Raw genomic sequence first — 576716 nt, 5'->3', positions numbered from 1 at the left:
TCAACCTTTAAAAAGACAGGATTTCCTTGGTATGTTTAACCTGTCACTATAGGTTTATACTGAAACACCAAAAATCCTGACCTGCAAAGTATTATTTTTAATTTTGCTTTGAATTTTCTGTTTTGTGTTGCAAAGAATATTTTTGCAATTTATAAGGAGTGTTGTTTAAGAAAATAGGGAAAATGAAGCTAGTAAAGATATAATGGCACTTCAGAGACAGAAAGCAAATCATATGATAAATTATTCTGAACTTGTGCACTATTTTTAAAGAAACATTCAACTGCTCACTATGTTAAAATATACAAGTAATGTTTAACTTACAAACATAAATTGGGACTCTAATTTCAGTTGTTAAGTGATATGGTCATTAAGGAAATCATTATATGACTAGATCCAAGTTTATGACCATTTTACCATAGTCATTAAATGAATCACATGGTCATTAAGCAAGTTTGGCTTCCCCAATTGACTTTGCTTGCTAGAAGCTGGCTGAGAAGTCACAAATGGCAATGACCTCACCATAAGACACTGCAACTGTCATAAATGTAAGCTTGTTGCCATATTGTAATTACATGATCTTGGAGGTAGTGTGACAATTGTAATGGGCTGTAAGTGACTTTTTCCAAAACCATTGCGACTTCTAACCATTGTTAAATGAATAAAATGAAGGCTTATCTGTATACAAATGGTTGCTATTAACTGCTCCATTACTAAATGGCAGACTAAGAAGTCAGCGCTTTCAATTTAGAATAGCAAGGGAGATACACTTTAGACATTTTTATTTAAGTGAGCATTAGAGCATGATAATATGTACCCCTGCAATGCTCATCAATGCACCAACAGACTGGTGCAGATATTAATTAGGAATCATCAAGCCAGTGTTGGCTCTTAGCACTCATTCAGATACATCTTCTCAGGATGTTGTGTCCCCAACCTCATCCTTCAAATACATTCGCTTTCCTCTTGATTGTCCCTTTTCTCTCTTTCCTCCTACCTTCCCAGACCAATTGACTTCTCAGGGAAGCTAGTGCCCAGTTTCCTCAAGAGTCTTCTAATAACAATATTTAAAAGCATCAGTACTCTACCAAAGAGTTGAAGTCTTCGATCAAAGACTGAAAAAAACTCATTACCAAAGGGTTTCCATGGAAAGGTTTTGTTTTGTTATTTAACCCATGTGAAAAATGGCAAGGACCCTTTGTGCAGGCATAAAGAATTACCTTTAAGCTTCCCATGGTGTTGTTATCCATGCTTATGTGTAGCTAGCCATCTCCACATTTCTATTCATTCCACATAATAGTCCAAGATGTGTAAATGAGGTCACTTCTATGTAGACATTTTCAAAGATGCATATTCTCAGTTAACCTGTGATTTGAAAGGTTATTCAGAATCGAATCCAGGACCTCTCAAATGAAAGCAAAAGTGTGACAGCTTAGTTATATAAATCAATATTTGATGCAAATTAAATATTTTTCAATGTAGGAGGTATGGTATTCTGAATAATTTTATATTAGCTATAGACTGTACTCAGCAAACCTAAATAATTTGAGTTCTAAGTCTGAAGCTTAAGATGTGAATTAATATCACAATTCATTCAGATTTTTTCAAAACATTGCCTCTAAATATCATTGACTAGAATTCACTACCCTTAATCATATACTCAGTTAAAATTTGAATATCTCCTAAACAGATACGTTAAATGCAAACTCAGGGAGTTTTACAATTCAAAATACTACGGTAGTAGTAACAGCAATGATAATGATCATACTAATAAAGGAAGCATTTTACCCAAACTAATTTTCACTGCAATTCTCATTCATTTCAGTCTGAATGGCTAAAACAGAAAATCTCATTTCTTTTCCTTTTTAATTTTTAGTCTATAAGTTTTGACAGATGACAAGCAATCTTATCTATTTTTCCTCATTTCCATTTTTGGAAGTCTTTAATTCCTGAGGCTCTGATTTTATATCAGTCTGACATGTCAGTCTTCCATTAAAATTTTCTACTGGCTGATAAAACATAGTGGGTTAAAGGGTTCTTTCAGCTTACAAGGCGACTGTCTTCATATAAAACAATTTGCATCCCAAGGAAATTCACCTGAAATTAATAGGTCAGTTGAAGGTCATATAGTTAAAAAAAGCTGGACAAATTTTAAACCACAAGACATTACAAAGAACACTTTTCATTTATTTATTTGTAAACTACCAAAGGGAAATATTGGTATGTATGGCCAATTATCTAACCCTTGCTAAGCTAGTTGCCTTTCAAGTGGAAAATAGACAAAACAACCTGGGTTGTACCTGTAGCAGAAATTAAACAGTTCCCTAAAAACAGTTACCTAACATTATACATATTATAACCACTATTCTGTGTTGAAATGCCTATTTGCCTTGACTTGAAAATGGGTTTGTCAAAAAATTGAAGGCTAAAACAATGCAGTTACAATTTATATACTGAATAAATGACTTACAGTAACACTTCTCTTTCTGGGAGCAGCAACTGTAGACTGTAGGCTTAAGAAAGGAGGTGGACGTAGTAATCTGTTTGGTCAATTTAATATATATGAAATCACTAACAGGATCCATTTAAATTCTGCATTAGATCGAGAACTTAAAAGATTGGCATTTAAAATTGACTTTTTAAAATAAAACTTGCCCTAGTACATTTTTGTATGCAACCTTCCTTAGCATTCATTTTATGCGTGCAGCCTTTGAATCTGGAGAAATGTTCAGTCTTAAGAGTAATTGCACTATGATCATCCCAGTAGCCTAGGAAGCAGAAATTAAACAGTTCCCTAAAAATTGAACCTGTTCATCATTCTACTTTCACCCTCTCCAGGAAGGAGCAGGGTGGATTTTCAGAAGATGTTTTGGAAGCTAAGGCAGATATTTAGATAAATCATTAGTTATCTGCTGTAAAAAAAATTGAGAGTTCAAGGTTCAAGATACTGGACATCAACATGATCTGACATATCTTGGCAAATGAATATTCATAGCTCTTACTGTGCTATAATACTTGCAGAAACTGACCAGATTGATTATTTATTTATTTGAAGTCCATTGCAAAAATTATTACCTTGTGATGTTGATAGTTTACAATCCTTAAGAATGTTGCGGACTTCAGATTTTTTTTTCCTTTAAAATGCAGAGGGATGACAAAAGAAGAGAAAGTACTTGAATATGTATACTCTGACAAACACATGTAGGTAAATCATTTGCAATGTAATTGAAAATCTGTCATAAGTGATCATAGGAGAAGTGGATCAAAAATACTGCATTGGTCAAAAGTAATACTAAGATTCCCCAAAACTAACTAATTTGCTAGCTAGTCAGTAACAACAGTAAGCTCTCATATCTGACAACTTATGCTAACCTTTAAGTGGAACTATAATGAAGCATCCCATTCAAAGATTTAAAGGGGGGAAATAAGTCAACTTTACAGAGGGTTTGTCAGCTGGATGAAATAATTTGGTTAAATGAGATATACACATGGCATGGTTTCTAGTATCTATAATACTCAGAGGCTGGAAATGTGGACAAATGTCCACATGTTCCAAATAAACCAGTTTGCTTTGTCACTTTTCTTCTAAAGATAACCAATGAGTTTTATTACTGTAGTTAACATTAAAATCTAATAAAAGACTTCAAATGGTCCCTCTATTCAAAGAGAATGACACCAACAATCTTAGGAGAACAAACCCATCAGGACTAGATTCAGCAGTCCATCTGCATTTTAAAAGACAAAGGCCACTCTTTAGAAGTCCACATTTTGGACAGAGAGGACCGCTGGTTTGAAAGAAGAGTCAAATAGGCCATCTATGTCAAAACTGAACAGCTCTCTGTCAACAGAAGGGGAGAGATATGACATCATCTGCCTCCAGTCTACAACACAGTCTTTTCAACAGTTCCAAGAAGGCTCCACACCCGTTTGCACCACTCAGGTGATCCTAATTAGATTTCATCAAGGAATTCAACAAAGTAGACCATAACCTACTTCCTAGTAAGCTAGAAAAAAGTGGAATAGATAGCACCACCACTAGATGGGCTTGCAACTAGCTGACAAACCATACTCAACGAGTAGTCCTTAATGGGTCTAAGTCTACATGGAGGCAAGTAAGCAGTGGGGTGCCACAAGGTTCCGTCTTAGGTCCAGTACTCTTCAATATCTTCATTAACGACTTAGATGAGGGAATAGAAGGGGAATTTACCAAATTTGCAGATGTTACTAAGCTGGCAGGAATAGCTAACACCGAAGAAGATAGGCTCAAGATCCAGATGGATCTTGACAGACTAGAACACTAGGCCATATCTAACAAAATGAAATTTAATGTAGAGAAAAGTGAAGTCCTACACTTAGGCAAGAAAAATCAAAAGTACACATATAGACTGGGTGAAACCAGGCTCAATAGCAGTAACTATGAGAGGGATCTTGAGTCTTAGTGGACAACCAGCTAAATATGAGCCAGAAGTGGGCAGCAGCAGCCAAAAAAGCTAATGCAATCCTAAATTGTATTAACAGAGAGATACAATCAAGATCAAGGGAAATACTAATACCACTCTATAAAGCCTTAGTAAGACCACACCTAGAGTACTGCATCCAGTTTTGTTCACCACATTATAAAAAGGATGTTGAGACTTTAGAAAAAGTGCAGAGAAGAGCAACCAGGATGATTAGGGGACTGGAGGCTAAAACATACAATGAATGGTTGCAGGAACTGGGCTTGGCTAGTCTAGTAAAGAGAAGGGCCAGGGGAGACATGATAGCAGTCTTCCAATATTTGAGGGGCTGCCACAGGGAGGAAGGGGTCAAGCTATTTTCTAAAGTGTCTGTAGGCCAGGCAAGGAATAATGGATGGAAACTGAACAAGGAGAGCTTTAACCTGGAAACAAGGAGAAACTTTCTGACAGTGAGAACAATCAACCAATGCAACAGCTTGCCCTCGGAAGTTGTGGAGCGCCATCACTTGAGACTTTCAAGAAGAGATTGGACTGCCATTTGTCAGAAGTGGTGTAGGGTCTCCCGCTTGGGCAGGGGGTTGGACTAGATGACCTACAAGATCCCTTCCAACTCTGATTATCTGTTAAATCTGTTAATGACATAGATAAACCTCCTTAAGATGTGAAGATGCTAAAAGGATGCAAATGACCAGCTGCCTGCAAGTAGTATAAATCCTTCCATTTCCCATCATCCAGTCAGAGCTGAAGAAGCTTCTTGGATGAGAAGTGAAACGTCTTCAAAGCAAAACCAGAAAGTCCAGTTGCTTTTTGAAAAACTACCTTTGGGACAACCATGGCTTGGATGATTGAGAATCTCCTTAGATAGAATACTGGAATGGTTTGCCATTGCTCTCTCTGTTGAGTTATATTTACCCTGACTCCTCTTCTATGATTTGTCCATGATGGGTCAGTCTCCTATAATATAGCTAATAGTGTCACTGAGATGTGCAAACTATTTCAACACTACAAGTTTGCAATCCAAAAAGAGTTTAGTGCATTGTAATTATCTACCCAAGACATGAGAAAGCTACCTGATTAGGACCAGCTATTGAGAAAAAAGGGGTTACTGGATAATAGTACCCCCCCCCAAGTTCCAATGTTAACAGGTAGTCTACTAAGTTACTATGATATTGAATCATCCAGATTTCAATTAATCACTTTAAACGATAAGAAGTACAAAGTGGCTTTCTGCCAGGGAGAAGTTGTATAGACCAGATGTTTGTTCTTCCAAATGTCATTGAGAAGTGTATGAATGTGGGAGAGAAAATTGATTTCTCTCTATTGATTTTGAAAAAAAGATATGATAAAGTGAATAGATTTGAATTATGGAATGTTTTGCACAAATATGTAATTGAAGGTCCTTTGCTGAATGCAGTAAGAATGATACATGATGGAAATAAAGCATGTGTAAGAATAAATGGAATGCTTAGTGAATAGTTCACTGTTGAACAGGGAATAAGCAAGGGTATGTGATGTCTTCCTGGTGGTTTACCATATTTATGGGCAAATGTATAAAATATGCTTGTTATGATGTACAAGTTTGTTGATTTATATGCAGATGATGCTGTGTTGCTGGCTGAGAAGTCAAATGATTTGAAAGGAATGTTAGACAGAGTACAAGATGAAATAAGGAGTAGGTATCTGAAAGTGAATGTATTGAAGACAAAGATAATTTCATTTAACAGGGAAAATGGAGCCAATACACTGTGTACAAGTGAGTATTTTGACCATATCATCATTTTTATGCATATTTTCCTCCTTCAAGCTGTATAAACTTGAATGCTTAATGGATATAAGCAAATCAGGTGATGTGTACTTGTGTAATGAGGGAAGGTGTGGCCTAAGGAGATCAACACCCTATGTCAAGGTGTGCATAATTATTTGGCAGCTTCTTTTCCTCAGACAAAATGGGCCAAAAAAGAGATTTAACTGACTCTGAAAAGTCAGACATTGTAAAAAGTCTTTCAGAGGATGCGGCACTTTTGAAATTGCCAGATTTTAGAAGACACTTTCTTCAAGCAGTGGTACAGGAAAAAGTCTGCATCTTTCATGAAGACCGTGATTTTTATGCAGGACAATGCTCCATGAATGCATCAAAATACTCTACTGTGTGGCTAGCCAGTAAAGGCCCTTAAATATGAAAGAATAGTGATATGACTCCCTTCCTCACTTGATATAAACCCTATTGAGAACTTGTGGGCCCTTCTTAAATGGGAGATTTATAGTGAAGGAAAATAGTACACCCCTCTGAACAGTGCTTGGGGAGCTGTGGTTACTACTGCACAAAAAGTTGATCATCAACAGATCAAGAAACTGGTAGGCTCCATGAATGATAGGCTTATGACTGTTATTGAAAAGAATCTATTGGTCACTCTTTCTTTTTTTTTGAAATGTCAAAAATGTTTATTTGTACATTTTGAGTTGTTTGTTTTTTTTTCTCACTTTAACAGATGCAAATAAATGAGTGAAATGGGCAAAATTTCATTTTTCATTTAATTGCATAATAATTCTGCACCCTAATAGTTGCCCAATAATTGCGCATAGATATTCTCCCAAGAAAGCTAAAACCTTACTTTTACTTTCTTAAATATTCAGGTTGACTGAGAGCATTGTAGCTGTTCAATAATAAAATTAATCCTCCATAATACAACTTGCCTAATAATTTTGCGCACAATGTCATGACAAGCTGCTTGTAAAATGTGAACAGCTAGAACAAGTAGATGAATTTGGTGGATTATTTTCTAAAGATAATGGATGGAGAAATTTCAAGACATGCAAATTCTGCTAGAAAGATCCTTGGTCATCAATACTTTATATAAGAACATATTTCTGACCACTTTGTTCTATGAAAGTGAAAGTTGGGTATATCTCAGGAAGTGTAAACATTGAATTCATTGGGAATGGTGTTAAGATGTCTGTGAGGTAAAACAAGAATGATAGGATCAATAATAAACAGATAGTGAACAAATGTGAATTGAAGACAAAAGTAAGAAACCAGTATGGAAAAAAAAGATGTGTTGCATTGATAGATTAAATCGCAAACAGATATATAAAGGAAAAGACAATAGATTGAAAGGGAGAGGAAGAAAATTCCATCATGTTTGGATGGAATTGATGAAATCCCAAAAAAGAAATGTGATAAATGTAAAGAAAAAAAAGCAATGTGACTACCACTGAATGCCATCTATTGCTAGGCTAGACTAGCTTCTTGTACAATTGGTTGGCCAATGGACCAATCTAGCAGAGCATGGCTTCCATTCTTCTGTTCTTAATGCATAAAGAAATATGTGGACATGATGATCTTCAAACACAGAAAAATATAAAGATGTATACCAAATTATGACATTAACTAGTTTTAGCTGTGTTTCCTTTTTTTACTTCAGACATTTAATTTTGTTTAACTATAAGGTCTTATTTTTATGGCCTTTTGTATATTTGTATTATTCAGAAAAGAAGTAGCATAACTGACATATATACAGTATTGCTACTATTCTTTCTCAAAGAGAGGTTGAGAGTACGATTCCAAAGGACATTTTCTTGGTCTGCAGAGAAGCTGATAGGCTGAATTGCACCCCCCAAAAAAAAGAGAGAAGAGAAACAGATTTTTCTGATCAGGGCTTGCTTTCAAGTCCAATGCCAGAAAATCTCCAGAGAACTGGAATTAATAAGATAAAATTGGCAGGGAATCAGTGTTCAGTCTGTGTCAACACACTGCACTTAAAATCACTTGGGTCTGGAGTTTCTGATAAAAAGGGTCATCTGGAACCATTTACTCTGAGGAAGGAAGATTTTCTGCCTCATCTAGACTCCAACTGGGTAAAACCATGTCTCTAGTCAAGAACAGATGTTGGCAGCATAACTACCTATCTCAGTATAACTCTTTCACTGGAAAAACAAACACCATATCTAAAAAAGTCAAGAAATTCAAACAGAGGGAATATGGGGAAGGAGATTCCCTAAAAAGATCTAGAAAACTTGGGTGAATGTATGGATGGATATTCCCCTTCCCGTATGTTTAATTAGGTTCACAAAAGCCCAGGGTTGCATACATGATGTTTTTGTGGAAATATTCAACTGGTGCATTGAGTAATTGTCATTTGATCTGATTTGATCTCAGCTTCCATATATTTGTGCTTTGTTTAAACAGGTTTTTGTGTGGTAAATTTATAGAAGAGCATATCTGAATGCCATCACAAGGAGTAGAAAGATATATTCTACTCTACAGAATACTCCCATATCAGGTAAGAGAGGACAGAACCTTTCTCAAGTATTTCTGATGCTTCATTCTGACTCATCTGCAAATTAACCTGGATCGATATACACAATTTTCTGGTCCCATCCAAAAACAGACATTGGATTCAATCAAATTTAATCCTGCTTAGTGAACCAATAAAGAAAATCTCCCATGCCTAATTGAAGTCTTATTGATTGCAGTGGGTTTCCTCTAAGCACAACTATGTTTGAATCCAATCAATAATCTTCTCAAGCTGATTTTCTTCATGTCTGGTCATGCTAACATTGTGAGCTTTATAGTGAATGGAGATCTGAAGGCAAGATGTCTAAGATATTAATCCATTTCAGCATGCACAAGGGAAGAACTCCATGCTCTATTTCAAAGGAGTTTGCTCCTTGTATTTTTTAGTCATCTCAACTTCAGTGGTGCATTCATTATGCTGTACTATAATTGCCACTGATTATTGGTAATGATAGTCACATTGTGCTCAGGCAGAATTTCTAAGTAACATTACAAGAGGTTTAAAGGTGGTGTGAGGGTATACACTCTAGAGTATTCAGTGAAAAGAAAAAAAAAATAAATTAAAAAAGAAAATAGATTATTTAGTGAAAAGAATGTGATTCTGTAAATACTGATAGTTATACTGATCTAAATGCTTGTGTTTGTGAAATATTTTCTGGTAAGGAAAGACAATTGAAGACTTTTGAAAAATTTGCTCAAAGAGTTCAGTTGTTCAACTATGGCTCATATTGTGTTCACTGCATTTCTTTTTAAAATAATTGGTTTATTGTACATAAAATATCAAAAATAGCCAAGTACTGTGATATTTATACACTGAGAACTAGAAGCTATTAACTCTGTACATTTACTTTTTTTAAATTGTCCCCAGTGGTTTGACTGAATTCCAACATTTATTTTTCTTGGTTGCTGATTCTGTATGTGTGTGTGTGTGTGTGTGTGTGTGTGTGTGTGAGAGAGAGAGAGAGAGAGAGAGAGAGAGAGAGAGAGAGAGAGAGAGAGAGAGAGAGAGAGAGAGAGAGAGAGAGAGAGAATCTTTTTCTTTTGATCTATAATTTACATTATCTACATGGTAGCCTTTTGAAACTCTAGCCATATAAAGTGGGCTCCACCTACGGTACGCCATTTTTGGGCAGAGGTTTGTCATCTGAATATTTTTGCCATCAGGTGTTTGCCCACTGCACTAAAACTACTTAAAACTCATTCTGGTAGTGTCTTGTGTAGGCTGCTACATCCGATCAGCACTAAGTGTAGAAAAGCTGTCATGATACTTGAAATCAAAATGATTGTGTGTGCTGGCCTTGGAATTACTGTTCAGAAAGCTTGGGGCAGGATAGGAATTATTTTAAATAGTAGCTTCCTCTTGAAACATCTTGTTTCAGATGATATGCTAAATTTAGATCATCATGCAGCACAAATTATTCCATCTTCATTATCTGTTACTGATCACATTTTTCCGTATAGACAATGTATCTGAACAAGTAGCAGTTGTTGTAAGGTATCTACTAATATGATTTTTTTTCCTTTTGCTACAAAGAAGCACCTCCTAAATAGTTCCGATTTAATTTAGCGTTCCAGGACAGACTATAATTATATTACACTTTACACAATTGTACTATGCAGAAATTATCAGCAATTGGGAAAAACTTTTTTCATGACTTTTTTGCTACTTTTTATTACTCTCATTGTCCATGTTGACAAGTTTGTTTTGCAAACTGAGCATGATAAAAACTATTTTACAAAGAATATGCTAAATATCCAGAACTTATGAAATTGATTCAGAATTAAGCACCCACATGATAATTGTACATTTGCTGCTGTGTTAAATAAAATTGGTATTGTTTACTTACTTTAGTTCAGCAGTCCCTGATTTAAGAGCCTGAAGGCTAGAATTTCACCACTGAATCACAGTAGGATGCTTCACAGAAATCATACCAATATTTACATCCATACAGATTCCAGCAACAACTTTGAAGTGGAGTGGATAGATTAATTCCTTCAATCCAGACTGGGTCTCTGTAGCCGTTCTTGTGTTCATCCATTTCAGCCTAATACATTATCTGCTGATGAGTTTATTCAACAATTAATTTGGGATTTTTTTCTTTTAATGAAAGCTTTGTCCTTTTAACATCTGCACAGATATTGTTGATTACATGGACATTCTAAGAAAAAGTGAGAAAAAAGCTATTTGAGATTTGAGGTATTAAAAACAATAACTGGAAACTGGTCAGCTATTTTGCATAGTTGAAAAAGGACCGATCTCTTAAAAGATTTTTTAGAAAATAACTTAAATTTGCTGGATTAAAAGTCTGCCCCCAAAGGTCTGTTAATGTGAAAAGTTTTATCCCGGTCCCTAAATAGGGAAGGAAAAAGATGCATGCAAGTTTCAGGGTGATGGATGATAACTACTAAAGCAGGGGTATCAAACTCGCATCGTCATGTTATCATCACATGACTTTTTTCCCCTTTGCTAAACTGAGGGTGGGTGTGGCCAGCGTGTGACCCATCTGGCTGATGGGCCATGTATTTGACACCCTTGTACTAACGTTTCAGTAGAGAAAGAAAAGCATTTTGGGAGAAAAAAGTTAACATCCCAGCTGATGCTTAATTCCAGCAAGAAAATCAGAGTTCTTTAGTTTCAGATGGAACTGTTGAGAATACATTTCTAAAATAATAATTTCATTCTTATTTGAATATTGAATATTTGGATTTGAATACTGTTGTCTTACAGACCACACGCTTCTCCTGATGTTACAGTATTTTGCCTTTCAGGGTGCAAAAGTGGTACACAGAAATGTATGTAGCAAGAAAAAGAAAACCTGTTGAAAACCTGTTAAGCAAAGCTGCAGGCAAAAAATAAATGACAAAGTATGTGCATGCAGATGGTGAAAAATCCAAAAGTGATGGAAAGTATTTGTGACTGGATACATGTAAAACTAGACAGCCCGATTCATGTATACCTAGATTGGGGGGTGGGGGAATATATAGCTCTCATGCTGTCAATTTTGAAGGCTCTGGATTAGATATCAAGATAGTGAGAGAAAAAAGCATTAGTTCCTGTTTTTTAAAAAAAAACTGGTGAAGAAAGATTAAACTTTATGAACTTAGTTACAGTAGCAATGGGTATGGTAGTGGAAGACCTGAAAGATCATGTTAGAGACAAGTTGTCATGGAAAAAGTAGACATTCAAACTGGCTGATGTTTTAATAATTAGAAAAGGGCATACAGATAATAAACCAAGAGAGTGACCTGGGTAATTTCTCTCTATTGGACTTACAAAAGAGAGTTGTTAAAGTTTCGAAGAATCTTTAAAGAAGGAATAAAGAAGAAATGAAAATAAATTTAGTTCTGTGACATTATTTGAATGGACTAGAGATTAAGATTTTAGAAGCAAAAGGAAGGAATACAAAATTAGCTTAAAATAGATATGTTGCTATTTCTAGTAATCCTTAATGGACTTTTGTTAACACCAGGACTGAAATGACAAAGCTGTATGGATATATTTATAGATAAGAGAAGGGTTATGGGAAGAAAAGATCATTTGTTATACTGTAAATATTGTAATGAAGAGGAAGTGAAAAGTTATCAAAATTGCTTATATTTGGATAAAGTCATTTGTTTATATATTTCTTTTCTTTTTCTTTATGGTATTTTTACTTTTCTCTTTCTATTCTTTATTTTTTTTTCTCTCTTTCCTTAGCACATATTACTCTCTATTTTTCCATTTTTTTCTTTTAGATTGTATTAGTTTTAACTATTGCAATTATAATCTTTAACAAAATTGCTTTTAAAAATGAAAAAGAATTAACATTTTTTAAAATAATCTTCTTACATAATATTAAGTCATTAAACTATAGCATGTCATTAACTGAATAGCATTTTAATATATATTATCTAGTAAATGCTTTTAAATTTTGTTGATTTTGTAATACTGTTTAATAGAGAGAACTATTTAAAATGAGTTCATGAAAAATCTTTTGGGGAAGGCTTCCTGTCACACTGCTGTGCACCCAATATAACATGGCAGCATTAGTATGAATAAGCTGCATAAAATTCTTTTACTGTATAGGTGAAGTTTAATAGTCTCCTCATATAATTGCTATGAAAATTCAAGGAAGCTTTGCCGAACAAAATATATTTAATTGAGTAAGTGGAAGTAGCAGAGGCATTAAGTGAAAATAATTGTGCAGTGTTGAAGTGCTTCATTTTAAGGGGAACTACAACTGAGCACAATCAAATGTGTAGCTTAGAAGAAAAAAATAAATTTTAGTAAACTGAGAGCAATAATAAGGTAGCATTCCGTGGCAGGAATTTATGCTGATATTTAGAAATTCTGGAGACTAGATGAAGTACCAAATATTTAAAAGGAAGTCAATTTGTGCAGTGTGTGTGTTGTTGTTTTAAAAGAGAGGATGGTGTAGTATCCAGGGAACCACAGATCAGTTAGGCTAGGGAAATTCTGGAGGAGATTGTCAGATATTCTTGGTCAGAATTCAGCAGAATATCACAGATCTCTTGATACTATGCTCAACTCTTCACTTGGCTTGGCTGAAGACTTAGCCATATTAGTAACCTCAGTCCAGAAAAGAATGGTACCAACACATCAATGGATTACCTTCCTGCAGATACCAAGATGGAAATTTCTTACATTCTTAAGGTTTTAAGGTTAAGTGTCCTTCTTCTGAATTAACACACATTTGGGACAAAACTTAGTTTCCTTGTGATAAGAAAGCCAAGTGATAATAGAACATTGCCATAACAGCCATTCCTGTTTTGCCTCTCTCAGCTTTTATAAAGATCAATCTGTAGATGCTTTGAAAACAGTATAGTAATTATCAAAAGCAGTGGTGGGATTCAAAATTTTTTAATAGCGGTTCTGTGGGTGTGGTGTGGCTTGGTGGACGTGGCCCCACTAACTTGCTTTCCAGCCCTGTTCTCCTGTTCAGGGCAACAAAAGAAAACCCAGCTGAAAAGCTGGGACTAGGGAGGCAGAGAATAAATGGGGGCAGAGCAGTCAGAGGTGGTATTTGCTGGATCTTAAAAACTACTCAAAATTTCCGCTACCAATTCTACAGAACTGGTCAGAACCTTCTGAATACCACCTCTGATCAAAAGTCAGCATGGATTTCTCAAGAACCAAACTTGTCAGACTAATCTTATCTAATTTTGAATGGGTAACTTTCCTGATAGATTATAAAAAACCAGCAAATGTAATATATCTTGATTTCAGTTAAGCACATGACAAAATAACTCATGACATTCTAATTAGCAAGGCAAAGTATAGACTGGATGTCAGGACAATTAAATGATATATTACTGGATGAAAAACCACAGAGTTCTTATCAATAATTCTTTCTTCATCAAACTAGAGAAAGGTAGCATATGGGTTACTATAGGATTCAGTCCTGGATCCTGACTGTTCAACAGGATTGTTAATAAGTTGGGTGAAGAAATTGAGAAAATGCTTACAAAATTTGTAGTTAATCCAAAATTTGATAGGATTGATATTGCCTATGAACAGAAAGAACAGAAAGAAAAACTGTACAGGTTTGAGAGATGGATTAGAAATAACCAATCAAATTTCAAGAGAGACTAAAGCAAATATGTTTATTTTGGGAGTAGAAATCAAACACACAATGCAAGTGACATAACAGATTTGGCAATAGTACTTGAAGAAACAATCATGGAAATTGCAAAGTGAGTATTCATCAGAAGTCTGATGTAGCTTCACAAAAGGCAAATACATTTTTAGACTTCAATAGAAAATATGTCTGATTGTGCCCAATTTTTGGCACAGGTTTTAAGCATTCAAACAACCGTAAAAGGATAAGGTAAAAATGAAAGAATTGGCAGGACATAGAAAGGAGGGTAATTCTGAATAAATCTTAGAAAAAGCAGTAGTTGGACAATGGTAGCAAATATCCATAATGCACTTTCACTGAATGTGTCTAAATAAAGGCAGAAGAAATGTTTATCGAGCATACTTTGATATTATGGACAAAAGAGGTTTTCCTTAGCTAAATTGAGATTACCATTTGAGGAAGGTGTCTTTAATTTATCTAGCTTGCAAAAACACCATTAGACCAATATTTTATCAGCCACCTGCTTGTGGAATGAAAATATAATTGAACGTTACCCCTTATGCATTAGGTTGGAAAGTTATTATTTAGTTCCTTTGCAAACATAGAATATGCTCGGGTAACATATAATAGAGAAGGTCCTTTATTTCCAGGAGTGCAAGCAGTGACAAATCTTTGGGTCATAATGAGATGAAGATTGAATTGTGATGGAATGTGCACTGTTAGGAAGCGTGGGGGAGAGTTTTGGCAACACAGTTTTTTCAAAGAGAAGCCCAGATTAAGAAACTGCACAATCCCAAACTGGGTAGAAGAGGAAGGGTTCAGGATAGCCATGCCCTAGAATCTGTCAAAGTATATCTAGTAGGTTAGAAGGATATAGATTTAATTTGGCAACATTCTGTTCATTAGGTATGTAATGTAATGTGATGTTGAACTGTATCAAGGCTTTAGAATCTGACTGCTTATCATGAATTATGATTCTATCAAGAATGAGAGGTGGCTAAAGGAATAGTACTAAAAAGTTGGATAATTTATTGCAGATGTCAAGGAATAATAGTCAGAAATGTGTGATCTACCTGTTTTTGAAAATGGTAATATTTTCTACTAATAAAAAGTTGATTATGCCATGCCAGAGATTTTGTGATATTTTATAATATTTGTGCTGTTCATGGTACAATAGTGAAGTTGTTGCTATATTAGTTACTAATGATAAGAGTAAAATATAAAATGGCAGGGTGTCTTTTTTTTTTCCTTTTCTTTGAATTTTAAGTTTGTTTTATTTTAATATTTTTCTTTAAGATTAAAGACTAAATTTATAGGGATTCTGGAACTGACCAAGGAGTTGTACTCAGTGAACTAAACATCTTCTTTCACCTATATCATTCTATGCTTCCATGGGAATAGTAAGAGTCTTTTATGAATAGACATAAATATTAGTGATGGTAGTGGTTGAAGAACTCCTAGAGAGTAAGTTCTCATTTAAATTAAAAATGAATAAGACATGGGAATAATTCCATTACATCTAGTGCTATAGAACTATGAAGTGAAACAATGTTTAATGGCTGACACTAGAAGTAACAGCTATTATATCTAAAGATAAAGCAAAGGTTAATAGATAATAGATAAGAGGACTGAGATTTTAACCTTACATTTGTTTTCATGGAGCATAACATGAAAATTCATTATTCTGCTTGACCAGATTCTTTACTATCTTCTAAAATCCATTTGAATTATTAGAAATATCTTCAGTGTGTTGTGATAAAGTTTTACCTACCATCTCCCACAGATCCTGGAGATTTATCAAAGTTGTTCCTTTCCTACCACTATCATCCTAATTGTTTAGCGAAAACAGCATTAGTGTGCACTACTCCAATACCAACGTTAGAAAAGATTCATCACTATGAAGTTCAAGGGTGCCCTTCCCTGAGATGCTATAAAAGTTATATAAAATATTGAAAAGATGCAATCATCAATTTATCTACGTCAGATAATATTGCTGCAATTATACCCTCCATGCGTGAATTCCTTTGATCATGATTTATCATCATGTGTTATCAAATCCATGCTGACTCTTAGCAACCACATAAATCAATAGATCTATCCCCAACCAGGTCCTTCAGAACTTCCAACAGTCTTCTTTTTTTCTTCTATCCCTCAGTCATAATTAGAGTTAAACATTATGAGGAGCAGAGAAGATGACACAGGTATACACATAAAGCTTTCTCCAACAGTCTCATTGGCTAAGTGCTTGGAGAGATCTTGTCATGTTCAACATGAAAATACAATGTGTGTGCTTAAAGAAATGAAATTCCAAAAAGAAATATGCTTGCAATTCTATCTTCCTCTAATTCACATGTGCATTTGTCTGGTCATATGCAAGATAATTGGGGTGGTTTTATGAAAAGCTACAAAAATGTCAATAATTCTTCTTCTTTTGCCTTGAAATACATGCTAGGATGAATAAAGACAAGACCCTGGAGAAGAATAAGGATAAGTGTTTCTCTAAATGAGAAGGGAGCTACCTATAAGCTTTCAGAGAAAATGTCGATTTTGTTACAATTTCAAATTCATTTTGCAGTCAGAAATACATCAGCTTAACCCACAAAACCTGCTAGAGTCATGAGATATCAGAGGCCTGGAACACCTTTCCAACTTGTACAGAATCCTCTTGTGTAAGAATCCTGTGAGCCCACGCTTGCCAGCATATGAGGATCAAAAATAGGCACGTGGGTCTTACCTTTTTTCTCTCTTTTTTCTCCCTCAGCATGTAAGCTGTTTCTGGATGCCAAAAAGATTAGAGCCAATAAAACAAGCATTAGTAACCAGTTTCTAAAAGCTTAAATCAAGAAATACATCCCAGTAATGTAGGAGATTTAGCAGGGAATGAAGCAGAACTTCTCATTGATCAGCCCACCCAAATGCTCAAAGAAGCTGTTGTATCACTCAGTGCAGTTCACTCTCTTGAACATATTGAACTTGATATCATAACTATATAGATGTTTCCAATATAGTACATTGTTGTTCAGATTTCCATAATGAACTTACTGTATACATTAAATTACATTTGATCTAACTGTGCTGCAATTGCTTCACAGAAAGCATCTCTGGGAGATGAATAAATTAGGTGTTCGTACAAAGCACACATTATTCATTATGTTAATTGAAAACTGTAGTTGCCCAATAGCTGGAATTTGCAGTTTGGATCAAAGGTGGGCATCTTGCTTGAGTTGAGCTCAACTCTTGGTGACTTCATAGATACATTCCTGCAGGGTGTTTTTTTTTTTTTTTTAGCAACAATGCAGGGGAGTCTCTTTCTTGCATTCTTCCCTGATCTTTTCTTTTTCATGTCTCAATCCATAACCCTGTAAATTCTCAATGGTCTCCTATACATGTCCTAACCAGATCTGATCTGATCTGATCTTACTGCCATCAAGGTGAATGCATTTTGGATACTTTATACCAGGATTATTTTTTTATTAATGCAGTTCAGCAAACAAATCTTTGTCTGATTTCTGAAAATCTTCCTTGGGGAAAGAAAGAAATAGCATATCATCTTTATTCTTAGATATATTTGATATTTTAACAAAATATTTTAATTGAAATATTAAGAAATTCAGATGATAGATAGATAGATAGATAGATAGATAGATAGATAGATCGATCCACATATAGCTGTACCTCATCCTGTAATCTTCTGAAACCAGTTGTATACAACAGGCAAGAAACCAGGAGAATGGGAATTCTAGTCCATCCTTGGGCACAAAGTCATCTTGTCTGGTTCATTTTGAACCAGTGTCACTCTATCTTCCTAGGAGGTAAGAGCCAAAGACAATCCACTTCCAGGTAGTCAGCAAAAGTCAAACTTACTTAAAGGCCAAATAAATTCATGGTCTTCATTCTGAAGCAATATATTATAGTTCTCAGATCAAAGTGTGCAGTAATTATTACATGAAGTGAAAGAACATTCCATTTATACAGTAAATCCTTAAATAGATTTGCTAAATTTCTAATTTCATTGAGAAATAAAATGCATCTAAAAAGAATCCTTGAGTTATCTTCATATAACAAAAGGGTTGTTTCACTTCAACACAAAATGAAAGTTGCTTTTGGAGTAGTCTGAGCAACTGGAAAATTGTGGCTGCAATACAGATTAACAGAGTTGGAAGGGTATAGTTTTTGTCCCTCATGAACCTAATTATATTGTTAGATCATGGCCACTGTGTTCATTAAGCCCCACCTCACAGCCTGGACTCCTGAGTCCCACTTCTACAAAATGCTCGCTAGATTGAACTTCGGACATAGGTTAGGCTCTGCAATCAAGGAAGAAAGATGATATGCTCTAGTTACCAACTGTGACCAGTTTCTCAATTGCAAATTAATATCTTTCAGTGGAATGTGAATTACAACTGAAAATGTAATTACAGTTTAAAACAGTAGGTTTCCCAAGACTGTCTGGAACTGCCTTTAAAAATATCAGTTTATTTCTTTAGTGTATGTTAAATCAAGCATCACCAGGACTGTCTCATTTCTTGCAAGTGAATATGTTAATCGGAAGATAATCCAGTGGAAATTCATATACCTGAGGCTGATACAATCCACTGTATTAAGGCAAAGCTTCCATTCACCAATTTTTATTTATTCTTAATCACAGAAGACTAATATGGAATTTGGAGAGTAAGTTAACAACACAGCTTACCTATGAGTTTTGCAGAAAATCAATAACAAAAGTTTGGTTGCAATATACACTATCTCTAAACATGTGGTAGCAATGGTGGTATTCAGCCAGTTCCCATGGGATTGGGCGAACCGATAGCAAGAATTTGGCATGGTTACCGAACCGGTAGTAAGTTCTGGCTGGCCACGCCCCCGATCCGGTTGCCCTCCCACCCGATGCTCGCTTACCTGCCCGCCTGACATTCGCCTAAGGTATTTCTTTTTTCCCCCCTCCCAACTATCAGCTGTACATAGATCAGCTGTGCCGGGATTCCCCTTGCTGAGACCCAGGAAGGCAAAAAATGGAGGGAGGAGCTCCATTTTTTGCCTTCTAGAGCCCCAGAGGAGCCTTAGGTTAGCAAAAATGCCCCCCACAGAGGCTCCTCTGAGGCTAGGAAGCTCCCCAAAATGGGTGGGGGCTGCAAAAAAGCAAAAAAAAAAAAAGCTACACCCACCCAGTCACATGGCCACACCCACCAAGCTACGCTCAGTAGTAAACATTTTTAAATCCCACCACTGTGCGGTAGACTTGTATTTTAAAATAACTGTAGTGCTGCTACCAGTGTTCACCAAAATATGAAGTGGAAATAACATATTTTAGTGCCTGCCGGAATATGATTTGGATTAATCTGAAGGAAAGAAGGAGGTGATGCTTGCTTTTCTCTTTACAATTACAATGGCAGGAGTGATTTCCTCTAACATAGAATGTCCTTTACTTAGCATCATTAAAAGCTCATTCCTCCACCCCAATACCATAGTCTTATAATGATAAAGCATAATACATATATTATGGGTAGGGAAAACAAGATAATGTGGCACAAGGTTGCTACTAGCAGTTTTGAGTCCCATTAATGGAGACAAAGAGTTCCTAGAAGTGGGATTAACAAAAGGTTACAAGAGATAAGAGGCTAGGCAGTATACATACCTCATCCTGTGTGTTATATGCTTTTTTATTTCAGTAAATGTTTGTACACTGTTTTCACTCTCAAATCTCTTTTTTTTTAAAAGTAACATAGATCAGTTTATCTATCTCAGTGCATGTGCATGTGTTACAGTATCTACATCTATATATGGACAGTATTTGTGCTGAGCATCTTTGCAATCCTTGTCATGCACCTGGTGAAACAGAAAGATAACGTTCAAGTTTCAGTCCTTTAAATAATAGCTATACAGAAAAGAAAATAAATAACATAAATAAATACAAATAAAGGTCTTAACTGTTATGTACAAAGCAGAAGTAACTATGAAGTAGCATGTCATGTTGGATGTCATGGGAAGGTGTGATGCATCTCTACTGACATTCATATGCTGTTTTTCTTGCCATTTCTTGTGAAAAGAGGCCCCTAACTATGGTCTCTGGTTCTCAGATGGTCCTCAGAGGATCCATGAACAGAGTGAGTTACATAGATAGAGGAGACAAAGAAATACAGAGATATTCCTTCCTGTTACTTTCAGGACTGTGGTTGGAAAAATAAATGCCACATTTAAAAAACAACAACAGTCAAATAATTTTATTAGGATAGGGTTCCCCCCCCTTCAAATAAGTTTAAGGTGATATGCATTCTCCAGGACATGGCATGACATCTAGAATATAGAAGTTTCCTATTAGTAAGAATTAAAATAAACAAACAAACATTTTGATTAGAAATATCTGCCTCTATTTACATTAGGACACTGCCTGTCCATCCTAAAAATATATTGACTTTGGGGATATTTGCAGTGAAAGGAGGGTCAATTTGAAAGGGCTGGATTTCGTTCAACATAAATGTCTTGCCTGAAGCATCCTACTAGCACAGTCTCAAGCAAAAGCAATAGTACTAGATTGAGGCAAACATGGGAAAACCATGCGCCTGAAATGTTTGAAATGTTGTGGTTGGAAGCCGTGGAATAAAACTGAGTAGGCCATCTCTCAAATAACATCAACTCTTTCAGAATCCCTGACATTTCTTCTCATATTTTGAACAGGTCATGGAGGAATTGACAGGAATGTTGTAACTTTTCAGCAGTCAAAAGGATAAAACCATTTACATCTTTCCATGCCATCAAGCCTCTGTTTTTTCTCCATTATGCGTATGCTGATGCTGTCAAAGAATTCTAATCTTGCAAATCCCTTTTGGAAACTATAAAGGCCATCAGCATCTCTGAACTGATGGAAAGGTTGCTTGCCAAACAAAACTTTTGATTGGAAGAAAAAAAATGGTACTCTATACAGATGGAGCACCTGTGACGCTTGGCAATGCATCTGGTTTTGCTGCTTTGGTAAAGAAAGAAGTTCTACACATCATTGTAAGTCCCTGCTTTCAAAATCAACATGTTTGGCATCAAAGGCTCTGCCAAAAATCCTGAAAGACATCTTGCCTATGGTAGAGCCATGAAAATCATCAACTTCATCAGGGTTTTGAATCACTGCCTCTTTGACAGGATTGTCAAGAAATGGGAACAGAATATGAAGCTCTTCTCTACTACACAGAAGTTTGCTCGTTTTCTGGAAGACAAACCTCTTAATATTTTTTGAGAAAAAAACAACTCTCACAACAATTTGTCAGAGAGTTTCATTCATAGCCTTACTTACTTGGCAAGAGTTTGGGGCCATATGAATAACATTGTTTTTTAAAAAATATATATTCCAAGTACTATAGTCACCACTTTGTAAGAAAACATTGGAAGGGGACAACTGTGCAAACTTTCCAGTGCTGGTGATAATGTTCCTACAAGCTGGAAATGAGAGTTGACAAAGCCATTTCAATTTTGCAGACAGAAATATGCAGCTATTGTATATAGAAATACTGAAGAACTCTTTTGAAAGTTATTTCTGCTCACCTAACCTTAGTGAATTCAACTCCAAAGGCAGGAGGGAAGGAGAAAAATCATTATTAACCTCTATTCAGGGTAGCCTTAACTGACCCATTCCTGACAATTAGCAAAACTTTGGAACAAATAATGACTGTCTAGAAATGCTAATGCAAGTTATAAGTAATTAAAGTTGCTTCAGAGTTGACTTTGATTTCTACTCCTAGTAATTTACATGCACATACTTGGGCATCTTTTAACCATACTAAAGTCATGATTTCCCTCCAAATAGACTCATTCTGCTTAATTTTGTAAATTAGCTATTTGCCATTTGCAAAGGCACACAATGTAGATAGTACAGATATGATATTTGGATTGAATGAGATAAATCATGAGATAAAATTACCATCTTCCTTAGGCCCTGTTTATCCATTTCATTTGTAAGCTTCCTTCCTGATGGCCTTATCCATGGTGAATGGTGCCTTAAGGAAAAGAGAAAATACCCACTTGTTCTCAAGTTAAAAAAATAGGACAGACCTATAATGAGATTTGGAGATAGAAATTAAACAATCATATTATTGTTTTCAAATGTTGTTCATCCATCTTTCTTTGGTGACATTAAAAGACGCCATGCATTTCTAAAACAAGCAGTTCTATGATCATTCTCATGCTTTACAATTATTGGAATTGGTTGAGGGGCTTAGTTTGATTCTGGGTGATCTTGTTGATATCAGCTCCAGCAGAAAAAGTCATTTTCTGCTCAGATGACAGATCTCTTTTACCTTTGCAGTAAGATGGCAGCTGTAAAAAATTTTTAAAAAAACAGGAGCAATGGAAGAAAAAGGGTGACCAAACTGTTCTCTTTGACCTCTTAGAAAGATTATCTATAGTCTTTGCTTAATGACTGGTTGCTTAATCAACATTCGAAGTCACAATAGACTAAAAAAAATACTTATGACATGTCCTTAGAGTTACAATTGCCACACCCTTCCACAATGGCATTTTGATCACTTGGCATTTGGTTCACATTTACAACTGGTGATAGTGTCCTGTGATCAAGTAACCATGTTTTGTTACTTTTTTGTCATTTCCCAGCATGTGGTTCACTTACTGCTCATATGATTCAGTTAACAGCTATCATAAAAACAGTGATAAAAAAGTCAGGTCCCCTGATAACTTGCTCAAGAACTGCAATGACTAAAATTTCAGGCTCAGGTGTGGCTGTAAGTAAAGGACTACCCCTATTTGATTTTCTAAGAGCTAGCCCAAGCATTTTTCCTGCTTTTCTGGTTATGGTACACAGGAGCATTGAAGCTAACCTGAGGCAGAACATTTCCAAATACTTCTTCTCTTTGGCAGTAAAACACAATAACTATTAATAATTTACATTTGCTGTCTATTCAGGACACCTGATATTAATTCCCCTAGTCTGCCCAGTGACAAAGGTTTTACTGTATGTGGGCGTGAGCCTTTTTAAAATCTCTATTCAGAAACTAATGTTTTCAATGAAATGTAACCTTTTCTCAATTCATCATCACATTTGTATACAGTGGAATGACAGTTCATTTATGGGTCAAGGGAGGATGTGCCCTAATATTTTTTAAAAAATATTGTTATAGTAGCAGTGATACTACATTCTTCAAATGTAGTTTTGCTTGTTATCACTGAACCTCTTTTTAAGATGATAACTTCCAAAATTTATTCTTGGCTATACCCTAAATGTTCAGCTGAAATAAAGTTTCTCATTTCCAAGGTCCATATTCATAGCCATTTCCACTTGTTCAGTGTGGTTCTATCCATCAATCAATCCATGAGTTACAGACCTCTTTCTTTCTTCTTTAAAACCAAGTCCAAAAGGACAATATTTTAGAAAATATTGAATTTAACTTCTGAGTTCCTTCCTCCCTTCCCTTCCTCCCTCCTTTCCTCCCTTCCCTTATTCCAAGCTTTCATGCCACTTCAGGCAATGCAATCCTAAATTGTATAGATTTGAACAATGCAATATAACAGCAGAATAGAAGAGAAAGAATTGGAGAAAATCACAAAATAGAAAAATCTACAAATGGAAGTAAAATGACTGTGAAAAAAGAAAGCAAAGATAGCACACCAATAATAATTAGTGTCATTTGGAGCACCATTTGAACACATCAGCATTTACAAATTCATCAGTCAATTGCAAAAGACAGGTTTATTTGGAATAATTTACATTCTACAATGGTGCCTTTAATGCCAACATCTGGAAGGGATTTGATAGGTGGATAAAAATGACAAATCCAATCTAAACATTTTGCTGACTGCTTGAACAATCATAATAATATAAGAACCAGATTAAGCTACTGCCATAGCTCCCGCAATTTTAACTTATTGCAGGAACTACATCATGACTAGTTTTAAGGCTTAGAGGAAGTAGAGCAATATTATTAATGGGTTCATGATTGTCAAAGGCCTCACTTCCTCCCCAGCAACTCTACCCCCTTGTGTGTCTTTTGCTTCATATCCATTCATATTGGGGGAAAAAAAAGTGAAAAGCTGTTTGATTATTCAGAGAAGAAAGTGAACAAGCAGCAATATGGAGAAGGAGAGCAGGTGGGTAGAGGGAATTTTTATTTTAGCAGAGTAAAAATCTACACGTTATTGACCTAATATTGACCTTGGTTAAAAAAAAACCCTCAAAAAACGACAAATCTGGACTTTAAAAAACAAATCATCATTAAGTATATATAAAATAGTGATTGGTCAACGATCAGGGAAGGAAATCATGAATGTTTTTGATGAACAAGGCAACTAAAGTGAGGAAAGAGTTATGGACACTTCATATAAATAAAGTGAGAAGATGCCTTTCCTGTGAGGAGCAAAATAAAAAGCAGAAAGATATTCAGCCATAAATGGGACAAGAGGAGTGTAATCTGCTTTCATAACCATCTGCATGAAAATGTTTCATTATATCAAACATTTTTATTTTATTATTATTTTTTTGCAATTACCAACCCAAGCCAGCTTTCCTTTTGTTCTCCTTTCATAGGGGCTAGATAGCTTTTGGACTTTTTTTTTTTTATATAGATGATTGCATTGTTGCGGTTTGCAAGGCTGAATAACTTACAGACACAGGACCTGCTTTCAAGCAATATAGAATTCAATACTTTCAAAAGGAAATGCAGCTATAACTGGAACGAGCCATTGTGTTTTTTTCCTTTCCATCATTTTTATGGGAAAAAATGTATTTTCTACACAATGGACAATTTATAGATTCAGCGAGCACATTCAGGATCAGAGTCTAGGGCCTGTTAACTAAAAAAAGGCAAAAGGCAGAAAGTTATAAGAGGGGAAGAGAAAGGAAAAGAAGGGAAAGAGGGAGGTTTGGTGGAGATGCATATGGATTAAAGAATGTTACACATGGAACATGGAACAGTCCGTGTGCATGTATTTTAGGAATAATTGACAAAAATGGGAAGCAACCATGCCCTGTGCAGTTAGTGACATGTTAAGTGAACTATATTCTTCTCTAAGAACAGCTGGGGAAAAGGCAGCCTTCTTACTTTTTTTCTGATTTAACTACCATTAATGCAAGAGACAGAAAAAGTGGAGGGAAGGAACTATATTAACAAGTTATTTTCATCAATACAAGTTACTGATGTTTGGGTTTCTTGCTTGAGCAGGAGATTGGACTAGAAAACTTCCATGATCCCTTCCAACTCTGTTATTCTACAGCTCATACTATTAATCTTCTAGTTTTGTTAATATACCTATTAGTTGCTATACAGATATGGGTAAAGAAATAATTGCATATGTATATGCATACTCAGTACAAATTTGCAAAATGGACAGCCTGGTTCTTGTCAGCTTCAACATGACCCTTGCTTTACTACTGACATACATTATTTACCCATAGGCAAACTTAGGATTAATTTAAAAAATGCTCTTTTACTTTAGAAGGAAGCTATCTACTTTTGTTTTTTCATTGGGCACACCTTCCATGCCAGTTATTACATGCCATGAACTGAAAATTCTATCCATGCTCTTCATCTCAGAAACGTTATTGTTTTAGAACATAAGTTCTGTTTAAATCACATTGGGCAGCCTGGTTACCTGAGTTATAGCAACTTATATTGGTGCTTATAGTGGAAGTACTGTTTCCTTAAGATTTCTAATGACACATTTTAAAGAATGTAATACCATATTAAACAAGCCTGGTCTCTAAAGACAAATATCTAAGAAAGTGTTTAAAACCAAGTAATATTGTCCTCGATTCATCTATAAACTGAACTAATTTAAATATTGTCAATACCTTCCTTCTGCCAGTCATTCAAATCAAAGTGATTGCATAGTTAGTTACCAAATTACTCAGAAATTGAGCACTTTTAATACCTAAGTGTCATTTTCAGTTTTCTTCCAAGGCAATTTTGTTAGCAATAACAAATGTTGGTGTTCAAACAGACAACACATTTTAAAACATAAACCATACAATAAATGGGAAAAGCTGCTATTAAAAAAGTCATTGAGAAAAAAAAGGGAAGAAAAGAAATGATGGTAGTGGAATATATAAATCCAGAAATTTAAAAATGTTCCTGATAAAATGCACAGAAAAAAAGTCAATCTGCGGCATTGCATTATTTGTAAATCTAATTCATGAAGCAAAAATAGCATGTTTATGCATTCCATATTACATGTATGTATAGTTATACTAATGGGAAAACAATGTATCAGACATCTGGGAATCTGGGAATATTATTGACAATAACTCAGCTTCTTTCCCATCCACATAAATGTTTGGGTTAATTATTGCCTAAGTTCACATCATAATAGAAAGGAAAGAGGAGGCTGGGTATCAGGTTCACCACATCTCATTTTATGGGCTAGCATAAAGTTCATTAATAGTGCTGTGCATTCCAAAGGCCAAACTATGTTTGGCAGGGAGATTGGACAGCAAAATAAAAGAATAGAAAAGTTTAAGACAATCTTTCCATTGCAGATGAACTGTTCGAACTCTCAGAGCTTTTTTATTAGAGGAAAAAGAAAACAAAACATTGGCAAGATACAATATATATTTATGATGCACAACATCTATGTCCTTAGAGCAGAACAGGAGATTGGACCAAAGCTATTTCCTGATGACCAACGTTCTATCTATTCCCTCCTCAACATAAAAAATATCTGAGATTGATCTGAATTGTTCTGAGTATTTTGACACTGTAATGCTATGGATATGAACTTGTTTATATGTTTGTTAACTCATAGTTTGCAAAGAAGAAGCCAGATTTGCTATTACAGGTACTAGTTGAGCACAGAGCTCAGCCAATGATTTCTTTTTTGTTGGCCAATACTTGATTTCATCCCTTGGTCTGTGCCTTAAGACACACCTTGCTTCTCAAAAATAAAAGAGAATATATTCTCTCTTTTATTTCTGTCATGCCACACCATACAATCTTTGTATACTGTTGTTGTCCTCTAGTCTCATCTAGTGGCCGGACAGACAAATATGCCCCAGGGTATATTGTTTGAAGCTGATCCCACCCATTTACTGATCATCCACATTCTCAAACAAGTCCATGCTGGGAAGCCATACTTTATTTTCTTTAGTATTTGGAGAAGGCAGAAGGTCATCCAAGGACAAATCCACATACCACACAGAGCATCACTGGTGATATTTAAATTGCTTGTATTTATTAATTGTTATGTTCAGCAGTAACTTAATACTGTCTATCTTGTATTTGGTTCTAATTGAATGTGTTCTTATTTTCCCCAATTTCACCATATCCTGTTCTTGCAATTAAGCATTCAGATCTACACAAACAGCCTGTTTTATTGGAGGATAGGTGGATTTATCTGCATGTTGAGCTGCACAAAGAGTAATGAGGACACAATGTGGTCAAGCTGCACACAGTGTAGTAAGGAGAGGAGAGTTTCTGTGTTGTGTGTCTGAGATGTATGTGTTGATTTTGGTAGAACATATTTATTACTTTTCATATTCCTGTTCTGGCCTTGGACTTCTTTATGGAATCCTAACATATTCCTGCAATGGGATTCTAAGCTTAAGAACAAGATGGACACATGAACCAAGAATTTGTTCACAGAAAGCATGAATTGCCCTTGAAAGATAAAAATCTGTTGTCATTACTGAAGTAGCATTGAAATAAAGCCCAACACCAGACACAAAACTGCTGGAATAGGGGTGTATCCACATTGCTAACATTGTAAACTACCCAGTTCTGTCATAATGTTTTTCATGAGCCCTTTGAGCCCTTTCTTGAAGATCTTTGAGCTGGGGTTGTTTCTGCCCTAAAGACTTACAGCTTTCTCTGGACTGGTTGAACCATCACTAGCAGAACATAACAGCAATGACAGAGTTTATATACTGGATGATGCTATGAAAATGCTATGAGAGACGTTTTATCTAATCCAAGTTATATGGCTGCTGAACTCACAAAATATAGGATTAAAAATAATGCAAACATCATCGGAGCAGCAGACAATAGTATAAATATCAATGGCACTTGACACCCATAATCCAGCTCCAACCAACACAAGAAACACATCAAATGGTCACCATCCTGGAGCTGGTGAGGGCAGAAATGACTTGCAGTACATTCAAGATTACCAGATATTGTTTGTAGTATCCAAGGCAATTGTGGAAAAATATGTTGTAAGCATTTTTTTTTAATCTGTTTTCAGCAGTCAGGAAGTTGGGGTTAGATAATAACCATATGATTGTTGCTCAATTATAATTTCCAACCTTATAATTGGCTGAACTATTTTGGCATCCGGGAGTTGTAATTCAGCAGCACTTGGGTCCAGTAGGGCCTAGGTTTCCTAGCTCTGACTCAGTGATGGGATTCAAATTATTTAACAACCAGTTCTCTGCCCTAATGATTTATTCCAACAACTAGTTCACCAAATTTCTTAGAAAGCTAACAACCGGTTATCCAAAGTGGTGTGAACTGGCTGAATCTCACCACTGCTCTGACTGAAATAACCTATGTACGTGTGCTGTAAGCCTTTGTATCATCTTGGGCTTTTCATGCTTTGTATTATACCATATCTTCAGATATCTAGAATTCTGAATATGAGAAGCAGCTTGATATTTTGCTTTTGCTGGTGAGTTTAACTGCTTCTATCGCTCGCATCTCATAAGAAGATAGTGGCAAGAACCATAGGTTCACAAGGCACAAGACAGCTTTTAAACAGCTGAGATTTTACAAAAACAATATTGAGTGTTTTGACATAAACCTCACTAGATTTGATTTCACAAGTATTATTACCAACCATTCTATTATGTATGCAAAGTATATTAACATATTTCTATTACCATATTATATAGAATATAATATTGTGACAAATGTTTGTGACAAATGTTCCAGTGCTAATATCAAAATGAGCAACTTTGCCAAAGAGACCTTACAGAATGGATTGAAGATGGATGGGTCCAAGGGAATGTGATCCCTTGGAGAAATTGAAGCATTACAAAAAGGTTGTATGCATTATGAAATTTTTAAAAGCCAAATCTGTCATTCTGCTGATAGAATGTCTTTTCCTGACCCCGCCCATGCTTTATCTCTGCACATACATGCAACAATCACTTAGTTCATGCTAAAAGAAAAAAGCAAGTAAGCACTGGACAAGTGGTGGACATCATGCTTTGCTACCTTACAGGGCTGGGAACCTGCCTTCCATTGGGACTTGCATACGGCATGGGTCAGAAATAAAGCTGAGAAAGTATCGCACATCCTGGAAATAAACTGTTCCAACTTTTCTTCTCAGGATGCCATTATAGGGCATTGCATGCCAAAACAACTAGATACATAGATAGTTTTTCCCTCATGCCATCATTCTGCTGAATACCTAATTCCCACAGTATATTTACCCATGTAGTATGACTTTATTCCTATTATCCTTCTTATCTTTTCTACTACCTTCTCCTACTGGTATCTTATGATTATGTTACTTTGTTGTCTGTATGTACACCAAAAACTTATGCACCAGAGGCAAATTCCTTGTGCATCCAATCAGCCATGGCCAGTAACTTATTCTCTTCCTTTCCATTCTAGTAGACCCCTCAGGATGCTGATTTGGAGTGTCATGGAGGGGTTATTTCACCTATCACAGTGCAGTTTGTTGGCATAGAGCAGGGGTGTCAAACTCACGTCATCACATGTGACATACCAGAACTTTTTTCCCCTTCGCTAAACCAGGCGTGGACATGGCAAGGACATGATGCATCCGGCCTGTGGGCCAGGAGGTTGACACCCCTGGAGTAGAGTAAAACCATTGCTCATTAAGGCTTTGGGGCATCTTATTTCTTCACATTTTGAAACATTAACCAGTTTTATGTATATATCATATTTCTTAACCATCCATCTCCTCTTAAAACTGAACCAACAAGTGCATTCCATCAACCAGTCCTCACAATAAAATTAGTTTTGTGTGTGTGTGAGCATCCTGCAGGAAAATTATTATCAGCTTTGCTATTGAAATTTCTCCCCTTCTCCTATTTAGGAGAATCTTTCTTTCAGGTAAATGTAACACATTACATCTGCCTCAATTTTCATTCTATCTGGCTTGATTTTTAAGATAGTGTACTGTTCATGGACAGAAGCTCATTTCATTTTCTATAGTCCTTAAACACAGCAGCAAGAAGACTTGATCCACAGGGAAAGCCATCACATGCCACAAATATTTTGCTGCAGGGAGAACATTCTCTTGTGGAATACACACTTAAACAGAGGTGACATGTTGTGCACCTGTTCCTGCCTTGGGCCCATCCCATTAACTAGCAACTGGCAAAGAAGAAAGCTGCCTTCACAATAAATGGGATGGAACTTACTATTTGTCAGCACTCAACAAGGACCAGGGCACAAACACAAACATAGCTGCCAAGGTTTCCTGATTCTCAGTTGGAGGCATTTGCAGCTGTAACCGAGGACAACAGACTGAGTACATTACACATTTCAACAAACTTTAATGTAGCATCAAACACCTTGCCTTTTAACTCAGAGTAAGAAATATGGAGGAATTTCTGTTTCTACAGCTTCCCTTTCATAAGAAATGACATAAAGCAACATTCCCCTGCCTTTTAGACTTATATAGCACATTCATGGATGGTGGATCTGCACAACTTGTATAACAAAAGTGGGCAACTACAGCAAGGGGAAGGGTTCTTTGAATTCTCAGTTAAGTGCATGTTATTGTACTTTGTGCCAATTATTTAAAGATGGCTACAGTATATCTCTTTCTACCCTTCTGAATCCTGATTTCCTTAATAACAGTGAGATTATAAGTGCTACACATTTAACAACTCTATGAAATAAGTGGGTCTGTTCTAAATGCTCCAGCAAATCCCTAAATTGTTCATTTCAGTTGCCAGTATAGAAAATTATTAAGGCTAGGGAGAGTAAAGACATGTTTTACCTTCAAGCAAATGAGTTTACCCTAGCCAAGTCCGCTCTTTCCTCCCCACCTATTATCCCATCCCATCTCCCTTTCTCATTTTGCTTTTGTTCTTGTGGCCTTTTCAGGATGCAAAGAAATTATCACCATATAATTATCAATATTACTCAGTGCCTTAAAATCAAATATGCTTCACGGCTAAAAGACAAAAGGGTTTTCATGAAAAGATTTTATCTTGTGCTTTCACCAGCTGCTCTTTCTCTGGCATCTCAGAGGTCTTGGAGAACAGTCACAAAGTACCATTTGAGAGCCAGGAAAGCCCTTTTGGGAAGAACACAAGGTGCTCCTTTAGTCAGAGTAGATTATTCATCTGAGCTCTTCTGTCCAGCAGGAAGTCTCCAGTGTCACTGCCAGAGAATACATGGTCAAAACCATGAAACCCAGGTCCCTAACTGGACTCTTATCTGGCACCTACAATCAATCATATTCTGACTTTGTACAACACCAATTCTCCAGTTGGGACACCTGGAATTCTATTCCTAAGTAAAAATAGATGATTCGATGTGTGAAGCAGATCACAGTGTCTCCCCTTTTCCCTGCTCCACAATTTCATTACAATGATAGCTCCAGAAAACTTTGCAGATTCCAAAGTGCACCAGCTTCCCAAAATTTGCAATTAGCAGCTAAATGTTCAGATGAAATTATCAGCTGAATGCCATGGGGTATTTAAAACCTAGAAGCAAGCAAGCTTTGGACAATTTGATTTGACACAGTCCGGGATCCTTCAATTAAACAATCCCATCTATTGCGACCCTGGAAGAATGCCTTTTCTGTTGCAGCATCTGCCCTCTGTCCTCTAGAATCTGAGGAGCAATAACTCTTAGCAATAGCATTTAGACTTATATTGCTTCATAGTGCTTTACAGTCCTCTCTAAGTGGCTTACAGAATCAGCATACTGCCCCCCAATGATTTTATTGACTTTAGGAGGATGGAATGTGAGAATTGAACTGCTGTGAGTCAGCAGAATTAGCCTGCAATACTGCATTCTAACCACTGTGACACCATGGCTCTGAATGGCCTTCACCTTGCTGGTGTTTCGTGGTGTTTTAAAGGGTCCAGAAGAAACTAGGTCTAACCTTACACTTGTGCTGGTGTAATTGAAGCCTCCTTTTTACCCAGTTTGTTATTGCAACATTTTTTCCTTGTCATTTTTAATGTCGTGTTTTTCATGTTTTAAGCAATTTGTCAATTGCCCAGAGTTGCTGAGAATCAGGTGTCATATACATGTTGATAATATTTTTGTTAATATTCTTCTGTCCCAAAATATTTTGAATATTCTACCTGACTCTGTGGTTTCTTCCCCAAACCCCCAAAACTTTAACCTTAGACTATCTATTATTGACCTCACCCCTTTCCTAAGAGGTTTGTAGGGGGCGTGCATAAGCGCACCAATGTGCCTACCATCCCTGTCCTATTGTTTCTTTTTATTTTTCTTATATGTATCCATTTTATGTATTATGTTTATACTTATACCTATTATCTTGTAAGCAATTGACAAATCAAATAAATAAATAATTAAAAGTGCATCTGTGGAATCTCAACAGGTAAGGGGGAAACAGAACATCCTCCAGATGGAGAGAAAAGCAGAGAAATATTATACTGATCCCAACTTATGTCAAACAATATTTTTTCCCAGTGATGCTTTTGAATAATAAATTTAAGCAGGATCCTTTTTACATGCTGTTACAACTTGTTACCCTTTCTTGTTGAAATTTGCTTTTATTCCCCTTCCCACCAGTTTTCTCCTTTTTCTTCCTTGTGACTGATGCCTCCCCACTTTTTTCTTTCTTGGAAGTTCAAAGATTGCCTCCCACATCACTCTTTTCTAAAGAGATTAACTTAGCTTTTAGTGTCCTTGATTTGCCCGCTAACTATAGTTACTTAAAACTTTTTTTTTTTTTAGATGCACTGAAAGAGAAGGGATCTGAGGCTGGCTTCTATAACTGAAACACTCTTCAGTGTAATGTTTGAACAGAGCCAGAGAAAACACACCATGACTTAGCAAAATCCATGAACAAGGCATTATGTGTTGGGCTGTGCTTCACGGTTGTCTCCAAAAACTTTTGGGTTTTTTGGACAGGCATTCAGGTATTCACCTGCAGCAAATTTATTCATCCTTCCAAGGCTGGTAAAATGAGATTGTTGGGGGCAATATGCTGACTCTGTAAACTGCTTAGGGAGGGCTGAAAAACACTGTGAAGCAGTATATAAGTATTATCGCTATTGCTATGCTGCATATACTACTGATTACTTCTCTCCTCATTTCAGATTGAACAAATTCCTCTTCTTCATATCTTAAAACACATAATTTGTCACAAAGCAATTCTTCAATAGGCACTTGTTGGTACTTATATATGAAAATATTTCAATATTTTGGATTTTGAATAGATCTAGTGTGGGGGTTTTTGTCACAATACATCTTGATTATTAAAATGTGTTTGATTTTTCCTCCAGCAAATAGAGATTGTCATTGTTTTTGCATAACACAGTTGTTATGTTTCTCTCCTTCAGTTGTATCTGCATTTGCTTCTCTTTTCAGTTGGAATATCCATATCCCATCAACATCCCTTGATGATCTTATTGCTACCAAAATGAATCCCTCTAAACTTTTATTTTTGAGTTGTCTCTTTTAAATATTTATCTGCACTATAAAGATGGCAGCTGGCTTCCAAGGATACTTCCACTTATTTAATTAGCGAAGACCCATAACAATATATCACAGTAACCACACAACAATCACTGGTGACCTTATCACTACATGGTCGGAATACTATAATATGCTTCACATGGGTTGCTTTTGGAGATCAGTGAGAAGCTTCAGTTTGTCTAGAAGGCAGCAGGCTTATTAGCTGGCACTCAGTGGTATCATGCATTATCTATAGTATTTCTACTTCTGGTTAGCTTCCAAGTACAATTCAAGACAATGGTAATTACCTATAAAGTAGAGTTACCAGATACCTGTAAAGGGTAAACGGGATAGAGACAAATGTGGGGGAGGAAGATACACTAACTGTTTAACTTTCTTTGCATGACAAAAACTATAAGAAACACTGCAGAAAATGTACTTGGGCCTCCATGTCTATGAAATTACTTTTTCCAGGCATCAGAAAAGCTTTGGTTTTTCAATTGCAATATTTTCCTAACAAATCTTCATTTTCAAGAACTTATGCTAGTGAGAATATAAAATCAACAACACAGTTTACAAACTCCACCATAGAAACAATAACAAATCATATGATCCACAGATTATGATAATCACAGATCTGAAGGGACTGAAGTGAAGCCAATTGCTGGAATTGGAATAAATTAAACAATGTAAATCTAGGTTGTCAAGTCTATTGACAGTTAATGAAAATAAAGAAAGAAGCATTCAATTTACAAGGTCACAGCAATAAAAGTTCAAATACTGTTCCTGTGAAAACAGTCCAATTTAAAACAAAAATAATCCACAAACCCTTAAAAAGCCAGACAGTGCTTGATTTCAAGGCTATGCCTGTCTAATGGAATACATGACAAAAAGAAGGACATTTTGGTGGATGCTTGGTAACTCTGTTGTAAAGTCCTACATGGCTAGCACCAACATCTCTCAAGGATTATCTTCTCCAACCAATCATTCAGTCCAACTCACTGGGTTCCAGGAGAAATTACTGGTAGCCTCCTTCACACGAGCCCAATAGAGATGGATAAGTGCTTCATTTCTGATATTCTTTGCAACAGCTCCATACTTAAACTATCTGAGCCTTCTAGAAATGATTTAAAAAAAACACATTTTGGATGGTGTGGGTGATGTGTGCCACCCAGAATGGTTGTCTGAACTATGTCCCCTTATTTTTATTCTTAGCTATAATATTTTGTTTTTATTTGTTTTACTTATTTAAAAGCCTTACAGGTTATGGCTTCCCACCTTGCATGTCATAACCTTGGGAGCTTCCATAAATAACTATAAAATTTACAGAAAAGCACCATTAAAAATATGCAGTGTCCCAACATTCCTCTATACATTAACATTTATATTTGCTGGGTTCCAACTTCATTCTAACCTAACACACGTTTTATTTTTCATGTTTCTTTCCTGAAAATATCAAGAGTCTTATGACTCTAGCAGGTAATAAATCTTGATAGTAGCTTGAATTATCCTTTTCCCACCTCCCAATTCCACTAGCTATTTGTACATCAGTCACTGGGTCTTTATTCACTCTTTTGCAAAAATACCTGCTTTATCCACACCCATTGTTCATTTTCTTTGTCTCTGATTTTAAGTTTTCCTTTATTTGCTTTCAAATCATTCTTTAGATTCTTCCTGAAAAGAATTACTTAGAGTCTGCCTGTTTTAATGATCACTTTGTTTTGTCTTTCTTTTCTTTAGCAGCAATCAATTAATCAAAGTCCTGTTCAGGTGAAATCTCTGCACCTCGGTGCATTTTCTTCACTTTCCTTTTCCTGTATATTCTCTTCTGCCTTGTGGCTTGTAACAACAGTTTTACATCTTGCCATTTCTTAAGACATACAGTATGATGAATTTTGTATTCCTTGATGGCTGCAAAAAGCAAATTGTAAGGTATGGCAAATTCCTGATAGTCCATCTTGTTTCAGTCTGTTTCTTTAGAAACTGCTTGATAGATCAAAAACATCAGACTTTTCTTCTCAGAATTCCACACATTTAACCAGAGAATGATGAGAAATATAGAAGATCTTTTTTTGGTAGTGACTGCCAAGTTTGGGGGAAGTAATAGGTGGGAGTAATGTTGCTGGCAGCACGTGGAACTCAAGTTAATAGTTTATAGATCAAAACAAACAGCTGTGATTTTTTAACATTTTCTCTGGCTCACCTCTGTTCCCTCATCTCTCCATCAGGGTTTCAGAGAAGAACAAGATTGGGTAGACACGATAGTCCTCATCCACAACTTTAGAAGTTGAGACTATGAATATAATACAGGAGCCACAAAACAGCAGCAATAACACTTAAACTTATATACTGCTTTACAGTGCTTTATAGCCCTCTCTAACCAGTTTACAGAGTCAGCATATTGCTCCAACAATCTGGGTTCTCATTTTGCCAACCGCAGTCGGATGGAAGGCTGAGTCAACCTTGAGGCGGTGAGAATTGAACTGTGAACTGCAGTCAGCTGGCAGTCAGCAGGAGTAGTCTTCAGTACTGCATTCTAATCACTGCACCACCACAACTCAGTAGAAGAAGTTGCATGCTTAGTAAGGCCTACCAAGAATTGATCTTGCTCCCAGAAAGTACTTAGCATTCATCATGATCATGCAGTTATGAAAAGCTCTGGCTTCAATGTCCACAGTTTTTTCTTCCAACAACTAATGTTGAATATGTATAACTTTTTTGAGAACTGAAGTCAGGTTATCCACTGTTGAGTTTGTCATTGATCAGCATGGACTTCAGTTGTTTGCACAGAATACTATTAACCTTGATAGTGCTATTTATCTTAGTTCAAAATCCATGCAGAATGCAAATAATTCATTTATTTATTTAAAGCACCAAAGCCAACAGTATCTATGTACCTTTGTGATTAGCATATTGGAACTTTATGAAAAGTTCAGTGAACATTCATTATTCAGACTTGCTGCAGTTTGTGTTGGAAGTCAAGGAGAAATTGCCAGGATCAAGTTTAGTTAGTAAAATGGAACCAAGCTTTGAAATCTTGCTAAATGTTGAAACAACTGGCAATTTTTACTTCATGGCTGGCAAGTTTCATAGTCATGACCCAGAGGACAAAAAGAGTTATAAAGAGGAGGAAAAAAAATGCTAAAATTCCCTTCAACTGAATGGATTTTCATTGCCTGATTGGGGGGGATGGAATTCCATTTAGAGTTGAATTTTTGTTTTCAGAAATAACGTAAAACCATAGAAATTTATTCAAGGAAGCCCACATTTTATCTTTTCGACATATGTGTTTCCTTTTACTGGAATCACCTCCCCCCACTTTATTTGTTTTGAATACTTTTCATTTGAGTAATCTTAAGAGTATTTTAATGTTCTGTATATTCCACTGCTCTGTGATGCTAAGGGGATTCATCACTAAATTCCAGAATAGAGCCTTCCATGGTTTTAGGTGCTTCTATCTCTTTTCACAAAAGAAAAAAAGTGGAGTGGCTGAAATGGAGCATTTGGAGATGCAGGTAAGATGGAGTTGTACAATGAGAAGGAGAGGGTATTAGCCACTGATATTAGAAAATAAAGCCCATGGCTTAGTGGAACAGCATATAAAAGGTTTGACTTTGCTGAGTAAAGCACCTCAGGGATCATAAATGGGGGGAGGAACTTTCTTGAAAACTTGACGTGTCATTTAGGTTCAAAGAAGACAAAGACCAGGCTAGATACACCAATGGTTTGATTCCATAAAAGGCCATAATGTATATAATTTGCAGTTATAACATAGTGACATAGAACATCTGGAAGCTATTAGCTGTCAAACAAGCTAACTGGTAATAAACATCAAATGATGGAGCAAAGCTGTTTCAACAATACTTGTCAGTATTATTCACAATCACAATTTCAGGTATGGATGTAAGTGGGAACACAGGAGGAGTCAGGTTGCTTCTCATGTCAGTCTGAATTCTGAATTTTGCCATGGATTTTGGATATCTTAAATGCCCAGTGCATTTGGATAATGCATTTGAAATCCTCCAGCAATCAAATTCCTTTAACTTATTACTGCACATGACTAACTACATGGTCGGTTTTCAACAAATTCCAGTTCTTTCAATGCATGTGCTTTTTTTTTCTGCCTCATTTCTGTTTTTAGTTGCCTCATTTCTGTTTTTACAGCACAGGGAAGGAAAAAAAAAAACCCTCTATGATTTAATCTGCATGATCAGATGAGGATTCTTTCTACACTGTGCCTCCCAACTGACTGTTGTGGCCCGCCAGCAGAGCTGGCAGTAGAATAGGACAGTGAGGAGGTTGGGGAGGAACATGGGCCAGTCCTGAAATCTGGGGAAGGCTCTGATGGGTGCTCTGCATTGGAAGCAGAGATGGGTCCAGGGCCGTCTGACAGTTATCAGCTGCCTTCGGAGTCAGAGATTAGTGGGGCAGAAGAACAGCTGGAGCCTGTTCCTGATGTGCGCAGGTGCAGAGCTGCCAGGAGAAGGGAACAGTTAAGGAACAAGGGTTGACTCGGGAGTAAAGGCACAGGTGGATGGTGAAGACCCCTCCCATAGGGAATAAAGAGGAGAGAAAGGGGAGTGGGGTTTTGCAGGAGACAATTAGTTTGTTTAATTAGTGTGAAGATTTGTTCCTGACTCTCAGAGACTCCTTGCCAAGTATTTTCTTGTACAGCATTGCACTTGGAAGATATCAGCCTGGAAGCTCTCCAAGCCTGATAAGATCTGTGGTTATAATTCAATCTTGAAAGGTTGTTTGCCAGGACACTGCTGGATGTGAATGATAGGAATTCATATTAGCCTAATAAAAACGGGTTTTGTTGGGACAAGGAGTCATAATTTTGTGAAGCCTAGGTCAGAACACTGACAGAAATTTGCTACATTAGGAATAAGCCTGATGTTCAACCTGCTTTCTGCTCAGGTTTTGAAAAGGAAAACAGGATTGTACATACTAGTAAAGTGCTGGAGTTTGGTACTAAACCATGGTGGCACAGTGGTTAAAATGCAGTATTGCAGGCTAATTCTGCCAACTGCCAGGAGTTTGATCCTGACTGGCTCAAGGCTAACTAAGCCTTCCCTCCTTCAGAGGTGGGTAAAATGAGGACCTAATTGTTGGGGGCAATATGCTGACTCTGTAAAACCGCTTAGAGAGGGCTGTAAAGCACTATGAAGCAGTATATAGGCCTAAGTGCTATTGCTATTGGAATTAAAAAATATGTCAATGATGCATGTGCTGAAATATTGTGAAAGGCTTACAATATGCAAATGGAATTGAAATAGAGCGTGGGGAGGCACAGCAGGTGACAAGCCAGATTTGCTTAACAACTGTGTTACTAACCTATCCACTGCAATGATTCACTTGATAATGGTGGCAAGAAAAGTAAAATGGGGCAAAACTCACTTAACAAATAAGATGTACATAGAGATGCCCATGATGTTATCAAGGATTGAGACAGCTCAAAAAAAAAGAAAGAGTCTATTTTCACTGTTCCATTGATAATGAACTGGAATTCTATACTCTGTGATGAGTGCATAGGTATTGTATTTGTAATGCTCTTGTTATGAAACATAGGCTTCTATATTCCAGTTATATCACACCCATCAGGTCTCTTGCTCACCCACACAAATGCACACAAGCACTTATTCCTTTGGTCTTGATAAGCAGTTTTGGACGCTTGGCATCAAGGGACACAATAGAGAGACTTCCACCATCTGTTAGAAAAATGTTGCAGCCTCTTTGACATTTTCATTATTATAGCTGCTGCAGCCAAGGGTTACTGTAAATTGATGATTTAGCGGGACGTTGCTAATATGCAGTTCAAGATATATTATTCATGAGAGTGAGTCACAGGCCTAATGAGAGGCATGACATGAAAAGATTTTCAGCCCATAATCTGGATTGTTCCAAACATGAAAGATTTGACATGGAAATAAATTTTCACTTACTAAGAATGACCTTTTACATGCAAAGCATAGACTGCTAGGATATACATTCCTTTACTGCTGCTTCAGGAAAGCTACAAAGAAGTGGGGAGGCGGGACTGTTAATACTGGGGAGGGGAGGAACTGTATAGGTTCTATATTTGATACAGTGCTAAAAATGTCCTTCAGAATTGTCAAGCATTGCTTTCCCAACCACCCAGTTCAACCCAGTTCCTGTTGACTCCAGTGAAAGCAGTTGGTGGATCCATCTGAGGCTAAATGTATGTTTATCACCTTCCCTACTTTAATATATATAAAAAGAGGCATTTGGGATCAGTCAACAGAATTCACTGAAGTGTCGAGAGGATGATGACCTAAAATTATGGGCTTGAAAGAAAAGTGGCCATTAGAAGTATTCCTTAGTGGGCACAGTCAATTTAGCAGTTATATGCATTTAGGGAAACTGATGAATGATTTAATAATGTGTATTCACAAATGAACACATGCCTGATAGCAACCCAGAGCAACCCTCCTTCCTGCGTTCACAACAGCAGGATCTGTTCTTTAGTTCTCTGTGATTTTGTTTGTCCTTGCAAAGCCTGTAAAAAAGAATAATAATAAATTTCCAGCTTAATTGATGATTAAAATGATCTCAGTGCACCATTAGTTAACATTTGGCCAGAAGTACTATATTAACAGCATTAACAACACAGGAGTTCAAACAACAGCAGAAGGGAGATTTATTTAATTAATCATAATGGTGAAATAATAGAAATGGCCAATATATTTAATGGCGAAAGCATTAGCAAAGGCTCATGTTAGGGTCTTGCTTGGTGCAGCAGGTTAATGCACCAGACGTTTCTTTCCTAAGAACTAGGTCCAAAAGGCAACACTACTGAGATTCTAAGTGAGACAAGTAGGGCACAATAAGCAAGGTATTTGATTAGACCAAAATATCCCAAGATAATTTGTTAATGGATGAAGGTGAGGGGAAAGTATGTTTTACATTTTAATGTAAATTTCCTAGATTTTGAACTGGGTGGATGGAACCGAGTCACCCTTCAAAACTTTCCTGAAATTTATATTCCACTTTTCTAATTTGAAAAAAATATACAGAAATACATAGATCAGGATGAAAGATATCAGCACATTGTACATGTGCTTTTTAATATATACCAATGTGCATTATATGATGGTGTTGTACACAAAAATGAACACAAATTTTATGCTGAACTCCATTGATGTGAAAATGGAACAAAATACATAGAGACAACAAAATGCTAAGCAGACATCAGCAGAAGCCAACAGAATTCATGGGCAGAATTGGCTTTACCTCCAGTAGCTCATCATTCAGGAACTTGGCATCTTCTATGGCCTCCCCCAATCCATTGTCATCCCAACATGCATATATCAACTCCAAGAATTTTCCATTTAGCCCTCCCTTTACTGGCACTTCTGGCAATTGAAGTCCACACATGTAGAATTCACATTTTTTTTACTACCGGTTCTGTGGGCATGGCTTGGTTGGCATGGCAGGGGAAGGATACTGCAACATCTCCATTCCCTCCCCACCCCACTATCCTGCTTTCCAGCTCCGTTCTCCTGTGCAGGGCAACAAAAGAAGACCCAGCCGATCAGCTGGGACCCAGGAGACAGAGAATAGATGGGGGTGGGGCCAGTCCAAGTTGTTATTTGCCAGTTCTCCGAGCTACTCAAAATTTCTGCTACTGCTTCTCCAGAACTGGTCAGAACCTGCTGAATAGCACCTCTAATGTGGAAGGAACCCAGGTTGGGAAAGGCAGCTCAAACAGATGTCTGCAAACATGCAGCAGGAACATTTATAGGCAAAGGTCTTTTGAGCTGCAACTTTACTTACAAGGGAGCCTTATGCTACCTGCTTATGTAGAAGCCATCATGTATGCATTCAAGTAGCATTAGTATTCTGTTATAATTACTGAGATTTGCCTAAGATGCTCATACAACTTACATAATCTGCAGGATATAAAGGTTAAAATACTGGAATAAGAAGGAATTCAGCCTCAGCAGTTCACTGAATAACTTTGGGCCAGCTAAGGTTTCTCAACCTAACCAATGTTACTGTTCTGACCCAGCTCCCCAAACATGACAAACTCTCTGAAGTGAACTCAAAAGATTCCGGCCGGCCAGAAGATGAATAGTTGTCTGCCACACGTATTCATTTCTGCCCCCTGCCTTTCATTCCCAGAGCTAGGGTGGGGCCTTGTTAGCAGCAGTGGCTCTTCCTTCCCTAGGATTGGCCCATGGCTTTCCACTACTCTCCCCTTCTCTGCCTTCTGCCCAGCCACACCTCAGGTACTGGATCTAGCTGTTCCTCTTCTTCTTCTTCATCAGCCACCTCCAGACCTGGGAGCTGTTGACTCTCCATCTGAGGGCTGATTGATGGCCCAGGCTCCGCCTCTGTCTCTTTCTCTGCTAGCTCGATTGCCTCTTCCTCCTTGGAGCTCCCAGATTGCCCTGATGATTACCTTGACTCCCACGCTGCCTCCTCCTCTTCTGATTTGCCTGCTGGAGGGGCCGGCGGCTGACAAGCCATAACAGTTACAAAATTGGAAAATATTGGAAGAAGGTAAGCTTCCAATATTTGGAGTTCCCTATGGGTTGATGGCATATGGAGCCATTATCTTATCATATATGGAGCAGAGCTGCTTTCTCTGGGTTTCAATGTGGTAACTATGGCCCACAGGCTAGCACTACCTTAAAGTATCTATTAATAGTTATATGAATAGACAAGTCCAAAACATGTCACTCTCATTTCTTTTATGTATGACTTCCAAATATTCACTATAGTTATTGTTTTAAATAATAACACAATGTTTTAAAATAAAGTATGAAAGCCATTGAAGTGCACTCCCAAGATAGTGTTTATTTTGCTACTGTTTACTGGCACACTCCATCTTCTCACCTTTCAATGTTTCTAAGTGCTGAAGTTTGTTTGATTTTACATTTTTTAAAACCACCTTCTCTATGCAAAGACATTTATGTTCCTTTAGTACATCTATATTACACTTTCAAAACCTCTGATTACATTTTTAAGAATTCTCAAAGGAGGAAAATGCATATTTGCCAAATGTCTATGAAAACAGTGTAATGTCTCACACATGAGAAGGCATCCCAGGAAGTCTATTAAGATATTTCAAAAGAATCAATATAGAAAGTATTGGATAGATAGACTCCTACACGTTTTATTTAGCTGCCACCGTTCCAGCAAACCTCCATTCCAATCAGTAAGTCCAAGACAAACATATCTCAAAAGTACCTTTATTAGAATAGCACCTGGCACATCTATGGAAACCCAAATCTAAAAGTTTTTTCAGCTTTCCACAATATCTCAAACTACAAATCCATCCCCACTCGGTCATCATCACATCACATGGCCCAATCACGCTCCATCCAAAAGTAATATCCCTATTTCATCCTGCACCATACTAAATGACCTTGAATTAACAAAAGAATTTTATTTTATCTACTTAGAGCTACTTAATTAAAATCACCCCCCTCCCAGTCTCCCAGGTTATGTGTCAACGTGGAATATGGCTTCAAAAGCTGACATTAGCTTTTTAAAAAGAAACAAAAGAAATTGTCAGACAAAAAGAATATGCTTCCAAAACATAAACAAGGAGATGGGGAAGACGCAGGTAAAGGAGAACAAAGGTGATGGAAACATCATGAAGTCATGCAATAATCCTGATTTTGTTCTTGTAAAACCTATTTTAAAAAGTTTAAGATTTGGAAATGAGGCTACAAATAACTAGTGATTTCCCTTAAATAATGGCACGATGAACAGCAAGAAAGAGCATTCTTGTGCTTATCTATTAACAATTGAAAATATGCAGTGATCTGAGTAGTGAGGATTTCCATAAGCATCAAACAAGTATTCTAACAGTGGAGTCACATCATTAATTATGATAGTTCTACTCTCAAAAGATGATTATTATATGGGGGAACTTATAGAACAAGAGGGTTGTGGTGTGGAGTAAGCCTCTGATCCTACATATGTCTCAGAGAACAAGAGGTTGGAGGAAGGTGAAATTGAAATGGAGAAGCCTCAAAGAAGGCATAGAATATATATATTTCTCAGCACTAAGGAGTTATAAATTCCAGCATAATTTTATACCACATGAGTGGAGCAAATTAGCAAGGAAACTAAGGTTTAAAATATAAACTTTAAAATATTCTTTAAAACACACACACACACACACACACACACACACACACACACACACTAAGTCTTAGTGAACATCATACTGCCTGGGTCAATGGGTTTACATAACAATATTAAACTCCTAGTTTATACCTCTATTATCCAACCATTGGTAAAACAAATCCCAAGTTCTAAAATATTCTGTGTCTTCTTTTTCCTTTATCTTCAGTGTCAGTCTATCCATTTCTGCAGTCTAATATTTTTTTAATTATTTCTTCTGTAGGTGTTTCCTCATTTTTGCAGTATTGTGCAAATACAATTCAGTAAACTTTAAAATATTCTATGGGGTGACATTGATACCTCCAAATATCTATAATATCTTTCCCTTTACATTGAGAAAATAATTTATTGGTGTTTTTTTTTAAAAAAAAGGGTGGGGGGGTCCAGAGCAAAATATTTCCTCCATTGCAGCTCTGATATTATATAAACTTACATAAGAGTAATCAAACAGATGTCCTCCAGATGTTTTAAACTTTAGCTTCCATTAGTTCCAAGAAGGTTGGCAAATATTTAATGACTGAGATTTAGTCCAAATCATCTGGAGGGCAGTAAGTTGCCTCCATCTCATTTGCCCTTTTTAAAAACAACCTTAATATCCTTTCATTTTTTCTCTCATAAAAATCTCACTGAAATTTAGTACGGGAGTGGAAATTAGATGATGCTGATGTGCAACCAATACTTTAGGTTGTTCTGTGACAGATAAGACTATACTGGTATTTTTTTTTACCTAACTATTCATCATTCTTCAGCTTCCTTGGTTGCTCATACTTCCTAATCTGAGCTCCTCCTATGGTCTTAAGGGAAAATAGTTAACCCAACATGCTTTCCCATGGAGCTTCATTGAAGTCAAGAAAAACAGAGCAGCCATACACCACTGAAAATTAATCTCATGGTGAAAATTAGGAGATTCCAATGCTTAGATACATCTTGGTGAACTTACAGTGAAAGTAAGGGTGCCAAATGGTATGTTTATCAAGCAGAATTTCACCCCAAATATTTATTTTTGGATGGGGCGGAGAGGAATAAAAACAATTCCTTTCCCATCAAATTGAATGAAAATAGCCAAATAACTGCCAAAGATATTTTCACCATCGTACTAAATTATACATGTCCACATTCAGGTAAAATACACCCATCCAGTTAAGAGACTTGGATAAACATTTCTGTTCAGGCTAGATAAATATGATGACTATTCAAATTAAACAGTCTAGAACAACAGCATGTTTGCCTATATTTCTATGCTGCTTTCCATTCCTTATAACTTCCTAATCAATGGACCTTTTTTCTGAAATCTATTTTCTGACATGTTACCTTACATAATGTTTATAGCCTATTAAAAAATAACAACACCAATACCCACAAAACAATCTATGGAAAGGGGAGAATAATTCAGAACTTTACTCATTAAAAAGAAAAAAAGTGATATTTTCCCCCATTAAATCACTAAGGATATTTATTCAGCTATATAATTTTCATTTGTATATTATATGCTATTTTCGTAACAATTTTAAACTAAACCCATAGATAGAAAAATGTGTGTTTGTGTGTGTGTGTGTGTGTGTGTGTGTTTTAAAAGAGGGGATGAAATAACAATAGGAACAATTAACCAGTGGAACATTTTGCCATCAGAAGTTATGGAGGCCACATCACTGGAGACTTTTAAGAAAAGATTGGACAGCCATTTGTCTAGAATGGTATAGGACTCCTGCTTGAGCAGGGAGTTGGACTAGAAGATCTCCATTATTAAATCCCAAATTTTAGAACCTGCTTTTGAATGAAACCCTCTCGGCCTAATTGAGCTTTAGTGGATATAATCTTCTCAAGACAATAGAGTCTTTTCTTCCCAAGTATAGTCCAAAAGGATCAACTGGGAATCAAACTTTGCAACAGGTGGGAGAACCAGTACATTCTTGATATTATTTGCAGACAGTTTCGTTATCCAAAAGATGTGTGTGTGGTTGGGGTGGGGTGGGGAACCTAGGAATCAGCTAAACAAAACTTAATGCTTACTAACAGAGAAAAATGATTGAAGAATGGACATTGTAGAAACTTTTGGAGAATGTGGCCATGTTATTCCTATAATTCAGCATATTGCAAGTAAGGAGAAGTTAAGTTAGTCAGGTTAGAACTTAAACTATCTGCAATTGGACTCTCTTGAGATCAGGAGAGAGGGAGGGAAGGAGATAGAAAAATAAGCCAGGCTTTCAAAATCGATGTCAGACCATTTAAGTAACCCAGATAAAGAAACAGACTCCTCATAAATGACTGGAACCTGGCAGTCATTAAGTGAATCCATTGTTCATCATAGGATGTTTTTGGAAACTATGGCAAACTTCAGCAAAATATTATAAATCATAGCCATGTAACCATAGAATGCTGCAAGTGTGGGCTCAACATGCAGTCATGTGACCACAGACGGGAAACCTAGCTGTTGCAACTGGATAATAAATACCGTGGGGGAATCCAACATAACTTTGAACAGTCACTAAGTGACTGGTTGTAAATTAAGGATTGCCTACATGCCCTTTTATTGTTGTCAATCTACCCATGGTGTGTGTGTCAATGAACAGACCAAAGTTGTTCTTTAAAAAAAAAAAGTGGGGGAATACCTCAATTTCTGCAATCTGACTATAGGCCTTCCAATGAGTCAATTTAACAAGTTAATAATGTACATGACATTAATTATACTACTTATCATCATCAAATCAATATTTAAGCATCAAACATCTAGTTTGGTTTCACCTCAAGTCTTTTTTAGAAAGGAAAAAGACTTAGATTCCTCATTTCCATGTGTGCTTCTGGTAATGTCAGATGCCATGTGGGTCACTCTTCATTTTAATTCAGTTACACCATTCAACTTCATTTACAAAAATAAAGATTAATTCAGAGGATGGGAAAGATGTCAGTTAAGCTAAAATTATCTGCCCAGCTTAACAGAAAGATTCCTTCCTTCCTTCCTTCCTTCCTTCCTTCCTTCCTTCCTTCCTTCCTTCCTTCCTTCCTTCCTTCCTTCCTTCCTTCCTTCCTCTGAAACACAGGTTGCTTCAGGTACTCATTTGCTCCCACCTCCCTCTTGCCAGTTATTTTTCCTGGAATATCTGCACCCCATCAAAGTGTGGAACTTGCAAGCAAGCAGCAAGATGCTGAAGTGACCAGAAAAGCTTAAGGCAAGATTACATGTGAATGTTTAGCAGGGAGGGGGTTTAAACCTCACAGTAACAGCTTCTCCTTGGTAGAAGTAACTTGAGCATCAGACTTCATATTCAATGATTGTTGTATGGAATCCAGTTATTTGTGACCCTAGTTTTTTAACTAATATTTTTTTTCTCTCTCTCTCCTTGGTCTTAGCATTGTAAATATTTGGTTTGAGTTTGGAATGCTTGACTTGGGATTTAGAATAATACAATCTACCTTTGTCTAGCTAAATTCTCATCTACTAATAACTTGTCTTTCTGCTATTGTTTTTTTCTCCACTATCTTCTACTGCAAGGGTCTTCAAACTTGACAACTTTAAGACTTGTGGACTTCAGTTCCCAGAATTCCTGAGCTAACATGACTGGAGGAGGAATTCTGGGAGTTGAAGTCCATAAGTCTTAAAGTTGTCAGTTTTGAAGACCCCTATTCTACTGCCTTGCTGTTTGGACTTGTATCAAGAAATCCTTCCTTTGATCCTGCCCAGGCCTAAGAACTGTTTCAGGCTCCTGGAGGGGTGCTTAAAATGCCAGAATATGAAATCTTCCGCCCTTCCCTTCCCCAGAACTAAATAGGAATAGTGTTGATTCAATCATCATTGTTGAAGCTTTCTTGTTTTCTTCCACAGCTGCTGATCAATATTGTTCTCAGTATAATTCAGCTAATCATTAGGAAATATCCATCAACTGTGAAAATAGTCAGCCCTGAGATTAGCTCAATTCAGTCAACTGTAACCTTTTATCACCTCAAATAGCAACAATCTGGCTTGTCTTCTATAAAAGTCACCATTGTGGGATACTTATAGATTAACAACAAGAAATGTCCATTTCCAAAGCATTGACATGAAAATATTATGGCATGGAATGGCTCATTGATCATTGCTTTCAAGAGATGATTTTGGAACCAATCATTGAACAGAAAGGATTTGTTGTTACTAATTGAATTTTATTGCTGAAATCCAGAAAGTTTATAATAAAAATAAATACATAAAATTGAACCCAAAGATATTTAAAAAAAACACAAAAATGAAGAACAGTTAAAGGCAATCAGTTGGTGTGATTTTTAGGATCCTTTGAAAAACACATACCTCTAAAAAGAAAAAGACCTCTCATGTTAGCAGGAAGTATATTCCAAAGAGCTGGAACCATTACAGAGAATGAAGAGCAATTATACTAGATAGATAGATAGATAGATAGATAGATAGATAGATAGATAGATAGATAGATGGATAGATATAATACAGGGCTGTCAAACTCCTGGCCCATGGGCTGGATGAGTCATATGCTGGCCATGCCCACTCCCAGTTTAGCGAAGGGGGAAAAGTTGCAATATTTGATACCCATGCTCTAGTGTATACAATATCTATTTTTTATCAATTTTATCATTGCTTTTTAGCTCAGTGTTATGAAATATCTATGGTATCTTGTGCACTAAAGATTGATAAAGTAGTCTTTGCTTAATTTTTGTTTTTATGATTGTGTTGCTTGGTGACAGAGTTGGCAATCCTAATTGTGATTGCTAAGTGAGGACTATCTATGTAAGTATTTTCTAAAATGAAAAGCTATAAGTAGCCAAGAAGTTCTCAGATGCAAAGAGTTAGGGTCATTCTTAAAGTTGCAGCATAGAAAATTTATTCGAACTATACAAAAGAATTTTGTCAACTAACAGTCAGCACTAAACTGGCACTAGATAAGGGTCAACAGAATGTAAGGGCACTTTGATCTTTTGTGGCAATACAAGGATTCTAATCTTATGACAAATTTAACTCCACCCACACCCCAAGCTCTACCTGCTATTCTCCTACAAAAGCCTCTGGTTGAACTTCAGCCTAGGTCATGCCCACCAGGAATCCATTTTCCACCCAGGAATTTGTTTCAGCCTTTCAGTGGCTGAAAGGGCATAAACATGTTCTTGCTGTCAGATCTCTTTGGTTTTCTTTTCATTTTATCTATTGCTTCCAACTGGAAAAAAAAAAAAGCACAAGTTATTATCTGAAACATTTCTGCCTGCCCTCTGTGTTTTACATCAAATGCAATTAGATTGTTCACCTACTCTACCATTTAATGTAGAACCAAACCATAAGTTATAACTAGCACTTTATAAAGCTTCTCTAACAATCTCCAACATAGAAGTTACAAGCTAAATTGGTCAAGGATCTAGAGGAGAATAAGTGAAACATGCCACTCTAGGCGTTCAAACTACTTCCTCTAGTATCACTAGTTGAAAATGCTGAAGTCCACACATCTTGAAGTTGCCAAGTTTGAGAAACACTGATGATACAAGGTAACAAACAAGGACTTTTGTGTAGAAATGTAAAAAAAAAAAGGCCTCAGTTGGAACTTCCTCCACTTCTGTCAAATTTACTATGTTGATGTAGTTTTATTCATTCTACATTACTCCCTGAGATTAAAAGAACAACCCAATCAATTCAAGTTTCATAGAATGAAACAATTATTATTAATTCCCAATTAACCAGGTATAGGATCATGACTTGGTTCCTTTTTCCTGCCCTTCAACACCTTTTTGTATTATTGTGAGCAAATTTTACTTACCTCATTGGACCAAGATAGTGAGCAGTTCATAACATATATTTTTTATCAAAGCTTATACTTGGCTCACAAATTGCAATCAAAATTATGCAAGAAGTTGTACTCTGGGAATCATACAAAAATTTAACAGGATCCTGTTAAATGAATGCATGTAAAACTAACATAGAACAGATCTATACAGATCCATAAATCTACAATCCTTGGTAAACAATGTAATGACATTGCACTGTCACCTTGCTGCAAGGGTAAAATAACAGCTATTTGCTGTTCCTACATACTGCTAACTAACTTCCATAATTGTTCATAGTTGGACTATTCTAAGATCTTGCCAGCATACTGTATAACTAACTTCAATTATATTTTAATAGTTTCCCTTCACTCATTTGCTAACAGTTTTAAAGGCTTCAAGTGTTGGAGTTCACTGAAAAACATTTACTGAAAATATTAATGAAGTACCAACAGAGATTCTGCCCAAGGATATGCTATGTGAAACCTTCTGTTAAATGGAATGTTTTGAAGAAGACAATAGTTTCTTTTCTTGTCATCCTAATTGGCCACTATTTTGGTTGGTTCTGGGAACTCTGTTCAATTAATCTGGATTTGAAATTAAGAAGCAACCTCCCTCAAATGTGTAGACATAATCCTGTATTGTATCTTGTTCATTTTGTGTGATCACAAAAATGCTTTTCCTTCTCCTTGTTAATAAAAATACATACATACATATATACATACATACATGTAAAAATTTAGATATATGCACAAACACATAGCTGCCCAGAGTCACTTTGTGGTAAGATAGCTAGCTAGCTAGCTAGATGATAGATAGATAGATAGATAGATAGATAGATAGATAGATAGATAGATAGATAGATAGATAGATGGATAGATAGATAGATAGATAGATAACATGAATGTATGTGTGAGTCAGTGTGAGAGCAAAAAAAATACATTACAAATACATCATTATGTAAAGGAAAAAACCCATTTGTAAACATCTTTTGTACATTAAATGGGCAAATAGCAACAATGTATTATCTAAGATTAGATTGGGAGGGTAAAATTTAAATGTAGCTATAAATTTTGTCTAGAACAGGAGAGTCAAACTCATGGCATCATGGCATGTCTCGTGATGTATTGGGACTTTTTTCTCATTCACTGAACTGGGTGTGGCCAGCATATGACACATCCGGCCCGTGGGCCAGGAATCCCTGGTCTAAAAGGATGGAAGTTGCTTCTTTAGCATTTTTACTTCCTTTTTCCTTTCTATTTCTTTTTTTATATTTCTTTTCCAATTTCTTACTGATTTTCTTTATTCTTTCATTCAATTTGTGTACTGCTTTTAAATTTCTTCAATAAAAATTATTTTGAAAAAACAAAGATTGTGAAAGAGGTCTGAGCAAAGGAGACCTGGATAAAGCTGAAGTTGTGCTATGGGACATCCTACCCAAAGAGATAACATGAAGAACCATGTGAAGCAGCTGATATGGCTGGGAAGCAAATGTGATTCAGAGTACATTTGAGTATGGACGATTATGGACATAATTCCTGTCAGAACTTTTTGAAATCAGAAGTCCCTTTTCTTGGGATGATTGCACCCCTGAGGAACAAGCCCAGCAAAAAGGACTGCTTAGTGGAAAGAGGTTTTGACAGGTACTTGAAGAGCTCCACAGGCCAATCATCTAACGCTGCTAAGAAGTCTGGCTGATTCCTCCAATGTATACAGAATTGTTTCAATTTTTTTTTTTCATCTGTGCTTGACACCAGCTTTGGAGATTCAAGGCCCCTTGTTTTACTTCACGATCCTGATCTCCCATGATTCTTAAGAGAAAGAGGGGACCAGGACTTTTCTATCACAGGTGTAATCTAGTAACAATCTGATGAATTTGTTAGAGGAAAAACAAGGTGGGCCACCAAAACCTGCTGAGAGACCACAATTCATTTTGCTTTCAGAACTTCTTAAGTGCCATGACTTAGAGGTAACACATAAAAACAAATGGTTTCTGGATTATGTTTTGTGCTCAACAGTTGAGAATCTTTTATTCTTTCCATTATAAGCCTATAATTTCATGTCATCTGATAAGATAGCTTTTTTCTATTGTCATGGTGAGATTTGGTAAAATATTTTTTTAAGGAAAAACAGCATGATAGAAGTTGTACAATACTTTTCAGCACTTTGTGCTGAAGGAATCTTGAATCTTTGAAAGATTTAAAGGATCATTTCCCCTTCAAAATACAGTTCAGTGGGTGGCTAATTCATTAATCCCCCTTTATTCTTGTTCTTCAGTGTTGCTGCAGTGTTGTTCTTCATTGTTGCTGCTATTATACTTCCTATACCACCTCTGGTAATTACACAGGAACCTAAATTAACTCTGCAACATTCCTGTTGATAATTTACAGACACAATGTGCAGAGCGCCTTGCATCCAATAGTACATATCCTGTGCAATTTTGTCAAAATATTTCCATATTGCGAGTATAAACTTCCTATGTCTTTTCTTTTTCAAATGTTTTTTTCTTTTTTTCTGCAGAATATGATTGAGTGGGTCCAGAGGTATTTCACAAGAAGAGTTCTCCACTCTACTCACAATAGAATCCTTTATGTAACCAGGCTTGAAATTCTGGGCTTGGACAATCTAGAACTGTGCCGCCTGCAATCCAATCTAAGCATAGTACACAAAATTGTCTGCTACAACTTCTTATCTGTCAATGAATTCTTCAGCTTCAATAATACACAGGCAAACAATCGATATAAACTTAAGGTAAACCACTTCAAAATTTTGCAGAAAATATGACTTCAGCAACGGAGTGGTCAACACCTGGAATGCTCTATCCAAATCCGTTGTTACAGCTTCAATCTCAAACTGTCTACCGTGAACCTCAACTCATTCCTAAGAGGCCCGTAAAGGGGGCATGCATAAGTGCACCAGCATGCCTACCATCCCTGTCCTATTGTCCCCATTCTCTGTATTTATTTCATTTGTTCATGTTTATGTTTATACTTATACCTGCTATCTTGTACATGTTTGATATATAAATAAATATGACTTGGTAGAAAAAATGAAATTGCTTTCTTTTGGATGGGGGGTGGTCAGTGGGAGAATGTTTAAGTGATAAATTATGGTTAGTGAAATTTTATAAGCCACTTGCTTCTACAAGATTAAGTAGATAGAGATAGTATTGGATATACATCTCAAATTTGAGGATGGTGAAGAGGCATGTAAATATATACTGAGAGTTCTTCTTGGCATGGGGGTGCCTCTAGTTTTTCCTTGTCTTGATTTTGATAATGAAATTTCTATGGTTCCAAGGCCAATTAAACTGCCATCATTCCTTCTTGATCATATTAACATGGAACCAAATCACATTCATCAGTATTGTAACTTTATCATAAAAGTATTGGCTGGTATCTGTCAACAGGAAGAGAAAGGAAATGGAATGGGTTGAGGATGATAGAAAACGATATGTTGCTTCAGCAAAGGTAATAAGGAGGAGTTAATTTTAAGGCAGTAAATATATTTATATAATCATTAGCCCCCAAGGCAGTAGTCTGGATGTCTACAAGAAGGGAAAGTATACATCTGCTTTCTTTTAAAATAAGGGCACTACATATTGTTATGGATATACTATTGGGTTAAATAAAAAAGAAGATAGAAACAACAGCACAGAAACAGTCAAAACTTTACCTTTCCCTAAGATAGTTCTATACTATAAAATAGTGAATGTCTATTGAAATATCAGGCAGTTATTCTTTGATTAAGCTACATTTTTTAATAATAGGAATAACTTCTAATGTACCTGAATTTCTCCCTTCACCCTTCCCCAATTTTTCCTCATGTAATCATTTTATACCATAACTCTGAATTGCCAAGTAGCATGGCTGAATTATAAAAGTTGTAATTTAGGACCTTAACACTTTTAATTTTTTTTAAAATTGCTTCTTTAAGATTGAAAAACCTTTGGAATTGCAAATTCAGGAGCTGCTTGGTGAGTTTCTCTTCAAAAAGGAAGAAAATGAAATGTTTCCAGTTTTGTAAGATTTTTATTTTTTGTAATGTTCAGCCAAAAAGTGAGTATAGTGTTCTTTTTAGAAAGTTTTTAAATTCTAAGGGTTTGGATGAAATTGATTTAAAGAAAGACTTTGAAGTTAATTAGAAATATCTCTTGGTCTCTTATTTACTTTTCTATCTGATAAGATTTGAGGGTGGATCATTAAAGATGATGGCTTCTTTAAAGAAAATATTTGAACTAGTAACTCTATACTGGAACCAAAAGTTGCTATTGAAGAAGAACAAGGCTCTTTGAAGATAACCAAAATGTACTCTAAGGTGAAATTTACAATTATTACCTAGTCCTAGAAGAAAGAGATGAAAATATTGAATTTACAAATGGAATTGGATGATTATTTTAAAATTTAAAAAGATATACAAGTAACATATTAAAAGAGTACAGTGGATAATCCTTTTAAATTAGAATATAAAGATCTACTGGAGTTATTACATCAAAATTATAGCTACACAAAACAGTGATAAAATACTGGAAAAAGTTAAATTTATAGAAATGTTCCAAACTAAATTAAGATTTAAACAAATCCTATTAAGAAAAATATGCAAACCAATAAACTCGCAACAGATTTTAAGGAAAACGATTTGAATTATCATAGGTTCAATAAGATGTGTTTAGTTAATAAAAAGAAATAATATTCAGGATAATGTTACAGATTATTATAATCTATGAATTACAAATTAGATATGATTAGTTTTACATTTAATCTGTATATGTATAACCAAATCATCTTCCCTTCCTCACCTCTACCCATACCTCATTCCTGTTTAAATCCTACATCAAGTGTGACCACTTCATCCAAGGAACATTTGAAATATTTTGTAGTTTCCAAAATATTATGATAAAATCTAGTGATCTAAAAATATTATTAGATTTCTTATTTTTAATAATTTATTAGCCTAATGGAGTAGCAGTGGTATTAATAATGAAAGCAGAGAAAACCTGTTAACATATGTCTTTTTGTCTGTAAATTGTTCCTATTTCAGGCATGGATGCGAAAAAATATAAATCTGAATAAGCAGAAAAATTGAACCTATATAAATGGGTGCCATGTTTGACTTTTCCTCTTCTTTCACACCCAAAATCAACCAACCAATCCAAAATTTCTCACTCACAGAAATGTGGATTTTTCACAGAAACTATTTTTACTTACTCACATTTCCTGGAATGACCATAGTCCGGAGTAAAACTTTAAAAAAAAATGTTCTAAGAAGTCCAAAATGTAAGCAACTCTTAAAGCATTAGCTTCAATAGAGTAGGCTCTTATAATGAGTAGAAGGTCTTGTCAGCTGCAAGGTCATCCTAATAAATCAAAAAACAGTTATTTTGAAAAATCCTGAGGTCAGTGACATGAGATTCTTCCTCATGGATTCACCAGATTCAACGTTCAAAGTGGACCAGAAAGAGAAGAAGTGAGATGGGAGGGAGATAATGCAAGGAGATAGCAGTTTATCCGGCTGTAAAATGTTTATGTTGGATTCTTTTTTTAAAGTAGTTATTAACATCCAGCTGCTCTGAGAAAGTATCCAAGTTGGATGGCTATAATTCAGTTTATCTACTAATTCCTCCAATTTTTTGTAATTGGATCGAGTATCTTCCATCTGGAGAAAACAAAAAATGGAATCTCTCCAGTTTCAAAAATTTAAAGAAGTAAAAAAAGCCTAAAGTTAAAAAGGCAACATCCAAGTGCCCCTTTGATGTTTTCTTTCATAAATTGCAATTTATTAGGAAAAAACTGCAAGCTACCTGAGAAGTTTGAACCATGGAGACTGAAAATCCATTTTTGTTTTGTCTGTCATATGACAATTCAAAGAGATTTGTCAAGCCTTGGTTATCATATATGTATGTCTGGTGGGCTGTATTCAATATGAGGAATTTTTTTAAATATATCACACTGATCATTTATTCATTCTGCTAAAGTAAGAAGAAACACAAAGAGAGAGGGGGGGGGAAGAGGGAGGGAGGGAGAGGGACAGTGTGTGTGAGAGAGACCCCTGACCTGATATATTCAGGAAACTATGTGATTCTACTTCTTTTTGTTTCAGTTCACACATTGTCTTTGCTAGAAATACTTTTTGGAAAATTCTTCTCTGTAATGGGTAAGAGACCATGGAAAATTGACTCCTGAAATTAACTGCAGCAGCTGGATTTGCTCAGTGAAGAGAAATGGAACACTTTGGATAATCTCTCTATGTTCTCCCAACCCCAGACTGTCAATTATCTGGAAGCCTGCACTCTCAAACAAAAAAATCTCCACACCACAAGACAGCCAAACACCTGGGCACAAACAGATCCCTCCTGATACCTCCAGCTCAAACACACCCCAGCCAGGCACCCAGATGAAACCTAGCTTCCTAATAAATGATAGCTGTCCGTTTACTTGGAGCCAAGCTGCACTAAAAGCCTCCAATACAGGAAACACAATGTTGCCAGCCAATCAAGACCAAAAAAAAGCTACAAAACAGACAGAAGATATTAGAAACACCAATCAAGCAGAACACAGCAAACTCCAAGACCAATAAACACAGACCAAGACTCCCAACCAATCAGGACGAAGAAAAAACCATTCTTGCACAGCAGTAGGCTAGGCCCAAATTTAAAACAGAAATGACTGTGAAAGTCTGACACTACAGAAGCCTGATGATGGCAGATGAGGTTCTGCCGAAACGTTGCTACAACTTTAAAAGCACAACTATAATGACGTGGGAAAATACCCGAACAAAGCTGAATTGTTCGGGTATTTTTCATTATACACACACACACACACACAAACACACACATATACACATACACACATATATACATTTTACAGCATATATTGAGCAATGGGTTTTTTTTTCTTTATCTTTAACATTGACATGATCTGCCTTGTTACAATAACTCCTTTGTTCTTTTAATGTTTTAATTTCTCTATATAGTTTGTGGATTAAATGCATGCCTTCTGTCTTTTCCATAACTTATCCAAATATCAAATATTACCTTTTCTTTAACCACTCATACCAAATGTTCCATATTTCATAATAGTCACTATCTTGTTTATTTTTTAACGGTTTGTTTAGGCTATCCATCTCAGTGCATTCATGTATATTTATAATTATCATATCCTCTGAAGGAATGGAAGATAGTTTCCAGTTTTGTGAGTAGGTTATTCTGGCCACAGTTATGATATGCAAAATTAAATATTGATATTTTTTCTCCATGTTTGAATCTATCATACTTAGCAGAAAGGTTTCGGGTTCAAGTTTTAAATTTTGTTTTGTTATATTTAAAATCCAATTTCTAATATTTCTCCAAAATTTCTGAGCACATGAAAGTCTACCACATGTGAAAATATGTTCCTTGTGCGTAGTTACATTTCCAACAATTGGGTGGTAGGTCGGGGAACATCTTAGCCAGTCTCGCAGGAGGTAGGTGCCAGCGATGAACCATTTTATATAAGTTTTCTTTATACGAGACTGACATGGTTAATTTGTTTGCCAAATGTGTTCCCACTTATCTAATTCAATACTATGACTCACGTTTTTAGCCCAAATTAGCATAGATTCTGTAACTGTTTCTTCTTTTAATTTATAGTCCAAAAGATTTTATATGTTTTACTAATTGTTTTCTTTTCCTCTCCTAGCCATATTTTATCTAATTCTTGTGGAGTCATATCAAAGCCAAATTGTTCTCTATCTTTTTTATAATGGGTTTGTATTTGCACAAAGGGCCACCATGCTATCTCCTTTCCTTGAATTTGTTTTTGGTTCCTATTTTTAAGCTCTCCAGTGTCACATAGTAAATCTTTATACCTAACAATATGTGTAGCTGCTTCCAATGTAGATAGCCACAATGGAACCTTTGGGTAGTGTTTTTTTTTTAATCTTTCCCCAGATATTAAACAATACATTGCTTACATGGTGCCTTTGGAAATATGAATGTTGTTTAGATTTTCCATCCCACATGAAAGTGTGCCAGCCAAGTTGGAGATCAAAACCCTCTAATACTAATAACCTTCTATTTTCTAATTTAACCCAATCCTTAAGCCAATTTACTATAGCAGCATCATAATATAATTCAAAATCTGGAAGGCCAAATTCTCCTTTTTTCTTGGCATCCTGTAATAATTTATATTTCACTCTGGGTTTTTTCCTCTGCCATATAAATTTAGATATACATTTGTTTAATTCTACAAAAAATTCTTTTCCAACTTGACTGGCAATGTCTGAAACAAAAACAACAATTTTGGCAAAATAGTCATTTTTACTATTGAAATACGTCCCAATAGATAACTGCAATTTGACCCAATTGTCTAAATCTTTAGCTATTTGCGTTATTAACTTACCATAGTTATCTTTTTTAATCGACGAACATCTAGCAGTCAACCAGATCCCTAGGTATTTTACTTTATTTACCATCTGCATACCTAATTTATTTGGTAGTTCTTCCTTCTGCTCCTTTGTACAGTTTTTTGTTAACACTTTTGTTTTTTCTTTGTTAATTTTTAACCCTGCCATCTTTCCATATTCTTCTATTTTTCTTAGTAGTAGGGCTCGCTTCTAAGGGTCTTCTAATATAAATGCCATTATCTTCAGCAAATGCCTGGAATTTATATTCCTCTTTTTTAATTTTTAGTCCTCTAATCTCTTGGTTTTGCCTGATTTGTACTAAAAGAGTCTCTTCTGACAAAATATACAATAGAGGATGTAGGGGCCAGTCTTGTCTTACTCCCTTATTTATCTTTATGGTATCTGTATTTTCCCCATTTATTAATATTTTTGCAGTTTCCATGTTATAAATTGTCTTAATGAATCCTATAAAATTTTCACCAAATTTCATGCCTATCAGTTGTTTAATAAGGAAGTTCCAATTCAGGTTGTCAAATGCCTTCTGGGCTTCTAAAAATATTAATGCCATTGATCTTGGTTGTGTATACTTCATAATATTCTAATATAACCATAATGGTTCTTGTATTTATTTTTATTTCCCTATGGAAGAGGAAGCCATTCTGATCAGTGTGGATAATTCTACTTAATACTCTCTTTAATCTTTTTGCCAATATTGTGGCCATTATTTTGAATCTACATTTAAAAGTGATATTGGTCTATAGTTTTGAATTTTTTGTGGGTCTGATTGTTCTTTATAAATAAGGGTAATATATGCTTCCATCCATGATTTAGGCATGTTAACATTCTCCAAGGTTTCATTGTACAAGTCCACCAATATCTCCTCTACTGTTTCTTGGAATTCCTTATAGAATTCTGAAGGAATTCCATCTGGGCCAGGGGTCTTATTTGCTTTTTGTGTTCTGATTGCCTTCCTATAGATATTTTATTATTCAAATTTTGTTTCTCTTCATCAGTAATTTTGGGCAAGTTCTTTTCATTCAAGTATTGATCAATAGATTCTTCTGGTATTTCTTCCTGTTTATACAATTTCATTAAAAAATTCCTTAGCAATTTCTTTCTTTTCTTGGGTCTGTGTGCATAATTTCTCTTCCTGATCTTGGAGAGCTACGATCATTCTCTTTTCTTGTTCTTTTTTAATTTTATGGGCTAACCACCTCCCTGGCTTATTTGCATTTTCAAAATAATTTTGTTTTGCTAATTTGGCTTGGTATAGCAGAGAAAAGGATACTGTAAAATGTCCAATCAGAGATGGTATTTGCCAGTTCTCCGAACTACTCAAAATTTCTGCTACCAGTTCTCCAGAACTGGTCAGAACCGATACAGATAATACAGATAATCAGAGTTGGAAGGGACCTTGTAGGTATCTAATCCAACCCCCCGCCCAAGCAGGAGACCCTACACCATTTCGGACAAATGGCAGCCCAATCTCTTCTTGAAGGTCTCAAGTGATGGCACTCCCACAACTTCCGGGACAAGCTGTTCCATTGGTTGATTGTTCTCACTGTCAGAAAGTTTCTCCTTGTTTCCTGATTAAATCTCTCCTTGTTCAGTTTCCATCCATTATTCCTTGTCTGGCCTATAGGAGCTTTAGAAAATAGCTTGACCTCTACCTCCCTGCTGAATACCACCTCTGATTTGGTTGTATGTACATCAATTTCTTCTTGAACCAAGTCTTGGATTACATGGAAAGCAATGGAACTTTTCACTTGCAGTTAGTCATGCTAAATGAATAAATCCAAAAATGATTATGAGGAAACACTTCATTATTTGGGGGGTGAGCAATGATTCATCATGGAACCTAAACAGGGTTACTGAAGTTGACATAGACAAGAATTAGAAAAATACCTTGATACCTTGATGGATGCCTTCTACCATACATAACTAAGGTATAGTCATATCTGGAATTCTTGCTTCAGGTTCATTTGCTGTAATCAAATGAACTGAACTGAAAAAACAGGAGGGTTTTTTTTTTATGCTATATGATTCTTTGAGGGAAGTTCATCCTACAAACTTTTTCTGGAACATTCCTTCTTTCACAACTATGTTAAGTCAGATTGACTTTAAGGAAACACACAAAACAAAAATAAATGCTGCTCTGAACACATTAGAACTTTATTTATAGCAGCTTCATTTCAACATCTTCCTGAATGCACTAAGGGTAATACCAGCCTGATTCCTACATGGACGCTGTTCCAGAGACTTGGTCTTACCACCGAAGAGCAGAGCCTCCTAGCTTTGGTCTCTTTTGTTTCTCATTAAAGGAATTCTTAGATGATGATCTAATGATCTAATAGGTCAGGCCAGCGCAGGTTGGAGCAGGGCATCCTGTAGGTGACAAGACATAAAGGGATAGCTCTTTCTAATTTTATATTCATGAAAAATATCCCAGGCTCAGCCCTTTCCTTCTTCCACTTTGAAAGACAGAAGAGTTGTTGTTAGTATGTGGACAATACTGAAATTGGGGAAGTGAAGTGCTGACTTAGTACAAGGCAGCTGCATGTGGTACAATATAATTCTTTTCTCCCCACTCTCCACCCTCAGTCAGGGCAATGCAACTATAGCATTTTAATTTGTTTTCAGCAAGAATGTTGCTTTTAATGATTAAACCAGTGAAGCAAAAGAAAGCACTGCAGTTTTCTTTCTTTCCTGCAGCTTGCAGCCTTCAAGGAACAGAGATGAAGAAAACATACCAGTATTCAGAAAAGCTTTTGAGCATGTTGGAATTAGCTCAAGAGATAGCCGGCTTTAAAGGGAAGAGAATGATCTTCAAATAATAATTTGAAAGCTGTTTGCAATGCCTCCCAAATGAGAACCTCCACTAAACATATTGCTGAAATGGTGCATCTGGCCTTATCCATTAGCCAAAGGGGGTTTATGGCTCTGGGTGGCCTAGCAAGCTTTTTAACACAGCTGAGGCAAATTGAAATGATGGCACATGGGAGATAAGGGTAAGTGACATAAAATGCATTCTTGGTAACCACCACAGATGAAGTACCCAGGATGGACCAAAGTGGAAGAAAACGAGAAAAAGAAAGGAAAGACCTGAGTTTGGCTACAAAAACCATTTTGTTATATTATTTTTCTGGTGTGAATGCCAACATCTGGTCCCTCTGCAAAGGTGGCTGGGCTGGATGGATGCTGTTGAGCATAACTGCTGATTCTTCCACTTTCTGAATTGCACCTTGCAGCTTCCATCTGGAAAGCTAAAGAGGGAAGAATTTGATACACAGGCTTAAGGCATGTTTACTTTTAATTTTAACTTAGAGTAAAGGAAATGCAGATTGACTTCTAGCTAGTTTGTATTACCTATTTATAGCAAAACGATAATCAGTAGCAAAAATCTCTTTGAGTATTTCTCAGAGCAAGAATCTAACCTGAGCAATGAATAGCAAAATGGGTTTTTCAGAAAGGAGCCTTTCAGAAAGGAGATTTGTATGAAATATGTAAGAAATATAAGATAGGAATAGGCATAGCCTAGCATCTACTTATCTCCTACTGGGACAAGAGTGAGCAAGCAAGCATTCTGTTATGTCCCTGGAACTTGCAAGAGTTCCCACCCAGGTCCGCTCACGCTGCGGGGGCATTTGCTGTCCCTCATTGGCTGGTTTCCCCCAGCAGCCGGCTATAAAAGCAGGCTGCGGGGTTCAACCAGTCGCTGATCGCTGCGAGCCAGTTCCAGGCTGGGCAAGCACGTTCAGTCCTTTATTATTCTAATAAAGTATTGTTGCATCCATGCCCTGGTTCAACCTCTCATTGCTCAACTACAACACTGGCGACGAGGATGGGATGGCTACCAGAGGCAAACCGCAACAGCTGAATCACTAACCCGCTGATCTGCAGCCGCGCAGTCAGAGAGCTCGGTCGGCAGACAAGCGAAAGTGAGAAGCGTCTGTAGCCACTTTTGGTAGCAAGCTACAGGGAAAGTGTAGCGCTGCGAGCCGCAGCCGCTCAAAACAAAAGGGCGCGAAATTCAAACGGCTGTCGTTTGAATTTCTTTACAGAACACAGCGCGGTGCTGTGTTTCTTTTGAAATCACTGACGCCTACGCAGGCGCCAAATTCAAAGCGCTGCCAAACAGCCGTTGCCGCTTACCGCGTGTAAACCCAGAGAGAGAACGGGAGGTGCGGAGCCTCCCCAGAGCTGTAATCACTTGCCTGCCTAGGCACAAGAGTTTTTTTTTTCTTTCCTCCATTGTTGTCCCAGAGAGATTCCATAGCAGTTAGCCACTAGATTCTCAACATGAACTCCAACCCAGCCTTCCCATCATTCAAGCCGGATGAGGAGAAATGGGAGTCATACAAGAATCGTTTTAACCACTACATCGACGCCATTGGGCTGGCTGATGCAGGGGAGCACTGAAAAAAATCATATTTCCTGATCTACTGTGGAGCCATCGTCTTTGATACTGCCACAGCACTCGTGGCTCCACGTGAGTTAAAAAACGTCCCCTGGACAGAACTGTTAGAAATCCTTACTAACCACTATTCTCCTAGACCCTCACAGATTGCCAGGCGGTTCACCTTCCGAATGAGGAAGCAATCAGACAAAGAGACTATCAACCAGTACATGGCTGCCCTCAGGACTGCAGCACTCCATTGTGGGTTTGGGAGCTACCTGGATGACATGCTCCTCGATCAGCTAGTCTGCGGGGTCAAGGATCTTCACCTCCAAAGGCACCTACTCGCTAGGAAGGACCTCAACCTCGCTCAAGCCGTCGAGGAAGCCCTGGCAGCGGAGCTGGCAGCACACTCAGCCACCGAGATCCAAGGTCCTGTTTCCAAACAAATTGCAGTTTCCGTCCACTCAGAAGAGGTGGTCATCGAGGAGGACCCCAGTGATGCGGCCGACATCCACCGCCTCGCCCACACCAGACACCCGCAGGTAGGAGCCAAGCAAGAAAGCATCAGTCCACCCAAGCACATCACCCTGTGCCTATCCTGTGGTGGATCTCACCTGAGGGCCACCTGCAAATTCAAGGGAGCCACCTGCAACAATTGTCACAAAAAGGGGCACATTGCCAGAGTCTGTCAAGCCGCTCACAACTCGGCACAAAGGGTCCCTTCCTTTTCACATTCTGGACCCCAAAGGCAAGTATTGAACTGTCGCACTCGCCACCATGCTAAGCACGCTTGCCATGCCATTAGTAAAATCTCTCTCTCGGTTTTATTAGAAGGTAAACCTTGTCGCATGGAGGTTGACACGGGGTCAGCGCTCTCAATTATCTCTTGGAGCACCCTCAAGAAACTACAGCCCAGTCTATCCAGAAACCGGCTCCAGAAGTGCCAGCTTAGCCTGAAGGACTACCAGGGGAAGGACATTCCTGTAATCGGCAGAGGCAAGTTTCTTGTCAATTTTAAAACTTTCAAAGGCCACCTACCTCTAGTGGTAGTTAACAGCAACCTCCCCACACTCTTGGGGCTTGATTGGTTCCCCCACCTCGGCCTAGGGTTAACAGGAGTCCATGCTGTCTCAACCTCTGACACTGACTCCTTATTCGCTGACTACTCAGACGTATTCAGCAATGAGCTGGGGTGTTATAACGGTACCCCTATCTCATTCTCAGTTGATCCCCAAGCAGTCCCAATCCGGTTGAAACCTCGTAGAGTTCCATTCGCTATTCGGCCTAAATTGGATGCGGAACTGGATAAATTATTAAAACAAGGGGTCATTGAGCCAACAGATTTCGCCAAATGGGAGATGCCCATTGTCACACCCCTCAAAAAAGACGGTAGCCTGAGAATTTGTTCAGACTACAAAACCACAATTAACCGTTTTTTACAAGTTAGTGCTTACCCAGTACCCGTCATTCAACATTTATTGCACACTTTTGAACCTGGCAACATTTTTGCCAAATTGGACATGTCACAAGCGTATCAACAGTTCCCTGTTGACAATCAAACAGCCGAACTGCAAACCATTGTCACTCACAGGGGTGCTTTCCGGTGCAAGCGTCTCCAATTTGGCGTAAGTGTTGCTCCAGGCATTTTCCAATCCCTCATGGAGCGGATATTGCAGGTCCTCCCTGGTGTAGTACCCTACTTCGACGACATTTTGGTCTCGGCCAGGGACAGACCCCAACTCTTCCAGAGAGTTCGAGCAGTGCTAGAGAGGTTCAGACAGCATGGCCTCAAGTTAAAAAGGGAAAAATGTGCCATTGCCACTAGACAGGTGGACTTTCTGGGTTATAAAATTGACGCCTCAGGCATTCACCCCCTGGAGTCCAAGGTTAAGGCAATTCACGAGGCACCCACACCAACCTCCAAAGCAGAGCTGCAGGCCTTTTTGGGATTATTGAATTTTTACGCATCATTCCTGCCCCACAAAGCATCAGTGGCAGAACCCCTGCACAGACTTTTGGATAAAAAATCATCTTGGCACTGGGGACACAAGGAAGACACCGCTTTTCGCGCAGTCAAGTCACTACTCACTTCAGATGCAGTCCTTATTCAATTTGACCCTAACCTTCCCTTAGTACTGGCAGCTGACGCATCCCCTTTTGGAATTGGGGCAGTGTTAAGCCACAGGCTCCCCAATGGCTCTGAGGCCCCCATCGCCTTCTTTTCCAGGACGCTCTCTGCAACAGAGCGCAATTACAGTCAAATCGATAAGGAAGCTTTAGCAGCTGTCGCAGCAGTGAAGAAATTTCATGAATTTCTTTTTGGCCACTTTTTCGAGCTAGTCACGGATCACAAGCCTCTCCTGGGTCTCCTAGCAGGAGACAAACAGACTCCCCAAGTGCTGTCTCCCAGGATGACGAGGTGGACCCTTTTCCTAGCAGCGTACTCGTATAAACTCATACACCGTCCAGGAAAAACATTATCCCACGCAGACGCCCTCAGCCGCTGCCCCCTGCCAGCTCCAGCTGAAGACCCTGCCCCGGTCCACGCTATCTTCGAGGTCACCCAGCTTGACCTTCCCATCACTGCCCTTGACATCGCCTCCAAATCCAAGGCAGACAAAACGATCGCCCAGGTACTGGACTGGGTGGGGAGGGGGTGGCCAGGAAATAACATTGAAACCAAATTCACGCCTTTTAAGACCCGTCAGCAGGAGTTATCGAGTTTGCAGGGCTGTTTGCTGTGGGGCACCCGAGTGGTCATCCCGACCTCACTTCGCACCCGAGTCTTGGAAGCATTACACGAGGGCCACCCTGGCATCGTCAGGATGAAGGCGTTGGCACGCAGCTACGTCTGGTGGCCAGGCCTCGACGATGACATCATCAGATGGGTAAGCTCTTGCCATCCCTGCCAAGAATCCCAACCATCCCCCCCAATCGCCTCCCCCACAAAGTGGGAAAGCGCCAGCGCACCTTGGTCCAGGATTCACATTGACTTGGCAGGCCCGATTCACGGCAAAATGTTCTTGGTGGTCGTGGATTCTTACTCAAAGTGGATTGATGTGGCCCAACTATCCACGACCACCACACAAGCAGTTACTAAGGTGTTGACCCGCCTGTTCGTAACACACGGGTTACCAGACTCTATTGTTTCCGACAATGGCCCCCAGTTTGCCTCAGCCGAGTTCAGTCGTTTCGCCGCTAACCTGGGCATTCGCCACATCTTCACGGCTCCCTTTCATCCTGCCAGCAACGGTTTGGCAGAGAGAGCCGTTAGGACCACTAAAGAAGCATTAGCAAGGTTCAGCAAGGAAGACTGGCACCACAGACTCTCCCGTTTCTTGCTGAGCCAGCACTCAACCCCGTGCACAGTCACCAATAAATCACCGGCTGAACTCCTGATGGGTAGACGCCTGCGAACAGTGCTGGACAGGCTTCACCCTAATTACTGCCCTGACTCTCCCCTCGCTTCAACGTCGGGGTTAGACATTTTGTCTTACAGGAACCTGTGTTCGCAAGGAACTACGCTGGAGACCCCTTGTGGATCCCAGGAGAGGTCGTGGCCATCACTGGCCCCAGATCGTACCGAGTCAGACTGGAGGATGGCCGCATCTGGAAAAGGCACCTGGACCAGCTACGGAGGCGCCACGGCACCTACGCCAACATTGACGCTTGGGCACAGATCAATCCAAGGCCGATGCATCAACCATACATCAACACCAGCACTGGTGACCCGTCACCACCTCCAGCCGAGCCGGGGAGTCTGGACATGGACCGTGACCGTCTGATAACCGACCAACCCGAATCAGCAGACGAAGACGCATCTCCATCGACCAGCTCTACGACTCCCGAACCAACGCAGACCGATGAGCAAGTTCGCGATTCCCCACCAGTCCAACCTTCCGCTACAGACTCGGAGTTACTTGACAACCCACCTGAATTGCGCCGTTCAGGGCGCCAGCACAGACCACCCGCTGATTTAAATGACTATGCGTGTTCGCATCTGGGGGGAAGGGGTGTTATGTCCCTGGAACTTGCAAGAGTTCCCACCCAGGTCCGCTCACGCTGCGGGGGCGTTTGCTGTCCCTCATTGGCTGGTTTCCCCCAGCAGCCGGCTATAAAAGCAGGCTGCGGGGTTCAACCAGTCGCTGATCGCTGCGAGCCAGTTCCAGGCTGGGCAAGCACGTTCAGTCCTTTATTATTCTAATAAAGTATTGTTGCATCCATGCCCTGGTTCAGCCTCTCATTGCTCAACTACAACACATTCTGTATGTGCAACCATGGGAACAAAGGCAGACAAAAATCACCCAAGATTAAAAGTCTGGCAGACAAAGAACAACAGAGTGATAAACAAAGAGGGGACACAGAGTAAATCTTTAACTCTCTTATTTCATCCCACTGACCCTGAGGCCAGTGGGTTATGAGATGCTGTAGCATCAGTGCCACTGAAGTCTTATTTCCAGCAGATGTACTACCGTCAAAAAAGGTGATCTTGTTTTCAAGAAATCTTCAGTCTCAGTAAAAACATTCCTTGTCCAAAATTTGTCTTAGGATATGTTAGAAGCTCTTTCTTTTTCTAAGATAAATGTTAGGAATTCTTAATAACAGGCAGAGCTACATGGTTCATACAGTTCTATGACTGTTTTCCCCCCTTTTCCTTTCCTGCCTTTTATTTTTTTGGAAATGAAAACTTTTGATAATGTAGCTATAGCCACTGAAATTAATTCTGGAAATTGGTAGACGAGGTGTTGTCTTATTCTCTCCCCTGTGGAATTTTTCTCCTGTAAATCATGTGACAAAAAGAGCATGGGAGAAAAAAAATGACTGTGGGCAGCATATAAATCTGAAGGATGGATGGATGAATGGATAGCTAGCTAGATAGCTAGCTAGATAGATAGATAGCTAGATAGATAGATAGATAGATAGATAGATAGATAGATAGATAGATAGATAGATAGATAGATAGATAGATAGATAGAAACAGCATACTTCTCCCTAGATTGGCCAGGTTCAGCCAGAGGCCAGATTTTTAGAGTCAAGCAGTGATATACAAAGTATTTTAACCTTGGAGCTTCTGAGTTTAAAACAATTTTTAATGCTTTACAGGGCTTGTTTTGAATCTGAAACAAAACAAATTCATGCAGGTCATAAGTGTAGAAAGTAGGACATAAATTGAGTCCCATGAAATATTTGCCTTTAAAGTTCACCAAAGTTTGTAAGAACTTTGATTTGGGCTTGTAATCTAGATGTAAATGGAAATTCATTTCTGTCCTTCTCAATTGCATAGTGGTTTGAAATCCCTTGAGATCCTGAAATCAGAAATGCCATCACTGATATTAAATGGATTTTTCATTATATTCCTTTTTTTTTCTTTATTCATTTAACCTGAGCTGAGAATCAATGAACAAACAAATAAAAGCATTTATTCAGCAGACTTATGAGGAGCTGAACAAAAATGCTAAGGAAAATATATACACAGATAAATCTCTCATATTCATAAAATGAAATAATTGAATGTTTTATACTTGTTCTATTGGTTTTTTCCCCTTCCCACAATTTTCTTTCCTTCCACAATAATTTATTTCCTGAATAGAAATACTATTTCTCCCTTTTTCTATAATCCTTTTATTTTAAATTCTGATTAAGGATCTTAATAGAGACATTGATTGATTGCATTGCATAGGAAATCCCTCTGTAAGGGAGAAGGACATTTCTAAATTAGATAGATAGATAGATAGATAGATAGATAGATAGATAGATAGATAGATAGATAGATAGATAGATAGATAGATAGACAGATGATAGATGGTGGATGGATAGATAGAGATAATATCATTCCCTCCTTTTGTTTTAAATACCATCAGTATGAAATTGGGCACCCCTTTGTTCTGAAAATGATTGCAAGATTTCTTTTGGTAAGTCAAGGGATCTGCCCCAGGGGAAAAAAAAAACATTTGGAAGCTTCCTCTGGGCTTCCAAAGGAAACATTAAAGAGCAGCTCATGTAATATTGGATGCCCCATTATATGTCCACACACAGCCCTCGATTAACAATGAAGCAAAATGAAAAAGTACTGAGGACACCAAGGGAAGAGGGAACACAGTTTCCCTTAAATATCATGAGCTTTACTCTTTCACTGCTACACTTAATTTTCAGCACCTATTTAATGTTTTATTAGTTAAGCCAAGAAGCACCATTGTTGCACTAAGCCACAGGTGTCAAACTCAATTTCATTGAGGGACACATCAGGGTTGTGTGTGACCTTGGGGAAGCAGGGTTTGTGTAGAGGGCGTGGCCAGCTCAACATCACTCTTGTCAAGAGTATCTGTGGTGGCCAAGTGCTAAGGCAGGACTTCTCTCAGACCCTCCTCTCTCATTATAATCTCCTTCCTTCCTTCCTTCCTTCCTTCCTTCCTTCCTTCCTTCCTTCCTTCCTTCCTTCCTTCCTTCCTTCCCTCTTTATTCTCCTTTCTTCTTCCTTTCTTTTTCCTTCCTCTCTTCCCATCTTTTTTTTTTTTTGTCTTTCCCCTTTCCCTTTCTCCTTTCCTGTCCCTTCTTGGATGCTCAGATGCAAAAGGGGAAACATTCCTCCATCACAGGAATACACCATCATCTACACTCCCTTTGCTTTTGTTTCGCATCTTGTAAAACTTCTAGGGGAAGCCATCCAACCATAGGAGTAAAGTATGTTGATGATAAGCAATTATACATCTCTGTCTGGCCATCCAAGGGATGCTGTCAAAGTGCTAAAGTCTGAAAGCTTTGGGGGTCTGGATAGGAACGAATGAGATTTGGCTCAATCCTAGCAAGACTGATTGGCTATAGATTGTGTCTCACAGCCCCTCATCACAGAATGTCTTCCATTTCTGCTACTGGCTGTGCTTCGATTGTGTATAAAGCTTGCAAAGCAAAAGGTAGAAGTCCTTTCTGACTCTAGGGCATGGTGCTCATATCTGTGTCTTGGCCAAAGGAACCAGCATTGTCCAATGACAATTTCCATGGTCATGTGGCCAACAAGGCTATACGGTGCATGGAATGTTATTACCTTCCCACTGAAGTGGTATCTATTTATCTACTTGCATTTGCAGGCTTTTGAACTGCTAGGTGGGCAGCAGCTGGAGAGAGTAATAGGAGCTCACCCCATTGCATGGAGCTTGGGTCTTGAACCCAGGCTGTTAGCTCTCCAGTGGATGAACTCAGCATCTATAACTACTGAGCCATTGTGCCCCTTTGCTTGTGAAATACCAGTTGGCAATATGGTGACTTTAGGAATCAAAGCATTTCCATCTGCAGAAATAGTAGGCATCACCTGTCAAAGACAAAACAGAACTAATTCTTTAAATGCTTAAATCTTTAAAAAGCCTACATCTCACAAGAGAAATTGAGGGGCTGGAGTAATGAAGAAAAGATGGGGCTTCTATTACTTTGAAACCCTACATCTGCTCAGTTGGGTTGCTGTTATACTTCATTCCTAAGGTAGATGCAGCTTTTCATAAAAGTAAGGAGAGACACTGGAGGGTTGGAGAGAGACAGAGGAGAGAGATTAACCTTGTCTCATTATTGATACTCAGTTTGGTAGGCTTTTTTCTAGCAAATATACCCCAATATGTGGAATTCTGTCTTCTTTGCAACAACTCAATTCCCTAAGTTTTGCCATCTTTTTGGAGATGATACACATCAGAGAGCCTTTTATCTTTCCATGATATGCATCTTTGATATTTATTATGAAGGCATATGACAAGCCTAACTGCAGTGAAGTCATGCATATAAAATACATATTATCAGTCACTGAAAAGTGGGCCTGAGGGTATTTAAGGCTGACTGGGTGGGTAACTTCTTTGTAACAGTAATGTGACATCTCCTTTAATCTCGCAGCAAATGCAAGTAAATGTTTTCCCACAGCTAATGAAGTATTTCCTCCCCACTCCACCTCCCCCAAGAAAGAGCTTTTGACACATCACTTGTTTGTCAGGATTGAGCTGCATTTCTTTTAAATCATTAGAAAGACGGCATGTAGAAACAGGATGGATTTCAACCTCCTTCCCTGCTTGCCTGTCTTTCATTGGTTGAGGAATCTGTGCTGAATTTGTTCTCTTTCTTTTTCTAACCTTCTCCCCCCAGTCTTGATTGATCTAATTAACAAATCAACATTGCTTGGGTAGAATTTTTAGATGAGAAGGAGAGGAAGAAACAGCAGTACCAGTGTCGTTCCCCCCCCCCCAAAAAAAAAATCTATAACATACTGCAAGATATTTCTAATACAGGCTATTCCTTCCATGTTGCCAGAATTTATCTGATTTTCATTGGATCAGATGTTCAGTGCATCAGATTCATCAAGACGCATCAAGATTCCCAAATAATTCTAATCTGAATCCAGGGGGGTAGAATCTAACTATAGTATGTATGTGAATTGTGAGCAAATTACTCTTTATGACCAGTAGACTATAGGGAAGGGATCCCCAATCTTTGTGGGTCAGTGGACCAGCAGTGGTGGCAGCAGGTGTGTGTGGGGGGGATAATTACATGGGTGCAACCTAATCCTGAAGATGCACAAGTAAAGTTTTGTGCACTTGTTTGCTGCTAGCGTAGCTTGGTTCCCAGTGAGACACAAACCAATACAGGTCTGCACCTGGGGGTTGGGGACCCCTGATACAGGGGACATTAGGATGAGCCTGGATACACCTTTTCCAACTAATGTGTTTTGTTAAAGGCACACCCTTTTGTGATCTGTAGTATACATACATAGATGGTTTACCCTTGCCTCCTTCTTAGGGTTATAAGAGAGTGACTAGCCCAAGGTCACCCAGCTGGATTCATGCTTAAGGGGCGGATTAGAATTTATAGTCTCCTGGTTTCTAACCCAATGCCTAACCATTATACCAAATCGGTTCTCTTTATGTGTGTATGTATACACACACATACACAGACACACCATATGCACATATATATGTATTTCCAAGTAAATCTGCTTAAGAATGAGTTCCTAAAGAGAAATCCTAATCAACAGTAGTTAGGTAAGATTAATGCCATCAATTTTCATTCATGGAGACGTGTATAAAAGTGTAATTTTAAATATTTTTTAGTGTTTTGGGGACTAGTAATTTTAGTGATTTAGTTTCAGCGATTTACTTGGAAAACAGGAAGCTATGAGCTTTGGGTTTTTGGAAAAAAAATGTGTCTAACCTTTACGAAGCAATTTCAGCTCTACAATAAAATCAACTGCTGTACTGCAACTGCAGGAATATAAGCAACAGTATCACAACTTTCAGTTTTATTGTGTTGTTCCTACAATCTATTCAGCTTAATTTCCAGTAATGGACAAGGGGGTTGCTTATTTCTTGATTATATATTTCTTTGCTGAAACTGGAGGGAAAAAAAAGAAAACTGGATAAAAAAAAAATGTTTAAAATAGGTATAATAGAGTCAACACTCTATGAATATGAGATACACGGGACAGACATTCATCATCTCATTCTATATCAACCAAAATTATAAAGGCCTCTTTCATTATTCCAAACATTTCTGGAATCCACAAAGGAGATGAAAACTTGATAGCTACTTTTGATAGAAGCCCAAATACTTCATGCAGCTTCTCTTAGTTATCTGTTTAGAACAAGTGATGGATAGCAATAAAAATGGAACAGGTTTTTGAGACCATTGAAAGAAGAATCTTGGACCTCTAATAGGAACTCAGTGTCTTTTTTTCTCATTATTAAACTTGTTGCTGTTGTTAAATGAACAAATGACAAATCCATATAGTTTTCACCAACCCATACGGTTTTAATTAGCAGCCTATCAACTACAATATTAATGTACAAAGGGAAGAGGAAAATGATTTAGAAATGTGGTCTATTTTTAGAAATGTATCTGTTTCTTTAGATTAGGGAGAGTAGTTGCCCACTCAATTAATTGAATTTATATCCCAGCCATTCTAAAGGACTCTGGCCCCACAAATGGATACACTAAATTGTTGCTTCTATAATGGGTGGTTCCTAATCTAAAAGAATTCAAGACAAAAGTTGTATTCAGGGTTGCCATATTTTTAATAACTTGTATTATTGCTGACTTGGAATAAGTTATTACAAAGGCATTCACAATATTTCAAGATCTAAACATTTATTGCTGGCTTTTTCTTTTCGTAATAAGTTTTTATTTTGTTTCATAACATACAAAAATTCCAATTTCAATTGAACAGTGTGTTGTCTGGGTACAAATCATTTTAGGAAATAATAAACACAGTATTTACAACAATATTCATTGCATTAATATCAATTATATTAATATTAACAACCATAATAATCATACTATTTGTTTAAACCAAGTTATCATATCTTCCTTAATATATCACTAATCCTTTCATATATTTCCCTGTTTCTAGCTCCTGTCTGGTAAAACTCCCAACAAAAATGTCTCTGGTTTCAAATCTATATGTTGTTTTATCATTTCTTCAAGCCATGTATGTATTTTTGTCCAATATTTTTTTCACTATTTGACACATCCACAACATGTGATAGTATGGACCAGGTATCTGGTGGCATTTCCAACATTTTGCAGATTTATTCTTAAACATCTTTGCTAACCTTGAGGGTGGAAAATGCCAATGTCTATAAAGCTGGCTTTTTCTATGAAAAACAGAAATCTTGATAGAACACTGCTATGTACAATGTTTTCAGGTCTTCCACAACATTTTATTCACTACTTAAAGCCTTTTCTATAACATTTTTCTATTATTTTGTGATTGGCAAAATAAACACAAGATTAAAATAATGAAGAATAAGTAATCTGAAGAATAAATAGCTACTGTACTCTCAACGGACTTTTTCTATCACATATACATATAAACACGTGCAGATACACACCTGCTCATCCACCCCAACTCCCATACAAATACAATTATACATAAGGAAACAGAATCATCTGGGCATGGATCCCTTGTTCAGTTCATCACAGAAACTTCCATGAACTTCCTTTTAGAGGCACAGTAGCTCAGTGGCTTAAAAGACACTGAAGAGGTCTATGCTCTGGTGGTTCAAGTCACTGTGTGATGGTGAGCTTCTGTCACTTGCCTCCTGTCAACCTAGCAATGTGAAAGCATGTAATTACAAGTAGATAAGTAGGCACTGCTTTGGTGGGAAGGTAACAGGGTTCCGTGTTTTGCCATATGCTTTGCACTGTGCAGTGATGTCATGCTGGTCACATGACCATGGAAATGTCTTCAGACAGCACTGGCTCTGTTGCTTAAAGAAATCAAGATGAGCATTGCCCGTTAAAGTTGGCTACAACTAGCAGAGTAATACCCTCAGAGATTCCTCTACCTTTGGTTAAAAGAGTTCATACTAGGGCTACCAATTACCAAACCTAAACTGCATGGATCCAGGCAACTCTTAGACGGCAGCAAAGAGATCCAGAAAAAATAACTCTTTGCTCTCAACACACAGATTTTTACAATCTAGCTATGGTACTCAGTTGCGTGTCATAGATATCAACAGATTAAGTGTGCATAAATAGGTAGTATTAAACTATATATATTTGACTAAAATGCTTTAACAACCAAACCTTTGAAAGTTTTCCCATTACAATATTGAGAGTTGTCCCGTTACTCTTTCCCAAAATCTGATCCAAAGTTCAGTTTATATCCAGAGGGTTTTTTAAAAAGAAAAGTAGAAAAAGGGGGCTATTTTAAAGTATCATTCTGTAATGATATAATGTCTTACAATTCAAGAAGTAGCCTCAAAAGTTTAAAAAAAGAAAAACCTTGCCATTGGAGATATCATGAACTCTTTTGAAATGAGTTGAGCTCTGGAGAATGCTCATCAATCTTCATCTCTCCCCATCTTCCTTTGCTATGACTTCTGATTCTTATCTCTGAAAAGGGGATTGAATAATTGCTTTCAACTTGGAAACTGTTTTCTTTTTAAAAAAAAAAACAATACTGTGAAAAATGTCACTCATGAAAGTACAGGTGAGGTGCCATTGCTGAGAGTTTTCCTTGAGGACTGGGTGTTTCAATGATTTGCAGACAAGAAAACACTGTTCCCATTTTACCAGCTTCTCCTCAAGAGCATCCACCACATTAAAATCTTCAAAAAAGCTCACCTGTAGAAACAATAATTCTTCAGCATCATTAAGCACCTCTTTGAGATGATGTACAAGGCATACAGGAAGCAGAGATTTCATCCCATCTTTGAATCCTGGGGGCGGGGGGGGGGAAGTGAAATGAATTCAGGAACGAAGGGCTTATAGATGGTTCATTAAATCCATAAAAACAAGTGGATTCCAGCTTGACTCTGGTGAAACTTCACCGATCTTTCTTGAAATAAACCTGTCAGTAGCACTTAATTGTTCTCATCTCTCAGTTATATCTTATCTGAATGAGATTAGTCCTTGGCGTTATTTCTTTGAAATAATATTCTGGCCATGAAAGTCATACAGATAGTCCTTGATTTGCAACTGTAATTGAGTCCAGAACTACAGTCATAAGTTGTGCTGATCATTAAGCAGGTTACCATGTGACCAAGCCCAATGTTATAATCCTTTTTGCAGCAGCTATTAAGTGAATTTGGCAATTATTACATGAATGCAGGTGTTAAGCAAATACAGTAGCCATTAAATGAATATGTCAATTGTTAAGTGAACATGGCAGTTATAAAATGAGCCTTTCTTCAATGGGTTTGTTCTGCAAGAAACTAAAAGTAAATGCCAGAAACTGGGGGAAACCTCATCAAAACTCATGGTCCTGTGATTGTAGGACACAATCTGCATAGCTGCACACAGCTGTAAAGGTGAGCCAGTTCCCAAGTTCCCAAAATAAGATTGCATGACTGTGAAGGAGTATAGCTGTTGAACCTTTGGGTCATAAGTACCTTTGGGAAGGTGTATCATAATTTCAAACAGTCATGAAATGACTGGTCATTAAGTGATATCTACCTGTACTCATTGATGGATGCAAGGATCTGATTTCCCAGTACAAACAAAACAGATCCCCTGAGTTATTTAAAAGTTATTTGCTTTCCTGATTTTTCTGTGTTTGAGCAGATTAGTTCTGCCATAGCAAAAGCTGAAGGAACCAATTTAGTATGATACCAATGGATTTGGGGGAACAGCAGAGCTAAACACTAGTGATGTGCATGATACTTACACTTTTTTAAAAAAAAAATATTGCTCCTCTTGAAGTTTGTCACGAGGTTTGGGGTCCCTTGTTACGGTCTTAGCAAAAGGAAAATTAAAGTTCACATTGGGATCACATACTGTCCAAAATGATGATATGGCTTGCATCTGGTTTACTCTTCTGAGTGAAGCCACGGTAGTCAATAAAGCATAGTTAAGCAAAGAACATCATAGCACAATATGTGAATACAATCAGATCAGCTCACCTTCATTTATAATGAGGGGAGGGAGAGGAAAGGAGGGGAGGAAATAACCTAAGGCTTTAATGTTGAAAGAAAATTAATTATATTTGCTCAAAATATAGTTTGCTTCCCTAGCACTCTCCTGTGAAGCAGCCTTTAGATCTTCTCTGCCTCTGTCTCCTTTCTCTCAGTGATAAAGTTAAATTTCTCTGAACTCAACTTAACTTTGATACAGCAGCCAGCTTTTTAACTTCTCCTGCATCTTCACTGACACAGAGAAGTAAAAGGGTCTCACCTGCCATTATTTTAGGAGGTCCTGATTCTCTCAGACGCCCTGTCAGGGGATGACAATTCAAGCTCAGCACTTAAAATGCTGATTTGCAAGAGTTTTTGAAATACCTCCTTTTAATAGCGCCTCTTGACACATTCCTCTGCAAATATGGTAACGGTATGTCATATATAGTAAAAATATAGATTAAGGTGCTATCATTCACATGTAGTGCATGTGTTGGACTTATGGTAGAGCTAGCTTCGCTGAACCTGACATATGATTCATTTTCTTTAAATATGAGAAGTGTGGGTTGGCCAGTCTAATCCATAAAAAAGCTTGAGATTTCAATTTCATCAGACTAAATCAGGTAAAAAATGGAGGTGGGAGAAATGTTGAGGATCTAATCAAGTTACTCTGAATCACACAAGCCTTGTCATATTATTTAAGGTTTAGTCCCAAATAAGTGGTAGCATAGACAAATAGTTTTGGATCACAACCTTTCAAAGGCAAGCAGTAGATGTTGCAATATAGTTTTGATTTAAAGGTGCTAACATGGAATTCTAAACTTATACAATGATTTCTTTGTGGGTTGCTGGGTTAATTTATTGCAATCCAACATTGGTCTCTTAGGTTAACAATGACTTTGTTATGGTCTGACTATAATTCATTAATATCCTACTACAAAAATATATAAATATAGATACACACAAATACAAATTTACACACAAACCTATTATTTTTTGTATATTATTATATTTTTACAGGACAGTAAGGTGGGCGGCAAATAAATTTTATAAATAAATAACAAATTATATTAGTGTAGTGTAGTGTAGTATTGTGTTGTGTTGTGTTATCTTATGTTATTGCTATTGTTACTACTATTGCTATTGCTGTTGTATTAGTTTTTGCAGTAGTCCTGCCAAGGTATTTTAGTTTAGCTTTGCTACTTTCTTCTTAAAGCTGAAAAAGACTAACTGACCCAATAATACCCACCTGACTTTGTGCTTAAGCAGGACTAGAATGTAGTCTCCCAAATTCTTGTATAATGTCTTTAACTGCTACACCATATTTCTCCTTAATAAATTAAGGAAATGAATCATAATCATTTATTACAACTAAAATAGAAGTTAAGGTTCAAAACTATGGAGATACACATAGTGATTATTTGTTAAGAAACTGAAAAAGCATCTTTGGGAAAACCATGACCTGGATGACTGAGAATCTCCATAGACAAACTGAAATCAAATTCCAGGAGTGGATTCAACTAAGAGAGAAGAACTAATATAAATCTAAAAGATCACATTACAGATGGAAATGGACCACAGAGACCAGATAACAGAATTGAGATTGTGCTTGGAATTGATAGCAACTATAAATAAATCCTTAAAACTCATGGAACACGGTGAAGACATTGAAAGTCAGTGTCCCTGCAAAGGTTGTCACTTTTAAAGCCCTTCATAGCTTGGGACCAGGCTATCTGAGGGACCGTCTCTTGCCAGTCACATCTACCCGACCCATCAGAATGGGGAGGCAGGGAATGTTTTGGGTTCCATCCTTGAGGGAGATACACCTGATAGGACCCAGAAGAAGGGCCTTCTCCGTGGTGGTTCCCTCCTTCTGGAACATAATTCCCCCGGAGATTAGACTGGCCCCCCACTCTGATTCTCTTCCAGAAGGCATTGAAGATGTGGTTCTGCCAGCAGGCCTGGGGAACCCAGAGTGGGATGGAGCCCATTAAATGGCTTGTGTAATCTGCTGTTGCTGGGGCAGGAGGTGGGGGGTGATTTTACAATATTAATTTTTTTTTTTTTTATAAATTTTTATTATTTTTTTAACATAAAAAACACAACAACAAAACATAAAAGTATCAGCTCCCCCATATTTTTGTACACACCGTAAGTCGGTTGGTCCATCGGTTTTGTGCATTCACCTCATAGTCACAATTACAGTTACTTTATATAATACTCTTATCAATACAAATTTATAAATCCTAGTATCTCTATTAAAAGAAAAAAAAAAATTTGACTAAACTTTTATTCGGTCATGCCTTTATGAGATAACTATATTTTAAATATTTTATTCTAAAACAAATCTTATAATCATACCAATTCTATCCCAAATATGAAAAAGAAAGAAACAAAGAAAACTATTATATAAATATAGTATCAAAAACCAATAAAAGGAAAGGGAAAATAAAGTCATTATTATTCCTTATTATCTAACTTTTATATTTTAATATTTCATCATTCAACCATTGATAGAAAAGATCCCAAACTAAATAAAATTGTTTATCTTCTTGCTCTCTAATTTCAAAAGTCAATCTACTCATCTCAGCACATTCCAAAATTTTCTTTACAACTTCTTCTTGCAATGGAATTTTCTCATTTTTCCAATTTTTGCAAATACAATCCTAGCAGCAGTCAATACATTTACAATCAAATATTTCAACTCTTTACTATAAGTATCTGGTAGTATTCCCAATAGAAAAAACTCCGGTTTCAAGTCTATATGCTTCTTTGTCATTTTTCCAGCCACATGTGGATTTTAGTCCAATATTTTCTAGCATCCTCACAAGTCCACCACATGTGATAGTATGAACCAGGTTTCTGATGACATTTCCAGCATTTTTCGGATTTGTTCTTAAACATTCTTGCTATCCTTGTCGGGGAAAATGCCACCTGTAAAACATCTTATACAAGTTTTCTTTATAGGCTGTAGACATTGTCATTTTATAATTTTGCAACCATAATTTCTGCCATTTCTCTAAATCAATCCCATATCCAAAATTCCTCCCCACGCAATCATAGTTTCTTTAACTTGTTCTTCCTCAAGCTTAATTTGCAATAAATAACCATACAATTTTTTAATCACCTTTTCATCAGTACCCATCAAAATCTTATCCAAGTCAGTTTGCTTATCATAAAATCCCTCTGCTTTGGAATCCTCATAGTACTTTGAATGTATTTGCAAATATGAAAACCAATTCATCCGTATACCTTGTTCTTCCAATTTTTGCATCGATTTAAGTTCACCCTTTTCATCTAATAATTCCCCATAGTTAACTGTTTGTTCCTTTTTATAAATTATAGGATAAGAAAACGCTTCTATCGTCGATAACCAAACTGGAATTTTCAAATAATACTGTTTTTTTATCTTCTCCCAATTCAACCACAGAGACTCCCGTATATAATGCCTTCTAAAATACCCCTGTGTTTTAGTTCCCTTGTACCATAAAAAAGCATGCCAGCCCAACAACAAATCATGACCTTCTAATGTCAACAATCTGGTTTTCCTTAATGTTATCCATTCTTTAACCCACGTCAAGTTTGCAGCTTGGTAGTACAACTCCCAATTAGGCAATCCAAACCCTCCTCTAAATCTAGCATCCTGTAAAAGCTTTAACTTTATTCTTGCTTTCTTACCTTGCCATATATACTTCAAAACAATTTTATTTAAATCCTCAAAATATTCTTTTCCAAGCCTAATTGGTATTGTTTGAAACAAAAATAAGACTCTGGGTAAAATGTTCATCTTGATTGTTGAAATCCTTCCTATTAATGACAATTGTAAGTTCTCCCATTTTTTCAAGTCTTGAGCTATCTGTTGTTTAAGTTTAATATAATTATTCTCCTTCAATGTACTACATCTTGATGTCAAATATATCCCCAGATACTTAACCTTGTTTGTAACTTGAATTTTTAACAGTTCTGCCAACTCTTCCCTTTGTTTCAGCAACATATTCTTTGACAAAATCTTTGTTTTATCTCTATTTATTTTCAAACCAGCCACCTCCCCATAGACCTCTATCTTTTCCAACAGTTTCGAGGCTGTTTCTATAGGGTCTTCCAAGATAAAGACTAGGTCATCTGCAAAGGCTTGTAGTTTAAATTCTTCCTTTTTAATTTTCATTCCTTTTATAGTTTTATCTTCTCTGATATTTCTATTCAACACTTCCAAAGTCAATACAAATATCAAGGGAGAAAGAGGACAACCTTGTCTTGTGCCTTTTCTTATATTAATAGGATCTGTAAATTCTCCCTCCATCATTACCTTAGCTGTTTGTTCATTATAAATTGCTTCTATTGCCTGAATAAATCTTCTAGCAAAGCCCATCTGTTCCATTAAAGTAACATAAATCTCCAATTCACGTTATCAAATGCCTTTTGAGCATCTAAAAATATCAAAGCCATTTGCTTTTCAGGATGTGCCTCATAGTATTCCAGGGTGTCCAGAATTACTCTCATATTGTCTCTGATTTGTCGCTTTGGCAAAAACCCATTTTGGTCTGGGTGGATAAAGTTATTCAAGTACTTTTTAAGTCTTTCTGCTAATATTGAAGCAAAAATTTTATAATCTGCATTTAGTAAAGAAATCGGTCTATAATTCTTGATTTGCAGTAGGTCCGCCTCCTCTTTTGGAATAAGTGTAATGTAAGCCTCTGACCATGTTTTAGGTATCATCTTTTTAACATAACTTCATTCATAACTTCTAACAGTGGAATACACAGTGATTCTTGAAAGATTTTATAAAATTCTACAGGAAACCCGTCTGGACCTGGTGCCTTTCCATTATTTTGTTTCTTAAGTGCTTGACTTAACTCCATCATTGTTATATTACTTTCTAGCATTTCTTCAATCTCTTTAGGTATCTTAGGTAGATTTGCATTCTGTAGGTATTGTTTAACTTTCTCCTCATCAATGTCTTCTTTCTTATACAAATGCTTATAAAAATCATAAATAATCTCTTTTTTTTTCTTTGCTGCCATAACAAATTTTACCTTGGTCGTCTATTAACTGCGGTATTTTCCTCGACTCTTTCTCCTTTCTCAATTTGTATGCTAGCCATCTACCTGGCTTATTTGCATCCTCAAAATAATTCTGTTTAGCATTCCTAATTTTCTGTGCCAGTTCTTCTTTCTCTATTAAATCCATTTTATGTTTAGTTATATCCAGTTTCATTTTAACATCTTTTCTGTGTGGCATTTTCTGTAATTCTTTTTCAAGTCCCTTATATTCATCATCCAAGGCTTTAAGAGTTCGCCTTTCCTGTTGTTCTTTTTTCTTGTATAGTCTATTATCAAGCCTCTAACATAGGCCTTCATTGTGTCCCAAACATTCTGTATTGAGGTGTCTTCTTTTCTGTTCTCTTTAAAGAAGAAGGCCAATTCTTTCTCCATCCATTGTATAAATTCCTTATCCTTTAAAATAGAATTATTTAATGTCCATCTCGATCTTTTCCTTTGTCCCTTCCATTCAATTGTCAATGGGTTATGGTCAGCCCAAGTACTTGTTTCAATATTTACTTCTTGAATACTAGACATTAAATCTGTTGAGATCCAAATCATATCCAGTCTGGACCATGATAGATGCCTATTTGAATAGAACGTAAATTGCTTAGATTTATCATTTCTTTCTCTCCATATGTCTTTTAAAGTTAATTCATCTATCATTTTAAAAAGGATTTAGGAAGAGTTTTCCTGTTATGCTTTACTGTTGTTGCAATATAGTCAAGTCTATTATCCACAATTCCATTAAAGTCTCCCATCATAATTACATTAGCATAGTCAAGTTCGGCAGTCTTAGTATGTAATTTTCTATAGAATTCTTCCTGTTTATCATTCGGTGCATAAATTGCAATCAAAAGTATCTTTCTATTATTGTCCATTATTTCTACCATTAATATTCTCCCATCATCATCTGTATAAATCATTTTTGCTGGAATGGCCTCTTTAATATATAAAACCACCCCTCTTTTCTTGGATTGTGTCAAAGAGGTAAACAATTTCCTAATTTTGGTTGTAATAACAATTGTTCATGTTGCTTTTTAATATGAACTTCTTGTAAACAAATTATGTCGAACCTTAATTTCATTAATTTATGGAAAATCTTCCTTCTCTTAGCAGCTGAGTTCAGTCCATTTATATTCATTGTAATCAATTTTTTTTCTTCCATAATTATGTTTTATATTTAGATTTAACCACTCGTGGGTCTTGCCTCACGTTGATCTTTAATATCCACTTGTCCACCTACTGCACCTTCTTCTTTTCCAACCTCCATTTGTTCCTCTTGGGATTCAATTGATGGGACCTCCTTTCCTGCTCCTCCTTCTCTGCCTCCAAAAACCTCTGCGCAAAACAGTTCTGCTTTCTCAATTGAATCAATTCTATGTCTCTGTTCCTGCCACGTAAACATCAATCCTTCTGGAATCAACCACCTGTAAGACACCTCTTTTTCCAATAACCTTTTAGTCAGGAATCGGTATTCTCTTCTCATCTCTCTCACTCTTCTAGGTATTTGTTTTAAAACCAAAATTTCTTTACTTTTGTATTTCAGTGGCTTCTCTCTTGCTACTTGCAATATTTGTGTCTTCAAAGATTTTTTAATAAATCTAATATGAACTTCTCTGGGTAGGTTATTTCTCATCGCATATCTTGTAAAAACTCGATATATCTCATCAATTCCATCCATCATCTTCTCTTCTGTTATCTCGAGCGCCTCCGCCAGAATTCCTACCATTATCGCAACCAAATCTTGTCCTTTTTCTTCTTCTATATTTTGGAATCTAAGATAAAATTCTGATCTATCCAACTCCCACTTCAACATCTCACTTTTTTCTTGTTCAATCGCTGTTAATCTATTGTCGATATTTCCAATTTTCTCCTCTCTTTGTTTGCCTCCCTCTTCAACATTTTGGAGTCTCTCTTCATATTTTTCCATCATCTGTTCCATCCTACCTGTTCTTTGTTCAATAGTATCCATTTTTACCTTAAGATCTTGAATTCCTTGCATAATCATCTGGAAGGATACTCTTTCTTGTTCTTTTTCTTTCTCTTTATCTTGCTTTAACAATGTCTGAATTGAACGCTGTCCAGATGGTGGGGAGGCAGAAGCAGACATAGAGGCACCCGAAGATATAAATTTCTTACTCATTTTAAGTGGTTCCAACTCTTCAAGTTTTTTCAAATTTTAATCCACAAAAAAAGAGAAAAAAATATGAAATTTTAATCCAAGGTAAAAAGGCCAACAATAAAAAAGCCAAAAGTGAGAGAAAAAAAGAAAAAAAAAAAAAAAATTCTTCAAATTCTTCCTGACCTTAGTCCAATAAAAAAGAAAAAAAACCATAAAAAAAGTAACAGTAAAAATAAAAACCCAATAATAATAATAAACAAGACAAAGCCAAAAAGGAAGAAGGGAAGAAGAAAAAGAGAAAAAAAAAACAAAACAAAAACCAAGAAAAATAAGTTTCTTCAGATTCCACACCTTAGTCCAGCCAAAAAAAAAAAAGAAAAAAAGAAAAACCTCAATTAAAAAAAGGAAAAAGAAATAGTCCGCTAATGTACATTAAAAAAAAAAAAAAAAAAAAGAGAAAACAGGATCCAAATAGGCAAAAGAAAAATAAAATCAGTTAAATCAAAATAAAATATAAGTAGAAAAAAGAAATTCAGAGACTTCCTTTGCAAATAAATCAAGCTTAAAAGTCAGGACCTTGATGTTAGTGAAGGGGTTGGCAGAACTCAAAAAAACAACAACACTGCACTCTATTTAATTATCCAAGGCTCTAATTATAACTCCCTTCTCTTCCCACAAGCTTCAAAGCTGAGCCATGTATATCCAGAAAGACACCTGTAATAATATTCCACAAAGTGCTTTCCTCTATCTTATCAGGGATGTCCTTGAGAAGAAGAGTCTATTTTTCTTTTTTTAAATATTTCCGAGCCTCTAGGTGGCAGTGTTACAAAGTATCATAGTTCTCACTTTCCCCTCCTCTCTTAAGGGAAAGCCGGCTTGCAATACACAAAACAAAAACCGAAAAATCAAACAAAATCAAGAGAAGCCTCTAGCCCAGAAAAAAAAAAAAAAAAGTCCAGAAGAAGAATAAAACATATGAATATATAGAAAAAGAAAACAGTCCAGTTATCCAATAAGTAACAATAGAGTCCGGAAGCAAAGAAAAGAAAAAAAATGGATTCTCTCTTTGACGCTTCCCTAAAAAACGCCGCTAAATCAATTTTGTCAAAAACAAAACAAAAATCACACAGGTTTCTTCAGATAATTAGAGTAAACTTTCCAAATTCAAAAATTAAATAAAAAAAAGAAGTTCTCACCCAACCGACAAACTCTTTCTCAAACTCTTTCCGTCTGAGTCGCCCGGCCTCAGCAGCATGGGGCTGCCTCTCCGCCGCTGGCAAGAAGAGCTTCACCCGGGCTCTCCAGGGATTTTGCGGTATCCCGGAATCCTCAGGATATGCTCTTCACGATGGCTGTCCCTACGGGACAGCGTGGTCCGTTGGACCGCCAGTGGCGGAGATATCGCTGCAATCGAGGAGCTCGATTGCAGACCGTATCGCCACGGCGCAAGCTCCTCCCATCTCCAATTTTACAATATTAATTTATTTCATTTTATGAGTTTTATTGTTTTAAATTGTGGTTTTATATGTTGTAAGTTGCCTTGAGTGGCCATGGCAAATAGGCAGCAATAAAAATCTAAATAAATAAATAAATACTGGCATTTCAACATCTCAAATTCTTACAAAAGTTAATGTTTGGGAACACAAATAGATTTGTTATTTCACCAAGAGCTACTACCTTCTATAGTTCTTGATTCCCAGGTGACACTTGCATGCACATTCCTAGGAATTCCTAAGCCTCTTTTTTTTAAACAAGTTTTATTCAGTTTTCCACATTTTAAAATCTCTTTTTAGTGAATAGCATGATTACAGGTTTCACATATACATACAAGTATGACCATAATTACATATTCAATTTTTGCATACAATTTCTTATCTTAGCAATACTTTTATACATTTTCTATTTTATTTTGTTATTCAAAATACTTATCTCATTATTTAATTCACTTGTATTAGCTTCATAATTATTATATTTTAATACTTTTAACTGTCACATTTGTATATTTCGTCTTAAAACACTCCTTCTATAAATTAGTTTCCCCCCTGTCATATCAATATAAGTTTGCTACCTCTAAGTTACATGTTTATTAATTATTAACCCTTTTGAATCCCATTAAACATTTAATAGTTATCTAAAACATTAAAATTAATAATCCCTTTAAAACTACATAGCATATATAAAAATCAGATTCTGCATGGTTTTTCCCCTTTTAATTTCATAAAATTTTAACAATTTTAATAGAAAAGGACATAATCTACGCATTCAAACAATGAAACAATCCTTAACCTAAGATCAATTCCATTTCAGCTCCCTTCCTATATCATTTCATTTATTTCAATATATTTAATACACTCATTTCATTAATTATCCCATTCCTATTTAAACAAAAAAAACAACAACCCAACATTCCAATCCTAAAAATATTTCAATATATTTAATAAACTTATTCCATTATTTGTTACAATTTGTCTCTATGCATAAAGGAGAAGAGCATTACGTTCCACTATCAAAAAATGACAATTCTATTTTCAATCTTATCAATCTATATGTCCCTGTTTCATCACTATAATTTTATTTATATTACCCCCAATACTTGCAGAATCCCCTCTCTAAATATTGATTAGCCATTATCTCTGTGTTTGATTAGACAATTTTTCTCCATTTTTTTACAATTCCCATATTTCTTTGTTCCCAAATCCTGTTTCTTTTCCCTTCTTTCCCCTTGTCTTTTCTCCTCCATTCTTTTATTCCAGTTTTTATCTTCATCTCTATTTAAGATTTCCCTCCACCCTTTGAATTTCTGCTGATTCTTTTTCCCTTTTCTAATTTTCTGGATATTCCCCTTTTTATTGAATTTCTTAAATCTCCAAAATTTATTTCCAACTCTTTTCCTCCTTCATTCCAGAATTCTTTGTTCTCAATGGTCACTAAAGATGGCCCCTTCTATGATTTGCTCCATCTCCTCTTCTGTCTTTTGTCCTTGTTGTTCGTATTCTGCAATCACATTTTCAATAAATTCAATAAATTCTGAAGCAAAATCCAGCGATTCACCTCATTCACCAATGTTTCTTTCATGTTTCTGAGTTCCATTTTTAATGCCAGAAGCAATATTGCCATTATTGCTACTTTTTAGTTAGCAATTCAATCCAAACAGTATCTTTAAAGTTAATTTCCAACAGTCAGCTTTTATTTTCTTCTATAAAAAATTTAATCCTCCACTAATCTTATGCCAAGTCCATATCAGAATCAACAATTAATCCAAGGGCAGAATCTTCTTGTTTCTTTCTTTGTTACAATATTTCAATTTTTCAAAGTTCTTGTTGTATTGTATGAATTTTCCTTATAGCTTTAAGAAACAGAGTCTTTTAATAGAAAAACAAGTTAAGTTTAACTCAGATTACACTCTTTGTCATGTTAATTCTTCACCGCCTCTTTCCTTTTTCCTTCTCAGTTATTCAGAGCTTTTTAAACCACAGTTTTCCAAAAAAAAAAAAAAAAGATCCAATCCAATTGATATTAATATTATTAAATTTTCTTCTTTAGCAGTCTATAGTTCAGCTTTTTAGTGCCTATATAGAGTCAAAATATACTTATCCAAATTGATTAGATGATTCCTTCTCCAGCTTCTAGTCTTTCACAGTTTCAAAGCCCCGTCGCTGTCAAGAGCAATTCACACCTTTTTCTCTCTCTCTTTCTCTTCACCGCTGTAAATCCTTTCTTAAAGATTCTTTGAAATATTAATCCTGGGGGTATCTTCCATTTAGTTATATTGTCCTGTTCCTCCTGCTGTTCACTTCTTTCTCTCTCTCTCTCTCTTGCGCAATCTTATTCCAGTCTAATCTTCCCCTTCAGGGTGGCCATTTTAGACCACCGTCTTCGGCAGGGAGTAATTGCCAAGCCAGGGAGGGGATTTGCAACTCCCCTCTACCCAACTGATGGTCTCCCCTTCCTCCACCACCCCTATGAGGTGGCTTCTGCCCCAAATCCAAAGGATTGGGGCTCCTCGATGCTGATGCACGGACCCAAGCCACACACAATTGCGGTCAGTGGTCCGTCTTCGGGGAAGTTCAAAACCAGAAGCCTAAGCCTCTTTTTGTGTTCCAGAAATTACACTGTCAGATACAATAACAAACCTCCAACATGTCAAATTTTAGTGGCAACCAAAGAAATAGAAGTCATCAGTTTGCTTTACCATAAATAAAACACTTTTTAACACTTCATCACTTGCAAACTGAACCACAAAATTATTTGTCTGATACCATATCAGCATTATTCCACTGTCATGCCATAGCATATAACTTTTACATACTGTTGTTGCTTTCTAGCCCCATCTAGTGGCTGGAGAGACAAATACCAAGTATATTGTTTGAAGTCCATCAGCCTGCACTCTCAGAACAAGTGGATGCATTTCTTTTAGCATTTGGAGAAGGCAGAAGCACAAAGAAGAATCCGTCTTAATCTGTGACAAATGGTCATCCAAAGACAAACCCACATCCCACATGCAGAGCATCGCTGGTGAGATTTAGATTATTTGTATTTATTAATTGTTGTGTACAGCAGTAACTCAATACTGCTTATCTTGTGTTTGGTTCTCATTGTATGTATTCCTATTTTGCCCAGTTTCATCGTATCCTGTTCTTTCAATAAAGCATTCAGATCTTCACACATGGTTTGTTTTATTGAAGGATAGGTGGGATTAGCTGCATGTCAAGCAGACTAATGTGTAGTGAGGACAGAACATCCACTCCCATAGTTTTCAGTTGCTTAACCTAGCCTTGCTCCCTCATATCCAAACTTATACATTCCATCACCTACCCAAGAAAATGATATGTGTTTGCCTCTGCTGTTAAATCTTGAAATCAAGGGAGTTCATGTCTTGGCTGGAGGCAAGAGGATGAAGATTATTTGAATTCTCTTTTAAAAATCTGTTCATTGAAACATCAAACCCAGTGTCTCACAGTGTTTGGTTATGAAGTTGGGGTGATGGTGGGACTGTCTCTATGTAATTATTGTCCTATAACTGTACGCATTATAGTTTGAACATACAAGATGCTTTCGCATGACTGCATCCATTTCAATAAGCCAAATTGCCTAACAAATAGAAATCAGTTACATCACTATTGGTGCATCTGAAAAGTAACAATCGATGCAACTCACAAGTGGTTATATATTCACACACATACATATGCATCCCCATTTGGGCTTCACTTGGGGACACTTTAGTGCTCTGTGAAGATGCTTTTAAACCATTTCTACCTGACAATCATTGTCAGTCTGGTTTATCAAATTCACAAAGTGGCTTACATTGAGAAAGACAGCAATTCCACCAACAAAGCCCTCATCCTGCATGTAAAAAAGAAGATAAATAGCTTCTCATTAACCTAAACTGATCTCCTTTTGTCATTCAACTTTCTCCCATCAGGGAGTACCAATCATCTGTCATATTTGCATGTTCACCTTGGGATCATTTTGCATACTTTATTAGTTAACGAAATTCCAGAAAGACATTTCCCAAAAGAAGATTGAATGACAGAACCAATATAATAAATGGGATTACATGGAAATAGCACACATTAATGGAAATAACACAGCATCAAGGTGGAGTATGTATTTAGACAGACTGGAGGGATTTTGGATACATGATTGTTATTCATCTTAGAATCTTTTCTCCCAAAGGTAAATAGAATATTATTTTAAATGTTTATTTTAATTGACTTCTGAAATGTACTATTTCAAAAATAATTTACATAGCATTATTATATGAAATCACTATAAGATATAACGCCCCCCCAAAAAAAAATAATAATAATAATAATCCACCTTGGAATTACTATCAGACAATTTGTCATGAATGTCTCAAAGGCAGGTAAGCAGATATGTTACTTTAGATATTTCCTCAAGAGTCACTTTATTATCTAAAGAATTTTTTTTTAAAAATCAGCTTGCTGAAGCAAATATACTATAGTACAAAAAACATCTTGTTCTTAGTAAATTTCACTCCTACATAATGCATAGAAAGAAATCTGAGTCTTTGACAATTCTCAAAGTATGTGACGAGCTGGCATCCTATGGGAAGAATTTCATGTCTCTCATTCAGTGTGTTTTTGTGTATGTGTGTACAACTGAACCATATGGAATATTGATTGAGAAAGTATGAATGGCAGGTAATTATTTTGAAATTATATTTGTATATAATTTCCTAACATTTGGTTTGAATTATCAAGCAAGCAGTAGATAACAATAACAATTTTTTCCAGCCAGCCTTATTTATTTATGTAGAGAAAATATAAAAGCATTTCCAGGAGCATTTGGAGATTTCGATAATTCTTTTGCCTTAGTAATACAGTTTATGAAGTTCAATTACTTTGACAATGATCAGAAGCTTTTTTTCCTTAGAAAATATTTCTAGCCACTCTGAGACAAAGCAATTCCCTCTCTTGTACTTGAGTTGTCTCTTCAGAATACCACTGTGTATTTTTGATTTGCTGGATGTCAAAAAATGATTAGAACACTGAAACGTGTACTGCTTTGCACTTGGGACTCAGGACCAAACTGTCAATGAAATACTTCGACCTTTTCCAGAAACCAAACTGTTTCAGAATCTGTTTGTGAGAAAGGACCTTTGAGTGATAATAGGCCCCAAAGATTTACACTTCAGAAGTTTTATTCCTTCAGCTAACTGAACCTTTCTTCTGCTCAGGTCAACAAGACATGCATTTCCACATAGTAAAGAAAGAAACAAGATCTTTCTTAATATTAGCTGGAGACAAATGAAATTTGTCCCAAATACAAGAATTGTTCCCTGCCATGATGTGCAAATCCTGTTATTCTTGAAATGGAACATTCTGGAGAATTCCAAAATGACTTGTTTTGCTTTTGGACCACCCCAAGATGGCAATTCTGAGACTGCCTCTGACTCAAGCTTGACTTGCAGTGGTACACAAATGCACACATTAACATTTGTTAATGATACTGAAGCATGTTGCTTTGCCTACTTCCAATTTGTTGTTATAGTTTGTTATTAACTCCCAATCAATTAGGCTTATGTGGTATTACATCTGATATTAACCAGGTCTAACCCTGCTTAAATTCCAAATCCAGAACAAAATGAACTTCATGCTGCTACTTGCTGGGACTGCAACTTAAGAAAAAATTATTTTTAAGAAGTACATATATATAATTCTTTTTCAGAAGTATGTATAGAGGGTAATAGAATGGGTTTAAGAGTAAAGATTTGTTGAAGTGACCTGGAGAAGAAGTAAAATCATCTGTGATTATTCCAGATCACATGATGATTAACAATTGGACTGAAATATCAGCTGACATCATCCCCAGATATGTATTTACTTTTCACATGCATTTTCCAAGAGGATCAACTAAAGTTACAGAATTGGAATTGAGGAGAGGTGGCAAACCTTTGTGATTGGAAGATGCACTTATCCCCCCACCCACCCAAGAACTGAAGCAGATAGTTGCTGGTTGGGTTTGTGTGGCTATGATAATATTAGAGTATCTGCTGCCTATACCACATTTATGCTAACATTGGAGTGGCCATTTTACTTCATTTCCCAACACAAAGCAATTGTCATGAACCATTCAGATCCCTGGGAGGAGGAGGAGGAGGAGGAGGAGGAGGAGGAGGAGGAGGAGGAGGAGGAGGAGGAGGAGGAGGAGGAGGAGGAGGAGAGGAGGAAGAAGAAGAAGGAGAAGAAGAAGAAGAAGAAGAAGAAGAAGAAGAAGAAGAAGAAGAAGAAGAAGAAGAAGAAGAAGAAGAAGAAGAAGAAGAAGAAGAGGAGGAGGAGGAGGAGGAGGAGGAGGAGGAGGAGGAGGAGGAGGAGGAGGAGGAGGAGGAGGAGGAGAGGAGCAAGCCGGACCATCTAAGGGGAAGGTACCACTCCCCTGGAATGTTTAGTGATGCTGTTCAGGGCCCTCAGGAATTGGAAGATGTGGTTGACCAGACAGTGATCTGCCTGCCCTCACAGACATGGGGGAGGATTGGCTGAAGAACAGCAGTGGTGTTGAGAAATCCCCTCTAATGAGCAATAGCTCCCTCTCCCACTCAATCCAAGGGCACAGAGAATAGAGTGGAGACAAGGTCAAAGGAGGTTAGTGAGGCTGCTTGGGAGAAAGTTGCCCCACCCCTCCTCAGAAGAAATACCTGGCTTGACTTGACTTAAGCAGAGGCAGGGGGAGATTGTTTTTGTCAAAACCATTGTTTGATTTGGTATGCACTCCTCTGGCCTTGAAAAAACTTAGCCTTGACTCATGTTTCTGCCTGTGCCTTGCCTTGTGGACCTTGACTCTGGGCTTTGCCCTGTGAGCCTGCACCTTGTCTTTGGACTTCCTCTCTGCCTTTACAAACTGTTTTTGTTGTTTACTGGCTTTTGTTAGTGGGACTGTGGGTGGCTGCTTTCAGGGAAGTTTGGGGTAGATTCTTACTGGTTGTTGTAGGGCTATTTGTTCTGGAATTTAACAGAGCAATAAAGGACTCTATCAAAGCCAGCATCTGTTGGGTCGTAACAGCAATGGAGAATGTAAGCATCATTGCTAGATGATTTGGCATCAAATAATTCTGGCAGAATTATGGAGAGTTTCAAGGTAGAGTGTGAAACAGGTTCTTAGGCCTACCTCCAAGCTAGGATATACCTTGAGTCACAAGATTAGGATATATATTTAATACCTGCTAAATCACTAAGTTACCTAAGTGGACTTGGGAAAGTTATGTTTTTGTTGCCTAGCCAGAAGGGTGCCATAAGCTTCTTGGACATTTAAAATATGAATGATGTTGTCACATTTGATCGTATGTTCCATGTTCTTGGAAGAGGCATACCTGCTTATCGATACAGGTAGTCCTTGACTTACAATTATAACTGAGCCCCAGATTTCTGTTGCTAAGCAAGATAGTTATTGAGCTTTGCCCCATTTTATGACATTCCTTCCCACAGTTGTTAAGTTAGTCACTGCAATTAAGTTAGTAATATGGTTGTTAAGTGAATCTGACTTCCCCATTGACTTTGCTTATCAAAAGGTTGCAAAAGGTGATCACATGATTCCGTGACACTGCAATCATCATAAACACATGCCGGTTGTCAAGCATCTTTTGATCATGTGACCATGGCAACAGTCACTGCAACAGTCATAAGGGTGAAAAAAGTTATTTTTTACAGTGCTGTCGCAACTTTGAACAGTCACTAAATCAATGGTTATAAGTTGAAGACTACCTGTAATGAATCACTAACACAGCTTATGTTTAACATTTGAGACTGGAGACACTGTATACATGATAACAAAAATGTTTTTAAAACTAGATCACCTACCAGAATGCTTTCTATTAGGAATTATGTCAAAAAAATATAAGAGAGATGAGCTTTGTTTGATTATACACATTATTACTGCAGCAAGGATAACATTTGCCCAGAACTGGAAAGAGACAGATATATCAAGTGAAGAAGAAGTAATAAACAAAATCTTGCTATGCGCTGAAATGGACTCTAGAAATGAAAAACAAAGATGAATCGGCATACTACGCAATTTGGGATAAATTCTATAATAGGTAGGATCAGAGAGGAAGGTCTTCAGTTGGGAAAGGAGTGGTTGAAAAGGTAAATGATTGGATGAGATGAAAAGAAGACAAATGATGTTAGAAATGTATTATATGAATGAACAAATGTATATATGTATATAGTTGAATAATTGTTTATAGGAAATGTATATATATATGCGATACTGACCCCAAATCACATCAAACTGACTTCACCATGTTCAATGTTTTTAATTGTTTTGTTTAATAAAATGTTTAATTTTTAAAAAAGTTATCCTACCTACAATATTTTTAGGCATTGAGGTTGACAATAATTAAACGGGAATTATTGAGAAACTAAATGATGAAGGAAGCAAGAAATGTTTTATGGATTTTGCATCTCAGAAGAACATAGCTGTATAATATTTCAAGTTCTTCATTGATTTCCTACATCCTCTGAGTGTGCATATGTTTGCTTTTCATTTCCTTAATTGTTAGCATTGATAGAAGGATATATTGGGCTAATTTCATAATATATTATTTGGCTCACTACCTAACTACCATACTAGATGAAATATAAAGCTATGTAGATGTTTTATTAGTGTAGATATTACTAATTTGTTGGCAGCATTTTCTATATTCTGAATCACTTGGTTTAAGGCTAATAATAATAATAATATGAATTATATAAAGTGGTGTTCCTCTCCAGCAGTAAATCTTCTTGCAAAATAATATTTAAATCAAGTTTTGAAATCTTGAAGTTTCATTCTTCATTTCTTTGAAACTAGCACTTTTGTCACAGACAGATTTAATGCTATCACTTCCATTAGGATAGATGTGTAACAGAAGTTGCCCATATAGATCTTTTCATGAAGTTCAGGGATTTTGCTTGCTTATCTGGATTTTTGCTATTGATTTATGCCTACCTTTAACACAGCATTCCATAACAAATGTTATCCTCTGCTAGAATGTTCCCTATCGTTTGATGGAACTCATCATAGAAATAATGTGCTGTGTTTCAATGGCAAGAGGGGATTGGCTTAAAGAGTTACTTAAGAAGTTAGAAAGCAGCATTTTCATCTTTACTAACACTGTATATATATTAAGGGAAAGTTTTGTGAAAAGAATTTAAAAAAATGACTATGAAATGCAAGTGAAGAGCACAGGAATCAGAACACAAGGGAAAGTGCTGGTGAATCTTTAAATAGTTCCTGCCTTGAGCAACAGAATAATGTTCAGTGGTAGCCACAAGTTGGATCAGTCTATGATCAGCTTTCAGGAAACTCATTTCAGCAAATGTTTCTGGCACAAATCTTTCAAACTGTGTGATGCTCAGAATTCTATTCAAATTCACAACTGTTCAGAAAAAAATATATATTTTGACTTAAAGTTGTGGGAGGGACTGTTTTAAGAAAACATAGAAGATGGCAGGCGGTCAGATCTCTGTTACATTATCTCAAAGTGTTGATTTGTACCGAAACCCCCTTTCTATACTGTCCTCTGTCCACTGGATCAACAATTGCTATGGGAAAAATTGATGCAGATCTTGGGATGAGGGGAAATGTGGTGGATTTGTACTTGCAATGGAGAGTTATCTTAAATATGAATCCAGGTAGAGCATGTTGTGCAGGATAATATAATCAGAAACTGACTTTTCCAGAGCAAAAGTGCAGATTCAAAAAGCCATGATCTCCTATCATCATTTTCCTCACTTTCTCTCAACCTACTGAAATAAGGAATCTGCACTATAGATTGATCATCTTATGTAATAGATCTGGGGAAAGGGTGGAGGAGGTGAGCATTGTCCCATAAGTACATTGAATACTGAAATCAATTTGGTACTATTTACTACTAAATTCCCCCCGCCCCCGAGAATCACTTTTTTATTTATTTCTGGATGTTATGGTCTCCTCTGACTCAAGAGGAATAAGAAGTTGAAGAGCCTGATCCAGGAAGGTTTCAACCTCAGAAACTGGTAAACGATTGACTAACAATGGCTGACTTAAACAAGAACCCATATCCGAGCTATTCAAGTAGCTCTGTCAGCTTGGCTCCTTGTTGAGAACAACATGCCAACTTCAGATCTTGCTTCCTGCTTTATTTTCTGAACTTTGTCTTTTTGACCCAAATCAGATAGCTAACCTCCCTGATGACTGGACTTCTGGATAGCTGTGGACTATGGCTGCATCTCTGAACCTATGCTGAGTTTGGATTCTGAACTGATACACATTTTGGGGTGTGCATGTGTTTGCACAGCTGGTTCTCTGCTTGCTATTCACCACTAAACTGATTTCTATTCACCATTAAACTGATGCAAATCAAGCTGGCCTATGTGTGCTCAGACTGAAACATGACATTGGATTAGATTATTACATTTTTATCCTGCCTTTATAATTAATTCAAGGCAGAGATCACATACTAGAGTCCTTCCTCCTCCTATTTTCCCCACAACAATAACCCTGTGACATGAGTTGAGCTGAGAGAGAATGACTGTCCCAAAGTCACCTAGCTTGTATGCCTACGGGACGGACTAGTGGGGTTTTTAGCTTGGTGCCTTAAATGCCATAACACACTGAGCAAAGCAAACCTGGGATCACATAATGAATGGAATGATGTCATAGTTTGATGTCATCTATGACATCAAATATTTGTCTATGATGAGGTTACTAAATACCATATGTGTCTTATATTATCTTTCCAAATGAACTGATTAGATGATTTGCACAAACTACTAAAAGACTGAGCACTGAGGCTGATATCACTATGTATGGAGCCAATCAGAACAAATGAAGTCAACTGAAAGTGGCCACAGCAAATTTTATTTTCTTTTTAAAATGCTTCTGTAGCATTTTTCTTGTTGTTAAGTGTTCCCCATTCAAATACATCATTTATCTCAGCCCAGAGAATTTTAACTGCAATTTCTGGGTTACAGCAAACTCCATCCTTATGTATTCCATGTCTCCATCCTTATACAGTATATCTATCTACCTATCTACATGCCTTTCCATCCAACCATCTCTATGTTTCTCTTTCTTTCTTTCTTTCTCTTTCTCTTTCTTTCTTTCTTTCTTTCTTTCTTTCTTTCTTTCTTTCTTTCTTTCTTTCTTTCTTTCTTTCTACCTACGTACCTACCTACCTACCTGTAATTGTCTATCCATTCTTTTACATGCCTGTTTGGTTTCAACAAGCATGTAATTCATATGACAACACTGACTAGTTTTAATGAAAAGAATAAGCTTACAATGATTATATAATTAATCAGGGGAAAATGGGTACAAATCATGCTTGATTAGGGTATTTTATCCCCTTTGGATGTTGTATTAATAGCAAGCATAATTCTCAAGCAATAGAAAAAGAGACAAAAGAGCAAGTCAGTGCAATCATCAACAGCATGGTGATATATCGCTTTAACTATTTCTATAATGTTGCTTACCATAAGGACCGTTAGTTTAACATTATTGGAAACTGCTTTAAGCATATCTCTCACATCATGGATTATTCTGTTTCTATAAAGAGAAAGAGAGGAGGAAATCCAGGTTACTTATGTATATTAAAAAGATCTATCTCCCCCTCCCCCGCCATCTTCCTTCAAGTCAGAGTTGACTCTTGACTAGTGCCTAAACAAACTCCTGAAGTTTTTTGAGCACATTTTTTAGGAACTGTTTCCTCCTTCCTAAGGCTGACAGAGATTAACTGGCCCAAGTTTGTTCTGTTATTTTCTAAAGTCTAAGGCTGCCCACTCCCCTCAGGCTCAAGACTTTTGGCAGACTCCTTGTTTGGGGTCAACTGCCTCCTGGCTCTTCTCCCTAGCCTTGGATCTTCTGAGTCCTCTGTCTCCAAACTTTTGATCCTCTGCTTCACATCCATTCACCTTTCACTCCTGCCATGCTATTGAGCACCTGTGAGTCCAGCCCCTCCTCCTCCTTTCTATCTCAAGTGCCTTTTTAATATATACTTCTTCCTTTTGAACCCTACATATCATCCTGGAGGTGCTTCTAAGAGTTTTAAACTCCCCCCCTTTCTTTCTGCGTGACATGCCGAAGCTAAGCATCTGACATTCAGACCATTGGGGGGAGGGAGAGAGAAAGAGAGGGAGAGAGATTGTGCTTGATAGTTGCATGTAATATTTTTTTTCTGTTTCAAGGCAGTTCATTCTTCCACACTCCTGAATTCAGACCTCCCATAGTTCTGCTGACTTCAAAGGAAGCTTCAAGCTCAAGACCCTGAAGACTGTTTTGGCAGAAGCTTTTGGCCAATAGCCTTTACTCTGAAGTAACTCTAAAGCATTTAGATCTCACTGTTAATCAATTAACTTTCTTTTTTCCTCACAGCCTGGTATCAAACCTGGTACGGAGGCTAATAGAGTAGAGACATGTTCAATTTTTTTTTTTAATGTCCTGATCTCCATTTTCTTTCCTTTCTGTGTGGGAGCTGTGTTGAAAAACTGCCCTGGACAGACTTTGACTCCAGATAATCTGTGATGCAAAGAAAGGAAGTGGGGATGTATTGTCCCAGCAAATGTAGAATTAGCCTCTCAGCCCATTGCCAAAGGCAGGAAATAAGTAGAGGTCATTTCTAACCGGTAAAGCAGGAGACTCTTCCCAGGCCTGCCCTGGACTTGTTGGCCAAGGGTCATAAAAACATCTCACCTTGGGAGCCAGTTGTCCCAATAAAATAGCAGTTGAGCCATCACTGAGCTAATCAGGAGGATGGCAAGAAAGGAGGAAATACAGATTTCAAAGCTGAAAATGAGATCCCAGCTAATACAAAAGGCAGCCTGAAGAGGAGGGGAGGGCAATGCAGATAATTGAATATGTTCCTGGCAAAGGGCAGGCACAGCGTTTTCCTCTGATGCAATTATCAGAGATTTCATCTTTGGAATGAATCAGAGTTTACAGCCTCATTTGTAAAGGGTCTTGCTACCTATTGCAGGGCATTGATTCCTCCTCTGGAATGGCCACAAAATAATACAGATAAGAATACTGGAATAGAATAGAATAGAATAGAATAGAATAGAATGGAATGGAATGGAATGGAATGGAATGGAATGGAATGGAGTGGAGTGGAGTGGAGTGGAGTGGAGTGGAGTGGAGTGGGGTGGGGTGGGGTGGAGTGGAGTGGAGTGGAGTGGAGTAGAATAGAATGGAATGGAATGGAATGGAGTGGACTGGAATAGAATAGAATAGAATAGAATAGAATAGAATAGAATAGAATAGAATAGAATAGAATAGAATAGAATAGAATAGAATAGAATAGGAGTAGAGTAGCCCAAGCACATATTCCAGTAGAGAGAAAGTTCTCTGAGGATGAGCTCCAGCATGAGTCTGAAAGCTCGGAAGAGTAAACCTCTGGTCCTGGTGATTGACCCACATTGGATCCTGCAATTATCCTGTGATGTATGTATTAACCTTCATTCGTGAGTTCTGAAATGGCTGAATTGGACTTGGCAATTGGATGAGTTGGAGTTACAAGAAAAAAAGAAAGGTTAAAGGACTGATTCATAGAATCAAAATGCAGAATTGTATCCAATTCAATACTTCTGTTTGAGAAACTTTTGCTCATGGGACATATTTTGGAGGAGAGCAAATGACTGCAGGGACTCAGTGATGTAGCAACAAGCCTTTTATACATGCTCTAGGGCAGCCTCAGTCTTATCAGTGAACCTTCTTCTTAACACTGAAGAATGCCATCCCTGAATGTCATAGATGAATCTTGGTCTACTTATTTAGAGCTGTGGCAAGCCTAGCCTTTTTCATCTTCATCCTCACTTAAGGAACATGTTCTTTCTTCAGGTGCTACAAGCTTGGTTTCTTTTTTTTCCTTTTTCTTTTTGTTATTACTACTTCTCAATGTAATGGAAAAGAAAATTGCTTCTGACTCTCTCCTCGCAAAGAAGCATAAAATAATTTTCATGGGTGGGATGAGGGAATGTCTTGTGCTTTCCTTAGTTAGAAGTATATTTGAATGTATTTCCTTATCCAACCTTCTCTCCAGAGATCTTCAGCTTTTTTGACTTCTCATGTCCATCATTAGCTTTAGCTATCATTGAGATCTATTTTTCTCTCTATCTGAGTAAGGTATGTTGAGTCAGGCAGGAAAAAGAAGTAGAGGAGGAAGAGACATTGTTCCCTAAAGACTAGAAAGTTTGAAAGTTTGAAACATGGTTTTTTTCTCCCCCTCATATAAACAGGCCTCTAAAAAATGAAAGAATATGAGAATCAAATGATTGGAAAGTATTTTATAATTTTAGTGTTGATCATAATGATTCCCCACTCTTCAGGGGTGGATTCAAATTTTTTAACAACCGGTTCTGTGGGCGTAGCTTAGGTGGTGGGCATGGCTTAGGTGGTCATGTGACTGAATGGACATGGCTTGGTGGTCATGTTATTGGCTAGGTGTGGCCAACTCAATATCACATCGAGACACGCATCTTCTTGCCTGGCCTCTCATGACTGTGGGGATGCTGCAACAGTCAAAAGTGTGAAAAATGGTCATAAGTCACTTTTTTCAGTGCCATTGTAACTTTGAATGGTCACTCCACACAAGAAAAATACCAGCAAAGGAGGGGGAAAAAACTCCAGAGAAGTTCCAGAGACAGGAAGTCTAGTCCTGCCAAGAAGGTAATATGGATTAACGGAGAGGCAGTTTCTGTAAGCAATGCCAGAATGTTTCCTTCCTGCCTTCCTGACAGGATTAGGCCAGTAATTTCTTCTAACAACCAGTTCTCCGAACTGCTTAGAATGTTAACAACCGGTTCTAGTGAATAGGTGCAAACTGGTAGAATCCCACCCCTGCCACTCTTGGACTGATAGCTGTATTGTTTTTGCTAGTGGGCTGTGGGATCTCACTGGCTCATGCATGCACATAATCTATTCCCCATTGGATGGGATCATAAGTGTGTCCATGGCCATTCCAGGAATGTTCCTCACTGTCAGTAAATGGTAAAGGACATGTTTTGCAAACACTTCTGGTTTTTGATCCTTGGAATAACCAAGTTGTATTATAAGAAAATTCCTGAAATTGAAACACCCCATAGGTCTGTATCAACAATGCAAGTCTACATAGAGCTATAATGTGGCTGAGTGTAACTTCCTGTGTTCTTTCATCATAAGTCAATTTTCATCTACCTCCTGGGGCATCTACTGGACTGTCCAACAGCATCAAAATAGTGGCTGTGACTAGACATTTGACATTCTTTTTTTAAAAAAAAAAACATGTATTGCATTCATTACACACATTTTAAAAGGGATGGGGCTTCAATTTATTGGTATGTCTGCCATTTTGACATTGCCAATAACCTATGCAAGTGCCCCTCAACACCTCTAAACATGATGAAAGAGACCATTGGCTCCAGTCCTATGAAAACCAACTTCTACTATTTACTGGTATTGAATAAGAATATATTGTACGTGGTTCCTTCCTTGTTAGGGCATGTATTGACTCCAAATAAATGGCATATGGAAAATACATGTATATATTCCATCTACATCATTTGTTTAATGAATATATTAATAAATTTTGTAATATGCACCTACAGTTCAATATCAATTTTCGGTTATGGTTAGTCTTCTACTTACATCCATAATTGCCATAAGCCTGGCAATTGAAGTGGTAAGTCATGATAGTCATAAAGTGGGTTTGACCACTGACTGACCTGACTTTTTATGTGGTGCCAGTGAAGCAGATGCCACAGCCATAAAGAGAACAATGCATGCATAAAGTGAATGCCACGGTCTTTAAGCCAACCCCAGAATTGTTAAACAAACTCATTGTTTGCTATGATTTTTTTGTTGTTGTTGGAAAAAAGAAATAAATGCCAGTTACCGGTTTAAAAAAATGTAAATCATGGTCACATGACTAAGGATCAGAGGTGGTATTCAGCAGGTTCTGACCAGTCCTGGAGAACCGGTAGTGGAAATTTTGAGTAGTTTGGAGAACCGGCAAATACCACCTCTGACTGGAGATTTGACAGTATCCTTCCCCTGCCATGCCCACCAAGCCACGCCCAGAGAACCAGTAGTAAAAAAATTTGAATCCCACCACTGCTAAGGATGTTGCAAACGGCTGTAATTGCAATCTAGTTGCCAAGAACCCAAAATGCAGTCATGGGGGAGGGGTGCTTTTGAAACTTTGAATGTCACATTTGTGTTTCTGTGTGTGTGAGAGAGGCAGAGATTACTAGAGAATATGTTATTAGCAAAAGAAAAAACAACCCTTTGTGAATATAATCCTGGTATTAACTGTACATTTTGGTATCTCAGTACATGTAGACAAATGGGACTTCTCTGCTTGCTCATGTTTTCCCCTTCTACATCTGTCATATAAATCAGAAAACTGTAAAGAAAATGTAGCACTCAGCAGTTTTACGTGGATACACGTCAGACTCTGCAGAATTTGGGGTTAGCAAAGCAATGAATAAATTAATAGAAAGCATACAGTCAGGGGCTTTAAAATTCCATTTTCTCCTTCAGAGAATGTCATGCCCTCCAAGGTAAATTTATCCGAATAACAGATAAATTTAACATTCCCTTATGAAAAAGAGATAATCAAAACTGTGTAGTTGGCTTTTTAAAATGGTAAGAGGGGAAGAACAGGCAGGAAACTATGTACAGTGCCTCGGGGTCAAAGTAGAGGTGACAATACAGTTTTATGAAAGGCTATTCCAAAATTTTTCCCCAGAGGCAAAAACTATTTGTAGAAGGTGATTTTGACAGGAGAAAAGCATCCACAGGAAGAGATATAAACTCTCCTTCTTTCCCACCTGAAAAAAAAAAAAATCCACATTGGGCTTTCTACCAGTCCTTCTGCCAATGGAAACAACTCAAATCTCATTAAGGGAACCATACAGGTAAGTGTTATGTCAAGCAGGAATAAAAAGCATGTGGCCCTCCAGGTAATGGTAAACTCCAGGTGCCCTCGGCCTCAGGCACCATGGACAATAATGAGGAATGGTGGTTTGCGGGGTCAACTGCACTTGGGGAACCACACATGCCTGGTCTCCAATGCATAGTTTCATCTTTAAAATTTTTCTATGTTGATTAATCTGACCATAATTTAGAGATGCCTAAATCTCTGCAGGCCGGGATGCACAGACTATCCTATCAAGAGCATATCTCAAGACAGAAAAACAAGCAAAAAGTTAAAAAAAAAAACCCAGTACAACAATTCTTCCAATATATAAAATCTTAGCATACGAGCTCTCTGGATACAGTAAGGATATATAACCATGAGATACCTCTTTAGAACTTTGTGACCCATCACATTTACTATGGAAACCAGACCCCAACCCCAAATGTTTTGGTTAACCAATAAAAAGAAAACAAAATTTATTTTGCGCTCTTTAAATAGGCTTTTGGATATAGCATGTTATTGCTGCACAGAGTCAAAGGCAACGGTTTAAGACTCTCTACCGCAATCACTTCTGTTCAGCTTTTTAGCTGATATCCTACCTTTTTGCACATTTTTCAAGGACTTCAAACAAAACATCAAGGAGGAACTGCAATAAAATATTTAAAAGAGTCAGACGAGTGGCACTTTTCAAGAGGACAGGGATGGGTTCTTTAATTCTTATTCTGTGAATCCAGAGTTGAGGGAGGGGTTGGATGGGGGAAGATTGATAGCAATAGTGCAAGTGTTACAATATGAGCATCATAAAACAGAAGAAGAAAAACGGATTGGGTCTGCTAATCCATTTACCATTCATCAGAGTATCATATAAAGATAGGACTGATCTATGTCCCATCTTTCTCAAATATATTGCTTGTTTTCTCTTTATGCTGAAGGAGTTATTAATTTTAAAGCACTGACAAAAATAAAAGCATGTTAAATATCATGTGTGACTATGAAAAGTCAGATGATTGATTGTACCTTCTTTTCTTTCTCCTCTTTTTCCTCCTTCTGCTTCCTCCCTTCTTGAAAGTTATTCCCAGATAATGACCATGCATAATATTTTAGTAGCCCTTTGACTAGCTCTCTTAGGGAAGACTTGAAACAGAATTTGGCAATGAATATCATGGTCTTATATTTTGCCTGTGTTCAGTGAAGTGGAATGCCCACACATAATTGTTAGCTGCCACATAGATGATGCTTCTCTCTTTTAAAATTATCTTGCTATTCATGAATTTCTTTTGTCTGTTTAATAATTCTGTAGAAATATTTGTAACATTATGCTAGGATGCCAAGGGTAATTCTTTTTTTTTAGCTTAATATTTATTTCATGTTCTTTAATTTCTCCATCCTGTGGAATATCCAAATGCCCAATAATTAACCAAATACATGCAATTTGTTTAGGAAACTCCTTTGCTTCTTAATACTGGGAATTCATATTAATTTGAGAGTATCGGCAATAGCATCTTGTTCTCCATCCCAAATCTTTACTCCTATGCTTTTCTTGTTCAGAGTTTTTTTTCCTTCTATTCAGCCCCACCTTTTAAAGCAAAATATGCTCTCTGCAATGTTATTCATAGAGTTTGTGATACACACCCTTTACATCTATTGGTTTGAACAAATGAGAGCTGAAAGTAGGAGGTGGGGCTCCTATATTGTCTCCACACCAAGGTCCCCTGCATGCTGAGTTTCCGCCAAATATTTGTCACATAGGAAACATAAACACTGATTTGAGCAGAAGAGGAGCTATCTTTACAAATGATAACAAATGATTTTTCACAAGGAACTGCATTCCTAAGAGGTGTTCCACTTGTATTCAATTGATTACACATTGAACTGTCTTGTATTGATCCCTGTTAGAAAACTTCATGGACATGTTTAGGGTACACGAGGATGTAAAGATCTGGATAAACAGGCATCTGCTGAAGTCTTCAGTAGAATATGTGAAGAAGGAAGTTAGTAAGTGGACATGGATGAACTGATTTCTCTTCCTCCTTTCCATTATATCATTAAAATGATATATTTACAGTATACTCAGTTGTCTTTTCAATATCAATAAAATGTACATTATTGCAATGATAAAGAAAAGATTTAGCAGATAAATCATAAAAGGCTATGACTAAATTGTTGCAAATGTGTTTATTTTTATTGCATTATTTTAAATTTGATATATTTTTACAAAATAAATAACAATTATTGTGTAAACTACAGCAGTGTAGTATAAATGTCCTTGGTCATCAAGATGACAGAATAAGCTAATCCTGTGCTGGAGAAATCAGGACAGCTATTACTGCATAGCAGTAAAGTCATGTACAAAGCTCTAACTCTGCTGCCATTTAGTAGCTACCTGGATTTTTGCAACTCATACATTGTACTGTACAATATACCATTGAAATTTTAACAGGTGCAAAAAGCTAAAAGAAAAAAAATCCATAAACCAACTGCACTTTCAAGGAATGACATTCACTGCAACAGTATAAATAGCCCTAATTGGTAAGGGTACTTTGAATATATTTGCATGACACGCTTCTATGGGTATCACATAAATTTGAGCTTTAATCTGCAATAACTGAAATGATCAAAGGCTGTAGACCTGACCAAATATCTTAAAAATCCTTATTTCTGAGGTTGATGAGGGTGGTGGTGGGACTCTCCAAGTGCAAAGGACTTTAGAAATTAAGGGAAAATAACATCTTGTATCCATTTACATTCAAAACCTATTACTGAATAGGCTACCAGAAAGAATGAAGTCAGCAGGTAGAAAACCAGGCAGCATCAGATCAGCTGTGCTGGCTTTTTAATTTGATCTGCCAATGCAGACTTCCATTTGACTGTATGGTAATTCAGCAGGGACTAGCTCTCTAGGGCTGCCAGCTGCTAAACTACTTCCAGATACCTTCTGGATAATACTGGAAGGCATTATTTAATATGGCATGGAAATGCCACCTTCATCACAATCTGGGCTTTTGCAGATAGAAATAGACATTTTTCTAGTGGTGCAAATTTATTCAGCACAGATGTCTCTTAGTGAATTACAAGATGTCCCTGAATTTAAAGGATACTCTTATTTTTTTTAAAGACTGCCCCCTTCTTCTCAAATTATAAAGAAACAAAATAGTTTCAGAATTTACTGGTTTGGGGATATCATATTCTCTTCAGTGTTCACAATCTAGGTGACCTGGTCCAGCTTTTGCCTTAATGTTGTAATTTGAACTTGGGAACCTCTGAAAATTTAGAGCAGGTCATTTATATGAAATAAGCATTAAAAAGTCTGATGTTTTGCTAAAGGAGGAATGCATTTTAACTGACTATTTGTTTTTAAAGATTCTGAAATAGTCTGGTCTTTTTCATTTTTTTTTTTAAAGCCTTGGACTAATTCTATCAAACTAAAATGGAGTAACATGATAAGAAATAATCAGGTGAGACAAACAAGTGTCAAAACATTTTCTCATTCTGTGTGGCATTATGCAAAAGGTATATAAATGTTTTCATATAATATATGAAGTATTATGTTTATTAATTTCCATGGATATTTGCATGTTTCATTCTGATTCCCAAGTTATGCAATTTGCATTTACAATTTTTCTTAGGAAAATGCATTTTGTGTATGATTTTTTTTAATTCTTCCAAATTTTCAGAGGAATAAACCTTAATATTCCTTATTATGATCTGAAAGGAACATTAGAGCTTATTCTCCAAACAATTATATGTGAATTTGGGGATGGGAAAGTATTGCATTCATTAAGAATTTGGTAAATGAAGGAAGAGGCTGCCAAAAGCAAGTAAATTGACAAGAGGGGCAACTATGTGTTTTCTAGTACACATATATTTAAGCACAGGTTAAGCATGATCCAGCACTGTGCTACAGTTGACAAAAAAGCCAGTGCAGTTTTTTGCTGCATCAACCAAGATATAGTATCAACATCATCGGAAGTAATAGTCTACATACTATTGCATCCAGTAATATGTCTAATATGTCCAGTAATAATCTAATATGTCCACTAGAACTGTGGACTAACTGTGGACTGTTACTTCCTATGATTTTGATACTATATCAATACCAGAAGATTGTTGAGGAACTGAAGAAAGAACAGAGAAGAACAGAAAGGATGATAAGGTGCTCAGAAGTTAAATCCTACAAAAAAAAGCAGTTAAAGAAATGTGGTCTGTTTAGCTTAAAGAAGCGAAGACTAAGGGGACAGCCATTTTTTAATACATAAAGGGACCAGAGGTGGTGGTATTCAGCAGGTTCTGACCAGTTCTGGAGAACCAGTAGCAGAAATTTTGAGTAGTTCAGAGAACCGGCAAATATCACCTCTGACTGACTGGAGTATCCTTCCTCTGTCACACCCACCAAGCCACACCTATAGAACTGGTAGTAAAATAAATAAATAAATCCCACCACTGAAAGAGATGTCAGAAATTGTGAATTTATTCTCCATATATCTAACAGTAAGACAGGAACCACTGTGTGGAAGCTTTACTAAGGGAAATCCACACTTAAAATAAGGAAGAATTTCCTGATTGTGAGATCTTTTAAGCAGTGAAATAATCTGTCTCTCAAAGTTATAGGAGCATCTCCAAAAGTTATTGGAGCATCATCATCACTGGAACTTTTCAGAAAAAGAGTGAACAGTCCATTTGCCCGAGTATGGTATGAAGTTAGTGCGACAATTTGCCCGGGCTGAGCAGTGAGTTGGGCTGCAAGAGCTCCAGAATTTTTTTCAACCTTATGATGTTATGATTCTATATAAACAAGTGACAAAAGAAGGAAGAAAGGGAAAAAAGTCTTGTTGTGGTTTAGGCCAGCTTTGTTTTTTCTCTTGTTCTCCTAGATGTGTAGAAGGAAAATGTCTGCAGCAGTATTCCGATCTTTGAAGGCTTTTCCTGAAATCTGGGTTTTCATCTGTTGGAACATCTCCACTGCAGTTATGTAGATACTTGGCACAGAATAAAGGCAGATTGTTGACTGAAGTTCACTGACCAAACACTTTCAGCAGACCTGATTCTCTAATAGAAGCTGTAGGAGTATGTAGAAGGAGAAATTAAAGATCTTCCACCATTGCTGCTGCTAGCTCCTCCTTCTAACATGTACTTCAGTTGAACTGAAGAACATGTTAGAAGAATAAAAAATAGGTGATAGAGATGAAAGAGAAAGAGATGAAGATGGAATATTGCTGCTGATTTTATTTTCTTAAAGTGAGTAAAACTGGCATGGAAGGAACACAAAGCTTAAACCTGTTGTTCAGAAAGCTGTGTGAGGTGTTTTCATTCAAATCTTGGCACATGCACTCTGGAAGTGCTGAATGATAAGTAGGCAGAAAGAACTTGAAAGCAGTATAATTTTAACCACTCATCAGCCTCTTCTCCCATTTCTCACTGTATCCAGAGGCTAACAAAAACTGAGTAGGAAAAACACTTCAAAGCACCACTTTAGGCGCAGATCACATTTTCCTCCATCCCCAACAGACATTTCTGAAGCAATTTTAGAACTGATTATCAGTGTGAAGTTTCAGTTTCTCAAGAAGTTATCCTGTAACTTTAAAGCAAGGTGAGTCTTTCTGAGTTTCATAATGAGAAGAGCAAAGTGGCTCGCTTTTTGTTTTGTTTTTATTGTAGAGAAATGGTTTTGGTCAAGTTGCTTAAGAATTGATACGCTCAAAAATATGTAATGTAAAGAAAGGAATGAAATATTTCAGTTTGATTGCTTGGTTTTATTTCAAATGTAGTTTTATTCGATGAAAAAAAACAATAGGAAAAAAGACAGACTGATCATAAACTCTCAGCAACTTTTGTTACTACTGATCATGTTCATAAATGTCGTGTCAGCATTGAAGTTGTTGATCATTAATTGACTCTCAGGATTAAGAATTGTAAGCTTGTATAGGTACAGTTTAGAACCTATGGAGAGGATCACTTCCAGAACTTTCTGCAGGAGGTTCTGTACACCATATTATAATGCCAAGCCCATGAATTCTGCAGAAACACACATACACACATACACAATGAACAATTACTTTCATATTTTCATTCACCTGAATGCCATTAGGATATGATCACTAGCTGGTTGGCAAGAAAGTCCTTTTTTTATATATAATAAGCCATAGTGGCTCAGTGGTTAAAATACAGTATTGTAGGCTCACTCACTACTCACTCAGTTTGATCCTGACCATCTCAAGATTTACTCAGCCTTCTATCCTTCTTAGGTCAGTAAAATGAGGATCCAGATTGTTGGAAGCAATAAGCTGACTCTGTAAACTGCTTAGAGAGGACTGTAAAGCATTGTGTAGCAGTATACAAGCCAGGCTGCTATTGCTACAAAGACTTTCAGTTTGTACAAGATAAACCTTTATTTCTGGTAAATTATTTGTTTCATGTTCTGACATTCTGATTTATTCAATTAAGGTGGCTAGCGGTCCAAATAGTAAGGAACATATTGTTATGTTCTACTCACCTACCTACCTTCATACCTACTATATAGATTATCTGTTATAAGCCTATACAAGCAGTCCTCAACTTACAACCATGCTTTCAGCAATTGTTTGAAATTACAATGGCACTGAATGATGGTTACCACACAGTCTTTGGAATTCCCTTCCTAACCAGGGCCTCTTGTACTCCCTCGCTTTATATCATTATCATTGAGTGATGGAAATTCTGGTCCTAATTACTGTTCTAAGTTGAGGATCACCTATCATCTATTAAGTGTACCTTTTTCTAAAGGAGGAGGAGGAGGAGGAGGAGGAAGAGGAGGAGGAGGAGGAGGAAGAGGAGGAGGAGGAGGAGGAGGAGGAGGAGGAGGAGGGTTGCCATCTATCAGTCCATCAGTCATTCAATCACATCTTTTTTATGAAGATTGGTGGCCATATTTTCACAACCACCAAGTTAGGCTATTGAAATATGTTGCATTTTGAAGGCTGTCAAGAAACCTTACCTAGTTTAGGATATACCTGCTAGATTACTTTCTGGAATGTATGTTGGGAAGTGGTTGTTTTTATATATTCTTTCAATGTTGCTTATAAATACTTTCTATTCTCACTGCCATTTAAACCTCAAGGCAAAACATAAAAACAAAAAAACAACATAATTTTTAGGCAGATTAGAAATTTAATCAACAAAAAACAGCATCATTTGAATGTTTTTAAGGTTTCCCTGGCCTGTGTTCCATTTTCAAATAGACTGCAAAGTGCCTGGTTTTTCTCCCTTCAAAGTCTAAATAGTTTCTCCCATTTGAGCTATCCATATACAAAGATTTTTTTTACTTGAGGACAAATGAGTGATGGCTAGGTTGCCTATAGGGCCTCTGCTATGGAAACTTCTCTAAGGGTCCTATGTTCCCCGGGCTTTCAAATTCCGATGTATTTTCTTCCTGTGCTTATTATTTATGACATTGCATTCATGCATTTTAGCACTGTGTTAATTAGTTACGATAATCCACCTGGAAATTTTGAATGGCAAGGTGGCACTGAGAGGTTTAAATGAACTGACTAAACCAGTCAGTTTCAAAAGGACTTTTATTCAATCAACATGCCACAGAATTAACTTCATATTTATTGCTGAAGAGGCTCTTTAATCTCAATAGTTCTTGAGGATAGTGTGATGGTTCAACATGACATGACTGAGCCTATAAAGACAAACTAACAGAATAGAATCATCTCATTTTATAGTTCTCTAATGCTTTATTCACTTTTTTTTTTTACTATTCCCCATTTTGTCTGCTAATGTCTAATATATCTTTAGGAACAGAGAAAAAGATGATAGCTAAATTATAGAATTTTCTTCTAAGCTTTAAAATGGAAGAAGAGGTAGTTAAAGAAATGATATCTTTACAAACATTCAGATTTGGACAAAATATGACTTGCACTGAGCTGATTTTATATTTGTCCAAGGGGCAGCAATGACCCTTTAAATTTAAGAGCCCTGGTGGCACAGTGATTTGAATGCAGTATTGCAGGCTAATTCTGCTGGCTGCTGGCAGTTTGATCCTGGACTGGCTCAAGGTTGACTCAACCTTCCATACTTCCAAAGTCAGGTAAAATAAGGACCTAGATTGTTGGGGGCAATCTGATAACTCTGTAAATCACTTAGAGAGGGCTGTAAATCACTGTGAAGTGGTATATAAGTCTCAGTGCTATTGCTAAATTGTCCAGCTCCAAATGAATCTCAGCCTCCTAAAGCTTCCAGGTGAGATTCTTTCCCCTCCCCACCTCTCTCTCTGTGTGTATTGATATGATGAATGTACCCTGAGCGCTCTTTAGTGCATCCACAGAACCTTCTCTGAGCAGGAGGTGTTGATATTTTTAACCTTTTCTTTTGCTTTACATTAATGTTCCCTATCTTATAATATCCTTAAGTCCAGCCCAATCTGGGAATTGTAGTGTCACTAATACCAATAACCTAAAACATACTACCTATAGGTTAGCTAGGTGCCACTATATAGAGTTTTATCCTTAGAAATTCTGGATATATACTCGATTCTCAAACTGCTTCTAGCAAACGACTTGTAACTCTTCTGGTTTGTTCTCTTTGATTTCACCGATGCTAAATTCAAGCCTTTTAGCAAAATGCATGTGTTTGTAAGTAGGTATTTTTTGATGGACTGCCAGCTCAATGTGGTTGACAGACTTCATTGGTATATGTAAACAGAGAGAGAGAGGGGGGAGGGAGGGAGGGAGGGAGGGAGAGAGAGAGAGAGAGACAGAGACAGAGACAGAGACAGAGACAGAGACAGAGACAGAGAGAGTGTTCTTATTCTGGACATTCCCTAATTGCATCTGGACTAGTGTTTCATGCAGTACATCTTGACATTTTGGACATTGATTATAGGAAATACATTGCAACATAAGAGAGAGTCTTCCTTCCATTTATCCTTTGTCTTTGTAGCATCCTATAGTTGGATCATCACCCAGCCTTGCTAATGTAGATTGCTCCTATTTATTTTTCATATTTTTCTGATTGTTTATTTCAGGGCTTTCAAACTCCTGGCACATCAGCTGATGCATCACATGCTGGCCATGCCCATGTGCATTTTAGTGAAGGGGGGAAAAGTCCTGATATGTCATGTGACACCACCATAACCATGTGAGTTTGACAACCCTGGTTTATTTCCACTATTTTATACACTGGTTACTGAAGGAACATCTTACAAAAGTTTTCATTTCAAGCTGATCACTTAAATCAAATCCTGTCTTAGACCTGACAAAAAGTTTGATCCTCTACAAAAGGATTTTTTTTTCACTTCACTATAGGAACCATATAGAACAGAAATTAAAAATAAAAACCTACTACACTAAAAATTTGATAACCTTGAAATTAAAGTTTAGAGATAAAGAAAACATGCAAATAAAGCTCTCACTCTATTGTCCCTGATCCTGAGGATCAATACTTAGTATCTATGCTAACCTAATTAACAAGCACCCGAAAAGGCCGTCCTCATTAATCAACTATTTAGTGATTTCCTTTTAAAATTTTACAATTGAATTTTTGCATAAAACATGATTGTTTTTTTTTCCTTTTCTTCCCTTAAATGGTTGCCTTACAAAATATACCTTTTTCAGGACCAGGCACTTGGATATTGCTCTCAGGCAAAGATCCCATGGCAGAAGCAGAAGCAAATAATAAGCTAAATATGGGTGGATTTAATCAAGCCAGCAGCCCTCTGGCTTTGGAGTGGTTAGTGATGCCTTTGACATTTTGAAAGGACATTGAGGTTTTGGGGCACCAACAGCTGTTAGAGGAAGCTTTCCTATTCACAAAATAGTTGTTACAATATGTGTGGCCAGTTGGGTGAAGGGCAGCTGGATACTCAGGGAGGCATCTCTGGCATATTAGAGACCCAACAGCTAAACCTATCAACAAGATGGTAATAAAGTGAAACTCTAGGCTATTCAATGTCCTTTCAAAGAGGATATAAAGATACCACATCTGACTGGTACAACTACCTAGCACCAGTTTTATCAATGTTTTTTTTCTCCTCTGCTGATCATTTAAGAAAGAACTAGACTTTGGGAGCCTAGACGATGAAGTCTTGTCTCTTTGAAACCCCTCTGATTCAATGATTCATCTATTCAATAACAGATGAAAACTAATCAAAGAGAGAAGCAACCTTGGAATGAAGGAGAAACTGTGAGGACAGTTCACCAGTGAAACAGCTTGCCTTCAAAAGTTGTGGGTGCTTCATCACTGGAGGATTTTAACAAAAGACTGGGCAACCACCTGTCTGAAATGGTGTAGGGTCTCCTGCTTGAGCAGGGGATTAGACTAGAGGATCTCCAAGGTAACTTCCAGCTCTATACTGATTGATTGATTGATTCTCATTGAATAATGGCAGCAAGATATAACAAGATACAACAAGCAGTCTGTCAAAGGCTTTAATATTAGGAGGACAGAGGATTATAGCTTTTTTCAGCCAAGATGATATACATCACTGTTAAACACTAGCTTCTGGATGTCTTTTGTGTCCTGATAACTCAGCATCACATCAGGAGCCCTGTGACAAATGTTACTTATCATTAATGTCAAGACTTGAAATTCAGAGAACATTTGAGCACTAACCCTGGTTTATGGAATCAATCATACATGCTTCTTATACTTGCCCTTTCCTTCCAGATTTGTGGTAATTCATTTTCAATGGCTCATTTCATTCTTTGAGATTCCTGGATATTTCTCTACAAAGAAAGGTGAATGAAGGAGCACTGTTGTTGTATTACTGAATTTGCTAATATTTTAAGTAAACTCTACTGAGAAATTGGGATATTTGGAAATATAGTCGAGAAGAATAATGTGATTCCAAGAAGGCTGTGGATTTCCTGTTGAAAGTATAGCTTTCACAAATCACTAAGTGCTTCTCTCTCATTATTGATTGTTCAGGATTTTGTCATAAATTTATCTTGTTCCTGTATCTATTTTACTTCTTTTTATGACTTATCTTGGATAAAATTATGTAAAATAAAGAAGATACTTGGATATTAAAAATGCAAAATAGTGTTTCAATTTAGGGTAAATCCATGGTTTGCATTTCTAAATAATACGTTTTTAGAAATAGTGTCAATGGAAATTTATGGAAGGTAACTGAAGCTTTCTGTAAATGCAATAAATATGCTTTAAATGACAAAACTGAAGTCTGGATGGGCATCCCACCAACATCTCCAACTTCAAAGCTCCATTGTGCTGCACATAAAAAAAAAAAAAAGAGATGGAACTTTGATCAAATGGCTGCAGATGCCATCTTACCTTTTTTTCCCCTCTGGATACTCCTAGTGTTTATGTGGAATAGGATTAACACAATTTAAAAGATAATTCTCCTGCAACAATAACATAAAATCCTGCATGGCCTCTTTAATGTGGGTGATTTAAATCCCACTTACAGTATCACTCTACCTGTAAATTAAATATGCGACTGACTATTCTTTTCTGGAACAGAGAGATAGGAGGACACAGCAGGGGTATTGTCCAGTGAATCAACTGATCATCTGTACTTTGGGCTAAATAGTTTACAGGGTGCTGTTAAAGGATCCCTATCTAGTTAAGTTTTTCTTAATCCAGTTTATAGTCAAGCTGGAATGAGCATAGGACAGGAGCAATTTAAAGATGCACTATGTATATTTCCTTGGTCTGTTTCCTGAATGTACTCCCAAATTTAAATATCAATAAAAAGATAACTTGGGATTCTCAACCCATGCCCCCCTTTATGCATTGCAAGAGAAATATATAACTTTTACATCCTTAGCCTTAAACACAACTGCTTTCCCAAGAATCAGGGGGAAGGAAGGAAGGAAGGAAGGAAGGAAGGAAGGAAGGAAGGAAGGAAGGAAGGAAGGAAGGAAGGAAGGAAGGAAGGAAGGAAGGAAATCCATTTGCACTTGTGACCTTAAAATAAGAGTGATTCTCTCCTAGGAAAATGGGAACACTTGGATTCATTGAATATTCCTGGACCTACAGTAAACAACTGAGCCACAACTTCTTGCCAACTTTTTGCCAGTATTATGTTCCTCCTCACTTCCCAAACCAAAATGAGCTAATCTCAGTTATCTGGATCTATATGTTGGATGCTCTCCCATGGAACATCATGTAATGTCCATGGGACTCAGCAAGTGAGAGTTTTCATGCTTCAAATGAAAGTTCTTGCAATGCAATGATGTCTGACAATGAAGAGATTGACAATATTTAAGAGAAAGGGAAGGAAGAGGCTAAGGACAAAGAAACTGATCATTAAATGTGGAGATCATTAATTTTCAACATGGAATTAAAATCAAACTATACTTTTATAATTATTGTCAGTTCTATTCAAACAGAATGTTTATCTAAAATGAAATTCAAGTATACTTGTCATTAGTGAGTTATGTTCTCCAATAATTTGAAACCCATCTTTCTGAAAAGTCAAGTAGGCATTGATTGCATTTTGGAAAATTAGTTATATTTTTTTAGACTCTGTGGAGTGAAAGTCATCTTTCAATGTCCAATAGAACAAGTACTTAAATGGTATTTTGCATGTTTGTTAATTCTGAAATGCTTCATCAGAACTCAGGAGTATATAGAGTACCATATTGCTCCTTTCATTACATGGAGGAACCCAATTTAATATAAAATGTCTGCATAATGATCCCTATAATAAGCACCCTAGGCGTCTAAATAAAATGTTTGGAAATGACACACATTTGTTCTTTGATTTGCACCTGGTTCCATCTTCCCTACATCCTGAACTACATCTAATAATTTGGATCAGATTGTTAGTCTTTGGGTCCATTCAGATTCTGGAGTTTTGATGATGAATTGAGTCTGTATCTCTGGAGCACTGGGAAATTGAGAGTTATGTGAAATAAATGAACTAGTTACTATAGGTTAATATTGGATTTATTTTACAGACAAGAAAAGTCAACCTACAAAAATGAGTTCTACCATATTGAGAAAGGTATTCTACCATTCCTTTTGTCTCTCTGTGTGTGCAGTTTCCTCCCTTCAATGTGAAATTTGGCACATGTGGTATTTGCTATGGAGTAGATTACCATTGTTCCACGTTCATTGTTTTTTTTTACCTAGAATAATAAAGCTCTAACTAACTCTTTCCTGAAGTTGTCACAGAAATCTACCATGGATATGCTTTAAAAATAAATGCATATTCTATCAAAAGGGCATTTGTTATAACATAAATTTGAATGTAGTTTCAGAATTGGTTAGTTATCTCTCAAAATAATGCATATAATAAGCCAAATATTAGATGGTATATACGAAAAAAAGTAGGCATTTCAAAAAACATTATAACTCATGGGTCCAAAAACATACCATTGAAATTCTAGACCTAGAAAACCTTGAATTACACCGTCTTCGGTCTGATCTAAGTATGGTATATAAAATCATACATTGCAATGTCCTACCTGTCAATTAAAACTTCAGCTTCAACCATAACAACACAAGAGCACACAATAGATACAAACTCAAGGTTAACCGCACCAAACTTGATTGCAGGAAATACGACTTCAGCAACAGAGTGGTCAATTTCTGGAATACTCTACCTGACTCTGTAGTTTCTTCCCCAAACCCCCAAAACTTTAACCTTATACTGTCTACTATTGACCTCACCCCTTTCCTAAGAGGTCTGTAGGGGGCATGCATAAGCGCACCAACGTGCCTACCGTCCCTGTCCTATTGTTTCTTTTATTTTTCTTATATGTACCCATTTCATGTATTCATAACTATGTATATACTTATACCTATCTTGTAAGCAATTGACAAATCAAATCAAAATAAATAAATAAATACCAAACTAAAGAGTCTTCAGAAACTGGCTTTGAATTGTTATTTCAAATCAAAGATGTCATTCTTAATGTAGAAGAAAGGGGAAATCATTAAATCCATAGGAGACCATATTATTCCTGGCATCTAGTCTGGTTATTTAAATTTAATCCAATTTGGGAAGCAGCTCTCAATCCAAGCAAGCAAACAAAACCTGCATACCAGCTGCCCTGTCACATGTGGCTATATAGTTTGGACAAGGTTTCCATTTCAAATCTATCGTAGAGTCTCAGCAGGGAACTCTTTGTAGCAGATGGGGCACTGAGCCTCAATATGATTCAAAGCCTAGAACGTTCAACAGACTTGCTTTGCAAAACAGGCAGCAGACTTACGCAGTCTGCTAGATTAGTATTTTTTCTTCCAGAATCTCCAAATCAATCATCAGAAGTCAGGAGTAGAAAAGTTTTCCCATTTTTTTCTAATGAATCTCTAATATTTGAAAAAAACTAAAGTCCAGAAATGCCCTTTCAATACCAAAAGACAACCTTTCTACATAAAATACCTTCTTTGATATCCCCAACTTTCTTTTTATTTTAATAACAACTCTTTGTGTGTATATGTGTGTTTGTTTGTAATGGATGCCCCAGTATCCAGCCTGGATGAGAAGAGCTGGCTAGAGGAACTTTGGAATGAGGCTGGGAGCACATCTGGAAAATGCTGGGGACCTTGAACCCAGGAGGGGGTGGGCAAGAGGAGGATGAGAAGCCAGAAACCTTAGAGTTGGAGAAGTGACTGGATGAATGGCTGACTAACAAACAGAAGGAAGAAACACAGCTGCAACTAGGAGGCTTGAAAGACCAACCAGAAACAGAGGGAAGAGAAGAGGCTCGACTGCAGCCAGTCAACATGGAAGAAGAAGAATTGCTTCCTCTGGATCATAGGGTTTACTGGGACTGAGAGGAGTGGGGTGCAATGGAGGTTAATGAGGCAACTCACAAAGAGTCAGCCTCACCTCTCCTAATGAGTTGTACTTGTCTGTGACTATTTAGTCCAGCAATACTAGAAATAACTCATCCATTTCTTGCCATGCATTTGTTCAGCCATTACGATTCTTGACTTGGGATTTAAACCTTGACCCTGTTATTAGACTTTGGTTCTTGGACCTTGGACTTGGTCTTCAGTTTTGTGATTTGAGCTTGGACCATGGATTTTTCTTTTGACTTCAAAATGGGTGGGTGACTTTACAGATTTGGTCTGTGTTTCTGGATTTGGGAATTGGACTCCTTGGTTTTTGCACCGAGTCCTGGGAATTACTGTTTAGGGCTGGCAAAGCCTCAATAAAGACTTCCAATTCTCAGTGTGTCCATGGATGAGCAGAACAAAACACTGTTGTTGTTTTGTGTGTGTGTGTGTGTGTGTGTGTGTGTGTGTGTGAGAGAGAGAGAGAGAGAGAGAGAGAGAGAGAGAGAGAGAGAGAGAGAGAGAGAGAGAATGAGTGGAAGAGAGGGAACATGTTGCTATTGGAAGACAATTGGAAACACAGATTTTTTGCTGATCTATTCTATTTTATCACATTAGCATTTATATCTATCCATGTTGATGCCAATATGTCAAAAATTGGAGATATTGCTCATAAGCCCTTAAAGGGCATAGTTTGTGTAGCTGACCAGGCTGAGCATATGGGTGGAGTCAAATTCATCATCAGTCTGGATTCGCTACACACTTAAAAGAGACCTAGTCCTGTCCTGCCTTGAAGTCTGTCGACTTTTATCTGGCACATATTTGCCTTGACTTTTAGTAGATGAGATTCTTGTCAAGGTTTCATGGAATAAACTTGCAGTGTTTTTGAACTGTATCTTGACTCCCAGTTTCTTATGTTTGACAGTTTCATCATATCTGCGTATTTAGTCCTTGATCCTCTTGCCCCCAGTGGGTCCTCATAATAATATTTTAGAAAGCTACCTTTCCATTAACTTTTTCCCATCCCAGTTTTAGGCATAAAGAATCTTCTTTTAGCCAACTTCAGAAAAAGATAATGATGAAATCCTTTGGCGGTTAAATGCCTCAGTTACCATTATTGATTAGTCCAGGGTTACATTTTATGGGAGAAATGAATTTGATACTTGTGTACATACTTCTCAAAGCATATTGCCAAGAAATAACTCCTTCAAGGTACTTGTTTCTGCTACTCTGTTTTTAACTGTTTTTTTCTTCTGTTGCTGTTGCTCCTCTTTCTTCTTCTCTCTTCTTAACATTACTTCTTCTTGCCTATGGACCCTCATTGGGCATATTGCAACTGAAAGAAAGTTATTAAAATTGATGGGGAAGTTGAAGTAAATTGAGGCTCCATTGATGAATAAACAAATTAACCTGAACTAGGAGAAATTCAGCATGGATGTGTTTCCATAGTGAAGTCATTCTGATAAGGAAAGTGCTTATAAATGTGTTTATATTTTACTCTCTTTTTCTACATTTACATCATAGTTTCCTTCTTTCCATAGCCTATCCTTTTTAATCAAACCCATAAATCACAAGTTATTTTTTTCAGCACAAACCCTCTTCCATAAATGGTTTCCAATCACTAATAAATGTTAACCCCCACCAAGCAAACAAATCAATTTTGCCATTTCTGTTAGCTGTGTTGTCTTCACCATCCATTCCTCCATAGTCAATACTTCTGAGTCTTTCTATTTTTGCACATAGAGTAATCTCACAGCAGTGTTCGTATATAAAACTACTCTTCCATGACTCTTTTCTAATTGTCTATCCATTAATCCCAGCAAGAAAGGTTCTAGTTTCAACTGAGTAAGTCTGTTATCTTAAAGCCATGAAAATATGTTTCTCACTTCAGATGTAGAGAATGCTAGAGGCAAGTCAGTCACTCTAGTGAGGCCCCTGAGTGTATTGTATAAATTAAAGGCTGTTCTCTATTAACAAGAGGAAAGAAAACCAGGTTAGCTATGTCTGCTTCATGGGATATTTTGCTACCTCAGACTGGTGGGGATTTTCCGGAGGTGTAAGAAGTTTTTATAGTGCCTACCTTTTTCCTTTATGTTACTTAGGCGCAGTTGCCAACTTTTTTACTGTTGGAAAATGTCATGAGAAGCAAAGGCTGAATCATAGGTATTTTGATAGGGTCTTTTCTCTCTTTTCTGAAACCACTACAGCTTTTTCAGCCCTGCAGACCAAGATATGAACACACACAAAAAGGGAGAACAACAAAACAATAAAAGAAAAGCACTTGGCGAATTTGTCATTTGAAAAACAATGAAAATAACAACCCCCGAGTTTAGGAAGAGATTTGACCGCTCTTGGTAAGTCTCAAGAAGGCAAGAAATCAATATTTATTTCACTCAGAGTGATGGCCACAGCATGTGGTATTGATGTTTTCAACAGGACCAAAAAGCTTTTCACAGCAAGATGTATACTTTTCTCCATCTTTGGAGAAGATCTGAGCATTAGTTGAATGTTATTGGTAACACCTCCCTTGCTTGCATTGTGTGTGTGTGTGTGTGTGTGTGTGTGTGTGTGTGTGTGTATTTTCCATAGTTTTATAACGTTTACATTAACTTTTCCATTCTTCTTGTGCTGAAAAGTTTTCCCCTGTTTTAACAGACTGAGCCTAACCACTTTTCAGTGAATTGACTTTTGCTCAGGAAGCCCTCTGGACAAAAATCACAAGCTCTGCTGAAAATCAGTGTGAAGTTCTTTTCCTTTTTTGAAGTCAGGGAAATGAAGCAGATGCCTTTTCCCCTGCAAAGGGTCTCCAATGCTTGCTGATCACAGTATGGCCCACTGACATCTTTAACAACCTTATTCTTTTCTTGATATTGCTACTAGCTGCCCTTAGAAATGCATGTATGGATTCCAGGGCAGCTGTCACAATCAGCTCTTTGCCCTTATTATTCCATCCCCTTTTTATGTACACATTTCATGATAGCTAGTTCCCTGACCTTTATATTGCTGCAGGGTTTTATTTCCAGATGAACCAGCTCCTGACCCATTCTTAGACCACCCAGTTAAACAATGAACTTCATTCAGCATCTCCTTCTTTTTAGAGCCTGTTTGACCTTGGCACCATCATCTGGTTGTTATCTCATCTCAAGGGTCAGCATAGGGGAGCAAGAAAAGAAATGGCTCATCTGTATGAAGAAAACTCTTCTGGGGACAAGCAGGAATGTGAAAAAAAAAAAGATATGGCATTGGGAATCAAGCTGCTATTAAATGATTTAATCCTTCTCACTAGTTAGGTGAAAATCACCTTGAGAGGCATATATATACAAAATTGATTCTTAAGCTCTTCTAAGGTCTTTGTGATTTTCACCTTCTCTGTGTAGCTAAATCTGTTGTTGCAGGTGAATGATTATTATCAATTACATCATAATTACAAATAGAAGGCAACTTGCAGGATGTACTCCATCAGGGATCCAGTTCCTGCTTTGAACCTTATTATTATTATTACCTTATTTTGCTCATGCAATATAAAGTACTAATACAATGGGAAAAAATGATTCAGAGTCACTTGACAGAATCAACAAGTTGAAAATCCTGCCATTGTGCACCAGACCATTCTTCTGTCGTTGCAGTTTCCTGACAATTCATGTACAATCCTCAATTATGTTCAATATGTCAATGTCTCTACTCTTTCAGCCACTTTTATTTGATTGAATGGAAAAAACTTGTTTTCCATCATGGTGAGATGCGGGACTCTTAAAAAGTTCTTAAAAGGTGGCTATGGTTAGTGTCCTGTCTTTCACCATCCAATTATCACTCCAGCAGCCTGATTCCTACTTAGCTTTTCAGAATTTAATGAAAATTTTTCTCATGGGACATTTGCACATCTTTGAGGAGTAAGATCTTTAGAAAGAGATCTTAACATAACTCATTTTTTAAATGTAAAACTTCTTTAAATGTTAAAATCATTGTAATTAACATTTCCAAAAACCTTTTCATGTGTAATATTGCAGATATATTAAATGACAATATACCAACATAACTTTACAAAAGACTATATACTTAAAGAAAACTTCCTAACTTAAAATGTATAAAAAAGCTGTATAAAGAGAAGAAAAGAAAGAAAAGTACCTAAGGTAAAAAGGGAAAATTTTTAAAGACCACTTAAACACCACTGTAAAAAGTAAAAAAAGATCACAAAATATATCAGGCTATTAAAATGATATAAGTTTGTTCAATTCCAAGTCTTTGATTTTATTTAAATGAAATAATCCTCTTGGTAGCCTTTTATATCCTTCTGTTGGTGGGACGTGGAAGGGGTTAAGGGCAGAAATTCAGCTTAGATGTCTGTGAATTCTGCCAGAAATGTTTGACCCCACAATGATAGGTTCGATGTGCACTGCTTATAGTCTTTAGTATACAGTGTCTGAATTTGTGAATAATAGATTGAGAAGAAACACACTGACTTTACAAAGAATTTGAATATGTAAATCATTTGGCCAAGAACTTGCCTCCTGCTGTCCATATACATATACATTTATCTTTAAATAGAATCATACTACCATTACTTGGGAAGATTCTATTTTTTGTGTTTTCTTTCCAGACACAAAGTAGCAAATTAGCATATCAAGGAGAATGATTTAACTGGTTTTCTTTAGGTAGGGGCAATGCATGTGTTCTTATTTGTTTCTATGTCTCTGGAGCTTCATTCCAATTGGCAATCTCACCACATCTGCAACCTAAGCATGCACGTTCAGAAACAATTTTACCCCCAGATTTTTCTCACTAGAAAAATTAGTCCCTAGTGACTGTTTAATGGGAAGTACCACTAAGATGTGACACCACTACTTTGGACATATTATGAAAAGTCCCAGCTCCCTGGAAAAAGCTCTGATGCTGGGAAAGGTAAAAAGAAAGAAAAGAAGACCAGCAACAAGATGGACAGAGTTAGTTATAGCAACTGTACCATTGGAAGATCTGAAAGACCAGGTTAGGGACAGATCAATCTATCTATGTAGTTGATAGGAGTCAAAAACAACTTGATGGCACATAATCAATCACAACTAAGAAGATGTTTGGTTTTAAAAGAGGGGTTTGGGTGGAACAATGTTCAAACAGGATTGTCCCACAAGGCTGTTAAGACTCGACTATAGGCATGGTATTTTATTTAGCTGAAGTGCATAGCATAATATTATATTTTTACATGAAAACATTGCATGAAGAGTTAATTTTTTCCAATGTACTCTTATGAGATACCATCAATATCAGAGCAATTAACTCTGTAAGCCAAGGCTTCAAGTAATGCCTTTGTGGTTTTAAATGAAAATCGAAGAAAGATAACTATTGTAATAAGCCCTAGATTGTGCTTATATGAAGCAATGTATCATAGTGCATCAAATTATGTTGTTTGTTTTGTTTAAAATAACAAAAAGTAAGCAAAGGAAGAACAGGCCCATTAAGAGTAGTTTTATTAGATGTTCTTGATCCTAAACAATGACAACTACAAAGTAATACAAACGGGAATGGAACAATAGAACAATAACTTAAGATAAATGGATTGTGTTAGAAAAACTGTATGTATATGTTTGTATAGACACACACACACACACACAGAGGCGGGGGAGACAGGGAGACAAGACACACTTAAAATATTTGAAACCCACTCATCTTTTGAAACAAAGTACAATAAAATTAACATTTGGTCCAATTTAATAGCCAGTGAAGTATTGGATGTAAGATTCTGAGAGTAAAGTATTGGTTTTTCTTTCTGAAGAAGTAAACATTGTATTATTTTAAGCAATAAATGCCTGAAATGAATAGTAACTCAGATTCCTAATTCCCAAATAGCTACTTATATAAAACCTACAAACTTCAGTGCAGATGTACTGTGTATGGCTAATGGCAGATTCATTTGTGCATATATGAAATTCTTAATTAGGTGTATATTCCAGGAAGAAACTGAGTTTACTTGATTCTTTTCTCTTTTATATTGAGAAGTTAGAATGATAGACCATGACCTTTGATTAAAATATTATTATTGATACCAATTAAATAATACTTTTAATGAGACAACTAAATATTTTATAACAGTTCTGCTTTGAGCTAGTATGAACTTGTCCTGTTTAATATACAGTTTGTTTACACTGAAATTAAATTAAAACAAATCTCCAGCAGATTTTGGAATGAAATTTCATGGAAATCTTCATCTTGGACATTTTATATATATATATATATATATATATATAAATATATTTATATTTATATTTATATTTATATTTATATTTATATTTATATATATATATATATATATATATATATATATATATATATATATATATTATATATATTTATATATATTTATATATATATATATATATAAAATGTCCAAGATGCTATATTTTTATGAAAAGATATTCTAACATATTCTCTCTCTCTCTCTCTCTCTCTCTCACACACACACACACACACACACTACTGTGTGTATGTGTAAAACTCAAAATATATATTTTCAACAGTTGTCAATCTCCCATAAAGTAGCTAATCAACTATGGTTGGCTGTGAGTGATTGGATAACAATAATATTTAAAATGAAGAAAAATATTTGTCTTAATCTGTATTGCTGTATACTTAAAAGGCTTCATAAACTATCTAGTCCAACACTTTTCTTTGAAATAATACTTGACAGGAGGAGTGGGGGAAGAGAGAGATTCAATGAAACAATCTAGGATCAGTAGCAAATTTGCCCTGGGAGAAGCGGGAAAAAAATCATCCTTATCCAGACTCTGAACAAAATCCATCCTCTGACATCACCTAAAGGAAAACCTTTTGACATTCAGTTTCCCTCCACCAAACAGCTGTCAACTTGTGGCATTTTCAGATGATAAAAGAGAGGGGGGAGAAAAAAACTACATGAAGAAGAAACCATCTCCCCGACTAATGGTACAAGTTGCACAAGGAATGCGTACTGCTTACTTATTGGATGATGGATAAATTACAATAAAATTTATTGAATTTTAAGAGCATGATTTGAACATTTATGTAGCATGCTTGATGTTTTTTTTAACAAGGGGTTGCTATGATGGGTGTAATGAGTACCAAAACTCTGAAGGTTGTGGTTATCTGTCATCCCCTTTTGGATATTATCAGTCCTGTATATTTTGTTTTGTTTTAGTTTTTCAGGCAGGTTTAAGTACTTTTTCAAGAAAAGCACTGAGCTACAGCTCCTATCCTCATGTTTCAAATTTTATTGAATTCCTCTTCACTGATTTGGGCCTCAGAGACATCCTTATATTCTTTAAATAATGATAAAGTTTGTTGGTTTGCTATCTAGTAATTTGCAATGTGCCCACATCATTCATGTCCAGAGAATTATCACTGGGTGTGTGAGCTATCTGAACCAGTCCTCTCTCAGCTCTAAGAAGGAAGCAAGGACAAACATTGAGTGGTCAATGTCTGGAACTCACTACCTGATTCCGTTGTCACGCATTTAAATCCCCACTCTTTTACCCTCAAACTAACCTCTATCAACTTCACCCCATTCCTAAGAGGTCTGTAAGGGGAGTGCATAAGCCCACAATCATGCTACCATCCCTGTCATATTGTCCCCAATTATTAGTTCTTATTTCATGTATTTTAAACTTATGTTTATTCTTATTTCTATTATATTGTAAGCATTTGACTAAATAAATAAACAAATAAACAAACAAATAAGTAAATAAATAAAACCAGTTCTGAAATCTAGCTGCAAGGATTAACCCAGGCAGTCATCAGATGTCAAAAACTGATTCAGAGGGGGGGGGGGGTGTATGTGTACGTGTGTGTGTATTTAGGTATACTCACAGAATACAAATAAATATGCATATACTTATAAATATGTTTATAAGCCACCTGATTGCAAATGAACTTGAGGCAACATTTTTAAAAAAGCAGATAATAAAACCAAACCAATAATGGTGAATCATAACAATGAAAAAACACATTGAGGAAATGTAAATAAAATTAAAGTAAAATAGAACATATCTGATGGAGGGTCACAAGTCATCCTGCCTAAGGGCCTTCTAGAAAAAAACAGATTTTCAGAGCTTTCTTAAAAGATATCAGGGTCATGTGGATTGTGGGTAAGCAGAGAGATGGGATGCTGTTCCAAATGACAAGGGTGCTGACAAGGAAGCCACATAACCTACCTATAAACAGAAACTAAATATCCTGCCACCATTCTCACCTTGTCCTTGTTAAGTTTTAAAATATTGACTCTTAGTACTTTTTGCTCTATCAACCTCTAGAAGCATTACGAATAGAGACTTCAAGCAAGATACTTTATTTGTGTCCCTCTGTTCATCTGCTATAAACTACTACCAGTAGTAGTTTATAGCATCTTCTAGAGTTATATAATCTTTGTTTAGCCAAAATTAACAGGAACATAAATAGGCTTCATATTGCTTTAACAGTGACTGGATGATTCTATGCAGCTGCTATAAATCATTAGTGTAGAAATGGCCTTTGTCTCTGCACTGCTTTCCCAAAGGAAAGATTAGTTAAACACAGGTGTTGAACTCAATCACTTCACATTACTTGATTCTTGATGAATGTATCTTTGCTTTTAGGTACACTTGAGAGCATTTGCACCAAGAAAATTTCCTTGTGTGTCCAATCACACTTGGCCAATAAAGAATTCTATTCTATTCTATTCTATTCTATTCTATTCTATTCTATTCTATTCTATTCTATTCTATTCTATTCTATTCTATTCTATTCTGTTCTGTTCTGTTCTGTTCTGTTCTATTCTATTCTATTCTATTCTATGATGTCACATGACATCATGGGATGTATCATGACATTTTTTACCTTTGTAGAGCTGGCGTAGGTGTGTCCGGTGCATAATGCATCCAGCCCATGGGCTGCCAGTTTGACACCCCTGGATTAGTACTTTCTATTTGCTTCCTAAAAGTATTTTCTATTCCACAAATACAAGAAGATACCCAGACATTCTGGCTTTCTACTGGAGTATGGAATGTTCTTGTCCTTCTGGATATTGAGCATCCATCACTAAGTCCTTATCATGGACTTCATACAACCCATACATCTTTTTTCTTTCATTAAATCACAACTACAAGCTGGAAAATAATAAACCAAGATTACATCTGCACTATATCCTCAAGTTGTTCCTGTGTACATGCCAACTTGTCTGAAAACCAGTTTTTTAAAATACATCCTACCCAGACTAAAATATGTGGCAACATTTTACATAGTACGTACTCCAAGCTGAAGAAAATGTCCTCTGATACATTCATTGAAAAGAAAATAGCTTGTAGTGGTGGTGGTGGTGGTGGTAGAGAAGGAGGAGGAGGAGAGGAGGAGGAATTTCAAACCAATAACCACCTATTTGTATGGCAAAATGAAATAATTTGAATAGTTATAGCTGAGTAATAAAGGTAGAAATCATGGTAACTATTGTCTGAATTGAAGGGACAATCTTTCCTCAGTCAATGAGCTGATGTGGTTACCTCACAAAGAAGTAAATTGACCAGCCAAAATAAACAGTACATACCACCCAAGGCTACAAAAAAGGGGGAGAGGGTACTTTAAATCTGCAACAAAAAAAGTACCTTGAGGTTATATTTGGTTTGGAAGGAGGGCGAATAAAATGTAACTTCATCCTTTTTTGTTTTTCCCCAAAATGGTTGCTGTCCTATTCTGGCAACAAAACAACAACAAAAGTGCAGATAAACCCTACTGAATTAGTTGAATGATTCCAAGGTTTACTGCAACGTTTTCCTTATATAAATAATATTACATCAAAATGTACTTCCATGGTATTGTTCATCTGGATAAAAACTTCAATTATTTTTGCTCCTAGGCTTCATGGCTTTGTCTGTCATTATCTATCATCAACCTGTCTCAGCCAGCTTATTCTTTTCAGGTGGCTCTGTTGTTTCATATCTGATGTTTCACTGTTGACACTAAAGTAATTAACCTATCAAACTAATTATCATGTGAACATCTGTTGACCCCAAATGGGACTTTAATCTAAGACAGCCATTCTGATAACTTCAACTGGAAGGGCTCCCTTCTCTTGCCCTAATGAACACAACATGCTTTTATGGTGCTTTGGAACTATTTCTGTCAATAAACTCTTCAGCACAGGTTGAGAAATATAACACAATTCTTCTCCTGAAGGAAATTTCTCAGGCTGACATCTGCTTGAACACTTTGTGGCTGATCATCTTATATTACTGCTACTAGGGACTGAGTGTTGCACTCTGTATTGTGAAAACTTTCTCCCCACCTGTATTTATGAAGAATCATGAAGAGCAACTTATACACTGATTTCCCCCCACCCCGTCATTACTACAGCCAATGTCAGAGAACTTTGGTTATAATATGGAGATTCAGTGAATGGATAGACAAATGGGTAATGAATGAATGAATACAAAGCTCGACTAGTCATGCACTACAGGGAGATTGGAAACCATTGTGTATTTGGGACTCACAGCTGACCCCCTGATCCCAAGCGGGGGAGTTGAGGTGGAGATGATGCTGTTACAGATATGTTACTGGAAAAGGCAAGAGTGGTTTTTACTTTCATCCCCTTTTTGGAGTTTTTGAAAGTCTACTTCAAAAAAAAAAAAACATTGAAGGCTAAACTTTCTATTTCCAAAGTGCCATGTATTGATTTTTAATATAATCAACTTTGGAATGTTTGCCATTCACTTTGGGTACTGAAATCTGGGAGGGCTTGGCTGGGTTATAACAGGATCTGAAAAATGCAGGCAAACCATAAGACAGCAAGTTCCTACCTGATTTGGAAGCTCTTTTGAACCTCTTATAGCTGCTTTCCTTGAGCCTTTGAAAGCATCTTATAGGGCAGATTATTTAGCAAATAATAGCACCTCATCCCAAGGCTGTACTTCCTGGAAAGAGCAGTTTTAGGGAGAACCAGTGCTTAAAGTTCATGAAATATAAATGACAGCTAAGTGAAGCCCCATCTGGACCAGGATCACACAAAGGATTAAAACTTTTTCTTCTCTGCTTCTCAGTTTTCATCTCTTGTGATAATTTTTCAATAAAAAAGGGAAAATGAAATAGCTGTTCTGTAGATCTTTAATATATTGTCTAGATTAATTCTAAATGGAATAAAAAAAAGTAGGGGAAATGGGTGGTGTGTGGAACTATTTTTCTATACTCCTCATCCCAGCTGATCAAAGAAAATTTCCATTCTTAAGTGAAGTCAAATGTGAAAAAAATGTTAGTGAAATTCTCATGACTGGGTGTGGCATTCATTCACTACTTAATTTAAAAGGTGACAGAGGGGTCATAGACACCTCCTATCTTTCTTTTTTGAAACAGCTCTCCTATGGTTTTGTAGCTTCTCTGGCTTTCCCCTTTTCCATTCAATCACAAGGTGGACATCATGAACGAAAGATGTGGAATAGAGTAACATCACACCCTTTGCCAGCTCAGAAACCCCATCATTTTGAAATGAACAGCTGAGAAACTGCAGTAAAAAAATTGGGCATAAACTAAAAAATAATATTTGAAGTAACTCGTTAAGATTCTCTTGAATGTTTTCCAGTTTTCAGGGTTCTGACAAGAGTCTTATAAAATTGTGACAAATGTCACATCCATAGGATGGTGAACTTCTTGGAGAAAGAGAGAAGTTATTGACAATATGTAGCAGATAAATTCATGTAAAAAAAATGTCCAAAGGCATTTTGGACAAGCGGTCAGGTGACAACTTACTTACCTGAACTCTTGCTTTTGCAAATTGAATTGAGTTCTATAAATTATAATACTAGGCCCTTTACATTAGTGAAGAAATAAGTAATTAAGCATCTCAAGAGAAAATCCAAGAGCAATAATCCAATATGGTATATGCTATACATGACTATAATATGGGCTGACTCAGGGGTTTGATTCAACTAGTGTTGCTATTGTTTTGGTGATTACATTTTGCACTTATAGTATTATTGAGATTCTGGGGAAGAAAAGTTTTCAGCAAAACTGAGAATCTTTTTCCAATTTCTGTGTCCTTAGGGATCTGATGATTCAGTTTTTCCACAAGTATGGCCAAAATCATAACAGAAACACCCATGTTCTGATGTGTGATGGAGTCAAGCAGTTTCTCTTTAGAAAAAAAATAAGGTTTTTCAGTGCCAGGAGAATTAGATAAACCAAACCTATCGTGATCTTAAACCACAGGCTAACACAACCAAACAACTACCTATAAATTCAGGAGATTAACAGGGTTAATGGGACAGCTTGATGGTTGTCAGTATTAGACAATTAGGCTGTTTCATTCTAGGTCATTAGTTCAGCCATTGGCCACCAAAGAATAATACAGCTACAGTGTCAAAGAAGAAATAAATGCTGCTGTTAATTTGTTCCCCTTCTTAGGAGTCTACATTCTAGAGAAGGGAAGAGAGTGGGCTGGTTCTGTTGACATCTGAGATGTTCTTCAAAAATGATGAATCCTCAGAAACATTAATAAATGGGGAAGTGTTTGTTTTGCATGATGTCCACAGAGAAGCCTCTGTGGTGCAGTGGTTAAAATGCAGTACTGCAAACTGCCTACAATTTGGCAGTTCAAATCCCGCCAGGCTCAAGGTTGACTCAGCCTTCTATCCTTCCGAGGTGGGTAAAATGAGGACCCAAATTGTTGGGGGCAATATGCTGGCTCTGTAAATCCGCTTAGAGAGGGCTGTAAAGCACTATAGAGTGGTATATAAGTCTACGTGCTATTGCTATAAGCTGGTGCTAGCTCTTTGAATGCTTGCTATATGTTTCACGTGAAATCTTTTACCTAAATCTTTTGATCCAGGCTCCCTTTGTTCATATAAACAACTCAAAGAGAACTGCACTTTCGTACACAGATTTTGAAAGCTCACTAAAGATAAGGCAGATATTTTCCAGGCAGAAGACCTGGATTGCAATATTTGGGGATTCCTTTTGAAATAGGTCTTGAGAGATCCAGCCAGATAGTCAAAATGGTCAAAATCAGATGGATAAATTGTAAAAGCTCTAAGAATATTTTTCTTACTGGAGATGATCAATAGAAGCAGACTTACCAAAGAAAAAGGAGTTACTTATTCATACCAGCCTCTTCTCTTGCTGTAATTATGGCGGGACCAGGGTTGGGATTCTAGCAGTTTGGCATGGTTCAGGCAAACCAGTATCTCTGAAGATCAGCTGGGAGAGAACCTGTTCTCTCCGATATTCAGCTGTTGGGCCCACCCACCTTTCCTGTCTCTAGTCTGTGCTTTATTTTTGGGTGTTCCAGCTCAGCTGCTTTGCGTGGCACAGTGGATTGCCATACATCAGCTGTTTTACACACAGGGCTTGCAGCAGAAGGTGAGTTGTGAATGCAGTGCCTGTGCTCAAAGCGCATGCTCATCAAACTGGTTGTTACACCAATTGAATCAGGGGTGGGATTCTATTGGTTCTGTCCAGCTCTATAGAACCTATTAGGGCTCCTGGTAGTTTGGAGAACAGGTAAAATGGCCCTCTGGTTGGCAATGCCCCTCTCTGCACGCTTCTCCACTCTCTGCCCAGTCAGTCCCTATTGCACATGTGCAACATTGTGCACATATGCGACATGCCTGTAGCCTGCTTTTGCCCTCCAGGCCAGCCATTGCTGCCTGCCTTCCACTATGCCCTGCCTTTACTGATCTTCCTGGGTGAATGAAGCTCTGAACCCATGGTCACTTCCCTCCCACTTGCCTTTTGCTGCCACCGGTTGCCTTTCCCCCTCCCCACTTGCCTTTTGCTGCCACAGCCTTTTCCCTACTTCTTGCCTTCTGCCGAGGAACATGTGGAGAGGCTTGTATAGGTTGATTGATGATTTTCTCTATTTGCCTGGCAGTTGTTTATAATGCAAGGGGGGCTCCCATTAAAAACCCTGCCCAGCCCCTCCCAGAAGCCCCCACAAGGCTCATTTGGCTACCAGGTAAGTATAGGGTAGCCTTCTGGGAATAAAAATGGGTAGTTTGGGGGGGGGGGGTCCAGCGCCACCCCCACCTTGTTTTTGCCCCCAAGAGGCTCCAGGGAGGCTTGCTAGGCCAAAAATGCCACCACCACCCCCACTCTGTTTTTGCCCCAGGGAGGCTTGCTAGGCTCTGTTTTGGGCCTAGGAGACCTTCCTGCAGCCTCCTGGGAACATCCAGCCATCCAGTATGTTCTATATTAACATACGGTGTTCTATATTAACATACTCCAAAAGATGAAATCTGATTGGCCACACAGACCGCATCCCGATTGGTCTACTGAACAGCCGTGATTGGCTTCCTAAGAAACAAGCCGAGCCGATCGCGGGAGATTCAAAGTCCTGTCATTGGCCGACAAGCCACGAGCAATCCCTATATGAAGGGCTGCTGTGGCTCCAAGATCTTGTACAGATCTTAACATAAAATAAAGAGCTTGAAGTGCACTGGTCTTGCGTCTTGTACCCAATCTAACACTGGCGACGAGGGTGGGATCGTGAGACACTGAGACCATCAGAGCACGTGGTGAACCGACGCCGAAATCTTGATGCAAGCACGTTGAGCCGCTCCCCTCTGCCCAACCTGGAGGATGACCTGGCACCCACAACATCAGCGCTGCACATAGAGACACTACCCAACCCACCCCTGACCACATCAGACATTGCCAGAGAAACTAATAAAGACAAACGGCTGGCGCGGGTCTTGAACTGGGTGGGGAAAGGGTGGCTGGAAAATGACAGTGGCGAACAATTTAGAACTTTTTGAAACCGGCAAACTGAACTCTTTGTTAGGGATACACCCCTAGCAAGATCTGCAGGGCAGTCAGGCAGGCAGGCAAAATATGTGAGATAAACGTTTTTGTAGCTTACACTCAGTAAACTAGATACACAGTGCCAATTAAAATAGTTTTATTCCAGCAAGAGTTAAAGCATAGTCAAAACAGTCCATATATCATTCACTTAGTTCAGTCTGTCCAGGGATTAGTCAGTTGCAAATTCCAGTGTCGAAAAGAGAGGTCAGTAAACTTACAAATGTCAGTCCGGTGATATATCTCCTCGCAGTAGAGAGATATGAAGAACTCAAACTCCTCTTCCTTCAGCAACTCTTCAGTAGGGAAAGACGCAGCTAACAAACCATCAACGTAATTCAATCCAGTAATTGTCAGTAATTGCCAGCAATCAATCAGGGAATCGTCAGCAATCAATCAGGTTGTCTTGCTCCTCTTATGGTGGTTTCACACCACACCCAAAATTACATGCTTTGCATTTAAAGTGACACACACTTAAACTAACAATCATAGCTTATATATATTATTTTACCCAAACTATGTTAGGTGACCTATGTTATACCTAACATTCTCCCCTTTGGGTAATATAATAATATATATATCTATTTACAACCTCAACCCATAGTCATCACAACTCTCTTTGTGTTTTACTGTACCTTGGGCTTTCGTGAACTGATCAGCAATATTTTGTTCAGTCATACAATATTCCAATCTTATTAAACCATCCTTTACAGATTGTCTTACATTCAGATATCTAAGATCTGTATGCTTAGATCTCGCTTATTCAGCAATATTTGTAGCCATCTGTATGGCTGCTTGATTGTCCTCATACACAACAATGGAATCATTAACAGTTAATCCCATATCCAACAACAACTGTTTATACAGAATTAAATCAGTACATAATAAAGATAGACATGAAAATTCTGCTTCCATTGTGGACATACTTATGTGTTGCTGTCTAATTGACCTCCAACCAATCAATGCTTTTCCTAATAGTATAGCCATTCCTGAATTTGATTTCCTAGTGTTTATATCTGTTGCAAAACTTGCATCAGCATATGCACTTAAAATCAAATCATCTTTTGGCTCCAAATACAATGCATAGTGCATTGTCCTTTTAAGATATCTTAAGATACGTTTTGCTGCTTGCCAGTGTTGTTCAGCGGGTTCAGCGTTGAATCGAGCCAATTGATTAACACTATAGGCAATATCTGGCCTTGACCAATTACTAATGTACGATAGACTGCCAATTAGCGACTGATAGATAGTCTTATCGAATTTTGAACTCTGAGCACCAGTGCGTCAAAATTCCTGACTCATTGGAGTTTTTGCTGGTTTACAAAGTTCCATCTTAAATGTTTTTAGTAATTGATAAATCTTATCCTCTTGAGATATCTTATAGCCACGATTGGTTTTATTTATTGTCAATCCGAGATACTGTTTTATCTCCCCTAATTGCTTTAATTTTATCCTCTTTCCTAATAATGATATTATTTCAGTAGCTTCATTATTAGTTTTTGTAATTAAAGCAATATCATCTATAAACAACAATAATAATGACACTATTCCATTTTTCTCTCTTTTAAATAAACATGGATCAGCTAAACCTGCTTTAAACCCTATATTGTTTAACTCCTTAACAATATATTGGTTCCATTCGTAACCAGATTGTTTTAATCCATAGAGACTCTTTTTAAGCTTCCAACAGTCATTATTAGTTTTATCATCCTTTGTAACAAATGTATGCATTCATCATGAGGTTTAACGTTATTATACACTGTGTTAGCCACCTCTAATTGATTATCATTTAACACATACAATTCACCTTTTAAAGTTGCAGTCACTTTTTTACCTTCCTTTTCTATTATGCAGTTTTCTCCCCTAAAGGTAACTACATAACCTAGTTTAATCAAAATTTTAACCGAAAGCAAATTAAACTTAAGTTGTGGTACATATAACATTTTTACATTTTCTTTTATGCAAGAACAATATGCAGTACCTTGACCTCTTGCTTTCAGTTTCCACCCATTAGGTAATGATATCTGCTGTGAACTCGTGGACATCTTAATAAATCTTTTCTTATCTTTTGTTATGCAGTGCGATGCTCCACTATCTACAACCCAAAAATTATTATTGTTCACAGTTTGGTTGCTATACATGGCTAACTCTAAGCATTTTTTATCCTTTTGATGCCTTTTAGCATTCTGGCTGGCATTTTGGCGTTTTTCTTTCTTGCAGAATCTGGCCAAATGTCCTTTTCTTCCACAATTAAAACATTTTCTAATTGTGTAGGCTGACGAAGATAATTCCTCTTCTTGTGGTTGTTCCCTTCTGAGTTGATCCCTTTCAAGCCTTCTCCTGGCTTCTTCAATTAATCTGCCAGTAATATCAGTTAATGTGAGGTTATCCTTTGGCAGCACTTCCAATGAAGTTATGTAGTCATCATAGCTCTCATCTAATGAAGACAAAATTATATAAACCTGATGCAGTTCAGTGAAGATAAGCTCTTTCTCATGCAGCTCCTGAAAAATCCTCTTCATAGTGTTTATATGAGTCAACATGTCTCCATTCTTTTGAAGATGTGTTCTAAACAGCTTCCGTGTAAGATTTATATGAGCTCCTACACTGTCTTGAACATAAATCTTCTTTAAATTCTCCCAGCACTTAGCAGCTGTTTCTTCTCCATGAATATGGACAAGCTGCTGGTCACAGAGTGTCAGTCCTATTATACAGAGAGCTTGTTCATTTTTCAGTTTATATTCTTGTAACTTCTGGGCATCATCTTCATCCTCTGGATCCCAAGCATCTACCTCTGGTGGGTTTTGAATTATATTCCACAAACCTTCTCTGCGTAGAAGTAGGCTGCATTTCATAGACCATGAAACATAGTTTGTTCCATCCAGTTTGGATATTAGAGACAAACTTGGTAAATTGACTTCTGCCATCTTTCTCTGGATATTAAACTATAATTAATAAAACACAGCTGTCTGTTTACAGTATTGTGTAACTACACTAACTCTCACTTTATATAAGCCTGTTATATCCTGGTTAGACTGACTGTGCAGCTGGGCCCATAACCAGTGTTAGGGATACACCCCTAGCAAGATCTGCAGGGCAGTCAGGCAGGCAGGCAAAATATGTGAGATAAACGTTTTTGTAGCTTACACTCAGTAAACTAGATACACAGTGCCAATTAAAATAGTTTTATTCCAGCAAGAGTTAAAGCATAGTCAAAACAGTCCATATATCATTCACTTAGTTCAGTCTGTCCAGGGATTAGTCAGTTGCAAATTCCAGTGTCGAAAAAGAGAGGTCAGTAAACTTACAAATGTCAGTCCGGTGATATATCTCCTTGCAGTAGAGAGATATGAAGAACTCAAAACTCCTCTCTTCCTTCAGCAACTCTTCAGTAGGGGAAAGACGCAGCTAACAAATCATCAACGTAATTCAATCCAGTAATTGTCAGTAATTGCCAGCAATCAATCAGGGAATCGTCAGCAATCAATCAGGTTGTCTTGTTCCCTCTTATGGTGGTTTCACACCACACCCAAAATTACATGCTTTGCATTTAAAGTGACACACACTTAAACTAACAATCATAGCTTATATATATTATTTTACCCAAACTACGTTAGGTGACCTATGTTATACCTAACACTCTTTACACAGAAGGGTTCCATACTTTGGGGGGACAGGGTTGTGATCCCTGAAACTCTACAAAAGAGGGTGTTGTCTATATTGCATGTGGGGCACCCGGGCATAGTTAAGATGAAAGCTCTGGCCAGGAGTTACACCTGGTGGCCATGAATGGACAAACAGATTGAGACTTGAGTAGCCTCATGCAGGAAATGCCAGGAAACCAGACCAAGCCCTCCCTCCACCTCAATCCTGGAATGGGAAACCCCCAGGGGACCATGGTCCAGGATCCATATAGACTTTGCTGGACCTACCAAGGGACACACATTCCTGATAATGGTCGACGCTTACCCCAACTGGCTGGAAGTAAGTGCCATGAAATCCACCACCAGGGAGACCATTATCAAAAAGCTAAACAAACTATTCACCACCCATGGCCTACCAGATGTGCTGGTGTCAAACAACGGGCCACAATTTACCGCACTAGCATTCTAAAAATTCCTGGCAGAACGGGCATACGGCATGCATTGACACGCCCACACATCCGGCGGCAAATGGGCGGGCAGAACGCATGGTCCGTTACATAAAAAACACCATACAAAAAATCGAAACCGGGGACATGCAGGATAAAATAAATAAAATGCTATTGATGCAATACACCCAACACAACAATCAACAAAAGCCCAGCAGAACTACTCATGGGCAGAAAATTACGATCCCAGTTAGATAGACTGCACCCCACCTACAACCCCGAGAAACCCCCAGACTCATCAAGCAAACACCAAACATTTAACACAGGAGACACAGTCTACGTCAAAAATTTCACGGGGGACCCGCTCTGGGTACCTGCAAAAATAACCCAGGTAACAGGCCCCTGGTCATACCGGCTACAAATGGACGATGGACGAAGCTGGAAACGGCACATCGACCAATTAAGATCAACAATAGCCACCGACAACACAGACAGCCTTCAAACACCGCAAAAAGTCACTAATAAAGAAACTGGAGGGGGGACCTCAAACAATAAACAAACAGGAAAAGAAAATCCTAAAACACAAACCGAACACCCCAAACCAAAATAAACCAGCAATACTCACCGGTAGATGACGAACCATTGGCAGACGAACAACCCGGAGCTTCACCTGGAAGGAGCAGCCAAGCCAGTTCAACCAGCCTGGAAAGACCAGGCGGGAACAGCGGAACTGGCAGCTCAACCAGCCCAGGTAGACCTGGAGGGAGCTACTGCAGTAGGCCCGGCTCACCCTTCCAGGAGGTTCCATCAAGAGGGATGAGAGTGGTGAGGAGTCCGTCCAAACCGGTCAAAGACCAAACCTCAACTGAACCGCGCAGGTCAAATAGGCAGGTACAAAGCCCCGCCTATTTGTGCAACTACGTGACCACGTTACGTAGGACTGAACCAAGGGGGGAGGGGTGTTCTATATTAACATACTCCAAAAGCTGAAATCTAATTGGTCTACATGGACTGCATCCTGATTGGTCTACTGAATGGCCGTGATTGGCTTCCTAAGAATCAACCATGATTGGCCGAGCCGATCATGGGAGATTCAAAGTCCTGTCATTGGCTGACAAGCCACGAGCAATCCCTATATGAAGGGCTGCTGTGGCTCCAAGATCTTGTACAGATCTTAACATAAAATAAAGAGCTTGAAGTGCACTGGTCTCGCGTCTCTTTTGTACCCAATCTAACACAGTATGCCTGGATTCAGTGTTTAGCAAAAATAACATTCGGAGCTAATATAGTATTGCTTCCTGCCTTGGGAATGTTCTGGGTAAACAAAACTATGCAGTCTCCTAAAACTGTTGGAGCCAATCTTCTTTCTTTCTTCCATATCCTTCTCTTCAAAACTAGTAAGTTGCTCTGCTTTTTTGTAGCAGGCTTAGCATGGTAAGTTCAGAGTGGATTTTGTGGAGAACAGCTTGTCTTTAGGTCTCATTCATTTGTTCAATTTCAGAGCATACATTACACAATTTCCAAAGCATAATTCAGACTTTTCAGCAGTTTGCCCAGCTGCTGCTTCATTACTTCTATTGCTGTCACAACCTTTATGTCCAATGGCCTTTTAACTTTGACAAGCAAAAAACATAGTAAATATTTCTCACAAATATTTTCCCTCTTCCACTTTGTGGTTCATTGTTTAACATACAAAATTATCTGCTATGTTACTATTCAGGCAGTTTGCAAACTTGTGTTTTTCGTTATTGGAAGGTAACTCTTTAATTTGAAGATGATGGTAAATTCTTGGTAATAAAATGGCAAGAAAGGCTCACTTCTACTTGCCATTTAGAAAGGGTTAGAAAGATTAACCTTTGCTTTGTTTCCAATCTCCTTTTCTTGACTTGGTTTTCATAAAAAGTAGCTTTGGAATTGAAGCCATATGTGTTAAAATAAAATTCTTTCTGTATAAGTATAATTATGCAAAAAGTTTCAAGATTAATCCAAGATGTTTAATGGCTTTAAATATCTGGGTGTTGTACTAGGGTTTAAGTCAAAGGTCTTCAAACTTCCCAACTTTAAGACTTGTGGACTTCAACTCTCAGAATTCTCCAGCCAGCATAGCTGATTGGATAATTCTGGGAGTTGAAGTCCACAAGTCTTAAAGTGGCCAAGTTTGGAGACCCCTGGTTTAAGTAGAAAGAGGTTCCAGCTGAAAATATACCATGAATACCATAGAGATTCTTTCTTTCTTTCTTTCTTTCTTTCTTTCTTTCTTTCTTTCTTTCTTTCTTTCTTTCTTTCTTTCTTTCTTTCTTTCTTTCTTTCTTTTTTTTTCTCTTAAAAGGAAGAAAAAGAAAGAGGGAGGGAAGGGAGAAAGAAAGAAAGGGAGGGAAGGGAGAAAGAGGGAAGTGAAAGGAATGTGAATGAGATATGAATGAATGGATGGATGGATAGAGGGAGGAAGGGAGGGAGAGAAAGAAAAAGGAGAACAAGGAAGGACCACAAACTCTGGCACTAGGTGCAGGTTCAGCGGTTGCTTTGAAACAGCACAGAAATCCAGGGCTGGAAGGGACCTCAGAGGTCATCTAGTCCAACCCCGCACCAAAAGCATTGTTAAAGTGAATTTCTCTCTTTTGACCCACCCAGTAATGTGACCAGCAAGCCACGCCCAGCCAGTCACATGACCAGTAAGCCACACCCACAAATTAGGCTACACCCATAGAACTGGTTGTTAAGAAATTTGAATTCCACTCCTGAATTGAATCCCCCCCTGGGTTTTACATCATTTGATATTTTCTCCTCTAATTAATCTTAGCAAACCCTGCTAACTGCTTCCACTTCAGAAAGTGGATGGAAGTGAGGTCAAATTAAGCTTAGTCTGCCTAACCTGGGAAGCATCTCTTCAACCATGGTGGTGAAGAAGGATTTATTTACACTGATATAGAGTTTTAATTATTCAGCTTCACTAGATGAATCCAGTTTCATATTGTGAGAAAGGGGTCAAGATTTCTCCCTAAGCCCTTTGTTTCCTGTACACCATATCACCCCTTATGACTTTTCTCTAAATTTACAATATGAGCCACAAAACCACATTCTAAAGAGTTTTTGAGCCCATTGTTAATTTTTATTGTTCTTTTCTATAGTTTTTTTTCCCCATGCACATCTGGAACATATGTGTAACAGCAGAATATGTAACAGCAGAATAATAGGTGAAGGTATAATTATATTGCCAATTAAAGTTCTGGTTTATTTCCTAATGAATCCCAAGATAGTATTTTCTCCCTCCATAGCTTGCTTGTATTATATATTTTATTTTTTCTTCTTTGACTAAGTATTCACTGCATCCCTGAGACCTTTTCCTAAAAGTCCATATTGTTTTGAAAACATGATTAAAATGCTTGGATATTGATTTTAAAACTGTTTCCAGAAGCATCATTATAGTAACCTGATTGTTGGTAAAACAGAAAATAGGGAAGAGCCTAAATGCATGTTCTGTGTTGCACAAAACACATTTGATACTGCTCCTGTGGTTTATTGCTTACCTCATACATATAAGGCATACTTAGACACTTACCATCAATTATATTCTTGCCCCTTCCATCTTCAGTCAAGAATGTCTGAAGTAGAATTTAAGTGAAAATGGACTAATTCACAACTGGAGCCCCTAACTGCTTATTATTCCCATCCAGATTTTCTCACTCAGTTTGGGAAGAGTTGAAGAAGAGATATAAAAGTAATCCAGCATAGATATATTTTACAACAAAATGGTATGATCTATCAGATTTATTGCAACACAGCAAGCTGTAATGAATAGAACCAGCTAGGATTTATCATTTTCATTAATTAAAAACACAATGTTGTATACATGGGAAATCTGAAATCAACAGAAAATATAATGGATTGATGTATACAAAATTGTCAGAAACACACACTTCCTTAAGATTTATGTTAGAAAAGTAGCTTTTAAAAGTGCATATACACATTTAACAAAAGAAACAAAAAAACTGATTTTTTAATGGAGCAAAATAATACGCATCCAACACCCATTGAAGTTAGATTCAATAATGATCAAACTTCCCAACTGCAAATACAATAGTAATACAAAAAGTAACTATGCAGCAGCAGTATTGAATGCAAACAGCTTGCATATAAAGCTGCTAAATTATTTTAGATAATATTGAACTAGTTATTGTGGTTTTTCTCATTTTCTGTCACTGATATTTTTTTTAATATCTAAAATTAGAAAGCGGCAACATGTGGCTGTTTGAAGGATTTAAATTCAAAATCTGACCATTCCCAAACATTTTGAGTAACAAAAAAGTGGGAGCTTATAACGGTTGGGTATCAGAACTATCCCTCAGAGTATTGTAATATACAGAACCTCCCACCACTTTTAGGCTACAAACCAGGAGACTGTGAGTTCTAGTCCCATTTGATCATTTCTAGGAATGAAAACTGGTATGTGACCTCAGGCCCATCACTCTGTCTCTCTCCAAACCACATCACAGGGTTATTGTTGTGAGGACAATAGGATAAAAGAATCACATTAGTTATTTTTTCCACTATGAGTTATTTATTTAAAAAAAGATAGAATATAATAAAAAAATAAATTGAGAAGAGGGATTTGTAGATAAAGGCCTAGGAAGCTCTGGTTTTTCCATCCATATCTCCCAATCCCTCTCTCCTCAGTTTATTTATTAATTTTTATATTCTATCTTTTTAAAATAAAAGTAAAAATAAAACTTTTTATATATAAAGTTAATTTTAAATCAAACAAGTTAATTTGGTTACTTTTTAAAATGTTAACAAAATAACTTGTTCTACCTATTCATGTTATCTCAGTTATTTATGAAGAGAGACTACATTTTTGAAGAAATAGAAAAGAAAAACAAGAAGGGGAAAAGAAAACCTCAAAATTTGCAAACCAGGGGAAGATTTAACTATAACAGTATAACCAATGGAACCTATATATTCCTCATTTAATATTAGGATTCTCTATTTTGAAAAATTAACCAAAACACAATAAAGTAAAATTCCCCACAAGTAGGAGAAGCCTATTCATCCTTGCCCTAAATAATTAGGTGAAGAAAGATTGACTTTTCTATGAGCATGACAAAGTGTCAAAATGTTTACTTTCCTCTCATCTGCAAGATAAAATTGTTAATTCAGTAAATCTCAAAAAAAGGGCTTACTCAGTGGTAGCCCTATATCTTCAGAATTCCTTTAACAAAAAGATAATTATGACCTGATGAATAAAGTTTTTTCAACTAATACTGGAAATATCTTCCTTCCAGGCTGTGTTTAGATGAATTGGTATGTGCTATAGATTGGGATGGAGGAAATGTTGATTTTACAAGTATTAGTTCTTAACTGTGTGTGTTCTAGCTATATTTAAATTGGCTTGTGAAGATGTTTCTTTAAGAGAGGGTTAAACATTTCCTTCAGTTGAGAAATATCTAATCGATAATTGACTGCTGGCTTGTATGATGATGCTTTGAGTGTGCCTTAATTTCACCTCTCATCCACCTATTAAAGTGAAGGGGGGAGGCATAGAGTGATGGCAAGGATTCAAAGACTAACATTAAAAACCCACACATTAATTTTTAAAATCTGAATGAGTTTAAAATGTAGTCTGTAGATTGGAGTCCGGGGGAAGCCAAGGAAGGGCATTGTTTCAAGGAATCCTAATTGAATCACTCCAGAGGGCAAGCAGATGGGTTTTAGGTTTTCATTTCTGGACTGTGGCCATTCCTCTGCAGATTGACCATTCGTCAAGGAGAATTAACCCATACAACATCACCCAGGACCTATATCAGCAAAGAATCAGGCCTTAATCTGTATGGTATGGGAGCTCATTGGAAAATGAACTGTGCACTTTTAATGTGATCATTTAGTTCATTAACCCACCAATACCACTCCACAAATCTTTGTGCTTGAAGGACAAAGCCCTGAATCACTTTACGCTGCACATTACAATGAGTTACTATCAAGCACCAGGGATTCCCCCCGCTCCGAACCCTCTTAGCAGAGGCAGAACTTTATATGTGAAAGGGGGAAAAAGTTAGTAGAGATTTCTGCCATTTGAAATAAACATGAAAACCTTTCACATTAAAAAAAAAAAATCAATAGTACTATAGAAGGGCATCAGTCATGCTCTCATCAGGGTGGTGCATTGCAGCTTGTAAAATTGAGGCCCTGTCACGGGATGCGTAAGATTTTTATTGCTACAGTGTCAAAGAAGAAATAAATGCTGCTGTTAATTTGTTCCCCTTCTTAGGAGTCTACATACTAGAGAAGGGAAGAGAGTGGGCTGGTTCTGTTGACATCTGAGATGTTCTTCAAAAATGATGAATCCTCAGAAACATTAATAAATGGGGAAGTGTTTGTTTTGCATGATGTCCACAGAGAAGCCTCTGCGGCGCAGTGGTTAGAGTGCAGTACTTCAAACTGCCTACAGTTTGGCAGTTCAAATCCCACCAGGCTCAAGGTTGACTCAGCCTTCCATCCTTCCGAGGTGGGTAAAATGAGGATCCAGATTGTTGGGGGCAATGGGCTGACTCTGTAAACCTCTTAGAGGGGGCTGCAAAGCACTATAAAGTGGTAGATAAGTCTAAGTGATATTGCTATTTGGCCATTTTCCCCCTTGCATAATGGATCCATATATAGATAGTCCTCAAGTTACGACTACAACCAAGCCCAAAATTTATGTTGCTACATGAAACATTTGTTCAGTTAGTTGGTCCCATTTTGACTTTTCCTGTTAAGTGAATCACTGCAATTGTTAAATTGAATCTGTTAAGTGAATCTGATTTCCCCATTTACTTTGCTTGTCAGAAGGTCACAAAAGGTGATCACGTCACCTGGGGACACTGCAATCATCATCAGTGTGAATCAGTTGTTAAGCATCCAAATGTAAATCATGTTATCATGGGAATGCTGCAATAGTCGTAAGTGTGAAAAATGGACAAAATCACTTTTTTCAGTGCCATTGTAAGTTCGAACGGTCACTAAGTGAACTGTTGTAAGTGGAGGACTATCCGTACAATAATATATAAGGTAGATTTCAGTTCTATTATTCTTTGAAAAAGCATTCCATACAAAAGATGATGAAAACATGCCTTATATGACGCTGACAGGTGACTGAAACAAACAAAGAAAGAAGCAGTTAAAACTATCAGTTTCTGAAATCAACAGGGATGTGGGGAGTTGTTAATAATCTTCCATCAATACATAAACGTTTGCTTGTGCTCCTCTAAGAATAATGAAGATGGGAAAGGGAGCCTACGTTGGCAAGATTTGCTCTCCTCTTTCCCTGGAGTGACGGTAAGCGGATTAACAGTAAATGTAAGGGGCCAAAGCCATCGCAGTCAACAATGTCCTTCAAAATCCTCACTCACAGAGTGTTGCTAAGTGGTTTTCAGCTGCAGGCCCAAGACTGAGAACATAATTCTGGCATCTAGGGCCCTGCTTCCAGTTCACTTCTCAGCAAAAAACGTCCTGCTCTAAAGCAGTGCATTTTAAGAGTGTTTATTATGATTACAGAGAGGTAGAAACACTGAGCACAATATTACAATAGATCACTCAGGACAAAAAAAAAAAAACCAAACTTTTTAAAGCTACATTTCATAAGCTAAATTTAGATTAACATCCTAAACCATGAGAGTAAATGATTTTCAACTTTAAGATCACAGCCTTATTATAAAAATCCTCCGCAAACAATCAGGGGAATTTTGTGGCAGGTGGCTTTAAAATTCAGAAATGAATGCAAAACAAGACAAGATGGTCTTTTGTGAAAGCAGAAGATAGACATTTGTTCTGTCTCACCTATGACCACGAGGTGAAAGTCCAAGTTTCCAAAGGAATATAAATAAACAGACAGGACCAGGAACAACAGGGTTAAATTCCTTTGACTGGAGAAGTCCTTGGCAGTCTTCCACAAGCTGCCTGCTAAGTCCGATAATAAAACAAGACCATAAATAAAAGGCAAATGCCGCACAGAGAATTTGTCAAAGCTTCTATCCCAAATAAACAAGCTGTCCCAAACAAGGATCCAGAGCTAACACGCCCCCTTTTATTCCCTGAGGGGTGTGTCAATCTCTCATCTCAGTCTCTGATTTGACATTTCCTTTTACGTTGCATTTCACGCTTCTGCCTACGTCTTTGCCTTGCATCAAACCAGCATTCCTCGGCTTGATCCTCAGCCAAGGACTCCGGCACGCTCTCCTGATTATCTGCCGACACCTGAGGCACAACCAGGGAGGAAGGTCCTGGGGAGGAAGGCAATTCCAAATTCTCCAGCAAAACAGGCTCAAACCTCAGAGCCAAATCCTCCTCTCTCTCATTTTCCAGGTCTGTGTCCTCCAACAAAGCAGGCTCAAACCTCAGAGCCAAATCATCCTCCTCTTCGTCATTATCCAGGTCTGTGTCCTCCAACAGAGCAGGATCAAACCACTGAGTCAAACACATTCATCCACTTGCAGCCACTTTTCATTAACTATAGTTATATTATTATTTTGTGTGCTTATGTCTCTGTGTACTTGCATGTAGGGCAGTAAATTTGAGCATTATCTTGCTTTGGTTTATGTTTCCAAATTGTACTGGCCTCTAAAATGCACTTTGCTTCTGGGATGGACAATATTAATACTGGGCAGAAATCATTCTTCAAAATTCTCTGTCCAATTTATAATTATATCAAACTTAAGCAGCAGATAGCTCTAGATTTGGCAAAATGGGAAAATCTACAACGGTCACTATTAGGGAGAATATCAACAATCAAGATGAATATATTACCCAGAATTTTATATTTGTTTCAAACAATTCCAATTAGGCTTGGAAAAGATTACTTTGAAGATTTAAATAAAATTGTGTTGAAATATATATGGCAAGGTAAGAAAGTGAGAATAAAGTTAAAACTTTTGCAAGATGCTGGAATAAGAGGAGGATTTGGTTTGCCTAATTGGGAGTTGTATTACCAAGCTACAAATTTGATGTGGGTTAAGGAATGGATAACATTAAGAAATACTAGATTGTTGACATTAGAAGGACATGATCTGTTGTTGGGATGGCATGCTTTTTTATGGTATAAAGGAAGAGGTATTTTAGAAGACATTATATATGGGAGTCTCTGTGGTTAAACTGGGAGAAGACTAAAAGGCAATGTTATTTGAAAATTCCAGTCTGGTTATCGACTATTGAAGCATTTTCTTATCCTATAATATATAAAAAGGAACAAACAGTTAGATATGGCAAAATATTGAATGAAAAGGGTGAACTTAAATCTATGCAAAAATTAGAGGAACAAGGTATAAAGATGAATTGGTTTTCATATGCGCAAATACATTCAAGGTATGATAAAGATTTTAAAACAGAAGGTTTCTATGATAAACTGACTGACTTAGATAAGATTTTGACAGTACTGATGAAAAGGTGATTAAAAAATTGTATGGATATTTGTTAGAAATTAAACTAGAAGAAGAACAAGTTAAAGAAACTATGATTGCTTGGGGGAAGAATTTTGGATATGGGATTGATCTAGAGAAATGACAAAAATTGTGATCTCAAAATTATAAAATGACAATGTCAACAGCATAAAAAGAAAATTTGTATAAGGTGTTTTACAGGTGGCACTTTCCCCCGACAAGAATAGCAAGAATGTTCAAGAATAAATTCGAAAAATGTTGGAAATGTCATCAGACACCTGGCTCATATTACCATATGTGGTGGACTTGTGCGGATGCTAAAAAATATTGGACTAAAATCTACATATGGTTGGAAAAAAATGACAAAAAAGCATATAGATTTGAAACCAAAGATATTTTTATTGGGAATTTTACCTGAAATATATAGTAAAGAACTGAAATATCTGATTGTAAATGTATTAACAGTGGCTAGAATTGTATTTGCTAAAAACTGGAAAAATGAGAAAATACCATCACAGGAGGAAATCATTAAGAAAATATTGGAATGTGCTTCCGTTGTGAACTTTTTCCTTAGAAATTATGTGGACCATGGAAGAGTAGGACAGAAAATTAGAACATTCACTCAATCCTCAAATCCACATAATTAAGTAAATACAAGAGTACAGCATTCCAAATTCCCCAAATTTTTCTGATGCAAATGTTCTGTTATCAAACTGAATTTAGATCGGTACAAAACAGAATCAGGTGACTTTCAGTGCCCTGCTTAGAAAATATATTAATACAAATAGAAGAAAATAATGGTGACCATGAAAACAATTGTTCTAAACCATGGAGCAAAATGTAATCTAATCTATCTTGAACTTGCCCTGAAATTCAATGGAATCATTTGGTAGAACATAGTGATCTGTCTTGATGCACAGAGTTTTGGTTTCCCACAAGCCAATGAACAGCATAATAAGAACTAAGTTCCTGTGGAACTTCCAGATCCAGATGGACAAGCAGGTATTGGTCAGTGAACCAAACCTCGTGCTGGAAGATAAGGACAAGAAGGCACTGGTGATGATGCATGTAGCAGTGCCAAGTTAAAACAACATCAGAAAGAAGATGTATGAGAACCTGGAGCAGTACCATATAAAATAAATAGTAGATTTCTGGAATTCTCAAAGTGAGACTGCTTTTACTTGTATGCATTTTCAATGAAAGACCGGTATCACAATATTTGGAAAGTGTATTTTAATAGGAGAAATGTGTTTCTTCTTGCTTTAGGAATGCTCAAATGCAAACTAATGCTGCATTAAAATGGAAAGTTGATTTTTCCCCCTTCATCCTTACTCAAAGCATATCATACCTCTTTCTTGCCTCTTGCACTGATTACTTACCATATTGGGGCTCAAATAAATGATAAATGATATTTAAAATCCTAAGTGACAGAGATGGAGTAATTTGAAGAGCTTTCCTTATGCATGCCTTTGCTTTCTGGGGTCTTTTTTTTAAAAAAAAAAAAAAAACTTTATTGATTTTATCAATTAAAACAAGACAAACAACATAGAAGAAAAAATTAAAAAGTTTCAACAATGATAGATGGTGGTTTCCTATTTGTAACATTATTTTGTGCAATATTTACAATTGATATCTTATGCAAATATATATTCACTACTATTACTGCTTATCTTCCTTTACTGTTTACTATAAAGTCTGTCTTCGCTCAATCCATTCATACCAATAATCCCAAATTGTGTAATACTCTGATGATTCTTTATCTTTTAGGGCTAGGGTTAATTTATCCATTTCTGCACAACTCATCTTTTGAATTGTCAGTTCCTCTGGTGGACTGTAGGGCTGTTTCCAACATTGAGCATAGACCAATCTGGCTGCAGTCATTATATGTAGTATTATGTATTTAACACTTTTTTGCATATTTTTCTCTAAATATCCCTGATAAGAACAATTCTGGTTTTAGTTCAATTTGTTCATTCGTAATTTCTTCCAACCATTTTTTAGTTCTCAGCCAGTATTTTTGAGATTCTGTGCAGGACCACTGCATGTGGTAGTATGTACCGTCCTTTTTTTTTTTGCACTTCCAACATATCAGGCTCATGTTGGGGTACATCCTTGTCAGTCTCAAAGGGGGCAGATGCCATCTATAGAACATTTTATAGTTATTTTCCTTGTATGTTGCTGATTTTGTATTTTTATTATTCCTGTTCCAAAGACTCTCCCATTCTGGTAGACTAATATTATAACCAATGTTTCGGCTCCAGGCTATCATATTACCTCTGGGGTCTTAAAGACAACCTGAACTTCATTTTATTTCTAGCTAATTTTTAATACAAAACTACTATATTTCTTTAATGGATCTGCTGTTTAAAAATGTGGTTTCACTGATACCTGCTATTTGATGCATTATGTTTCTAAGGTATGTTTTACTCTGGAAACTGCAATTGCAGCAATTATTTGAGGAAAATATAGATACAATAAACAAAAAGTGGTAATATGGGTAATGCTGTGTCTTAATACTCTTGTGTCTTAAAATAGGGACACTCATTACCTCTAAGTGAGCCCCTTCCAGATGTTTCTGATCATGGTGACTGAAATGTCTCCCAGTTTCTAATCCTGATAAATTTAGAAAGCTGCCAAGTTGGAGAAGGATCTCTTGAAGCAAATTGCAATGAGCCCTCGCATCAAAGCTAGCATTACCCCAGGGCACAGAAATTTGTTTGGCTGTTTAAATATAACCAGTTCAGGTCACTTAAATCTATTTAAGAATTAATGTATTCACAGAATTTGTGGATTTAGAGATTTGTTGTTGTTGTTCTATATTCTACATGGACTATATTAGGGGAAAGTATGCTGAAACAAACTTAATACAGTATTAGGTATAACTGCAGGATCAACATGAATTCTGTTCTAGGGTGAAAAGGAGATAAGGAGTCCCTGTGGTTTTTATTCCACGAGCTGGGGAAGTACTGGGGGAGGTGGGCGGGTTATCTACATTTTAAGGCCATTGAACCAGTGCTATGCGAAGAAATTTCCATGGTCATGCCACAGAGTTACCTTCCCATCAAAGCGGTACCTATTTATTCGCATTTGCATGCTTTCAAACTGCTAGGTTGGCAGGAACTGGAGCGAGGATGGGAGCTCACCCCATCGTGTGGCATTCAGTTCTCTAACCTGGGTTGCTGGTTTTACAGCTGGCAAGCCCAGCATCTGAACTGCTGAGCTATCTTTTAAATATGCACATAGAATTGAGTCACATGGAAAGAACAGATGGACATAATTGCACTAGTATCTCTATATATCTCCACACAGATTCATTTTCTAAACTGACATTGTAAATTGATGGGAAAAAGAGGAAAAATGGATTAACAGTTGAACATTTGCAACAGAGAAAAATCAGAAGACAGTGACTGACTAATAGATAAAATAAAAGATTTATTCTAATTCTGCTTCAGGCAAAGTATTTACATCTGTATTTGCATCATTTTATTCTTTGCTTCTGACTCCCTTTTCCTTCTAAGACTTTCTAAGACTTTCTATAAGTCAAAAAAGAGTGCATAGATATAGTGCATAGACAGCCATATACAGAGGTGTAGGTGCATGCATGGGTGCATGGAAAGATATTGTTACTGCCAGCTATTATCACATAATGTTGACCCTTTAAATTAACCAGAAAAAAACAGGGAGTCAATGAAGATTTTATGAAAGTGGCACAATATGTTCCTAAACCCCAGTTTCACTCCAATTTTTTGCACTGCTTTTTGCAAATTGTAGATCCTTTCCAAAGGTAGTTCCAATTATCAGGCACTGATGTCATTGAAACAAGAGGTCATTAGGGACATGAATGACTATAGTGAAGCTATCTCAATTCAAGTAGTGTCATAACCAGCATGTTAAGTTAAGCCGATAAAATGTGCTTCATACTTCAGAAAATTCGAATGTTTCTAATAACGAAGATGGATTTAGAATCATACCCAAATTGTGAAGTTGATTTTTTTAGTGGGAATGTAAGCTTTTCCAGAAAAGATTGGACAAATAAACCATCCATTAAATGAACTGACTCTCTGGCACTTGTCCAGTCCATTACCGCATTCAGTTAAATTAAGTGCTTCCACTGTCTCAAGTAGATCTGATAAAAAAGATAAAAAGCTGTGTGAGATCAGCATCCTGATGTATTGATAATGGAACAGGTTTAAGCATATCATATCTTTTTGGTGAGGACTATGCAGGTATGAGTAGGACCACTGAAAACCTATCTTGTCTAGATAATATTTTTTTTTTCCTGAATGATAACTTGCTTTTAAGGAATTGAAAACCAATTTTATTGGCTATACCATTCTTAAAGCCTAATGGAAATGGAACTAAGAAATGCTTTTAATGCTTCACAAGTAGTGACTTGGCTTGCTCAACTTGTGCTGGTTATGATCTTAAATGCCCTACATGGCATGGAGCAGGTTATTTACAGAACACCTTATCCCCATTACATTGGTCCATCCTACTTGGTCAGGTGAAGAAGATATGTTACAGACCCAATCCATTAAAGTATTTTGACTGTGAAGGCCATGAAGAGAACCTTCTCTGCTATCTCCCCCATCCTTTGTAATATCCTCCATGCAGAGGATATTATATATTATAATTTATTCTATCCTTGTCTTATCAGGTTCCTTTTATTAAGATGTAATATTTTATATGGTTTTTATGATTTTATACATCACCACTCTGGAGTGAAATGGAAGATCTCTAAATTTGATAATTAAATAAACTTCCGTTCAGTTGAGTACTTTGTCTGAGAAAGTAATTTTGGTTATTGGACTACATTTATTTAGGTCTCCTAGGTCTAATGACATTTTTTTCCTGGAGAAATCTCATTATGGCCTCCTTTAATAAAAGTGGGATCATTCCTTCCTGTAAGAAGAAATGTGTGACCTCTTGAACTTATCTGAGTACTCCCTTCCTGCCAGATTGAATAAGAATGCAGTACTTGAACAAACAGAAAGTTGGTCCAATTCCACCAATCACCTTTCTATTAAGAAATTTAAAATCTGAAAATTATCCAATATGATCCAATGCATGCAAAAGTTGCAGTTCTACATGCACTTGCCTGAACATAATTCCCACTGACTTAAATAAGACATAATTTTGAATATACACTTATATAATGGGATAAATGAACTTTTTTAAAAATATAAGATTTTTCTACTATCTGATATTTAGAAAGAAAATACACCAATGATTTCTTTTTCAAAGCCAGTGATTAAATTATGGGTGTTAAGTACCTATAACTCTAACAATTTTCCCATTATATTCTTCTAAAAAATTGCAAAAGGGGACTGCTCAAATTCTCTTTACAATCTGTTTCAACTTCATTGATAATGTGACTAGAAAATAAAGGTGACTAGAAAAAGAAGAAAAGCCCATGACTGAAGAAATAGAGGGGAAATAGAAACATTAATATCAACTTCAGTTGAAATATAATGAATCCCACTATAGGGATTGATTGGTATCCACATATATCTGTTGTCTCTATCGAAACAAATCCATTCTGGAGGGTGAGTGTGACTCAAGTCTTATCAGTCAAATATCATCTTGTGAGACCTAAGAAATATACCTACTCTATTGTGACTTCTCCTCTCTGAAATGATCTTCTGCCAGAGATTCGGGTGGCTTTCATCTTTATGTCTTCAGAAAACTATTGAAGACCTAATTGTTCTCCCAGATCTGAAAAGCAGGATGATTGTGGTACTTTTTTTGTTTTTTGTTTTGTCTTCTCTTGTTTTATTTTGGTTTTATTTGGAGAAGTTTCAGTATTGTGTTCTCTTGGAACAAAATTTGTATAGCTAGAGAGATAGATGATTAGATAGATAGATAGATAGATAGATAGATAGATAGATAGATAGATAGATAGATAGATACAGGTGAAACTCAAAAAATTAGAATATCGTGCAAAAGTTCATTTATTTCAGTAATGCAACTTGAAAGGTGAAACTAATATATGAGATAGACTCATTACATGCAAAGCAAGATAATTCAAGCCATGATGTGTCATAATTGAGATGATTATGGCTTACAGCTCCTGAAAACTTCAAATCCACAATCTCAGAAAATCAGAATATTACATGTAATCAATAAAACAAGGATTGTACATAGAGCAATATCGGATCTCTGAAAAGTATAAGCATGCATATGTACTCAGTACTTGGTTTGGGCCCCTTTTGCAGCAATTACTGCCTCAATGCGGCGTGGCATGGAAGCTATCAGCCTGGCACTGCTGAGGTGTTATGGAAGACCAGGATGCTGCAATAGTGGCCTTCAGCTCCTCTGCATTGTTCGGTCTCATGTCTCTCATCTTTCTCTTCACAATGCCCCATAGATTATCTATGCGGTACAGGTCAGGCTAGTTTGCTGGCCAATCAAGCACAGTAATCCCACGGTCATTGAATCAGGTTTTGGTGCTTTTGGCAATGTGGGCAGGTGCCAAGTCCTGCTGGAAAATGAAGTCAGCATCCCCATAAAGCTCATCTGTGGAAGGAAGCATGAAGTGCTCCAAAATCTCCTGGTAGATGGCTGCGTTGACCCTGGACTTAATGAAGCACAGTGGACCAACACCAGCAGATGACATGGCTCCCCAAATCAACACAGACTGTGGAAACTTCACACTGGACTTCAAGCATCTTGCAGTGTGTGCCTCTCCATTCTTCCTCCAGACTCTGGGTCCTTGGTTTCCAAATGAGAGGGAAAAGTTGCTCTCATCAGAAAAGAGGACTTTGGACCACTGAGCAACAGACCAGTTGTTTTTCTTTAGCCCAGGTAAGATGCTTCTGACTTTGTTTGTTGTTCAGGAGCGGTTTGACAAGAGGAATACAACATTTGAAGCCCATGTCCAGGATCCATCTGTATGTGGTGGCTCTTGATGCATTGACTCCAGCCTCAGTCCACTCCTTGCAAAAGTCCCCAACACTTTTGAATAGCCTTTTTCCTGACAATCCTCTCCAGGCTGAGGTCATCCCTGCTGCTTGTGCACCTTTTTCTTCCACACCTTTCCCTTCCACATAATGTTCTATTAATGTGCTTTGATACAGCACTTTGGGAACATCCAACTTCTTTTGCAATTACCTTTTGAGGCTTTCCCTCCTTATGGAGGGTGTCAATGATGGTTTTCTGCACAACTGTCAGGTCAGCAGTCTTTCCCATGATTGTGATTCCTACTGAACCAGACTGAGAGACCATTTAAAGGCTCAGGAACCCTTTGCAGGTGTTATGGCTTAATTAGCCGATTAGAGTGGGAGACTTTGAGCCTCGAATATACAATATTCTATTACAATATTCTAATTTTTGGAGATTGTGGATTTGGGGTTTTCATGAGCTGTAAGCCATAACCATCTCAATTATGACACATCACGGCTTGAACTCTCTTGCTTTGCATATAATGAGTCTATCTCATATATTAGTTTCACCGTTTAAGTTGCATTACTGAAATAAATGAACTTTTGCACGATATTCTAATTTTTTGAGTTTCACCTGTAGATATAGAGAGACATAGACAGAGGGATAGAGAGAAAGAGCAATAGAGATAGTAGGAGAGATGGAGAGATGAAGAGATAGATAAATAGATGGATAGATAGATAGATAGATAGATAGATAGATAGATAGATAGATAGATAGATAGTGATAGATAGATAGATAGATAGATAGATAGATAGATAGATAGATAGATAGATAGATAGATAGATAGATAGATAGATAGATAGATAGATAGATAGATAATGATAGATAGATAGATAGATAGATAGATAGATAGATAGATAGATAGATAGATAGATAGATAGATAGAGTCAGCCTCAAGATCTCTTCGGCTACCCTAACTGCTATCTATCTCATTTATCTCTCTCATATCCTATCTACTGTATCTTCTCTACTGCTAGGCTTAATTCTTTCGGCTGTCATTAGCAACGGGGAGAGGGGTAATTGTGGGGGGAAGAGAGCTGGAGGTGTTTTGCATTCCTTTACTGTGGGTAAGGAAAAGGAGGGGGTGTATGAATTCTTCTCTTCAACTTTCCATTTCCTTGCTAGCTTCTATCCCTTTTTGTGCAGCTGCGAAGTTTTATCAAAATATGTCAAGGTCAATGGACAGAGGCCTCATCACCACCTGAAGATGCCCACATGATCATATTCAGAACTTCTGGACTTTGGGGGGTGGGAACAATTCCATTCCTTTGTATATGGGATCTGCGCGCCAAATTCTCAGATTCGGAATTCCATCTGTAGCTTCCACTTTAATTTCCAGCAAAAGGATAACTTTTCTCTGATCTATGGAGTCTGAGTATTTCTTTCTTGGATTTTGAAGGGAGCACACACTGACAGATAGATAGATAGATGGATAGAAGGATGGATGGATAGGTAGATATGATAGATGACAGATAAGAGAGATTGATTGATTTGGGGATCAGACAGTTTATAAATGAAATAAATAATCATAGGAAATATCACTATCACCATCATTTTCATCATCATCCTCATCTTCTTCCCTCTGAGGCTGTTTCAAATGTCTTCTTTATTCTCAATAGACTTGACTAACTTAAGCAAAAAAATGGATATTAGAAATCCTGCCAAGAACATATTTATTCACCAACTGCTTCTTCAAACTGGAAAAAGGACAGAAAAAGATGCAGAAAAATGTTCCCTTTGTCATAAAAAATGAAAGAGGAAATGCTAAAAATCAAATGGTCATTTAGCTTTACGTTATATATGTTTAGTATAATCTTAATATAGAGCCTAGATGAAGGTAATATCTCTGATCCTCATTTATTTCTGATCATCCTAATAGTTATCTCATGTGACCAAAGGGAGGAAATGGTATTTCTATATAAGAAAAAAAGAGAGGGATCAATTTACTTTGCAAAAGCTAATCTATGCTATATGTTTTTAATTTATTTTGAATCATGCCCATTATGAAATAAGAGAATTAAACCTGATTAAATGAGTCCTCTGGACAAGCAGAAAAGAAGACCAGCTCTTGAAAAGAAGTAGGTGATTTCATTAACATCTTCGGAACTCAATACTCCAGTCTTGTTACCCAGAAATACAAATAGACAGATTGTAGAAAGAAACAATGCAAGACAATCAAGAGGATGAGGATTTTTTTCTAGTAGGAAATAGCTCTTGTGAGAGATTTCTGTTGTTGCTAGAACAGACAAATGGGGAAGCCCACATGCAAGTATACCCTATATTACTACAAAGAAAGTGAATAAGGATAAAGCTTTTTTCTCTATAGGAAGGGGTGACATTATCCATTTTGATCTTTCTGTGTCTTGCATTTTTCCAGCATTAAGATTTCTGCATCAATTTGCAAGCTTCTTCTTCTTCTTTTCTTTCAAAGTAGGCTTTCAGGAAATATTTGCATGCTTCTACATGCAGTTCTCCATTAGAACATTGTGCTCTAACAGTATGTACTGTTAATAGGTTAATCAAGAGACACAGTGTTTGCAATGTAAATTGTACAGGAAAATTTGCAGAACTCTTAGATGTTGGTACAGAATCTTCTTGAGACCCAGTTTAGTGTAGTCATTGAGGCATCAGGCTAGAAACTGGGAGAGTGTGAATGCTAGCTGGGGCTTTGGGCTAGTCACTTCTTCTCAGCCCTAGGAAGGAGGCAATGGTAGGAGGCCACTTCTGAAAAACCTTGTCAAGAAAACTGCAAGAATCAGACATGACTGAACTGAACCAATAAAAAAAATGCTAGGTTATTTGAAAGAAATGAAGGGTTAAGTCCATCCAAAGGGGGGAAAAACATCAAGATTTTATCAGAGTAAGTCTATCCACCAGTGAATTGAGAACAGCTTGGATAATGGCTCATTCTGTAATTGGGGGATCCTCTAGAGAAGATTTGCTGAGCATGGAGGAAGTAAGCCCGGAGAAGCTTTGTTCTGTGAGTAGATGCCTCAATGTCCCTTTGGGACAAGTTTATTTCAGCATAGCCAAACTGTTGATGTGACAGCCACAGATACTACAATGGAACAGCATTGCAAATTGGTCCTATTACAAATCCTGTCATTCATCTGAAGTGGGGATCTAGAATTCTATGGCCCCATAGGCCCAATCTTTAGTGAAACATACTCTGTAAGGCTTTCTAATTAGTTGGAAACAAAAAATCTGAATTAGAAGATTCAGGTGTGTTTTATGCCCTATATTAATTGTGAGTCATCCTACAGTTGGGATAGCTCAATGAACAGCTTGTAACAATTAATTTGACCCATTAATTCAGGCCTACCCAGAGAAAATAATTTTCAAGAATGCATTTATTTGCAGTTGGTTTTACCACCTCATGGCTGGTTAGGAAAAGTGTTACGAAATACTTGCTGTTAAATGGTCATTTATTATTCACTGTCTGCTGTTTGAGCTTCCTGATGGATCACTTTAGCCATATGTTGAGTCCTAGCTGAGTTTTCATTGCCTTTCCTTCTGTCAGAGATCATAAGAAATCACTCTCCATTCTGTTGTAGTCTATGATAGAAGGGAGGGCAATGAATACTTGCTCTACCTCTCATGCCCCTTGACAGATGTAATGCAAGGAAAAATCAACATAAACAGGCAAATGCCAACTATCATAGAAGGCAGACAACTATAAACATATATTGGTGAGTGAAAAATTCATCTTTATTAGGCAGGGCCTGTTGTAAAATGAAATGAAAAGAGGCAGCAAATATCAAAGCAAATTATATAGGTCAGGATTGTGAAATTGAGTCATACCTTCCAGTTGTTTTAGCTAATATGAAGGATGCTGGGAGTTCAGCAACATGTATAGAATCACAAATTTGTTGCCCTGAGTGACAAGAATCTTGTTCAGATAGGATCTGTTCTGATATATCAGCAGAGAGGTGTTTGCTTGGAAGATTTTTATTAGCCTGATTTTGCTCTAGGGTGCAATTGGGAGGGATAATTCAGGGTGCTCCGGATTATCCTTCCCAATTTTATTAACATAAGATTCCATGGCTGATTGAGAACTTAGTCACATTAGCTTTGCTGTAGGTGTGTCCTGGATTTGAATCTTTTCATCTGGAATCCATTTTTACTTTACTTTTTTTTTCCATTACAGGATATGGTGTAGAAAAAGAATAGGAGCCAGGACAGGTATGTGTAACTGAATTAGTAGTTGGAATTATTCAGGAGGGCAGTCATGTGAGCAACTGGAAGCATGTTACGGAAGAAATATAGAGGAGATCATGATGGGAGCAAGTAAATAAGAGGTCATGAGCATTGGAAACAGTAGGAAGTGGCCCACAGTAGGCAAATGTACAGGGAAGGTTCCTGTCTTGCCAGAAGAGACAGCAGCAACAGCACAACTGAAGGAACAGCATTATAAGCTAACAAAGGGTGACCTCAGGTGTCTCTGTATTTTCTGGAGATCAAAGGCACATCAGAATAGTAGCAGCCAAAAGAAAATGGATGAAGAAGGCAAAGAATGAGAAAAACACTCATGTAGGAGCTAATGAAGAAGAAAGCCAGAGAAACAGCAACAGGGCCAAATGAAAACTTGCATGTTTTCCTCTGAATGTCTACATCAATGGAATGGAATGGAATAGAATTCTTTATTGACCAAGTGTTCTTTGGACACACAAGGAATTTGTCTTGGTGCATATGGCCTCAGTATACATAAAAGAAAAGATACATTTGTCAAGAATCATATAAGGTACAACACTTAATAGGGTACAAATAGGCAATCAAATCATACTAGGAAACAATCAATAAAGTGTACCCAGCAGTGGTGAGATTCAAAATTTTTTACGACTGGTTCTGTGGGCGTGGCTTGGTGGGCATGACAGGGGAAGGATAACATAAAATCTCCAGTCACAAGTGGTATTTGCTGGTTCTCTGAAGTACTCAAAATTTCCGCTATCGGTTCTCCAGAACTGGTCAGAACCTGCTGAATACCACCTCTGGTGCCCAGTATTCCTATGCAGGATTTAAGATTTTAGTGGAAGTTCTCTTACATATGTAAGAGGTTCTGGAAAGATTTTCACAGGAATATATTAATGTTGAAGATACAGTTGTCTGTTCCACTGTTCTACATACTACTCCATGCCTTTGGCTAGAAAAAGTACAGAGGTTCTGTTTGTTTGTTTGTTTAGTTTCTTTCTCTGTGGGAATCTGGATGAATAAGCATGAAGGAATCCACTAGGAATAAATAGTAATGCAATACTTGCTTTATGAGAGGTTGGCTAAATGTCAGCCAAAATGAAGGTGACAGAAAATGGAAAGAAATCTTTTTGGAATCTTAGCCAGATCTCTTTAAGTTCAGTAGCATCCTTATATAAACAAATAAACAAAGCTCTGAGAATGTTTTACAGTGGGTTTACCAAAACACATGTGTACATCAGAGTTGAGTGGGGTAAGTAGAGTATTTGCACACAAATCTCTCCTATCAGTGTCAACTTGCCCAGCATCTCTGTTCAATGTTAGTGGGGAGAGGATGAACCCAAAACATAAAAATTCCTAGCAGGAGGAAAACTTTCACAATAAAACCAATTTCCCAGAGAGGTGAGAAGTTCCCATTCACTAGTTATGTTTAAGCAGAGAATAGAGAGCTATTTCTTAGGGAGAGTTTTGTGTTGAATTGCCCTGAGAAGGAAATTGGACTTGATAATGTAAATAGCCTCTAAGACCACCCCACCCACAAAGACAGGCAAGTCACCAGAATATAAACCAACAGAAAACAACACTCCTTACTATCACTGATGATGTTACCTAGTTAGCGTAATGAAACATCTTTAAAAAAAAAACAAGCTCTAGAGATTCAAGAGCATGAGATAAATGTTATGGCGGAGGAAATATTTAGATTAAATAAACATGATAAATGGAGTTACAAGATACCAGAGGAGAAGCATGAAAGATTCACCAAAAAGTTAGTAAGAGTTGAAATTCTAAAAAGAACAAGAGATGGTGGATAGATATAGAATATTTTTTAATATGCTGATTATTTTATTAAGTATTAGAAAAAAGAAGTAGAAATTGGGAAAATAGTATTATGTATACTGAAATATAATAGAACATATTATAATTACTATGTATACACAAATGTTAGAAGTTGAAAGATTATGATTATGTGTATTTAAATGGTAATATCATTATCAGAATTGTATGACTCAGACAATACACTGTTCACCAAGCGCTTTTGGATGTTAAAGAAAAAAATCATAAATAAAATTACAAAAAGAAAGAAAGAAAGAAAGAAAGAAAGAAAGAAAGAAAGAAAGAAAGAAAGAAAGAAAGAAAGAAAGAAAGAAAGAAAGAAAGAAAGAAAGAAAGAAAACAAGCAAGCTCAGAAAGCACCAAGGATCCCTCATTTCAACCCTGAGCTACAAATAAACCTTTAATGGTAAATAGCCCCTCCCTGGTAAGAAATATACATATTGTTAACTTGTAATGCTTGGATGTATCATTAATGTTCTTCGGCTACACTTTAGTAGGTCTGAATGTAAAGTAAAATGCCATACATGGATAATCATTCAGTTTTGAACTGGGCCTTCTGAAAAATGGAGCTATGCAAACATTTAGATTTTTTCCAAGGTTTTATTTTTTATTTTTTTAGAGGAACAGAAGACGTAAATGCCAAAATTATGTTGAATCAAGTTAAAAGAAGCTTCCTTTAAAACTGGCTCCTCTGGTTATCTTTTGGAATCATTGTGAAACAACCAAAGAAAGGAAGCTTCTAGGTGGCTATCTCATTTTAAGGAATACAGAGTTACAAATGTAAAAGAAAATATAAATCCATCTTCTCCATGTTAATCTTCAATATGCCCAGAAATATTTGGACACTTTTTTTTTCAATTAAATTGCAGTCGGAACTCAGATTAGAATAAATACTTATGCTTTAGGAGGTTTGACAGCATCATCAGTTTTTGACATGAGATTAGTTTTCTAGTGATCAAACAACATCATGATCAAGACTTGCAAGAGTGTAAAATCTCAATATGCCACTGTTATTCCTGAGGACAGAAAACATCCATTTTTAAGGCAGTTAACTCTCTTGGAAACTGATAGGTTACAAAAAAAAATCAAGCAACTTGCTGAAGTGAAGGATTTTTTTTTTCCTCTCGTGTTCTGGGAAGACATTAAATGATTTCAGCTATTCTGTTGATAATTAACTCTGGTCAATTTCCTCTTTCCCATTTTGCCTAGGTTGCTAGGCATGCAACAAGAGTTGCAATGAAGGGGAGAGTCAGCATAGATCCACAGGCAATCAAAACAGCTCAGGTCAAACTCAGATATTCTTATACCGGAAACAGAAGGGTTGGAAGTTGGGAAAGCTGCTCATCCATAGATTTTTTTCTGCTGTTGCACTTTAATCACTGAATATTTTACAGTTGTTGATGTTTTTTTTAAAAAAACCCTGCCTTGCAACATTTTTGGAAGTGGATTGCCATTTCTTTTTCCTAGAGAGTGACTAACTGGCCCAAGGCTCAGCTGTCCTCATGCCAATGATAGGACTAGAATTCACAGTGTCCTATTTTCTAGTCTGGTATTTTAATCTCTACACCAAGCTCATCATACTCATAAATAAAGTAAAATGAAGATGAGAGTGAAATAGAGAAGCAATTAAGCATTCTCTTTACTACTACTGTACTTGGTATTTGAGAGGCTCAATTTGGTACTATAGGCAGGATGTAAATGATATATGGATGTATGGCAGAAGACCATAGGAAAGTGTGTGCCTACAGTGCAAATGTTCCACATCTCAACATAATAAATTGAAAGAAAAAGAATTCCCCAACAGTATATTTTCCCCTTAAATGCTCACCGAAAGCTCTTACATTTACTGAGTCTATTCTAAAATGAGCCCAAATACATTCACCTGTCACTAATCTTTTCCTAACTTCAGGCATTTCTAGTTAGTAAAGCAAAATATTTTCTCAACTGCAGGTGAGGGTCCTGCGTTGCCCAGACATTGTTTTCTTGGCAATTTAATTAGCCATTAAGTAGAAAACTCACAATGACAAATATATTATAAATGAGCATTGTGTGACATTTTTATCTCTGCTTGTATAAAGCATTTTATCATAATATGCTCCAGGTATTATATAAATTAAATATGCATTTCTCTCAAATGCACTTTGTGTATTTGTAATTGCCCCAGCTCTAGCAAGCTTTACCTCATAAATACAAAGCAACTATTATTTTTTCAAAGACAGGTATTGTAGTTTTGAACAGTAATAAGCTTATTGCAGGGTCCTTCATCTTCTCTCTCTGCTCCCATCATCCCTCCAATTCTGATAGAACGCATTTTACCCTTTATTTTTTTTTTCCTCTGTCAACTTAAAAATATGCAAATGTAAAATAAAATTGTTCGGCAGTAGTATAATAGTAGTAGGGACAGGCTATTCAACAGCTATCAAAAACACAGGAAAAGTTGCTGCCCCCTCATTTAAATATGATGAAAAAAAGAAGGAAAGGTTCCAAATCTATAGGCAGCAAAAGAAGATAGTTGCATAGTTTTGGGTTATATTGCAAGTCCTCTGAAACACATACAGTATATCAACAAACAACCTAATACAAGAATATATTCCTGGGGCAATTTATCTGAAAAGGAACTACTGAGTTTAACTGCAGAATGAATATGTATAAAGTCTTCATTGGATCTGTTGTAGAGCCCAAGAACTTCTTGGATTTAAAATGAAATACTGTAGTATCTATTTACTTTATTGGTACATTATATATGTCTTCCTGTTCTATTACTGAGTATGAACAGAGTTTTCCCCAAAAGTCACCAGTGGCCTGAACAAGTATCAACCTCCTCCCACTGGATCCTTTTCACTCATATCTTTCTCCCCACCCCCCACTCCCCAAAAATGAATGGCCATCTTGTATGGAGAATCTCAGTCCAAAGCTGAAAGTTTAATTTATTGTATACAGCAGTGATTCATAGTTGCTGGTATTAAGAAAAGGACTAGCTTTCTAATGATAATTATTTGGATCCAAAATAACTATTCCATCTTATATGGCCTTTTGCTCTTGCTTAATCTTTCCCTCACTATTTTTCCCAAGTTAATTGCTTTATTATATTATGAAATACAAATAATACAGTAAAAACTAGAAATTGTTAACACTCTAATGATTTAGATAAATCTTTAAGGAGGAGGAACAAGCTTATATCAATTTTAATTATGTTTTCTAAAATGTAATGAACTAAAAGTTGCTTATTTTATACAGTGAATGTTCACTGTGACATTGATAAACATTTGCAAAATGCAAGGATTTATTTTGCAAACATGATAAAGGTTTTGATTTTTGATCTTAACACTAAAGTTTCCACTGTACTGTTACTTATAAATAAGAAAAAGAAAAAGAAAGAGTGAGAAAGAGGAAGAAAGAAACTGAAAAGTAGAAATATATTTCCTTTATCCTCCGATTTACAGTGTATAGTGCCCAATGAAAACCTTACTGTAAGTGTCTGTATTTGCTTTGCTTTGTGATATATTTTGTGCCTTAATTTTAGTCATCCATGGATTATCCATTGATCCAGATGTGTTTGGCATCAACCATTTATTCTGATTTCTATAAGCATATTATAAAATGAGGAGGAGGAGGAAAAAAAACTTGTTTATTCATTGTGGGCTTTCAGTATTTTATTGTTTCAATTTTTATTGTTTCCTTCGTTTTGTTTTAATATGGTCTTTATGTTGGTTATTATCATATTTTTACGTTCCCCAAAGTACAGGGAATGAGCAATGTATATTTTTCTAAATACATTTTTAAAATTAAATTATAGATAATCAATTAACAGATAAACTTAACACTTCCTACAGTTTTCAGATGGAGGAATTAAACATTTAATTATTTCTTTATATCCTTGCATTTCTTTAATTAATCTGAGGATTTTAAAAAAAATGTTAAGCCTCCTAAAAATAGCTTCTGCATGAGCTGAATTTTAAATATTAGGCACTCTGTGAATCTTACATTTTGATTTGCCTTTTACTCCCCTTTTGGTTTGGCAAGAAAGAAAAGTTCCCCATTGGTTTCTTTCCACTCTAGTATGCATTGGCTCATAATGTTACAGCACGCTGTAAAGAATAAGCTAGAAAATTAAAGTGAGAAGCTTTGCATATTGAGATTGGAGGAAATGAGGAATGCATTCCATGCCAGCTTTCTGGTTCCATCTTCTTCTGGAACATCCAATTCATGATAAGATGAATAAATTATCCCTACAAAAAAAGCTCAAACAATATCTCAAAGGGAAAGTGCTGGTTCCATCATCTATATTATATAAGAAATGGGAAGAAGGTACCTCATTCTACTCCTATTCTCATTGCAGACCAGAGTCATGCTTATTAGTTATTGACTAATTAAATGCTATCAAAATAGGCTCAACTCTTAATGACTCATTGCAGAATGATCTGCCTTCAGCTTGGTATTTTAGGTCATTGTTATCAATGACATCCACCTTGTTGCTGATCCTTCTCTTCCTCTTATTACTATTACATTGCCATAGTAAAAGACACACACCATAATAAAACACAAAAAATAAACAGGTGTTCAAGATGAGAAATGGGAATTGATGGAAAAGACATAAAGAGACAATCTCTGATCATCCTTTCTCTCTGTTGAGGTAACAAAGACAATTACATTTGGCTAAAGAAGGCTCCAATTATTTGTGCAAGGGAGAACCCTGACTTTATAAGGATAGCTTACCTCATGAAACTGTGATTATGGTTATACTTTCAGTTCAGCCATTTGCAGGCAAATAACCAAAGCACATGGTCCTTTCCTTTCTCCTTCCCCTCCCTTCTCTTTCTTCCCTCCCTTCCCTTCAGAATAATCAGCAGTTCTTCCATTAAAATACTTTGCATATGTTTAATTTCTCAACCTGAGAAAGAAACAGGCATCAACAAAGGAATAGCTATATGCCAGAATAACTACAATGTGTTCTTTCAACTTGACATTTTAAAGATATCTGTGTTGGTCAACCTCAGCAGAAAGCAAACATTGGCCACAGTACAAGCCCTCTCTCAAGTGGTGACATTTGAATATTTTTTTATTCATTGTCCTCTCAAAGAAGGCCTAGCCTTCTGGTGAACAATATTTAGTTTGTCCAGGTGTCTTGGAGAAATATGGATGCGTAAAATTATAACTTGTAAATCAATCTACTCAGTAGGACTTCAAGTTGCCTTTTGTGTCAGCATATGTAAGAGATTAAAAAAAGCAAATTCTGAGTATGGTGAGGAACCTCGAGATGTTAATTAAAAAGAAAAGAAATATATAAGGAGTATTACATGGAAGAGAATGGCTTTTAGGAACAGTCAAATTACACTAGAAGGATAATTATTTTTATCATCATTTTTACATTGTTTTGATTGGAATTACTTAACAGGTAAACCTGACACTTTGAAGGGGAAGCCCACAAAACCTTTTAAATTAGCTTAATATGGCTTAAGGGATGCAGTGGCAGAGTGACACTGGAACTGCTGGCCATAAGTGATCTGCAGTCCAGTGGTTCGAGCTTAGTTCTGTGAGATGGAATAAACTCCCATCACTCGATCCCTAGCTCTTGCCAACCCAGCAGTTTGAAAGCATGCAATATTACACATAGATAAATGGGTACCATTTCACTGGGGAAAACCTAGCTGCATTTGGGTGTTTGAAGAATGGAAGCCAGCACTAGACCTGGACAGATACAAGTTGAGTTGAGTCCAGTGGAGGAGCCTGGAAGAGCCAGCAACCCAAGCATCATTAGCTAATTGGTGTAAAGCTAGTTCACTCCCCACGATGCACCAAGGATGGATCCACAAGCACCAAACAGATTGAATTAGCCATCTAGGCTGTCAGGCTTGCATTGTGTGTCTAGCAGATTTCCCTGATATTGTGTGCCATATGCTAAGTAAATAATAATAAATGGCTTAGAGTGCAAAGGTAATTCTTTCTCCCCCTCCCCAAAACAGACAATAAAGAAAAATCAAAGCACCCACCTTTCATAATTATGCTACTTTTCCCTCTCCATAAATCCCTTTCTTGCAGTCCACAACTGCCAAAAGATTGCTGATCTTTTTCAGTAGAGGTATCTCTTTGATCAACTATTCACTCTGTTCTTACTTTGAATCTATAAACAATCACTCATAAATAGTAAGTATGCATTCAAACCTTCAGAAAGAGGTTGCATTTAACTTTATACCACATCAAGGGTTGTACTACCTTCTTTTCACTTAAGAATTTATTGAAACAAAACATTTGACCAGGATTGCTATAAACTTTGGCAACGGTGTGACTATTTTGTCTTTCATTTTACAGACAACTTCACAAGCATCTGCTGTCTTGCTTACATTCCTTTCTTTCATCAGTGGTAACTACATCTGTATTTCCCCTTCTGAGATCAGAAAGTATAGCCAAGGAACTGCTGAGTGATGGAGTGAAATATCATAGGAACCTCCCTATCAGCTTTACACACATAAATATAACAATCACAGCCCCCATTCAACAGTAAGGCATATGCAAAAATAGGAAGAATAAAATAACCGAATGACATTCAGAAGAACCCTGAGAATGGGATAGAGAAAAGCGAGCATCTTCTGTAATAAATACATACATACATACATACATACATATATATATACACATACATACATACATACACACACACACACTTATACATATACATATACATATATATATACATATATACACATACACATACATACATACAAATATATATATATATATATATATATATATATATATATATATATATATATATATATATATATATATATATATATATGTTTCTAGTTCGTATATGGATTTTGTTTCCCGTAGATTAATCTAAACTGACTCATTCATCATTCTTTCTCCGTCTCAGTATGATAGCTACGTATTGGACTGTTGTATATATATATATATATATATATATATATATATATATATATATATATATATATATATATATATATATAAAATTGAAGGACAGATTTGGGTATGTTGGCCTTTTATAAGCCTCATCCTAAGTCTTGCTTTAGCTGATATTTTTACAGTGATCCCCCTGGACCACTTTGAGAATTGCAATTTGATAAGCTGTCAGAAATGTTGCTTTAAAGACCTGCTCTGAGCTGCACTTTGGCTTGTTTTATTTATTTTTGAGTTTTTAGAACCTAATATTTCTTATGAAACAAACATTGAAGAGCATTTTGCACTGCTTAAACAAAATGTTGCGGATTCTTTTAAGCAGGACTGTGAATTGGGAAGGACAACAAATTGGAATCATGCATTCCTAATTGCCTTATCACCAAATTAGCAAAAAACCGGATCCAAACGCATCACTTTTTAAAATAGTGTTGTGACATTATATGCGGGTATATAAAGGGGCAAAGTTTATATTGTGACATCACAATGCATTCAAACCTTCAGAAGGAGGTTGCATTTAACTTTATGCCACATCAAGGGTTGTATTATCTTCTTTTCACTTAAGAATTTATTGAAACAAAACTTTTGACCAGGATTGCTATAAACTTTGGCAACGGTGTGAATGAGCCTCACTTCTGAGGCTCATTCACTGCCTTTCAAATCTTGTCGGGAATAGCTGGCTGATCACAACAAATTTTCCCAGAGCACTGGAGAACATTTTTTAATCCCTTTCCCTACTAGCTCTCTAATTAGGGTACTAAGGGGACCCTTTCTTCAGAGCCCCCTTAGTGGACACTTTCTTGTAAAGCAACTGAGTAATAACTGATATGGATCTCCAAACATATTCACTTAATTACAAAGGAAGCCTTCTTTTGTTTTTCTCCCTTCAGCTTCCCACAATGTCCTCAAGAATATGTCCTGATCATTCATCCTCAACTCTCTATTGTGAGAACCAGTTCTATTGAGACTAAATATATTGGTGTCCTCATCATAGTTGCTCCAACTTGTGAACCTCTTTAGGAAATTTATGAACAACTTAGAAAAGTGGTCCAAATCCAGATTCTAACACACCACACTATAATCCCTCCACTGGAATAGTTGATCTAATCTCTCTCTCTCTCTCTCTCTCCCTCTCTCTCTCTCTCTCTCTCTCTCCCTCCCTCCCTCCCTCCCTCCCTCCCCCCTCTCTCTCTCATATCTGAACTAATTATTAATCCTCAAAATAACTCTTTTATGCCACAACTTCTACATTATTTTCAGTCCAGGAATCTTGTCCAAAGACTTTTGAAAATCCAAGTAAAGAAAGATAGCAAATCCTACATTCCCAAATGAATTGTGAGATGTTATCGAAGCACAGAAATCACATGTTGACACTGATATAAATACAGCATAAATGAGCATTGCTTTTCAAAATGATATTTTGAAATGACTCTACAGAGATAATTCAAGATTTTACAACTTTCTACCTTTTGTCCTTCATATAATAGGTCCTGAAAATAATGAGGTAGTAAAGCAGACTATCAAGGTAAAGTCACTTTGACAAATTCACTGTTGATGTAAATCCATAAAAGGTAAACTATGCATGAATTTGCTCCCGTTCTTAAAAAGTGCATTAAGGGTGACATTTGCTACATGACTTGTCCGTCTTGGCATGTATAAATCTGCAAAGATACACACCCTGATCAAAAGGGTAATTAGACAAGGAGAGATGATATGAGTGATGTCTCAGCATTTATCCTTGAGGAAAGGAAGATGTATTCAGTATTACATGGATTTAACCTTGTTCAATGAGTAATTGCACTACCTTTAAAACAGTTACATAGGGTTCAATGGAGTCTTTTTTGTCTGAGTGTAAATAATACATTCATTAATACAGTCAAATCTCCCTGGTTGTAATGAACCGGTCAGGTTATATTCCACTCATCAGCCTCACAATGATGAGGATCATTATGTATTGTCAAAAGAATCAGCGCATGGCATTCATAATCCCAAAGCGTCACTGGAGTAACAATGTTAATAAGCAGATAAATTAAGCTGCTTTTGAGTATCCATTAAGAATGTCAAGCTGCACCACTGTATGTTTTGCCTTTGTTAATGGATTGGGTGACTAAAAGCAATTTGCAAGAGACTTGAGTCCATAAATAATATGAAAAAAAAATTGGCAGGCTTAAAATATGTATTTAATAAATGGTGAAGTAGCAAACAGAGAAAGAGGAGGATTGATTGGTGGGTCAATTTATTTGCTTCTGAAAGGGAATTCTCACATTATGAGTAAGATGAAAACTTACAATTTTCTAGTAAGTCAACTTCCAAATGGTTAATTTGTACAAGGCAGAGAAACACACTAGCTAGAAGCTCTTTCTCATTTGATATTTTACAGTGATTCTTCAAGTTTGCATTGTATGCCCACTGCTCAGAAAACCAGCTTAGGCCCATTGAAAATGAAAGAGGTGTCTTTGTAAAATTATGTGCATGCCTCTGTTCAGCAAAAAAGTGTCATGGCTGAGTCATTGTTGTTGTTCACTATTCCTATATGTTGATTTAATATATAAGGTTTGTATATTAAGTCAACATATAGGTTTATATTTATATAAGGTTTATACTATATATATGAAAGGAAAAAGGCATAATTGTAGGAAATAACTTAAGAGTGATGATAGCAAGGGAAAAACAGAGGAATTTAAGTTTTTAGGTTAAGGGAAGAACGGGGGTATTTTTGTATTATTTTTGAGTAATAAACCAAATGCTTTAGAAAACAGTTGACTAAAATGAAGCTACTATATTTGCATCTTTTACAGAGACTTTGGAAGGAGGAGGAATTAATACCATGTAAATAAAGATAGGATTATATTTTCAAGATTACCTTTAAATTTCCAGTCCATTTTAAATTAGTGACTATATCACAGAATACAATGTAGATGATGCTCATTCGATTACATATTTGTTTTCCTCCCCCTTCTTTCAGTTAGAATGAGTGTTGAAGTTCAGAAGCAGCAACCATTCAAACATACAGTATAATACAAATGAAAAGTTACAAAAAAATTAAATGATTTTTAATATGAATTGTCAATTGGCAAAATATTTGGACTGGTTTTTTTTTAAGGTAGGGAAAGGAGGACTAAAAGAGCTGAGAATAACACAGAAGGTCCTCATATGGTTGTGACATCTTCATAATTCCCTCTTCTGCTCACCTTAATACTCAAATAAATTTGTAACAGAAGAAGCATTTACACAAAGTCAAGCCTGAAGCTGTTTAAGGCTCTAGAGACTTTATTCTGCTAGTTGTTGTAGACTATAGGGTATGCGTGTGTGCTCATGTCCATTTCAAGGTCATTGAGCCAATACTCTCTAAAGACATTTCTGTTGCCATGTGGCCAGCATAACATCACAGAGCACTGTTACCTTCCCACCAAAGGGGTACCCAATTATCTACTCACATTTGCATGTTTTCAAACTGCTAGGTTGGCAGGAGTTGGGGTGAGGATGGAAACTCAACCCATAGCATGGCACTCGAGCCTCAAATCTGGGTTTGCTAGACAACAAGTCTAGTGTCTTAAACACTGAGCCACACACCACCCTTAGAGTTAATACCAGTGCCTTAAATTGTGCCCAGAAATAATGAATGCAGAACTGTCCATAAATGTGAATACACCAGTTATCCTAATTTTTAAATTAACTGCAATTTTGTCCAGTTTTAAGTAAATTGTATTGAAACAGTCAAGATGATTTGTAACCATAGACAATGGTGGTCAAATCCAGTGACCTCAAAGAATAGTTGCAGCTTCTGTTGCCTTCTGTGCTTCATAACCAGTGTTCATTGGCACAAAGAGAGTTGCTATGGTGCTGCCTAGATTATTATCCTCTGATGCAGAAGGCACAGGAGCGATCTCCAATCCACAGGAAGCAGCTAGCCAAATCTGGTGCTCTGCAAAATATACTCTGATGATGTAAAGCTGTTCAATACCACAGACAACACTGCTGCCCTTCAAAAAGATCTTGACTATGTATCAGAATGGTCAACTAAATGGCAACTTCAAATCGCAACAAATAAATGCTCTGTCTTACATATTGGCAAAAAAAATCAGAAAATAAAATACAAGCTGAATAATCAAGACCTTGTTGATGATCCAAGCTCTGTAAAGGACCTTGGAATACTCATCTCTAATGATCTAAGTGCTAGAACCCACTGTAACTACATAGCCAAAAAGGCACTAAGAGTTGTAAACCTAATCCTACATAGCTTTTTCTCTGGTAATATCACACTACTAACCAGAGCATACAAAACATTTGCTAGACCAATATTTGAATACAGCTCATCAGTCTGGAGCCCACATTACATATCTGATATTAGCACAGTTGAGAAAGGCCAGAAATATTTCACAAGAAGAGTTCTCCACTCCTCTACTCATTGTAGAATACCTTATGTCACCAGACTTGAAATTCTAGACCTAGAAAAACTTGAATTACGCCCTCTTCAGTCTGATTTAAGTATGGTATATAAAATCATACATTGCAATGACTTACCAGTCAATGAATACTTCAGCTTCAACCGTAACAATACAAGAGCACACAATAGAGGTTAATCACACCAAACTTGATTGCAGGAAATAGGACTTCAGCAACAGAGTGGTCAATGTCTGGAATACTCTCCCTGACTCTGTGGTTTCTTCCCCAAACCCCCAAAACTTTAACCTTAGACTGTCTACTATTGACCTCACCCCTTTCCTAAGAGGTCTGTAGGGGGGGCGTGCATAAGTGCACCAACGTGCCTACTGTCCCTGTCCTATTGTTTCTTTTGTTTTTCTTATATGTACCCATTTCATGTATTTATAACTATGTATATACTTATACCTATTATCTTGTAAGCAATTGACAAATCAAATAAATAAATAAAATAAATATTTTTCTTCCTCCTGCCCAAATGTACTCCACAACAGTTGCTTTGCTGCATTTGCTATTTATTTTAATTAACTTTTTGAACCAGCTTATTAAGCTAGTGCAATTAAAATAAATTCCTGGGATGGGTGAGTGCGATCACTGTTATGTACAGAATTACACCATAATATAAAAAGGAGGGTGTGTTTTATGCCTCACAGTCTAAATTCAAACATTTCAGGCCCATTCATTCAGGGCAAACCCTTGATATCAGTAGCAAACAGAGAAGAACTTGGAGTGGGGAAAGAACTCGCTTTTTAAAAAATTAAAAGAAATGAAGATGAGAGAAATGAAAGGGAATGATCTGGGCAGTAAAGAAACTGAGACTAATGTAATGGACTGTGAGAATAACCTTGGGAGAAAAAAAGGAAGATATGTAGCCAGAGTAATGGTCTAAAATGAGGTATTTCAGCTCACAGAAGGAATGAGGATGGAGCAAGTGCATCAAAAAGGATCCTTCCTAGTTCCCTGGAAGGTAAAGACAGGGGAAGGAGGAAGTGCTTTCAGTTTTGCAGTTCTGCTACTGTAATATTTTCCAGGAGTCCCCACGTGGCCTGTTTTGGATGCGGGTGAGTGCAGGGCACGTGTGGAGGCTCAGGGAGGGCGAAAAACGGTCCTCCTAGAACAGTAGTGGCTAACCTTTTGGGGCTCCTGTGCCAAAAGATTGATCGATTGGGGGACCAAATGAGTTGTGGGTTTGCGGCAACTGCAAGCAAGGACTGCAAGCTTACCTGTTGGTGAGTGTCTCCCCCAGCTCCTCCTTACAGATCGGCGGTGCATTTTTCAGTGGGAGGAAGGAGTGGGTAAACAGCTCGGAGATTTACTGTGGACCCGAGTCAGAAACAACTTAAAAAACGAAGACTCCAGAGCAGAAGGGGTGAGTGTGGAGATTAAGCAGCAGTGGCTTAAATTAAATGGCAGCTTGAGAAAAGTGTGATTAAAGGAGGAAAAAAAATGGAGACTAGACAAGAAGAAGAGGTGTGAAAAAGGTTTTTATTCAGGAAAACTGCCTTTTGAAACTGAGATTGATTGTGAATTCCAATGATGGAAGAACTGGAATGATGTCTACAGTCTCCATTTAAATCAAATCACCAAAAATAATTCTAAATGGCCACCAATTGGGAAGAACAAAGGAGACTCATTATTAGTCAGCCTGAATTTAAATTCCCACTCAGCTGATTGGACAACCTCCACTAAACCCCCACCCAAATCTCATCTCTTCCAAACTCTAAAGTAGATGATTGGTGAGCTCATTCAAATCTTCTCCATTCAAATCTATCAAATAGCAATGCTTCCTCTTTAAAACAAAAACAAAGCAAAACAAAAACCAATAAACATGGCTTTAAGGAAAAAGAAAGGAACTTTACACAACAAACCTCCGATATTTTACTACCTCCACTATTTTAGTACCTCAAGACCAAATATTTACAGATAATGCTTTGTCTATAATAATTTATTTATCATATAATAGTATAATAATTACTTCTTAAATTACTAATTTACTGATTCATTGAACTGATAGAGATTTAATACTGTATCATTGATTATCTAGTCTATTGATTGATTGATTGATTCTTAGTAATAAGTTGACTGATTGATTTTTAGTAATAAGTAACCTTTCTTTGGATTTGTTCTCTAACTTATCAATTAACATTTATTAATTACCAACTTTCATTAAGTAACTGTCTACCTATCACATTAATTAGCTATTGTAATTGTTTAGTGTACTATTGTCATTGACCTTGCCAGCCAGAAACTCCAGAAACTCCAAATCCTCCACTACCAAACAACAAAAAAATAATAATATTTCTACCAATGACCTCTCAGACTCCTGTACATGCTTCAGATGTCTTAAAACCATCAATGAAAGCGAAAATAACATCAAATGCTACCTATGTGACAATCAAGCCTACCTTGCCTGCTTAAACTTAAACAAAGATGTAGCTGTTCTCCTAAAGGCATCAGATACATTCTCTTGTCTATGTCCATCATGTTTTCCTAAGCTAAACAAACCAAGTGCCCTGCCTCACAGAGTTGATAGCATAGAATCACCCATGCACTCAATAGAAAAACGCTTAGCTGTTGAGGTAATTCCCCGTTAGGAGAATGAGCGCATACAGGGAGACGTATAGAGAGTAGTGTTTGAATAATACACACAGAGCACACAGATACACTGTACAGTAAATGTAGGTTTTTACTTCCAGAAACGTTAAGCAAAGTCCAAAATAAGCAATCCAAAAATCATTCACAGGTAAATCAGTCAGTTTTTCATCCAGGGATAATCCAAATATCAAATTCCAGTGTCAAAAACAGTTCAGTATCAGACTTACATTAAATCCAGTGATATCAGTCAATTAGAAGAAATGGAGCAATGGCAATACTTTCCAACAGAAGGAAACAGAGATACTCACTCAGACACACTCTCTTCTGAGACTAAGACTAAAACAATCCAGGTTTCTGGCTCCATCTTATGGCCGTTTGAAAAACTACACCCAACTACAGTTTTACATTTTCTTAAAGATATAGTACTAAAATGTCTATCCTGGCTTATATATTTCTAACCCAAAAACCTGTTGGGTGACTTATATTCCTAACATTCTCCCCTTTTGGGTAAGATAATATATACAACCTTACATTCTAAGTCCATAATCTTCACAGCTAGCCTTATGCTTTATAGAGCCTTGGGCCTTTGTAAAATGATCTGCTTTATTGTTTTCTGACATACAGTATTCTAGCTTAATCATCTTACTTTGCACACATTGTCTCACATTTAAATATCTTAAATCTGTGTGTTTCATTCTTGTTTTAACAGCAATATTTGAAGCCATCTATTTATTGCTGATTGATTATCTTCGTAAACAACAATAGGATCTTTTACATCAATTCCCATATCAATTAATAATTGCTTATACAAAACTAAATCTGTACATAGTAAAGACAAACATGAGAATTCATCCTCCATTGTTGACAAACTTAGATGTTTCTGTCTAATAGATCTCCATCCAATCAATGCTTTTCCCAATAATACAGCAGTAACCGATGTAGATTTTCGTGTATTTATGTCTGTAGCAAAACTTGCATCAGCATATGCAATTAAAGTCAATTCATCTTTTGGCTCCAAATATAATGAATAATGCATTGTATTCAGATATCTTAACACATGTTTAGCAGCTTGCCAGTGCCTTTCAATTGACTCACTGTTAAATCTCTCTAATTGATTAACATAGTATGCGATATCTGGCCTTGACCAATTACTCAGATAAGATAAACTACCAATCAAGGACTGATTAATATTCTTATCAAAAACAGGACTTTGAACATCACTATGGCTAAACTCCTGGCTCATTGGTGTTTTAGCTGGTTTACAAAGTTCCATTTTAAAACTTTTTAGTAATTGGTTAATTTTATCAGCTTGTGAGATCTTGTATCCTCCCTTAGTTCTATCTATCTTTAACCCAAGATATTGTTTGATTTCTCCTAACTGTTTTATCTTAAATTTCTTTTCCAGTAATGAAATTATCTCAGTAGCTTCTTGTTCAGTTTTAGTGATTAATGCTATGTCATCAGTAAATAATAGCAATAATGAAATTATACCATTAGTTTCTCTTTTAAACAAACATGGATCAGCCATTCCAGCTACAAACTCTATTTTAGTCAATTCTTTAACTATACATTGGTTCCATTCATATCCTGATTGCTTCAAACCATAAAGACTCTTTTTCAATTTCCAGCAATCATTATCAGTATTATCATTTTTAAGACTTAAAGGTTTCTTTAAATATATAATGTGTTGCAACAGTGCATGCAGATAAGCTGCCTCTACATCCAAATGATTTACAATATATTTTCTCCTTAGCTGCCCACACTTAATGTATTAGCCTTCAGACTAGGAGCAAACACCTCATCATAGTCATTTGCTGTCTGATTAACCCTTGTGCTACTAACCTGGCTTTATGGGTAACAGTCCCATCTACACCTGTCTTCAGTTTATATATCCATTTGCATCCTTTGACATGTTTATCTGGTGGTAACATTTTCATATACCTCCAGTCTTTTTAATGATTCCAGTTCCTTATCCATTGCTTTCTGCCAAGCAGCCTGATCCTTAGCAGGATACAGTTTTAGTTCACTATAATTACTTGGAACTGTATTCACTTGGCATACAACACTAGCCTGATATCTATCAGGTGGTCATGCTACTCAGGTTGAACATCTTGGTAATACAGGGCTTACTGGTGGGCTTTCCTGTGCCACCTGCTCCTGTTCTTCTACCTCCTCCTGTGCCTGTTCTTCTACTTCCTCCTGTTCTTCCTCTTTAATGGCTATTTGAGGTTTACTGATTTTATCTTTAGGGACTATTTGGGTGTCAATAATAATATCATTGCTGGATTCCTGTTCCAGTTTATCCCAACCAACGTGCTAAAGAAATTTTGCACTAGCACTACAATAAACATGAGCTGTGCCTCGATCCCAAAATCTAAATGATCTATAGTTGGCCTCATAACCCACAAAAAATAATTTCTTAGCTCTATGTTGCCCTTTCAGTCTTGTGAGGGAATATGCACCCAAGTTGGAGCTCCAAATGTGTATAGGTAACTTAAATAACTTAAATTTGGCTTTCTGCCATGCCAAAGAGTGAATGGCAATTCTCCAGTTGTTGGAGCCTGGTATGGCCTGGGCCCATAACCAGTGTTGAGGTAATTCCCCGTTAGGAGAATGAGCACATACAGGGAGACGTATAGAGAGTAGTGTTTGAATAATACACACAGAGCAACACAGACACACTATACAGTAAATGTAGGTTTTTACTTCCAGAAATGTTAAGCAAAGTCCAAAATAAGCAATCCAAAATCATTCACAGGTAAATCAGTCAGTTTTTCAATCCAGGGATAATCCAAATATCAAATTCCAGTGTCAAAAACAGTTCAGTATCAGACTTACATTAAATCCAGTGATATCAGTCAATTAGAAGAAATGGAGCAACGGCAATACTTTCCAACAGAAGGAAACAGAGATACTCACTCAGACACACTCACTTCTCTACTCGTTGCAGAATATCCTATTCCACCAGACTTGAAATTCTAGACCTAGAAAACCTAGAACTACGCCGCCTTCGATCCGATCTAAGTATAGTATATAAAATCATACATTGCAATGTCCTACCTGTCAATGAATACTTCAGCTTCAACCATAACAATACAAGAGCAAACAATAGATACAAACTTAAGGTTAATCGCGCCAAACTTGATTGGAGGAAATACGACTTCAGCAACAGAGTGATCAATGTCTGTAATACTCTACCTGACCCTGTGGTTTCTTCCCCAAACCCCCAAAACTTTAACCTTAGACTTTCTACTATTGACCTCACCCCATTTCTAAGAGGTCTGTAGGGAGCGTGCATAAGCACACCAACATGCCTACCATCCGTGTCCTATTGTTTCTTTTATTTTTCTTATATGTACCCATGTATTCATAACTATATTTTTACTTATACCTATTATCTTGTAAGCAATTGACAAACCAAATAAGTAAATAAATAAAAAATAAATAAATATTATAATAAAGAGCCATGGTGGCACAGTGGTTAGAATACAGGCTTGCAGACTAATTTTGCTGACTGCCAGCAGTTCAATTCCCTCTGGCTCAAGGTTTACTCAGACTTTCATCCTTGGTTGGTAAAATGAGGAACCAGATTATTGGGGGCAATAGGATGATTCTGTAACCACTTAGAGAAGGCTGTAAAACACTGAAATGGTATATACAATAAGTCCAAATGCTTACTGCTATAAAGATATTGTTATTATTTATGATTTTGGTTTCCTATCTGGCACTAGGCAGAAACAGAAATTTTGGGATGTTAAGCATTTAATTACATAATTAAATAGATTAAATAATGTATTAATTGTAATAATTTAATAATATATAATTACTTCTAATTTAATTCATCTTGATCATTTAATTATAGGATTTTAAACTAAAAAGAAGGAAGAGCAAACACATTACTGTTGAAGCAGGTTTTCAGATGTAAATAAAATTGCACTGAAGAAGTTGGGTGATTTTTTTTCTTTTTCTTTATTTTTAAATAATTCACTTTAATGTGTTTTAATTGTCTTCTTAAGACAATTAACCACCATAAGAATCACCTCTCAAAATTATTTTGTATATATATAATTCAGAAATAAGCCCTATTCAGTTCTAATTTTCCAGAAAATATACTGTATATATAAGAGTATAGCTTGAATGGAGATTTTTCAGGATAGACTTTAAATTATAACTGATATTTATCCTCCTCACCTTTTCATTCACAAGTGTGACTTTTGATATATTTCTAATGCCATCAAAGCAAATACTGTGAATCTGGATATAATTGATGTTCTGCATATTGAAGTTCATACAGTTATAACTTCAAAGCAGATTTGTATGCATTTTTCCACATACTTTAAGCTGATGCAACTAGCACCATTTTAATAACTATCCAGTTATAATTAAAATAAGAAATTAATTGTATATGCTAATCTACATTTGAATTTCAATGCATATCTTAAAATGCTAATGCCTAATTTATTGATGAAATGGTTGTAAACAACATGCGACACAATAAAAACAAATTAAATGCAGAGACACAAAGTAGTCATTGCATACACATGATGTGAGTTTGCATTTGTGTATATTATATGTGATTTATGCAGTGAAGCATAGGTATGAATTTCATATTAAATCAAAGTCTAACTCATACACTTCATATATAATTCTAGGATATGCTCAACCACTAATATCAAATGCTAACTTTGCTTCTGGGGCTTTAAATGTAGCTATCTTAAATTAATTACATTTTGGGATTAAACAATGATGAGAATAAAAAGATTATTATTATTATTTTTAAATCTCATTGCAATTCTGCTGATCAGCTTTCCAAAATTGGAACATAGAATTTGTTTTTACCCTAAAGGTTCTTTCTGTGTATCTTCTCTGTGAATTGGTTTCAAGGCATTGAAAGAATAACTATGTTGAACTCTTTCTTTGTCTGCTTTCTTGGTGAGAGCTCCCACTGTGTTTAAGAAGGCTGGTGTCATGCCCCCATCAGAGTGTGAATCCCAGGGGAATGATGAACAGCCATCAGGCACTGAGAGAGTGGCTCCGTTGGCTCTGGAGGAAACTGGGGAATGGCAAAGTCAAGCTGGGCAGAGCAGGGAAAAAGTAGAACAAAAGAGAGGGTGTTCAGAGGAAGACCAAGGCCCATCCCCAGTTCATCCTAGAGCACACAGGGAAGAGTGGAGAAGAGAGCATATGTGTTGCGTTGCTTACAAAGGAGGAAAGGGCCCTGATTTCCTTCACAAGGCACACCTGGGAAGAGAGTTTAAAGGAGAACCAGTTGGGAGGGGCATTTGTCGCAAACAAACATTGAGTTTATCTAATGTTGACTGATGTTATCTGAGTTCCTGGCATCTTCCCAACTGGTCTGATTTACTGCCGTGTTACTTCACTTTTGGAACTCCTTATCTTGCCCTGCTGAATTTATTACCTTATCTTGCTTTGTTGGATTTATAATTTAAAGTTTTCACCATTTTGGATTGGAATATCTGCAGCCAAAGACTGTTGCAGGTTCTGGAGAGGGTTTTTCTCCAGACCAGAAAGTAACTGGGACATTGGGGGCAAAGTTGGAGCTAATAAAAGGACCTATACTTAATTATCAGGCTGGGTTGCCTTTGTGCTATGCCCTGCGTCATGACAGCTGGTGTAATTTGGATTGTGTGTATTTTCAAAGAGAGATGAATTAATAGCAAAAACAAAAACAAAACCCCACAACCAAAATCAAAACAAAACAAGAACTTCTTGATTCAGAATCTAGTCACACAACCCATCAGCCCCATATTGTGGCAACCACCAGTATCTGCAGATGTAGGGGTCAGCATGTGTCATATGCCTGCTCTGTCTGATTATTTCCATTGCCTCTGGAATCAGGGGTGTCACCTTACTTCCAATGTACACTACAGAACCACAATGGTAGAGTCTATCATCATTTTGTCCATATCTGTGGACTTCCAAACATAACACTGCATGTTACAGAATGCCAGAGCAGATGGCTGCTCTCAGCAGATTTCTTGCCCATATTAGATCTTCCTAGGATGTCTTTACCACTTCTCACTTTTTTTTTCACATAGCAGCAAGGTGCAATAACTGAAAAAGGTGGCACAAAGTTCCACAAACACATTTCAAGGCAAGCATGGGTTTTATCAATGAGCTGAATTTTAGCCACCTCAGATGTGGAGGTAGTTAAGAACCTGTTGTTTGTTTCCACTGACACATCACAAATGCATCCTTGGGTATCTCAGATGCATTTAACTGAAATCGGAATATTTATGCCTGAGGTTCTGAACAGCAAAATGTTGGTGAAAGGGGAAGATTTGCCCTTTATAAGGAAATGGTCTGAATTGTACAATCCATATTCTCAAAGCTTTGCATTCTCTTTCTTAAAGCATCCCCAAAATGAAGAAAGATGGAATGAACAAAACCCCTGGCAATAAAAGAAAATAGGGCAAAAGAAAGCCTAACTATGAAGCATTCATGTAAAGTTCATGTTCCATAATGTAGGGAGGGGTGTATACCATTAGTCACAATTCTCAAAGGTGCCTTTACAAGCAAGTGATAGGAAAATGAGTGGCGAACCCTGGAAACCTCAGCTAGCAGTAAAAGGGGTGCATTTTTGTCATTACATGTGAGGTGAGCCAGGTCAAGAACAAAACTGTGAAAAGAGAGATTTCTGTTGTTATTACTAAAAGCTTGTTCACAGGGTGCCTCTGGCTCCCAGCATTGTCCCACTTTTAATTCAAATGAGATTTTTTTCCCCATACTATTTGCCAGTGATTCTTGCAATCTTGAAAGCACTATTTAAATTGCTACTATACAATATACAATTTTTATAGGCATTTTTATGTGATTTGACAGTGGCTAAAAGAGAGTAATTTGGATCCAGATGCTGCTGGATATTTTTCCTCCCTCCCCCCAAATTTTTAACTAAGTAATCTATTGTGTCATGTTTTTCTCTTACATAATTTGTTTTACGCTGAAGTCGTTTGGGATAAAAGGAGGCTGTTTTTTTTGCATATATTTTTGACTTCCTGAAGTAATCGTGATGGAAAAAGCCATCAATACTAATACAGAATTCCAAGAATTCTTAGATCTCTCAGCTTTTAATAATTTTTGAAACTAGGAATCAGTCATATAAGTTTGCCAGTTGAACTGCTGCATCTGGACTGCAAACATCTGTATGACCATTAATGGATGATAAAGAGAAGCCTCAAGCTGGCTAACTGGATCTGGAACAAGAATGAGAATGTGTGTATGTGTATATAGTATATAGCATATAGCATATAGCATATAGTACATAATATATAGTATATAATATATACCGTTTCTCCAACAATACGGCCTCCCCCAATAGGAAGTCCCAGCATGTTTTATAGGCATGAAATGGAATTAAGCCCCTCCCCCCAAATTAAGGCCTATATTAAAACATGCGAAATGGGGGGAATGGTGGGGGGAGCTTGCCGTTAGGAAGTACTTTTGTTGCACACCTGGATATGGGGCTGTCTGCGTTGACCCCAAAACGAAGTGTCCCACCAATGCCGAGGTCAACATCCAAGCCATCACCGCCCTCCCGAAGATGCAAGGGGGGGGGGGAAATTAGGTCACCCCCAAAAAGACAACCTAGCCATTTTTTCGGGGCTCCAAAAAAAAAAAAAAAAAGACCCGGCCTTATTATATGAGAAACACGGTAGTAGATAGTAGATAGTAGATAGTAGATAGTAGATAGTAGATAGTAGATAGTAGATGATGGGCTCACTAGGCCATCACACAGCCCATTATACCAACATCAACTCTATCAACCAATCAAGAGGCAGCAGCTCAGCCAACCAGCCCAGCACACCAGCCCCCACCTCCACCAGTATTGATAGAGAGATGGCAGCTCTGATCACATACTGCTTGCAGTGGCACAAAGCCCAAAGCACCAGCCTGAGGATGGCAAGTGGGACCTCGCCGAAACGTCGCCAAGATACTCTTAATCTTACACGGGAAAAGACCCAAACACACCTAGACATATATATGGCATATAATATATAGTATATTGTTGTGACTGGAAGGATCGATCCTGCTGGGAGTTTTGACTCTGATGATTCTGAAGATGGAAGGTTGGAGCCTGCTCTGAATGTGGAGTCTGAATTATCAGAGGACACAGACGTGAGCCAGGAGGATGAGAGATTGTCGCAGAGACAATCCTCCCCAGAACCTTCGACTTCGTTCATGCCAGCAAATGATCAACAAAATGAGACAGAAGTTTCCAGTGAGGAAACTGACAGATCGTGGATTGACGCCAGAACTAGGAGAACCAGGAAACGTCAATCTGAAGGGAGGCATCAGGCCAGACATTGATTGGAGAGACTGACACGCCTATCCAGGTGATTTAAGGAGGCGTGCTGACTCTCAAACTTTGCTTGGAAGCAAATGGACAATTCTGAATAGCCTGACAGGTTCCGGGAAGTCTTCCAAGGGCTGGAAAACAGTGCTATTAACCCTTTTTGAATCTGGTTTTGTTCTTGCTTGAATATTTTGAATTCTGAAAACTTGTCTTCTCATCTATGAATATAGGTGAGACATAACATATATATAACGTATATAGTATATAGTATATAGTAGCATATAGTATATAGTAGCATATAGTATATAGTATATACCCTGTTTCTCCAACAATACGGCCTCCCCCAATAGGAAGTCCCAGCATGTTTTATAGGCATGAAATGAAATTAAACCCCTCCCCCCAAATTAAGGCCTATATTAAAACATGTGAAATGGTGGGAATGGTGGTGTGGGGCTTGCCATTAGGAAGTACTTTTGTTGAACACCTGGATATGGTGCTGCCTATGTTGACCCCGATACAAAGTGCCCCACCAATGCCGAGGTCAACATCCAAGCCGTCGCCGCCTGCCCGAAGATGCAGGGGGGGGAATTAAGTCACCCCCAAAAAGATGGCCTAGCCATTTTTCGGGGCTCAAAAAAAAACAACAACCCGGCCTTATTATATGAGAAACATGGTAGTAGATAGTAGATAGTAGATAGTAGATAGTAGATAGTAGATAGTAGATAGTAGATAGTAGATGATGGGCTCACGAGGCCATCACACAGCCCTTTATACCAACTTCAACTCCATCAACCAATCAAGAGGCAGCAGCTCAGCCAACCAGCCCAGCACACCAGCCCCCCCTCCACCAGTATTGATAGAGAGACGGCAGCTCCGATCACACACTGCTTGCACTGGCACAAAGCCCAAAGCACCAGCCTGAGGATGGTGAGTGGGACCTCACAGAAAGGTCACCACGATACTCTTAATCTTACATGGGAAAAGACCCAAACACACCTAGACATGTATATGGCATATAATATATAGTATATAGTACATAGTAGCATATAGTAGCATATAGTAGCATATAGTAGCATATAGTATATAGCATATAGCATATAGTATATAGTATAAATAGTATATAGTATATATAGTATATAGTATATTCTCTCTCCCTCTTTATATCCAGAAGAAGTTCTGGATATAAAGAGGGAGAGAGAAAGAACTATTCTCCTTTTCCCAGTAGGGAAATTGTTATTTGAGCCTCAGTGGCACAGTGGTTAGAGTGCAGTAGTGCAGGTTACTTCTGCTGACTGTTAGCTGCCTGCAGCTTGGCAGTTCAAATCCTAACAAGCTCAAGGTTGACTCAGCCTTCCATCCTTCCGAGGTGGGTAAGAGAGGACCCAAAATTGTTGGGGGCAATATGCTGACTTTGTAAATGGCTTAGAGAGGACTGTAAATCCCTATGAAATGGTATGTAAGTCTGAGTGCTATTGCTATTTCCAGGAACAACTATTCTGATATCTCCCAAACCAGAATAGAAGGGGTGTTTGTTTGTTTTTAATCATAGACACATTATTTTCTCTTCATGGGGAAAATTGTTTCATGTTTTTCTCTTTGCCCTGAGAGTTTCTTCCTCTGCCTTCATTGGATTTTGTCTTTGCCCAACTCAGCCTCTTTTATTTCCTTACCTCATAGGATGGTTCACTTAGCCCCAATGCTCCTGGTCTAGTTTCCAAACAGACTGAATAAGGAACCCCATCTCACTTTGTGATGCTCTTTGATTAAGAATTACCACTGGAAGCAGTTCATTAACATGGATTCTTGTGAACATCAGCATTCTCATTGTGCGCTGAGATTTTCCTCCTGAAATTGTATTCTCTTGTTTGTTCAAAAGCTGGTGAGTGTGGAATATTCCCCCTATATTTCTTGTTTAGTGTCTCTACCCAGCAGATGGAACTTTATGCCATGCTGTATTACACTACTGTTAAATTTTAATTTCAATTAATGGTCTTTACACTCTTTCTTTACTCACCAGGGATATTTCATGCATTCATTTCCCTTCTAATTAGTTCTTATTGCTGAATTCATTTTGAATCTCTGGAAGTCATTAGATTCTTAAACATTCACAGCTAAATTTACTGGCTTTAATAAAATGAATTAGTACTTCTCAGGAGAAAAAGGAATAAGCCTGAATTTGATTCACCTTGCATTCTCATGTGACTGCATTATTTGGTAACCTGTTGTGAAATTAATGTTTACTCACCTTATTTATGGTATAGGAGCATTCCAGTGCTTTGCCTCATCAGTAATACAATCCATAACACATGGTGATCTCAAGAGAAAAACATATGCTATCTAGATCATTGTTGAGAAATACTCTGTCCTATAGATTTGTCTGGAATATGTTGCAAAGTGATATGTCCATGCTTCAAGCACATCTGTCTAAGGTATTACCAAAAGAAAATATCTTAGTTTTTAAAAACATATTGTGATTTATTTAAATAATAACAGCAAATGAATGGAAACCTCAGTGGGAACTTTCCTTCCTAGATTAGCTCCATGTCAAGGAGATTCAGGTAGTTCAAATGAGCATAAAGAGTTATTGTAAGCTTAAGCTCTCTACAAGAATCTGAGCTACTAATGGTCAACTAGCAGGAGTTAAGAATAGAAAGGAATTCAAGGTGGATTGGACTTAGATCTCTGGTGAGCAGGCTTGGACTCATGACTGATGATGCATTTGACCCCTCCCTCGGGCTCAGCCTGGTTATCTCCTATACTCCATCATTCCTGAATGTATTTTTAAACAAAAAGTGATGCTGTCTTTATCTCCATATTCATATATCATTATATATTTAGAAGTATATAGAAAGCATTATACAAATCACATGAAAGGTAGAAAAATGAGAAATGGGCAGTAAATTACATGTCTGTGGACAACAAAATAAGTCATAAAAATAACATATTCCAGAAACTGTCTCTATTGAGTTTGCAAAGATAGCCAGATATAGAACAGCTGCTAAAGGGTGGGGGTGGGGAAACCCATAAGTAATAAACAATGCATTAAGTCTATATTGGAAATTATAAGATGATATCTATCAAGGATGACTACAAGGAGGAGGATCAAAATAGTCAAAATGGCAGCTACAACTGTGAACAAAGCTCCATTTCCTTTTGAACACACATGAAAATGGTGAAGTTTTGAACATATGGTTGTCTTTTGACACCTTCCCTCTGAACTTCCTTGAATGCTATACATAAAGAAACCAAATTTGGGGAGTGGTATAATCCTGTGTCTCTAAATATATTAAAAAAATGATTTTAGCAAAAAGTGTAAATCCTCACAGCTGCCTGTTATAGTACAGCTTCATTTCTGTTATTCATACAAAATGTACTGATATTCTCATTCTCCTCTTCCTCCTCCTCTTCCAAGTCTGGGCTGCTCTTTATAAAGCAAGACAAAGGGCTTCCTCTCAGAAGAAATGCTCTCAAGATAAGAGGGACTGATGCACATGGAAAAGCTTTAATTTCTTCTCTCTCCCCAAACCAGTAATTTGTTTTTGTCTTTTGTTTTTGTTTGGGGTTTGTTTCTTTGTTGGCTACAGTTCTGCATAAACAGCTTTAAACAATGTTTGCTCCAGATTTATGAATTTATCATAATGGCATTTAAATGGCCTCAAGAAACCATGTAATAATAATGATGATGACAGTGCCGATGATTGTAATAATAATAATAATAATAATAAGCCACCTGCTCCAATTAACATATCCCGTTTCTTCTTTGAATAATTTGAATAGCATTTCTCCCTCATCCATATTCCTATTCTGAAAGAAAACGCTCTCAAACAGACGTATTCTCTTATTTTATGAAAGGCAATGAGAACATCTTAACTCAGCTTATTTCTTTTTAGATCAGTTCCAAAAATAAGACCCCCCACCTGTTTCAGAAATATACTAACTAACTAACTAACTAATTAACTATGTATGTATGTATGTATGCATGCATGCATGTATGTATGTAATCTTGCACAGAATTTAATTCTGAACTATTTCTGGTTTTTTTAAATGCTGGACAGCAAATTATTTAATGTAGCATTTTAGCACTGTAGTTTGTTTGCTTGATCAGAAAAGATGTATTTCACAGTTGACCTCCTCAGAATTCACACCTGCTTTCTTCACAGCCTATGTTTATGCAAAAGGAGATTGGGTGCTCCCTGAGGGCCAGGGGTATGTTTCTTGCCTTTTTCTGTATTGCACTTTTATGCCTGTCTTTTATTGAGCTGAGTGTCTAACTGGCCTCTTTGAATTGCTACCTTTTATAGCTTGCTCTTCCCAGCTGCAAGATTAATGGCTTCTTTTGTAAATCATGAATTGTGAAGTATAGGAAGTAGCCATTTTCTCCACAATACATTTCTTCTTTTCCCTCCAGTCAGACCTTTAAAATTTCTGGTTGGATTAGTACCAGTACATTAGAAAACAACTGAAAAATTAGGAGCTGTCTTGAGAAATCAGTTCCAATTTCATTTAGGAGGCAACCAGTAGCCTTCTATCCTGTTAGAACAGAAAATCTCCCTGAACAGAGTTGTTTTTCCTTTTCCTTTCTCCCTGTCTTCCCTTTTGTGTTAAGTCATTTTGCCATCTATGATTGAGTAAAAAGATTATTTTCTTTCAGGTGTCAGTTCCACAGTTGCAATTTTCCTCATTGAGGAATGGAGATGAAATGAATGAATGATTTAATTAATTAGCAAGGAATTGCAGTAGTTAAAGAGTGGAGATTTGGGGTTTTGAGTTTTCCACGTTTCTACATAAATATGACCTAAAACATGATCTGTTCTACATACAATTCCTGAAATAAAAATTCCATAGAGAAATTCACCATAATCCTACTTTTGGAAAAGCAGACAATGCTAATAATATGATCATAATAGACAAATTTCATATTGGGGGAATATCACACCATAATTGTTTATACTACCTTAACTTTCAGGGAAAAAAAAAATCAGAATTCAGAATGATTCAAAGATTGTCCTCCATGACGCTGTTCTGAACTTCAGATGAATTAAACATTGTCTTTGTGGCAGGCTCAAAAGAGAGCATGTAAATCCAGGTCTCAAAAGTGTTTTTCCAAAAAGGCAACTAGATTGTTTTTTCTTAAGGAAGAAGGAGGAGGAGGAGGAGGGAGGAGGAGGAGGAGGAGGAGGAGGAGGAGGGAGGAGGAGGAGGAGGAGGAGGAGGAGGAGGAGGAGGAGGAGGAGGAGGAGGAGGAGGAGGAGGAGAGAAATTTTGCTTCACATCCAAGAAGCTTCATCAATTGTGATGATTCACAACTATTGAAGCTTCCTGGAAGCTTCTTCTTCTCCTTCCTGAAACAAACAAACAAAAAAAATAGTCCAGTTGATTTTGTGAAAAAAGCACCTTTGAGACAACTATGACCTGAATGACTGAGAATCTCCATAGACAATGTTTAGTCATTGCTAAATGGCCCTTCTCATCCTTAGTTCATGTTGCAGCTTCCCCTTTATGATTAAAAAAAATGACTTGTTTATGAAATCAGTTGCAAAGCAGCCTCTCTTCCCCAGTTAAAAAGATATGTATGAGGTTAGAAGGATGTTTCAAATGCATAGAAACTTTGGGGAGCACGGAGAAGACCAAGGAGCCAGAAAATCAATTGAATCAGGAGTTCCCATCAACATGGAAAGCATATTCCCCAAGTTTCAACACTTACTTGCAGACTACATCCAGAGTGATTCTTTCTGTATTTCTGCCAAATCAGAACCTAGTTGACTATGCTGCCCATAAGAGGGTATGTAGTTGATCCAGGAGTTGTAGAAATGCTGTATGAGAAAGTATCCTTTATGCCATTCTGAACATCAGGACTACATAACCTTTACAAGGCAGGTTTGCATTTCACGTTAAGTGCCATTCTGGAAGCTACACTCCAAAAAGTAAATTATGCAATTAAAATGATTGTTCCCTTTCATCTTCCTCTTCTTGCATATTATAATAATAAAAATGTTTAATAATTTCCACTTTCCCTCACAATAAATTTCTTACATACTTCCATATCCACTGTGATATTTTTCAGGATTTGTGGAGGTGGTTGCCGCAGTCCCTGGATTCTTAGTTCTATACTCCCGATTTTCATAAAAGTTGGGCTAATCACCATTATTTTATGCCCAACTAAGTGAGATTGGAGTCAAGATCTCAAGCTATGCAAAAAAACAACACCTCATCATGATAGTTAAAATATGCAGATTACTGGCAAAGCCTAGGAGACTCCATAATGATTCCCATGTTCAGAATATTTACAGTTAAAGTAACTTCTAAAAATCTTTATCTTTGGCTAAAACACATACAAACTGCTATCTACACGCACTCTCACACCCACCCCAGATCAATTCCGTAGCCGAGACACTCATCTCCAGAACAAAATGCTTAGCCAACGAACAACACCTAAAAACTGAACTACACACTCTCACTAATGTACTAACAGCCAATGGATTCCAAAGAAAAAAGATTACCAACCTAATCCAAAAAGAAACCCTAACCAAAATCCAAGACAGAGAACAAGAGAATGGCAAAGCCCTCCTCCCATATATAAAAGGCACTACAGACAAAATCAGCAAGATCTTCCAAAAACACAACATTAAGACAGCATTCTGCACAAACAGAAAAATATCCACCATCCTAAGAATCCCTAAAGACAGAATTGAGTTAGAAAACCAAGGAGTATACGAAATCCCCACCACATACATTGGACAAACCAACTTGCCTGCCCCACCACATAAATCGGACAAACCAACAGAAGAATAAGTGCACACACTGAAGAACACAAGAACTCAATCAAAAAAGAAGAACCGACTTCTTCCCTGGTCCAACACCTCAAAGCCATAGGACATGAGATTGACTTTAAAAATACTAGAACTATCACCAAAACTGAACACTTCAACAACAGAATAATCAGAGAAGACATAGAGATAGAAAAACGCCCACATAGCATGAATAAACGAGATGATACCTCCCACCCACCAGCCATTTGGAAACCTGCCCTCATTAACAAACAAGTACCTAACATTAAGAATGACACCAGACCCACACTCACGAGGGCCACACAAGATGCTACCACCACACTTCCACGTAGAAAGCAGACTCACACCCACACAGATGATGAGACATGACCACGGACCAGAAGCCATACTGCAGCTGCATCACTACCCGCTTCAAACCCCTCTGACCCATACATGAAATGAACAGACTCCCACCATGAAGATGTGGCACGACCACGACCACGAAGCCAAACAATAGATCACAGCTCACCAGCTCAAATCCCCCGGCAACTAAGAGTAACCTGAGCACAACCAAGCCCCCACCTGAACAGAACACCCCCCCAGCCAATCAGAACACAGCCAACCCCTCCCCAATCAGAACACAGACAACCCCTCATCCAATCAAGTCACACCCCCACTAGCAGTTAAAAGGAAGAAGCAGCTGCAAGCTCACATTAATCTGAGAAGCACAAAGCTGAAGACACAAGCCTGAAGATTACGAATGAGACTTCGTTGAAACGTCACCAAGATACTTCCAATTTTACGTGAGAGAAAACCCAAATAACCAAAGTTCCACATACAAATACCCGCGAAAACCTCAGAAAACAAACACACACACACACACACACACACACACACACACACACATAGGGTGTATCATGCCCTGAGACACTAGAATAGCCTCATCTGACAGTGTGATATATATATAAAAAAGTTCTTCTGCATGACTTCATTCTAACCTTCTCTCTGTCTCTGAATGGTTGAATGCAAAGCATTATAATAATAAGAGAGATTAAAATCTTAGCTTAAAGCCAAATACCAGATACACCAGAGGAATCTTTAATGCAATTTTTAAATTGCTAAAATCAGATTAAATTCAAATATTTCAGCACCAATGAGCAATAACTCATCTAGAAAATAAACAGTGCATATTTAATACATCACTTGATTTGTTCGCAAGTCAGGGAGAATTTAATTCCACCTTGTCTTTCAATAAGTGACAGTATGTTTAAGGAAAAGATCTTCTAACTGGCATAAAGGATTGGGGGCATGACTAGTTCCAAAAGGGGAAATTAAGCATGGTTAGTGCTATTCAGTAATATATATGTTGTTTGCTGACAAGAAAATAAAACAGAGTAAAGACATCCATTTGGTAGGCACTTAAGGCAAAAGTTCATGGGCTTAATAATCAGAAGTGCCTTTGTTATTATTCCGTTGTATTAGTGCCCTAAATATTAGGAGATGAAGTAATGAGGGGAATATTTCAGTATTGGTTTACCCAGTTTCTGATTTAATAGCATAATGGAGTTTGGAAGGGACCTTGGAAGTCTTCTAATCCAGCCCATGGCAGGAGACCCTATTCCATTTTAGACAAATGGCTGTCCACTCTCTTATTAAATTTACCTGACTAGAAATTCCTTTTAGCTTAATTCCACTCTCCAACTATTCCTGAGTTTGTGAAACCAAGAACTTATACTAAATTACCCTAGTTTGTGAACTTCATGGCAATGCCCACAATGCAGAGGTAGTATTCTACCAGTTCTGGAGAACCAGTAGTGGAAATTTTGAGTAGTTCGGAGAACCGGCAAATCCCACCTCTGACTGGAGATTTTACAGTATCCTTCCCCTGCCATGCCCACCAAGCCACGCCCACAGAACCTGTAGTAAAAAAAAATTGAATCCCACCACGGCCACAATGCCTACTTCAGTTGGTAGAAACTCTGCAGACAAGTAGACTGGTACACAATACAAGAAACACAATATGCCCATGCTGAAAGAAATGTGCTGGTTTTCATTTGCTTTTCAGCTATAGTCTCTGGTAGGTAGGCTTGGTCTTTAAAGTCTTTAAAATCTATTTAGAGACATAAATAGATTAGAACAGGTTGTCTGAGGGACCTCCATTCCCAAAATAATCCAAATTTGGATATCAGCAAGAGAGGCTCTATTAAAGATGACCTCCCTTTCTCTGCTCAGGCAGAAAGGAAGGTGTCAGATCCGTGTATCTGTCATTTCTTCAGTGGAAGAAGAAAAGGGTGGGGAGGCTGATAAAGAAATCCTTTCTTGATGTAACCTGAATATATTTAATCTTATATCGGATTTGTATAACCTACACATGATACAATGGAGGGAGAAAACCCAGATGGCCAGAACTATCACCTCTGAGAGGTACAACCAGGAGATGAGAAGGTCATAAAAATTCCACAGTGAGATTGTACTTTGGGAATCTCTTGAATAATTCATTCTAAAAAGGGGGTGGGGTGGGAAATTAGGTATGTCCTGGGAAAGTGTGAAAAAGATCATTCCTACAGAAGGCGTGGGAGGGGAATTAACATACTAGCTTTTGTTTCACTAAATACACATTGAGATAAGGGGAGGGGTTCTAAACTCCCTTATGTATCCCCTTATGCCTGAGAGACCTCAGATGCTGCTTTGAACTCCTACAGGAATTGTCTCATCTCAATAAAGGATTCCTTTGTGATACGTTTGGATACCTTTTCAGAAGTTCATTCTAGTTGAGTGACTGGGAAGAGTTCTGTAGCCTGACAGAAGGGGCCTTCTTCTGGTGTAAAGAGATATGGAAATGACCTTGGCAGATAGGAAAAGCAGCCGCAGCCAGATAAATGGCAGCTGAGCCAGTTGGATAAATGGTAACTTTGCCTAGCCAAGGGATGTGAGTGTGGCAAATTCTTCAAAGGGACCCATCTTAGTTTCTTGATCTGTAAAGGTGACAGAGGAGAAAGGTATTTTCAGACTTGCAAGATTCTGTTAATGTAATTTTACAGTAAAGTAAAAGAAATACCTCTGGGTGAATTTAGGACTGATATCATCCTTGCAAATCTGAAAATTTATCATCTGTCACCATTAAAGCCCAAGAAACTAGGGAGGGTTCCTCCTGAGAGGTTTCCATGCCCTGACATTCTTTCTCAGGTCCCCAAAACTCATCCACACATTCCATTATACCTGCGTTGCCTTCCAGCTATGCAGTTGTTGTTGTTTAGATATGGCTCCTCTCCTTTCCATTCTTAAAACAGATAAAACATCATCTCTTTGCCCAGATGCTTTTTGTTAGAAATATATGGTTGTTATTTTAATGATAGAGATGCTAGCGGTCAATGGGCAACCAGTCTTACTCCCTGAGAAGAGGACATGCCAGGATGGGGAAAAGGAGAGCAATTTTCTTATTACCTGAGGCTCCTGGCAAAGTGGCAGGCAATTCTGCCGGCAATTCAATGGAGGAGAAGAAGATGGAGTGATTTCCCATGCTCGGTCCCATCTTCGCACAAACAGCACCAATGGGGATGCCAGCAAGAAGTTGGAAATTGCTCCCATTTCCCCTGCTGGTTTGCCTGCCCATAGTTATTCTCTTTCTCTGTTTAGGTAAGGAAATACTTTTGAAATGAAACCCTAGACAAGGATTGCCTGGACTTTTGTTGTTATTATTATTGTTGTAGCTTTTAGATGCTTTGGGTGCCCAGTGAGCATAGAAAGTGGACTATACAGTTTTATAACTGTACATACTTACTTTCCACACAAACACAAATATGCAGAAATGACAGCATGGACACTCAGCTGCATCTTCATGAGTATTCCTTATAATATCCATTTATTTTGGGGTATGAACTTCCCCTTATATGCTCTTTTCTTGCAGTGGTGTTTTTCTTAATAGATCTCTTTCTTTACTTACTTATATGCATACATGCGTACATACATACATACATACATACATACATACTTATTTTGCAAACTGGATGTTTATTTGTGCTTCTTTTCAATACACACAACTATATATACAAGCACTGAGTTGTAAATTACCTTGCACACTTTTTTGGGTTAAACCCCCCCCCCCCCTCATCTTGGCAGTGAAGTGCTTCAATTTGTGTAAAGGTTTGGAAAACATGATAAGGATAAATTCCTCGGGATGCAGGGGGGAGACCAAATAAAATCCTCTGTCTCCAGTGATGAAAAGTATATCAAATATTGGAAAGGTAATTGCTTTTTTTAACTTCAGAAAATCCCAGCCTACAGCCACTTACAGGAACTGCATGAAGTCAGTCAATTAAAAGAACTACCCACAATGTTCTCTATTAAATCCACAATTTAGTTTATAATTAAATGTATTATATCCTCCACTGAATATCCAATAGGTGACCATGATGGCACCAGAACAGTGCAAAACCATCCAGTCTCTGGAACATCCTTCCCCTCATTCCTTCCTTGCTCATTTTCATGCAAAGCTTTATTGTCTCCAATGGCTCTTGTTTCTTTTACAATGCCATAAATCAGGGCTATTTATCTCTTGTGCTGCTCTGTGGATCTGTCTGCTTTTTACGAATGCTTATATATCCAACTTAAAAATGCACTGAAAAAAGACTAGGATACTCTTTCCTAACCTGAATTTCTCTCTATAGGGAAATATAATTCCTTCATCCTACCCTCTAGCTAGTTTATGGCTAAAAAATGTGGGAACTGAAGTCCACACATCTGAGGTAGGCTACCTAGAATGATATGGTCAACTCCAAATGCTAGATTATAGATTTATGCATTTGTTAAATTTTGTCTACCACCCAACTTCCAGATGCTGCATATCATAATCAAACTTTTCCACACACAAAAAATAGAAATAAAACTGATCATTTAACAAAATTCTTCTTAATGGCTTAAAGTGAAAGCAAATATACTTAAGTAATATATTAGAAGCTTCTAGATGTCAACCATAGCCATGACACTAGGCTTCTCTGTTAAAATATTATATTATGTAATGTACTGTACTGTAATGTTATGTAATGTAATGTAATGTAATGTAGAGACGTGGTGGTGCAGTGGTTAGAATGCAGTATAGCAGGTTACTTCTGCTGCCTGCCGGCTGCCTGCAATTTGGTAGTTTGCATCTCACAGGCTCAAGGTTGACTCAGCCTTCCATACTTTCAAGATTGGTAAAATGAGGACTCTGATTTTGGGGGGCAATAGGTTGACTCTTTAAACCACTAAGAGAGGGCTGTAAAGCACTGTGAAGTGGTATATAAGTCTAAATGCTATTGCTATTGTAAATCAATATTATAATGTAACAATGTAATCAGATTAGGTTGTGTGAATTTGTTGTTAGGACAGTAGCACAGTCTCCGTGAAGTGGAATTATTGCTACAAAAATTGACATAAAATCATATAAACCAATTTAATTGAGATTAATTGAACAAATTGATTCAAGTAAAAGTTGTTGCTGTCCAAGGTTCAAACTTTTTTTAAAAAAAACACACCATGTCTGGATTTAGAGGATTGGGATAGAATATTTTTCTTGATTGTACCAATTTGTCCTGGATTCCTTTAATGTTTATTATAGTCCCACTGCATAGATGTCACGGTGGGAGAGAGGGCAAAAATACCCCCCATAAAAACCAACCACACAGTTGATATCCTGTCCCATTGCATGCTCACAGCTGCCATCCTGACTTTTCCAATCCCCGCCCCATCCTCATGCCATGGTCTATTACCTTGAATTAATTGGGACAAAATCCTACTGCTTGAAATTGGTAAATTAAAAGTTGCCACATTTAATAATAGTCTATTGGCATCAGTGTTGTTATAAAGTGATTGTCTCAAGAAAGAAATAACAAAAGACATTTCAAATCTACATATCCCCTCCCTATTTGTAGTTGGGGTGTGATCTGTGCTTTCCACAGGAAGTTGTCTGGCTGTTTACTATTGGTCTTTGAAAATCCAAGAAATTAATACATGAGATGTTTCCTTCCAAATTCCAAGAAAAAAATATTATTGTGATATAAACTGAAGTTTTCCTATGATATGGACTTTCACAAAGTTGCTGCAAGTTCACCTTGGCTTGGAAGTTTTTCATTGGTATGCGTGCATTCCCAAGATATTTGATTTATCTCGATCTCTGCATTTTCAAAATGTGTCAGCGCTTTTGCACAAATCACCTCTTGTAATCTCTCACTCAGATCTTCAAACAATGCTCACTTGTTTATTTTTTTTTTTAATAATTTTTTTTTATTTTTTAATAACAAAATAAACATAAACATACATAACAAAATAAACATAAACATACCACAAAAAACATAAAAAGATCCTTCTTCATAAATTTACATACAGTGCATCGATTGGTTTACCACTTTTTTTTGTGCATCCATTTCCTAGTCACCAGTATAATTATATTACATAATAGCTCATATTATCAATCAACAATTGTATAACCTAATATCATCACTAAAAAACAAAAACAAAAACCATTTTTAATTTTGTTAATTCATATTTTAACGAGATAACTATAGTTTGCTTAATTTATTTTGCAATAAATCATAAGATCATACCAAATCTACCTTAATAATGTTTTATAAAGATAATATTAAGAAAAAAAAAATTTTTATGCTAAATCTGAATATTCTATCATTATGTTTTATTATCTAACCATTGATAAAAAAGATCCCAAACTTCATAAAATTGTTTATCTTCTTGTTCTCTGATTTCAAATGTCAATTTGCTCATTTCAGCACAATCCAATATTTTCTTAATAATTTCTTCTTCTGATGGAATTTTCTCACTCTTCCAGTTCTTAGCAAATACAATCCTAGCCGCTGTTAATATATTTACAATCAGATACTTCAAATTTTTATTATATATATCCGGTAAGATTCCCAATAAAAAATCTCTGGTTTCAAGTCTATATGTGTCTTTGTCATTTTTTCCAACCATATGCGTATTTTAGTCCAATATTTTCTAGCGTCCTCACAAGTCCACCACATATGGTAGTATGAGCCAGGTATCTGATGACATTTCCAACATTTTTCAGATTTGTTCTTAAACATTCTTGCAATTCTTGTCGGGGAAAATGCCACCTGTAAAACATCTTATACAAGTTTTCTTTATAAGCTGTTGACATTGTCATTTTATAATTTTGAGACCACAATTTTTCCCAATTCTCCAAATCAATCCCATATCCAAAATTCTTCCCCCAAACAATCATCGTTTCTTTAACTTGTTCCTCCTCTAATAAAATTTCCAACAAATAAGTGTATAATTTTTAATCATTTTTCATCAGTACCTGTCAAGATCCTGTCTAGATCAGTCAATTTATCATAAAATCCCTCCACTTTAGAATCTATAAGATACCTTGAATGTATTTGCGCATATGAAAACCAATTCATCTTTATGCCTTGTTCTTCTAGTTTTTGCATTGTTTTAAGTTCACTCTTTTCATCCAATATTTCCCCATATCTAACTGTTTGTTCCTTCTCATATATTATAGGATAAGAAAAAGCTTCAATAGTTGATAACCAGACTGGGATTTTCAAATAACATTTTCTCTTAATTTTCTCCCAATTCAACCATAAAGACTCCCTTATATAAATCCCTTTCGGGATTTTCTCCTCCCCTTCTATGCGTTCGGCCCCTGTGGAAGCTGTCTCAGCAGGGGTTTGGGGCTTGGGATGGGGATTCTCCCCGGTTTAAGGGGGTTTGCTCCTCCCTTCCTGGAGGTTGGTCAGTACGAATCCGTATCCACCCCTTTCTCCAGTTTACTTGGGGATTCCATTTCCGAAGCCAGGGCAATCCCAAGATTAGGGAGTGTTCCATCCCGGGAGCCACAATAAAGCACAAGGTCTCGCTGTGGGTTCCCATGGTCATCTCTAAGGGCTCTGTTATAAACCGTGCAGGGCAACCCCCCGCTTCAGACCCATCTAATTGGTAAAAGGATATGGGCGTTTTCAAATTTCTCAGTCCAATGCCCATGCCTTTAACTACTTTCATGCTAATTAGGCACCTCGTGCACCCGAGTCCAATAAGGCCAGCATTTCCCCCTCAGTACCGAGGTGGGCACCCTTAATTTAATTGGAATGGTAAGGGGCCCGGTTAGGACTTACCGAGGCGTCATCTTCCGAGTCGGTCTCACTCTCGTCGGGAGGAGTCGGGGGTCCCAGCTCTTTTCCGCTGGGGGAGTGACTTCTACGACCTCCCCTATTGTTAGCCCGGTTTCGCGAGGCCTGGTTGGGGAGGATTCGGGCTTCCTTCCAGGGCCCGTCCTTTTTTGGATCTGGTTTGACTCGACAATCCGCATTCGGTGGCCTTCCTTCCCACAACGGAAACAGGCAGTGGATTTGGCCCTTGTCATCACCCCTCCCTTCCGGGGCTTAGGGATCTCTCGGAGCCGAGGAGGGAGCATGGTGCTCCATGCGGAGCCTCCTCTGCGTCTACTTCGGGCTAGATCTATTTCCACCTCTTCCGCTAACAGGTACCACAACTGCAAGTCATGGGGATCCCTTCTGGAGATGCACATGTGGTATACCTCTTCATTTAGGCCATCTTTGTAGGCTTCTATTAGAGCTTCCTGGGACCAGCCTCGAATGCGATATGCCAGCTGTCTGAACTCTTGGGTGTAGTCAGCAACTGATCTTCCCCTTGAGTTATGGTTTTCATCCTGATCCTGGCCCTTCTCTCTGCCAGAGGGTCTTCAAACCTCCTCCTCAAGGCAGTCATAAAAACATCAAGGCTTCGCAGTTGGGGGAGTTATCATTATACAGAGTCACCACCCAGTCAGCTGCCATCCTCCAGGGTTCTGGTAACACATCTTACTTTGGCTGCTTCAGAGGTGAACTCCCTTTCATATTCTGCCATATAGCTTCCAACCTGCACCAGGAAAAACCCCAAGTCCTTGGGATTTCCTCCAAACTTCACATCTAAGGAGGGCAGGTGGCGTCTTCTAGGCATTACCCCGCTGCTGGGGCTCCCCAGACGGGAGCTGGTGGTTGCGCCGGCGTGGGATGGGCCAGGAGGGTGGTGGCAGCCCGACTTCCCAGGCTGAACTCGCCTCTCTTCCCCTCATATGTTGGAGCCCTGCCGGGTTTCTCAGAAGCATCCTTAAAGCTTTTCCCGGCTTGATCCAGCCTGCATTCCATCTCCTCCCACCCCTGCCACAGCCGTTCCCTCGCACCTCTTCGACTTACAGTGATTCCAGGAGGGGGGTCTTCCGGATTTTTCCATCCAACTCCTAACGACCATCTGGGCATCTCGGTTGGAGTTTCTTCCAGTGTAAGGTCAGCTAACAAATCGGTGGCTGGCATCTCTGGTAACAGCATTTGCTGCCCCCACAGCTCCCTGCTCATCCTCCTCGCTGGCTGGAGATGACATGATGTGAAAACCCCTCGGAAGAAAAATTGGTGTTTTCTCCGGGTGGGCTGATGGGGACTTTCGAATAATGTCGGTATGTGCTCCTTTCAAAATCCAAGAAAGAAATACTCAGACTCCATGGTTCAGAGCAAAGTTCTTCTTTTACTGGAAGATGAAAAGGAAGCTACAAATGGAATTCAAAGTGAGAATTTGGCGCATAGATCACACATACAAAGAAATGGAATTGTTCCCACCCCCAAAGTCCAGAAGTCTCTGCCAATTAAAAGTTCCGAATATGATCATGTGAGCATCTTCAGGTAGTGATGAGGCCTCTGTCCGTTGACCTTGACATATTTTGATAAGACCTGCAGCTGCGCAAAAAGGATAGAGGCTAGGAAAGAAATGGAAAATTGGAAAGAAGAAATCCCCCTTCTTCTGCCCACAGTAAAAGAATGCAAAACACCTCCAGCTCTCTTCCCCCCACAATTACCCCTCCCCGTTGCTAATGACAGCCGAAAGAAGTAAGCCTAGTAGTAGAGATACTAAGGGAGAAATAAAGGATAATAGTTGGGGTACCCGAAGAGATCTTGAGGCTGACATTCTTCTAAAATAGCCCTGTGATTTGGTTCCCTTATACCACAGAAAAGCATGCCATCCCAGTAATAAATCATGCCCCTCTAGAGTCAACAATCTAGTCTTTCTTAATGTTATCCAATCCTTAACCCACATTAAATTTGCAGCTTGGTAATACAACTCCCAATTCGGGAGGCCAAAACCTCCTCTAATTCTAGCATCTTGCAGGAGTTTTAATTTTATTCTGGCTTTCTTACCTTGCCATATGAACTTCAACACAATTTTATTTAATTCTTCAAAGTAATCTTTACCAAGCCTGATTGGTATGGTTTGGAATAAATATAAAATTCTGGGTAAAATATTCATCTTGATTGTTGATATTCTACCTATCAATGACAATTGTAGATTTTCCCATTTTTTCAAATCAGATGCTATCTGTTGTTTAAGTTTGATATAGTTATTCTCTTTCAATGTAGTACATCTTGACGTCAAATATATCCCCAAATATTTGACCTTATTCGTAACTTGAATTTTCGATAAATCTGCCAGTTCATCTCTTTGTTTTAATAACATATTCTTTGTCAAGATCTTTGTTTTATCTTTGTTTATTTTCAAACCGCCATCTCATCATAAATCTCTATCTTTTCCAGTAGCTTTAAAGCTGTTCCTAGAGGATCTTCCAAAATAAAAACCAAATCATCCGCAAAGGCTTGTAATTTAAATTCCTCCTTCTTAATTTTCATTCCTTTTATATTTGGATCCTCTCTAATGTTTCTATTCAGCACTTCCAAAGTCAATACAAATAACAAAGGTGATAATGGGCAACCTTGTCTTGTGCCTTTTCTTATATTAATAGAATCTGTAAAATCTCCTCTATCATCACTCTCGCGTTTGTTTGTCATATATGGCTTCTATTGCTTGAATAAATTTTCTAGCAAAGCCCATCTGTTCCAATAACAAAACATGAATCTCCAATTCACATTATCAAATGCTTTTTGGGCATCTAAAAATACCAAAGCCATTTGTTTTTCAGGGTGTGCCTCGTAATATTCCAAAGTGTCCAGAATTACCCTCATATTATCCCTAATTTGTCTCCTTGGCAGGAATCCATTCTGGTCAGGATGAATAAAGTTATTTAGATATCTTTTGAGCCTTTCTGCCAAGATGGAAGCAAAGATTTTGTAATCTGCATTCAGTAAAGAAATAGGTCTATAGTTCTTAATTTGTGATGGATCAGCCCCTTCTTTTGGAATAAGTGTGATATAAGCTTCTGACCATGTTTTAGGTATTTTCTTATTTAACATGGCTTCATTCATAACTTCTAACAATGGAATGCTCAACGATTCTTGTAATGTTTTATAAAATTCTGCCGGGAGCCCATCTGGGCCTGGTGCTTTTCCATTATTCTGCCTATTAAGTGCTTCCGTTAGTTCCATCATTGTTATGGTACTTTCTAACATTTTTTCAGTCTCTTCAGGTATCTTGGGTAGGTTAGCATTTTGTAGATAAAGCTTAATTCTTTCCTCATCAAAATCCTCCTGTTTATATAATTGTCCATAAAAGTCTTGGATAATTATCTTTTTCTCCTTGTTACCATAACAAATTTGACCTTTATCATCTATTAACTGTACTATTCTCCTAGATTCTTTCTCCTTTCTCAATTTGTATGCTAGCCACCTACCTGGTTTATTTGCATCTTCAAAATAGTTCTGTTTAGCACTTCTAATTTTTGTGCCAACTCCTCTTTCTCCGCCTGACCCATCTTATGTTTAATTATATCCATTTTGAATTTAATATCTTTTTCTGTGGCATATTCTGCAATTCTTTTTCCAGTTTTTATAATCATCTTCTAAAGCTTTAATAGTTTGCCTCTTCCTAATATTTTTTTTTCTTTGTATAGTCCATTATTAATCCTCTCGCATATGCCTTCATTGTATCCCAAACATTCTGCATTGAAGTATCTTCTTTTTATTTTTAATGAAAAAAGAAGGCCAATTCTTTGTCCATCCATTGTGTAAAGTCTTTTTCCTTTAAGATAGCGTTATTTAATGTCCATCTAGATCTTCTTCTTTGTCCTTTCCATTTAATTGTCATAGGGTTATGGTCTGCCCATATACCCGCTTTCTATATTTATTTCTTGAATGTTAGATATTAGTTCTGATGAGGTCCAAATCATATCTATTCTGGACCATGATAAATGTCTATTTGAATAAAAAGTATATTGCTGCGTTTTACCATTTCTTTCTCTCCATATATCTTTTAAATTTAATTCATCTACCATTTTAAAAAAGGATTTAGGGAGAGTCTTTCTATTTTGTTTTAATGCTGTCGCTGTATAGTCCAATTTATTATCTACAATTCCATTAAGATCTCCCATCATAATTATATTGACATGGTCCAGTCCAATTAATTTCATATGTAACTTTTTATAAAATTCTTCTTGTTTATCGCTCGAGCATAGATTGCAACAAGTAATATTTTTATATTGTTATCCACTATTTCAACCATTAATACTCTTCCATCTTCATCAGTATAAACCAATTTTGCTACAATAGTTTCTTTAATATACAGGACCACTCCTCTTTTCTTACAGTTAGTCAAGGAAGTAAAAATTTTCCCCAGTTTTGGTCTTACCAATAATCGTTGATGTTGTTTTTTAATATGTACTTCTTGTAGGCAAATTATCTCAAATTTTAACTTCTCTAATTTATGAAAGATTTTTCTTCTTTTAATAGCTGAATTCAATCCATTTATATTCATAGAAATCAATTTTTTTTTCCTCCATGGTTATGTTTTATATTTAGGTCTAACAGTTCTTGTGGATCTTACTTCATGTTGTTCTTTGGTCTCCATTTGTCCACCTACCGCACCTTCTTCCTTCCCCGATCTCATCTGGTCTTCTTGAGGCTCAATTGCAAAGGTTTCTTTTTCTGTCTCTATTTCTCTTCTTCCAAAAAATTTGTTGTGGAATATTTCTGCTTTCTCAATTGAGTCGATTCTGTGTCTCTGTTCTTGCCATATAAACATTAATCCTTCTGGGATCAACCATCTATAATTCACGTCTTTTTCCAATAATTTTTTGGTCAAAAATCGATATTCTCTTCTCATCTCTCTCACTCTTCTGGGGACTTGTTTTAAAACCATAATCTCTTTACCTTTATATTTCAGCCCCTTATCTCTTGCGACTTGTAATATTTGTGTTTTAATAGTCTTCTTAGTAAATCTGACATGAATCTCCCTTGGTAGCTTATTCCTCATTGCATATCTTGTAAAAACACGATATATCTCATCTACTCCGTCCATCATCTTTTCCTCTGTTATCTCCAAGGCTCCAGCCAGAATTTCTATCATTACAGCCACCAAATCCTGTCCTTTTTCTTCCTCAATATTTTGAAATCTGAGATAAAATTCTGACCTATCCATCTCCCACTTCAACATCCCATTTATATCTTGTTGCACCGTTGTTAATTTGCTAACAATATTTCCAATTGTCTCATCTCTTTGTTTATCTTTCTCCTCGATTTTTTGGAGTCTCTCCTCCTGTTTTGCCATCATCTGTTGAAAGTTTTCAATTTTTTCATCAGTCTTTGCAATTCTTTGTTCAATACTCTCTGTTCTTTGGTCAATGCTTATTTTGAGTTCTTGTATTCCTTGTATAATCGTTGCTAGATCCATTTGTACTTTATCTTGCTTCGCCATTATTGATAGTCGTCCTCCAGTTGATGGAGAAGCAGGAGCAGAAGTTGAACTGCCAGAAGGTAAAGTTTTCTTACTCATTTGAATAACTCAAGATCTTTAAGCTCCTTTAATCCAATCAGTAGGGTAGCCAATTATAATCCAATTGAGAAGAAGAAAATTTTTTTAAAAAAAGCCAATAAAAAATAAAGAGTCCAGGATTAAAAAGAGAGGGAGAAAAAGAAGATTAAAAAGAAAAAAAAAGAAGGAGATTCTTCAGGTTCTTCTAGACCTTAATCCTATTGTAAGATGACCAATTATGATTCAAAAATAAAAATTAAGAATAGTAAAAAAAAAAAAAAAAGAGAGTAAGACCCAATAATATTAAAAAAACAATGATCAAAAAAAAAAAAAGGAAAAAGAAAGAATTCTTCAGGTTCTTCACACCCTAGTCCAATTGTAGAATCTCAAAAAAAAAAAAAAAATAACCATAAAAATAAATAAAAAATGAAAATGAAAAATAGAAAAGGCAAAAATCCCAATAAACAAAAGGAAAAAGAAAAGCTATTCTGAGGCTTTCCCTTTAAAAAAAAAAAAAAGTAAGTTTAAAAATTAAAAATAAAGTCAAAAAAAAAAAGAAAAAGAAAATAGAAAATACAAATATTACAAAATACTATGGGATTGAGGAGGAGGGATGAAACAGCTAAAGAAAGATAAGAAAAAGAACACACTGCATCTTATTTAGTTATCCAAGGCTCTTATTATGGCTTCTCCACAAATTCCAAAGCCAAACTTCAAGCACTCAATAATAGAAGTTTCAAAGAACACCTCACTTGTTTATTGTTGCATCAAGGCCAAATAAAAATGAACAAAGCCTTCAGTTTTGAAGCCTGGAAATTACAACTCCAATAAAGCAACACAACATTGAGACAATGAGCATGTCTCAGACAAGACTGCAATTATAAAATGCATAAAGAAGCTTAACCATAATCAAAAGATTTTATGGGTTACTCGATAGAATTACTATGGCAAAGTAAGGTATGAAAATACATATGGACTGGAGTGAATTTTGGTATATCTAATCAAACTTTTCCTGGAATTTTCTATAGTTACTTGTTGTGGCTCAGATTCCCGAGCCTGTGCTGTTAGAGGAAGAGGACTTGGAAGATGAGGAGGAGGAACTGGGAATGCCTTCTTCCCCAGGACCTTCCTCTCTGGCAATGCCTTCCTCCCTGATAATGCCTCAGGTTTCATCAGACAACGGAGAGGAACAGCCTGAGATTAATCAGGAGGAAGGCATATCGGAGCAGCCCCTGACAGGGAGTCAAGAGGAATAATGTTGGCTTGATCCTAGGCAGCATCTTAGGGAGAAACGTGAGCAGCAACGTAGAAGGTGTGGGAGGGTCAGAGAGTGAGCTGAGTCATTGAGCCACACCCCACAGGGGATAAAAGTGGGTGTGTTGTCAGCTGGAACTTTGTACGGGACAAAGTTTGATCTTACTTCAAGTTTTCTTTGTGAATGATTTTTGTGGTCTGCCTTGTAATTTTCTGTAAGTAGCTTTTTACTTGTTATCAGTTCAGACTTGGCAGGCAGAGCATGTTGGAATGCCAAGGACGTTGTCTGTTCCAAAGAATTAACTCTGTGAAGTCCGAGCCAGCCTGCCTGCCTGTGTTTGTGTGAGTTTGTACTCTTTCATCTTTTGGGAAAGAAAGGTGAGACAGAACAGTTACTAATATAATTTTAACAAATAGATTAAAAATAGATTTTTTCTTGCAGGGATCAAAATTTGCTAATGTACTTACCAAAGGTAGATTATCTGTTATTATTATCAACACAACCCAAAGATTTCTTACTTTCCATTCAGTTTCTTTTTATCACAATATAGGAAAGATGTTTATTTCAATTGCTGCTACCTTGAATTCCATTGAGAAACAAAAATTACAGTATACATCAATGTGTATGTTTAGATTACCTTAAAGATCTTCTAAATATATTCATTTCTTATAAGAACTGGCATATGAATTTAATGTAGGAAAGCCTAGAGACAAGAAAATGTACTCAAGATATTTAGAATCTAATTAATACAATCAATAAACCATTTGTTGCTAGCTTCATATAATTGTTTTTTTTATTATAGTTCATGAATGTTTACAGGGTTCACCCCCAAACTGATGTTAAATTTACAACTAATATGGATCTATGCTCAGTTCCATATGGTTAAATCCCATTTTTTCAAATAGAATTTTGTGTGGATGAGTGCATGTATGTATGTATTAAGTTTATGTAGAGAGATAAAAAATATGGTTACTTTAAAAAAAAATATGAAGCTTTAGATAACAAAGAGACATCAATATGAGGAATCACTTTTTCCTATAAATTTCCCATGAAACTAAACCAATTAATCAAATCCACAAAAAGCACTAATTAGTTTATTTCATTGGATCAAAAGTAGTTTTCATTGAAAGGGGGCAGGAAAGAAGAGTTTTGTTTTACCAATGCCTTAGAAGTACCCTTGTAAGATAAGGATGTATCATACCAACACTATGCTATGATGATTTTAATATTGAACTTTAAGGAAGAGAACCAGGTGAGAACCAGATAAGTGCTGATCTACTGCTTTAATCACTTCATGGACCAGTTTTCTATTTTTGTTTCCTAGAGGAACATTAAAAACTTGACATCACCATCATTCAATGGGCTTTGAGAAATGTGATAAAGCTTCCCTACTATTCTATCATTCTAAAATCCCTGAAGAACATTTTTTTCCCCAAATTTATTTCTGGAATTACAATTACAGTTGAGCCAGAAATATTGTTTCTTTATTTTGACAATAGAGATTAAATATTTCAGTAGATAAAAATGGTAATGTTTGCAATGCATGTATATTTTCCATGATCAATCATGTGGGGGAAAGCACTAAATCAGAGGTCAAGTATTATTAAAAATGTTATATTGAAAGTATGGATATTAACATAAATAAAATAAAACAATTACATTACTTTGACATCACAGGGTGTTCTGGCCTGTCAGCTACAAGGAGAGCTACTAGCAGTCAGACAGTGTTGTGGTTCGCTGGCAGCAGGTGCAGACACCTGAGGTCTTGGAGAGCAAGGACTTAGGTGAGGTGCCTGCGTGTGAGGCAGGGATGGGGCCAGGACCATCAGGGAGTGGAATGCTGCCTTCAGAGATTGTGGAGGCTGGCAGCAGTGATGAAAAGGTTCCCAAGGAGCCTGTGCCCAGTGCATGTGCATGCAGGGCTGTTTGAAGGAAAGAGCAGCTGCAGCAGCAGGGGCAACTCAGGAGTAAGGCTGCAAGATAATGGCCCCTCCTTTAAGAGATAAAAGCCAGCTGAGAAAACAGAGTTCTTTGCAGGAAGCAAAGAAGTTTTTGCACTCAAGCTTTGTGGACATTTGAAATATCTTGATTGGTGTTTGGAGACTCTTTGTGTTTGAAATATTTCTTAGTAACTTCTTGGCAGCCTTGCACAACCTTGGCAAGGCTTTTTCTTATCAGAGATAATTAATTTGAAACAGCCTTTTAACTTTGAAGGAAGGCGAATTTGTAAAGAATTTGTAAAGAATCATTAAAATGTTTTGCTGTTACCTCTGTTTTGTGTTTGTTTCCTTGGAACAGGGTTTGGGTCAGAACAAACAAGGAGGAGTGGGAGAGGGAGCCTGGGCAGCTTTGAAGCCTTTGGAAGGCTCTAATGAGGGAGCAGAAGCAGAGCCAGAGCCTTATGTTCACCTGCAGGTGGAAAGGCAGCTGTCTTCATGGCCTGAGCTGAGTGAGGGGGAGGAACATATGGGGCCTTCCCAGATGTGCATATGTGTAGAGAGGAGAGGAGAGCAATGGAAGGTAATAAGCCGGCTCTCAGGGAAAATAAGTTGTAGATGCTAGCCAGCCCCTCCCTGGCTGGGAAATAAATAGTAGAGGTTTGGGAGCGGCCTGTTATCACAAATCAAATCAAATCAAACCTTTATTGTTAATGTACAACATGTATATTGAATGAGCCTCCCTTGGTGCAGCCCCCCCCCCGCCAACATTATATTATATTACACTGGTATGGACTATTTTTCAGTTTATTCATTTGACTGGCTATGCTTCTATATCTCCTGCCTGATGGTATGAGACTAAAGAAGTACTGACAAGGGTATGAATCATCCCTGAGCATTTTCCTCACTCTGCTGAGGCAGCAGGTCCTGGTGATTTTGTCCAGTGGTGTCAGAGGACAGCCCATAATTTTTTGTGCTATGGACGTCACCCTCTGTAATGCCTATCTGTCCGTGGCTGTCAAGCCAGCATACCATACAATAATACAATATGTAAGGACATTTTCTATTGTAGACCATAAAAGGAAGTCATCAGTCATTGTTCCACCTGGTTTTTCCACAAGACCCTAAAGAAATGGAGTCTCTGTTGAGCCTTTCTGATCACCTTATTTTTCCAGGAGAGATCTTGGCTAAGGTGGATTCCCAGAAATTTGTAAGGGGAGACCCTCTCCACACAGCCCCCCTTGATGTAGAATATGGCAGGTTCCTCTCTCTGCTTCTGGAAGTCTAACACCATCTCCTCTTGCTGGTGTTTAGATGCAAGTTGTTTTCTGAGCACCATGTGGATAACTTCTGGTCTTCTTCCCTGTATGCTGATTCGTCTCCTCCTGTAATAAGGTTGAGTACAGTGATATCATCTGCAAACTTTATTATCATGTTAGATGGATCAGAAGATATGCAGTCATATGTGTACAATGGGACTGAGCCAGCCCTGAGGAGAGCCCAGACAACCATTCGTATATCAACCAAGTTGATGTACTTTGCCAGAACCAGGTTTGTTGGGACTAATTGCTCTGTATTTGAGATGGCAACCAAGTCTCCTTGCTGGGAAATAATAGGTAGTGAATTTGCCTCAGCCAGGGTGAACAGGGACTGTTTCTGCTTGGCCCAATTATTGAAGGGCTTTTTATCTTGAGTCCTCACATGAATAAAGACTGTTCTTGCCCTGTTTTAAAAAGTGGGGGTTATTTATTTATTTGATTTATATTGCCACCTATTCTCCCATGGCAACTCAAGGTGGCTTACAGAATATAAAACTATATTTAAAACAATACAACTGATAAAAAGAATAAAATAAATTAATATAATAATAAAGTCATAATAAAATCACCCCCATCCCCCACCCCGCAACAACAGATCACATGAGCCATTTAATGTGTTCCATCCCGATCTGGGTCCCCCAGGCCCTCTGGCAGAACCAGGTCTTCAGTGCCTTCCAGAAGAGTATTAGAATGGTAGCCATTCTAATCTCTGGGGGAATGATGTTCCAGAGAGAGGGAACCACCTTGAAGAAGGCCTTTCTTTTGGGTCCCACCAGGTGTATGTCCCTCGGGGATGGGACCAGCAGCATTCCCTGCCTCCCCGCTCTAATGGGTCAGGTAGATTTGACCAGCAAGAGATGTTCCCTCAGATAGCCTGAGGGACCATCCCAAGCCATGAAGGCCTTTAAAGGTAATAATCAGCACTTTGAATTGCACCGGGAAGCAAATTAGCAGCCAATGCAGCTCCCTCAGGAGAGGTAATGTATATGCACATTGGGGTCTGCACAAAACCATGTGGGCTGCTACATTTTGCAGCAACTAGAGCTTCTGGATGCTCTTCAAGGGCAGCCCTATGTAGAGTGTGTTGCAATAGTCAAGATGGAAAGTGACTAGGGTATGAGTGACAGTGAATAGGGAATTTTGGTTCAGAAAAGGGTGTAACTGATGTACAACCCACAGTTGCACTTTTACTCATGAATAAGTGGTTTCTCATTGCTTGTGAAGGCTGGGTCAGAACACTGGGTTTCATCAAGGGACTGAAGGAGATAGGGGACAGTTAAGCAAAGCAATGGTTTAATATTGTGTGAAAATTATTTGTATGTAGCCAAGTGTTGGAAAGAATTTTATGATTGATTTCTTCTATATGTATCTAGAAAAGACTGATCACATTTTACACTGTATTATGTGAATATTGTGTTCATTGTTTCCAACTTCAACTTTAAATGTTTTACTTGAGCATTATTTATTTTTCTTGTTACCTGTTATGTTTATACCAATAAAGGTCGTGAGGTTCATAATTCATAAGATTCACTGTGCTGATTCAGAGACATTCTGATAACCAAGGGAGAATTATTTTTTCCATGGATGGAAGAACTTGTTAAAAGGCGGGTAGTTTTAGTTCAATTCAGTTCAATTGTTTAATTATAGTTAATATTTTAATATTTAGTTCAATGTCATTTAATATTAATATTTAGTTCAGTTGAATATTACTCTTCTGCTAGCAATGTTACACATGGGAGCTGTTCTGGACTTGCTAAACTAAAGTGAGAATGGAAACATTAATGGATTCAATGAAGCAATCAATGAACAAGTATTTGAATTGTTTATCAGAAGCTCCTGTTCTTATCTCATTTCTAGTTTGACGCCTATGTACTATTAAGACAGGGAAGAGCTGAACTTTTATTCAGAACTGCAAGTTGATATTTAACTTGTTGGACTGCCTTTTTGAAGAGTCTAAGCCAGGAAAAAATGGCAAACAGACCTTGACTTTATATTGTCCTAATGTTTGGGCCACACCTATTGACTACAGCTGAAGAAATAAACAGCTCTAAGTAGAGTTAGTGAGCACCTGGTTGGAGGATCACCAAGAATCAAATAACCCTTGACCCTTGGACTAGAACCCTTGGACTAGAAGTGTTCTTCAAAAAGTTAAAACTCCTATTTTCTCTCCCCACCTCCTTCAAAAAAATAACACTACATACACTATTTGGTTACCAGGGATTTAATTTAATTTACAGAGGTGTCATCATTTTTTTTTACTTTTTAACATTTACTAAAATCCCATGGGAAGGACTTGCCATTAATCATTAATAAAATGGTTGTATTTCTGCAGTTACTTAATGTTGATGACTTATGATTTGACCCCCAACAGCCTACAAACTCAACAGAACAACAAAATTGCATACCACTATAAAACAGCTGCAAGTGCATCTTAATTTATTACAGATCTGTAATAATGAATTGCCCAAATTCAGGGATATGCAATTTTGTATTGTATCATTTCTCAAAGATATAGACAGGAAGGTTTTTTGAACTAAGCCCTTAAAATCTCATTGCATGTTCAATTTTGGCATTTATCTAAAGTTCTTGGCATGTTTCCTTTAAGAATACTGAATGAGGGTAGAATAGATAACTTCAACAGTTCTTACACTTTATCTATGACAAATTGCAGAACTACTTTGAATAGGATGTAGTGAGGGGTTGTTTCATAAACTTTATGATAACAAGGGCCTTTATCTATTGCTTTGATGATAAAAATATAGAATTCTTAGATTTACTGTGTTTTTCTCCTCAAATATAGGAATAAATTCTTTCCAATCAAATTTGTTAAATCCGGCATTTAGATTATCTCCTTTAAAAGAACATAACTTGGATAATAAAAATATGAACAAATAAAATGGAAAAGATGCAAAATATATTTGTGAGTTTCCATGGTGATGGCATGCAAAATCATTTTTTAACAAAACTGAGTGATTTTTTTTGCTCTTTCAAAAGATTTCCTGTACAATTTTCTGCTACAATTCTACCCTTAAAAATATCAAAGTGCTATTTTAAGTATCTTATTTTCTAATGATGAAAATACAAACCCCAGCTCAGCATAAAAATGACTTCTCTTCAGCATTTTGTATGCTGCAACAATTTTAAAGAAAAAGAATAAAATACATTTTCAATAAAATATATGATTCTAATGTGTACCCATATAATTTCACTTCCCTAAACAGGCCTCTCATGGAGCAGGTGCCTCTAAGAATCAGTAATAATCAAGCTTGAAACTTTTCTTTTCTATTCAAGATCAGTCTCTAATAAAAAAGACAATATTCATGACTTTATAATGGATAGAGTGAGGAACTTGCTATGCATTCTGGAGATTTGGTAGAATGGAACAGGTTGAATAGTGCATATAATTCTCTATGGACAAAACTTACTAGAGTTATGCCAGACTGTTTGGACAATGTCATGTTCAGAATTAGAAAATAATCACTAATATATTTGAATAACATTTAGTAAGTCTCCTAATAGATAAAGTTATCACCAATATTTATCTCTAAAGTCCCCCCATTGCTTGTCTTGGAAGAGAATTTAATGATCCCTGAAAAACAGTGATTTCTTGTTCGAAGATATCACCTTACATTGCTGTGTACTAAAATATCATCATTCAACCTAGATAATGTCAACATCTTTTGCAGATATTACATCTTTAGCATCCTATTGAGGTTCTTGAGGCAACTGGCATTCTTGGTAGTTCTGCAAAAAACAGTAGACTCAAAAAATGTATTGGAAGTGTTTTAGGTGGGGATAAATTTGAAGAGTTTCCAGCTTCTTTCCATGATATTTATTATATATAAGAAAACAAATGGAAAGATCACTCATAAATTAGTTGTCATCAGTAAACTGATGATACTCATGAATATTTCTCCTTCTGAGGCCATGGGACTGGATGTCTACTAAGATTCTTTGTCCAGGACTGGATGAGAATTCTCCCAGACTGAAAGAGTTCTTTGCCAATTTTGCTCCACCATAATCTTATATGTATACATCTACCACGATAGATTAAGTGTGTAAGTTGAAAGGCTAGAACTAACAAAATAACCTTTCAAACAATTGTTCCCTAAACCTGTGCTTGATGAGAGAGTAACAATGACTTTTACTCAAGAAGCCATATTAATTATTGCTGATGAGATAAATCATTTCTAAATCATTTCTAAATAATGTTTCCCCAATTAAGAGTCAGAACTGGGTGGAAATAAAAGGTTGTTCTTTGTATTACATTTCAGCCTGCCTATAATGAACACATCTGAGTTTTCTACTTAGCTTTTGGTAAAAACCAAATCAAACAAGTGGTCCTCTTGAAATGCCTACCATTCAAGATACACAGTGCTGAAATAAGGCTAGATAAAAACCCAGACAAGTAAACATTGGCCAAGCTTAACAAAATAACATTTTGCCTCATATTCCAATTAAGTTATCAATTCACCATAAATATAAAAAGTTGAATTACAAGGATTGCCTTGTATCAAGTGGGGTAACTAACATTTGCCAGATATTTTCAGGTTGCTAAAAAGGGAGATTGAATGAACTCATATCAAAGTAAGATAAAATGCTCACTGAGGTAACTTATGTACCTTCTTTGCCTTGAGAGATGGGCAGTTTAGAAACACACGCACACACAAAACCCCCCAAACAAATAATATCCTGTCTGAGGTCTCAAGTTCTTCAGTGTGGTGACTCTATAATGATTTGCGTATGCCTAATACCTACTTACCCAGATAAGTGCCATGAACTCAGTGAGCCACATACCTGAATAACCTGAAATAAGTGATGTACACAATTCCACAGTATTTTAACAGAGTTTCATAACAGTCTGTCAAAACATTTTCAAAAACATTTCCAAAAATATCTCTCTTTACTTGCCTCTTGCCTCTTAATTGCTTCTCAATTCTTATTCCCTAAAAAGCCATCATCACCTCCATCTAATGGCAAATCTACTCAAAAATTTATATATGTACATTTTTCCTCATTTGAAAATTAACTCATGCTTTTGTCCCAATAGGCATCTTTCCTATTTATTTATTTGTCTCTATGAAAACACTGCTCCTCAGAGAAAGGTCTCTGGGGATTGCATAAAATAAAGACATTTCATTGTAGAGTGTACCAATTATTCTCATTCAGTATCCTCAATGACAAATGCCTTGGTTATAGCTAAAAGACTGATTCTTCAGCATTGTAAATACTGTATAAATATATGGGTCCAACTATTCCATGATCTGCAGTTTAAAATGAATTGCTTGTTTGTGTAGATTAGCTATGGATGATGATTGCACTAAAAATGACAACTATTCATTGAAATAGTTATGTAAAATTTTGATAGATAAATATGTATAAGTGCACCAACGTGCCTACCTTTCCTGTCCTATTGTTTCTTTTATATATATTTTTAAATTTTTCTTATATGTATCCATGTATTCATAACTATGTTTTTACTTATACCTATTATCTTGTAAGCAATTGACAAATAAAAATAAAATAAATAAAAAATAAAAATAAATAAATATGTGAAATGTATTATAATTTTGCATATATTTTTCGTTATATTTGTGTTTATGTGTTCAGTTAATAAAAGAATGTAAACATTAAATGGAAAGCCCAATTTCTTTGTTAGTTGTATGATTGAGGAAAATACCCAACTTCATCATTAATTCATACTCGACTTTGTTGCTGATGAGAGACCACCGGAAAGAGAACTTAGGATCTTTTGTTATATGGTGAAATAGATCTAACACATCACTTAGTATGAATGCAATTTTACATCTTTATGTAAAATGGTATTAATGATATTATGCATGGTGTGGTTATGTAAGGACCAGACTCTTTCCTCTTCAATGGATAAGAATGAACTTCTGAAAGCTAGATACTTCAAAAGGAATTCTTTATTGAAAGGAAGTGATCCAGGTACTAGCCAAAGCAGGATCTAAGATGCCTCCAGGCATACAAGTATAGATAAAGGGAGTTAGGACCCCTCCTCTTATTCTGATGTAGATTTAGTCAAACAAAGAAACATGTTAATCCCCCCGCTCTTCTGGGAATGTATCTTAGAAAAGTTTCCCAAGAAGTTTCTTTCAGAGCTGGAATTTTTATGATCCCTTCTCCTCTTGCTATCTCTCCCAGAGGTGACAAGTTTCCAGGCATCTGGACTCCAGCCCCACTTGTATATCATGTGCAAGTTATACAGATTCAATACAAGATTTAAGATATTCAGGTTACATCAAAAAGTACCACCCCCCCACTTCCATTGAAGAATGGCAGATACACAGATCTGACAGGTATGTATCCATGAGTATGTACTGGAACTAGAGATAACATAATTTGTACTGAGAAAAAATAATCACCTCAGATGGATATCACCAAATAAAAATTACATAACTCTACAAAAGTACTGTCTAGGATGCAAGTAAAATAAACACATTTTTATTGCCCTCCCATATTAGACAGACAACATATATGCTCACAGTCTTACCACAACCATAATACCATTTTTAAAAATATGTATCCTGATATTCTTGCTGACAAACAATAAGAAGTTCTACTGTCCAGAGAGGAATATATGATTGTTCTGAGAGCAAAGAATGGCTCTCATGAGAATGTAGGAGTGGAATGTTAGAATGTGCAGTGAGTAGGAAATCCACCTCCTAAAAGCAAGTAGGAAGCAGTGAACAGCCTTCAGATCATAGACTGCAAGCATGATTGATATATAGTATTGTTGATTATATAGTAGAAATTCTATTCCCCTTCCACGTATACTTGTGACAATGGCTGTAATGAATAGGAAGAAGAACATTATTAATTCATTTTGGTTGATATTCAGTGTAATGAGAATCATGACTGGTACTTCAAAACAAACCCATCCTTGAGACATTGTAAAGACTATGATTGGATGTCTGTATTATGATTGTCCTACCTGTTAATGAATACTTCAGCTTCAACCATAACAACACAAGAGCAAACAATAGATACAAACTCAAAGTTAATCGCACTTGATTGCAGGAAATACAACTTCAGCAACAGAGTGGTCAATGTCTGGAATACTCTACCTGACCTTGTGTTTTCTTCCCCAAACCTCAAAAACTTTAACCTTAGACTGTCTACTATTGACCTCACCCCTTTCCTAAGAGGTCTGTAGTGGGCGTGCATAAGTGCACCAACGTGCCTACTGTCCCTGTCCTATTGTTTCTTTTTTATTTTTTTATTTTTTTATTTTTCTTATATGTATCCATGTATTCATAACTATGTTTTTACTTATACCTATTATCTTGTAAGCAATTGACAAATAAAAATAAATAAAATAAATAAATTTTTTTTTTTCCAAAGCAGATACTGAAAAAGTGGAAGAGTAGAAACTCTGCAGAAGAAAACCTTAATTGTGCTGAAAATGAGGGCTTTGTTTCTTTTTTTCATTAATGTGTGCAACACCTTAATTGTGCTGAAAATGAGGGCTTTGTTTCTTTTTTTCATTAATTGTGTGCAATACAGTTAATACAAGAAATGAAAATATGAATTGGTGTTCTTGACAACAATATTAGGAATAAACAAAATGATTCCCTTCAACTATTTTGGATTTTGGCTCCCATAATCCTTTGATATTGGCTATATTAGAGTTGCTGGGAATTGCTCTGAATAGTGATGTGTGTGTGCATGTGCTTTCAAGTCAGTATTGACATCAGGCAAGTATCTGAACAAGTCCTTGTAGTTTACATGGCAAGATTTCAAAAGTGGTTTGCCCTGCCCTGATTCTCAGGGATACAGTAAGAGAGTGTGACTGGCCCAAGGTTACCCACTGGCATTGTACTAAGGCAGGGCTACAACTCAGAATCTCCTATTTCTAGAGAAAAATCCATAAATTTCTGAACATATATGAATATACTCACCTAAATATATACATAAAAAATTATATCTGGTTTTAGTATTTAATTTTTAGGGGAAAATAATTTCTTTCAGAAAGTAACTGTCTATAATCTTGAAAACTGCAATGGAATTTCCTTCTTTTTACAGAAGATACACTGCTATGTATTGCATTACTTTTTATTTTTAAAAATAACTCTTTCATAAAATTGTATATAAAATATAAAAATAGGATATCTAACATTAAGCTTATCTAACCTGAAGTGTTACTATCAGTGGTTTCCTATAAACTATAGAAAGCTTGACATTTTTCACTTCACACTTAGCAAGGTGAATGAAGAGATAATTCACTATTGCATTCCATGCAGGGGTGGGATTCTACCTGTTCTGACCGGCTCTGTAGAACCTCTTGTTAACTTTCTAAGCAGTTCAGAAAACCGGTAGTTAGAAGCAATCTCCGTTTTTTTTCTTCCACCCTTATTACATTCTTGCCAGTACGCCAAGACTTCCTGTCTCTGGAGCGTCTGAGGCTTGACTTTCTTAAAAGGGAAGGGTTATTTTAAGATTTTTACACTGCTGTTGGGAGAAAATACTTTCCTGGACAATCAGCACTTTGAAGAAATAATTGAATAACAAAGCAAAGCTTTTAGCGACAGGGAAATTCAGCAAGGCTTATTGGCTAGGTAGAAGGATTAACATTCAATCATGAGTTTACATACCCCTTCTGAGTTTTGGTTTAAAACTGGTTTTTGGTGAAGGTTTAATCCTGTGTTTATTGATGGGATAATTTTCCCTATTCAGCTTCAACAAGCAACAGCTACTGTTGTGATTTAAATATTTGTATTGTGTTTCAATTTTTTCCTGTCTCATGGTTTCTTTTTCTATCTGGGGAGGGGGTCTTTCTTCATTTAGTGCTTTAGTGGTATCTGGCACTGTCCTTTTGGGGTATACTTCCAAGAGGCAGGATGCAAGCTTGGCACTGATATTTTTTACTGCCTTTCAGGGGGGCATGTGACCTTTCCTTAAATCTGGATGATTTCCTTAGGATATCTTGTGAGGTGAGTGAGACCAGCTGGTATCTTTAAGTGGTGCAAATGGATCTAAGGATTGCTTTTCTGGGTGTGCTTTTTCTGGAGAGCTTAAATGACCTCTTTGCTAAAGGGTTTCACTTTATGAGCAAGAGTTGGCTGCTGATAGTTATCACTGCATTTTAACTATTTTCATTCCTCAAGGTGCTCTGGCACCCTGCCTGATTTGTAACTCCGGCCTGCAGGTATTTTTAATCTAATGATTGGTATTTAGGGCAGCTTTTTGCAAGCAAAGAAGCTTTTTGTATTTTTATACAGGTAATCCTTGACTTATAACAGTTCATTTAGTGACCATTCAAAGTTACAATGGCACTGAAAAAAGTGACTTATGACCATTTTTCACACTTATGACCATTGCAGGATCCCCACTGTTTTTCTTCAGTGGCAGATAGGAAAGCATTCCAGAGGGTTAATGTCATTGCCCAGAAGATCATTGGTTGCCCTCTCCCCTCTTTGGAAGAGTTTTACAGCTCCTGCTGCCTTAAGAAAGTTCAAAATATTCTCAAAGATCCATCTCATCCTGGGCACTCTTTGTTTGAACTATTACCATCTGGCAGATGGTATAGAATAATAAAAGCAAGGACAAATAGGCTGAAAAACAGCTTCTATTCTAGGACTGTAGCTCTTTTGAATTCTGTTGTATAGTGCAGTGTTGGTGTGGTGTAAGGGGTTTCCGGTTCAATGTGTGAAGGGTGAAGGATGTGTGTTTGTATTTATTTTCATGGTCATGGTCATGATGTGCACTGAAGATGGTGTTTGATTTTGTTGTACGAGGTGCAATGACAATAAAGTAAACTAAATAAACTGTCATGAGAGGCCAGGTAAGGAGAAGCGCCCCTTGATGTGAGTGATGTCAAGTTGGCCACGCCCACCCAGTCACATGACCACTAAGCCACACACTCCAACTAAACCATGCCCACAGAACTGGTTGTTAAAAAAATTGAATCCCACCCCTGATTCCATGATTGTGATTAAGTCCCAGAAAAGGGAAACACAAATAAGCAAATGAGATGAGAACCATCTGAAAGTTCCAGTACTTACCCATTTCCTTCCTAGAGGTTGCTGTGAATTGGTGGCAATGAACAAAAGTTAGGATATTGGTGCCACAATATTAGCATTAGAATGGCCAAAATTATACAGATGACTGAATCTAACAATGAGCCCAGATCTACTTTTAAAACAGTTTCAATCTTTTGTCTACTTTATTTCCAAGGTTCTTGAGAATGTATTTTGGGATTTAAAGTGTTTTTGAAATCATTATTGGAAATGCCAGATTATTCCACTGTTATTGTAGGTTTCTGTTATACATCTTGATGTCATTCTTAATGCCCTCTAATTACACAGTGTGCTGTCCCAGCCAGTCTATGAGAGTTGGATAGTTACTTAGGAATTGTGAGCTGTCCCCTTAAGGGAATGCATCATGGTAAATGTAGTTAAAGGTATCCTGGGAAATGTAGTTCATCTCACGTGGCTACATCTGTAATCCTGATTGGTCACTGAGTTGATCCTTGGTGGGTTAAGGGAGTTTTCCTCATTCTTTGTCTGAACTCTCTACCCACATGGCATCTTCCTTCTATTGCTACGAGATGGGTTAGGGGATAACCATATTTCACGTACAAGGTAGATATACAAAGGATTGGTCATTAAAGAAGAACTTCGTTATAAATGTGAGTTATGAAGATACCTGATGTACCAATAAATGAACTTTGTTCTGGAAGCTTTGTTGAGTTATCTATCTGCACCTGCACAACTATGAATCTAACTGTGCAAGAGGCAGAACACTCAGTCCTCATAATATCTTCTTTCAAGATTTAGTTGAAGAGTGAGATGCCAGAAAGCCTGCACACTACTTCAAGCTTCAATCCAGAGTTGAGTTGTTCTGCATGAAAAACATTAACAAATTTATGCTGGAGCCCTTTTTCTTGAATCATTTCTGTTTGGATTCTTATTTGTTAAATGTATACTACATGTATACTTCCCCAACTGCAAACTTATATAGATCAGTTTGGTCACGTATCTGCTTTTCTAAAATCAAATAATATTGAGAAATGTCATTTAAAATAGGTAAGGGGGAAGGGGACTGACAAAATAGAAAATATAATTTCATAACGATTTCAAAGTCAGGCTTTTAACCAATCTTGGAGTTCATAAGAGAATCCACACAGGGGCACCCACATCTGCTACAGTAGACCTAGGAGACATATCTTTTTTGTCATGGCACCTGCCATATGAAACAATATTCCTGCTGAGATTCAGATGGTCCTAACCCCCATGTGTTCTGTAAAGCCTCTAAAACCTATGTTTTCCCCTCAGATGTTAGGACAAAGCCCAGGATCAACCCATCTAGAAGTAAAAGGGAATTCACTTTGAAGAAGGACCAGAGAAGGAATATATTTTATATAAGTTAGCTAGCTCCTGAGCATATTATAACTCTCTGATCTATAGGTCATAGGGACAGAGGGCAACTCTGTCTGTGTTACGCTAAAGAATTAGGAAATCTATTTAGAGGAAGTAACAATGTATTTAAAGTTGAAAACAAGGAAGCTGCAATCAAGGGAAGGTCTGTAAGAAGCATTTTTGTAAGTGTAAGATAATGGTAAAAATAGCATATACTTACAGACATCCTGTCTTCTCTACCACATCCTCTTTCTTATGTTTTGTTCCCAGTACAAAATATGTTTTTAGGTATTTTGTAAGCATAAAATCCATATTTGGTAAATAGGGCATAGATGAACGCCCAGGCTTGGGCTGAAATCATCATAAAGTATAAAAGAACTAACCCCAGCATGTAATGGGGGTTCAGAATTTGTCATGTTAATGCTCTGAACGCTTTGCGCAAATAAACCTGAATTCTTCCACCTCTCGTGGTCTCTTGTTCTGTGTTGAAACCGAGACTGCTGCAACATTTTCTGGCGACTCCGCCGGGACTGGAGGGGCCCTGAGGCCCTCTGGGTGGTCCATCCCGACAGTCAGTGGATCGGTGAGTTGGAGGAATATCCCAGGCGCCATCGGAACCCTTTGAATCCGAGGGACTTCCCCAGACGGCTGACTGCTGCTGTCGGCGATTGACGAACCCACGAACCACTGGTGAGAGGTGAGAAGAACAGGACTGGGGCTGGCCAGCAGTGAAAGAGGAATAAAAAAGGAGAAGACGCCTGCAGGCAAGTATTGGATGGGAAATATAATCCCTCCCTGTAAGCAGGGACGGAGGAGAGGACTGATCACCCTCTCTTAACAGATAAAGTGGGTGGACTTGTCAAGTCTGATTGGAAAAGAGAGAGAGCCTACTGCAGTTCCCATTGGTGACTGTGAGTCTCCAGCACCGTGGGTCAGTAGAAAGCGAGTGGCGTCCGCAGTTCCCATCGGAGACCGTGAACATCCGGCTCCCTGGGTCGGGCGTGTGCGAGTGGGTGTCTATGTGAAAAATCCCCTGCTGTGTTTGAAGAAAGTGGGACCCCTTACCCTCTTCTTCAACTCCCTCTCCTCTCTCTTGTCTGTTTATGTGGGAGGATTATGGGTGGTAGACAAAGTAAAGAGGTAACCCTCTGGAGATTATGATGAGACATTTTAGGGAGGCTTACCAGTCTCAGGATTATGGGCATAAATGGGATAGACAGAAATTGCGAAAATTTTGTGAAAGTGAATGGCCCAACCTGGGGATTGGGTGGCCCCGGTGGGTACACTTGACATTCCTACTACTGTGCAAGTACATCGTAGGGTCTTCCACCCAATGTTAGGCTACCCAGATCAGGGTCCATATATAGATGTGTGGCTGGATTTATTGAATCATCCACCCCTTGGCTACAACGACTTAAAATGCAGCGGTGTAAAGCCCTGCTATCACGACATGTTACTCTTAAAAAATACAGAGATCTGTACAAGTGCTGCCTAGTTGTCCCGAGGAAGTTCCAAACCCCCTTATGTACCACCGGGAGGTTTTGAAGAAGGGTCGGAGGGGAGGAATCGGGAGGGTGGCAGACTTTATGGCACGATTAGATCGACTATCTCCATATCTAAAAAGTCCCCCAAGGTCAGAGGGAATGAATAGATCGGTCCAGGTGGATAGATCACTGCCTTCAACATCCACCCCAAAGGAAAGGCCCGTGGACCCTACCCCATCCACTTCAGCGCCGAGTACATCTGCTATGACCGAACCGGTCGCAGCCAGAACTCGGGCAAAAACAGAACAGGCTTCCCTGACAGCCCCCTGAGACAAGTGGATCAGTTGGCAATTAATCCAATTAATGGAGGTAGCTCGAAAAGTCTTTGCAAATAGGGATAAAGAGGAGGATAGGAAAAAAAAGATCAGAAGATGCAATGAAAGGCTGAATTAATGGCAGCAGCCATGATGTGGGCACCACGAGGACGGTCAAATCCACGTGGTGCGGGGTCCGGCTCACAGAGGGGCCGGGGCAATAGTCGGGAGAAAGGGGGAAGATGGGAACTCGGCCATAACCAATGTGCTTTATGTAAGAAATATGGGCATTGGAAAGGTGAGTGTCCCGAACGTGAACTACCCAGAAATAGGAAGGACCCCCACGAAGCCTCAGTTTCGTGGTGGAAGATGGTCAGAGAAGGCTGACCCAGAGGGGTAGAGGACAGATAGAAACCAGACAGGGGTTGGGCGGACCCCTCTGGTGGGCTTGGCCCAGGCAGAAGAATGGGACTGAGGCCGACCGGGTTCAGTCAGCCTCCCTGAACCTATGGTCAGACTGAATGTGGGAGGCAAGACAGTTACATTTTTAGTGGATATCGGAGCTACCCGATCAGTTTTAACCCAACCCTTAGCGCAGGCATCCCGTGAAACTATTAATATTCAGGGAGCAACAGGGACAACTTTACAACGTCCCTTTCTGGAGCCCCTTGAATGCACCTTAAAAGGGCAGGCTATAACACACCAGTTCGTTTATATGCCTGACTGCCCTGTCCCATTATTAGGAAGGGATCTGCTCTGTAAAATGAGGGCACAATTATCCTTTAATGAGGATGGTTCCATGAACCTGGGGTACGGAAAAGTAACTTTGTCTGTACCTTTGGAAGAATCCTGGAGGCTTATGGTAGCGAGGAATTTGGGTGCGCTGACAAGGAAGTCTGGAGGCAGTTTAAAGTTCCCTATTTGTGGGCGGAAGATAACCCCCTGGTTTTGCAGCACACCATCCACCCATTCTAATTGAGGAAGTGCCTCTGAAAGTGCCTGTGAGAATCAGACAGAGGGCATACCCTCGCCACATTATGCAAGCTATCCAGGATATTATTGACTTATATTTAGAACATCATATCCTGGTACCTACTGAATCGCCCTGGAATACCCCCATATTGCCAATTCCAAAAGGGGATGGTCGGTTTCGCCCTGTTCAGGATTTGAGGCCTGTAAATTTAGCTACTATAACTATCCATCCGGTAGTTCCCAATCCCTATGTCATATTGGGACTTATCCCTCGGGAGGCTCAGTGGTTTTCTGTTATAGACTTGAAAGACGCCTTCTTCATTCCCCCCTTTGGTTTACCATCCCCATACACAAGAAAAGCCAGCATTTATTTGCTTTTGAGTGGGAAAACCCTAACACTGGTAGGAAGCAGCACTATACCTGGACCAATATACCTGCCTCAAGGATTTAAGAATTCACCTACACTTTTCGGTGCTGCTTTGGCCAGGGATCTGGAGGCTTTACATATACCAGCCCCAGATGTGGTCTTACAATATGTGGATGATTTATTAGTAACAGGATATGCAGAGGACGCGTGTTGGCAAAATACAGCTGATTTACTTTCACTACTGCAAGATTTAGGCTATAAAGCATCTAGAAAAAAGCACAGTTAGTTCAGCAAAAGGTCAGGTATCTGGGTTAAGACATTGAGCAAGGGAAGAGGACGTTGGGCCACGAGCGGAAGGAGGCCATATGTCAACTTCCTGTTCCAACTAACAGGAGAGAATTACGAGGGTTTCTGGGCGTGGCTGGTTTCTGCCGCATCTAGATTCCCAACTTTAGCCTAATTGCAAAACCTCTCTATGAAGCTACGAAAGGGGCAGAAAGGGCCCCTCTTTTGGAGTAAAGAGGAAGAAGCTAGTTTTCAGTCCCTTAAACAAGCCCTCCTTCAAGCTCCCAGTTTAGGTCTCCGGATTTGGAGAAACCATTTCAGTTGTTTGTTGACACTAAGCGAAACGTTGCAATAGGCGTCCTCACCCAGATGATGGGAACATGGCACCGGCCGGTAGCATATCTCTCTAAGCAACTAGATAATGTAGCCAAGGGATGGCCAGCCTGCCTTAAAGCAGTGGCTGGCACAGCAATCTTGACTCAGGAAGCAAATAAGCTAACCTTTGGTCAACAATTGCACATATATACACCACATGCCCTTAAGTCAGTTCTAGAGATGAAAGGCCACTTGTGGTTAACAAACCCACGGATGCTTAAATACCAAGGCCTTCTGACCCATAATCCTATGATTACCCTCTCTCAGTCTACTACATTAAATCCAGCCACATTATTACCTGAGCCTGAAATAGCAGTAGAGCACAATTGTGTTCAGACTATTGAGGAAACTTATGCTAGTCGTCCTGACCTGAAGGATGTTCCCCTTCCCGCCCCAGATTATACTCTGTTTACTGATGGTACCAGCTACTTACAAGAGGGAGTGAGAAAAGCGGGATATGCGGTGGTCACACTGGATGAGGTCTGGGAAGCAAAGCCACTCCCTCCCGGAACTAGTGCTCAATTAGCTGAACTACATGCCCTCACCCGGGCTCTAGAGCTAGCCCAGGGACTGGCAGTGAATATATACACGGATTCCAAATACGCTTTCCTCACAGTCCAGGTCCATGGAGCTCTGTATAAAGAAAGGGGATTAATAACTGCAGGGGGAAAGAGATAAAGTACGGCCCCCAGATATTGCGGTTACTAGACAGTGTGTGGGCTCCGAGCAAAGTAGCAGTCATGCACTGCCGGGGCCACCAGAGGGTGGTGACAGATATACAAAGGGGGAATGAGAGAGCTGACAAATTTGCACGTGAGGCAGCCCGATTAGACTTTGTTCCCCTTGAAAAGCATCTTGCCATATGGGTGCCCGATGCTCATCCCCAACCCCATTACTCGGAGGAGGATAGGGACCGGCTAAAGGCACTCGAGGCACACCAAAAAGGCCAGTGGTGGGTCTTACCAGACAAGAGGGTGTATATTCCTGCTCATTTGGCTTGGGATGTTGTATGTCAGTTACATAAGCAATTGCACCTAGGTAAGACTGCCCTCACAAAGGCGCTTAGGAGGGAGGTATATATAGATAGAGTTAACAGCATAGCAGCTAATGTATGTGCCCGTTGTGAAATATGTGCAGCCAATAACCCCAGGCAAGGCCCGCAGCCACCAATGGGCCACCAACCCCGAGGCTGTTACCCCTTCGACTCTTTGATGGTTGACTTTACCGACATGCCTCGTTGTGGCCCTTACAATGCACTGCTGGTTATTGTCTGCACATACACGGGCTGGCCAGAATGTGTACCTACACGCACAAAGAAGGCCACTGAGGTTGCTCGAGCATTACTTCATATTGTAATACCAAGGTATGGGTTACCCTCCCGGATCTCCTCGGACAATGGTCCGGAGTTTATTTACAAGGCAACGCAACAACTAGCAAAAGTTTTAGGTATTACATGGAAATTACACTGTGGAAAGAATCAATCGAACAATTAAGGACAAGCTGGCAAAGATATGCCAGGAGACACATCTCAAATGAACTGATGCCTTGACCCTAGCTCTGGTGGCGATACGTTGTGCACCACGCAGGGATATTTCGGTCTCCCCTTTTGAATTATTGTATGGCAGGGTTCCTAACTTGGTTAGGTTTGATATGCATGACACCACAAATGTATCTGATGTTATTAGGTTAAGACAACTCAAGGCCCTAAATGAAATTATCCATAAATTACAGGAATATGTGTTAACGTGTAAACCCCAGGTTTTGGTAACCTCCCCCCACAACATACGTCCAGGGCAGGAGGTTTGGGTTAAGGATTGGAGACGGGAAACATTGTCTCCCAAATGGAAGGGCCCTATACTGTAGTCATGTGTTCTCCCCTTGCTGTTAAGGTAGCGGAGATTAAATCATGGGTTCATTGGTCTCGGGTTAAATTAGCTGCGCCTGCCTGCTGGAAAGTCGAATCTCAGCCTGACCTTCCACTCAGGTTGACCTTTAAAAAGGTGAAGAGGACTCTCTCCCCTAGTGGTGACACTCCGGAAGCTGTCCCTCTACCTACGGGAGACGAAGAGGAACTGCCCTCCCTAGTGGTGACACTCCGGAAGCTGTCCCTCTACCTACGGGAGGCGAAGACCACCAAATCCCCACTACTTCTAGTTCGGAGGGTCTTCCTGGCGGCTTAGGTCTCGCGCCAGGCTTCCCTAATAAGTTGGGAAAAGGGAGAGGGAGGAAACAGTAGGATATGGAGCCTAGTCAAAGGCTAAGGGAAACTGCTTGCATCTGAAGGGGTCTTATGCCATCTGTCTGGGTTGTAACCATATTACTGGTATTAAGTGTGGTGATTAATTCATTGTATCTTTACTCAACGCTGATAAAGGGAAGACCAACCCAGGATGATCCTTTACCCCTAGAGATAGAGCAGTTGGAGGAATGGTATTCCCCTGAACCTTTTATGATGACCCTCCCCAATTATAAACCCCAGGGAAACGGAACAATGCATTGATTGCTTCCTGGTTCGTAATACTGGGAGACACTTTACATATACCAATACTAGGCCTCCAGGTTGCCATATCACAAGTCTCCCACAATGTGAGTACCAAGGGACGTGATATTGGCAATGTGTACAAAATGAAACAATAAGATGTTACTTTCTCCGTTCCCCATGGGTCCCTGTCCGCCACAATCGGGTACTCCGTACCCTGAACTCCCTCCATGAAGATCAGAAGTGTAACATCCATGTGGAATGTAAGGATGGAAAGGGGGTCTTAACTACAGGGTAGGAAAGCCCACAATGTGCACAGACTTCACCCTGCCATGATGTAAACATACCACATGGTCTCCTCCGACCTCTTGTAATGGCACTAACTGTACAGGGGTAATGAGGGTTGAGATATTTGTCAATCGTTGTCAGGGGAAGCAGGGCCTGGTTTGTTATGTAAATGACAGAGCAGTGCCTACCCCATTTTGGAAAAATCCTAAGGAATATCAAACCCAATCATTATCAAAGAACCCCGGGTTTTCTGGCCAGCAAGGCCAGAATAAGAAAATGGGGATGAACCTCCTAAACTATCCCATACCCCTCAGTGCCCTAACAATTGCACGGTATGTTTGAAAAAAGTGTTGAGGGAAGGGAAATCCGGACTACCCTGGTATACCATACCCATTATAGATGCTCGAGTATCCCCGTTCCATGTTGCTATAATGATACTTGGTATTCTGTCTGTCCCTATACGAATGAATGTTATGATCCAAGGTGCAACCGGCCCAGACATGGCTGGTCGTTAGAAGTCAGGGAGATCAAAATGGTCCTATAATTGCCCAGACGAGGATCCACACGTCAAGTAGCCCCGCTACTGTATTGTTTGACATTTGTAAAATAGCTCAGTGGCCCACCTCCTGTGGGACTTCTCTATCATGGCATAGAACGTATTCTGAATCAGATATTTATATCTGCCCATATCAACATCCTGGTAATAGTGGAAAATGGGACTGTAGTAGCAATGTAGGTGAAAGGTTCTGCCCTTATTGGGGATGTGTTCTCTGGGCCACCTACACAAATTCTGGGAAAGGAACAACTCTATCTATCTCACGGGCTCTTCAATCTAATGATTGTACACTTTACAATTGTAATTGGGTAAATATCACAATTCCCAATCCTCAGATATTCATACAAAAATACGGCCCGACATTGGGGATCCGGATGTATGCACAGGGAACGGATCCAGGAGGTATTATCCACCTGTCGGTCGAGACTCGACAACATGCCACTAAATCGCACTCAAGGTACTTCTCTGAATTCTGGCAGGAGGTAGATATAGAATTTCAGCCATCACAAGATGCACGCAATCTTTTCTAGAGCTGGCTTCCACAATTGCTCATACATTTAATGTTACAAATTGCTATATTTGTGGGGGGACTAAGATAGGTGATCGGTGGCCATGGGCGGCTCAGGAGTGGAATTATTCAATACCATATAATCTCACAGCGATGCCCCACACCAATCCCATTCACGCTGGGAATTATCCAATCCTATTGTTGCTCATTGGTGTCTGGCCAACTCAGAAGGGAAGGGCCCCTTGGTAGGGGAAACAGATTGTTTGGAGGTCCATAAGTGGAACCCTGCACAAAATCTTGGAATTATTGGCCAAACAATACCAACCGTTTTTGGGCAGATCACATTTCCTTGGAAAATATTACTGAGGCTCCTCCTGGGGTACACTGGATTTGCGGTGAAGTGGCTTATAGTTCTCTTCCCTCCAATTGGAGAGGTACTTGTACTCTGGGAATTATAAACCCTTCCTTTTTTATGATGCCATTGGATGTACCCCAAACTGTTAATGCTGATTTATGGCGCAGCAGAAAATTGCAGGCTGATTACAAGATAGGTAGTTGGAAGGACGATGAGTGGCCGCCACAGAGGGTGGTCCAATACTATGACCCTGCATCGTGGGCAGAAGACGGATCTTGGGGGTACCGCACCCCTATATATATGCTCAACCGCATTATCCGATTGCAGGCAGTTCTTGAGCTGTTAACGAATGAATCCGCCCACGCCTTGCATACTTTAGCCACTCAGCAGAGGAAATTTAGGGATGCCATCTACCAGAATCGGTTGGCACTAGATTATCTCCTGGCAACAGAAGGTGGGGTATGTGGGAAATTCAATTTCTCCAATTGCTGTCTTGAGTTTGATGATGTTGGAGAAATTGTTGAACAAAGTGTTAGGCGAATGCAAGCATTGGCCCATGTTCCTGTTCAGAAGTGGAAAGGATTCAATCTTGGAGAAATGTTTGGCTCCTGGTTTCCAAAATTACCTGGCTTCCAAGCTATTATTGCATTTGTAGGGATCCTGGTTGGGGCTTGTGTCATCTTGCCATGTGTGATACCTCTTTTTATACGTACTGTTTCAAGTTCTGTCTCGTTGTTAATTGAAAAGACAACTACTGAAAAGGTAATGGCTCTTATGGTAAAGGACCCTGTCGGTGTTTATGAGGAACTCTTTCCCCTATGTCCTCTTTACCGGGAATATGAAACTACACATTAATCTTTCGATTTAGGTGAAGTTTCAAAGGGGGGAATGAAGAAGGACCAGAGAAGGAATATATTTTATATAAGTTAGCTAGCTCCTGAGCATATTATAACTCTCTGATCTATAGGTCATAGGGACAGAGGGCAACTCTGTCTGTGTTACGCTAAAGAATTAGGAAATCTATTTAGAGGAAGTAACAATGTATTTAAAGTTGAAAACAAGGAAGCTGCAATCAAGGGAAGGTCTGTAAGAAGCATTTTTGTAAGTGTAAGATAATGGTAAAAATAGCATATACTTACAGACATCCTGTCTTCTCTACCACATCCTCTTTCTTATGTTTTGTTCCCAGTACAAAATATGTTTTTAGGTATTTTGTAAGCATAAAATCCATATTTGGTAAATAGGGCATAGATGAACGCCCAGGCTTGGGCTGAAATCATCATAAAGTATAAAAGAACTAACCCCAGCATGTAATGGGGTTCAGAATTTGTCATGTTAATGCTCTGAACGCTTTGCGCAAATAAACCTGAATTCTTCCACCTCTCGTGGTCTCTTGTTCTGTGTTGAAACCGAGACTGCTGCAACAACTTAGAGTGTTTATTCTGTTTTGGATATTAGCAGTGTCTTTTTAAAAAAATATTGTACTTCTAACCTAGGTAAACTGCTCAAAGTTGCTTTGTAAATTGGGCAGCCATATAGATCACAAGAATAAATACACAAACTGTTTCCCCCCCACACTTTAAAAATGGTTTAAAAGTGTGGGAAGGATAAAGAAAAATTGGGAAGTGTAAAGGAAATTAAGAGAGGATGGTATACTCAACTTTGGATGAAAAGTTAAATACTCCTAGGCTTGTAATACTGACATTCTAAATGGAAATTAGAAGCAATCGAATTTTTATTACTTTTTTTAATTTCAGTGCTTTAACCTTTTAAGTGATAGAACTTCAATAATTTTAATTATGTTATATAAACATCACTGCATTGAAATCTGTACTGAAATAATATATCAAGATTTATAGCAATATAATAAAGGTGAGAAAAAGAGGGTTGCATCAGGTTGGGCTCATTTATGTTTTTACCTTTTCTCATAAGGCACGTCACTTTGAGATTTATGATTCCTTTTCTTGTAGCAAACTAAAAGTGGAGGATCTCTCTTTTGGATTTCACAGACAAGATCAAGGCCAAACTCAGTCCCATCAGACATACATAATTTCATCAGACATCACAAGAGACTATGCTGCCCTAAAAGCAAACCCCTCTTAAAGGATTAAGCCATGCCATACCAAAACCAAAAATGGCAAAAGATCAGTCTTCACAACATACTAGGAACAGACATAATAAGGGAAAGTGCCACACTATAGCTGGTTAAAAAATGTAGAAGCTCAATTCTAAATTGAGGACAAGAGTCCCATGAGACAATAAGGATCTCTAGTGTTGCTCCTGCCTTTGAAAATATGTGATCCATCTTCTTCTCACATGGAATATAAATAACCCAACATACACAACCCCCATGACCACTGAAAGCTCATCAGAGTCTTAGAATTTTCTGTTCTTCTGATCATAACTTCTATAAAAGTCTTTCCTTTCCTTTCCTTTCTTTCCCTTTCCTTTTCTCCTTGTTCTTCTTTCTTCTCCTATCTGGGGTCCAGTAATCCAGTGGTGGGATTCAATTTTTTTTACTACTGGTTCTGTGGGTGTGGCTTGGTAGGCATGGCAGGGGAAGGATACTGTAAAATCTCCAGTCAGAGGTGGTATTTCCAGTTCTCTGAACTACTCAAAAGTTCCACTACTGGTTCTCCAAAACTGGTAGGAACCTGCTGAATACCACCTCTGCAGTAATCATTACTTACAATGAAGTATGATCTTCTTTCACAATGTTGCACTCCATCTATTCCAGTTATACTGCATATATAACACCTCATATGTTGTTGTGGGGAAAATAGGAGTTGTTAGGAATGTAAGTCACCTAATAGTTGGGTTGGAAAATATATAAACCAGGATAGACATTTTAATACTGTCTCTTTAAGGGAATGCTAAAATTGTAATTGGGTGTGGTTCCTCAAACGGCCATAAGATGGAGCCAGAAACCTGGGTTGTCCTGTTCTGTTCTGGAGAGAGTTGCCATTCCTGCATTTCCCTATTGACTAATCATAGTTCTTCTTGGATTTGATGTAAGTCTGTTACTGAACTGTTTTTGATACTGGACTTCGATATAAGTCTGTTACTGAACTGTTTTTGATACTGGACTTCGATATTTGGATTATCCCTGGACTGAAAATTGACTACTTTAACCGTGAATGACTTGGACCGTTTTGTTGAACTTTGCTTAACTGTTTTACTGGAAGTAAAAACCTACATTTTACTATACAGTGTGGCTGTGTGCTGTGTGTGTTTTATTCTTCACTACTCTCACTAAGTCTCCCTGTGTGTGCTCATTCTCCTAATGGGGAATTACTTCAACAGGAGTCAAAGGAGTGTTGGGGATGTTTGCTAACTTGGTGTATTTATAAAAGTAATAAACATGATTTAAAAAAAATCTAAAGTAATTTTTTTAAAAAAAGCAATCCAATTTTATTTATTTATTCATTTATTTATTTATTTTCTTTTTTTAAAAAATATTTATTTTTGTCAATAGATATAAGTAAAAACATAGTTATGGATACATTACTATGTTATGGATACATATGGATACATATAAGAAAAAAAAGAAACAATAGGACAGGGATGGTAGGCACATTGGTACGCTTATGCACGCCCCCTACAGACCTCTTAGGAAAGGGGTGAGGTCAATAGTAGAAAGTCTAAGGTTAAAGTTTTTGGGGTTTGAGGAAGAAACCACAGAGTCAGGGAGAGTATTCCAGACATTGACCACTCTGTTGCTGAAGTCGTATTTCCTGCAATCAAATTTGGTGTGATTAACCTTGAGTTTGTATCTATTATTTGCTCTTGTGTTGTTATGGTTGAAGCTGAAGTATTCATTGACAGGTAGGACATTGCAATGTATGATTTTATATACTATACTTAGATCAGACCAAAGGCAGCATAGTTCTAGGTTTTCTAGGTCTAGAATTTTGAGTCTGCTGGCATAAGGTATTCTGCAATGAGTAGAGGAGTGGAGAACTCTTCTTGTGAAATATTTCTGGAGTTCCTCAACTGTGTTAATATCAGATACGTAATGTGGGTTCCAGACTGATGAGCTGTATTCGAGCATTGGTCTAGCAAATGTTTTATATGCTCTAGTTATTAGTGTAATATTACCAGAGAAAAGGCTACGTAAGATTAGGTTAACAACTCTTAATGCCTTTTTGGCTATGTAGTTACAGTGGGCTCTAGCACTTAGATCATTAGAGATGAGTACTCCAAGATCCTTGACGAGAGTATCATCAACAAGGGTTGGATCATCAACAAGTTCTTGACCATTCAACCTGTATTTTATTTTCTGATTTTTTTTCCCAATATGTAGGACAGAGATTTGTTTGTTGAGAGATATTTGTTGAGATTTGAAGTTGCCATTTGTTTGAACATTCTGATACATAGTCAAGGTCTTTTTGAAGGATAGCAGTATTGTCTTTGGTGTTGAATAGCTTTACATCATCAGCGAAGAGAGCATAGTTGCTCTTGATATGATCACAGATGTCATTTATGTAGAGTATGAAGAGAATTGGTCCTAGAATACTGCCTTGTGGGGCACCATGGTTGACAGGCACAGAATTTGATAGGACACTCCCATTTTTGACCATTTGTTGTCTGTTTGACAGGAATGCTTCTATCCAGTTATGCAGGTGTCCAGAGATACCATAAGATTTTAGTTTTAGGAGTAATTTGTCGTGTACCACTGAATCAAAGGCTTTACAGAAGTCTATGTAGATTGTGTCTATTGCTTTGCTATGATCAAGTCCATATGTTTTTGCAGTGTAAGAGTTGCAGATTACAGGATAGTTTTTTCCTGAAACCAGATTGTTTATTAGAGAGTAGGTTGTTTGTTTCTAAGTGGAGGATGATGGATTGGTTAATAATTGATTTCATGACTTTACAGGTGATGCAGCATAAAGAGATTGGTCTGTAATTTTCAACCTGGCTGGGGTTTCCCTTTTTGAAGATGGGGATGACCATGGCTTGTGACCATAGTTTTGGCAAGAAGCTGGTCCTGAAAGTATAAATAAAAATGAAAGTATAAATAAAAATAAATAAATAAAAATAAAATAAATTGTGCCATGTTTATTATGGTCTGTAACCATCCCAGTACTAATATCTGCTCCTGCAGGACAGATCCGACAATCATTGATGACTAAATTTCTCTTTATCAGATGGCCTCTTCCACTCTTTGGAGACATGCCAATTTTTAGGCACAACTCACCTAAACAGGTTTTTGCTTCTCATCTACATCAAAGTTTGTTCCCACTTTTTTTCTATTACATGGATTGATTGATCAGATTTTTACTCTTCCTTTGTATTCAGCTGCCACTCTTACACTATAAGTTGTTTTGAGATTACAGTACCTTATTAGTTGGAAGTTATGATACTTCCTGAGAGTGTCAGCTAAATCCAGTTTTAACATGTTCTTACTGCTGGATACTCACACATTCCTCCCTTGCATGATATAGATGTAAACAGAAATGCCAGAACATTTCTTCTGCTTGTATTTTGATTGCTTAACATTTAGGGAACAAAATCTTTACAGAACTATGGTTAATTTATTTTATGCATTACCATATGAATTTTCTTTCTCCCTTTCCCAACTTTAGTTTTTAGTTGGCACCTATTTAATTTTCTGACCCGTGTTACTTCTGAATACAGATGTAGAGAATTGCATTGTAAATGCAATAGCAAAACATGCCACTTCAAAATCTTCTAATACCTCTTGACTTTATTAAGTATTACATGGAGCATATCATTTCCTTTCAATTCAAATATAAAATCAAAATATATTTATTTGTTTGTTTGCTTGTTTGTTTGTTTGTCAAACATGCACAAGATAACAAGTATAAGTATGAACATAAACAAGAACAAAGGAAGTAAATACAGATAAATGGGGACAGTAAGACAGGGATGGTAGGCATGCTGGTGTGCTTATGCACAGCTCCTTTAAGGTCCTCTTAGGAATAGGGTGATGTCCATGATAGACAGTTAGAGATTGAAGCTGTGAGAGTTTGAGAGGCTGTGAGAGGCTGTAACAAGGGTAGCGCATTCCAGGCATTGACCACTCTGTTGCTGAAGCTGTATTTTCTGCAATCGAGTTTGGAGTGGTTTACCTTGAGTTTGTATAGGTTGTTTGCCCATGTATAATTGTGATTAAGGCTGAAGAAGTCATTGACAGGTAAGATGTAACAGACAATTGTGTGTACTATGCTTAGATTGGACCACAGGCGGCACAGTTCTAGATTGTCCAAGCCCAAAATTTCAAGCCTGAAGGCATAGGGAATTCTATTGTGAGTGGAGGAGTGGAGTACTTTTCTCAAGAAATACCTCTGAACCTGCTCAATTATGTTAATGTCTGATATACAGTGCAAGTTTCAGGCGGATGAGTTGTATTCGAGAATTGGTCTGGCAAAAGTTTTGTATGCCCTAGTTAGCAATTCAATGTTGCTAGAGAAGAAGCTTCACAAAATAAGGTTAACAACTCTTAAAGCCTTTTTGGCAATGCTGTTACAGTGAGCTCTGCAACTTAGATCATTTGAGATAAGTACTACTACTAGGTCCTTGACAGACTGCGGGTCATCTGTGAGATTGATTCCTCCTAACTTGTATTTGGTGTTCTGATTTTTTTTTTTTTTTTGCCAATGTGTAGGGCAGAGCATTTGTTAGTTAAAATTTGGAGTTTATTTATTTATTTATTTATTTTGCTTTGTCAATCATTTACAAGATAATAGGTATAAGTATATACATAGTTATGAATACATGAAATGGATACATATAAGAAAAATAAAAGAAACAATAGGACAGGGACGGTAGGCATGTTGGTGCGCTTATGCACACCCCCTACAGACCTCTTAGGAAAGGGGTGAGGTCAATAGTAGACAGTCTAAGGTTAAAGTTTTGGGGAAGAAACCACAAAGTCAGATAGAGTTGCCAATTGTGCGAACATTCTGACACATAGTCAAGGTCAACAGCATTGTCGGTGGTCTTAAATAATTTTACATCATGGGCAAAGAGGATGCAGCTGCTTTTAATGTTGTCACATAGGTCATTGATTTAAAGCAGAAAGAGTGTGGGTCCTAAGAAACTGCCTTGGGGGACACTGCTATTAACTGGTGCTGGATTTGATAGGCCCTTCCCTATTTCAACCATTTGCTGCCTGTTTGACAGGAACGTAGCTGTCCACTTGTGCAGGGGGCTGGAGATGCTGTAAAAACTTAGTTTCAGCAGTAGTTTGTCATGCATTACTGAACAAAGGCTTTGCAGAAGTCTATATAAATAGCATCTATTGCTTTACCCTTGTCTAGGTGTGTGGTCCAAATGTTTCTGCAGGACAAATTTTAGGAGTTTAGGAGTTGTAGGACAATTTTTTCCTGAAACCAAATTGCTTCTTAGAAAGTAGGTTGTTTGTTTCTAAATATCAGGTGATGGATTGGTTTATGATTGATTCCATGACTTTACAGGTGATGTAACACAGTTTAAGATAGTTTGAGCTAACATATTTTACTCTTGACTTTTGGAATCAGAAATGATAGCTGTTTAATTTTTATTCCATCTTGCACTACACCACAGAATAGCAGTGTGGATAAGATAGTGAACTTGGATTGGACAGCCTTATGGAAGCATCCTTGATCTCTTGGAGGAAAGGGCAATTTAAGCTCAACAAGCAAGTAATCACTATTAAAAGATAAAATAATATCCTGAAACTAGTAAATCTATATTAATTACTGGTTGTAAATAACAATTATCCCTAAAGTTGATCTTTTTTTTAAATAAAGTACTGACCTGTGCTGTATTCAACTGGGTAAGTCTTAAGCAGTGCTTATTGAATACTTTAAAAGAGTTTTCTTGATTTGCTTAAAAGCAAATATATTTAAAAAGTGCCCCTGTGGTGTGATTTGGCTCATTACGAATAAATCTCTAAAGGACAATAAAGTAATATTTGAAGAAAAAAAAATATTAGCTTTGAGGCACTTGTACAGAGAATCTATGCTTTTTATCTATGGCAGCCTTTGAGATATAGCTGAAACCTAGTTCTCCACTAAACATGGTCATCATATCTAAATTGTCTCTGCTATGAAGTCATTCATTTGAGGATGCACAAATATTGGGGAATATTATTATGAAATATCTTAGTGTTTGGGTCATGACTATTAAATGAAAAGCTCTTCCATTTGTTCAGGCCATAATCCTGAATTAATTTCCCTAAAGGAAATCCATGGGACTTCTAAACTCAGCATGTTGATCCTCTGTTTTAGCTACTGTGAGCTTCTCAGAGTTAGTTGTTATTTTTTTATTTTTTTGAATCCAGAATGTCTTACGTTAAAAGGGAAATATAATATTTAGAACTAGTAAAAAGTAAAGGTTTCCCAGTGTAGGGGGTGGTGCTCATCTCCGTTTCTTGGCCAAGACAGCCAGTGTTATCCGAAGACAATTTCCATGGTTATGTGACCAGCATAGCTATATGCCAAAAATGTATGGAGTGCTGTTACCTTCCCACCAAAGTGGTACCCATTAGTCTACTTGCATTTGGAATAGGAGCTCACCCTGTTGTGGAGTGCTCAGGTCTTGAACCTGGGCTGACAATCTCAGCATGTTTAACCACTGAGCCATCACGCCCTCTGTTAAAATTAGAATAATAATCTTAATTCTTGTAGGAGTTGGGTTAATAACAATTAGATAAATAAAGAATGAAACGAGGGAACATAGATGAGACAGGTGTCAACCCTGAAACTGACCTGATTGAAACCATTTTTGACTGCTTCAGTGTTACCGCAATGAAACTGAGGGATAGAGAGGGTGGAATTGAGATAGAGGGGAACATATAGCAAAAACAACATATTTTCTCTTGGGAACCAAGGACATTCTCACACCTAATCAGAAGAAGGAAGAGTGATGCCACCCGGCTGCCAGACCGTTCCCGTGATTGGACCATGTGACTGATTGTTTTGAGAAAGTGGGGAAATGTTTCCTTTTAATTATGTGAAAACTGTGGAAGGCCTTAGAGTTGGTTTTCACCAGGTATGTGCCAATATCATAACTCCAAATAAAATTATTCTTTGAGCAATCTACATGTCTTGGAGTCTTGCTTGCTATGAATTTATTATCTAGAATCCTGACAACATTTTCTTGTTGAGAATATTTTAAATGGTGACAGAGACTGAAGGAACTAAACACATAGACCAAAACAATACATTTTATTTTATGGGAATAGATTTCCATTTCGATAAAATGAACATAAACCTCTGTTACTGGAACCAATTCTATTATTTTCTATATGCCATGTCAAATAAGCAGAAATTGATTAGTATACGTCTATACTACAATAGAGATAATGGGGGGAGGCTATAATGGGAACACATGTTGCATTAAAATGGAACTGGGCAAAGCGTGCACATTGATAGGTCTTAAAAGGACAATAAATGAGTCAAAGCAAGGCAGAGAAGCAGTCTGTTCTATGGAGATCAAGCTGGTTTCAACTAAAACAGATGAGTAAAAATTGAGCTAAATAAAATAAAAGCGGTTATTGCACCACTCCTGAAAGAGAAACACTGATAGATAGGAAGAACATTCAAAAACAGCTGATGAAAATATTTCCTGTGTTATTGATTGAATTGATTGCATGAATAGAATAAGTAAGAAGCTATTCCCATAAGACATGAGGTAGGTATTGAAATGAGATGCAGAAGAAGAAATGCTATGTCTCTTTATTTACAGTAAGATATGCCAAAACCAATATCCTGAACTTATCCAGGAAATGAAAAAAGTGTATTTTGGAAAATCCATCTATCTTTAAAAACCTTCTGAATAATGCTCAGGTGTGGCTATATTTATTAGCCTTGAGGTTGCAAATGTAGGAGACACAGTCTTTGGTGCTGTGGGAGACAAAATGGAAATAAATTCCCAACCTTACATAGAGAATCCTGAAAGAGACAGAATCCTGAGTTCTCAGTGTTCCCTTCCTGACTGAGTAGTTTATACATAGATTCTGATGAAAGCTTGTTGGTGAAAAGTGGGAGAATGATTGCTCATTATGCTTGGTCTCAGCAACAGTCATGGTTTGAAGCTCAAGTGTTCCCTTTTCTAAAACAAAACCACCTGGGAACAACTAAAGGTGCCTGATCTGAATAATGAAACAGTCATGTATCACATTAAGATAAATTGTGAATGTTCCGGACTAGCAGGCTCGTAGCCTGCAAATCTGATTGGCCCGCTGAAATCCGATTGTGATTGGTCGCCATAGACTGATGCGATTGGCCAGTAAACGGGCTGCCGCGATTGGCCCTGCCAAGAACGGCAAACTCAAATTGCCTTCATTGGCTGCCTAGCCGCAGCCAGCCCTATATAAGGGGCTGCTGCGGCTAGGGTTAGTTGCTCAGATCTGAAGTCACAAATAAAGAGCTTTAGTTACTATCTGAGTCTTGCCTCCGTTCTTGAACCGTCCTCCCAGACATAACACTGGCGACGAGGATGGGATGCGGAGGCAACGAAAGCTATTGAAATTGAGCTAGCCAAAGGAGCACGTGGCTGACAGAGCGCAACGACGGCGACATGGCCAGCAACGCTATACCACCCGCACCATTCCATCCAGCTAGCGAAGATTGGGACTCATACATGGACAGATTTCAAATGTTCCTGGAGTCCAACAACCTCAAAGATGCCACGCCCAGCAAGAAATGAGCCGTTTTTATAACCCATTGTGAACCAGCCGTTTTTAAGATGGCTAAAGCCTTAGCCAAGCCAGCTGAAGTTAAAACCATGGATTGGGACACCCTTGCTCCCATCCTGCGCAACCATTACGCCCCAGCCGTGCCAACTCTCATTCGCAGGCATGAGTTCTACCAGAGGGACCAACGTGAAGGTGAGAGTGTTGGGGATTTTGTGGCAGACCTGAGGAACCTGGGTGGTTTGTGTGGCTTCGCCAACCTCGAAGAAGCCATGAGAGATCGCATCGTCCTTGGCCTCAGAGACCCCACCGTCCAGAGCAAGATCATGGCCAAGGGGGACATCTCACTTGCAGATGCCATAGCAGATGCCACAGCAGCCGAAGCCACTCGTAAATCGGCAGCACGAATGCGTCGAACCAGCGGGACCAACCGCCAACCCACCAACGATGCTGGGAAACCTTCAGACAAGTACACATCAACCACCCATCACGAAGACGTCGAGTCATCCTCAGACAGTGAGGAAGAAGAAGTCTACAGGCTCCAGTCAGAACGTGAGCAACGGGACCAGTGGGGTCGCAAGTCCAACTACCAATGCGCCGGATATGGGGGAAACCACCCCCGATCCGAATGCAGATTCTTAGGTGCCATATGCCGTTTTTGAGAGAAACAGGGGCACATCACAAAGGTATGCAGAAACAAGAGAAATTCCAGCCCCAGACGGAGAGGGAGCAGCCCAAAGAGAAACGATGGCAATGCCACCATGCAGAGGGACCGCCCTAGCAACCAGTGGAACTGGTACAGCAGACCCCGAAGGTTTAACGACACCCCCAGACAAGAGGAGACTCATCAAACCATCACCATCAGCCACGCTTCATCACTTGACGCTAAAAAGATCCGAGTAGAGGTCACGATTGAAAACAAACCGTGCAACATGGAAGTCGACTCTGGGTCATCTCTATCCATGGTATCCTGGAGAACACTCAAGCAGCTAATCCCCAACATCCGACGCCAAGACCTCAGAAGTCAGAGAATCATACTAAAAGACTATCAAGGCAACCGGATTCCAGTCACAGGTACCCGCCATGTGCAGGTCTCGTTCAAGGGACATAAGGCAATTCTACCACTCACTGTCGTAGACCGAGACCGGCCAAGTCTATTGGGTCTTCAGTGGTTCGCACCATTAGGAATCGGAATGGCTGGCATCCATCATACTGAAGACAATGACTGGGAGGCGGCTCTCGTCCACGACTTCCGAGAAGTGTTCAACGAAAGCCTAGGCAAGTACAAGGGGTCCCCTATTTCATTTAATCTTTGCCCCAACATAGCACCCATTCGTTTAAAGCCACGCCGAGTTCCCTTTGCTCTTAAATCCAAAATTGATGAGCAACTGGACAAATTAATTGCGCAAGGCGTGTTAGAACCTATTGACCACACCCGATGGGAGACACCAATTGTCACCCCCATAAAACCTGACGGGTCCATAAGAATCTGCGGTGACTACAAGGCCACCCTCAATCATGCGCTACAGCAGAGCGCCTACCCAGTGCCAGTTGTTCAACATCTCCTGCATTCACTTGGGGGTGGCAAAATATTCGCAAAATTAGATCTGGCCCAAGTGTATCAACAGCTACCAGTTGATCCTGAGACTGCAGAAGCCCAAACTATAGTCACACATCATGGTGCATTCAAATGCAACAGGCTCCAGTTTGGTGTAAGCGTAGCCCCAGGCATCTTTCAAAGCCTGATGGAGAGACTATTACAAGGGATAAAAGGGGTCGTGCCCTATTTTGATGACGTATTAATAGCAGCACCCACAAAAAAACAATTAGAAAAACATCTCAGAAAAACGTCTCAGAACAGTCCTACAGAGGTTCAAAAATGCTGGCCTCAAGGTTAAGAAGGAAAAGTGCCAGAGGAGAGCCCTAACCGTGACACCGGTTCACTGTTCCTGTTTGATCCAGCAAGCAGTCCATCTGAACCCGGGTTTGAACAGGATCAAGCGGAACTGGGTAAGTCAGGCAGACAGGTGCGAAGACCTGCCTACCTGCGAGACTATATTACTCCACCCCTTAAACGGAACCGAAAGGGGAGGGGTGTTCCGGACTAGCAGGCTCGTAGCCTGCAAATCTGATTGGCTCGCTGAAAGCCGATCGTGATTGGTCGCCATAGACTGATGCGATTGGCCAGTAAACGGGCTGTCGCGATTGGCCCTGCCAAGAGCGGCAAACTCAAATCGCCTTCATTGGCTGCCTAGCCGCAGCCAGCCCTATATAAGGGGCTGCTGCGGCTGGGGTTAGTTGCTCAGATCTGAAGTCACAAATAAAGAGCTTTAGTTACTATCTGAGTCTTGCCTCCGTTCTTGAACCGTCCTCCCAGATATAACAGTGAAATTGAAAAAAATGCTCTCAATCAAAAGCTTGCCTGACCATGTGATCTGGTTATGAATTGAGGGAATAGTCAATTCTTATGCTGGAACAGAATTCTCTTCTTCCCAATTTTGCTGATTCATTTATACAAATCGATGTGAAAGAAGGTAAAAGCAGGACAAATTACTACTGCTGATGATTCCTTAATAGCCATAACAGGCTAATGATTGCCAATATGATTATTATCTTTATCCAGACATTACTAAATGAGGACTGGAAGCTTTCATCCAATCAAATGTTTTATTATGTTAGTAGGAAAAAGGCCACTGCTAGAAGATGAGGACCATGAGCAATCTAGCTGCTAGATGTTGTACCAGTTGATGTTTCCAATCTCATTTTAAATTATACACAACAATTTAAATATGGTGTCATGATGACATGAATCACTGCAGCTCAACCACACAGGTGAAGGACAGATTGTAATAGCACAAACCAATTCCAAAATTGATTCCAAAACCGAGTCTCTCTTTTGAGATTCAGAGAAAAGAGAGACTCAGTCATCGTCTAGCATACCTTAGTCATGGAGGCTTTTTTTACAATCTACTTCATGTGATCCCACACCACTACTGCCATCTGAAAATCCATGGACAGTAAAGATTCAAGATCTTTCCCAATAAAATGTCCAATTAAGCCTCCATCTTATTATTAACATCTTCTGTACATGAAACTACTTTAAAAGAAACTCTATGAGAGTTTTGTAAGAGTCTAATATATTTCTGTGCATTGATTTGACAAGGAGTTTCATTTATATTCTGAGTTCAGTAAGGGTTTTCTGAGAGATCATTTTCATTTCATGATCCACTTCACACAATTTCAGTGACATCTTCTGAATGGCAGGGAACAGACTGTAAATCGTGTAGAATGGGCTACAGACTGCTATTTTACCTTCTTTTTTAAGCTCAGCTTTGCTCTGAGCTAAAGGTTATTGATGGAGAGATAAGAGAAGTGCAAAAGAAGACTGTAAAATGAGAGAAATTACAGAGATGAATAGCTACTAAGAAAATCCTAATCCTTTAAATTAAGATTTAGATAACATAAATGACTGATATAATCCTTTAGGGAAGTAAGAATAAAAAGAATATTGGTGGAAACAAATGCAGATAAGGAAGCAAAGTTGTGATATACATCCTCCCCTCAAAATAAAACCAGGATTATATATGTAACTAACAAGTACTGAAGAATTCATTGTTTGAGACCTAACGCAAAAGTGTAAATCTTTCTTTTTAATAGTAAGTTGCTTAATTTTAAATAATGCCATTGGCTATGCCTGGTAACCAATAATAAATTTATTGGAGTCATCATTAAACAAGTTTATAAACTTGTTGAGGAAGTTCTCAGACACCCTAGAGCATCTTGTCCCATGTATTTAATTTTTGATCTAAGCTATCTTTATTCAGCAAATAAAAGGTTTATTAGATATAAATGTTTTCATGTCCTATATCATATCCATTCATTGGCCACTGCAGTTTTGAGCAAAAGTGTAACCTCTACCTTATAATGGAATATAAATCTTAACTAATTAATAATATTTTTATGCCATAGAAGAAATTTTGGCAGAATGTGTGTATGTATTGTATGTGTTAGAAAGTTTATTTGGCTATGTGCAGCAAAGTTTCACAGACTGAATAAATAGTTTAGCTGGATTTGAGTGAATTTTAGTCCCATTCAGGGGCTACAGAATTTAGAATTTCCAACATTGATGTGTTTCAGCAAAGTCACACCTTTTCACTGAGGTCACCAAAGTGGTATCTGTTATCTCTAAGTATCATGCATTGAGTCTAATTACTTTCAGGAACAGAGCCTGCAAACAGCTGGACATGTGTAAATGGTCTTATGACCCAGAATTCTGATAATACCCTCACTTATTTGGCATAATAAAGCTTGAAAAAAGATAGTTACCTAGCAAGTCTATTCATAGGTATCAGGTAGAAGCCATGAAGATGGCACCAATGTCATCGTATTAATGATGTAAATTATGTAAATTGAGCCTTTTATGTGAAGGTGTCATAACGCATGTGGCATCATTAGTGTTCTTGTGGATGCTCATATATGTACCAGTAAAAGTGGAACACAGCAGCTGAAAAATGCTTTCAAATTAATAAGCGCTTTTTCTTTGCAGCAATATTTTTGTTCCAACTGCTGCAGTAATGCAGTGTTAGGATGCACACCAATTGCAATAAATTCAAATAATATGTGGATGAAATAGCAACTATACACTATGCTAAATATCTAAACTATGTAATATCTAAACTATGCCTAGTCTAGTGAAAAGAAGGACTAGAGGTGACATGATAGCAGTGTTCCAGTATTTGAAGAGTTGCCACAAAGAAGAGGGAGTTAACCTATTTTCCAAAGCACAAGAAGGCAAGACAGGAAGCAATGGATGGAAATTAAACAAGGAGAGAAGCAACCTAAAACTAATTTTCTAACAGTGAGAACAATTACCCAGTGGAATGGCTTGCCTTTAGAAATTGTGCCTGCATCACTGGAAGCTTTTAGGAAGCCATTTGTCTGATGTGATATAGGGTCTCCTGCTTGGGCAGGCAGTTGGACTAGAAAGCCTTCAAGGTCCCTTCCAACTCTGTAATTCTGTTATTATGCCTGTTTGAGTTAGGCCAAAAGAGAAGATAGGGGCATTTCATGAGTTGCTTCTTGAAAATGTCATGAGGCTTAATTCTAAGAAGTTATAAGGAAACATTTGGAGAATGAGAATTATAACTGTTAAAACAGGGAGTTTTTAAGAGGATTCATTTCTGATGTTCCTCTGAAGGGAATTGTTAGAAGTTGACATTTCAGATAAAGTTTTTGAATATCTTTGCCTAACTTGTTTAATGATCCTTCCTTGCTCCCTATAATCGATTGATGGCATCCCTACATGTTTATGGAAAATCTTACAGAATAAAACTTGTATACGAAAAAGTGGTCCAACAACATTTAATCAGGTCCAACAGCTTGACACATGGGAAGAAAATAATTCATTTTCTTATAAATCTAAACCAAGCCCTTTAAATTCAGAAATACTGCAAATGTAATGCAACAAAGAGCACAAATGAAAGGGATTTAATGACTCAAAATTTGGCTTCCAATTTATTCAGGAAAAGAGAGAAAAGACTATTATATAATAATTGATTTCCATCATTGTCCTAATTTATAATTTATTCATATCATTTCTGTTTGTAATCACTTGTAACCAAGAACTAGAATAATTGGACAGATAAAAAACAAATGAAAAACACAGAATAAAATATAATTATAGCCAATCTCCAAGTAATTTTTTAGCACCTAAAAGATTACTAAATTGTTTTTATTGCTTAAGACAATGAATAGGAAAAAATGATAATGCATGAAAATTTGATGCTGACTAAGATGCTATTTTGAAAGAACTAATTTGATGGGGACAAAGGAATGCTACAATGCCCATACAACAATGCCCACACAATAAGTCTCGTTATAAAGTGTTACCAAAGGTCACTGTATGTAGAACAGTCAATAGAGCTGAAATTAACTCTCTCTGTGACACTTTCTGCTTTTCTCTGGCAAATCTTTCTAGTGTTTGTTGCATTTAAGAAATTTGGAAGGTTACAGTACTCCAAAATCTATTAAAACATTAATTACTCTCAAAAGACCCTGAACTAATTATATATTTATTCATTCTCTCAGCCCTAGGAAGGAAGCAATGGCAAACCACTTCTGAAAAACTTTGCCAACAGAACTGCAGGAACTTGTCCAGGCAGTCTCTCAGAATCTGACATAATTTAACAAAAAGGGGAAAAAAAATCCTACAGCATTTTCATTTATTTTGTGCCACAAGAACCGTTTTTAGTATGAAATAGCTGATACCATTCTTGTTTCTAACCACAAGCCAAACTTTTATGTATGTGCTGTTAGAAGTTATTCTGGTTTAGCAAAGTCCCTTGAGTCTCAGTAGGCCTGTCTTCTTCTGTTTTTTAGGATTGTCTTTGCCCTGTCAGAAACGTGTCTTTTTCCCTCTTGCAAGATTATAGGAAGGATGAGTCAAAGTGCACCATCAACTCCTAATAGTTTCAATTATGATTCAGACACCAAAAGAAAAAGAGAAAGGAAATTGACAGTCTGACACAGACTGTAGAGGCTAAGTTGCTTAAATTGTCTGTAGGCATGCTCTAATTTTGCCTCTTACTAATTCCCTCCCAACAGTCAGATACAGCTTTTAGAGCAGAGAGATATACAGATGTTGCTTTATGTCATACCCCTGTGTACATGAGTTTTACATTACTTTCAAACACACATACACAAACTTGCACACTTTTTTGGAAAGGGGGTTTCTTGGTTTTTCTACAGGGTATATATAAGAGGGCTTAAAACAAATGCAATATATAACCAGTGATTCTTTACATGTGTTCCATGGCCCCCTGAGAGGCTACAATGTCATCACAGGGTATCCCTGAATGCTTGAAGAAATGTTATTTAAATTTTGAGTTAAATCTTGGGGGTCTGTGGCTACAAAAGGTATTTAAAAGGGGTTGGTGGTGAAGCAAAGAGTGAGAACCACTGATATATACCATTCTATTGGTACTTATAGATGTCCCTTCCTGCAATTGCTAAGCACAAGGACCTGGATAGCTTCTAAAGGAATGCTCTAGTCAATGTAACTAATTGGCTGCCAGGTAGTAACTGGTATTCGTTTTAATGTATTCATAAGTCACTTAAATATTATTAGCTGAACTGAACTCAAACCCTCATTTATGGAAGATTTTGCATTTTCTGCTGCCCCATGATAGAGCCACTCACCTCTTCCTGAGTGCACAAACAGATAATCTGGGGTTGAGTAGGTAAGAAATTCCAATAATGTTGTTTCCCACTCATTTGCAGCCTATCACAAATATACCGTCCATCCACCCACCCATTTGAACCTTGCTTCATAGCTGCTATTTTCCATCCTGAGGCTTTCCATGCAGCAGAGGTACTTCCAATCTAATGGTGGCTTTAGCTGTCAGTGACTATAGCTTCTGTGACATCTGGTCCAGGGGCTGTCCACTGCCATGTACAGCTGTTTGTTTTAATTGTAGTTCCCTTGTTTGATTGTTGCGAGCTTCCCAGAGCTATTGAGAATTGGAGTAGCATATCAATTCAAGTTCCATAGATGAAGGAGATGGTGATGGTGATGATTTCATCTTGGATAGTGAAGCTTTTATGTTCTCTGCTGGCTGAAGCTGACATTTTATGATGATCTTGTGGCTGATGTTAACAATCACAAGATTGTTTTTAAGTCAATGTACTTCCCTTCTACCTTTTCTAGTACCTCATTACTGCACTCAGTTTTTCCAGTGGTCACTCCTTGGGTTTGTGTCCAGAATGAGTGAAGCTTGGTCTCCTTGCTTTCACATCCCCCCAAAAACCCTTCCCTTCTTCCCCCCTCAAATGATTACAATGAAACTGCACAATGTTAATGGTTTCTACCTTTCTTCTATGAAGCTCAACTGTCAGTTTCCTTACTATAACATTTCCTTGATCCAATAGTGAAACAAAATGAAGAAACAGCCAACTACCTTTGCTTTAATCAGTATAGCATCAAAGCAATGATGATACTATAAATGGTTGTGGGGAAAGGATTTATATTAGGACCAAAGGAAGGAGCATGAAAGCATCCAGGTAAGCAAACAGCTGGGAAATCAAAAGAACAAAGAGGGAGTGAGGAGGGAACAATCTCTAAAAAGAAAAGGCAGACACTTGGGAGTCTCACCATATATGGCTAGTCAGGGAGGCATCCTGTTGTGTTGTATTATATTACTGTTTAATTTGTAAGTATTACTGCTTCAGACAGAAAGACTGCACAGAGAGTATTGAGGATGGCAGAAACATTTATTGGAAACTCATTTCCTTCTATCCAGCATATAAAATGCTGCTTGACTCACATCCATAGTATGATCAGGGACTTTACACATGATTAGTTTTCATTGTTGGCTTCTGGGACAAGGCTTCATGGTACCTGAAGCAGAACAACTAGATTCCATAATGGCTTTGTTCCATATAGTATCAACCTTTGTTTAACTCTCAAGCCTTTTTTTCTACTATGTATTCAAAATGGGACTGCAAATAATATAAGTTTGGGTGTAATTTTTGTATAACTTAGCACTTTTAGTGCTGGTCTTCTTATGTTATTATTGTTAACCTTGGGGCGGTAGCATTGCTCAGGGGATGGCAGACAAGGGCATTGGAATTTCATTGCAATGTGTGCCCTTGTACATACAAGTAAAGGACAATAAAGGTTTTCTTATTTTGTCTTCCTCATATGGATGAGAAAGGCAAGAAGCAGACGGATGAACAGACAAGGCCTGCAGTAGCTGTAGTTGACTGACAACTAACCTTGCCCCACAGCTGAACCACAGGAATCTGGACTGGATTTTTTTAGTCAGCTTCAGGAATAGCTGGGAGCAACATGGGACACAAGCATCTTAGGCTGCAGTGGGAAATTACTCCAAGAAAGACAGAGAAGGAGAGAGAATTCCCTATAATTGAAAATGAAATCAAGTGTAAGTAGCTGAACTCCTTCTTTCATTTGAAAAGTTGCTTGCCTCATACAGAGCAGTTTGTTAATTCTTAACAAAGGCTGCAGGGTCGGTGCATTGTTGCTTGTGATACAATTGGAGTTCAGTGTCACAGAATAACTATTATAAGGTCTATGATCTGCAAGGCAATGATGCAAAATCATCTTTAAAACCCTTTAACCCACTTTCTCTGGGAAAGGGAAATGTTGGCCCATTCATCTTCTTGATTTATATCACTTGTCTTCTTTTATTTTGATATTCTTTCATGCAGATCATTTGTATACGTTCTCTATTGGCTGGAGATGTGGCAGCAAAAACAGCAAGAGGGCAAGCAGGGAAACATTTCATCATTTCCAAGGCTAAAAAAAAAAAATCCTCTGCTATACAAATTTGAAGTGCACAAGGTGTGTGGGGGTGTCATGAATCATTTGCTTTACAACTTTTATCTGATAGCCATGTTAACCATGGAGGATATCTGCTTTTGGAAATGATAAACTACTAGAACTAGGATAGAGTTAACCTGATGTCTTTTAATTTAATACTGCTATAGGTCATATGACCAATTTTCAGTTACATCTCTCTGTCTCTCTCTCTTTCTTTGCAGGCATCAAACTGACAGATTCTTCCATTTGCAGAAAAGTCTCCACAGGTAGAAAGGAGGATGAAATTTTTTTCCCTCCAATTTCCCATCTTTTTGAAGCTACACTCACTATTGCTCTGTTATTGCACGGGTTCCTGCTCCCATCCTTTAGAGCTGTTCTGAAGCATATCAGGAGACTTAAAAGACATGATTTTAAAGAAATACCTCCCTAATTCCACAAGGGAAGCAGCCTCTGAAGAATGTTCAGAGGACTTCAGGCCCCCCCTTCACCCCTCCAAATCAAGAGAGTTCAATAAAGAATATGCAGGATTGTGCACATATCTAAAACCTGAACATGTGCATATAAATTAGGGACACCAGATTAACTTTAAGCCAAGGATTGAACTTTTCCCTAAAGTGAGATGCTGGTGAAGATTGCACTTCATAAATTGACTGTAGCCAAAACAAAAATAAACTTGTTTAAATTTAATTTAAGTGAACTCAGACTACATTTAATGAAATGCAATTTTCATGATTACTTATTAGCTTGCATTTAACCTATCTAAATGGATGATCTGGGGTAAAATATTGTCAATTTGCTGTTGATTCTTATACTGTATAGTTCTTTGACTGGACTGTCCAAGTGATACTATTGAGGCAATTTCTCAGTATCTACAGACTGTGAATCTCTATGGGGTAAAACTGGCTTTGACTTGTTCATGGCAAGACTGAATGAGAGTGAATTTTAGGCTTCTCTATATCTAGTGATTTTCCATTCATTAACTGGGTAGGGTAGCAGACAGGCAGAATTGGTGCACAATCTGGTACTGTACTCTTGGCTCCTGCTTGAGAAATAAGCAGCAGCTGTTACAGGAAGGCCTTTGCCGAATTATATCATACCAGTTGTACCCATTACTAGAGCAGAAGGTATTGCTCATAAATACTCATATCTTAGTCCCTTTCCAGCTGAATAATTACAATGGAGCTGACTGTGAAGGGTTTCTGCTCCCTTGGAAGGTTCTGCTGGTCAGAAAGCAGTGGCATGCAGAATATTGGGCAGACCACAATACACCGAGTGGCACCTGGTAGGCACCAAGAATGATTTTTTTTTTAATCACAGTGCCTGTCTTGTGGAACAGCTTTTCCCGTTTGAGATATGGATAACTCCTACCCAGTTGGCTCTCCAAAATGCCGTAGAGACTTAACTCTTCCCACTGGCACCGAGGTCAAGATGTTGATGGAATTCTGGAGTGGATTTTTTTAATGTGCTGATAATGTGATATTAAGGTGACTATGGCTTAGCTTCTTTTGAATAGATTTGTTTAGCTTGGTTATGCTTTTATTTCTGTCTTGGTTCATTGGACAAGGTACTTAAGCAGACAGTCTCTTTGAAGTAATGTGTGCCTTTGTTGGGTAATGCATATATTCCTTGCTTAGATGAAAAATGGAAGATGTTCACATAGTTGGTCGCATGTGGAATTATGATAAAAGCTATGCATGTAGCTCGAACAATATCTATATTTTCCTAGCTTTTAGTTTTTGTTATCTACAGTGCTTTGCTAAAATGCAGTCAGGTTCTCCACAATTCACTATCTACTTTCATTTACATTTTCTGCACATTGATGGATAAAGTCCCTCAATTTAGTTTAGAAGCACATAAAGTTCTATCAATAGGTATCTAGCTGCATAATCTGTCATTTTTTATGGTTCATCATACAATCCTTCTGTCTGGGAAAAGAGAACTTTTAGAGTATGGAGCAAAAATATTATCTCATTTTGAAAGCTGAAGGTATCAAGAGCTGTGGTGGCGCAATGGTTAGAATGCAGTTTCGCAAGCTGACTCTGCTCACTGCCAGGAGTTCAATCCTGACCAGATCAAGGTTGACTCAACCTTCCCTATTTCAAAGGTCAGTAAAATGTTGGCCAAGGTTGTTGGGGGCAATATGCTAACTCTGTAAACCACTTAGAGAGGGCTGTAAAGCACTATAAAGCTGTATGTAAGTCTAAGTGCAATTGTTGTTGCTGTATTTCCTTGAATAATTTGCCTTCAGGCTTTTTACTTTGGATCACATCTTTAAAAATATCTCTGCCTTTGTCTGCTAACTGCTAAAGCGGGGAGTTTGCCAGTGCTTGATTTGTGCCTGAGATATAGATTCAAAGACTAGGCCTGGGTCAATTTTTTGTCTTTTTTTAATGGCCTTGACAAAGTCATATTAACCACAAACTTTCTAGTTCTAGCAGCACAAGCCTTTAATCATACCACAAATGCTGAAGTGGAAATTTGGAAATGACTGTCATTCTGAATTTATTCACATTGGCAATTCTAGCTAGCTCTCAGAAAGGATTGTTACAGCTCAAACCTCCATCAAAGAGAATAGTTCCTTTTTTTCCCTGTAAAAAGTGTCCATTAATGCAATATTTGCCAGATATAACAAAGAACCAGATTTATTAACACTACTGCCTAATCACAAGCTATTGCTAAGACAGCTGGCACATGCAAAATAACTAAAAAAAACCCCCCTTTTTTCTTTACTGCATGAAACATTGACTTGAATGCTATGACAGCTGAAAGAACAAGCAATTGAATAAACTTAGGAATGGACAGATAATAATGGATAGCTAGTACATATGGCCCCAAGCAATGTGCTTGATTACAGACCAAAGTTTCTGTTGTTTATTTACATACTTTATTTCTATGCTGCCTATTTTTGAAGGCTCTGGCAGCTAACAATCAGAAACTTCTCTAAGCAGCCACTACAGCCCACCCCAAGTGAAATCAAATACAATGTCAAAATTATATGCACACTCCCATGAGCAAAAACATGCACCTGCCAAATTTACATTTTAAATTGCAACATGCCCTCCTCCTATGCTTGGTAAAATAACCAGGTCTCTATTGCTTTCTTGAAACACACAAAGGAGGAGCAGACAGAATCTATATGGGAAGAGAGTTCCAGAGAATGCAGCTGGCAATCAACAATGCCCACTGCAATGATCCCATTGAATATCATTCTTCTGTAGAGAAGACCTGAAGGGAATTGGTTCTATAAAATGTGATCTGACAGACAAAACAGCATTGGAGAAGGTGCTTCCTCAGATAATCCAATCTGAAGACATGTAGAGTTTTAGATCTGATCAGCAGAGTTTCGAATCAGACCCAGAAGCCAACTAGAATTAATGCATCTCTTGAAGCAATAGGATCATCTGGGTATATTGAGATATACCCATCATGACCAGATTGCTGCATTTTAGCCACCAGTTGCATCTGGATTTCCAAGGGTACAACTCCAAGTAGAGCAAGTTCCAGTAACCAATATGTCAATTAAGATTTTGAGTCATCCAGATAGAGTTGTTTGGAAGTTGAGTCATGGCAATTGGTCATTTTTTATGTTTTGAAACATTTCACTGCTTATCCAAGTAGCTTCTAAGAAAAGAAATCCAGTTGCCATGAATCAACTTCCAGCTGGTTCCAGTAACCAATCACAAAGTGACCATGGCATAAGTGACTGTGAGTAGGACTTCCCAATCCAGCAATGATTGGCAGTTAAGATGTAGCTTTGTAAAATTCCTCCTGATTTTTGAGTAGCATCCGTAACTCCAGAAGGTTTTCTAAATTATGAACAATTTGTGAATGGAGGAGTCAAACATGGTGCTTTTCTGGAATTGCTTGGCCTACAAACCAAGGGTGGGATCCTACTGGCATAACAGCTGGTTCACTTTGCATGCATGCATGCCAAATGCACACTGCATGTGTGTGCGCACTACACGCATGTGCACATTACTTACAAATTACCAGGTCCGGCAAGCATTCACCTGCTCCAGCTGATGAGCGGCACTCAGCTGTGCTGTGCAAAGCAACTGAGGAGGACAAAACAGAGAATAAAGGACAGGTTAGAGCCCAGGAAGGCAGGTGGGCCAAACAGACTACTAGAAGATAGTCGCAGTGAACTGGTTCAGTGTCAGCTGCTCCTTGGAGCTACCAGTTCTGAGCCAAATTGATAGCAGCCCACCCCTGCTACAAACTAAAAATATGTTTTGGAGGGATTCAGACTGAATGTATTCTTCATCCAAACTTATTGGTCTTCAGGTACTAGGTCAGCACTTTTTCTATCTCTTTAGCCTGGGAATGTAACATATAGCTAGGTACCATCAACATGCTGATAACACTATATTCTGTGCCAAAGATGGTCTCCCCGTTGCCCATGATCCCACCCATCCACCAGAAAAGTCTGTCATCTAGCACAGCTCACAATCAGCCCAGGTGACTTTTGAGGTCTGCAGTCATCTCACCAAGCTCTCTTTCATTCACAGTATTCATCTACCTACCTTCCTCTCTATTCTCATTAGAGATAAGATGTCTCAAACAACACCAGAAATCCAGAAGCCCAACTCTGGTGCTCATGCAGAGTACAGTTCTGTATTGTCCCACCCAAACCTCACTTCAAAAAATGGCCTTTTAATATTCTTATGCAAGGAGCAGACACAAGGGAGCTAGTGGAGGTGGAATCCAAAGTTCTTGCCATTGCAAATAGGATTCTCATAGATGCATTAAGAAATCCCTGCAGAAAGGAGTCAGGCTTTCCAGATTCCATATGCTCCCATCACTGACTCTTGCAGCGTATGAGGGCATTATGAAGACAAATAGGCAGACAGGGAAAATAATGGTTAGAAATCTGAAGATGTCCAGAACTGAGAGCAAGTTAAGTTTCCAATACCCAGGGAAATACCTGATGGTCCAAGTGATATTTCAAATCCAGAAATGGTATTTTCAGTTCTCCAAGCAGACAGGTTATCAACACTCCTTTGCCATATAGTTTATTATCAATGCCTTCAAGTAGAGAACATAATTTTGGGGGCAAGGTGCCTTAAATAGGAAGCAAAGTTGCAGGTCTAAGCTCACATTCCATTTAACTTCTAGCAATCAAATTATTAATAAATAGATATGTAATCATTTTCCCTCTTGTGTTACATTCCAGAAATTTCTACTAAGGCCCCAGTTCAAGGTTTTCAATTGCCTTATATAACCTTTGGGTCTCCAATTCCTCAATTTACTTTGAGATGGTGCTGTATCCAGTTCTGAGGACCTCCAGGCAGAGCCTTGTGTTATTCCTGGATATCTCTTCCACAGTGATAATGATAGGTACAGAGCAAGACAATTAAGATAGCAATGAGGCTAGAGCCAATTTCTATGATGGAAGATCTAAAGAATGGGATGTCTTTATCCTAGAAAACAAATAAATCATATCAGTTCTCTCTTAGTTTCCTCAACAGAACTGTTTTAGCTAGATATGTAAAAGCTGAATGAGAGCTTATCTTCTTGTCATGCATCTCTCATCACTGCTGCTGTCCATGAGCACGTGAGATTTCTCCTTGATGAGTAGTCTTTTCTTTCCTATTCCATTGGAGCAAAGGAGTCTTTCCCTTCATATAAGCTTCTACTGACATTTCTCTGGTCCGCAGAGAAATGTCACCCCCAAAGCACCCCCCAAAGCAATTAATCCAGGCTGCACGGAAACACAAGGCTTGCGTAACTTGCATTGTGAACAACACGAGGTAGTGAGGGAAGGGGGAAAGGGGCGAAGGGGGGAACTTGCTCCACTCACCCCACGCACCTCACCTGGCCACTGGGCTGCTTCTTTCCACTTCTTGCTTCTTCTGCTTTTGGCTGCATGCAAGGAAAGCAGCAAAAGTCTTTTTTTCTCTTCCCCAAACTCCACCAGAAATGAGTTTTTGGGACCCTGCAAGGCATACTGATCCAAGAGGCTGCGCCGGCAAAGACTTATTTCTGGTGGAGTTTGGGAGAGAGAAAGAAAGACTTCTGCTGCTTCTGCTGCTTTCCTTGCATGAAGCCAAAAGTCTCTCCCTCCCCCGCCCCACCCCGAGAATGGAGCTGGAGACAGTATCCTGCGGTCCCAAATAAAGAATGATCGATCAGAAGGAAAACGAGGTGGGGAATTTTCCTGCAGAATTTTGGGATTTTCCCAGGGTCTCTGGTCCGTGGGATTTAAAACTATGAGTTTGGTGGTCCCTGAGATCCAAAAGGTTGGTGACCCCTGGTATAGTACAGTGTGAGAGACTGGGCCAAAGCCACCATATTCAGTAGTAGTGAAGGCATGTAAACAGGGTGGGTAAAAGCCAGGAAAAGTTCCCTCAGGGAAAGGAACCAAGTCATTAAGGAAACAAAAGAACAAAAGTTGGGTCCAAGCACATGGGAAGCCCCTCCCCAAATCTACAAACAAAGGATTTGTGCCTGCATGGGGAGTCCTCCCCACCAACTCTAGGGAATAAAAACAGGTCCTGAAGATTGCCCAGCCTTTGAGTCATTTTGAATCCCAGACTTAGTAGCTTCCGTCCCTCTGGCTAATGCCTGGCAGTTTACCTGTGGATGCTGGATAAATATGGATGAGAGAGCAAATATATATATATCAGGAAAAATTTGCTGTTATTTTAAATTCACTGTGTCTCTGTGTGTTTTAAAGAACACTTGTGGCTCAATATTCAGTTGATTTGGGATTAAGTGTGGCAATTTTCCAGAGCTGTGAGTGTGTGAATAAATGACAGTAAGCTGAATTTGAGAGCACATTTGTATAACGATAGGAGAGTGTGTATAGTATATTATATTTAATATCCTGAGTGTTGAATAATAACTCTCTCTCATCCCATGGTTTTATAGCAACACACTCTCTACTCCTGCTTTGTAGCATTTGCTGAGGCTTTCAGAGATATTGGAGTATGTATATTTGGGTGGGTATGTGTTCCTATCATTTTCTTTTTTTTTATTAAATTTGTATTGGTTTTTAAAACAAACATAAACAAACAAAACATAAAAACATCAAGCCATCTTCCATATATATACATACAGCGTGCCAGTTGGTTTACAAATTGTTTTGTGCTTCCATTTTGTAGTCTTCAATTACAATTACATTGTATATAATCTCGTATTTTCAATCAAATATTAAATACATTAATATCATTATTAATCAATCATTTGACTATACTTTTATTCATTCATGTTTTATGAAATAATCATATTTTACTTAATTTGTTTTATGACAGTTCATATTATCATCCCAAATCTATCCTAGAATCATTTTGTAGATATAATAAGAAAAGAATACATCTTTATATATTTATTATTTTCTAAAAGTCTACATATTTCATTACTATATTTTATTGTCTAACCATTGATAGAATAGATCCCAAATTTTATAAAATAGTTTATCATTTTGTTCTCTAATTTCAAATGTCAATCTACTCATTTCAGCACATTCCAATATTTTCTTAATGATTTCCTCCTGTGATGGTGTTTTCTCATTTTTCCAGTTTTTAGCAAATAAAATCCTAGCCGCTGTTAATACATTTACAATCAGGTATTTCAAGTCTCTACTATATGTTTCAGGTAAAATTCCCAATAAAGGTATATCTAGTTTTAAATCTATATGTTTTTATGTCATTTTTTCCAACCACATGTGGATTTTAGTCCAGTATTTTTTAGCATCCGCACAAGTCCACCACATATGGTAATATGAGCCAGGTGTCTGATAACATTTCCAACATTTTTCGAATTTATTCTTGAACATTCTTGCTATTCTTGTCGGGGGAAAGTGCCACCTGTAAAACACCTTATACAAATTTTCTTTTTATGCTGTTGACATTGTCATTTTATAATTTTGAGAGCACAATTTTTGCCATTTCTTTAGATCAATCCCATATCCAAAATTCTTCCCCCAAGCAATCATAGTTTCTTTAACTTTTTCTTCTTCTAGTTTAATTTCTAATAAATATCCATACAATTTTTTAATCACCTTTTCACCAGTACCTGTCAAAATCTCATCTAAGTCAGTCAGTTTATCATAGAAACCTGCTTTAGAATCTTTATCATACCTTGAATGTATTTGCACATATGAAAACCAATTCATCTTTATACCTTGTTCCTCTAGGTTTTGTATAGATTTAAGTTCACCCTTGCAAAAGTTTTAACTTTATTCTCGCTTTCTTACCTTGCCATATTGTGATTGTCTTTAATCATATTGTCTTTAATTTGTCTCTTTGGCAGAAATCCATTTTGATCAGGATGAATAAAATTATTTAAGTATTTTTTAAGTCTTTCTGCCAATATTGAAGCAAAAATTTTATAATCTGCATTTAGTAGGGAAATAGGTCTATAGTTCTTGATTTGTAATGGATCGGCCTCCTCTTTTGGAACAAGTGTAATATAAGCTTCTGACCATGATTTAGCTATCCTCTTCTTTAACATAACTTCATTCATAACGTCTAGCAATGGAAGATTCAATGATTCTTGTAATGTTTTGTAAAATTCTGCCGGAAGTCCATCTGGGCCTGGTGCCTTTCCATTATTTTGCTTCTTGAGTCCTTCAGTTAACTCCATCATCGTTATATTGCTTTCTAACATTGTTTCAATCTCTTTAGGTATCTGGGGTAAATTAGCATTCTGTAAGTACTTCTTAACTCTTTCCTCATCAATATTCTCTTGTGTGTATAGTTTCCCATAATAGTCTTGAATGATTTCCTTCTTCTCTTTACTACCATAGCAAACTTGGCCTTGGTCATCTATTAATTGCAATATTTTCCTTGATTCTTTCTCCTTTCTCAATTTATATGCTAACCATCTACCTGGTTTATTTGCATCTTCAAAGTAGTTCTGTTTAGCACTCTAGTTTTCTGTGCTAATTCTTCTTTTTTTATTAGACCCATTTTAGGTTTGGTTATATCCATTTTTAACTTAATGTCCTTTTTCTGTGGCATTTTCTGTAGCTCTTTTTCAAGTCCTTTATACTCATCCTCTAATGCCTTAGAGGCTAATCTTTTCATGGTATTTCTTTTCCTTGTATAGTCTATTACAAGCCTCTAACATATGCCTTCATTGTATCCCATACATTCTGAATTGATGTATCTTCTTTTTGGTTTTCTCTAAAGAAGAAAGCCAGTTCTTTCTCCATGCACTGTGTGAAGTCTTTTTCCTTTAAAATAGTATTATTTAACATCCATCTAGATCTTCTTTTTTGTCCTTTCCATTTAATTGTCATTGGATTGTGATCTGACCAAATACTTGTTTCAATATTTATTTCTTGAATATTAGTTAACAATTCTGTTGACATCCATATCATATCTATTCTGGACCATGATAAATGTCTATTTGAGTAGAAGGTGTATTGTTTAGTTTTAGCATTTCTTTCTCTCTGTGTATCTTTTAAGTTTATTTCATCTACCATTAAAAAAAAGATTTAGGGAGAGTCTTTCTGTTTTGCTTTATTGTTTTCTGTGCTGTATAGTCCAGTTTATTGTCTACAATTCCATTAAAATCTCCCATCATAACTATATTAGCATAGTCCCGTTCAATTATTTTCATATGTAATTTTTTATAAAATTCTTCTTGATTGTCATTTGAGGCATAGATTGCAATCAGGAGTGTTTTTGTATTATTGTCCATTATTTCCACCATTAGTATTCTTCTGTCATCATCAGTATAAATCAGTTTCGCTGGGATGGTCTCTTTAATATATAAAACCGCTCCTCTTTTCTTGCATTGTGTCAAGGAAGTAAATATTTTCCCTAATTTTGGCTGTATCAACAATTGTTCATATTGCTTTTTAATATGTACTTCTTGTAGGCAGATTATATCAGATTTTAATTTCTCTAATTTATGGAAGGTTTTCCTTTTAACGGCTGAATTAAGTCCATTTATATTAATTGTAATCAATTTTTTCTCTTCCATGGTTATATTTTGTAGTTAGGTTTGACAGCTCTCGTGGATTTTGATTCATGTTGTTCTTTGGCTTCCTCCTTTCTACCTACTGCACCTTCTTCTTTTTCAGTCGTCATTTGGCAGTCCTCTTGGAATTCAATTAGTGAAATTTCTTTTTCTGCCTCTTACTCTTTCCCTCTGAAAAATTCTGTGTAAAATGATTCAGCTTTCTCAATTGAGTCAATTCTATATCTCTGTTCTTGCCATGTGAACATTAAACCTTCTGGAATCAGCCATCTATAATTCACCTCTTTTTTTGGTAGCAATTTGGTCAAGAATCGGTATTCTCTTCTCATTCTCTCACTCTTTTGGGTACTTGTTTCAAGACCACAATCTCCTTGTCTTTGTATTTCAATGTTTTCTCTCTTGCCACTTGAAATATTTGCGTTTTAATGGCTTTCTTTGTAAATCTGATGTGAACTTCTCTTGGTAAGCTATTTCTCATTGCATATCTTGTGAAGACTCGATAGACCTCATCTATTCCATCCATCATCTTCTCTTCAGTTATTTCCAAAGCTTCAGCCAATATTTCTATCATTATCTCAGCTAGATTTTGTCCTTTTTCTTCCTCTATGTTTTGGAATCTAAGATAAAATTCTGATCTGTCCATCTCCCATCTCAGCATACCACTTTTATGTTGTTCAACCACAGTTAATCTGTTATCAATATCTCCAATCTTCTTGTCTCTTTGTTTATCTTCTTCTTCAATTTTTTGGAGTCTCTCATCATGCTTCATCATCATTTGTTGGATGTTCTCCACTTTTTCATCGGTTTTCCCTGTTCTTTGTTCAATGTTCTTTATTCTCTTTTCAGTATTCTCTGATCTTCTTTGAATATTTTGAATTCCTTGCATAATCATCTGCAGGGTTACGTTTTCTTGTTCTTTTTCTTGCCTTAACATTGTCTGCATTGAACGTTGTCCTCCAGATGGTGGAGAGGAAGAAGTAGAAGTTGAGGAACCAGGAGCTGTTAATTTCCTACTCATTTCAAGCAATTCAAAATCTTCAGGTTCTTCTAGACCTTAATCCAATTATGAAATAACCAATTGCAGTTCCAAATAAAAATAGTAGGAAAAAAGAATCCAAAAAGTAATAATAATTAAAAAATAAAAAAAAATCTTCAGATTCTTGTATACCTTAATCCAATCGATTGGTTAGATAACAGTAAAAATTCAAAAATGAAGGGAAAGACTATAAACACACACAAAAAAGAAAAAGTTATAAAATCCTTAAAAAGGCGGAAAAGTGAAGAATAAAAAGCTAAAAAAAAGAAAGGAAAAATTCTTCAGGTTCTTCAACACCTTAATCCAATTAAGAGGTCTCAAATATAAAAGGATGCATAAGAAAAAAAAGAAGAAGTCCAGAAAGATAAACAACAACAACAACAACAACAACAACAAAACCAATATGGAAGGTAGATGGAAAGACAAAGATATCAGAAAAAAGGCTACTCCCTTAAAAAGAAAAGGAAGGGAATCATTTATACTAAAGCTTTTCCTTTAAAATAAAAAGCAAGCGTAGAAATTTAACTTCCAAAGACAAGAAAAAAAAACAAAGACAAGTTCCAAAGAGCCAAAAATCCAAATAGCTATTACAAAAAGTAAACTGATGAGGAGGGGTAGCACAGCTTAGAAAAAAATAAAAAGAGCACACTGCACTTTGTTTAATTATCCAAGGCTCTTGTTATAACTCTCTTCTCCAGAGACTTATCACCTTTTCTTTTCCTATTAGCTTCAACGCCAGATTCCAGCTGTTGATAGAAACCCAGAAGAGCACCTGCAATAATATTCTCCCATGCTCTTCCCTCTATTTTATCAAATAGCAATGTCCTTGAAAAGAAGTCTCAGTTCTTTCTCAGAGAAAGAGAAATAGAATATTTCCAAGCCTCTAGTTGGCAGTGTTACAAAGTTTCTTTTGCTTTGACTTCACCCCTCCTTTTCCAAGCAAAATATAATAAGAATTAATTAAAAAAAGAAAAAGATATTTAAAAAAATAACTAAAAGGGAGTCTCTAGCCTAAAATATTATAAAATCAAAAAGGGGAAAAAGAATAGATGAAAGAAGAGAAAAAAACCAGTCCAGTTTCAAAATATAACATCATGTGTAGAAAATCCAGCAATGAGGAAAAAAAAAAATTACTTTGACATTCCTGTTTAAAATCGCCGGTTAATCATTTCTGTCAAAACTTTTACCGATTCTTTCTTTTCCTTAGGGTGTCCTTTCAAATCTTAAAATAAAGAAAAAGTTCTCACCAAACCGGCACACTCTCTCTTTCCGTTCTCTTTCGTTTCGGAAAAGTCCCAACTTCAGCAGCTTTAATGGCTGCCTCTTTGCCGCTGGCAAAAAGAGCTTCTCCTGTATCTACCAGGGACTTTGCGGTATCCCTGGGGTCGACGGGATGCGTTCTTCACTTTCACCATCTCTTCGGGACAGTTTAGATCCGATTGGACCGTCCAGGAGCAAAAATATTGGCAGTGATCTCAGACTTCCAAGATCGCATGCTGTATCGCGACGCCCGCTCTGCCCTCCCTATCATTTTCAAGCAAGGGAAAAATGTTGAAAACAGAGGACACTGCAACTTAACCATAACATCTTCACTGCTAATATCATCACTTTGTTTCTTGAAGAACATGGTGACTTTTGAAAAAAAAATTTAAAAGTTTTAAAATTAACTTATAAAATTCCTCTAGAGTGATTTTTAAAGATCCGTAAAATTAACTCAGAAAAATAACAATATTACATAATTCCCAGTGAGGAAAAGTACAGCTGCAGTGATTAGTGAGCATTTTGAACACATTAAACGTTGCCGCACATTACTTAACTTATAAAGAACTGGATAATTTGGGCAAGGCTAATGCGGTTACTCAAAGGGAAGTCTAATGGAAAAGGCTTTCTTTACGCTGTGCAAATTTCAGTCAGGAAAATGGGTTCTGCAATCCATTTATATTTCTGACCTTCAAGGTGTTTTGACATGTTTAAGGTAGAAGATTTCAGCCTGTTTGGAATCAGAAGAGAAATGATATATGATTTTACCAACGACATTGAGACAAGGTCCAGGCTGTTTGATAAAGAAAGTGTATCCTCTGGTGGGATCTGTTGTAATTTCATTCCTCTGTACTTAGTAGGAATTTAAACTAATCTGATGAGTGTTTTCTTTGAAGGTGAGTGAGTAAAGAGGACAATTTTCTTCCATTGTTATCCAGGCAGGATTAACATCAAATACAAGGAAATACATCTGGGGTCTATCTTTCCCTCCTCAAATTATTGCAGTTCTGATGAGATTCTGACATAGTTTAGATACATAATTTACATAATAAATTACGTACATATATATGGTATTCAGCTTTGTTCGGGTATTTTCCCACATTATTATAGTTGTGCTTTTAAAGTTGTAGCAATGTTTTGGCAGAATCTCATCTGCCATCATCAGGCTTCTATATTGTGTTCATCTGTGAGTCAGACTTTCACAGCCATTTCTGTTTTAAATTTGGGGCTAGCCTACTGTTGTGCCAGAATGGTTTTTTTCTTCATCCTGATTGGTTGGGAGTCTTGGTCTGGAGTTTGCTGTGTTTGCTTGATTGGTGTTTCTAATATCTTCTGTCTGTTTTGTAGCTTTTTTTGTCTTGTTTGGCTGGCAACATTGTGTTTCCTGTGTTGGAGGCTTTTAGTGCAGCTTGGCTCCAAGTAAACGGACGGCTATCATTTATTAGGAAGCTAGGTTTTATCTGGGTGCCTGGTTGGGGTGTGTTTGAGCTGGAGGTATCAGGGGAAGTTTGTTTGTGCCCAGGTGTTTGCCTGGCTTATGGTGTGGAGACTTTTTTGTTTGATTTTTTTTGTTTGACACAATACAGAAGCCTGATGATGGCAGATGAGATTCTGCCAAAACATTGCTACAACTTTAAAAGCACAACTATAATGATGTGCAAAAATACCTGAACAAAGCTGAATATCATACATATAAATACCTGCAAAAACTTAAGAATGTGTGTGTGTGTGTGTGTGTGTGTGTGTGTGTGTGTGTGTGTCTAGATGTGTTTGGGTCTTTTCCCGTGTAAGATTAAGAGTATCTTGGTGACATTTCGGTGAGGTCCCACTCGCCATCCTCAGGCTGGTGCTTTCATTTATCAAGAGCAGTAGGTAGCCCATGAGTTCCAACCTGAATCTTGAAGGAATACAGACAGATTTACTACATCATTATAGAGCCAGTTCAATGTAATGATTAAGTCAGGGGCATCAAAGTTATGGATCGTGGGCTGGATACATCACACACTGCCCACGCTCACCCCCATTTTAGTGAAAGGAAAATTGGTAATGACAATGTGACACCATGAGTTTGACACCTCTGGGTTAAGGCATTAGGCTAGAAACCAGGAGATTGTACCCCTGTCACCCCTAGGAAGCAGGCAATGGCAAACAACCTTAAAATCTTGCCAAAAAATTTCAGAGACTTGGCCAAGGAGTTGCCAGAAATCAATGACTCAAAGGCATTCACACAACATGCATAAAATCATTATAACTAAAGCAAGAGCATCTTGACAGCTATGTGACTTTTCCTCACAGTGAAATTGGAAAATAATTCCTCCTCCTCCTCCTCCTCCTCCTCCTCCTCCTCCTCCTCCTCCTCCTCCTCCTCCTCCTCCTCCTCCTCCTCCTCCTCCTCCTCCTCCTCCTCCTCTTTTCTTAATCAAAATTCACTGTTGTGTGACTGAATTTTATATGCCATTGTCAACTCTTAATTATTAGCTCATGCATCTTTGATTTTTGACATTAGAATCCATCAATGCTTAGAAACAAATTATACAGCTTTATTATTTGATTAGATCTCAGATTCTTTCTGGAGACCCCTTCCTAAAAGAAAGGAACAAATTCATTGCCAAAAAAACCCCCTATTTTAAAAATCTTAATTGATGAAACCGACAATGCTTTTCAAATGCTTGTCAGTTTGGAATCAACATAAAATTCTACATAAATGTCCCTTTTGTCTCATATATTGTTGTTTTGATAAATAACACTATGATCCAAGATTACCAAAGAGATTAGCAGGGTTCAGTTACTGTGAATGTAACCCCAGTCTTCAATACAAACTTGATTTGATTTAAAGAGTTTAAAAGTTACTGCTCTGATTACAATAATTAAGGAAAAAAATTAAACTACAAGACATAGTAAGTTCCTCTGAAATAACAACCTTGACTGGATTTCTCAGCTTTAGTCTATTTGACCTGAATGGCAATAAGGAGCTGCTCTAGTTAGTGATTTTTAGTAAAACAACAACAATAGTAATAATGGAATGATTTTGCCCAAGCTAAACTAAACTAGCTTAAGCAAACAAAGGATGGGAAATGAAATGGTCCATTTATATTCTCACTAACATTTAATTAAAGGGTTAGTAATGGATGTGCTTCCCAAGGTGGATGATAAAGGAATATATCTCCTTTAAATGGTGAAGATGAGGGGAATCTTCTATTTTATTTTTTCCTTCTCTTTGACCTGGGTGATTTTTCAGTTCCTCATCCTCATCATGATCATCCTCTTCCTCCTAATTATCATAGCATTTTGTTGGTAGTCAAGAACTTTTTTAAAGGCTTTTAGGTTGTTTGAGGCTTTAGAAAATAGTAGAAGGGCCACCAAGAATGAAAATGTTATCACATTGCAGATCTTTTTTAAAAAATTAAAAAAAACCACTTTATTGAAATTCAAAATATTAGAAAGTTTACTAAAATTCAAAATATTAAAAAATTACAAAAAAAATTATAATAGAAGATGTGTCAATACCTTTCAGCATCGTTTTTTGACAGTACAATAGTACTTGACAATTATTCATAGTATTGGTAATACTAATTCACAGTGCCTTAATAATATTGATAAAAAGTGATTCATGTATGTAGGTCATTGGTTCAAAAGAGAAAAAAGTCATATTAACACTAAGTGTATATATATATTTGTTTTCTGAGGTTCTCGCGGGTATTTGTATGTGGATCTTTGGTTGTTCGGGTTTTCTCCCGCGTAAGATTCGAAGTATCTAGGCAACGTTTCGATGAAGTCTCATTCATCATCTTCAGGCTTCTGTCTCCGGCTCTGTGCTTCTCAGAGTAATGGAGATTGCAGCTGCTTCCTCCTTTTAACTGCCAGTGGGGGTGGGACTTGATTGGGTGGTGGCTTGGCTGTGTTCTGATTGGGTGGGGGTGATCTAACCAACCACTGCCTATCCAATACTTACTTTACCTACAATGGACAAAAATACAAACAAATAGAAGGAGCACCCATGGGATCACCCCTCTCACCTGTCATCGCAAACCTCTACATGGAACACTTTGAAACACAAGCTCTAGAAAAATACGACCACAAACCCAAACTCTGGCTCAGATACGTAGATGACACCTTCATAATCTGGCCACACGGGAAAGAAAAACTGAACAACTTCCTCACATACCTCAACAGCCTACACCCCAAAATACAATTCACCATGGAAACAGAAGCCAACAATCAACTTCCCTTCCTAGATGTCTTGGTATACAAAAGATCCAATGGCTCCCTAGGACACACCATCTACCAGAAGAAAACACATACTAACCGCTATCTACATGCACTCTCACACCACCACCCAGCACAGATCAATTCCGTAGCCAAGACACTCATCTCCAGAACAAAATGCTTAGCCGATGAACAACACCAAAAACCGAACTACACACTCTCACCAACGTACTTACAGCCAATGGATTCCAAAGAAAGAAGATTACCCACCTAATCCAAAAAGAAACCCCAACCAAAATCCAAGACAGAGAACAAGAAAACGGCAAAGCCCTCCTCCCATATATAAAAGGCACTACAGACAAAATCAGCAAGATCCTCCAAAAACACAACATCAAAACAGCATTCTGCACAAACAGAAAAATATCCACCATCCTAAGAAACCCCAAAGACAAAATCGAATTAGAAAACCAAGGAGTATACGAAATCCCCTGCACTGCCTGCCCTACCACATACATTGGACAAACTAACAGAAGAATAAGTGCACGCATTGAAGAACATAAGAACTCAATCAAAAAAGAAGAAACGACTTCTTCCCTGGTCCAACACCTCAAAGCCACAGGACATGAAATTGATTTTAAAAATACCAGAACTATCGCCAAAACCGAACACTTCAACAGCAGAATAATCAGAGAAGCCATAGAGATAGAAAAACGCCCACACAGCATGAACAAACGAGATGACACCTCCCGCCTTCCAGCCATTTGGAAACCCTCCCTCATGAACAGACGAGTACCTAACATGAAGAAGGACACCGGACCCACACCCATGAGAGCCACACAAGATGCCACCACCACACTTCCATGTAGAAAACAGACTCCCACCCATTCAGAAAATGAGAAACGACCATGGACCAGAAGCTGCACTGCAGCTGCATCACTACCCACTTCAAACCCCTCTGAGCCATACATGAAGCAAACCGACACCCACTATGAAGATGCAGCAGGACCACGAACTAGAAGCCAAACAGCAAGATCACAACTCTCCAGCTCAAATCCCCAGCAACTAAGACTAACCTGAGCACAACCAAGCCCCCACCTGAACAGAACACGCCTCCAACCAATCAGAACACGGCTAACCCCCAACCAATCAGAACACAGCCAAACCCCTACCAATGAGAACACACCCCCACCCAATCAGAACACAGCCAAGCCCCCACCCAATCAAGTCCCATCCCCACTGGCAGTTAAAAGGAGGAAGCAGCTGCAATCTCCATTACTCTGAGAAGCACAGAGCCAGAGACAGAAGCCTGAAGATGATGATGAGATTCATCAACGTGCCTAGATACTTGAACTACGCGGAGAAAACCAACAACCAAAGATCCATATATATATATATATATATATATATATATATATATATATATATATATATATATATATATATATATATATATATATATGTTTTCTGAGGTTCTCTGGTATTTATATGTGGATCTTGGTTGTTCGGGTTTCTCCGCGTAGATTCAAGTATCTAGGCAACGTTTCGATGAAGTCTCATTCATCATCTTCAGGCTTCTGTCTCCGGCTCTGTGCTTTTCAGAGTAATGAAATATATATATATATATATATATATATATATATATATATATATATATATATATATATATATATTTGTTTTCTGAGGTTCTAGGGTATTTGTATGTGGATTGTTGTTCTTTGTTGTATATATATATATATATATAGAGAGAGAGAGAGAGAGAGAGAGAGAAATCAGAGATAAATCTACATAATTATAGTCTATGTATTGTGCTCTCTATTCCATAGCCATAAGAGAAGAAATGTTATATATTTTTCAGTATACAATATAAGTATAACTACATATATGTTATAAATTAAATATGAATATTTACATAGATCTCAGTTTTCTGGCAATTTCTTGATTTCAACAGTTTCTCATTGGTCCTAGCTATATACCAATATGCCAATTTTATTTCCTCTTTTAATCTATATTTTTCAAGTTTTACTGTCTACCCATTGATACCAAATGTTCCAAATTGAGTAATATTCTGAGTCTTCTTTATCATTTAATTTCATTGTGAATCTATCCATCTCTGCACAATCCAGGATTTTACAAATTATAACTTCATCAGATGGAATGTTAGACATTTTCCAAGCCTGTGCTAGTGCAATTCTTGCCACTATTATTATGTGTATAATCAGATATCGGATTTGTCTTTAATGATTTGTCTTTAATGATTCCCAAGGGAAATAATTCCGGCTTTCACTCCAACCTGCACACATTGCAGATCTTGTTCTGTGGAAAAAAAGCAGTCTGAAAAATGTAGATGCTGGGCTTGCTACTGACACATAAGCTAAATGACATAGTTGGGACCTATCAGAGAAACATAGAAATCGAAAATGTGCGAATATTAAATGGTAGGAATATTGTATGCTTATGAGTATTCAGAAAGCATTTGAATTCAGCCTAATATTCAGTAATTGTTATTATATTAATATAAGTATCTTGTTTTCGAATGACAACTGAATAAAAATTCTCTTCAGTATTCCACTTTGGGTTAACTTATTTGGCTCCCTATTGTCAGTCAAGAAAATTCACTTTTGTTTAGGCAAAGTACTCTTCACAAATTTTCTCTAAATGCGCCTGATACAACAGCCATCATAAATGCAAGCTGCTGTTTTCAATGACGTATTTTATATCAGATATAACAAGTTCTCCTTCCTATTTATCTCCTTGTTTTCCGGCTTTATATTTCAGACTTGATGGTGACAGATTCTTCTGTCATTAACAATTTCAATAAGCAAAATGAACTCCATAAAGCCTTTCTTTTGCAGTTCAATTCAGGCATGTAAATAGGAAGCCAGCTGGATGATCAGGTGATCAGAATGCAGAACAAAGGAACCCTGTCTTGAATAATTTATCATAAAGCATCCTTTGTACTAGCTATAGTTTCTTCAGTATGGTCGGCTGTCAAATTAAACAAAAGTATATGAGAGGAATACTGAAGTAAACCTGCTAGCTTAGGATTGGCCTAAATAATTGGTAGTGTCCATAAATTCTATTTAGCTGTGATTTTTTTTAATCAGTTTTCATACACAGCCAAAATAATCTGTATAAATATCTCTATTCATTTCTGGGCCTCCAGATGTATATATGTTTGTTCCTACTTCTGGTTTATTTATTTATTATTTAAGCCAGCTGACTCCAGAGGTGGTATTCAGCAGGTTTTGACCAGTTCTGGAGAACCAGTAGAGGAAAATTTGAGTAGATCAGAGAACCGGCAAATACCACCTCTGACTGGCCCCACCCCCATCTATTCTCAGCCTCCCTAGTCCCAGCTGATCAACTGGGTCTTCTTTTGTTGCCCTGTCCAGGAGAACGGAGCTGGAAAGCAGGTTAGTGGTGTGGGGAGGGAATGGGATTTTGCTGTAACCTTCCCCTGGAGTGGGGTGGGAATGGAGATTTTACAGTCTCCTTCCCCTGCTATGCCCACCAAGCCAAGCTACACCCACCAAGCAACGCCCACAGAACCAGTAGTAAAAAAATTTGAACCCCACCACTGGCTGACTCCCAACAACTCCATAGTAAGATAGTTTTGTTTACTGTCAAGGTTGATTTGCAAAATACCTCTTTCTGCTTGCAGCTTGACAAAGAATCAAGGGAGGTAGGAGGGGTATGATTGGAATGTGTGGGAAGTGATAAGGGAGAGAAGGAAACTATGTGAGACATTTGCAGCCTGAGAAAATCTGACAACCCCAAGATTTTCAGATTTTTCCTCAAATAAAATGCTTAACCTGGATTGCTTTTCCCAAAATAAAAATGCTTAATCTGGATTGCTGAACAGTGGGTGCTGGGTGGCCTAGGGGAAGGAAAAGGGGGTTTCATTATACTGTACTTTGCGCCAAAACCTCAGAACTGCCTTCACTTCTTCTGTGCTTGTATGAATCTGTCAGAAAAGTTTTACTCTTGGTTATAAAAATGTCCCAGGAGTTCCTTTTTCTGTGCATGCCAGCTGGATGGTTGACATATACACTTTATTTAATATACATATTTTTATTTCCATTTACTTATATGAACTCTGACCCAAATTCTGAAAATGTACATTTTGGTATGCACATACACTTTTGGTTATCTTACACATGTAGACAATCCAAATATAAGTTATTTATTTAAGCATTCAGATATGATGAATTTCTCAGTCATTTCTGAGCTAAGTCCAGGGGTGGGTTTCTACTGGTTCTGTCCACCACTGTAGAACCAGTAGCTCTGAAGAGCAGCAGACATAAAACCAGTTCTATGTCTGCTGATGTTTTTGCTCACCCGCCCACTTGGGCTCTTACCTGACCTTTATTTCCTGATTTTTTTCAACTTCAGCTGTTGTGCAAGGCACAACTACAGTTAAAAAAGCAGAAGAAAAGGGCTTTTTGAAAGGCTGCTTCTCTGCATGCAGCATGCTGATGACAATTTACAGGTGCGCACCGGCAGCATGCAGGGAAGCACATCGTAAATCACCGAACCTTGTAAAATGACCGAACTGGTAGTTAACCCTGTTGGATCCCACCACTGGCTAAGTCTATAATCTTATACCTGCTTACCTAAGAATAAATTCTTAGTAGTGGTCCATGAAAATATCTTTGAGAAACAGGAGGCAGAAAAAGAGGAGCAGCAATACCAGTAGTGTTTATGGAGATTCTCAGTCATCCAGATCATGGTTTCCCCAAAGGTGCTTTTTCAAAAGGCAACTGGACTTTCTTTGTTTTTGCTTGAAGATGTTTTGCTTCTCATCCAAGAAGTTAAGGAACTGATGTTCAGAACTGATTCTTCTGAAGAACAGAACTGAACAAGCTTCTTAGATGAAAAGCAAAATACCTTCAAGCAAAAACAAAGAAAGTCCAGTTGCTTTTTGAAAAAGCACCTTTGGAACAGTACAGGCAATGGTCCAATAACAGCTTAACCCACATAAAGGAAGTGGATGACTGGTATCAACCATTAGAAATATCAGTTCATAGAGGCACCTCAGATAAGAAGCTCCAACAAGTGCATCAACACTATTTTATTGTACAGTTACAGTAGCAGAATCTTGCAATTTTGAAAGTACACATTTCCCTGCTCAACTTTACAGAAAGTAGGAAGAATGCCTTGTGACATGTTTGCCACACTGTCATTCCTTTTGTGGGCTAGGTTGTCTCTTAATTACCATTGCCTAGGCTGATGTTCTCTTCTTGCTCCTCCTATCTCTCAAGAACACTCTCACAGACCATTACAACTTATCAGGACTCTTTTCTAAGCAAACTCTTATCAAGGTACTCTGTATTCCTTTTGAATTAATTCCAAACCTCAAGCAGAAGTGGATTATTTTTAAAACCCTAAAGTGGAATGGGTGTCCCAGACCAGTTTCATTTTGAATTGATGCACTGGCTGGACTTCTGTTTTAATCTCTATTGTTGGATGCTTGGATAACCTCATGTTTAGAATTGCTACATCCTTAATGCAGAGGAAAGGAATTTCAATAGGAAATGACTGATAAGCAATCAAAGCCAACTAACCCACAATCACAGGTTCAGCAAGTTCTGAAGAAGTTCTGGAGAACCAGTAGCGGAAATTTTGAGTAATTCGGAGAACCGGCAAATACCACCTCTGACTGGAAATTTTACAGTATCCTTCCATTGCCACGCCCACCAAGCCACACCTGCAGAACCGGTAATAAAAAAAAAATGAATCTCACCACTGTTTTTCATATCAAAGGCTGGCTATTAACTATTTTGAGTATTTGTTCTTATTGTTAAAATGACTGGCTCTTTCTCCATATAGTCTCCCTTTAACTGCTGGAATTTTCCTCCACTAAAGAAGGTCTAGCAAGAACATTTGATTACATGATCTTTCTTCTGTTCAGTTCAGTCATGACTTGGATTTTCCAGTAAATTACAGATCTTTCAATTACAGATATTTCATGGCTTCACCCAACTCTTCAGCTTCACTTGGCTAAAAGTCTCAGAAACATTTGCCTAGTTCAGAATCTTGACTGCAGACAAAAAATGAAACCTCATGCACAAAAGTGATTGATCCACAACTAGTACAAAGTAAATTTATTTATCTCATGGGTTTTTTTCTTAGATTTTTATCCTGGATTTATTTCTTTATAATTAACTGAAGGTGGTGAACATATGTAATACTCCTTACCCCCTCCCATTTTTTTCACAACAGCCCTGTGAGGTGGATTATACTGAGAGAGAGAGAGAGAGAGAGAGTGGCCCCTAATCAACCATTTGGCTTTCATGCTTAACGTGGGACTAGAACTCACTGGCTCTTGGTTGCTAAGCCAGCACCTTAACCACTACACCAGACTGGTTGTGTTTTAAAACTTTGATTTAAAACTCAAAGCTTCTTTCTTGTGACTTTCAGCATTTAATAAATAATTGGCATTGTGGCCTTGAAGTTGATCAGTTCTTATATTCTTACATAATAGCCCCCTTTGGCTGGTGAATAACTAAGTCCCACTTTACCTGCTACAACTTTTGAACAACTTGTCAATAACTTGATTCTTTAAAAGCTCACAAAGCCATAGTGCAGAATTTGACATGCTAAAAGTAGAAACAGTACCTGTGTCTTCCCATAAATGAAAGTATAAAAGATGTCAAAGTTATTGAGCTTGTTAGTCCATACCTTAGTGGGATAAATATGTTGGTGAAAATGAGTAATAGAGGTCAATTTCCATATCTCCATAAGGTTGTTATGAAATTTACCCATCAAAGTCAGACATGGCAAAACATGAAGAGGGACTAATGTAATGGCCCTAAGGTGCCTCAAGGAGATTGGATAAACTAGGGGTGTCAATCTTGTGGTCCATGGGCCGGATGTGTCATGAGTTGGCCAGGCCCACCCCCAGTTTAGCAAAAGGGAAAAAAGTCATGATACGTCACATGACACCACGAGTTTAACACCCCTGGGATAAGCAATATAACTGAAGTATGAAATGTTAAAAATACTCTAAAATAAATGGTACTGGTAACTTAATCTATTACTGTAAGATGCTTGTAAAAAAAAGTATACTTTATTTTTTTAAAACCTAATCAATAAGCCATTAAAGGAAAATTCATGCAAAGCCAATTTAGCTTCTACAGTTTTGTACCAATTAGTCTGAAAATTGTCAATCAAAATGACATTGGGAAGATAGTTCATTGGGAAGATAGTTAACTTAAGCCAATAATTAATCAGCTTTGGCCTCAACCAGAATCAGGCCTCTCTGATATCTAGAATAGTGATTTCTCTCTGAGGGAGTTATTCTAGAAGTTACTAATGGAAGTTATAATACAGGCATCAAGCATGAAATAGTTTTTTCCCAAATTAAATACCATTTGGGGGGGGGGGGTCATATTTTCCCTATATTTTCTCTGTATCTTTCAATCTGAAGGTTTAATCGTAATTTGCTAATGATTTTCCCTGTTTTTATTGCTTTTGTTGTTTATACTCAACCTCTGCTTTCTATTTTATTAAATTTATTATGGATTGAAATTAAGCAAGTATAAATATCAACAAATTATATTAAAAAAAATCAACAGAGACAAAGAAAGTCTTATTGTCTCCATATTGCCCCCCCAAAATAATTACACTTTAAAGCAGTATAACTCACAAATTTCAGGAGTGATTTTTAAAAGTTAGCAATCTTGATCCCCTTGTAAAGGCCCTGTAATTTTCTTTTCCTTCTGCAGAAAAGCAAAGACATGATAGTCATTCTTTACTATGCTAGACAGTAGAATAAATAAAGCTCCATTTATTGAACTGCACAATGAATCAGAAACTCTGTGACACATTTTTAAAGTCCAAACTGACTCCCCAGATATAACTCTTTACATTGGTATACATTGTTAATATATAGTATTATTAGAACAGTGATAATAATGTATTTTTACAAGTAGCTAAAATTCAAATTTTAGATCTACATATCATGCTAGCTAGTGATAATGATTGGACAGTTATTCTAGGACATAGGTTTAAAACAGGTATAATATGTATATTGGAGTCAAAAGATGAGACACAATAGGAGATATTCTTTTGTACTGTGAAATCATGACAGCATAAATGTAGTCTAAACATATGATATTCATATACCTGGACCTTACTGAATGTAAATAATGTATTCTTGGTGGACAGGACAATTGGGCAGATTGTTGACCAAGGTGCACCTTACAGTTGGTCACAAAATTAATATTTCAGCAAATCTGTAAATTTTTACTTTCTAGAAGTCTTGAAACAAGTGGGTGGTAGGGATACGAAATCAATGCTAAATTGCAAATTTTCCAGGAATTAGTGAATAGGGCTGAGCATCTTCTTCATGGGAGGTGTTTTAGAGGATGCAGGAATGTATGCAAGCACATATTTTGAAATTTTAAAACAACCACAACTTTTTCCCAGTCTCTCATGGCTGTTTCAGAAGAGCTGGAGAAATATTCTACTGCAAAGTTATGGACAAACTGACCCATCTATGACTAGCATCTCAAACCGAAAAAGATACAACTGCTTTAATTATATCAAAAGAAAAATTTAGTTTGTAGCCATGTCTTTCAAATAATCTCTTCTGAAACATTTCCACAGCCTTACTAAAAATAACATGATTTGTTTGTTTATACTATGAACTTTCTCAGAAGCCCAGTGTAATGCAAAACTTTCAAGGTTTTTCAACTTGGTAGTAAAAAAAAAAAGGAGTCCCTGCAGATTTTATTCTGTTAGTCATTGCTAACTATAGGTGGTGGTGCTCATCTCCATTTCAAGGCCGTTGATCCAGTACTGTTCAAAGACATTTCCATGGTCATGTGGCCAGCATGACATGATGGAATGTTATTACCTTCACACCGAAGTGGTCCCTTTTTATCAACTTGCATTTGTATGCTTTTCAATTGCAAAGCTGGTTGGGGATGGACCTCAACCCATCATGGGAAACTCTGGTCCCAAACCTGGGCTATTGGCTTTCCAGCTGACAAGCCCAGGATCTTAAACACTGAGCCACTGTGCTGCCCTCAACTTGCTAGTGTTAAAGTGAAAATAAGTGAAAAGTGTTCAAAAGTGATTGGATTTTAAAAATATTTTTCTAACTTTCTTTTTGAAAAAAAAAAGATTATTTTTGTTCAATAATTTCTAATTAAATAACCTTGCTAAATATAGCAGAGTGGGTTAGGTACAGCAAAAGTATATCTCTATTTTCAGGAAACTTCTTATACTCCAATATCAAACACAATATTCTTATCAAATGATGGTTAATCTATACCAATTTGTTAGAGTCCTTCAGAGTACCACCCAACCATGCCCTTTGCAGGATATTCTGTTCTATTATTTCCTCTTAATTTTCTCTTTTTAACGTGTAAGCCAATGGGGTATATACTATTTTCATTTGTCTGTTTGGGGGAACTGATCTTTTAGGGTTTATTCCTAATAATTCCTAATATTCCTAATAATAATATTCCTAATAATAATTCCTAATATATTCCTAATAATTAATATAAGGATTCATATAAGGCACAGGATTTTTTTGCAAACTGTCTTAATTGTATGTGGTGGTGGTGATTTTAATCTTCTTCTCAGTCAGTTAACAGGAGAAAATCTTAATTCAGAGGAATGTGGGGAGCTTATTCAGGATGCTGTTTAAACCAGGCCAATATCAATTTAATCCTCATACTGGTCATCCAGACATAGGTAATCATTGACTTACAACATTTCATTTAGTGACCGTTCAAAGTTACAATGGCACTGAAAAAAGTGACTTATAATTGTTTTTCACACTTATGAAAATGCCCATTGCAGCATCCTCATGGTCACACAATCAAAATTCAGACACTTGGCAATTAATTGATATTTATGACAATTGCCGTGTCCCAGGGATCAGCTTTTCTAACCTTCCGACAAGCAAAGTCAATGGGGAAGCCAGATTCACTTAACAATTATGTTACTAAGTTAACAACTGCATTGATTCACTTTGCAACTGTGGTAAGGAAGTTGTGATATGGGGCAAAACTCAGTTAACAAAAGTTGTGGTTGTAACTCAAGGACTACCTGTTACTTAAGAAAACTCACAAACAGGATTAAAAAAGCAACAGATATCATCTCCTGTTTTCACATCAACTGGTATTATTTCAAAACACACTGCCTGCAAGATTGTCAATAAAATTCTTCAGGTTTTAGTATAGATGCTTAAGTATTGTATTGTTTATGGCACATTCATATAATTGTTTTCTTACATAGCAGTTCCCATTGTGAGCCACATTGTTTTAACTGGTTTTGATAGATCATACCCTAGTCTGCCTCGTAAAGTTATTGTGATGCTCAGGAACCTATATAAGTTGCTTAAAAGAGTAATAATGTAACCCAAAAATTCATTATATAGATCCTTTATGTTTTTATTTTTGTATTACCATGCTCAATCTACACTTGATGGACCTATAATATCTACACTTGAAAATGAGCTCTTTTCAGAAATGATTTGTATTTAAATCCAAAGTAAGTCTAGCCACTTCAGTGTATCAGATGACGGGAGCTACAATTCACAGACATTTATGCTCTTGAATAAATGACCCTAAAAAGGTGCTGGCATACTCTGATTATTATTACAACTAAGTAATTTGTGTATGTGTGTGTGTGTATAGCTACATTTAAAAGATGCATGATGATGAAGAATATGCCATTTTATAGTCAAGTTAATAAACAAGAAGAATATCCAACAAAACTTGCCGTAGATGTTATGAAAACAGATGCATAAAATTCACAAATATGAATTCTAATACCAATTGGGTGATAATGCTGAAAAAGTTTGATTGGTTTTTTTTAAATTCATGCATTAAAAAAATCTGAGTATCAGTGCACATGCAGAGAAAAACACACCTTTAAAAAACTTCTAAAAATAAACATATTTCTGAAAGTTATTTTCAGAAAGGGGGAGAATGCATACATATTAGGGAACATTGCATTAACACATGTTTCATGGAAATCATGTATAAAGAATGACATCAAAGAAAATTAAAATGATTTCTTTATGAATGTATGTTAACAGTTGCATATATAAAGGAAAGCAGGATTTTTAATATATATTGTTAAATAAAAACTGTTTATAAAACCTTGGCAGAACAGAATACAGCCTTGCTAATGAAGCACATAAAAGTATCAGGATTTATAGTGAGCCACACATTTCAACTTATAAAAGCTTATTTAATAATAGTATTCTTCATCCTTTCTTTATATTTTTTTAATTGGATCATATCGCAAATGGACAAATGAAAAAGAAACAATGTAATCAGTCAATTTTACCATTTCTTTAAACATTCTAGCCTTAGGAAATGATACAAATAAGGCCTCTAATTTCAGACGATAACTCACCATCTACTTATAAGGCAACTTTGGAATTCCTTATAATGCTTAATAATGTTAGCACACAAGTTTATGGAAGGAATAATTTATCATGCAACCTCTGCACAAGCTCATTCATATGCAGGTTTATTAAACAAAAGCTAGTAGCACATTTTCCCCATGGTCTTTGCTTATCTTTTACCAAAATCTGATACAGATGGCATGTCATGAAAAAACTGAAGAATGGTTTACCATTGGTTACTTTTGGGTCTTCAAAACCAGTTTATTTATCCCATATACTGACCAGTGTTTATTGTAGAGTATTTGTTGTTGTAGATGACATTGTCACTCTTTTTTAAACATAATGCTATAGGACAAAATATGACTAAAATTAAGAGCTACCATAAAGTTACTTAATGAGTTGGGTATTGGTGAGGTACAATTAAAATATATGTAATTTATATTTACTAGTACCCAGATTGGGTCTTATTCTAGGGTCAAAAATATGTTTTCAGTATGCATTTTGTGAGAAAATATATTAATTTCTCTGCAGATACAGAAAATTGATTGATGTGTCTGACTACCCAGGAACTTCTGGATTGGTAGGATTCTGACTAGACCAGGAACTTCTGGATTGGTAGGGTTCCTTTTTTTCTTTTCCAGTACCTGACCACTGCTGACAGGGAGAGCCAACTTGCTGGAAGTTTATACAAATTCCAATCTGAAGAAGAAACATTGCTTTTCATGAAAAAAACAAAATACATTTATATTCTAAGGTGTGTTATTTTCCTGTTCATCCATCATCCTCCAGAATCTAATTATTTCTCTTTCTCTTCTAAAGTAATGATCAGTCAGTGTCTTCTGCATTGGTGGGAAAACTTTGTGACTTATCTCAAGCATTTAGCTTAAATAAGCATCATGTAGTGGGAGCTATTTAATTTAATTTTTTTCAGGAAAAAAACAAAACAAATAAAAGCATTCTTCTTCCAACTTCAAAATGTATGTAACCCATAACATGCATGCATACATATGTATATACATTTATACATACATACATACATAAACTATTTTAGTTAATCTAGAATAAAAGCTGTTTTCTTAATTAACAGGATTCCATTAAGGATTCTATTAAGGATTCCACTGTTTTTTTTTCTCTTGAATGGGCTTTCATTCTAATCACACCTAAATAGTAGGCACAATTTCATTTATTTTTTCTCAACAGAAATTGCAAATCAAAGAAAGATTATAGGGCTACAAGGTTTTTTATTCCATATATGTTCACACTTTGGGCAATTCTGCATGGTGTGCTAATGCAAATCATTACAAAAACAATACTGACCCAGAGACTTTTGATATTAAACAAATGCTTTAGTCATACAGTAACACTAAGACAAAATTAAATAAAATATCTTTTGAAGCCAACATATATAGGGCTAGCTTATCTGGACTTAAAACAGCCAGATGTCTTCTGGGTAGTAATAAAAATTAAACTTTTCTTAGTTGATTATAATTATTTTGCAGCCCAGAGACAATATTACACCCAGATAGAACAAAGTGTTAATAATAGTCCCAGTTAGAAAATTAAGATGACCAGTATGAATGTATTGTACAACCAGGCTAATAGTAAGAATTAGATCCAAATTGCCACCCCAAATATATAGTCTCAGGCAGACTGTAGAATGCATACAATTTTATGCAAAGGGGCTTTAAGCAAGGAATGAACTGGCCCAATTTAAGCATGATCTCAGCTTAATATATCAGAATGCTTTTCACTAGAATTTTGCCTTTATATATAGCTTTAGGGCTTATATCAAAGTTTACTATAGCAAATTTGAATTAATTTAAATGGGGAACATTGGCTTAATCTTTCTTTTACCCACAGCAAAAAAGCATACTTTCCTAATTAAATATCATGGCTTATTAAACCAGCATCATGGGACTGAATCAAGCTATAGCATAATACCTCTTTGTTTTACAAACCTTTTTCTTTTCAGTCTGCAGCTCTGGACATCTCAGAAAATTGTAGGGTAACAATGGAAACATTTTGTCTCACCTTTCTTCTTCTTTTTATTCATGCTGATGTGGATCCAAACTAGTTGTTGATAACAGCCTTAGCAAACTCAATGTTATCAAAATAACAGCATATGCCTTATGACTTTGTCCATAGTGCAAGTTATCAATTGTACCATTTGCATCACAAAGTTGTAATGAACTTAGTATATGTCCCCTATTGTCACCCGTCCCTCATGGATGCCTATGTAGGATATATCACCTAACTTTCCTTTTTATTAAAGCTACCAGTAGAACTAGTATTGAGCTACTATTTTCACCATAAGAAAATAATTCTAAGCAGAGCTTCCATTTCCAGAGAATGAAGACTGGAGTAAAGTCAAGACTTTTAATGGAAGCATCAATGTCCAGTTCATCTTTCTTTTCCACTTCTCCACAATGTTTTGCTAACAGGGAAGGAACCTGGTAGGTTATCTCTATGAAATCTCCACAGAAACAATGTGCAATAGCACTTAAGCAGTGTGATGTCTGTGGGACTGAACTGGGGTAAGATGGCCTTGATATCTTGGTATGAAGCTGAAGGCTCTTTGTTTTCCAATCCTTGTTATCTTACTTAGCTACCCAGCTAAGCATCTTTTCAGAGAAGGTATGAGTTACTTTGGAAAAACCAAGAAACACAAAGTTTCACTTACACGGAAAGGAATTATGAATGATTTATCATTCTATGCTAGAGCTGATTACTATTTAAAAAATAATAATTAATCCACAAAAGAGGGAAGAAGTTCAGTATCATTACTGCTTGCAAGTATATTTCTTATATAAATACAAGGATGATCAATATGAGTTCTTATGAAGGTTTTTCATGTTATTGTTTTGGCTTAAAAACTCAATGTATTCTGGAATATCTTTAGTCATCATCATAAGTAGGAATGTTGCCTTTTCAAAGTGGAAACATCTATCTGTCATTCCATCTAATTTTCAGATTGTCTCTATCCCTCCCCATTTAGAACCAGTTCATATGTAACATTTTTGGTGAATGCCACTCTTTCCCCATTGACAGCTTTTCAATCAGCTGTTCATAGGATTACTGTCTGTAGCTTAAATGGGTGATTTCATTCAAGGATATGTCAGTCAAATTACTCTACTGGAGCAGACTCATGAATTGAAGTAGGAACCTGCTTTGAAGCAACAAATTGAATCCGGGGACTGTGAAATGCATCAGGATCTTCTGAAGCATTTTAACAGTCTGGAGGTTTTCTTCCACTTTTGGAACTCTTACAGAAAATGCACAATATTGTACCTTAATTGTCCTATAACTCTTAACTTTCTTCTCTAATACAAAAGAATGGGATATTACCAGGGGTGGGATTCAAAAATTTTAACAACTGGTTCTGTGGGCATGGCTGAGATGGTGGGTGTGGCTTGGTGGTCATGTGACTGGGTGGACATGGCTTGGTGGTCATGTTATTGGCTGGGTGTGGCCAACTCAATATCACTCACATCGAGGCACGCATCTCCTCGCCTGGCTTCTCATGACAACAGTTGTAAGTGTGAAAAATGGTCATAAATCACTTTTTTCAGTGCCATTGTAACTTTGAATGGTCACTCCACACAAAGTACCAGCAAAGGAGGGGAAAAAAACTCCAGAGAAATTCCTGAGACAGGAAGTCTAGTCCTGCCAAGAATTTAATAAGGGTTAACAGAGAAGCAGTTTCTGTAAGCAACATCAGAATATTTCTTTCCTGACTTCCTTACAGGATTAGGCCAGTAATTTCTTCTAACAACCGGTTCTCCAAACTGCTTAGAATGTTAACAACCGGTTCTAGCGAATAGGTGCGAACTGGTAGAATCCCACCCCTGGATATTACACTTATCTATTGGTCACATGAATTACCAACACAACTGTGAGCTCAATTTTGCTTTCAGCATTCTAAATATGCTTCTGGCCAGGTTTATGTCATCCAGTGATCGAAGAACAGATGTGAGGCTAATACTTACAAGCACTTTAGTGTTCTAAAGATAAAGGAGTGATACATATGCCACTTTTTTTGTACTTAGTTCTATTGCTCAGGTACCATTTCTAACTAACAGAGAGTGGTGCCATCAAGACCCAAATCCTGATACAACCTATTTCTGACAGATATGAGGGGACCCAAGCATACTAGAGACAGCAAATGTTCCCCAGCCTATAAGGACATCCGTGATCCTTCTTCTGACTTCCGTTCAAAAGATGTCACATTTTGTCATTTAATTGCCAAGTACAATAACCCAACAATTGTGATGAGGAGAATATATTTTGCAAGAGGGGCAAAACTTACAAGCCAATTGTAACAGTCTTCTGGCAATTCAGAGAAAACTGATCAAGACCTTGTAGGACAGGAAAGAGGAAACTCAAGAGCATTTATAAGATCTTGAAAATATACTTTTCAATTAGAGAAGAACAATTTTTCATCAATACATTTTTCCCCCTGAATAATTTGGGTGATTGTGATTGATTCCTTATTTCTGTCACTGGTGCTCTTAAAGAGGTTTGGTGGGGGTTTTGTTTTTAGATTTTTAATGGTAGACTCTTAAAAATATCCACCTGAAACTCAGAAGAGTAAAATTCTCTAAAGTGGAGGGGTTTCTTGGTGTTCTCTGAGCTTGGTTGTTTTCTTGCAGACTAGGTAACATCACCAGTGCTAGATGATGAAAGACCCATAACTTCAACCCTGCCACCAGTAGTGGGATTCAATTTTTTTTACTACTGGTTCTGTGGGTGTGGCTTAGTGAGCATGTCAGGGGAAGGATACTGTAAAATCTCCAGTCAGAGGTGGTATTGGCTGGTTCTCCAAACTATTCAAAATTTCCACTACCAGTTCTCCAGAACTGGTCAGAACCTGCTGAATACCACCTCTGTCTGCCACATATATTAATAAAAAGATCCAACCTACTTGTTACATTTGTCAACATTTTCAGAAAAAGAATTATTCATTTTAGCATCTTCCACCAATTTGATAATATTTGAAGGAAATTTAACACTGTTCCTTCCACTGCAATCCCCATTGTTTCACCCCTTTAACTATATTTGTATTCTGCCTCTGTTTGATCATGCGGTCTTGAACTTATTTGGATTCCGAGTCAGCCTTGGTATTTTTATTTATTTATGTATTCAAATGTACAACTTATTCTACTTCATTTATAATTTACAAATCATGTCTAACCGATTATCACTAGTATGCGTTATAAGGTTTTCAAATGTGATCAGACTTCACCCTTGTTTCTGAAATTCTTTTATTGCCTCCTTGCTTATGTGAAAATTCTGAAAGCAATGAAATACAGAAACACACTGTATTGTACAAGACTTTGAATCTTGTCATCTAAATAAATTATTGCTGGGTAAAATTTTAGTAGCTATCATTTGATAAAAATAAATATAGTACATTTATTACATTTAATAATAAATTGCAGGGTGGGATCTAGATGTATTCTTTTTTGGTATTAAATTCCAAATACTCAATATAGCAATGTGTGACCTTCATTTCTACATGTATCAGTGACACATTTCTGGCAAGCATTTTCCTTCCATAACAGAACCATAGGAAAACACCAGTACTCCTTGAGTTACGACCATAAGGGAGCCAGGCAAATACAGTCATAAGTTATGACATAAAGTGGGTCACAATGTAAGCAGACCAGATTTTACAATCTTTTTTGCTGCAGTCATTATGCAAACATGATGGTCGTAAAGAGAACACAGAAATCATTAAACAAACATTGTTTGCTGTGGAGCATGGCTTTGCCAGAAACCAGAAGTAAATGCTGCTTTCAAAAAAGTCATAGTCATATGAGGAGGCAAGAGTCAGATAGCAACAACAGCTCTTTATTAGTGACTTCAGATCTGAGCAACTAATCCCAGCCGCAGCAGCCCCTTGTATAGGGCTGGCTGCAGCTAGGCAGCCAATGAAGGTGATTTGAGTTTGCCGCTCTTGGCAGGGCCAATCGCGGCAGCCCGTTTACTGGCCAATCGCATCAGTCTATGGTGACCAATCACGATCGGCTATCAGCGGGCCAATCAGGTTTGCAGGCTTTCGAGCCTGCTAGTCTGGAACACCCCTCCCCTCTTGGTTCTGTTTAAGGGGTGGAGTAATATAGTCTCGCAGGTAGGCAGGTCTTGGTACCTGTCTACCTGACTTATGCAATTCCAATTGTCCATGTTCAAATTCGGGTTCAGATGGATTGCTTGCTGGATCAGACAGAACGGTGAACCGGTGCCATGGTCAGGGCTATCCTCTGGTGCCCCCGGGGTGATAGAGTCCTCAGCTTCGTTGCTACTGCCCTGGCTCCCTGGGCTCGCTGAACCTGCCTGGCTGCTGTTTCTTGGCGAAGCGTTCGTCTGTCCCGGCTCAGCTACAGCTGGTGAGTGTTGCAAACTATGGTGTGGTGATCTTAGTTTATTCTTTCAGAATAAACAGGAGTTGGTTCTAATTCACGGCTTCCCCTCCCCCCCTGGTGTCAAAGTTAGGGTCAGGGGTGGAAGTTGTGGTTAGTCTGGAGCGCAGCTGGTCAATATGGCATTTGCACGCTCTGCCATCAGTGGTGAGTAGACAGTAGGAGCGGGGACCTGTAACTTGCGTTACTTGGGCAGGAATCCAGAGGGGATCCCCAGAAAATATTTTTGTGAATACAAGGTCTCCTACCTTGAAGGCACGGTGCTTGCTGCTGAAACCCAGGGGCTTTTCCGGGGTGTAGGCAGGGTGCAAACGGTCTAGAGGCGATCTGAGTTTCCTGGCCATCAGGAGTTCAGCTGGGCTCTTGTTGGTCCTGCTATTTGGTGTGATGTGTTGTAGGAGCAGCATTCTAGTGACTTTGTCGTGGATGTTACCTTGTTTCATTTTCTGCAGGGTTTTCTTTGTAAACTGAACCATTCGTTCAGCCCTACCATTCGCCGCAGGATGTGCTGGTGATGTGAGTGCGTGTCGGATGCCCCGTTCCACTAAATACTGTTCAAAGGCTAAGGCAGTAAACTGGGGCCCATTGTCAGAGACCAGGACATCTGGTAAACCGTGTGTGGTGAAGAGTCTGTTCAGTTTTTTGATGACTGCCTCAGTAGTGGTTGCTTTCATTTTATTGACCTCAAGCCAGTTAGAATACGCATCTACAGTTATTAAGAAAGTGTGGCCTCTCGTAGGTCCCGCAAAGTCAATATGAATGTGAGACCAGGGACCCCTGGGTGTTTCCCATTCTGCTGGTGGAGCTTTTGGTGGGGCTGAGTGGTTTTCCTGGCATCTGTTACAAGAGGCGACCCAGGTTTCGATTTGTTTGTCCATACCTGGCCACCAGGCATAACTTCTTGCCAGCGCTTTCATACGCACGATGCCCGGGTGTCCATCGTGTAGCATTTGCAAGACCCTTTTTTGTAACCTAGTTGGTACAACAACTCAGTCTCCCCACAAGATGCACCCTCTTTGTGAAAAAAGTTCTGTTTGTCTGTTTTTAAATGGCTTAAATATTTCCTTAGGGTCGTAATCTGGCCATCCCTCTCCACCCAGCCAAGAACTCGTGCCAAACAAGAGTCTCTTTGGTTTCAAAGGCGATGTCTTGGGCCGCTAGTGGAGGTGAGGGCATTGTCTCTATTTGCAGTACTGGGAGAGTGGGAGCTGGGTCTTCCTGTGGCTTGGGTAGTGGCAAGCGGCTCAAGGCATCTGCGTGAGGAATAGATTTCCCCGGGCGATACTTTAATTGATAGTCGTAGGCAGCGAGAAATTCCGACCATCGCGTCATTCTGGGGGAGAGAATGTGTGGAGTAGGTTTGTCACCCACCAGAATCCCAAGTAGTGGCTTATGATCCATTATAATAGAAAATGGTCTCCCATAAACATATTCATGAAATCTTTTAATTGCAGAGACAATAGCAAGGGCTTCCTTATCTAAATGGCTATAGTTTCTTTCTGTTTTTGATAGAGTCCTTGAAAAAAATGCAATTGGTGCCTCTGAACCGTTTGGTAGGACGTGGCTCAGGATGGCCCCCACCCCAAATGGTGAGGCATCACAAGTGACAGTCAAAGGTAGTGTCTCTTTATACTGAATTAGTACTGCATTAGAGGTAAGGTGGTCTTTTACTTGCTGGAAGGCGTGTTCCCGACGTCCCCAAGTCCAGGATGCCCTTTTATCGAGTAATCTATGAAGTCACCTTCTGGGGTAGGAAGATGTTATAAAAGTTAATAAGTCCCAGGAAGGCTTGGAGGTCAGTTTTGTTTTTGGGTCTTGGGGCATTTTTGATAGCTGCCAATTTCTTTTCTGTAGGGTGGATTCCTTGTTTGTCAAGAAGATAGCCAAGAAACTCCACCCTTTCTGCACATAGCTGGCACTTTTCCTTCTTAACCTTGAGGCCAGCATCTTTGAACCTTTGTAGGACTGTTCTGAGGCATTTCTCTAATTGACTTTTTGTTGGGGCTGCTATTAATATGTCATCAAAATAGGGCACGGCCCCTTTTATGCCTTGTAATAGTCTCTTTGCCTGGAGTCTGTGGACTTCTTCCTCCTCGCTGTCTGAGGATGACTCGACATCTTCATGATGGGTGGTCGATGTGTACTTGTCTGGAGGTTTCCCAGCATCATTGGTGGGTTGGCGGTTGGTTCCGCTGGTTCGATGAATTCGTGCTGCTGATTTACGAGTGGCTTCAGCTGCGGTGGTGTCTGCTATGGCATCTGCAAGCGAGATGTCTCCCTTGGCCATGATCTTGCTCTGGACGGTTGGGTCTCTGAGGCCAAGGACGATGCGGTCTCTCATGGCTTCTTCGAGGTTGGCGAAGCCACATAAACCGCCCAGTTTCCTCAGGTCTGCCACAAAATCCCCAACGCTCTCACCTTCATGCTGGTCCCTCTGGTAGAACTCGTGTCTGCGAATGAGAGTTGGCATGGCTGGAGCGTAATGGTTGCGCAGGATGGGAGCAAGGGTGTCCCAATCCATGGTTTTAACCTCAGCTGGCTTCGCTAAGGCTTTAGCCATCTTAAAAACGGCTGGCCCACAATGGGTTAGAAAAATGGCTTGTTTCTTGCTGGGTGTGGCATCTTTGAGGTTGTTGGACTCATTTGAAATCTGTCCATATATGAGTCCCAGTCTTCGCTAGCTGGATCGAATGGGGCGGGTGGTATAGTGCTGCTGGCCATGTCGCCATCGTTGCGCTCTGTCAGCCACGTGCTCCTTCAGCTAGCTCAAATCAATAGGCTTCGTTGCCTCCGTATCCCATCCTCGTTGCCAGTGTTAGATCTGAGAGGATGGTTCAAGAACGGAGGTAAGACTCAGATAGCAACAACAGCTCTTTATTAGTGACTTCAGATCTGAGCAACTAATCCCAGCCGCAGCAGCCCCTTATATAGGGCTGGCTGCGGCTAGGCAGCCAATGAAGGCGATTTGAGTTTGCCGCTCTTGGCAGGGCCAATCGCGGCAGCCTGTTTACTGGCCAATCGCATCAGTCTATGGCGACCAATCACGATCGGCTATCAGCGGGCCAATCAGGTTTGCAGGCTTTCGAGCCTGCTAGTCCGGAACACTGCAGATTACACAAGTTTTGTTTTATGTCTCTAGAGGAGACTCAAGGCCCATGGGCCAGATCTTCTTTTCAATGAATCTTTTCTCATACTGATATTTTACTTCGAAGTGCAATGGATGTAAATATGGATCAATTGCTGAGTCCCTGAATTATGGTCATGTGATTTCTGAGGGGAGCTGATATCAGAACTTGAACACCAGGTACTAAATTCCTTTTTCAGGGTCTGTTGTGAGTTTGAATGGTTGCTTGGTGACTGGTTTAAGTTGAGATTACTTATATAACCCATAGTAAATTCCTTGGCAAACAGTTGGCATAATAATACAGTCTAAAATTCAGAGTGACTAAACTTTCTCATTCTCTAGTATCCTGAACAGTTGGCATAATAATACAGTCTAAAATTCAGAGTGACTAAACTTTCTCATTCTCTAGTATCCTGAAGATATACAGTATGAATTAAATACTTGTCTTTCTCTTGGACCATATATAATGCATTACTTAACTGTGACAAATATTTAACACCTTATTTTCAATGAAAACTAGAATCAAGAAAAAGGTTTAATCTTGGTAGGATATTCATTTTAACAGCTGCAGATCTCCCCAACTAAGACAAATTCAACTGTTTCCATTGAGAAAAATCTATTAATATTTTTTCCAGGTTGGGTAGTAGTTATTATTAAAGAATTCTGTTATTTTTATCAAGAAAATTCCTAAACATTTGAGCTTCTTAATAGAAACATTAAAGCCTGTTACTTGATAAATGCAATGGTTTTCATTCTCTGTAAATTCTCATGTCAACATTTAAATTTATTCTTTATTCATTTCATAACTTGATACTGAACCATATTACACACAAACACACACACAAACAATCTAAACAATATTAAATATACTCTGTATTGAATAATTGTTAGTACAATATCATGAGAAAATAATCACTTTTTAGTTCAATTTTAAATTTAAACATTTTTAATGTTGTTTATATAATCTGCTTTGGTTGTTCAACAAACAAAAAGGCAGGTTAGAAACCCAACAACATAATTTTTTTAAAAAAATTCTGCTGCTTTAGCCCATTTTTCTCACCTATCATGGCTACTCTGGATTTTATTTCTAACTTCTTTAGTATTGGCTTTCCCATTCAGTTTTATATTGTCTATTACTCTAAGACAGTGGTTTCCAACCTTTTTTTCACCCAGCATCCCTGAAGAAATTTCACTCGAACCTCGCACCCCCTGAAATTTAGACTTTAGGAACTACTGAACATGTTAAATATATGGTAGGATTGAATCTTTTCAGCTATGTATGTGACGGCCATTAAATAACGATACTTAACTCTAAAATGAAAACCAAGTTAATCCATTGCATAATAAATAAAAATGCCAAAATATAGCCAATATCCTATTATTTACCTGGACTTTTCTCGCACCCCCTGGAATATCATCTTGCACCCCCAGTGGGTGCGAGCACCCCAGGTTGGGAACCCCTGCTCTAAGACAATAATTTCAATTTTTAACTTTTATCATAAATAAAATATTGTGGATTGCAGGTTTAATACATGAATTTTCTGAAACCCCAATTGATCCTTCTCTCCATTTTGTTGAATAACAGCAGATAAGCATTTGTAGGTATGTATTTTTGCCATCTCTTAGAAGGACCAAATTCTCTGAATTTCAAATTAGAAATTTTCTGGAAGGACCATATTTAGCAGAATGTATCTTCCATCAAATGTTAGACATGTTTTGCAACTAATTTATGCTTTTGGGATTACCATTTGGAAATCTTCACTGATATATATTTTTAGTTGTATCATTAATGGCAACCACATTATTGCTTTTATTTGATCTTCTGCTTACTTGATATCTGATGCTTGCTACAATATTCCCATCTCAATTCATGGCTTTTGGAGCCATTGTGGATACTTTTAGCATGCAGCACAATATTTTTTTTCCATTGCTCCCTATTCTATTGTTCCTTTTGAATAAACTATATTCTTCCATTGCTTATATTCAGATCATGGAAATCAACTCAGTAGGCCTCTGTGACACCTATTAAATCATATTTGTATTCTGTATTAAGAATTGATGCTCATCTTGTTTATTTCCCAAACTCTGAACATTATAGATAGCGTAGATCGTGAAGGCTATGAACTTAATCGGTTAGTTTTGTTTCTGATTTTATAGTGAGTGTTTTTTTTTTTTAGACTGCATTAGAGCAACTCTTTAGTGCACAAGCCTTTATCTAAAGATTTTATCCACAGGGTGATGTTTAAGATTTCCTGATCAGTGTCTATGGATATTCTCATCATCTAGGTCATGGCTGTCTCAAAGGTGCTTTTTCCAAAGATTATATATTTTTTTTTCTTGAGGAAGAAGACGATGTTTCATTTCTCATCCAAGATGTTTCATCAGTTCTGGTTTCCTGATCAAGTTTGATATGCATTTAGCAATCTAAGGTTCTTTGAGGGGCAACCCATCTAATGCCAGCTATTGAATATTCGGACCATGATCCTCGAAACCAAATTGCTCTGTTGATATTATTAGTATGGTCAGTTCTTCATTTGCAGCAATATTCTTTCCATTTCCTACTGTTTTCAGGGTAGTGAAGCCACATTAAAAGGTCTATCCTCAGCACAGACTGCAGGACTAGTGGAAAATAATTATGAAGTATGAGATAAGGCAAAGTGACCAGGGTAAAGATGCTACTCTTGAAGTAGAGGGGGAAATCCATAAAAATACCTGAGTTTCTGAAGAAAAAAGCAGATTGTATATCCCTTGGGATTCTGACTAATATTGGTAAAAGACTCAGTGTCAAGTCAATGAACAGACAGATCCGCAGAATTGCCAATTTCATTAAATAACAAAAAATAGTTTTCTGTTATCAGCTCTGCCCCTATCATAATATGCACGCAACATTATGATGCATGGACAAAAGCGGCTGGGTTTGCATATAATTCTGTTTTTATCATTTTCTTCCCTCTGTGGTAGAATGAAGTCTGAATTTGCAGGAAGGAAAGGCTGCATCAGAAGAATAAGAATCAACAAAGTTTATTTAGTCTGGTTGGGAGGGAGAAGACAGGTCTTCTCTAGGAGATCTCAGAATAAATATTTAATGATGCAACTAAATTTTTTTAATATGATAAGATTTCTGTCTATAGCTGAGGAACAATAAAAGAAATTGCTTAGAAAGAACTCAATGTGTCTTTCTTGTTCATTTTTTGGAGCCTGAATACCTTTAACTCTCCTTATGTATGGAAAAGAATTTGTTATCATTCTACCAGCTTTTTCAGGTGCATCAATAAAAACAGGGGCAATTGAGCCATTATGTATGACTAGAGATTGATAAAATGGGAATCAAATGGAATTCTAGTATTTAGAATTTAAAGGTAGAGAAAAATGTTGCATTTTTACTTCCTTTTTCAAGACTTTACTCCTATGTATAGAGCCAATGTTTTGGAAAGAGTAAATACAAAATTAAAATTAAAGGGTAGTTAAATTAACATTCATGAGGTATGCTACATAACTACATAAAGCATGAACTTCTCTGTCCTATATTTATATGAATCAAAAATAGCCTACTTGCAAAACAAATGGGTGCTCTGTACTTTTTTCTGTCTGCTAACTTGATAGTAGATCAATGTTATAGATAAGATTTCCTAGCAAATGATAAGATTCTTTTAATAAAGTTGGCAAGATATAGAACATTTAAATATGCAGATCAAACAAGAGGTGACTTGTATCTTACACAAATGAGAGAATGAGTGATTAGGTTTCCATTCGTTACAGTTAATAGGCAACTCAACAACTTGGGTTCAGTTTGATTACAAAGGGCCTATATAGTACATGGTTTATCTATAAGTCTTTAAAATGAAGCCTATATTCAACATCTTCCAATTTCACTATAATACAAATTCAGAAGCAAAAGAGTAACTTTTTTTCCCTTTTTTATTCCCCTAAAGGGTGAAATGTCAAAGCACTTCGTTGTTTTTAAGTACTTAGCTATAAAACCAAAATGTATTTTATTTGAAGACAGAAGAGATTAATGTCATATATATATGAGAAAGATGTGATAATAGCCCTACAAAAACATGATATGTATCTTTGTTTATTTATTTGTCCACACAATCCCCTGGTCTTATATCTATATATCACTTATATCTGTACCTGTTACCTGTACCTATCTAACTAACTATAATCTATCTAATCTACCTATATCTAATTTGTTATTTTCTTGGCCAATACATGTTGTTCTTCATTTAAAAAAAGGGAGGATGAAACTATATTGGCTACAATACTTTTTTCGTTCTAGATTGTTCACCACAGATGACAAAGATATTCAACTAAGTAACTAATATGAAAAAAAAAATCATCTAATGAGACCTCCAGCCTTGATTACAAATTATTATCTATGATAAAGAATAAGCTCATTAACTCCTTTGGGTTAACAGGTCATGTATTGTACTCACTTTGTATTTTCTGGTCCACTTGAACCAGTCATCTGAGATGATCTGGTACAATGATTTAATTTCATTCTGCCACACTGATATTTGATCCATTCAAACTCATAGGATATCCACATTAAATGGAGGCCTATATATGATTTGTCTTAGTATGCACAAAAATCTTCTCTTCACAGATCCTGGGGATAATGTCACTCAACAAGGCATTGTAGCTAAGCAATAGCACCTGTGGGATCCTGTTCACCTCAGGGCACCAAGAACTTCTTGTTGAGACATCCTTTCTGAACAGGGTGTCCAAAATGTTATTGTGTTACAAAATATGTGTACTGTCTTGTATGCACTATCGAAGTATAGACAGGAAAGATCGCATCACATAAACCAGGAGCATGACTGAAAATTATCTAACTACTTTATGAGACCACATTCTATAAGTGAACACATCCTATAAGTGAATACCACATTCTATAAATCCACACAATGTACTTACCAAAAAGAAGGGAAGATGGAGAGGGCAGAGTATTGTTCTGCACTGGCCAAGTGAATGAAGGAAGTTGTAAAATACTAAGCTATATGATACCTTAAAAATTACTTCCGAATTACTTCTGACCTTCCTCACAAAATGGATTATCCATCCTTGCCCTGCAGCCACCATCTATAAGCATACAGCTTTTGAAACTAGGAGTGAATGAGATTGAGATTCATTTTTGAAGGTTATATTGCCATTGCTCAAACACATTATAGATAGGTGCCTTTAACTGACAATTTTTTGCTCCCCCTGTTTTTCAGTTTCTTAACAAGATTGTTCAACTTGTCATATAACCTGTCCTTTTCATTGGCAATGGAGATTTGTGGCTGTCAAGGCTCAAAGAAGAGACTTGTATTACAGAACTTGATTATCTCTGACAGCCACAAGCTGAGTCTTTGCAAAAATGCATCAACAGGAAGCTTGAACATACGGTGGCAGTTTCGTTGCCCTCCTCCTTTTTTTAGAGGATTACATTTTAGTTGTCTGCCTGATTTATTTTTTTCTCTTAAAACAAATTTTTGAAGAAAATCCCAATTTTTTTCTTGAGGTAAACCTCTAAGGACCTTGCTCTACTAAAAGGCCTAGGACCGAGGGGAAATATCTTCTCCTATGAAGAACTTTGCTATCCAATTTGCAGGCTGGGTAGATCTCCTTTTGCCAATAGAAGAGAAAAATGGGGAGGATTTTGAAGCAAAGCTATGATAAAGTCTCCCTTGAGTAGACTTTATCTAGTGACTTCATAGATTTCAGTCTCGTGCACATCCTTGTACATATTCACACTGAGATGTGGTCAAATGACCTTTCTCAAGCAGGAGTCACTAAGCTTTCCTCCCCCAATATCTACTGTTGTTACCTGTTGTTAATGAGGGGGGGTCTCCATTCTCTCTTTCCTTCTTGCTCTTCTGCAGTGGAATGTGGACGTAGATCAAATTATTACTACTATTATTATTACCTTTATTGTCAGAGTACAACATGTGTACAATGAGATTGGCTGAGCCTCCCTTCGTGCACCTCCACACACACACCTCACAGTGATGCCCTGTTTGAATGAGACAACTGATTTGAGAAAAAGACATAAATTGTTTAATACACCGATTAAGTTTAGGGAATTAACGAGGAGCTGAAGACAGAGGAAGAAAAGAAAAAAAAACCGTATCTGTATCCTGCAGGATTTTTAACTCACAGCTGAATTTCCAAGCATAATCTATCTCCCCTCCACATGCAGTTAGAACAAATAGTAGGAAGAAACAGCTCAGATTGGTTAATTAAAAGGACCTTAATTCATATGTATTTTTGTTTAGAAATAGGAAGGAGACAAACCCTCTTTTCCCTAGAAGACCTTTCCTTCTAACTTCCCACACCTTCTCTAAAGTTGAAGTGTGTTTCCCATCTGGGAAGACAAACAAGGTAAAATAATACAATTAAGATGCTTCCTTCCATTCTTAAAAGCTCTCCTGAAATGTGAATTACTCCTTATCTTCTACTCCTGATAAGTTGCTTAGAATTTGAATTTCTCAACATTTGTTGAACTCTGCTTGCTTTTCTGTATGGAAATTTTAGATTTGAATAATAATTATTGCATTAAAAAATACTGAACTATTTTCTCCCCTTCAATATTTAAGTAATTTGTCCCTCTCTTCTTTTAGGATGGTAAGTTTTCTCCATTTAATCTATCATCCTGGAATTTCTTAGTGACCTTCCATCCAAGTACTAATCATGGTGAATCTTACTGAACTTTTCCAGATTAGTCAATGTCACTGGGTCATGCCACCTAATGTAAGATAGCAGCAATTTATTTTAATCCTGTACTGCACATTCTGAACATAGCTGAAATCTATGCTGTGGAGGCTAAAAAAAAATACTTTACAACACACACACCCCAATCTTTTACCCATTCATTTGCATATGATTATTTATACATCTCCATAATACAAGAGTTGAAAATTATTATGTCCTATTTCTCCCCCAGGAAAAAGAAGAGATAAGCATGGTATTGTTTTGAAAATTCATTAAAGGTTCACTCAAAACAACTGAAATGCTCATAGAAAAATTAATCCAGTAATGTATTTCTGCTAACATCAGCCATCAAAATTTGCAATCACTGAGATCTCAAAAATGGCTAAGGCAACCGTTACATTTATGGGATCTGTGACATATTAAATGTGAGTTAATTAATATTCATTATTAATAGCTTCAGTGTAAATGTAACAGCCAGATATTCTGAAAGAACTGAGGAAACCAGTATGATAGACAGTCAGTCCAGGGTAATATGGCCAGGGTCTTGAAATTTACATATAATCAATCTCAGCTGTGGATGTTGAAATATTCAGATGTTAGATATTACATGTTTAATGAGGGTCAGGCTCCACTGAGCTCAGAAAGCATATTCTATACTTGTGCAGAGAAATACAGTCTATAGCATGCCAGTTAAAATGAAATTACCAGTTGGAATAGAAGTGAAAGTTATTTTTTTTCATGTATTAATATGGGTTGCTCTAATTAGCACTCCGAAATGTATGAACTGTCACAATTAGCCTTCACCTTCTGTAATTTTCAGAATTTCATAATGTGTATACTTTGAAAAGTATACGTTAAAGAATTTGGTGTACAAAATGTCTATTTCAGGGCGACTAGCAATTGAAAAAAATATATAGGGAAAAGAACTGCAAGAAAAGAGATATATTACAGTAAAATGAGCTAGTTATGCAATATTATTTCATCAAGTCTAAATATGGAATGTACAGTTAATAAAAAGTTGTAAACAGTTAATAAAATGTTGAAAATCTTTGTCTAATAGCTATATGTCCTCCTTTTTTTTAAACAGGTTGAGAATAGACAGTCAATGGGTAACAACAATATCTTTTAAAAAGTAAAGAATATAAAAAGGTTCTACAGACTGCATTAAGAATGTTCAGTTTTCATTTGTTGCAAGGCATCTTCAAGACAAGACAATTCTTTATACCTCTAGAAGACTTCTTTTTTTTCTTTCTCAAATTTCACCTGCAACATGGAAGGGGTTTTTCCATCCAGGGGGAAAATTTTTCAGGAGAACTGAAGCTCAGAGTGAAACAGCTGAAGTTTCACTTCTAAGAACTGAGGTTTATTTTGAGTCCTGCAGAACTATTTTTAAAATCACCCTTTTCACTGGTGTTGCGCTGCACAAATGAATACCTCTGTCAGGATCCCCTCTTTTCAGTAAAGTGGCAGCTTCAAATGTTTTGGCCCCAGGAGGCCATTTTATAGCTTTGGCAGAATTCCTTGTGTGAATATAATATAACCAAGGCTGTCAAAAAGGACTTGGGCTATGTCATTTGAAAGACAATCCAAGATCTTTGTATTTGAAATATTGTTGTCATCAAGGCTATCTTCAGTTTTTGACACCAACTTTTTCCTGATTCTAAACTTCAGCTAAAACGCAGGCTTTAATCAGAAAACTGTATTACCACTTTTTAATGTAACAAATGATGCATTTTCACATGATATTAGTAATAATTTTAGATCTGTTACGACAATGTAATCAATAATGCCATTAATTTGCCTGTTTATTAGATGGAGCCATTGAACATGTCAAGGAATCTTCTGGAGGTTACAGAGACTGGAAGTGTGTTGAATCTTGGAAAGTTTCAGTCTTGGATCTAGTGTCACATCCACCTTATTTTGAAATATTAATTTCAATGCAACAAGTGATAGAAAATTCATTTTCTCTTACATTGTTACAGGTGGATGCCTTACAAACATTCTGGACTAGCAACCCAATTTAGAAAGTCCTGTTCTAATCCATTATCTAACCATTTAATGCCTAACTATGTGAGTTTCAAGTTACTTATCATCATCTCAAAGGAACAATCAGATTTATTCTTGCAATCCATCCACTGTCAGTAGTTATCCCCAAATTCATGATTCCATGGCCTCTAACTACTACTTCTTTCTCAGTGGCCAACTTTCACAGCATACCTTAGCACTAGAAAGACTAATATATCAACAGCCATGATCTCTAGCATTGTTGAAATAATCATGTCATTGCTTTCTTCCCTAATCTTCTTTTAGATTTTTCTAGCACATACTGTAAATCTTATTTTTGTATTCTAGCACTTTCACTAAGTAAAATAGCTTTGCCTCACTTTTTAACCCAGATCACAGCAAAACTTTAGTACAGTCATAGGCCAGAATTAACGTTAAGCCAAAATCTTCATTATGCATTTTGATCTCCATAATCTTATAATATTTTATAGCAACCCAATGTAAAATATCCAGGACATTGTTCCTAACTTCTCAGTCTTTTTTACTTTTGGCTAAGAAAGTGTTGTAATTTGCACATTTCAGATTCTTCATGTTCTGACCTCCTGTTTCATTTCCATCTGTCTTCTTATTTAATCCAGTCATTCTTACTATACAATCACTACATAAATCAAAACCATTGTGGAGATAACACGTCACTGTTTCACTCCCTTCGTTAACCAAGTCAGTTCTTACAGAAGCCTCATGGTCATTTTAAAAATTCCTTAGAAGAACAATCAAATATTGGGACATGCCCACTAGCCATAATGCACTTCTCACTTTGGCACAATATTTAGTCTGTTTGATAGCTGGTCAATTGTCCAGGATCCCTCCCTTTTAATTTCTCAATACATTTTTTTATTCCAAAAATGTTTTGTTACTCCATAATTCTATGAGCACATCCATACAGTTTTCTTGACTAAAAAGGCAGTTTCCCCCATTCTTCTTACAGATTTGATTTGAATGTTCATTCTTCTAGATGAGTTGCTGCCTCATATGTGCAGAGCTCCACACCCCTAGTGTGGATTATTCTAGCTTAATCTTCTTTTTTGTATCATACTGACCAAGGTGAGCCTACTAGAAGTTCTATCAGCATTGTTACCTGAGTGTTTCCACTACATCAAAGTGACAATTCCCACAAAGATTACTTTTATAGGGGGCAAACTGTAATTACTTCATCTGTCAATGAAGTACCGATTTCTTCTGGAAGACTATATTTGTTCTTTCATCAATATGGAATAGGAAAAATAACGTGGAAGCTTTTCTTTTTTCAGGAAGTTTTGGCAAGATAAGTGTACTTAAATATAATAAGTTAATTTCTCAGCTAAGAGGTCAAGTATTAGTCTGTTAAAGATATTTCTCATTCATCTAAAAGGAAATCAGACTCAAAACTAAGGTGATACAAAACCTTTAAAGGGTCAATTCTCAAAATCTGTTGTTGCAAGTGAAGGGCATTTTCTCAAAATATTGAGAAAATATGATATGTCTTCTGGAGACTCAGAAAATAAAGACTAGGGGTGACAGGATAACAGTATTCTAATATTTGAGGGGCTGCCACAGAGAAGAGGGGATCGTGCTACTCTCCAAAGCAGCTGAAGGCAGGACAAGGCACAATGGATGGGAACTAAAGAAGGAGAGAAGCAACCTTGAACTAAGGAGAAATTTCCTGACACTTAGAACATTTAAGCAATAGAATGGCTTGCCTTTAGACGTTGTGGGTGCTTCATCACTGAAGGCTTTTAAAAAGATGGATAGCCACTTGTCTGATACGATATAGGTTTCCTGCTTGAGCAAGGGATTGAATTAGAAGACCTCCAAGGTCCTTTCCAGCTCTGTTATTCTAATCTATTCTACTTTGAGTGCTGCCTCGGGTCCTCTCTGTATTGCTTCACCGCTTTGCTTCACTGTTAGAACCAACGGGGGTCTAATTTCTTGGTTCACATCACTATCAAAAGAATCTGAAAACTCCTTGCAAGAGACACACTAAAATTGCCTCAGCATTCACAAAAAAGATGCTTCACTAACATCAGAACCAATGTCATGTGCCCAGAGACGCAACAGTCTCTGTTAACGACCTTTTGATCCTTTGATCAAGATCATTAATTAATTAATGTATACCTACATGCAAATTCTCTCAGCTCTCCCATTCTACACTTTTCCTTTTCCTTCCACTTCTTCAGCTCCTCAGTTTCTTCCTCCATCCTTCCCTGGTTTTATATCATTTATTCAGTTCAAGTTGAGAAGCTGAATGTATCTGAAGGGTGGCATATTGGCATAGATTTATGTTTTGTTTGTCTTGCAGCACCACAATTTCAAAGAAAAAGCAAGGAAAACACAGAAAAACCTGTCTCCTCCTACCACTTAGAGTAATAAATAATTTCAATTAAGGATAACCAAAAAGTTTCCTGTTTGAAATGGAAACTGAAATCAGCATTAACTTTTTTTTCTCCCTCTTGGTTTGAGAAAGGAATTACATAAAGCAAATAGTATTCCATCAAATGTAGTTCTTATTTATTTTGGTGTATTGCAACATTTTGTTTGTTTTAATTACTCCATAGTAACAGTGTATTCTAGCTCATAGCCATGGGCTTTAAACCCTTTCCTGTGTTTTATAATTCTGCTATGATTTGTTTCAGAGGTAGTATTCAGCAGGTTCTGACCAGTTCTAGAGAACCAGCCGCGGAAATTTTGAGTAGTTCAAAGAACCGGCAAATGCCACCTCTGACTGGAGATTTTACAGTATCCTTCCCCTGCCACACCCACCAAATCACGCCCACAGTAAAAATGTTTGAATCCCACCACTGATTTTTTTCATATAATATTAACTAAACAATGGTAGTTTTGTCATGCCTTTGTCATGCTTTCTTAAAACCACTTTCCAACTATAGAGCAGTAGTGAGAGAGGTCATTATGACAGATAAGAATCATTGGTCAGTGTAGATGTAAAAAAGTCTTGCTCCTCATTATCCTCCAGGTTCTATTAGTATACACAGATTGTTTTAATCCCAATATAATTAAACAAGATACAAGGTTATTTTACTTAGCTGTGGGATATGGCCAGGGTGAGCCTGAGGGAGGGTTCAAACACATCATCAGTCATGAGTCCCTTTGTGCCTACAAGAGTTCAAAGTCCAGCCAACTTGAAATTCTTTCTACTCTTATCTCCCACTAATTTCCCATAGCCACTAGTAGTTCAGATTCTTGTAGAGACCTCAAGCTTACAATAAATCTTCATACCCATTTGAACTGTCTGGATCTCCTGATTATCCTGGCATTTGACATCTGCCTTTTCCACCTTTTTTTAACTTTCCAAAATAAATACACCTACCTAAATCAGCTGATCGGCAAATATTAGGGCATGGCTTTCTCATCCCCCTTCCCAGCTCCCCTCCCTTTTTAGAACATTGGGTGATATTTTCAGGGAGTTACAAATCAAAGATCTTAGAATCATAGGGATGGGAAGGGACTTGGAGATCATCTAGTTCGTCCTCCCAATTTCCATCCTGGACAAATGGTTGTCCAATCTTTTCTTGAAAGCCACCAGTGATAGAACATCCCCTCCTCGCCCTCCCTCCATGCATATAATAAAATTCCCTGGTTTCTACTTTTTAAAAAATAAAGCTTTCTTTTTTGGGGAGGGAAGAGAGGAAGTGGAATTTCTGTAGATCAAAACTGGAACTAGAGGTAGAGCTAAAGTTACCAATCTACAGACATGAGGCATCAGAATGCAGAGCATGGTCTAGGGAATGGGAAGTTTGCAAGAGAACTACGGGAGAGCAACTGACACATCACTGAAATAATCAGTCTTTCATTTTATTTTTAAACATTGATTAAATACTCCATTCAAGCACTTTTCTTATCGAGAGAACATTTTTTTTTTTAAATTAAGTACTCAAGTTAGAGATTTTACTTATCCAAAATGATATATTATTTCTAAGTCTTGCTTTAGAACAGAATTTCTTTTCTTATCCAAATCAGTATTTCCTTTTCAAAAATCTGTTTATGTGCTGGAGCTAACTCTTGCTTGTTTAAGTCAGTAGAAGAATTTTTTGATCTGGGCTTAGGGAGGCACAGGTACTATAATGCAAAATGCAAAATGGTCTCTGTTAATTTTCACTCACTTATATATGTATTTATTTACCTGGTTGGAAAGAAGACAGCACAGCAAATATGGTTATTAATGCTTTGTTAAGTTGGATCTACCTCTTTAGAGCTTGAGAAAAAGCATACATATGTGGGAGGAGGAAAGTATGTGTGCATGCATATTTCATGAATGAATGAACATTTGCATTTCATGCAATGCATGGTACACTTCACAAACTATATGCCTATTTCTGATCCTGAAATGTTGATAAATGTAACACTCTTTTTAGCATAGAATACAATAACAGAGTTGGAAGGGACCTTGGAGGTCTTCTAGTAGAATCCTCAACTTAGGCAGGAAATCCTATACCATTTCAGACAAATGGTTGCCCAATCTCTTCTTAAAAGCTTCCAGTGTTGAAATATTCACAACCTCTGGAGGCAAGTTGTTCCACTGATTAACGGTTCTAACTGTCAGGAAATTTCTTCTTAGTTCTAGGTTGCTTCTCTCTTTGATCAGTTTCCATCCATTGCTTCTTCTCCTGCCCTCAGGTGCTTTGGAGAATAGCTTGATTCCCTCTTCTTTGTGGCAATTCCTAAGATATAGGAACACTGCTATCATGTCATCCCTAGTCCTTCTTTTCATTTGCGTGTCACTGGTCAAATAATAAATAGTAAAATAAACAATAAAAGTCATTTAGAGTTTTAATTTAGCAAATCTTAATAAACAAGGATTATATCATCAAACCACATGCCATTCATTCAAAATCCATTCATATCTTTGTTAAATGTATTGTGGTCAATCTGAAGTTTTGCACTACAAGATTTGGTACTTTTTCGAGTGTCTTGGAATTTCATGCATATATGCAAATTAACACAAGGCATTGCAGAAATGTTGCTCCTGAAATTTATAGATTTATACATTTCTCTTCAGTCTATCTTATACCTATTTCTCATTGTGAAAGATACACACAGAGAGAGATTACACACACACACACACACACACACACACACACAATCTAAAAATGCACATATGCACATGACATTGGTTGTACTTCCAGTACAGGCCAAAGTGATTAAAATTCCATTTGATAAGTCTTTATCATTATTATTCATGATGCTCTGTCAAAGCTGCTTAATCATGTGTAGAACCTACAAAGGATTTCTTTCCCTTTCTCTTTTTAACAAACATGCTTTTCAACATAAACCTGCCTAGAAAATAACTTATCTGATCGAAATAATTACAGACAGAAAAGGGGAGGGGGCAAATCTAATCTATTCAATCAGGATTTAGTTTTTGCTGTCATTGTCCTACAGCACCATATTATCAGAAACAGCTTTAAATGATTAAAGGTCTTCTATTATAATTTCAATGTCTTCCGATGATCTGCCTGATAGTGTTGGTTTGAAAGGATTTTCAGTACTAATGGTAATACCATGGGATAATCTTCTGATGAACCATCACTACCAAAGAGAAAAGCTCAAGGCAAAAAAACTCAACAGAAGTTCTGGTGGATCAGACCAAATGTCTGTTTTCTATTCCCGTGGTAGCCAACCAGAGGCTTGTAGAAACTCAAAAGCACCCTCCCACTCATATTTGTCAGAAACTGAGAATGAGAAACACATTGTCTCTAATATGGGACAAATATATAGACATATAGCTATTATTTAAAATAGGATGGAATGGGATCCAATTTTAAAACTAAATTATCATGACAACATACACATTGTCATTTATCAGTTGAAAAGAAATCTGTCGATGTAACATTTTAAAAGAAGGTTGTTTCTCATTTCACTATGAAGAGTAACATCCCACATATTCTCCTTGTTATTGTTGAGTTTGACAGACATGGGAGAACTTCATTTCCTTTACAAGTAAGTAAGAACATCAATTTTCCCCTTTGTCTGAAGTAATATGAAGACTTAATAACTTAAAGTTTATTAAATCTCCAAATGTTGGATCCTGTGGATTTTGCACAGCAAATAAATCAAATAATGCATGTAAAATGGGTATATTGGGTTTGTGTTTACAATGTGTTTCTATCAGTGATATTGATGATGTATATAATAATCAATTAATAATATATTTGATTTAATAAATTATGTAATAACAAAAAGAATTTCATTATGAAAAATAGGAAGAATGTATGTTAAAGAAAATGAAGTTAAATTATTCATTAGTTCATTTGTTCATTCATTTGATTTATAATGCTGCCCATTTCACTTTTATGTGACTCTATGCAGTTTACAATAGAATATACATAATCCATAAAATACACAATACAAAAAATGAAAATAAAAGACATAGCAGTCAGGTATTATCCAACCAATTTTCCACACAGCCAGAATACAAGGTCTATCCTATACTCAGGATCCCATGTATGAACTGAAGGAAACTGAGGAAAGTTCAAATGACAAATGTGTGCCTATTCTCTAGCATTTAATGACTTGCCCTTTTTAAAAAATGAAAATTAAGAAATTAAAAATTAAGAATTTTCAGTGTTCACACAGAAGCTTATTTAACTCCAATTGAGCTGTTAGAATCATGAAACCAATTCATAGATCAACTATTAAATATGAATAATATTTTTACTTATTTATCAAATTATAAATCCCAAGGTTGCTCCAAAATCTAAAATGACATTTGCAAAGGCAAAATGTCACTAATCTACTCCATTATCAGAAGCTTAATGGATATTTGAATATTACTCTGGTACTAGCAATAGGACAGCATCTTCAATGGCAGCTGAAAGCTCACTGCAGTCTATGTGACACACCCAGTTCAGTCCATCATCACTTTCGTCTTCAGCATCTGCTGATTGTGGTAATTAGCGTACTCTCATAGCTCTGTGTTCTGCCAATATAGATCCGAACATATGACAGAACAAAATATAAATATTGTAGAGCTTATAACATTAAAGCAATAAGGGGGAGAGAGGAGAACGAGTTAAAACTATAATATTCAATACTAAATGGCAAAGGATGAAGGAAGGATGTCCCAACAGCCTCTCAGTTTTCCAGAAAATATTGTAAATTATCCTGAACTAGGCAGAGGGTTCCTCAAAATGTTTGTATTGCCTATCCTTCTTTAACCAAACACACAAACTAATATGTCCTTAGTTGGCTAGTTTAGTAAAATTAATCTGTCAACCATGATGTCATATACCAGTCAGGTCTTCAATGTTTAATACTACAGATCACCAGTAAGATAGATGCTTAATACAGTTATTGACAGAGACCAGAAAATAATTTTCCAATACACAACTTTCATGAAATGAAAAATGCAGTTCAGAGAGCAATATCATGTCTTCCAACTTTCTGTGTAATAAATTGTCCCTGCTAGTAATACTTGAAAGACAAGAACAAAAGTCCCCCATCCAGGGGTGGGATTCAACTTTTTTAACAACTGGTTCTGTAGGTGTGGCCATGTGACTGTGGTGAGTGTGGCCTCTCTCTCTTTTTTTTTTGCAGCACCCCTCCCCCATTTTGGGGCCTCCCGGGTCTCAGGGAAGCCTCTTGGGCAAAGCAATAGGACAGCAAGGGGGATCCTGGCACAGCTGATCATCGGATCAGCTGATCGTTGGGAGGGAAAAAAAATACCTTAAGGAGTGACTGGGTGAGGGAGAGTGCAGTCAGTGATGTTAGGAATGTGCAGGATGTCATGCATGCACGATAAGGACTGACTGGGCAGGGAGGGAAAGGGCAGGTAGAGAGGGGCAGGACCAACCAGGGGCACAATTTGCCAGTTCTCTGAACTGCGCAGAATCATAACAACCGGTTCTATAGAACCTGTCCAAACTGGTAGAATCCCACCCCTGCCCCCATCCCCAAATCCCAACCAGGATGTGGAGTGGAGAGACAAGGAACACACTATCTCTGACAGCTGAGTTAGTTAGGGCCATTTCTTCACCAGGGCAAAGTCATGTCATATAATGTCATCCAACATCATTGTGTAGGTATATCAAAAATGAAGACAGGCTTTATGTCACCATAACAATGGTAGAGTGAGCTTATCAAACACTGAAGATCACTAGTGAAGAAATAACCTTAGTCTGTCAGAAGGAGAGAAATTGGTAGAGTTTAAGCAAGTCCTGTCCACAATCAGATCGTTCACAACAATGCCCAACTCTTTTGCAGCTAAGGGCCAGCCTTGTTAAATACTGCATATTGCTTCAGCCTTCAAATGTGATAGGAGTCATCTGAGAAAGCACTTTAATGCTTAGTGTTTGTTGTTGCTACATTTCATGGGGCAATGAGTGGGTATTTTTCAATATAGTGGCTTAATATATGCAATGTATGCGGCATACTTTTGCTCTGTTTTGAGAGTTGATAGCCAGAAGTGGCTCTAGGTTCATGCCTTGAGATGCTGGACCCCGATTAAAATATCAGGACAGAAAGATAATTTAATGTACAATTTATTTGGAATGTTCCAACATAAAAAGATTTCTCTTTTGCAAGACAGAGAACTTGGAACATAGACTTACATTTCTTTTTATAGTCTGTCCAACAAAGGTACTTCAAAATAAAGGTTGATTGGATTAAAAAAAAAATCATCTGTCTAGTTACATCATGAAAAATTAGACATCCAGTAATATGTAAGCATAAGAATTTAAATAAGCACTGAATTCTGAATAAAAGCAAAAGAAACATTCACGAAGGAAAAAAAGAGTATTGGTAAAGATACATTCATAGTACTTTTCTCAGGACTGGGCTCAAATATTTGCTTTGTTCATCAAAGCAAGAAAATGAAAGTATTTTATTTACAATATATCAAATACTTCATATTTCTAAAAGTTAAATTTGTTTTTTTAACTTCCTGAAGGCTAAGGCAAATTACTAGCAATACATTTGAAAGAAAAAGAGAAATAAGACCAATTAAAATAACATGATAAGCCATGTTAGTACAATAGTACTAGAAAAAAACATATTGCAAGCATTGCAAAGTCCTTACTGTGTGGCTCTCAAGATGCTTTATCTTGTGGATTATAAAAAGGAGCAGAATGTCTCATAGAGCTAGTGGCCATTGATGTCTAACACCTCCTCTAATGACTTTTAATGACTCCAAACTTAAACTACTCTTAATTAAGAAAAGAGAAAAGTTGAACGTTTGAAAAGTTGACTTCTTTTTCTGAGTATAATATTGTATGTTGACCCAGGTTTTTGTTCCTAGGTAAACCTCTTTTTTTCTATATAAATAAATGAATCCCATGTTCTAACTGGTGACACAATGGTTAGAATGTAGTATTGAAGGCAAACTCTTCCACAGCCAGGATTTTAATCCTAACGAGGCTCAAAGTTTACTCAGCCTTCCATCCTTCCAAAGTTGGTAAAATGAGGACTCAGGTTGTTCATGGCAATATTCCAATGTTGTAAACCATCCAGAGAATGCTGTAAAGCATTATGGGGTATTATAAGTCCAAGTGTTATTGCTATATTATTTATGTAGCAAATTCTATGACTTGATTTGGTCTATAATACTACTTAGCTGATGTTTGCTCATTTCAGAAGCTAAACAGGGATGGCCCTGGTTAGACCTTGAATTGGAAATGCTCTGAGAATTCTAAGACTGTTAGCTAAAGGGAAAAATCAGTGACCAATTATTTGGCAGGTTTCAGTTCTTGGGAGTTAACCTGGGAGTGTTTTTATCTTTTATTGCATGGTTTCAGCTGTATGCTGCCCTAATTCTTTGTGAGTATTGTGCTATGAAAATATGGCTAGCTAGCAAGCAAGCAGGTAGGTAGGTAGGCAAGCAAATAAATAAAGATCTAGAGATTCCTTTCTCTGGGAGAAAAGAATTTTACTTAAATTTGTCTACTGTGTCTGCGTGTAGAAAAAGTAAATGTGCACCTCCTTAAGCAGATATGGTAAGAGAGCCATGTTAGGCTATGTTGGCAAAAAATCAGAAGGAATTTGGGAGCCTTGTTTCCAACTAACCCTTGTTAAAAGGTGTAAATTTTCATGAGCTGCATCTGCATCTGATGAAGATAGCTGTGGCTCATGAAAATTTACGCATTTTTTAAATAAAATGAGTTGGTAGGAAAAGATACTACCAGAACCCACCCACCCGCCCTGATTTTCCAATTTAGCAGAAGAATCTGGTAGAAAGGGAATTGCATTATAAAAATACTTGACCTGATCAGTATTAAATGATTTATTCTTATTGGAGTGCTAAATCAAAGAGAGTGGTATGTTACTGAAATGCAGCACCTTTAAAACTAGCTGCCTTTAAAAAGCAAGATAAAAATGCACCAGCTGCCTGATTCAAAAACAGTCACCTGTAGCAGAACTAACATTCTGCTACAGGCAAACAGTAGCTGGAGCTGTTTAGCACCTTAACGTGAGTGAGAAATCAAATCAACTCACTTAGCTTACTGTATGTTTGGAGCTTAGAGGAGCTGGAATTCAAACCATTGGCTAGAAAGCCCATAATAAACTGAGTAAATTGCCTCTGCCTATCTTGTCATATATTTGCTGAAATAATCGCAATTTTCAGAGTAGGGAATAGATGCATCTTATAGCCACAAACAGAAAGTTTCTGAGTACAGCTGGTTTCTTGAGTTCATAGATGGTTCATTTTTTTTGAAGGGCACAATTGCTTTGAAAGGGTTAATAGGTGCCATGGAATGAGGTGGCATTTTCTAAAATGTTGGACTTTCCCTTAATAATCTTGAATGAAAGACGTACAAATCTGGAGATAGCATTCAAGTTTTAATAACATGGGCTCACCTCTTCTCTTACTCGCGTAGAGTATAAAGAGTAGAACTTCAAGAAGTAAAGCGTAATTATGTAACACAATCTACCTTGGTTTTCCCAAAAATCAAAACTACCAACAAGTGGGCTTTATTGGGAACAAATTTAACTAGTACTACTAGGGATTTAGGGCTAAGTTCCATGCCTTATGCCATTGGAATACATTTATACCACTGATATTTTCAACAAAGATATGTGTGTTATCTTTAACCTAGTGGGTAGTATTTTTCATCCACTCTTCTTTTTTAATATGTAATAATTGAAGATGAACACAAATGCATTTTTGTTGTTCTTCACCAAATTGTAAGCAAACATTGGAGAAAATGGGGAGGAATTATCCTGAATTTCTCCAGAGGATTTCTCTAACTTTCTCCAAGTCCATATATCATACAGAAAACAAAAGACAAATGGATAATAATGTTATGATTTCTTCCCTTGAGATTTCAATGCTAAATCCAGGAATGCTAAAGAACACTGAAGAAATCAATATATTGTGCGATAGGATATCCACATACACTTATACACACAGCCACATAAACACTCCACCCTCCAAAATTCTCCAAAATTCCTCAACATTCTCTTTTCCATTGAAAGAGCTTCTAAAACCATTTTTCTCTGATCCAACTGCATGAGAAATGAGAGGGGGGGGGATTATTTATATGGTCCCTTGTATATCACCCACTTGCATTTAACATAATATGTAAAATATAGCATAATATAAGACTAGAAAATAAAACCAACATCAAATATCAATCATCCAGTCTGCCTAAGCCATAGTCTACACCAGGGGCTCCCAACCTATGGGCTGTGAGGGGATTGCAACCAGGCAACAGAAACATCAGTGAGCATGCTCATGATCAACCTCATTTGCACGAGCAGTTGATGACTCTGTGTGCACATACCCCATTTCTGTAAGCTGCAAATGCATATGTATATACTTACCAGCTACTCACACAGAACCATCCCCTGTTGTCATCGTCCCCCCCACACACACACTCACACCAGTCCACAAAGCCAGAAACGTTGGGGAACCCTGCTCTTCACTGAAAGCTTTGTATAAGAAACTTGGTTTCAAAGTCTTGGGAAAGATGAACACAGAGGGGTCAGAGAAATGTAGAATAATTTCTGAACTTTGCACTAGCAACTACTAGGATTGTACAAAGCTATGAAGTGGGAGCTCACTTGGATGATGCTTTGAGTGAGAAACCACTTTGAAGCTGCTTCACAAAATGACACAACCTCCTACTTTTCAGAAGTAAAGCCAGACTGATATGAGCCCTCCCCAGAGTAATGCAGAGTGCCATGTTCTACTTCACTGAAGCACAGGCAGTTGTCTTGTCATGATCTAGTGAGCTTAACTAATTTGAGAGTCAAACATTTCCTTTTCCAAATAAATTCTTTTCGGACATTCAGTGGAAACCAGCATGATCAGGCTCTAAAGCAAATGGGAAAAGTTGTTTTTCCATCACACTAAAATTTTGATAAAAATAAATATGTATATTTAGAACATGGGACAGGAAAAAGACCATACTCTCAGCCACAAATATAATTTTAACTGCAGAGATCTGCTTGCAGTGGTATTTTGAAGTGATTACATATTGTTAAATCACAACTGAAGAAACTCACCATGAATGATATGATAGAACTAATTTCTATATTCTACTTCTTGCGTTTTCACGCAATTTTTGTTTTTGTTCCCATCATGTATAAATTACACTGCTATTCCTCTATTCCCATTGAATGCTAAGTTCCCCTCCGCTGTCATACAGTATTTATGTATATCAGGTGTTTGAAATCTATAATAGCAGCTTTGATACACTAAAAGGACAACATTTAGAGGTCTTTGTCTTTTCACACATTTCTGACAGATCCATTACTAGTTCATTAGCCTTCCGTAGCAAGAGGCATTTGATAAACAAATGGCAATAACTCTGTTTTAAAAGCCACTGAGTAAATATGGTACTTCTCCCACTCAGCTTTCTAATTACATGAAATGTTGTGCTTACTTGCATACTAAAATTGGTGCTTACTTGTTCCTTCCATGGTAGAAGTCAAACATTAGATCTGTTTTGCTTTTTTTTTGTTTTTTTGGTCCCAGGCCAGTGGCAACATAATATGAAAGAGGAGCATATTACTACCAGTCCTTTATTCTGGTTAGATTACTCAGATTGCTTTTGGTTTACCAGTGCTACCTACAGGGAGGTAGAACCTATTAGATCTGTCCATCTGAGTCATTTAATGGCCCTGAAAGGGGTTTTCAGAATGTTTGTTTTGCCTGAGGACCTGATGGGTTATTTGGTTGCTCCTCACTCATTGGAATGGCCTTGAACTTCCTATGTGATTTTTCACGGTACATCATTCTGAGGCTGGTAGTTTGGTTCTATAGGAACAACAGGCAATATGCATTTGGATTCACACAGAGGTGTCTGCCTCCTTTGAGATAGAGGGTTGTTCCACTAGCTTTGAAAGAGGTGGTGGAAACCCATTTCTGAAAATGCCTCTACTGGAACCAACCATTCTGGACAGTTTTAATCCCATCTCCAACCTTCTTTTTAGGAAGGCTGTTTAGAAAGTGATCAAGTTGCAGCAACAGAGGATCCTGGAAGAAATGTGACTCTTTCCAGTTGACTTTCAGGTCTTAGCAATGTACTAAAATGGCATTGGTCACACCTGTGGATGATCTGTGATGAAACCAAGATTATTCTAACTTCCTAGATCTCTTGGTAGCTTTTAATTTCATCAAATATGGCATCTTGGATTAGCTATAGGGGTGAAACTGGGTTATAAAGGGGTGGACACACAATGTTACAATGGTTCTCCTTATTTTTCCATGGCCGGTGCTAATCTGGGATGGAGTTGTGAACAATGTTGAGCCCAGAGCCCCAACATTTGGGGATTCCTCAGACTTAATGTTCTTATCCCTCCTGTTTACCATCTACTGGGGGGAGGCATCCATCAGTTAATACATTATCATATTTTTATACTCACTTATGGACATAAATCCCTAGCTGATTAAGCAATGCTGTAAAGTTTTTGTTCCAGGACGGGGGGGGGGGGGTACTGGGTCCAAGATGAGGAGGAACAGATTCAGGCTGAATCCTAACAAGACCAAGTGCCTATGTTTGTTTAGACCTCTTATTATGGAGACCTTCCACTCTTTTTTTGGTCCTGAATGGGGTTACACTCTTCTTCTTTGGATGCTATTCAATTTTGACATCCTTGTGAAATCTCATCTCTGTTTGAGGAGGAAATAGTGACAATGGTCAGGAACACTTTTGCAAAGTTTCAGCTTAGTTGTGTCCAGTCCTAAATCAATAGCCTTTCCTGTGGTCATCATTTTTTTGCTCATTGCATGGATAGATAATTGAATTCATTTAATATAGGGTTCCTTTTGAAGATAATCTCAAGCTATAGCTGATCAAGTCTCATCCCCATCCAATTTTCTTGTCAGCAATAGGGAAGATTATTTTTTCCAGCTTCCCAGTACAGCCTAGTGGACTTTGGACTTCCTAGACTTTGGACTTCCTGGAGGCTTTCCACACAGGGAATAGCTAGGCACAGCTCTGCTTATCTTCTGGGGTCAAAAACAACTCATAAGTATAAAGATATGTGGGAGTGATCTTGGGAGATTGGGCCCAGAGATGCTACCTAGGAAATGGTCAGGCAAGAGACAGCATAGCTTACACTTGGATTGTGGACTGGGCAAGAGGCTCAGAAAGGACCCTCCCTAGTTTCTTGGTCTATAAAGGAGAGAAATGAGAGAAATACTTTCATACTTGCCCATATTTTGTTATTGTAGCTTCACAATAAAGTAGAATTAGCTTACCTGGCCATATTTCCTGTCTGGTCTATCTTTAAAGTTGAAAGTCAGATGCCTCAAGATGATGAAACAAACTTTGTATACTCTCTCATACTTCTTTCTGAATCCCCTGGTTCTTCAAGAAGTAGAAAGTTAGCTACTACTTTCTTAAGATTTTGCTGAATTTGTTACATAATTTTCTGGTGTAAGGTGCAAAACAGAATTTACATATTCATTCTTTCATAAGCTGAGGTCATTTCACACATTTCTTGTTCTGGCAACAGCATTTTTCTTTGTATCTGTTTCTTTCTGGCCCTGTTAGTGTCCTTCATCTGGTTGGGATGAAGGATTCCTGATTAGGAAAAGAGCTATCCTCCTGCCCCAGCTAACTGAAATAGCCTGGAATGACATGGCAGCGTTTCCTTGGATGTCATGGTGTGGGTGTTTTTCCCTTCATGCTGAATGAAAAAAAGAATACAAATGAGTTTAAGTTCAGTAACAGGTACTTATTTTGCAGAGACCCTAGACATCTGAGGTACATTTCAAGATTATATCCCCCAGGACAGAACCTAGCACCAAAAATATCCAGCTGAAATAGTATTTAGTATACTAAGAAAACAATAGCAAAGAGAAATCAGTGGGGTTGGGGAATTGAGAAAACAGAATGCATTTTAAAAGTACATGGAAACAAAAGGTTAGTGGTTAAAATAAACTAAAATAGAGATAGAATCTCATGAGGAAACAGTTATAAAACAGCTCAGGCAAAGCTTTGCACACATCCAAAATAAAATACTTTATATGATTTAATCCTGCACCTAGAAATCTACTTGTCTACTTCCTGAATATTTCAACAAATCAGTTCATGCTGAAATGGATGGTTGCTTTTTATCTAGAAAGATTCAGGCAGATGCTCCTAACAAGTATCTTCTTTGCTAGTTAAAGTGATGGTGAGGAGGTACAATTTAATTGACAAAGAAATTTAGCCAACGTCCCTCTGGGTTACCCTACTACTAGGAGAGTGGGGCATATTCAGTTTTGTGTGTGACCTGCTCTAACAGGATCTCTGAAGCTTGCCCTAACTAGCAATATCACTTAGACTTATATTCACAGTACTTTACAGCCCTCTCAGCAGTTTATAAAGTCAGCCTATTGCCCCCAACAATCTGGGTCCTCATTTTACCAACCTCAGAAGGATGGAAGGCTGAGTCAACCTTGAGCCTGTTGCGATTCAAACTGCTGAAGTACTGGGAGCCGACAATCAGCAGAAGTACCCTGCAGTACTGCATTCTAACCACTGAATCACCATGACTTGTTGCATCCTTAAATTGTGATTAAATAAGAATGAACTGCCATGGTTCGTACCTCCTCTAATATCTCACCTTCTAGATATTGTTGAACTGTGTTTCCCAGTACTTTTAACAATTGCCTTCTGGGTGGATCTATTTGTAATTCAGAATCTCTGGTGGGCAACTAGTTATCCTTATTTTGTTGCCATAATAGTGCTGTCATTAGCTGGATTTAAATTAGATTTGGAAAGTGAATATCAATCGATTATAAAATAATTACTTTTGATCAAATATAACAGATATCTACAAATGATAAAATAATATTTAAATCAAAATGTCTTAAAAGAGAGGTGTGAGGATTTGACTGAACACTAAGCTAAACATCCATTTTTGGTGGCTTCCATAATATAGATAATTTCCCATCTCAGAATATTGTCAGTTGTCTTTAAGTAACTTCAAGTAATTTTATTATATTTATGCCCATATAAAGGTAAGGCTAAGCAAGATATTTTTAAAACTGGACTTCGTTTTGTTATTTATCTTAAATTGAATGACGTTTTTTAATCATTACATAGTAACTAGAGATTACTTTTTAAAAGATGTCCAAACAAAATGACAGGGAGATAAGAAAGTACAATTTAGAATAGCAGATACTCCTTCAATATTTTGACTTTAATCTTGTGGTTTTTTTCACTTTCAAACACATATTTGTGCATAGAATGTTATAGTAAGATCTTGCTTGTTTTATTGATTTTTACTCTATGTATCCTCTCTATTCATTATGTCACATGTCTCTGAAAATCTTTTAGCTTCTCCAAAACTTTCTCCTCCTAATTGTACTTTCAGAAGTCTTTCTTTCCCTTGTGTGCATGTATACCATGGTATCTCTGCAGGTGTTTGTGAGTGTGTGAAAGAGAGAGAGAAGTGTGTGGATGGGGTGCGGTGGGGGGAGAACAGTGGATGCTCTTGTTTATTACTGTCATCAGAAATAGAATGATAGATGATATTTATTTGGAACATTTATAACATAATAGATAAGGTGTTCCTTGGGTAATTATAGTTTAGGGAATAGAGAGTAGTTAACTGGGCAGATTGAAGTCTATCCATTCTAAGCCAAGATGGCTATTTCTTTCTCTCTTATGGTAGGCTTTATGTTAACAATACTAGAAAGCTGAGACAGAAACAAAAGTAATAGCAGAACAAGTATTTTATCTGGGATAATCCTTTGACACAGGATTTAGTAATGGTTTTTCATGCAAGAGTAATATCATAAAATCTCCTAAAGTCTCTTCCCAAAAGATTAAAAGGTACAAGATGCCTCGAAGCTGAAGATGGCTCACACTTTATAAAGATGTCCTCTAAGGCAGTGGTTCCCAAACTTTTTCAGTCCACTGCCCCCTTGGTGCTACAAACTCATCCTCAGTGCCCCCTGCCCAGGGGTGGGATTAAAATTTCTGTGGGCATGGCCTAATTTGAGGGTGTGGCTTGCTGGTCATGTGGCTGGGTGGGCGTGGCTTGCTGGTCACATGACTGGCTGGGCATGGCTTGATGGTCACATGACTGGGTAGGTGTGATTTGGTGGTCATGTGACTGGGTGGTCATGGTCATGTGACTGGCAAACAAGTAGTCCTCACTTAATGGCTGGTTGTTTAGCAGGTCTTCTAATTTATGACTTGCCTCCCCAGAGCTACTTGACCTGTTTTGGAGTTTTGACAGCCATGCACACACATACACACACACTCCGTTCTAACCCTTCTATCCCTGCTGGAGCAGGTCATTGGACTAGAATCCTTTTCAAACATGCCGCCACTGCTGCGTTCTAGGTGCCGGCCCCACAGGTCCACCCCGTTGAGCCCACTGCACTGGACGGACCTGCCCAAGCAAGTCAAGTCAATGGTGTGAGCCTGAGAGAGGGAAAGAGAGAGAAAGAAGAGAGAGAGAGAGAGAGAGAGAGAAGGAAGGAAGAAAAGAAAGAGAAAAGGGAAAGAAAGAAAAAGGGACAAAGAAAGGGGGGGATGGAAGGAAAGGACAGAAAGAAGAAGAAATAAAGAAGGAGGGAGGGAGGGAGGAGAAAGATAATGAGATATCTATTCTAGTCCAATCACCTGCTCCAGCAAGGTTAGAAGGGTGTGTGTGTGTGTTCTCCTTGTAATTTACCAGTACATTTTGGTTTTGCCTTGTACAGAATTGGCACTGTAATACATTGGGGAAAAGTAATTTTTAGGGTGGAGATATGGTCCAATGGATCCTGTTTAAAGCCTCAACAAAATATGAGAGCTTCCTGATAGTCTTGACCATGTTTCATCCACAAAACTTTTAATAGAAGCCAAAGAGGTTTCAATGTGCTTCAATCTGATGCATGAGCTCTCTCTCTCTCTCTCTCTCTCTCTCTCTCTCTCTCTCTCTCTCTCTCCCTCCCTCCCTCCCTCCCTCCCTGCCAGACTGGCTTTGCTCTACTTTCCCGATGTGCCTGCAGGGCTGGTGCTTCGAACATGGATGGATGGATAGAGAGAGAGAGAGAGAGAGGTAGGTAGGCAGGCAGGCAGGCAGGCAGACCTTTTGGATGAATGTATGGATAGGTAGGTAGGTAGGTAGGTAGATAGATAGATAGATAGATAGATAGATAGATAGATAGATAGATAGATAGAATGATCGATCGATCTATCTTGGTAGGTAGATAGGTAGACAGAAAGACAGGCAGGCAGGTAGGCAGGCAGACAGACAGACAGACCTTTTGGATAGATGGATGGATAGACAGACAGACAGACAGACAGAGACAGCAGCGGCACTTTGGGAAAGTATAGCAGAGCCAGCGTGGGAATTGAAGTCCACACAAGTTGCCAAGGTTGAGAAACAAGAGCTGAATTCTGGTTAGAGTTTAGCATGCTGTTTGATTCCAGCTTAGTCAATAAACCATGGCTAAGATCTTCCTGCTTCTTAATGCAGCTGCCCCTCTGCCCCTTCTCCAGCCCCCTGCCCCAGTTCTTTCTTTGGCATCCAATTTTGCAATACTCTGCCTGGGAGGAGGAAGGCATGCGGAAGCAGCCCAGACTGGTGGAGGTGGAGGGAACAATCACTTGGAAAGTAAGCAAGCAAGCATGCGCAGGGCTCGGTCAGAAAAACTGGGCTGCAGAGGGGATTTCCAGTTTGAAAGGCTTCAGCGGCAGCAGGAATCCGCGATCATGCGTGGTTCCTGCTGCGCTCTCAACTGGCTGGATTTGGGGGTTAATAGTCACCCCGTAGAGGTGACTGAAGATAGAGGAGGCCCAGCAGGGATCCGGGGAAATCGCAAACCCCCTCCTCAGCTGGCTCAACTCCTTTCTCCAAAAGCGGTGGAGTGGTGGTCAGCAATGGCCACCACAAAGAAATTTTCATCCGGATAAAGACTGTGCAGAAGGAAGCTGAGAAAGTGAAAGTTTTTGGCTGAACCGGGATAACAAGTAACATCTAAATACCCTGGAAATTCAACTTTATTTTAAAGATACATTGTTCCCTAAGAAGATCATAAAAAAGCGGTGGAAGAAAGTTTAAAAGGGAAAGTTGTTTTTTTTCTCACTCTCCTTCCCTATGGAAACAGCAGAAGGAAATCAGAAAAACCTGGCTTGGCAACAGAAGGTAATTAAATTTGAAAAATAAAACCAAGGGGGTATTAAAGATTTCTGAACACTGGAATCAAAATTTAAAAATTCTTTTTTTTTTTTGCTATAAGTGGGAAGGGAGAAATAAAGAACTTATATTAAGACTTTGCTGGAGGAGATTGCTTGGAACTTATAAGACCAGAGACAAACTGCAATAAGACTTCAAAAAATGCATTTTGGGACTTTGCAATTGATTCTACCCCAAGAAGAGAAAGTATAAAAATAAGAAACTGCTAAATGAAACAGTTTGTGTTGATTAGGATTGCTTGGTGACTTTGGGACTTTTGGAAACTACTTTTTAAAAGACTACTACTTTTGGATGAATGTATGGATAGGCAGGTAGGTAGGTAGGTAGGTAGGTAGGTAGATAGATAGATAGATAGATAGATAGATAGATAGATAGATAGATAGATAGATCTATATTGGTTTAAACAACTTTTGGGTTGTTTAAAAAATTTCACAATGGCATTATCTGTTGAAGAATTGAAAATGGAATTTCAAAAGTTAAGAGAGGAGGAACAAGAAGGGAAGGGCTCTTCTGGATCTATTTTTCACTTTCTGGAAATGGCGATTTCTACTTACCAGGAATTACAACAACAAGAAAGTTGGGATGAAGAAGAAGAAGCCATCTTTGATGAACAAGTGACTTTGGTTGAGGAAGAAAGGGGAAAGAGGGGAAAGAAAATGGAGAATTCAAGACTTAAAAAAAACAACCAAAAAAGGGAAAATAAGGTGAAAAATCGATACAATGTCAGAAAGCAACAGAAAAGAGGAATACAACAGAGAGGGGAGATTAAGAGGGTGGATACTAAGAGATGGGGAGGTAAAAAGGCTAGATTGGACAAGAAAAGAAGGGGAAAAGGGAAGAGAAGTCACAAAGGCTTGAAACAAGATGTAAAAAAACAGATCTTTTTCAGAGACAAAGGGTAAAATACAATTAAAAAGAGATCCTGCAAAACCGCACAAGATTGTATTATAGCATTGGTGAAATAGAGTTAGAAAATTGGAATATTATATGATTTAATAAAATATTAAAGGGTATATGTAAAATGTTTAAGATTTAATGATAGAGTTTAATTTGCTTTGGATTATTGTTTCAACCATATTATAAACGTATTATTTTATTGTTTTTTTTATCTGAAACAATGTTAAAAAATTGGATCTTTTAACAAAATACCAAAATTCATGAATGATAAAGTTTAATATACTATGGATTATTGTTTCAATTATATTATAAATCTATTATTTTTCTATCTTAAAATGTAGTAGGTAGTTTTAGAATGTGCTAAGCAGAATCAGAATGGGAATTATATATTATTTTAAGTGTTAAATTTAGGGGAAAGATATAAAGGCGTCATACTTCAATTTCAGGAGAAATATTGTGTTAATAAGAAAAGAAAAATGGATGATTACAGAACGGACAAAAGATATCAGTATAATGATCTAAATTGAGATGAAATAAATAAAATAGAATTAAGAGAGTGAAAAGAGGGGAGAAGCCATATAGAATATATAAAATGGTAAATAAGATATGAAATGGTATATAAAGTGAGCATGAACTTGATTTATGTCTGTACCAAAAGATATAACCTGGGACTAGGCTGCTTTCCAAAAAGTAGTTTTATGTTTTCATGTTTTGTGTTTTGTTTGTGTATGTTTGTTTATTGAAAATTAATAAAATTCATTAAAAAAAAAACTGGGCTGCAGAGGGAGGCTAGGTTCTAGGTCTGGGCTAGCCACGTAGAGCCTAACTGAGCCACGTGCCTTGGAGAGCCGCAGCTGCACCCACCCAATCCTGTGTGCAAGCCCGGCTGGCTGGAGAGGCGGAGGCTAGGCAGGCACTACACGGTCCCTTGTTCTCCTCCAGGGAAGGGGGACCTAACGCCTGACCACCCACCCTTTCCACTGCGCCCTTGGGAGGGTTATGCTTTTGGGCCTTCTGGCGTGCCTCCACTGTGTCCACTGGAGAGGGCAGACTGCAAGCTAAGGTGCCCCCTTTCCATCACCTCCCACCTCTCACCGCACACAGGTTCTACATTCGAGGTGCTGGCTACTGAGCGATGAAACAGTCAATGGGCTCCATGGCCAGCAGTCAGTGAGCCTGCGGGGCCAGCTCCTCAAATACCCCCCTGCCACTTCTTATTGCCCCCCACCGGCCCCCTTGCCTCTTAGTGCCCCCCTAAGAAATCCCCCCCCCCCAGGCGGCAGTACTGCCCACTTTGGGAACCACTGCTCTAAGGTACCAATTATATGCATAGATATACCTACTTTCAGGGCTTTGAAAATAAATACAACAAAGGACAAATTAGATTTAATTCAAATCCATCTAAGTTCATTTCTGGCTTCAGTTCAATACCAAGCTCTTTTTGTCATATTCTAAGTATTAACATTTTCAAATAAAACAAACATACAACTGACAACATTTCTATTTCCTCAGCAAACAATAAAGGCTTTTCTGCTATTGCAATTGTCTATATATAAGTATGTACACCAAGTTTAAAAAGTCTTTCTATTTAGTACCAAAAAGCAGTGCCTTTCAGGAATTGATTTATTTAATCAATACTAATGTATCATACTCCTGGTCTTTGTTTGCCTTTTGTTCAGTTCTTAAATGTAAACCCAGTAAAACTGGGGCATAGATATTCTACATATAAAATTAGGAAAGATTCTGACATGGCATGAATGGCTACCCATTCATGCCATGCCATGTTTTCTTTGCTCCCGCTCTCCTTCCAAATAAAGGTAAACTTGTCCAGTTGTATTTGACTCAAGGGGGCAGTACTCATCTATATTTCTTAGCCAAGGGAGGCAGCATTGTCTGAAGACATTTCCGTGGTCATGTGGCCAGCATGACTATAGCTGAGCTGTCACACAGCACTGGGATCTCGAACCCGGGCGGTCAACTTTCCAGCTGACAAGCTCAATATCTTTAATCATCGCATCATGCCCCAGTGTATATTTATTGAAATCGTTGCATGGGATTTTTTTCAAGACCTTTCAACCCTGATCAGCAAATGAATGAAAGTTTTATGGAGCATTTTTAGCATATCACAAAACTTCATATCACTATGTTTCTGTATAACATTATTTCCACATTTTACTCGTGACATCTTTCTCCACGAGAAGTTAAAAGCATTGCTCCATTATTTGGGGGGGGGGGGGAGACTTAGGTTTGAACAATGACATTTAGATAATATTATAAAATAAAACTAAGTTACAACCTACATGATTCATGGATTTCAAAATGTAGCCTTTTGTAAGAAACAGAGATAGAGCTTAACCTGATGAAGACCACTTCCCAGATGGTTATTTCAGAAGAAAGCTAATTTTTAAAAAAGGTAGATTGAAGTCTCCTAAAGACAGAGAAGATAAAATTCAAAGAGCTGTTAATTGAGCTGCTTTCAACTTAAAGATGGACAACAACAGAGTGACAAAAGAACAATGGAAGAAAAATAAAATTATAGACTGTGCAGAGAGGAAGGCTCTGAGGCAGAAATATAATAATAAAAAAGGATGTTGGAAAGGGAATGAGGAGATAATAGCATACCCTGATCATGAGAACTAATAGGAGTCTCATAACAGGGACAACAAATTTAATCCAGCCTTTCAGCAACTTTGTGTCCATTGATTATAAATTTGTGAATCCTATATTCTCCTATTCAGTGATGGAAGTTGTAGTCCAATAATAATGGAATTTAAGCCTTTCAGAGTTTGATCTAAAAGAAGGAGGGAGTGTCTGAAGCCATTTATGTAGTTCATCCTTTCCCCCTCTCTTGCTAAATCTAATTCTATAGTTTCCTTCCATTTTCAGCTGGGAGGCAAGTGAAAACTGTAATGAATGCCCCAAAACAGGATTTATTTCAAACCTTCTAGTCCTCACAAGCAAAGTTACCCATTAGGCTACACAAAAAAGTATTTTGCAAATCACTTTGCAGTTACTATGGTACAATTATGCAAAACACTTCCTCCAGTGTAAATGGGGTTTTGTGCAGAATAGAAGCAGATGGACTTTTACATTGGAATAGATGCTAGGCACTACAGTCTTTCAGAAGAAGTGATTGGCAGAGAAGGTCCTTAGGGGTATGTAGATAGTGAACACAGAGGTAAAGATAAGAAAAATAGTAAGCAGCCACCGGAGAAACTTCCAAAGGAGAAACACAACAAAAGCCATTTTTTTCATAACAAAAATGAGAACAGAAGTAAAAAAGAAATCAAAGTACTGGGAATATAAGGATATTATTGTTATTCTAAATGCAGTAGAGTCAACAACAGAAATACAAAGAAATCCTTGAAAGGATCTGCACTGAACTGGTTCCTTGCAGTCCAGAGGTCCTTGTTAGGGTGCAACTTGCAGCTTTGAGTAGCATGAATTCTTCCTTAGCCTCTTTATCCAAGAACTGCAAGTAGCTAGTTTTAAATTCTAATTTTTAGTACAGTGTATGGTTGTTCAGTCATTAAGTCATATCTAACTCTTTGCAACCCCATGGACCATAGCATGTCATGCTCCCCTTTCCTCCACTGTCTCTATTTTAGTCCAATAACAGTCCTTAACAGGTAGTAATCTGCAGTAAAATCAGGGAAGTTCAAATGCAGGGTTTCAAGAATTTCAAAGCTCTAGAGTTTTGAGTCACTAGATGCCTGCTGCCTCAACTTATTACAATGTCATAACAAATAACATAAAATAAATATAGTCTGATCAATGCACCACTTAGTTCCCCCCAGAGCATCCCTGATCAAATTGTGAAAACTGGGCAACAATATCATGAAAATTGAAAATGTGGTTGTCCAATTTTTTAGTTTATTTTTTATTTTTTTATTCCATAATGGTAAGAATAATAGCAATACATAGATTTGTTCCAACCAGTTGCCAATTCTATCTAATTTAGCAGTTCAAATCAGTCTGGAAATTATCATTAATTTAGTACTTCAGTTTGAAAAAGTTTAGTATTTGTTCAAAAGATCTTACAAATTACAAATCAAACTGTTCCATTATTTGTTCCCATTTGTTCATCTGACTGACAAAAATGACTTGTTCTGGAGATTAAAATAAGTCAAAAGTGGCAGCCATACAATAGAGCTACATGATTCTTAGAAATGATGCAAAAATATTCAATGTAATCAGTAGCAGTATGACACAAATTAAGAGCTAATATTGCTAGTTTATAAACAAATCCTTCTAAAACAAAAGTTTAGAAGCTTAGACTTCTGGTTTGTTCCTCGTCAGTGTTGGTGAGGAATACGCAATCGTGCACAGTTTCTACCGAGCTCACTTGCTGGAGGGTCCTGATCGAGACCAGAGCCACCCTGGTGGGGTGGTGAAAAAGGGGAAATCACCTGGAGGGTTGAAGAGAGCCACAACTCCCCTCCCTGACAGGAAAATCCCTCCCAAAGGCAAGTTGCAGTGGTGATCTTAAAATGGAAACTAAGTTTTGTGCTGGAGAGAGAAGTAGCAAGCAGAGTGTGAACCAGGCAAAGGACATCGCTTGAGGTATCCTGGTATCAAATTAAAGGGCTATTTTGGAGGAAAGTGTGTGGAAGCGGCGACCAGAGAAAGTGAGAAAGAAATCAGGTTTTAAAATTTGGATTTGACTATTCTATTGGACTAATCTGGAAGAGAAATTTAAAGGAAAATACATTAACACAACAAAGGTTTAAACATTAAACTGGACAGATATTGAATTGTGGGCACTTAAAGGGCATAACTAAATGCTGGAATTGAGTATATTGAAAAGAATAGCTAATGATTGAAATTAGCAAACTTAATAAAAATATTATATTCAACAAAGAAAGTTAAAAAGAAAAAGACTCAAGAGCGCCACCTGATGGTACATGAAATTTTTAGTATATTTTAAAATGAGTGTCTGGTCTTTTTGAGACTTTGGATTTTGGAACTTGAAAGAAAATAAAAGGAACTTTACTATTGCCAGTAATTTAGGAAACAGTTGAGAGGCCAATTAGAGGATTCAGAATAAAGATTCAAGAGTATGAATTGTTGAAAATAAACTCAAAAGATATCAGCTGAAATAATATACTGTACTCTGGGATTGAATATATCTACAAAAGAAGAGGATTTCAGATATTAAGGAAGAGGAAAGAAAACAGAAAAAAGGAGAAGATATAATGGAGGAGCTACTTGTTGATATAAGACTGGACTCACAAGATCGGATATACAAAATACAAGGGACATGATAAAAATCAAACTTGAAATGTGTAATTATGTACTACAGAAATTAGAAATGGTGACTCAGCATATACAAGAACATAATAAACCAGAGCGGGGAGGAGTTTTATAAATAAGAAGCCAATTTAGAAGGACAAAATGAACAACAATTATCTAAGCAGGGGGGAAAAGGAATTAGAATTAAAAAATTTGTGGTCTGATGGGATGATAAAAGGGAGACTGGTTCGGAAAAAGGCTAAAGAGAGAAGGAAAAAGCAGAAAAAGGAAGTGCAAAAGGAAAATCAAAAGAGGGAGAGAGAAAAGTTTAATAATTAGAATGAGAAAAGGAGGGGAATAAGAATTAAGAGAAAGGACCAGAAAATAAAGAGGAACAGGAAACAAACAAGGATGAAAAGAAGGTACACTGTTCAAAGAGTGAGAGATATTGGGTGAAAAAACAAAAGGGATAAGGAAGGGGATTCCTCAGCGTAATGTGTTGGGATGTATAAGAATATATTGAAAATAGCATTTTGTAATGTATAGATGATTTATAAAGAAAATATAATGCGGAATCTGAGAAAAAATTATATATTTGTGTTTTTATACTAGATAGGGAAATTGATATTAAGGAAGAATGAAGGTGGTTAGCTCGAATTATTAACTAGAGGGGACAATTATATTTACAGATAAGGATTGATAAAATGACAAATGTGACAGGAAAAAATAATATGAGAAATGACAATAGAAAAAAGGTGAGAATTTTAGATAACATTGAAAAATAAGATATGAGCATATACTAAGAAAAATGAAAAGAGATATATTAGGATTTGGAATTGAATAAATGAACATAGAATTAAGATGAGAATTTTAGATAATATTGCAAAATAAGAGAACATGAATTGGGATTGGATAAGATAAGTTTAATATTGCCTAATAAGCCTAATAATGATAAGGATGATGTAATGTGAAATTAAACAAATAAAATGAATAGCTAACTTTGGTCATGTCTATATTGAGATGTAAAACCTGGAACCATACTGCTTGCCAAATGAGAATTTTTTATTTAAAATAAAAATAAAAACAGAAAATTGAATAATGGAATTACTAGGTGTGTTTAACTGATATGGTGGCAGGCATTTGGAGAGAATAAGGTTGAAAATAAATATTTGAAGAAGTATGAATTAATATGAATATATGCAATGAGAGATGTATGGTATATTGATGCCACACTGTTAATGTATTGTTGTTATATGTAGATTGAAATTTTTAAAAAAACGGAAAAAAAGTTTAGAAGCTTAAACAACCTATCATTATACAGCTTCCCCTCTCCATAAGGAAAATAAATTGAGAAGATTGTTAATCATATGTGTTGTGTCTTTGGGACTGGTTGGGGTTTCCAACCAGGTCCGTTCTTTAAGCAGGAGCACCAGCAGCTCCCATTGGCTGGCTCCGTTTGACAGTCGGCTATATAAAGCCAGCTGTCAAGCCAAGCCAGTCGTTGTTCGCTAGCTAGTCTGCCTGTTAGCTGGCAGATGCGACAACCATCGTTCTTTGAATAAAGCCTTGTTGATTGCATGCTCTGGTCTAAGCCTCTCCTTTCCTTCAAACCACAACACTGGCGATGAAGGTGGGATCGGAAGGCTAGCCAGAAGCATTTTGTTCAAAGAACTAGAGCCGCAGCCGTTTCGCTTACCGAGCCTCGGACTCAGACTCCTGTCATCAGGAAGTGAAAGTGCGAGCGTTAGAGCCGCTCGAGTTAGAATCGCGGCAGTTAGTGAAGGCCGAGCGCTGTCAGTGAGAGTCGCGAGAGTTAGAGCACCACGGCTAGTGAAAGTCGGGCGCTGAAGCCGCAGCCGCCCGCGCTCGCAAAAAAGGGCGCGAAATTCAAACGGCTGTCACTAAGCTGCAGTCACTAGAGCAAGTTACGGCGCTGAGAGCCTCAGCCGCCACAATCACAAAAGGGCGCGAAATTCTAATTGCTGTCACTAAGCTGAAGCCACTAGAGCGAAGTTACGGCGCTGAGAGCCTCAGCCGCCACAACCACAAAAGGGCGCGAAATTTGAATCGTTGTCAGTCACGGCGCTGTAGCCACAGCCGCCAAACGCTCGCAAAAGAGCGCGAAAATACAAGCGCCTTATCGAAGGCTGGAGTCACTGAGCGAGCCTAGGGCACTGTAGCCACAGCCGCCAACGCTCACGGTTAGCGTTAAACCAGGACCACAAGCACCCAGTGAGACAGACCAGTCTACCAAGAGACTGAGGGGTCCAAAAATGAACGTCAACTCAGCATTCCCACCATTCAAACCCGATGAGGAAAAATGGGATTCGTATAAGAATCGCTTCAACCACTTTATCGATGCCATCGGATTGGCTGATGCTACGGAGCAGAGGAAGAAATCCTACTTCCTCAACTACTGTGGGGCTGCAGTCTACGACACCGCCACAGCACTCCTGGCCCCACGAGAAATCAGGAACATCCCATGGCCAGAGCTGATGGAAACGCTCTCCAACCACTACTCGCCAAAACCGTCCCAGATCGCTAGACGTTTCGCCTTTAGAATGAGGAAGCAAGCCGAGGGGGAATCCATCAATCAATACATGGCAGCCCTGAGGACAGCAGCTCTACATTGTGAGTTTAAGAACTATTTGGACGATATGCTGCTCGACCAACTCGTCTGTGGGGTAAGAGATCTAAGGCTCCAAAGACGTTTGTTGGCCAGAAAAGATTTAAATCTTCCCCAGGCCGTTGAGGAAGCCTTAGCTGCTGAACTCTCAGCCCAATCAGCAGCTGAGATCCAGGGCACCACACCCAAGCCCAGCACTTCCACCGTCCACTCTGAAGAAGTGGTGAGCAAAGACGACCCTGCAGAATACTCCGACATTCATCGTCTCAAGCCGATTAGACAGCCACAGGTAGGAGCGAGGCAAAGAAACAACAGTAGCCCAAAACAAACTCTTTTGTGCCTGACCTGTGGAGGTTCCCATTCCCGGGCATCTTGCAGGTTCAGAAACGCCAGCTGCCACAACTGTCACAAGAAAGGTCACCTCGCAAGAGTCTGCCAGGCAGCGCGCACTTCTCCACAAAAATCTCCTTCTTCTCCTGTTTCCCGAAGGCAAGTAGAAAACTGCTATACTTGCTACCAAGCTAACCACACATTTTACACCCCCAATAAAATTACACTTTCTGTCTTATTAGAAGGTAATCCCTGCTGCATGGAGGTAGACACGGGGTCAGCGCTCTCAATCATTTCCTGGGACACGCTTAAGAAGATCCAGCCCAGACTGACAAGGAACCAGCTTCAAAAGTGCCATCTCACCTTGAGAGACTACCAAGGAAAGAACATCCCCGTCCTCTGGAAAGGCAAGTTCCTCGTTAAATTCCAAGCCTTCAAAGGCCATTTGCCTTTAGTGGTTGTTAATGGTGCCCTCCCTAGTCTTTTGGGGTTGGATTGGTTCCCCTCTCTCGGCCTTAGTATAAAAGGAGTCCATGCTGTCTCAACTTCTGATGTTGACTCCTTATTCTCAGACTACTCCGACGTTTTTAGTAGCGAGTTAGGCTGTTATAATGGCACTCCCATCTCCTTCTCAGTAGACCCCCAGGCAGTCCCCGTTCGCTTAAAACCACGTAGAGTACCCTTCGCCATCCGCCCCAAATTGGACGCGGAACTAGACAAGCTACTCAAACAAGGGGTGATTGAACCCACTGATTTCGCTAAGTGGGAGACCCCCATAGTCACCCCACTAAAAAAAGATGGTAATTTAAGAATTTGTGCTGATTACAAGACGTCAATCAACCGTTATCTACAGGTTAGCGCATATCCTGTCCCAGTCATTCAGCACCTGTTACACACATTCGAACCCGGCACCATTTTCACCAAACTGGACATGTCACAGGCATACCAACAGTTCCCTGTGGATAATCAAATGGCTGACTTACAGACCATAGTTACACACAGAGTGGCATTCAGATGTAAACGTCTCCAGTTTGGCGTAAGTGTAGCCCCAGGTATTTTTCAATCACTGATGGAGCGAATTCTCCAAGGTCTCCCTGGCGTAGTGCCATATTTCGATGACATTTTAGTCTCAGCCAGGGACAGACCCCAACTCATCCAGAGAGTCAGGGCAGTATTAGAGAAGTTCAGGCAGCATGGCCTCAAACTAAAACGGGAGAAGTGTGCCATCGCCACTAGACAGGTGGACTTTCTAGGATACAGGCTAGACGCCTCAGGCATCCACCCGGTGGAATCTAAAGTCAAGGCCATCCACGAGGCACCCACACCTACCAACAAAACCGAGTTACAAGCCTTCCTGGGGTTATTGAATTTCTACGCTTCATTTCTCCCACACAAAGCGTCAGTCGCTGAACCGTTGCACAGACTCTTAGACAAAAACACACCATGGCACTGGGGACCCAAAGAAAACCATGCATTTAAGGCAGTCAAATCTCTACTCACCACTGAGGCTGTCTTAATCCAATTTGACCAACGCCTCCCCTTGGTCCTAGCCGCAGACGCATCCCCTTTTGGGATAGGAGCTGTCTTAAGTCACAGACTCCCCAATGGCTCCGAGGCACCAATTGCCTTCTCTTCAAGAACCTTCTCAGCGACTGAACGTAATTACAGCCAAATTAATAAGGAGGCCCTGGCTGCAGTAGCAGCAGTCAAAAAATTCCACGAATTTCTATTCGGGCACCAATTCAAACTCATTACCGATCACAAGCCGCTTCTAGGATTATTATCAGGGGAAAAGCAAACCCCACAGATATTGTCGCCCAGGATGACCAGATGGATCTTATTCCTGGTGGCTTACTCGTACAAACTGGTCTATCGTCCCGGAAAAAATCTAAACCATGCTGATGCCCTCAGCCGCTGTCCCTTGCCAGCCCAGTCGAGGACCCAGCTCCTGTGCATGCCCTCTTCGACGTAAACGAGCTCAAGCTGCCAGTGACTGCGGACGACATCGCGTCACATTCCAAAAAGGACAGAACAATCGCCCAGGTTCTGGACTGGGTAGGGAGGGGGTGGCCGGAAACTAACTATCCAGTTGATTTCACCCCATTTAAAACTCACCAGCAGGAGCTTTCTAAGTTGCAGGGATGCCTGTTGTGGGGTACCGGAGTCGCCATCCCAACCACCCTTCGCATACCCATCCTGAAGGTGCTACACGAGGGCCATCCAGGCATCGTTCGGATGAAGGCGTTGGCTCGCAGTTACGTCTGGTGGCCCGGGATGGACGATCAGATCGCCAAGTGGGTAAGCTCGTGTCGACCCTGTCAGGAATCTAGGGCAGCCCCGCCAACCGCCACACCCACCAAGTGGGAAAGTGCCAATGCCCCATGGTCACGGCTTCACATCGACCTGGCCGGACCAATGCACGGCAAGACTTTCTTGGTGGTCGTGGATTCATATTCAAAATGGATAGATGTGGCCTTACTTCCCACGACTACCACCCAGGCAGTTGCTAAAGCCCTGACTCGCCTTTTCGTAACTCACGGACTTCCTGACACACTGGTCTCCGACAATGGCCCCCAGTTCACTTCGAACGAATTTAGCAGGTATGTCACCAATCTGGGCATCAGACACGTCCTCATGGCCCCTTTCCACCCTGCTAGCAACGGGTTGGCTGAAAGGGCAGTCAGATCGGCCAAGGAGGCATTGGCCAGGTTCGGCCAAGAGGATTGGCATTCTAAACTGTCTCGTTTCCTCCTGAGCCAGCATACCACACCGTGCACGACCACGAACAAGTCCCTGGCCGAACTGTTAATGGGGAGACGCCTGAGGACCACTTTAGACAGGCTACACCCCCACTACTGCCCAGACACCCCTTTGGGGTCTGACAGTCTGGTCAGAGATTTTGCATTACAGGACCTAGTCTTCACTAGGAATTTCGCGGGGGATCCTCTGTGGGTGCCGGGGAAGATCGTGGCTGTCACGGGTCCGAGATCCTATCGGGTCCAGCTCGAAGACGGTCGTGTGTGGCGGAGGCACCTGGACCAAATAAGGAGGCGACGGAGCAGTCTGACCAGCTCGGAGCCGTGCCCACTGGACAGTTTTCAAGTTCCCCACCAGAGTCCAGTCGAGTGTTACCAGAGGGATCAGCCATTCCCCACCCAGCAGAGGGAACCGGCAGTAGACCGGGACTGCCAACCTGAGACTCCACCGCTACCACCCAGCTTGGTCACCGGCCGTTCAGGCAGAGACTGCTCCCCGTACCAGCCCGAAGGCAGGGACTCTTCCGGGGTCCATGATCCTGCGCCGAACCAAGCTCACTCCCCAATGCCCTCTAGCCAGGGCTCCGCGAACTTGTGGCCACTCAACGACTCCCCTGAGCTACGACGCTCCGGTCGCCAACACAGACCACCGGCGTATCTCAAGGACTATACATGTTCCCATCTAGGGGGGAGGGGTGTTGTGTCTTTGGGACTGGTTGGGGTTTCCAACCAGGTCCGTTCTTTAAGCAGGAGCACCAGCAGCTTCCATTGGCTGGCTCCGTTTCACAGTCGGCTATATAAAGCCGGCTGTCAAGCCAAGCCAGTCGTTGTTCGCTAGCTAGTCTGCCTGTTAGCTGGCAGACGCGACAACCATCGTTCTTTGAATAAAGCCTTGTTGATTGCATGCTCTGGTCTAAGCCTCTCCTTTCCTTCAAACCACAACAATATGTTCATTAGTGCTGCAGTCTTTTATATATCCTTAGGAGCTATGCAAAATCTTACATAAGAAACTATATTTTCATGACATGGTTACACTAATGCTTTGCTAAATCTATTACACTGATGTTTTGCTTGTTTTTAATCATATACATTCCAGTATAGTTACTATTCAGATGTTTAACCAAGCATGGGCTTTCTTTTCAATAGATGTGATTCCAATCTGTTGCTATCTTAACAGGCAAAGGTGTAGGGCAGGCTTGATCAAACTGTTCTATAGTTATTTTTCTCTCACAACCTGCTTGTTAATAGCTTGTTTTCAGTTAATAATGAAAATGTCAACAGCTTGCCTTAAGTGCTAATTTATGGTAGGGCAAAGGAGAGAAATTGTGGAAACTTCTGTTTCTTTTAGAGATGACATGTTTTTTTATGTACATCTAATGTCAGTGAACTTTTTTAAAAAATTTATGTCATCAGCTAATGTAACAGTGATTAATGAGGCTTACTCTTAAGGAGTCTACCCTTCTAAGAAAAGTTTCAGACAGTTTTATCTGAGGGAGTTAAAGAATCAGTACATTGTGTGTTTCCTTTCCTTTCCCACAATTATTTATATTTTTCCTATGTCCTTTTTTTTCTGGAGCAGAATTTTCCATTATATTTAGGATTGACTCAAATCAAAGTACAGCCTCTTCTGGGTTATCTGACAACCTGTATCTTTTGAAAGGGGAAAATATCCTTCCTGGACTAGAGCCATTAGTGTTGAGCTGATGTTATGGAAAGAATAAGCTTCTCCCAATCTCTTCTGTACGAGAATTGATGAACTCGATTTTCAGTTACAATTCTAGCTCTTTTCTGTTAGGCTTTACTCCACTAGTAGTGCTCAAAGATAAGTGAAGCAGTATTTTTGAGCACTTAAAAATGTATTTGCTTATTTCTTACACACACACACACACACACACACACACACATACACACATACATATAACATTCTTTCCATCTCTGAAAGAGCAGGAGGCTGTTCCAGCTTCAAAATGAATTAGAGAAAAAAAAACACCTTTCTTCACACTTTTGAAAAAATAATAATTTAGTGCACCACTCTCCCAAATGATTGATTGTTGAAACCTTTTTCCACTTCATTCAGAGACCTAAATGTGATGATGATGTTGGTGATGATGAAGAAAATGATAATGCTGATGATTTGTTATAGCTGCTCCATTCCAAAAGATTTTGGATGGACTAGAAACAAACCCAGTAAATGTTCCTAAGATCAAAGGCTTAGACAAAAGAAACAAATAAAATTTATTGAGGAAGGTATTACTATAATAGACAACTTTGAAAGCTTACAACTTTGAGCTTCTTTTTCTCTGGTGGTGGGGGTGAGGATTGGTTTTTAAAAAGGAAAAAAGAAGCACTCTTTTTGTAGTAGCATGCTGATAAAGAATAGAATTCTTCCAAATGGGACAAGCAAAGCAGAGATGAAGAAAGAGGTCCCTTTGTTTTTCATCTTTCCTGATAAGAAGAATGAAAGATGCAAATAACTGATCCATTGGAGTCACACATTGGACATAAAATAAAATCATTTTATTGTTACAGGCTTACCATATTTTCACAGGAGGAATGTAGTTTAAAAAATTTTTAATTTCAAACTAGACCTACTTGGATGGATGAACTGAGCAGTTGAAGGGAGTGAAGTTCTGGAGTAAGGCAAAGGGTGGAACCAGTTCAAGTGTCACTACTTGCATTGAAAAATAAAATGGTGGCAAGTAGAAAACTTGCAAAGGTGAGCTAGCAACTTTCCCTTCTACTTTCTAAAATGATTTGTCTTATTTTGGATGAGGTTTGCTTGCTTCAATAAGTTGTTCTTCCTTACACAAGAACACTGATAAATGGCATTTTTCAAATACTGCCATGCAGGCAGCCAACTGCTACTCACTGTAAACTACTGAATATCTAGACCTTTTTGGAAACTAAAAGACTGCAAACATTGAAAGGAGTATGTGCCAAAGTCATTTGACATCTGACCCCAGGTCATTGAATGCCTTCTACATTATATAATTATTATAATCTAATTTGGTGATTTATTAAGGGAACACTTTTCACATATCAAAAACTCTCAAAGTTTGGAAAGTGAAACCAGTTAGTTCTGAAGACTGGATGGCTAACTTTAGAATGTCCGATATAATAAAAATAGGTGTAAAGGGGGAGATAGAAGAGGTTATAACTGAAAATTTGGCAGTTCTGGATATGAATTTAAAATTGATAGAAGACAAGAATGATATTGACAAGGATGTTATGCAGGACCTAGAAATGAAACCAGTGGAGGTTTCAATAATTAAAATGGATATACAAATAATAAACCAGAAGAGTGACTTGGACATGTGGATTTTAACTCTGAAAAATGGCTTGGAGCATTTTCTTACTTTGGATTTACAAAAGACAATCTACACAATCCCAATTCCTTAGAAATAAAAGCTTCAGCACTTTTCCTAAACCAGTCAGGCTGTGATGGTAAACATAAGCCTTGGGGTTACAAGTGCTGTAAGGAACACATCCTATTGTTCATGGCTCTCTGGTCTCTGGAAAGCACAACGTAAAATGGGCGAAGGTCAGAACAAAGAAGTGGGAGAAAGCAGAACATAAGTATATTTTATTGAATTGAATTTAAATTTGCATTTAATCAAAATGACAGTCTATTCTGTTAGTACAATTACTCCCCAGGTCATTTAATCTTTTTATCATAGTAAATATACCAATCCATTCATACATTTGGTGATACACCTAAAATTGGTTGTAGTCTTAGGACTGGAATGGTGAGTTCTTGTTCTACAGTGTTGTATTTATAATCTTTTATAGATTACCTCATGCTAAATGGCTAGAGAAATGTTCACAAAAGGAAGAAGGAAAAGCTTCTTCTCTTTCACTTCTAAAGTATTAGAATTTAATGGTATGATTTATGGGGTCTTAAAGCTTTCTGTTTTCCCTGATGTTTATCTAATTGCTTCTTAAAGGTTGTGCTAAAAGCATTGCAGAAAAGGGGATTTTCTGGTCTCATTGTTTAATAGTCCTTACAGCTGGGTTGGGTCAGCAGCTGTCCTGCAATATTTTTGAATACAACCCACATAACCATTTGCCAGTGCTAATCTATGAGAATAAAGGTACCCATAATACTGGGCACAAAGACCATGCCATTAAGTATAAACATTATTGCTGAGCCAAAGGAGAAGGCTTCTTGAGAGAGGAGGCGAGAAGGAGAAATGAAATGGAAGGATATGCTTGGGTGTGCAGTGAAAATAGGAGATTAACTAATTGCCTAATACTCGTGAGAGGAAAGAAAAAGAGCCAGAATTGGAATTGACAGAAAACTGAACAGATGTAAGCTGATGGGGACAGGGCCTCACTGAGAAAGAGGTTGGACTAGATGACCTATAAGGTCCCTTTCAACTCATTCTGTTAAAGGTGATGAAAAGGATTCAATCACCAGGGGAAAAAAACTGAGACATGCTGAATTTCCTTCCCCAAAAGTACAGATCACACTTGAATATGCATTAGCTAAGAATCAAATTTTACTAACGTTTTATATTATTCAAGAAGCACAGTGGCTTTATTGTTGCAAATGTAGACCAGTCCATAATATTGTTAATTTATGGACTGTTTTCCAGGCCATGGATTAAGCAGTATCCCAAATTGTGAGTAAACCAAAAGATAATGAAGTCATGTTCTAGTTAGTTAAACATTTACTGGGCAGGATAATTTTCTCTGGAAATATTGTAATTTTTATTGAAAGTTTTGACAAAAACTGTGACATTCCCTACAATGTTAAATAGCTTCCACCAGAGTTTAGTGCCTAATAGATTAAGTAATTTCATAGTATACCTTACCCAACTGAGGTTTTTTTTCTACATTAGATTTGGCTAGTACATGCAAATTAAGAAGGCAGTAGCAAAAAGAAGTAAGTCACGAGTTGTTGTAAGTCATTACAATTCACCAGTTACAAAATAAAACATTTAAATGCAATGAATAAGTGTTTGTTTTGCTCTGAATGAATAAAATTGGCCACAGATGCTGCTGTTTAAGGAGACTAATATCCCGGAGAGTTTTAAAAGAAGTAGATCCATGTGATTTCATTGCCTGCACATCTTAAATTGGTGGTGTTATAAATCTAGAGATGTATCTAATATCTTCTGGGTTTTATGGTTAGAAATTAATTATTTTTAAAAGATTGCTTTTTTCTTCTTTTAAATATATGGATTTGGTAAAGCTCCCTTCTTGGCCATATGTTACAGTCAGATCTAACCAGTTACCTTGTGATATCACCTTATCTGCTGCTGACTTAGGGATGCTCCATGAATGCTCTATCTATTGACATCCATAAGCACAATCAAGGCACCTCTCTTAGCTTAGTTCAAAACATGGTTGCTAGGTTGCTACAAAAAGTCTAAATAGCCACCATTCCTCCTAGTTCATGGCTGTCAAACTGGTGGGCTGTGGGCTGGATGTGTAACTCTGGCCACGCCCATGCCTGGTTTAACGAAGGAGGGAAAAATCATGATACGTCACATGATAATGCTGTGACGATGTGAGTTTGACACCCTGTCCTATTTAATTTCCAAGCTGAACACTTAAAATGTGCAAGATTAATTCCCTAAAAATTTGTATATTTGTTTTTATTTATTTATTCATGTGTGCATCACATTTATAATGCATTCAGAGGGTATTCAGACCCCCTTCAGTTTTGTCAGTTTTGTAGCCTGATTCTACAATTGTTAAAATTCATTTTCTTCCTCATTAATCTACACTCACTGTATATATCCTGATGTAATCATACATAGATCCACAGCATCTCACAATACAAAAGAGAAAAAAAACAATTACAATTTATAAAATAAAACTATAATGAAAACAGATAAACTCATATAGTTTATATGAAAGTCCTTCTGCTACCTGTGGCACCTACCAAAATTTTGGGTCCTCATTTGGAAGTCCTTCATAAATCTTCTCAGTAAAGACTCCTTTCTTTTGGAATTGCTACTCAAGAATGGATCCTTGATATCAGTTATTATTTTAGCACAAGGTAAAGACTTTTATAAGTTCCAAGCATTTTACTAGTAGTGTGAACAGGATGATGTAAATTAACATAGGAAGGCCCAAATGTCCACATTATGAACCAATTGTGTAATAATTTCTAGCAATCATACAATAACTGTAATTAAGGTACGTGAAACTGAGCAGTGTGAATTAGCATCTTTCTGAATTTGCCACTCAAATGTGGCACAAGTATGTGTATAACCTCTTTATTGAGACATGAAAGGTGCATTAGAGGAAAGGTAATTTTCTGACCTTTTCTTGCAACTTCCTGATGTTTCCTCTTGAAGAATTTTTTCAAATGGTTTTCAATCCAGGTCCATCAGAGTTTCCTCCTAAATCACTCCACTGCCTCACCTGCTCTTCTATTTTTTTTTAATGGAAATATGGAAGCCAAAGCATTGTCTAGGAACAGGCCTCTGGGATTAAACCTATCATTACTGAAGTGTGAAGCTCTAATTGTATCACTTTCCATAATGTATTTGCCAGATAAATATTATTCAATACCACCACATTCACACTCGTGGGAAATGGGAGAGGTTATAATGGAAGGAAGATTTATGCCCACTAGAAACTGGGCTGTCATGATTAAAAAAAAGTTTCCACCCATTATGCGAATCCTATTGATCATTTCAGGAAGCAGAAAATGGTGCTGCTCATTGATTTTGCGTGGCTACCAAATGCATTAGGGCCTGATGCATTTGATGGGTAGGCTAGTTTTTCAAAGGGAGCTCGGTTAAGCTAATCTTAGTTCAGAGGAATGTACACAATGGAATAAGAAACCTTGTAATGGCAGGAGCAAATATAATGTAGTCCTCTTCTCTTTTAAGCTACATCAGCATAAGAATAAGATATGAGCCCTCCCAGGAGACACCAGTGAAATGTATTGAAGCTTTGATACTAGTTTTCATGAACAGAACAATTACTGGATAAATTGGGGTTTAGTTCCTCCTTCAGCAACCAAGAACTTTACTGAGCAATTAATCTGCTGGACATCAGGTGAAAAGGTTTGTGGAGATGCCAATTATAAGATGAGGTGACAAAGAAAAGAAAGGAAATAGAAACAGGTAGGAAAATGCCTTTATATTTCTGTAAGCGAAGCATTTGACAACATTTACATTTTTATCTCCATAGACACTTTTCTGCTCAGGTTTGGAAAAGATAGAAAGGGATTTTCCTGCCAAGAAGTCTCCACCTCAAGAGGCTAGGCTGGCACCTTGTTTAATCTTCATTCTTTGTTTAGAGAATTGATTCAGGAAGATGTTTGCTCTACAAGAAACACAATTGCCTTGTTTTAATTGCTGCATCCATATGTTGTTACACTATTTTTTCTTCTCCAGAATTGTCATCTTTTATGATTTAGTCATCCTGAATAGTGTATAAGCACTTGAAGAACAAGACACAAATGTGACATTAAGAGAGCATATGGATAAATTGTTCTAAATCACACTCACACACAATATACACTTTGTAATGTTATATCCGTAAACTGTGTAAGAGTTTATAGAACCATTCTCTGAATTTCATTTGTTTGTTTTTATAGTTAAAAAATTATGCTGAATCTTACTCCAATTTGCAGATACTAATCTTTAGGATCAAATAATGAATCGAGGGTGGGTTTTCTTGTATCAAAAACAGAAAATTACAAATGGTCACCCAGCATCTCTATATAAAGCTCTTCTTTCCAATTATTTCCATTAGGGATTAGCTACTCTTCCAACTGTCAGTTAATAAGGTAAGCAATTTAACTGCTCAGTGCATGCACTGAACAGAGGCCTTTGATGAACTTAATCTTTGAAATGACTTCCTTCAGGATCTAATTTAGGGATTAATTGCCATCCAGCAACAATAGCTTCTGAAGTCTGGAGATGGGGTGGAGAAGCAATCCACCTTGCATTTTATGTGACTGCTGTCTTAGAGACCAAAACCGTACAGTGTCACCTCTCTGCAATACATTAAGTATCAGAAAGTCTTTCCAGTACATTAAGTATCTAGGGCATATACATCATCCTTTCTCTTTCTTTTTTAATCAGAATATTAATTAAGTCATTGTACACAATGGGGGCCTTTGTGTCTCCAAAGCAAAGTTGTGTGCTGAATAATCAGGCCATCTCATCCCATCGTTCCAATCCATTTAATGTGCAGCCTTTCTTCCTGCGAACAAATGAAGTTATATTGCTGCTTAATGGGGCCTTCAAAACCAAAACCTAAGACAAACACGGGAAAAAAACCCTGATATCCCATGTTAATACATTCATATGGAGAAGCCCTTTATCTGATTTTTTATTTCTAAAGGGGGAGCTATAAGAAGACAATTCCCTGCCAAGTTACAATAGGCAACCCTGCTTTGTGGTCATAATATGCAAGGGCTGGAATGTGAACACTAACAACTCTAGACACTATTGATATACAGCTTGCCATCCAGATGTGAAATGCAGAGTTTGTGCATTTGTGTAGAGACAGAGTCCTAATGAACTGGATTCTCTGTATACGCACATACTAACTATATTGAATTTGCTATTAAACACATTTCAGTATCTGGCTAATATCTTGGCTGCTTAATGTAGACCAATGTTTCATAAAGTTTGGTCCTAGGACACCTGAGAGTCTCCCAAGACCTCTCAAGCATCTCTAAAATAAAAAATATTTCCCAGATATGTTGAAAAATAATCAAATATTAAAATTCCATCAAACTACCATGAGAATCAGCAAATGTACCAATTTTAATTTTTAATATAGTAAATATAGATAATCTATACAACAAAAGCTCTTTTGGAGTCCTCTGTAATTTTTAAAAGTGGGAAAGGATCCTGAAAGGAAAAAACAGTTTAAGAAACATTCTCCTCTCTTCTACCACCTCCTAACAAGCTGTATACTGAAATTTCCAAGTAATTCTGTCGTATAATTTTTGGAATGCATACATGTAGATGTTCATATGTATGGCTAGGTGAATATATCTTTAAATACATTAGTCTTGTGTTTGTCTCTGTGGCCCATCTAAGATAGAAAGAGGCTGGCTATGGCCAAGCAATTATAGCCTTCCAGTCTGCTGTCTAAAATGGTAGTTTGAGGAATGGTAATCTGGAAAGTGAAGTTTTTAACCCATGTTTAGAATTACTTCATAAATTATTTCCAAAATTCATTTCCTAAAGCATAGTCATAATTAAAATAATAATAGTAAATAGGGATTGAATTAACTGATTTTCACTTCATTGGGCCCAAATATTGCTAGCTTGGTCTGGCTGCTTGCTCTGATTTATTTAATCTCAGTGTGTCTTCAGGAAGTTTAATGTGGATATCATAATTCCAAGAAGTGATCTTTAGCTCAGAGGCAGGTAACTAATATAAAGTCATTGACTGAGATTTCCAGCTAAACAAGGATCTGAACCTGTTTCTAGAACACCATCTGTCCTGATAACTAAACTGACAATGAGGCAAAACATATGCAGGTATTCTTTGCTTACCACTGCCTCATTTAGCAACTGTTCAAAGTTACAATTGTATATATACAAAAAAACAGCTTTGCAACCTGTCTTTGCATTTAAGACCATTGCAGCATCTGGCGATCACATAAACAGCATTTGGGTACTTCACAACTGGCATGCATTTACAATTGTTGCAGCATCCCATGGTCACACTGTCACCATTCATATGCTTCAAAAGTAGCTTTTGCCAAACAGAGTTAATGGAAAACACAAAAGGAAAATTGCAAGTCACACTCATGTCTTGCTTAACAACTGAATGAGAAGTGACATCATAAGCCTGTCGTGATCACATGGTTTTCTGCTTAGTGATTGTGATGCTTAGCAATGGAGTTTCTGGTATCAATTTTGGTAACTTAAGCAAGGATTACCTGTGTCTGGAATAGCTTTGTAGTAATATATGGATATAAGTTATCTCTCCCTCCCACCAGCAGTTGTAGCAAACCACAGTGATATCAAAATAACATTTGCCACATGATGTCATTGAGCCAATGATGCAGTTATATGATCATTATGTCTGATAAAATAACCTAAGTTGCATCAGATTCACAAAGAACTTCATGATCAGAATATGCTCTCTACCTGAGCTAGCTTGGAGGATAATAAATTGGAATTTAGAGAGAGGATTAAGGTTTGGGAACATTTTTTTATATCTTTTGCTCCTTCCCTCCTCACTGGCTACCAATTCAAAAATTAGTTATACCACTTCAAACTGTATCAGAAAAATAATACTCACAAGTGGATTCATCTACTCTTGCAGACTTTCTGATCTAGATAAGCTCTCTTGAATATCATATAAAAGGGTGCCTGTGAGCATCTTGGGAAAGTTCACATTCAGATGAAGGTTTACGTGTGTGTGAGAGAGAGAGGGAGAGAGAGGGAGGGAGGGAGGGGAGAGAGAAAGTATATCTGCTCTAACATATGCCAATGAAACATGGACATGAACCTCACAATTAATACAAAAGGTAAGCGTGGTGCAAAGAGCCATGGAAAGATACATACTCAGCATTACAAGATAAGAAAGAAAGACCTTCATGTGGATTAGAGAAAAATGAAAGTATACGATATCATCAAGAGAGTAAAAGAATAGAAATAGAAATGGGCTGGTCACATAGCAAGAAGAACTGATGGCAGGTGAACCAAGGCAGTCATAGAATGGATTTCATTTGATAAATAGTATCCACAAAAGAGACCTAAAACAAGATGGATTGACAACATCAGCAAGTATTGTGGGTCCAATTGGCAAAGGGACCATATTGGTTGCTTTCTGGTATTTATGCAACATTGCTAACTTATTATTAATATAAGCTTTATATGCTTTCTAAGTAATTTGCTTTAAAAATATGCAAAAAGCCAAAATAATTGCTCAGAAACACACATGACAGTTCTGGATTACTCAGCAGTGAACCTGCCATTTTTCCTCCTTAAACTAATTTATGCCACCCTCTTTGAGCAGCTTTGGGAAAATTTATTGTGCAACAGTCTTTTTACTACCCGCCTTCATCTCCCACATCTACAGTACTAGTCAAAACTCATTATAAAGCATATTATGATGATAAGTACCAAGGTAGACAGAGAGAAAATACAATAAAATATACATGAAGGTGGAAGGAATATTAGGTTGTTTCAGTCCATCTGAATGACCTCCTATAGAGTCTCTCTTTTAGAAACTACAGCAAAGAACAGCCTAATCTTACTGATATTTTGTTAAATTCTGTGACACTTAGAATGTTGAAGGTTTTTTCCCCCTTCCCTGCTAAGCTGGGACTTATTTTTTTTAAAAATTTTTAAATAGACTTCTACCACCCAGTTTCAATGAGATTTTTATTGTAGTTCTTCCCAAACTCAGCCAGTAACCTTCTACGTACTCAATTTATAGAGTCATTTATCTGATTAATATGGATGCTAAGATTTTAATAACACATTTTGAACTTAAAATACAGGGTTTTTTTCCCCCTGATTATTGTGGATCCAGCTTCAGAATATTAATTTTTAATTGTGGTAAGTTTGCTGCAAAATGTACAGAATGCAGCACTCATTACATCTTTTGATGATCAGAATTATGAGTTAGTGTATAATGTATATAATTTAATACTTCATTTGCATCTTGTATTACTGTATTTTTCTCAAGACTATGTAAGATAGCCATGTGAGTTCAATTTTTTTTACAAGATCAGCATTAGAAATCTGATACCTCAAATTTTCAATCAAGCTTGAGAATTTCAATAAACACAAAACAATATTTTATGATAAATTTACAGTACTACATCCACATGGAGAAAAATAAGTAGTGGGGTACCACAAGGCTCCATCTTAGGCCCAGTATTCTTCAATACCTTCATAAATGACTTAGATGAGGAAATAGAAGGGGGACTCATCAAATTTGCAGGTGACATTAAATATCCCAGAAGCTCAAGATCCAAAAAGATCTTGACGGCCCTGAACCATGGACCCTATCCAACAAAATGAATTTCAATGTGGAGAAAAGCAAAGTTTTACATTTAGGCAGGAAAAATCAAAGGTATAAGTACATATTAGGCAAGAACTGGCTCAAAAACAGTAACTGTGAGAGGGACCTTGGAGTCTTAGTGGATGATCACTTGAATACGAACCAGCATTGTGCAGAAGCAGCCAGAAAAATTGACACAGTCATGGGTTGTATAAACAGAGGCATAGAATCAAGATCACCTGAAGTATTAGTACCGCTTTATAACACCCTGGTAAGACCACATCTGGAATACTGCAACCAATTTTGGTCACCATGCTACAAAAAAAGATGTTGAAACTTTGGAAAAAGTTCAGAGAAGATCAACTAAGATGATCAAAGGCTTGGAGACTAAACCATATGAAGGACAGCTGCAGGATTTGGGTTTGGCTAGTCTAAAGAAAAGAAGAATTAGGGGGTGACATGATAGCAGTATTCTAGTACCCGAGAGGCTGCCACAAAGAAGATGGGGTGAAATTATTCTCCAAAGCATCAGAGGGCAAGACAAGAAATAATGGTTGGAAACTAATCAAAGAGAGAGGCAACCTGGAATTAAGGAGAAACTTCCTAACAGTGAGGACAATTAATCAGCGGAACAGCTTGTCTCCAGAAATCGTGGGCATCACTGGATGTTTTTAAGAAGAGTGTAGATAGTCATTTATCTGAAATAGTATAGCTTTTCCTGTTTGAGCAGGGGGCTGGACTAGAAGACTTCCAAGATCTGTTCCAAATCATTCATTCTATTCTATTCATATGAAGTCTATTTTACATTTCTCAAAGCTTGTACCCACTGATTTTCCAAAATTGAATATTCCATTTTTTCACTGTATATGTCATTTAATTGAAATAATTTGATGAAATTATATCATTTGTGTACATTTTGATTAATGAACTTCAATGTCTTGTTCTTGTAAATGGTACAAGTTTGCTTTACAAATATGCATTTAGCTAATTTGTTCTTAAAACTATATTCATACAGCAACAAACTTTGTTTCACATACGTTGAATATAAAACTGAGTAAACATCCTTTCGATTGCCATTTAGTGAATGTCCCTGCAGAAGTAGTCACTTTACTAGGATGTCCATTTAAAAAAAAATCTATAGTCAGCTCATAACCAATTAATTGGATAGAATACAAGTTCTAAATTTTACAACACTTTATATTTTTCAATCAGTCAGAATAGAGCTAGAAGGGACTTCTAGGAGGTCTTTTGGTCCAACCCCCTGCTCAAGCAAGAACCCTATACCAGGGGTGTCTAACTCAAGGCCCAGGGGCCAGATCTGGTCCACCGGATGCTTAGATCTGGCCAGGGGTGGGATCCGACCGGTGTAACTACTGGTTTAGTAATTTTACATTTTGTGCATGCATGTATATCATCGTTATCTAGCTGCCTGTACAACTGAGAAGCGCTGTGCGTGGGTGTGCAGAGGTTTTAAAAGCACTTTTTTCCTGCTTTTTCAACTGCAGCTGTGTCATGCAAAGCAGCTGTGGTTGAAAACTCAGGAAATAAAGGTCAGATAAGAGCCTGGGAGGGTGGGTGGGCCACCAAAACAGCAGCAGATATAGAACCTATGCATGCTCTGTTTGCTGCTTTTCAGAGCAACTGGATCTACAGAAGTGGACAGAACTGGTAGAATCCCACCCCTGGATCTGGCCCTAGGGGCCACCCTGGAAATAGCAAAGGACCAGCCGGCAGTGCCTCTGCCAGCAAAAATGGAGCTTGGGTGGGCCATGTGTGGCAGAGTGTTGCATGAGGCTGTCACAACTGAAAACGGAGCTCAGGAGCCCATTTTCACTAGCAGAGTGCTCAGACCACCACAGGCACCCCCGACATGGCCAATCCACCCTGGCTACACCCACAACAACCCCCAAGGTTAAATACAACCCTGATGTAGCCCTCAATGAAATTGAGTTTAACACCCCTGTCCTATACAATTTGAGACTAGTGGCTGTCCAGTCACTTCTTAAAGAGATGAAGAAGTGATGAAGCACCTACAACTTCTGGAGGCAAACTGTTCCACTGATTAATTGTCCTCACTGTTAGGAAGTTTGTCCTTAATTCCAGATTTACTTCTCTCTTTGATTAGTTCCATCCATTGTTTTCTGTCTGGCCTTCTGGTGCTTTGGAAAATAAGTTGATCCCCTCTTCTTTGTGACAGCCTCTCAAATACTGGGATACTACTATTGTTTCACCCTACTTGGAACTGCCTATATACTCAAATGCTACCTTGATAGCTCTTAGGTCTTTGGTGAAGACTTGAACTATTAAGTTTTTACCAGTCCCAGACTGTGAATTAAATTGAAGATTAAATCTTAAATAATTATATACTCTGGATAGTGGATGTGGCAGAGAAGAGAAAGAACTGGAGAAAATAACAACATACAAAGACCTGAAAATAGAAATAGAATGACTGTGGCAAAAGAAAGCAAAGGTAATACCAATAGTAATAGGAACCTTGGGTGCAATCCAAAAACAATTGGAGCATCACTTGAACACCATCTGTATTGACAAATGCATTATCATTCAATTGCAAAATTGCAGCTTTACTCAGAACAATCACAGCTGCCTATTCCAGGTCCTTGGGAAGGACTAAATAGATGGGGGGAAATGCCAAATCCAGTCTGAGCATCTGGCCGACTCTACGATGAACCAATAATAATAATAATAATAATAATAATTCACGCCATAGCCCTTTAAACAGTATTATGCTCAATAAAGTTACTGGTAAAGCTATTCTAGAATACTCCCCTGTTCCACTAATGACTATTACAAACACATGAATACAGATTAAGATTATGTATGCAATGTTTTGGAAATCATGTATAAAAAGTATTTGTGAGTCCAGGACTGCAAATGTAGTACCTCATTTCACCTCTTTGTATAAACAGCTGTTTCCCAACTGAGCACCACTACCCTCTACACAGATTTCACTTATTGGCAGTGAATCCAAAGCATTGCATAGCCCTCAAACAGATCCGATATTTTTTGTCCTTTATGTTTTAAAACAAGTGAGATGAATGATGATGATGATGATGATGATGATGATCATCATCATCATCATCATCATCATCATCATCATCATGCACTATCTATTGCTTCTTCCCTTATATTTAATCTTCTGTTCCTTCTAGAGTCTAGAAGGAAGTTTTTATGTTTTAATATGCAGAGTTTTATTGGGTTTTAAACAGGGATTTCAAAACTTAATCTAACCCCTTTATACAGTGACAACTATGCAAAGTGCGTAATTATATTTTGAAGAATAATTAAATGGTTGAAATCAGTTTTGCTCTCTGCCTGGTTGTAATGAATCTTTATTGGGTCCTGCAATTAACCTATTCTGGTGTTAATTAGGCAACAATTGGGGACCCTGAAATTGCTGACACTGTGATTGCATAAAAGGCTTGGGAATGGATGGCTGTTCCAGATGCATTCCTTCAGATGGCTGAGGTGCAGGAAGGTTAGATCAGGATGTAGTGAACTCAGTTACTTTTCATAAGAGACATTGTGCTGCACCTTGGAATGATTATAAATCTAGCAAGCTCATCAACTAAACTTTAATTGCACTCTGAAATTTGGTCTAGTCTTCCTATTCCTGTTAACCACAATTGTTCAGCAGTGCTTTCCTAAGAAAATACTGTGTATGTACTGTTAGGAATGTAAGTAACCTAATAGCTATTTGGGTTGGCCAATATATAAACCAGATAGGCATTTTAATACTGTCTCTTTAAGAGAATCCTAAAAGTGTAATTGGGTGTGGTTTCTCAAATGGCCATAAGATGGAGCCAGAAACCTGGGTTGTGTACTCTTAGTCTCAGAAGAAGTCTCAGTGAGTCTCTGTTTCCTTCTGTTGGAGAATATTGCCATTCCTTCTAATTGACTGATATTCCTGGATTTGATGTAAGTCTGACACTGAACTGTTTTTGACACTGGACTTTGTTATTGGATTATCCCTGGACTGAAAACTGACTGATTTAACCAGTGACTTTGGACTGCTTATTTTGAACAACTTTGAACTGCTTATTTTGAATGACTTTGGACTGCTTATTTTGAACTTCGCTTAAACCTTTATCAACAGTAAAAACCTACATTTACTGTACAGTGTATCTGTACAGTGCTGTGTGTGTATTATTCAACCACTACTCTCAAATACGTCTCCCTGTATGCACTCATTCTCCTAACGGGGAATTACCTCAACACATACTGTGTACTGGCTCCCAAGGATGCAAATCAGTTATAGTTCTTCTCCTTGTTACAACTAAACTAAAATCAGTAACTCTTTTCTAGAATGTTACAAAGTTAACATTTAATTTACAGATGATCCCATTAGCCCATGAAGCTCTTTAAAGTATAATTACATGCATTTCGTAAATGCCATTCAGTCTGGTGGCAGTTGACCAAAACTTTCATGCCAATGTCTCATCAGATAATATAAAATTGGTTCTTTCTTCATAGATGTCACAACATTATGCTTCAACAATTGCAGACATTTCAGAAGGAAGGTTTGGGAACTTAATGCTGACTGATTGTGAGCAGAAGGCAAGGATGCAACAATCCTGGAGAAAAGGGTTGTTTTAAAATTTAATCAGTGCTTATAGAAACACAGTGTGTCTGTCATCGGCACTGAGACAGAAGCCTTACGGTTCAAGAAACAAACAACAGATCTTAAACACAACAAATCAAATATGCACTATTTTCCTTTGTCATTTCTGTTGCAATGAATGTTCACGCTCTAGGATTTTCAAGGTGAAAATAGGCTTTGGAGATGTTGCAAAGCTGCCTCACTACTACTGTCCCATCATGGTGGTCAGTTTCTGTTTCAGGACAAACCCTTAGTATGTAACTGCTTCAGCAAAATTGTAAATGTGTATATCTGTGCATTTTTCTCCACATGAATCCAGGCAATGCAGAATCATAGGGGGAGCCTATAGCCAATCAACTAATGAAAGTAAATATACAGACGTCTACATAGAAAATCCCCATAATGCCTTAATTGTGAACCAGGGCATGAAACATTTCTGAGTTGTCATGGTAATCAGGACATGCTCCTAATCTTTCTGTATTGTGTTGATAATTTTCAGGAGTGTATAATTAGAATTCTATTGTGGTCCATTTCAGCCTTGCATAACATCCCCCTAATTATGGAATGGTACATTTGGGGTTATCTTTCAATAGGACTTGTCAGTTCCACAAAGCTTAACCAAGAAGGGAAATACCAGTCCAGCTACTTTACAGAGCAGTTTTGTATCATATCCCCCCGCCCACCAATGTTTGACTCCTTATGAACACTTGCATGATGACAGAAAAGGCAGAATAATTTGCCATAGGAAGGTGTCATGCAGCAGGGAAAACAGCTGAAAACTAAGCAAAAACTGAACCTTTGACAAGAGAGAGCTCAGCTTGACTCTTTTGCTCATGCTATGCTGCAATCATCATACATAGACCACTCATTACATACTGAATTAATGGGTTTTGGCAGCAACCTAACTGTGCTGCCATTCTCATTGACAGTCAAATACTCTTTCCTGGAAGTCTAAAAGCAGACAAAGGCCAACTGTTACAGCAAAAAAAATGGAGGGCGGGGGGCACCCAACATTTGTTTTGCAAGCTGCCTTAACATTGAAGCTAGCTGCCTGAAGTAAGTGTGGATTTAACAGACAATATCCATAAAGACAGTAAGAATGTCTTTTATAGAATAGGTAAAGGTAAAGGTTCCGTTGCACATGTGTGTTAGTCATTTCTGGCTCTAGGGGGCAGTGCTCATCTCCATTTCTAAGCTGAAGAGCCAGCGCTGTCCAAAGACATCTCCATGGTCATGTGGCCAGCATGACTAAACGCCAAAGATGCACAGAACGCTTTTACCTTCCCACCAAAGTATTTTTCTACTTGCATTTTTACGTGCTTTCGAACTGCCAGGTTGGCAGAAGCTGGGACAAGTAATGGGAGCTCACTCCATTATGCGGTGCTAGGGATTCAAAATGCTGAACTGCTGACCTTCTGATTGACAAGCTCAGCATCTTAACCCTGAGCCACCGTGTCCCAGTTTATAGGGATAGGTAAAGAAAAATTCAAATATAGTCCATTAAATCAGGAATCTGTTCACTGGAGAACCATTATGTCAGGATTTTATGATTTTTTTTTACTTCTGTAGGAAAAATCTGTACAGCAACTTAAACATACATAAATTCGTAGGCTTACATGGTGTAAGCCTAATAAGTAATTATTAATAAGTTATTCACTAATAAGTAAATTTAAAAAAACAATATTACTTCTGAATTCTTCATGAATTCCTGGTTTTATGATTGAATTAGATGGACAATTAAAATGAAAATATTACTCTTTTATCAAAACATGGTTAACATTCACATATACATTAAAAAAAAGTGTAGTTGTTTTGCTTTTATGTATAACACTACATAATTGTTCTGCTTTTTTCTCCTTTCTTTTCTATTACTTTTTATGTTTGGCTTAATTAATAATTTTTAAAGGGATGTTTGGCAATTAAATTGGAGACTCTAATGCACAGTTGACAAGGTCTCAGTTGCCATTTGAGAGCATGACAACAGTTTTAGCTGGAACCATCTATGTGCCCTCTCCCCATTTATGGATCCTGTGGGATATGAAGCAGCAAAAAAGATGCCTAGAGCTCCACTGGAGAAAAATACAATTCCAACCAAAAACATGTAAGAGCCTACATTAAGCACTACATTCTGGCAGGGCAAAATTAAGGCCAACAGAAGTCCTAAATACAGTCTAACAATGGTATCCCAAATGGAAGTGAAACTAGGAGATGGAAACAAATGTGGGACTTGATGGCACCTTTAGCAATAGTACTTAGACTTATATATTGCTTCACAATGATTTATAGCCCTCTCTAAGCAGTTTACAGAGCCAGCTTATTGTCCCCAACAATCTGGGTTCTTATTTTACTAATCTTGGAAGGATGGATGGCTGAGTCAACCTTAAGATGGCAGGCAGCAGGCAGCAGAAGTAACCTGCAGTACTGCATTCTAACCACTGCGCCACTGCGGCTTTAAACCAAACTTTTAAACATTAGTCCCTCTTGTGCAAAAAAAGAAAACTTTTTTTAAAAACAAAGAAAGAAGCAATGCAGATTACAGTTGAACATAGCTGATTAACACAATTTCAAAAATTGATTATAGTGAGGGGTGGTAGCAAAAGAGTTAAGGACATGATAATTATGAATAAACAATCCAGTAGTGACCTTCCCTTAGCATCCTCAGCACATTCTTATTTTAATTCATGGTTCATCCATTGTTGCATTTTGGTAATAAGAACAGCAAAACATTATTATTTTTCTGTTGACATTACTTCCCCAAATCACATATGTTCTGACTTGATTATCTGTGATGAATTTGGGGCTCTATATCAGGAGTAAATGGGAGGCTGTTACTAAACCATGTTCTTTCCTGTTGATTAAGGCCTCCAGTAGCACAATATGTGTTTGGAACCGTGAAATGGTGAAGTCATTTTTTGAGGAAGGAGGGATTGTTCTACCTGCCTGGAGGTAAACATTATCCTTTCTCATCTCAAGAAAACATCATTGGACCCAATAGCATTGGATGACTTCCAGCCTGTCTTCAAAGTTCCTTTCACTGTAGAGAATGAAATCTGTCTGCAGCTTCAAAAGGCCTTGAAGGAAATGGTTTATCTGGGATTTTAGTCCTGTGTGTTTGTGGAAATTGATTGGTGGGCAGGATAGAGACAATGTATCCCTACTTGGCTATTTTGATATTTTATCAGCCTTTGAAATTGTCCATCATGGTGTTCTGAACCAATCCAAGGATTTGAAATTGTTGGTATAGGATGGCAGAGATACTCCTTCCACCAGGGCTCTTTCTAGCTGATACTGTTTTGGGGGACTGATCCAGCCTTCTACATGAGTCTATGTGAAGCATTAGGGTGATGAAAAATAAGGTGTTTTTTTTAAACAAAGTACATGGGGAGTAATCATGTTTGTGCTATTTAATTACATTAATCAGAATTCCCTTTACATTAAATCTGATTTACACTTTTTCATTCTGATACATTACAGCAACTTTTTTGGACTGAAGTTTTCAGTCCAAATAAGAACGTACATTCCTATTTTAGAATTCATCTATTTATGGCCTTTAACACTAAGATTTATTGTGTTTCAATCAATGAAAGTGAGTATGAGGAGTTCTATGTAAATCATAAAGGGTTGTACCCAGTGACATCAATCGATTGATAGAATCATGTCTACCAATATGACGGATTTCTCTTCTCTTCTCTAGAATGTTGGGAGATACTCCAGACCACATTTGGAGTAGATGTTAGAATTAGCTGGGGAAGACTAGGAGAACCAGATTGCACAAACCAATGTAATCCATTTTCAGTCATTTTGTCATTTCCAACTCCTGTGAACTGACGGACATAATTTTGCCAGGACAGTCTGTCAGAAACTGCTTCTTTGAATAACACGAGCTCATACTGTTGGGCTCTTTTTAGGTTGCCTTTGATTTTTCCAAGCATTGCCTTAGTTTAATTGAACTTTAATTTAGTTTAATTACAATGTACACATTTTTATATTTTGAATTGTTCCCACAGTAGCTCACAAAAAAATAATCACACACGAGAGCATTCCAACATGTGATGATGGATATGGAAATGCCATTTTCAGCAATATTTACCTTGTCAAATACAGTATGTTCCATGAATTAAACTTAAATTATGGATTTGATCCAGTTCTTTGTCCTATTCACAGACCTTCACAGCAGTATTATTGACAAAAAAGTCTAAAAAAATGCTTACACTGCTATTCAAAAATAAAGTTTTATTGTAGGACAGGTTACCTGAACATTTCATAAACAGTTTTCTGCATAAGTAGAAGAGTGTTTCATTTTTATATTTCTAGGGCAGAAAACAGTCCAGTCCAAAAAATATCTAAAGATTTTTAAAGGAGAATATTTACACTGCACAATGGTGCTACTATAGCTAGTGTGTGAAGTGTGTGTGTGTGTGTGTGTGTGTACTTCCATAGACTGTTTCAAAATTTTGGTGTTTGAGGATTTCTCCAAAAAATACCTTGGATTAAATATGACAGTTGGATTTAAGGAATTTACAGTGTTTTTGCAAATTTCTAAGCATTGTGATCCATTTCATCAATAATTTCATGATGAAGATAGCATCATGAATAAAATAAAATGTATTTATCTCAACTGATGATATTTATATTATTTAAGATAGAAATGAATGAATATGTAGGTGGTTTGTTTTAAAACGCACATTTATGCAGAAATGCAGTAACAAAAATGCATAAGAGACAAGGTTGGAAAATATATTCTTTAGGTTATTTTACCTCATTATTTATCTAATTCTGTCCAACGCTGTTCATATAGACATGTTTTTTGGAAAGTTTCATCATACTATAGTTATTAGAAGCAATTTCATTAATCCTGAATTAGTTCAACTTCTTGTTCTCCTCTCTTACCTGGATTGGGCCTATTTCCTAGAGAGATTTGGATATTCCACCTCCACATACCCCAGTCAGGTAATTTTATCCATCACCATAGAAGCTCTTTCTGAAAGATATAATATTCAATTTATATAGTCAATATTGTATCAGATAATTGCCTAAAGGAACAAGCCCCATTTATGATTGGTTCGATTTGAAGGAAATACATTTTAGTTAATTAGTTAGGTAGTTAATTAGTTTTAAAAATAATAACAATGAAAAGTCTCCCTCAGATTAAACTATATACTTGATGACTACTAGTGCACTTGGCAACAGTAAGAAGTGCTTTGCCTTTCACAATGTTTTCATTTTTTACTTTCCACTTAGTTTAGAAGTAAATGTTATTGTTGTTTGTTTTCCTAGCATAAATCTGGTTTTCCAATTTTGATTCTTCTTCTGATTAGTATGATTGGTTGACCAGTTGATCAGATATTTAAACTGGATTTGATATTTTCATCTACTATCTAGTCTTTCTGAAGAACCTGGGATAGGAAAATGTTTTTTGACATTGTTTTTGCTGATGATCCTTGCATTTTGTGATTTTTCTTCACTTTTTCTCTTTTATTCTGTTGTCTCCAAGTAATGCAATGTCCAACATTCAGATTTTATGTATTTAATTATTATTGACAGGTACATAATTGACACAACAAGCACTCTTAAATATCTCTGTGCCCAAACCTAGTTAAACAAATATCTACATATATAACTATGGTGGATATGTGGTTCATCCATGGTTCTATTCTGCCTCGAAGGTGAAGAGGTCTTAAGAATCTTAAGAGACAGACAGACAGACAGACAGAGATAGATGATAGACAGAAAGATAGACAAACAGACTTGATAAGTGCCAGGGAGAAAAGAGCTTTAAAGAGTACATTACATTATAACTCATTAAGTCATTCTCCTTGACATAGTAATTGCTCAAGATTTTCAGTGAACAAATTGAAACTATCTCTTGGGAAAAGTGGATTTAATTTTCCATATTTTAATGTTTATCATTGAGTATTTATTTTGTCTTGGTAAGAGGTTAGGGTCAGAAATATATTAGTACTGGTGTCTTTCTTTGGGGATCAGTTTGAATACTTGCATGTAAAACTGCAAGTTATTCAGTATATAGGGAATATTTGGTCATAGTTTAAATCTCTAGGAGTTCGGTGTGGTGGTGGCGGTGTGTGTGAAAATGGGTCCTACAGATTATAGAATAGAATAGAATAGAACAGAATAATGGCTAATGGCTAAATATCACATTTCATTTCAATTGTATGCATACTATCAGTTTTCCCCACTGATCTAGTTAAAGTTAATCTCAGGAGACTCAAAACTAATAATTTCTTTCATAAAATAAAAATGTCTGAAAATATGAATGTTGGAATGGGATGTTTCCATTCCTACTAATTTGCATTAATTTAATCATGTGTTTTAAGAGGTCAATTAAAAAGTGTTTGTTGCATTTTCGCAAATGTTTAACTTATGTATTCCCTCCCCACTGACCTTACTTGTCAGGAGCTGGCTGGGAAAGTTGCAAATTGCAATCACATGACCACAGGATGCTAAAATTGGTTGTAAGTGCAAGCCAAGTGCCCAAATCACAGTCAAAACTTCAGAGATCTATCCTCCCTCCTTCCCTCCCTCCCTCCCAATTTTTTTCCCTGCTAAAGCTAAACAGGGATGCAAATTTATTCCTTTCTTGACCTTTAGAAATGAAAGATATTTTGAAAGCACTGTAGTTATTTTGTACACACACATTACCATTCTGGGTCATAGACTTTCACACAATTACCTATTACATCCCCTTTGGCTTGGCTTACTGTGATAATTTGAAAGGTCATACATCTTTCTGCCTTCAGAGTGCCTAGTCCTCTTGAGCAGGCATTGCTCTGCTGTGGCAAAATTATTATAGCACAGAATCATGTTTTGCTATCAAAGTTTCATCACAGGACCAAGGAAAATACTACTGCTTGCTGAAAAAACTGAATTTGGCAACCGGTGCCATGCTAGGAATTAGAGGTGGCATTCAACAGGTTCTGACCAGTTCTGGAGAACCGGTAGTGGACATTTTGAGTAGTTTGGAGAACCAACAAATATTACTTCAGACTGGAGATTTTACAGTATCTTTCCCCTGCCACTCCCATCAAGCCACGCCCACAGAACCAGTAGTAAAAAAAAATTGAATCCCACCACTGCTAGGAATGCTTCATTTTTTTAGTGCTTCCATCTTTTTTCTCTCTCTCAGAGAACCACACAAATGTACACATATTCTACTGCTCATATTGTTTTTCATCAGTTTTTGTTAAAGTGATGGGGTACTATACTAAACTTTTATCTTTTAAGGAGGTTTTCTTTTAGAATCTTAGAATTTGAAGGGACTGTTTAGTTCAGCAATCCATACAATCCAAATAAAAGCAAATCTGAGAGATGACTTCCTAGAGTCTCCTGGAACATCTCTTTGAAGACAAGATCACTTCCTCTCTGAATTGTTGACTCCTTCGTCAAACTGCTCTTACTATTAGGAAGTTCTTTAAACATTCAACTGGAATATGATTCTCCAAATCACACACCTTTCTCCTAAAAGACTAGGCTAATAGAAAATAGCTCTTCTATTTTGTTTTGTCTGATATCCTCACAAATACTTGAAAACAGCATATCATATTCCTCTTATGGGGAATAAGAGGTTTTGGATAAACCTTCCCCTTACCTCAATATCTCTTCTCAGGACTTAATTTCTACTCCCTCATTGTCATCTCTGAACCTCTTCCACTTTGCCTGAATTCTTCTGACCAAAATAAAATCAGTCACTTCCTCTGATTTAAAAACTGCAATTGTATTTGCAGTTACTGGATCATATTGTTTCTGAAAGAACAATATTGTTTTTCACTACAATATTGTTACTTGGTCAATATTCCTCATCTATGCATCTGATCTCTCTTTTTTCTAAAGGTATAACTTTGCATTTATCTGTTTTTCTCAGTCTCTTTATCTAATCTAACAAGTTTACTTTGACCATTATTTCTATCTTGTATGTGTTAATTATCCCATCCTTTCCCATTCTCAGCTCATTCTGAATTTTTCCAGTTGAGATGCCATATCTGTAATTCATGGACAATCATAAAAAATCCTTTTGTGTGACTGTCCATATTTCCATGTATGTATGTATGTATGTATGTATGTATGTATCTCTTTCTTTTGCTTTCTGGGTGGAATGTCAGCTGCATATATTTTCAGTTCTTATTTTTCCACTTTTTTATTCTCAGTAATGTGCATAAAAAGTTGATGAAATTGGACATATGCTTGTAATGCTTAAGACTGGAAGCCCAGCTGGAAAGATTTGAAAATTGTGCCCTTGAAAGCGATATTACCATTATAGACATTCTTCATGGGGAAATAATATTTATTATAATCCCACAGAAAAAGATATTCTTCCGGCATTAATTTTAAAATGAGTGGATAAATCTCCAAGCCCAACAAGCATCTTCACTAGATTACCCTTTTTATTTACACCTTCATTTAATTCTTTAATAGAATGTTTGAATTAATAAAAGGGACATGACTTATATAAATAGTGACTGAATAATAATTTATGCCCAAGGAAACCTAATTTAACCAACATGATACTTGATAGAAGCAGATTGTCTGTGTTGGAATGAGTACCATCTTTTGTTTCTCAAGTTAGGAGGGCTATAAGTGTCAGCAATTTAAGTAATAATCATAATCATTGAGAACCATTTGCCTTCCAACCTCATTTTAATTCATCTCATTAAAGATGTAGCACATTAAATGTTCTATCTGTGGTAAATACAATTAGAATTGTGAACCTTCACTTGGTATTTTTCTTTCTATAACAGATACCAAGTAAATAAAAGGTGCTTTCTTTATCACTGGTATTCCCAAGAGCTCCAATTGTGGTTCTCCAGATCCCTCATCATAAAAACCTGTATGCAGTGAAAGACTGGGAATGTCAAAATAATAGGATAGGATAGGATAGGATAGGATAGGATAGGATAAGATAGGATACTTTGTTGGCCCAAAGTGATTGGACACACCATTTGTCTCTGGTGCATAAACTCTCAGTGTGCATACACACAACAAAGTGATAAGTCACAGATGATGAATCATAAGGTACAAGCATAATTATAAGATACAAACAAGTGATATGTCATAAGATAGCAAAGGACAAGGTAGAGGAAAGATGAGAAGATGAGAAAGATGAGTTTAACTGAAAGGCAAGATTAACTGAAAACTCTGCATCAAATTGCTCTAAATCTGCATGTGGAAACTAGCAGAACATTTTAAATCAGGCTTGTCCAACCCGCGGCTCATGGGCCACATGCGGCCCAGGTCAGCTCGTAATGCGGCCCAGTGCCCACCCCAACCTTCGTGCAAGAGGATGAGCCAGCGAGGAGGAGGAGGAGAGGCAGGCACGAGGCGGGGTGAGGCGAGCGCCACGCCAAGCAGCAACAGAAAAGGCAGGCGCCATCAGAGCCAAAATATCTGATGAGCACCTTGAGCACTCACTGAGAATTGCAACAAGTTCCATCGAAGCAAATATGGATGCATTGGTGGCTGAGAAACAATGTCAAACATCTCACTAACTTCATTTCCAAGTAAATTTAATATGTTAACTGTTTTCTATGGTTTTTTTGGATGATCAGGTATCGTTACTGTTATTTTATTTTATGTGCGGCCCAAATCAAATTTTCATCTTCTAATGTGGCCCAGGGAAGGTGAAAGGTTGGACAAGCCTGTTTTAAATCAAGCTATGTAGAGGATGCTCAGTCTTTAGCCCTGTTAATTATTTGTACAGTTAATTAATCTGTTGGAGTGGTATTCTGTTAAATACCCATGGAAATGCATACATTGACTGTTTCAAGGTCAACACTTTTCTAAAGCTTAAGCTATTGAGTGGTTGCTCTCTGTGGCTTCCTCCTATAATTGGCTGACTTTCTCTGTTGCGGTCTTACTTTCCCATTTAAGAACCAAATATCAGCATCAGTGGCTTTTTCAAGGGTATCAGCAAAAAATGGCTGTTGGCAAACATTTTAAGGTAAAACAAATGGAAGTTTCTCGTCTCATACTGTATATGCACATTTAGAATCCATCCTCTCAACATGGAATACTAGGCCTCTTTAGGCCTCTGGTTTTCAAATTTGTTTCTGCCTCTTGATGCAATTTATTTCCTCTGTCTGCTCTTTAATTGGCAGCTTAATTGGCATAAAAGGATAGAGACAAAGGGTTGAAAGTAAGGGTATTCATGTCTCCTTTTATTAGCCTGTAGTTTCTTTCATTCTCATATTCCGGTTTAATGAAAGTTTTCTGAAGTGGGACAAGTACAGGTATCATGTTTGTTTTTCTCTTCTTTAGTTGGGATGAATTGTTTTATTTTGTTTTATTATTTTATTTTATTATTTTTCCTATAATACCAGTAGAAATATCTATCCCAGGGGTGTCAAACTTGATTTCATTGAGGGCCACATCAGGGTTGTATTTGACCTCAGGGGGCCGGGATGGGCATGGCTGGAGTGGGTGGGGCCAACTCAATGTCACTTATGTTGGGGGTGCCTGTGGCGGCCCAAGCACTCTGCCAATGAAAACAGGGAGCTCCATTTTCACCTATGACGTCCTCCTGTAACCCTTTGCCAGTGAAAACAGATTTTGGGAAGACTGCCTGCAGTCCTTGCAAGCTGTTTTTGCTGGCAGAGGCACCGTGGGCCGTTTGTTGTTTCCAGAATGGCCCTATGGGCCAAATCTAAGCACTCCATGGGCCAGATCTGGCTGCCAGGCCTTGAGTTTGATACCCCTAATATATCCTAAGAAATATTGCAAATAAGAAAAATACTATTTTTAAAAAATATATTTTAAAAATTTCTAGCTACTATCTCAGTTGTTTGATTGTTTTTTAAAGACCATTGTAACTGGTTCCATGCCAAAGCAATTATTTCCCAATATTCTTATTTCTCCAATACTTTTATTTTCTATAAAAATGTTCATAGGTGAAGTGCACTTTTTTGCACTTCTTCATCACAAGGTGACCGAGGGTATCTTATCTTTCGTTTTATAATAATCTCTCCAGTGGTCTGCAGACTAACAGCTTTCTATGCTTCAGTTAAGTTCAGGGGTATAAAAATTGGCTCTAATCCCATTTGATTTGGAAAATCAAGTTGATTTGATGCTTCAGATAGACTGAACTATTGAATTGAGTTGATCAGGTTTGGAAAGTCAATTTGATTCAGAGATTTGAATCAAGCTGAAGCTCTCCTAATTAAACCCCAAGAGACAGCATTATGCAGGAACCCTCTTTATGACCTTTTTTTGGATTAGAAAGCAAAGACAACTAGGCAGACAGCAGTGATAGAGAGGCAAAACAAAAATCAACAATCACAAGAGCAATTTCTGCCATCTGTCAGTGAAAAGCAAGCTCAAAAATGCCAACACTGAAAAAAAAAGTAAAGAAATTTTAAAGCACCCTGGAATGAAGTAAAAATAAATGAGGACATTTCTTTTGCAGAGAAAAAGATATTGGGAGGAATTGGAGGATAGATTTCAACACACTAATCCACCTACATTAGCACACTGTTATTTTATCAATTCCTACAATTAAATTGGAGCAGGGGTCACAGAGTCAGAAAGGTCCTAGTTAAAGCATTCTTTTTCCTATACTGTCTGCCTATCTATTTTCCTGTCATAAAGTAAGAGAGATGTTAGTTGACAGTCAAGATAACCCATTAGTCTGCACTGCCTTCCTTGCTCTACTGCCTTAACTATCTCTGGAGAACTCTTTGTAAACTGGAAAATTCTGTAAACTGAGAATAAACTGAGTTCACATCATAAAGTTTGGTGGCAACAGAAAATAACTAGGAAATTCATAGTTAGGCTGGCTGAATGGCTAGCTGATTGGTTGGTTGGCTGCCTGGTAGTTGTCTGGTTCACTGCAAAAAATTCCAGTACGTGAAGACATAATGGATTTTAGCTTGTGAATATTCTTTCAGAGAGGCTGTAGATTTAGACAATAACAGATCCACTCAGGAGTGGGTTTAGATCCATCAGTTATTTTACTTGTGTGGAAAAGTTTCTGCTAACAGATTTAATCAATTGTAGTGGGGCTAAAACATAATCTAGTGTATATGAAATGTAAAATGAACTTTCAAGCAAATAGAAACATCAAAATAGCATCTGATGTACATTATACCTTATTTTGCAATGCTAAATAGGCAGGTGTTAGTGTGGTTTTTTTTTTAAATAATTCTGTTTGCTGTTACCTGGAGCATTTGCAATTCATTATTCTTCAGTCAAATATTTTATCTGAAGAAGAGAGGCACTTTTAATTAGCTCATGTTTTTGCTCAAGAGGTTTGTGCTAGGAAATGCTGATGACTGGAGGAATTCAGCTCTGAGAATTAAGAGGGGAAAAAGAAAAGTCTAGAATTTAGAGATGTGTTGTGGACAGAAAAGTTCCAAATTAATTATAATTTGGGAAAAGAAGAAAGTATAGCATGAACAGGTAATTAAGAGTCAAATCTTCAGAACTTCTGCCTTCAGAGGTGCTCCATCACTGGAGGTTTTTAAGAAGATATTGCATAGCCATTTGGAATGATATAGGGTCTCTTGCTTGAACAGGAAATTGGATTAGAAGAATTCCAAGGTCCCTTTCAACTCTGTTATTCTGTTAAAAATGTGATCTCCTGAATTTTTCATAATGCAAAGAGACCTTAGTTAACTATCCTTATGTCCCAATACATCTCTTCCAAAACTAGGCAGAGACCAATATTTCTTTAATACACACACATACACAGAAAGAGAGGGAGAAGGAGGAAAAGGAGGAGGAAAGTTTTTAGAAGTCCTACTCTTCATAGGCACAGATACAAACTAATTCCAATTAGCTGAATAGTCTAAGAGAAATTCACTAAAATTGAGGGATGGTGGTCACGTCTGGAATTTTATAAGCCTGTTATGAACCCCGTCAGAAACATGGTGCCAGGGTGTTGTGGCCATTTATAGCAAAACTATTTAGTAAAGACAAACTGTTCTCACCATCCCATCTAGCATTTTTCGATGTTGTCTACCCTCTATCTGCCTTGAGGGTGAGTTCATTTGTACTAGGTGGCCCTACTTCCAAAGAGAACATGGGATTCTAGCCATCGATCATACCATTGTTCAAGATTTTTTTTTATTTATCCATTGTATTTATAGGCTGCGGAAACCATAAGGACTCTTGATGTTTGACAAGATAAAATACACAAGAAACAATTTATAAATGAATAATAGATAGAAAAAAAATCCACATAGAATAAAATTAAAATAACCACACTAAGCTATAAACAAACTGAAATGCAAACAATGTTCAAATTTGCCCTGGAAGAGCCCTGTTTGGAAGGGAGATAAATTGGGAGCCAACTGGTTTTCCACTGGGAATCTGTCCCAAAAGATTGGCACCATGACTAGCTTTGTCACAAAGTAATGTAACCTCTCCCAAATCCCCACCCCAGCCACCAAACTGCCTCTCTAAAGTTCAGAATCCCAGAAAAATTATTAGATTCCACCATTGTCAGCTCATTTGCCACGAGAGTCAGGGAAAAGGTATTATTTTAATAAAGGATGTAGATGAGACTCTGGAAGGGAATTTTAGTTCCCCAATTTCTACTGCCCAAATTAAGTCCTAAATGTAGACCCCCAAAATTGTAAAGAAGGCGCAATTTAATTTTCCATGAATTAGTACAAAATCTATTTAGATTTTTTTTTTGGCATAATCAAAAATAGCTATACTTTTTTAAAAAACCATCAGAGATTTTTTTTATCTCTAACTTTCTTACAGGCAATATGATCCAATCATTTGACTGTGCATAAAGTAGAAGCTGAATAAAATTCCAGCAAATACATTAAGATGCCTTTTTAAGTAATACTTTCGATATAAGGATTAGAATTAATCTGATTTAGTCTACCGACAAAGAAGCATATTCTGTAATCCTAAACAGATTCATCCAAATGATTAATCACAGTCTATTACAAAACACTGGAGAGATCAAAGGACACTATGCCTGTAGATGGAAAAGATATTAATAAAACAAATTACCCAGCATAATCAACGTAACATTACAGAAAACTTAAAGAAAATTAATCATCCTACAGCCACAATATTAAAAACTCGCTCCTGGTCTGAACATAAAATGTTTGAGCAAAAAAAACCCAAACCAGTATATTTGTTAAGTACCTTTTCGACTTTAGGGGGAATTTCAATCCTTTTCTTCTGAATTTTGGCAAAAAAAGTCTCCCCAATATTAGTTGGTGAATTGGAGATCTTGCCTAAGATAATATTTAGAGCAAATCTTTTTTATTCAATATTATCAGTCACTGATAGTCAAAGAGCAAACATTATGGGTGTTGTAATAATTGCATCATATTAGAAAACTTTATTGAGAAGTACCTGGAATGCAAAGGTTTTGTCCTCTAGGGAAATATTGAGAATTAAATCCTCATAATTTGAGAATGTAAGCCATGTGTTTACAAAGAAGAAAGACAGAGCATTTTTCCTTTTTAAAAAACCTTTTTTATACCTGTTTCATTGTATATTCTTTCATGCGCTGCTATTGACTTTATGGCAAGCAATTGCCGCAAGCTGATTTGATTTATGATACACTCTATAACCATCCAGACAGCTTGCTGCAGAGTGACAAAGAAGTTCTGCTTCTTTACCTTCCTAATCAATGAAACTCAAAGCAAGACCAGGCAAAATATAAATTTGCACGTGGAGATATTGGAAGCCCAAAATGTACACCAATATGATCATCAACATTTTCATTTAATATGTAACTCCTTTTCTCTTCCCCTGATAGGATACATATTGAGGCAGGCAAAAATAATTGAAAGTTGCTTTCAAACCTACCAGTAATAGAGAGGAATTACAGGCTTAGTGGGACATGGCAAGGACTGCCTTTAGCCAGCAGCTTAGAAAACTGATTCCTTACACCATTCCACAGTTCGGAGCTTAACAAGTGAATTAACCAATCTTGTGTATGTCCATACCATGTATGTTTTTTTTTTTCTTAGCAGTTAATCAAAAGTTTTCAAACAAGAATGTAATAGATCATACTTCCTGGACAATTCTGGGAAACACAGTCCTTCCATTTGTAGGACTAATGCATAGCAAAACAAGATAGAAGATGCTATTTTTTTTCAACCTTGGGATGGGTGACAGATGCCTCTGTTTCAGTATTTAATACAAGCTTACCTCCAAAAGCAAAGTGTTCCTTCAAGGACAATTATTGTTCAGCCTGGCACTTTTTCAAATGTTCCAATGTAGTTTACAAGCAAAAGAGCTGTATATTGAAATTCTTATACTACACACAGAGAGACACACACACACACACACACACACACACACACACACACACAGAGAGAGAGAGAGAGAGAGAGAGAGAGAGAGAATATGTCCAGCATATTGGTGGAGAACACTGTACAATCATAAAGTGTATTTTAGTTCTAATCAAAATCTGCAAAACTCTGTATCTGTACATGAGCATTTGTAAAATATGTACAACAATATATGAATGTTTTAGGGTACATGCACAAATATTTTTGTGTGAATCTTTTCAATGGAAAAATTTTGGAAATGAGGAAGAACAAATTATCTTGGAAAGAAGCGGAAGATGACATACTGATTTAGCTTCAGTCAATCCCATGATGTTGCTGTAGTCAAACACAGCATGGCAGTCCCGCCATAATGTCCATTGTGCAGTATGGTTATCTGCCAAACAGATAATTGTGTGTAGTGTGTGGTGTGTGGTGATCATTTGTTGACATTCCTTAATGCTTATTATTGTATGGATTCTGGGGATTGAGTATGCTCAAACAGCTCACTGCACATGCGCATCAGCCACTTTGCAGGTATTTTTTGTTCCACAATGGATTTTAAGATAGGAACAAGAAATACCCCATGCTAAATCTTCCATATGACTTTACATGTTACAGAAGTTGCCCAAACTGCTGCAATACATCCTTGCCTCCTAACAGAGTTCATATTAGTCTTAACTATCAGCCATACTTCACAAATATTTTCTATACCATTCCTTTTCTTCTGTATCAATATTTTTTAAAAAATTGCTCTTCAGCAGTCTCTGCTCTAAACAAATCTCATATTTGTGTTGACATCTTATTGTTAGCATTTATTGTATATTATATTGATTGATACAGTGTCTCCAATTAATGTATTGGGATCCCTGAACCAAGCAGAACTCAGTGGAATATTAAAGAGTAATAAAAATATTAAAATATGTACAAAACCAGTACATTTGGAAATAACAACAACTGTTATAGATCCTGATCTAAAATGTGGCATACCTTACTTGCCTCACTTGAGAGCGAGAGAGAAGCAAGTAGAAATTCAACTATTCAATATAATGAGTGCCAGACAGATTCTTTATGTTGTTGCTGCATTTATCCTGTCTCTAGCTATACAGAATAGGTTTGTTTACTTACCTATTTATAATATTTGTCAACTATCCCAATCAATCGAGCTTCTGGGAAGTGTACAAAAAGGAACAATAGAATCAATGATAAAAATAATAAAACCGCCATCATCAATACACCTTGCCATAATGATAGTCTATAATCAGTTTGAGTGAAATGTTATTGAGTAACTTGTGAAATGCAAGGTAAAATGGAGGTAAATGTAGCCTCAGGAAAGAATATAATGGGAAAAGGCTGTTGTCTTGTCTATGCCTCATGTACCTAATAGGGGCAATTCTCAAGATCACTCTAGATTTTGGGGTTGAACTGGTAGAATTTATTCAAATTGGTGCCTTATGAATCCCAGAGTTTTGATTGTCATCATAACAATCTTTTCCCCTTGCAAGATTTTTGTATACTTCTGAAAACTTTAAGCATCTCCAGTATATTGATATTTTAAATTATTATTTGTGATTCTATTTTGGCTCCAATTCCAAGAGCACAAAATGCCTGGGTTCATTGTTGCAAGAGGAGGTGAAGGGCAGTAATTCAGGTCATATATTAAAAGATGGATAAAGTTAATATACCTAGTGCAATCTTCTCTAATATGATCCTACTTATTCTTTAAGAGTAACTGTAGAGGCTCTTTTACAAGTCCAGTCTTTAATTGAGATTATTGTGGGAAGATAAAGAGATATTTCTTTATGGAACTGCTGGCCCAGAAAAATTATATCAGTTCCTCATCTTCTCTCTGAAGTATTTTAAAAGAATAAGAATCAGAATTCAAGCATTTAATTAATTTGTTGACATTTTATTGTCTGTGCTGCATTACTGTTGTATGGTTTACTTTTCATATTTAAATGTATGTATTTTATCAAAGTATGTCTGTATCATTGACAGATTTCTCCATTCAAGACTTGGAAGTAAATTAAAAACACACTTGACACTTGATTGTTTGCTTGACTCCTAGGATAGACTTGGCAGAAATCTCACAAACACAGCTTGCTTAGAGAAGAATCTCTATTAAATCTCTATTAAAAACAATATCTATAAAAGACAAGAACTAATCAATACAAAAATTATTCAGGAAAAGGAGGAAGACAAGACTCCATTGAAGGTCATCTAACCATACTAACATTTATTCAATTTGTATGGTTGCCCATCTGAAATAACTGATTCTGAGTAGTGAGCAATCATAAAATCAATTAAAATAAATTACAATCTCAAAACAAAAAGAACAAATAAATCCATATAGCAGTCAATAATTATTATAATCCATAATGTTAATTAGGAAACAGGGCACTTCAGACAGGACCCCAGGCCCAGGCCCATAAAAAGGTATTCAAAATCTACCAAAAGACCTGTAAAGTTAGGGCCATCTTAATCTCTGAAGGGGGAATGTGCCAGAAGGGCAAGATATATAGAGAAGATATATCTCCTGGTCTTTGCCAGCCAACACTCACTTGCTAATGCATCCCAGAAAATGCCTATCCTGCCAAATGAGATTGGATTAGTACAAACACCTGACAGAAGACAATCCCATAGATAACCCAATCTCAGATCGTGAAGGGATTTAAAATGATAACCAGAACCTTAAATTGCATCTAGCATTCAATGTAGTTGGAGAAGCCCCATGTAGAACACATTGCATTAATCTAGATGGAAGATCAAGAGGCCATGAGTGACAGTGAGCAGAGTCTCCCTGTGCAGGAATGCACAACTAGCCACAGCTACCTGATTTTCCAGCAGGAGATATGACTCCAAGATGACCTCCAGATCATGCACTGCATGCATCTGAGGTAATCCACCCTTTCCAGAACCAAAGGGAGAAAAACCTTTGATACTGGAAGACCCAAGCACCTAAACAACTTGCTTAGATTAAGCCAAGCCCATTGCACCCCATCCAGATTTGTAAAGTCTCCAGGCACTAGGATAGGATATCCATGACATTGCTCAGACAATCTGGGGTGAAGATATAAAGCTGGTGATCCCCAAACTGTAGGATCATCTCACCCTGGAGCCTCATGTAGATGTTAAATATATCTTATTTAATTATATAGAAACTAAATAAATAAAATGTAAGGATCCTGATCTTGCTGGAAAGAATCTCTAGCACCACAAATTTTGCAGGGTATGGGTCAGAGAAAGGGGTATGAAAAGCAATTGGTTATAAAGCAAGAAATATTCTGGTTTCCATGATAAAATGGCATCGTGTTTATTTTTTGAGCTTGGAATATATATAAAAAAAACATTAGTAGTTAAAATAAGGAAAAGGGTGACCACTTTACTTTGCCTTTTTGTTTGTTTGTGAGATATCTCTAGTACTGTATTTCCAATTCTGGTGGACTATCCAAATTTACAAAACCTTTAAAGAGATTATACTAATATTGAAAGCTTCCTTGAAAGTCAACATATTTTTGTTGCAAACAATGGTTTCTTTCTGAATATTAGGGTAATAAGCTACAGTCATGAAGGCATTGTAGACCTGCTCAAACCACATTATTAGGAAATATTGGATCACCAGAATGGATGAAGAAATAATACAGATAACCTTACAGAGAATTTGCCCAGAAAATCATGAACAATATTAGCCATAAATCATTCAACTAATGAGAGGCTCTTTGACAATCCAAATAGCAATACCATATTTTTATTAAATTATTAAATATAGTTCTGATCAATGTTTAGCAAAATAAAACACAGAAACAATTACCAAATAAAGCAGAAGCAATAAAGCTGTCATTTAAAGGTGTGCAATTGTGATTTGAAAAAGAAAGAAGGTTCCACTGCTTGACTAGGATATTTTATGCCTTCTTATGGAAACCACTGAGGATTAAAAAAAAGTCAGAACTCTATTACAGTAGTGCAGGTAGGGTGCCAGTCTGACAGTAAGAAACAAAACTTCCCTTCATCGTAAGGAATTTTTTTTTTTTTTTTTTGGAGAAGGCAAAAATATATCCACATGCATGTTATCAAAGAAGAAGCAAGACAAATTGCATGAATTTGGATTTCAGGTTCACGCTGATCACAACAGCAGCATCTCTCAGTATATAAGATTGCACTGTATTCTACTGTACCTCCTACCTAGTATAGCAGAAGGAAAAACATTGAAACAAGGCAAAGAAGAGTCTCTACAGCAGTTGGAGTTGAAGTCCACAAGTCTTAAAGTTGTCAAGGTTGGACACCCCTGCTCTACTACAGCATGCATGGCAAGCAAGACTGATAAAATAAATGTGCACATACACTGCTTAGAAAGGACTTCTCTTGGGTTTGAAGTTTATAGCAGGCAATGCTAAACCTGGGAGAATTTGGCCAAGGTTACTTACATTTCTACTTGCACTTGATTCTCCCTCCCACCAGTATTTTCTACAGTAACAAAGACAGTTAAATATCCATGTTCCTGTTTCATGCAAATCATATTTTGAACCATTTCGAGATCCAATTTGATTTAGTTAAAAAAAAACCATCTGTAATCATATTAAAAGATCAGAAATGACATTTGCTTGTAGCATTTTGTTAAAAGATCAGAAATGACAGACATTTGCTAATGGTATTTTGGGAGAATCTAGGCTATAGGATATAGGAATAAGATTGATTGTGGCATTGCAGAACTGTCCCTCTTCATATAGCTTTAAATATTGTGTATTAGCAGCGTTCACACATTTGCTGGCTGGTGGTCTGAGATTTTACAAACTCTGAGTCTTGTATGGTGTGGGAGGAATTTAAATGAAATGCTCTTTCGATCACTTACCTTATATAAAACCCACATAAGTGAGTGTGTGTGGATACATATGCATACATACACATAAACATAAATAAATATAAATATATGCAAATATATTTTAAAAGAAAATAATATAAAATAAATGTTATTTTAATATAAAATAACAATTTAATACAAAATAACCTTTTTATGTGACTTATTTTCTATACAGCAAATATTTATACAAATATAACAAATTGTATAAGCTATTGGTGACTCTCTGACCAAAACCTATTGAGTGTGATATGCTTTCAAAGAAGCAGTAATTTTGATTGTATTGTGTTGGTAAGATAATAGGCAGGTGTCATACTGACTTACGCATTTTGTCAGAAAATGGGTTATGTACTCTAAGTAAAAATCACTGTAGTATTTTGCCATATTGAGCATGTTTAAGTACCTCACTGGCCTTTTGCTGTAAATCTGTGTTCTTAAACAGACTGATCCTGTTACCCTGCTCTGAATAGATTGATAATCTCTGTCAAGTCTAAGCACCAGATTTGCACAAATACAAGTTATTCCATTTATAGCAACTAAAGAAAAGCTGTCTTGCAGCACTATCCTCCAAATTACTGGAATTTATATTCCAAAATCAAGGATACTAAATACTTTTAATACAAATACAACTTTAACAAAAGATTTAAAAATCCTTACCCATTAACTAGACTGAAAGTAATGATTTACTTTTGAGGTAAAGAGTGTAATTTGGAAGCAGAATCTTAACAACATTGATTGAACTGATTCCAGATGGATGACTCTTCTGTATAGACCAAATTCTTCTCTGTATAACAATTGGGCACAAGATTTGATGAAGAAACCATGAATTGTTGTATGTATGAATTTGGCACCTGAATAATAAAATAAAATAAAAATGACAGCTTCAAATCCTTTGAATATTCTGCCCTACTGGGAATAAAATAGCACCTCCCATACCTTTGTGTCATTCTAAAGATGTACATTGCTATCATGGGACTCATCATTAATTGGTTCCAGGAGGCACAGTGAGTACCAAACACATCTTTCCCATAAGGAATAATGTAATGAATCTCAAGGCAGCCAACACCGATAAGATTCTAGCTTGTACATTGAGTACCAAACAATGATTACAGGGAGAAAATGTTCACATCAAAATGTGTTGACTATCAAATGTGATGAGTTTCGAAGCAGTTGAGTACAAGATACCTATGTAATGAATAACTTCATTTCTGGCATAAGAACTATGCCCTCAGTCTTCACAGCCTTCAACAATAATGTGTTATCTATATTGAATAGCTTTCAAATTGAAAATTCCAATAGTTTCTCTTAACTAATGAATGCATCATATAAATGTCATACAGAGTAAATCTGTTTGGTATCATTAGCATCCTGAAAGTGAATATAATTTTAAGACCACCCCAATCCTTCTATTGGACTTAATTAGAGGGATGGTAATGGGAGAGCAGTCATTTTTAAAATAAATGAAATACAGTATCTCACAGAAGTGAGTGCACCCCCTCACATTTTATAAATATTTAAGTATATCTTTTCATGTGACAACACTGAAGAAATGACACTTGGCTACAATGTAAAGTAGAGAGTGTACAGCTTGTATAACAGTGTAAATGTGATGTCCCCTCAAAATAACGCAACACACAGCCATTAATGTCTAAACCCCTGGCAACAAAAGTGAGTACACCCCTAAGTGATAATGTCCAAATGGGGCCCAAGTAGCAGTTTTCCCTCCCTGGTGTCATGTGACTCATTAGTGTTACAAGGTCTCAGATGTGAAGAGGGAGCAGGTGTGTTAAATTTGGTGTTATCACTCTCACTCTCTCATCCTGGTCACTGGAGGTTCAACATGGCACCTCATGGCAATGAACTCTCTGAGGATCTGAAAAATGAATTGTTGCTCTACATAAAGATGGCCTAGGTTATAAGAAGATTGCCAAGACCTTGAAACTGCACTGTAGCCCAGTGGCCAAGACCATACAGTGGTTTAACAGGACAGGTTCCACTCAGAACAGGCCTTGCCATGGTCAACCAAAGAAGTTGAGTGCCCATGCTCAGTGTCATATCCAGAAGTTGGCTTTGGGAAATAGACGTATGAGTACTGCCAGCATTGCTGCAGAGGTTGAAGGGGTGGGGGAGTGTCAGCCTGTCAGTGCTGAGACCATATGCCGCATGCTGCATCAAATTAGTCTGCAGTGCTGTCATCCCAGAAGGAAGCCTCTTCTAAAATGATGCACAAGAAAGCCCACAAATGGTTTGCTGCAGACAAGCAGACAAAGAACATGGATTTCTGGAACCATGTCCTGTGGTCTGATGAGACCAAGATAAACTTATTTGGTTCAGATGATATCAAGCATGTGTGGTAGCAACCAGGTGAAGAGTACAAATACAAGTGTGTCTTGTCTAGTGTCAAGCATGGTGGGAATGTCATGATCTGGGGCTGCATGAGTGATGGTGGCACTGGGGAGCTACAGTTCATTGAAGAAGCATGAATGCCAACATGTACTGTGACATACTGAAGCAGAGCATGATCCCCTCCCTTTGGAGACTGGGCCACAGGGCAGGATTCCAACATGATAATGACCCCAAACACACCTCCAAAATGGCCAATGCCTTACTAAAGAAGCTGAGGGTAAAGGTGATGGACTGGCCAAGCATATCTCCAGACCTAAAGCCTATTGAGCATCTGTGGGGCATCCTGAAACAGAAGGTGGAGGTGTACAAGGTCTCTAACACCCACCAGCTCTGTGATGTCATCATGGAGTAGTGGAAGAGGACTCCAGTGGCAACCTGTGAAGCTCCAGTGAACTCTATGCCCAAGAGGGTTAAGGCAGTGCTGGAAAATAATGGCAGCCATACAAAATATTGACACTTTGGCAACCATCACTTAGGGGTGTACTCACTTTTGTTGCCAGGGGTTTAGACATTAATTGCTATGTGTTGAGTTATTTTGAGGGGACAGCACATTTACACTGTTATACAAGCTGTACACTCACTACTTTACATTGTAGCCAAGTGTCATTTCTTCAGTGTTGTCACATGAAAAGATATACTTAAATATTTATAAAATGTGAGGGGGTGCACTCATGTCTGTGAGATACTGTACATGAAAACTTGTTGCTGCTTTTTCAATAAAAATGAGAAGGGTTGCAATGGCTCAGCAGTCCCAAAGGGAGGCAACTGCACATTTTTGTTTTTTGTTTTGAAGATGTTTCATTTCTCATCCAAGAAGCTTCTTCAGCTCTGGCAGGATAGTGGGGAATGGAAGAATTTATATTCCTTGCACCCTTCCCCTCCCCACTATCCTGTCCAAGCTGAAGAAGCTTCTTGGGTGAGAAGTGAAACGTCTTCAAAAGAAAAAACAAGAAAGTCCAGTTGCCTCCCGAAAAAGCAACTTTGGAACAACCATGACCTGGATGACTGAGAATCTCTACAGTTGGCTCAGCAGTTAAACACACTGAGCTTGTCAGATGGAAAGCTGACAGCCCAGGTATGAGCCTCAACTGGGTACTGGATAGTCTCGCAGACAAACCACTTTACACACAGGCTTGTAGGTGAATTTCAAAGGCTTATTGTAGCAATTCCAATCCCGATCAGCAACAACTGAGATACCAAATAAAGCTAGCGCTGAGAGCAACTGCCTCTCAGCGCTCTTTGTAGCAGTTTCCCAACCCCTCTCAACAAACCTAACATCCACCCATTAAGCTAATTATCCCCCGTGCCTCCTCCCCGTGCCTAATCAATTACGCCTAATCCTATCACCCTCATTCTGGAACTACAGCAAATCCCCAACCTGCCACCTTGTTAGCCCCATCAGTGGATTGAAGCCCTGTAGTTCTGGAACCTCTGCTCAACAGGTGATTGAAGCCCTGTAGTTCTGGAGTCGCCATCCAACAGCTGATTGAAGTGGTGCAAAACGCCAGAGAAGACGTCGTGTGCGTCCCCTCCGCTATCGTTTTATCAATGTGTCGGGCTCCAGGCACATTCCAGAATATAAATAAGTTCCCTGAGCCTGACACCAGATTCAAGACCCAAGTGCCACACAATGGGATGAGCTCCCGTTCCTTGCCCCAGCTCCTGCCAACCTAGTAGTTTAAAAGCATGCAATTGTGAGTAGATTAATAGGTACCACTTCAATGGGAAGATAACTGTGTTCCATGCACCTCAGCATAAAGACATGCTGGCCACATGACCACAGAAGTGACAATACTGTCTCCCTCAGCTAAGAAATGGAGATGAACATCACCCTCTAGAGTTGGACATGACTGGACAGGGGAAACCTTTACTTTTAAAACATGGCAATTGTCAGAGTATCTGAAGGATAATATGGATGTTCAGAAAAAAAAATTTCATTCTAAATAAAATCACAAGTCATCCTTTCGGTGACCTGACTGTCTAAGTACAGTTTTAACATGGGCACATATAATTCAGCACAAGTAACATTCACCTAACTGACTGATCCTAGCAGAACCAATTGATTTTCTCCTCATTCTCTCAGCCTGTCTGTCACAAATAGCTAATTAAAAGTGCTGTCATCAGATATAATCTTCTTTCCAATTGGTTAGGACACCAAGCCATTTAATAAAAATAATTGATTTGTAATCTGTGATACTTAATACATGTAGATTTGCATTGTTCTTTTTAGACTATCCCTGTCAAACAAATGCGTCTGCTGTTGCACTGAATTACCTGCTAGTTTTAAGTTTTCCTTTATTCTGAAAACAAATACAGTAACAGTACAAGAATGTAACCTTAATAAGGACAAAGTAATTTCACTAAAAATGACACATATATTTTTGCTTTCTCCTGTCTTATCTCTGTTTTTCTCTGTCTGCTATTTTCTAAGAATATTCTTCCATTAAGGAAAAGTTACTGGAAGAAGAAAGTTGGGAAAAACTATGTTAAAGAGATAAATAAGAGTTCCCAGGACCTCCAAGGTTCCTAAATTCTCTCTGGGGAAAAATGGGGAAGGAAAACTGAAGTTTGTTTACATGAGTGAGCACCAGAAGGTCAGACAAGAAACAATAAATAGAAACTAATCAAGAAAAGAAGTAATCTGGAATTAAGAAGAAATTTCCTAATGGTGAGAACAATTGTAACAGTGTAACAACTTGCCTTCAGAAGTTGCAAGTGCTTCATCACTGGAGGTTTTTATGAAGATTCTGGACAACCACATGTCTCAAATTGTGCAGATCAGGGGTGTCAAACTCAATTTCATTGAGGGCTGCATCAGGGTTGTGTTTGACCTTGGGGGAGTGGGGGGGGTCAATATCACTTATCTTGGGGGCACCTGTGGTGGCCAAGTGCTAATGCAGGACTTTCCTGGGACTCTCCCTCCTTCTCATCATAATCTCCTTTCTTCCTTCTTTTTCTTCTTTTTCCTTCCCTCTACATTCTCCTTTCTTCTTCCTTCCCCCTTTTCCTTCCTTAATCTCTTCTCATCTTTCCTTCTCTTTCTTTGTCTTTCCTCTTTCCCTTTCCGGTTCCTTCTTGGATGCTCAAATGCAAAAGGGGAAACATTTCTCCTTTTGTTTTGTTTTGTTTTTTATTTGTTTTGCTAGCCCTCTGCCAGCAAAAATGGAGCCAGGTGGGGTGCATGTGCCCCCTGGGCCCTGTTTTTGGCTGCAACAGCCTCCTGCAACCCTCTGGAAGTCAGAGGGCTGCAGGAGGCCATCACAGCCAAAAATGGGCCCCAGGGGAGGGCTCGTGCGTCTCCATTTTCACTGGTAGAGGCACCATGGGCTGTTCCATCCCTCTTCCCAGGTGGCCCTGTGGGCCAGATCTAAACACCCTCCAGGCTGCGTCTGGCTCATGGGCTTTCAGTTTGATATGCCTGGTATAGATCCTTTCCTGATTGAAATCACCTATTCAACCCATGTGTGACTAATCTACAAATAGTCTTAATTACACCAAGCAGCACAGGAACCCTACATCACACCTCACTTGCCTTTTGCTTGCATCTTAGAATACAAACATCTGCCTTTCTTGATCAATTTTCCTAGTGATTATCTGTCGCCTACATGCTGTTGTTAGACATACTTGATACCATTGTGTGCCTCTGTTTCTTGGATACTCAATTAGTTTTTATACCTAACCTGGATTACACTCTGATTTCTGGCACTATTGGGCCCTTGATATATGGGTTCTATTGTTTGGAGCAGAGAAACCAGATGATATAAGGGACTGAGAGGCCTAACATGTATGGGAGAAAGTCTCTGCTGGTTTCATGCAGATTTCTGAGGTAGCTAAAAATTGTAGCCTAAACTCAATGGAACATTTCCTCCATTTTCACCAGCAACATGTAGGTTATATCCATAGTTTAATTCACTGAACCTATAGAGTTAAGTGCTTTGTTTAAGTGCTTGGCTGCACTTCTTAAATCAATGTGAATTCTGTGAAAAGATGAATAGACAGCTTCTGAACAATATAGCTGAATTCATTATATCCAGGAGAAAAAAATATTTCAAAAACAATCAAACTCTCCTTGCTGCCATTTTTACTTAGACAAAGTCCACTGAGAGAGCAAAAGAAAGATTATAGTTAATTGTTATCACTTTGGAAACTGTATAGATGCTTATTTTCATTAGTATATTTCTGGGAAATGCTGCTTCAGATATCACAAAGAATTAATGGGAAAATGTTACTTACAAACTCTCTTTGGAGTTTTTCAATGACATTTAAAATGTTTCTACTCATACAAAGAGGCAAGATTGATCAAATTCTTCGTGGTATTCTATAATGCAGTACAACATGTCAGTTTCCAAATCCTTTCCTTTCCTTCTTTTCCTTCTCTTCCCTTTTCCAATTATGTTTAGGTTCACATCTTCAAATCTGGTATCCTGCTGTTCCAAGAAACCTACAAGATGTCAATTCTCATTTACAATTAGGATGGTATAAAGCAGTGGTGTCAAACTAATGTCATCATCGTGGTGTCATGTAATGTATTGGGACTTTTTGCCCTTTTGCTAAACCAGGTATTGGTGTGGCCAGGGCATGACACACCTGGCCCATGGGCCAGGAGTTTGACAGCCCTGGTATAAAGGGAAGAAGTAAAACATGTTAGTGAAAGTATGCTTTTCAGGAGCTCTCTTCTCTTTTGCCTTCACTCCAGACAAATTTTGGGTTCAACCAAATGCCTTTTTTTGTAGAAATCTCCTTATTGTGCAGAAATAATGGTTTAGGCCAACATAAACACCTACTATAAATGTTTATGTTATATCCAGGAGGACGGTTCAAGAACAGAGGCAAGACTCAGATAGTAACTAAGCTCTTTATTTGTGACTTCAGATCTGAGCAACTAACCCCAGCCGCAGCAGCCCCTTATATAGGGCTGGCTGCGGCTAGGCAGCCAATGAAGGCAATTTGAGTTTGCCGCTCTTGGCAGGGCCAATCGCGGCAGCCCATTTACTAGCCAATCACATCAGTCTATGGCGACCGATCACGATCGGCTTTCAGTGGGCCAATCAGATTTGCAGGCTACGAGCCTGCTAGTCCGGAACACCCCTCCCCTCTCTGTTCCATTTAAGGGGTGGAGTAATATAGTCTCGCAGGTAGGCAGGTCTTCGCACCTTCTGCCTGACTTATGCAGTTCTGCTTGATCCTGTTCAAACCCGGGTTCAGATGGACTGCTTGCTGGATCAAACAGGAACGGTGAACCAGTGTCATGGTTAGGGCTCTCCTCTGGTGCTCCCGGGGTGATGGAGTCCTCAGCCTCGCTGTTACTGCCATGGCTCCCAGGGCTTGCTGGACCTGCCTGGTTGCTGCTTCTTGGCGAAGCGTTTGACTGTCCAGTCTCAGCTGCAGCTGGTGAGTGTTGCCAACCATGGTGCGGTGATCTCGGTGTTAGCTCGGAATAAACAGGTGTTGGTTCTAATTCTGAGTTCACTGCTTCCCCTCCCCCCCTAGTGTCAAATTTAGGGATGTGGTTAGTCTGGAGCGCAGTTGGTCAATATGGCGTTTCCATGGTCTGCCATCAGTGGTGAGTAGACAGTAGGAGCGTAACTTGAGTTACCTGGGCTGGAATCCAAAGGGGATCCCCAGAAATTTTTTTTGTGAAAACAAGGTCTCCTACCTTGAAAACACGGTGCTTGGTGCTGGAACCCAGGGGCTTTTCCGGGGTGTAGGCACGGTGCAAATGATCTAGAGGAGATCTGAGTTTCCTGGCCATCAGGAGTTCAGCTGGGCTCTTGTTGGTTGTGCTATTTGGTGTGATGTGTTGTAGGAGCAGCATTCTAGTGACTTTGTCATGGATGTTGCCTTGATCCATTTTCTGCAGGGTTTTCTTTGTAAACTGAACCATTCGTTCAGCTCGGCCATTTGCCACAGGATGAGCCGGCGATGTGAGTGCGTGTCGGATGCCCCGTTCCGCTAAATACTGTTCAAAGGCTAAGGCAGTAAATTGGGGCCCATTGTCAGAGACCAGGACATCTGGTAACCCATGTGTGGCGAAGAGTCTGTTCAGTTTTTTAATGACCGCCTCAGTAGTGGTTGCTTTCATCTTATTGACCTCAAGCCAGTTTGAGTAGGCATCAACAGTTATTAAGAAGGTGTGGCCTCTCGTAGGTCCTGCAAAGTCAATATGAATGCGAGACCAAGGACCCCTGGGTGTTTCCCATTCTGTTGGTGGGGCTTTAGGTGGAGCTGAGTGGTTTTCCTGGCATTTGTTACAAGAGGCGACCCAGGTTTCGATTTGTTTATCTATACCAGGCCACCAGGCGTAACTTCTTGCCAGCGCTTTCATATGCACAATGCCCGGGTGTCCATCGTGTAGCATTTGCAAGACCCTTTTTTGTAACTTAGTTGGTACAATAACTCGGTCTCCCCACAAAACGCACCCTTTTTGTGAAAAAAGTTCCATTTGTCTGTTTTTAAACGGCTTAAACAGTTCCTTAGTGTCATAATCTGGCCATCCCCTCTCCACCCAGCCAAGAACTCGTGCCAAACAAGAGTCTCTTTTGGTTTTGAAGGCGATGTCTTGAGCTGTTAGTGGAGGCGATGGCATTGTCTCTATTTGCAGTACCGGGAGTGTGGGAGCTGGGTCTTCCTGTGGCTCGGGTAGCGGTGAGTGGCTCAAGGCATCTGCATGGGGAATAGATTTCCCGGGGCGGTATTTTAATTGATAGTCGTAGGCGGCGAGAAATTCTGACCATCGCGTCGTTCTGGGGGAGAGAATGTGTGGAGTAGGTTTGTCGCCCGCCAGGATCCCAAGTAGTGGCTTATGATCCTTTATAATAGAAAACGGTCTCCCATAAACATATTAATGAAATCGTTTTATTGCAGAGACAATAGCAAGGGCTTCCTTATCTAATTGGCTATAGTTTCTTTCTGTTTTTGATAGAGTTCGTGAAAAAAATGCAATTGGTGCTTCTGAGCCGTTTGGTAGGATGTGGCTCAGGATGGCCCCTGCCCCAAATGGTGAGGCATCACATGTGACAGTCAAAGGTAGTGTCTCGTTATACTGAATTAGTACTGCCTTTGAGGTAAGGAAGTCTTTTACTTGCTGGAAGGCGTGTTCCTCCCGACGTCCCCAAATCCAGGATGCCCTTTTATCAAGTAGTCTATGAAGGGGCTCAGCAACAGTCGCCTTCTGGGGTAGGAAGATGTTATAAAAGTTAATAAGTCCCAGGAAGGCTTGGAGGTCAGTTTTGTTTTTGGGTCTTGGGGCGTTTTTGATAGCTGCCAATTTTTTTTCTGTGGGGTGGATTCCTTGCTTGTCAAGGAGGTAGCCAAGAAACTCCACCCTTTCTGTGCAAAGCTGGCACTTTTCCTTCTTAACCTTGAGGCTAGCATTTTTGAATCTCTGTAGGACTGTTCTGAGACGTTTTTCTAATTGTTTTTTTGTGGGTGCTGCTATTAATATGTCATTGAAATAGGGCACGACCCCTTTTATCCCTTGTAATAGTCTCTCCACCAGGCTTTGAAAGATGCCTGGGGCTACGCTTACACCAATCTGGAGCCTGTTGCATTTGAATGCACCACGATGTGTGACTATAGTTTGGGCTTCTGCAGTCTCGGGATCAACTGGTAGCTGTTGATACACTTGGGCCAGATCTAATTTTGTGAATATTTTGCCACCCCCAAGTGAATGCAGGAGATGTTGAACAACTGGCACTGGGTAGGCGGTCTGCTGTAGCGCGTGATTGAGGGTGGCCTTGTAGTCACCGCAGATTCTTATGGACCCATCAGGTTTTATGGTGGTGACAATTGGTGTCTCCCATCGGGCGTGGTCAATAGGTTCTAACACGCCTTGCGCAATTAATTTGTCCAGTTGCTCGTCAATTTTGGATTTAAGAGCAAAGGGAACTCGGCGTGGCTTTAGACGAATGGGTGCTATGTTGGGGCGAAGATTAAATGAAATAGGGGACCCCTTGTACTTGCCTAGGCTTTTGTTGAACACTTCTCGGAAGTCGTGGATGAAAGCCGCCTCCCAGTCATTGTCTTCAATATGATGGATGCCAGCCATTCTGATTCCTAATGGCGCGAACCACTGAAGACCCAATAGACTTGGCCGGTCTCGGTCTACGACAGTGAGTGGTAGAATTGCCTTATGTCCCTTGAACGAGACCTGCACATGGCGGGTACCTGTGACTGGAATCCGGTTGCCTTGATAGTCTTTTAGTATGATTCTCTGACTGCTGAGGTCTTGGCGTCAGATGTTGGGGATTAGCTGCTTGAGTGTTCTCCAGGATACCATGGATAGAGATGACCCAGAGTCAACTTCCATGTTGCACGGTTTGTTTTCAATCGTGACCTCTACTCAGAACTTTTTAGCGTCAAGTGATGAAGCGTGGCTGATGGTGATGGTTTGATGAGCCTCCTCTCGTCTGGGGGTGTCGTTAAACCTTCGGGGTCTGCTGTACCGGTTCCACTGGTTGCTAGGGCGGTCCCTCTGCGTAGTGGCATTGCCATCGTTTCTATTTGGGCTGCTCCCGTGTGGGGCTGGAATTTCTCTTGTTTCTGCATACCTTTGTGATGTGTCCCCGTTTCTCGCAGAAATGGCATATGGCATCTAAGAATCTGCATTCGGATCGGGGGTGGTTTCCCCCACATCTGGCGCATTGGTAGTTGGATTTGCGACCCCGCTGGTCCCGTTGCTCACGTTCTGACCGGAGCCTGTGGACTTCTTCCTCGCTGTCTGAGGATGACTCGACGTCTTCGTGATGGGTGGTTGATGTGTACTTGTCTGAAGGTTTCCCAGCATCGTTGGTGGGTTGGCGGTTGGTCCCGCTAGTTCGACGCATTCGTGCTGCCGATTTACGAGTGGCTTCGGCTGCTGTGGCGTCTGCTATGGCATCTGCAAGCGAGATGTCCCCCTTGGCCATGATCTTGCTCTGGACGGTGGGGTCTCTGAGGCCAAGGACGATGCGATCTCTCATGGCTTCTTTGAGGTTGGCGAAGCCACACAAACCACCCAGGTTCCTCAGGTCAGCCACAAAATCCCCAACACTCTCACCTTCACGTTGGTCCCTCTGGTAGAACTCACGCCTGCGAATGAGAGTTGGCACGGCTGGGGCGTAATGGTTGCACAGGATGGGAGCAAGGGTGTCCCAATCCATGGTTTTAACTTCAGCTGGCTTGGCTAAGGCTTTAGCCATCTTAAAAACGGCTGGTCCACAATGGGTTAGAAAAACGGCTCGTTTCTTGCTGGGCATGGCATCTTTGAGGTTGTTGAACTCCAGGAACATTTGAAATCTGTCCATGTATGAGTCCCAATCTTCGCTAGCTGGATCGAATGGTGCGAGTGGTATAGCGCTTCTGGCCATGTCGCCATCGTTGAGCTCTGTCAGCCACATGCTCCTTCGGCTAGCTCAATTTCAATAGCTTTCGTTGCCTCCACATCCCATCCTCATCGCCAGTGTTATATCTGGGAGGACGGTTCAAGAACGGAGGCAAGACTCAGATAGTAACTAAGCTCTTTATTTGTGACTTCAGATCTGAGCAACTAACCCCAGCCGCAGCAGCCCCTTATATAGGGCTGGCTGCAGCTAGGCAGCCAATGAAGGCGATTTGAGTTTGCCGCTCTTGGCAGGGCCAATCGCGGCAGCCCGTTTACTAGCCAATCAGATCAGTCTATGGCGACAAATCACGATCGGCTTTCAGCGGGCCAATCAGATTTGCAGGCTACGAGCCTGCTAGTCCGGAACAGTTTACTTTTCCATTTTTAGTGGCTGCATTCTACTTATGGACCAGTTACTCAAACAGAACTATGGTTTCTTTTTACACTGTATAAAACAGTGTAAAAACAACAAAACAAAACAAAAACTGTGGGGCATTCCTTCATATAGATTTTGCAAGTCTATTTGTGCTGTAACTCCTCCTATTTCTTATATCACAGTAAATTAGGGAGGTGTCTGCTGGAGTTAGTTCTGAATGTTATCTCTTTCTTCTTGACTTTTAAAATAATAATGTTTCAGAACCTCTGTCTAAGTAAATGGTTCTCGCATATTTCTGTTAAGGTCAACTTCCTTATTCTCTATCAAAATTGTTTCAGGATCAGGCTGACTTTGATATTGCTATTTTAAAACAAACTTTGAAACTTTTTTCTTTTATTTTATTTCAGGACAGGTGATTATCTTTAAAAAAATTATTTTCATTAATTGCTTCTGTTGAGATTTTTTTTATTCAACTCAGAATTTTTTTTTGATAAAACAATAGAATTACTATTATTGTCAGGTTTTTTTCTCATATGGATAAATTTCTTCATCCATATTATAGTTATAGACCAGCATAGGATAACTTTTATTCTCTGTTTATTCTACAGGTCTCCATGTGTCCCATGTGAAATTTGCCTAATGATTTGAACAGGAGAGGAACAACTTAAAGATGCTGTGTGGGTATACCCAAAGAAAGGCAAATTCTGACAGAATACTAGTTTTCACAATTAAGCCAGTCTACTCTTTTTTAAAAAAATAAATTTTATTGGTTTTTAAAAACAAACATAAACAAACAAAACATAAAAACATCAAGCTATCTTCCATAGGTGTACATATAGTGTGCTGGTTGGTTTACAAATTGTTTTGTGCTTCCATTTCATAGTCTTCAATTACAATTACCTTGCATATGATCTCATATTGTCAATCAAAAATTAAATACCTTAGCATCATTATTAATCAATCATTTGACTATACTTTTATTCATTCATGTTTTACAGGATAGTCATAATTTACTTAGTTTATTTTATAACAGTTAATATTATCATCCCAAATCTATCCTAAAATCATTTTGTAGATATAATAAGAAAAAAGTACATCTTTATATATTTATTATTTTCTAAAAGTCTACATATTTCATTACTGTATTTTATTATCTAACCATTGATAGAAAAGATCCCAAATTTTATAAAATTGTTTATCCTCTTGTTCTCTAATTTCAAATGTCAATCTACTCATTTCAGCACATTCCAATATTTTCTTAATTATTTCCTCCTGTGGTGGTATTTTCTCATTTTTCCAGTTTTTAGCAAATACAATCCTAGCTGCTGTTAATACATTTACAATCAGGTATTTCAAGTCTTTACTATATATTTCAGGTAAAATTCCCAATAAAAATATCTCTGGTTTCAAGTCTATATGTTTTTTTGTCATTTTTTTCCAACCACATGTGGATTTTAGCCCAGTATTTTTTAGCATCCGCACCAGTCCACCACATATGGTAATATGAGCCAGGTGTCTGATGACATTTCCAATATTTTTCGGATTTATTCTTGAACATTCTTGCTATTCTTGTCGGGGGGAAATGCCACCTGTAAAACATCTTATACAAACTATATGCTGTTGATATTGTCATTTTATAATTTTGAGAGCACAATTTTTGCCATTTCTCTAAATCGATCCCATATCCAAAATTCTTCCCCCAAGCAATCATAGTTTCTTTAACTTGTTCTTCTTCTAGTTTAATTTCTAATAAATATCCATACAATTTTTTAATCACCTTTTCATCAGTACCTGTCAAAATCTTATCTAAGTCAGTCAGTTTATCATAGAAACCTTCTGTTTTAGAATCTTTATCATACCTTGAATTCATCTTTATACCTTGTTCCTCTAGTTTTTGCATAGATTTAAGTTCACCCTTTTCATTCAATATTTCACCATATCTAACTGTTTGTTCCTTTTTGTATATTATAGGATAAGAAAATGCTTCAATAGTCGATAACCAAACTGGAATTTTCAAATAACATTGTCTTTTAATCTTCTCCCAGTTTAACCACAGAGACTCCCATATATAATGTCTTTTAAAATACCCCTGTGTTTTAGTTCCTTTATATGATAAAAAAGCATGCCACTCCAACAACAAATCATTGTCCTTCTAATGTCAACAATCTAGTATTTCTTAGTGTTATCCATTCCTTAACCCACATCAAATTTGTAGCTTGGTAGTACAACTCCCAATTAGGCAAACCAAATCCTCCTCTAATTCTAGCATCTTGAAAAAGTTTTAACTTTATTCTCGCTTTCTTACCTTGCCATATATATTTCAACACAATTTTATTTAAATCTTCAAAGTAGTCTTTTCCAAACCTAATTGGAATTGTTTGAAACAAATATAAAATTCTGGGTAATATATCATCTTGATTGTTGAAATTCTCCCTATTAGTGACAGTTGTAAATTTTCCCATTTCGCCAAATCTAACGGTATCTGCTGTTTAAGTTTGATATAATTATTCTCTTTTAATGTACTACATCTTGCTGTCAAATATATCCCCAAGTAGTTAATCTTATTCGTGACCTGAATTTTCAATAGGTCTGCCAGTTCTTCCTTTTATCTTAATAGCATATTCTTTGTCAAGATCTTTGTCTTATCTTTATTTATTTTCAAACCAGCCACCTTTCCATATGTCTCTATCTTTTCTATCAATTTTGATGCTGTTTCTAAAGGGTTTTCTAAGATGAAAACCAGATCATCTGCAAATGCTTGCAGCTTAAATTCTTCCTTTTCGATTTTCATTCCTTTTATATTCTTTTCATCTCTAATATTTCTGTTTAGCACTTCCAAAGTTAACACAAACAACAAAGTTGATAGTGGGCACCCTTGTCTTGTTCCTTTTCTTATATTGATAGAGTCTGTCAGTTCTCCCTCTATCATTACCTTTGCCATTTGCTTATAGTATATAGCTTCTATTGCTTAAATAAATTTTCTAGCAAAGCCCATCTGTTCCAGCAGTAATAACATGAATCACCAATTCACATTATCAAATGCCTTCTGTGCATCTAGAAATATCAAAGCCATTTGTTTTTCAGGATGTGCCTCGTAGTATTCCAAGGTGTCCAAGATTACTCTCATATTGTCTTTAATTTGTCTCTTTGGCAGAAATCTATTTTGATCAGGATGGATAAAATTATTTAAATATTTTTTAAGTCTTTCTGCCAATATTGAAACAAAGATTTTATAATCTGTCTTTAGTAGAGAAATGGGTCTATAGTTCTTAATTTGCATGTTCTTCCCTCTTTCTTATCAAATAGCAATGTCCTTGAAAAAGAGTCTCCTTTCTTTCTCAACTTTGTCTGGTCACAGGGAAATAGAATATTTTCAAGCCTCTAGTTGGCAGTGTTACGAAGTTTCTTTGCTCTCACTTTCCCCCTCCTTTTCCGAGCAGGATATAATAAGAATTAATAAAAAAAGAAAAAGATATTTTTTAAAAATGAAATAACTAAAGGGAGCCTCTAGCCTAAAATATCACAAAGTCAAAAAGGAGAAGAAAAAAATATATATAAATGAAAAAACCAGTCCAGTTTCAAAATACAAGATCATATATAGAAAATCCAGCAATGAGAAAAACAAAACAAAACATTACTTTGACATTCCTGTTTAAAATCTCCGCTTAATCACTTTTGTCAAAACTTTTACAGATTCTTTCTTTTCCTTTGGGTGTCCTTTCAGATCTTAGAATAAAAAAAAAATGTTTTCACCAAACCGGCACACTCTCTCTTTCTGCTCTCTTCCGTTTCGGAACTGTCCCAACTTCAGCAGCTTTAATGGCTGCCTCTTTGCCGTTGGCAAGAAGAGCTTCTCCCGGATCTACCAGGGACTTTGCGGTATCCCTGGGTTCGACAGGATGCGCTCTTCACTTTCACCATCTCTTCAGGACAGTTTCGATCCGATAGGACCATCCAGGAGCAAAGATATCGGCAGTGATCTCAGACCTCCAAGATTGCATGCCGTATCATTGCAACGCCAGCTCCCCCCTCCCACAATTAAGCCAGTCTACTCTTATGCTACTTCACATAATGGACCAAAGCCTATTAAACCAGCAGTTGGAAATTGCCCAAATTCAGTGGCACCAACTGACTAATTGCACCATCCTTAAATAGAAAGGAAGATACTTCATCACAATGTTCAAGCAAATTGAACCTTGAAGTAGATTCCTTTTCACTGAGATATGTTGGGCTGTGGGAGTTCCAGTTCTGTTTCATCCATTTGGGACTAGCCTCCAGAACTGAGCATTCAAGATGGTAGTATTTCAACTGAATCTATCATTGTATCCTAAAAGTATGACTAGATGGGCTACAGAAATAATTTTTCTCATCCCTTTGAAGAGCTGCATTTTAAAGATCTTTAAACAGGAGTGTTCTCATGTTTGCCATTTCAGAGATATTATTGTTCTTGTGAAAGGTCTTGATTACTTATATTCTGTATTTTTTATTATTATTATGCACGACAATTTTAATATTTCTCCTTAGCTACACATTCTTATGGTTTTTAACTAGTTTTTAAAACTAAGCTGAAACCAGGAAGTTCATTTCTCAGATCTGTTCAGAAAGTTAGCTTAAGTAGTGGGACTAAAGTAATAGGATTAAACTTCTACTCTGTTGAGAATCTACTGCCTACATTAATTGGTCCTGCTGTTTGTAGCTAAGATGCAATCCACTACAGAAGTTCCTCTTTCAGGTGAAATGTTACAATACACAGCAATTGGAGATAAGAAGCAGTTGTATGGTTGGCTGGGCAACACTGAGCCATTTCTTTATGTTAAGTTAGATAAAACACCATCCTTTAATGTCCTGTATAATATATTGGAGATCGCAAGACCCAGAATTACTAAGTAGCATAATTTTCAGGAAAGCCTGTTGAGGCCACAATATCAGCAAGGGGGATCCTACTGGTTCAGTGAGCACATGTGTGTATGTGCACTCACCTAACACATGCATGCAACTTTCCCCACACCAACTGAGGCCTGCAGTGCCAATCAACTGAGAGGATAAAGAAGAGAAAAGTGCAGGGGCAGGTGGCAGGGCTGATTCTGCACTTTTCTCTTCTTTCTCCTCTTAGCTGATTGTGGAAGGCTTTTTTTCTTCCTCTCAGCTGATCCTTGGAGGCTTTTTTTTTTACTACCGGTTCAGTCAACCAGTCAGAACAGGTAGCATACCACCACTGCACAATAAAACTTCTTCTTGTGTTAAAATATCTTTTTATATGGAGAAAAAATTGCCCTGTCATTATCATATTTGTAAACAATCAAAAAGAGACCTCAGAACAAATCAACAATCCATACACAATGTCTATCTAAAAGCTGTCTATCTGTCTCTGTCTCTGTCTCTGTGTCTCTCTGTCTCTATCTCTGTCTCTGTCTCTGTCTCTCTCTCTCTCTCTCATCTATCATCTATCAATCATCTATCTATCATCTATATTTGAGTTGTCCATATAGATATGTGGATTATCTTAAAATGCAAGATAAATTTGTTCAGTTCAATTTTAATAATACAAAAACAAGCAAGCAATAAAAATGGCATCAAAGTGAAAGCTAAATTCCTAGATATAATTTACAGGAGCACAACCAATAATTCATTTCAACATTAATCTAAATAATATTGAAAGGGTATTTGCTTTCAAGCCAAAATTGGCTATCCAAATCCCAATATTTTTGCAATTCCACAAGAAGTTTTCACAGAAATGAAGTACTGAATTGTTACATTTTCTTTGGAACTCATTTATTCATTCAGTGTATGTAGTAGCCCATCTTAAGAAATGATTCTGGGTGGCAAAGAGTAATAAAAAATAAAAACAGATATATAAACAAAATTTTAAACACAGCAGCCTAGAAAACCACAACATCATCCTTATTATCAGAAGACAGATTCCTTCATATACCTCTGGCTTCCAGGCCTGAATACAATTTTCTATGCCTAATTTCTCTATCCACCAAACCCTTATAATTAATTTATTTATTTATTTTATTTTACTTGTCAATCACTTACAAGATGAGAGGTATAAGAATAAAAATGAGTATGAATACAGGAAATAGGTACAGATAAATGGAGACAATAGGACAAGGATGGTAGGCACGATGGTGCACTTATGTATGCCCCTTACAGACCTCTTAGGAATGGGGTGAGGTCAATAGTGGATAGCTTAAGGTTAAAGGACTAGGGTTTGAGGATGTAACAACAGAGTCAGGTAGTGCATTCCGGGATTTGACCACGCTGTTGCTGAAGTTGTACTTTCTGCAATCAAGTCTGGAGCAGTTTACATTGAGTTTGTATCTGTTGTGTACTCTTGTATTGTTGTGGCTGAAGCTGAAGTAGTCGTTGACTGGTAGGACATTATAGCAGATGATTTTGTGTACTACACTTAAGTCCAACTATAGGCAGTGTAGTTCTAGGTTGTCTAACCCAAAATTTCAAGTCTGATGGTATAGGGTATTCTGTTGCAAGCAGAGGAGTGTAGTACTTTTCTCATAAAATACTTCTGGACGCGCTCAATTGTATTAATGTCTGATATACAGGGCAGATTCCAGACAGATGAGCTGTATTCAAGTATTGGTCTAGCAAAGGTTTTGTATGCCCTAATTAGCAATTCAATATTACTGAAGGAGAAGTTTCATAAGATTAGGTTTACAACTCTTAATGCCTTTTTGGCAATGCTGTTACAGTGAGCTCTGGCATTTAGGTCTTTTGATATAAATACTTTAAGGTCCTTGACAGAGTGAGGGTCATCAATGAGGTCATATCCACCTAGCTTGTATTTTGTGTACTGATTTTTTTTACCAATGTGTAGGACAGAACATTTGTTGGTTGAGACATGGAGTTGCCAATTGTTTTACCATTCAGACACACAATCAAGATCGCATAATCAAGATCGCATAATAATCCAACCAATTTTGGCCATTCCCATTCCAGTGGTGATTTCTTATCCTCTGTGTCCCTTGGAGAGCAGAACACATTAATAATTCAAAATATATAAAACAAGACTGTTTGCATGGTGAATAATCTGTCCACTCTTTCTGTAAGCCAAGAAATCATCTTGCTCATCCCTAGAGACCCAACCAAAAGTAAAAAAGAAAGGATTTCCTGATTATATGGAGATTTCATTGTAGTAAAATGTAAAGCTGACACCAGTCAGAACATAGTAAAACTCAAAGAAGTAGTGCAAGATCAGAAGGTGTGGAGGGTCCTGGCCTATAGAATCACCAAGTGTAGGAAACAAGAGTAGGATATCATCATCATCTTCATCATCATCATAATCATCATTATCATCCATTGATTGTAGTGAAAGTGCACTGTCATGATGACCATGCAGAGGAGTTCCATCCCATTCACCTCTCTATAATACAATGAAGACCACTACAAATGTTAGTTAATAATTGTGGATTGCATTCAAAAGGTACTTTTTCAAATTCAGTTTCATTTTCCTCCCAAACTGCTATGAATCTACAGTCTCCCTAACACTTCTTGACATTTAGTAAAGTTCATTCTTCAGATTAAAGGGTGTTGTTTATTTAAAGTTTAAGTGGCATCAAACAGCATCATACTGTTGCCTTATTTGGTAAATAATGTGGGGAAATCACAAAAAGGTGTATCCCTTTCACACAATAGGAGATCAAACGGATTATATTGAGAGACAGAAAATGGGCTTTATCCAAAATTCCCCAGTGAGAATTTTGTGGCTCAGCAAGGATCTGAAACCAAATCTCTGTGACATTTTATTTATGACATCCAAACAGATTCCTCTTTCCTGAATTGCAGTACAATGTATGGGTTGCTCGGAATCCAATTTCTCTTTTACCAATACTACATCAACATAAAGAAGCTTTTAGTCTGGGAAGGTTAAAATAGCACGTGTGTAGGTTCGGCAACTGGAGATGAAAAAGATACTATCAGCTACTTCTTCTCTTTGTTTCTTTTTTCAACAAGTTTATTATGTGCTCAAACTTTAATTTCCTCAATTACTTCCCTTGTTTTAAAACAACAACAGCAACAATAATATGGAAATGTATTTCCAAAATTTAGCTTTGATTGTGATGTTAATCAAAAGTTTACTCCCAAGAATTTAGTATTTAAGTGTTCAAACTCATTTTTTTCCTTCATCTAAGTGAGTTCTGAGCAGGTGCTGCTGCAGGGATAACAAAACATTGGAGAATGAATATGGTATGAAGTGAATGGCATTATTTTTGTGATAGTGACGAATATTTGTGCATGGCACTATCCTGAAAGCTACTTTGACAGAAGTTCTTAGTATAGGGACCTTAGAAAATTTGTCTCCAAGTGAGCTACCTGTATCATAGTTAATATTCACACAAAACACATGCGGTGGTCATAAAGCAGAAGAAAGAAAGGGCTATTAGACATATTGCATTATTGGGCTGAAGTATGCTTTCTTTTTCCCTGTGTCAGGTTAAGGGTCAACTTTTGATCCTGTGGTTGGATTAAATATTCATTTATTTATGGAGAAGAAAGAAGAGGGACAGGAGTAGGAGGCAGCAATTGTATATTAGAGATGGTAGACTGAAGAACTTACTGTGCTTGTTTTCCTCATTTGCATAACTATTGGATCTATTTATTTATTATGTCTGAGGACGATGAACCTACAGGAAACAATAACTGAAGTATGTGTAATGTGTTCTATCCATCCCTATCCACATAGACACATACACAGACCAGTGGTGGTATGCTACCGCTTCAGACTGGTTCAGCCAAACTGGTAGTAAAAAAACCCTCCCATGATCAGCTGAGAGGAGGGGAAAAAAACCTCCAACAATCAGCTGAGGAGAAAGAAGAGAAAAGTGTAGGATCAGCCCTTCCACCCGCCCCTGCACTTTTCTCTTCTTTATCCTCTCAGCTGATTGGTGCTGCAGGTCTCAGCTGGTGTGGAGAAAGCTGCGTGCATGCATTAGGTGCATGCACGCATGATCACCAAACCAGTAGTGAAACAGGTAGGATACCACTGCTGACACAGACACACACAATACCCCACCATTCTGACAAGCAAAAGGGAAATGTGAATTTTGTTTTCTCATTAGCAGTAAAATACTATTAGAATAAATAGGCACTGTCTCTGGGATCAATTGCAGTCAAGGAATTTAGGCAGAATCTTTCATGAATGTGCATAAAGAATAAGTGTGACCTGGAGAAGAAAAATTGAGAACTTGTCCCATTTTCTGTCCTTTTTTCCTCTATCTGCAAGTTAGTACAACATCAAAGAAAGGGATTTGGGAGTATAATCTGCTTGCATACAGGAGTTTGCATGGAATATACAAATATAGCAGAACAAATAAAGGAGATGCACAGAGAAACAAGGAATGAAGGAAATAAATATGGTCTCTTTTTCCCTATCCTGTATGAAGCATATACTTTGGGGGTGCATCCTTCTGAACACTTCACTGACTGGATTTGTTAAAGTCAGAAAGGGACTTACCATTAAATCTGATTTTCATTTCCATAAGCCTTCTTTTATTAATATTGGATATATTAGGGCATTAGTATCCCCAACAGATAAAATCCCACATAATTTTCTTTTTTTTAGGATGCAGTTAAGTTGGTCTATCACAACTGTCTCATGAACAACCTCCCTAAAAATGGGAGCTGGAGATTGGATAACAGTTGCCTAAAAGCTCTGGGTACAGGGATGTTTTTTTCAAAAGAAGGAGCACGAGAGACTCCTTCAAAATTTTGGTAACTTGGTCTCCCTCAAGAGGCATTGACAATGTCTTGGGTCCAAGGGTTTTGTCTCCAATTGTTCTTCATAATGACGAAGGATAACCCTGAGGATAACCCTGGCTTCAGAGAACAAGCAGGTAGCACCTTATCCACTGTGATATTACCAAAATCTTCAATCTGACACATTAAGGGAGTATATAAACTCAGTAGCTGCCTCTTGAAGGACTAGAAGGTCTCAGTCTTTCCACTGCTCTTCTACGTGGTTGATGGGCTAGGCTCTTTTGCTAGAAGCTCCAAAACATCTGTCAGTGTAAGCAGCAGGGGTGGGATTCTTCTGGGTTGGGTGAGCCCCTAGCTGCGATGATCAGCTGGCTCTGAACTGGTTCAATCCAAAGATCATGTGGGCCCAACCTCCCACCCCTGCGCTGTACTTACCTATATCTACTCAGCTGATTTGTGCGGCAGAGTGGATTGCCGCACTTCAGCTGTGTTACTTCTCTGAAGTAACGTTGAAGGTAAGTAACATGCACACACGGCGTGCAATTAGCAAACTGATTATTACACCGGGAGAATCCCACCCCTGGTGAGCAGTGGCCAAAGCTGGAAATGTTATTTCTCTCCCTACATCCATGACATACAGAAAACATGACCACAATATACAGAACAAAAAGCAAACGAACAAATAAGCAGTTGAGAGACCTGACAGGGGAAACTCTTCTGTTCAGATGCTTGTCAAAAAAAGAAAATATAATTACATGCTCCAATCTCTCATATTTCTCACCACAACTACCTACTATATACAGGATATGTCCGTCAACCCTGCTGTAATCCACCCAGCTCACTAACAACCCCTCTCCTAACATTCCAATTAACTGTAACCATCTAACTTTTCCTAATTCACTGCCTCTTCAACTATTACAGGATATTCAACTATATCCTGCATTCCCCACTTTTCCAGGAACCCTCACCAATTATTTACATTGATTGGCAAGTCTCATGTCCCCCACCCCAAATCTTTTACTGCATTGAAGATCTTTCTGGTCTTACATACAATGTTTTGGCAATTCATGGGTCACCTTGCCAAGTTCTCCAGCATTACTGCCTCTTACAAAATGGTCTGCACTGTTACCATCCTCATCGTTTGTTGCTACCTTAAGGCTAGCTGCTCTTATATTTACTTATTCTGCTGCCTCTCCTCTCACTGGCTGTAATAAGTTTCACTGATCCCTGGATACTAAGTTAAGTTTCAGCTCCTTGTCTTTACTATTGTCACCCTTCAAGAAATACTAGCAGCTGTCATGTTCTCCTTCTCATGTCCTCCCACAGGGTTGAAAGGTTGAAAGCACTGCTGAAGCCGATCAACTCTGTTAGTCGTTTTACTGCTTCTCAAGGATACCAATTGTTCTAAAGCGGCTCCCTTAGAGAGCTGTATCCTACATCAACATTAGTTTCTTTGTTGATCCCAGTCAGTATCTTTTAAAACTGTTTCAACATCATTGAACAACTTAACATGCAGTGCTCCTCTGCTCCATGCCCTACCAAAAGCCCTTTTAATTTCACATTCAACCCCACATTTTCTCATCATGATAATCTCCACAATGCCTTCTGTTTCACACCTTAAACCCAATAATCCACTAACTCCCAATAACTGAACTGTCTTTTTTTTTCAGTGCTTTTTGTAAAAAAAAAAAAAAAAGTGTGTGTGGGGGAGAGAACCATTCCTTCTCAAATTTATCATTTGTAAAATAACTCAATTATTAATGCCCTAATGTTTCCTTCCAAGGCTTTTTAAGTCCTTGGCTTTTGTGCATGCATGTGGGTATGGGTGGATGTGTGTGACTGTGTGTGTGTCTGTGTGTTTGTGTGTATGTGCACACACATTTTATGAGCCTTTTGGCTCTCTAAGAAACTTTTCGTATTCATCAGACACTCTTTTGCCTTTCTAACAGCATGTTTGCTTTTAGAGAAAGGGATGCATATGCCCACATACACCAATGCAAACAGTGGCTTTGAAAGTTGGAAGGCAACTTCTAACTAAAATGCTTTTTAATGAAACACTGTATTACAGGACAAAATGAGGGTAAGCAATATTAAATTTGTACAGGATTGATGTGTACATTCCCTGTAATACAGTATCAGTGAAGCCCAAGAAGGCAGTGAAAGATTCAAAACAAACAATCATTTTACTATTGGCACATACACATTTCTCGTGAGGTGCAATCATTAGGCACATCATTATAAGCACATACACAAACGCATATGCAGAATCATACCCCGCCCTTTTTCTGTTCATACCATAAAATAGATCTGGCATTTATACAGCTCATCTCTGCCACTATACACCATCAAGGAAGGATTTATGGCAGCTACAGAAATCATATAACATTGGTTTGTTTACTGAATGGCTCCCAATCCTGCAAATATCGAGCACAAGAATGAGAGATGGGGTTTTTTTGTTTTGTTTTGTTTTTTGTTTTACAAAATATCTACCATTGTCCTTCCATTTTCAGAACATTTGGCAAAATCTCTGGTAGATTTTTGAATGTAATCAGATGAAGACTGACTTAACTGGAAAGTCAGTAAACATCCAGGAATGCCCAGAATGTTGCTTTAAGCAGGGTGATTTAATTCACATATCTTGTAATATTACATGTGTTACATTTTGGACTGGCCACTTCTGCAAATGTTACACTGTTCTTTTCAAGCAAAAATGTCTATAAAATGTTGTATGCTGAGGCGAAAGCTTGGCTAACAATGTGCATAGTCAATGAAACAACATGCAAAATCCATATGTTAAGATGTATCTGAAAGCAAATGCTCAGTTTCATGAGTTTTTCTTTCACTGAGGGATGCAGTAATTTGACAGAACAACCTTCTGACTGAATACATGTACTATTCATAATATGGGAATGCCTCAGCTGTGGCTGGAGAAAACTGTTTATTTCTTCCAACTGTGCGGCAAAACTGCACTGCTTTAGCCCCAGTTCTTGCACTTGTAAAATATGGATTTTCTCAGCCTATCCACTATGAAAGTGAAATGTGGGTTCTCTATTTGCTCCACCCATGCTACTGGTCAGCATTCAGTGGACAAACTGGCATAATGGCTTCCCTTCCCAAATGTTTCAATTAGATCAAGGCAGTCATCAGTAAATGTTAAATTATATAAGCGTTGTCCTATCCATCATGTCTCTCAGTTCCAATTCAGCCAAAGTCCCAAACCACAGAAATAAGGAGTAGATGAAAAATCTGAAGAGTAACTGTGCCTCAAGGTTTCTTATATAGTTGTAGAGTATTTACAATAAAGAAGAAACTAAGGTAATCGTAAATGAATTTTGTTTCCAAAAATGTATTATAACAAAAGGAACATTAGACATCATATTGGCAGTAGAACCATTGGCAAGATAGATACCACAAATATCAGGAATAAGATTGACAAATCAAGAACATAAACTAAAATGATACACTAGGATTATACTCAAAATTACTCATCCGAAGCTTCCTTGTAATTTCCTAAGTGGTTTGTGGATGCAGCTTAGGTCAAAGAGCATGAAGTTTTGACAAGTAGTAACTTAAGCTCTCATCTTCAAGTGATTTCACTTTTTATATAATTACTATGTTTTTTCTGAAACTGAAGCCTTAAGGGCAATATTTATACAGGTAAGAGAGTCATGTGTAGGTAGCAATGTGGAGAAAACTGTAATAAAATATGTCTATCCATTTAGCATTCCTGACTCATAAAATCAATCTATACATGTCATTAATCCTGCAATTTATCCTTGAGTACAAATTTTTTCTTTGAGCAATAAAGAAAGCGATCCAAGTTGATATCTTAGAATGTATGACTGTATCAAACCACAATCTTTATTCACAATATGCTTCTTGAGACACATACATATTCTGGATGTATTTGTACAACACAACTGACTTGGCCTTCTTCTGTTCCATGATAAACAAACTTTTGTACCCACAGGATACAGAAATGATCCAAATAAAAAGGGTGATGACTTTCTTTGATATATTCCAGTCAAAGTGGCTGGGACATGCTTATTTCTGATGATGATGATGATGATGATGATGATGATGATGATGATGATGATTATTAGAATACTTCCTGTTTAGGACTGTGTGATGTATTGGCAGATTATGCAAGCAGATCCCAGTAAGATGGCCTTCTGAAGCTGACCAATGGTGGTTTTGTCAGTGCCAATTATTTTAAGTGCTTTCCTAGGTCTTTAGGCACAGCACCCAATGTGCCGAGTACCACTGGAATCACCTGCATTGGTTTATGCCAGAGTCTCTCTGCAGTTCGATTTTCAAGTCTTGATATCATTGTGGTGATTTTTTCAAGTTGTTTCTCATCGATTCTGCTGTCACCAGGTATGGCAGTATCAACGATCCACACTTATTTCTTCTCCACAATCATGATATCTGGGGTATTATGTTCCAAAACTTTATCAGTCTGTATTCAAGAGTCCCACAGTAGTTTTGCATGCTCATTTTTGACCACTTTTTCAGGCTTATGATCCCACCAGTTCCTTGCTACAGGCAAATGGTAGTTGTGACACAAGTTCCAGTGGACCATCTGAGTGACTGTGTTGCGATGTTTGTAGTCAGTCTGAGTGATTGTCTTACAACAGCTCAGTATATGATCAATGGTTTCGTCCACTTCTTTGCAGAGTCTGCATTTGGAGTCATCAGCAGACTTTTCTATTCTGGCTTTGACTGCATTCGTTCTGATGGCTTATTCTTGGGCTGCAAGAATCAGGCCTTCTGTCTCTTTAGTGTTCCGTTGGTCAGCCATAACCAGGTCTTTTCCTTATCTACTTTTCCTTATCTACTTTTCCTTGGATCTTTTCAAGGAACTGTCCATGCAGTGCTTTGTTACACCAGCTGTCAGCCCAAGTTTGCCTCACTATTTTCCTATATTGATCCTTGGTTTGCTGCACTTTGTGTGGCTTCCTGTTGTTGACCTCAATCAAAGCTGGTTCAACACTGTCTTTCACATAATCTGCCAGAGCATGCTTCTCTTCTTTGACTGTCTGCTTCACTTGCAAAAGTCCTCTGCTACCTGCTTTTCTGGTGTTACCACCATTCAGTTTGCTTTAGAAGTTTTCTTACCCTTAGTGTGTATTCTTTGCTGATCACATGTTTCACTTGCCCATGCTTGACACTGTCCAGCTGCGGTATGATGATGATAATGATGGTGGTGGTGGTGGTGGTGGTTGCTGTTGTTATATTTTTGGTTTTCCTTGTAAAAGTATACTTCTTTTGGGTTGGCAGGGATATCTAAGCTTTGGTCACCAATAGCAAATCACGATGTTTTTCTGGATGTTAAACACTAGCCCTTTTTTTTCTGAAATAATCTCCCCACTCCCTGATAGATGAATACTTTTGGAACACAGTATATTTGGCACATTTGAATTGTCTTGGGTGTTGGATGTTTGCCAGGCTTCACACTGCATTCCTAATTAGCTTTATGAGTGGCAACTCACACTTGCATTTTAGGTGATTGGGATGACCTTTACAGGGCCAGTAACAGATGGTGGGAGGTTTCACTCTTTTCCCCTGCATTAGCTTGCTTTGTATGTTAAATAAGTACTCCCAGTCTTATCTTATTTCAACACAGTGTCACTAAATGACTTAACAGGACAGAAAGTGAAGTAATGTTTTACCAATCCAATAAGCTTTAGTTTGACTTTTGAACAATCCACTCACACCTGATGAATTTTTAATTTTCCATTTTTTCCATTTTTTTCTTTTCCATTTTTTTCCACTAACAAAGAAATTACCCTCCAGAACGTTTTCCAGAGGAAACAAACTGACACAAGCTGGCTTGTCAGCTACCATTATTTTAAATATCTCCTTTTTCAACACCAAATTGTTTGCTCCCCATAATGGGTCCTCATTGAAAATATTTAAAAGGAAGTAAAAAGAAATGGGGACACACTCATTTCCTTTACCTTGTTATATGCATACATCTCCCTCCCCTTCAAAAACAGACAAATTCACTATATATTAATGGGATTTGAACTGGACATGATTGAGCAGTAAAGATCACAATCACAATAAAAATCTGAAGTGTGGGTGGAGGGAAGAAGTTGAATTACCAGCATTATAATGTTGGCTTTATACAAATTTATACTGACTTCATATATAAGGTGTTGTGTCTAGTTTGTCACTATAGCTTAAGAAGGATATTACAGAAAAGGAAACCAAAATTATTAAGATGAATATTGTACCTTTCCTAAAAAACAGCAAAAGTGGAGATTTTACTTGGAATAAAGGACAGAAGGGGGCAATATGAAAGAGGTATATTAACTCATTCATGCATAATGTGAGAGTGTTATGGGGTTTTGTTTTTGTTTTTTTCTATCTCTTGCAATGTTAGAACTTGAAATTATACATTGAAACCGGACACTGGGAGACTAAAGATTGACAAAAGGAGATACTTCTTGGGCACAACACATCATATACTGTGGAACGTGCTCCCAGTTCTTGTGGTAATGGTGGCCAATTAGAATGCTTTAAAAGGGACTAGTCAAATTGAGGGAAGATCTGCCTATCAAGGGTGACTAATATTGATGGTTGTCCCAAAGGTGCTTTTTAAAGAGGCAACTGGTCTTGTTTCATTTAAAGACATTTTGCCTCTCATTCAAGAAGCTTCTTCAGCTCTGAAGAAGTTTCTCGGACGAGAAGCAAAACGTCTTCAAAGAAAAACCAGAAAGTCCAGTTGTCTCTTGAAAAAGCACCTTTGGGACAACCATGACCTGGATGACTGAGAATCTCCACAGACAAATATTGATGGATGTATTGTTTCTTCTGAATCAAATAGCTTAAATACCATTACTAAATTCTGAAAACAAAGTGAGAAGGGGATATCACACTCCATTCCAAGCATGAAAGCTTCCCAAATGCCTCCAGTTGTCAAATGTGAATTGATCGGACCAACTGTCTTCTCCTTCTGCCAGATACAGAAGGCCTTGCGATGAACAAACAATAGCACAAACAATAGCACAAGGTTGTCATTATAGCACCATCATTTAATCCTAGACTCCATGATTTTTGGTGCTGAATGCTCAGTTCCAACAAATTCATGGAATTTGACACTTCATAATTGAACAAGACAATCATTTTTTTCTTTTTTTCTCTAGAAAATATGCGTCTACAAAAATGTAGATAACTAATCAGTAAGAAGGAAGGAAGGAAGGAAGGAAGGAAGGAAGGAAGGAAGGAAGGAAGGAAGGAAGGAAGGAAGGAAAAGAGTCCCTGCTAATTTTATTCGGCTAGTTGTTACCAACTCTCAGGGATGGGGGTGCTCATTTTTGATCTAAGGCTGTGAGCCAGGGTTGTTAAAAGATATTTCCACAGTCATGTGGCTAAGCAGGACATTGCAAAGTACTGTTTCCTCACCACCAAAATGGTACCTATTTATTTACTTGCAACTATTAGGCAGCAGCTAAGCAAAGTTGGCTGCTCACCCTGTCACACGATGCATAGGTAACGAACCTGGGCTGTCGGCTTTCCAGCCAACAAGCATAGCATCCTAACCACTGAGCCATCATGCTGCCCCAATTAGTGAGTGCATGTGTGTTTTATTTGAGGTTCTATGACCTCAAAATATAATTTCTCATACAGAAGAAAATCTTTACCTGTGCAAACAATTGAGAGCACATGAACTCTAAGTTAATTTACGCTCTCTTTATTTTTTAACCCATGTGGATCTGATGACAGGAATGCAAATCAGTTAGGATACATTTCAAATTTTCTCCAAGGTTTTGTTATTCATTTCCCCCCAAACAGAAGGAATATAGGAAACAGCATATGGTGTGAATATAACATTCTGGGTGCCTTGTGAAGAAAGGTAATCACAGCTTTAGAGGTGATATAAACACAATTCCCTTGTTCTTTGGCTTCATTTTTTTTATAACCAATAGATTTAAGTTGGACAGATTGTTCTCCCATTATTTGATTGCAACTTGCAGGTCTCAAAGTAATATTCATGGCCAGTTCTCTTGGCTGAGTCTTCTAAAGGTTATCTTCTTTTTCAATAAATGATCTGACTAGCAAAAAATTTGACAGACTTCTTAAATGAGACCTTCTGGCTGTGTCCTTGAATTTGCCTTTTTGTGTTCACCTCCTTTGCCTATTCCTCTTTTTTTTCAAAGAATATACCTAACCCAATTCAAAATATAGAAAGTAGCAGAGAGACAAAGTTTCCTCTGTTTCCCTGCCATCCTATAATCAAAAAAGTTGATTACAATTTACAAAAGTTGATTAAAATCTGAACAATTTGTGATTACTCACATTTTCTATTGTCCAACTATATTGCATGATCCCAGTTGATTTGATAATTCAAATGGTAAAGTCTTACAAGATCATAACTATGTCTTCAGTGAAATGGCAATATTACATATGCAAAGTAACTAGTGAGTTTCTGACATTGGCTAGTAAAGAAGTAAAGCCAGATGAAAATGGACAAGAACATTCAGGGCTACTGTTAGAAGAAAATATTGGTCCTTTTTGAAGCTGGGTAAATGAGCACAGTGTGAATACTTGAAGTGGAGGTAGGATTTATTTGACACCAAAACAAATTCATGATTCAGTTGATGGACATAGAATATTGAGAGTGGTAGTATTTATAGTAATAATGGAGTTTGATCACAAAGTAATGGACCTTGATGTGAAGTATGTTACATATGTAAATTGAGGTGTTTCTGCCTTGGGAATAAGGTGATCTTAGATGTGTAGATCCTTTTTCTAGCTATGAGAGGTCTGGTGTCAGGGTCAGTATTGTGATAAAAGATTTTCCTTATCTTGAAGGGATTCTGTTTAATGTTTATTTGCTGACATTGGCTGACTTCCTGGAGAAAATGTGCTTAATCAATTGCAACCCAGTGTCCATGTCTGTGGAAAAAAGTTAAGTGGTTTCTTTGTATCTTTATTTGATGTTGCCAGAGGTTCAGAGGTGGTTGGCATTGACTAAAGAGGAGTGGCATAGGGACTTCTAGTCTTCCAACACAACATAACAGAAGAGATTATTTGTGTTAGAGATAGAGTAGAAAATTGAATATGGACATTGAGTTTGTAATGTGAGGAAAAGAAATAATGCCTTATGTTTGTGTATACTCCTTTACCACTCCTCAAAACACATCCCATTCTGATGATGGAACAACTAGACAATGCAGATGAACCTAATGACAAGTGCAAAGAATCAGGATTATCAGTTAGGTTACAGAGAAAACAGAGCGGAAACAGAGCGGATGGTCTGAGGGAAAGAGAAGGCTGCTTTCCCTCTTTCTTCTCCCTGGCTTTTCTTCCTACTTTTCAACCCTGTTGCCTTCCTATCCTGATTGTCTTCCTCTCTACAGATTCCAGTTGCCAAATCCTTTCAGATTTCCTTAAAAGTATGGCAACTGATGTTTTCATAATGGTTTCGTTAAGCACTCTGTCACTCTGCAAGGAGATGTTTTTGTAGCTCTATCCATCGTATCATTTTGTCAGATATTGTTCTTTGTTTACTTGAACTAAGATCTTCCTTTAAGTATCATGTAGGTTTTCATTAGGAAATCGTTATGGTCCCAAGAGGGTGAATGGCTATAGTTTTGTAAATACATGAGTATCATACACATCAAAGCCAGAAAAAGCTATAGGAAGATTGAAACTCTGAAGGCTTAACTGAAGCTTACAGAAACACTCATTTTATCCCACAAAAGTTTTTTAAAAAAGCAGCAGATGGCAAAGTGGTAACAGCACAGGAAGACATCAAGAACCATAGGAAAAGTATATTTCAGAAAGCTATAAAGGGGAACAAGGGACATTATAAACAGTACCAAGTGTGAGGCAATCATCTGCACAACCATAAAATAACCTTCACCTTTTTTTTCTGGTAGAGGCTGAAACTGCAGTAAACAAGCACACAACGGGAAAGACACACATGGTGCAGCGTTACAGATGAACTCATAAAAGAGGCTGGCAACTGTGCACTTAGTGTCCTTCATAAAATCTGTCATCAGGCAAATGGGGAACAAGGGACTGGCCAAAGTATCAGCACAAATCAATCGAACATCACACTACCAAAGGCAGAAAAGAAGGAAATGAAGCCTTACAAACAAGGAGATAACTACCATTCAATTTTAGAGCGGTACCTAACCTAGAGCAAACTGACATTCAGACAAGACTGAAGAAAGAAGAATTAGAGAAAATGCAAGATAGACCTATGTCAGGAATCTGCTTTAATTTCAAATTGTGAGAGTGCATGAAACTGCAAGGAAAACTTTTTTTTATAGATTTGGTATTTTGACATGTGCAGCCTTCTTCTTGCTTACTTCTTTTGACAGCCCCACATGAAGAAAAATTGAGAATCTATGTGTCTGTCTCCTTAGCCATCTAGAACTTCTCATTACTATATGCACTGGATGCTATTTTATAAACAGTGTCAGACCTGGGTCTCTATGCACTCTGTGTGGTATTAACATGATTATAAGATATAAGAGGGAAAAAAGAAATATATAAACAAGAGACTTCCAAACTGCATTATAAGTATAGGCAACTTTACTAACTTGTCCTCTGTAAAGTTAAAAACAGATGTCTTTTCAACCCATTTCTCATCCCTTATCTATAAGCAAATTCATAAAATATCAACTTTTCAATTCTAATGTCAGCAAAACAAAATCTATAAGGAGTCATCAGAACTTTAAAAATACATCTCTTTGTGACTGAATCAGTGAGTGAAAGAGAGAGGGTCCCAGTTCAGTTCAGAGAAAGAAACTTCTGAAGTTAAATCTTTACTATCTATATCTGTCATTTTCCAAAAAAAGGCAGTCTGGTGAAATTATTGTAATATAGATGATCAGCAATAAAATACCTGTTATTCAGGCTTATTCACTTTAAGTTGATCAAATACATCAATGTTATATACTTTTCTTTTACTTCTAACTTAGTGTTTAATGTAATTTGTCTTTTGTAGATCCAATAAGAAATCAATTTCCAAGTCATTCTTTTGGTTTGTCATTTGCATTTGCCCCTTAATTTTTAAAACTTCAGGCAGTCTCTTTTATATATCCAAAAATGCATCCTTTTTCAAATCATTCTCTCGGTCTGTCATTTGAAGCCCCAGTTTTGGAGCTTTCTTTGTCTGGTCAAACAAAATTTGCTCCATATCTGTCATTCCCTGATTGACATCTTTTGGTCATAATCCATCTGTTTCCATTCTTTAAAAATTTCCTTTAATATTTCCAATATTATGGTGTTTTGTATCATTTTGTAAGTTCCAGTTAACCAACACCAAAAGTTGGCTTGTATTTGTTTTTTTATTTTATTTATTTATTTATTTTTGCCAATTGCTTACAAGATAATAGGTATAAGTAAAAACATAGTTATGAATACATGGATACATATAAGAAAAATAAAAGAAACAATAGGACAGGGATGGTAGGCACGTTGGTGCACTTATGCATGCCCCCTACACACCTCTTAGGAAAGGGGTGAGGTCAATAGTAGACAGTCTAAGGTTAAAGTTTTGGGGGTTTGGGGAAGAAACCACAGAGTCAGGTAGAGTATTCCAGACATTGACCACTCTGTTGCTGAAGTTGTATTTCCTGCAATCAAGTTTGGTGCGATTAACCTTGAGTTTGTATCTATTGTTTGCTCTAGTGTTGTTATGGTTGAAGTTGGAATATTCATTGACAGGTAGGACATTGCAATGTATGATTTTATATACTATACTTAGATCAGACTGAAGGCAGCGTAGTTTTCCTTCTACTTAGAATCTTTAGTCTCCTCTAGTGTCCAGTTTCTAAAATTATAAAATTGTTTATATTTATTATGAACCAAGATAGCCAAAATAATTCTGACTCCCACAGGCAGCTATTTATTTTAATTGCTTCCAATTCCAAAACCTTATAGCAAAAGTCAACATTCCAAATGTAATTGGATCTTTAATCCATTTGTAACTCTTTTAGATAAAAAAAAATTATTTAGTGTTTGACTGTTTATTTTAAATTCTTTAAGTTCTTAGATTTATTCTTAGTTTTTCTTTTGTTTAGACTTGAAGCTAAACTCCCATGATGACTTTTCAAGCTTGTCATGCGAAGTATCTCTAATAGCTTTCAGATGGCTAATAGGCTATTTCTGAAAGTGGTTAAAAAGTGAGATTTGCAAGCTTGGTGTCCTTTAAAAAGATCCACCGGGGTTGCAAATAGGCTGGCTAGTTCTTTTAAATCTGCCCATTTAAAGCCCTGGAAGGCCACTGTGTGGCAGTCTTCTTGCAAGGTGCAGATGTCTGGAGCCCATGCCAATGATCTAAACTTTCTTTATATGGAAAATTTCTTTTTTTAAAAAAACGCAACCCAATCTAGTCACTGATTCTTTGGTCTTTGCCATAATCATCAGTTCTCCTTTCACCTTGGTTAGGCACAATCTAACAGTTTTTATTTAGTTTTGATCCTATCCTCTAAACATATGGGAAGAAGAGTTAGCCACGAGCTCTAGATTTCAATAGAATTTGGTTATGACTAATTGCTGCTGGATGAAGATCACAATTTGGGTGACTTCTGGTGTTTTCAAAGAAGCCAAACTTTCTGTGTTAGGTAATGCAGTCTTCTAAACATGTATATTCTTACAGGTATATTCTTACAACTTGCCACCACAGTTGAGCCCCAATTGTGCAAGATATTTCTTAAGTGAATGTTGCCCCATTTTGTGACCTTCCTTGCCACAGTTATTAAGTAAATCACTGCTGTTATTAAATTAGTAGCATGGTTAAGTGAATCTGGCTTTCCCATTGACTTTGCCTGTCAAAAGGTCACAATACCATTGAAACACGATTAACATCCCTTGACACCATAGTAGCATCCCTGGATGCCTTAAAAGAAAGATTATCTAACCTTGAAAAAAAAGACACAACGCAAAAACCTGAACATCCAATAGCTACAAACCACATCTCTACCCAACAACCACTACCCAATCCACAACCCAATCCACAAAAAAACATAACCCAGACAAATATTGATATCCCAATCCTCATCAGAGAAGCTGTTGAGCGTGAATGGAAACGTCCAAATGCCATCTTATTTGGTCTAGAGGACATCAATGATAATGATGACATCACAACTGTCCGAAACATCATCAGTGATTATCAAGCATCAACCATCTCCCCTGATGAAATACTTGACATTTCCTGCATTGGCCGAGAGCTCAAAAACAGAGACGGCTCTGTGGCCCCATGCTTCTGCAGGGTCATTTGCAAAAATGAATCAAGCAAATGTAAATTCATTTGCGCTACAAATTCACTTGCCAAAACCAACACCAACCGTAAGAACCTCCGTTGTTGCCCTGACCTAACCATACAGCAACATGCCCGCTCCCGTGTACTCCGCACTGAACTCAAAAAACGTCTAGACAATGGAGAGAAGGACCTGTACATTGACTACCATGCTGACTGTATCAATAGTAACTTACACAACCCACAACTCAGCTTTAACCTTCAACCACAACCCTACCTCAACCAATCCACCATCACCCAAGACTAGGCACGCATGCCCCTACATACCTCAATTCCAACTACTGCTGGCCTTAAATGCAAGCTACTCAATGCAAGAAGCCTCGCAAATAAAATACCTGAATTTTTCCTCTTACTAAATATGGCTAAATTCGACATTATATTTGTCTGTGAAACATGGCTCAACGCATCTCTCCCTGACTCCATTACCACAGTAAGAGACTATCATGTTTACCGATCAGATCATGAAATTCGTAGAGGAGGTGGTGTTGCTATCTTCTATAAAAAGTCATTACATCTAAAAAATATCCAAGTTACCCAGGAGCTTGCTCTTCCTGAGACCATCATCTGTGAACTATCCTTAAACATCACATTTCAATTCTTACTATGTTACAGAGCACCTGATTATGACATTGAACATGCAAACAAGCTAAATACACTACTAACATGGGCAACATCCTGCCCACACGCTTTTATCTTTCTTGGTGACTTCAATCTACCTCATATTGACCGGACCCTAAATGAATGTACAACTGAAACCATACACGCAACCTTCTACAATGCTGTTACAAATCTGGGATTGGAACAACTAGTAACCAACAACACTAGACTAAACAACTGCCTTGATCTCATCTTCTGCAATAGTTTGAATTTAATTTACTGAATACAAACTAAATAACACTTTTCCAGCAGTGACCACAATATGATTGACTTTTGTCTCAACATACGCCCACACAAAAATCACCATGATGACGTAATTCCCAATTATAACTTCAAAAAAGACAACTATGAACTTATAGACAATGATCTCTCATCCCTTGATTGGCAATCTCTATTCACTGGATGCAATACTATTGAAGACCATTACAACATATTTTTAATTGAAGTCAAAAGAGTCATCAAACTATATGTACCAACAACAACTCCCAAAACAAAACAAAAAAACAGATAACCCATAACAATAAGGAAACTTCAATCCAAAAAGAGATCACTCTGGCAGAAAAACAAATCTGGTCACGTTGCCAATTTCAAAAGCCAATATAAAAATTTATGCCACCAGATAAAGACTGGATGCACCAATTATCACATTAAACAAGAAGAAAACCTTCTATGCACCAATTCCACCCACGCTTTTTACAATTTTGTAAACAACAAACTAAAAGACTCAAGGTCCATCCCACCCCTGATAGGACCTAATGGTAAAGACTGTAACAATGACACCATTAAAGCCAACATCTTTAACACATTCTTTGGCTCAGTATTTGTAAACAGCAATGGATCATGCCCAGTATTTCCTAGCCAAACCACAGATAACTACAATGATCTAATACATATCGATTTTACAGAAGACAATGTTGAAAAAGCACTACGCAATCTAAAACCATCTCTATCTATTGGACTGGATGGAATATGTGCCTACTTCTTAAAAAAGCTATCCACTGCCATAGCCAAACCTCTAAGCATAATCTTTGAAAAATCTTTCAGGACCAGCTCCTTGCCAAAACTATGGTCACAAGCCACGGTCATCCCTATCTTCAAAAAGGGAGACCCCAGCCTAGTTGAAAATTACAGACCAATCTCCTTATGCTGCGTCACCTGTAAAGTCATGGAATCAATTATTAACCAATCCATCATCCTCCACTTAGAGACAAACAACCTACTCTCCAATAAACAATTTGGTTTTAGGAAAAAACTATCCTGTAATCTGCAACTCTTACACTGCAAAAACATATGGACTACACAACTCGATCAGGGCAAAGCAGTAGGTGCAATCTACATAGACTTCTGTAAAGTCTTTGATTCAGTGGTACACGACAAACTACCCCTAAAAATAAAATCCTATGGTATCTCTGGACAACTGCATAACTGGATAGAAGCATTCCTGTCAAACAGACAACAAATGGTCAAAACTGGGAGTGTCCTATCAAAATTCTCTACCTGTCAATAGTGGTGTCCCCCAAGGCAGTGTTCTAGGACCAACTCTCTTCATACTCTACATAAATGACCTCTGTGATCATATTAAGAGCAACTGCGTTCTTTTCGCTGATGATGTAAAGCTGTTCAAGACCACAGACAATACTGCTACCCTTCAAAAAGATCTTGACTATGTATCAGAATGGTCAAACAAATGGCAACTTCAAATCTCAACAAATAAATGCTGTCTTACATATTGGCAAAAAAAATCAGAAAATAAAATACAAGCTGAATAGTCAAGATCTTGTTGATGATCCAAGCTCTGTAAAGGACCTTGGAATACTCATCTCTAATGATCTAAGTGCTAGAGCCCACTGTAAGTAAATAGCCAAAAAAGCCATTAAGAGTTGTTAACCTAATCCTACGTAGCTTTCTCTCTGGATATTTTATCACACTACTAACTAGAGCATACAAAACATTTGCTAGACCAATACTCGAATACAGCTCATCAGTCTGGAACCCACATTACGTATTTGATATTAGCACAGATGAGAAAGTCCAGAAATATTTCACAAGAAGAGTTCTCCACATTCTACTCTACTCGTTATAGAATACCTTATGCCACCAGACTTGAAATTCTAGAACTAGAAAACCTTGAATTACTCCGTCTTCAGTCTGATCTAAGTATGGTATATAAAACCATACATTGCAATGTCCTACCTGTCAATGAATACTTCAGCTTCAACCATAACAACACAAGAGCAAACAATAGATACAAACTCAAGGTTAACCGCACCAAACTTGATTGCAGGAAATACGACTTCAGCAACAGAGTGGCCAATGTCTGGAATACTCTACCTGACTCTGTAGTTTCTTCCCCAAACCCCAAAAACTTTAACCTTAGACTGTCTACTATTGACCTCACCCCTTTCCTAAGAGGTCTGTGCCTACCTGTGCCACCAACGTGCCTAACGTCCCTGTCCTATTGTTTCTTTTATTTTTCTTATATGTACCCATTTCATGTATTCATAACTATGTATATACTTATACTTATTATCTTGTAAACAATTGACAAATCAAATCAAATCAAATCAATCAATAAATAAATGGGACCACGTGACTCTGGAATGCTATCACCATCATAAATATAAGTCAGCTATCAAGCATCCAAATGTAAATCACATGTCCATGAGGATACTTCAACAGTCATAAGGTTGAAAAATTGTCATAAGTCACTATTTTCAGTGCTGTTGTAACTTTGAACAATCACTAAACAAAATGTTGTATGTTGAGAACTTTATTTATTTAGCAAATTTATAGGTTTGCTAAATTAATCCTCTCTGATATAGGTGAATCTGGGTGGGTTACAGCAATTACTGACATATATTTAATGGCCAAAGGAAAGTTATGCATTTTTTCAGCTGTAAAGCTATAATAGGGTCAGCTGGAGAGATAGGAAGCCCATGGTGCCAATGATATATATTTGGAGGAAATAAAGCAAAAGTCCAGGTTAGGTTTCAGTTGATTTTTAACTTGCATTTTACCAAGGTTATTCCTTCTCCAAAGCAGGAAAAAAAAACCCTAATCTACACAATTTCCCTCATTATTTGTAAGTGGGAAAACAAATCTTACTCAGTCAGTAGGTATCCTCACAAATTAACTGCTGAAGAAGGGAGATAAATCGATTAACTTCAGCAGGTTCCTCATATGTATTGTATTTAACATCCCATTTACTTAATTATTTCCAGTTGAAGAATGCAAAGCATAGTTTTCTGCTATATATTAGACCCTGTGCACAGGTGTGAAAGAGAAAAAAAATGCCACAAAAAGTGGGCAACTGCTGAAAGATCAGGGTTCATAAAGGCTTGAGCGGGGTGGTATAGCCTGTATTCGGGATGTGACTATTCCTTGCTTAGGCCAAACCTGATACCTATTTCCATATACTACACACTCTTTCCTCTAGAGCAGGTATGCCAAACTGAATTTCTTTTGAGGGCCAGATCAGTATTGTAGTTCTCTGTGGGCCAGCAGTATGGGGGCCAATGGTGGGGGGAAGAATGGATGCCTCCTGCAGCACCCTGCCAGCCAAAATGGGGATTGGAGGTCTGCATGTAGTCCCCCCTACACCTCGTTTTCACCCTCCATGGCCTCCTGCAGCACTTTGCCAGATGAAAAGACACTTTCGGCCCATTTTTGGCCTAGTTTTTGGCCCATTTTCAGCCTGGTTTTTGGCCCATTTTGGCCCCCTTTTCAGCCTGTTTTCAACTCCATTTTTGACCTATTTTTAGCCGGCAGTGTGCTGCATGAGGCCATGAAGGGTGAAAACAAGGCATGGGGGGGGGGGCACACGTGACTGTTTTAAGCCGCCAGAAGCACTGCAGGCCGGTCCTTTGGTAATTTCTAGGTCGGCCCTGTGGGCTGGATTTAAGCAGCCCGCAGGCTGAATCTGGCCTGCAGGCCTTGAGTTTAACAGCCCTGCTCTAGAGCAGGGGTCACCAACCTTTTGGACCTCAGGGACCACCAAACTCATAATTTTAGATCCCAGGGACCACTAACTGATTCTGTGGGTGTGGCTTGGTGGTCATGTGACTGGCTGGGCATGACTTGTATGTAAATATTATAAATATTTATATAAATATTGATTTTTTTTAATAAAAAAGAAGAACTTTTACCCAAAATCAGGCAAAGCAGGCAGGCAGATTGAGTTGCTCACAGAATCTCAGATTCATTCAGAGATCTATCTGCCATCAGCTAGCTCAGTCTGTCACATAAAATTTGCTTGCAAGCAAACTCACAAAATTAACTCACAACACACCATGCATGTAAATACTGATTTTTTTATTTTTTTAAAAAGAGCAACTTTTACCCAAAATCAGGCAAAGCAGGCAGATTGAGTTGCTCACAGAATCATTCAATGATCTATCTATCTGCCATCGGCTAGCTCAGTCTCTCAAATTTGCTTGCCGTGAGTCTGCACTGAATTTGCTTACAAGCAAACCTTCAGTCCTCAGGGAGGTTCGGCTGTACTGAAAGCAGAGCCGAAGATCTAAAGACTAGCTAGAAAGCAAGAAATCCAACCATTTTCTGCTTCCTATCTAATCTAAATCTCCTGGCACAGCAGAACAGGTCGGAATAAGGAAAATAGAAATTTAGCAGGCAAGTTTGCCAGGTAAGGAGTCAGTGGGCGGGGAGGTTTCCCATGGGCCATGTGGACAGCGCAGCTTTGTGTTTCTGTGCAGCCTGGATTAATTGCTTTGGGGTTGTGTGCTCTGGGGCTGAGATTTCTCTGCGGCCCACCAAAATTTTCTCACAGCCCACCATTGGGCCACGGCCCACTGGTTGGCGACCACTGCTCTAGAGCATGGGTGTCAAACTCGATCATGTAACATAATGTATTGTGATGTATCACAATGTTTTTTGCTCTTGCGGTCGGGGTGTGTGTGGCCTCCACATGATGCATTCAGCCCATGGGCCACCAGTTTGACAGGCCTGCTCTAGAGCTTGTCATTTGCTTCTCTTCTTGATGCTTTATATCGAAGTGTACAACCAGGGCCCCAGAACCGTTTTCTGTAAAGCTGTTTTTGAAGTTAATGTATCAAAAAGGGAAATAATTAATCCACTGAGAGCATTTGATTCTATGATATCAAGTTGGTGTCAATTCTTAGTAACTACAAAGTAGACAGATACAGATCATTAGATTTTATATTTTGCACTTGTTCATCAATAGAGTGATTGACCCCATGCTGACCAGTTAAGAGAATAAAATGGACATCCACAAATAAATAGAAAAAGTCAGAGCACATCAGAGTTTGAAGATGTTTTTGTCTCAAATATGAGAGGTGATTAAGGCTGTGGAGATAATGTTTTAGCTGATCCTCCACAACAGCAATATGGCATTAGGTTCAGGGCTATTAATGCAACTTTAATGGTTATTTACCTCTTAGAAATGTTTGGATCAATTTATATACAGTCTATATGTCAGTACTGAAGTTTTCATGAATTATTTTCTGCAATTGCAATTTTTTAATGATTTCTGTTCTAAAAAAGCTGGAAAAACTACATTTATTTTAAATGCAACTTCTTCCAACATATATTTTTCCTGGCATTCTCTCAAACACATTAATCTTCTTTTTTTTTCATTTAATGTTTCCCAAACATGGAAAGATTTGGATATATAAATCCATAGTTTGTGTGAATTTGGGAGCATGGACTGGTGGATGTTAGTAGACTTGTATCCTGTGACAGAGTCCATTTTGACTGATCACATCATTAAAATTCACGGTGGGCTTATTTTATGTTCCATTATCGACAGTGTCCTCATAATTAGAAAGGCCTCTACAAAACCTCCTAAAACAAACAACAGTGACAATCCATGCAAGTCAGTAAGCGTGACAGCTAAAATAGAATATCCATTAATATCATTCTATCCATCTACGCAAAACTAAGTGAAGCTCAACATAATCTTGTTTTCATGTATTCCTACAGGGAATATTCACCATGCCCTCTGGATAATGTGTTCCTTAGTTGCCTGCCACTCATAAACAAGAGATGTTATCCAGAACCCACAAATTCTGGGGTTTCCTTTGATTATGAAGGACTTCTGGGCTGGAACAAAAGAACATTTAATCCTAGATGAAAAGCAAGGGTGTCAAACTCGCATTGTCGTGGCGTTGTCATGTGACCTATTGTGACTTTTTCCCCTTTGCTAAACTGGGTGTAGCCATGGCCAGTGCATGATGCATCCAGCCCACAGCCCACGAGTTTGACAGCCCTGATACTATTTACCCAGCTCCATCTAGGAGTGCTGTTGCAAAGGGTTCAGATTCTCCACACAGTTCCATAGATGAATGGAGAGATTTCCCTCAATGGCTAAGTTCCACCTTTAACAAAAAGGAAATTATGATTCTTAAACAAATTCACAATGACAGCTTGTGTCTATGGTAGTAAAATGACAGACTGGCAGTGGAAGATCTAGATTCGTGTCTATTCTGAGGCATGGAAGCTCAATGGTGACATGGGCCAAGTTATTCTTTGTCATCCCCATTTACCTCATAGGGTTGCTATAATGAAAGAAACAGAGACAAACCCTACATTTATATCTGGCTATCAAAATCTTGGTTTTGTTGGAAGAACTATGATAGTAGCCAACTCTTTTAGAAAGCTTAAAAATGTTTGACTTGCTTGGCATGGATTTGCTGATAGCACTCTCTCTTCCTCTCCCTCTCCCTCCTTCCCCCTCTCTCTCTCTTTCTCTCTCTCACTCTCCTGTGAGCAATTTGTTTGATTAAACACCTTTTCCCTGACTTTATTGCTACTTAATGATGATTTTGCAAAATATATCCTCTAATTGTATAGAGGAAACTTTTCCTCAGGGTGCCAGAAACCCCAGTGAAAACATCTGCAGAGGTGGGAATGCTAGCTTTTCCTTCTGCCTCTCTGGTTATTTCTTTTTATAATTGGGACCCATAAAGAAATGTGTGGTATTTTTATATGTTTATTTCTTTTCATTCCCCAAATGAAATACTTATTTACAGTTAAGCTTTTACTGACCTCTTTTTAAAACAAATAATCATCAAAACCAGATCTTTAAAAAATGGATTCAATAGGATCTAAAGGAATGGGTTTAGCTAAAGTAGGGGAGTCAAGGGATACAATTTTTGTAGATTTCATCTATTCTCATCCTATACTTTAAACATCATCTTGTAAAAGCCAAATGATCTTGAGAATAAATCCCATAGAAATAAATCAACGCAGAACTCATTTCAGTCTGACTACTTCAGTGCTGTACATGTTTACCAGGCAATAAGGCTACTGAACTCTATGGGATTTACTTTGGATTAAATCGGTATACAATTGCACTGTTCCTCTTAATTCAGTATGTTTAAATTAGATCACAGGTGTCAAACTCGATCATGTAATGTGAGGTATCGTGTGTCAGGGTTCCAAGTAATAAACCCACAGCAAGCAAAACTCTGAGGCAGATGAATTCTTCAAAGAATAGCTTTATTGAATATATCATATTGGCACAGATCTGGTGAAAACCAACTCTGAAGTTTCCTGTGGTTTCAGTCTAATTAAAAGAGAAAGTTTTCCCTCAACCACAAACAATCAGTCACATGGTTCAATCAAGACCCTGCCTGGTTGTCTGGTGATCTCACCCCTCCTTCCATGCCCAGTTATGAGAATGTCCTTGGTTCCCAAGAGAAAGTATTTTATTTTGGCTACAAAACCCCAGGTATCTCTAAGCCCCCTTCCCTATCCCTCAGCTCCAGTGTGGCAACACTGAAGCTCCAATATGGCTCTGGTTAGGTCAGCTTCAGGATTGACATTGTGAGGTATTGTGACATTTTTTCCTTTGCAGAGCCAGGGTGGATGTGGCCTATGTGTGATGCATCTGGCCACGAGCTGCCAGTTTGACAGGCCTGAATTAGTTGCTGCCACCTTATAGTCAGTAGAGATGATCCTGCAGAATAATTACTACAGTTGCATCCATGGGATTCCTTGGACTTTTAAAACTTCTTTATGAAGATAGAAATTAGAATGCAACTATACTGCTACATTTTTTCCAGGGTAAGGAAAACTTCTATAGTTATTTTTCATGGAGGGAACAGTCATTTCTGATGCTAATGTTAGCATGCCCCCCCTTTAAAAAAAACCTCACATTTCTAACTTACAAAGGTCTTGAGATTAATTTGTTTGGATACATTATTTCTGCCCTCCCACATGACAGAGATTAGTTAGAAGAGAAAAATTAAAAAAACAGATATTTTCTCAAAATAACATATTATGAAAAATATCACTCAGAACAAATTAATGCTGTAGTCTAGGAGACGGTATACTTTACTGGCCCTCCAAAACCTGTGCTTTTGATTATTAGCTACTTGCTACTTTTTCTCCCATGACCAACATCTGGATAGGACTTTAATATATATTCTCAATGATAGGATGCAGCTGATTTGCACCTATTTGGGAGAACCATTTTCTGAGCAGTTCAGAGAACCAGTTGTTGGAAGAAATCTCCTTCCAACTGCCTTTTGTTTTGTTTTTCCACCTTATTGCCCTGCTTACAGAAACTCCCTCTCCTGTTAAATCTTGTTACACTGTAACTAACAGCTAATGGTTTTATGCTGCTTTAGTGGTTCCTGGCACTGTCTTTTTGGGGTATACTTCCAAGAGGCAGGATGCAAACTTGGCACTCTGTCTGATTATTTTATTGCTTTTCTGGGGGCATATGATCTTTCTTAAATCTGGGTGATTTCCTTAGAATATCTTGGGAGATTAGTGAGACCAGCTTGTATCTTTCAGTGGTGCAAATGGATCTAAGGATTCTTCTCCTGGCTAGGAAAGGATGCTTTGTCACTTCACTGAGCACAAGAATCTCGTCTATGGGGATTCTTCAGTCATCCAAGTCATTGTTCCAAAAGTGCTTTTTTCAAGAGGCAAATGGACTTTCTGGAAACCTCTTGAAAAAGCACTTTTTGGGCAGGAATCTCTTGCATTGCTTTGGAGTGGCTTAGGCACATGATTGCTCATTGATAGTAAGATTTTTTTAAAAAAAAAAAGGAGGTAGGGGTGTGGATCCTCCATCCAATTAATTTTAGTTTTCTCTCATGATAATAAGGATTAGTAACATGGCATCAGGATTTAAGTTTATTTAGATATCTGTGGCATGTACTGATTTTATTGTGATCCTGACAAGCTTGGGATGCTTAAACCTGGGTCCTTATATACTTTGTTAATTTGTCTCTGTAGCTTGGCATTTTGAAGCCTAAGTGTGCCCACCCACTTTCTGGAGAGCTTAAAAGACCTCTCTGCTAAAGGGTTTCACTTTATGAGAAAGAGTTGACTGTTGATAGTTATCATTGCATTTTAACTATTTTAATTTCTCAAGTTGCTCTGGCACCCTGCCTGATTTGTAATTTTGGGTTACAGGTATTGCTGATGAAAAGGAAGGTATTCAAACAGATGGCTTAGGCTCTCATTGATCTTCAGTGTGTATTCCCCCATTTCTAATCTAATGATTGGTATTTAGGGCAGGTTTTTTTGAAACAAAGATGCTTTTTGTATTTTTGTATAGGTAATCCTTGTGTCGGGATTCCAGCAATCTCTTTAATTAAATCATGATTCTTGAGCCAAACTTCAAAAAACTTCAAAGGATTTATTAGAGGCAACATACTGGCACTGCCCTGTTTGAAGCCAACTCTGGCATACATAATTTACAATCACCTATGACCCTGTTTCCCCCTCCCCCCTGGGTGTCTCATAAAACAGATTCTCCAGTTGAGCACATTCATGGGCTGGGTGTTCACATTCTCCAATTAAATATATTCATGGGCAAAAGGTCTGGTATTTTAGTTACAATCTTTTAAAGATAAGAGCTGGAATGTACTTCCGCTTTCAAACTGCTGCACTGCTCTTCCAGATTTCCTCCCCCCCCCCCTTTTTTTATGGCAGCTACTAAAACAGGCACAAGAATGTTTTATGAGTTGACGCCTTGACTTACAACAATTCATTTAGTGACCATTCAAAGTTACAATGGCACTGAAAAAAAATGACTTATGACTGTTTTTCACACTTACAACCATTGCAGCATCTCCACTGTCACAAGAGGCCAGGTGAGGCAAACTGCCCCTTGACATAAGTGGTGTCGAGTTAGCCACATCCACCCAGTCACATGACCACCTACCAGCCATGCCTACCCAGCTGGTCATTAGGGCAGAGAACTGGTTGTTAAATTATTTGAATCCCACCAGTATGTACTCTATATCAGTGGTCCCCAGCCTTTTTTGTACCATGGACCAGTACAATCCACAGACCAATCCACGCACCGGTACCGGCATCAGCACGCATGACCAAGGCAAGGAAAGCCGAGCGACCGGCCAGCCAGCCATCCTCCCCTTCTCTTCGCCACCTTCAACTCCTCCTTTGTACCTTCTCGTGGTCGATGGGCTTTTCGGGCTCTTTCTTAATCTCCTCCTGAGTAACACGAGACTCCATCACTATCAGGATGGCTCTTCATTCGAAGCCGCCCCCCCTCTTCGACGAAACTAAGGCGTGAGGATTCCTTCAGCACCCAAACGCCGCTTTCCAACTGATGACCGACAAGCTCACCCGGAAGCACTTTCTCAAGCGCCGTTGAAACAAGATGGCGGCGCCCAAGCAAAATAGGCAGCCCGGTACAAAATGATCCGTGGACAAGTACTGGTCCGGGGCCCGGTGGCTGGGGACCCCTGCTCTATATTATAATGTAGTATGAAGTTTGCTGTAATCAACACATCTCAGACTTCCAAAGCTTGGTGACATAGTATGAAATTTGAAAAGTGGTTTATCTAAAATGCATATGCTTTATTCTGGATGTATTTTAGAGAGAACTGGTCTCTCTGGTACCCCCCCAAAAAAAAAAAATCAAATAAATGCTAAAGTACTGGAAAGTAATCCTCTACAAGCAGTTGGAGTTATAAAAATTAAATTTGACATTTCTGCCATGCACTGGGCAAAAATGAATAAGAAGTGAATGAGTGAATAAGAATAGAAGAAAGTGGCTTGTACTAAAAGCAAGAGATGTCATCATGAATTATCCAGTGAAGTCACACCAAAGTGATACATTAATTGTTTCTATAATTAGGAGAAGGTAGATAAAATGTAATGTTCAGAATGGCTGCTATGCCTCAATCTAGTATGAAGAATTATTGCAAAGCTTGGAAGTGTGTATATGATTTGTGTACTGAAATGGGCCATTCATTTCCCACTCTGCTGCATTCTAACATCTCACTGTCTATTCCCAGAATCCCATAAGCATAGTGATCAGTTGCTCAGTCCCAGGGTAAATTCCAGGCATTGCCAACATTCACATTGCTTCATGGTTCCAGCCCAGAAATGGTGCAATTTCTCATTTTTATGGAGCAGAACTGACAGATTGAGCCAATGTCCTCTTCTAAAAGAGGATACAGTTGCTTTTGTCCATTAAACTATATCCTAGATAATAGAATGATGCAACATCATTGAAGCATTGCTACAGCATCACCTGAATGTTCTGAATAACCTTGAATTCTGCAGAAGGAAAGAAAAACATCATTCATACCACATTCACATTCCACACTCTCTACTGGATGGATTTCATAAAGCCTTTTGTTACAGGGGATTCTACCTACTATGTCTGACACTTTAAGAAGGGGACTTTGAGAGTCTGATGGTTTGGAAGCAATTTAATCCATTATGACTGCTTACATTTAATAACAATTACTCCCACTCCAAAATTACACAACTGCTCTTTGATTTCTATATGTTTTATTCTTATAAATTATTTCCAAGCAATGTATTCAAAAAATGGCAGACACAATAAAAAAATATTTTATTTTCCAAAAACAGCAACAAAATAAATACACCATGCTGCTCTAGTTTACTATGAATTAGCCCATTAGCATCATCAATGTCCCATCATTTCTATAAGTAAGGAGAAAAGACTGTGGTGGGGAAACCTGAAATACTTAAATATACTAAAGCAGGGGTGTCAAACTTTATTTCATTGAGAACTGCATCAGGGTTGTGTTTGACCTCAGGGGACTGGGGTGGGCGTGGCCAAGGTGGCCATGGCCAACTCAACATCACTCAGACCACTCTGGTGGTCTGAGCACTCTGCCAGTGAAAACAGGCCCCCAAGCTCTATTTTTGGCTGTGATGGCCTCCTGCAACCTTCTGCCAGCAAAATTGAGCTCAGGAGGGCCACCCACCTCTCACATGCTCTGGTTTTGGCTGTAGCAGCCTCCCGCAACCCTCTGCCAGTGAAAATGGAGCTCAGGAGGGCCCCTTTTGCTGGCAGAGGCACTGTGGGCCGGTCCTTCGCTGTTTCCAGTGCAGCCCTGTGGGCCAGATCTAAGCACTCTGTGAGCCAGATCTGGCTCCTGGGCCTTAAGTATGACACCCCATGTACTAAAAGAAGCAGGGAGAGACTCGTGTTAAAGGCTATTTGGAACCTAGGGAAGAAAAAGCAAAATATAACTCATTCAGAAAGGAATGATAAAGTTATTTAAAATTATTAAGCATCTTTGCAACAATGAATACTTGAAAACTACTGCCATATAGCCCAGTGACTACTTAGGCTATTAAGTGAAGAAAGGAAATGTGCTGCTTACAGAGTGAATGCAAACCAAAAAGCTGTATATATCCTACAGGTACCTATGTGATTTCTATCCCACAAGGAAGGGAAAAAATCTTGAATATATGTGCACATTATAAAAAAACCCCACACAGAGAGGTATAGGATGTGGTTGTATACTTGGATTAAATTAACTTGGTTGGGCAAAGTAGAAGTAAATTCTGCATTGTATCTTCCATTTTGCCCAACACAAATTTGAAGATTATGAACTCCAGTGAGTTCAGGAAACCTTATTTGGTGCTTACTATATGGGAGAAACTATTCTATTTCTCTATAGCACAGAAACTTCCAATCAAATATGTAATTGAAATAATATATTGTTTTGACCCTGAAATCTCTAATATATCACCATGGGCATCAATATGTCTGTGAATATTGGAGCCTTCAGACTTGTTCCCCACATATGTAGACAGTAGTAAACAACCAACAGCCAAGTTTTTTAGATCATAAGGGAATTTTTAGTCATAAGCAAGAAATATAGTAGAATACTGTGACTTGAAGTCAAATATGTATTCACTACAACTCTGTTAAAGAGAGCAGTTTGGTGTAATGGTTAAGTCTAGAAACATTTGGGAAACAATTCATTCTAGTCCAGTGGTGGCTAATCTTTTTGGGCTCCTGTGCCGAAAAATGCACTCGTGCTCACATGCCAGCACCCAGAAGGCAATGCGCGTGGCAAACCACTTCCAATACCTTATTGAAAAAACTACAGGGACTTGTTCAAACAGTTTCCAGAAATCAGTGCTGACTCAAAGGGAAGGAAGGAAGGAAGGAAGGAAGGAAGGAAGGAAGGAAGGAAGGAAGGAGGGAGGGAGGGAGGGAGGGAGGGAGGGAGGGAGGGAGGAAGGAAGGAAGGAAGGAAGGAAGGAAGGAAGGAAGGAAGGAAGGAAGGACCATACTCTGATAAAAAAAAATAATTTGGGAATCCCTCACCATCTTACTCCAAGTGCAAAGAGGAATTTCTTTTCCCATAATATGTAAAATACATACTTTGTCTAATCAAAAGACTAACTCTGCATTTCATACAGAAATTCAGCATTGTATATGGAGGACAAAAACCACTGAAAATACTTGCTTTCTCCTCAGTCCTACATACAACATTATAATTTTAAATAAAAACCTGAAAATGATTCTCAATAAAAATGAACATTATTGCTCAGTTTTTGTTTGCAATGTCACTAGAACTAACAATCAGCCCTAAATCCTAAGGCCAAATTGTTAGGTGTTTGTTGTTTTGCTTATTTGTGTGACATCCTTTAAAACCCCTGCCCTTAAATTCTAGCCCACAGAGAGTGCAGGTTATAAAATGCATCCCCTTAAGGTGTCAGCCAGTCAATGATATTAGATTCTAAAAATGGTTCTGATGAAAACGGGAGAGGTGGGGGAAGAAGGAAGCCTTATTTCAAGGAGTCATATTTATGAATCCAATTTATTTAGATGTGCGACACAGAAAAGCATATAAATGACATTTATTGCTGAAGTAATTATTCATTTTTATTGAATGGCAGTGTAATTACTTGAACAAAGTCATATGTTTGGTAATGTACGTGCAGAATGCCCTTGGCTATAGGGTAATTTATGCCATCCCATCACTTTCCCCCTGCTTGTGGCTAGATTGTAGATACCGTGCCCTCATTAAGAGTCTCATTTAAAATAAGTCTTAGTGTAAAATGGCACTCTACACACAGAATGGCTTTATGCCTCACAACACTCATCTGCAATTATTTCTAAAACCTATTGTATCCAGTGTTGTAGCCTGGTGGGATGAGAAACAAAATGTAAAATTAGGTTTGCATAGCACACAGGGCATCTTCTCATGTTCTGGTTTTGTTTTGCTATCACCATCATGATTGCCATGTTTATAAACATGTCATCCCCAATATTGCCTTTGAATCGGGGAGAAAAATCATCTATTGATTGAGGAGAGTAGAATACACTGCAAATAGCTGAAAATGACTTCCCTGTTACAAAGGTAGGATGCTTTTGAAAAGCATTTGGGATGGGTTCTTGTTAGCTGATCTTGAATGCTTGCCATCATGCCAAAGAGGGCTTCTCCATCATTCCTTTCTTTTGGCAGCCCAGTCAACTCTTCTCTTTCTTCATTATTTTTGCACTTGTAAGAGCCAGGAAAATGACCTTGATGGAGATATGAAGCAACTGTTATTTAGGCAAAACAGGCTGAAACATTTCACATATTCCATTAGAGAGAAGTTCCCTGAAGATGGGCTCCAGCATGAGCCTGAAAGCTCGGAAGATTAAACCTCTGGTCCTGATGACCAACCCATATTGAATCCTGGGACACATATATTTGCCTTCATTCATGAGACTGAAACATTTTTTTAAGTCAAGAACAATATAGTAATATTCAGACAGACACTTTTCTGACTCACTAAAGTATAAGGAGGAGGAAAGAAAAATACAATCAGATTTGTAGGATTACCTTGATACATCTTTCCAGATTCTAATTTTGTGCCATCATTTGTTCTAGCCATCCTATCTCTGACTGAAGATTTCTACCAATTTTGTCGAGTCTCACTGTTATTACTAGTTTTATTTTTATGCAATTTTACTGTATTTTATGCACTTTTGCTTGTATTAATAATTATACGGTTATGTATTTTAATTATAGACATAATAAATCTTTATTTATTTATTTTTATTGTAGCCATTCTTGTGGAACAAAGAAATATGTGATGATTTTAATTGCTGGCCTTCTTCTTGATAACGAAGTCAGGTTTGGGATGCATATTTATAAGTAGATGAGTCTAATCCACATTTCCTGGGTGAATATGTTTTTAAAAAGTGAATAAAAATTTCTTCTATATATAAAAATACCTATTGGAGCAAACTGCCCAAAAAATATTGTAACTTGGAGAAATCACATAAAAGAACTGTGTTTTTATTCATTTTAAATCAGACTGTAATGGTTGATGAAATGGAAATAGTTAAATATAGGAAGCATTAAAAAGGACTAGAAGTTCTTGTGTTACTTACCCACCCACCTCCTCCATCAGTTCCAGTTTCATCATCTGATTTTCTTGCTCTCTGCTGTTCCTAGGAAGTTCTGCCTAGCTGCCAAAATCAGATTTTAATACAGCAGAAGGGAGAAACCTTTCAGTTTAATCAGGCTTCTGCTGGATGAAAGGGAGACACTAATTCATGCATAACATGAAGAGGAGAGGCATCCCTAAAGGGCCTATGCAAATTGGGAGCTGGCCATAGAGCGCCAGGAGCAAACCAATACTTGGCAAAATGTGTGATCCTCCCTCCCTCCCTCATCTCATCTCATCTTCTTCCTCCCTTCCCTCTCTCTCTCCCTCCCTCCCTCCCTCCCATTTATCATGAATTTAGCTCCATATATTTTCCCCTTTCTGATTTGTAGAAACACACAGTTCCCTTCCCTGTTGCCAAACATTGCTATAATCATTTTAGCCACTCTCAGTATCTGTCTTTTCTCCAATTTTCCTTTGAACTTTGATGTAAAATTAAGTGAATTGCTCAACTTTGACTATTGCAGTAAACTCTTCCAGTAGCAAAGGATTCTAAAGATCAGTATCCTTGCCTATTTGGTTTTTCATATTGGTAAAAACATGTGGATTTTCCACCATTCTTATGAAAATATTCTCAGCATTGACTGGGTCATTAGATCCTAAACCTAAAGCTGGATCCTCAGCTATTCAAATATCCCAAATTCAGATTTTGGCCTATGGAAATCTTGCTGATTTTTTTTTTAAATGATGTTTTTCTAATGAGTTGGATCTCTAAGAAAAGCATTGGAATTTCTGGTCTTTCAAAACTTCAAACAAATTCCTTGTCTTGTTCATTTGTGGGGTTTTACAGGTTCGTTTAGTGTCCATTCAAAGTCACAACAGCACTAAAAAAAATTGCCTTTTGACCATTTTTCACACTTATGACCATGGTAGAATTCCCGTAGTCACATGATCAAAATTCAGATGCTTGCTAACTGACTCATATTTTATGACGATTGCAGGGGCCCAAGATCATGTGATCACCTTTTTGATCTTGTCACAAGCAAAGTCAATGGGGAAGTGAGATTCACTTAACAATCATGTCACTACCTTAACAACAGCAGTGATTCTCTTAACAACTGTGGCAAGAAAAAAATCATAAAATGGGGCAAAATTCACTTAACAAATGTCTCACTTAGCAACATAAATTTTGGAGCTTAATTGTTGTCATAAGTTGAAGACTACCTGTATTTGTTTGGCATTCATTAGCTAATCTATTGTAGCAAAGCAAGCTTTTCAAACTGAGGTTAGGTCAAGATATCACATGTAAAATCATTTCTGACAAAAGGTTATTTTTCTTCCCAGCTAATAGCAATACTTACACTCAGTGAGTTTAATCACTTTATCAGAGGTGGTATTCGGCAGGTTCTGACCAGTTGTGGAGAACTGGTAGTGGAAATTTTGAGTAGTTCGGAGAACCGGTAGTGGAAATGTTGAGTAGTTTGGAATACCACTTCTGACTGGCCCCGCCCCATCTATTCTCTGCCTCCAGAGTCCCAGCTAATCAGCTGGGTCTTCTTTTGTTGCCCTGTACAGCAGAACGGAGCTGGGAAGCAGGTTAGTGGGGTGTGGAGGGAATGGGGATTTGCAGTATCTGTTCCCTACCACACCCACCAAGCCACACCCACAGAACTGGTAGGAAAAAATTTTTGAATCCCATCACTGCTTTAGATGGCTTTAAAAATGGGTCACAAACAAACCCAGGCTAGCAGTACAGCAAAATCAGTGGATAACAAGATGTTGTTTTAATTCTGAAGGTTTTTAAAGCAATTATCAAGGTGATTCATAAGAAAAGGAAATGAAAGTATACTTTATACAGCCCTTCTCATCCTGGCAATCTCCATGTACATTGAACTAGAACTCCAGGATTTTCTGGCCAGCATAGTTGCTTATCGAAAGGATACTGGAAAAGCTAGGAGAAGACTACATTATCACTAATGAAGAAGACACCAAAAGTTAGGTCACTTTTTGAATAGGAAAATTTACAGTATTTTGTGTAACTTTAGAAAACATCCTTAAAAATCAGCCTATTTTAAAGAAAATTAGATTTTTTAAAAAAAGTTCCTGACATAACACAGGATTTGGTGACCTATTCCTTGTAGATCCCACAAGGCGCACTGGCTCTTTATAGCTCCTAAGGACTCCTGCAGTTGTGTTGTTTCTTCTGTTGTGTGATAGCTTCAAGTGAATATTTACTCCTGGCAACTGCCTGGATGAATCGATACAGATTTTTGGCAAGAGTTCAAAAGTGGTTTGTCATTGCCTCCTTCCCTAGATTGAGAAAGAGTGACTGGTCCAAAGTCACCCAGTTTGTTTTGTGCCTAAGGCAAGACTATAATTCAATCACCTGGTTTCTAGCCTGGTATCTTAACCATCACAACAAACCAGCTGCCTACTCATAGAATAAATGGGCGAAATAGTTTCACCTTGTTCTTTCTGCATTTTTGTGGAATTTGTTGGGCATCACGTCTTCTTTTATTCACAAAATCTCTTAAAACAGTTTTAGTATCGTACAAGTTTCTGCAATGTTTGTGACGTGGATGTGGGCTGATCTGAGCACCCTTCTTGTGACTTAAATGGGCTCACCTCTGGATGTTCTGAATATGCTCATTTTCCCTCCTCTCTCACCCTACACTTTCACAACAAACAAAAACAGGTTAGAGCTAAGGTTAGGATCAGAACACACATTGGACTGATTCCAGAGTAGGTGTCACCCACTGCAATTAAACAGGGAAATGCCAGTCCAGTCCTTTGCAAAAAACAAACAAACGAAGAAAGAAAAAGCAAACAGTATACTAGATGATAATTACTGTACAAAAAGTTGACTTTGGTGGATAACAGCTAACACTTGGAAACTGGTAACCAGTAGAAAAGTGGTGTTATATCAATGAAGTTTACATCCATGACTCCTTCCATCCAGCTATAGCTTCCAGGTGGTCTTCAAGTGTAGATCAAGTGTATTGCAATAGTCCAAATACATAAATAGCTGTGACACAGGTTTTCTGATCCAGGAAAAGCTTTAGCTTGTATATCAAATAAATCTATACAAAGTGGAGGAAAAAATAAACTTAGCCAACAGGATATTGAGACAATTATTCCAAAAAAGGTTTTCCTCCTCCTAGTCAATCGATGCAGTCAAACAGCTCTGGGATTTTCACGAGAAAAGGATGCAACACACCTGAACAGAAAAGTATGTAGGAGGAAGGAATCAATTCCTTGCCAATGTCTGATATCTCTGATCTGATATGACATTATTGTTGCAAGTCCCATTAGTGGGCTGTGGTTTGGAGGAGGACTGAAAACAGGATGCATAAATAAACACACCAAAAAGTGTTCTATAAATAATCAAGAAGTGGATCTATAATTTCTTGATAGAAAAATGACTTTCTTTCCTCAAAAACATACCTGAGGTGGGGATTCATTTAGATTTCTTGATAAGTACTGAAAATCAAAGGAAGAGGCTAGGTTCAAATGACTGCAGAATCCCTGCTGCATAGTAGTGATGCCTTTGAAGGTTACCCCATGTTAACTCTTCCTTTGGATGACCTCTTTGACTGTTAAGTGGCATCTTTTTTGAAATATTTGAACATTGTCTTAATAAAAATATTTGGGCTTAATATAGCATAAGGCAGTTGCATAAGGCAGTTTCCTCTATCTTCTAGTGGAGTGCTATTGGCCACAGTTGACTCTAATGTGACATCAAGACCTCCTTCTCATCAACAGCTGTCCACTCTTTTCTTAATCCCTACAGGTACTAATCAGAGGACTTTCAACATGCAACTGCCTGTTTTTCTGTCCTTGCCTCTTTCCCCACACCCCTCATTTGGGGGGGAGGGGGGGCAAGGGAAGTCCAACTGATCAAAGAGACCATTAGTGGTTGTAATGTAATTTCCAACATTGGAATTGCAGTGATGTTGCCAAATTATAGTGTTTTCCATTCCTGAAAGAATCAGCTTGTCATAATGTACTCTACTACACCAAATTGAAAAGATGGTCTATTTTGCATGATACATTTCCATTGTTCAAAATAGAATAAACTGAGAAGAGAGTCCCCGCTGATATTTATAATTAAATAATGGACTCTCAATTGTTCCATGTTTACAACAAGTATGATCTCATTTCTTTAGAAAATAAGCCATCACTGGATATTTAAATTGGATTTTTTCTATGAATTGTTTTATTTAAATTGCTGCTACAAAGATACATGTTGTGATCCACATATGACTTTAGTTGTAGGTATTTGTGTGTGTCAATTGCACTTTCAGATGACTTCAGTAAACAGACAAAATAACGAAAATGCCTCTTCTGTATAAATTATGGAAAATTATTCTTTATCAGAATGGAAAGTTTAGTCCAGAGTTGAACAATTGATTCAGAGTTGAAGTGACTTGATTCAGTAAAAGACCAAAAGAAAAGGCAAAACAATGAGAATACAAGAATCCCTGCATGCATAATCTGGTAAAAGGGATAGATTGTGCTAGAAATGTTGACTATAAATGTAAATTACACAAATATTTTCAACAGCATTAAGAAGGTGTGAACAACAACTGAACAACCAGCTGTATTCACAAGTACTATAACAAACTGATTGTATTATTTCTGTAAGTTAGATTTAATTTATGATGAAGTCTACAATCACAATTAAGCCAGGGATTTTCAGATTATGCCACAACAGTATCACAATTTAAGACCAATTTCAAACTGAATGGGGATTTCTTGATTATTGTGAATTTCATAGAAGTCAAACTTTCACAGAATTTTCACATTCAATTGAAATGCCTAGATAGGATCTGCCAATTGAAAGGGATATTACTGGATAAGATTAAGTAATTCTTTAATCTGGTATAAGGCATCTTCCTATTTTGTGGCATATTTGTTTTTTGTGAAGATGACAGAATGAAAAATAAATCCAATCAAAAACTGGTCTGCAATTTCAGATTACCCCGAGTTTTACATCCCAGATGTAGAGTGTAATCCAGTTATCCTTTGGATTCTATATTTCTCTATATTTTTTTACAACACAGATCATAGGCAAATGCATCTATTAGGAAAAATGTATAAGAAGTAATTTTAAAAAATACAGGCTGATGTAGTTAATGGATAGCTTGGAGTTATAACTATGCAAATTCAAAGCAAAAGTAGGCCAGAATTAGACTGATTTATATATACTAATATAAACCACCTACCTATTCCATATCTGTGAATCACATAAAAGTTTTTTTTTTAAATAAGAATGTCACATACTGAAACAGCTTTGGAAAACTTATTTTATTTAGTAATTAGTAAAATGAAGTGGATTCCTATTTCCATATTGGAGGGTAAATATAGGTTAAGAATTTTGTTATGGAGGTAAGTTCATCGACATTACCTACTGCCATCATTTTAAACATTTCTAATTGTTTACCTTTGTGATTCACACGGATATCCAACTGAAAGTAATCATTTTGACAAACGAGGCATTAATGACTAAAGCTCTCCTCTCACTTGCATTGAAAACATACAGATCAATCATTACCATGGTTTTTCTTCCATTGCTCACTGCACATTGAATTTAAAAAGGTAGTTACAGATTTCTATGTAGCAGAGCAGAAACCTGGCACATCTCATTTGGATAGCTATTAACTTTAAAGATAAAAAACAAAGGACTGTTACTGTATTACTCTCCAAGTTTGTTGGGTTTACTGCAGATTCTAAGACAAGCATAGAAATTGTATGTGATGCTCTCCATAATCACATGTCTATTTAGCAATTTAAAGCAGCAGATCCTTTCAGTTGAGGGATTTCAGTTGAGGGATTTCAGCTTTCTATGCCTGTAGAATCCTGAATGGAGTGTAACTATGTAGACTATTTCATTTTAATCAATGAGAATGTAAATAATAATAATAATAAGGTTTAGGGCAAGCATCCATGCCTTGCTTTTGAGTATGGATCCAGTGAAGAGGACATTTTAAACCATGAACAATCCTCCAAGCAGCGCCCTAAAATGTCTTGCTAAATTCCAATTTTGAAAGGAAATTGGGGGAAAATTAAATACAATTATTTTGATTTTATGAATTTTAATTCTGCTTATATTTAAATCCAATCATTCTTTACCTGACTCTACCTATGTCTTTTTAATAGCTGGGCATGCATTTGAAGTTCAGCTCCTGGCAAAGATTACATGAAAACCTTAGCCTAAAACAGATGGCATACTACCACTTCATGTGGGTTAAAGATAAGTAAAATAATTGAATTCCATGTACTTGAGGTCTCTTCAAGAAATTTAAAAAAATATAAATAAGATAAATAACTAAATAAGATAAATTAGGACCACAAGAACTACAACAGATACAGCTTTGTAGACACTGATCAAACATCCTTATTTGGATTTCAGAGTGAACAATTCACAAAATCTGTTTGTGTCTGCTCAAAAATTGGAAATTGTGTGATGATCTTCCTTGCTCAAATAAAATGCTTGACTTCATAGCTTTTGTAACCTCTGAGGAAATGTTCCTAGTGACATTTTATCTGCAGAAAAAGGAAGGACCCTTCCATCTTTCTGGGAATTACAAATGCCCTGAATTTGCTTCTGAGCTGAAAGATTAGTGTTCTATCTTTATGGAGCAGTTAATTACCACTTGCTGTGACATAATCTCACAGTTAAGCTGCTTGTGGCAAATTGTATTGGAAACTGTGAGTGTGCAGAAGAGATGCAGAAGCATTTTGACAACTTGACAAAACTGATTGCTCGTCACTTCAAGGCTAAAAAAGAAAAAAATTCAAAATGTGTTTTGGCCAAGATGGATTTTTATTTTAACAACTGCCAGTATCTGGAAAAATACATTTTTCAGCATCCACTGCACTGGTTTTAATAAAGACAGCCAAATATTTAGGAGAGAAGTTGGAAAAGCTTAAAATGCTCTTAACTTTACTTTTCAAAACTATTCAAAACATCTTGGCAATCCCAAATGGAGCACAGTACTTTAGCCTGTACTTCTGAAAGGCCTGACAAAAGTGCTCAAGGAAGTCACTTGGACTTTCAGATGGTAGCTGATGCCCACCATAGATCTTCCCGGGGTTTTTCTGTTTAGGAACATTATTTTGCAAAACATAAATAACTAGATCCTGGAATCTTTTAATCATTCAGAATCTGGACTGTCATAGTTGTTTGTCGACCTCCTGGGATCAGTCTCAGGAAAAAGAGAGTTTTCCTCTTCAGCAAGTTTTTTAGCAGCAGCCACCACCAGACACCTCTCCTTGGTCATTAGAAAAACATCTAGCATGGCCTGTAGTTCTGCCCAATTAGGGTTATGAGTGCGACTGATGGAAAAAACCAAGTCAGCATATTTATGCGGGGCTTTGATGAAAGAGCTAAGCTGGTCCTTCCAGGCATACATGTCAGCAGTAGAAAAGGGGGTATAAACAAGGACATTCTGGGGCTTTCCCCTTCCTGTAGAAACATGCTCCATGGTTGGATAGAGTCCCTTATAGGGTGTATGGGCTAAAGGAGCTGAATGACAGGGGCCACCATCAGCCACAATCCTTCGGCATTTCTTTATTCTGCTCCAGGATCCAAAATAATACACAATAATCCTGTTGGTATTCATCCATGTGCCTGTGGATGAAGTTTACCTTCATTTCAAAAATTCCTAAATCTATGGATTCCCCCTGGGGCCAAACCTCAGACATGTCCTTAGGCCAAAGTGCAAAGTTTCAACTTTCATATCCTGTCAGGGTTTTAGGCAATCAAAGTTCCTTATAACACACTCAAGAGGACTGAGGGCTAATGTGTGGGTCCGATTTACCATATGTCAATCACATATGTCACTTTTTTGTGCCATTGTAACTTAGAACAATCATGAAATGAATGGTTTTAAGACTGCCTCTAGAGAGTTCAGCAATAGCTGTGGAAATACCCCTTGTACAGCATTTGTGATATTCCAAATTTGATGAGGCTCTGGAAATTAGATAGCAGAATCAGAAGGTCCTTGAATCTTTGTCTGCATTTATTTTCCACCCTAGATCTTGGTTGCATTTATGGAGAAGTGGATACTAGAAGAGTCTTCATTTAACTGATACTTATCTCATTTCTGATACTTGCTCTTACTTTTTTAACCAATATAGTATGGTATACAGTATATACTATACTAGTATAATATGTTACACAGCTATTCCAGGAAGTTCTGAAGAATAATTTATTTGAATTTATTAGCTGCCCAAATCCAATGGACTTTGCTGAATTTTTTGACATTGTTATAAATATATCGAGTTTCTTTAATAAATGGAAAAAAGCAATACTCCTCCATTGCCAATATAATTTAAATAGTCAGTGTCATGGAATGATGAAAATGGTGCACAATTCTGAGGAGGAAAATCACACATCTTTACTGAGAAAAAAAACCACTTGCTTCCAGTTTGCCAAAGAAGAGGAACAGTGAAACATAGAAATGTATAAGAAAATTTTATAAGAAATTTGAACTGTGAAGCAGGAAATTCTAGGACTCTAATTTGCTGTCAGGACTTTCAGATCAAGCCAGAAAAATTGATTAAGGTTGTTGGTGTTAGATCTGGGAGGATGGTTCAGAAACGGAGGCAAGACTCAGATAACAACAACAGCTCTTTATTAGTGACTTCAGATCTGAGCGAAGAATCCCAGCCGCAGCAGCCCCTTATATAGGGCTGGCTGCAGCTAGGCAGCCAATGAAGGCGATTTGAGTTTGCCACTCTTGGCAGGGCCAATCGCGGCAGCCCGTTTGCTAGCCAATCGGATCAGTCTGCGGTGACCAATCACGACCTGCTATTCGCGGGCCAATCAGAGTTGCAGGCTTTCGAGCCTGCTAGTCCAGAACAGTTGGTATAAGGGCCATTTTACTGTTAACACCCCCCCCCACCTCCACTGCCACCCTGTTTTTCAAATGCAGGAGCAGTAGGTACTGCATCCATATAAAAGAGTGATAAAATGCTGCGGGAATAGATGCCTGTCTCCAATTTACATAGAACATATGCAATTCTGCTAATTTACAGTACTGACTGTTCATTTCTCTTTGCGGGATTCCCTGCTGCCTTGAGCCAATTTTATTCCTTTTCAGCAAGGGAAGAATTGAGGGGTTCTGTTAGGAAAAGCGACCCATTTATTTGGATATGATAGGATTATATAAAAGGGAACCGGATCTGGTCTCTGACACATCCACAGAGAGAAGTCCTAAAAATAAATCATCTTGTTGTTTCTGAGATGGCATAAGTTTTACTCTTCTCCAACGCATCACTTGTTCTTTGTTTAGTTTTTGAGGAAAGGATAAACCTTAAAGGACTCTTCGTGCTCATCTTCTTCCTGCTTCTGACTAGGATTTGCCATGGATCCATCAAGAAAGAAAGTGGAAAAGCAAATGTGCTTTCGGGATATTTATTTCCTTTTTTGAAAGTGCCTATTTGTCATGCAGATTTTTATGTGTGAAACACAGATTAATGTCATTTTGAACATACATATAAGTTAACACTATTTTGGGGCAATGCCATTTTTGCATCTAGAGGTTGAATCAAAACATGACAGACTCTCACTCCATTCCTCTGTAGTCTTATTTAATTTTACAACCACAGTTCTTTAACTGTTTCATTGGCCTATTATAATTTTTATTTTATTTTATTCTAAATATGAGTATTTTTTTTTCCACACCAGGCATTCAAGGCATGTATCCATGGTAAACTCTCCATGGTAGTTCAAATACACTAATTTGGTTCTTATCCTGTAACTCTGCATGGATTGGCAGCCAGCATTTCTCATTCCTAGCTATATATCTTTGCAACGAGAGCACCAATGACATAAAGCAGTTTGATCACTCAACAGGCACTGCAAGACTTTTCCTTTCCAAAATGAGTTTTTTGTAAATGAGCATTAGCCTCTATAAATAAATTAAAAGTTTCTAATACATTTTCATTGCTCACAGCACTTAATATTTAAATGTTTGGGTTTAATTCACTTTATGTTTTCAAACAGACCTCCTGCAAGCTTGGAAACTGTATTTACATTCCATATCCTCACATATTTCAGTACAGCCTGGAGACCTCCTTGAGTGAAACATTCCTCAGTAAGTTGAATTAATATCGCCAATTTGAGAAGCACCTGAGAAACCATTTTGTTGAAAAAGCTATATTGTAATTACCTCGCTATCTTGTGACCCAGAAAAATTGTTGTGCAAGAGATCAAGAATGGTCAGAATTTAGCAGTATGGGAGAGAGGGAAATGGGTAAACAAGGAGGGATTCAAAACTTTGAAAGAACAACATGCTGTGGTGAGAAAGAGGGAAGTGAAACCAGGCCATTTTATTGGTCCTGCTGAAAAGAACTTGAAAACTTCAAAAGCTGATATCTGGCAGCCATTTTTCCCCATATCATAATAGCAATAAGGGCCCTCACAAGATCTGAATAACAAACATTCTTTTTTTCAAGAGCGTTTTTAGGACTTGTTTTTTCAACAGAGAATGATGAAAACCACTTACTTTGGCGTAGTATTTAAGAGACCGGGCTAGAAACAGGAGACTCTGAGTTCTAGTCTCTCCTTAGATATAAGCCCTAAATGACCAGAATCCCTAAATAAAGGAGCTAATGGCAAATTACTTCCAAAATCTTACCAATAAGACTGAAAAGACTAGTTTAAGTAGTCTTTGAGTCAAAAACTGAGTTTAAATCACAAATAATAATAATAATGAGTACTGTATTAAACTGCATCTTTACCTTGATTTGCACAGTGGTGTACTTTTCCCTCAGTTCTGCATATTCTCTTAATGTGGCCAGATTTTGTTTTGTTAAATACATTTAAAAATCAGCAAAGAAATTCAATTCCCTTTTCTCAAAAATCATGACAACTAGTGATTGAGAGTGATGTTTATGTGGTCAGGGCACCAGAGCTCTGATACCCAATGAAATATTCTGAGGCATTTGTAGAATAGTCCTTTACAGCAAAATAAAACAACATTAATACTATACTTTTCTTTTTCTTTTTTTTAAAACAAATTTTATTAATTTTCAAAGACAATACACAAACAGACAAAACATAAAATGTAAGAACATAAAACATGTTTTCTAAAAACTGCTTATTAAGTTTTAACAAAACAAATAAAACATCTTGTTTAAGTACAACATAGTTCCAAATTATCACATTTCCATACAAACACGATTTAATATGCATCTTGTGTATTCAACTTCATATCTTATTACTCTTTTTCCAAGTTCTCACTATTTTTCCCTTTACTTCTATACAATTTTATTCATTAAACTTATACTTTCATCTTTCTTATTTACAATTTCATATGTTCTCATCCAACATTCTTAATTCTTAATAAACAAACATAAACAAACAAAACATATAACATGAAAACATAAAACTTCTTTTTAGAAAGCGGCTTATCCCCTGGTTACATCTTTTTGTACAGACATAAATCAAATTCATGCTCACCTTATATACTATTTCATATCTTATTTAACATTCTATATTTTCTATGTGTTTTCTCCCCTCTTTTCACTCTCTTAATTCTATTTTATTTACTTCATCTCAATTTAAATCATTATACTTGTATCTTTTGTCCGTTCTTTTTCAATTATCTATTTATCTTTTCTCTTTAATACAAAAATTTTCCTGTAATCACTGGTTGAAGTGTGACGCCTTTCTATCTTTTCCCCAAATTTAACACTTAAAATTATTATTAAATTAATACATAATTTCCATTCTGATTCTGCTTAGTACATTCTACATAACATTTTAAAATAAAAAATATAATAAGCTTATAGTATAGTAAAAACAATGTTCCATAACAAATTAATTAATTAAACGCTATTACTAAAACTTAGACATTTTACACATTCCCTACAATATTCTATTAACACCTAAAATATTCCAATTTTCTAACTCTATTTCAAATACAAATACAATACAATCTTATGTACTTTTGCAGAATCTCTTTTTAAATTGTATTTTACCCTTTGTCTCTTAAAAAAACCTGTTTTTTAACATCTTGTTTTAAGCCTTTATAACTTCTCTTCCCTTTTTCCCCTCCTTTCTTGTCGAATCTAGCCTTTTTACGCCCCATCTCTCGATCTCCACCCTCTTAGTCTCACCTCTCTGTTGTATTCCTCTTTTCTGTTGCTTTCTGACATTATATCGATTTTTCACCTTATTTTTCCCTTTCTTGATTGTTTTTTTAAATCTTTAATTCTCCATTTTCCTTCTCCTTTTTTCCCTTTTCTTCCTCAACTAAAGTTGTTTGTCCATTAAAGATGTCTTCTTCTTCTTCATCCCAATTTTCTTGTTGCTGTATTTCCCAATAAGTAGAAAACGCCATTTCTAAAAAGTGAAAAAACAGATCCAGAAGAGCCCTTGCCTTCTTGTTCCTCTTCTTTTAGCTTTTTAAATTCCATTTCAATTCTTCCACAGATAATGCCATTGTGAGATTTTTTTTTAAACAATCCAAATGTTTTTAGTCTTTCAAAAGATAGTTTGCAAAAATCCCAAAGTCATCTAGCAATCAAAATCAACACAAACTGTTTCATTTAGCACTTTCTTCTTTTAATACTTTTTCTTCCTGGGGTAGAGTTCAATTACACAATTCCAAAATGATTTTTTTAGTCTCTGATCTAATAAACTCCAAGAAGACTCCTCCAGCAAAATCATTTACCTCTCCCTTCCCACTTATAGCAAAAAAAAATGATTTTTAAATATCAATGTTCAGAAATCTTTAATGTCCCCTTGGCTTTAATTTTCAAAATTAGTTACCTTCAGTTGCCAAAGCGGGTATTTCCGATTTCCATCTCCTATCTCCGTAAGGAAGGAGAGTGGAAGAAAAAAAACCTTTCCCTTTCCACTTTCATCCGCAGCTTTTTATGATCTTCTTGGGAAACAATGTGTCCTTTAGAGAGCTAAATATCCAGGGTATTCAGATGTTACTTGTTGTCCTGGTTCAGCCAAAAACTTTCACTTTCTCAACTTCCTCCTGCACAACTTGTCTGGCTGAGAGGTTCTTTGTGGCAGCCATTGCTGGCCATTGCTCCATCCCCTTTGGAAAAGAGAGTTAAGCCGGCTGGGGAAGGGGGTTGTGATGCCCCCAGACCCCTGCCCGGATCTCCCCTATCTTCAGTTATCTCTACGGGATAACTATAGCCTCCAAATCCAGCTGGATCGGAGGCACTCCAGCAGTAAGCGCAGCAGGAATCATGCACAGTCGCAAATTCCTGCCGCCGCCAAAGCCTGACAAACCGGAACTTCCATCCTATACTTTTCTTTTTCTTTCTGTCAGCTGGTTCTCCATTCAAAATCCAAGAAAAAAATACCTAGACTCCATTAATTAGAGAAAAGATATCTTTTACTGGAAATCAAGTCGTAGCAACAAAAGAATTCTGAATCTGAGAAAATGGGCACATAAATCACATATACAAAGTAATGGCAATGTTCCCACCCCCAATAGTTCAAATGGTTCATCCAATTAAAAGTTGTGTATAATCATCATGTGGGCATCTCCAGGTGGTGATGAGGCTTCTCTCCATTGTCCTTGACACAGTTTGATAAAGAGTTGCAGCTGCGCATAGCATAGAATAGAAACCTAAGCAAGAATGTACCCGCCCCCAGTTTATACAGTTCTGGTTTGTAACACCTCCAGCTCACTTCCCATAACCATTCCCCGCTCCTCCCCCCATTACTTATGACATCCAAAAGATGCAAAGCAAAGGGAGAAAATCTTGAAGACTGATACTTTCTTTCTTTCTTTCTTTCTTTCTTTCTTTCTTTCTTTCTTTCTTTCTTTCTTTCTTTCTTTCTTTCTTTCTTTCTTTCTTTCTTTCTTTCTTTCTGTCACTTTTACTTATTTCTCTGACCATACTGTTGACATCAAGCAGGCTACCTCCTTGGTCAATGATTAATAAAATATCATTATTACTACATTTTATTTTTAGTTATTGATTAGATTTTTATCCTGCCTTTATTTTTTGCCTTTGAGCCTTGTTGTCAGCAAGAGGTTCACCTCAATGGTCAGTGATTCTGACACTATGTCAACTCTTTTTCAGCAAGGCCACTTCGAATGAGTTTTATGACCTGCTTAACAACATTTCTATATCTTTGATGTACATTTTCATGGGGCAGGAAGAATGGGAAAAACTCAGGGAAGACCCTGTTACCCTTCATTCCTTGAGGCTTCTGTACATAATAAAGCAAAGCTTGTCAGTGCACTTCATTGATTGAACAAATACAAACCTAACAAAGAGTGAGGGAAGCAGCTGTGAAAGTGTGTTGTGTTGACAGACAATGCATTTTTAGTGGTGTAATTTACTGCGTTCAGCTTTACTGACCTTTCGAGAGACTAAAATAAACATTATTCTCTGTGGTCTGAAGCGCTTCAGTTGTGCTATCTAGCCTACTTTGCTACATCAGGGGCTCAGAACCAAGCATTTCCCAGATGACAAAGGGATGTAAATGTTTTCCAATAGTTTTAGATTGTGTGGTGTAACCCCCCATAGTATGGTCAGATGCAAGACTGTACAGTGAGAACAGAATGGGATAGAACAGAATATTATTGTTGTTTTAGGTCAAAGCAAGCTACAAGATATCTTTAGAGTTTTCATCCTGAGTATTGCCAATTTTAAGATTAGTAAACTTTCAAAAAAAAATCTTTGCAAATGATTTTACATTTGTAAGATAAAGGCTCAAGGAAGAGATGAAGCAAAAACTAAATTACAGTGAATGAGATAGACCATCTCTAAAATAAAACAAGTAATAAAATTATGTTCAGCCCTTCCTTGATCCTTTATCAACAAATGCAAAAAAAACAAGCTTCCAATAAATAAGTGCACTGATCTTAAAACTTGCATTTAAAACCAGGGGATTTCCATTTAAGATAAATTTGGGGAAAGAATAGAGAATGAAAATCTTCATTCCATCAACCGCTCAGCTTCAGAAAAACCTGTTGGGGAAGTGGGGCAAATGATGCCAAGAGTGTTATGGAATTGCGATACAAACTCAGTCCCTTTTATATGTACATGGTGATGCCACATGACATATGAAAGAGAGAAAACTTGCATCGCACCATTATAAGGCTTGTTTTCTGATTCTGATGGAATTATTGCTTCCTGTGGATACTTCTGCTCACCTCAGTCTCCGTGTAATCCTAAAACATTTGGCTGTTTTAATGAATTACAGAAAGCACTTCTTTAAGCTGAATCTGAAGCATTATTCCATTCTATCTAGTATCTATCATCTATCTATCTATTTATCTATCTATCTATCTATCTATCTATCTATCTATCTATCTATCTAATGTTTATAAATTACTTTCATTTTCATGTTGAGAATTTTTTAACAAAAAATCATATCAAGATAAAAACATCCTTGACCCAACTTCTTTCAAATCAGCTATGGAGATAGTAAAATGTTTGGAAGACCTTCAAACTTTAAATATCTATCTATCTATCTATCTATCGTGTTTCTCATATAATAAGGCCGGGTCTTATTTTTTTTGAGCCCCGAAAAAATGGCTAGGCTCTCTTTTCGGGGGTGACTTAATTCCCCCCCCCTTGCATCTTCAGGCAAGTGGGCGGCGACGTCTTGGATGTTGACCTCGGCGTTGGTGGGGCACTTCATATCAAGGTCAACGCAGGCAGCACCATATCCAGGTGTGCCACAAAAGTACTTCCTAACGGCAAGCCCCCCCCACCATCCCCCCCCCCCCCATTTTGCATGTTTTAATATAGGCCTTAATTTGGGGGGAGGGGCTTAATTTCATTTCATGCCTATAAAACATGCTGGGACTTCCTATTGGGGGAGGCCATATTGTTGGAGAAACTGGTTATCTATCTATCTATCTATCTATCTATCTATCTATCTCTACCATGTTTATAAATTACTTTTTTTCATGTTGATAAGTTTTTAACAATAAAATCACACCAAGATGGCATCCCTGGCCTAACATCTTTCAAACCAGCTATGGAGATAATAAAATGTATAGAAGACTTTCAAACTTTAAATACTGTATGATTTGCCTGATCTCAGAAAGCCACGGAGAGTTGTACTTGGGCATTTAGATGGGAAACCACAAAAAAAAAAAGAACAAGGATTGGGAACTAAATTGGAAAGATGAAGTGGGGAAAAAACTTCCCAAGACAATGCAGTGGGGAACTGTTTTTTTGCTAATAACTAGAACTTGTTTAAGAAGTCATCAGGAATAGTGTGAGGGTTTATGTTGGTAAAGTTGAGAGCTCCTGATTATCCTGCCAGAGAGAGCCTTTTTGTAAGCAAGAAACAGATGGTAGAGAATGTTAAGCTGAAAAGAGCAAGCAAAACTGTGTGAACTTAAAAAGACATGAGGAATGGCAGTTTTTCTCCACGCTGTATGGATGCATAATGTCCTATTTCTTTGCAGGGAAATCATTATCTAATCCTTTGGTGCCTGCCTGGAAATGCAGATGTGGAAGAGAAAGAGATTTGTAGTCAGGCCTGCTACACAGTTTTGATTGTAGATTATTGTAAAATATTGCTTATCTTCCATTAAATATATATTGCATTTGTTTATAAAATAGAAGGCCTGCCTTGTGTACTTAAAGTTTGTAAACCGAAAATCAGAAATATGTATTTTTAATAGATTGCCATGCTCTCTTAAGAATGAGGATAGAAAATGAAGACAAGAAAGTTAACAAAATCCAGCGGGAGAAATTTGCTCAAGATGTTTCTTCTGTGTGGTATATCTGGTACAATATATCTTTGAGATATCTGAATAGTAGATATCTGAAAGGAGGGATATTGAGCCGATAGATAATGTAACTTTGTACTATAGATAGGAGATATACATCAAAAATATATGTGAATGGGATCTGGTTTGGGTTTCTTCAGCGACAGACCAAAATCCGCGATCATGCATGGTTTCTCAATCTGTGCCCGCCGCTGGAGCGCCCCAATCCTTTGGATTCGGGGCTGAAGCCACCCCGTAGAGGTGGTGAAGAGGGGACAGATTGCTAGCCGAGTGGAGGGGAGCTGCATCTCTCCTCCTTAGCTGGTCTAAACTCTCTTTCCTGAAGGTGGTTGCAGCGGTGGCCACCTCAAAGAAGAACCGACTGGATAAGATTGTGCAGGAGGAAGACGAAGAGGAAAGCAGGACAGACTGGGCTAAACAACAGAGAACATGTAAGCAAGGTACCCTGAATCTAAAAGTACCTAGAGGGATACTTCTGAAAGAAGATCTTTAAGTGGTGAAGGAGAGAGAAAAGGATGTTAAAAACCCCTTTTTTCCTTTATATTGTCAATTACAAATGGTATGGAAAGAAATTTATATTAATCTATTTTGAGACTAATAGGCAACCTTAAGCTGAAATCTAAGTGTCAAAAGGAGAATAAAGATTTTTTTTTTCTTGGTCATTTTAAAGCCCTAAAAAGGAGAAGAGTGGAGGCAAAAGGGTGGGACTTGGAATAATGAAAAAATGGAGTGCCATCTGGAAAAATAAAGAGGATTAACAGTGAAACTTTGAAAAGACTTCTGAGGATACATTGTAACTGAAATCTTATTAAAAGATACAGTAACCCATGGAAAGGAAAAGTAAAGGAAAGAAACAAGAAGGAATAGTCTGGGATCATTTGGTGATTTAAAAAATTTTTTTTGGCATTGGTCTTTTCTTTCTTTTTCTGTTTTTACTTAAGTCAATCGGGTGGTTGTTCAAAAGTGTTTAAAATGCCATCACTCCTGGACGAATTGAAGATGAGTCTTAAAAAACAGAAAGAAGATGCAGAAGGGGGAGGAAGATCCTTTGGCTTCGTATTTGAATTTTTTGAAATGGAGATCCTGAACTATGAAAAGCAAAAGGAAAAGCTTCAAGAGCAAGAAGAAGGGCAGGACAAAGAAGAAGCCATTTTCAATGATCAAATAATGCAAAGTGTGGTAATAAGGGGAAAAAGGGGGAAAGGAGTTAAAAGTTTGAGATCAAAGGGAACAGCCAAGAAGAAAAATAGTCTGAAAAAGAAGTATAACAGCAAGGAGAAGCAGAAAAGAAAACTACAGAACGGAAAATTAGAGAGAGAAGGGTATAAAAAAAGGGATGAGAAAAAGGGGGAAGATAGAAAGGGAAAGAACTTATGAGGGACAAAAGCAGGAAATAAAGAAAAAGGGGAAACATACTAGGATTAAAGGTATTTGCTCAGCTAGAAAACACAGAAACAATGGTTCTGCAAAGGTACAAAAGATAGTGTTGTGACAGTAAAATACTGTAGAATACTGTAATGAGTTAGAAATGAAATAAATAAATAATCTATGAGATAAAACTGTGTTGTTATGTAATGGTATGTTTATTTATAATTAATGCAATAATAAAGAAGAGAGGGAAACATTGCAATTGTTTCTAAAGATTGATAAAATATTGAAAAGAAATGTGAAAGATTTATAAGGAAATTTATACCAGTTACTAGAATGAATTCAAATAATTATTTTGCTTATTAATAGTAAATAATTTATAAGATAAAACTGTATGACTATCCAATGGTATGCTTATTAACAGTTAAGTAAGAATGAAGAAACTATGCTGTGGTATCAATCATATTGGTATTATTTATATAATTTTCAACAGATTTGAATCGCAAATCTGTGTTATTTCTGATCTTGTCTACAGTGTGATCTATAGTTGCTCTGATATTATATTTTTTATACTTCTTGAGATTCTAATCTTGATTTTCACACAGCAAAGCTTCTTGCAACCAAATCTTGATAATGTACTCCTACTCCCCTGATAAACTACATCTTAAGCACAGGCCAACCTCATGAAACTTCATGTAAATAGGACTCCTGTTAATCTGAATATCTTACATCTGCTTCTCCAGATGTTTTGGATGCTTTCATATCTCTCTAGAGAGTGTGGGAGAGAGCAAGAGATTGATTATTGGATAAATGACTCCTAGCATTAAAAACAAAATCAAACAGTAACTTTTTTAGGTTCTAAAAATTATTCCCCAGGAGGCTAACACATCCTTGGTCTCAGTGCTAGATGACAAAAATGGAGCTAAGCAAGCTTTATCAAACAGAAAACATTTTGGAAGGAAGAGAGAAATCATGCACTCCCTGGAGATGACAGACTACCCCATTTATGCCAAGAAGATTAAAGCAAGTGTTCTTGCTCTGTGCCTATCTATAGAAGTTGGATTTTAACCAAACAAGAAGTGAATAATGAAATGTTCACTTAAGAAAAACATGGTTGTATTCAGAATTATACTAATAGGCCAGAGAACCATTATTTCTATATTGAAACATACCAGTGCCTATATGTGGTATGTTTGTGCTTATATTTTCTGTTTGGAAAAACAAGAATATAACATTTTATTTTTAATATGAAAGAAATAAAGCAAAACAAATTGCTCTGAGAAATTGCTTCTCTGGGGTATTCCTTCCTTCCCTTCTCTTCCTTTCCTACCTACCTACCTACTTTCCAGCACTTACTGGAGCAATATAACTCAACATCCATAAAACCAGTACTTATATTGGTTTCATAATGTAATTGCAGATCTCATAATTCTTCATCAGGATAATTGAGGTGAAAGGATAAGCGGATGAGAGATGCAGATGAAATATGTCTTAACTAGTCTATCTGGTTGGGTAAAGAGCTTTCAGGCATGCAAACTGGAAATAGTAAAGTGGTATTAATTTAATAGTAAAGTGATACCAATTCTCAAAAGAAGGTGAAGGAAGATATTTGTTGATTCTCCGTTTGGAGAGGGCAGGGGACTGTTAATTCCAGATGGGCATGTAAAGTACAAAACAGAGGTCCTTTGGCAGGGGTCCAAGAGAAGAGAGTTAGGTATATAATCTGACAGGTAGGTTAACACAGTTATTTGAAGCTTACAATAGTGGTAAATATATATGGCTCAGGTGTAGGATGAGGATGAAGATTCCTTCTCTGAGCTTGTGTGTTGGTTTCCAAACGTTTTGTTACCATGCTAGGTAATATCTTCAGCAGAGTTTAGGGGATGTTGTTGTCAGTTTTCTTCTGTTTATAAAATGAGATATCCATCACAAAACCTATCATAAGACCCTGAACTGAGGGGACCTTCACCTGAAATGATCTCACAAGACCTACTGACCACATGAAGCCCTTATAAACAGAATAACACTGACACTAAACTCTGCTGAAGATGTTACCTAGCCTGGTAACAAAATGTTCAGAAACCAAGCCAAAAGCTCAAAGGACAAACCTTCACCCTCATATATCAAGCTCTCATAATATATGAACAAAAATCAGTTGAACCTTTGTCTGTTGTACAGTCTCCAAGCTTAGTGATTAGGTCTTTGAAAAGATATCACTCATGAGGAAAATAATTCTATTTATGATCTTAATAGCATTTAAGTAGCTTACAGAAAATGATTTATCTTAAAAAAAGGGAATGAGGAATTTTTACAATTTCTTGGGGGGAAAAACCAGATAACATCTCAAACTGGGACAATACCAGAAGGCTGGTTTTGGATCAGATAGGCACAGTTTTCTGCTACTAACAGCAATGAAAAGAAATAATGAATGCAACAATGGTGTGGCATCATGAGACAAGACCCATTCTTTATACTTGTGTCTCAAAGTTGGATGAAATTTCTTAAGTCAGTGGTTTTCACTGTGATATATATTGTGTTACTTGCTTCCCACACTTCTGCCACCGGAGCCCTATACAGGTAAGCATAGGCTCCACTCCAGACCTTATTAATAATTCCTTGGTTTGTTTGTTGGAGAAATCAAAATTTCTTATCCTAATCTTACTTCAAATAGCAGTGACAAAATAGAATATCACAGTAAATGCCACTTAGAGATGTACAAAGAGAGCTGATGTTCTCTGGAAAGCACAATGATGACAAAAGGATGACATATATGTGGGACATTTTTCAAACTATGCCATTACAAATTTGTGTCCTGAGATCTGAGTACTAAGAAAAATATAAAAGAAAAAAAAAGAAAAATACATTGAAAAAAAAGAACATATATAAAGAAATTACTTCCCCTCTTCAAGACAAATACAAAGAATTTGACATTTGAACAAAAGATCTCTTTGTCTCACATGTCATCGTTTATCTATAAACAAATTATAAAGCCTTCTTATTCAGTCCCAATCAGCAAAACTTCATGAACAGCTACAGAAATAACAACATATACTTAAAACCATAATCAAATAAACCAGCTTCATATGTTTTTCCCCTTACCTTTAACACAATACCTTATCACTTTCTCTAAAATAGAGAAGGAGGCAGCGGAAGGCTTTGGGAAGTCCAAGAACCAGCAAGGATCCCATGGGCAACAGTAGTGAGGTGGCTGAGAGGAGGGAGAGAAGGGAAGGAAGAGGTAGAGCTCCACCAAAGGGATAAGCCACATGGAGGAAGACAGCTTAGTGGATTAGGGGAAAATGGCAGCAGCAAAATCCTACCTGCACATATTCTGATGATCTTCAAATGGCGTTCCAGTTGTTTCGGGATTACACCCAAGGCATCTCTTGCTATTACTTTCTTTTGCCATGGTCATTCTACTTTTATTTTCAGGTCTTTATATTTTGTAATTTTCTCTAGCTTTTTTCTCTTCTTTTCTGCTATCTTTAGGTACTGCAACGTCCACTTTCAAGATTTTTTTTTTGTCATTCTTATTAACAGGTGTTAAGTCAGGGGTGTTATATGGCAGGTGCTTGCCTGTTTGAATTCTAAAGTCCTAGATCACTTCAGCTTCTTCATTTTCTATTACTTTGTTTATTTTGTGGCTCCACCTGTTCTTGCTTGAAGACCAGTGGTATTTCTTGCAGATATTCCAATACATTATTGCTGCCTTGTCAAGGCATTGTTTGTCAGTCTTTTTGCAATAGCTAATTAGGTGGTCCACTATTTCAGCTTCTTTGCAGAACTGGTATTTCCGATTTGTTGCTGTCTTATCAATTCTGGCTTCCTATGCATTTGTTCTTGAGATTGGTTTGGGGTAATCATAATTAACCCCTCTTACTTCAATGTTCTCGCTCTTAGCCATTGTCAGGTTTTATGGTTATCTTCTTTATCTACTCAGTATTTTTTTTTTATATCTAACCATCTTTTTCATTTTCCTTTTTCTTCATTTGGTCTTTCTTTTAGGCCAGTTAGTCTATCCAATACTTAGTAAGCCTTCGTGATATACTAGTGTCTTCTTGACTGTCCCTCATATATCCCTCCATTGCCCTTTTGGTGTACTTGCAACATTCTACATCCATTTGTTTTCTTAGGTAAGTAGAGTTTGTCAATAATGCTATGTGGATGAAAGGCATAATTCATTGTCATTATTTTTCTGGTCTTCCTATCCAGGGCTTCTACTTAAATTCCTGAGAAAAATTGGCCAGTCTAAAGAAGCTCAGCATAACTTTTGGGACATAATATTTTGTTCCATATATGAAACAAAATATGTAGCATGTTCTGCTTTATGTATAACCTTAAATATTGTTCCCATCCTGCTACAAACCCTTAAAATGCTCTTTCCAAAGTTATCTTGGTTAAATTTTATCTTGAATCATTTCATCATCTAGAATTTTATGTATCTGGCTCCTTTCAACCATTTTCAAACCACTTTTAAAAATTTCTACCTTGTTTCTCACAAAATAAGGCCGGGCCTTATTTTTTTCTTGACCCCCCCCCCCCAAAAAAAAAAAAAACAGCTAGGCCGTCTTTTCAGGGGTGACTTAATTTCCTCCCCCACCTAGAATGGCCCATACACATGTACCTTGCTGCGAGGCCACTTCTATCAGCAAACAAAAGCTCCCTGAAGGCAGAGTCCCCAGCCACTTTGGGGCGAGACATGGCTGCCCCTGTCCCCTCGGCTTTAGGCAGTCTCTTTCGGGTGATGGAAGCTCCCCAAGTGCAGTCACCAGCCACATCGATCGGCCGTTAGAAGTGGCCTCGGGGTGAGTGCACACACACAATCCTCTCGTCACGAGGCCACTATTATTGGCCGACGAAAACTCTCTTGAAAGCAGAGTCCCCAGCCTCTTAGGGGCGTGGCATGGCTGCCCATGCCCCCTCACCTTTAGGCAGTTTCTTTGGGGTGATGAAAACTCCACAAGTGCAGTCAACAGCCACTTGGATCGGCTGATAGAAGCGGCCTCGCGGTGAGGGGAGTGTGTTTGTGTGCTCGCCCTGAGGCCACTTCTACCGGATGATTGAAGTAGCTGGTGATTGCAGTTTGGGAGCTTCCATCACCCAAAAGAGACTGCCTAAAGATGAGGAGACATGGGCAGCCATGCCATGCCCTGAAGCACCTGGGGACTCTGCCTTCGGGGAGCTTCTATCGGCTATCAGGGTATTCTAGCCTAGGTGACCTGTAGGGCACTCCTAAAGGCAAGTTTTCTCCCCATCCCCCCCACCCTCCCCCCCATTTCTCTTTACTTTGTGTAGTTCTAACGAACGATATGAGAAATGGTGGGGAAACGCATGGTTTAAATAGGCCTAAATTTTGGGGGCGGGGCTTAATTTCACCTCATGCCTAGAAATCATGCTGGGCCTTCCTATTGGTGGAGGCCGTATTGTTGGAGAAACACGGTATCAAAATTACTCTCCCTTTCTATCTCATTTAATCTTAACAATTTATTGGGTTGTTTAACTATATTCTTTGCAATCATCTTTTCTTCTCTACAGAAAACATTATAAAAGTTTTTTCTTTCATCCTGATTTTTAAATTACCATTTTTAAATGTTAATAGTAACTGTTATGTGATATTTTTTCTCATTTGTAACAATAGCAATAGCACTTTGACTTATATACCACTTCACAGTACTTAAGAGTACTTTCTGAATGGTTTATACAACATCAGCTTATTGCCACCAACAATTTGGGTCCTCATTTTACTGACCTTGGAATTTGGGACCTTGGAAGGATGAAAGGCTGAGTAAACTTTGAGCCAGTAAGGATCAAACTGCTGGCAGTGGGCAGAGTTAGCTGCAATACTGCAATACCACAGCTCATATTGTAGTCTTTTCTATTAGCATTATTCCATCATGCATTCCTTTTTAATATTTCCCATTAGTATAACTTTAAAAAAACAAAAAAAAAACAAATGTTATTCAATTTTTCACATAAAAACAAAAAGCTCTTTTTAGTGGACAACATATTTCCAGGTCATCACTTTTACATACAAATATGACAATAGTTAAACATCCATATATGCATACTTAATTCTATTATTACCTTTTCCATTTCAAACTTTCAGAAAGGAGAGAAACAAGCAAATTATTCCTAGTCTCTCACATTAATCTCAATCAAAACATCTTTTAGTTTTATTTCAATTATTTCAAATATAATCCTTTAATATTTATTTTAAAAATAAAAATAACAATATATATTTGCCTAATTAAAAAAAGTAACCAATGTCTCTTCTTCCTTTTAATAGTCTGTATTAGCTTATTAATTTAAGTAGTTCTTTAATCTGTCATATTTTCTTTCCATCACACATTCTTTCTATAGATTCTAGATTAATACAAATTTTAACACAAAAGAAAAAGAAACAAGTATAGGTTTCCCCCCTTTTACTGCTTTGAGCGTAGCACCTCAATGGTTAAATTATATGTTTATTCCCTCATCTTAATTCCCAATAAACCATTATTTTTAAGTAGTTACAATAATATCATTGCATCTTTTCATTTGGATTCTGCAACATATTTCCCCCCCTTAATTTTATTTCTAATTTCAAAAGAAGTAAAAGGGAAAAAATTGACTATTCAATTTCTGGTCACTGATATTAACCTCATTTTTAAACATCTTCACATCCATTTCAATTATTACAATTTCTTCAATAAATCTTAACTTTTCTTTTGAGAATAAAAATAAAGATATCTATTCATCTAATAAGAGTTATCAATATCTATCCCTCCTTTAATAATCTATATTACCCTATTTTCTAAGTATTTTTTTAAATTACCCCTTGTCACCCTGCAGAATCCCCTTTTTAATTTACCAACCATTATCTCTGCAAAAACAATTTCGTTCCATCATTTTACTATTTCCGTAGTTCTTTATTTCATGCACCTGTTTCTTACTGCCTCACCTCCCCCTCTTTTTCCCATATCTTTTCTCATTCTGGTTTACATCCCTCTCTGTCTTGATATCTTCCTTTTCTGCTGGATCTTTCTACCTCTCCTGATTTCACAGGTATTCCCCTTTTTGATTATCTTCTTAAATCTCAACTTTTTAGCCTTCCTTCTTTCCCCTCATCTTTGTAGTGTTCTTTGTGTTAATTGTCTATTTAAGATGGCTTCTCCTTGAATCGACTCCTCCTCCTCTAAAGTTCTTTCTTCTTGTTCTTCATTTCCATTTCGCCATTTCCATTTCTTCTAACACAAAGTGATTCGCCTCTTTCCTGTAGTAGTTCTCTCATATTTTTAAGTTCCATTTTTAATTCCCGAAGAGATATCATCATTACACACTCTTATACTTCATAATCGTTGAAGTCCACAAAAAACACTTTTACTTTCCTTCTTTCTTCTTCCAGTTTTCTAAAGTTCTCAGTTGTTCCAGCCCAGGGTCTATAAAAAACGTCAATCAATCCCACAATCAGTCTTTCCTTGCTTCTTTCTTTATTCTGGTTCAGCTTTCACTTTCTAAGATTCTTACTTTGTTTCAAAATTTCTTTAACATTATATCAGCACAAGTTCATACAGAAACAGGATGCTTTCCCTTTTGTTTGAGTTCAAGATTTGTCAGAAGATGGCACTCTCTGTTATACAAAGTCCTCACCTTTTTCCCCTATTTTTTTATTTAGGGTTTTTCGAACCTCAATATTCCAGCACAATCCAGTCTCCAATTTGTAAATTTTATTATTATTATTATTATTTGACAATCAAGTCCAGCTTTATTTTATGCCTGTTTATTGCTGAAATATTTTAGTCCAATTTAATTAAGTCTTTAGTTCCGGCTTCTTCCTTTCCCAGTTTGAAGCCTCGCTTAGCTGTCAAAATTATTATTTTTTTCCTGTCCCTTTGTATTTCCGCTGCTCACTTTTCTTTTCTTAAAAGTTCAATGTTACCTCAATCCCGGGGTACTTTTGTTTAGTTGTATTGCCCAGTTGTCCCGGTTCAGATGTTATCCACCTCTTTCTTCCCTCCTGCACAAATCTTACTCCAGCTGAGTCCTCCTCTTCAGGGTGGCCATTTTAGACCACCGCTTCAGTTGTCTTTAGGGGGGGAAAGATCAAGCCCAGGATGCGGCTCCCCTCAACCTGACTTGCAGCTTCCCCTTACTCCACCTCCCCTCCAAGGCAGCTTCATCTCCTAATCGCAATGATTGGGGCTCTCCAACAAAAGAGCACAGACCATAGCTGCAGACAGTTGCAATCTACGGTCTGTCAGCGAGGAGGGCTCAACTCGGAATTTGCCACTCCACAGTGCTTTAGAGCACTTTCTGAATGGTTTATACAACATCAGCTTATTGCCACCAACAATTTGGGTCCTCATTTTACTGACCTTGGAATTTGGGTTCTCATTTTACTGACCTTGGAAGGATGAAAGGTTGAGTCAACTTTGAGCCAGTAAGGATCAAACTGCTGGCAGTGGGCAGAGTTAACTGCAATACTGCAATACCACAGCTCATATTGTAGCCTTTTCTATTAGCATTATTCCATCATGCATTCCTTTTTAATATTTCCCATTAGTATAACTTTTTGTTATACTATTCACATTTGTGGAGCACTTCATAATCTAATTCTTTTCACTTGGTTCCAGCCTGCTTCCTTATCTTTTTCTTTTACATTCATTTTCCATAATTCTTCTGGAATTTTAATAGTTTTTTTTAAACATTTTTGTATAGGATTCTTACATTTTTTCTGCAGGTGTTCTACTTTCATTTATTTCACTTTTTTGCCTTTCCTTCCATAATCATCTTTTCCCAAGAAATATTCATGACACTACCCAAAATGCTATGGCTCACATTCAGAACCTTTTCCTTTCCCTGCCACATTTATTCATTCTTTCATTGTAACAAAACAATTACATTGTTTGATCATTCTTCAGTCTCTGAACAACCCAGTCCCTTCTTTGTATTCTCTCCTCTCCTTCCTACCATACTTTTTACCTGGTAGAATATCTCCACCCTTGGAGCACATTGAGTCATATTGTTGCACAACTGTTCCCAAGGCTCATCCTGGGGTCGTCCATATCTTTATTCACTAGAACATAGCATGCAACTTTCACTGACTTTCAAGGTTTAAAAGTATCTCTTGTCCAGCCATGAATCATTGCAGTCTCTGTTTTATGGAAGTTTTCCACAAGAGGTTTATTTTGGCATAATGCTACTAGTCTTCTGGAAGTTAGTTTGTTTATTCCTGTCAGAAGCATCACATTTAAATAAGGCATACTATATGACATGAAAATTTAAAATATAAAATACAAGATTAAAATATATACAAATTAAACAGATCTGTCCCAGAAATTAGCAACATTAATTGCATTCTGTCCAGAGGTGGTATTCAGCAGGTTCTGACAAGTTCTGGAGAACTGGTAGCGGAAATTTTGAGTAGCTCAGAGAACTGGCAAATACCACCTCTGACTGGAGATTTTACAGTATCCTCCCCCTGCCACGCCCACAGAACCAGTAGTAAAAAAATTTGAATCCCACCACTGATTCTGCCATGCTGCCATGAGCTCCACAAGTGTACAGGTTGTCAGGATTTCAGCAGTTACCCCAATTAAATGTCAACTCATAAAACATTTTCTATACAGGTTTTATAGTTGTCACAGGCAAGTATACATATGTGTTGTTATCTGCATATCACCACAATTGCAAAGAGCAGAAGCCACCAGATAGCCCCACATGTTCAGTGTCTCTGGATCTTATTGTACCCATGTGTCGTGTAAGTTAGTTAATAAGAGAAAACTTTTAGAGGACAATTAATTCATTTACATAGCACAATGAAAGTATTAACCATTGTTGGAATACTGTTTTAATTTAAATTAATGATTACATTTCTTACATTATTTAACATTATAACATTATTTTGGTTTATATTGCCATATTGCTAATGTTTCTGTTTCTATAAATCCCTAAAAATCAGAAGATAGTAGTAGTTTAAAAATCTGATCATTAAAAAGCAAAACAAAACAAAAAGATGATTTTTTTTTTACAAAACTCTACCTGAACTTTTATTTAAAAATTAGAAGTGGTTCACTGTCAATGGACCATAAACTCAAACATAACTTGATAACATAAATTAATGCTATGAAAATTGTTCTCAATTTTTTTTTCTGTTTTCTCATTCATGGGCATAGGCAGTTATCTCACAGGACAAGAGGAGAGATTCTTACAGCATCAATCAGTGCCTCTGTGTAATGCTAATGTGATTGGATCCTTCAATGATTAGCATCTTTTATCTTACATTAGAACAATTGTGTATAATATCAAGAATCATTACACTGATATAAGATAGGAGTGATGGTTTCTCTGTCCCTCTTTCAATCTCTTCTGGACTTTTTTCCCCCCAAATCTGAATGAAAGCTAATGTTTGGATGGAACTTAGTTTGATAAAGGATGGAACCCAATCAAGCATTTCTTCTTTGCAGACATTAATTGGATCATGTCATGCACCAAGTTTCATGTAACTGAAGAGGGTATTTTCTAATAAGATATCTCATCTCCAGCATTGCAGAGAATCAGAGTCCTAGCAAAGGTAAGATCAAGAGCAGTGGTGGTGAACCTATGGCACATTTGTCAGAGGTGGCACTCAGAGTCCTCTCTGTGGGCACACATGCCGTTGCCCCAGCTCAGTTCCACCATGTTTCTCTGTGATGTTTCTTGCCATTGTTCTGTTTCTCGGTGAAAAAGAAGCTTGTGAAAGAAAAGGATCTCACCTCTTGCAGAGCTGCCAGTGTTGTGATGCCCCACCTCCCACTGGCTAGCTGGACTTTGGGTCGCTGCTGTGTGCACATGAGAGAGAGAGAGAGACTTGCAGTTTGGGCACTCAGTCTCTAAAAGGTTCGCCATCACTGTTCTAGAGACTAGGACTATTATTTTGCAGTGGTTACAATCATACCTATCTGAATGTTCCTACCAGATGATTCTCAGGGACAAAACTGCATTTTGTTCTCTTTAACATACATAAAATACCATTTAATTACAAGATGCAAAAGATGTAACAGTGGGTTGCTTGTAGACTCATAAAAGGTGACTTGTTCAAGACAAGTGAACTTCTGAAGAGTGAATTCAGAAGTAATCTTACCTTTTAAAATTCCGATACATATTTTGTTCAATTAATTATTTGGGAATAGCCAGAAGCATGCAGTTTCCAGATGGATTCTTCAATCAGCCTGAAGGGTTCATTCATCACCTTTTCCTCAGAAATAGGATTCTGGTGTATGGTTTTGTGCCTCAACCTTTTGAAAACTTAAGCACCCACATCAAACGAAAGCATATCTTAATAACAAAATCAGCCTGCAGGGAGATGTCTACATTTTGCAAATAAATAGCTAATAAACATTCATTTGAATGTTGAGAATGTTGGAAACTATCTTGGCTGGCACGTTAACTGAATAATGTTACCAGACTAGTCTCTGCACCAGATCTAAATCAAGAAATTACTCACCCGAGGCGCAATAGCCACAGAATCCATGACTTCTCTGACCCTTCAAACCTAAGCAAAGATGCAAATCATCCAGAAATAGCTACATAATATATAGCTATCTGAAGCCCTTAAGCAACTCTTCGCTATTATCAGTAGTAGTGATAAAGTTAAGCAGCAATTTTCTCTCTTCATAGCATCTAACATCAGTTGCCTTGGACAGATGTTTTGCTCTGCTGAGAAGGTTTTTAGAAGTCTTCTTCTCCTATATAACATCTCCAACTATTTACAGGGTGGTTTGTTAGAATCATAGAATCACAGGGCTGGAAGGGACCTTGGAGGGCTTCTAGTCCAATCTCCTGCCCAAGGCAAGAGGCCTAATTGTATCCCAGACTATCCAATCTTTTCTTGAAGACCAGTGATGGAGCACCCATCAATGAAGAATTGCTTTCAAACATCTCTTGTGGGTCTTCTTCTTCCTCTTCCTCTTCCTCTCCTCCTTCTCCACACCCTCTCTTAGCCAATCTCCTTCTACTCTGAAGCTATTAAGTCTGTCCACATTTCCCCAACTGAAAAAAGACCAATGAGAGGATTTCCTTTCCTTAATATTTGATTGATGTATAGAAATAATAAGTAGGAAAAACAAAACAAACAAACAAACAAATAAGAGAAATTTTGGCACAAACTCTGCACAATAGTGTCAATAAAAATTCAGTTTCATATTAACACCTCACACAAAGAGACATACATGTAAATATACTAGCAATTTTCCCTTACAAGTACTTTGTCACTATGTACAATGCTATGTAATTAATCATATTCATATTGTAAAAATGTTCCAAATGTTCATAAATGATCAAGAGATGAGCTAGATATGATGACAAAATTATATCTGTTGTTAACATATTCCAGACAAACTTCCTTTATTGAATGCTCATCGCAGTTCTTGAAATTGCAATTCCCAGGATTCTCACCCAAAATTCCTATGCCAGTTAGAAATTTGGGGAAATGTAGTCACAAAAAATCTGGAAGACAAAGATTTAGAGAAGACTGAAGAGGAGCCCCAAAGCAAGAAAGTTGGTGAAAAATTGTAAAAGTTTTAATGAGGTAGCCCACTCCTATAGTTCTGGCTGACAGGGATAGGGAAAGGAACCTGTCATCACTGAGCTTTATTGGGCAACCTCTGTCACTTTGTCCTCATGGATTATGCACAAGGGGGATTTACCAGGAAGCCCTTACTCACCATGCAGTTCTTCTTGTGTACCTGATCCATAGGAGTCAATAAGGGAGACAGAGAAGCTACCATACACCCAGTCATCAGACCTTTGCAAATCGGGCACTGCAGATGATCCTTGTGCTGGGCACATGATGAAAGGTAAGTCACTCTGTAGAGGCCTGAAGAGTTGACAACTGGAAAAAAATAGATAGGTTGCTCAGTGAGATGATGCAAGGAACTTGTGCTATTCCCATTACCCAACCTGCTGAAAGCAGACACATATGAGCTACCTGGTCTCACCCTCACTTCTTCATCACTGGGGTCATTGCAAAGCATTATACAGCACATATACAGCAATTCCAGGTTACTTGCAGGACTATCTTTACCCACTTATAGCAGCCTGTCCTGTTAGATCTAGCTGTAATGGACAGGTGGTATAATCGTGAGGAACAGGAGGTTTGCCACAACCAACCAGCAGTCAGGTAAATGGAATTCAAGTCTGAGGCAGAAATCTTCATGGGAATAAGGAAGCAAGATCACTGTATGGAAAAAGTTGGAAAAGCAGTAAAATTGACCAATTTGGCCAAAGGGAAGGGGAATGATAAACGAATTAAAGAGCTTCAGTCATGGGAGGAAGTTGTGTCATGAGGATATGGCCTTAAACAATGGTTAGTGAGACATTTTTGAGCCAAGATTAAATTACATCTTTGAGACAAGGTTAAATTAGGTTGAATCAAGGAAATTAGGCAGAGGGGGAACTGTTTTTTTTAAAAGGTAAAGACTGTTTCCTAGCATGATTTGATTGTTGATTGTACCCTATGACTATCATTAAGTGTTGTACGTTATGATTCTTGATTCTTAACTAATGTACCTTGTCTTTATGTATACTGAAAGTATTTACACCAAGACAAATTTCTTGTGTGTCCAATCACAGTTGGCCAATAAAGTATTCTATTCTATAGAATTACAGTCTAAAGTATATCACCTTCCCTGTAACATCATAGGTCCAGCATCTACAATCCCTACAATTCTACAACTAAGAAAGAGGATTCTGGAAAAAGGAAATTGATTTAGAGTCTTAGCAATCCTAAAAGAACTATGAGTGCCAAGAAACAATTGTTAGTCCTGAATTTCCCATTTGGGAAAAACAAAACAAAACAAAATCAGTCTGAAGTCAACATTTACACTGTCATTGAAAACCATCCCAGCCGTGTAACCAATGATGCAAACAGAACAATCTTCATTAGACCTCCAGTAAAATGCTTCTTAAAATTGCAGTGAATATCTTACCAGTAACCATGGTGTTTCAATAATATAGATAACTGTTGCAATGAGTCCTAGAAGTAGCAATTGAAAAGATGGTGGAGGACTTTTGTTGTTGTTGTTTCACTCTATTACCTGTGTTTAACTGTTTAAATAACTAGTTTGTCTTTGACTGCATAGATGGCCAAGGATGTTAGGAAGCTACTCTGTAATGTATTATTTTGGGGAACTCATAGGTGGTTTGACAAATGCTGTAGGATAATACTTTAATTTTTTTTCATAAAGTTCTTAGAGTTTAAAAAACAGTCAGAGAGAAGGGGAGATAAAAAGAGAAAGATCACACACAAAGCAAACAGAGTCATCAGCTTTGCAGTTGCCACATGGCAAGCAAAGTGAAGCAAAATGTAGCACAAGAAAATAAACTAAAATAATAATTAAAAATAATAATTCTGAGAAGAACTGCTTGTTTCTCTCAGAAGTGATAAATTTACAACTTTCCAACCTGCAGCCCACTTCGGTTTTCTCTGGATTTGATCTGGTAAACTGAACTATTTCCTTCAAAATCAGAAAACAACCTGGCTAGTGCTGAGCCCAATTCTGATCTTAATGTATTCAGGAGGCCCCAAATTTTAAAGTTCACAAATAACAAATCTTAAAGTTGCCAAGGTTGGACACCCCTGAGCTAAAGAATCATCTCTTTTCTTACTACTGCTTTTCTTGCATCCTCAGGGGATGGAAGAGTAGGGCCAAACAGAAGCAATGGGTTGAATTACAGGGGGAAATTAGATAAGATATTAGGAGAAATTTCCTGATCATTCTGTCAACCATCAGAACAGAAATAATACGTTACCTTTTTCTGGAGTTCTTCAGTCAAAGGCTGGATAGCCATCTGTCTGCCATAGGCTAACAGCTCCTGAGAAGGTATGCCTATCCATTTCAGTTAGCAGAGATCTGGTGTTGTTTAAACACTGTCACCAAGAATTATTCACATAGATGTAATGGGCAATAGGAATAAATGTGAGAAACAGAAGGAACAGCTGCAGCCAAGGGAATAGCCACATACATGAAATCTAAGTCTGAGGCAGAAATTTGATTTGGGAAAACATCTTGGACATGACCCTCCCCAGTTTTCATGGGGAAAAGCAGAATCAGATTCCATTACTAAAACCATATAATAAATGTACCATTAGTATTCATAAGTCTAACTTCCTAGTCTGGGTTGAAGGCTGAGAATATTGAGGAAGAAAGGGAACCAGTCAAGGTTTCTGGAGAGGACTTGGACGAGGGTTCTATATCCAATGCAAGGATGGGGCCAGGACCATCTGAGAGTGGGGTGATGTCTTCAGAGCCTTCGGAGTCTGGCAGATTTATTGAAGCCCCCAATATTAGTCCAAGATAAAATAACAGCAGTACCTGAAAGCAGTCTGGGAGTTCATATAAAAGAAAGTGTATATATTATCCATATATGTATTCCATATAATAGTATCCCTACACAAAGTTGGATGGTACTAATGCTGTTAGCATGTTAGGCAGGGGTGGGATACGACAGAGTTAACTACCAGTTCAGGATTTACGAGCTTCCCTGCAGGTTGCGAGCTGCGTGCCTGTAAATCGTCATCAGCAGCTGCCTGCAGAGAAGCAGCCTTTGAAACAGCCCTCTTTTCTTGCTTTTCTAACTGCAGCTGTGCATCGTTCAGCAGCTGAAGTTGAAAAATCAGGAAATAAAGATCAGTAAGAGCCCAGGTGGGTGGGTGGGCAAAAACACCAGCAGTCATAGAACCGGTTCTATGTCTGCTGCTCTTCAGAGCTGCCGGTTCTACAGAGGTGGACAGAACCGGTAGAAACCCACTCCTGATGTTAGGCATTAAAGATTTAGCTGTTCCCCTAGATTTCTGGAAGAGATATAGTGTCCTACAAGGTAAACCAGATCAAATATTTGCAATAAAGTAGGCCAAAACTATATAAGCTCTTATGACAGCACAGCAGATTCCCAAAATTTAATATAACCTTGCAAGTCTGAATGTACTTCCTCTCCTCCTAGTTTATCTTCCTGAGAACTTGTGGTGGGGATTTGTCTGAGATATTTTTACAGATTTCCCCCTTTATGTGAAATTAAGCCACATTTATATGTTTATTGCCTTGGTAAAGCATTTTCCATTTCTTTGCTAAAGTCATATTGTATACTCTACATAAATGGTTAGGCAAGCTCTGTTGGTTAATGACGTCTTTTTTATAAGTAAGGTTTGGTCATTGCTGAAGTGTTTTAAACACTCGTATAGCACAAAGAATCACTTTTGAGAGATGCACAGCTACAAAAATTGTATGTATGAATGAATGAACAAATGAATGGATGCAGTGGTGGGATTTTTTTACCACCGGTTCTGTGGAAATGGCTTGATAGGCACACTTTGTATGTGCACATATGCATGCAGAGGGTTTGATACTGACCTTCTCCTGCAATCCTGCACTCTCCCTGTGTATTTAACAGCTGACGTGCAGCGATCCACTATACTGCACAAAGCACCTGAGCTTCAAAACCAGGAAATAAAGATATTTATTTATTCATCAAGTGTAGAGCCGGGGAGGATGGGAAGGCCCAGCAGCTGATCATTGGAGCGAACCAGTTCTCTCCTCAAAGCTACCAGTTTGGTTGAACCGGGCCGAACCAGTAGAATACCACCCCTGAATAGATGAATGAATGAATGAATGACACACAAATCTAGGAAACTGATTTTGGAGAGTTAACTTTATGAAAAATTAATATTGCCATATGCATATGCTCATTGTCGATATATCTTGTTATAGTGTAGAGGAGGAGGTGGGCTCTACGGTATTTTTTTCCATTATGCACATGAAAAAATATCTGAACATCTGAATCAAAACTTCTGTGACATTTTCCACATGTGCAGAATCCAAATTCATGCAATTTCTTCCTCCCAAAAAGAGACAGAGAAAGAAAGAAACTAGCAGTGTTGTCTGAAACCTAGCAAAACTTAGGTTCCTGGCAAGTTATTGTGGTCCATTATTAATTAGGCCATGAGGCTATTCTGCAATCTATTTGAGTTTGACTGCATTTATCTCATCACCCATTGGAATGCAGAAGCATTTTTCCCAATAGTATTCAAGTATTATTCCATCCTTTGAGCTAGTTCCATAAACCAGGGGCTGCTGTCTTTGTAATTTCAAAAGAGCCAAAATTTAAAGATCTATGTTCAGATTACCTGTTATTTTTTTCAACAAAGCCTTTCCTTGTTTATGCATAATACAAATCTCTCAACTCCATTTATCTCTTTCCAGATGCAGAAGATATATTTATTTTGAACACCTGTGGAAAATATACAGCAATATAATTAATTGAGTTTCTTAACTTTGTTTTATTCCTTGACTCAGACCTCTAATTGAATTTTGCATATAGAATAAATATGGTAAGATATTTCTTAGTTGGCATAAAAACCAGATATGATCCTGCCAAATGTATATTTGTTACTGTTACTGTATGCAGTGGGGTTAAATGATAATGCTTCTTTTGGTATTTCTTCCATTTGAATTAATGCTGTGTAGATGAGTTTAACTGAACAGAATATTATTTTGAATCCAATGATGACAATAGGAGCTTGTGCCTCAGAAACTAAGTAATTTTGATGATTTATTTTCATATGTTCACAAAATTCTTTGTATTCATCCTATATACCGTATTTACTGGACTATAAGCTGCTACTTTTTCCCCACACTTTGAACCCTGTGGCTTGTACAACAATACGGCTTATCTATAGATTTTTCTTCGCTAACTGCCATCAGGGGGTGCAAAAACGTGACAGACGCAAGAGGTCAATGCAAAGAAGAAGACGCTACCAGTAGTTTTTGGCGCACTCGACGCAAGCAGCACGACACGCACGAATGCAAAGTATTTTTCACACCCTCATCATGGAAAGTACACGAAGAAAAGCATATGATGCAGCTTTTAAGTTGAAAGCAATCAATCTGTCTATGCTGGAAGGAAATAGAGCTGCTGCACGTAAGCTTGGCATTAATGAATCAATGGTGAGACATTGGAGACGTCTGGCCACATGCGAAGAGCATTCTTCTCTTTCTGTGTAAATATCTCATTTTACAACATATATATCTGCAGCTTATAGTCTGGTGCAGCTAATATATGTAAAAATATTTTTTTCTTTTAAAATTTAGTGGGTGCGGCTTATATTCCAATGCACTCTATAGGCTGGTAAATACGGTAGTCAAGAAAGTTACCTCTTGTGCATTCTTTAAAAACAGTAGGTTTATTATGCTTAAGATATTTTAGTCATTTTAAACTGGACATTTCCGATTTTAAGATTTTGTATGCCATGGCATTTTTAGCAAGTATCTGCATAATTGTAGTATAATCTGGTTGCCCATTATCTATCTCTCTGTCTGTCTGTCCATATATAATACATAGAAGAGAATTGGGTGATAGTATTTTAATATGAATGAATGTAATTTCATTCTTTGATTCCAATATTCAAACCAGCGTTCAGCTATATTTTAAAATTGACATATCTCTGAATTTTGCAATTAACTTCTCCAATTGAAATGAACTTTAAAGAAAAAATATGCATAAAATTTATCAAAAATATATATGGGAAAATTGCTTTTGAAGAAATAGCTCTATTACTAGAACTGTTAAGCACAGGAAAAATGATCTGTATTGTCATATATAGATAGTAGCTCCCTAGAGCTTCCAGTGTTATAACTCCCATTCTCAACTAGAATATTGAATATTGAATATTGAAGCTGGAATCTGTTTTCATGTGAATTAAATGCGTTCCTATAGTCCTTCCAGGACAATAGAGAAGAAAAAACAATTGCTCTATATTTACAGAGTGACCCATAGCTGAGTCATGCCCCACACTTTGTTCGCCATATAACTCTCTCCCTATGTACATTTCCTTTTCTAGTTTAAGTCTGTAAATGGAGGTTGATCCTTCTTGGTTTCATATAGATTTTTCAAATGCAGATTTATGAGAGAGGCTTAATAGCTTCAGAGGAAAATCTGATTTGGTAACATGATTGGTACTGGATGTCGCAGGGAGGCTATGGTATATCTAGACTTTCAGTTAGAATAATTGGAGGTAACCAAATTGGATTTCATGGCTATGTTTTACAGCTGATCAAAAAATGAATACTAAGCAAAATGTTTCATTATCATCATCATCATCATCATCATCATCATCATCATCATCATCATTATTATATACACAACAATGTGAAATCCCAGCTGCAAGTTATTTAGATGGTGTTGGCTTGCATACACATCAAGTTCTTTTCAAGAACCCAGAAGTTGTAATGTAATATATAATGTAGTATAGTGTATGTGATGATCCAAAAAGTGCGGCCTTTTGCAATTGACATGTGGAACTGTTGTCAATGCACAAATTTTCTATACAGAAGTTCCATCCAAGATTTTTTGGAGCATGGCACCCAATGTGCCAATAACCAATGGGATCACCAGAGGGTAGAAAAGGGGGAGAGAATTTTTGCAGCTGATAACACCTCTTATTACAACTCTGGGATTTTTTTCACGAGCTGCAAGATTTTTGAAAGAATAGTTAAGAGTGAGGAGTGAGCAGAAGATAAATGGTGCTACTATTATGGCTGTGATTATTGTGATTTGTTATGATATTGGTTAAATATGAGATATTTCAAAGTTGATTTTGTTTGATGATTTTATTATATTTTTCCCTTGAAAACTGCTTACATTTTGTTGATTCCAATAGCACAAAAGCAGCTGAAATGTAGGCATGCATCCATACATTCATAAATGCCTACTTTATCAACCCTGATTAACTTTCTTAGAATCATTCACATTCACCCAGCTGCTACCATCTAGCCCAGCATAAGATTGTACCTTAACTATTTTAAATTCCATAGATATATCTAGTTTGTCATCTGCAATTAAAGCAATTTAACAGCAAAAAATTAAGCACCTTGCTTCATCTGAGTAAACTATGTTGGTGAGTTTTGATGAGCCCACGCTCTACCATTGACCTTATTGGGAGAAAAAAGTCCTATTTATTGAATGTATAAGTATTTCATGTCATATTTTAGTTATCATGTCATATTTTAGTTTTGATTTTAGTTATCAAAACAGCGTGTTTTGTGTGTGTGTGTGTGTGTGTGTGTGTGTGTGTGTGTGTGTGTGTGTGTTTGTAACTGGGAAAATGTTTTTATGTCAAAATAGCAAGATATATAGTAGAAAGAGTACATACTGCCCTGGTTGCACAGCAACATAAGTCATCTGTGGAACTGCTGAGTAATGTTTTAGAGCTCCTAACTACTTGTTCTATTTTCTTTTCTGTTCTAGAAACTAAGGGCATCATTTTCTTTTTCTACAGTTATAGCATGTTTGCTTCAACAAGAACATCTGTAAGAGCAGAGAATAAAACAGGACCCGATGCTGTTCTGTATTTTAGGAACATTCTCATTAAATCTATTCATAAAAGGGTAACAGTTTGTACCTGACTGCTTTTCTGATCCCAATAGTATTACTAAATATGTTTGCAGAGCATATTTCCCGCACCCAGTGCCATTAGGAGCCCACATATTTATGGCTTTTCTCAGCTACATTTTGTGCCAAACAACTTTCTAAAGTACCACTTTCCAGCAATTTTATTAAGTGGAGGAAAATGAGAGTGAAGAAGGAAGGAAGGAAGGAAGGAAGGAAGGAAGGAAGGAAGGAAGGAAGGAAGGAAGGAAGGAAGGAAGGGCTAAAAGATATTACTTTTTTGTAGCTAAGGCACCTGAGAAGTTAATTTAATCCAGGTCAGGTTTTACAAAAAAGGATACATTAAGATGGTACTATCATGAATGCCTGCCTCCCTTCTGCTCTTGCTAATATTTTCAGTTTTTCACATTGAGCAGGGAAATGGATAATGGCCTTTCACCTGAACTCCCTTGGATGTGACTAGAAAATAAATCTTTGTATAAGCAAGTAGGCTGCTTTATTAGATGCAGGAATCTAACTGAATGGAAGCCAGTTTGTATAGAGATTCCTACACAAAAACTTGCTAGAGGGAAGTTGGCAGTGATGGATATATAGTCAGTTTTTGTGACACAATTGTGGCAAAATTGAAAGCAGGCCCTTCTTACTCATATTGGTATCTTCCATGTTCACATTCGCATTACCTGAGGAGGCTAGTGTGGTTATTCTAATTGTAAACCATGGAACATCACTAAAGCTGGATAAATCATCCCAACTTTAGCAAAATCAATAAACCCAAAGCTAAAAAATAGTAGGACTGCTAGCATTTAGGCAGAAGACAGACTCCTAGACAGAAGGGAGTGATGAAGTGCTATTATGGAAAAATAAGTAAAACAAGGCAAGGTGCCAAGGATTATTTTTCTCTGGCACATTTCAAGTAATGGGGAACGGGAACTTCAGGTGCTAGAGTGGTTCCTTCATCCTAGTTATATGTCTATTTCCTGACCTTCTTCCTTATTCTGCCCTATATCTTCTAAGATGGAATGCAATACTCCTTTGCATCATCTTTCTCTTAAACTGAGAAGGGTAAGTGGTGACACAGTAGCAAGTAGATTATTTTAAAACATTTTAAGGAATATGAAATGCAGCCTGGTTTTGTGCCATCTACACCAGTTGCGTAATTCAATTTCTGCTACCAATTTAAAGTACTGTTTAGCTTTAGGGGATAGTGGAGGTGAATGCTTAACTGTTTCTGCCATTATTATTCTATCCAACTCCTATAACAAGCATGGGAAATCTTTTAATGACAACTGTTGGTGTTGTTATGCTAGCCTGTGAAAAAAACATGACTTGTACAGCTGTGATAATTCTGGAGTACATGGGTTCAGAAATTTCAGCATGGATTCCCCCTACCCCAAATGTTTAGAATAGCAACAATTTAAGGGAGGAAATAGGAATGCTGAGACCCAAAACATCAATTTTCTTCTTAAAATTCCTACAGATTCATCCTTAAAATGCAAGTGGCAAATATGGTGCTGGTAAGGTTCCTTGAGCTACAACGTGCTCTATAGAAAATTGGAAAGTGCCTTCTACCCCAGTGAAGTTCAACTGATGAGAACAACGAAACGTGAAAGCTTTCGGTGTTGCAGAGCAAACAAGTGAAATAACTCCTTGATGCTAGTGTATGCAGTCATGAGGGCAATGTAGTGCTGAGAAACACAGTGGGAGGGAAGAATACAGTATACTACACTAGAACCCTGGATCATTTAGCTCAATACTTGGCATCTGTAGTACTCCAGTGGGTTTTTTCTACCCCTATTAGGAGTTACTGAAATAGGGACCTTCTGAAATAGGACCTTCTGTATGTAAAACAAATTCTGGAACTCCAAAAGCTCATGCATTGTTTGCCTGCAGGCCTCACAAAGTGAAAGAGTAATATAATAAATTATGAATAATCAACTAAGTGAAATGAGAAATACTAGATCACTGGATAAGTTGGTAGCATCCTATTTCTTTGCTTCCACTCAGCACATATATCTGAGTGAATGAACATGTGTGTATGAGGCAGAATATACAGCATATACATCTTGCTAAGAAGTAAAACTCTGCTATAAGATTGTAGAACTTTTAAATGTTATGTGATTTGCAGGTTAGTGAGAAAGAAAAGTAACAATACGTTGTGGCTTCATTAAATAACTTGAGTTCAATAAATACTTCAGGATATACTTACTGTTATGTAGCCCAGCTCCTGATCCTTCAAAATTAAATTACTTCTCCTGATGAACCACTTCAAAAAGGACATTATAAAGTGGAATTGGTTTAGCTTGTCCTGAATTTCCTGATTAGGCCTGATTAAGATAAATGGTTCGCCCTCCTCCAGAGAATAGTTACTTTGAGAACCACTCTGTCCTCTTGACCTTGAAACAACTATAAAAATGTGCAGAAGGATTTGTTCATCAAACAGGCAAGCTGAAAGGAAAGAGCTCTTCTCTGGAATTCTCCCTTCCCTTTCATTGGTACTCTGATTCCAGAACAAATGATAAGTAATAATGAGCTTCAATGCCTTACATTGGGATTGCTTTAAATGTTGAATTATTACCCTTTCGTGGAAAACTGCAAAACTGACTCATGAAGTGGATTTACAGAGGTCCTGTGTGTGAGAAGTGTTAATAAAGTATCCATTTTATGACTCAAATCTCATGTTGAAAGGGATGTCTTTGAAGTAAGGGAGTGCAGTACCAGGCATCAATTAAAATGTTGACTTTTTTGGAATGCCTTTGAAGTGCTGGGAATTATCACACTATTTTGGAATGTCTTTGAAATGCCAGATACCGGGTAAGGAAGTGTCTGTTGTGTGCTAGGTACCAAAAGGATAATAAAATGTAACTTGTATCCTGAAAGATAGATTGTAAATCAAGCCATTTGCATACTGGGGGGTGTAGTTTTAGGGTATAAGAGTAAGAGCAAAAGCTATGTTTTTCGTTCCTCCCAGCTGCCTAGGGTGGAACCCATCTGCAGATGTATATCCAATAAAGCCTTTTTCCTTGGATCAACTTTGAATCCTGGAGGTTTTTCTTTAGCCACAATCTCACAATTCGGGGGCTCGTCCGGGATCCTTGACGGTGGTCGACTGGAAAGCGGGGAACAGGTAAGAGAGTGGCCACAACCTCCCATTGAGAGGCACCTCTCCCTGAATTCGGTCAGACCCCCGAGGTGACTGGGAATCCAGACGGTCCTTGGAAAAAGAACTGAGATGAAATGCCAGCTGAGAGTTTGTGAAATCGATCTGAGTTGGGGACGCCCACACATCCTTTGACTGCGGAGAGTCCAGGAGTGATCAGATCGGGTAAACTTTGTTCCTTTCATTTGTAGCCAAAAGAGAGAGATCCTTAAACTCCCTGCGGGAATCCAGCACCTGCTGGAGGATTGGGACTAGGAGTCTGGAAAAAAGAGGTCCTTAAACTCTCTGGGAGAATCCAGCGCTTGCTGGAGGACTGGGACTGGTGAGTCAAGACTCTGGGAGTCTGAAAGAATAGAGATGGGAAAGGGACAAAGCAAGGGTCTTGGAGACCAAGAAGAAGCCTGCCTGGGACAGGGAAAATTTGACAATGGCAGAAAATCAATTCCGGTAGATTCGCCCCTGGGACAACTACTTCAGCAGTGGTTCTCCCCAAATCTAAAGGAATTCACCAGACATCTCAAAAAGAAAAACATGGTTTATCTTTGTTGGGATCGGTGGCCAAAACACCCTTTGATTGATCCTAAATTTCCATATCACTGGAGTCCTGAGGGGGAAACCAGTACCTATTGGATGACCAAATTGCGAGACTATATTCTCCAACACAAAATGATCACCCAAATTGCATACATAGATGTATGGTTTCATGTGAAATTTGAGGGTCCCATCCCTCCAATTGAGGGTCAATACATGTCTCAACAGAAGAGCAATGAAAGTGAGATGGATGATTGGCTTCAGAGTCCGCTGCCTTCAAATCCAAATTTGAATAATGCACCCGCCAATGTTCCTATGGCACCACCGCCATTGCCGGTGGTACAACCCCCTCCTCAGCCGTCTCCTTATCAGCGACTGAAAAAGGAACTAAAACAATTGGAGAAAGATATTGAGAATCTTCCATTCAGAGACAAACCTGAAGTGGATGCATTTCCTCTTAGGGAAGTCCCTAATGGGATCAATGCTGCAGGCAATCCAGTGACAGTCTTTGTGGCTGTCCCCATAAAACCAGCTGAGTTGCGAGAATTGAAGAAAACTCTTCCAAAACTTCATGAAAATGCTCATGAGGTGGCCGAACAGTTAGAGCTATGGTTGGGTCCAAATGATTACACTTATCAGGAGTTGATGTACATTTTGGGACATCTATTTACTCCTGAGGAGCGGAATCTCATCCGGACCTCAGCCTGGAGAGCATGGAATGCAAGAGTGAATGGGCAACAAGGGGCAGTGGCAGGAGATCAAAAATTCCCCATAGCAGTTGGGATCCAAACACTGGGATTGGGATCCAAACACTGCGGCTGGCAGAGCAAGTATGAGGGATATGAGAGCAATGATTATGGAGGGGATAAAATTGGCAGTCCCACAAGGGAAAAATTTAACTAAAGCCTTTGAAGTAAACCAAGGCAAAGATGAATCCCCTGGAGATTATTGTACCAGACTCCGGGAAAGTCTAGTTAAATACTCAGGAGTAGACCCTAGCACACCTGCTTTTGAAGCCGTGCTGAAAATGCAATTTGTGACTGGAGCCTGGCCAGATATCCAAAAGAAAATTCAGAAAATGGATAATTGGGGAGCTGTGGGAATGGTTGATCTCCTGAAAGCAGCCCAACAAGTTTTTGTGAACAGAGACACTGTAAAAACCAGACCGAAGTCCCAGATGATGGTTGCAGGTGTACAGGCTCTAACAAAGAGCAAAGTAAAGAAAAGTGGGAACTTTGGGAAGGGTCCAATTGGAGAAAGAAGAGAGAATTTTGGGGGATACAATCAGGGAGGTTTTCGAGGTAGAGGAAGAGGTTGCAGAGGAAGAGGCATGGGAATGAGACAGCCTGGAATGGATAGGAGCTGCTTCAAGTGTGGGAAGGAAGGTCACTTTGCACGCGAGTGTTCTACCAACTGAGAAGAGCGGAGTTATGCATTGTATGATGATTAGGGCTGTTCCGGCTCCTTTAAGAGGACCTGCGGGGAGCCATTGGTAAACATTTTAGTGGGTCCTAACCGTCAGGAGCGGCTGTTCCTGATAGACAAGCGCAAGCCGGACTTCTGTGTGTGACCCGGTAGAGGGTGCACATAGATCAAGGAAAGTGATAAAAGTAGTTGGGGTGAGTGGAAAATCGCAGGATGTGAGAGTGTTTGAACAAATTAGACTGGAAATGAATGAAGTGGTGACTGAAGCTGAAGTGTTGTATATTCCTGATTCTGGAGTGAATTTGCTGGGAAGAGATTTGTTGCCTGGATACTGAACTGTGGGATACTGGGAAGGGAATAAGGATGTGTAAGATGACTGTGGAGGATGAAAGGGCAATTTCGGATGAGGTCTGGGCAGGAGGAGAGAAGGCAGGGCGAATGAACATACAGCCCATTCAAATCAAGATACAACCAGGGATAACTAAACTGTGGACTCCACAATATTCCCTGAGTAAGAGAGGTAGGGAAGGGTTGAAACCGGTGATTGAATCCCTCCCAAAGACAAATGGTTTACTGTGATAGATCTGAAGGATGCCTTCTGGGCATGCCCCCTTGAGGAGGGAAATAGAGACCTGTTTGCATTTGAATGGGATGATCCTGAGACTGGGAGAAAACAGCAATTAAGGTGGACAGTACTTCCCCAGGGCTATATTGAGAGCCCTTTGTTGTTTGGACAGGCTTTGGAAGAAAAGCTAGTGTCTTTTGAGAAAGGGAAAGGGATCATGTTGATTCAATATGTGGATGACTTGTTGTTGACTGGGGAGAAAGAGAAAGAGAAAGAGGTCAGAGCAGCATCTGTGGCTTTGCTAAATTGGCTGAAAGAACAAGGATTGACAGTTTCAAGGGAAAAGATCCAGTTTGTGGAAAGGAAGGTGAAATATTTGGGGCATTATATTCAGCAGGGGGTGAGGTCCTTGGATCCTGAGAGGGTGAAAGGGATCATGAGCCTGGCTCCCCCCAGAAATAAGACAGAAGTCAGGAAAGCCCTTGGATTGTTGGGGTATTGCAGAGTCTGGGTGGACCAGTACACTGTGTTAGCTCAATTCTTGCACAGGAAGCTGGTAGGAAAAGGAGAGAGTATAGAATGGTTAGAGGGAGATGATGAAAAATGGGAAGGTTTAAAGAAGGCACTGTCATCCGCACCGGTTTTGGCTTTGCCCAATTTGAAGCTCCCATTTCATCTGTATGTGTCAGCAGCCCAGGGAACGGCACTAGGAGTATTGGCGCAGAAGGGGGGGGGGGCAATACCAGCCCATCGCCTTTCTGAGCAAAACTCTGGAGCTGGTGGTGAGAGGATGGCCGGTGTGTGTGCAGGCTGTGGCTGCTACAGCTATGTTGGTGGTAGAGAGCAAGAAGTTAACCTTTGGGGGGCCCTTGTGGTGCATTCTCCTCATCAGGTCACTTCTGTGCTAAGTCAGTTGGCAACAACTTGGAGGACAGAGGGGCGGATTCTCAAATATGAGACCATTTTGAGAACCAGCCCTGATGTACTGATTGGGACAGACAGGAATTTGAATCCAGCAGAATTCCTAGAAGGGAGAAGGCAGGAGTGGGAAGCTGAGGAACATGATTGCTTGTTGCAAGTAGATTTGATGACAAAAGTGAGGGAGGATCTGGAAGAGACTCCTTTGAAAGATGGGGAAAGGTGGTTTGTGGATGGATCAAGCAGGGTTGAGGAAGGAAAAAGGAAGTCAGGATTTGCAGTCGTGACAGGAGAAGGGGAGGTCATAGAAAAGGGCTCCCTTCCTTCTTCATGGTCTGCGCAGAAGTGTGAGTTGTTTGCTCTGAAAAGGGCCTTAGAGTTGGCTGAAGGAATTGATGTAACAATCTGGACTGATTCCAAATACGCCTGGGGTGTGGTCCATACCTTTGGTAAGATCTGGCAGGAGAGGGGCTTTATCAAGGCTGATGGGAAACAAGTTGAACAATTACAGCTTGTGGAACAGGCCTTGGAGGCCCTGCAACTGCCAGATCAAGTGGCAATAGTGCATGTGAATGCTCATCAGAAAGGGAACACCCCAGAGGTAGTTGGGAACAGGTGGGCAGACAAGTGGGTGAAGGAAGCTGCAGGGAAAATAGAGCTGGTAATGGCATCAATTCCCTTGCTAGAAATGGAAGAGGATGAGGATTGGAAACCAGAGGGAAAAGAGAAGGATGAATTGGAAAAAGAAGGGTGTGTGCAAACTGAGAAAGGATGGATGACTTCGGAAGGGGTGAATGTGGTTCCCGTGAATGTAATGAGAGGAATTCTGGAAAAGGTACATGAGGGAGGACATTGGGGAACAGAAGCACTGGTAACAGCTGTGAAGCCAAATTTTTGGAGTCCAAGGATGTGGACACTAGCCCAGAGCATCTGTTGGAAATGCTTGATATGTTTGAAAGTAGACAAGAAAGCAGCAAGGAAGAAAGAAATGGGAGGGTGACCCCTAGTGGACTGGCCTTTCCAGAGAGCACAGATTGATTTCACCGAATTACCAGAGAAGTGGGGTTGGAAATATTTACTTGTGATTAAAGATCATCTGACAGGGTGGGTGGAGGCCTATCCGACCAGGAGGGCCACTGCCCCCACAGTAACCAAGATCTTGTTAGAACAGATCATTCCTCGTTATGGGATGATGGAAGCTATTGATTCTGACAGGGGGACACATTTTACACAAAAAGTGTTACAGTCTGTGATGAGAGCTGTAGGGGTGAAATGGGATTTACACACCCCGTGGCACCCAGAATCCAGTTCTAAAGTGGAGAGGGGGAATGCGGAATTGAAGAAACATTTGACCAAATTACAATTGGAAAATGGGTTACCATGGACAAAGAACTTATCCTTGGCACTACTCAGAATCAGAACATGTCCAAGGAAAGACACTGGGGTCTCTCCATTCGAGATGCTAATGGGGTGACCCTACTTGGCAAAAATAGGGAATCCAATTCCTGAATTCAAAGATTTGTTCTTGAAAAAATATTTGCAGACACTATCCAGGTCTTTGCTTTCTCTTCATAAACAGGGATTGTTGGTGCAACGACCACCTTTAGCTGGCAGCCAACATCCCCATGAAGTTGGAGACTGGATCCTGATAAAAACTTGGAAGAGTGAGAAGCTGCAGCCCAGCTGGGAAGGCCCGTACCAGGTGCTGTTGACAACTGAATCTGCAGTTCGCACTTGAGAAGGAGGCTGGATGCATTACAGCAGAGTCAAGAAGGCACCGGAACTTGAGAAACCTTGGAAGGCCATTCCAGTGGACGGTCAGCCGTTGAAGTTAACTCTGAAGCAGTAACATGCAGCTGATTTGCCTAGTGACTATTTACCTACTCATGAGCAGGATAGGAGGAGAGGCTGAGATAAAGACAAAAGCTAAGCCTGAGGGACAATGTGATCAATGCATAAAAACAGCAAAAACAGGGACACAAGTGACAAAGACTCTAATTTTCCATACTCAACTGAGTTGCAGGAAAAGAGACTCCGGGACTTGTATCTACAATGGGACATCTTACTCCATTTGTAAGGATGGAGGGAGTGTCAAATGTTATGACCTGAAAGGTCCCACACATAGGTACACTATAAAGATTCAGGCAGGGAACAAGGTAAAGGTGAACTATGACTTCTATAATCCCAAGGTGTCACAGTCAGTAACCTTTGATGCCTGCGAGGCAATGGATGAGGGAGATAATGAGTGTGGGTCTTTGAGTTGGAGTAGTGCATAATCACAAATGAAACTATATTGGCTATGACACATTTAGCTAAAGAAAGTCCACGCTCAAGAACATATATAATGCAAAATCGCTTGGCTCTGGACTATTTGCTTGCTAAGGAGGGAGGAGTATGTGGGAAATTTAATCTAACAAATTGCTGCATCAAAATTGATGAGAGTGGAAAGGTGATCCAGGAGATAGCAGACTGAATGGTAAAAGTAGCCCATGTACCAGTCCAGACGTGGGAAGGATTCAATATGGGGAACCTGTTTGGATCCTGGTTTCCTAAGCTCCCAGGGTTACAAGCAATAGTAGCACTCATTGGTATCATTGCAGCGGGATGTGTAATACTACCATGTGTTCTTCCTATATTCATCCGCACGATAACTAGCACTCTCTCCCTGATAGCCAAAAGGCAGGTTGTTGAACAAATGATGGTGTTAAGACAGCAATATGACCCATTGGAGCACCTGGAGGAATCTCCTGAAGAACGATGGAAGACAGCAGGCTTATTATTAACTGAGTTTGAGTCAAGGATGGAACAAGAACAGGGGGGATTGTGAGAAGTGTTAATAAAGTATCCATTTTATGACTCAAATCTTATGTTGAAAAGGATGTCTTTGAAGTAAGGGAGTGCAGTACCAGGCATCAATTAAAATGTTGACTTTTTTGGAATGCCTTTGAAGCGCTGGGAATTATCACACTCTTTTGGAATGTCTTTGAAATGCCAGATACCAGGTAAGAAAGTGTCTGTTATGTGCTGGGTACCAAAAAGATAATAAAATGTAACTTGTATCCTGAAAGATAGATTGTAAATCAAGCCATTTGCATACTGGGGGGCGGGGGGGGGGTAGTTTTAAGGTATAAGAGTAAGGGCAAAAGCTATGTTTTTCGTTCCTCCCAGCTGCCTAGGGTGGAACCCATCTGCAGATGTATATCCAATAAAGCCTTTTTCCTTGGATCAACTTTGAATCCTGGTGGTTTTTCTTTAGCCACAATCTCACATGTGTAAATAGAAACAGGGCCAGATCCAGAGATGTAGTTGGTTAGAAGTTCCTGAAGAACTTTGCAATCCAACATCTAAGTTACAAAAGTAGGCCCTTGGGGACCTGCACACAGATCAATCTGTAAGTTTTCTGGGTTCTCCTTAGGTTATCAATATACATTTTTGTTATGGTTGTTACAAAATCAAAATTGGCCGTGCCTTCCATCCTTTTGATCTGCTTTTTCATGAATGCCTGGGAAGATTAGGCAAACCACCCAAGTAATCATTCATTTATATTAATTAATTTGATGGAAACTATTTGAGTAAACAAGTTACATAGGCAAGCATTATCACCAAAGTAACTGCCTGGTAAAAACAGATCTTGAGAGAGCTATGTCTAGGTAATTAATGAGCAATTTGGGGTATTTATTAATTATTATTTTGGATTCTTTTATTGGGAGACTTGAAACTCTCTTTTATCAATTGCTTCTCTCTTCTGTTTTTGGCATGGAATTTACAGATATTCTGCCACCAGAGACAAAACTTGTTAAATACGAGAGAGAGAGTAGAAAGAAAAGCAATACACTTTCAGAATAGACCAATATTAATGACTTCAGCTCTAAAAGACATAGAAGTAACTAGCTAAATAAAAGGAAATTGAAAAAGGAAAACATTCTGTAAAATGTCTTGAAAACACTTAAAATAAATGTCAGAAGTAATTAAGAGAAAGGATGTATTGCAATTCAAAAAGAAAAATAAACTGGTAGAAAGAATCATTTTAGTTTTCAATGCTCAGTCTCCAATGAGAACAAAGGTGATATTATTATTATTATTATTCATACAGTCAGCCAGATGTTTAGACTGGATTTGGCATTTTTATCCACCTATGAAATCCCTCCAAGGAAATGTGACAGGCAGATGATATCTGATGGTATTACAGATATTGTCACAGAATGTAAAGTTGCCTTTGCAATTGACTGACTGTGATTTTGACAATGCCAATGGTATTCAAGTAGTTCTCCAAATATTTTGGGATTGCAATCAAGGTGCCTAATTACTATTAGTAGTATCTTTGCTTTCTTTTGCCACAGTTGTTCTCTTTCTATTTGCAAGTCTTTGCATTTTGTGATTTAATCTAATTCTTTTTCTCTTCTATTCTGCTGTCTTCAAGTAATGAAGCAACATCACTTTCAATTTTTCTTTACTTTTTAACAATTGTTAAGTCTGGGATGTTATGTTGTAGGTGAATTCTAAAATCCCCAAACACTTTAGCTTTTTCATTTTTTATTATTTTTGACTATTTTGTGGTCCCACCAGTTCTTGCTTGCAGGCAAATGGTATTTCTTGCAGATGTCCCAAAGCATTATTGCTACTCTGTTGTAACATTGTTTGTAGTCAGTTTGCACAATCTTCTTACAGCAGCTAATGCTCCACTGTTGTTGTTTTTTTCAACATATTTGCAAAGATATCGCTTGTTGTCTGTTTCTATCTTCTCAATTCTGGCTTTGTCTGCATTTGTTTTTAAAGCTTGGTCTTGTCCAGACAAAATTAGCTCCTGTGTCTTTTGCTTCAATTTTTCTAGTCTTAACCACTGTCAGATATTATTATTTGCTTTACCTGCTAGGTTTTTTTAAAAACATACTGGCCATGTATTACTTTTTCTTTCCATGTCTCTTTTCTGTTCCTCATTTGATCTTTCTAGTTGGCCAGTATGGTTTCTCCAATACTCAGTAAGCCTCCTTGATATACTAGCATCTTATTCACTGTTCCTTGTATATTCTTCCAATGCCATGTCCTTTTTCCTTCTTCAACTGTTGGGGTACCTGCAACATTCTATGTCCATCTATTTCCTGAGTAATTAGAGGATATCAACATTGCTGTGTGGATGAAGAGCATGATTTATTATCATTGTTTTTTTCTGGTCTTCCTAACTAAAGATTGTAGTTTTGCTTCAGCCCAGCCCACAATTCCAAATGTATAACTTATGACCCAGGAATTAATTGCCATTGTTGGTATTTCTTCCACTGAGCTTTAAGATTTTGTTAGCTTGAAAGATTTATTAAGCTCAAATTCCTAAAGATATACTAATTTTCACCCCCAACTCAAAAAATAACAGGCAGAGTCAGGGCAACTATATTCAAAATTATAATAAATAGTTAAGTAAAATGACTATTGTTCCTGACCATTTTCCCTTCAGACACATGAACATTTAAAATTCAATGGTAATTGAGCTTTTTGTACTATTTTTTTTTCAAAATATGAATTTCATGCAGTCCTTCATATCACCTTTAAATACTTTAGAAAAAAAAAACATTATGGTACCAAAGGGTTTCTAGGTGCCTTGTAAATGATATAATTCAACTCCCGTTTAATATAAGAATTCACTAATTCACTGTTGCATTTTTTTAAAAAAATATGTACCATAAGATTAACTGTAAGATTATACTTGTACATCAAATTAAATGTTTCAAAATAAAATACAGATATTTATTATTTATTTTGCATATTTATAAGGTTGTTCAGTGTTATAGGTGAAAATTTGGTTATTACACCTGAGAATATAAAGAGCCGAACTGAAGCCATTTTTTGTTCACAGTCTGAACTTTTAAAGCTCAGAACAGTTATGAAATGTGTTTTCTGCTAGAAAAAAATACAAGATTGCAAAACTATGTACTTGGCATAAGTTATAGGTATGTGCTGGGGTGGTCTGACATTATAAATCACATTAAGAAATATTAATGGTTTTCTTATAATCTTCTGGTATTTGAATAACAGGAAATCTGACTATAATGAGAATGTTGGAAGTTTTCCATGGAAGGTTGAAACTTTTTAATGAAAACCTTATATAACATCCATATATGGGAAATAGGAAGTGTTACGTAACCATGTGATTTGATAAACCTATATAAGCTGTATTCACTAAATGGGACTGTCTCGTTCCTCCTAGAAAATGTTTTTTTTTCTGGAGTAGCGGGGTCCATACTGCAGTATTTTCCCTAATAAAGCATCCTATGGATCAGATGATCAAAAGTCTGTTGATTCATTTTATGTACTTCTCACATTCAGCTCAATCAATTTGATTCTGGGTAATATACAACAGAAATAGATATGGGCAAAAACAACCCTGTGTTATTAAAACATACCCCAGTATATCAAATTATTATTAAAAACCAAAAGGGGACCCTCCCATTCACTTGGATCAAAATGCAAGGGGTGGATGAAACTAGACCTCAGCCACTTTTCTGAAGGTATTCAGATGTAGGGTCCATCATAAATTCACACATATATATAAGGAGCTTAGCAATTCAGGTTTAGCCTTGATTGTTTCTTATTCTGTTCTCCTTCATTTCATGTACTTATGATTAAAATCTGGTTGCCACAGGAATCAAGGTAAAGACACAATAATTGTGTCACAAAAATGATTATGATTATTCCTATTTGATGAGTTTTCCAAGAAATGTTTATCATTGTTCTGGGGGGTGGGGAGAAGAGAGATTTGTGTCTTCAAGTTAGTGTTACTCCAGGCATTTGCTTGGACTAATCCCTTGTACTTTTCTTGACAATGTTTTTCTGAAATGATTTAACCTTCCTTCCTTCCTAGGACTGACAAATTGCTCCCAAAGTTCCCGCAGTGGCTTTGTGCCTAAGGCAGGACTAGAATAGTCGTCTCCCTGTTTCTAGCCCAAACTACTACACCAAACTAGGTAGTCAGATGTTTTGAATAAAAGCCAAAAATCTGTCATCGAGAAAGGACACCAATGAAACCAATGAAATCATTCAGGAATTGAAAACAATATAAGGAAACATGAAAGATGAAAAGGCTAATTAATCCTATGTAGTGTGGAAAGTATAGATATTTCATTAATTAATATTATTTTATTATAATATCTGAACATTAGCAATAAGAATTGCAGAAAAGTTGCCTATCTTATTAGAACATTTGGTAGATCCTTTAGCCAAAAGGAAGCCCATTTTCTCCTCATCTGCACAGCCAGAACAATTAAAGTAGTAAGGGGTTTATTAAATCTGAGCATCAGGCTGTATAAAATAGGCAGCACAATCAAACATGAGTAATAGATTCAATATCCTCTAACCGGCAGAGGTATAACTGATATTTTGTTCTTATATCTCCCTTCTTTGAAGCCTAGATGGCAAAGTATTAAATCTCACCAGGGAGAATTTTTACCAGCAGTGGTGGGATTCAATTTTTTTTACTACCAGTTTTGTGGGCGTGGCTTGGTGGGCATGGCAGGGGAAGGATGCTGTAAAATCTCCAGTCAGAGGTGGTATTTGCCGGTTCTCCGAACTACTCGAAATTTCCACTACCATTTCTCCAGAACTGGTGAGAACCTGCTGAATACCACCTCTGCTTACCAGTGCAGCATGTGTGAGATGCTCACTTAGCTGAAATGAATGGTCTTCTAGCCAAAATACTCTCCCACCCTGCAAAAAACTAGGGTGATATTCCACTCAATTTGAAGATGGACCTTCAGGACATGCACACATTTCAATTCCACAATTGCTGCCTTGGGCCATAATAAAACCAAATTTTGGACTGAAAGGCCACCTAATTCAATGCCTTTCCCACTCCCCCAAGGTGATTGAAAATCCAGTTTGTGCAAATCGGCCCAAACCAACTGAATCCCACCCCTGTTTGTTCTATAGTGATGACGTTTATTTTCCAGGGTCAATGTGACAGACTAGCCTCTGGGGGAAAACAACTTCCATGATCTTAAGAGTAGATCGTGATGAATCTTCATTCTCCACAACAAGATGTGAAGTTTTGAATGTTCTGCTTCCTTTCCTTCCTTGCACTGTGGAAAAGATAGCTGCACCATCTTCATAATAAAGAATTGAAGTTGATCCATTAGCTACTATAGGAGAAAAAAATGCATTCTTTTTGAAAGTTTTTTTTTAAATTCTATATTGCTTCTATAATAACAAATTTTGGACAAACAGTAAAAGCCTTAGAAAACTTTCTCATTTTCCTAAACTAGAGAACAAAGGTTTTTTCATTCTCTCTTTCTCTTGAGCTGCAGAATAGTTTGCCCAGAGCCCACTGATTATAATCTGAAATTAATGTTTATTTTTTATGCAGTTTTTTTCCTCCCCACCCCCAACATTATTGCATTATTCAGACTTTTCACTATTTGAGTGTGAAGCATAAAATTCAAAGTGCCTTTTAATAACACCCTAGATATAAAGCTTGCTGGTGAGCATTTAATGGAAAATAGATTGTTATCTGATGTAATTTTGAAAAAGGAAAAGACAGTTAAGTTAAGGGGGGGGAACCTGGTTTGGTTGTTATTTCTGATTGGCAGTTCCTTTATTCTGCGATATTATTAGGGATGAGAAGAAGACAAAACAAAGTCTGCTTTTGTACCCCTAAGTTACTTTAAATAGCAGTCAAAGTTATTCCAAGTTCATCAAGTAACAACGTGATTTGTAGATCCATCACACAACGATTTTCTGTGTCTGCATGACCACAATGGTTCCTTGTCACACATTTCAAGAAGAATATTTGTGGCTAGAAAGGAGAAGATATTTGTTTGGTTCTCACATTAATGCAAGCAGCTGTGCGAATTTGGAATGCAATTATCTATCAATGTTCACATCTCTGAACTTCTCCAATGCAGATTTTTTCAACTAAATATAGAGTGATACTGACATTGTGTAGGCTATGGAAATATCAATAGCACCTAGACCAGTGATTCCCAAAGTGGGCGGTACCGTCCCCTCGTCGGGGGGTGGGATGCCTTAGGGAGGCGCTAAGAGGCAAGGGGGCTGGCAGGGGGGCCGTTTGAGGCTCCAGCCCTGCAGGTTCACTCATTGACTGTAGCACTGCTCCAGAGCCAGCGCCTCCAATGTGGAAGTGGTGACACGTTACGTGCCACCATGGCTGCGTTCGATGCACTGCCCCCCTGCCATCTCTTAGCGCTCTTCTGCTGCCCCCCTTGGGGATGCTAAGAGGTGGCAAGGGGGGTGTTCGAGGTGCCAGTCCTGCAGGTTCACCCATTGGCTGTAGTAATGCTCCAGAACCAGTGCCTAGCATGCGGCAGCACGTTGGGAAAAGCCGCTGCCACCGCTTTCCCAAAGTGCCACCGCTGTCACATTCTGTCTGTCCGTCCATCCATCCAAAAGGTCTGTCTGTTTGCCTGTTTGCCTTACGGCCTACCTGCCTGCCTGCCTCTCTCTCTCTCTCTCTCCCTCTCTCTATCCATCCATCCATGTTTGAAGCGCCGACCCTGTAGGCACATCGGGAAAGTAGAGCAAAGCCAGCCTGAGAGGGAGGGAGGGAGGGAAGGAGGGAGGGAGGGAGAGAGAGAGAGAGAGAGAGAAGGAGAGAGACCTGATGCATCAGATTGAATGAGGCCTAGTTTAGACTGAGGCCCTTTTCCACATTGAAACATCTTTGCCAGAACACTGAAACCTCGTTGGCTTCTATTAAAAGTTTTGTGGATGAAACATGGTCAAGACTATCAGGAAGCTCTCACATTTTGTTGAGGCTTTAAACAGGATCCATTGGACCAGATCTCCACCCTAAAAATTACTTTTCCCCAATGTATTACAGTGCCAATTCTGAAGAAGGCAAAACCAAAATGTACTGGTAAATTACGAGAACACACACACGCACACACACACACACACACACACACACACACACACACTCCCTTCTAACCTTGCTGGAGCATGTGATTGGACTAGAATAGATATCTCATTATCTTTCTCCTCCCTCCCTCCATCCTTCTTTATTTCTTTTTCTTTCTGTCCCTTCCTTCCATCCCCTCCTCTTTCTTTGTCCCTTTTTCTTTCTTTCCCTTTTCTCTTTATCTTCTCTCTCTCTTTCTTTCTTTTCTCTCTCTTTCCTTCTCTCAGGCTCATCCCTTTGGATCAGGGGCTGCCAAACTTTTGGACCTCATAATTTTAAATCTCGGAGACCACTAATATGAATTTTGACTGACGGTGGCTTTCTGGTATTGGTGGGAGAGAGAGAGAGAGATCTGATCCAACCTCTCTCTCTACGTCTCTCTCTTACACACACAGGCAGGGGTGGGATTTAGACCCCTGATCTAAAGCTGTCAAAACTCCAAAAACTGGTCAAGTAGCTCTGGGGAGGCCAGTTATAAACTGGAACACTTGCTAAACAACCGGTCATTAAGTGGGACCACTTGTATTTTGTTTGCCAGTCACCTGGCCATGCCTACCCAGTCATATGACCAGGAAGCCACACCCTCAAATTAGGCCACACCCACAGAAATTTGAATCCCACCCCTGGGTGGGGGCACCGAGGATGAGTTTGTAGCACCAAGGGGGGCAGTGGACTGAAAAAAATTGGGAACCACTGACCTAGACTGATATACTACTTCACCATGCTTTACAGCCCTCACTAAGCAATTTACAGAGTCAGCCTATTGCCCCCAACAATCTGGGTCCTCATTTTACCTTCCATTTTTGCTGTGAGCATTAGAGGATTATTTAAAAAAAGAAAAAGAAATTTCCAACCACTGCTTCTTTTCCTTAATATTATTTTACATATGTTTAGCTGTATATTGAACAGGTATTATGCTGGGATTTTTTTTTCACATAAGCCTCTCCATAAACAGTTTTGCACTGTTTCTCTTCCTCCTGTCATTTTGCAGAATGGCAAGATAATGTGATCGATATTAGTGCTAAGGAGAGAGAGGGAGGGAGGGAGGGAGGGAGAGAGAGAGAGAAAGATCTTCAACCTTTTAATGCCCCCATTATGGAAGATATTATGCTTATTTCTTTTCCCCTAAAATGCCTTCATACTCTGAGGGCACTCCAGAATCTGATTAGAACAGATAATGGATCATTATTGGAATGATATAAACAGCATTTGTATTGATTAAACCATCTTGCAATTCTTTAAAAGAGCTAATCATTTTAGTGCCAAATGAATAAAGGATTACAGCTTCCAGTGAGGAAATGGGCTTAATTGCCATTTGGGTAGTGGATAAGAGATATGGATGAAACGTCATCCATTACTTTCATTCAACAGATTTTTGGCAAAAGAACTGATGACCACCCACAAGCCATTAATTTTCTCCAGATGCACAAGAGAATAAGAGAACAGATATTGCTCACTGGAGAAAGGAAGGAGTTATCGGCATTAAAATGGGGAAGGACTGTAGTTTGGCCATAGCTCTACATTGGATGAAGAAATCCTGATGTTCAGTTTTTGAAATGCCTAGTGAGAGCTCCTGTCTGAAATCCTAGACAGAATTTACAAATATTGTGCTTGGTGGACCAAAGTTTTGATTCAGCTCAAGGCAGCTTCTATAACATACATTTTGCAAACATATATTGAAAAGGGTATATTTCTTTTTCTTCAGGCCATAAGAAGCAGATCTGACAGTTCTTGGTTGGCATGGATAAACCTCATGGTTGGCCCTGTCAGACAAAACCAGAATGGACATGGAATTAGGAGTTTCCCGTATTGCCCTCTTATTTTCATATAGTAACAGGTAAGTTTTAGCTATGAAATTAGTAGTTAGCAAGACAAACATCCCTACATTAATTTGTGATAACTCATATTGTATGTTATATATTTGAATGTTTGAATGTTCCGTTCTGATTGGTTCAGCCGACGGTGGGAAAATTGAATAGCCGTCATTGGCCACAAGCCGCGAGTAGCCGCTATAAAAGAGGCTGCTGTGGCTCCGTTGTAGTTCAGTTACTGAGAAGAAAATTAAAAGCAACTAAAGATTAACTGGTCTTGAGTCATCTTTCCCACAATGTAACATTGTAGATATTATATTCATTTCTTTTTGACTGAGAATAAAGCAGCTTCAAAGAAGGATTTAGGGATTTTGTCTCTGTTGCCCATCCTGTTATATGGACTAAGTAGATTAGTCTGTATGATATTCCTCACGAGGGACAACCAGTTGGTGGACCATTGGAGTAGGATCAGGGAAGGCATCCAAATCTTCTATAACCATAAAGTTTTCTGATTGATTTGGGGGAACACATCCACACCCCCACCCACACCCAGTTTTTAGTAACATTTTTGTGAAAATAAAAAGTGTGTGCTTTGGAGAAGGGGAGTGATACGTCAATGTAATAATGCAATTATTGCCTATCTCAATTCACAAAGATGATGAAAATGGACTAGTGCACATTCAGGATCACTTGACTGTCCCTTTGGCCAGCCCATAGACCTTTTAGTTGTTATTGCCCATTAAACATGAATAGCTTGACCTTTATTTTGTCTGGATCCACATGTAGCCCTGTGTGCTGTAATTTTCCTTTCTCTTTTCTCTTAAAATATTGATGGAAGAATAGCAAAATAGTAACGGCAACATTAAGTATTCAAAAATCACAGTTTCCCCCTGTCATATTTTTTATTATTATTATTTGCCTCTTATCCTTCTATTAGCTTCCTATCCTTGAGACTACCATTGGAAACTTTTTAAAGCTGTTTTTCCTATCAAGCTTGAATAAGAAAAGGTGCCTTAAATAGTTAGCTGCATCCTTGAGTAATCCAGATGCAGAAATGAATGAAATATGACAATGAGACAGAAATATTTGTCTCCTACAGGAGGTGTGTGTGTGGAGAGGGAGGGAGGGAGGGAGGGAGGGAGGGAGGGAGGGAGAGGGAGAGAGAGAGATTTAGGATATCTGTAAACTGTTGCTTCTCTCATGAATTGGGGATGCCAGATTAAGTTAAGCAAAATCTGGAGAGTCACAACTTTCCCACATTTGGTGTACAATAAAAAGGATATTGGATTTTTGATGAAAAGTCTTGGATTAAATCAAAAACAAACACACTTTCCATTCAGAGGAGAAAAAATAAATGAAGAGTTGCCATCATGGAAAAGTTTCTTTTGAAGAAAAGGGTATTTAGAGAAGAAGTAAAAGGGGGTGGGAGGGGGGTGGAATCTGTTCCAGCCATGGAAATAAGAATTAAATGCCTGGAGAGGCTTTGATCAAATCCTATGTGCACAAAAAAGAATAAATAATAAATATTTCACATTGCAGACTTCTTCATCTAGCAGTAGGAAAAGAGTCTTTTGAGAAACCCCAAATCTATCATTATTGGCGAGCGAGGTTGAAGGAAGTGGTAGTGACAACAGAAAAACTTTATAAATGATTTAAACTTTTTATTGCACAAATATCAGATTATTTAACGAAAAATCATCCAAGAATAAAGATACAAAAAGCAAAATAAAAGACAAACAGATTCATAAAACATAATTAAAAATACTGTTTAAAAATATTTTGCTAACCTATTCTTCCCTTCCATTTATTTTCTCATCCCCTAACTACTGCTAAATATTTGTACTGTTTTTTTTTAATGTTAAATAGTACAGATTATTGCTAGTATGTGTTTACATAATTCTATTTATAGAATAATTCTATAAATGTCTCTTAATATTTTTAATTATAAATATCTGAAATTGCCTTTCTGCATAATACCTTGTATATAATAAAGCCATTCCTCTTTGAAATTAGTTAAGTCTCTATTATGAGTGTACACTGTAATTTTTATTCTTGATGCATATTCTCTAATTTTGATCTCCCAATCCTGTATCATTGGCAAATTTTTACTTTTCCAATGCGCTCTCATATTTGTTCCTATAATTATCGATTATATATCTCAGTAAATGGTAATACTTTTCATTCATGTTTTCTAATATAAATCCTAATTAATATTAATTATTAATCCTTATAAATATGCTCACATTTTTCAGCTCAAATTTTATATTTAAAAATTTCTTAGTGTTTTGATGTATATTCTTCTAGTACTTTTTTTCTTTTGCATGACTCTCACATGTGCTGAAATGTATACCTTGATAATTATTGATGGAGTTACATACCATCTGTAAACTGTTCTATATCAATTTTCTCTCAAGTCATAGAACAATTTTCCATAACTTAACCCACTGTTTTACTGTGATTACTTCTTTGATGCATTACATCTACTTTCACATGCAATTTCTCTGAAATACTTCAATAATAGTATGTGCCTGCATGTGTGAGTGTATTTGTACACACCCACAAAATCTCCTTTAGATGCTCTTGTTTCAAATTCTCACATCTTGAGGTTCTTCCTTTCTTTCTTGTGATCACATCTTTCAGCAATACTTCCAGCCATTTGTAAACACATCAACCATGGTAAATTCCAAAACTTCATTGAATAATTCTTGCTGTATCGTCAGTCTGTTTCCTAAGTATGGATGTACAACAGAAAACTTTGTGTACAGAATGTTCATAGGCTTTATTGTTGGTTGCTGTTATATCACAGATTTGTTTAAAAGTGTATGCATGACTATGAAAAATTGTGGGCTGACAAGCAGTCTCATGTTCCAACTAGTTGTTTGCACAACTCTAGGATACAGTTTAGTTTAGTCTAAGAAATGGCAAAAACACTCTAGTTGGTTATTGGGAATCAGGGCCAGCAGGATCCTCCTCAAGTCTCAATCTCACAGCCTGCTTACATATGGATTTACCTGTAGAATTGCTATGGGTTTGTATTAGGACTAGACAAAATCTCAAAGGGACTCTTCATTTTGACCTAAGCATTCTTCAAGGCTGGTCTGTGAAGTATTCTGGTAGTCTGCTTCTATCTAGTAAAGCAGAATGTCAATCCAATTTCACTGCTTGTCAACATAGTATGATAGACTTGCCGGGCTCGTGCGTTGTGCAACAAGGTCACATAGTGTAATAAGTTTGGGAGTGGGTTAGGGACTTCTGTCCTCACTGTGAGTTGTGTTGGGGGGGTGCACAAAGGGAGTCTCAGTCAATCTCATTGTACACATGTACTCTGACAATAACGGTGATGATGATGATGATGATGATGATGATAAGTAGCAGTAGCAGCAGCTTCTGAGCACTTTTGTGCAGAATTGAGGTACAATTCAATGTTTCCCTGATGTGAAGGATCTCACTGTGATAAGATGCATTGCCTCTAGAGCACAAGTGGCATGTAGAGACAAAGCTGCTCATTTCATTCAATACTAGCTTTCACTCTATGAGCAATTACCCTCTGAATCCTACATAATACCATTTATCTTAAGTTTCCTTAGAAATATAACCAGAAGCTATGGCTTTTCTGTAGCTATGGATTGATGAAGAGGTTAAAATAAAGATTATCACTATTGTACATAATATAAGAAATCTTTAGTTATTGATCTTGCCGCTCCAACATGTGAATTTTAATCACATAGATTCTGTAAAAGAAGATATTAGAATGCATGTGATGGCCAACCCAGAAGCCAGATTATCTGTATTTTTCTCAGTCACTCCTGGAGAGAGAGTTTGTCATCAACTATTCTGTGGGAAAGACCATACTTACTGTGGTTTGTATGCATATGCATATGTGTGTGAGTACAACCACCCAGCCACTCAAATAGGTATGAGTGTAAGTCATTGTGTGGTATTGTTGATCTAGAAGAATCCCTATTCACAAATTAGTATATTTTGTAGCCACATACTTCATTTATGGGAGGTTCCTCCTGTCTCTTTTTTCCCCAAACACAGATACACTATACTCCAGTATCACATTAAGCACAGTGCAATGCCACCTTTAAGCATGAATGCAGACTTTGCTTGGCAGTAGGGACAAATCCGTGGGGCTTCTGGGTCCTGCCGGTTCCACTGGGTGAGACTGCATGCTATATTTCAGGCAACCATCCCTGCTGATGTGGTGAAGCAAAGGTGTTTGACTCATTATGGAGGATGCAATCCTGATTGGCATAGCAGGTTGGAAGTAGCTGCTTGGCAGTAAATATTCCTGTCTGCCCAGAACTGTCTAGATTTTTCAGTGACAATATGGAAATGGGTGATGACAGAGTGAAAACTGTTTAGGAAAAGAGAAGCATCTGACCTGGCCTGGGGTGACTTCTTTCAAGCAGCCAGAAGGGATGGGCAAAGTTCTCTAGTGATAGGTTCTTCCATTCCCTCAGGGCAACATCCATCTGGTCTTAAGAAAACAGCCCAGGAGGGAAATGACAATTTTTGTTTTTATTTAAACATAAAACAGCCTGCTTGCAGAAATTATGATGGATCTTGCTGATCACTTTTCATTTTTTACTTTTAGGTGTCTCTCTTTTTTCTTTCATTCTTTTTTCTTTCTTTCTTCCCCCCTTCTTTTTCTTCTTTCTTTTTCTTTTCAACAGCAGGTTCATCTAGCTCTTCATTTCACGAGCAAAGACTGAGTTATACAGAAACAAATTTGACAAGAGATCTTTCAAGAATGCAGGCATGAAAGTTGGAAATTATCTTGATGATGCCAATGATACAGTGATAAATAAGAAGTGTCAGTTTGTTGGCCACTGAGGGGAAATATATTGTTCAGTTAGAGTAGGGTGCCTGTGAATTTAATTGCTTTTCTAGCCTCACTTTCTAGAATTAAATGAGGCACTAGGATAAATCCACATTATATACAGTGTCAAACTTCTTCAAATAAATAAGAGAAATTTATTACACTCTAAATCATCATTACACAACATATGCAGCCTATATAGTTTCAGGTTCACATGTGTTACTTCTTTCAATGTACTTTCTGCCACATGCCTTGTTCAGGTAACAAAATACAGTATGTAGGAAGACAAAAGTGGGATAGATATACAAAAATCAATAGTTGCATCAGATTCATAATTATCAAATGCAAACGTTTCAGTTGCATTTCTGTGTATAGGAACATAGATAGGTAGGTAAGTATGTAGATAGGTAAGTAAATGATAGATAGATAGATAGATAGATAGATAGATAGAAAGAAAGAAAGAAAGAAAGAAAGAAAGAAAGAAAGAAAGAAAGAAAGAAAGAAAATAGGTAGATAGTTATAATTTTTATATTGTTAGAACAAAACTCAAAGAAGCAACAATCAAAAAGATTTGTCCATAGGCTGTAGTGGAAAAACATCAAAAACATCAAATTGCTTCATTTTCTGGCAGAATAGAATAAAGATAACAGTGATGGTGGATACTTTAAAGGATATTAATCCTAGCTATTTTGAACAGTATGTCTTCCAATGTTTCACTGAAATAAATATTTGAGGTATTCTCTTGCATAGCACCTCTTTTAAAGTAAAAATAGTGGAGGAGAGGGCCTTCCAAACATTCCAACATAGAGTCTAAATATTTGGAACCCCTACAGAAAATGTCTGACTTCAACGTAAAAATAAACATTTTTCAAATTTTGCTAACTCGCTTGGGAGAGATTCTTTAGCATGGGCATTGATGGGAAAATTGTAAAGTTTGTATGCTTTTTTATCAGGAGTCAGAAGCACATTGACTGACTTATAATATAGCTATCCCAGGAGCTGGAAGGGGTAAGGGTTAGGGTTAGGCAGCAAAGTTTGAAGGTATAGCATAGCAGGAGAAAGGGAAGATAAGGAGATAGCATTGGCTGTGGCAATGACACGAGCTATGAAAAAGTCATCAATAAAGGAGAATAATTTGAAATGAGAAATGCTTTCTGAACTTGGTTGTTTTCTTGCAGATGGACAAACTTAACCATAGTTTCAATTGGGAAACTGTGACCATCCTAAACCAAGCCAAGTACAAAAATTCTAACGAATATCTAGAAGCCTGGCACTCTAACAAATTAGCCATCACTAGAAACATAGACATAAACAGTATCGACATACTATGCAAAAAAGACAATCAACAAGCCAAAAAGGGAACATAAAAACTAAAACCAGTGATCAACACCCAGAAGATGATAGATTAATTCCAAGATTAACTTCAGACACACAATCAAGTAAGACTTAGCTTTGGTCTTAGAGCCAAAAAACAGGATCAGCCAAGAGATCCCATTGATGGATATAGACTTCCCAGAAGTTTTGGAGAAAAAAATAGGATCTTGGCTAAGGTTTCCAAAAACCAAGCCAAGTTAGAAACAAATAGATTACTAGCCAACCAAAATAGATGATACTCTATGAGTAATCAGAGGGAAAGCTGAAGGATTGAAAAAGGCTGCTGTATAATTTCCTTCCTTCTTTTGCAAGACAACCATGGATTTGTTTGGAAAGAGCCTGTGAAAAACAATACATATTTCTTAAGTAACCTTCTCAGCATAGCCAGCACGCTTTCTTTTATGAAAACTTCTTTATGACCTAGTGTTTTCTATTTTCAAGCTCTTTCTCTTGAGCTTGACCTGAAGCAAATCTTGAGGCTGGGAAATGGAAAGCTAAATTTCAAACAATCTCTGCTGTTTAGATGAGCATCTTGCAGTTTGCTATGCTTCCCAAGTAGACTTTTAAAAGTAATGGATAGTCCTGGGGAGGCAAAATTAGCCAAACAAGGGGTACATTGCATTGCTCTGCTTAGTATGCATGACCAACTTTACATTGGATTTATTTCTTGCTAATCCTCTAAATCTGTGCTTTGTTTGTGTATGTATCTTTTTAAATAACTTCATTGATTTTCACAAACAGAAAATTAAAAAATAGAAAAAATGCTTCAAAAGGAAAGAAAAACAAAAATGAAAATAGAAGTACAAAAATAAAAACAAAAGTAAAAAAAAATAGGAAAAGAATGACTTCCAACTTTCTTTGGTATGGATTTAATTTAATATACCATATCTCAAACTGTTATTTGAGGTTAAAATTTATTTCTATAAGCCCATATAATTCTAATTATCAGTTCCTGAAATCAACATTTCATTTCTTTAGGTTTCTTACAAAAAAATCTAAAAGTTATTTTCAAGTAGAAATAAAATTGTCTTTTCTTCAATCAAAGCTGTTAATTTCACTATCTCTGAAAATTCCATCAGCTTCATAGTAGATATTTGTAAGACCTCCCACCTTTTCAGTTTGTATTTAATTCTCAATGTCTTGCCTGGCCAAACAAATTTGGATATACCTTTTTGCCATGCTTAAATGCTGTGTAAGTCACATATGTCATACATTTAATTCCAGAATATATGATGATGATTTGGTATTTATAGTGGAAGATCCAATGAATTTGGGACCAATATTGTTGCAACAAATAGAAAAATTTGGGGAAGAAGCAGGATTTAAAATAAATAAAAATAAAACTAAGATGGTAGTCAAAAACTGTACAACAAAACAGAAAGTAGAATTAGAAAACACAATGGGACTGCAAATAGTAAAAAAGGTGAAATACCTGGGAATTTGGATATCACCCAGATGTTCATCATTAAAAGAGGACAATTATGTCAAACTGATTAAGCAAATCAGTAAAGAATTGGAATTATGGGCCAAATTGAAACTGTCTATATTAGGAAGAATAGCAACGTAGAAAATGAATACCTTGCCAAAACTAATATATCTATTCCAAATGATTCCAATTAAATTAGGGAAATCTTTTTTTATAGAACTAAATAAAATGACATCCAAGTTTGTCTGGTTGGGCAAATGGCCATGTATTAAAATGAAACTATTACAAGATAATAGGAGCAGAGGCTGTCTCAGACTACCAGAATGGGAGCTTTATTACCAGGCAGTGGTGTTGAGTTGGATTAAGGATTGGATTAAATTAAGGGACAAGAGAATCTTAACATTAGAAGGACATGACCTCTTGATAGGTTGGCAGGCATTTTTGTGGGAAAATAAAAGTAATATACATACCTATTTCAATCAACACCTAATAAGAGACTCATTGATTACAATTTGGAAAAAAATCAAAGGTAAACACTATACAGAAATCCCACAATGGCTGTCAACTATGGAAGTCATAATACATTCAAATAGATTAGACTTACAGAAAATGGTAAGCTATGAAGAACTATTAGATAGTCAAGGGAAATTAAAATCAAAACAAGAACTGAAGGAAAATGGAATTATAATCGATTGGCAAATTCAAAATAAATATAAAAAAGACTCAAAAGATTTTGGATTTGACAAAGGGCAGAACCAACTAGATAAAATATTAATGGGACTGAAACAAAAACTTATAACTAAAATATATAAATATTTATTAGATTTTAAAATGGAAGAGGAAATAGTCAAAAGTACAATGACTGCATGGGCACAGAATTTTGGATACACTATAGAACTAGAGGAATGGGAAAAAATATGGAATATAAATTATAAATTAATGGTATCTGCAACATACAAAGAAAACATATAAAATGTTTTATAGATGGTATTTAGCCCCAACAAGATTGGCAAAAAATCTACTCCAATATGAGTCCTAGATGTTGGAAGTGCAAAAATGTTGATGGTACATTTTATCACATGTGGTGGATATGCCCCGAGGCCAGGACATACTGGATTCAAATTAAAAATTGGTTAAAAGAGATCACTGGCTATCAGATTGAGCGCAGACTGGAATCCTTCCTATTAGGAATCATTAAAGAAAGACGACCGAAAGAAGTAAAATACCTAGTGTTACATATTATAACAGCCACCAGAATAGCCTTTGCGCAGGTATGGAAAACACCAAATATCCCCAATGAAGAACTAATAATATAAAAGTAACAGAAAATGCTGAGATGAATATGCTAACAATGAAATTGAAAGAAAAAGACGACTCTGAATTCTTTACAATTTGGAACAATTGGTATAAATGGCTAACAAACAGAACCAAGAAATTAGACAAAAATGTTAATTGAAACAACCCTTAAGAAAGTAAAATAAAATTTTGTAAACTACATAAAGATATAAGAATAGTAATTATAGCTAAAGATATTATTTAATAGTAGATAAATGCAATATAATGTATTATATTTAAATCAGAATCTTGTACAGATGCCAAGAACATTGATCATACCATGATGTTTTACAATGTAAAAAAAAAAAATTAATCAAAATATATTTAAAAAGAAAAAGAAATAAAATTGTCTTTTCTTCAATCAAAGCTGTTAATTTCACTATCTCTGAAAATTCCATCAGCTTCATAGTAGATATTTGTAAGACCTCCCACCTTTTCAATTTGTATTTAATTCTCAGTGTCTTGCCTGGCCAAACAAATTTGGAAATATCTTTTTGCCATGCTTAAATGCTGCGTAAGTCATATATGTCATACATTTAATTCCAGAATATATGAGTATATTCAACAATTAAAAATAATAGTCCAGATAGAACATTCATTTTAATCACAGAAATTCTTCCTAACAATGACAGTCGCAATGTTTTCCATCTCAACAACATTCCTTATTTTTTTTACTTCATTCCATACTTTAGCATGGCTATCTTAAAACAACAGACAATTCAAATTAATCAAGGTATCACCCAAATATTTAACTTTTTGATATTAATTTTAAAACAAGATGATCATATCATGCTAATGTATCAAATTCTTTCATTTTTTTCATCCCAGACTCAGTCCCTTTCAGAGTATAGCCTTCACATTATCATTCAATTGTCTTTTAGATAAAAATCCATATTGATCATCATGAATAAACTATTGTAAAAACTTTTAATGTATCTGCCAAAATTGATGAAAACACTTTATAATCCTTGTTCAGGAAATTGCCCTATAATTCTTGGTACAAGCTAAATCTTATTTTTCCCTTTGTAACAATGCAATATTGGTCTCTTTCCAAGATTCCGGCATTGCATCCCCTTGTAAAATATAATTCATCACCTTCTGAAATGGATGCAAAAGTTGATATATCTACATTTTTATGATAAGAACTGACAGTCCAGATGATCCTGATGCTTTTCCTATTTTACTTTTATAGTTTCCACAATAGTTATAAGACTATTCATAATTTGTCTTTGATTTGGTTTCTAATTAATCAATCAATTTTTATTATGGCCACAGATTAGCAATTGATTTTCTAAAATTTTGTTTTTTAAGATAGTCCTTAGCCTCCTCTCCTTGAATTTGCAATGCCACTTTCTTTTCTTTTCCATTTCTAAGTTTATATAGCAGCCATTTCCCAGATTTATTTGCAAACTCAAAATTCTTCTGTTTCACATATTTCAATTCTATTTCTCTTATTGTTAATGTAAGAACTGTTGTTGTAAAAGCTAATCTGATACATAATGGTTGCATTTCTTAGTGTTTTTTGTAAATCATTTTCTTTCTTTTTAATTTTGACCAAACTAGCCTCATCTTGTTTCTTGGAACTTCCTTTTTAGTTCTCGATTATGTTAAATAATAATGATAGAAAACCTCATAAAACTTTTATTGACGTCCCAAATACTTTTTAATCCATACCTTTATCTAACTTATTGTCAAAAAAATTGATTAGTTTCTTCTTACAATCTGTGGAGATTCTCAGTCATCCAGGCTATGCTTTTTCAAAGGGCAACTGTACTTCCTTTGTTTTTTCTTGAAGACTTTCACTTCTCATCCAAGAAGCATCCTCAGTTCTGACTGAATGCTTTTTACAATCATCCTTCTTTCTGTAATAATCCTTCATTAAATCTTCATCTTAATATTGTAGACTTTCTCTTAAGTGTAAAAAAATAGGGTTATGGTCAGAAAAAAAATCTTAGGTAAAAGTCTACCTTATATATTTTATTTGCAAGAGACTTGGAATTAATATGGAATCAATCTTGAACATGATCCATATCATAAAGCCATGCCATATCAATTCTTGAATATGAACTATGACTTTCTGAAAAATGGTTATATTCCCTAGAGTATTCATACCTCTATTTCCAAGTGTTCACCAAAGACAGATTGTCCATAAAATTAAAGAAATACCTTGGTAATTTGCCACGGTTAAATTTAATTTACTTCTCTGAAGTTCTGTCAAATAGTGGAGCAACTATTCTGTTCCAGTCCCACCATCAAACACTAATTCTCATATAAGAACAGAGTCATTTAGCCCTAAGTTGATTGAGAAACTTTACTTTGTTTTCATTTGGAATGTAAAAAACAGTAATTATAGATATGGTCCCTCACATTTCAACTTCAAACTGCAACATATCTATCATATTCATCTGTCAATAATGACAGTTTTAATTGTGAATTAATATACAAAACTATTCCATTAGTGTTTTTCAAGCCTGCTGATATAAATACTTCACTCAGAATCTTATAAATCAAATGTGTCATACACTTTTTATATGTGTTTCTTGTAAATTGCATCTTGTTTTGATTTTCTCAGATAATGAAAAATCTTTTTTTAGAACCATTTGCTCTATTTATACTTCATATTTTTTTAAAAATGAAACCCATGTTCAACAGAAAAGTTTAACAAAGTCTTCAATTGTAGCTTCCAAGGAATATTCTTCTTTCTCACTACTTTATTGTTTGTTGTAGTCCTTGTGAGTCTTTATCAGCAATCTCATAAACATTTGATCCAGTTTGTAATGTTTTGCATAAAATCTTTAGATTTGTGGAATAGCCATAAATCTGAAACAATTTTTTTTTCTCTATTCCAGCATGACCAAATTATCTAACCCTCTCTAACTCCAAATCCCTAGTTTCTGACTTATTTTCTGAAAGGTCCATATTATTGGTAACTTTTAATTTCCCCTAAAATCCTGTCCAAACTATTATTCATATAAGTCGAATGTATATTGGAAGCCTCTTGTTGCAAAATCCTTTTTCTATAATTTGAAAGAATGAGTGGAAAGCTAAATTAAAAAAATATCCTAGCTATTGCAGTCCAAAGCTTCAGGCGATGATCCCATAATGCAGATTTATGTTTGAAAAGTAAGTTTTCAATTTTAAAACTATCAGAAATAAAAAGTAATGCTTTTAATATTTTAATATTTTTAAATTGTAACTTTTTGTGAATCAAAAAATACCAGTAGAAATGTCTAACATTTCAAATTAAATGTAGCTCTAGAAATTAAAAAAACAAAACACAAAAGAGTGTTTATCTTTATTTATTTATTTATTTATTTATTTATTATTTTTTGTCAACTGCTTACAAAATAATAGGTATAAGTAAAAAAACATAGTTATGAATACATGGATACATATAAGAAAAATAAAAAAAAATAAAAGAAACAATAGGACAGAGACGGTAAACACATTGGTGCACTTATGCACGCCCCCTACAGACCTCTTAGGAAAGGGGTGAAGTCAATAGTAGAGAGTCTAAGGTTAAAGTTTTTGGGGTTTGGGGAAAAAAACACAGAGTCAGGTAGAGTATTCCAGACATTGACCACTCTGTTGCTGAAGTCCTATTTCCTGCAATCAAGTTTGGTGCGATTAACCTTGAGTTTGTATCTATTGTTTGCTCTTGTGTTGTTATGGTTGAAGCTGAAGTATTCATTGACATGTAGGACATTGCGATGTATGATTTTATATACTATACTTAGATCGGACCGAAGGTGATGTAGTTCTAGGTTTTCTTGGTCTAGAATTTCAAGTCTGGTGACATAAGGTATTCTGCAATGAGTAGAGGAGTGAAGAACTCTTCTTGTGAAATATTTCTGGACTTTCTCAACTGTGTTAAATATAGATATGTAATGTGGGTTCCAGATTGATGCGTTGTATTCGAGTATTGGTCTAGCAAATGTTTTGTATGCTCTAGTTATTAGTGTAGTATTACCAGAGAAAAAGCTACGTAAGATTAGGTTAACAACTCTTAATGCCTTTTTGGCTATGTAGTTACAGTGGGCTCTAGCACTTAGATCATTAGAGATGAGTACTCCAAGATCCCTGACAGAGTTTGGATCATCAACAAGGTCTTGACTATTCAGCCAGTATTTTATTTTCTGATTTTTTTTGCCAATATATAGGACAGAGCATTTATTTGTTGAGATTTGAAGTTGCCATTTGTTTGACCATTCTGATACATAGTCGAGGTCTTTTTGAAGGGTAGCAGTATTGTCTGTGGTGTTGAATAGCTTTACATCATCAGCGAAGAGAACACAGTTGCTCTTTATATGATCACAGAGGTCATTTATGTAAAGTATGAAAAGAGTTGGTCCTAGAACACTGCCTTGTGGGACACCACTGTTGACAGGTACAGAATTTGATAGGACGCTCCCAGTTTTGACCATTTGTTGTCTGTTTGACAGGAATGCTTCTATCCAGTTATGCAGGTGTCCAGAGATATCATAAGAGTTTACTTTTAGGAGTAGTTTGTTGTGTACCACTGAATCAAAGGCTTTACAGAAGTCTGTGTAGATTGCGTCTATTGCTTTGTCCTGATCGAGTTGTGTAGTCCATATGTTTTTGCAGTATAAGAGATGCAGATTACAGGAGTTTTTTTTTTCTGAAACCAAATTGTTTATTAGAGAGTAGGTTGATTGTTTCTAAGTGGAGGATGATGGATTGGTTAATAATTGATTCCATGACTTTACAGGTGACGCAGAATAAGGAGATTGGTCTGTAATTTTCAACTAGGCTGGGGTCTCCCTTTTTGAAGATGGGGATGACCATGGCTTGTGACCATAGTTTTGGCAAGGAGCTGGTCCTGAAAGATTTTTCAAAGATTATGCTTAGAGGTTCAGCTGTGGGAGTGGTTAGCATTTTTAAGAAGTAGGCACATATTCCATCCAGTCCAATAGATAGAGATGGTTTTAGATTCCATAGTGCTTTTTAAACATTGTCTTCTGTAAAATCGATATGTATTGTATCATTGTAGTTGTCTGTGGTTCGACTAAGAAATACTGGGCATGATCCATTGCTGTTTACAAATACTGAACCAAAGAATGTGTTAAAGAGATTGGCTTTAATAGTGTCATCGTTGCAGTCTTTACCATTAGGCCCTTTCAGGGGTGGGATGGATCTTGAATCCTTTAGTTTGTTGTTTACAAAATTGTAGAAAGCACGGGTGGAATTGGTGTGTAGAAGGTTTTCTTCTTGTTTAATTTGATAATTGGTGCATTCAGTTTTTATCTGGTGGCATTAATTTTTGTATCGGCTTTTGAAGTTGGCAACATGACCAGATTTTTTGGTGATTGCTTTTTGGATTGAAGCTTTCTTATTGTTATGGGTAATTTGTTTTTTTCTGGTTTTGGGGGTTGTTATTGGTACATATAGTTTGATGACTCTTTTGACTTCAAGTAAAAATATTTTGTAATGGTCTTCTACAGTATTGCATCCAGTGAATAGAAATTGCCAATCAAGGGATGAGAGATCGTTGTTTATAAGATCATACTTGCCTTTTTTGAAGTTATTATTGGGGATTCCGTCGTGAAGATTTTTGTGTGGACGTACGTTGAGACAAAAGTCAATCATGTTGTGGTCACTGTTGGAAAAGGGTTCTTTAATTTGTATTCCAAAAATTGAATTCAAACTATTGCAGAAGATGAGATCGAGACAGTTGTTAAGTCTAGTATTGTTGGTTACTAGTTGTTTTAGTCCCAGATTTATTACTACATTGTAGAAGGTTGCATGTGTGGGTTCAGTTGTACATTCATTAAGGGCCCAGTTAATATGAGGTAGATTGAAGTCACCAAGAAAGATAAAAGCGTGTGGGCAGGAGTGTATTTAGCTTGTTTGCATATTCAATGTCATAATCAGGGGCTCTGTAACATAGTAAAAACTGAAATGTGGTATTTAAGGACAGTTCACAGACAATGGTCTCAGGAATAGCAAGCTCCTGGGTAACTTGGATGTTTTTTGGATGTAAAGACTTTTTATAGAAGGTAGCAACACCACCTCCTCTACGGATTTCATGATCTGATTGGTAAACACGATAGTCTATTACTGTGGTAATGGAGTCAGGAAGAGATGTGTTGAGCCATGTTTCACAGACAAAGATAATGCCGTATTTAGTAAGAGGAGAAATTCAGGTATTTTATTTACAAGGCTTCTTGCATTGAGTAGCTTGCATTTAAGGCCAGTTGTGGGTGGAAGAGAGGTAGTTAGGGGCATGCCTAGTTTTGAGTGGTTCGATTGGATGGGGTGGGGTTAGATGCAGAGTTGTGGGTTGTGTGACTTTATTTTGATGCAATCAGCACAGTAGTCAATGAACAGGTCCTTTTCTCCATTGTCTAGATGGTTTTTGAGCTCTGCACAGAGTTCACGGGAGTGGATTCTTTGCAGTATGGAAAAGTCTGGTCTTGAGCAAAGTTTTTTGTGGTTGGGATTAATTATGTGTCAAACAGGTTTTAAAACATGAACAGAGGAAACGTTTTCAAGTCCCACTCAAGCTATTTTCCTCTTTCTTCTTGAAAACAATCAGTGAGCAAGGGTTTACACTCTCTTTCTTGTTTTGCCGATTGAGTTTTTGAGATAGTAAAAATGCAAAGATGCTGAAGGGGGGGATCTCTGGCCCCTTATCTTTGAATTTAAAAAAAGTTTGTGGCTCAGAGAGATAAAATAATTCAGGGAGAGGATTTGGGCAATCTGATTACTTATAACCTTGGTTTGATTTATTGCTGCTGTTATCTGATGCGGGACACTCATAAAAAATATAAAAACTATAGATTTTGAACACGCTGAAATAAGAGCAATACACACAGCTGACTCTGATCAAGAAAGGAGTGAAAAACTCCTTAAAGACTTGGTCTCTCTATCCTCCCTCCTTGTTTCTCCCTGCCAGCTGTCTGATGTGGCTCGGGGGTGTGTGTGTGATATTAATGGAGCAAAATAAGTACCTGTTACTGAACTTAAACTCATTTGTATTCTTTTTTTCATTCAGTATGAAGGGAAAAACATCCATACCATGACATCCAAGGAAACTGTGCCATGTCATTCCAGGCTATTTCAGTTAGCTGGGGCACATTGTGGAAGATACTTCAATCAGCTGTGTGGGGGATTTAAATGAAGGTACATTGTTTGTGCTCCGCTGGCTCCAAGTGATTCAGTTCAAGAGCTCCACTGGTGTGGTTAATAGGGCTCAATGGAAAGAGCTTTGAGGGGTAGGAGAGGAGGGCTCTGGATCGGCTAGCAGAAGCTCCACCGGCGTGATTAGGGCTCCAGAGCTTCAGAATCCAGCATTTTGGGGGCTTGTTTTTGAGGCTCTGGTTTACTCACAGTTACTGACGCAGGCAGTAACTTTAAAGGTGATTTCTGGTGCAGGCAGCACCTTTTCCCCATTCCCCCAAAACACTGCAAAGTTAAGTAGACCAAAAAGTGATTTAGAAGGAGGAAGGTTGGTCCTAGTGTCCATTAATTTAGCATTACCATAGCTGTGTCAGAAATCCATGCCCCATTGTTCAACTTAACAAGCTGAATCAAGGAAATTTCCATTTACTCAAGCAGAGTGACAGTCTGGAGGTCTAGTGGGTCAATTTCTGGTTTCCTCCTTGGATCTGGACAGAGGAAACCCCCCCCCCCCTGCTGTGCAGGAGACAAAAGAAATGATGATATTGTCTCCCTTGAGGGATGATTAAACTTTTCTTTTGCCTACCAAAATTCTGTCTGATTGTATATTTATCTATGTATTGGTGGTGATATGGGAATGCCCATAAATATTCTGGTAGTGCTAAGTACGTGTATTTTTTATGGCACAATGGTCAACATAAAAGTGGAAAAAGAAATCTATTTTATGAATAAAAATTATAAGCAGCTCCTCTAAGAAAGAAAGATAGTTGACTGGTTTATAGCTACTGTATATATATGAAGAGCTCACATTAGACTAACACGAGGCAACTTTTAATTAAGGAGGAGAAAGAAAACATGCATGTGCAGAGCAAGCTGAGTTTCCTATAATTTTCTTGCTTTTCCTTTTCCCACTGTGCGTGAAAACTGTAGCTGATGCCTGTCAAAGTTGACAGACTAATTTTCCCTCTCTTGCCACTTTTGGAACAGATTGACATATAGGTTGTTGAAATACCAGCTAGGCACACATGCATGAGGAAGAGCTCCAATTTATTTCTTTATTGTATTTTATGTTATATGAATACCGTCAAGCCTACTGAGATGATTTCCTGTCCAGCCCTGGAAAGGACAATTGGATGAGATGAGGAGTGTTTGCTTTAGTGGGGTTTTTTTCCTCTATTACTCAATTTATTTAGGTTTCTTTTCTCTCCTTTGTAATTGAGATGCTATTCTCTAAATATTTCAAGGTGATGCATTAATTTAATGTCTCCTAATCATTCCCAAAGGGCAAATCTCCTTGTTAAAGTCTCCCTTTTCCAAGGTGCTCTTTCTGGAAATTTGACAGTTTTGCTAAGGTTTAGATTTGCACACACTTTCTAATGTGTGTGTGTGCCTTTGAAGATGTTTTATTCTAATTAAAAGCACAGAAGAAATGACCATGAATGAACTGTCTGTACCTTGCAATGTATTCCATATACTTCTGGGCTTTCTTCATGTTACGTAAACCATTACCATTATACCAATTTATTTCTGTCAGGATGGATTGTATTCAGGTACTACAAGCACACGCGCACACATTTTACACTTCATATTATTCAGGAGGACATCCATGCTGTCCTCCTGTTAGGATTTCTTATTGAAGTAGTTGCAATATAGACAGAGGTTTTCTGTAGGCCAAATTTTCCACTTCAGGCAAGTGTGGTAATTTCAAAATTGTAGAAAATTCAATTCTTGGATGAGAAGTGAAACATTTTCAAGGAAAAACACCAAGAAAGTCCAGTTGTCTTTTGAGAAACTCCTTTGGGACAACTGTGACCTGGATGATTGAGAATCCCCATAGACAAAATTGTTTATTGTTTACTTCCTTAAGAACTATTGACCAACATTGTTCCCAACTTCTAATAAAAATAGTTTTGCTCCATATCTTCAAACTTTGACTTCTTTTGAAAGTATTCTTCAAATTGCATGAAATAATCAAGATATTTTATATCACAAAAATAATGTTCACTTGAGCAGATTATGCATATAGAGATGAAAATGCTATTTGGAATCATACCCCTTTGAAGAAAAAAACATTTCCAAAAAAGTCTTACATCCCAAGTATCCAAAGCCACCTTTTCAGGCCAGTTATGCAATGGTTCTTGATGTTCTGCAGTTTGGAGGTTCCATAGATTAAAAATAATACATTCTGAATTTTTAAAACAAGTTCTGCTTGCTGACATGTAGCTTCTATAGCTTTGGGGAGAAGAGGTATGAAAAATAAGTTCAGCCATGACTGAATTCAATTTTAGTAGGCACTGTTTAGTAGGCAAAGTTATCCATTGAATTCTGTCCTATATTTTGGAGTTCTATGTGTATGCATTCTTTCCTTCCATTATGTCATTGTTCCAGAACAGAAGATAAATAGAACGTATAGAAGAGGAGTAGACCTAACATGTCATTGTCAGGTCAGTGGCTGGAGAAGTTAAGATCCTTACAAACCAGTCTCAATCCAAAATTTCTCCTGTATATTTTTGTACTACTTTTCATTCAAAGAAAAGCAAAACTAATTTGGTTTAGAAATTATTCCAAAGGAGAGGTTTTCATGGGTAATGTGTGTGTCTGTATGTAATCTTTGCTTATACAGTATATACTTTCCCTGGTTTCTATACTTTCCCTGGTTTCCCACTATACATTAAATCCCATGGGGAAACTTTCTATATATACAGTATATTTCATATTTCTTAATTGCCCATCTTCCTGGGACTTCTGGACCAGAGATAGTATTCAGCAGGTTCTGAACAGTTCTGGAGAACCGGTAGTAGAAAATTTGACTAATTCAGAGAACTGGCAAATACCACCTCTGATTGGAGATTTTACAATTTCCTTCCCCTGCCACACCCCCAAGCCATGCCCACAGAACCAGTAGTAAAAAAAAAATATTGAATCCCACCACTGCTCTGAGCTTTGTACAATATCATCAATAAAATTAAACATTAAAATCAGAATAATTTAGGATTAAAAGTTTTAAAATCATAAAAACACATTATAAGAATTTCAGGTGAAAAATTCTAAGGTGGGAGGATTAGCATGGAAGTATTTTGTCTACTTCATATTTTTTACAGTGGTAAATGTGGGCTACCAGGCAGACATCAGAGAATTGTGTATGAGAAGACACCTATCCCAGTGATAGCATTCTTTACCAACTCCAGATGCAACAGAAGCATAAAATGCCATCTAAATGTCACCAGGAGAAATCTGAGGGAAACTTGTAAACAGCTGGGAGATAAGGGTTCAAATTATTTTCACAAAGAAAAAGAAACCTTTAAAAATATCAAAATTGACTTTTATTATTGTCTATATAGCCAAACCACTCAATATATTTCTTTCACTTTGAGCTCTTCTTTTTATATTTAGTATTATTTAGTGTCCAATCACGTTGACCAATTGTTTTATTATTTATCACACATATTTCCTAAAGTATTCCATTCTATCTTGAACTTGTATATTTCTCTTAACATATCCAGTTTCTATATAAATAAGTGACAAACATCATTTCTTTATAATAGACTGCATCCTGCCTATTATTTATCTATTAGTATCTCCGTTTCTTCTATTTTCTTCATCTTCCTGAGTTTAGCAAGCAGTCTATACAAGTTCATTTGTTCATAGTTTGCAGTTATTCACTCCATTTTCCCCATCAAACAGAATTAATAGTAAGATCCATGTTTTCTATATAATCATGCCATCCAATATTCACTGCAGATCATTTGTGTTCCCAGCCAATGTTATGTTTAATATTATTTAATATTATTTTCTCTTTCAATAGGGGAAAAGTAACATAATTCTTCCTAGTGTTAAACACAGAAGCAATCTTTACATGCATGTTAATGTTACATAACTTCAGGGGTGGGCTGCTATGGGTTTGCCCGGGTTCGGGAGAACCCATAGCTAATGTTAGGACCGGTTTGGGGAACCACCAAATCCCACCCATGGCTGTCCCATCCCACACCACCCTGCCCCTCGCACCTCACCCTGGCCCTCCCAGAAGTCCCCATGTGGGCCATTTTGAATATGAGGTAAGTGTGGAGGCTCAGGGAAGGTGAAAATGGGCCTCCTGGAGGCTCCAGAAGGCTAGAAATGGGCCTGTTTCCAGCCTCCAGAGGGCCTCTGAAGCCTGGGGGAGGCAGTTTTTGCCCTCCAAGAGGCTCGAGGAAAGTCTCCAAAGCCTGGGGAAGGCAAAAATGCCTCCCCCTGCCATGGTGCAGGAGGCCAACTAGGCCATGCCCACCATGAAGGCCCACCCAGCAACCAGGCAGAGAACTTGTTACTGAAATTTTTGAAGCCCACCTTTGCATAACTTATACAGTCCCTTTCTAAGTAAACCACTTTGATATTTTGAGTTGTCTCCAATTGTACATCTGCTCCTGTAACCTTATTGTTTTTCAACACTCATAGCATTTATGACATTTTTTTTCATCATTCCCACTCCCTTTAGTACCTGCAATTTCAGGGTTTTTTTTTTTCTCAGTTCCATGCTTCTGAATTTTACTATCATTTCCATATTAATCTCTAAACTATTTTCAGTTTTCCTTCATTTCAATTTCCACCCAAAATATTTCACTACTTTTGTTTTAATCTCATTCTAATTTCTTTGCATTTCTATATCTATCTATCTATCTATCTATCTATCTATCTATCTATCTATCATCCATCTCTATTATACATACATACATACATACATACATACATATTTACATACATGCATGCATAAATACATAAATATTCACAGTTTATATCATTTCATCATTCAATCAATAATTCATTTTAATACTTCCATTTATATATCTCTACACACTTCTATGGCACTCTTTACTATAATTATTTTTACACTCTTTACACACACTGTTCCTAGCAGCTTCCATGCATATCCCTTTTCTTTTCATTCTGGTGGAAGAATATTTTGCCATTTAATGTATTATACAGGACTGATCATCTCTGTTCCTGCAGTCATTCTACTTTTACTCTTGTGTCTTCTTTTATCTTTTTTCAGTACCATGCCTTCACATTACCCAACAGATTTTTTTTTATATTAATTGAAACTGATTCTTCCTTGTGGAATATTATTCTTAACTTCTGCTGCTAACTACTGTATATGCTATGTCCTGTCTCATGCACAGAGGTGGATTTATAGCTGTGCAGATGCAGATAGATAAATTCCACAAAACATCCATGACAAAGTACATTTTTTGGTACATCGGGTATCTTCATAAATCACATTTGTGACAAAGTTCTTCTATAATGACCAATCCTTTGTATATCAGCCTTGCAGGTGAAAGATAGTTATCTCCTAACACATCTCGTAACAGTAAAAAAGCTGCTATCAGTTCATGAGTCCAGGCAAGAATGGAAGGAAACCTCCCCCAACCCCTCGAGGGTCAATTTAGTGACCAATCAGGATTACAGATGTGGCCATCTGACATGAACTACATTTCCTAGGATACCTTTAACTACATTTACCAGATGCATTCCCTTTAGGGGACAGCTCATAATTCCTAAGTAAATATCCAATTCCCATAGACTGGCTGGGACAGCATACTCCCTGCCTGGAATTGTAAATTCCACTAGTAAAAGAAGAGAAAAATATTAACTATAAACTAAGATAAGCAGTAAACAGTAATAGCATATAACTAGAATAGCATATAAATACTGTATATAACTAAGATAAACAGTTAACTATATAACCAAGAAAAAACAGTAAACATTAATAAAGCATCAAACAAAGCAAAGCATGCAAAGCTTGAGGTTTAATCTTCAAGTTCAGCCTCTTGGTCCAAGTCTGCTGGTCACCTCTGGTGGCCTTTTAGGGTGTACAGGTACTCTTGTAGCCAAAGGTGAAAGTCTGGTGGTCACTTCTGGCAGCCTTTTAGGGTTGACAGGTACTCTTGTTGGCAAAGGTGAAAGTTTAGTGGTTGCTTCCAGCGGCCTTTTAGGGTTGGAACAGTACTCTTGCTTCCACGGTGTCAAAGAGCATCGGGAAGCTGTTAGAAAGGGCGTTGTGGAGGAATATGCCTGTGTAGAGTGTCTTAGTGGATGTCTGGTGGTTGTTGGCAGTCGTTTAGAGTGTCCTAGCAAATGTGTACTGATCAGCAGATTTTAGGCTGGAATGTCATTCTTGTTAAAGGGCGTCGGAAGGCGGGTGGAATGGATGGTGCTAAGGTATTTGCCAGGGTTGGAGCCTGCATCTGCGCATCACTGACAATTCCTACTATCCCCCGTCCTAGTGGAGATTTGATGGCCACTGGGCCATCTACAGGGCTGCCGACTGACTCAGAGAAGAGAAAGGTGCGTAGGGCATTATTTCCCAGCAGGAGTAGGATATCAGCCTCTGGATCTAGAGCAGGAAAGTGATGACCCAGGTGCTGTAGGTGAGGCATACTACTTTTGACCTCAGGTATTGCAATCTGATTCCGGTCATTCTCATCACATTCAAATACGGGCGGTAGTGGGAATCGGGTCTTTCCATCTAATGGCTCTATGCAAAGTCCAGTAGCTCTCCTCTCCATCGTGCTTCTTGGCCCATGGCATGTTGATACAGTGAAGGGAAGTTTGGCCTGTTGCATGTCAAAGAGGTCAAAGAATGCAGGTCTGGCCAGGGTACAAGTGCTTTGAGTGTCTATCCGCATGTACATTTTCACGGCGGCTTCAGGGTATCCTTCAGGGTACACTTTGGCTAAGCAGATGGGAAGACATGAAGGAGGGTGTGGTGAGTTGGCGCACAGTGCTGTGCAGTTGACACTCATTCTTGATGTTGGTTGCGGTTTGTCAGTCTGCCGAGGAGCCCTGTGTGTTTCTGTGGTACGGTAAGGCTCCTTGTTCAAAGGAGGGTTGCGAGATATCTGCAGTGGTGGCTCAGCATCTGGATGCAGCACGGTCAGGTGCTGGTCACTTTTGCAGACGTGACATTGCACCTTGGTTGTGCAGTGTTTGGGCGAATGTTTGGATTCACAACACTTGTAGCAGTATTGGTACTCTCTTAGCAATTCTTTTCGTTGGGTCATCGATTTCGCTGCAAACCCAGTGCAGCTATTCAGTGAGTGATGAGTGTTGTGCATAGGACAAAACTGGTTTCTCGTTGAAGTAATAGGGTTGTATTGGGTTGTATCTGATGAGGTCTCTCCCCAACTGTGTGTGGATGAGGAGTTGATCTCAGCGTTATGTGTTGATGTTTGGTGGTGATCTGTAGAGATGTGCAGTAGAGGCTGGAGAGGTCCAGAGTTGGGGTAGTGGTCCCTATTAGGTTGGTAAAATCTGCATCTGAAGTGAAGGTTTCTGAAGCTGTTGCAGGACTCTGTTTGCCGGAAGTCAAATTCTTGGAGAAAGGCAAAAGGTGGATCTCATCTTTGGTTTACAGCCAGAAAGGCATTGGACAAAACACTCCATTGTTCTCATATTTCTTTTGGGAGTTTGGTGATGATTGCTTCTTGCATTATGAAGAGATCAAGGCAAGCCAGTCCTGGTAAGTCAGAACATTCTTTGACTGTTCGTAGCTCCATAAGGATGTTGGAAAAGTCCTTTCGTTTTCAGGTTTTGTGGATGGCGATACACAGGAAACTGTAAAGTCATTCTAAGAGTGAGTATTTCATCAATGTGTCTTCACCATATTTCCGGTTCAAAGCATCCCACACTCATTTTAGAGTGGTGTCTGGGTCATTAAGTAAGCCTGTGTAAATGTGTTTCACCATGTAGCTAGACCATGGTCCTAGTCATGCCAACAGAAATTTAAGTTTTTCACCAGGAAGCAGCTGTTCGCTTTGGGCGGTGCTCATGAAAATAGACTTCCATAGTAGGTATTCTCTGCCCAGCTTGTCGTTGAATTTGTACACACCGCTGGCTGCTAAGTCTAACCTTCTACACCTTAGTGACAGTTGTCTGTTACTTCTCTGTGAGGGCAAGTCATCTCTTCATATGACATCATTGTAAGTGTGGCGTTCTGGCTTGAGGGCATGTATTGTGGACAGTACTTTATGAGGAGGTTGTTAACTGCCCCCACATATGTAGGTAGTACCATTTGAGGTTGGGTGTAGGTTCCATGCTGTACGTCAGAGTTTTTTAGCGGTTGTGGTGAGAACTCTTTAGCCTGAGGATTGAGTGTGGCAATTGTGATTGGTTGCAGGTCAACTTGTTGAGAAGTTGTTGTGAGCACTGGTGGGCTAATTTGCTCACCTGGCAGGCCATGAGATGTTGGAGTAGGGTTGCTGGTGCTGGGAAGAGAATCTCGGACCTTAGTACATACAACATCAGTTGGGAAAGTTTTGCTGTTGGTGGGAAGTGAATCCCGGACTTTAGGTCGTACAACGTCAGTTGCATAAGTAACGTGTAGAGTCTGTCATTGAGATTCATTCCAGTGCTTCCCTGGTTGTGGGAGACAGTTAGGCAACTGAGGCAGTTCCATCTGCTCATTTCAAAGCAAGTGCTGCTCATCCACATAGGCCTTGACCCGTGTATCTGGGCTGTCTTCTCCCAAGTCCTTGAGGTCGAAGTTGAGGGAGGCAGCATTGGCCGCCTTCTGCCATGCTGTGGCCTGTGCTGTTTTCACTGTTTTCTCTCTTTGTCGTTTAAAGAACTCCACTTAGGCCTGAGTTTTGGCTATTTCTGCTTGTCGATTGGTCTGAGCTTTGGCCATTTCTGCTTATTGTTTGGCTTGAGCTTTGGCCATTTCTGCTTATTGTTTGGCTTGAGCTTTGGCCATTTCTGCTTGTTGATTGGCTTGAGCTTTGGCCATTTCTGCTTGTTAATTCAGCCTTCTGCCATATTACCTCTGTCGTAATACATAAATCTGCCTCTGCTGCTGCAGCTTCAACTTGGGCTTCTACAGCTCGTTCGGCATAACTTGATGCTTTGGAGGCCTGAGATGCACCGCTATGACAGGAGGATGTTCTGGAAGGATGGTGGCAGCCATAGAATCTGCCTGTGATCTAGCCGGTTTAGAATGGAGGGAGGAGGCTTTCTTTGAGTGGTGGGAAGAAGCTGCTTGTGATTGAAGATCTCTGTGGGTGTGGTCTTCTCCCTCAGTAATTGCTCCTTCTGTAGCACAATGAGGAGCACAGCCTGGAGGGAGTTTCTGCCTTCCCGAATGCTGTCTCCATTCTTTGTTCACCTCCTTGAAGCAATGAATGTGTTCCTGGAACTCTGAGTCTTCCAGGTTTGACTGTATGTATTTAAGCTTATTTTCACTATCTCTCCACTGTGTGAGGTGCTCCTCTAACTCCTTCTGCACCAGGAAGAGGCTCTCAAGGGGCAACTTGCTTTTGGGGGTGTCACAGATCTTGACCAGCTCTGTCAATGTGTCTGCATGACGGCGATACTGTCTTTCACAATCCTCTTTGAAGCATTGTACCGTGGGTGAGGTAAGCTTCCTATGCTGTCTGAGGTCGTAGGCCTTCTGAGGTATCGTGGCTTCTCCAGAGGGTTGGACATCTAAAGGCGGCTTTCGGGAATCAGGCTCCATGTTTACGACAAGGGGGGTGGAGGATTCAGGTCTTCTGGTACATCAGAGACATCTGTCATGGTTGAGGAAGTTGCCATGCTTCAAATTGGCAAAGGGAGAAATTTGAAAAATTTTAGTGGTTTTCCATGCAATTCCTCTTTTTGTACTAGGGGGCAGTGCAAGCAGGTGGCAGAAGGTAGAATTGCTGCTGGATTTAATACTTGAGCACGAAAGTGGCACTGCAGAATCTGGGCGATGGTAGCACAGCGCACAATATGGCTACTTCTAGGGTGCGTTGTGAGCTTGCAACAGAAGGGGGCACTAGAGGTTGAGTCGTGAAGTCTGAAGACTAGAGGGCTGAACACAGAAATATGTGTTGCGTAGTCTGAAGACTTGAGGGCAGAATGCAGAAATATGCCTATAAGGGTTGCTTGCTTCACAAGGTGGCAGCAGAGGGTCAGGAAAACGCTGTTGCTATGCCCATGTTAGGTTGCAGTTACTCTTGGGACATTTGAATTAAATTGATTAAATTGTCCACAATGGTTTCAAAAATGGGATTGTCATTGGATAATCACTCTGGTCAAATTGAATAAATTGTCCACAATAGTTTTAAAGGAGTTATCATTGGAGAAACACTCTGGTCAATATTTGAGAAACTGTGTAAAAAAATTCAAAGTTTGGGAAATTTCTTCTTGACCACCAGATGGGGATGTAGGCTGCTTTACCAAGTTGTGGTGTTGCCTGTTAACTGTTGGTTGGGTCTCAAAGGTATTTAATCCTTAGTCGATGGAAGAGAAATTAATCAAATAAGTACAACAGTTCAAAGGGTTATTTGCAGTCCTTGTTATGCTTAAAATTTTCCTAGCATAGAAATAAGATGGATAAACTGTATGCTTTGTGAGGGAAAGGAAATTGCTTTTGTTCACATAGCTTACTTGCTGGAGTTGTGATTTATAGCCCCAATAAAACTGGCCAGAGAAGGTTTACAGCCTGCATTGTAAATGCAGGAGGCCTGGTGGCAAAAGCTGGCTAAGATAGAGGAAAACACATCCTTTGTCTTTACTCCAGGGCACAAGCTAGTTTGGTAAATTAGTTTTCATAGAATTAGCTCAGGGAGAGACGAAATAAAGGAAGCTGCTTGTTTGTCCCTTGAAAGATGGGAAGTTTGCTTTCCCTCTTGTTATTTAAAAGGAATCTTTGAAATAGCAGGAAGAGAAGTTGAGCAGAGAAGAGGGGTGGGTGGGTCAGAAAGTTCTTTGTTTGTAGCATGTGGGGGACTCCAGCTCCTCCCACCATGCAAACAGCATGTAGAGAGATTAAGACAAGGGGGTCTGACAAGGTATTTTAATGAGTGACTTCCTGTGGAAGCGTTTGGTTGGAATGGCTAACTAGATGCAGTCTTTGTCTCAGAGGGAAAAGGGAAGAAAAAGGTAGCAAATTGTCTTCAATTGCTGAGAATTGTAGATTCAACTGCTGGGGAGAAGCAGGGCAAATGGGTAAAACCTGGCTCCTCCCTTTGTTTTACAAATTGATTCTCTCCAGTTAGCAGTTGTTATTTGAGACACAGCAAATCTTTCACTGATGAGAAAAGGAGGGGGAATTTGCCTCTTCCTGGCTTGATGTGAAGACAAAGGAATCCTGCCTCAGTAACAAATTTGATAGCCTTTGAAAGCCAGAGCGTAGGATATTTGGAAAGTCTCTTGCACAAAAGGGGAAGGGGCGGGGTTTCTTGCCCTTCCCTGTAATTCAAACTGAGGCACAGAACATAGCATTGTACATTCACTCCTGGCCTCAATATTACTTTGCTTTATCATAAATCCAATTAACAATTTTACTTTTCTGATGGGTTAGGACTCATCTTTCACTGTTCTGTCTCACGCATAGAGGTGGATTTGTAGCTGTGCAGATGCAGATAGATAAGTTCCACAAAACATCCATAACAAAGTACATTTATTGGTACATCAGGTATCTTCATAACTCACATTTCTAACGAAGTTCTTCTATAATGACCAATCCTTTGTATACCAGCCTTGCAGGTGAAAGATAGTTATCTCCTAACCCATCTCGTAGCGGTAGAAAAGCTGCTATCAGTTCATGAGTCCAGGCAAGAATGGAGGGAAACCTCCCCCAACCCCTTGAGGGTCAATTTAGTGACCAATCAGGATTACAGATGTGGCCACGTGACATGAACTACATTTCCCAGGATACCTTTTTTTTTTTTAAATATAGTTTATTAATTTTTACAATTAATAAACTATACCTTTAACTACATTTACCATGATGCATTCCCTTAAGGGGACAGCTCATAATTCCTAAGTAACTATCCAATTCCCATAGACTGGCTGGGACAGCACATGCTAAAGTGCTTGAAGTCTAAATAGATTAACTTCCAGTTTGGTATATCTTTCTTCCATTTAACATTTATTCAATTTACCAAGACTACTTACTTTATAAATGCTTTTGTGGTACTAAAGACTGGAGAGTGAAGAGTATCTATAAAAAAAGGAAGCAGATTTCTGTCACTTAGCAAAGAATTACTATGTCAACATTAAATCTGCCTTTCTTTGGTGGTCTACCAATAAGATGATCAGACATTAGCTCAACAATAATCATTTGAAATGAATTGCTGCAATTTCAGTCAGAGCCCACCCCCATCCCATTCTGAAACAATTGACTGAGTTCTGAGCATGGCAATTTGGCTGCAAACCTTTTGTCACCATTCCAGGGGACATCATCAGTGCACTTTGAATTGTGCTCGTCTTTCAGAGCACTGGTCTATAAATATATTTTTATGTGATGCAAATTAGTGTGGATATTGTTTGTTCAGCTCAAACATCTCTTGTTCAAATAAATGTCTCTTGAGATATTTCTTAAAGACACATTCACGTAATCCATTGTCTCCAATTGCCAGGTGATGTGCTGAGCACACTTAGTGTTTGGGGTGCAAATCGTAGCAACTTTTTTCTTTTGTCCTCCATATTGTAGTTATCTATGCAGGGTGATTACAAAGTGATTAAGATTAATTTATAATGTATTACTGTAGTATGGTTGGCATATTTAGTACATTTGAAGAGGGGATTTTGCAGAGAGTATCCTGGCTGGTGTATCTTTATGGTGACACTAATTCAAGGGATGCTAATTCAACTGGAAGCATGGATTATAAAAGAGAATTTTCTTACTTTGCCACCTAACTGCCTAGACAATATGGAACACTAGGGTACTCCCTCAATAGCCCTTTCAAGGTGAGAAAATAAGAACAAAGCAGACCAATCAGCAGAACGTGTGGTACTTGGAGTTAGGGCAATGTCACTGATGTTAGATAGACAGTAAATGATTTCTCAATTCCATGCAAAGTTCAGGAAGATGAAAAGAAACATGATTACCAATCTGTTGATTACTCTTTGGGGTTCTTGAAAATAGGAGAGCAATTGCACTTACAAGTATTTTTGCTATGTGCAAACTGGAGCAATGCTACATCCACAGAACTGTATTATGCGACTATTCAGACTTTGCAAACTGATTCCATGGCACACTTTGCATAGGCTGGCAATGACATACTCTCACTATCTACAGATTTATTGAGGGGAAATCCCACTGACTAAAAGCTACCTATCATATCATTACAAGACCTCTAATCTAGGCCAGCCAACAACTGGAATTTCAGAATGACAATGCCAAAAGACTGCAAGGAACCATAAAAGAATATTCATCAAGAAACCACTGATTATGGTTATTCTATCCTACGGTATAGACTGATAACAGCATAACCCAATGACAGTTCCCATAGTCCATCATCATTAACTTTGCTGATTAAATAAGATGATAACTAGATTGCAGCAACATTTGGAAAGCTACAATTTCTTTATTTTATTAATCAAATTTATATAACCATCTCACCAAACGCTGAGATCAGCGAATGGGATCTTTGGACACTAGAGTTTCATTGCCATGCCCTGATGTTGTTAACCTTTCTCTACTGTGGCAGCATGTAGAGTAAATAATTCAATAACATTTGCATGTTCTACCTCATCCTTGAAGGAAGTGCAGCCTTGAATTTGGAATCCAAATTCAAATCTAAAGCTAGCATTACTCCAAATGTATTTCATTATACCGTATTACAGTATACCGTAGTATATTCTAAGTTAACCTTTGCTAATATATCATGATCCAGCTGTGCTGAAAAGACATTTTTCCATTTCTCTGGCCAGCATTGATATGTATCTATGGATTTCTGTAGTTGTAATTTGAACATATTTAATGGTGGGAGAGGGAGGGTTTTTCCCCCCCTCCCTTCTTCCTCTCATTTGAGCTGGGATAGGAAGCTATTTTAAAATAGATATTGGTGAGGATTCTCACACTTTTTGTGAAACTGCCTCTACATTTTGGAAAACTAAATCCTGAGTAACAAGAGGAAATGTTCCACACTGATGAACATTTTCACATGTCAACTTGAAAAGTGGTTATTGAAAAAGATTTTCCCTGTGCGGAAAAGGAGATAGAGAGAAGCTGTAGGCTGGGAAGATTGTATAAGGTTGGATTAATGGGCAGTGATGGGAAGAGAAGGCTGTGGAAACTGAAATGTAATGACTCAAAGTGGGTGTAATTGGTATCAATGCTAATGAACCAGGGAGGAAGTAGAACATTAGAGGGAAAAATATGGTGACATTACAAACATTTTTAACCTATTTGAAAACCATTTCTGGCTTTAGAAATCTTAACTATCCATAAAATCTGTTAATGCTTCTAATTGTTTAAAATCCCATCAAGGTTCCTAATAGCCATGATGAGGATGCTCACCGGATATTGTCTAATAATACATACAATGATTTAATCACTGAAGCTCTGTACAAAGACCACTAATGGGGCGTTAGTCCAAATTGCATAAGCTGTATTCAGTCAAGTACAGTAAATGGCAGATTACTTAATGTTATTTTTTTTACAATTTAATTGAAACCAAACCATTCAAATAGTGCAAATACAAAGATCTGTACCAGCCTGAGCAAAAAGGAAAGCTGTCCAATTTTATTTTGATTGTTTCCCAAAACAACCTCACTAATGCAGATGAGTGGGTTAATTTCCTTTATTATATACCAGTGGTTCCCAAAGTGGATGGTACTGCCCCCTGGGGGGCGGTGGGATGCCTTAAAGGGGTGCTAAGAGGCAAGGGGGCCAGCAGGGGGTGCTAAGAGGCACCAGAGGTGTGCTGGAGGTGGCTCCCTTGCAGGGCGCAATCCAGGGGTGGGATTCTACCAGTTCATTACCATTCCAGTAATTGGAGAACTGGTAAATGAGCCCCTGCCTGGCCAAGCTCCTCTCCACCCGCTCCTCTGTTCCTTGGCCAGTCAGTCCTTATTGTGCATACATGACATCGTGTGCATGCACAACAATCGCTGACGGCCACAGCGGCGCATTGGAGAAGCAGAGCAAGCAAAGTCGGAGGTTGGTAATTTTTGCTCCAAAAAGCATCCAGATGCTGTGTGTTTTTTCAGTGCAGCTGGAGTCCAGCCACACCCAAAAAAACACGCAGTGGCTGGAGGTTTTTTGCATCAGCGCAGCGCTGCACAGCGCTGCAAGTGGGATTCACCCTTCCCATCCCGGAAGCGCTCCCTGCACCGAGCTGCAACAGGTCCCCACCTGGGCCAGGTCAAGCCTGCTGCAAGGAAATCTCCCAGCAGCTGACAGGATGGACCCATCGCGGGGCAGTTCTCCTGGCCCGCCGCTGCTTCCAACTCACCCAGAAAGTGACGCCCAGAGCCATGGAACGAGAGAGATGGAAAGCTGGACTTCTTCCCTGGCCCTCTGGTAGCGGTCAGAGACAAAGACTCCTCCACAGGCGGGCGAAGGGGGTTCTCTCAGGGGACAGTGGTGGGGTGCGAGGAAGGCAAGACATATGTTCCCCCCCATTACGCCAAGATTTCCAGCAAAAGGCAGCCAGGTTTTGAAAAGCAAAGGAAAACCTCTGGCTTGCACGCTAAATCATGGTTAGCTGAAGCACAGCATAAGTTAACCCAATTATCTGGGTTAGGTAACCTATTAACCATCCTGATGGTTTAGGTTTGCATCATAAAATTACACCAAATTTTAAGTCATTAACCACACCTTCAGCATCTCCAGTTTACACCGGGCTAGATTTCAAGATGCATGGCAGAGTAGCATTGAGAGCTGGGCAGCATTCAAAGTTCATAAATATTATCGATCATAGAAAGAAAAGGGTATATAAGGAATATCTTCTAAGGTTGATGACATTTGTACTGTACAGTATAGTATTTTCACATACTCCTTCCATCTTTGTTTGATCTCTTTTGAACTGGTTACTATCTGTCCATTAGCATCCTTTACTACCCAATTTGTGGCTGTGACCTCCTTCTGAGTTCAGAGAACTTTTGGATAACTTTCCTTGGTTTTCCATGTCTGTTTCTTCAGTGTCTCTACAGATATTGTTCTAATACTGCTTGTCTCTGCTAACAGCTCTCTGAAATTCTGTGGTCTTTCTCCTTAATTTTGACTTAGAAACTGAGAAACCATGAATTGCTCAATTGGGGATTAAAGCTACCTGGGTCACTTTCTCTTAGGCCAACCTACCTAACTAGGTTGTTGTGGGGAAGAAAGGAGATAGAACACAGCTTTCAGTAATATACAATTAAAGTGTGCTATAAATATAGGAAATAAATAAAATTGATTTTATTCCACAGTGTCTCTGGTTTTCTATCAATGAGGTTCAGCAATTGAACCAGTGTAAATACCCTTTCCTATTTGCTACAGCAAATAATATTACAGATAGCCCTCAATTTATGGCCACAATTGCTCCCAGAATTCTTTTGCTAAGCAAGATGTTTAAGTGAGTCATGCCTAATTTATGCAGTCCAGCTGCACCGAAAAAAATATGGCTGCTGCAGGCATTCATGACAAAGGTGACATGGGCTGGCAGGGAGCCCAGTGACAACAATGGCTCAGCCCTGGATTGCCTTCTCTGGCAACCAGCCACAGAAGGAAGGTAAAGTCATGGCCATGGGATGATGAAAGAGGCGGTCGTGGGTGAGGAAACAGGGAGATTAAGGGCCGGGACCTCTGAAAGGGGAAACGGGTGATGCAGGATTAGCCCAGGCCTGGCAGAAAATAGGTAGGTTAAGGAAGGGATAGAGAGAGAGGGAAAGAGAGAGAGGGAACAAGAGAAAGAGAGAGAAAGACAGAGAGAGAGAGAGAGAGAGACCTGATGCATCAGATTGAAATGAGGCCTAGTTTAGAGGCCCTTTTCCACATTGAAACATCTTTGCCAGCACATTGAAACATCTTTGGCTTCTAATTAAAGGTTTTGTGGAGAAAACATGGTCAAGACTATCAGGAAGCTCTCACATTTTGTTGAGGCTTTAAACTGGATCCATTGGACGAGACCTTCACCCTAAAAAAATTACTTTTCCCTAATGTATTATAGTGCCAATTTTGAAGAAGGCAAAACCAAAATGTACTGGTAAATTACAAGGAGAACACACACACACACACACACACACACACACACACACACACACACCCTTCTAACCCTGCTGGGACAGGTGACTGGACTAGAATAGATATTATCTTTCTCCTCCCTCCCACGCTCCTTTATTTCTTTTCCTTCCATCCCCCCTTCTTTTTTTGTCTGTCCCATTTTCTTTCTGTCCCTTTTCTCTTTCTTTTCATCCTTCTCTCTTTCTCTCTTTCTTTTCTCTCTCTTTTTTCTCTCTCTTTCCCTCTCTCAGGCTCACCCCATTGACTTGGTGCACTGCTCCGCTCAAACTTGCTTGGGCAGGTCCCTCCAGTGAAGCGGGCTCAATGGGATGGACCTGTGGGGCCGGCACCTAGAACGCGGAGCGTTTGAAAAGTAGAGCAAAGCCAGAGGTCAGTAATTTTTGCTCCAAAGAATCACAAAAGTTTCTGGGCTGTGCACAGGCAGTCACGTGACCAGAAAGCCATGCCCACCCAGTCACATGACCAGCGAGCCACACCCTCAGATTAGGCCACGCCCACAGAAATTTGAATCCCACCAAGGTGGCGGTGGACTGAAAAAGTTTGGGAACCACTCTTCTACACAATATTAGAAGCAGTAAAACAGATCTTGTTTATACCTGCTTAGTCCGCTACACAAAATGATTCATATGCTTTAAGATTGAATCATTGAGTGTTGTTAGCTTTTCCACCAGCACTATAAAAAATTAGAATGATTTACTCTCCATGACAATCTGATCCTAATTTTGTCTTTCAGGTATCTCAATAGTGAATTCATCACCTCTATAACTGAGTCCACCACCTTCTTTCTCTCTTCTCTTCCACCTTTTCCAGCATTCAGGCCTTTTCTAGAGAATCACATCTTCACATAATCTGTCGAAAGTAGGATAATTTGAGTTGGTCATTTGTGCCTTGAGTAAGAACTTTGAGTTGATTTGTTTGATAGTTCGTTTATTTATTAAAACTAACTGCAGTTAGTTAAAACTAAATGAAAGCAGAGAGTCTAGACTCTTATGAAAACAATGTGGCTAGTGATAAGAGATTTATATATATGGCAATCTTTAATGAAATCTATTCAGAGAAACACAGAATCATAGTTTACCCACTGTTTGGCATTCCTAGCAGGTAGCACTGGCAATAGCACTTAGACTTATATACCATTTCGTAGTGCTTTACACCCCTCAGTTTACAGAGCATATTAAAATTGTCAAAATTTCATTTACAAATTAAACTATTCCCACTTCTGGCTGAAATTAATTCAGAAGGCTTTGATATTGAATCATCCATAAGTGCTGTGAGAGATATTTAAGTTGGTATTTTCTTCAGCAGCTATAATTAAGAGGCTGAAAAAATCCAAACCCTGCAATTATATTTTCTGGAAACATCCACAAGACATTGTCATATGCTAACTATAATATATATAGAGAGATGTTATAGGAAGAGAGATGTTATAGCAATGAGAGAGTTTCCAATACCATCTGTACATCTTCATGTATCTGGAAATTGAAGAAATCCATGACTCACAAACCCAGTCAGAATATGGTCAGCATCTCTTTTTTTTAAAAAAAGAAATCTATTATAAATATATTTCAGGGCAGTAGCAGTAAACTGAGGGAAGGCTACCTATGTAGTGACTAAACTAAAAACAGTGTGTTGCTAGGAATTAACTTTCTGATACATCAATGGCCAACAGTCCCTACAGTGTTTAGAATTGGATGGCTTTTAAAGCAGTTCTCCTTCCCCTCTTTGGTTCTTAAGACAGGTCTAACTGTTGCAGAAATAAAGATTCTGCTCACAAGTGCAGAGCAGCTGTCTGTCACAGTATATGAACTGCATGACTGCTTTCTCTGATCTACTTCTCTTCTTAATAGGGGTATGAAAAGCAAATGCCTTTGCAGACACATTTATTAAAGCTTTCCAAATTAATCAAATTAGTTGGAAAAGATTCTCTAAAAATATTTAAAAAGACAAAGCAAGTAGGATTAAGTAAGTATAAAATCATTTCATTAAATTTAAAAGCACTTTTGAAGAATAACGACTTAACAAATTACATTAATTTGTCAAAAATACATTAGCTATTATAACAAAACATAGGTGTTAAGAATTAGTAAAAGGTGTACAGTTCATAAAATGTATTTGCAATAGTGCACCAGAAGGGAACAAGCCCTCAGTGTCTGGAAATTTAATGGTCCCACAGGAATTTCATTCTCAAAAGGGGATAAAGAGAAAAACATGATTTTCACCAATGATTTTACCCAGGGGCCTGCTGTTATCCAACAAAGAACTAAGCTAAAGCTGAATATCAGAATAGCTCAGCTCTACTATTTACTCTCACTTTTAGTTATCCAAAGTGATATTATTATCGAGTCAAATTTGATTCTTTATATAGTGTTATGACATTATCTATAGGGTAATCCTTGAGTGAGTGTATTCACTTAGAAAAGAGAAAGCTACCAACATGCCTTTGAGGAAAGGAAGAAATTAGCCCACTGAAAATGAAATTGGACTCCTGGAAATCTTGCTTAAAAATATTTATCACATCTTTATTCCTAAATTGATTGTTGCCTATCATAACTGGTTTTCTAAGTTTTCCTTTCAAAGAAGGAACATAACATTCTGGTAAATATCAAAAGTATTTTTTGTAATTATAATCTGGATAACCACAATTGCTTTTTTTTTTCAAAAGAAAGATGATCTGAATGTAAATTGACACCCTCCCTTCTGGAAAAAAAAAGAGTCCAGAGAAAAATTATAACCTCAAAAGTCTTCTCAATGATCAATTTCCCTTTTCATCAATTCAGTCTCAGAAATTTTCTATAATAAAACATACACTTATTTGTGTTACATGCTTTCTTGGCATTGCCTAGAAATTACATTGTCAAAAGGGAAAGAAAAACATCCTTAATGACTTTCTTCAAAGCTCACTGAGAATAGTCTTCAGTTCTTTACTTTACAATTCTCATTAATTGCATCAACTGGAGCCATTGATAGTTCCTCTCCAAAACTTCTATAGAATGCTGAGAAAAAAGCATCTCTAAAAATCTCAAGAGAGAGTCCAACTTGAGGAACCAACACCCAAATTTTATTCATATTCATATTATTCAGTGTATGAACAAAGAAGAGCAGGGAATGATATGCTCTTTTAAGATAATTCTATATTTTCATTTTTATATTTGTTTTGAACATTACCCACTCTGAGCTTCTAAGGACATAGCAGGCAATCAATCAATAAAAAATTGCTTGGCTTATTTCCTCTTCAGGTTTATTACCAGAATGTGCTCTAAAGAACTTTATAAAGGAGCCTTTAATTTTATAAAAAGAGCTATAAAGGAGTACAACAATTCCACAACTTTCCTGTGTATCTTGTCTTGATCTGAGATGTGTTGTGATGAAATACTTTGGCCCCACTTCCAGTGTGATAAATATATTTAAAAGGATAACACAGATGAGAATTGTGTCCCAAACACTGCCTGTCATATAAAGGATATATATGGAATCACCACAGAGTTAACATTCTAATTTGAAATTTTGTTTAAAGGCACAATTTTCAATTAAAATATTTTTTTATTTAATCCTTTTCCTACCTTTATTTAATTTTCTTGCCAACCTTTTATTAAGCAACTTATATTGAAACCGTGTGTGTGAAACCGAAAATTATGACTATGGTTTTTTTCTGTTTCCTTTATCAACAGCATCCCATGTTTTCATCCAACTAATAATTTGTTTGTGTATGTACATGCACATGTACTCAAGAAAAATGTAAATGAATGTATTAGTCCAATCAATGTCTCCGAAGAGATCAAGTATGGACAAGATGGGGCTCGGCTGTACTAGAAATAGGAGAATAGAACTAGTCTGAACAAAATTTGCTATAGTCAAGACTGACATTTGGAAACCGCATTGTACTGCACTGATTTGGTATGCTTCATCCTTTCAGCAAGGGTACAACATTCCTTCAAATATTCATAACCAAGCTATAGACCCAATCACAAGATTATACAGCAGGACAGAGCTCTATTTCTTCTAGATCATACTCTGGAATCCAGATGATTTGGAATAAATTACCTTGAAGACCATCACAAAATTCTGAACTGCCCATTGTTGGTCAACAAATGCTGGAACAAAAGTTTTTCAGGAAGACCCCATAATTTAGAGGTTAATCTTTGCTCCTGTTCCTAGGATGTCCATTAAAAAGATCAGCAACTGGGTGATGCAAAAGACATTTCTAGAGAATTATTGCCAATTACCATAAACAATACTTGGCTAGAAGATAGATAATTAGGCCCACTCTAAGGTAGCCACATCAGAAGATCTGAATTGATAGAGTGGGACAGTATCTCAAATACAAAAGCTTTTGGAGGAAATTGATTATTTAAATCAGAGACAGATAAAATGAGGCCTCAAAATCACAGGTATTTGATAAAAGCCTTAAGTCAGACCATATGTTTACTTTCAAATTAGCCATTGAGTCCTATTTTGGAATAGGAGTAATTACTAGAAACATGAGGCATCATATTAACTGATGTCATTTCTTGTGCATTTAACCAAGACTATTAAAAGGCTCAGCCACCAAAGGTTTTTTTCCATTTATAAGTTAATAGGACCCAAGATTTTAAAAGAGTACTGCCACCAGTGGTAGCTAATTTTGTAGTTGAAATAAATCAGAAACAGCCATTTTCTTGGTCCTACTTGAGAGTAGGGAAACAAAGCATGATATTGCCTCATCAGTGATGACACTCTGATTATGCAATTCTACATAATCAGATGTGATTGGTGGCATTGCAGGTACTAACTAGAAATATATTTCTTTCCTCAGCTCTTTGCTACTTTTTATTGCTATCCTATTGTCTATTCTTTTTAAACAGGAGTGTAAAATTGTTTACTTCGTGTATTACACATTTTGGTCCCACCTTGAAATACTTTCTAATAAGGCAAGGCAACTGAATGTGTCATAAACTAAATAAATGAATATGGTAAAAGCAGTCCATAAATGTTTTTCTGTTCTGGGATTTTGATCTCCAACCAAAGTAGTGGAATTACCATTGCCAAACTTAGTAATTAGCTTAGTAGTATTTAGTAGTATTTACTAATGTATTTTAGGAACAACAAAATTATGCTTTTTATTAGAAACATTTTTACCATTTTGAATAGCTTTTAAATGACTTCAAGCAGTCAAAAGAAAATGAACTTTTGAGTGGTGTCCTCTACTAGTCTTGCTATTTTTTCCATGGGAATACATTGTGAACATTGATGTATTATTCCTTTTGGGCAGGTGGAACATTATGACAGATTCATTTCAAACTTGTCTCATATCCAGAATAAAACCACCAATGTTTCAGAATGTTCTCCTAAAACCTGAGAAATTTTCATGTGAAAGCTGGCAATCGTAGAATTGCTGAGAGATCAGTCTGAAGAAAGTGAAAGTTACTTTAGAGGAGATTTTTCATGTAAGTAGTTCTAGCTATGAAAGAATGTCAATATTACTGGGCTTTCTGATCTCATCATGTTTCCTATATAGTTCTACTAAAAATATTAACAGAACAGAACTGTGATATAAAAAATTGGAAATTGTAGCAATTCATGAAGGATAGTTCAGAATTAAAGTGTTAAAATCTGTTGATGATGAAGTTGAAATATAGAGACAGAAGGCCTTCTAAAACTATCCTGGGCCATGAATATACTAAAATATGGTGAAAAGCTTTTGGATGTAACCAGATTTTATTATGAAATATTAATTAACATCTTTTCCAAATCAGAAAATGTCACATCTGATTTCACCTATTTTCCAAATATAGTGAGTATCTAAATAATGTTGCATACTATTTTGCATTAGAAATTATATAAAATTTCAGGGCATTTGACTTCATCTTTTTGTGAAGACTTTATGAACATACAGAAATATGTATGCATGTACGTATGTACATATGTTGTGTAGCCATCCATCTTGAACCAATGACTCTTCCTTCACATAAAGTACTTCTATGTCTTTCATTGCTCCTTTCGTTGCTCCTACAAGTCTGAGAAGTATAAATACAATAAATTCATATAAAAGTGAACAGAATGAATGGTTCATCCATCCATGGATTCAGATAAAGACTGCTTTGAATCTTCTATCAGAATATGCACATCATTGGGAACCTATAAAACATGGAAAATTAAAAGTTTTATTGTTAAATTCTCATCTAATTCTGTGAAGCAAGCTAGCCTTTCTTGTTTTATGAGAAGATTTAATTAATGATGGTTTATCTGACTTCCTGTCTTTTTATTAAAAATGCAGTGAATTGATAACTATAATACTGAAATCAAAGAATACTGAACTATACACAATAAACTTAGTCCATTTTTTGTACTGTATATTGGGTATTGGTTCAAGAGCTTTGATATTATATTTTATGAAGCAAGCACATAGTCACAACAAAAAGAAAAAAAATCAAACACTTTTTTTTGCCCTAAAGGAGCAATAAATGTATCATATTGAAGAATGATTACAAAATAATATAATCATAGAAAAAATTCTTTCTTCATGCATTTATTGTGCAAAATGCTGCTATAGATAGTTTCTACTGTAATCTATTTTATTCTATAAATATGATAAAGTATCGAAAACCTGCCCAATCAGTGACTGCTAAAGGAAATATAAAGCATAAATAGAATGAGATGCAATATTTTCAGTTTTATGCGCAACAATACAATCAAACATGACTTTAATTATTAAAAATGTTGTTTGGGGTCAGCACTCAGGTGCCAAGTACCATCCTATGTTACTGTAAATGCCAAAGAATAAAATGTAAAAATAAATAAATAAATCACAATCTCTTATAACAACCAATATTATGGGATTTCAGCACTCTTGATATTAAATCTCATCAAATGCCAAATCAGGTTAAGAATCCAATAAATTAATTGGACAGCACAGGCACTATCTGGTTGCAAATGATAAACCACTGTGTTCCTGTCTCTTATGTAATGCCTATAAATCAGAAAAAAACTAGTACTGAGCAATCTAACTAGCATAGGGTGCATACGTTGGATGTGCTATTAATGGTATGCAATCACATCTCCTGTCTCCAGTCCTTACAATTTCACCCCTCTAGATGCGGATGATGTCAGAGGATTTCAGATGATTAATTCAAGTGAGTTCATAGGTGAGAAAATATTTTTAAATATATGTTCCCCCAGCCATTTAGCTCTTTTATCGCAGTTCAAAACATGCATCATTCAATCTGTAAAATGTATGCCAGACAACAGGGTTAAGTGTCACACTTTCTAATTAACTATGGTTTCTGAACACTTTTCAAGGGAAGCTTCTGCTTCTCATCATAGTAAGATTAATATATTCCCCAGACAGCTTCTCATTTTTTATATAACAAAAACTTCATAAGCATTAAAAATAGATAAAAAGTAAGAAGTGCACTGAATTTGCAGCAGAGGACAGGATCAACTATTTTTCATCACATGCATTCTTGAAAAGTGGATCTGGGTTGTATCCAGCTGAGTCAGTTTGCTAGCAGAATTAATGCTGGTTAATCAGAGCCATCCTTTCCCTACCATTGCTAAGTGGCAACATCAACCACTTGAAGAGAACTGAGATATGCATGGGGGTGGGGGAAGTTTTTAAGAAGGAGACTAGAGAGTCACTTGTCCAAAATGGAATAGGTTCTCTTGCTTGAGCAGGGGGATGGCCTAGAAAATCTCCAAGGTCCCTTCCAGTTCCTATAGTATCCTATCCTATCCTATCCTATCCTATCCTATCCTATCCTATCCTATCCTATCCTACTCTACTCTACTCCATTCTGTTCTACTCTATGCTATTCTATTCTACTATCCCATGTAATTAAATGCTTTGATAGGTCAAAAATTGCAAATAGCATCACACCTGAAACACATATTAAGAAATCAGCAGTGCATGGTTTTCTTAGAATCAACAATATAGGTATAAGTTTAACATAATAGATTAGAGTTGTAGAGTCTCATAATTTTATGTTTTTTAAGGTCATACTTTAAATTTGAGGAAAATGTTATAGGTTTAATCATAAAAAGACACATATAAGAAAGTATCAATTTATAAAACGGTTGGTATGGCATGCATTGTCCATTAAAAAATACCTATTAATAAGAACCAGTAAAGCTAAAAAATAACTTGCCTAAAAGACTGAATATAGGGCAGAAGTGGGAAGATGAATCCCAAAAGCACAAATGTTCCTTTTGAACCCAGTTATTCAAGATGAAACTGTTCATACCTCCCCATATCCCAGTCATTCTTCTTGTTCTTCTTAACTTTAACACACACACGAAAGGTACAGGTACAGTCTGACTTTTTAATATATCTTTTCATTGATCAGTAAGTTTTGCTTCCCTTCTTTTAGTCTCAGATTTTGGCAGGGCAATGCAAAGAATGAAAACAGAAGTTCTGTCATCCAGTTACAGTCTACATTTAATCGCACTCTTGGTCTGCAAAGGGTCTTTAGAAACATAGAATATAATGACAAGTAACATAGGAAGACTTAAAATACTGATAAGAGTAGCATTTTTTTTCCTTTCCTTTTACTTGATGCAAGCCATATAAGAGACAAGTGTAACTTCAGAAGACAAATAAAGAAGAAACCAGCAACTACACAATCAAACAAGGGGGAGGCATTCTGAAAGCTAAGACCATAGAAATGGAAGCAAAAAGTAGAATAAGTTGGATGAAATTAATAAATTGTAGCAATAATAATATATTGCTCACAAATTCACAAGATGTAAGAAATAAAAGACCAAGGAGAACATTGCTGTTACTTATCTGAGTACAAAGGACAGTTCTTGTTTCAGATAACTGTACCTTATTTCAGATAATAGTACCTTAATACTCAGTTGCTTTGAAATATCAAATTTGGTACTCAGTGCAATTTGATATGAAAATTTTGACCCAGGACCCATCAGCTGTTTAGTACTCAACACGCAAGTAGAACTTGTCTGTGCTGGCTGCCTTGTGATTTGCTACATTATTCTTTATGGGAAAAATTTGTTTGGCACTCATCATTTTTGGTACTCATCATCCCAGAACCAATTAACAATAAGTACTGAGGTACCACTGCAAATAGATTATATAGATTATTCCACTATTTGTTTCCTCAATGCAATCATATTTACAAGCCAAGAATGACTTGAAATGAACAGCCACAAAAATCCATTTGTTTTCAAATGTATTCTCACACCATGTAAAAGTGTCATAGTAAAATTACCTATAACTTCCAAGCACAAACCTGAAAAGATTCCTGAAACTAATAGAACAATTTTTTCACTACACTTGCCTACCTTAAGAGGGTAAATGAAATTCTGGAAATGAACTGTCTCCCACTTTTAGCCTTATTCTGCCCCATTTGTTTTTGTCCATTTTTGCTCACCATTGAATACAGCTTACAGATTTTGTGGCAAACCCAACTATGATAATTAATGGCCCCAACAAAAGGTTTTCCCTTCATACCCCAGCAACATACTGTTCCTTTCCTTAGACAGAGAAAACATGGTTAGATATCCTATTGCCACAGTTAAAGAACAGCAAACGCTGTATATTTAAAGAACCAATTTAAACACCTGACAGGAACCTGGATTACAAATAGTGAAATCATGTAAGCATAAATTTTCCTCTTATTGTTCTTGGTAGTGAATGCATTCAAAAAGGAAGATTAGGAGCTTCCCCCCCTCCCTTTTAATCACACATTTTATAGTTCTTATCAATTTGTACATACATATTCATACCAGTAACAAACGGGTATGGAATGGCTAATGTTTAATGTGTATAGTCACTATCCCTTGTAGAAAATGGACACATAATATGTAACTGAAAAGAAAATTCTGCACATTTCTCCATCCCTATACATATGGATATATTCCCTGAGGCATTTGGACATAAGCAAACTCTGCTGGTTAATGTGATTATGTTATTTTTATAAATCCAACTGCATTTATAGCCCTGGGCATTTGCTTTTGTTTAACTGTTGGTGGTTTAACCCTTGTGCATCACCCAATCACTTTTGAGAGATGGGTCACCTTACAGATTGTATAAATAAATAAATAAACAAACAAACAAATAAATAAATACACATTTCAACAGAGCTTGTTGAAAAAAACACATTTCTCAGCTTCATTTTGTATTTCCTAAGATAATAAGCAGACTCTATAACAGAACTTAGTGAATGTAGTTCTCACATTAGAGAATATGGATATCTAGGTATTGTCAAGTTCGAAGCACGCGTATACTGTTACTACAATTATTGCTTCTCAGCTTGCCAAAGAACACCGGGAGGAGTGTGAAATGTAATGCAGGTTCCAGACTTCAAAAAGACAAGCCATGAGAGCCAAGGACATTTTAGCAGGTGACGGTCAAGACCAGAAACTTTTTCTCATAACAATACCATGACACTCAATTGGATAATGTGACCTGCACCATTAGGGGGGTGGGAGAAATCTATACTGTCCTTATAGGGGATTTGCATGGGAATTAGGTAGATTTTTAGGTTTTTGCCTTCATCAGTGCTGAAATTATGCATTCAATAAAATTTTTGCATTTAGAGATTGGAAAGACTCAATCATGCTTGTTTTGGTTGGGTTCATCAGTTGGAACATTGACAGGTATGCTGTAGCAGCATTAAGGATCATATTCCTGAAGGTTTGTATATCAAGGTAGTGTGGAGGAAAAATGCTGAAGTAAAGCTAGGGGGCTAGTTATTTTCAAGATAGAAGGACGTTATTTTTAATCATTTTATTTTTTAACTCAAAACTGTATGGAGCATAGCAATTATGCAATGGTGGCACTTGAAAAGGCCAGACCAGAATGTTCACCTTGTTTTGGATGGGTTTAAGCTAAAATAAATACTTTAAGCCTATTGGATCCTTAGCACATTTTTTTTGCTGACAAACAAACAAACAAAAAGACCAGTACTGTTACCTAGTATTATGCTTTGATCTTGGGGAATCTGGGGACCAGAAAAACAGTACACACGTGGCCTGTGCACCATGGGATACTTGGTCCTGGTGTAACAGATTTCAATATTCCTGGTGGTTAACATAATATAGAAATGATATATCAATATGACAACAGGAGTTTTCTTAACAGCATTTGATTAGAGAAATAAGTCCATGAGATCATGTAGTCTGCATGAATAATGATTCCATAATCAACAGGACATCTAATATTACCTTGTTTTGAGTAGCAGATGAAATTCCATTAGTGATAACTCTCAACATCCTTCTGCTGAGCACCATCAAGCCCCAGACTTCCTGATAGTCCCCCATGTATCTTACATGCAGCTAAAGTCATCCAATGTGTCTCATAGATCAGGGATATCAAACTTGATTTCATTGAGGGCCACATCAGGGATGTGTTTGTCCTTGGGGGTTGGGATAGACATGTCAGCTCAACATCACTTGTGTCAGGGGCGCCTGTGGTGTCCCAAGCACTCTGCCAGCAAAAACAGGCTCCCGAGCTCCATTTTTGGCTGCGACGGTCTCCTGCAACCCTCTGGCACTGAAAACGGAGTTTGGGAGGGCTTCCTGCAGCCCTTGTGAGCTGCACTTTCAGCTATGATGATGTCCTGCAACCCCCTGCCAGCGAAAACAGAGCTTGGGAAGGTTGTTAATGGCCCTCCTGAGCTCTGTTTTCATTGGCAGAGGCAACACGGATGGATTCTTTGCTGTTTCCAGGACAGCCCTGTGGGCCAGATCTAAGCACCCCACAGGCCAGATCCAACCCCTGGGCCTTGAGTTTGACATCCCAATCATAGATGGTAATGGAAGGAAAAATAGCAAATGTTATATATATGTATGTGTAGAGTGCTAGTGTAGACATAACAAAGTTGGAGGACAATGAACATTATCAAGAGGGTTTCTATCCTGTATTCTTACTTCTCCTATCAGTTTTTAGATTCATACAATATGTATATCTTGTAGATGACCTGTACTTTTTCTCAAATGACACTTTTTGTATTTGATGAAGTGGATTACATTCCATAAAAGTCAATACTACATTTCTTGAAATGTCTTAATTGCTACTATTTTTTCCACCATTAACATAGACTGCATACCAATCATGTTGTATAAATCATAGAATCATGGGACTAGAAGTCATCTTGGAGGTCTTCTAGTCCAACCTCTTTCCCTGTTTAGTGTATAATTGGCAAAAAAGCTACAACGTTTTATGAAATGCTTCCGACTAAGTTAATTGTTGCTGTAATTACCTGTTTCACCTACATGTGCTATCACTACACGATCAGTAGAGAACTAAAACTCCTTCCAGTCTCCACAAAGAAGATTGAACTTTTCAGTCAAAAATAACAAAAAATAAAAATTGCAGGGTCAACACTACTTAGCCTCTTTTCATCCCACTTCACTGTACAGTATATGTTTCAATAGGGTATGTGTATGTGCTAAAAAATAAATCACAGATGGTGTTCCTTCACATGACTTAATTGTTCAAGTCAGTCATCAATAACACAACATGCTAAGACCCTACAAAGTCTAGTTAAGCACATCATGCAGATAAATATATATACATGGCTGTCTGAAATATCTTATGAATATTGGTTTGTCACCCATAAGCATCGGCTCCTAATCATGACCATAATCTATAAATAAATACATACATACATACATACATACATACACACATACACACATACATACATACATACATACATACATGCATGCATGCATACATAAAACCTCAAAGGGCTGACTCAATGGACCTCTAGGTTTTTTCTTCCATCACTTTTCTACGTTTCTATTCCTCTGAGTTAAAGTTAAATATGGCTTCATTATTCTTAAGTTTATTATTATCATAGATTCTTAATTTTGGTGCAACTGTACTACGTATAATATGTTCAGTTATTCTTGTTGATTTCTTTGGTTTAATACAGTGGTTAAAATCTTAGCCACTCTGATTGGCTAGTGGTTAGAATGTAATATTGCAGGGTAATTCTGCTGACTGCCAGGGGTTCAGTCCTGGCTGGCTCAAGGTTGACTCAGCCTTCCATCCTTCCGAGGTGGGTAAAATGAGGACCCAGATTGTTGTGGGCAATATGCTGACTCTGTAAACCACTTAGATAGGGTTGTAAAGCATTGTGAAGTGGTAAGTCTAAGTGCTACTGCTGTTGCTCTTTGGTTTACCTTGGTTACAGCCCAAGAATATGTATGAATCTACTCAATTGTGAATGACACAACACAACATCATCTAGTACATTCACATTTTTTTAAAAAAAAAAGTAGGTTAGCACAGCACATAAATCCAGTCGTTAACTATATTCTAAATATTCTATGATTAAGTCTGGATTTGAGCCTTTGCTTTTAGTTTTTATCTTTATTATAACTTTAGACTGTGCACTTAACACCAGCAAAAGTTTATCTACCTGTTCTAATTCAGTTTTGCTGCAAGTGCAGAATCTCTGTTCCCCATCAATAACTCCGACTGTTTTATATCAGTGGTGACTGGAGGACTGCAGTGCCGATTATTCTCTAGGAACAAGGCTACTGTCCATTGAAATATATAGTATATCTTCAGTTAAGACAGAACTCCAAATGGGACTCATGGTGTTATGAAGAATTACATATCATTTGCACATCCTAGCAAAATCAATGTCTTTGAGTATATTTATGTATATACTTACATGATTCAGCTAATTTATTTTTTGAATGAATAATTTATGTGTAACCATTGATATTTCAGAAGAAATAAAAACCGCACATAGAAACAGTATGTCTTTCTCCTCTCCTCCCATATTTTTATTAGAGAAGCTGAGGGAGAAGGGAGGGAGGGAAAGTCATATATTGTTTTTTGCTTTTTTCCCCCTAGAAAGGCAATACATAAAGCAAAAGCTTGGCAAATGAAATATGCAATAAAATAGTTTAAATACTAGTAAAAAGACATAATGTGCAAAATATTTAATTTATAGGGGAAAAATCATAAGTAGGGTTAGAAAGATTTAGTTAATGTTTAAAATGCTTACAAAGTATAGCGGAATTAATGATAACCAAACTGTTGGAAATTAGATGTTAGTTTTGTTAATGAAGATTTTTCAGAATATTACTCCACTGAAGCATTGAAATTAATAGTTCACACAACTATGCTGAGGTAAATTCTTGATTAACAAGCATGAATTTCCAATTCCCTTCCAATTATGCCCAACAGCTTGGTGTATTATCCAAAAATGAACAGGCTATCATCATACTTTATAGAACCTGGGATTTGTAAACCAATAAAAAAATCATTGAAAAATAGGCATTAGCAAGGGGGATAAAAATGCATATATAATGTATAATGGTCATAAAAATCAGAAAAGAACTTGATTGCTCAGTTATGGCTGCTATTTTTTAATCAACCCAGCCTCTACAGTCACCCCTGTTTTCATACATCCTAAATGACACAAAGGTGCCAAATGGCAGTAAATATGAGAAAATATTTTTCTATTTATATATTTGTGTGTGTGTGTGTGTGTGTGTTAATAATGATATAAGTTAAATTGAGAAATAAGAGTATAAGTGAATAGAATGGAGCAGAAATAGTTATAAGTTTGTTCACTTTGTTAAGTGAACATCATTACAGAATTGTTGTGGAATAGTGGAAATTGTTTTTAAATGTTGAAATGTTGAATAAATAAATTTTAACAATGTGATAAACTGAACTGAATTCTAGGATGGAACCGCCAGTATGCTCATTAACTAAGATGTGCAGCTCACTGAGTGACTTTGGATCAGGACTGATCTGATTTCAAAGAAATATTGGGAAAAATAATAATGAGAGAAAATACAGGTAGTCCTTGATTTACAACAGATCATTTAATGACTGTTCAAAGTTACAGTGGCATTGAAAAAAAATGACATGATTATTTTTCACACTTAATGATAGTTGCAGCAGGTCCATGGTCACATGATCAAAATTCAGTTGCTTGACAACCAATTTGTATTTATGACAGTTGCAGTGTCTTGGGGTCATTTGATCACCTTTTGATTTAACAAGCAAAGTCAATGGGGAAACCAGATTCACTTACTTAAGCTAGTCCTACTAATTTAACAACTGCAATGATTTACTTAACAACTGTGACAAGAAAGGTCATACAATAGGGAAAAACTCACTTGACAAATGTTTCACCTAGCAACAGAAATTTTGGGCTCAATTGTGATTGTAAGTCAAAGACTAACTGTAATAGCTTCACATCTTATTCGGTATTAACCAATAAAGCCTCAGGACACAGTATCTGAAACAATGCTTTGCCTTGTATGTTTCTCCATTTTCCCTAAGAACCGCTTTCCTCTAGATGCCTCCAACTCTTCTGGCATGGTGAGGAGCTGACCCAAAATGAATTTTCTCATTAACAATCCTCTGGCTCTGAATGGCTTGCATAGTGAAGTCTGTCTATATCTCCAACTGTATTCTCATTCCAACAGCAGACAAACACTTCTCTCTTTTTTTTGAGTTTTCCAAGTCTTTTAATCTACTAATCTGCTTAATTTCTAAATATTGTTGACACGATGTTTTAATTTAACTCATTGAATTGTATACACACACACATACACACACACACACACATAGTGCATGTGTATCTATATATCTGTTTGTAAATTTAATCTGCAGTAAATTACCTTGCGGAGCAACTGCTTTAAAATGGTGAGCTGCCCAGTTTTAAAAGTACAGGTTAAATGAAATTAAGAATTACATATTTTACCTTCAGCTCCTTAGAGAAAAGGCAAGGTTCAAAATTTGTATAATAAATATATAAATATTACATTGAGATTATGTAAGATCAAACATTATATTGAGATTATATAATATCAAAATATAATGTAATGTAAATATTGCATATATTCCCAAAAAGATTTCTACATAAATATCTCTGGCTGAATGGGGAATTGCATTTCAAATACGTTGGGAAGGACTTGTCTCAAATCATTGTTCTGCAGGCATATTAATTTATTCCTAGGAATCCAAGCCAATGTAGCTGTAGGAGCTGTAATTCAGTACCTAGTGCACCAGACTAAGAGAAAATGCACAACTATGCATAGATACTATTTTTTTAAAAAAATCAAAATCCAGGTATTTGGAAATTTACCCTATTTTCTTATGAAATGAAACTTCTCCAATTTAATTTCATCCTCATTGTATAATAATATTCCTCTCTGATTTTCAATAAAAAGTACACTTTTTTATTTAAGTTTTTATTGGTTTTTAAAAACAAACATAAAAAAACAAACCATAAAAACATCAAGCCATCTTCCATATGTATACATACAGTGTGCTGGTTGGTTTACAAATTGTTTTGTGCTTCCGTTTCGTAGTCTTCCATTTCGTAGTCTTCAATAAAAAGTACACTTTTTAAGCTACTTTATTGGAACAATTATCTATATGAGACTATCTAGTTGTTTCCATGGCGTTTGAAGGAAGCAAATATCTGCTTTTTTTTCCCTGATAATAACTCTTCACTCATCACAGTACTTTACAGCTCTTCTCAAAATCCCTGCATGGTTTATAAGGATAACATGGCAAGCATCTAAAGTGTGAAGAGATTTGAACCTCAGACTCCATGGTCTGCCTATCTACTAGCTAGCATCACTCTGTATCAGGAGTCTGTAAAGCAGGGATTGGGAATATCTCAGCTTCCAATTTTTTATAATCCCTCCAGAGTCACTGAGAGTGGGTGGTCATATAAATTCTCAAATAAATAAATAAACAAACAAACAAATTCTAAGCATCCCTCACTGATGACCAGACTGGATGAACAGCAGGGTGTTGTAATTCGGTAACATCTAAACAATCACAAATTCCTTCTTCCCTGTGATGAAGAATATAATAATTCACTAAAATATAGATTCTGGATGGTTCCTCAACACAACTGCTCTGACAATAAGAAGACAACATGGACACTAAAAGAGAACCATAGTTTTTAGAATCAGAATAAGAGGGGCAATTTAAATATTTTATAAAACAAGGATTATTATAATTTGTCATGGTGTAGTCCCCCTTTTTTCCTCCAAAATAGTGGACAAGAAGAGGAATTATTGATTGTATTTTAGACTGTGAATATAAAAAGAACGAGCTGGTAATGCCATCAGGGACCCACTACAACTCTAGGAATAAAACGAGAAGACATTGACAATAAACAGAAATCAATGTTGAAATAAGTGTTGTCTGCTGCTAGGTGACCTCCAACACATTGACTCCTTTGCTTTGTGCTTGTGGAATTACTGAGGGGGCACTGTTATAAAAACCTTGCTTCTCAGGTCAAGCAAAACAAACAAATCAATAAATAAACAGGCATGAGATAGAAGCCATTCATGGCTGTGTTCAGGTTGCAAAATTCCGTGTTTCAGTTTGGTTTAAGTGACGTTGATCTAATAATGAGAAGTGGGCAGCATGATGAATGAGCAAAACCGTATCTCAGCAGAAATAGGTTTATAAACAAGCATCTGCCATAAATCACTCAAACGGCTTTGTCAAAAGTAGCCAAGGATCCGATGCATCTTTATAATTACCCATGACATCCTTTTGTTTTGCTTTCACGTACACGGCTCATCACCAGGATCATTTGTTTTGCTTTGGCTGTGATCTGAATTATCTGCATTCTGTTTTGAGATATGGGTTGATATCTTGGGAAGTTTACAAGGCAAATCTTTAACAATCACATTAGAGACAGGAAAGATACCCTTTTCATTTAATGGCTTCAATGTCAAAAATTGTTCTTATTATCATATAGATAGATCTATTATATCATTTTTTTTTCTTTCAGTATGTGTTTATGCCTATTATAATAATATAATATTAGCCTGATAGTGTTGGAAATAAGATTATAGACTAGGAAATGCTGCAAACAATCTCATGCTCTCTGGGCTTGCTTGGTATTTCTCTGTCTCTTTCCTTCTTTTCCTTCTTTTCTCTGTTTCTCTAATTTTTGCATATCAGCTTCAATTAAACAAGATCAAGTTGTTTGCATGGCTTGAAGTAAGTGTAACATTTACTCCTTATTGTGTTCCTTTTCCATTAATGGGTTAGCTGCCCCAGAGATGATCTTCTATGGATAGTGAATGGGTTGAAACAAATAGGTGAGTTGGATCTTTTCAATTTTTTGTATTTGAGGAAAGTTCCTCTCCTTCCTTCCTCCCTCTCTCCCTCCCTTCCCATTTTAAGATTTATCCCGAAAGATGTCTGCTTCCTGCCTCAACAACAATTTTCAACAATTGTGACTAAGGGAGTTTCTTTGGGGCAGTAAAGAAAGTTCTAATTTATCATAGGTAATTGACAGGATGGGGATACAGGAATCATGTGCTCAGTGAAACTTTCATACTGGTTGGGGCCTCTCAACTGCCTAAAGATGCTGGATGCTGATATCAATCTTGTGATAGATTTGTGACTTGAAGGTACTCTATTGCTTGGTCTCCATAAGTCTACTCATTATAAAGAGGACATATTGTTATGATTGTGATAAAACCTGTATGATTGTGATTATTGCTACCACTACTGTTTATCACAGATATTGAGACAAATTTATTGAGAAGAAGGGATATTAGAGAATTTGGCCATGGATTTCTTTTCCTGAGATATGATATGTATCCAAACAGTATCCATTTAGCAAAAACAAGCGGAAGTAATTAGCATTTGTTTCATAATGTTTTTCAGCTCAGAATTAGCTACAACACTGCAATTATACACATAGTAAAGAAAGATGTATCCGCATGTATTAAATGGACTCAGTTAAACTGAGTCCAAATCATTGTGGATTCTCCTGTGAATTATTTATACAGTATTTAGAAAGGGGGAATTACTGAGGATGCCCAAAGGTTATCACTGGATTTTGCACTGCCTTGGAAATGAGATTAGTAGGCGAGGCCACAAAATTAATCTCCTTTCTGAGGATATTTCCTAACACCTGAGAAAATCAAAGTTTCTTCTCTTGACACTTCTCTTAACACTTCATATATATATATATATATATATATATATATATATATATATATATATATATATATGTGTGTGTGTGTGTGTGTGTGTGTGTGTGTGTGTGTGTGTGTGTGTGTTAATTATATATACATTAATTAATTATATATAATTATATATGTATATAATGCTGATGATATATATATAATATTAATGCCAAATTCAACTAATACTTGCTTTGAAATTGTTAGATGGAAGTAGAAAGTAGACTAAAAAATCTATCTATCTATCTATCTATCTATCTATCTATCTATCCATCCATCCATCCATCCATCCATCCATCCATCCTAATAGTGAAGACAACGTTCTTACACATGGTGGTTTTATTTGAGGTTACACAAGCCTATATTAATTTATCTGCCTTTGTGATCATTGTATAATTTGTCTGCTTTGTGCTCTCATCAAGCAGTAGAATTGATAAGTTAGATTTCAAACCAGCATCATGCTAGGAAAAAAACACAAGAGATTAAAAGCAAACAAAATTTAACAGCTTGAAGGTACAAGCTGATTGAGTTTGATTTTCTAAAAAGTGTTTGTATTTCCTACTGTGACTTCCCTGCTTTAATTGATGCTCAATCACAATTCTAGTGTGCCTTCATACTGGTAGTTTACAAGACAGAATTGCCATAACTGTGGCAGAGAAAATTCTGAGCTGAACAATAAATGCCTGTGCACTCAGGTCAACCCATTTAATTTCCCTTTCAAATCCAATTGTTTCCCCACTGTGCTTATTAGATGCAAGCATACCCTCTGTACTTGAATGCACTGCCTTCACCACTTTGGCATTGTGTACCTGCTGCCTTGGCAATTACAGATGGCTGTATGTTTTCAAGTAGGGCACAGATTACCATGTAACCAGAGCAGAAGTATACAGATACACATAAAATAACTACAGTTTAATGAAAATGCATACCGTGAATCACCTGAGACAATGGAAGGGAAATCTCACCATTTTAGAGCACTGTTTAGTGCAGTTAAAATGCATTGGCTCTATTATCCTTTCTGTGTTGAAAGAATGAATTCCATAGTGGGTTGTGATTAAGGTGAACTCTAGTGGGAGAGAATTTAAAATTGTTGTTTCCAGCAGTTCATAGAAGGATGGATTCTAAGTAGAACAAGGTTGATTGACTTATTCCAGCCTCTCCAGAAAAGAAATCTGGTTTTTTTTTAAAGCTATTGTTAGATTAAATGTGGATAGAAAGATTATGGAATCAATAGTAATGAACACACAAATGAGATAAAAGCTGAAAGGGCTTGTAAAGCAAAACATAGCAGAATAAGTTCAACTGCAGAACATAACATATAGAGAAAACATCCACAGGAAAGCAATAAAATAAAATATGATAAATTCACCAGAATATGTGTGATCATCTTGAAGAGAGAGAGAAAGAGAGGGAGGGAGGGAGGGAGGGAAAGACAGAGACAGAGACAGAGACAGAGACAGAGACAGAGACTGAATCTTGGATTCAGTGCTGCCCTTACCTTCTTTGTGGGGTTGAGTGAGAGTGACCGGCTGACTTTCTGCTCAAGACACAATGTGTCCAGTTTGTCCAGTTGTCCAACTTCTAACTAGTGCCTTAACCACTACACCAACCTGGTTCTCTTTACAAAATATACGAGGTGTAAATTAACAAAACATTTGGAGATGATTCTTTAAACACATCTTATTGGCAGGTTAGATGAAATCAATTGGGAAACCTCCTTGGCATACAATTGTAATTTAAACTGGCCATTTATGTTTAAAATTTTGGAAGACATGCACTTTGGGGAGAATTTTATTCAAGAGATTAAGTCAACATACAATCTCAGAAGGCATGTAGATTGTTAATGACAATCTAACTAAATCATGTGAGATACAAAAGGGGACAAGACAAGGATGTTCTCTGTCCTTGTTGCTTTTTATTCTGGTTCTTGAGGTGTTGAACACAGACATGAGATAGGATGAGAAAATAATGGGATTGAAAATTTAAACAGAGATTTACAACTTGAGGGCTTTTGCTGATGATTTAGTTTTGATTTTATAAGATCCTCAGTATTAAATTTAACACTTAATGAATAAATTAAAAGACTTTGGTGCATTAGCTGGCTTTAAAATAAATTAACAAAAAACAAATATGTTGGTTAAAAATGTAAGTACACAAGATCAAGGCACCCTGATGAAAAAGACTGGCTCTAAAACTGAGAAGAAGGTTAAATATTTGAGGATCACATTGACTAATATGAATTGTATGTTGTTTTAGAATAATTATACTAAGATATGGAACAACATAAATAAAAGACAAAGTAGGACAAACTACAGGGATGAGATGAGTGGAATAAATGAATTGGGAATTGTACATTCATGCTATTGAAGTATATGAGTCATTAATGCTACTTTTATGAGTTTACCTTATCCTTTAGTGATGAGCATTTGTTTCTAATGACAATGCCAAAAATAATAAAATGAATGTCTTGACACCACAACACAAAATCTACCTTTTTGTATTTGCATTACAATGTTGTCACTTGTCCTCCTTGCCTCCCCCATCAGTGTCTAAGTGTCACTTTCAAATATTCTTCTCAGCCAGTCCTTGAGTATTGAAGATTTGTCTTTAAATGAATCCAGACTCCAACTCCTCTTTAGGACAACAATGGTTTGTTCAATATAGCATCAAACAACAAACACTCTAATCAGGAAAAATGGCTAAAAGCCAGTCAAGGTTAGAGTTGGGTTTGAGTTTGCTACCTTTCCTTTTATTACCATTATCATGAGACACACCACACCATACTCAGGTCTATACACAGTTCTAATTCTGGCCACGCCTAACCCATTACCCCTAAATGCTATTAACTCTAGAACATGTCTACATCCCTACCCTATTCCGACCCTCACTAACTGATCCCCACCTGGTGCCACCTTCAGCATGTCTTAATTACCACATATATGTGCCCCAACCCCCTTTAACAATATGCACCACATCAATACATGAAAAGAGCCAGTTCCAGCAGCCCTGCAGTTGTTGCAGAATCCATCTTCAGCTCTGCTGAGTCATTCCAAAGCCATCAGCCAGCACACAAGCAGAAATACAGATCCGGCGGCAGCAGCAGAGATAAGGTGACACGGCCAGCTGACTTGCTGTGAGGCATATTTGGAGCTGACGGGCTCTGGCTAAACTTGGAGCCCAACAATTCTGATCTCTTCATGGCAAAATAAATCTATGTATCCAAGAGTTCTAAGGATGCTAGGCAGTATCCTTGTAGGTGGAGTTTAAAATATCTGCCCAAATATTTGTTCTGCTACGTATAGTATTTTCTCTTATGCTTTTCATCAGCTACATAGCTCACAAAGGAAAGCTTACATTTGCTTTGCTGTTGATTATGCATTCCTTTAAAATATATTTGTGGAACCCACTCTATTTAGTGGATTGCTTCCATCTTGGTGTTTGTACACAATAGGATCATGATCCAAACTGCAGCTTCCAGGGACATCTATTATCAGACTGATAACAGTTATTATTATCTCTCTAGCAGTGGTGGGATTCAAATTTTTTTACTACCGGTTCTGTGGGCGTGGCTTGGTTGGCATGGCAGGGGAAGGATACTGTAAAATCTCCAGTCAGAGGTGGGATTTGCCAGTTCTCCAAACTACTCAAAATTTCTGCTACCGGTTCTCCAGAACTGGTCAGAACCTGCTGAATACCACCTCTGCTCTCTAGCAGTCTTTGTTACACGGAGACAAAATAGCATTATAGTAAAACTGAGGAGTTCAAGTTAATTTCTTACCATACAGGAATTGTTCACATGAACAACAGTATTAGAGGAATTTTGCATGCACAGATGGGTGAATTTGAGTGGGACTGGGTATATGTGCTTTAAAATCTAAGGACTAAATATTCTAATCCTTTTCTTTTTACATACTTTCTGGACTTTATTCCAGGCTTATTAAAATAAGAACCCCACAAAAGATAATCAAAATATGTGAATGATACAGACACACATTGCAGTACATAAGACAATATACCTTAGCTACACCCTGGCAAACTGTCACTGCTAGTGTATAAATATATATAATATACAGAGGCGGGCTGCACTTTCATTGACAAGGGGCTCGTTGGTTGCACACGCGCATTTACTTTGCTCCACTTGGGACTGAAATGCAGCTTCAAACAGGTAGCTAATTGACTCAGGCAGCTCCAGTGAGCACAGCAAGGCAGTACGGAATTCACTTGGGTAGCCTGGGTGGGGAAAAGTTATTTATTTAGGGAAAACATAGCACAAGAGCGGGTGGGCAGGCCCACCCAGAGGTCACAGCTAGGGGCTCACCCGTACCTCACCAACCATCCAACAGGCCACCACTTATAATATGCATACAAATATGTATAAATGTACATGACAACATTAACATGAAATTCAGCATGCTCTCTTTCTTTAAAGAGGCAAATATATCTGCAAATTTCATTTATTTCTACAATTGTAATAATCTAATGATCGTACACTTAAGCTTTATTCTTCATCAAGGAGCTATTTTGTACATAAATTCCATCCATATTAAACCAAAAGAAGAGAGAAGGTGTTATAGTCATGTGTTTGATGTCCATGTTAACCAGTGGAAGAGACAATTGGATTGGACAGCTTCCAAATCTGCTTAGAGGTCAACAAATCAAATCATGCAATCATGATACAACCCCAATTTTATGACTGAATGCACCTCTATTTTTGAGAAAGTCTCTGTAATTGAATACTCTAGCAGTGACAATGATAAGGCATGTACAGAATTTCTTTTTCAGCAGAGAACACCAAACTTATGGAAACAAAAAGATATGAGAATAGATTTGTTCCCATTCTTGCATTCTGGAGCCTTGATACAGAATGAATTCAGGATGACTTCCTTTCCTTTCCTTTCTCCCTTTCCCCCTTCTCTTCTCCTCTCCTCATATTTGTTTTAATATTCCCTTTATTTTGGACAAAGGGTATTATATTTTTTTTAATTAATCAGATTTTTTAAAGTCAGTTAGTAAATTACTTTGGCACCTTGTCAAATGGCACAAATAAATAAAACCAAACATTGTGCAATATCCCACACCTTGCAAACAAGGAAACGTCTTATTATTCAGTTTCTCTAGAAGCTTAGAGGGGTTTGTTCATGTTTCTGTCACCACTGCCAACATTATAGCATAACTTTGACTTTTCTGAAGTCTAATTCCTTTCCATTGAGACATTCATCTTTAGAAGACAATGGGTTTAGTGAAGCAGACATTAAAATTCTCTACACATGTTTTCACCTTGAGAAAAATAACTGGAAAGGAAGTCCATTCTAACTTTACAAACATTAGAAAACTGGTCAAAACATATAAACCAAAAAGATTCAGACCAATCTCTACAGATTAAAAATCTGTTGAGCTGAGATAAACAATTGCATTCCAATTTCTAATAATGTTTTCCCATTGTCTTCTCCTTCATTTTGCCACCGAGAATTTGAAAGTTTGAAAATAGACATAGGGGAATGTAATGGCACTATTTGATTACTGAAGATGCTTTGACACAGTTGTGCTGTGATGGATATTTTCCTCAATAATTTTCCCTTTCAGTGAGTTTAAGCCCTACATTTTCTCACAGAGAAAAATGCAGCAAGCAGATAAAGAGATTAGTTTTCAATAATGGTTCAAACGGCGATCCAGAGTAAATTTGCCTGAGGGATATACTAATCTCATTCCTGTTCTATTATATGCCCTGAGGACAAACCATACTCCAATTCTGTCCATTAGGTTTCCTGAATTCCATTTTTTAAAAAGTCCACTGCTATAACAATTAATTGAGATAGCTTTCATCAATTTATATTTAACTTGACTTAGAAGAAGTTCTATTGCCTCTTAATAGTCTACAAGTTCATGACAATTTTGCACTGTTTTCACACTCCTTTCTCCTGGTATATATAAACTTATACAGTTGTGTCCAAATACTGTTTGTAAGCATTTTGTTTTCTACCAGAGATGGCATTCTCTTACTATGAGCAATTTAAATATATATTGTCTTTTAAGTTGCAAAGTACTGTACTTCACAAATTCTAGAATATATTGATTTCCTCTTGCACATACTCACTATTATCTTGGATAATAGCTGGTTAAAAACTTTTTTTTACAGAAATCATGTCTCTGCTCCATTCAGGAGAATGAGTTAGGAACACTTGCTTCATGCACCATTTAATGGTTTACTTTGAATATCTCATTTCAACAATTTATGCATATGACTTTTAAATGTCATTGGTTTATAGTCCCTTCAGCACAGTACAGCCTTATTTTCCTTTATTTTTCTACTCCCGATAGAATCTTTCCCTTACACACAAGGAAGGTGGCCCAGGGAGAGGGAGTCAAAGAGATCATAGTGCATCAAACGAGAACAGGATTGAAATTCTCTGGAAATTTAGTTTCTGAAATCTTCTGAGAATTTACATTAGAATGTCAGCCCCATTCCAATATTTAGAAAACATTAATTAATTCTAAGCAAAAAGTCATTTCTTTTCTGTTTATTCACTGAATGGAAAAAAATAGGAGACAAATGGGAAAGTACAATTTAATTGGATTGTAATTAATACAACTAACTCTTATAAGTTCTCCATGAGGAGGTAATGATGATGTTGATAAAAATTCCTATTACTACCATATCCAAATCCAAAAGTGCTAGGGAATCCTTGGAAATTCTGGAAGCTTGGCATTTAGACAATCAGCCATTACTAGAGACACACTATTACAAACGGTTGGAAAATTTTATTTCCAAAAACTTCTGACATATGTCAGTGACTACATTGGAGATGTAACCAATAGCATATATTTAGATGATATGAACTCATATTCAGATGACATTGATCACGAGAGTATAGGCTATCCGACATTCATCTTCCCAGAGCTATGACAGTTATTTATTTGTAGACAAAGGAATTCCCCTGCAAGAAGTGGGAATTTTTATAAAATTAAGTTCATCTTTAAGAATACCTAAGATACTACTTTTGTTCTTTCTATCTTTGTTATATGACTCTTTTGGTTTTTAACCTCTTTATCCCCAAGTCAATCTATATATATCAATAAGTCAATCTACAGAAGCCTGATGATGGCAGATGAGATTCTGCCGAAATGTTGCTACAACTTTAAAAGCACAACTACAATGACGTGGGAAAATACCCGAACAAAACTGAATACCATACATGTAAGTACCCGTGAAAACTTAAGAAAACACACACACACACACACACACACACACACACACACACACACACACACATATATATATATATATATATATATATATATATATATATATATATATATATATATATATATATAATAAAACAAAACAAAACCTGGGTCCCAGTTGATAAAAATTGAAAAGTCTCCCACCCCCTTCCCTCAAGACTCAAGACACTATATGTTTGCAAGTATTTGATCGTTATGCTTTAATTGGATTCTTGCTGAACAGACAGTAGGCCTTGATTACCTAAATAACACTTTCCAGCTCCAAGGAGCTATGATTTAATATGTTTTAAGGACTGTTAAGGATTGTTTGGACTAAATGTTATTGCCATGGCTTTAAATCACAAAGTATTTTAAGGTTCAACTAAATGCCACAAGTGCCTTGTGAGGTATTGGCTGCTCCTTATTTAAAGCAGCTTCTTATCTTGTCCTTTTGATCTTATTAGATCCTTGATGCTTTTATACATAGCATCAAGGAGCAAGGAGAGCTGCTTGCAAAGAAATTTCTGAAGCTCTTCAGCAAATGAGCATGCGGAAGAATCAAAAACTCTGTCACCTCAAGCCAGAAATGCTACAAATCTAATTCCTCTGTTGGAAGGAATATCCATCTGATTCTGTTCCAAGCCAGGAAAAAGGCACTGGTGTCCAGCACCCAGAAAGTATCCATGATATCAATCACTCCAAGACGTTATCTCTTGAATTGATTTATTAGGAAGAGATCTGGCATATCAAAAGCAATTTCCCAAGTGAACGTTTTTCACGTGTTACACAGAACCCACCTTCTCCCCTCCCTTTTCTCCTCCCACTTCTACACTTCATAAATCACAAGAACCAATTAACTGCAACTGGAAATTCTTAATATGACACACAGAATAACCTTGAACTTTTCAACTCTTCTAACTCTCTAAAAAAATGTGGCAGCTGAATTTCAAAGCTGATAACTGGAGTCAATATGGAGGTTGAAGGCTGATTGGAAAGAGGATCCATTTATTGATTAACAAAACCACATGTTTGTGGTTCTAGTGCAGATGAACACATGGGGTTGAAAGTGGTATTTTTAAAAAATACCTTATGTTCTGAAATGGTGTTGAGCAATTCCTATTATGGCTTCATGGCTTTGGATCTTGAGTGAGGACTAATCTTATCACTCTGCCTTTGTTTCAAAATATCCTGTCTTGAATGGATTACCAAATCTGGGACTTCCTGTGATGTTGTGTTGTGGTGGTTCAGGGAAACTTTGCTCTGTTCCCTGTACCGAGTTTTCCACTCTGGGAGGCTGTTTGGGGCAGTGTTTGGACCTGGAAGGTCCAGCAAAGCAAGGGGAAACTCTCAGAGACAGCCTGGAAGGTTGTGGTTCCCAGCTGGGCAAGGAAGAAATCCCGAAGTTCAGAGTGGGAAGAAGTCAGCCCTAGGGCAGACCTGGAGGTGCGACGAGCTGACAGAAGACAGAAGAGAAAGAGATGGCAGTAAAGTAGCAGCAGGCGAGCTATCAATACAATGAAGGCTGGAAGATTGACTGTGGAACTGAGTTGGAAACAACTAAAAAATGAAGACTCCAGAGCAGAAGGGGTGAGTGTGGAGAGTAGGTGACAGCGGCTTGACTTTTGTTTTACCTTCCGGCTCGGGGAGTAAAACGGCAGCTTGAGAAAAGAGAAAAGAGTGATTAAAGGAGAAAAAAGGACTAGATGAGAAGAAGAGGTGTGAAGGAGGTTTTTATTTAGGAAAACTGCCCTTTGAAACTGAGATAGATTGTGAATTCCGATGGTGGAAGATCTGGAATGATGTATGTGGAGAAATAGAGAATGGATGAATGATTGTACAGATCACAGGAGACCGCCATTGTGAGAGAGAAGAAGACTGAAGAACAGGAAATAGAAGCAAGCCTGACAAATGATGAACAATAGAGAACTTGACTATATGAATTTGTACATTTAGATTAATATTAATTACTATATATATTAAAATCTTTACTTTTGTCTATTTATACTATAATTACAAATCTATTTTCCTCTATTAGTATACTATTATTGATTATTAAAAACAATATAGATATAGATATAGATAGATATAATATTAATAAGAAATTTAATAATTTTGAGACAATAGCCAGACTGTTCTCTTAGTAGTATTATTTTTATAATTATATAAGTCTTATATATATAGATAACATTTGTATAGAATCTAATAGAATTATATAGAGTATTAATAGAAGATATAGAAATAATTTCATCTTCATGTAATTTAATATTAATAAATTGGATAGATTTAAGTATCTGAAACACTTAGGTGAATAATTATAATTATAGTACATTATCATAATATAAAAAGTATTGATAATATTGTTATTAGTTGATAAGTTGTGAATATTAATTGTTATTACAATATGTATAGTATTGATAGTTTTTATTATTAATTCAGCATATTTATTATATTAGGCTATATTTAAGATTTTAAGTAATTGGCTTTCTTATTTAATATATTGATAAATTAGTAAGCATCATTTATTAGTATTAACCATTAACAAATAAGTAATTATCAATTGATACCTTAAGCTTTATAAGATTGACTTTCTGGGTTTACTAACTGTTGGATAGACTATTTAATTGAGAGAAAATCCACATAGAGACTTGGATGGTAATTTGGGAGAATATCTATAGGATTATAGGAGAACAGCATAAGATTATTAAGGAGATGACTAGTATTACAACTTCTAAGACCAGAAAAAAACCCACAACATCAATATCGATGCCCAGTCTGGCTACATCTTATCAGAGAACAATTGAAGATATGCTGGCTCAAAAGAAATCAAATACAACACTTAACATGCAGATGGATCAAACCACTTTGTTGACAATCCAAGAAACGATGATCAAACTACAAGAAACCATGATGAATAATCATGTGGAAATGAAATCTGTTATGGAGGTAATGCAAATGGAATTAAAATCAGAGATGGGAGAAATGAAAGTAGAACTTTGTAGCCTAGATGATAAAATGGGGTCTATTCAAGAAACAGTTAAGAAAAAATGAGGAGAGGGTAAAAACAATTGAACTGCAAATGGAACAGACAGAAAAGAAACTAGAGGAAATAGATCAGAAGATTGCAGAACACAATAAAGAAGTGGAAGAATCCTTTATCCATCTTGAAATGGACCAAGTTTCATTTTTCTTACAATTTCAAAATGTAGAAGAATCAAAAAAGGAAGACCTAACAATTTTGATGGCTGAATTGATGGCAGACGCCCTACAAAGAGACAGACAAAAGAAGATAAATGAAATTGATGATATTTATAGGTGTATACCAGCTACGCCAGATGCCATAGACTCCCTAGAGAGGACAGAGGACCAAGAAGGAGGAGGAGTTAGAACCAGAAGCCAAAGAAGAAACTAGAGTAAATTAAAGATAAAAATCAGATCAGATATAAAAATGGAATGGGGATTGAAACTTTTGTCGATTAATGTGAATAGACTAAACATACCAGCAAAAAGAAGGAAATTATTAACAAAAATAAAGAAACAGAAGGATGATAGTATGCCTCCAAAAAGTGCACATTAAGAAGCGGGATGAATGATATCTACAAAATAAAAAATTAGGAAGATTATATACAACCTTAGTGGAGGAAAAAAAAGAGGGGTAGCAATATACAGTATATTAAGGAAGAAATAGTTTCAAAATTAATATATAATGACATGAGAGGGAGGATATTGATGGTGGAAGTATCTATAGAAAATAAAAGTATATTATTAGTAGGGATATGTGCACCTAATAAAAACCAAAGAGAGTTATATAAAACCATACATAATAAACTAATTGAAATAGGAAATCAGAATATATATATAATTGGAGATTATAATGCAATAGCAAACATTTGAGAAGAGTACACCAGCAAACAAAAGTGCAAAAAGAAAAGAAATACACTACCAAAAACCTCTTTTGAAATGTCAGAGGAATTGAATGTATTAGATGTATGGAGGAAAATGAACCCAGGAGAAACAAAATTCAACTTCTACTCCAACCCACACAAATCCTGGTCAAGAATAGATATGGCCTGAAGAAATGGAGATTTACTCAAAGACATTTGGAAAATAGAAATCATGCCGAATACCTGGGCAGACCATAACTCATTTAAAATAACATGGAAAGGACAAGCGAGGAAAAGGAATAGATGGACACTAAACCCACAAATTTTAAAAGAAAAAGAATACCTTCAAAAAAAATTGGAAGAATTGTAATTATTCTTTGAGAACAATTAAAAAACAACATACCTCATTGCAAAACCTATGGGAAACAATGAAGACATAACTAAGATGAATTACAATAGCTTACACAGCAAAAAGAAATAAAGAAAAATGGAGGACCCATAATACATTAATAGGGGAGATAAAGAGATCAGGAGATAAATTATAAAAAGACCCAGGGGAAGAACAAATCAGAAATTATTTTGTCATTAACAAAACATAAATTGACCATCTTAAAATAGGAAGATTTAGCAAGGAGCTTACACTATACAAAACAAACTATTTTGAATATGCAAATAAACCTGGTAGATGGTTGGCCTATAAACTTAAAAAAGAAAATGAAAGAAGAACTATATCCCAATTATTAGATAAGAATGGAATTGAGGAAAACAATGTAGAAAAGAAAAAGGAAATTGTGAGGGAATATTTTGAGAATCTATATAGTCAAGAAACAATAGAAAAGGAGAATAAATGAGTACTTAAAAGAAGAACCATTGTGTCCATTAATGGAAAAAGAAAAGGAAATATTAAATAAGGAAATAACACCAACTGAACTAAAGGAAGCAAATTAAAAGACAAAAAAATAATAAAACCCCAGGCCCAGATGTCCTATCAGGTTGAACTTTATAAAAAAATAAGAGAATTGACAGAAGGAATATTCCTGGAAGTTTGCAATGAGGTTATTGTTGGAAGCTAGGATACCAGACTTGTAGAAGGAGGCTTATTTATTTATTTATTTATCATTTATTTATTTATTTATTTTTGTCAATTGCTTACAAGATAATAGGTATGAGTAAAAACATAGTTTTGAATACATGGATACATATAAGAAAAAAAATAAAAGAAACAATAGGACAGGGATGGTAGGCACATCGGTGCGCTTATGTATGCCCCCTAATTATTAATGTAATTATGTTACATTAATCCCAAAGGAGGACTCAGAGGCTAATCAAATTAAAAATTACAAACAGATATCTCTCTTAAATGCCGATTATAAAATTTTTATGAGTATAATGGCAGATAGGTTCAAGAAAATATTAAATGATAGAATATACCTTGATCAAAATGGATTCCTCCCCGCATGCCAAATTGGAAATAATACTAGAATAATAATATATTAGAATACTATGAAATGCACCCAGGGAGCCAAGTAGTCCTTGTCTTCCTGGATGCACAAGAAGCATTTGACAATGTCAATTGGCAGTTTATGATACAACAGGTTAAACTGATGGAATTTGGAGAAAGATTTGAAGGAATGATAGAAACAATTTATTCCACACAGAAGCAAATGTATTAATAAATGGGGAAATAACGAAACAATTTAAATAATGAAAGGAGTCAAGCAGGGATGTCCATTGTCACCTCTGCTTTTCATCCTAACATTAGAAACTTTATTGAGAAGAATTAGATCAAATAAGGGAATAAAAGGAACACAAATCAAAAAGGGAAAATATAAATTACAGGCCTTTGCCGATAACATGGCATTTGTAATTGAAGACCCCCTAGAATCAGGCCCAATATTATTAAGGGAAATAGGAAAATTCAGTGAAGCAGCAGGCCTCAAAATTAATAAAGATAAAACTAAAATGCTAGTTAAAAGTTTAATAGTAAAAGATAAAAAGGAATTAGAAGAAGCAACAAGTCAAATATCTAGGCATTTGGTTAAGAGCGAGATGCTCAGCCTTTAAAAAAGACAATTATATAAAAATGATACAACAAATAGGGAAAGACCTGGAAAAATGGAGTAAACTACAGATTTCGCTCTTAGGGAAAATAGCCACAATTAAAATGAATATCCTACATAAATTATTATATTTTTTCCAAACTATCCCAATTAAATTAGATTAAAAAACATTTCAAAGATCTAAATAAAATGATTATGAAATTCGTATGGGCAGGGAAAAAAGCACAAATTAAAGCAATTTATCTACAGAATAGTAAAAGCAAAGGTGGCTTTGGACTCCCAATCTGGGAAAATTACTACAAAGCAGCATCGTTAATATGGATTAAGGATTGGATTAAATTAGAGAACAAGAGAATATTAATAGAAGGATATGATATGCAAATAGGGTGACATGCCTTCATATGGGACTCCAGGAATACAAAACTTGATCAAAACCTGAGAGGAAATAAGGAAAAATCACTATACCAAAATTCCTGATTGGTTATCCACTATGGAGGCAATGTTCCACTCAAATACTATGGATATCAGCAAAAAACTCAAATACTACCAAATTTTGGATAACCAGGGAAGGCTCAAAACAGTCCAAGAACTAGAAATGGAAGGAATATCCAGAGACTGGTGGTCGGACCTCCAAATACAGATGAGATATAAAAAAGATTTAAAAGAATTTGTATTTGAAATAAAAACAACACAACTGGACAAATTATTATTGGGACTAGAACAAAAAATGATAACAAAATTATATAATTATTTACTAAACTTTCAATTAGAGGAGGAAATTGTAAAAGGAGCAATGCTAGCTTGGGCAAAAAATTTCGGACACAGTATAGAACTGGATGATTGGAAAGAAGTATGGCAAAAAAAACTGTCATGCCCCTGGTGGAGTCTGACTCTGAGGAAGAGGAGGAACAGCCAACAGGGAGTGGGAGTGTGGCTCCAGAGGTGGTGGACGAGGCTGGGGAAGGGCAGAGGCCAACTGAGCAGTCAGAGGAGGATCCAGGCCCATCACCTATCCATCCTAGGTCACGCAGGGAGGAGAGGATCAAGGAAAAGTGAGGTCTACTCAAGAAGAGATTACCATGATCCTCCTTGTGGCTTGCAGGTAGAAGCTATGTATATAAGTTTGCAACTGTGCAGTTAGAATTGCTGAAGTCAATTAGCGTTCACCTTGAAAGAGGCTTATCTTTGCTGGCGTTCTTCCAGTTGACTTTTCTCGGCTATTTCCCTGAAGTTTATAATTAGTTATCTTGGCTTGCTTCAGAACTCTCATCAATGTATTGGTTCTGTTTGCCTCATTATTTACTTTTGTGACTTTAAACTGTGTCTAATAAAACAGTGAAGTTAAGTTGAAGGCTTTACGGGACTTTAATGTATGTTTTGGGTTTGGGGTTATTTTGAAAGACTATGGGTCATCACAAAACCTCTCTATAACAAAGTCAGTTGCCTTTAAAGAAAATTTATATAAAATGTTTTATAGATGGTACCCTAAATTAAACCTGAACTGTTGGAAATGCAAAGAAACACAAGGTACCTTTTTCCATGTCTGGTGGCTATGCCCAGAAATCAAAAATACTGGCTGGAGGAAATTACACACTGCAGGTTAGAGTGGAAGCTGGAATTGTTTCTCCTGGGAATCATCAAAGAAAAGTATCCTCCCAAATTTGATATTTGTTTATACATATATTAATGGCAGCACAAATTGCATTGGCGAAGACTTGGAAAATGCCTACCACACCATCTAATAATGTTATAATCCACAAAATCTTAGAATGTGCGGATATGGATAGGCTCATGCTGAAATTAAGGGAAAAGGAAGACTCGGGATATTTTTTAATTTGGAATATTTGGTATCAATGGTTTGTAAAGTACAATAAAAAGGTCACAAAAAGGATTTAAAAAGGAAGAAACAAGGGAAATAAAACTGGAATACAAGCAAATAAACAGAATGAGGGACAAGTAGTAGGAACTGAGAAACTGCTAGGGGAAAATAAGAGCTAGATAGATATTCAGACTAGGATTTAAAATTATTTAGGTCTATTGTAGAAATGTACAGAAATATGTAATGAATGATAGAAATGTGACTCCTGTTTTCTGCTATAGCCATGGAATAAATTACAGCATATAGACTATAAATATTCCTGATGTTCCCCTTAGACATGTATGCATATATTGTTAATCTGATATTCTCTTGTCTGAATATGAGAATCAGATCTTAAAAGATGATATAGTTTGTTTATTAACATTAATTAAGAATTGAGAATTAATATAGACAATATACTTAAAAAACTGTCAAATTCTATGTATACGTATGGTATTTAATGTACTGCCAAGAAATGATACGAAAATATGTCGACACAAGCCTTATTATAGAAACTTTTGCTATTTTTTTCTTTTAACATTTTACCTTTTGTAAACTTTTAAACATCTTGAACGTTAATAAAGTTTTGTTTTAAAATTTAAAAAAAAGGATTACCAAATCTGCATTTCTAAAAGCTACCACCCCAATATCTGCTTGAGGGCAGAGAGCTGGGGCTCTGAGTTTCGGTCTCCCTTAAGGTTTTTCTCCCATCTTTTATGGGAAATATTTTATCCTGGCTTTTTAAAATATTTCTCAAAACATTTCATTCTTTATGTTATTTTTATTTTATTTATTTTTATTTGTCAATTTCTTACAAGATAATAGATATAAGTAAAAATATAGTAATGAATACATTCCATTCTTCTAGGAGAGGAGTGGGTGATAATTTTCTACACCTCAAATGGGAATTAGACTTGTAGTGGGTGATGGACAAGTGGGTGGTGAATATATGTGGCCTTCCATCCCACTTAGACTAGTGCAGCATTTCGCCAGCGGCATGCAGAACACACTACTTGTGTGCAAACTTCTGATTTGTGCTTTGTACATTGTACATTGTATCTTTCATTCAAAGTGAGATGGGGCAATGAAAGTTACCACCCAAACTTTCTGGGGAATATTTAGAGAAAATTCCAGAAAAAAATGTGATTCTTTCTTTAAAATGCAAGAAATCAGATTTCCCCTGGAAAATATCTTCTGAGAAAGGTCTCTTCAGATCTAATAAGAGTACTCCAGGAGGCACTTTATATTACCTTTCTCAGCTGTCTCTTACCTTTCTATTGTGAAAAACTAGGCATGGGTCCTCAATAGCTTGTAAGGCTTATATATAGAGTTCTAAAGTATTAAAGGTATAAAACAGCTGCATTTCAAGCAGTCTCTTTCTATCTGAGCTACCTTTTCTTAACAATCAACAGAGGTGGCTTTTGATGTTGTTACAGTAGATTAGGTGTTTGGCTTTGTTGTTGTTATTTTTTGTTGTTGTTAATTTCTAAGGTACACATAAAGGATTATTCCAGCTTTGTGTTCTTCTCAACTGGGATTAGTAAGGAGAGATGATATCATTCACTGTGCCATGGAATTTGTGACAAATGACAGAGATTAAATAAATGGGCATTTAAGCAAACTTGCTACAACAAATGCATAGAACTTGACTAATCCCTATGCATAGTGGCCTCTTTAAGGTCTCTTGCAAAATGTCCACATATTTGAGGGCTTGGATTAAAGAAAATGTATTCACCAAAGAATCTCTAAAGGTAGTAATTTGGAAGGAATTAAACACTTATTTGAGGAATTAAGTAAGCAAAGTTACATGTAATTTTGCAGAAGGGGGCAGGGGGTATCTTATGCAACTCATTTTACATAATATTGACAAAAAGCTAGAAAAAGTTTAATTGTCAGCATTTAAGTGCAGCAAATTGAGTTCTATTCTGAATTGAAACAGGTTGCATTGGAGACATTCTGTGGCATTTTTCTGTGGCAGTTAGTTTCCTGTCAAATTTACATTTACAAAATTTCTGGAGATAGAACCTCTTCTGTTATTTGTTTGTCCCCAAATGTAAATATATTATAATAATACACAAAAGTTTATGCTGCCAAAAAAAGTCAAGGTAGTTTATAATATATTAATGTAAAATCATCCATGAAATCATGACCTTAAAAATCCCCATTAAGAATTAGACTTGTTCCAGAGAGGGTGGTCTACCATTGAGAATGTCATTTGCATCATGATTTCTCTGAAGCGGACACCTGGAGATATTCCTACTAGGCCTTGTAGGATGAGTAGATTATAGCTGGGAAAAATGGCTCTCAATGTACCCTGCCAATGTGAGAGAGATACGTTTTGAATAATTAGTGGGTTTGGCTTTTCATTGTGGAGAAAAGGTTACCAGGACCGTCCCAATTTTACATCTTATATATTACTTTGCCATGCATCATTCACTATTCTTTGTTATTTTTCTCTTAACTGAATGTGGAATGCTTCAATAATTGTTAAAGTTACTGGAAGAAATATGGTTTGCATTTTGCATGCCTCTCTGATTTTCTTTGTTTCCAACCAATGACCACTCTTTCAATAATCCTTGAGACCAGATTTGGTCCTAGAGCACTTTGCTACAATCCGGTGATTTGTAACCCAATCCATTATCTCAGAAGGATTCTTTGTATCTCATATGTCACAAATGAGGAAATTCTACAAAGAAGAAATTCCCGAATACTTATTGTGAGGGATAGGATTCTACTGGTTCAGTCTGGTTCAGGTGAACCCCTTGTTCTGATGATCAGCTGGCTCCAAAATGGTTCGCTGCAATGAGTATGTGGGCCCTCTCACCCACCCCTGCTCTTTCGTGTGCTTTATTTCCTTTGTTTAGAACACAGCTGATTCGCGCAGCCGAGAGGTTTGCTGCTCCTCAGTTGTTTGAGTCACAGAGGCTGCAGTTGAAGGGAAGTATGGGCTTTTTAAAAATGTGGAGCACACATGTGGAGTGAAATGCACAATCAGCGAACTGGTTGTTATACCGGTGGAATCTCACCCATACTTATTGTTTATGTTAAAATATTCAGAGATTTTAGGAGAGATTAAAACTAGAATAATTACAAAAATGTCATATATTTCTACACTGGAGAAAGCAAGCAAGACTGATGCTTTCTTATTAGAGGTGAACAAGTTAATGCACAAGAACAATATTCACAGAAATAAACTGATGAAATGTCTTCTCTCTCTCTCCCTCCCTCCCTCCCTTCCCCCCCATCTCAGTCAAGATATTTGGAAATCATGAAATGGAACAATCAAATTATGGCTTCTAATGTATTTGTCAGGCCTTTGAAGTAAATTCTGGGAATGCTACTTTAATATTTGTTTGTTTATTTATCTTCAAATGAATCTTAATTCTTGGCAAAATGGTTGGACAAGACTTTGCAGTTTTCTTTTTTTTTATATATATAAATTTTTATTATTTTTTTAACATAAAAAACACAACAACAAAACATAAAAGTATCAGCTCCCCCATATTTTTGTACACACCGTAAGTCGGTTGGTCCATCGGTTTTGTGCATTCACCTCATAGTCACAATTACAGTTACAGTTACTTTATATAATACTTTATTTTCCCTTTCCTTTTATTGGTTTTTGATACTATATTTATATAATAGTTTTCTTTGTTTCTTTCTTTTTCATATTTGGGATAGAATTGGTATGATTATAAGATTTGTTTTAGAATAAAATATTTAAAATATAGTTATCTCATAAAGGCATGACCGAATAAAAGTTTAGTCAAATTTTTTTTTTTTTCTTTAATAGAGATACTAGGATTTATAAATTTGTATTGATAAGAGTATTATATAAAGACTTTGCAGTTTTCTTGACAAGTCCTCCTAAATGGTTTACTCTTACCTGCACCCCAGAGCTAAGAGAGAGGGACTGGGCCAGCTGACTTTGTGTTTAAGGTGGGACTAGCACTCAAGGTCTCCCGTTTTCTAGCTTGATTCTTTACCCATTGCATCAAACTGTCTCTCTCCACTTTATTAAACATTTTTTTAAAGCCTACATAAATTTTGCATGGTTCCATCTTATACTAAGCAAAATTAAATTGGAGTTATATTGAGTTTCCTGCACTCCTTCTACTTTCAGATTGTGTAATCTCTTTTACAAGTCTTTCCCTAATGGCTTCTTTCGTCTTTCCTCCCTAAATGGCTCTCTCATATCTTCCCCAAAGTCATATCTAAATTCCCTTACAGGATTATCAATTGCTTTGGCCTAGCATTGGCACTAAATGTCAATTTGCTTATATACCACATTAGTATATTTGATGATAGTATCATTACAGAAATGCTTACAAGGTACTTTCCTATGGTGAAATTTTGAAAAATCACTTCCTGCAAGGTACAGCAACACAACTTCCTTGTTTTTAAAAGAGAAAAAAGGGCCTTTCTTGTATTTGCTGTGTTTTCATCTTTTTTTATCATGGATGTTTTAAATTGTATGTTGTTCTATGTATGTTGCCAAAAGTCCTTTTGATGGTAATGGCATAGAAATGAGTATAAGAACTAAATAAATGCAACCAAAGTGCAGCACAATACACTTGATAATAGGTCTGAATTGATTAATTCTCAATCTTGGCTATTTTAAAATATATGGAACAACTCCAAAATTCTCCAAGCAACATGCAAGGAGTTGAAATTCACATCTTAATGTATCCAAGGTTGAGAAACTGAAGTTTAATTGTTAGATACAATTAAATGCACTGGTACGTACCCCAAGAAAATATATACATAAGTATTGGACTGTCCTTGCTCTGATTTTGGTCACAGATTAATTCTTAATATTATTATTATTCTTTGTGAGTTTTCAAAGTTCTAGTAATGATAAATTCTTACCTATAGAATTTTACCTAAACATTTACTATCTGAAAAAGTCACTTTGCAGGTTTTCCAAGTTCTTTTTGCCATTTATTTTGCCCTTTTCCCAATCCTACTGAGGAATCTCAACTCTAATGAAACTCTCATATGGAACTGTCTTTTCAAATACAGCTCCCTAGGTATGTTGGTGCTGGTAGACTGAGAAGTAGTCTAGTATGACAGCAATAAATTTGGATTTGACTGCTTCAGTGAGCTAGCCTTTTGTAGAATTAGTCTCTAGAGCTTTCTTAAAAGCTGTCACACATGTTCTTGCATCACCATTGTGAGTTGGATGATATGTAGCAGCTGAGATATGCTTTGGAACATTCAACATTTAAAAGCACAAATGGTTTCTAACCTCAGATATACTATACATTAGTAGAAGCATTCACAGCAGAACTCCACTCATCCAAAGATCCATATTAGTGGTCTCCAACCTTCTTGGCCAGTGGGCATATTTATGAGTTGATTTTAAAACTAATATTGTAGAATAGGGTTGGGATAATTTTACTCATTCACAAAAAGACTGTGATACTTTTGAGCTTGTTTTATTTCTGGAGGTGATGCAACTGCTGAGTTTCTGTTCCTTTGTTACATTGCCCTGAGTGCTCCTACTTCCCAATCTGAAACAACCCAGCATGAAGAATCCTTTCATTTTCCTTAGGATTTAATTAAAGCAGGGAGATCCAGAAAGGCTGCAGATGATACACAATGAAAAATAGAACATTCACACAGAGACAGAGCATAAATCCAACTTTTTATTATTATTTCACAATGCTACACACAAATATATAAGGCTGAAATCTAATCCATGTTACTGAGATTCATGATTTGTCACCCTTCTGTGGAACCTTCTATCACCCATGAGAATTAAGCCAAAGTCTCTTCTTAACAAAATTATGTAAATTATTCAAGTTGAATGAAAATTGCTTGGGGAAAAAAAATCAAAAACTTTCACTATTTGACACTAGTTACAATATTTTTAAAGCAGAAACATAATTTTAGACTGGCATTTGTCAACCTTCTTTATTCTCCTGGTATTATTAAATACTTTATTAAAAGAAAAATAAATATAAAACTTTCTTTCCAATTGATATTGAACTAAATAATTCAGTTAGGGGCATGCAAATAGATAAGATCCAATTCAAACTTGAGCTTTTAAGATGGCAAGAATCAAACTGATTCAAAGATTAGAAGGTAGTTTCAAAATGCTTTGAGATTCAGTTCAGTAAAACTGCAACTATTGGCCACAATGGAGCATCTGAATATCTGAGGTTGCCCTGAATCAATGTATAGTCTAGACCAGGGGTGTCAAACTCAAGGCCTGCGGGATGGATTTGGCCTGCAGGGTGTTTAAATCTGGCACAGGAACAGAGAAGGACTGTCCTGCAATGCCTCTGCCACTGAAAATGGAACTTATGCAGCCTTCCCGAGCTCTGTTATCACAGTCAGAGGGCTCTGGCCACCACCTGTGCCCTGGATATGAATGGCATTGAACTGGTCATGCCCACCCTGGCCATGCCCACCCTGGCCCCCCAAAGTCAAACATAGGCCTGATGTGGCTCTTAATGAAATCAAGTTTGACACCCCTGGTCTAGGCAGTCACAGTTTCAAAGCTAGTGTCAAATAGATGGAAATCCCTATATCATTCCTAACCCAAAACAAACAAGCTATCAAGCAGCTGATCCATGTACAGCAGAGTGACAATACAAACAAATGCTGGAATATCCTGGACACGATGAGCTGACTTTAGGGAACAAGAGCTGTCCATCAAGTCAATTCCAAATATCACAAAAACTGCCTTACTTATTTAAAACTAGTAAAGATAGAAAACATAGATGGATTGAGCCACATTTAACTTTGTGGACTCCAGATGGTCACCTCCTTCACACTGAGTCCATAAACAGCACCCTTTATGGTGCTTTTATTCACCATATTTATTTTGATTGGATGCCTCATGCCTCATTTAAAAAAAACCACTCTCTCTATTGACACTGAGGATTGTAGAGAAGGAAATTGTTTGATTATGATGATAATTATAAAAGGTTTTGTAGCACTTTGTCTGCATTTTGCTACTGCTGTTGCTGCTCATAAGAATGCTACCTGAAGAAACTTTGCTCCAGTCATTTAGCATAATGGATCCCTCTTTTCCACTGTAGCCTACTGCTAATTCTCAGCCTTTTGCTCATCCCATTATTGTTGTCTAGCAGTATAACATACAACAGGACAAGAGGGCAACTTACCTGTATATTCTCTTCCTAGACAATGGCTGCCACCTATCTCCTGATGCTATCCTTGTTAAAGTAGCTACTCCATCACAGCTCACACCAGTGATACAACTCCCTCAGTTCTAGAACCTTAGACAAAAGAAGATTTTCACCTGGAGTCTGAAAGATTTCACAAGGGAATCCCCTAGTTTAAGAGGACTGTATAAAATCACATCAGAAAAAAAGAAAGTTGAGGAACTAATGAATGAAAAGCATGTAGACATTTGAACAAAGGTAGAGGATCACACAAGGTCAAACCAGATCAAAAAAGTGCAACAGGGAAATTGAGGGTGTCTTTTTCAATATCCTTCCCTCATTCTGAAACAAATTCTAGCAGAAGAGAGAAACACTTCTTAAAGGTCTGAGTGACAAGATTTATGGAGATGATAAAACCTATTGGCCCATGGCTCATATCAGCATTCAGACAACCCATAATATGACTCAACTACTCATCACCTTTGTCCAAATAACAGAGGAAAACTGCAACTGCTTTGCAAGCCTAGACATTCAACTGAATTTCATTGAATCGCTGAATTAATTATCTCCAAAATGATGTGACGATTTGAAGGCAAAAGTCTTTAGTCAGTTCAGAGATTCAACTCAGGCAGGTCTTTTTTTTCATCACCCCCTTTGCAAAGCTTTGTGCAACCTTAATGATCATGACTACCAATTAGGAGACTGTTTAAGAGGAACTGGCAAATATATTGAGGATTAGACTACTGATGGCTTTTGATCACTAAGTGTGTTTGCTTTCCCTAGACTTGGGTGTCACCTGCCTAAAGAACACAGCATGAAATGTGATACTGAATTAGACAGATTTTTGGTCACTACCTTTATCCTTTTTATTCTTTCTTTTTAAATAAACTCATATCATTCTATGTTTTATTTCACTATTTCTTTGTAGTACTTGTTTGGATCATAATTGTCTAATAGTACATCTTTACATTATCAAAATCATTTTACAAACTCTAACATTTTCAATGCCCTTTTAAAGTTATCTATTTAGTTATGTCTTCTAGTTGTTACCATTGCATTCAGATCATTGTAAAATTGACTGCAATTTTATAAACCTCTCCTGGGTTTTAATCCCTTTGTAATTTTATATTAACAGTTTTATTTTTACCTTCATTATTCTATCAATATGATTGTTTATTCCTACTTCTGTTTTAAACTGTTTTGTTACTATTTATGCTGGTCTAAGACTGAAATAAAAATAAAATAAAGTTAAATAATAAATAAAATAAAATAAAATAAAACCTTCATTCTTAAAATTTCTATCACAGTAACAAAAGCCAAATTCAACATTTAATGATTACCTCATGAGTTAATGGTTGTAACCAGTCCTGCCCTTGGATTTTATGCTGCGTTATGGTATCCTTTAAATATATTAAATATTCTCAATCTTTTTCTTTCCTTATTGATTTCATATTACAAAATAATAAATAAATAAATAGAAAAAATAAAAAAAGAAGGAAAGCCACAAAGAAAAAAAAGAGGACCCATATATATATTTGTGTGTTTGGATGTGTGTGTATACACAACACATTTTCCACTGGCTCTGCTATTTAGTTCTATACTATCACCTATGCCTCCCAACTAAGCCTTGCTATGGTTAAGCATTTAAAATTTCTACAATAACTGAAAAGTAACTGTACTTGATGCCATCTGAATTATGTAAGGAATAGTTGCGGCAGGTTCGTGATTTGCAACAGCTATTTGCCCACAGGAATTCACCAAGTGAAATTGGCCTTGTTAAATGTGTCATAAATCACTGTAATTGAGCATGATAAGTTTACATGAACATTATAAATGTTTCATTTTATGATTATAACTAAGGAGAGACATTCAGGGGGACAAGGCAACGGATCTTTTTTTTTTTTAAAGAACCTTAATAGGTTCTTCAATGCAGCTTCTTTCTAAATTTGATAAAACACATTTTCTGGCTCTGTTCTGTATGGATTATGCATGCAAGAAAGTTTTATATTAATCTCAATTTTTTTTCAGTAAGTCAGCACCATCATTTTTTTATAGTAACAAAATGCTTGTATTTTTATAATCTTTCTTTCCAACCCCTTTACCAGGCCAGCCAAGTAAATCTCATAAAACAAAATGTTTTTCTGGATCATATCCCAGGGTATGAAAGACACTAGGGGGACACTAATTGGTATTGTGATGTTGTCCAGAAATTAGCACAACTTTCTTATCAGCAATAGTAGATAAAATAGAGGAAGGGCTTTATCGGATGTAGGATATATTAATTTGAAGGTTCCTTTTTTTCTACTCCAATTATATACAAGAGTTATGGGCAAAATATAATTAGCATCCAATGTAATATTCTACAGTTGAAATATGAACATCATTTAAAGTTCTTTCATATTTGGAATATTCATATACAGCATGGAATATTTGACATAAAACATTGATTTGCAATATGTGTGAACTTGTTTTACATCCAGAAATCTCTGAATACTTGTACTAATGAATACTTTTTCTGTTTCTCTCCTTGCCATTACTACCTGGCCATGTAGTCTCCTCTTATCTGGGATAGCATCCCCTATAAACTTGAATAATGCTTGATTTGATTTTATTACCAATCTGATGACTTATGAGCTCCTGCAGTTAATAGTGTTTGTTGTCCTAGAACATTCACTTTTTTATTTTTATTTATTTCTTTATTAAATTGTTTGCTGCTCATCTTGCCACAAGGTAGCTTACAAGGTTAAAAGCAACTACAGAATTATACATAAGGTATATACATACACTATCTATGTATGCCTCTCTGTGGCATTAAAAATGGGGTGGGAGGGAACGGGGTGTGCAGGGGATGAGGTGAGGTTGATGGATGAGGTGGTCCATCAACCACTTCCAGCATGATACTCCCCCATTGGGGTCCCAAGCCAACTGGCAGAGCCATGTCTTCAGGAGAATGGGAGCCAATCTTCACTCTGAGGGGGTGCAACATGTTCCAAAGGGTGGAAGTGGCTTGCCCTATCAGTCTTGGTGGGAGCACTGTTTCCTTCTTGGTAGTTCCTTGATTAGGGATGGAAGAAGGAAACAGTACTCCCACCAGCATTGCCAGGGCAAGCCATTTGTATATAAACAGAGAGAAAAACCCAATCCCTTCTAGCACTGATGATGTTACCTAGTGGGGTAATGAAACAACTGTGAGAAAAGAACCAAGCTTAGAGAGCACCAAGGATTCCATAGATCTGTATTTTCTTCCATGTCTTTCATATACTCCCAAGTGCAACCAATATATACAAGGATGAATTTGAGAAGAACAATTCAACATATTCCTATCATTTTCCTGGCAACCATATCTTTAATATAAGATGAGTCTTTAATATAAGATGAGTCATGAGCATGGGAGTTGGGATGAGTGTATATGATCTGATTGTATATTTGTTTATGTCTGAGCCTGTGTGTGCCTGTGAATATGCAGAGGCATATTTCATGTAAAGGAGTGCAATGAAACCACATCTATGTTAAAAGTCAAGATTTCTCATTTATAGTATTGCTGCTGCCTGCACTCAGGCATACTGCATATCTTGAGCTGTGAATCTCCAAAGTATCTGCAGCTAGAAGTAGTGTCTGTTTGCAACATAATAGCTTTTTGGGTAGTAAATCCAGATTCAAGAGTATTGTATTCAGTTTTTTCTTAAGATGTATAATATTTTCCTTTCTGAATTAGTCAAGGGCTCCATTTTGTTTCACAAGCAGCAAGTGCTGTTTTTTTTAAAAAAATGGTGTCAAGTGGTTTAGCTAAATTTGTAACAGAATACTTGGTAGGCTTGTTTGTGTTTTTTTCAGTCATCTGAAGTTGCTTTTGCCAAGTGAAATTATGGATTCACTCACTGAATCTTGACTGTCTTCTCTTACACAGCCCTGTGATCATTTACCGAAATTTGGCCATAATTTTTTTTCTACCTGTTTAAATGTAAAGACCAGGAGATGGACCTGATATATTCCAAAGCTATTTTATTCCATTATTTCTTTGAAAACATCAATGTTGCCATGGTCAAAATTGATTTGTGATGCTGCTGATACCCTATCCACCATTACAGCTTCATTACTGCAAATGAACTCCTTTGTTCTCTTCTCTCTCCTGTATTTTTTTCCTTGGCACAAAACTGAGCGACTTTCCATCTTTAGCAACTTGTTTAGATCGATAGACTTTAATAATAAGAGCATGAGCTGGACCAAGACATTGAAGATAATTCTCTAACTTTATGAAATGCTATTGTATAAACTATGGAGTTTTCATCTAAACTGGAAGATGCACATATATGACTTGCTATTTAAATGCTGAAGCGAACAGACTGTTCTTTCCCTCAATATTTGGAAGGAGCGGAAGATTTTCAGCGCAGACAGTTGAGATTCAGAATTAACCTAGCCTCTTTGACTGATGGCCTGGCCTTTGCTGGGTTGAGGTTGGGGATTCTTCTTCATTTAGTTTCGCTATAATTGAGAAGCTATACAAAAATTTTACTCTCTCTCCGGTAAGAAGAGATTATATGCAGAATGCTTACTCCATCTAGATACAATTAAATCTGGCGCCGTCTAGTGGCATTGTGATGGCAAGTAATAATGCCATCCATACACATTATTGAACACAGAAGGCACCATACAGCTTCTATAAGAGATAAGGAAACTGGTCCTCCAGATTTTGTTAATGTGGACAGAAGTCAAAACTGATGAAGGATATTAAGTCATTCAGTAACTGGGAAGATGTAGATTCAGAGACCAAACTTGAATACATGAAGATGATTGAAAGGAATGAATGAATAAAATGAAATGACTGAAGATGAGAAAAGAGAAAGATTATAGATGGAGAATAGAGGATGAAGACCTCTCTAACCCATTTGGAATGAAAATGTGCTTTCTAGTCAACAATTACTCTTCATTTGTCAAAAATAATAAGATTGGAGAAGCAGCAGCTAGTGAACTTATCCAAACTCTGCTTCTTCATGTGCTCAGCTTACACATAAGAATTCCTATTTTTAATTCATGAACAAACATTAAATTGCTGTACATGGAAGGCAGAATTTCCAAATGTATACAATTATGTTCATGTATTTTTCTTTAAACAATTGATTGGTTATCCCTACAGGATAAGGGATAGATAGAAATGGAATCGACACAAGACCACAGCTTTTTAGAAAATATTCATTCTTTCATGAAGTTACCTAACAAACCAAAGGAACTCACTAATAATTCTTTTACATTCTGTTCTATCTTAGGTCAGCTTTTATGACCTTTTCCCCATTAGAAACCATCTATCTTTCTTACAGTTGTTTTTTAATGATAAAGCAATTACAGATGGCATGTTAAAGCTAAAGACATTTACAAGTCTAAAAAACTAATTAATATGAAACAATCAGTCTTATTTTCTTATTTAACTTACATTTAGTAGGGTTTGAATTTTTATTTTTATTTTTGGAGGCCAAGGAATATAACTTCAGCTGCTATCTACTCTTATTTGAGTAGAACTTCATTTGCAAGTAGTAATGGTTTGCATTCTTGCTGGATGGGATATTTGGATATAACCTTTACAGATACACAATGGATCATGATAGAGGTTTCTAAGGTAGCTTGGTCTATATCAGTTAGAATACATAAGGTCTAAATGCATACCACCACAGCTCGTATACATTTTCAGTTATATTCCATCCAACTGCTGACAGGGCTGTGAGGAAAAGTCAAACTATTTTTCTTTATAGAGCACATGCACTTATAGAAGAATGTTGACCAAAGTTCGGTATATAAAAGTGTCACTTAATCCTACTTTATATTTATTGAATACCTTTACAGGAACTGATGTTAGGCAAAAGAAAAATATTTATGCTTCCTGAGGGTCTACTTAGTATTGCTGCCAATTGGAAGAAAGTTGAAATAATTAAATATTACATTTTAAAATGTTACCATTCCTTCCCCCTCCCCCCGACCAAATCCTGAGAACTATTCCTCTGAGGATCCACACTGAGTTGAACTCCAATTATTCATGGTTAATGGAATTGCCTGAGACATGTTCTTGTGTTATTACTTAGGAGAAGTTTGATCCTAGTAATTCTAAAAAAAAATAGATTATATGCAATTATTTCAGTATGGATTCAGGGTCGGACCTAGTATTGAAACAATTTTGGTCATGCTTGTTGATGAACTTTGATAGACTCAGGATGGAATAAGTTCATCCACTCCATCTTGACTTCTCAGGATCCTCTCATACCATTGACCATAGTATCCTTCTGGATTGATTCGGGAGTTTGGCAGAGTGGTTCTCCTCCTTCCTCTTAGGCTAGTTGCAGTTGGAGTGGTATGTAGAGGAAATCAATCTAGCTCTCAGAGCCTCAGGGGTCTGTCTTCCTCCTATTTTTTTGCTTAAAAATTACATGAAACCAGTGGGTGATGTCTAACAAACTATTTATTCTTCAAATGTGGATATAGATTTTTTTTAAATTCTCATTTTCAGTGTTACAAATGTGGATTTTGTAAGCCTTTGGGATAGAATTTAGAATTCCTATACTAATATATGTATGTATGTATGTATGTATGTATGTATGTATGTATTTAATGTTTAGTGATACTGGACTCTGTGTAATTGGTTTAATTGTTATGTATGAATCAACCATTCAATTTTTGATTAATTAATTGATAACATGCCATCAAATCATTGTTGATTGTTAGCAACCACATATATGGAGTTTTATTCACAATGGTCTGTTGCTAATCTCGTCTTTCAAATTGTCTCAATGCCACTGAAACTGAATCTATTCACCTTACTGCTGGTTTTCTTCCTCCTTCCCCTCCCCCTCCTCTCTATTGTTTCAATTAATATATACTTAATGCTACTTTGTTTCTCTGAGCATGAATTGATTTTTATATGTACTGCACAATTTTTAGAAAGTGCAGTGTATCATACAGTGCCAGGGAGTATAAAACTAATTTCAAGGAAAAATACCTTCTTCTACTTGTAGATTTGGTAGTGACTGGGAAATAGTTTGTAATGATAATATTGGATAATTCCCTGGATTAACAGATATGAAAATAGGGACATTTTTGCAGAAATAAATATTTCTAGAAGATTTTCAATAGAAAGCCTTTATGCAAACAAAAAGCAACGTACAGTAACTTCTTGAATATCATGACTGAAAAGCACCAAACAAGAGGCCCCAAACCATATAAGGGAAGATGAATAAAATTCCTTCACTTCCTAGAAAATTTGTTTAATTACAGGGTTCCTCTTCAAAAAAGATACCTTAAGGGAAGTGATGTTAGCATATAACAATATATGCTACTCAAAAATGGAAGGTACCAAAGAGTTTCAAAATATTCTTTTTGCTGTTCTCTATATATGAGGAAGGGGAGGGTTTGTAAATTCTTGTGTGAATTGACATGATTTATCTCTTTGAGACAAATGGTCCTGAAAATATTGGACTGGTAACAGTACAAGAACCCCACAGCCCTAGAGTTCAGTGAAAGATTTAATCCAATTGTTGCAAGGTGACAATGTCATGTGTCATGTTTATATCATCTTCACTTCATGAAGCAAAAGTAAAGATATAAATGATACCATGAGGGAGAAAATAAAGAAATTAATCAGGATGATCTTTATATACATTTCCAGAATTCGCAGTGCTGCTTCTTAAAAAAAAATAGATCACAATTTGCTCTATCTGTGCCTGCTGTTATGCCCTTCTTCCCATGGCTACGTAAGTTAGAGGAAATGGATGCAGTGGCTAACCATGTCCAATATCATTGATGGTGGCACTAATTGTGGATATGTTTGTCTTCTTAATGTTATACAGTGTAATATTATTCTGTTATTTTCTATTTACAAAATGATATTAATCTACTTGCATTTACATGCTTTTTAACTGCTAGGTGGGCAGGACCTAGGACAAGTAATGGGAGTTCACCCCATTGCGTGGCACTCAGGCCTCAAACCCTGTGAACTCTCTAGCTGGCAAACTCAGCATCTACCACTGAACCATTATGTATAATTATGCTTGCAAATCTATTGAAATTTGATGTTTTGTACTATCATTCACAAAAAAGCTGAATAAATGTACTAATTGTAATCTCTATGCAAAGAAACCATATTAATAGAGAGGTATGTGTGTGTGTGTGTTTGTAATCCACACAGAGACATAGACACACACAACTTTCTCTTTTGAAAATTAAAGCTTCTCTCATTGTTGCTTGCTTGCTTTCTATTGTATCTTCTACAGTAGTATGTAATGGAGAAACCTTTAAACTAAATAAATAATACTAAAGCCATACTATTGAAAACATGTCTGTTCAGCTGCTGCTAGTTTGTTTAAGCCCTTAAGGTATTTTAAGTATAGTTCCAGGAAGCTTTGCTTCTCAGCAGCTGAGAGCATTGGTGTATAAGATTATAGTCTGCTATCAAGCAAAAGAATAATTTGTAAGTGTATGAATAATTTGTAATAATTTGTAAGTGAAACGGAAATTGTGAGACCTCACTGCACCTCCTATAATAATAACACATCAATGTATTCAGCAACAATCACAGCAGCCGAGGTGGCAGATTTGTCATCATTCCATAAATATGGATCATTTAGCTTCTGGAAAAAAAAAAGGAAAAGAATCCTTGTCATAAATCTTAGCATCTGTGGATGTTATAATGTCCTAAAATGATTATATGGGTGGCTGAGTCTATTGGTAACTAAATGGTTGACTGCAATAGGTATTTATAGGAAGTAAAAAACTGGCTGACATTTTTGTCTGCCTTCTCTGCTTTTCTTACAAACAAAGCTTTGAAGTGTTTTTCAGTAAATTTATCTTCCCCAGTTTCATACATTACTGAACTGCCTTATAACTAGATATTGTAATAGTACCACACATGCCTCTTAGTGTGATTTCCAACTGATTTCAAAATATCAATATGTCTCCTATCTAGTGGCCCTTAAGAAAAATAATCTGCCCTACAAATCTGTGGTTGTTACTGTTATTTTTAATCAACCAAGATCTATAATAATCTAATAAGACACAAGGACTGAATTTTCAGCCTATTCCTCCCCCCGCCCTCTCTCTTTCTCTTCCCCCCCCTCTCCACTTGCATTTTGGAGCATTGAATATGCTCTTTCCTGAAGTTAGATTAAGCCTTCCAGAAGCTTAATGTACTCATTTGATCTAATTTTCCATAAAAAATTGGCAGAGAAATAAAATAAAAATGGTGGGTTGAGAGGAAAAACAGGGGCTATAAAGCTATAAGTATCAGTCTTGGAACCTTCAGGATGACCATCCTTAAAGAGGGAAAGGAGAACAGGATTCTGTTGTCATACCATACAAATCACTGAAGACTTATAGCTTAACTGATCTCCCTGGAATTCACACCAGAATTCTGCTAAATTTTGGACAACAGTATTTAAAATTCTTTGGAGTATGTCAAATATTTCATTTTTGGGATCCTAACTCTGATGAGGAACATGAGAACCAAAATGAAGTTTTTTTTAAAAAAAAATCTTACTACAAAAGCATTAGTGTTGTAATTATATCACTCTGCTAAGTCATGTCCAACTCTTTGTGACCTCATGGATCATAGCATACCATGTCTCCCCCTGCCCCCCACTGTCTCCTGGAGTTTGTCCAAATTCATATCATTGCATCAGTGACACTATCTAACCACCTCACCCTCTGCCATTCTGCTCTCCTTTTGCCTTCAATATATCACCAGTGTTTCTCAAAGTTGGCAAATTTAATATGTGTAGACTCCAGCTCCCAGAAGCCCTCAGTAAACATGCTGGCTGGTGGCTTCTGGGAATTGAAGTCTATACATCTTAAAGTTGCCAAGTTTGATAAATACTAATCTAGACTATTGGCTGTGGTATCTAGCTATAGTTTTTAATGAAACGTGAAGGAAGAATTGGAGTTTTTTAAATAACAAGTTTTTTTTTTAACTGGACTTGCCAGAGAAAGTAGGACCTATTGCTGATCCTTCTTTACAGATCATATCCTTTTGTGAAGAATGTCTAACTTTCAGGAAAACTGAACTGAATCTAAAGTAACCATGAATATGAGAATGTATCTGTATACATCTACAATTTCATGTTTTAACTATTTCACCAATTCAGGTTTACATTTTTATAAATAAACCAGGAGGTTTATTATTGCTGTTGTTCTAATTGTAATGCTTTGCATATACATAGAACTATGGATGGAGCCCCTCAAATTGATAGTAAGGTTCTGAAAGGGTATATCAACACCATCAAGGTCAATGACATTAGTTGAAAATTTATAGTTCTGTTAAATTGTTGGAGTTTATAATCTTGATTAATATTAGGCATTCATAGGTATTCAGGACAAAATATGGCATAAATTCCTGAAAGAAAGAATAAATTCCAAGCTAATTTTTACACAACAATACCATTTATTTTTTCAATATATGAGACCAGCAGGGTTCAGCTTTAGTTACTGAGACTAATTTCACTTCAAAACAGATTTGATTAAAATAAATACCAGGGTTTATTTTTATATAATATATGTGTCATGCTCCTACTGATTTAAACAACACTCTTGGGAAAAAAACCCACAATTAATCTCATAATAGAAATCAGAAGTCAAATAGAATAAAATAAGTATATGTGTACTATAAGTATACACATGTATGTATATATAAAAGAAAAGCACACAGTATTATTGGAAATCTTCAGTCACAGTGAAAGATGGATATACTTATAGAGGCACAAAATTGAATAATCTTAGAGGATACCTCTGAAACCTGGTCATAGAGATTGTTTGACAGATAGAAGTTATGCTTTCTACCTGGGAAACTCATCAGGATGCCATGGATGAACATCTCCTGGGATTTCTGTAAAGAGAGCAGAAGAGAAGCATATGGCTCAAAGAGTCTTCTGAGCCAACCTCACAAAGACTTATAACCTGATATAAAGAGGATGCTTTTGTAACATTCCAAGAAAAGCAGAGAGCAATGAATCCCGCCTGGTCAGAGTAAAGGTCTTAAGCTGCAAACAATAATAATAATAAGGGAGGAACTGGTGCATATAAATTGGGGAGGGGGGGGAATCCCATGAACTGTAAAGTAAAGGACCAAGCTTAAATTCATTTGAAAATCAGTATTCCAGATATGCCTGGCACTTTCAAACCCTAGTAGGTAAAGTCTCCTAATGAGAATTTCATTCATTCATTCATTCATTCATTCATTCATTCATTCATTTATTTATTTGTCAAGCAAGTATAAGATAACAGGTATAAGTATAAACATAGTTATGAATACATGAAATGGACACATAAGAAAAATAAAAATAAACAATAGGACAGGGACAGTAGGCACGTTGGTGTGCTTATGCACACCCCCTACATTAATCATTAGTTAATTAGAGTTTAATTAATTAATTAATTTAATTAATTAATTAGGGTTTGTTAACAGTTTTTTTTAAGCCGTATTGACTTAAAATGCTCTTGAAACACCAAGAGGACCAAACTCAGAGGGAAGAAGATTAGCTTTAAGCAGAAGTTAAGAAAACAATACCAAATCCTAACATCTTTGGAGACCATGTCCATCTCACAATGTAGAACAACCTTGGGCAACATGCCTCAGGCACTGACTACGTGGGCTTCAACAGTATGATTATTTCACTTTTTTCTGCATGTTATGCTCAAAACCTTGTTCTCTCAAGGACATCCATGAGGAATAATTATTTGCAAAAGGAATATTTTTTTGAAACACTAAGTAGCCTGGAAGGAAAAAAAACTAAGTAAACAATTTTCTAGTCCATCATGGAAAACTCAAATATGATTTGAAAAACAATAAGCTAGGGCTTCACTTTGAGCCACTTGATTTATTTACAAAGAATGAGCAAACTTTGGTGGGGTAACTTCTTTTATACCTGAGAAAGTTTTATGATGAACAGAAATGCCACTATTCATCTCCACAATGAGGTAAGAATATTTAAATTGAACACTATTATTAACTTTTATGGTTGCATTATCTTGAAATTCTTCAGCCCTCTTTTTCAAAACTGGGAATCAATTTTCCCAACCACTTGAGCTTCAATTCAACATTCTTTTTGCAATCCCCCCTCAAAATAACTTTTTAATACTCCTAGTTCTTACTTAGAAAATATGTACTTACTTAAAAAGTGATAGTATTGCTTCCTCTGTTAGAAAACATTCTTTAGCCATGAGTTCAGTTCAGCTATCCCAGTGAAACAGTCTCTCCTAGTTGTGTCTCTATATATTCTTGTCTCCTTTGAAAAGCAAGGAGAAATGAAGGAATTTGAAAGGAAACTGAGAAGAAATGACTTCTCAATTAAATTTATTTATGTATTTATTTATATGTCTGTGTATCTGATAAGGATGACTCTGGGCAGGTAACATTTGGAACACAGTAAAAATGTACAAAGCAATCAAAATTAAAAGCAATAGAAATAATGCAACATTAACACAGCAGCTGAGAAAATGCATTTAGCACAACCATGATGAAGAAATGGGCTCACCCATACCATCAGAGCCTCAGACTTAACACCAAGTTTTCAACTAGAACTTCTTTGAGTTCTCAAATAATGGCTGTTTTTCCATTTTCCAAGTGACTCATATCTATTTGAAACAAGAAATGATATACTAGCAGTTTCTTTGCAAAATAGAAGATTTGATTGAAGTTTTTTTATTGTTTGCCTGACTTAGATGGAGGTTGTCCCAGAACTAGCTCTGCATCATTTCTTTCTTTTGTCTGCTTTTCTCAGGCAATTTCCCTTTCACAGCCTCCAGTTTCTTCTCAGTCATTCCCTTTTCTTTCTCTTCTATTAGCTAAGAGCTGTATAAATGTATAGCTGTACAGCTTTATATAGAACATCTCAAAGAATCATGGAGGCAAGTAAGTAGGAGCTCAGGAAAATTGATGTTAACCTTCATTCACCCTCATTGTTTTCTTTCAGTTTGTGAAATATACAGTTACTGCCATGATTGAGATAGCCTATTCATCTTTGCGAAATGCAACAAGCTGGAGAATACCGCATAAGACAAAAGGGATTTCTGGAGCTGTAGAATATATGGTTTCTCTTATTTGCTTGAGTCATCTAAAATTATCTATATTAGTTCAGACCATACCCAGAATAGCCCTATGTGTATCAATCCTCCCTCGCAACATGCATGCTGGGAAAAAATGGTGCCGTCTGCCTGCCTGCCCCCCACCCTCTCTCATCATCATCTTCCATTTATTATCTCCCTTTCAAGATTTATAGCAGGATTTTTTTTCAAACTTTGTAATCCCACAATGCTAAGAATTAATATTTGCAATCCTACGACTCAGTGAATAAAATAAATAGTTCATTGATTTGATTGAGGTTAAGTTGGATAAGAAATAAATGTATTATTTTTAATAAATAAATCAATGAAAGCAATTTATACCTTTATTAAATAAATTTGTCATTAGAAATAAGATGTGGGAGTAACCATCCATTGTATTTCTAGTGAGAAGGATTAAATTGTTTACCCTTGAACAATTCCTGAAATCTCAGTTTCATTTTAAAGACAGCTTTCTTTAGCAGATCAAAGAGAGAAAAGGAAGGAAGGATAAACATCTTTCCTTGTCTTAAATCAACTTATTTTAATATGGTTTTTGTCTTGTAAACTCAAGCCTGCAACTCGAGACGTTACATTTCACATGGTGAAAGCTAATTACTTTTTTTTATCAGAAGCAACAGATAGCAAATGTTGATAGCAAATGGTGCTATCTTCATTTACAATGCACACAGCGTATCAAGGGTGGGGAGTGGTGAAATACACTAGTGTTGTTTCCCCACAAAACATTCCCAACCAGCAGGGAAGCATCCAATAATAACTTTTCTTATTGAGAGCTAGGGTTGGGAAGAAGTATATTTTAACAGATGATGAGATCAGATCATTGATTGGGAACTAGCTAGTGTTGGGTTGGTTATAAGATGGGCAGCTACATAAATATTATGGATGGATGGATGGATGAATGAATGAATGAATGTTCTATCAAAACTTGTTCTAATTTTAACGAAGTATTTTTTGGACATGTGCATTGGCTGGGAATCCCATCCTTGGCTGATTTGCACTGATAATTAATGTCTTTATTTTACATGAATGTAGTGCTGATTCAAAAGTGGGTCATTCAGTAGCTGACAGGCACCAGAAGAGTTGTACCATGAAGCAATAGGGAGAACTGATTGTCCTTCCCCCTTTATTGTGCAACCTGTCCCCTACCACTACCACAAGTCAACTATGGTTCAAATCAGTGCAACACTTTGAACTGGGGATCAGCAAAAAGATCTGGCAGAGAAGATTGGGATCAGGAAAAGACCCTGATATGAAAGTACCAGAATATCTTACTGCCCAAAATCAAAGAGCTCTGGAGGAGATTGGCCAGGACCTAGTCTCCAACTGGCACAGAGATATGGAACATGACCCTCAAGGCTTACTTTAAGTGATTGTGATACTGACAGAATGGTCAATAAAAGTGCATCAGATTGTGCGTGGCAACACCTTCTTAAAATGAGGAAAGTTGGGGGGAAATGTTGCCATTTTAACATGTGCATGTCTTAAGACTATTTCAATATAGGGTGGAATCAGATCATTTTCCTCACAGGAAAATGATGTTAAGGCATGTTTGACCCACATTTAAATGGAAGTGAGAAAAAACACCTAGTGTCATAAGCAAAGACGCAAACCAGGCTGTGCATTGGTAGTAGGTATAGGCAACTTTGAACCACATTCTTTATCCCTCTGGGCCATTTCTAGAATATACCTCAAATAATGAAGAAGCTTAGTTTATCTGGAGTGATGCCCACTCCCAGGGAGCAATTTCTTTAAGCCTGAGCAGGAAGATTTCTTTCAGCTCTTTAGACATGGAATTGCCTCCACATTCCTTAATTTCTACAGGGATTGCTTTCTGCAATCCCTGCATAGAAATGTTGAGTAATTAGAGCATTTTATCACATCTTCCAGGAAAATAGACCTTCAATGGTAAGTACATTTCCTCAATCAGATATATCTATGTAAATACATGCAACAATGAAACATCATTTGAGACTGATTGATATGCAATTGATTAGATTTATCATAACTATGATCAGTTACTTCATATTCCCACTGCATTTGTGTTATCTCCTTTCGTTTCTATTTCCTGTGATTTATCTCTGTTTTGTTGTTATATCTTTATTGCTGCCAATCAGTCTGACAATAAAGTACATGGAGGAATTAAAGAACTCAAGAGTTATAAGGGCATCCATTGAGCTGATAACTGGAGAAGAAGAGGTTATATCTTTTGCAATAATTCACAGTTTTACTGACAACATAATTCAGTGTGCTTTCCTGAGTTCTAAACTTGGAGAGATACAATAATATGTTGCTTAAATATGCTGAAAGGAAAAAATACCAAACAAAAGTAGAGAAAATATTCTGAAAGGACAAAAGGAAGATAAAAGATTGTTGATAAGGGAGAACTGCAAAAAAAGAACATTTGGGGTACCCCTAAAATAGGATATATTTCAAGTTTTCTCTCCATAAATTTCTAGGGATACCAAGGTTCCAATATTAATCTCATTGCATAATAATATTCCAGAGGAAATTGTATAGCTTAATGGGATAGCTCTTGATTTCTCACAATCAGAAAGATGGAGAAAGGGTGATAGCTCCAAAAACTGAAATGCTAGAAGCCCCAAATCAAATCAATCCAATCCAATCATTCTTTTCACTTCAGTCACTCAACTATCTTTCTATCTGTATCTCCATCTCTTTCTGAAGAGTTAAGCATGGCCCGCAACAATGTGTTATTTATCTTCAACCTTTTGTACATAGTAGGTTAAATTAAGCTATATTGGCTTCACAAGTCCACTCATGTAATTTTACATCCAAATTGTTAATATTAGGAGGATTCAACTCTGTAGTCCTCAGTTTTTGGGCTTAACTAATCAACTGTCTATGCTTCAATCTACGGGTGCCATTTGTGTAAAGGTCACTTGCTTGCCTAGACTCAATTTGATGAACTCCTCCAATAAACACCCTAAATGCATCTGGAGAATACCAAATTGGAGAAGTTATTGTGCCATTCTTGAATAGCAATTTATTATATTTTAATTACGGTTTTCCCCAAAATTATGCAGCTCATTGAAAAGTAAACATCAGTTGCATAACTGAGGCCAAGTAAGTCTCCTGTTTTCCCTCTCATCCCATAATCATTTTCCTCATCTATCATCATTCATTCTTCATTTTGTTATAAGTTAGCATTAGTGTACTTGGCACTTTTTAAATGAAAAAAGAATGTTGCTGAAAAAATACACCTGTAGATTATGATAACTGATTTGGAGACATTTCAGGCAGTCCAGTATAGAAGGTAATGTTCTCCATTTATTGATATATTTCTGCATTTAAATTTGTCATTAAGAATGGAAATGCACCAGTTTGGAAGCAGAGGTATAAAAATATATGCTTTCTCCAAAGATTGTAACTGGGAAAAGAAAATTAGATTAAGTATAAAACTCTGAGCTTTATTTCAATGTGTTTTACACTAATTCATCCTGGCTTTAAAACATAATGCAGCCTGTGTTTTTCTTTTATTATTCACTGATTTCCATTTGTTTATGAAATGAAGACTAAATTCCTTGGCTCTTAAATGCTAAATTTAAAAGAGTACAAATCAGTAGCCTAACTTCTGCCATAGGAAATAAATTATGCAACTTAGACACATTTGCACAAATGAATTTTATTTGCAAAATTAGCATTGGATCGGATGAGATGGATGTGTGAGAAGATACAATATAATCTAAATTTTAATTTCTACTTGGAAATAGGTTTCATAATGTTTGGAAAATAGCTTCCCCAAGCTAGGCTGCTGAAGTTAGTAAAAGATTGGGACATAGATGAACGCAAACTTTGTGATGCAAATAATTGACTAAAAGGCAAACTTAATGTTGTTTTGTTGAAAGCAGAATCATATAGCCAGGAGCTTAAGGGATTTATTAGCCCCACAAACCTTATTTATAACTACCAGAACATCTAGAATATGGTATAGAACTTTATTTTTTTTAGTAGCAAAGAAGTGTAAAGTTATTACAAAATTATCACATAAAAGTGATATTTTTTTAAAAAAAATGTTCTTTTATCTCCTCCTATTTTACTTTAATGTGTACTTTTAGCTTATCATACATGGATGAGGGACAGTCCCCAGCTTAAGAACATTGCAAATTCCTATTCTAGCCCACAAGCAGAAAAGATGTATATAAATGAATACTTTTTCTCTCATTCATGAGTGTGACTGAGATTCTTGTACAACAGAAGCTACAATGTTCTACCGGTATTAAATAATGGATGAAAGGTAGAATATTTGGCTCACCAATTAAAACTAAGATGAATGAGGATCTATCAGAATTCTCAGTCCAATTTTGCTGTTTTTAATGTGGCTAAGTAGGAGAAATGGGGATGTATAAGAATACTCTTAAAATACTCATGAAAGGGATTGATATTTCAATTTGGTTAAGGTCTATCCAGTGGAAGGGCTAATAAAAATGTAAATCATATTTTATTATATTATCCATTTTATGGTGATATACATTTATAGCATTGATAACCCCACACTTACAATATATAAATTTGTAACTATGATTCTGTCATATTAAACGTAGCCAAATTTTGTTATGCTATATATAAGAGGACATGGCCACATGGTTAAAATGCATACTTAGCTTTATGATTAACATTTCCTGCACTTACATATGGAGTCTTTTTATAGCACCGCTATTTTTATTATGGTCATTGGACCATAAAGATTTCATTCCCCTTAGATATGCACCTTCAGAATGTTTAGATATAGTTTGCTATTCAAAAAATTGCTCTCAATAAAGAAAAATATCCACATCCACACTTTTTTTTTCCTATGAGAAACATGGAAAAAAGTGCATTTGGGAAAGAAAGCATACAGAAATATATCCAACATGAGATGTACGTATGGCTAAGTATGAGTACCTAAACAGCACAGACACAAAATAACTTGTTTGGGAAAACTAGAAACTCTGTGCAAATGAAATTGGCAGATTACTTGTCCATGCCCCTAAGATTTAAAACTTAGAGAGGGAAATTAAAATCCGCAACTTTTTCTGAAGTACCATAGCTACCAAGCTGAAATCTGGATAAAATGAGAATAAAGGGTATCTTTGTTATCTGTTGCATTTATGGTATGGCCAATGCAGTGTAACCAGTCCATGGTGTCTAATTTAGAGGGCACATTTCATATTTATATTAGTGAGTGGTGTGGTGGCCTAGAGATGGAGCTCTTGCCTTACAATCAGGAAGTTGTGAGTTTGAGCCTAGATAGAGGCTCTCTAGGCTTGATGAGGAGGCTCTCTAGGCTTTCTCTCTGGGCTTGATGTCGCATTGGTGACAGGAAGGGTATCCGGCCAGTAAACACTCAACTCCATTCAGTTGCCCAGACTCCATGCTGCAAGGGATTATGGGGTCATTAAAAGAAGATGATGATTTCATATTTATATTAGTCATCCTCAAGCATAATAGAATGTACAAATAAACAAATCACAAAAGCTCCAGAACCTATGCTTAATGTATATTCATTTTGTCAGCAGTTGCATGGTCTGAAAAGAGTAGATTAAAATTTAAAAGATAATGAGATCAGTTCAGAAACTGTGATGAGATCCACAGATCACAGCCAGGAGGGAAATTTAATTGGTTTTATATTAAAGGTATAAAGATTCTGTTTTAGATTTCTTTTTATAAGGGATTTTGGCAACTAGGCAGGAGATCAAGCTTTTATTTCAAAAAAAGTTTTACTGGCCAAATATATAGGTATTTCAGATATACTAGAAGTTCACATGCTAAAAAGAAGTTCCCAATTTTGCATTATTTAACATTTGTATCCAACTTAACTTAATTTAACTTAACTTGCATTATTTAATATTTGTATCCAACTGAACTGAACTGAATTTGCATTACTTAATATTTGTATCCCTCTTAACTCTAAGGATTTGGTTTTATCTTAAGGATCCTCAGATCACTCTCTGAGTTTGGTTATTTTCTTGCAGATATTTTATTACCCAAACTAGGTAACATCATCAATGCTGCTAAGGAGTGGGGTTTGCTCTAAGTTTATATTATTGTAGCTTATCCTGTCAGTGCTGGTGGGATCTTAGAGTTTTTTTGGTGGGGCTGTTTGCTGTTAGCTTATTTGGCAGTTCCTTAATTGGAATATTGTTTACTTTTTGATTGTTGGTCTAAATGTTAATCTTGGAGTTAATATATGCTCATCTGGATGTTGACTGCTGGTGTGGAGGTGTTTTGGTCTTTTTGTTCCCCTTTTGATTGTTGATTGTCTTTGTTGCACAGTATGTAGAAACTGTTTGTGTCTGTTTCTATTGATGGCTGATTTGTCAGAGTGTCAGGATTCCAAGTCACAGTTTCCCAGCTGAAACTATGATTAAGTCTGTCCACATGTTGTAAAGTTAAATATTTTTTATCATGACTGCTTCTGACTGCTAGCTGTGGTTCATGCAAGCCAGTAAAATATAAATTGAGAGCAAATTCCACTCCTTACTAGCATTGATAATGTTACCCAGTTTAGGTAAAGAAATGTCGGCAAGAAACAACCAAGCTCAGAGAGCACCAAGGACTCTTCAATTCAATCCTGAACTACAAATACTCTCCTTTATTGGTTTATATTTTACTCTAACTTGATTCTTTAATCCACCCCCTCCCTCCATTTCTCACCGAGCTCCACAAATTTTAGAGAACTTCTAGTAAATGCCCACCTTGCCAAAATCAGCTTTGTTGCTCTATGCTAACTTATCATTTCCTCCATCTGAAGACTTGTTTTTTGAGTACATCAAGAAGATGGTAACTGCAAAAGAAAACCACTTCCAAAATTGTAATGAGAGGTCAGGACATGAGTTTGCACAGCAGGTTCAAGAAACATTGTCTAACTCATAGCCTGTGACAAACTGCATTTGGGACCAGTGGTCTGGTATCTCTGAAATTCAGATCAAAGCAGGGATTAGAAATGGTCCCTGGTTGTTAAAGGGAGGCAAGATTGTCTTTTGAAAAAAATGGAACTTTGAAGTCTGGAGCTGAACTAACAATAGTAGTAGCAGTGAAGCAGACTCAACAATATCAGTGTTTTGATGATTAGAAAGCAAACACTGACCTTGTTCTAACAATTATATCTGTTCATTTAATGCTAGCACTGTGATCTTAAGCTGCAGTAAAACATATTCTTTGGCTATTCTGTAAGAATTTACCCCATCTCCTTCAATCACTGTGCATTTGTTCCTAAAATAGCTGTGTTTCATTTATTCTGCACCTTTGCTGGCTCTCCAAAATCTCAGCATAATAACTTATCCAGAACCAGGCTGCCTTTCAAATTATTTTTTCCCATAATTGTTTGATAGCTCTTTATTGCATTTCTATTGTTTTTATTGTCTGGCTTAACAGCCGAAAGTTTTATTGTTAACTCTTTTATTGAATATTTGGGAGGATGAAGATTATTGCCCAGTTTCTGTGCATCACTCTGAATTTCTCTTTAAAAAAAGAACAGGATAAAACTATAATAAAGAGATGATCCCTTCTACCCTCTATTAAATATTTTATTCATTCACAAAAAAATGTTTCATTGCAACATTGCAAATACAGCAACTGAGATAACAGTCTTGGTTATGTCTTGACAGTCTGTTACATGTGAAAAAGCCTCTACTTCTGGAAACTCTGTTTTTTCTTGTCATTTTTCTTGTTCATTAATAAGAAATGTCAGCTTGTTCATAAAATCTATGGATTATATCCACTTAAATTATATCAACCTGAGCAGTTCACTTATTTTTATTTTTCAAAATAGCTTCTAAACTAATCTTTGTTGCAGGCAAAGTTTCAATGTAAATTATTTTATCAATTTCTCAAATCTAATTAAATCAGACTATTAACACAACCAACAACTGTGACTTACTACAGTTAAATGATATGTGTCCATGTTTCGTTTTATTCCAGGTAAGATGCCCCTGAAATTGGACCTTAAGAAATGCTTACTAAATACTTGACATAATTGTATTTGTTAACATAGTAAATCTCACTCAGTCTTAACAATTAATGGCATTAAATCTTATTATCTGTCAGTAATACTGTCTATCCATATATACATCACAATGTGCTTTTCAACAGTGGAACTTTGGCTTCAGGAACTTGCTTATCTTTCTCTCTCTCTATCATCTATCTATCTATCTATCATCTCCCATCCATTATCTTTTCTTTTTCTTCATTCAATTGCATTCAATTCTCAGAGATGCACTGGACAAATTCCTGCAGTTTTCTTGGCAAGGCTTTTTTAGAAATGACTTGCCACTGCCTGCTTTCCAGGGCTGCAAGAGAGTGGCTGGCTCAAGGTCACCCATCTGGCTTTGTGCCTAACGTGGGTCTAAAACTCATAGTCTCCCGCTTTCTGGACTGATGCCTTCACTACCCTACCAAACTGATTCTTATCATCACAATCCAATCCAACTGTAACACAAATCAAAACATTTCATTGATACCATTGGAAGAATTATGATTTTTCCCCATCATGCTTTGTATGAAAACTAATTACCTTATTTTCCTCCTGTGACTGTTTCTGCTGGACTTTTGTGTAGTATATTTTTCATATTTAAATTGTTTTGTTTGTATTTTTTTAAATATATCCACAAGCTATATCCAATATTGTAATTCCTCAAGCACAATGGGTTGCAACATGAACATTGAAGTAGTCTGAATAAATATATGTTTGGATTTTGCTGCAACTTTGGAACGGAGATTTTTAGTCTACCTTTTGTTTATTCTTTTTTCATAATATTTGGAGACAAATATTTTCCTGTTGACACCTGTAGTTTTAACTCCCTGAGAAAGAATATTTTTGGTTGTTGTTATTGTTGCTGTTGTTGTAATTCCCTCCTATCTCAACATCCTGTCATATCAACATTTTTCTCTGCCTATTGTCACATCTGTTGACATAGCTTTTCTGCTGTTATTCTCAGTTTATTTATCTAATGTTAGTCTTATTATCCATAACATATTATGTATTATCCATAACATATTATATGTTACCCATAACATATTATGTTTTGTGTGTTTCTATCATGTTTCTCAACTTTGCTTCAGCCATTTTAAAATATCCAACAAATACTTTTTTCTTGCATTCAGTGTGAATTCTTTTACAAGGGACTATATAGTAAGTTGTCCTAGCAAAGACATATCATTATGTTTTGTTATACAAGCAAAATCAATTACTCAGACTCTGGAGTAAACCTGTCTTAATTTATTAATAAAGTTTTCTTTGGTCCTCTTATGAAGACTGAAATTGGGAATACAGGCTTCCTTTCCTCTAAGGGGAAGATAACTTATTTCTGAGTGTAATTAAATGGGAGGGGGGGGGGGACATGGAATTATTGTGTAAGTCATTTTTGGCCCTTGAAGGCTTTCTGTGAGGATTGCTCCAATGTTTGGAAAGCATAATGGGAAAAAAATTATAACCAGAAAGATAATATATAAATGCTTTCCGTCTCTTATTCTCCTATACCATATAATTTTGTGTCATCTTATCTGTGAGACTTCCAAGTCAAGATGTCTTTCAGAAACACCCACACTATCACATCTCAGCTGGTTTCCCTAAGAATGGTGCTTATTGGTTCACCAGTTTTTCCTTTTAATTTTAAAGCTTTTCATATCATTTGCAATTTTATTACACTTTGTTTGCTTCTGGTTCTGTCAAGGAATTCCCCTCCCCCAAATAAAATACTGTCTAATTCCATTTAAGAACTTGTGGGTTCAGTATTAATGCTGTTTGCCAGAAGCATGACCTTTTTAAAGTTTATTTAATTATAAAATTAGTTTGCCACCCATCTTGCCACAAGAGAAATACTTTCACTTTCACAAACAAGGAACTATCTCTTATCAGAAGATGGTTGCTGAAATAAAATAAGTTTTTTTTTTAATCTCCGCCAGTATTGCTTTAAAGCTTTACTTTTGGGGGGTAGATGAACTGGATTAAGTCAAAACTATACAGTGAACTATGTCAGATCTGCCTTAATAATGTCACTATTCTAAGAGATAGACAACTTTTTCAAGGGTTGTTGTCCCAGGTTATTTCTCACACCCAACACCCAATTTTTATTTTTTTTATCCCTGAGGGTCACACCTAGATCCAGAGGTCTCTCATCTTGGCAACAATGTGGAATATTTTGTCAAGGGATGATATATAGAAAGTATTCAGTCTTGTGAGGTATTCCAAAGGAAAAGATATATTATGAAGACTTGAAACTTTGTTTATTCAACTGAATGTTAAATCAATGGACAAAAATGAAAAAAATAAAGACTACCAAACCATTTGTGGCAGTCTTATATTTCTGGCCTTTATGAAGGACACATAATATAGTTCAGTAACAGCTCTTAAAATATAGAGTTATCAAGCAGTGTGCTTTGATTCCCATCACTGACATTTAAAAACAACTAAGGTTGTTTCATGGTTATAGTTTCTACCTGGACCAGAAAAGCTAAGGTTCAAGTCTCTATTCAATCACAGCCAATAGCAATAGCAACTCACAGTGCTGTTGTTGTAGAAAGCAAAATTAAAGGATATTCGCATGAATGAAACCTGGAGCTCCTGGTAAAAAAAATGGATGTAAATACAGTGAATGGATTATCAAATAAATAAATAAGCTCTTTAATCAGAGAATAATTATTTAACATAGCTGTGGTTTTAAAAAGCCCAAATCCTACAACTATCATTTAGCATCTTTTTTCTGCCAAATAGAAATAAAAACCAGCCACTATTCATGCTTTACACAATGTCCGTTTCATTTCACCAATTTATCCTTTTGAATAGAAATAGTTGACATTTATCCCAACCTTTCACTAAATAAAGGAGATTAAAACATTGTTCTGAGTATTGCAGTTCATACTGAAAAAAATATCTTTGCATTTTGGAAAAATGGATTTCAAAGGACATCTTAGTAGAAAACTGAAGAGACCTATACATATCACATATCTTTGGAAATAGTTTATAATGAGCTTCTTTACTTGCCATAAGTTCATCTTACAATGAACAACTACCTAAGTTATAAGAAGCTCTTGAGATAACATGAATACCCCTAGCAAGGCTCATGATCCTAAACTTTGATTTGTTTAATACATGAGACAAAGGGAAGAATCTTAAGATTAAATTGTATATGTTTGTGTGTATCTCTCTCTCTCTGTGCATTCATTATTTCAATACAATGAATATATATTTCAATATGAAACATATTGGCATGATGATTAAATATAATTTATGGATCTTGCTAACTATAACAAGAAATATAAAGATAAGCCTGCACATACAAGCTATATCCATTGTATTTATAACTGTTCTTCAGAGGGAATTCTGAACTTCTTCTTATTGCTTGTGCCCCACAAAGTCTCTTAAGAATTTGGGAATATTCAAGAAAAGCTTGGGAAATGAGATAGGTGCACCTAGCAGTAGGAGAGAAAATCAGAACATATTGACACAAGGAAACCCGTACAAGAAGTATCTCCTTGTTTTACCTCATCTACCATGCAATCTAGTTTTGGCATCATGCAACTTCCAGGTTTTCACACAACTGAAGGAACATCTTCATAGGTTTGGTTGATGAAGAGGTGAAAATGATTGTCAGGATTTGGTTGAAAGGACAAAGTATGGATTTCATGTTATAGTTTGAGGAAGCTTGTATAATATTGGCAGAAGCAGGTAACAAACAGTATGTGGAAAAATAATTAGAAGTGACAACAGAGCATGTTTCAAGAACTGGTTTCTTTTTTAGTTTATTAAAGTAGTCCTATTTAAACTAAAGTTATGGAGGTGGATACATTACTTTTTATTCAACCCTTATACATTACTCAATTTCCTAGCAGTTCATGTTTTTCAGAATATAAGAAGATAATTACAAGTAACAACACCATTATTTTGCATACAACTTTAAAAATACTTCCCAATGAGATATAAACTAAAGTTGTCTTTCGCTCACAATTTTCCACAGATCAGCTTCATTAGAAATTGTAATATCTATCCGGGTGAAATCACATAGGTTTTGATTTTGTTTTGTTGAATTGATGCTTAAATTGTTTTACTCTGTGGTTTCATGCATATTTGTGTATCTGTGCACATATTTTTATACTCTCACACCCCACATTTTAACTTTATTATGTCTAGTTCTGAGAATGAAATTTAATAAGTGCCTAAAAAAATAAGTGTTTCCATGCAGTACTTTTAAAGTATGTTTTCTGCTTGGAAAGTAGGACATTACACAAGAACAGTTACAGAAGAAAAGTGAATTTATTTCATTGTACAATAGCCTCAAATGATCCCAGATTTCAAGATGGAGGAGTTATACCCATGTCATTGCATCCATATGAAAAAGGGTAATTTCAGTCAATTTACTGAAGCACTTGAGAAACAGAGGGTAAATGGCTATAAACACAAGGGGGGTGGGGAAGCACTCCAAAATATGGAAACATATCTAATACTAGAACTGAAATCTGGTTGTAATTATATTGGTATCAGGCATGAGTAGAAACATTCAGTCTACTAAATTTCATAGGATTACATCAGTTCAAGGGCCATATTACATATTAATGTAAATATATAGTTAGTATCTTTGTCCTCTTTTTTCTTTTCATATATCTTAGAACAATTAATGGTAACTTTTCTGTGTTAAAGGCCATATTCCTCACATTTGTAGACCAAATGGCATGCATGGCTGAAGCAAGCAGTAGCCAATAAAGTATTTAATTGGGTGTGGTACCGGTCTCTGACAATCACCCCCCCGCCCTTCATTCTCTTTTGGGCCCTTTCCATTGGTTCTAAGGGCAGAGATCTGAACTGAACTTTTGCTGAGGTTTTTGAAGATCATGGGTAGAGCTAACCTATAAGAATCTACTTTTCTTCTACAACAAAGCTCTAATGTAATGGGTGTCAGATTTTAATTGAACAAGGAAACAACCAACCTAGGACTAAGGAGAAATTTCCTGACAATCAGCACAATTAATCAGTGAAACAACTTACCTCCAAAAGTTGTGGGTACTCCAACACTGGAGATTTTAAATAAGAGATTGGAAACCTATTTGTCTGAAATGGTATAGGGTTTCCTGCTTAAGCAGGGGTTTGGACTAGTAGACCTCCAAGGTTCCTGCCAAATCTATGATTCTGTTAACTTTTCCACACTGTATTCCTGATCCAGACTAAGCCCCACACAGTTACATACATTGACTCAAACTGATGTCTACCCCTGACAAAGTACTAGGTGGTCTGATCAATATCATTCTGTGCAAATTACATGATTTCTACACATCTAAGTGGAAATCAACTATAACAGTTGGCAGTACCTACTAAACTAAACAGGATTGAATTAGTACTCACATTAAGGATCATCCAGGAATTTCCAGTTATTAGCCAGACTGAATAGTCAAAAAAGATCCTAAAAGAAGGCAAGGACAAGCCATTTCTATGATTTGAGATCAGCTATGAGAAAATGTACTACCAACAATAATGGAAATATATATTATTTGCTACAAAGCAGGGAAAATTTACAAGTCCTCTCTCTCCTTAATCTATCATCTATATAAGGGGTGAGAGGTACATTTAAATTAGCCCAAAATATAATGCTGATGAATGTAGTTTTGGATCTAATTTTCAGTAAGCTGTGATATTTTTATTCTACATTGTTAGAAAAGTCGAATAAGCATATAGTCATATATGGATTCAGGCCATCTAGAAATGTGAATATTATGTATAAACTTCTAAGGAACTCAGAATGATTTCATTTTTTTTTCAACAGCTTAACCTATCCTGATATCTTCTAGGATATAGATAGTTAGCTTTTCCCTCTGGTTACCAAATTCAATAAGATATTAATAAGAATGCATAATTGTTAAGATAAAATGTCAAACTGCTTTATTACATAAGAAAATGAGATCAAAAGATTATTGAGATATTTGAAACACACTGCTGATGCAGTTTTGTCGCTTAATCCAAATACATCGAGCACACCTAGACTTTCATGCTGAAAGGGCTGGAGATGTCAAAACACGAAAAAGTACTTCAGGGTATGTTATTTTTCTGAATGATAGTCCTATCCACTGGTATACCGGAAAACAAAAACTTGTATCAACTTCAACTACAGAAGCCGAACTTGTTTGTTTATCAAATGCTGCAAATAACTTAATTGGTTCGACGATTTATTGATGGACATGTGGAAAGAATCTTCATACCCCATAATCATTCAGGAGGATAATAAAGCAGCAATAGATATATCCAAGGTCGATGCTGTAGGCCACAGATCAAGGCACATTGACATTAAGTACAAGCATGTGAGATATTGTCAGAAATAGGATTTATAAAAGCTGTACATTGTGAGACTAAGGAACAAACTGCAGATATTTTGACCAAACCTCCTCCCTCAAAACAACATTCATACCTGACAAATAAACTGTGTATAATTATATAAATGGTGTATGATAATATCTATGTTAATGTTCCCTCAATGATAAATCAGTTCGACCTTAGAAGGGAAATTGTTAAGATAAAATGTCAAACTGCTTTATTACATAAGAAAACATTGATATTGCCGTCCCTCATGTTAAGCATACAAGTTCCATGATGCATCACTGCACATTTCCCTCCCACCAGGTATAAAAAGTTTTGGCTTTGGCTTTTTACTTTTGGCTTTAAATCCCTCCCTCGTCTTCCCCCTGGAAGAATGATGTACCTAAGAGAGAACCTAGACATAATGTAAGTTTATATTTCTACAGTAAAAGAATTACTCTGACCATAAACATCTTTTTAAAGTTAATTTTGGCTAGATCCATTAAAGGTTATTAACAATGTTTATATTTCATGGCAGTAACAAGGGGTTTTTATAGTTAAAAAGAAGAAATGTACATCAGACTTCACAATGGTGATGATTAAACCAAAATGTGGATTTAAAATGCAAAGCTGAATATGTTGTTTTTTTTAAAAAAAACATACTTCTTTTATACGGTGTACATTTCTACATTTCTGCCTTAGAATAAGCTAAAGGTATGAAACACTGCTAATGACAAAACTAACGTAGGGCAAAATTATAATACAGTTAACACAAGGAGGAAACAGTTGGATGTGACCTTTCCTTTCTTTCTCCTGTGATAAAGACCTTTGGGCAAATACAGCTCCACTGATTTATTTATATTTTATTGCATCTGGAAGAAAAGTGTCTTCTGAGTTCTGATCATTTTTTTTAGTTCAGATAGAAGTCTGAATTTGATTCCACAGCATTATATTTGCAAGGAAGTTTCATCCTGGGATAGGTGAGAAAAGGTCAGCATGTGGTGATGATTTATTGTCATACAATTATTGTATCAAATTGCCCTTTAAACTCAACAACATCTTGATATAAATAACATAAAACCCTGGGCAAAAATAAACAAAACTACTCTCTAGTGCGATATAACTAATCAAGAAAATTAAAACACCCTACTAAATGCCTAAAAAGATATGAGCAGAGGGGAGAAAAAGGAAAAAAAACATCTGAAACATAATTATATTCGTAACTAATTAAGAGTAATCAGGTTCTGCAGATACCACATTTTGTTGCTTAATTGTAGTCACAGAGGAATAAAAGACCTTTTCTGCAAAATAGCTATGGTTCAGAAAAATAGAAATAAGTGTTGAAACACATACAATTTTGTCTCAAAATGTACATATTAGCTGTCCAGTCTAGCCAATATAAAATTTAGGAATTCAATATTTTAACTATTAATCATGGATCCTAAAAGAAGAATGAAAAAAATCTAGATTACTTATATACTTCTTTTTGTTTATTTAGAAACTTTTAAAAAGTACTTCTCTGAAGCAATTTAATTAAAAATAATATATCACTTGTATGAATCATGGCTACAAAAGTATTTAATATTTTATTTATTATTATTAAATTTCTTTGATGTCCACCTCGCTCCAATATTCATTAATCTTAAATTTTTATGTCCTGAGATGCAGGACTGGAGAGGTAGAAATGCTTTAATAATGTGATAACAGTGTTAAAGGTAAAGGATTTTGCAGAAAGAAAAAAGGAAATGAAATTTGACTTTATGAAGTTATGAATGAAGTCTGGGTAATCATTTGTGATAAACACATACATGGTAGTTCATATAACACATATAACCTAGTTTTCCTATAAAACATAAAACATAGCAACTAAAAATTAAACAGAACCAGCCTCCTCTCCAGTAATAGATTTTAGGCAATACCATTCATTTATGTTAAAATTGTCTTTTCATTTTCCAAAGTTTGCTCTGCTGCAATCATAGTATTGATGATACACTGATAAATCCTATATTGGTCTAATCATTATTTAAATTTGGGCTTAGCAAGAATATACCAAGGCAAGGCAAGGCGAATGGGGAATGAGGAACGAGGAATGAGGAGGAAAGGGAAGGGAAGGGAAGAAAAGGAAAGGAAAGGAGAAAGAGAAAGACTTTCAAGTAAAAATCACTTAGTAATACCCAGTCTTCTATTTGTGCTTGGGTGGATGTCATGTCCTTGTAAAAATGCCTTAGTAAGCCCTTACAATAATAATAGGACATACACATGCCAATATCTCATATACTTCATATTTAAAAACATGTGTGCCAAAATTGAAAAAAATCGATGTTAAAATATTGGATGTGTTTTTTTCCCCTTAGTTCAAAGCTATAAAAAGTGATATAATGGCATTTTGTCAAAAATACTGCTTAAATGAAGCTAGGGATAGATAGATATTTCCCAGTTACATTAAGCCATCATACTTTATTACTTACACAATTTCTGTTACATGTTCTAGCGATGGTAAATCTTTCACACAGTTAATGTTTTAAAAATCCAAGACTTTCCCCTCAAAATCTGATGGTCTCCAATAGTTTCTGTCTCTTCCATGCAATCAGACAGAGTTCAAGGTTCCACCAACTAAACAATATTGTTATGGTTCATTGCACAGCTGGCCAGATGTTGGGACTGGGCTTGGAAGTTTTGGCCATCGATTTATTCTTTCTCAAGGATCTGGAATAGGCAGGTGTTGTTTTGATATTTTTTTGGTATCATCATAAGATGTAAGCTATTCCAAGCAGTTGAATGACACTGATTTGTTAATGACAATGGTGTCCAGGTGGTGCTCCAGTTCAGCCAAGGCACCTTTTACTATTGGTGTATCTTGGCTTTATTTGGTCACATCCATTCTATTTCTATTTGCAGATCTTTTTATTTACACATTATATACACAATAATGTGGAATGAGTGGTGCAGTGGCCTAGAGGTGGAGCTCTCACCTCACAATCAGGAGGCTGTGAGTTGGATCCTAGGTAGTGGCAGGTATTTTTCTCTTTGGACACAATGGGTAAATATCAGCTGTGAACTTTGCATTGGCAACAGGAAGGGCATCTGGGCAGTAAACACTAAGCTCCATTCAGTTGCCCCAACTCCACTCCGATGCAAGGGATTAAGGATTCATTAAAAGACAAAAAAAATACACAATAATGTGGAATCACAGCTGCTAATTGTTTAAGTTGTTGGCTTTCATACACATCAAGTTTTTCCCAAGAACCTAGAATGTCATAATGTATTAGCATAGCATATGTGCAGATCCAAATGATGTGGTCTTTTAAAATTGACAGATGGGAATTGTCAATGTGCATATTTTCTAAGTGCTATCCATGAATTTTTGAAATGGCATCCAATGTGTCAATAATCACTGGGACCACCATGGCTGGTTTATGCCATAATATTTGAATTTTTATTTTCAGATATTTTGTGATCTTTGGTTCTTTGTCTGCTATTCTACCATCACCTAGTATTGCCACATCAATTATTAACACTTTTTTTTAACCACTGTTATATCTGGTGGGTTATGAACCAAGACTTCATCAGTTTGTATTCTAAAATCCCACAGTATTTAAACCTTCTCATTTTTAAGTGTAATATCTTTGTTGCATTATGAAGACCTTCCTTTAAATATCAGTTCACCCTATGCATTAGGATAGCCCAAATTAAATTTCCACTGAGCCATTAATTTCAATGGTTGACCTAGAACTATCCAACTAAACTACTTCACAGCACAGTGTGAATGATGATATGAATTGGGAAGGGGGATGAGAAGAACATGAATAAATAAACAAATAATGACATATTTGGGGATCTACTCTAGGAATATAATTATTGTTCTAGACTTAAACTATTAATTATATAACTTATAGCTGCATACACTTAACCAACCAAGTAACTTCATATGCTAAAGTGTTTTCTTTGTTCTGAAAGTGACTTTGCTGAGAATGCTGATAGTGGCTCAGAAGTTACCCAATCAGAGAAAAATTTGGGCTGCTGAAATTCATCACAGAATCATATTTACAAATTGATTAGAATAAACTAGTCAGCATTTTCCCTCTTGATTAGGAATTGCTTTTAATCAGCAGCACCATATTCCACAATTGTGTTGCATACGAGAGTAAAAGGATTGATGTAGATCAAACTTCAGAAGTATGGCCAGTTGTGTGTGTGTGTGTGTGTGTGTGTGTGTGTGTGTGTAGGTTACCTTTTGCTTTAGTAAAATATGTAAGCAAGCAAGCAAGAATAAAGTGGATGCAATTTGTGTGGCATTTTTGTATGAATCAGTAAATCATAGTCCTGTCTTCATAATAACTTAGAAATATTCTGTTCAAATACAGTACATGGCTAATGTTCAAGAGATAAGTGATACACAACATCTTCCTTTTGAGAAACTTTATTCAGTAAGGAATCCTGTCTTGTATATTTTGTGAAGTGGGATCACTACAACACTGAAAAAAAGTAGACTCAAAGAACTGCTGCTCAGCTGTACCTGGAACAAACCATCCCCCACCCCACAAAAACAAAAAAATGAAACATGCCGTATTTGTGTATATGTGTGTTGACTCCAGCTGTCTTCCTGGAATACAGGTAGTCCCTGCAGTTTTCCTGGCAAGAAGTAGACTATCCTTGAGTACTTCCCAGAGAGAAGAGGCAGAGTGACTGGCCCACAGTGACTTAATTGGCTTCTAGTTCTTGCCTAAAGTAATATTAGAACTCATGGTCCCCCAGTTTCTAGTCTGTTGATTAACCACTACACCAAACTGACTCTTAAGATGCCTTATGTTGCCACTGAATTGTGCTAAAGTGCTCATCAGACGCAGCTGAACTGGCCTATGGACTATGACAACAAACTGGAAGATATAGCTGTAAACATTTAACAAGCTGCCTATACCTTTATCCTTAGTGATTATCCATCTGTCTGTCTATCTATCTATCTATCTATCTATCTATCTATCTATCTATCTATCTATCTATCTATCTATCTATCTATCTATCCATCCATCCATCCATCTATCTATCATCTATATTTATATCATTTCAATTTATATGATGGACCATCTTGGCTTCATGATTCTGGCTAACAATATGAAACATGTAACAGTAAAACATTCACAAAAATAATTAGTAACCATTGCGAGCAAGATCCTCAAACTTGGTGACAAAATCATCTCTTTAAAGCCTCTCCTCTTGGACCTAATGAGATAGGAGTTAATTATGGAGGTGCAGACCCTCAAATAATTCAGCTCCAATGACATTTAGCATGAAGGATGGAAGTTAGAACTGAAAGGGTTATCTTGTCTTCAAGACATTTTCAAAAATCCCAGGGCAGATGAAGCACTGTAAAAATAACAAAAGTAGAACAAGTGGATTAAAGTGAATTCAGAAGGTAGTTGTGTATGTGCGCGTGTGTGTGTGTGTGTGTGTGTGTGTGTGTGTGTGTGAGAGAGAGAGAGAGAGAGAGAGGTGAGTAGGTCAGCAATATAAATGGCAACACAAAATAACTTGAGGAGAATTTTTTTTTATGAAACATGGACAACTTGAATTTCAGGCTCCATTTCTTTGCTGCTGCCTCAGGCATGCTCATTTGTCTCACAGAGCTTTGCTAGGACTGGAAGGCATACCAGAAACCTAGTAGGGGGAAAAAAATGAATTTCTACCTGTCTATCTATTTTCTGCCCAGGCAGGCCTGGTCTAATTTGTAAAAGGCCTGGCCTAATCCTGCCTGTCACCCACTCTCCCATCACCTGTTTTCCTTCTTTCAGAGGCCTCAGCCCTTAATCTCCTCATTTTCTCCCCCATGACTGCCACTTTCATTGTCCCATGGCCATGACTTTACAAGGAAGGCAAGACAGGGCTGAGCCATATTTGTCACTGGTCTCCCTACCAGGCCACATCTCACCCTTGTCACGAGATGCCTCCAGCCATACAAAAAAAAAAAAAAAGATGCGACAGCTGTAGGTTTCTTGCACCGAAAATTACCAACCTCCAGCTTTGCTCCGCTTCTCCAACACGCCGCTGTGGCGGCATTCTAGGCACCAGCCATGCAGGTCCACCCCATTGAGCCCGCTGCACTGGAGGGACTTGCCCAAGCAAGTCAGAGGTCGGTAATTTTTGCTGCAAGAAGCCTACAGCCGCCAACTTCCAGCTTTGCTCTGCTTCTCCAATGCACCCACCACTGCTGCGTTCTAGGTGTTGGCCATGCAGGCTCACCCCATTGTCTGATGCACCGTTCCTCTTGGACTTGCTTGGGTAAGTCCCTCCGGTGCAGCAGGCTCAATGCGGTTGACCTACATGGCTGGCACCTAGAATGCGGCTGTGGAGGCGTGTTGGAGAAATGGAGCAAAACTGGAAGTTGGTAATTTTTGCTGCAAGAAGCCTACAGCTGCATCTTTTTACCACTTCATTGTTGGCCAGAACTGAGCTGGGAGCGGCGGCTGGAGGATTCTCCTGCCAGCAAAGAGGGGCAGCTAGATACTTCTTGGCAGGGGGACGGTGACATGGTGAGACTTGGCCAGGAGTCAGAAGGCAGCTCCTGCACCCTGCCTGTCCCTTTTTGGTCCCTCCCTCCACATCGAAGTACCTAAAACAGACAGGCTGGGGTGGCTGCCTTCTGAGCTGCACCAGAGCAAAGTGAAGGGAGGCAGAAAAGTTCACCCAAGTCTTCTCCTCCTTCTTAGGCTTACACAGAGCATGTGCAATGCATCTCACAGTGCCACAGGAACTCACCCACATGCTGTCTGCTCGCAGAAGGTCCTGGCCTCACATGTGCACAGGGAGATGGCACATGGGCTACCGGCTCAGTTCCGGCTGGCAAAAAAGCAGCAGCCGGGACTTGCTAGAGTGGAGATACTTGCCCAGGCAAGTCCCTCTGGCACAGCAGGCAATAGGGTGCATGTGCATGGCCAGTGCGAAGAACAGGGTGGCAATGAAGCTCTTTTGGGGCATGTTTGAAAAGTGGAGGCTGGTCGTTTTCAGTGCAAGAAGCCTCCAGCCAGCTGACTCAGTTCCAGCTGGCAAAGAGGCATCATCTGGGAGGCTTCTCACACCAAAAAATAGAGGCAGCGGCTGCAAGCATCTCACGACAAGGGGAACAAGATGCAGGCTGGTGGGGAGCCCAGTGGCTCTCAGCCCTGGCTTGCCTTCCCTGGCAGCCAGCTGTGAGAGGAATGGCCACAGATGATGCAAGAGGCAGTCGTAGGGGAGGAAGTGAGGAGATTAAGGGCCAGGGCCTCTGAAGGAGGGGAAAATGAGCAACGCATCAGGCTTAAGGGAGAGTGAGTGGCAGCTCTGGGGCAAGGCCAGAGCCAGGGAATCAAACATTCTCCCACCCAGCTGGTGGCTCCAGGGCCTTGGGGCCCCAGCCCCCAACCAGCGGGTGGCATGCATTGCTTAGCTTTGGTGAGCTGAGCTGACTGGGCATCAGCAAAGCAACTAGTGAGGTGATTAGCTGGACCATATGGTGCAGCAACATATATAGGGTGGTGGGCGGGGCGAGCATTGAGCAGCCAGAAAAGGTGAGCAAACATCAAGCAGCTGGAAGGGGTGAGTGAGCGGCAACCAGGCGACCAGGTCGGGGGCATGGCCAGCCAGAAGTCATTACTGGTTTGGTGACCCAGCCAAATTGTTGCTACGGTTCTCTTGAACCAGTGTGAACCAGCTGAATACCACCATTGAAGCACACTTAACTGACAGTACCACTGCATTCTGCATTGCCTGAAGCTTCTGGATACTACATGTAGTGTGCATTATAAGAGTGGGTGACTAGAGTGCAAGTGATGATGAGCAGTGTCTCCCACTCTTGGAGCAGGCACAACTGGTGCACCACAGGAAGTGATTCAAAGGCCCTTCTAGCAACAAGTGCCACCTGCTCTTTGCAGGAGTTGTGTGTCCAAAGGGACCCCCAGTTCAACCCCATCCAGCACCAATGATAGCAAAGTCCTAGAAGCATGGGATCCCCAAACCCAAACCCACTCAGCCTTGACAGGTTTCAGCTGAAGTCTGTTGTTCCCCATCCAGACCTTTATTAGCCACAACTGAGATGCATTAGAATACTTAGGATATCCCATCATGATGGATGAGTTTACCCCTGGCCTCATGCAGATTTTGCTTCCTTGCTTATTACCTTTATTTATACATACTATTACTCAGATTTTCCTGCCCCAAAGACTGGCCAACTGCTAGATGGAGATAACATAATCATATCATAATATTTTAATTATCACAATCATGAGACCCTTGCAAAAATCGTTAGGTAAAATAATGTAAATGTATACAAGAATGAAAATAGGACCTCATTAAAGGAAAATATTTGTAACTCGGGGTTGAAATGAGGGGTCCTTGGTGCTCTCTGAGCTTAGTGGTTTATTTGCAGACATGTCATTAGTCATTAGCACTGATGATGTTACCTAGTTTGGATAATGTAAGAAAACCAGAGAGCACCAATGACCCCTCATAGGACCATCATGTTTTGCAGGGTGGAGCTAAAGTCCATGAAACAAGAATAAAGTGAAATAAAATTGTTGTGTTGACTGAGAGCAGTTCTTTTTTTAAAGCCAATTTCTGTGCGCTTAAAGTCAACCACCAGCTTTCTTTTAAGAGACTAAGTGGCCTACACACAGAGAACAAGATGCATTTTGTGACAACAAATAAATAGCAAAGCACCTGATGACATGAAGTGTTTAGGTTGCCAGGCCTGGGAGGGAATCTGTCTATAGGGAAGAAGGAGAATTTGTTTAC

General features: G+C 37.4%; 1 long non-coding RNA gene across 1 annotated transcript; it reads left to right on the top strand.

Moving 5' to 3' along the window:
* Nucleotides 1-451253: 451253 nt before the first annotated feature.
* On the top strand, nt 451254-456629 carry LOC148127940 (uncharacterized). The gene is made up of 2 exons (XR_015740710.1): nt 451254-451457; nt 456311-456629. It is a non-coding gene; the product is annotated as an uncharacterized LOC148127940 (long non-coding RNA).
* The last annotated feature ends 120087 nt before the right edge of the window (nt 456630-576716 follow it).

The sequence above is a fragment of the Pseudonaja textilis genome, chromosome 1, assembly GCF_049901715.1.
Source record: "Pseudonaja textilis isolate UNSWEBS1 chromosome 1, rPseTex1.2, whole genome shotgun sequence".
Lineage (NCBI taxonomy): Eukaryota > Metazoa > Chordata > Lepidosauria > Squamata > Elapidae > Pseudonaja > Pseudonaja textilis.
The sequence above is the reverse complement of the archived record's forward strand: the minus strand, read 5'-3'. Positions and strand labels throughout refer to the sequence as shown.